The sequence below is a fragment of the Ciconia boyciana genome, chromosome 13, assembly GCF_034638445.1.
Source record: "Ciconia boyciana chromosome 13, ASM3463844v1, whole genome shotgun sequence".
Lineage (NCBI taxonomy): Eukaryota > Metazoa > Chordata > Aves > Ciconiiformes > Ciconiidae > Ciconia > Ciconia boyciana.
Window position 1 is genome coordinate 8,782,270 of NC_132946.1, and position 406,149 is coordinate 9,188,418.

General features: G+C 40.0%; 18 protein-coding genes, 1 long non-coding RNA gene and 2 other non-coding genes across 37 annotated transcripts; 7 read left to right on the forward strand and 14 right to left on the reverse strand.

The window, feature by feature from the left end:
- Positions 1–9,918: 9,918 nt before the first annotated feature.
- On the forward strand, positions 9,919–25,386 carry RAC1 (Rac family small GTPase 1). 2 transcript variants are annotated; one of them, XM_072877763.1, is made up of 7 exons: positions 9,970–10,145; positions 16,996–17,067; positions 18,441–18,558; positions 20,909–20,965; positions 22,664–22,726; positions 23,465–23,624; positions 23,790–25,386. In XM_072877763.1, the coding sequence occupies exons 1-7, from the start codon at positions 10,111–10,113 to the stop codon at positions 23,918–23,920; spliced, it is 636 nt and encodes a 211-aa protein (XP_072733864.1). In that variant the 5' UTR covers positions 9,970–10,110; the 3' UTR covers positions 23,921–25,386. The 2 variants fall into 2 exon arrangements, with proteins under 2 accessions (XP_072733865.1, XP_072733864.1); XM_072877764.1 differs by lacking the exon at positions 20,909–20,965 and having other exon boundaries at positions 9,919–10,145.
- A 519-nt stretch (positions 25,387–25,905) lies between these two features.
- On the reverse strand, positions 25,906–40,245 carry DAGLB (diacylglycerol lipase beta). Of its 3 annotated transcripts, XR_012044979.1 has the most exons (16): positions 39,985–40,245; positions 39,169–39,320; positions 36,888–37,062; positions 35,974–36,235; positions 34,716–34,841; positions 33,608–33,735; positions 32,441–32,567; positions 31,996–32,079; positions 31,459–31,536; positions 30,979–31,059; positions 30,756–30,883; positions 30,199–30,267; positions 30,033–30,105; positions 28,731–28,984; positions 26,956–27,230; positions 25,906–26,830 (listed from the first exon to the last, which is right to left on the reverse strand). XR_012044979.1 is itself a non-coding variant. In XM_072878267.1 (15 exons), exons 1-15 carry the CDS (start codon positions 40,077–40,079, stop codon positions 27,038–27,040), a joined length of 2,025 nt encoding a protein of 674 aa, XP_072734368.1. In that variant the 5' UTR covers positions 40,080–40,245; the 3' UTR covers positions 25,909–27,037. The 3 variants fall into 3 exon arrangements, 2 of the variants coding, with proteins under 2 accessions (XP_072734368.1, XP_072734369.1); XM_072878267.1 differs by having other exon boundaries at positions 25,909–27,230; XM_072878268.1 differs by lacking the exon at positions 39,985–40,245 and adding an exon at positions 39,743–39,978 and having other exon boundaries at positions 25,909–27,230.
- Positions 40,246–41,465: 1,220 nt separating this feature from the next.
- On the reverse strand, positions 41,466–55,150 carry KDELR2 (KDEL endoplasmic reticulum protein retention receptor 2). 2 transcript variants are annotated; one of them, XM_072877799.1, is made up of 5 exons: positions 54,942–55,150; positions 47,971–48,071; positions 44,797–44,955; positions 43,481–43,733; positions 41,466–42,679 (listed from the first exon to the last, which is right to left on the reverse strand). In XM_072877799.1, exons 1-5 carry the CDS (start codon positions 55,030–55,032, stop codon positions 42,645–42,647), a joined length of 639 nt encoding a protein of 212 aa, XP_072733900.1. In that variant the 5' UTR covers positions 55,033–55,150; the 3' UTR covers positions 41,466–42,644. The 2 variants fall into 2 exon arrangements, with proteins under 2 accessions (XP_072733900.1, XP_072733901.1); XM_072877800.1 differs by lacking the exon at positions 54,942–55,150 and adding an exon at positions 53,200–53,236.
- Positions 55,151–62,781: 7,631 nt separating this feature from the next.
- On the reverse strand, positions 62,782–102,847 carry OTOA (otoancorin). Its single transcript, XM_072878102.1, has 30 exons — positions 102,808–102,847; positions 99,645–99,728; positions 99,246–99,274; positions 99,127–99,157; positions 99,006–99,033; positions 97,992–98,079; positions 96,376–96,507; positions 94,738–94,973; positions 94,415–94,518; positions 91,501–91,607; positions 90,906–91,045; positions 88,277–88,400; positions 87,684–87,899; positions 86,986–87,153; positions 86,533–86,673; positions 85,879–85,934; positions 85,373–85,490; positions 84,765–84,838; positions 83,098–83,233; positions 81,470–81,660; positions 79,228–79,321; positions 77,946–78,075; positions 74,212–74,399; positions 69,958–70,113; positions 68,379–68,521; positions 67,841–67,977; positions 66,747–66,844; positions 64,654–64,846; positions 63,390–63,479; positions 62,782–62,818 (listed from the first exon to the last, which is right to left on the reverse strand). Exons 2-29 carry the CDS (start codon positions 99,721–99,723, stop codon positions 63,412–63,414), a joined length of 3,405 nt encoding a protein of 1,134 aa, XP_072734203.1. The 5' UTR covers positions 99,724–99,728; positions 102,808–102,847; the 3' UTR covers positions 62,782–62,818; positions 63,390–63,411.
- Positions 102,848–104,858: 2,011 nt separating this feature from the next.
- METTL9 (methyltransferase 9, His-X-His N1(pi)-histidine) lies at positions 104,859–125,599 on the reverse strand. 2 transcript variants are annotated; one of them, XM_072878291.1, is made up of 6 exons: positions 125,020–125,599; positions 120,204–120,394; positions 117,718–117,927; positions 116,454–116,638; positions 109,671–109,715; positions 104,859–105,588 (listed from the first exon to the last, which is right to left on the reverse strand). In XM_072878291.1, the coding sequence occupies exons 1-6, from the start codon at positions 125,191–125,193 to the stop codon at positions 105,383–105,385; spliced, it is 1,011 nt and encodes a 336-aa protein (XP_072734392.1). In that variant the 5' UTR covers positions 125,194–125,599; the 3' UTR covers positions 104,859–105,382. The 2 variants fall into 2 exon arrangements, with proteins under 2 accessions (XP_072734392.1, XP_072734393.1); XM_072878292.1 differs by lacking the exon at positions 109,671–109,715 and having other exon boundaries at positions 125,020–125,594.
- Positions 106,399–112,873, forward strand: IGSF6 (immunoglobulin superfamily member 6). Its single transcript, XM_072878293.1, has 6 exons — positions 106,399–106,491; positions 108,119–108,469; positions 109,379–109,491; positions 110,648–110,704; positions 111,371–111,454; positions 112,587–112,873. Exons 1-6 carry the CDS (start codon positions 106,425–106,427, stop codon positions 112,623–112,625), a joined length of 711 nt encoding a protein of 236 aa, XP_072734394.1. The 5' UTR covers positions 106,399–106,424; the 3' UTR covers positions 112,626–112,873.
- A 4,703-nt stretch (positions 125,600–130,302) lies between the features above and the next one.
- On the reverse strand, positions 130,303–150,336 carry LOC140659104 (transmembrane protein 180-like). 7 transcript variants are annotated; one of them, XM_072878358.1, is made up of 8 exons: positions 150,275–150,336; positions 146,441–146,619; positions 145,509–145,677; positions 144,943–145,064; positions 141,868–142,022; positions 140,243–140,326; positions 139,104–139,247; positions 130,303–131,416 (listed from the first exon to the last, which is right to left on the reverse strand). In XM_072878358.1, the coding sequence occupies exons 2-8, from the start codon at positions 146,591–146,593 to the stop codon at positions 131,287–131,289; spliced, it is 957 nt and encodes a 318-aa protein (XP_072734459.1). In that variant the 5' UTR covers positions 146,594–146,619; positions 150,275–150,336; the 3' UTR covers positions 130,303–131,286. The 7 variants fall into 7 exon arrangements, with proteins under 7 accessions (XP_072734459.1, XP_072734453.1, XP_072734455.1 ...); XM_072878352.1 differs by having other exon boundaries at positions 144,943–145,677; XM_072878354.1 differs by having other exon boundaries at positions 144,943–145,677; positions 146,441–146,612; positions 150,275–150,299.
- A 157-nt stretch (positions 150,337–150,493) lies between these two features.
- Positions 150,494–165,940, forward strand: CDR2 (cerebellar degeneration related protein 2). Its single transcript, XM_072877762.1, has 5 exons — positions 150,494–150,789; positions 156,270–156,382; positions 161,013–161,161; positions 161,428–161,592; positions 162,811–165,940. Exons 1-5 carry the CDS (start codon positions 150,711–150,713, stop codon positions 163,676–163,678), a joined length of 1,374 nt encoding a protein of 457 aa, XP_072733863.1. The 5' UTR covers positions 150,494–150,710; the 3' UTR covers positions 163,679–165,940.
- A 769-nt stretch (positions 165,941–166,709) lies between these two features.
- POLR3E (RNA polymerase III subunit E) lies at positions 166,710–197,370 on the reverse strand. The gene is made up of 21 exons (XM_072877761.1): positions 197,242–197,370; positions 192,638–192,718; positions 191,448–191,498; positions 190,044–190,121; positions 188,394–188,509; positions 187,987–188,069; positions 187,149–187,256; positions 186,615–186,664; positions 186,197–186,316; positions 185,545–185,630; positions 184,469–184,513; positions 184,293–184,384; positions 183,385–183,505; positions 181,704–181,785; positions 179,163–179,222; positions 178,005–178,162; positions 177,655–177,719; positions 175,602–176,098; positions 170,755–170,832; positions 169,714–169,839; positions 166,710–167,554 (listed from the first exon to the last, which is right to left on the reverse strand). Exons 2-21 carry the CDS (start codon positions 192,671–192,673, stop codon positions 167,498–167,500), a joined length of 2,109 nt encoding a protein of 702 aa, XP_072733862.1. The 5' UTR covers positions 192,674–192,718; positions 197,242–197,370; the 3' UTR covers positions 166,710–167,497.
- Positions 197,371–197,458: 88 nt separating this feature from the next.
- TRNAL-AAG (transfer RNA leucine (anticodon AAG)) lies at positions 197,459–197,540 on the reverse strand. The gene has a single exon. It is a non-coding gene; the product is annotated as a tRNA-Leu (tRNA).
- Positions 197,541–200,516: 2,976 nt separating this feature from the next.
- On the reverse strand, positions 200,517–236,534 carry EEF2K (eukaryotic elongation factor 2 kinase). Of its 4 annotated transcripts, none has more exons than XM_072878104.1 (19): positions 235,970–236,534; positions 224,751–225,075; positions 222,875–222,925; positions 220,986–221,086; positions 219,342–219,402; positions 218,418–218,455; positions 215,614–215,785; positions 214,701–214,850; positions 213,042–213,174; positions 212,206–212,333; positions 211,403–211,604; positions 211,062–211,129; positions 210,208–210,285; positions 209,334–209,396; positions 207,887–208,021; positions 206,475–206,663; positions 205,948–206,072; positions 204,285–204,463; positions 200,517–203,632 (listed from the first exon to the last, which is right to left on the reverse strand). In XM_072878104.1, the coding sequence occupies exons 2-19, from the start codon at positions 224,994–224,996 to the stop codon at positions 203,523–203,525; spliced, it is 2,229 nt and encodes a 742-aa protein (XP_072734205.1). In that variant the 5' UTR covers positions 224,997–225,075; positions 235,970–236,534; the 3' UTR covers positions 200,517–203,522. The 4 variants fall into 4 exon arrangements, with proteins under 4 accessions (XP_072734205.1, XP_072734204.1, XP_072734206.1 ...); XM_072878103.1 differs by lacking the exon at positions 235,970–236,534 and adding an exon at positions 233,066–233,163; XM_072878106.1 differs by lacking the exon at positions 235,970–236,534 and adding an exon at positions 233,066–233,163 and having other exon boundaries at positions 200,519–201,257.
- A 621-nt stretch (positions 236,535–237,155) lies between these two features.
- Positions 237,156–237,237, forward strand: TRNAL-UAG (transfer RNA leucine (anticodon UAG)). The gene has a single exon. It is a non-coding gene; the product is annotated as a tRNA-Leu (tRNA).
- Positions 237,238–238,819: 1,582 nt separating this feature from the next.
- LOC140659172 (putative short-chain dehydrogenase/reductase family 42E member 2) lies at positions 238,820–251,890 on the reverse strand. Of its 2 annotated transcripts, none has more exons than XM_072878473.1 (12): positions 251,752–251,890; positions 249,791–250,102; positions 249,162–249,257; positions 248,102–248,159; positions 247,328–247,446; positions 246,291–246,366; positions 244,734–244,816; positions 243,340–243,477; positions 241,724–241,789; positions 240,979–241,042; positions 240,190–240,263; positions 238,820–239,571 (listed from the first exon to the last, which is right to left on the reverse strand). In XM_072878473.1, exons 1-12 carry the CDS (start codon positions 251,755–251,757, stop codon positions 239,329–239,331), a joined length of 1,335 nt encoding a protein of 444 aa, XP_072734574.1. In that variant the 5' UTR covers positions 251,758–251,890; the 3' UTR covers positions 238,820–239,328. The 2 variants fall into 2 exon arrangements, with proteins under 2 accessions (XP_072734574.1, XP_072734573.1); XM_072878472.1 differs by having other exon boundaries at positions 249,791–250,178; positions 251,752–251,845.
- A 2,600-nt stretch (positions 251,891–254,490) lies between these two features.
- Positions 254,491–273,563, reverse strand: LOC140659173 (putative short-chain dehydrogenase/reductase family 42E member 2). Its single transcript, XM_072878474.1, has 14 exons — positions 273,548–273,563; positions 270,903–270,958; positions 270,210–270,390; positions 267,765–268,000; positions 265,033–265,128; positions 264,183–264,243; positions 262,226–262,344; positions 260,616–260,691; positions 259,315–259,397; positions 258,646–258,783; positions 257,293–257,358; positions 256,402–256,465; positions 255,974–256,047; positions 254,491–254,702 (listed from the first exon to the last, which is right to left on the reverse strand). The coding sequence occupies exons 4-14, from the start codon at positions 267,993–267,995 to the stop codon at positions 254,499–254,501; spliced, it is 1,212 nt and encodes a 403-aa protein (XP_072734575.1). The 5' UTR covers positions 267,996–268,000; positions 270,210–270,390; positions 270,903–270,958; positions 273,548–273,563; the 3' UTR covers positions 254,491–254,498.
- Positions 273,564–277,882: 4,319 nt separating this feature from the next.
- Positions 277,883–312,901, reverse strand: VWA3A (von Willebrand factor A domain containing 3A). The gene is made up of 33 exons (XM_072878386.1): positions 312,834–312,901; positions 312,474–312,594; positions 311,714–311,838; positions 311,561–311,635; positions 310,197–310,251; positions 309,321–309,419; positions 308,120–308,226; positions 307,712–307,837; positions 306,271–306,379; positions 304,990–305,055; positions 304,380–304,505; positions 302,466–302,604; positions 302,273–302,376; positions 301,954–302,034; positions 297,597–297,691; positions 296,877–296,996; positions 295,876–295,950; positions 294,998–295,142; positions 293,818–294,016; positions 293,304–293,374; positions 292,102–292,260; positions 290,534–290,624; positions 289,344–289,454; positions 288,653–288,750; positions 288,349–288,501; positions 287,556–287,664; positions 286,659–286,803; positions 286,010–286,154; positions 284,763–284,914; positions 282,213–282,339; positions 281,508–281,605; positions 279,884–279,947; positions 277,883–277,891 (listed from the first exon to the last, which is right to left on the reverse strand). Exons 1-33 carry the CDS (start codon positions 312,875–312,877, stop codon positions 277,883–277,885), a joined length of 3,543 nt encoding a protein of 1,180 aa, XP_072734487.1. The 5' UTR covers positions 312,878–312,901.
- Positions 312,902–313,945: 1,044 nt separating this feature from the next.
- MOSMO (modulator of smoothened) lies at positions 313,946–347,263 on the reverse strand. The gene is made up of 3 exons (XM_072878207.1): positions 346,951–347,263; positions 325,910–326,122; positions 313,946–317,902 (listed from the first exon to the last, which is right to left on the reverse strand). Exons 1-3 carry the CDS (start codon positions 347,054–347,056, stop codon positions 317,718–317,720), a joined length of 504 nt encoding a protein of 167 aa, XP_072734308.1. The 5' UTR covers positions 347,057–347,263; the 3' UTR covers positions 313,946–317,717.
- A 421-nt stretch (positions 347,264–347,684) lies between these two features.
- Positions 347,685–357,473, forward strand: LOC140659179 (uncharacterized). Its single transcript, XR_012045011.1, has 4 exons — positions 347,685–347,973; positions 350,876–351,022; positions 351,878–352,052; positions 357,106–357,473. It is a non-coding gene; the product is annotated as an uncharacterized lncRNA (long non-coding RNA).
- Positions 357,474–358,028: 555 nt separating this feature from the next.
- Positions 358,029–369,766, reverse strand: UQCRC2 (ubiquinol-cytochrome c reductase core protein 2). Its single transcript, XM_072877928.1, has 14 exons — positions 369,569–369,766; positions 368,376–368,468; positions 368,102–368,251; positions 366,837–366,901; positions 365,776–365,832; positions 365,288–365,412; positions 363,765–363,862; positions 363,291–363,348; positions 363,029–363,124; positions 361,933–362,132; positions 361,578–361,658; positions 360,938–361,014; positions 359,043–359,196; positions 358,029–358,193 (listed from the first exon to the last, which is right to left on the reverse strand). The coding sequence occupies exons 1-14, from the start codon at positions 369,602–369,604 to the stop codon at positions 358,110–358,112; spliced, it is 1,374 nt and encodes a 457-aa protein (XP_072734029.1). The 5' UTR covers positions 369,605–369,766; the 3' UTR covers positions 358,029–358,109.
- Positions 369,767–369,834: 68 nt separating this feature from the next.
- On the forward strand, positions 369,835–379,277 carry CRYM (crystallin mu). 2 transcript variants are annotated; one of them, XM_072877930.1, is made up of 8 exons: positions 369,835–370,046; positions 370,711–370,861; positions 371,935–371,997; positions 374,143–374,244; positions 374,800–374,983; positions 377,295–377,416; positions 378,273–378,357; positions 378,988–379,277. In XM_072877930.1, exons 2-8 carry the CDS (start codon positions 370,724–370,726, stop codon positions 379,050–379,052), a joined length of 759 nt encoding a protein of 252 aa, XP_072734031.1. In that variant the 5' UTR covers positions 369,835–370,046; positions 370,711–370,723; the 3' UTR covers positions 379,053–379,277. The 2 variants fall into 2 exon arrangements, with proteins under 2 accessions (XP_072734031.1, XP_072734030.1); XM_072877929.1 differs by lacking the exon at positions 369,835–370,046 and adding an exon at positions 370,171–370,388.
- A 4,797-nt stretch (positions 379,278–384,074) lies between these two features.
- ANKS4B (ankyrin repeat and sterile alpha motif domain containing 4B) lies at positions 384,075–388,629 on the reverse strand. Its single transcript, XM_072878344.1, has 2 exons — positions 388,466–388,629; positions 384,075–385,149 (listed from the first exon to the last, which is right to left on the reverse strand). Exons 1-2 carry the CDS (start codon positions 388,627–388,629, stop codon positions 384,075–384,077), a joined length of 1,239 nt encoding a protein of 412 aa, XP_072734445.1.
- A 6,493-nt stretch (positions 388,630–395,122) lies between these two features.
- ZP2 (zona pellucida glycoprotein 2) lies at positions 395,123–401,958 on the forward strand. The gene is made up of 18 exons (XM_072878098.1): positions 395,123–395,133; positions 396,161–396,234; positions 396,411–396,494; positions 396,587–396,681; positions 397,479–397,661; positions 398,015–398,059; positions 398,323–398,487; positions 398,862–398,958; positions 399,041–399,222; positions 399,608–399,737; positions 399,920–400,101; positions 400,176–400,267; positions 400,354–400,478; positions 400,755–400,944; positions 401,238–401,373; positions 401,455–401,551; positions 401,638–401,724; positions 401,813–401,958. The coding sequence occupies exons 1-18, from the start codon at positions 395,123–395,125 to the stop codon at positions 401,956–401,958; spliced, it is 2,121 nt and encodes a 706-aa protein (XP_072734199.1).
- The last annotated feature ends 4,191 nt before the right edge of the window (positions 401,959–406,149 follow it).

The window sequence follows — 406,149 nt, forward strand, 5'->3', positions numbered from 1 at the left end:
GAGGAGAAGCCTGAGGGCTTGACCGAGGTGTGCAGTCTAACCTTCTCAATAAAAAATCCATAGGCCATCAATATTGATAATGTTTTCTGCGTTTGGCTGGGGTTTTTTGTAATTTTGTTGTTCATGCAGTTAGGTGATCAAGCTACTTCCACAAGGAAGGAAGGCGAGCCAGCTACTTCCACAAGGAAATACTTCCTATGCTTTTCAAGCCAATACTTAAGTTATTTTTTATTTAAAATACAGTGTTCAAGTACAGTTTACACCTAAGATTTCCAAAACATTTTGCAAACATTTCTTAGGAAGCTCTTTGAGATAAATTATCATCATGACGCTTGCTTTGCAGGTAGGGGAAAATGCCCCAAAAGATGAACAGATGACCAATACTATTTATGAAGAAGGCCCTTTTTTTCCTCCAGAACTGTTCTATACAGTTTCCATTCAATCAACTTTTAGTGACTGTATAATAGAAAAATCAATATCTTAATCTAAACTCCTTGTAAAATACTATTTTATTGCCACAGAATCATGCTGGTGCACAGAGAAAGACCAATTCCAGAACAAAACTGGACACCTTCCCAGATTTATCTGCGATCCCTTTGTCTGTAATCCATGAGTCACATAATGGAGCAGAAAACCCCTGGAAAACCTTGTGTGTGTGTCTGGAAACTGTAAACGGATCAGTTAAGGAAACTACAGGCACAAGCTTGTGCTCTCAGGAATGGGACCATTTTAAGGACACATGGTGTTCGGAGAGCTTGTTGGTCTTAGGGGTGAGGAGGTACTGCAGGCCTCTCCAGCCTGACATGGTGCTGCCCCGGGGTCAGAAGGGGTAGAGTATGGTTTTAATTGGCAGAATCAGTGAGTGGAGCTGTCCTTAACGCAATTTTTAACCCCATCCCACCTCTGAACAGACCTGAAGGAACCCACTTGGATCTCAGGCCTTTAGATAGCCCCTTCTTAGCATGGAAATCCCTGATCTACTTCATTCAGACCCAGTTCTCCCACTCCAGACAGCTGCAGGTCACTGCTGTCTTCTCAGTAGATCTGACTGAATTTCAGGCTGTGGAGTTAAATGTTGTCTCAGAGTTAAGATTATCCGACTGACTCCTACAAAGCAAAACACCACTCATTCAGATCAAAAAGGTCTCAAAGAAAACGTATCTTAAAACCTACCTTCTCAGGAACTTGACCATCTTCCACAGGGCACCTAGCAGATTCAAAGCTCTTCAGATCCCTCTTTAGCCACAGACTTCTGTCAGTTCTTTAATCAAATATGAATGATCCTCTCTGAGGCCAGGCTTGATCTGTCTATGATTTCATATCTTCGTGTGCCTGGCCATCTTGAGCCTACCTGTACTATTCCAAAGGGGGAAAATTTCAAAGGACTTGTTATCTGCACTGTTTTCATTTTGGAGAACTTGAAATAATAGCCCTCACTCTCCCCGTCAGTTCATTCAAAAAGTATCCTTTGGGTCATTATTACAGCAAGCCATGCAAAAAAAAGGCAGGAGCCTGAAGTTATGTATGCTATCCATAAAGTTCATGCAACAGCTTCTGATTCTACAGCGTCTTAGCCTCTGTCACAAAGTTTTCCAACGACAGGTATAGTGCTTCTGCAAGCAGGAAAGTACTGTACACAGCAGTGGTTTTACCACTGAATGGTGTGTGGTATCCCCATCCTCCCTTCTATGTCAGCTCAGCACATCTGGTTTGTGAAGACAGTGGTGTATCTTTTTTCCTGCTCATCTGAAGTTTTTAATAACCTTGTTAGTACTGGAGGCAGAGGAACTGAGATGTGTCCAGGCCCTACACTGGAATTCCAAGGTAATTTGAATTCCTTACCATCTCCATTCCCTTCGCCATTATATGTACTGAGACCATCTTCTCAACAGCTAAGCACAAATGTGCTTTAGCTGCCATGGGACATTTAGCAACTTTCCATGATTAAATTGGAATGCAATGTGACACACAAAGGTTAAATCAGGAAGCTGATTAACTTTTATATTTATCGGTAGGTATCTGCCAGAGTCTCATTAGTTCTGGCTCATGTTGCTCATTAAAACAGATGTGACACAGTATCAATTTAAAAATCTTGATTAACTGTAAATTGCTTTTTACACCAAAATAGGCAATATAATTAATAAATTAGTTCATAATAACAAGTTAACATCAGTATTGATTTGGATCTAATTATTTAATTAAACAGTGAGGTTGATAAAACACTCTTTAGCTTTCCAACAAAGAAAGTAGCAGATAATGTAACTGAATACCAATTGAAGAGATTCACCAGATTTTGTCCCATCAAGATTTGAAAATCAGCTAATTATTCAGACAGTGAAACTAAACCTCAAAACCATCCCACACTTCCTCCTTTGATTTCAGCTCTGTCATGGTGGTAAAATCCTTTTCAATTTAGCTAGAACACCGATTGCTTTAATAGGCAGAAGTTCAAAACTACTGACTTGCAATTTGTGGCTGATGGCTGCAGAGATAATTTTCCATCACTTTAATGCCATCATCCCATTTTTCCTTCTTTTCCTTTCCTTTTCTTTCTCTGTTGCATCCCACAAGTGCATCGTTATCTTTTCAAGTCTTTTCATGTCTTATTTCATTTTACCTAAAATTTATTCTCAGGTATTCAAGTATTCCTCTGTTCAAAGAAAAAATGTTGTTAGTCAACATTACTGACTTGTTACATTTTCAAAATGTCCTCTTAAACTTTCTCAACATATATCCATTATATTTAGAAGTAGTTCCTTGTAGGTTTATTCAAAGATTCCTCTGTTCTCCTGCAGGGCTCTTAAGTTACTATATTTCCAAAAGAATGAAAAATTAGGCCCTTGATGTGCCTAACACATAGGCCAATATTACCTAATTGCACTCCCCTGCTTAACTCGATCTGTCTGCCCTCTGCTTGGGATAGGCCTCTTTTGGGAAGGGACCTCTCTTCATTCTGGAGCTGATGCAGAACAATCCTTATGCTTGAGATCAGGTCTCCAGGGCTCTCTGTAAGAACTAATAACAACATAGATAAACTATGAATATTTACTATTTAAATGAGACAGAGTTTAGGATTATTTGTGCTTACAGTTCTTTCTTTCTGGTGCCTTTTTATATCCATTGCTATGTATGCAAAAATTGCATTAAATTATTCATAAAATGATTACAAAAGACTGGGATCATAATAGAAACTTGAAAAAGGGGAAAAATCAAATATTTTAAACAATACAACGTTTTGTTCTCTTCAGTTCCTGTGATCTGTACTTTTTTGGATTGAAAGTTCAGTTAAGAAAAAGCCAGATGGTTCCTAACAAACCCCTTCTTGTGAGTGGGTTTTTTAGGACTGCAAGGAAACTTGTCATCAGCTATGGTAGCCCATTTGCCGACACTGTGCTTTCCTTCCCCAGCAGTGATCTCCCTTGGCACTCTGGAATCCCAGGCGCCCCTCAGAGAGTTTATTGTCCCTGGTGACAAAAGCGTTCAGTTTCCTCTTTTGGTTTGTGATGACGTCAAGCATAGAGCCCCCTGTCTCCAAAATCTTTCAGAAAATTAAGTGTACAACACACTGTGGATTCTAACAACACAGTGTTGGCAAGTTATAGTCAGAAACATGGGAGGCTACCGACAATATGAACAACTCTTGCAGAAGCTGTTGTGTTATAACACAGCATTGCACACAGCTTGCACTAAGGAGCGTTGGTACTCCAACACAGGCAATATTAAAAAGGCACAAGACCTCATTGGAACAGGTATTTTTTATCAGTTTAATAAAGGCAGGGTCTAACATTAAATCAAAATACTTATCTGCCAGAAGTAAGCAGAAATACCAGTCACCCAACTGCATCTCTTGGTAAAACAGAAAGAAGGTGATTGACCTACGTCACCATTAGCCTAGATAGTTTTGCAAACGGGCCAATTTTGTAATTTTTATATTTAGGAAATGGAGAATAAATCAAACATCTTATTGGTGAATAAATCAAACATCTTATTTTGGGAAGTCTTCTTCACAGAAATTGTTATGTAGCAACTTAGCATACAATCATTGGGGAAAAAAAACGTAAGTTTTAAATGCAATTTCTATATTCTATTTATGCTAAAATAAGCTATTTTGTAATTATTTATGATATTTATTCCTCTTATAAGTTCTTCAGAATTTCTACAAATGGTTCCAGTGAGGAATAGATTCCAGAATATATAATCGCTTTTTTACAATTGTCTTATTTCTGTAATAAAGGTACCTTCCTGGTCCAAATGCTGACTGTGCTATATGAGGACCCACTGATTTTAACTTCTGGCTTTGATCTAATATGTTTTTTGAAGCTGTCTGGTTATTGTCTTGCTTTTCACTCCAAGAGCAGTTGTTAGTTGGGATGTGAGTCACAGCTGTGCAGCATGACAGAGGGAAGTAGGCTTCTTACCACTCCATCTGTTCCTCAGGCAAACTGACTGTAGAAGACTTGGTCCTTTCAGGTCCGAGCTCTGCTAAAGTCCATGAGCATGTGTGCAAGCCTGGAGCAAAAGAAACACTAAATCTTTCTAAGCAAACCAAGTGGCCAGGTCAAAGCTTGTAGCCTTCAGTCTTCATTAATGTGAAAAATGATTGGACAGTGGAAGGCAGTAGAACTAGTAATACTGCATGGGCTTATGTAATGGTTAAACCTCCATTCTTTTTCTTAATATTTTAAAGCTAGTTTCTGTGAAATACTTGATGTCAAGACAGGTTGAAGTTGAGGGGAACCTGCAGCTTACACGTCTGTGTACGTCAGCAATGCCTCACCTCAGGGCATGATGTGATGCTTACAGTTATAAAAAGGCTTATTCCCATATTTCTGCTGAGGGAATTACAGCAATAACAAACTGAAATGACACAGAGAAGGCTCAAGTCCTTGTTTATAAATATATAATGATGTCTCTGTTCCAGAAAGCATACAGCTATATACAGGGATTACTGTATATAGTCCCACTGCCTTCAACAACAGTTCTCACTGTAGTAAGCACTGTCTGTTACTGCTGCTAAACCTGAGGGTAGACATAAGTGAATGCAAAGCCTTATGTGGTTTTTATAACTGAAATTATTGACAGAAGAGATATTTATCAGACGCTACCTAAAAAAAATTCAAGACTTGTTTCTGTTGTATACGTATACCAGCTAAATCATCTATGCTAATATCAAATGAATGTGATGCATTTGTTTTACAGTGCTTCATTATTAATGTAGAGATTTATATACTAGCATTTTATTTTCATGCTCCTTTAACCTGTTCTCTCTGGTGCAGCAAATGCTGACATTTAAAAGTTGTGGTTCCTTTTTTATTGCTGGCTTTGGTTCCTCTAGAGCAGACTGAGTACTATATTTGAACAGCGTACATATCACATGCTAGTACAGGTTTTTTTTCAACACTCAGGAGACTAATCATGCCAAAAATGTTTCCCTGGAATATCTAGAAATTGCAGACCGTTACTTGTGGATTATGTTCTTTTCTAACATTAATTTTATGTCACGGTATCTCCCCAACTTCAGAGAAGATACTCTGAATTTCCTCCACAGCGATAGTGCCACTTTCCTAATTAAAATTGTGTGCTCTATTAGCTTGACGAAGACACGTAACTAAAGAATTCAAAGATCATTAAGAAAAAAACTTCAGAATCTCAGGCAACTGTGTTAGGTGTGAATTTTTAAGTGCTAGCTACTATCCAAACAGCTTGAATAACTACTACTATCTTGATTTAAAAGTGGGAAGGCAGAGGGGCTCAGTGTATGACAGGCCACAAAGGCAGATAACACCACAGGTGGAACTAGAGTCCAGGAAGGAATTTTGGATGCCTAGTGCTGTACATTAAGATTTCTTTCTACCAGTTACTATATCCCTAATACTACATCATTAATCACCTGACTTTTACCACCAACTCAAATTAGGATAAAATCAAGCCTTAAGTACAGTTTTTAAAGACAATTCTCGTAGCTATTTTAAGATGAAAAAGCATCTGGAAACCCTGTTTTTCTCCAGTAAGATAAATCTCTCTTCAGTCATTTTGGGTGGGGTTTTTTGCTTCTGATTTTAATACAAATCTCTACAGAGAGAAGAGTGCAACATGCTGAAAACCTTATTCTGCCCTTTGACACTTTGTGATAGACCTTTGCTTCACGTAAAATTGGCTCTTGCACTCCAGTCCAACCCCTGGTTTCAAGTGGCTGTGAATTACAATTATGGCTTTTCACCCCTAAAACAGTTTTTATGCTATCAGTAAGGACAGACTTCTACTTTTGACCTAGATATTGTAGCATGTTGTTTCCTGAAGGCAGCTGAACAGAACTGGTGTCAGCAGGAAGTGTCATCTAGGGGTAAGAGAATACACCTATGAATCACTCTTAGGTGTTCTGTTTGTTTCACTGATGTGTTTCCCTGTATGTACAATGTGCATACTGGCACTTCTCTACTTCTCTGTGCATTTGGTTGTGGCTTTATTAATGAACCAACATGTTAAAGAACACAGTAATAGTTTGGGATGAAAGATACTATAAAAGTGCAAATAATTATTGTCTCTGTAATGCTGATAGTCTGTGTCATGGTGAGTAGAACTTTCCAGTATTGCATCAGCATGATTGCCCTGCCACTCCCCATCCACAAAGGATAATAATCCTCTTTCAGTGCCAGCACATACACAATACACACATTCAGACAGTATCCAAAACAATTTTAAATAATGATTTCCTCTCAATGTCTAAGAAAAAGACTTTCAAAAATTGTAATGGATAAGAGAGGATAAGGTGATAGATTGTGGAACAATGTTAGGACTGATCTAAGCCTCAAACTTTATGATTCATGATCTTATCAGAATTATGAAAAGATTTAGAATTGGTTATTGTTACTGCCATTTGTTACTTTATTTTTACATACTCCTCTGTGTATTGCATTTGTAACTATTCTATATACAACTCAGCACTGCAGTCGTATCTACCAAACTGATAATTTTTCTATTAAGTAGTTTGTTATTAACTTCTCACTCCTTTGCCCTGTCTTTCATACTGTTCTCTAAGTTTCTTTCCTTTTGTCAAACTCATGTTTCAATATGTTCCCTGTGTCAGTCTCTCCTCTCATTCTCAGGGAAAAAAACATACCTGCAAGGAGTGTTAAGCATTTGTAGCACCATGTAAGTTATTTGTTTCTCTTTAAAAACAAACACACTACATACTAGTTAAACAAAAAAGATGCAAGAATAAAGTAAAATGTAGCTGAAATATAGTAAGTTTAATAACAGAATAATTAACACATCATGTACAGGAGCATACACATAAGTAACAATTTGTCTTCCAGGGCAAATAAAGAATAGTTACTTTAAGAGAGATATCAACTAGGATTTCAAATGCAAAAATTTGAACAATTCCAAAAAGCTCCTTTTTATCATATTTGAGGCACTAAAGATTTACAGCCGTGGGGGAAAAAAAAGTATAAATCTGTTACCATCATCACCTATCCAAACTGTAATATTGCTTTTAATGACTAACAGTAAATATTTATCTAGGTATTTTCTAATGTTGGCAATTATATACCCAATTGGGTATAAAATTGTCAATTTAAAACATATTCAAAGCATACCCTCTGTTTTAACTTAAGTATTTTTTTGACAATGCAAAACAATTGATCCCAAAAGAATAGGATGGAGGAGCACTGAAAAGAACATCTATAAAAAGATATTGCTTGTCTCATGACAGGATCATAACAGCAATTTGTGCTAATGTGTTTTCTCTATTATAGCCTTCGACCTTGCCTTTGTGTGCTATTTTGTAATAATATTGTAAATTTTGTTGTACCTCTTTTTCATGCAAAAATCTCTAATCATCCATCTGTTTTACACTGCATAAAAAAGAACCAGTGGAGGAACAGGTAGGTGGTGGGAAAATCAGAAGCAGTTTTGCATGTCACTTGAATCTTCGCATGTCCTGGGTCTCCCCAGGACCATGGCATAAATTAGACAGTCTTCATGTCTGCTCTATTTCTGTGCAGTATCTCGAAGGCCCCAAAAGCTGTTGTAGCAGCCAAGAACAGCAGGAGCGCTGCAATACTGCCCACACCTCTCTTCCGCAGCTCCCGGCTGCTGGGTAGAGAACAGTTGCCAGGTCATTGGCAGCAGCGGAGTCTTGGCTTTAAGGATATTTAGCTTAAATGACAAGTCATTTCAGTTTCCACCTGTATGAGGGAACATGGACATACAAGTGTTGCAAAAATAGCCTTTCAGTTCACACCGATAGTTATGATGTTTTCCTCACTAACGTGAAGTATCTGAGAATTATCTCTGCTCAGTGGAAGAAAAATGGAACAGAGTAAATATCATGGAATGCTCTGTCAACTGATGAGGTTGCATTGTGCGGTATCAAAATAATGTAGAAATGTTCCGAAATGAATCGAAGATCCAATCACTGGAAAACCCATAATGGTACACTGTATCGATTTCAGTGACTTCATCATCACTTTGCAGAAGCAGCATGTGCATGGGCCCTTTCCCCATACTTTCTCTGAGGAACGGATGGCAATGCAAACAAAGGGAATAGCGGTCGTGTGCATCAGTCCAACCAGAAGCTTCTCTGCCAAGTAGAATTATGCCAAGAACCAACTGTAGAAATTCAAAGACTCCTGGGATCATAGGACCTGTTCACTTGACTTTTACTTCAATGTTTCCTGAAAATAACTGGTTTGCTTGGGGAAAAAAGAAACCCAAGGCTCTGTGTAGCCTGACAGTCCCTGGGCCGTCCCATCTTGTGAATACTGACTGTGCACTGATCTGGTTTAAAATTTGCCAGCAGAGTTAATTAACATCAATAGCACATCAGGAGGAGGGAGGGCGGCGTGAGGATCCATTGATGAAGGGAAATGTTCTGACTCCGCACTGTGCTGGCACACCAGGTGAGAGTTACTGTCCTGTGGCAGGTGGCTGTCTGGGGAAAGTGGGCATCTCCCCACAGCAGCACAGCAGGAACGTTGCTGGTGGTCTCTGGTAACTTGAGTTATATCCGCTCAGGCCATCTGTAGGGCAAACATAATTTCACATTAACATGCTTCATGAGGTGCAAAGAATTAGAATCATAGAATGCTTTGGATTGGAAGGGACCTTTACAGGTCATCTAGTCCAACTCCCCTGCAAAAGCAGGTACATCTTTAACTGATCAGAGTCCCATCCAACCTGACCTTGAATTAGATTGGTGCATGATGTCCTGATAGCGGATGGGTGCTAGGATTGTGTTAGACTGTGTCAGGAGTGAAAGACAGGATCCCAAGCAGTGTCAGAAGGCAGCTTTTTGTTTGAGAGGGGTTTGTCACAACGTGACAGCATGGCTGCCAGGTCCACATGTCACCAGTGAAGCGGTGGACAGGGCTGGTGTGGGATGATGCCCTGACTCGTGTCCACGACCAGACGCTGGCTGGAGACGGCAGCACAGCCTCCCCGCGGGACGAGCTCTCTCCTGCGGCCTGCATACCGCCACCAGCCCTGCTCGCAGCACGAGGCTGCTTGCTCGTCTCAGCAATGCCAGCGCATGACATCACATTTCTGCAAGACTCTGGCTGATTAAAGGAAAAAAACACAAAGGATCGCCCTGGGGCCCTCCCTCGTCCTGAGGCGGGGGGAGCCGGGGGGAGGCTCCCCCGTTCCCTGACTGGGTTAGTAGCACAAGCATGGCGGCTGCTCCTGCTCGGAGGTAAGCGGTGCCGAGCGGTGCCGAGCGCGCCCGAAGCCCTCCCGGAGGGACGGAAAAACCCGAACGCTGCCGAAGCGGCCCGAAGCCCGCTCGGCGCCGCGCGCCGCCGGCCGAAGAGGCCCGAAGCGGCGGCGCTGAAGCGGCTCCCTGTGAGGGCGGGGTATCGCCGAGCGGGCCCGAAGGCGGGGCCGCAGGGGCCGAGCGCAGCCCGGCCGGATGTGAGTGGAGCGGCCGCTTCCTGTTTCCCCGCAGTCCTCCCTCTCCCCGCCTTGGGTGGTGGCTGCTGCCTCGTCCCCGCTCCCAGGCACAGGGCGGAGGCGGCCGCGACCTGGTGCGGAGACCGCCGCCGGCTCCCTTCTTGCGCGGCCCTCCTCGCCCCGCTCAGCAGCAGGACCCGCCGCCGCGGCGCAGCCCCGATGCAGGCCATCAAGTGTGTGGTGGTGGGCGACGGGTAAGTCTGAGGGGGCCCCCTCGCTCGGGCCCTCGCCGTGAGGAGACCCGCCGGCCCCTGCGGGGGGAAGGGTGTCCGCCCGTGAGGCGGGGAGCGGCGCGGGCCGCCCGGGCCCCGCCGCAAGCCGTGGGCGCCCCCGCCGCGGGGCCCGAGCGCGGCCTTGCCGCCCCTGAGGGGTGCGGGGGCTCGCCGGGGCCGGGGGTGTCCGCGCCGAGGCGGTGGGTGGGTGGGTGGCGGCCGCGGCTTCCTGCTGGTGGCGGGGGAGGGGAGGGAAGCGTGGGGCAAGGCGATGACTGCTGCGAGCAAATGGTGGCCGCCTCGGCAGCGGGAGAGCGAGGTTTCTGCAGGGGTGTCTCCGGTGCTGGCTTCCTCCCTGAGCCCTGGATTGCCGGTGGGGAAGGCGCTCCGGGGGTAGGTGCTGTAGTGCTGGCCGGGTAATTCATATCCGTGCTGACAGAGGTGGCTTTCGCCTGCCGTGGTACAGGAGGGTGTGCGCTTCGGGTTGGTTCTGGCAGGAGTGGGCCGCTTCTCCTGGCTCGCCCTGGAGCTGTCTCTTGTTTCTGGTGTTTCTTATATTGCTAGACACACCGAAGTAATCAAAGTGTATTACAAAAAAATACCATGCTTTTAATGATATGAGAAGTGTAATATTGATTTGAAATATCCTTTGTGAAAGTAACAAACTTACTACTTATTACTGTTCATAGCTTGATTTTTGAAATCTGATTCTTGCAGTAAAACTAAGTGAAACGTGCTAAACTCTGAGCAGATCATAAATGCTTGTGAGCAGAGACTTTTTCTGCATGTGTACATCTAGTCTTGTAAGGTTCCTGTCTAAAGAAGACTGATAAAGCGCTTGAAATACAAATAATTAATTATATACTTGTCTGTAAAGAACTGTTGCACCTACAGCATTCTAATATGGTATTACTTATAAATGAAACAACTTGAGCATGCTTTTTAGAATTGAGTTAACTCTTAAGTTTAAGAAATCTCTTGGATTTCAATGTGAAGAATGCTGGAATTGTGGTGGGGAGAGTTTGTGTGTTTGCAACTTTTGAATATTCTCCATGATGCTATTCCCATCAACTTGGAGGCATTCTTTCTCTTACTGGATGTCAGAGCTCAGGGGAACATCACAGGCCAGCTGGAAAACAAGACTTGTCTTATGCAGTTTGAGAGTTTTTTTTTCCCTTAGGAGGAACAAAAATCCCAGTGTAGGCTGAGCATAATTGGTATCACAGCAAACTTCTGTAGATGATAGAGGAGTGAAATGTAGCTAAATGGTCTTGCCACTGTCTGTAATTTCACGTGGTGGCTTAATCTTCAAGTTATGTGTGGGGGTTTTTTTGTTGTTCTGTTTTTTAAGATGTAGAAGCCCTAAGAAGATGTAGAAGCCCTGCTAAGTATGGTTGAAAGATAAACTTACACTGTATAACAAATTTGTTTTGACTTGCTGTGTAAGATTTTGAGAAATAAGAACATGAAAGTGGTATCTTGACAAATGAAGCCTTTTCATAGTCATGTAATTCTCTGACGCTAGATGGGATACCTGTGGACTGTTCTTTTGGTTATATTGATTTTAAAACCAACAAATGTGCTTTTCTATTATATCAGTTTTTTTTAATTCAACTGAACTGTGTTGTCTGTGACAATGCTGTAAATAAATGTGATGCATCATGTTTGGGTGGGGAAAAAAGTTCAGTCTGCTTCCTCCACTAGATTTGAGAACTCGGCACAGACAAACTCTATAATGTTCAGTAATTCATGCAACAAAACAGGTCTTTTTGTCACTTGCTTTGTAAACCATCCCACTTCCAAACATATTTGTTGCTCTTTGTCTTGGAAATGAAAGCAGTGTCATTCTACCTGAGTTTTGTACATACATGTGAACAAAATACGGTAGCTTAATTTGTTTTCCTCCTCCTTAGTTAGAAACAAATCTCCCTTAAGGTTCCATTCAGGTACTATTTCTCATTTGTGGTAGCTTTGTATCATTCTCCATTCAGTGTTTTAAAAAAATATTTAACTGTTTGTGTTTCTCTGTGCTGCTGCTGCTTCAAAAGTTCAAGCATTACAGGTATTCTAGAAAATGTGTAATGTTTGGCTTAGATAAGGCTAAAACTTTAGTGTTTCTGTAAAACAATGCAAGTTAAAGATTTGCTTATGTAATATAGAACTTAGGTATTGTTTTATGTACCCTCCACAAAGATCTACTGGGAACAAAATAAACAAAGCTGTAGAAGTACCTGTGTGATTGTGATTATATATTTTTTTTTTTAGTTTGTAAATGAGTAGGCTGTTTCTCCTAGGTAACTCATGTTTGTTCTTAGAGCTTTGACTAGTATCTGTTTAGACAATGAATTTGACTAGAAAAACACAGCATGTGTGCTAGTTGTGCTATCATATTTTGCCCTTTGTTTTTTTTCTTCACTGTGAGGATTGTTTTGGGGAAAAATAAATGGCAACTGTTGCTTTGACTTCTTGATGATACAGAGCAGTAGGAATGTGCAGGACAGATGAAGAGCACTCCACTTGAGTAGCTGCAAGAATTGCTATTGATTGACACTTGAGAAAAAGCATTGGTGTAAGTTATTTTTAGCAGCTTTTGTTTTCACTTTAAAAAGGCAGCTGTTAAGTGGTATGAAATCTCCAGTGATGTTGTGTAATGTTAAGGGAAGTTCTGCATTTTGGAGAAAGGATTACTAGATGCCACAGAAATGGTCAAACTTAATGCTCTTTTGTAGGCATTTTTTAATTGTAGAAATACTGTAAGAACAAGAGCAGTGAATTAAGAGTCCCTGTTTGGAATTCTGCTTCATTTAAGACCTTGTCTGCTAAAGCCATGCTGTATTTGGTTTGATAGCTTGTCAGGGGTGTGTGGTGGGGGGGTGTGTGGTGTAGGGTAATTGACTTTTTATTGAGTGTAGTGCAATGTTTGTGTAAGATGCTGAACACCTCAGGTCTCTCCAATGCAATCTGTAGAGAGTGCAGTGACTTGAAGCTTAGTAACTTGTGTTACTGAACTTTTAAAGTTTAAAATATGTAGTAGTATTGTAGGTACTGAACAGCATATTTGGGAGAGGGTGTGTCATAGTGAGTAAAACAGCTTATCTGGCAGAGCTGTATGTAACTAAACCTACTATAGCAAAAATACTGAACTTTTGGTCTGAGGGTGGTACTAGAGAAATCTCAGCTACTGTTTAATGTTTGAGTGAAGACCTGGGCTGTTGTGCATCATGTCTGCTAGGGAGGTTGTTCATGTGGGTCAGAGAAAGAAAGAAATGACATAATAAAAGCTCTTTATGAAGGCTGCCACCTGTTTGTAGATATCAGCATTTCCGGAATTAAACCAGCAAGTGCTTCAGCTGGTCTCCATTACCATGGCTGCAAATGGGAACTAAATTCTCACAATTAGTTTTTAGTTGCAGGAAAGCAGGAGACTCTCAAACATCTGTGCAGCTCTGGTGCCTTTAGAGTAGAAGACATGCTGGTGCAGATCCTCTAACAGCATTTTCAGTGCCTGTCACATAACATGGCTCCAAGCAGCTCTAACACAGTGGGGAAACTTCATAAAACTTGTTAGTATAAATAAGGCCAGGAAAGAGATGTTTTGTTTTCAGGAATTAATACATATGTGGCTATATAAATATATTGATTCCCGGATGGTACCCAGAAGCAATAAGGGACTCAGTGCTGTCTTTTGTCTTTCACTTGTTAAGTGGTTAAAACGCTGGATTTCTGTAGGCCATATCTTTAATAACAGTCAAATGTTACTAGTTTCATTTATGTAATAGTGGGTGGACAGAGCTATGATTAAGTAGTTGCTAGAAATCTTGTTATGACTAATCTTGGTTTGGTGTTATTTTAGTTTCTTAGTCTCAGCCTTTATGTACAAGGATTTATATTTTGCCAAACAGTTGGAATTCTCTTTAGGGGAGTTGCTTTAATGCAGAAATTAGAAGTCTAAAAAAGTTGATGAAGTACTTAGAGGATGTACTTTATTTATAAAGGTAGGCATTAGTGTTTATTTTTAAGACTGGTGACCATAACGATCTGATTTGTAGGGCAGTGAGCCAAAAGGCAAGGAAAGCAGGAAACCTGGATGGAGCAAGTCTGAAACAGGGTTGTTGAACGTGTTTTTTCTTGTTTGAATGACTCTGGCTGATTGGTGCCGCAGAAACACACTACAGGCACTTCTAAGCTTGGAATGAAATCTCTCACCACCTCCTTCCTGTGCTGTTTTGATTAGCCAGAGCAGACTCACCAGTTTCAGTGCAAGGTGAGCAAAGGAGCCTGGGTGCAGAGAAAAGTTCTTGATCCACTGCTGAAAATGTTGACTTCAACATTAATTTGTTAGAAGCTTAAATTACCTGTAATGAATTACTGGAAAATGAAGTGTCAGACCAAACAGGTTCTAGAAGTGTGAGAACACATAGCCTCTGTGCCTCAAAATGTTTCCCAGAGAAGCCGGCTTTTGCTTCTCTCGGTATCTTGAAGATTTTCACGTTTGTCCTTTATAAGCTGGACCAGCGTAGCCTGCTTTATAGTGTTGTGAGTGCAATTCAGCAATATATTCAAACTGATTTAGCTGATAGCTCAGGGAGCTAAGATAGCAAGTTGTCCTTATGGGGGAGGCGGAGTGAATAGCTTTCCTTGACTCCGTGTTCTGGCTTGTTACAGAGTCAGTGAGTGCTAGTGCAAGAGATAAGATGGGATCTCCTCTTCTGACAGACAGCTGTTAAATTAGCTTAGCCGTGTTGTCATACTGCTCCCTGATTCTTTCCCACAGAAGTTTTTTCAGTGGTAAATCCCTCTCCTTCTTTTGCGCATAAGTGCATCTCAAGCCTGTTACTACAGGAAAATGTTCTGAGAATGTACTTGTCAAGAATAGAATTAAATGTCTGCTTTTTGTTGTTGTTATAGCTTGGTAAAAGAGAGTGCATGCTGAAAGGAAAAGAAAAAATCTCACACTGTGCAAGGAGCGGGCACCTTTTTTCCTTAGAAGCAGGTGTGAAAAGTAGTGTGGAAAACTGCATGGAGAGAGTTGCAGCAGATGGGATGTTGTGCTAGGTGTCAGCTCGGAAACATAAAATTACAATTTAAAAATGGGCATGTAGGATAAAATCCTAGATAATTATGCACGCTGAAGCAACTCTTTAATAGCTCAAGCATTTAAGGTAATGTTGTCAGATGTTGCTATCAAATACCTTCTTGGGCTAATGCGGTATGGAACTGCTTAAATGGAGAGATGTGTTACAGATTGAGCTACAACGTGCACGGTAACTTATGGTTGTGACAAAGCTCAAATTTACTTAACCTGCCTTAAATTGTGAGTCACTAGGTAAGGCTAGTTGGTTAATGTTGAGTGTTAAATAATTTTAAATAATGTTTTGAAGATGGTCTTTGGTAAGTGAAGGGACAGTCCGCTTGCTTCCAAACCAAGAGAAGAAATGCAGTGATTTCAGTGGAAGATACATAGTAAAATTCAGATGTGAATGCCTCAAAATGTTTGCAGCTGGAGAGCTGGTAAGCCCTTGACTAAAGCTTGTTTGTGAGTTAACTTTTTTTTTCTTCTGCAGAAGCTAAAGGATAATAGGATATTTTTAGCAATAGCATTTGGTTCTTTTTTTTGTATATTAACTGTAGTTCTAGACTAAAACTTTAATGAGTTTCTTCAGTTTGTTCAGGAGGGTCATGAGTCAAACCTAATACTAATGGCAAGATTATATGTGTAAGTACATTATGGTTTCAAAGTTACTGCTGACTTGCTTTGAGCAAATCAGTGTAGTGATAAAACATCTGCAAGACAGCACAGTTTTCCTTGCATGGGAGTTTGGGGAGAGTGATCAGGAAGACTGTAAGGCTGTCTGGGCATTATCGCTTTTGAGGAACTAGTTGCACACTCACTTCTGGAATCTCTCACACTGGTAAAGGATTATGCATGTCAAGTGAGAAGCCAGCATGGGAACCAGTCTGCAGTGTCAGAAGCACTCTTTGCAGGCTCTATTTTAAAGAAATATGGTCCAATTTAAAGTTTTACAACCCTTTAATTGAAACTGTAACAAAAATTCAATACTGTTGTTAATCCTAATGGTTGACTCTAGATAAGATGTGGGGAGGGAATGAGCTGCCGCAGTTTTGAAGGAAATCTGGAACAGAACCTCGTCCTGCTCCCATTTGAGGCTGTTCAGAATTAGATCTGTGGGGGAAGGTTCGATGTTCCAAGTCCTCCAATATTGGAATGTAATTTATCTATAAATCAGTTTATGAAATGTTTGAATAGTTGACGAATGCATGCGGGGAGTCATTTTGCAATAGCAATAAATATTGTGAGGATTATCGCTTGTATTTTTTCCTCAAATACTCAAAAGTAACAATACTTTGAGAAATTATACTTTTCAAGCTTTTTCAAACTTCACTTATGTGAAAGTATACCATTTTCTGGAAAGATAACTGTTTTGGAATTGTGTAAAGGGTATCTGGAAATACTTTTCATTTTTTTTTTTTTAATTTCAGGGAGTTGGAGTAAAGCAGTCTTGATGAGTATTCAGTCAGGTCACTAGCAGATGTTAGTAGTCTTATTAATACTTGTGGGGTTTTTTGTCTAAAGATTAACAAAATTTCGTGATTTACCACTTCACAAAATGGATGTTTATATTAGGTGTGTTTTCATTGCCATTGATCTTAAGGCTACAGTCTATTAGCTGTTTTCCTGCACAATAGTGACTATCGACACTCAATTGTTCCTTAGATGACTGGATGTAATCAGTCTTCTTCCCTAAAAGGTATATTATTTCTCATTATTCAAGATTAATGTGTTTTACATGTGAACTTTCTCTTTTTACAGTGCTGTAGGTAAAACATGCCTACTCATCAGTTACACAACCAATGCATTTCCTGGAGAATATATACCCACTGTGTAAGTACTTACAAAATCCTGAGAACTCATTGATGTTAACTTCTCTGTGCCTACTGCCATTCCAGATTCCTTATTGGAATTGTTTGAATTGGCTGCAAGCACCCCTCAGTTTCATCTTAAATGTTTAACTGAGTATCTAGGTGTGTGTAAGGAGAAGCACTTTGGGCTTTTACTGCTTAGCACAGTCATACCAGTGCTTGTTCACACTCCATCAGTTTTGCCTCTCTCTGCCCTCTAGGCCTAGCTTACTAGGGACTAATATTTTATCAGATGCTGTTCTCCTTTAAAATAATGTGTTATTTCTATCTTTAAAATCATTCATAATAAGCAGTCCCAAGGCTGAACAGCTTGTAAAACATTATATTGTAGTCAGAAATAGTTGGTTTACATGACTATAGATTTTTTTTTTCCATTTGTTCCGTCCACTTTTTGTGCTACTGCCAATCCTATGCTACGGCAGCCACAGCTCTCTAGCTCCTCAGGCAAGATTGCGGGGACTCATTTTGGTGCTTCCCATTTTCTTGCATGTAAGGATTTGTCAGTATCAGTATTAGTGTAGTTCTCTTTTTTGAGGGCCTGTTGGGGGGAGGTGTTTTATACATGAGCAGCTGCTTTGCCCTTTTTGGATGTCTCCATATTTATCTGGCTATCTTGCTCTCTGTAAGTATTGATGAGTTTTTCAGATTACAAAATACATTCTAATGAGATTTACAGATGACTTCAGTTACCCTTCCAAGGTCTTGTCTTAATTACTCCTGTTTCCTTTTTTTGATCTTAAATTCAGATTTTTGCATTACAGTATGCTTGTGTTCCCAGTGAACTTAGTTTAGCCTTAAGTCATTAAAACCTTTGCACCTGCAGTAGTGACGAGATAAAAGTTATGCCTCTACTGGCCCCTGGTTATTAACTTTGATATTTCATTAGAGGGCTTTTTGATTAGCAGGATTAATAAGTTGTTTTTTTTCTTACCTACTGTTGTCATTAAGGATTCCTTGGTTGTTGCTCATGTATCTTCTATTCTAAGCCTTACAAGATGAGACAGATTAACTTGCTGAATGTCCCACAAAGACTGGAAAGCGCTTGCTAAGTGCATCACCTGCTTTCCTGTACTTACTGAGATGAATGCTTCCTTTGGAAGAGCAATGAAAAAGATGACTTCTGTTCGGACTGGACCAAGTCTGTTGTGCATATTTTCCTTCCATTACCCAATGCCAGGCTCAGTACTTAAAGAACAACTTTACTGTTTCTGGGGAGCAGAAGGGTGCAATAGAAATGTTTCCTTTCGTAGTGTTCCCAGCTAGGACTCTGTAGGAAAAAGTCCTTGGGTGCCCTATTTTACTGCAAGCTAATGCAGCTAACTCTTTCTTTTTTAGTTTTGACAACTACTCTGCTAATGTAATGGTTGATGGAAAACCGGTCAATCTGGGTTTGTGGGATACAGCTGGTCAAGAGGACTATGACAGACTACGTCCACTCTCCTATCCACAAACAGTAAGAACTACAGTGTGAAAATAGAAAGAATCTGCACAGCTTTGTATAACATAAAGGTGTTTTCTTTTTGAACATAAGGCCAACATTGTCACATCTGGAGTTGTATTTCTCAGTAACAGTAGCTTGTTGCAAGCTACCATCCTTCATCCTACATGCCGTAGCTGTAATATTAAAATCTTCGATGTGTGTATAATTGTTAAAATTTGCATGCTTGTGTATTTGCATGCACTGATACATGTTGGCTTTTGTGTAGTTGCAGCCTGAGAATCAACTAGAATGCTTGACTTAAAACAAGAAAAAAACAAACACCCCACCCCCCCAACAAAACAGAAAACCCCTTGGTGAATAGTCCCGTCAGCTGGTTCATTGATTTTAAGGTTAGCATGCCTGCCAAAAGCAGGGCTTGTTTTTGTTTTTAGGCGTGATGTTTGGCTGCAACCTGACACTGTCACTGCTAAGCACTTGATATTGTTTAGTCTCTGTGAAGATGTTCTAAATGTGAAAGAGGCAGTACTGAATGAAGATATTATTGGTATTGACAGAGGGTGGATCGGAGCTTTCAAATATACTTAAGCCCATGGCTATTATTACTTACTATAGTTTGTGCTATCACATCAATACAAACATGCTTCTGTCTTCCATGCTTGCAACTGGTTAAGTCCTGTCTGCAGGCTGCATCTTTCCTTGTATCAGGAAAATGCTGAAGTAATCCGCTCTTTTCTTTCCCCTGTGACTTCAGCTACAGTTAATCTTTGTAGAGACTGGTTTTCTAGTCTCTTTAGAGCAGTTACTTTTATCTGGCAGAGCTGTGCTGTAAGTAAAGAAAGGTGGTAATTTGCAGGTTTTTTTGGCATTGATTACTGTTGTTAACTGTCAGATATATATATTCAATGCTAATAATGTAAAATGCAAGATTGTTCCAGTTATTCTACAGCATAACTGCTTTCCTGAATAATGTGAATATTATTTAATGAACTCAGGTGCTTTAAGTAAACTGTCTTAATTCACAATTTTCCTTAATTCACTGCTCAGTAAGTCTTACAGTTAGGCCTTCCCATCAGTTACGATAACCCAAGATGGATATGAACTGGCCAGTTGTAGGCAACTCTGGTAGAAATGCCAGAAATATCTGCCTTTTCTAGAAAGCGAAACAATGGAAAGCTGTTTTTCACTAATATTTAGATATCTATAGGATACTTAGGAGAACTTAAGCTTTGCTTAATGTCACAAATATTTTCAAAAAAGTATCTTGGGGTAGAAAAAAATATATTGAAAGATCACACAATAGTGTGAGAAAGCAGAGTTGTCAGGGAGAATATTGTTTGTCCCCTATGACAAAAGGACAGAATGCATGTGCATGTCTTCAGCCTGCTAAAATAACTGTGGCTTTCTGATAGACTGCAAAAGAATTCCAGGTCAGTCGAAGCATACTTTTGGTAAAAAATCTCTTCTGTACAAGCATGTGTAACTGTTAAGTAAAGGTTTGAAGTACTTTCAGTTACTCAGATTGTTTTTTACAGCAGCAAATGAAACAGGGCGGTAAGTCTTGAACTTCTTATGAAGCAGTCTTCTGATTTTAGACTTGTGCAATATGTAAGATTCATCATCACTTCAGGGACAAAAAACCCATGAAACTAACAAAAAGCACAGAGGAATAGAACAGTGGAGCTGATGAAGCCTGACTGTTTTTAGGATCTGCATTCAGCCTCCCCCTTCCTTCACTGTGCTATTTAAAACCCACCCCGCACATATTTTTGTGGCCCTCTGTTTCCATATGTGTGCACCTCAGCTACATCCTGGGCAAGGTGAAAGCAGGTATTGCTGATTACTTGGCCAGTATGTGTGTCTTGACTAGCCACCCAGCAGCTCAACAGCTATTAACTTCACAAAGGACTTTGCCATAGTGGAAGCATTAATTTGTATCTTTTTCCCTTACTCATCTTCTTATTTTTTTCCTTAAAATATACAGGAATTTAATACCTTCTCCTGAACGTATTTGAAATCTACCAGTATTTCAAAATATTTGGGGAAGGAAGAAGTTGGGACAGAAAAGGTGGTTAACTTTGTTTCCTCAGGAGATGAAACCAAAAAGAAAATTAAGTTAGGAGGATGCTTTTCACGAGAGGTTTGCTCTTGCAAGTCTCTGACAATGCAGACAGATATTTACAGGTTTATGGGGCAGTCTGGTGGTCTGTTCTGGATGCAGGTAGTTGGTTGTGCTGAATTACAGGGTAGCGTCTCTCTTAAGAAGAAAAGACATGTTGTGAATATTTGTGAGCACAAATTGCTGACTCAGAACGTTTTCCCTTAAATCCATTTTAGGAGTAACTTTATCTCCTACTGTTATTAGGTTGGAGGAACCAATGGTAAGAATATATCTTCCAGTCTGACAGATCAACCTATTGCCGTATGTAAAACTTTAAATAAACTTCAGTTCCAAGTTCTGTCATCTTGTCTTGCTTATGATAGTGATAAATTGGCCCCTATTTTTTTAAACAACTACTTTTCTTGGAACTATCGAATTGCTAGATCTGAGAACTCTGTTACCAAATCTCTTCATATGAGTTGCTAAGACTAAACTTTTTCTTGCAAATAAATAGCTCTTCTTCCTACTTATTAAGATTGATAGTGTGCAAGACACCTAAAATTTTCAAATAATTCCTCATAGTTACACTGAATTTTTTGATCTCTGGAGCTAGTAAATAAGAGTCTGCATAACGTGCAGAGCTTCTGTCACCACAAACCTGCAGAATTGGAAAACAGAAGTAGTGGCCATAGTATCACATTATTTGATGTTGTTTCTTTCTTCTTCTGGGACGCTGCTACGAAACTTGTTGGGGTGATGCATGAACAACTGGGTTGCAAGTGCTTAGCAGTGCAGATGTCAGATGCTGACCTAACAAAATGCCTTGAGATGCAGCACAATCAACTAACATTCTGAAATGCCTGATTCTTTAACACATTTGATACCGGAATAAGAACGGATGTGGAGGTAGGTTGGGGAAAATTGGGCTTTTTGAGAGATGCTTATTGAGTTTTGGGTCATACAGCAAGGTTACTGTCTTCATCTGGTTAGACAGCAAAATTAATGTTGTGGTTATTCCGAATGCTTGTAGACTACAGTGTGTCATGTATGAAGCTCATTGGTTTTTTTGAAGTGTATACTGTACAGCAGTTCGTGTAAGCATTTGCTCTAAAACGTTTTTACTTGCTCTTACTTACAGTCTTTCGCCTTCAATTGAAAAGTGAGATGTGCAAGATCCCTGAAAACACCCACTTTTCTCTCTGCTTTCTCATAATTTAGAAAGGGAGGGAGGGAGCCAGCTTCAAGGTTTTTAATACCTGTCTCAATCTTAATTTGGTTATAGAGAAATTCTGAAATCTTTTTATACTGACATTCAGAAGTGACAGTTCTACAAGATTCTTCTGACTTGGGCATGGAAGTAATAATTGTAGAAATAAGTTGTATGATTTTTTTATTCCATACTGTATACTTTGCCTTGGCAATTTAAGACTACTTTAGAGCAGTATATTAATAGTACATTAATATTTTAAAAATTGATGCCAACAGGTAACACTTTGCAACACCCTATGCTGATGAGTTACATGTCTTTCAAGGCTTAAATCACTTAGAGGTCTGCAAAGAGCATCCGACCCCAATTCAGAAGCCAGTCTAATGACTCTTTGTTGCTTCCTGGGTTTGTCAGGATCTGAAGTTTGGTATTTTGTGGGGTTTTTTGTTTTTGTTTTCACGTGCCCCCCCCCCCCCCCCAGTGTCAGTGAGGGAGAAGAAATTATATTTAGGGAAAAAAGCGTGCAATGCAATGGTATTAGCATTTTAGTTGCTGGCTACTGCAATAGCTGATTACAAACTTGATTACAATCTATTTGTTGTTGGTTGGTTCTCCTGCCCTTTGCGTCTGGCTTGTAGCTGCCTGGGATGGATTTCCCAATGGGAAAGCTACCTCTGATTGTCAAGTGCAGCTGTGTTGTTGACCTTGCCTTTTGCAAGTGTGGTAGGTGCTGGTGATATTGGCTTTTTCAGGGTGGTGAGATTTTATAATGGTTGCTCTGCTGGGCTAATGTCTAACAACTTGTTTTGTAGGATGTCTTCTTAATCTGCTTTTCCCTTGTGAGTCCCGCTTCCTTTGAAAATGTCCGTGCTAAGGTAAGTACAAGCTGGTATCACTTTATTTCTCAGGGTTCAATTTCCAGCAGTGTCTGGAAATATTAGGTGATAATTTTTTTTTTGGCAGGCAATGCAAACTGTAGTTTGAAAAGGCAGAAATCCATCTGCCTAACTTCTAAGTCATGGATGTTCAGGGCAGGTGAAACACTCTTAAGTATGAATTGTTCCTTGATGCATTCAGAGGATAAGAGTAGTTTAAGAGTTTTCAGCCAACAAGGGGCTAAGATCACCAACAGGAACTTTCCTTTTAATGCAACAGCAACTTTCCTTTTAATGCAATTGAAAGGAAAATATTAAAAAAAAATGCATACAAAAATTAGGTGGATGCCACTTGTTTCTTGAATCGGCACGTTCTACTGTTGCAGTCTTTCATGTCCTTGGACAACTCGGCTGAATGGTGTTGTGGAGACTCCACAAATGAGAGGTAGTTTCCACTGGTGGGGGAAGTGCAGATCAGGGTTTTTCTGGTATGCTGAGAAAATACAGCCCTTAATAGGATAAACTTTTGAAGTATATGGAAACACATTTTGGGTTCATTAAAAATGTTTTGTAATTGTGTGTTCTTTTAGTACTGCCTTAAGGGGTTCTTAGGCTCCCTCGTTTACTCTTTGGCTGACTCTTGAAGTGTCACAAAGGACACCGAGCCTTTCAGTTGTAATGGTCGAGAGCTTTCATGGAAACCTGCCCACACACGCAACCTATGCTGTTTTTTTGCAGTGGTATCCTGAGGTGAGGCACCATTGCCCCAACACCCCCATCATTTTAGTGGGAACCAAACTCGATCTCCGGGATGATAAGGACACTATTGAAAAACTGAAGGAGAAGAAGCTGACTCCTATCACCTACCCACAGGGCCTTGCCATGGCAAAAGAGATTGGTATGATGGCAGTGGGGTTCTTGTTGACTTGATCTAAATTTTGTTTGTGGAAGACGTTGTACCTTAGTTAAAATAAATGCCTGGCTTTTCTTGTGGAGTTAGCTAGAAGCAGTGCTGCTGTGATTGTGGAAAACTGCTTTGTAATTGCCTGTTTGCTTTCCACAGGTGCAGTGAAATACCTAGAATGCTCAGCACTTACGCAGCGAGGCCTGAAGACAGTGTTTGATGAAGCTATTCGAGCAGTTCTGTGCCCCCCTCCTGTAAAGAAGAGGAAGAGAAAATGTCTGCTGCTGTAAACGTTACCCTCCCCCACCCCACTCCAGACCCTGTGCTTTGCTCAGAACAATGGAGCATTCACACTCAATGCCAAGTTTTTCTGTTATAAATTAGTTCTCTTCCATAAATTCTTGAACCAATCAACAATTTCAGAGTTTCATTTGTTTAAAGTATGAAAGTTACCTTGCATTCTTCTCAAAGCAGACTCCTGAAAAGACAAACCTATGTAAAGCCTTATTTTTAAAATCCTCTTCTTGCTCAATTAAGTGTTGCCAAACTATCTGCTGAACTAAGTTGCGTTGTTGTGCTACGAACACTAAGCACTAAACTGTTTTTTAAAGATTATTCCTGAAGATGACTCTAATTTCTGTTAGGAAATGCAAAAACACTTTCTAGTTTTTCACAGTAACAGTACTGTATAATTAGCAAAACACTGCACTCTAATGTGTTTTATTAAATGTTTTCTCAACCCACAGTCATTGCATAGTGTTGTATATTGAACCTAAATCTTTGACAATGACTGACACCCTTGAGTCACAGTGTAAAATGCTTTATCATTGGTAAGGGCTTGGTTGCAATCTAGTTCTTGCTGCTGTGATTTAAAAAATAAATAAATTAACTATTCTTACTGAAGCGTATCTAGTCCTTTTGACAGCATTGTATTGTTGGGTTGGATCAAATGCTAGTGCCAGACAGTATTTTGATGCTGTACAGATGACTGACTACACTGCCAGAGGCGCTGAAACTGAATTGACTTTTAGTGCAGGTTGAAATTGGGGACTGTTTTCCCAGAGGTGTGAGGTTGGTGGTGATAGGGAAATTCCTTTGAATTCCAAGCAGGCATTCATTCAGGTACAATTCTGAACCAGTCATTCCCACAGCTGTTGTGTAGTAAATGCTTTTCTTGTAGAATCTCTTCTTACTGAGCAATATAACTTGTATTTGAAAGCCTTTCCGATGATAGAAATTTGCTCTTTTTCTTTTTTTTTTCCTTTGGTAGAATAGAATATTCAAGCATATCCTCCTTATTTTCCTGCTCTTTCTGACCCAGTAAGTTATGCTTTCTGAGGAGCTTTTAGTCTATTAACTAGGTGTAAAAATCATGTGAAGCAGCTTTACACATTTTAGTAATTTTTATATTTTAAACCTCTATAAACTATGAACCTTCTCAAATATCACTATTTGCCAGATATCCCCACCACTGTAACATTAACTAATGCAGCCGAGTGTTCTTTATGTCACTACATGTTCATGTGCAGCATAGATTGAGTAACGGTAACTTGGGTCTGTGAGGTTCTGTAAATTAGTGCTAGTGTTCTGTACATCCCAAACTGGCAGGAATACAATGTGGAACTACACCCTTTCAACCACTAAAGCAAAACTTAAAAATAAAAGTTGCAAAAGTGTGAAGTTTTTACATTGATCTTTTGCTAATGCAATTAGCAGTATGTTTTGCATGTATGACTTAATAAATCCTTGAATCACATGTGTGGTAATGTTTGAGTTTCTGAGCAAGTGTTCTCATTCTTGTGCTGCTATGAGTAAGTGTTCTGCTTCCACTGCTGACAGCAGGGAGGGGTACTCATCTCCTCAGGGGCATGTGCTGACCACAGGCTCCTTCAGTAGTGCCCTGATGTTAAGAACTGGCATTAAATACAAGACTTGGCAACAGTTCTTCAGAGGCCTTGCGTTATCAGTTGAGTTGCTGCTTATGCAATGTTTTAAAGTTGCTGACAACCAGGGAAAAAAATATGTTTCACTCTACTGTATGCAAACAAAAGTGCTTTTCCTCTAAAACTGTTACTTTACACTGCACCAGAGCCTTCATTTTACAAAGTGTTAGTTTTTAGCTTTTTAAATTTATAGCAGTGCTCTATGTGTGTTAGCTCCCCTCTCTCCAGGGCAGTAGCTGGCAAGCCTGCTGTGCTCCCCCAGGGACCGCTCTTCCTCCACTGGAGGTGGTGGGTGATGCTGGGGTACGTGGAAGGCAGCTCCAGGAGGAAGCATGTGCTAGGCTTTTCTGTTGGCTTTGACTGATGTTGCTGGATGGTGTCTAGCTCTTCCAACAGCTATAACCTAGTGACTGTTGTCACAACCCACATAGCTGAACAGTCAGGTTTTTAGAGTGTGTTTTATTTTGTCTCCATATTAAGTATCACAGCAAGAACATCCACACAGTTACTTGCAACCACATCATATTACTTATTTCTATCAATTTTAACAAGAAATGCTGCTGAGCCTTAAAAAAAAAAAAGTTAAAACAGTTGCACACTGGAAACAAGGAATCCACTTTCTCAAAATCAATACACTGGGTTATACAATTTTGACAGAATGGGCTCAGTACGCTCAGTAATCGGAGCTAGGGACTAAGATGATGCCAGGGCATGAACAATTTTTTTTTCCTTCTCATTAAATAGTTATAGTATTAGTTTAGTTCAGTTTAAAATCAATAAAGTAGTCATGTGGATCAACAAATACCAAAGACAGGTAAAGAATATTGCACAGGTGTATCAAAGCAGCATTTAACCCCAACATGCCCCCAGGGACACTACCACAATCTGTAAGAAAAATAGTGCAATCACTCAGAGCTGCCCATGGCCTTCCCGCACGCAGCCACCTGCCACAGGCTGGTCACTTACCCACCTCGAGCCACTGAGCTGGTGCAGCCCTCGCGCAGGGCTGTATTGCTTTCATCATGCTCCCTTCGTACGGTGCCCTCCAGGCTTTGCAAAGGTCGGTCACGGGGTGCCGAAGCAGAACTGGATTCTTTTATTTCTTTTAAGGTCTGGCAGGGCTCTAATGCACAGGCCAAGCTGTTCTCATGCACACACTCTCTTTGGTCGTATTCAGCCGATGCCTCAGCTCTCATGTGCCAGTGTACACAGGCTTAGCTAGGCCTTGTCAGACTTCCATTTTTGTAAAAGCTCAACCTTCAGAATCAATGAAGAATCTGTGCTTTAACCAGCAAAATGCTACTCGAGGTTGCTGCAGAGGCAAGGGCATTAGGACCCTTGTTTATTTTATGCAATGTGAGAAAGTACTGAACTCCACTTACCTATGCAAGTGGAATGCATCTGTCCTGAATACTTGAAACCTGCAATAAACAAAACCCCGCACACCTTTTCTTCGAGCTATGGTTATACTACACGGGTGTTACATTCTCGTGTTTGACAAGAAATACAAGATCCATGGTCCTGAGACAAACTGTTCAGAGCTTTGAGCACAACATCTGGCATGTGGTCTGTTACCATCTTGGGACTTATTAAAATGCTGCTGAAGACTGTTTCATTTGACCATCTTGCCGTATATTTAATATCGGAAGAGCACAACCTAAAAAAAGAACAACACACCACAAATACAATGGCTCAGACTGCCAGAACTGGCTCTTAATGCCAAGCCTGGAATAGACAACCTGGAGCGTTCCGACCTTGCTCAGGGAGGAACTGGAACCATGTCACAGCAGGAAGGTGGGCTCCCAAAGAGCTACAGTTCTGACCTTCGGGAAACAGTTGGCAACGCTGCCATTCAATGTCCCTGAAGGCAGAACTACACCAAACTATACTGTGCCTTAACAGTGAGAGAAGCTATCAAATAATCCTGCTCAAAGAACCATGGAATACGGAAGGGGGTGAGGGGTTCAGCACTGCACGTTCACACGGTTGGTGTCAAATTTAGGGAGTGAGTCACAGTGGTAGCAGCAGTAGACCAGACACTAGATTTAATGCTGCACATATGATGTATTTAGGATTTTATTTTACAGAATGGTACATGATGGGGGCTCTTGTGTGCTAGTCCAATTAAGAAAAAAACATGATTAACTGCTGTGCTGTGGAGTAAATGAAGGAAAAGAAATGAACTCAAGTAAGGTAGGAGAGCAGCCATCGAGAAAGCCTGCCAGGTCACAGGTGTTAGAGTATCTAACTTGTAAAACCAGCATTAAAATCATTAAACATTAAAGATGTGAAGCTTAAATAAAATACTAATCTACTGAACAGGACGAAAAGAAGGTAATTTCTTCTCCAGCCCTTTTCTTCCCTCTTCTGTAAGGTACAGATTTATTTTTTCTTCTGTAAGATGGTCTTGTGCAAGTTACAGGTGCTCTTATTTCTCTTTCAGAATGAAACAAGGGAGGGCAGCAAGCACTGTCTAGCCTGTGGGCTGTTTCAGGTTGTTTTGTCTAAAAAACCCAACATCAACAAAACACAAACAACCCCCCCTAAGCACAACATTGCCCCAACAAAACCACAGTCCTCACCCTTCCAGCAGTTTCAGCTTTTCTGTTGTCTCTGTCTCACTTTCCTGCCTCCACAAAAAAGCAGCAAAGGACAGGAAACTAGAGCCTGCATGGGCACACTGGTTACTGGGGCAACTGGACCTCTCCCGTCTGGCCAGGCTGGTATTACAGCAATATTTTACCTCTTTCTCATCACCAATATTCATGTGACTACTCAATAACTAGGTACTTTGTTATCACTTCACCACTGCCAGGACATAAGACTGCAAGACCTGCAGTCTCAGGTAGGAACTGCAGTGTGCCAAAGCTGACTTAACAGTCTTGCTGTTTAAAAGCATCACTTGAGCACATGCAATATATGGGCAGAATAAAGCACGCAGGCGTGAAGAGAAACAGTTTCCAGGGCTTTAAGTGAAACGGAAAGAAGCAGGGAGGCACAGAGTAAAAACTGAAAAGCTAGCTAATGCATAATAACCAAAGATAGGTATTGGAGATGCAGACGAGAAGCAGAGCTGGAAACATGTACTTTGAAAGTGAGAAGCAGCTTTAAGTAGATTTTAGGAAAACAAGACAGTGGTATTTATTATTCTACCTACCTCCTAGAGCTGGATTCTTCTACAATATGGATAATCTTTCCAGGAAGATACAGATGAGGATACCGAGGCGGTGAATTTAAGTGCGATTCATCCTCAAGGGCACTGTATGAAGGTGACCGATGAACCATTAAACTCTCCTCAGCTAGAAGTGGCTGGGTGAGGGCATCTTGGTTTCTACCATCCAGCTCAGTTGGGAAGTTATCTGGATCTCCTCCAAATACTTCGTACCAACACCCGCGCAGCAAAATCTGGTACTGAATTCGGAAAGAAAAACAGTCGAGCTGAGGTTTGGCATCTCTTCAAGTAACTTATTCTAGTTGTGTGCTTGCACACACATCATCTGAAACTACATTAAAAGATTAAAAATGACTGTATGCACATGCTCCCCAAACTTTTTGTTTGATAAAATCTCCTTACCGAATTTTCCCCACAGTAACACCTATTTTGCTGCTATCTAACCCAAGCTACTAGTAACACTACAGAAAACATTACAGTCTTTACCAGTTGAGTTATTCTGTGTGGATTCTGCTCTGCAGATTTAAGTTTTCTTGCACCTGCAACTTCTAACTCTCTGTCATCTTTTTCTGTATTTACGACTTCACCCAGGCCCTCTACATGACCCCTGATCCTGGGACTACATGGAAATCTTGTGGGTACAGCAGATCTAACTTTAGATGTTCAGAAATGAATCTTTTCCATTTTGAATCTTTAAGCCACTCCTCTATACCTCCACTATCATCTTGCCTGACACCACACTGTTCCAGCACTTTCAAAACTGTGTTTCTCACTAACAGCAAAAATAAAAGGTAAGCAATTAACACCATAACAGAGAAATGTTGCTTTCCAAGTGAATTCTGAAGGCAAAATTTAAATAAAACCACTAATTTGTTTACTTACTGATACTAAATGGTTATTAAAGTAAGTAATCTTTCTGATTTTTCATCATTTTAGCTGTTCCCTCCCCCTTTCTTTTCATGTTCATTTTTTAATAGTTCCCTTTATCAGCAAAACTAGCAAACAGATCATTTCAGGTCTTGGATGTTGTGCACAGATGCCTTACAGGTCTTGTTGAATCTTAAATTCCAAAAAGACAGCTTTATAGGATAAGCTTTATAGGATAAGCTGTAATCCAATGACATACCAGTGTCACTAAATTAAAAACACACACTTTTGTTCCAAAACACAATTGTCACTCTCATCATTAAGATCAAAATGCACACACAAATTGTCATGTCATGAAAGCTGGGGCTTAACCCAGCTAACAATTCCTCTGACTTATAACCAGGAACTGCATTTAGTTACCTTGGGTCTGTTGCAGTTTGCCACAATTCTCACTATTCTCCTCTTTAAGTCCTCCATGTTGGGCATACTTAACCTGTTTAAACAAACATAGAAGAAAGTAAAGAAAAGCCTCCTATTCTCTGCAATGCATCCCTGAAAGAACGATTTAAAAATACTTCCATCTCACCTTGCAACAAGGTCCTTTCCAACAATGACTGAAACAGTGAAGTGCTTAGTGTAATCTGCAAGTGATTTGCTTAAGGAAAAAAAAAAGATGCCCTTTAGATACACTAAAGAGATAGGCACACTTTAGTTTTATGATGATTATCATTCAATAAAAAACCAAATATGTGGCAACAGCAGCAGCATTTGCAGTCAGTTCTTTAGTAGGCTTCAGACCTACTTGCTACAGATGACAGAGTAATTGGAGTGCTGATTATAACGGTATGTGTAGATGTCAAACAGGCCAAGCTACACTAGTCAGGCGAGCATTTTATTTCCGAAACATTTATTTTAAACTCTAATTATACTATCTGATAGAATTCACTAGATATATTTCACTCTGTAATACTCCCCCAAGAACTCAACTGTAACTTGAGATGGAGCAAATCTGGTTCTAGTGAGAAGGTATAAACAAACTTAACACAGACAAACCCAAAGTTATCACCTAACATATTTGTCAACTCCCTTGAAGACTTTTTACATCTTAGACACAGAACCAAGTAACAGAAGTCTCATATTTACCTTAGAAGTCCTCCTGGAGGAGAAAAGGCATAACATCTTAATGTTGGGAAAGAGTTCCTGAGCATGATCGCCAATATAGAAGCTGTTCCACCACCCAAACTGTGACCAACTATTACAAGTTTATATTCCTATAGACAGAAAGAGAAGACTGAAACATAGACGGACACAGAAAAAGCTCTGTGTAATTTTTCTGGCAAACAAAATTATTTGGAGGGTAACTTACTGGAGCAATTGTGAAAGCCTGGTTTAAAATTCCGTCATTTATTAGCTTTCGATAAATGTAATTTGCAGCTTGAGTTATTCCCTACAAGAGAGCATTTAAAGTTAGAAGAGAAAGGTACATCTAATCTGAAGTGTGATACATGTATACTTTAAACACGACACCATCACAGAACAACTTTCTTTTTGCAAAGCCGGTCTCTTTTAACATGCTCCTGACAGAGGTCTAGTTATAACCAAGTGGTCTTGTACATAATGGTTAAAAAGTTTTTGGAATATTTAATAAGGACATAAGGTCTGACAAGAGGATTACAAATTCTACCTTGCAGTTCCAGAGGCAGTATTTGATGCAACAACCAAGTCACGGAAATAATTTGTGCAATCCATCTCACAAGGAGAATACTCTTCTGTTTAACTAAAGGATCCCAGGTGTTTATAGTTTTCTTACTGCTGAGATTTATAAACAGCTACAGACTGCACACACCTTATGCACAAAGCCATTCTCTAGAACATCCTCTAGTGTCAAGTCTTCACAATCTGCTGACAGATCAGTAAGAATGTCCTGTAAACAAGACAGCTTTTGTCAGATGTCTCTGCAGGGCTTCATGGCTCATGGGTTGTGCTCTGCTACTCAACATTGTCATGGGGACATCGACACGCTGACTGCCAAGTGTGTAAGCAACAAAACACAACCCACCATAAAGCACGAACCCAGGCAAGTATACAGAGCAATCACAATTCTGATTTCAGCAACTATTTCCAAGCTGCAAACACCCACATTACGAATGCACCTCCACTCATAGTGAAAAGGAATTACCGTGGCCTGCCCTCCACACTCTCTTCCAGTGGCACAGGGAGTATTACCCACCCAAGGACAGGAAGGCTTACAACTTAAGCCTGGAACTCACTCATACCTGTGAGTGAGTTATTTTTACATGTGCCAGCATAACACAATTTCCTCTAGATACTATGAGTTCAGCCGTTTCTATAAAGCTAATTATTTTTATCAGATGGATGATACCTCAAAAGACAAGGTTCCTCGCACTGCAACCACAATAGCTTCTTTTTTGTGATCCAAAGCAACAAAAAATGGAATCTCATAGATCTGGAGGGGAAAAATGTCATCAGTAAAGACACCAAATTTTTATAAGAGTAAGCATTTGTTCTCACCTTCTGAAAGCTCTCTTATTGAGCTCTCTATTGTCTTATGGAAAGAAACTGAACTATTTTCTTATCAAGTTATAAGTGCCTTTTTTGCAATACTGAGATAGATTTAAGTCAATGGTTTTGTGGCTGTTCCCTTAGATTAGAAAAAAAAATCAGAACTGAATGTTTCAGGCCCTGTTTTCATTTGGCTTTGCATCTTGCACGTTATAAACGCTGAAGGCAAAGTAGAAACGTCACCCATCGCTTTTACTGAATTAATCACTAAGTTTTTTTTCTGAATGCCTGTCCAGATTGTTTACCTTGTTATGAAAACTGATATGAATGAAGTCTCTGTACTGCAGTCCTGTTATTTTTAGGATGGATCCAAAGTGAAAGTTATGACGATCACTGCCAGTTATATCAGAATCTGTTGGTCTACTTCCGCAACTAACAAACACAGAAGAGAAAAACTTTCATGTTCAAATTTTTTAGGTTTCCTTTCAAGGAATCAAACTCAGTTACATTTGCAGAAGGATTTCTGCCAGGAGTCAAATTCCCCCCCCATTTTTTTTTAAATTTTCTGTTGTTTGTTTTTGTTTGGTTGGCTTTTTTGCAATAGTATCAGTAGTCTGGTACAAGATGTTACCTCTGCCCACAAACCTGTTTTTGCCTGAGCAGCATGCCATACATTTTCAGTTCAAGGACTGGCAAATACACCATTGCTACAGGACTATCAGCAGAGCAAACAATGCAGTAAGAAAATAATTCTTAAGACTACAGGCCAACAACAGAACATACAAACAAGCAAAAAGGAAATTCAAAACAAATTCTGTACAGCAGGCTTATCTCATGTTTTATCCACTGTATTATGCAGTATTTTTTTTTCCAAGTCATTTATATTTCAGTAGGTTAAATAATTTCATGTTACTAATTACGAAAATCATGGTTACAGTCACAAATGTCAGTGGTCACTTAAATATATAGTAATCCTACACAGCATTATGCATACTTAAATTCTGACTGTAACTGGTTTTTGAGTAAAGGGGGCAAAGGGAATAAAATGGAGGCTGGAGGGACAGGTAACTTTTGCTAATTCCTTTAAGACAGGGAAAAATGTTGATACACTTTTATTTCTATACATACATATATGCCCAAAAGGTAGCTCTGAAAAGCCTCATTTTAAAACATTTGATTTAATTCCAATTCTTCCTTTGTCATTTTGCTAAATTAATTTTATTTATTTCAATCACAAACTTTTCTTAAGAAACAAAAGCTATTCTGTTTCTGAGGATGGAAAGATGTTGGAATTTTGTTTCTACTTTGATGATTGAATTTGTGAAAGACAACTCTACCAGTCAAGCTCATGTACTCCCAAGAGTGATATAATTTAATGCAACAAAAATACTGCTACTGAAACTACTTTATTTCTGCTAACGCTAGTTAAGTAAAAGGAAGATATGTGTTTTTAAGCTCTTGATGGAACCTACCAGTCACCACTGAGCTTACAGAGTGCAGTAAATGGGCTGGTGTATATGTAGTAAGGCCAGCCATAAGCAGCTGCAGCAAACAGCATATAGTGAGCAGCATTCTCCAGTTCGATATCCAAATCATCTGTCTGAAAGGACACAGGGAAAGAAAAGGAAGGAGAGGAAGAAAGGTGTGTTAGGCAGCCCCAGAATAAAACCTGAACACAGACTAGTGAAAATCAAGGCATGATGAAATACGCACTATCCAAAAGGAAAACCTCAAGGTCTAAGAGGAACTAAAAATAGCCACCCATATTCCAGGAAAAAGTCTGTGTTTGTTTGCATAGCTACGCAGCTCAAGAATCTTGAAAAGCTCTCATTAAATTAGTTTCTTCCAATACTTATACACTGATAAGCTCAATACCAAAAACAGCATTCACTCCAAATATGTTACTTAAGGATGTCAAAGGAACAGATAAAGAGTCTGAGGCAGATCTCTCTGGTAAGGACCTTTAAAGTATGACCCCATCATATTGGCTGGATTCAAAAGAAAGTTGATAGAAACACATTGGTTGAAGTAGAACTATATACCTCTATGAAACACAGACCAAAAGAAGGTAAAATAATTTACAAAGGCATTTTACCATAGAAGACTAGCAAAAATCAATTAACAAACTGTAACCCATCATCTGCAAGCATTTAAAAGATGCTATTTTTGCTTCTTACCTTGTCTGGATATTTGCAGCAGACATAATTTAAACAGACCACAATACTAAAAGACTAGCTTTTCAGTTCTATGCAAATAGCACTAAATACTAATTTTCTCTCTGTTCCCTTTCTCTCCCAGCTCTTCAACAATGATCAAATGTCCTAAACGGTTCCTTTTTGCACTTAATTCCCCATTCATATATAAGTTCTACTTATGCAAAAACAGACAAATGTTTTGATTGCAAACTCATGAATATGTTTTCACTGCATTTATTAACAATTTAAATTGTTGTGAATTTTTATAGTAGTGTTTCATTTTGTTAAAAAAACAAAAACCCCTCGCACAAGAACTGCATTTCCATTTGATCTGGCACCACCTCCTAGAGTAATTGCACCAGAGGCTGCAACAACCCTATCTTACCACAAGAGATGATGGAGAATGACATAGGACTTCTTCAGGCTCTTTTAGGCAACTTTCCATTTTATCTTGCTCTTGATGGAGCAGAGTCAAACCAGCTGCTATGTCACTTGGCACCAGATCAGTGTCCTGTACAAAGAAATGAAAGAGCGCTTAAAACCATCCCACACCTCAACATGGCAAAACTATCTATCTCATAAGAAAATGCACACGGAATTATATTTTTTCAGTTTATATAAATACATTTCACTCAGAGACAATGTGCACTGGAGAAACAGGTCACAGCAGCATCTAATCTCCCACCGCCCCTTTTGTACATATTGAATGTTTTCTTCAATAACACCAATGACAATTCTACACATGAATTTCATCACTTAAAATACCCAGCAGAGGACCTGCTCAGCCATATAGCAAATAATGATCCAGACGTTATTGATCACAGTTCTACACCACTATGTGAAAAGCTCTATGTGAAAAGTCCTCTATACTGAGAACTACTAAGAAGGATTTTACACAGGAGAAGGCTGAAGGGTTTTTATTCAACTATCTGGGGCAGTCATCTCTCCATATGACTTATACCATTTACCCTATAAACCACTGAGTAGGCTGTAGCTATAAATCAGCACACCCAAGTACTGCTTAATAACAAGAACTACTAGTCTTGAAATCATGAACAGATTTCAAAGTCAACATTGAACTGTAACTGCCCAAGCAGTAGGTGACATAAATGTGAGCTAAATAAACACTATGCAGACTCCAATTTGGCAGATGCGCTCTGTGTCCATAAGGCAACTTCCTGCATGTGCACACTCCAGTCTGGTATGTGCTCGGAATAGGAAGATTGCCTTAACGTACTGTGGGGCTCATTTTTTTAATAGTCAGAAAGTAGTCTGATTCTCTGCTACAGGTATGAATCCTTACTCATTGTCAGTAGGAAAAATGCCTCCATCTTCACATACTAAGGAAAAGAAACTCACCTTGTTCTCCTGACTATATACTCACCTAAGGAGAAAGGGTACTGTTTTCTCACAGCCCTTCACACTTGTGAAGGGAGAGAAACCTTTGTTAAAGGGAGGGGAAAATCAGTGTTGTACACTTGTACAAGAATCACTTTTAATTTTGAAATTAGCATATTCAAAACCTTATTTCAAGGCACAGGGTTGCAGGGACCTCTAGCTGAACAAACGTATATGTGTGTTGCAACATTTGCAAATTCAGAGTTAGTCAAAAAACAGAACATAATAAAAGCTTTCCATCTTACTGAAAAGTAGGTGCGGAAAAGCTCTGCGATGCTTGTAAAAGCCACTCTATGATCATCATCTTGCACAATACAACAACACAGTAACCTGATTCTTTTTTCCCAGACTCTGGTGGCAGTGTTCTTCACATTATATAGCAATTGCCCTGACTGACTGCTTTCCAGGTTCCGATTTACACTATCGGTGAGGTAAAACGTCTTTTTCCCCCCAAGTGGATCAAACACGATTACAGCTCCAATGATGGTAAAGATGATGATAACCCAGCTGCAAAACAGAAGGAAGTGGAATAAAAAGACCGTGAAACCAGATAGTTCTGACAAGTATGCAAGAAAACACAACTATAGATCTTGACAGACAGAAAACAAAGTTAGGCATGAAATACTGTATGAACACCATCTGTTACTGTCTTAAGGGCGCACGTTTTGTTAACAGGCTTTCAATCCACTAGGCACAAGAACAAGGCTGTCAGCTAATTTCACGTAGGGCACCAAACAAAATCTCAGCCCTGTGCTTTGGAAAAAGCAACACAGATCTGTGAAGGCTCCATTTTTCACTACCAGTTAAGTGATCTAGTTACTATGTTCTTCACATTTATCCAGTTTTCTACATTCCCATCTATCCCTCTTACCCTGTCTGATCTTCACCTCCTTTCTTTCACCCTAGCATCTGCTCTTGCAAGGCAAGAAGCTCAAGCTTCTTTATAGAAGGATATAAACTCATGCTAGCTGTCTAGACTTAAAAAGTCTTCACCGTTAACAATGAAAACTCTTCTATGAGAAGCCAAAATAATTTATAAGAAATATCAAAGCCTTCAACTGCTGGAAAAGCCTTCAATGAACACATACAAAACAAGTGTAAGCAGCATTTCTGTTTCAGGTACACTGTCAAGCTTTGATTTTTTGGGGCACACCTTTACCTTGCAATAACTGTCCCAATGACGACATTTATCACAGTCTTCTCGCAGTGCACACTGCTGTCTGACACCCATACAGCTCCTACAACAGCCCAGATGAATTCAGGCAAACAGAGAAGTAGGCGAGTATAAAGTAGCTTGGGAAGTGATTTTCTTGGGCCTGGATTAGAAATTGTTCCTGAAATTACAGGGAGAATTTAAAACAAGAACTGTTTATGGATGCATCTTAAGTATCTAAAATCCTACTCATATATTAACTTCTTGAGCTTAACAGAAAGTAAGAAACTTAACTGAAACTGAAAGTATTCTCATACTAATGGAAAGCTATCACTGAAGCCGAGAAAAACAATAATGGGTTTATAGCTGTGATTCTTAGAATCTACTTTACTAATACCCAAAACCACTCTCTAGTCAGAGACAGTTCTGCAGCAAACTTGAGGCAGTAACGCTGTGCCCAGCATAAGCCAAAGCAGCACACTGGAGCGTTGGCTCACCTACAGGTTCTTACGACTTTTGGTGCCAGCTTTTATTATTATTCTATTTAGCTTTCAGTTGGCTGAATATTTCATTTTTAGATCCTACTTTGCAGGGCTACAATGAAGTCTGTACACTGAGTCACGAAATAACAAGTTCATTCACATTTTTATTTAGGAGAACAAATTTATTTAGGAGGACCATTACCAGGACAATACTTTTTAGACTAGTTTCTGTATTGTTAGCTTACTAGTAACCTCTTCCTTTTAGCACTCTTAAAATAAAAAAGGGAGTAATTTTTGGCCAGCTCAGGTCCTTAAACCAGTTTGTTGATCGCAAGGTAACGAAGTGGTGGGGCATGCGTGCTCATGTGCAGGCAGGTTAATCTGTAAAGGCTTAAAACACTGCAGAAAACAACAACTTTGGAAACTATTTTCCAATTGTAAAGCTGTGGCTCACATCCAGTGACAAAGCTGTTTAAAAAGCCCTTGATCCAGTGGTCGCTTCTTCCCATTCCTGGGTTGTAGCCTGTACTGCAGCAGCATAGTTGCTTACAGACACAATCAGATGGAACTGTGGGTCCTGAAAACAACTTCTTTCCTTTCCCAGCACCACAACCTAGTGTATGAGTTCTCCAGTCAGGCTCACCACTGGCATCACTAACGCCCGCATCAGTACAGTGCAAGGGGTGGTGCAAGAACCATTGCTCTCAAACCCACACATTATAACACATTATGTCCAAGACATCTCACCGTTACTTTTCTTAGAAATTCAGCCTCAGAATTCTTCCATTTCTTAGTTATAATGGCCTCGTAGCTGTACTTTTATACTGAACAAGGCTCTTTTCTCCCTGCTATTTGCAGTTACATCTCTCACCTCCTCAACTTTGATATAAATAGCATAACTTGGCTAATCTTCCTTTCCCTCCTCTAGAAACTGTAGGAAAAGCAGTGGTTAGATTCAAGGCAAGGATTATCATCCCCATCTCTGCTCTGTCATACTTTCTCTTCATGCACTTTTTATGCTTCTTTCCACTTACATTATTTAAACACTCTTTTATTTACAGTGTGCTGAGAGAACCAATATATTAGAAATTGTGGGGTCTCAGCTATTACTCCAGAGACCACACACATATTTCAAATTAATCTTCCTAGCATTACTTTGATAATGAGGTGCCTCAGCAGGAAAAAAGCATTCCTAGCATTTTTTAAACCCAAATGAGCCATTTCTACAAATGACTAGAAGTTGCATTGGTGTTCTTACTTCTGTTTAGCCATTCACTTCAAGCTGTAAGTCCTGTTCTATTTAACAGTACTTACTGCATTAGCTTACTATGACAGTTACATGGATCATGTTCCTATGGCTGTTTTTTCCCAAGCAACCCACTGCAGATCATGAACTTTCACAAGATATGACCGAATCTGCCTAAGCAAGGCAAAGCTAACATGATACTTCAAGTGAGAAATTGCTTTTGGATAAATTCCCCTAAATTTCTGTCAGAGAGGTTAAGTGGTGTTCCATTCGAGGACATGTATTAACGATGAATGTAGAGGAAGTTTTCAAGACGCTCTGATGGCAATGAACATATCACCGTCAGCTGCACTAAGCTATTGTTTTAGATTCCTGACTAACAGAGATTAATACTATTAAAGCAAATATATTCATGCTGACAGTTTCTCTAGTTTGACTACCATTACAGCACATGAATTTTTTTGCATTTTTTTAATGTCAACTCCAGATTAAAAAACCATATATATTACAATCCTACTAGATAAATATAAAATACAAAATGTTATTATTCACTATTTACCTTGCATACTGATGTACACAAGAGCAGATAATGCACATATTATAGAAGCCAGGAGAATGAGGAGGACAAGCAAGTAGCTGTGCAGTAATTCTCCCCCAGGACAGTTAAACTGCCCCTTGTGAACTGTGTAAAGAGCAAGAATTCCGATCCACCTACAGAAAAGTAAGATTATAAAAGTTACAGTTGCAAGAGAAAAGCGCATACTGCAAAGGGATCACCCGATAAATAGTTTTCATCTTAATGAAAGCATTCCACAAAGATTAACAGAAAGGGCGTTGTTATACAAGGAATTGCTCAGAATGAAATGACTATACGAATACTCAGCAGTAATTACAACAAAGTCGTTTACGGACCGAGCAACAGACTCCCTTTACGGTGCTACTCGTTTCCACAGATCCCAAAGAACCTAGGCTGATCTAAACGAAGGAACCATCGTATTAATTCCTGAAGTAACGAAACCACACTAGCACTAGTCAGCTGTTAAATACAACCAAGCCGTTACGGTTCCGCGCGTACAGAAGACGGCGCAGTAACTACATGGCGCTCCGGTACCGTGTCAGCCAAGGGGCTCTACCTCAAACCCGCCGCTTTCCTCCCCAGCGATGCGACGCTTCAGATGAAGGGGGCAACGCTACCGCTCGCGTCCGAGGAAGCCAGTCAGCCGCAGGCGAGCCGTAAATTCCGCCCGCCGGCGGGAGGACCCGGAGGCGAGCGGCAGCCGCGCCGAGAAGCGGCCCCCGAGGCGAGGCGGCGAGCGCCGGCCCGACTGGCCCGTCCCCGCGGGCGCGGAGGTAACGGCCCCGCGCACCGCCTTACCACACCAGCCTGACGAAGAGCTCAAAGGCCCCCGGGAGGACGAAGTCGTCGCTGCCGATGGCCCAGCGCCTACCGAACACCACCAGCCCCGGCATCCTGCGGGCCGCGCCGCCGCCGCCGCTCCGTCACGGGCGCCCGAGCACCTGCACCTGCACCTGCGCCGGCCCTGCCCTAACGGGCTGCCCTCGCCCGCGGCCAGCGCCGCCGTCCGCTGCCCCCACAGGCCACGCCGCCCACCCGGCGGCAGGCGGTACGTCACGGGAAGCGTCACGCGTCATGACGCACCACACGGCGCCCCGAATCACCCTGTGGGCATGCCCCTCCCTCCCCCCCCCGACTGGGCCAAGCCGCGCACGCGCCCTAGATGGCCCCGGCCTTCCCGCCGCTCCGCGCGCAGACGGCTGGGGGAGGCGGGGCTTTTCACCCAGGCGCGTGCGTAGAGGCCACACGAGGCTGGAAGCCCGCCTTGCCCCGCCCGGGGCGCAGGCGCATGCGCGAAGCGCCCAGGCGGGGCGGGAGCGAATGTCGGTGCGGGCTTAGCGGCGGCGGTCGGCGAGCCGGACACGGGGACACCGGCCGTTAAACTGCCGCTGCAGCTGCAGAGGAGGGGGGATGAGCACAGGAGGGTAAACAGGAGTAAACCCTGTGCTAAATACCTGCGTTTCCCAGCACCCCGCCCATCCTGGTACACCCGAAGGGCGGCACCTCGACCACCACGGGTCAGAGGCAGGCACCGGATAAACCAGCAAAGTGCTTAACAGCTGCATCACAAGAAAAGTCGGAACATGGACGCGTGTCCTCGAGGTGGGAGCTACAGCTGCTAGCTTTGTTACACCAGCCCTGCCACCTTCTCCCAGCCCTCGGGCACAGGCCCTGCACTCCTTCTGCACAGCTCTGAGCACGTGCCGGGACAACATAGCCAAGAGGGATGCTTTGCAACTGAATTAAAGGACAAAGCTAACAACGTGGAAGCAAATAACCTACCCAGATCCTGAAGAGTGCTCTCTCATACTGACCAGCACAGATCTCTTGTAGCCCTATGGCCACAACTAGAATCAGGCTCTGGTGTCTCATTATGGGGCAGCAATGGGATACTCGGTGTAGTATCTGAGATAGTAGAGACTGCAGCACCTCAGCATGCACACTCTGCAAATAAAAACCACTATTCATGTTTGGGGTTAGGAATGATAACCATCTCTAACTAGGGGGATAATGATGGTAAACGAAGTTAGGGAAGATAAATGGTTTCTTGATGATAAAACAAAAACATATCATCTACACCAGGCTGGAGACTGAGCTCTTACAAAACAAGCAGAACTAAGTCACCATTGCTTCATTTGGTGACAATGCCCCTCATAGCCTTAAAAAGTTCACATTTCAATACAGCAAACAATGACGTTAAGCAACTCGTCCTTACTACAACTTTTCATCCCGTCTCAGGCTAACAGAAAATTTTAATTGCGGAATAAAAAACCCCAACATTTTCACCATTTCATAAAGTGTTTATTGAGGATGGTAACACAGGATAAATCATGCAACAGCTCAGTAAAAAAAGGGAATCATTTAAAGGATAAAGAATGGTAACTGGTGCTGCTGATTTTGAAAAGTTTATAAAAAAAATATTAACTGTCCAAAAGTGACATCGAAAACCACTTGAAGCTGAACATGGAAATTGCTTATAAAGCATTCATTAAAAAGAAAGTGTAGATATTGTTTAAAATGATCACCTACAGATTACTGTAATCAACAACTTGCAAGTCTCCCATTTCTATAGCTGCAATGGTGTAGCAGGGCTGTACATCCAAGATATTTAACCTTCTTTTCCTGAACAAAGAATACAGTCACAAATATTTGCCGCTAAGCCACACAACCATATCTCTTACCCTTCACGACCTGCGCTGCCAAGTGCTTTCGTGATTGGGATTACCTTCCCAAACATCATGGCAAAACAGGAAAGGGCCCATCCTCGTGGCCTCAAGAGATTTCCTTACTGTCCTCTTGCCATCAGCCTGTTTTAGAAGGGGAACAACTACAAAACATGACTGTTCCCCTTCCTGCACCAACATATATTTTAAATAGGAACTCCATGTCAGCAGATGGCACAAAGACTGGGCACCAGCACATCACATCAAACATTGGTGGTTTCAGATTTAGAGTTGACATATATTCACCTTTTGGAAAAAAATAAATATAGTGGAATGAAAATTGAATCAAAGGGAAAGAACAGATGACTACCATCCATCAAGGATGCACATATCTGTGCACTGAAAAAAAAAAAAAAAGAATCAGTAATTTCAAAGAAATTCTTGAAAATTAAAAAAAAAGTTTGCACTTGTTCCTGGTCATAAACAATCTCACAAAAATCTCACTTTTGGAACTATTCCAATTGAAACCATACACTGAATTTATTAATACAGTATAAGTTTCTTTATGTAAAAAATCTTTATACATAGTAATAAAAAAGATAAAGGCAAGATGCATCAAACAGAAATCTGCTGGTTGTTTTTCCTCCGTTCTTACAGAGCCGCTGATGACTACCTGCACTATAAAGAGCTGTGTTTCTGACTTTCTGTCTCAAGCATCTTCGCCTTTGCTTGTGATAAGGATTGTTCTGTCCAAGCATCCAAAAGGACAGATGCTGGTGATGGTTTTTTTGGCACTTACGCTGGCAAACTGAGCTTCTTTCCCTTGAGTACTGTAAGGAAAAGTAGGAAAGAAAACAGTTAGCAAAACAAAGATGTGATTAGGAGAAGCACACACTGTTAAAACTTCAAAGGGACCAAAACCTATCACAGAGAGTCACTTTGTTACAAAATGGGAGCACTGCAGAGTCCTCCCAAGCTTGCCCCTCTCTCTCCAATACATACTGGGAAAACTATGATGAATTAACAACTATTCCAATCCTGCCCTCTTGTGGCACCCTGGAATTCTCACTTGTCATCCTCAGGACATACTAGCCTATGACTGTGGTTTCTTAAGGAGCTGTGACTAAAATAACAGTCCCATATAGCTTTGTGTTTATATGATGGAAGCTGAAATATCAATAAGGGCAGAATAACTAATGTACCCAGCAGAAATGACTGCTACTACACTTAGCATAAACAGAAACATCCAAAATCCTTTGGACTCTTAAGGTATTTAAAACACTGAGAAAATTGTCTGTAAGTGTGGAATCTGCACAAAACAGTCTGTGTTATCAGGAGAAGCATGAGGATCATGCTTATCGATGGAAGACAACAGCAACATGTATTTAGCCATACTTATTTTAAATTTGTCAATTAAGTTCATCAGACCATAAGTTCTATCCATACTCAAAACAATCCTCAGAAATGCCTGACACTAGCAAAAAGTGTACTTGGTAAATCTATCAAGGAGATTTCAGCCATAATTTGCACACAGAATAAACGTCCTAGTAATGTCAATATAGCAGATCCCTAATGAATGTGTTAATTGCTACATTCCACAACCTGAAGCTGGAAGTTATTGCACGACTTACCTTTTGTAACATACAAATAGAAGAAGTCACAGTAAAGAACGGTCTGAACCACACCAGCAACAACAGCTATGAGGTCAAAAAATCCCTCAAAATAGTAGCGCCAAATCCAGTTGACTAAGTACAAGGCACGGTACAGACCCAAGAAGAAAAGATAGTGAGTAGTGATGGTCTCTGCTTCCCCAGTTTTGCTGATCATGAAAAGTTGAGGGAGAATAGCAACAGATTCAAGATAGATGGAGAAGGTCCACAGTATCTGAAAGGAAAAAAAACAGGTATATTCAACTGTCTTACTGATAACAGAAGCAAAGAAGATATTTGACTTGGCTTGACTTTTCACTCTAACAATGTTATGAAGAGGTGCAGTATTTTGGCAAACTATCCTTGGTACAGGGAAAACTAAGTGAAAGCTTCATAATCAACCACGGGACTGTATGACGGAACAACTTTCTTGGCAGACAACAGACTCTCCAAACCAGCTGTCTAGTGAGCTGGCAGGCATAGGTTTACTCATGAGGAAACTTAGGTGCATCCATCAGTTCAGGATTCACAGTACCATGAAATACAGCTTACAGAGCTAGTGCTGTGAAAAGCTTCAGGGAAGATGAAGTCCTTTTTCCCCATGTTCTTCCAACTTTTTTAATCTACTGGTTTAAAGCATGAGTTAATACAGAACAAAATTTTAAATAATGTCTCAAAGTGTTGCAATTAAAATTCCTTTACTCTCTAATAAAATAATTTAACTCCAATAAATATAAAAACGCAGTTCAGTCCACTTAAAATAAGCATTCAAAGTTATTCTCTGTTTAGTGGGAAAAATTACCTGTTTGAACTCTCTATAATTACATTTTTAATGTAATTTTTCTGATAGGAAAACACATAGCTGCATTTCAAATATAATGCAGTTCTTTCTAATACTCTAGACAATTTGCAATTCTACAAAATTTAAGTAGTATTATAATTCTTTTTGTTTTCACCAGGTGGCACCAACTATTCACAAACTGCATTCTGGGGCATTTCTTTAACAAATATAACAAAAGGAAGGATACTTTGAATATAACCATCAGAGTATACTGGGAAAAAGACAGTCTTCTGCTTAATAAAATAATCAATGTTGATAATAATGCCAGTCTCCTGAAGGGCCTTAAATTTTCACAGAAATCTACACTGTAAAGATGCATTAAGGAAACAGGATTAGCCTGAACCTACTAAACATAGGCATCTTTCAAGCATTCCTCAATCAGCCTAAAAATGCTCATCTTCATGTTCTAAATATTTTAGAGAAAAAAAGTATAACCGCCTGCCCACAATCAACTCACCTCCAGAGGAGAGAAGTCATGATTGACAAGAAACGAGAGTCCACCAACAGGAACTATCAGAAACTCCACTCTGAATGTATCATGGTTTCCATCATAGGTGGCCTTAAATTTCATGTAGATCAGATACACAGTGGCATACGAGCAAGCAATGTAGATAAGCTAGAGAGCAAGGAAAGAAAAAAACAAAAAACAAAACAACCCACAGAGATTGCAGGATTAGTTCAAACTCACTGAACAAAGATATTCCCAGGCACTAAGAGGAATAAGGGCTGTCTTGTTTGTTTGTACTGTTTGTTTATGTGCCTTTGCAGTTCCAGGCTATGTGGTGGTATTTAACTCTTTTCAGCAGAGTAGTAATTCAAAACCAATGATGGGGCTCTACTGGTTTTGTTGCTTTAAAAGCATCATCTTTCCTCTGCTTGAAGTGACTGTCCAAAGTTTCTTTAAAGACCCTTTCCCGAGTAGACAGAACTAAGGAACTGACTGGAGAAAGAATACCCTTTCTGCTCCTGCAGGGGAAGCACTGGCCCAGAACATTTACATTAAAAACGTGCACGTGCATACATGCAATAATGATGGAAGGGGTCTTTTTACATTCAAAAAGCCTGGGAGTGGTGTGGCTCATGCGGCAGTTAAAAACCTATTCAATAAGCCCCATTCAGACTCAGCCATTTAACATATTACAAATTAGCTGATTTGATTTAGACCTTTAAACAGCTCTAAAATCTGAAGAGTGGCAAGTGGCCAGTGTTCTCCACCAACCAACAGGCCATAAAACCTGCAAAACTAACAGACTGCTAGAAGCATTGAACCAATAATTCAGTTTCAATTTCCGTTGATGTCTAACATTACCATTTTTAATTGTTATGGTACAGTAGACTTCATAGCTATTCCCCATGGAATAGGCAAATAGCCTTATTTTACAGATGAGAAAACAGAATCAGAGACAATACATGACTTTCTAAAGGTCAATCTGCCATCATCAGGACAGAGCTCACATTGCCCTGGAGACAACATAGTACAGTAGACTAGACAAATAGTTTAGCTTCTGCCTCAGTTTCATCACAAAGATTAAATATTCCAAACCATTTATCACATTAAATATAGGTTCTTTACAACGGAAAAGTAACAGATTTAAAGACCTGTTGTTTGCAGATGCTACTAATCACTAAAAGCGCTGCTCACAGATACAAAATGCTACAAATGCTATACTAAGGAGCTCAGAATCCAAAGACTCTTTACTACACTAGCACCCCGGCTGACTGGAGATAAAGGACAGGATATCAGATATAAGTAATTCCTACTATAGGTGTAATCTAATTGTAATTGGTATCATCATACAAGACAATAAGTGTGAATGAACCCCAACTCCTTATTAAAGATTTATTCATGAGAATTATAGCATGTTTTGGGACACTCAGAAGTTTTCATTTTTAAAGATACCAAAATAAAAGAATGGTAGAAAAATGACTGCAGAGTGCACCAGCAGAAATGCATCCAACACTCAGATACAGGTACCATGAAAAAGAAACTATAAGATACAGAATGCTACAAATCACAAAAATTAAAGTCTGCAGGTCATTAAGAAAGGCAGATAGTGCCTATTTGTGTATTTCTGTATATATTCCTGGAACACAAAAGAAACTCAATTTCCTACATATCTGATGATCACTGCCAGACAAATACAGCAAACTGGCAACTTAATTAATATTTCTTTAAAAATACTGAAGAACATCCTAACACTGCACAAATTAACAACTTTTTTTGCTGCCGATTACAGCATTTTCCTCAGATTAGAAAGTTCATTTAGTTATGCTGTGGGTAAGCTTATTTGTATAACAGTTCATGTTCTCTACAACTGTGTAATGCTATATACTCCTAAATATATGTAAATAGAACAAGAAGCTGTGTTAGAACACTCAAGCAGCTTTGTCTTGGCACTACAATAATGGGCTGAAAAGCCAATTACATCTAACAGTCTCTCTAAGCAGTAACCTTTGAAACTGTAACAGAGGCTTCCATTTTGCAAGTTAATATTGTATTTGAACAGAGGACCACTCTTTCATTACTGGAAAGACTTGGCTTAGTATGAAGTTGAGTATCACAAGCATCATCTCCCATATTCATTCCTTTTCTGGGTAGGAGGGCTGCAGAACAAAGACATGGTCATGACCCTGGATCACAACCAATAAATAAATTGCAAAAAACCTAGCTGCTCCTTTAGTGCACCCAGCAGTAGCTTTCAATATTCTCAGAAATTACATCGGAAAAAAGCTTGTGTTTCAATAATATTTTACTTAATCCACAGTTCTTCATCTAGAATATTAATATTAAAACTTAAGCATACACATGTGACTTCTTAGAAGACAACAGTATGAGTGGGTTTAAGATCTAAAATTTTATTTTACAGTATTATTCCCCTAATTCTTCAGCACATTTTGCATTATTGACTATCTAGTCTTTCCTCTCGGCAACATTATACTATCCTCTAAACTAAAGTTGAAGAGCATCAAGAAAATGCAAGAATAAAGGAACTGGATTAAAAAGGTGTCTGCTCTGGTGCCACAAATGCACCAATCTGTACCGGTGCCACAAACATGCTGCACTCTCCCAGTCTACTGCTTTATTTTCTCGTAATCAGAACCAGAAATTGCAGGAATAAATAAGAAATAACAAATTTGGGCTCACTAACATTCAGTGGGCAAGGGAATGGGGTATAATCTGACAGAAGCTACATTCCTAAAAGCATAGTCCTGTCAACTTTTGATCAGCCCTGACCAGACACTAGCTACAATTCTGGAAATGCATTTTGAATACTGATTTACCTTGTAGTGGATAAGAAGAGATTTACTTAAGCTCTAATGTCACAGTTGAGAAATACAATTTATCTGAACCATTTTCCCAAAAGCTTTTATTTTCAATAACCAAAATGGCATTTGTTCTAAATGTCAGTCTCCATACAAACAGTTTTTAAAAATTGCATGTATAGTGTAGAAAAAAGTAGGGTTTTGAGTCCATTTTCCACATTCTTTCTCCAACGCCTGCCTAGAACTTATTCGGTAGTAACTGTGCAGTGGACCATTTAAAGGGGCCATTTAAAGAGGCTTTTATTAATGAAATTATGCACTCTGCATGCAACATAACTAGCTTTTCTAACTCTTCAGTATACTCTACCTTCATAGATGTGTTATACAATGAAATGAATGAAGTGAAGAGGTCCAGATAACGGGTAGTGAAGACCAGTGCAAACAGAAGCTGGCTTTTCCCAGAAATACCTAAAGCGATAAAGGAAATAATTAATTATTCAAAAAGTGATTATGTGCTTTAAAACACTTGATGCCAAGGATGAGAAAGGATATATCCTTTATTGCTAAGCAAGTTGATTACAAAACTAGGACAAAATCCATGCTTCCAGAACTAAGCTGTACAAAAGAACTATAAGTTCATGTATTTCAGTAGTGCGAATGTAAGTTGCCTATATACCATTGTACTGGAAAAGGTGCTAGCACTACACAAGATTTAGAAGTTACTCACAGCAGATAGCTTGCAGGTGATATTTTTGTAGATTATGCTATCTGTTCTGCATTACATTGGGCACTATGCGACAAGGCTGCATTAGCTTTCAATTCTCAGAATGCTGTCACATGCCTCAGTACGTTCTTTAGCTGCTGAATAGTTGGAAAGGTACAAGGGCAATAAATACTACAGATCCAGGGATAATCAGAAAATATGCTAGCACCAATAATGTGATTTTAAAGGAATAAAGTGATTTGAAAACCTAAGGCAATTCAATTCAGAAACTTAACTGACCACATGGTGGGGGAAAAAGTTTTATCAAACAGTCAAAACCAGACGTTACTATGTACTATAACAAAATAAAAAGAGAGAAGTAAGCTAAAATGACAGACATCTACATTGCATCTTCAAAGTAACTTTCGATTTTAGGCCAAAGCCCCAACATCAAAACATTTGTTTGTACTTAACTTCAGCCACTAGAGCAGAGTTAGAAGCATAAAAGCTTTGCACAATCAGTCACTAAAAGCTTCTGAAAATGGAGGTGAAGCATCGCTCCATAATACTGATGTGGTGGTGTGTCACAGCAGGGGGACAAAACAACGTTGCCTGCGCCTCTATCTTGTTATTCCAATTATTCTTGTTTTCAGTCATCCAGGGTGAAAATATCTGAATCTGTTCAGCTAAGCATGCAAATATGGTTCAATCAACAAGAGGGAAAAATATTCTCTAGAAGAGGGTTATGATGCAAGGCTGAAAATCCTTGTCCCCTTATACAGCGATATTTCTGAGAAAGGCTTTTATTAACAGTGCCATAAAGCAATTAGAAGAAAGGCTATCTGCTATGGTTATTGAACTCCTTTTTCACTCCAGCTTAAGAAACACTGAATAAGCTGCCCCTGATGAAAGGAACTTTATGTTTATACATAAAGTACAGGAATGGCTGAAACAGTAACAATTAGAAAGGGGTTTTGTTTTCAGCTTGCATATGTGAAATGTCTACAAGGTGAGCCTAATGTACTACTTGCAGAACAACCCAACTGCCCACAAGCAACTGTAGTACAGAAAACAAGCAAACGCCTCAAAACCTACAGTTATACAGACTGTAAAACTATAAAACAAAAGCTGTAAGTATTAAAAAAAAAACCAACAACAAAACACATCCACACACACACAAACAAACCACTTCCCAAAGTTCAGGGAAAAAAAAAAAAGTTTGACATTTCTTGAACTAGAACTACGTTGCAAAGAGAGCTGAAACAGCACTCTCAGTTGCATCCCAGGTGTGCTTGCTGACATTACAACCCTTGACAGAGCCCTGCTCTCATGCTAATAAAACCTCTCGGCAAGCAACGCTGTCCTAAGGTCAAAACCTCCAGGACAAAGAAATCCCCCCAGACAGATTACAGCACAGCACCATGCTATAGCATATAGTTATGTTAAATTATTTAGCATGCTATTTTCTTTTAGTAAATAACTGTGAACAGCAAAAAAAGCATATAAGATACATTATTGATAACCACTATAAATTTGGATATGAATGTATTGTCACATAAATACAAGTAATATACTTGACAAATTCCCCTAACCCATTGCCAGCCTCACCTCCCCCCCAACCCAAAAGGTGTAATTTTTAAGGCTTTCAGTATTTAAAGATTCAAAATTCAGTATAGATTAGTCAAATGTTCCTGAAACACGTCCTAAAGACAAGTTTAAAGTAATTTTCAAGTTAAGTAGGCTAGACTAGGCAAAGTTCAAAGTTTAAGCCAAAGAACTATGGAGAGACAGGCAAACTGGGAGAAAGTAAGATCTATACCACTAGCAAAAACAGAGGGAGGAAACAGGTAAACACTCTGCTCTATGAATTTGATGCATTTCAAAACTTCAGGAAATATATCAATATACCTGTCACAGCAGTGACCTTGGCTCATGGTTGTTAACTGCAATATACTGAGACTACACTGCCATTATTCTCATCCTTCTCCCTTTCCTTTTACTCTCACAAACATTACCTAGTTCTTGAGCTAAAAAACCCACATTTTTATTTCTTCTTCCCAAGCTCTGGGCTCAAATTTCAAAGAGTCAAATCTCTCATTTTTGTTTCATCCTCACACGTGGAAAAACTCCTTCAACTTCTGCACTCTAGTTTGGCAAAAAGCAATAGCATGAAACTTCAATTCAAAAGCTCAGCTGATTTTCACACCAGGGAGAACAGCAGAGCTGAAATTGTAGTACTTTCTCATCAACTTAATCTTGCTATTGTGAGTTAGGTAAAGAGCGATAGGCAGCAGCAGAGGCATTCAGTCAGCCTGGCTGTGGAGTGCGTACACTACTTAGTAACCATGAACTACGTATCACAACCATAGAATCTACAAACTAAAGTTTTTCTAAGGAACGCCAATCCATACTTTGTCATGGAATCTTCACAGACTTTTTGAAGTATTTAATAATAAAAAAAAAGTAGTTTTGTTCAGTATGAAGTCCACATCAGCCACAGAACCACAACTTATTTGGTTCTGCTAATAAAATACTAACATTAAGAATCCTGTACTTTCAATTTAAAAAACCCAACCTAACTGTAAACACAAATTTGTCAATTGAGAATGAAGGAAAATTTTCCTTCAAAGAGAGAGAAGAAATTCCAAACCTACCTAAAGCAGCATTTTTTGAGAAAATACAGACAAATTGACAGCAGCCTATGGCAAAGTATTGTCCAAACTCTTCAACATAGCATATGACCTGGTCCATAGTAGACACAAACAAAACTGTGAGACAGCTACATTACCTAGCAAAAGTATTACACATTTACTATCTACACTATTGTTTTTAGAGTATTCAGCATAAAATTTGACAGCCTTGCAACTGCAGGTCACCTTTAACGCTTGACAAATGACACTGAGAAAAGCAAATCAATTTTCGGGCAGTAATTTGCAGTGCAAACAATCTAATTTGACTTGGAATGGATTAGAAAATACAGGCTGAACATGACAATGTTTGAAAGCACAGGATTCTTCCAAGTCTCATGAATTTCCTAATTATGACATGAAGTCAATAATGGAGTTACCTGCTACATTCTCCACAGCTCCTAGTAATTATTTTTGAGCTCTTATTTGGAGTGGCAAACTTTTTTCCAAATTCTAAATTTGGAAACTCAAATAACCAGTCATGCAAAAAATGGTTTCCCTGCCAGCTCTGAAATCATGACTTGATTTGCTCTCCCCTTGTTCTCTTTTTAACATATTGACTGAATTAGGGAAAAAAAATTAAGTTTGTCAAACACTGACAACAGACTGCTTCATAATGCAGATTATCCTAGCCTCACCTATTTTCCTCAATTAGAGGAGTCCCTTCTCAGGAAAGAAAATGGGGACTGATGTGTCTTCAGAAAACAGCAGGTTGCAGCAGAGGTACACAGGCTGTCTCCCTCTCGTTTCCAGCTGCTTTTACAAGCCTCTGAGCTCCTCTTGGAACAAAGGCCTCAGACACACACAGATGCAACCAGAAGAGAGGAGTCGGCACCATGTGGTTTGCCAGCTCTTCATGGATCACAGCCTACAGTTTAGCAATCAGTTAGAAGCCTTTATTTATTTTCTAAGCTTCTACTGCTTCAAAAGTGCACAGTTAAAGCAGCAGCTGATTTACCCAGTTTTCCTTAGTCACCAATAACCATGAGGTGTAAGTTTATTTAATTTATGAACTGCTCTAACATGCAATGTAAAGGAATCACTGAAAGCCCACTAACAAGAGGCATTTAGCAGCTGTTCAACATTAGCCAGTAACTATTTAGGGGTTATTGTTGTGTATGACTTTACAAACATATTTTATGCAAATATATATTTATGAAGTTTTTATTAGTAGAAACCACAACTGACAACAACAAACCACTACAAGGAACAGGATGGAGCCCCAAAAATAAAATCTCATGCTCCTTTGAAGTGCTCTTCTCATTCTAGACAAACTTGTTAGGCCTCAAGACACTAATCTCACAGAAGTAACATGGATCTGGATGTACTCCTAAGGACTCAGGCAGAACTGGAAGACACAAAAAACCCCAATCCCAGACAAACGTATCCCCATTTCATTTTTTTGCTCAGGAACATGAATGAAGCAGGCATTTTCTACTGAAAGAGTCCATGCATGTTTGTTTGTGTTCAGGGACGCTGGCTAATTTGGTAAAGGGAAGAGTTAAGGGCCCTATGTAATATAGGCCCATTTACTTTTCTGTGTTGGAGAAAGCAGTACCAAAGATAATGATTGGTATAAGTCTACTTTCTTATGAATAAATCCCTATTAACAGAGATCCTCAATCACAACTGGCTTAAGGAAAACAACATCAAATCACTTTTTAAGCAGAAAGATAGGACTAGGTTACACTGTACTATACTGTGTAAATAACCTCATGTCCAAAGGTCACTTACGAATCTCTTGGCTAAAACCCTATTTGAATTCCAGTCTTGCACTAGAATTTCTCATTTTCCTTCTTCAGACAGCAAAAGATACTTAGTTTTTAGATCATTAACTCTGTTGTTCTTTGTAATCTTGACTGCATTTCTCAAGTAAGGTGGAGGACATAACTCTACAGAAGAGTTGGAGAAGGCCAAGCCCTCTCCTGCCAGATCCAGACTGCATTCCTGATCCACTAGAGCTTGAGCCAGGAAAGTTCATTGGGAAGGAGCTCCACGACCTCAGAAACAATAGTTCTGCGCTACCACTGCATTTGGACCATGGAGTCATTTGCTTGAGCTCTTCTGTAAAGCTAAGAACAGTTTTTACTTTACGTGTGTTTAAAACCAAACCTATTCATGTACTATTTTTTTTCTTTTGCACTATCAAGTGATTAGCAAAAAATGACTTGACATGAAAACATGCAGAACCCGTACTTCCTCTTACCTGTAGCGCAAATCTCTTTCATTTCCCCATTCTCAGTTCTTTCAGGTTGCAGCTTAAACTAATTCTTCACGCTCTTAACTGAAGACTTTACAGATACATCTGTACAAGTGTTAACTCGGTATTTGAACGACATTTCATGTCAACGCATGGCAAACCGATTTCAAGAATAATCACTCTCACTAATGAAGAAGCTCACTGGAGAGAAGGCAAAGTCAAGCTCACAGTCAAACCCCAGTCCACAGCAAAAACGGTAGTTCCAGGTCGGTGCCCTGATCCATGTAATACACAGAGCACCGAAATGCCCGTTTTGAATTACAACAACTCCTAGGTTTCTGAAAGAAATCAGCTATGCTGCAGTTATAAGAACTGCTTGCAATTCCCTCCAGCCACCACACCGTACACTACAAGAGAAAAAGCAAACCACATCACATGGAATTCGAGCAAGCACGTACAAAACACGGGAGGAAGAACAAGCGTTTTTCACCCGGGCTGGCGGAGGAGCCGCGGGAGCAGGGCTTCTCCCGGGGCCCAGCCCGGAGGGCGGCCGGGACCCAGCTCCCTCCCCGCCACACCTCTCCCGCTGCCACGTCAGAGCAGGCCAGGATCTCGACTGAAAGCCTATTCACTCCCGCCTGGAACCGCTCCCCTACAGCCTTCTGCTGCAGCTGGTCATGCAAACAAGAAAACACCCCAGAAGCCTGAAAAACGGCACGGATCACCGTTTAAGTGTCACCGCAGCGAGAGGTGAAAACAAAAGGGAAGAAGAAGGCGCGTTAGTCAGCTGCGAGTGCAAACCAGTGCGCGGAGGGAAAGGGAGAGAGCGAGGGAAACTTCAGGATCTGCAAACTGCAAGTCAGCTGCTCCCAACGCTGCACCAAAACCAGCTTTCACGCGCCAGAGCGGCGCTTAAAGCTGCCCAGTCAACACGCAGACGGAAGGCTGTGCGCTGTCAGGGAAGGCGAGAGAATAAGCTCCGTCTGCTTTCCCGATAGCGGCCGGGCGCGGGGAGGGGAGGGAGGCTGCCCGCCCCGCGAGGGACGCATTCCTCCCGCCCTCCCCTCCTCCAAACCTGCCTCCCCATTCATTCGCTCGCCGCCGGGCAGTTACATAAGGAAGGAGCGACCCTCCCGGGGACAACCGAAGCGGTGGTGCTCAGGGACTGAAGTATAAATAATGGCAACCGCTAAGCCTGTAACAGAATCGCAGCGCCCACGAGTGCACCCCCACGCCGGAGGGGAGGATGCGGCTCCCCCTTCCTCCCCCCCGGCTGCCCAGCCGCTTCCCCACACCATGGTTTTGGAGGGGGCTAAGTTAGGAGGGAGGTCGGTCAGGACGAGGGCTGAGCCCCCTCTCCACTGCGCCGAGAGGAGCGATCGTCCCTTTTCACCTGCCCGGGGAGAGTTCTGCCCTCCCGCCCTGGGGGCCTCCAGGGCGCGCCTCGGGGGGGGACAATCCCCCCTTCCCCGCCTCTCCCCGCTTTACCACAGCCGCCTCCTGGGCAAGCGGGGCAGGCGGGACCCCCCCCCGCGCTGCCCCCCGCCCCTCCACCGGATCGGCTGAGCTCTCCTCAGGGAGCGGTCCCTAAAGGGCGGCAGAGGCGATCGCAGCACCCCTCCGCCGCGGCGAGAAGGCGGCGATGGCGCCCAGCCCCCAGCGAGGCTCCCCTCAGGCACCGCGGCCCGGAGCTGCCCGGCCGGTCCCGCCGCCCTCCCCTCGTCCGCCCAGCGGCCTGCCGCACGCACCCGCGCAGGAGCGGCTCTTCCAGATCTTGAGCAGCAGGATGATGATGGCCGCCAGGTGGGACAAGTCCCCGGTGAGGCGGAAGATGTTCATGGCGGCGGCAGAGGCGGCAGCGCAGCCCGGAGCCGGGGAGCGAAGATGGCGTAAGCTCAGCGGGCACCGAGCGACGTGGCCCGGGGACGTGGCCAGACAGCCACCGCGCCCGGTGCACCCTGGGAAACGAGAGGGAGCGGCCCCGCCCCTCCGCCGCCGGCCCCGCCCCGCGCCGCCGGCCGACGGGAGCGGCGGAGTCGTTAGTCCTGCGGCGAGCGCCGTCCGCCGGGGCGGGTCAGGGGACACACGCGGCCCTCCGGCCTTCTTCAGCCCTTCTGCCCCCGGCGCTGTGAGAGGAGCGGCCCGGGCCCAGTGTCGGCGGGGCCTGGCTCCCCGCCGGGCCCTCAGGAGTGAAGTCCCCGCGTCGGGTCCCGCGCAGGGTGGCCGGCGCCGGTGGCGGAGTAGGCCGCGGTCCCTTTTTTGCCTTAAGCTCTTCGGCAGCCCTTTTAGATGAATAAATTCGACATTCTTTGTTAACTGGCAGTAAGCAGAGAACAGAGCTGGGCAGCCAGGAGCGGCTCCTGTGCGGGTGACGCTCCGGCAGCGCCTCTGGCCCCAAGCGCCAGGCAGATGGATGGCTGTCAGTGAAACAAGTACGCAGAATGAATGGGAGAGAGAAATTGCCGTGTAATTCAGCCATCAGACATTTGGCTAGTTGAGCAGTTGATATTAAATAGCTATTGTCATGTTTTGTGAAAACGAGCAATTGACTTGATTGATGTTCAGTAGCCCAAGAGAGCATGCAAATCTTCCAAGAAAAAAAATAGTAATTATTCCTTGCAACAATAAGGCTTTGCGAGTTAGCATGCTGCCTCTTTGCAGTCCTGAATCCCTAAACCTGAAGGAGGGCATCACCATCGTAGTTGTCCAGAGTGCAGTTCAAAGAGGTATCTCCTCTTAAGCAGTACTCTAATAACTCTCCAATGTTCTCTGGGAAAAAAACAAATAACAACAACAAACAAAAAACCACCAACCCAAACCCCCAAAACAATAACAAAGCTAGGAATAGCCCCAGAGGAACGGGATTTCCAATGACTGTGGAAAATATCCCAGGTTATCTCAGCTAAACAGTGGCGCTTTGCTTTTTTGTAGCATCACAGAAAGGGTAAGCTATTTCTTAAAAATCTCTTGGTTTACATTATTACACCTGTTGTTTGAGGAAATAGCGTAAGGACTTTAGTGTTTCAGAACGACAGACAGAACCACGTACAGAAAAATTTCCCACAGCAGAAGGTTATATACTGTTTGAAAATTTACAAAAAAGATGCTAACTTCAATCTTTCATTTTCTTGTTTAAAATGTAGCATAAACATCAAAATCTTTAAAGTGCTTACATATTCCCTGAAAGAAAACTGATTAGTACCTCCTATTGAGTTCATCTTTTTTTAATATGTACCCACAGTGTGACAGAAACAAATTTACTTATTTTCAGAGGTGAGGAATCAAAGCCTGTCCTCTTAAATCACTGCGTTTACAAGTACAGCAATACAACTCCTTGACAAGCTCCATAGTATCTCTTACCTTACACTTATAGTGCCCTAAGAGGTTATCTATCTGTTACATTTGAAAAGTTTAATAGATTTAAACTCTAATAGACTAATTATTCTAAACAGATATTGAATAACTTTCAGCATCAAATAACATTTGATGTAATTACCAGTAAGCTGCCTACTTGAGGACACATGTTAGGAACCCAAATCCAGTACCTGGAGAATTTGTACTGAAGACGGCAGTGTTTGGCAGAACTCCCCAGGTCCATGGTATAGACTGCAACAGCAGGGAGAATGTGCAGCTCCGTAAGTACAGCCTCTGTGGTTGCAATGCTGTGGCACATCCATCACTACATACAAGTGTAACAGTAAGGTCTGAAAGTACAGTTTTATGTCTTAGAGCACTGGCTGAACTAGCTGGATTTACTGTTTGACACCGGCTTGACTGAAATATGTACATTTAGTATGTTAGATGTAAACACTTCTAAAAGGATGAATACTGAAATAAAAGTAGCTAATAAAAACACTGACAGATGCATAACTGGAATCTATTTTAATAGATACATTAAAGGTAGAGAGCTGACATCCCTTCTCTCCCAACCTTTTTCTCAGTTCATGCAGGATATATTCAGAACTTGTTTGTGATCTAAGTTGTTTTCTGACATCTGATTAAATATTGAAACACATCAGGCCCTAATTAAAGATGACCTAGGGCAGCTTTAGCTTGTGAATCAAACAGACATGATTTTAACTACAGCAATGGCTATTCTTTGATAAATCAATACAGTTCTTTTCTACACAATGGTTAAAAATTTTGGGGGAAAAGAGTACCAGAAAATATTATCCTGCTGTATTTGTGACAGATTAGTATTTTCCACTATTTTCATATTTCTCCTCTAGGAATTTACTCCTGGCCTCTCTTCTTTTCTCCTTGTTCCCCAAAGAGAAGATATTAAGTGAGATGCTGTTAAATATTTGTGAGGCTAATTAATACCAGCTAAAACATTAGAAGATAAATGTTACACTGTTGCCAGCAAAGCAAGAAGTCCAGCAATCATCGCAGTTCCTCCATTTAATACTGCAATGTATAGTCACTTGGATTGTAAACTCTGAAAATGCCTTGTGTTTCTGCATCATGAGGGCAAGAAAATCCTCTCATTAATCCGGATCAGAAAAGCAGACTGATGCTGAACAGGAAGGGGCAGGAAGAGACAGATGGACATGGGTTGCTTGCTACTCATTGCAGAAAAAATGTAATACATTTCTAGACTATCTATTTCTGGGTACAAGTAAAGAACCAGATGTGAATTTTGATAAAAATATCCTGTGGTACAAAACTGCTACAGGTCCTGATACCAGACAAGGTCAAGTGGGGTGTATGAGCTAGTGTCATAATTTCTCTGTTTAGGGACTGAGTAGATAGATATGGAAAGATACTCTGATAATGGACCAGACACTTTACCAAAATATGAAGTTCTGGGTACCTGGATGGTACACTGATTTATTTTGTTCTCCGAAAAGTTTGTCATCTATCTGCACTTTTACAAGCATGCTGTATAACAATGCACAAAATACTGTTTCTAAGGAACAATTTCAGATGTTCTGGGGTACCAATAAGAGAAATTTAGCTTCCATTGGAGTCTGTGTTTATTCTTCGCTTTTCTATCCAGTTTCCTTCTTGCCAATGAAAGGGAAGTCAGATCCCTGACCTCCACAGCAGTGGAGTAAGCAGTTCGCAAGGCTGTCCCACATCATATGACACAGGAGATAATATTTTAATATAATCCCCTTTTTAAAAAAATATATAATTAAATAAATTTTAATTATATTATAATTATAAATTTATATTAAAATTTTTAATTTTAATATAATTCCCTTATAGTCCTAATGAGGACTATAAGGGAATAAAATAAGGTTCTTAGCCCTCCTTAGGCCCATGTATCTGCAGATCTTGCTTAAAAAAAAAACCAAACCCGCACACTTATCAAAAACATTTTCACTGAGATAAAGAGACCACATTGCTTGAAGTTGTGTACCAGCCTACAATATCAGCCTTTTTTGAGGAAAAAAAAAAACCCAAAACAAAAAAAAAAAAGAGGAAGAGATTATTTGAAATTTGATTTCTACTTCTCTGTAAGGAAGATGGTCTATCACAAGGGAACAAGGTACCACAGTTTGAGTTCCTCGACTGATACGCTGTAATTGGCTGTGTGCACACTTGGAAGCAGCATGCAGTATCTATAACCACAACGCAGTAAGAGCCAGAATGCCAGCAAGTGCACTATGGCCAATGCTACGGGATTACCTGCTCAAGTGACACATTCCAGATGACAGTTTGATTCCTTGCTTATTTGAGAGTGTCATTTGAGTTAGTCAGACCTCTCCGGTAACCTCAGGTGTGTTTGGCTGGCACACCTGGGAGCATGTCTCACATCTGCTTCAACATGGGCAGGCCACAGGACTCTAACAAGGTCCCGGTCTAATATGATGGGACTGCAATCTGTGTTATGGGAAAATAAATCAGGTGGTGATGGTCCTACGATAGGCACGGCAGTCAAGTGATAAGCTGAATCTGCCATAATGCAGTACATAATTGCCTCTGGAGTATTTGAGCAGATTATACAGAGGCATAAAGGGCTTCTTAACTTTAAAATTAAAGAAGGATGCCATCTTTTTTTAAAGCGCTATCTTTAGAGCTTCACACCGATAGGAGTTGGTTAGCTCTGCTGTGACAGATTGAGATCACCAGGAGTCAAATATTCCATGTATTGTACAAAACCTGACAACAGCCATAATGCCAGCTTTACAGGGACAGTTTTCAGATACTGTGGATGGGTAGTTGTTTTCTTATCTTCAGGGATTTAAAGATACTAGAAATGTGGCATTTCCTCAGTACCAGGTGGTAGAGATACTTTCTCCATCGGTGATCCAGAACTAGTAGCCTCTTTCTCTTTTCTAAACACTAGTCTGAATATGAGGGTGTCAGGCACTGAAATAATAAGCCAATAAAGTATTTCTTCCTGTTTGTTAATCCCTTAAGAATCCTACATCCAGTCAAATGAATTAAGTGAAATACCTCCTTGTACACACTGCTGGACAGGACCACCTGACACATGGTTCACAACACTCAGAAGAGCTAGGCCTACACCGGAGTTACGTCAGACTGTCAACAGTCGGATGTATATCCTGCAGTATGTACGGCAGTGCCTAGCAACCATCAGAGTAGTCACAAGTGGAGAGGGGAGCTGCAATTCTCACAATATGCAGATAAGAAAATGATTGTCATGATATATATTCAACAGCAGATTTATGCATTAATCTGATTTTTTTTTCCATTCTCAAATATAAATGTAGAACTAAAAGGATATAGGAAAAATTAAGCTTGGTTTAAACAAATGTTACCCACATCTACAACACAGCAGCATTTCTTTAAGGATCAAAGAAATCTTTATACAGCATTTCTCTGTAGTATATTCTTCCCTAAAATCCTGATGGCGTGAAAAGAAAGGGGCTGTGACATATTTTTCCCATGACTGCATTCCAGTGAAAGTGATCATGTGCATTTTGTATGTAATTTACATATGTACAGGGGACAGATCCGTATGACTAGCGCTACCCTATGCATTAAGGGGTTCTGTGGTTTGTTTCACAGGAGTAAAAAGGAAAGTGTACATGTTTCAGTTTCCTCTTAGCAATGGAAGCGTGCCAGATTGTGAATGGATAGCAGATTACATACCATGCATACTAGCACTCTCCATCTCTTTCTCTCCTTTCCATCTATTCTTCCCACAGAAACTCAGTTTCAACACTTTTGAGGGAGGTACCTCATGAACCACAGTTTTTGTAGAATGGGCTTTTCCATCAGTGACCTTTACAAGAGGTACACTGGCAAAAGTACAATTGCTTTTCTACAATACTCGCCGCCCAAGATGCTCACACTATCTTACGAACCAAACAGGATTTGTAATCTCACCGTGAAATAAGTACATTAAGTGGGTGCTCCACATATACCCTTCTTACATTACTCTTGTAAGAAATAGATATGTCTTTGACCAATGTAAATCCCATGCCAAAGTTATTAACATAATTATTAATTTAATAAAATAAATAAATAATCAAGGAGTTCAGCTATTTAAAAGCACTTGTGCTTGAAAGAAATTACAGCACAGATGGCACAAAACAAAGAGCTCACTCCTGCTCCAATTAAAAGCTAAACTCTGACTCACATAATTGCAGATGGAATCACTCCCAGGTACATTGACAGAAGATCATTTTCAGCTCATATAGATTTTTGAAGTGCTTGGTATAGCTAAGTCACGTATCTGACTTAAACAGCTGAACTGGAAATGCTGACTGTCTTCTTGGCTATGAAAATATTCTGCATCTTCACTGAAGTGCACACAGAATTCAAGTCAGGCAATTTCTAGAAATCAAACTACCTTTTAGTACTTTCACATCTAAATGAGGCAGAACTTTTAATGTGAAAAACCAGATACCTCTTTATAATGTATTTGATCCATTGAAGCATCTTTTCGTTTTAGTGGGCATTTGCATGTATTTGCTGGGATTGATAAAACACATTTTTTTCTATTTAAATAAATGTTGCAATCTACTGTTTACATGCAGAAAAGGAAACACAGTGGGAAAACTTGGAATCTTATTGTTAGCATTAGAGAAAAAGGTGCAAGGCAGTTTGCAGCAATAGTAGTTGTGTGCTCATAAAATGCAAAACTAAAGCATGTAGTATTATCTGTAACATCATGTGACACTTGCCAGGGTTAGTTACAGGCAAAGGCAGTTCCTAGAGCAGCAGATTGCTAAAGGGGGAGAGGGAACAGGAGGGGGTGAAAAATGGCCATGCTCTCACTGCTACTTTGCCAATAACAAAGCCCTGAAAATCAGGTTGGCGCCTGCTGCTGCAGGAATTACAGAATATATGGGACTGTGGTGGGAGCTGTTATTCCCAACAGCAGCAACAGCTAACATTCACCCTTCCCCCAGCAGCAGCAAAAGCAGCAAGCCTCTTCCCTCCAGCTCTCCCTCTCAGCCCCACTCCTATTGCTTCCCCACATGTAGCGAAATTTCAATTCTGCTTTCAGTGCTGAGAAGCTAGATGTAACGCTTGCCATAAAGAAATACAAATAAAAGTCTGAAAGGTATTTACTACAGTACAGCCCTAAATGAAAAAGCTAAACTTTTAAGTCTATGCATTGCCTTTTTTAGTCTAGAAAATATAAAGACCTTTGCAATGGCAAAATGGAAAACTGTACCATGCATTCTTGGCATGAAATCATGTTGAACGACATCAAAATGTATGTTCACATGCAGAGGATTTTTAATATATCTGTTTTTTCTATTGTTTAAAATACTGAGGCGTGGCATGAAAAACATTAGACATGTAAGCCATATGTTATTAAAACACATGCAAATATTTGTGGTTTATAATTATGAGAAATTCATTATTATAGAGCTTGTGGAAAGTACTGGATTGACAGTCCTAGTAGTATGTAGACCCAGTGAACAGCTTTCCCTTACTATTCCCAGGTGTACGCTTCAACCCTGCCTGAAGTGAAGGGACTATCTCATGATGAACATAAGCAGGTTTCAATGGTGCATTTTGTCACATGAAATACTAATAGTATTGCCAATGCCCTCTGTGTCAACAGCTCTGTGTTGAATACCTACAGCCATGGGGAACTACATGAACAGGTGTTAACTGTATGAAAAGGTGCTTAAAGTACAAGAACATGTCATCACTTTTTATCTGAGCAGGATTTAAACCAACAGCTCAGAGATGAAGTTATTTTATTGCAACAGCAGTAATCTTTAGTACAGTTTCTACTATGTCACACAGAAGGATAGCCTCTGTTCGGAGGAATGTACACTCAAAGTGTAAGAAGAAAACCCAATGGATGGATACAATAGTGTGATCAAATTAGCCAACGTAAAAAGCACTGGGTACAATACACCAGCCTCCAAATAACAGTCACCTGCTACCTGTCCCCTAGGTCATTCAGGCTCCTCCTTAACACGTAAGCGTATCTTTCAGTGATTTTCTTGAGGCAGATAAGCCATTTCCAGTTTTGAAATTTGTCTGAAGTATTTGGAGGGATCCTGTGTTACTTGTTAATGGTAAAGGTAGGGAAAGGGGATACTTCACATCATGACGGCAGATGAAGGTGTCGCTTTTAAGAAATTAACCACTTTGCACTCAGGCATCTCAGAGCCTTTTGATTCTACTACTCACACTGAGCTGCAACTCTATCTCTAGCACCTCCTTTGTAAGCTCCGGGACACTGAAAATCAAAAAGCAAAGAAAAATATTAAGTCTTTTGACATACCTTGATTTGCAGTTTTAAAGACTAAGTAGAACACTCAAGCATTTAGTTTGCTTAATTGGAATTTATACCTTAAGCCCACCAGTGCTCTCGTTAAATTTTAGCCTGTCAAAATGGTAAAATCCAAGGAAAGTTAATGGCAACATTCTTTTAACTGGAGATTATCCAAGTGCTTGTGGAATAAAATCTTATCAATAGACTGGAACAGGCATAATACAGATTAATACCAACAGCATGTTCCAAATAACAATGCAGTAATGGATTGGTGTTACATGGAATTTTAAACATACTTTTGTTAGGGTTGGCTTTACAGTAAAGATAAGATAAAGTACTTTCCCCTTGATTAGATTCTAAGATAGTCTAACAGAGATACAAGACACCTTTGTAATACAGAAAAATTATTCAGAAATTGTTATCTCTGTATTTAAAGCAGGAAGGGGTCCCACAGTCCTTCACCCTGTGTTGTTCACTGTTACAGGTGAACTGTGTTTCTGTTATAAAGCTACCTCTTATTGAAAATATAACTTACCTCAAGCTTAACAATTGTGGATTCAGAAAAGCAGGTGCAGTGTAAACACAGCACACAACAAGATGCCAAAGCCACTCAAACAAGGAGCACCTGAAAAGCAGAAAGCCTTATGTCTTAGTGTCACAATACAGTTCAGGTCTAGTACAGTCTTATCTACACCACCCCAAAGAAGTGCAGCAAATTCCAACATTTGAATCCTAATTACATTCAGCTGCTCAAAAGATGACACCGTTCAGAATGGTCACTTCCAGTTTAACATACACAGCTCTGAAGAGAAGCATTTCATAGGGGTGGTACTCAATAGAGATAGGAATAATGAATGAGAAGCGCAAGAACTCAGGTGATCTTTACCCAGAAAACTCCTCCCTTTGGCATATCTGCAGAGGGAACAGGTCACGCGCGTGAGGGAGCAGGGCTGAGAGCACCGCTTGGGTGCTTCTGGGAAGGTCTGCTCTAATTCCAGCAAGGGCATCATAGCAATTTAGTCCCCTTACTCCTATTTTAGCACCTCAACATCCCTCTCTCTTCTTCAGCAGCTTGTGTCTCGCTGGTGTCACTGGGAGCAACAATATTTGCTATCTGACAGGGATAAGTTCTCAACGTTGGCTTGACTGTGTGCAAACTCTCACTCATTGTAAAACGTCCATTACATACTTGCCAGCATAACTTGCCCAGTATAAACTGCAATATGGAGAATTAAAATGTTGAATCACTGAAGCATAGGTATTAATAGGCTTTAATTCCAAATAGGATGGGAACAGCATGAAAAACTGTTCAAGGGGTCCTACAGTCTGGATAAAGATGCTAATCCCCCCCAGTGCTACCTCCTTTCCCAATTACAGCTCTGCAAACAAGGTTCTGCTGCAGATAAAGGTTGTGATCTGAAGGTCCAGAGATGGACAGCCCTGCCTTAAATTTAGACAAAGAATACGGGAAAGAAGAAGAGGGAAAAGCTCAGTGTTTCAGGCTACATTTTACACAAGCTAGTGCTTAGCGTTGTGTAATGCTACTAGCAGCATATAGCTGTTAATGCCACCTGACAATCTTCCTCCGTTATCTCTTGCTGTGGGTGAATCCAACATCCTTGCTGTTTGTCTTGGTCAGGCACGTGATTTGAGGCATGAGTTAAAAAGTTGATTAGAAAATTCACTGTAACCCACCTTCAAAATACAGGTCTGATCCTGGTGGATGGTGTGAGACTGCACACCCCACTGGTGTGTGCCTCCTTCCCCACTAAGCAGGAGGAGGGAGCGACTCTACTCACCGCTTGGAGCTGGGGTTTGCACCGCCTGGGTAGCGCTTGAGCTGTTTTGTGTCTCTGGGGTGCTTGTCCTGGCTCCATCCAGTGCCAGCTGAAGGCTCTGGAGCTGCGATGCATTCAGATGCTCACGCTGCGATCTGGTAACCATGGCGGCATTTTCAGGGCCCAGGTTTGCTATTTGTTCTGGGGACAATGCCTGGGAGGAATATAAGCCAGAAAATTTGGTTTAGGCTGTCAATTATATAAGACAGGTAAGGAATCAGAAGTCAGCACTGGCTTGCATTTGGAATGAGGGGAAGTAGCTTTTAACATTGTGTTGCTACAAAAGAGCTCAATAGAGCTTAAAAAAAAAAAAAATCCTCTGCATTCATTTACTTCACTGACCACTCATCTATCTTTCACCCCTCTCTGCTGCTGGGATCTGACAGCTTGAGAAGCTTTCTATGCCAACACTGTATTGGACACTTCTTCAATATATTGCTGGAGTTTAATTTTCCAGCCACTTCTTTTCTGATTTGTTCAAAGACCAATGACGTTGTGCATCCTCTTGTGTTTTCATTTATTTCCTCTTACATCTGCTCCCAAGAAACCTCACTTGAACCTATGTTTGACCTTTGATTAGAGTTAGCAGTAGAGCCATGAGATGAAAAAAAACCCATGCTTTAATCTCATTATTCAATTTTCTCTTTCAGATTGAAAATCTTCCAAGTTTGGTCATATTAAAACTTGTGTTAAAAATGAAACATGGTAATCATAATCTTACAGTAATTATCTTATATCACATAGCAATTAATCAGTTTGTAAAGCCTGCATGTATTGGGCATGCTGGATTGCTTTGATCCTAGTTAACATTCTGCAGTCACAAGAATTTTAGCCCTCCTACACAACAAGCCTTCTTTGCTGCAACAATTCTGCATCCAGGTTCTACTTTAGAAAGACTAAATTACCCTTCCAAGTAAGTCAGACAATGGAGCAAACCCTTCCTGATTTTTCATTGTCTACCAAATGGTGTGCTCTTTTAAACCAAGTAAACTCATGTAAATGCCTACAGGTCCAGAAATGTTAAATTGAGCCTCTTCTTAACTCAATTAAAGTCCATAGTACAATGTAATTTTTCATAAATCAAAATCTGAATAATGTATACAGCCATAAAATGAAGTTATAAAAAACCCGTGTAAAAACAAAATCTGCTTTGAATCTTTCAAATACAGAAAACTCTTCAGAGAAGGCGCCCTGTTATTTGTTAAGCACATTTTGTAGTATCATTACTATTATTACTAACAAAAATGTATGCTATTTGAAAGAAATTCTACAAGATGCCATAGATCTTCAGTTTTGCCTGTTTTTCAAAGAAATAGTTTCACTAAGGGCATTTCAGGCTTATCTAAACTGTCAGTGGTACTGTGCAGAACAGTTAGTGTTCAAGGAGTTTTTCTCTTTTATGGAAGCTGACACAGTTAACTATCTGTTTAGCTCATCTGTCCATAAGTACATTGCTTGCCCGAGCATCTGAAAGAGACGATCCTAGGCAGAATATTAATCTTGTCACTAAGTCAAATAAAGTCTGGGGCAACAATCTCAAGATCCACGTTCTAATTTCTGGTCCACACTCAGAACTGCTGTAATTAGATGTAATTCCTTTCCGATCCATATCTGCCTGTACAATCTGTTATTCAGAGCTAACTCAGGAGAATGTTGCCAGATTTTAGGATAATTAAAAAGCTCTTACATAGTCAGCAAAGAAATTTTAGCTATGATAGCATCCTTGCAAATGTTAATGAACAGAGAAGAAAACTCAGATCTGAGTGTTTGAAGAGAGTCCATTCCCTGCTTTCTGACCCTAGATCTTTGCTTTTTCCCTGGTACACGTTCTGAAGGATAAATAAAGCTTGTCTAGCATATTTTATGGGCATCACAAATACAGATGATATAGCTGAAAGTTAATGTTTCAGACCCTTGACTATCTCTCACTTAACACGCCACAGAAAAATTCTTTCTGAAACCCAAAACCAAACTATAAATCAGTGCTGCAGTTTATTTATACTAGAGTAAAAATGATATAAATTTGGTTACTTCTTCAGTAATTGAGCTCTTACTTGGAAAATTTCAGGAGGTATATGTCTTACTGCTATTGGCTGGAAATATGGCATCAAGTTTTTATCAAAAGCTTTTAATTCATCCTCATTCAAACCACCTAAAAAAAAAAAAAGGAACAGAATTCAGATAATATTCTTTTTATTAGATTTATTTTTAGGCTAATACAAATTTTAAGCATTTATACAAAACATCCAATAAATTATTTACTCAGTGCGTTATGGAGAGAGATACTGGTTCTGTTTATGTTTTGTTTCTTTCACTGTATTACAACATTACAAATCATCTGACCTTAACCATTGGTATGGAATGTACTCCACCTGGGTTACTTTAGCTTGGAAAAGAGACAAAAGAGACAATGATAAAAATCAATAAAATCAAAAGCAGCATTATTAGGGAATGCTTGTTCACAGCCTCTTCTGATGCAAGATTAGGGACCATAAGCATGCAATGGGAGTTACTTAGTTACTTCTTCACCCATTAGGTACTTACAGTGTGGAATCATTGCCGCAGGCATCAGGGATGCTAAAATTTATGGGAGTTCAACATGAAGTTAAATGATCACAGGGAAAAAAAATCCATGAACAAAACTGTGTGTGACCTCTGGCTCAGGAAGTCTCCAAGGCTGTGAGAACACTCTGGAGAAGTACCACTCCAGGCTAACCCTGCTCTTTCACTCTTCCCTGGGCAGCCCATTCTTTCCACTGTTGGGGGCAGGATGCTTGGTCAGCTAGAGCACTGCTCTGACCCAATACAGCCACTCTTGTAGCAGCACGGTTCACAAATAGCAACTGGGTCTGAAATCCTGGTTGGTTTTGCCCTCCGTGATTTACCTTTTCCAACTTACAGGCCCCAAATGACTTCAGGCTGTGTTCCCCAAAGTTGGTTTGAGTAGATTCAGAGAACCTTATGGAGAATACCACGACTTTTCCTTAGTGCTAATGAAATTGCTGGATGTCCATCCCTGCAGGTGGCTCCTCTCTGGAAGAAATGTCTTTTGCCAGTCTAGAAAAATGCACTGCTACGTGAACCTGTCTCTTAATGCTTAATAACAATGCTTCAGAACCATCACCATCTAGAGTCTGAATTTTGTTACCTGCTATAGTACCAATCTCCTGTAAAATAGAGCTATTCCAGCTGGTAGCATCACCAAAGACAGATTCTGTCATCTTCTTAAATTGTCTCAGAACAGGGGTGCTACAAAACAACAGGCCAATTCTTGCAACAGCAGCACTGCAAAAGGCAACAAGGTTAACATTACATGCTGCAATTACATACAGTACTAAATATGCCTGGAATATACTTAGTCTGCTGTAAGAAGACTGTAAACTCATTTTCAAGTTAAAATATATGTACATAAATTGCATACAAATGTTTAATGCTTAGAGCAAAAAACTGAGTTTCTCAATGCGATACTTAAATGGTGGGATATAAATGGCAGAGGAAATCTAAAATAGAATATATTTTAAACAACTAGTGTATGCCTTCCATAACAGTTACTGCCTTTCTAAAAGCATTTAAGATGTAAAAAACTGTCCTTTAGGCTCTGGAAATCTTGAAGGAAAACAAGCTACACAATAAATTTTATCAATAGAGATACTAATAAATATTTCATTAAGTATAAAATGCAGTACCTGAATTCAGCAGTCCTTATGGACATGATTTCTGTGGAGTTCAGAGCACAGAGAATAGCTCCTAATCCAACTAAGTCAAAGCTTTTTAGTGTACTGATCGTCTGGCCGGAGTCTTCTAGAAAACCTTGCAAAATAGATCTTGCCTACAAAAGCAGTAAGATATTATGCATGCACAGAGTAAACATAATTGAAGGTTTTGTTACTAGAAGCTCACAATCTTACCAGAAGCTATGGACCATACATAATCCTGAGCCTCCCCAATGTAATTAATTGGAGTTTTGCCATGGCCTTCAGGAGGAGCACTATCACCACCTATATGTCACACTTAAACAGGGCACTGTTACACAACCACTTCCCAAGTGCAAGTGAGTTGAAAGCACTCTGTACCTCTTCTACTGGGTCACAAGGAAACACTTCACCAGAAGAAATGGTCGTTAAAGCGCCTAGCAGAACTGCCCAATTCAATTAAATTGCTAGAACATAAATTACTCAAGGGATCAACAGGAAATTTTTAGTTTTTCTAATACTCGGGTTGTCTTGTCTTATTTAAGTGTCATATATAGGTGGTGACCTGTATTTAGGATTAATTTTCAGATATGAATGGGATATTAGTACCAAAATGCGTTTGCAAGCCTAAGTCATTAGGATGGTGCTCATCCTAAACTAACCGCTTAAAAATTATGTGTCTAGCTTAAGCCTGCCACCAAGGCATCCTCCAAAGCCAGTGAAAGAAACAAGCGTCTTCGAAGGTTTCCTAACTTATCCACAATGCTGAGCCTGAAATGATTAGCTTAAACTAGCTGCCTAACTTTCAGACAACTGAAGTTAGGCAGGATGACTCTCTTTTAACTAGCTATTCTTATTGACAGCAGAAAACATCAAAAGCCAACTAGCATTGTATAAAATCCTCCCAAGTGCTTCCTCCTGATAGTGCTCTTCAGAACAATAATCTATTAACCAGATTTGTGATATTCTGCCAAAGCTGGCTGCAGCCATGCCAGCATCTGTGCAACCGAGGAGCCCTGATGGTATGGGTCACACAGTCAGAAGTATGCTGCCAATTGCATATACAAATAAAAGCTTTTAACTCTTATTATCAAAGTCCCACTGGCATAACTAGAAGTTATTCAAGGAAAGGAAGATGAGAGGAGCATATCTGCTAATAACTTAGGCTTCTAAGGCAACGGATGCTGGGGTTGAGGGGCACACTACCTCTTCAGTGATTACTCTTAGTTAGGAAGCACTAATATCTCCTAGCAGTAGTGTCTATTCTGGGGCCAGTGTCAGAGGAGCTGCTGACTTCTTTCTACTACTTAGTGGGCAAGTGCTAAAGAATACACTCGTCACCACCACAACTAATATTGATTGATGTCCTCTTGGCCATCTCACCAGGGAAGCCAGCAGCCAGGCAGACATCAGTGCTGACCTACCTGCCCACTTCCACTGGGGTCACAGCTGCAGAAATGCAGCCAGGAGTAGTGTGGATTGCTCTATGTTTCCTAGGCGATTCCGGGACTTCAGTCCCAAAGGGTGTGAATCCAGAGGCTTTCACCAGGAATACATGCAGTAACATACTTACCTGGGCAAGAGTCCATTCTGTTTGCTGACTAAGTACAGAAATGGTGTCAATAGAATGCAAATCCAACTCTTTGATTTCATGTTCAGTGAGTGCCAGAGCAATGCGGCCCAGGGAAACAATATGATAACTCTTCCAGTCTGGCAGCAATCCCCAAACCTTTAGAAGAGATTCATTAATGTCTGTTAGATCATTATGAATCTTCCTCTATATAGACCATTCTCAAACCCCTTGGTTTTAAAAGTCCCAATACCCAAAGTAGGCCTCTTTGCACACAAAAGGCAGAGCTCAGCTATTGTGAAGGTTTTTGAGGTTCTACACTAATAATGGTTCATTTATCTAAAAATGCTGCAATTTGTACAGCTTGAGCTTGTTGATAAGTCAGCGCAGGGACTGCTGGAAGCATTGCTGTAGGAGCAAGTACCACTAAAAACAATAAAAATGCGAGTCTGTGCTGAGATCCACACTGTTACACCGCTACCGTGAAAGCAGCACCTGGAGTATCCAGGTTTCTACATCAGCTGCAATCGCTCCGGTGGAGTGACTTTAAATTGCATTTGTGACCAGTCATTCTGGCTCAGTCATTGACAAGAAAAGCAGAAATCGAAGTAGAGAATTGGGTAATACAGACAAATAGCCAATTCCTAAAGCTCTGATTTCTAGTTTGTGTGCATACAATATTAAAAAAATCGTTTTAATGTGTTTGTACGGATACCATTAAATCTCTAAAGCTCTGTAAAAACAAAGAAATAAGCAGGGGCTCTTCTATACCAGTACCAATGTATTTAAACTGACAAGTTCCATTGCTTTTAACTTTATCTGTGATATAGTTACAGTGATTCAAAAGCTGTCACAGATCAGCCCTAAGAAAATTTTGATTTCAGGAAAAGGTCTGCCTGAATAAGGAATAACGGAAGTCCATCAAGAGCTGAATTTGCAGAGGCCAGAACTGTCAATTACATTTAGTTGGAAATGATAGAAGATGGTAGTCAGTGGTTAGCATCTCTCAGGATGTGGCCAATTGTCTTCACAGGAAAAAGACACTGGGTTTTGGCTGGAGGAAGTGACTTGAACAAGACACACATACATTAAAAAAAAAAAGCTCCCTTTAAAGATCTCATGTACTTCAGCAACTTTGCATTATGTCAGTCAATACATGACAGTTTTCTAGTACATGATTGTGCTGCTAACTCCACATAGGAAAATAAAACTAAAAGCCCAGTCCTGGGCTATCTTGATTGTTCATGCTGTCTGATTCATGGAAATATTTTTTCCATTTTCAGGATAGCTACAATTTAACTTTTGTTCAAAAAATTAGAAAGGTCAAAGCTAGTAAGGACTTGCTGAAGGAATATCTCTGCAGTTGCCTATTAAATAGTGTTTGCACCTTCAGATACATATGAAGCTGTACAACCTGCATAAAATAAAGAAAAAGGGCCAGATCTCTGGAATAAGATACTCCTTACGCAGAGTTGCAGACTGTCTGCTGTTCATACCAACATGCATATCCAACACAGAGCAGCCTCAGAACTGCTGAGGTGCTTTTCTCAACCATGACCCTCGGGTTAAGGATTTGTTTGAGATCCTTTGCTGGACCCGTACCTCCTGACTGAGTTTCCACCGGATCTTTTATGTTGGTTTCACGATGTCATAAAGAAACAGAAAAAGGGTCTAAGCCTGGGAAATTTCAATCTTTTCCAAATAAAAGAGATAGTAAAAAGCATTATCCCTATTTTAAAGCTCTTAATTCTCTAGCTTAAGAGATACATGAAACATATGCAGTTAAAAATGTTGTGTGTCTATTTCCTGATCTAGGTCATAAACTACAGAATTTGAAGTACTTCATAAATAGTATTACCTGACAGCGCTGGATGAAATCTCAGACATAACAATATAAATAACACAACACATGAAACTGAAATGCTCCTTTGTCCCCATTCACCTAGAGACTACAGATCCATACATCTGTTACTATCGCAGAGCTTGGAGACCTTCCGCTTACAAGTGAGCTAAGCTTCTTACTTTCATTAGGACACGATCTGATAACTAGAGTTTTTGAATTAGTTTGGGACCGTGAGTAGTACACAGTTTCTTTTAGGGGAAATCAATCAATTTAGGAGAAATTAGAGCGGACTTAATCAAACCTTTAATTAAAGATGCCCTTTAGTTAATAACATAACAGCATCTTATGCACATAATTTCAAAGAGCTTTGCCTGTACTATCTGATTTCTCATGCTTCACGTTCAGTGTAACACCATGTTGCATTTTGCAAATTAATATATAGGAAGTCTGTCTTTGTCTAGCAGCAATCTGTCTTGCAAACACTGAGACAGAATACACTTTCATTCAGTGCACTACAGGTCTGTATATCTTCGAACTGAATATAGCTGGCATATGAGTGTATTAACCTTGTTGGCAATTTCTCTACAATAGATAGGTATCACTCTGTAAGTACACCATTATGTTGCACTGCTGTAAAATATTTTAGTTCCCACTATCTCAGATGAGCACTGTTTTTATTTTCTTCTAGGATTGTATTTTTTTGCCCTTTTCCTACCCACATGTCTCCATGATGACAGAGGGAAGCTGTCTTGGGAAGAATGCATTTGATGCAGTGGGCTGTTGTCCTGCTGCAACAAGGCAGCAGAGACAGAATTGCAGAGTCACCATCTGCTTTTGGAAATCTGGTTAGTGCCACTTCTCTTCGAGCACCTGCAGTTCAGGCGCTTTAGAAGCTGAGTTTCACTGCTAAAAACTGCACTGTTGGCCTTATCTACCCAAAAGTCATGGTCAGCTCCACTACTCTGGCTGCAGCTGCTCGTTTAAGGAGATGCTGCCCAGGTCCACCTTGTCCCCTGCTCCTGATTTCCTCCAGAGGTCACAGCCCTCAGATCTCCAAGCATCTGCACTTGTACTACTTGCAGCCAACTGCACTTACAGATGCTTCCTAACCTCATTCTGTCAGAATGATCTGATGGAGCCTAAAAAGGACTTTTAAAACGTTGGATCATTTTGACAGAATGGGATTACAGAGTAGCTAGCCATGCAAAGATGGAAGCAGAGAGCAGATAACCTCCAGCAGATGCCGGTGACAGGAAGCTGAAGATAGGCTGGGGATGGTAACCTCTTCACCTCTGGGTTTTCTGCAACCAAAACAACTTGTCTGACTGCACCCTAAGGCTTTTCCTTGCTGAAACAAAAGTATGTTTGGGACAATACCTGTTCCCTGGCAGTGCAGGCAACCACAAAGCAGCAAGAGGAGGTCACCCCCCAGGACCGAGTGCAGCACCAACAACAGGGATGGAGCAAGGTCTGACTTCTCTCCCAGCCCACAGGTGTCAAGGCAGTGCTGCTCGGAGCTCAGACACCTTGCTGATGCTCTGCCACAGACACAGCATGCTGAACTGCACCCAGCACAGCGCTCTGCCCTGAATACTCTGGCACAGATCCTGCACTGCAGTGCCAGACAGGGAGAAGTTTTAGCCCCGACCTCCCACACTGCTGCTGCTGCATGGACATCATGCACAGGCTGAGCCCAGGGCAGAGACCTCTGAGGGGCTCAAGAGGAGCTGCATTGCTGCACTCTGAAAGAAGAGGTGCCAGCGGTGCTGCAGGAGTGGTGATGAGAGCTGAGACTGCAGCCCTGCTCCCCTCCGTGAATCTACAGCCTGGCAAAGATAGAGGTCTTCTCTCTGCTGTGTTTCCATAACTTGCACTTACCAGTAACATCCTAGTAAAGACAGACTAAATGCCTGTGGGTTTTTTTGCTCCCTAAAATTTCCCACTGATGGGTTTGTCCCTGCCTGTGACAAGAAGGTGGGAGAAGAGCTTTATTCAGCTAATAACAGTTTCTTTCAGTCAGTCTGGTTTTACACCACTGTAAACTCTATTTAACATTGATGTAGACAGTTTAACGCTCTGAGCTTAATTCTCAGCAGGGCAATCAACAGCCTATAGTACTGCTTGCTGATTTTTCATTTATGAAAGAAAAGTGGGAAGCAAGCAACTGAAAAGCAATTCAAAAGTAAAAGCACCTTAAGTTTTTCAGCTGCCAATAGCTCAGAACTACTTGCCTGTTGGCTCTAAAGCAAGGGCAATAGTCTTCTATCACCATCTCACATTATTTTTCCAATAAACAATAGATATTCTTGCAGCAGTAGTGACATTGCCATAGCACAGTTATTTTAGAACTGCATAGTTCAATAAAAGCAAATCAAATTATGGATTTAATTTGCCTTCACAGACAGGATAGTTACCTGCTTGGCTTTTTCCTTCAAGGCAATAAGCTGGGAGCTGTTAAAACCTGAGACAGTCCCAAGAAGTTCCACATTTTTGTCAAAAGTCCCTGCATCCATGCATTTCAGTTCCTGAACTGACCAAAAGACATTTGCTTCTGCTAATTTAATAATTTCATCTGAAGAAGGAGCTCTGGTTCCCAGGCAATCTGGAAAAAAAGTCAAATAGCAAGAGTTTTCTTCAAGGAGACTGAAAAAAATAAATCAAAGCAATATAGAGATTTAAGAGGGTGACAGACTATGCATTAACTGCAGCTGATGTGATATTGACAAGTTAATTATCTTGCATTGACATAATTTCTTTAAATATTTACATTGTTAACATCCTGGGTATAAAACTAGAATTTGCCTAACTGGCAATAAATTTGTTATATTCTTTGTCCTCCAAAGGCAGTGCATGCTGGAAAAGAAAACAGGAGCAGACATACATTTCGGAACAGTTACAATATAGGATGCCACAATAAAACTAAAATCTGCATGTGTGCAATAAGAGTAACCAATGTCTTGCAAGTTTCTTTCAAGTCTAATTCCCTAAAGGCATCAAAACCCAGGCAAGGGCTTATTCTGCGGTAAAACCACCATTTGCTGGGAGCCTTGCTTGAGTAAGAATGAAATGCAAATCTTTTGTGATGACCTCGGTGGAAGTGTCCATATAGCTATGTCATTGTTCATTAAAAAATGCTGCAGCTGAATAAACTTCTCCACGCTCAAACAGCACATATGTGAATCCAGCTCAACAGGAAACTAACAGACATGAGAGGTCCTTTTACTCTGAAATACCCTGACAAAGTTGTATGTCTTGTACGACTTGCCTGACATTTAAACAAGGTGAAGACAGAAGCTGGATGTGTCAGAGGAGCACGGTGCTTGTTCTTTATGTCAAGCATGTTGTTAAAATGTCAGGATCTAGAGAGGGCTTGTTCACTTACAACAGAACTGTTTGGACAGACAAACTCCATTTAAAAATCTTCTTTACAGTCAGGTTCTGGCCCTATGCATGATCAAACGAGACAGTTTCCATTGTGTGTTTTAACAAATCCTGGTCTTTGTTGGCATAATCTACCTCTAATATCGATGGAAAGCAGAAATTAGAATCCTAATGTGGTTGCTTACTGCCCTCTCTCCTGTCACTAATTTAGGAAAACCTTATTAAATAATTATCTAAACCATATAATCCCTACGTGTCTTCAGATACGGTCATTACCAGTAAAAAGCAAGAATTTCACAGATGCTGTGCCTGAGTTAAGCTCCCCCAGATAAATAAATTAAAGTGAGGATGTACAAAGTAGATTTGTACTTTGAAAGGAGGCAGAGGAGGGATTTATTTGCATCAAAGGAAGCTGCAGCAGTGGGTAGAACACTGAAAAGACTGAATCTGTTGAGCAAACGAAAATGTTGTTCAGCTTCCACTGTACCAGCTGATGTTCTGCTCTCCCTTTACACTGCCCTCTTGTGAAGCTGCATTGTTTCACTTTCCCGTGCTGCAAAAGGTCAGCTTTTATCATGTAAATACTACCCATCCAGACACAATGCAGTTCCCTTCCCCAAGTCATGAAAACCTAATATTTTGTGTTCTTGGAAAAAACGTTGATTTTATTATTTGTAACACACCAGATACATTGGTGCGATTACAGAGGGAAATACTAATTATATTCCTGGCTTTGCTTCTTGTATCTGATGCTGCTTCACTCTTCCTTTTGCTGTATAATCACATTTAGTTTGATGAAGAACATACTATATATATAATATATTATAACATCTCAGTGCTTGAATTTTTTCCAGCGCTGCCACTGCTTTCTGGTTGCATCTTGGACACACGATTCCTGAGTTTTGCCTCATAGGTTCCATCTTGCCTTAAGCACCACCTTTGTTTTTATCTTGATGTAGACATAGATGTAAGAACTCTGTCACTGGTAATTGTTACTGTTATTAATATTAGCTCACAACCGGACTGTGGGAAATGTAAAATAGCAGGTTGGTAGCATGAAGAGCATCAGTGTTATTCTAGAGCCATTTTCATAATACCCAATTTTCTAGTGATTGACAAATCAGCCATAAAACTCCATTCCTTATTGAAACGACCGTGTGAGTAGTGTGGAGTTGATAAGATTATGTTTGGTAATGGAACTTCAATACCATACTTGGACTGCAGAAGTATTTCTTAGACTAGCATAAACAATCCAATTTTTCATCTCCCAGGCTCCCCACCAGCTGAGCTCATGCACCCCAAGTGAAGAATGAAAAGGCTCCATAGCCTTGGAGCCAAGTTATCCTTTGACAAAGATCATTAGCTTCACTGGCAGGTTTCTATTGGTCTTGCAATACAGATGAGACAGCTCTGCAACTGCACTCAACATGAATTAGTCCAGTTAGAGAAGTCTTTGGGATTCACATTGCTGTGATCCACAGGCCTAAAAAAACACATGTAAGGACACAAGCCTACTGAAATACCTGATGCTGAACCTTTAGTCCTGTGGTCCATGTCTAAACAAATATGATTTATGATCTGATGGTTTACTTGTTCAAGGAAGAGTGAATTTCATACATACAGATGGACTAATACTCTGCTATTCCACCAGCTCGATTCTGCTTTTTTAGAGCACGATAATTCTGTAATGACTCCTCTGATCAACAGAGGTCTTTTTTTTTCAGGCTATGCAAAAATACAACTCTGTAGAACACCCTCTGTCTCTCTCTGTATATGAATACAGCATTATCAGGAGCAAATTCATTCCCAGAGACACATAGTCATCATTCAGAGTTGCTGTTATACAAGCAGATGGATTTCTGTAGCGGCTCAGGGCTTGCTGAGAGCTTGGACCTATATTCTGTTAGACAGAGAACCAATGGGGAGATTTTCAAAGACATAAAGGCAAACAGTACCTAACTCCTTGAAATTGTTGGGGTCTAAATTCCCATTAGTGCTTTCAAAAGCCTCCCCCACAGCAGAGTTGTTTTCCATGGCACAGGATGGCATAGCTTAAAAATTCTGCCTGGGTGAATTTCAAGTAAGAGAAAGGATATGGTTATTGTAATAACAGAATATAGGCAAAATATGTACCTTATACAAAGAAAATGATCCATTTGTCATCAGCGATTCTAATAGATTAGTTTGGTTGCTAATTAAAATACCTTTTAGATTATAACAAACTTTGTCCATTTGGACAGACAAAACACAGTGCCACCAATGTCAGATTTAAGAACAGCCAAGTCAACATATGCTTATGTCTGGCAAAGGATTAACTATGTGCAATCTTTTCGCACAACAGTAACTTGTCACCTTCACAGCTTTTTAAATCACGGATTTTCACTTAGATTACAAAGGAAAGTAAAAATAAACAAAAAAGTAAAAATAAACAAAGCCCTCTAATTCAAATCATTCATCTTTTTCCTTTATGCACTCAGGAACATTCCAGGAGATGCTTAACCATACAATCCTGTAATGAAATTAAGTGTTTCAGCAACTGGTCAATGTATGAGACAACTATGGGCAACAGAACGAAGACCCTCACTGTTTTTGCTAAAAGTCTGAACCTCTTTAAGTTACTCAGTGCTTTACTTTTTATTGTCTGACTTCTCAGACTGCATTTGATGACAAGGTGAAACAAAAAGTCTGTTTGAACTGCACCATCACAGCCCAAAATGGCACCATTGTAAATCTGGCACTTCGCACAGATACCAGGTGAAATACTGACCAGGTCTCGTGAGAGATGATTCGATGTTGGCAGTGGCATTGGAGACAGATTCAAATACAGTTGATAGAAGCTCTTCAGCTGAAGAAATTAGTCCAATTGTCTTTGCTATTTGTAAAATGATATCGGGGAACTTCAAAGGGAAAGAAAGAATAAATAAGACTTCTTCCTCCCTTTTAAAACAAATCAATTTGCAGAGAAAGACTTGTGCAGACCTCAGCAAAGTAGGGGTTAGTAACAGCTCAGCCTCCTTCCTATTTGTGCCGATGTTTCAGAAGAGGAGAGTAAATTGGCTGCTACTGAAAGGTCAACAGCATATGTTTGAGGGGGAAAAAAATTAGAAACAAAGCCAATTCTGAGTGATTCTCCTTCCTGTATGCCCTCTCGGCTTCTGGCAACACCTGAGCACTGCCTGATTGGAGTCTGTGTCCAGACCCTCCTGTAGCAATGAGTTCCACCATTTTAGTATGTGCAGTATGGAAAGTACTTTATTTTGTTTGTCTTAAATTTCCCAGATAAGTGTAAAAATTGAGGATAGGGCCCCAGTTAAATTATGAGAAATAACTTTAACCTGTTTGCCTTTTTTAGGCTTTTTTGACCTCTCTCCTCCACCCTGCTAGACACCTTCCTTTCAGGTGAAGAGTCCTGTTCTATTTGGTCAATTGTAAGCATTATCTCCTGAGGAAAAGTTGCTGACTGTGCTCACGTATTTCTGCTGAAGAATGAATTCCTCATTCCAGTATAGTTTACTCCTATACATAAAAATTATAAGATTATAAGAACTAAAAAGGGCAAAGAAACTACGAAGTGCAATGCTGAGGCTATCAGTTGTTGTTATGTGTGCTACACTGGCCCTAGGGCAAAGGGCCACATGAGTAAATGCTAATTTGATCAGTACAATCCCATTATTAACAGGATAAGAAACATAACTTTATGGTTAGAAGGCAGGGGAATGGAAGAAATAACACTGCAAGGTGTAAAGTACTAAAAATGTTTGAGCCTGCATCACTATAAATGCACCATGTTTTTTTTTCTACATGACAATGTACAATTAACATTGTATACTTGCAAATAATTGTTTATGCTACCATTACTTTCAAGAAGAAATCTCAGAAATTTTGAGGGAGTCAAGAATGTGTGAAACATTAACACATGGTTCCTTGCCAAGAAAATTATTTACCTAGTTTAGCATTCAGGTCACATAATTTAGACTGCTTTATGACATTCACAAATCCAAATTCTAACATCATCTTTTACAAATTTAAAAATTATAATAAAAATATACCTTTTCAGCAAGGATGTTTAATTCCCTTTTTGACAGCAGAGCTATGAATGGTCCAACATCTAATGTTGTTTCAGCTGTCCAGTTGTTTGGGGAGCTGAAGAAATATTTTGGAAAATTATATTAATTAAGAATGTTTACAATCAAAATTATACTAAAACTTCAGAGTTTTTCTTATACTGTATCATATAGGAAACACAGACACTTCTACGCCAATGTGATGATTCATGCTTATTAACATCAGATTGCATTTTCTCATCTCTCTGTGATATATAGGGCATTAGTGGAATTCTCAATATATTCAGAGAAAGCCTTCAAATACTGGCATAATGGAGCTCTCTCCCCCTCCCTCAATAGTCACAGTATTCTTAGCATTACAGTCTTCAGGCAAGGAGAAATAATTCTTTTTTCAAAAGAAAATTTACCATTTTCTGTCAGGTTCATACTGCAATAGTAGTCTGCAAAATGGTATCAAAAGAGAAGTAGAAACCTCATAACCAAAATTGAAACCATCCTTTTTCCAAGAATCTTATCCTAAGGACCAATGTGGCTAATATTTCAAGCAAACAACACTTGCCAGTACTCGCTTATAAATTAAAAACCCCTCCTCTATTCCAATATTGAACTATTTGTAGGTGTACACGGGCTGTTTTTCATTGGTGTTGGGCAACTGTAACTTTCCCTGATGTCAGCAGGAGCTGTGGGTGCTCAACATTTCTGAAAAACAGGTCCATGCACATTTAGGAGAAGTGGACAGCTTCCCCCTCATTCTGAAGAGATCGAGTTCACTAAATTCAGGAAAGTAACTCAGTGTGGCACCACACAGTCTGCTGCTAATGCTGCCTTTTTAAAACTAAGGGACAGAAACACGAAACATAGGTGATGGAACAGAAGATGTAAATCCATAGATTATTAGCTCCATATTTTTACTGTCTGCTATTTCATTCATCTGCAATGTCAAGAGTTGTGGAAGGCAGATCTAACACCTTGGAGAGCCACATCTAATGACACCTATGCCATTTCTGTGTGAGAGATCAATTCTACGATAGGTACCATATCTCTTGAAACAACATGCTACATTATTTGTAGGAATTTCAGGTCTTAAGAATTAAGTTCAGGGTCAGTTCTGAGTGGGGCTGCGTGTTTCAAAATGTATGTCGCTTAGGACAATGCAGGTTTGGCCTGTTGGTTTGATAGAAATCTGACAAACGTTAGCCAACCCAGTTGGTGGTTGACTTAAGAAAGCACTTGGATAAATAATTTTCAGCCTGAAAGAGCCTGAAGAAGATGGTATTAACAAATCTGTTACTAGTGCATGTTCTCACAGAAAACTTTATTTGGTTTGTTGCTCCACGATGACAATATTCAACTAGACAAATATTTTCTAAATAAAATAAAATAAAATATTATTTAGCACAGTGTGTCATGATTCAATAAAATGGATCTGTATCAAGATTAATGCAGTGATGGGATCTGGTGGAAAATATAGCTATTCCATTACCAGAAAAATGCTGACTAGGAGGAAGCTGAATGAGCAACTAAAATGATTAGGTGGATCAAGTGACAGACTTTGGGGCTGAAGGGATGGTCAGAAACTATGCATTTAGCCTCCCTTTTCAAGTGCAAGATACTTCTAAGAGACGATGCAAGAGAGAAACAGTATATTCTTGCCAGATAGAGGACGGCTTTAATTTTTGCATGACTGATATAGCAGTGTGGTTCCAGTCAGCCTCCTAATCTGAGTCATTAATGACATCTAACACGCTGTCCACTTTGTTGCTTCAATTGATTGAACTTTATATCCCTCTGCTTCTTCTCTAGCTCTCTCACATTGCCACAGTACTTGCAGTCTTCTTTATTTCTCTTCTCACACCAGCACACTGAGTATCCCACTTCCATTTTCCCATTCTTTGCATTCCTGTGCCATTCTTTGCCTGTAAAGTCCTTTCTTTTGCCATGCCAGAGAGTCTGTTTGCCTGCCCCTCCTCAAACATTACACCTTCTCTCCTTTTGCTCTGGGTCTTAAGTCATGCAGGGTGTCCCTGGGGTTGTATTTTGTTCCGCAGTTATCACATTACACACAAGAACAGAAATGTCATTCTAGTGGACAGAGACCCCAAGCTCAGCCAGTAATAGAAGTTGCTTTGTGTTCTGTTCATTACAGTTCTATCTGGGCAAAGCAAATGGTTGGTATTTGCATGGCTTAACCATCAGCATAAGCAAGGTGGTATATCCAATACCTTACCCATATAACTCGAGGAGTTTGTATTTAATTTCAGTCTTCTGCTCATGGCTGAGCTGTTGGCAGAGTTTGAATTGATGAAAGGCTGTTGCCATTGCCTTCAGGGACATTCTGCCATGTAGAAAGGCTGGAGGTAAGTGGCAGATTAGATTTCCAAGTAGGTCAACATCATATTCATCAGCAATGGAGCCGTTCTGAAACAAGAAGCATTTACCTTGTTGGCAGAGCTAATCTTGGCTCTTGCCCTGTATCACTCAACTGCATCACACACATTTAAGCTCGTGACCCTTTAAGGAACAAAGACACAACAGTTTGCACTGGCAACTTAATCTACAATTTCTGCCGAGACTGCTTTATCCTTTTTGCTTTTACCAATGCAACTGGTGATATTTAATAAGCACTTGTCAGAGCTTTCAGTGTATTCTTTATTCCATATTGAAGCAGACATTAAAAATACACCATGATCTCTATATCCAGGGGACCACCCAGCACCGGCAGAGGTGGTGCAGTTCTGCCTGGCAGCAGAGTCCTCACGTGGCCCCTTGTGGCAAAGGGGCCACCAAGCTCTTGCTGTCAGAAGGCTTAGCTCTGAGGGGTTTCTCAAGCAGCTGCCAAAACACTAGGGATTATAGGGCTGGTTAGTATGTATAAGGACATGAATATTCACAGCTACATCACAGAACTAGTTTCCCCTAAAAACTAGTGACTGCTGCAGCTCCCAGACAGCAGAATTCACAAAATCCTCCTAGTACCACCACCTCTTCCATGGAGCTTCCTGTGCCACGAACGCACAGCTCTACAGGGCTAGCACTGCTTGGAGCAAGGGGGAACAGCTCCAGGTGCAAATGGGCCAGCTCCAGGCTGTCCCAGCCAGTTCACTGTGGTCAGCAATGACATTTCATGAGAACACTCCATAGCATGCATGGAGTCAAGGAAAATTGTTAAGGAAGCTATAAAAAGGTTTCCTTAGGCAGGGAACAATAAAATCAAAACAGTACACAAAAACCCCATAAGAATACAGATGGGTAAGTCAAGAACTTATGTAGATGGTGACTGACATTACTGTATGAAACGCAGTACAGTAATATGTGCAAACAGAACCCCAGAATGGCTGAGTTTGGAAGGGACCTCTGGAGGTTTCCCAGTCCAACTCCTCTGCTCAAATCAGGTCAGCTACAGCAGGTTGCTTGGAGCCTTGGCACTAAGAGCTTCTTAGAGCTAGGGGATAGCCTAAGCTGCTCTTGCTTGTGACGATGAAGAAATTACCATGCTGTGTTATTCCCTTTTGGACTCTCAGAGTCCATCTGCTATGGTTTCACCGCACAAACACACAGCAGGAGACCCTGTGTCTCAGGTTGCTGTCTGCATAGAAGAGACCATGAGCGTGCGCATGCGGACCAGAGAGTACAAGTAGGCAGGATAACTTTGTGATGCACCACACGACAATAAAGGGAGAGAAAACTAATCAATCAACCCTCTCACTTAGTTTGGAATTGTCAGTGGCTAGTTACTTTTACTAGTTACTTTTACTAGATTACTAGTTACTAGATTACTAGATTACTAGTTACTTTTACTAGATTACTTTTTTTGCAGCTCCCACTCCACTGCTGACCCCTCCTAGCCATACCTACCAAGCACTCCTGTACTTTTTGCAGGACAGCGTTCTTTTTGTGAAGGCTTGGATTCAAAAGGTCCATCTCACTTTTCCCCAGACTTTCAATGAAAGGGACACACAAAGGGCCTGAGACGTACTCCAGGTACTCAATCCTGCAGAAAGAATTCAAACAGTCTCAGAATGTAAACTTGACCTTCATACACCCGTAACCACACCCATAAAATCTGTGATGATGGAACAATTTGAAGCCTGGACTTGAAAAATTATAAACCGGCTAGGCGAGAAAAGTTGCAATCAATCCACACCTTACTTAAATCTTTTCTTCCAGTTCATCAGCACATCAACCTCACTTCAAAAAATGGCTAAGGGTTATAAATAGCTGCAAGTGAATGAAAGTGCTCTGAGATGCTTTAACACTATATGAAACAAGATTGTCTACAGTCCAGAAACTTTTCCCCTTTCTCCTTTTTATTAGGAATAATTCTCTGATGAATGAAGATGTGGTGGGTGGGTTAAGGACAACAAGTAGTTTTGGAGTAGGCTTCCTTTTTATCAAAGTCCAAGGCGGCCTGCCAAATTAAACAAAATGATGCTCTTCTCCACCCAGAGTGGCAGGCAGCCTTTGCAAATAAAGCTACATCCCAAAGCTGCGCAAGCCCAGCCTTACTAGGGTTTGTAGGCAAGAGCACCAGCAACTTCTGATGGCCCTGGACAAGCAACATGCAATTGTTGGCCAAATAACTTGGTGCTACCGTTTGTAGAAAGCCTTGTATTAAAGTCTTTCTATTATTATTTTATTGTTTTTAAATAGAGTAATGCCTTTTCAAACAGAATCCTTTTATTTTCTCACTTTTTTTCAATTAAAAATATTCCAGGAAAAGAATAGTTCTCATTCCCATTTATCCCTTCAAGCATGTAGGAAGAAAGAAATAAAGAAAAAGGGAAATTAAGAAGTTGTACAATTCAGGAGTTCCTATCAAGGTACAATTATTATTTTTTTTCTAAGGAAAAAAGCTGTCACTGAATATTACTTGGCTATTGACATAATGCAAAGTTTTGCTAACTTACTAAAATGTCTTTAAACACATGGAAATATTTTTAGCCATACAGAGCAATATGCTTGGGCAGTACCCAATGGCTTTGTTTTACATATCCATTCTCAAAAAAACCCCTAAACAAATAAGCAAACAAAGTCTCACAACCTGGTGGTGGGGGTGGAAAAAAAAAGAAAAAAGAAAAAAAACCCCAGCATAAACTACATTTAAGTTAGTTTTGTGATTCTAAACAATTATGCTCAAGAAAGCCCAACAAATTAACCCCTTTATTTTATCAGACATCAGCAACAGGATATGCAGCAACTTTACAAGCTTTTTGATTGCTGCCACACCACTGCACTGTGATTCAGTCTGCACACAGAGTGCTTCAAGGGGGACTGATTTCAAGGATGCAAAGGAATCCACAACTGTGACAAAAATGGGCTATGCTAAAAGACATCAGGTATTACCAACTTTCACTTGACACAGATTTTGGCTACAGTCAGTGACCACTTTTTATAAACTACCATCTGTTTGAATCATCAGTTTTCTTAGGACCGAAGAGGTTATTAAAAAAGTGCTCAGAAGGACTACTCTGAATGTACTGTTACAAATGCAGTAACTTCAGATGTCATAAGATGTAACTTACGGAAGCACCAATAAGAGGAAGGGAGGAATAGATGCATTGGACACTTTCCAAAACTTCCAAGCCAAACAGTTAACCTAAAAGCAACAAAAGTTTAAGATCTTAAACATTTGGAAATTTTGAGGAGTAATGAAAATATGGTTTGTTTATTACAGCTTATAAATTAGCATATATAAAACGGTGCATATTATCTTCAGAAAGCATTTTTCTTTGGCTTTTTTAAAGTAGCTTAGAGTTTTCTTTTTGTAGACATCAGAGATGAAATATCCTATATTTGGTTGCGAGAGCATTTGTATGTTTTTGAAACTTATACATATTTCCAAACAGATTACTCATGAATTAGCAAGTTAGAAGGCCTGTAGAAATTTCTTGCAATTTGTCAGTGACAAATGAAATTGTCAAAATGAAGTATGATAACAGATGAATTCACAGATAAAAAATTTAAATGAAACACGTTAACAGACAAGTTCACACACACAAGATTTTGAAAAAAATGAAAATAGAATTAACCAAATTCTAATTTACCTACAGTTTGGATATTGAGTAGTATGTTTATGTACACAAGTATGTCTGTAAGTATGTACACAATGTATGTCTTTTTTTGGTTTTACCTGATAGGGAGAAAGCAGATGAAGATTCTTTTCAAAGAATTTAAAAGCGTTTAAAAAAACATCTGTGCCCATACTTTCAATGAGTTGACAAGTTACTCCTTTCACAAGCTGTCCTGTGCTGATAGGAAAAGCAAAGTTCAATCTTTTGAAAATTTAAGCAGGATCTAGTCCTTACTCCCCACAACCATGTCCTAAGATACAGTTTCTTGACCACCTCTCTTTCTTGACCCTTTCTTGTAACCAAAAGGCTATTGAAAGTAAAAATGTAATCAAATTGAAAAATATTGACTGAGCCTTAAAATACCAAAACCTCTGCAATGCTTTGATCCAGATTTTGGATTTGGAGACCCTTTTTAATAAGGAAGATGAATTATCCTGTGGTACCAAGGAATTAATAAACATAAGACAGTACAAAATAACCATGTAGTGTTTATGTTTACCTCAAAGTCACTCTCATCACAAAACTAGACTTAAACTCCATTTCAAGAGACACTTATCATCCATACCTTAGCAGGTCAACAGGATAGCTTTTCTTAGACAGTAATTCATACAGATACAAAGCCTGAAATAAAACCCACCATATTTAAAGTTAAGCTTAGGTAATTCAGTTGTAAGCGGCAATAACTACTGCTAGGTTTTTGCATGCTTAACTCTCTTATGTACTCTGAAGGTATTTCTATGGTCCAGTTTGGCCAGCCAAAAGGTTTGGCATCCAGTGCTGAACAACAACTTCACAAGACAAGACATCACTTCCTGGCACTACGGGATGATGTTAAACATGTTCATGGCACACAACCACAGAGTAATTTAGGCTTGAAGGGATCTCTGGAGATCATCCGGTCCAACCTTGCATCTCTCTGGACAGAGCCAAAGGGCTGATTGTACATGCAAATGTCTAGTATACAGTACTGGAAAGAGAAAATGTATGTGGCAGAATCTTGAAGACTTTTAAATTCAGCATATTAATGCTTCCCTTTCTGTAACATTGTCTCATAATGCTGCCTAGGCTCTAAGTGACCTCTGGTTGTTTATATCAAGATATATTTGGGGCAGTTCCTTCCTTTTACCTATGTTCCTTGAATACATATGTATTACAACAATTTTCCTATTCTCCCATCATACTAAATTGTAGTGGAATGGGACTGCATAATAATTTTTACCTGGCTTCTTCTTAGTTCTTTTTCTTTCATCATTGAAGAATTATATCCAGTCTGCTTCCATAAATCAGAAAGAGGTATTTCTTTAAAGAAAGCTCTTTGTATATCTTTGACTGATGAAGAAAAATCTCCAGATGCAGCTATCTAAAAAGAGGAACAGATAAATACATGGTATTTCAGAACTGATACTTAGATTTACAGGATTTGCCCTTCTTTCTATTCTGTGTAATATTTCTCTTAAGAGGATAAAGGAAAAACATGTCAGTATTAAAAATGCCACATGACTAAGCAAGAGACAGCCTTCAAAATATACTTGGTGTTCAGAAAAACCACTGGAAATATTAACCATTGAGCTAAAACACATATCTCGGACAACATTTTAAATCATGCTCTGCATATCTGGTTATTGTGCTCTTGTACAGAAAGAATCTGCTACACACTCGAGTTTATAATCACCTTCCTGAGGATCCCTTGCTGTTGTGCGGGTGATAAGTCAGATAAGTACTGGGATGTTGTGCCTCGAATAATCTGAGACAGCTCCTTTGGGTTCATGCTGTAGAATGACTGGGTGCTAATACCAGTTACCAACACGCCCATTTGACTAACATTATAAAATGATAAAACCTGCAGAGATAACAGCACAAACAAACAGAAAGTTTTCTGGCTTGTGAACAGCAGGTATATTTAAAAGCAGAAGTTAATAAATAAATCAAAACTATTATTGTTGAATACTTAATACATTTCTTGCCTGGCGATGCACTTTCCCCAGATTTCTTTCAAATCAGACAAGACTGTGCAGGGAACAAATGCGACAATTTTCTCAGAGGCTCCTTTTTTTTGAAACTTCAGAGAGGACCCTGGTTCCTTCCATTACAGTATATTTGAATATATAGTCTGAGATCTCTGATCATGCAAATTCTGCCTAGGGCAGTGATACAGACAAAATAATATATACAACTGCCAAATGGAAATAGTCATTCTCTCTGCTACTAGAGAATTACTTTGGGAGGTACAGTCTTGGATATTTTTATTTGATTTAAACAAAATTTTCAGACCACTAACAGTACTAAACTTTTCAAAATCTACAGTTATTGTTGAGAAAAAGCCATTTCACTTTTAAAAATAGAGGGTAGGAAAGCTGTTACCAGAGGTACCTTTTCATAGGAGAGGTATTTACTGGATAAAATAATAACTTGGCTTTTTGTCCACCCAGAGACTTGGTTTAATGTTGCAATAGCATTATGCACTGCTTCAGGTGACAAAGATTCCAGCTGACTTGAAGTTAGCCCGACCACAGCATCTGACAGAGATCCAAAGATATCATTCAGTGTCTGGTTTTGCATGGCAATGTTCAGGAGTCGAGATTTGAGCTAAAGTAAACAAAAAAAGCAGATGGGAAATAAAAATCTTCCAAGAACCAATTTTCATTATCACCCAAAACTTTAACTGGAGTTTGTGGAATAGGCATTGGCCAACATTTAGTGACCACAAGCTTCATAAAAATTCAAAAATAGAACCACAGTTGTCAAAGGAATATGGAACAGGAGGAAACAGAATGAGAAAAGAATGAGTGCTGTAAAAAACCAAAAATGGGCTTTTATTCTTTGCATTATATGATTGAGAACTATTTCCACTTATTTCTTAGATCCCAGTAATTTTTCACTCTTTTTATTTCCAAATTCAAGAAGAAAGTCCCTTTCCCTCTGTTTTCAAGATTAGCTTAGGCAAGAACGAGCATTGTACCCACCTTCTGAACCTCAGCCTGGAAACCTCTCAATTGATTGCATTTAATCATTTGATGAAGTAAAGCCCGGGCCACAGCAGCATCCATCTGTTCCATGTCATCATAAAAGCAAACCAATAAACCTAGCCTATATAGAAGAAAATACATGAGCTAACTTCTGACATAAGAGGTGTCATTCTCAGGAAACTGAAATATAGTATGGCACACCCTGCTTGTGCTCAAAACTTGAGTCATTTCTGTCTGTCACTAGTGCCTTAAACTGCAATCTTTAAAACGCCACATGGCCTGAAATTTGGGTATGAGACATATGCACTGTTCTCTGTATTCAGCTGAACTCTACCCAGATTGCTTGTGCTGTCAAAAATTTAACTTTCCTGGTTCCATTTGTCCGTGGCTGGATTTCCCAGCTAATGACTCCACTCCCCTTGCCAGAATTTGCAGTATAATCTCTGCTTTGAAAAGGATGGAAGGCTAAATAAGTCTCTAAAAGTGGCTTGCTGAGCTCTTATCTGGATTGATCAAATGTTTTGAACTCTAAATCCTGCTTGGATTTCACATGCAACATAACTCATTCGTGTGTCAGAGCAGCAGCTAGAGCATTACATAGCCTCTTTATCGTTTCAGGTTTAAACAAAGCCTGCTGTATTTCACATCAAACAGATGACTGGCCGATGGATGGAAACCTGTCCAATTCAACACTGGCTAGGAGAAAACGTGCTGAGGCTCACTGTCTTAGTTGTGCCAGAGCAGCAGTTTGCAAGGCAGTGCTGTGGACCAGATGTGAAGATTGTTTTCCTCCACGGTACCCACGCTGTAATATTGAAATCAGCATTTCCATTAACCTCTGTAAAGCGCAACCACAACCTGTAGTTGGTGGAGAGAAGTAGTCATACCACCAAGGGTAAGCACCTGCTGTAGGCGGCCTTCTGACTTAGGCTTTGTGCTTATTTACCTGCATTACCTGCAGCCCTGCAAAGGAGGTCTGAATTGTGCACCGCCCTGTCTGGACTTTAAACTTCACAGTGATGGTGATGAATTTGTTTGTAGGAAGCCTGAATCAATCCCCTGTCACCGTAAAAAATGAGCCTTTGCTTTCATAATTTACACAGGACAAGAACCTACAAAGCCCAGCTTTCCTTCTACAGTCTCTGTTTTTTAGCAATTCAGTGATGCAGGCATAGGCAGAGTTTAGGCAATAATGTCCAGATGTGAACTAAATCACCAGCAGACAATGCTGCAGCACTATTACAAACTTGGTAAAACTCTGTAGTGCAGAAGGGCTTAGCTTTTAGTTCCTCTAGTCCCTCAACAACCACCTGCTTAGCGATACAAAATACTGCTTCAGCAGCCCATCTGAATTCACGGGACATCATCAAACTAACATACAAATCAAAGAAACATCTATAACTGCATTTTATAACAAATAATTACCTTCTGGTGCATTATTGCATAGCCACCAAGAGCTCTTCATCTCCTTTGGGATTAGTGGCAATGAATAATACTACTTCTTAAAAGTAAAAGTGCATTTAAATCATCAGTATGGTTAAAATGAGTAATATAAAATAGGTGTGTTGTAAAAATGGAATATATTAAGGATTATGGAGCATGACATTTCTCTCATCTGTGAGAATGTGGCATCTTTCATGAGTGGTAAAATCATTTTTAAGATTTCTGACATTGAAATTTAGAGTGTGGGCATAATTCTTCTCTCGCTTACATCTCCAACAATCAGCAGTACTTCATGGAAGTCAGTGAGTTACATTGCAATAATGACAGGAGCTCTGAAGCCATAAAGCATATTATCCATTAGTTTAAAACTCCAAGGTATCCCCCAAGGAGACTACAAATAACTTCAGACAGTGGTGTCTTGGGACTAAATACATCCATTTATATGACAGTGTAAATGTAAATGTGGAGTACAGCACTTTCTTGCAGGTAGCTCATGCTCACTGCATATTTATGAGTAACAGCAGTTTATTTTGGTTTTTTTTATTATTGTTAAAGTAAGTTCAGTGCTGATTTGACAGCCCTGAAAATGACGTTTTCTGCTTACACACACAGTCACGTGCGTTTAAATGTGGCTCATCTCTACCCTGCAGAACATGAAGAGGACAGCCGGACAGGCTTTACACCCCTTCACTGTGTGACCTCTCTGGTGACACCCATGCTAATTAAAAAGCACTTGAAGTCCTGGCTGGCATGAGCTAAGATTGCCTCCTTAAATCCTAACTGTAATGATTTCCACAAAACACCTCCATCTTCTGTGATTCAAACAGCCAAGGCAAGTCATGTCCTGCTATCCCGATTTATTTTATTGCTGTACTGTACAATGTGATGGAGCTTTGATTGGGTCCCCCAGATACTGCTGTAGTCCTCCTACTAATACTACAGACAACTCCTCACTGTGGAGCAGGAGACAAAGCATTAGCTAATTAGGAACACCTCAAAAAAAATCATAAAGTAGCAATTCTTCACTGTTGCTAACCAGAGTTGGATTTCAGCCTAGATTTTTCTGCTGGAAGAAAAAAGCTATGCCACATCAACAATTTCATCACCTACTTATTGCTCCTCTCTTTTCTCCTTACTTAATTCGTTCTCTCCATACACAGCCATAAAAGAAAAGCAGTCTTGCCTGTAGATAGTTGAAGTGTTTCTTGTATCAAATCCTGATGAGTTTATTCTTTCCAGGAAAGCTTGTGCAAGCTCTGGTGTGATATCATACACTGTGTCCAACTGCTTTGTTGCATTGTCGTAGTTAATGAATAGTCTTATCTGACCAGTACAAGCAAAATCATGCATCAGGATTATGAAACAATTACATCCAATAAAATATGTTTGACAGTCTAAATTAATTGACTCCATTCACGTTATAGAGAAAGGAAGAACATAGTTTTGGATAATACAGTATTTTTGAAGGCAAAGCTGAGTGAGCAATTCTCTGTCAAACTGTCAAATAATTTGAGGGTCTTCTATCATTGGTCCCTATCTTTCTTTCAGTACAAGTCACAGAAGTCCGATACAGATAAATAATTACATATTAATGATAGGCACCTTCAAATTCCAAAAAGAGAAGAATATTTGGTTGACAATTGATTTGGATTTACTTTATGTTTAAATAGTTAAAATATATAAACTTCTTTTTCACGTTTAAGTTTACATTTGTGTTCATATTGTTTGTAGCTGACATCAGTTGGCAATGATATATTCAACCACATTTTGTTACTTACTTCATTGAGACTAATTTTCAGAATTTCTTCTAATGGGAGATGGACCATGTATCTTCCCAAAATCCATAAGTTTTCTGCACTGACCCAAGAAGTTGATTCATTGAACTCTGTTTTGTACAAATAAATACTCACTACAATATTAAGAGAGTAATTATTTTTCAAATATATTGTACCCATTATATTGTTATTGGTAAATAATAAAAAAAAAGTATCTGCAAATCAGAAAATTCCTTAGCAGAGAGAGTCAGGTTCCCTCCATTAGCTAGATTTTAGCACCACATTTTTATGAGCCCATACATTTTTTAATGAACGTAAAATAGTGATTCACATGTCTCAAATTTTCTCATATGAAAATGATTAATGTTTTATGTTGTTGAAATAGAAAATGGATAAAGTATGGGACAGGAAAAATTAAACCAATAGTATTAAATATGGAGCAGGACTTTATAAATTCAGTTTTCCTAATCAAATATATTATTTAAGAACACCAGGAAGGCATGATACTTTGTAACACTTTATATATCTTATATATTATTATTGATGATACCACTCATTTCAGCAATATGCAATAGCAATAATGGAGAAAATGAAAAATCATTCATATACCTATATGGAAATAGGTTGGCAAAAACCCACAAAATACTGCATAACAGTTAAAAAATGTCATTCATTTAGTAACATTCTCCCAAGGATTGAAAATGAAATCAAGATCCAAATATCCCCAAGAAAAAATTATTTATGAACTAGGTGGGTACTTTAAGCCACAAAGACAGTGTTTTCTCCAAAGTGTCATAATTTGGATGGCTCAACACGTGATACCTCTGAACATATTCCTTAGCAGTGCTGATACTCACAACTCTGTTAAAATAAAATCATCAGTGCATTTTGCAGAGTCTTCAGTATCTGAAAAAAACAGCCTATAAATATCAGAAGCTGAAGAACCCCATTTTGTAAGTGATTTTTTTAAAAACACAGATCTAAGCTCCTTAGCTGAGACAAGACAGTGCTCCCAGCAGACCTCTCTGACAAGCCTCCGTTTTTTGAAGTGATATTACCTCCCATTACCAGGAATATTAAGAGAGTTGAAAGATATGATACAAGTTAAACAAAAACTATCACAATTTAAGGATGTTGACTGCGGCCTTTAGCAGAACAGACCTGCAGCTACCAACCATGGTAGCCGTGATCCCCAAAAGCCTTTTTGTTATTTTTAAATAAGGTACAAAATTCAAAAGTTACAGCCTCCTGTTTTTGCAAGGGCTACCAGCACGCTTCATCTCTGAATACCTCAGTGTTTTTAATATGAAACCTTCAAGAATTGGCTGAATGGCAAAGAAATTTCTTGAAAGGTTTGACTCTTAAGACATAGAAGCCACATGTCGCCATCTGCTCACCCAGTGATCCAGCTGCAGGGGCTGCCTGACACCACGGGGAGAAGTGGTACGACAGAAAAGCCCCCTGCATTTCTGCAGGTACAACAGAGACACGGTGATGAGCTCTGTCACCAAAACCAGCAGAAATGCCTGGGAGGTGGCCCCGTAAGCACCACAAATATGAGGCTTCTTTCAAGTTTCTTTTCTGCTGAGCTGCAGTGAGGAAGATGGTGCTTCTGCTGGTCCCTTTCCCAGGTTGTCCCAGTGCTACCCACATATAAAGTTAAAGTGAATAAATCAGACTATTGCAGGACTCTTCTGTTATAGAGAGTCCGCACTCCGTGCTGTGACCAGTGGTGTGCAGATATACTTGAGTGAGCTTTAGACTTGCCAACCTGCATGTTGGTAGCAGTCCAACTGTGCCTGCTCAGGGCAGCTCATACTACCAGAACTAGCTGGTAATCAGTCCACACCAGATGCCTTCAGCAGTGGATTCACCCTATCTGCACTGCTTTGCGTTTGAAGCAGCAACCAGGACGCAAGAGAGGCATAGTAATTCTCAGTCCCTCCTGAGCTGGGTGATCTTTTACAAACTGAGGGTTCACTAATGTTTCAGACACAACCCAAGATGTCTGATGTTGTGGGGTTTTCCCAGGACTGCTGAGTATCATCAGGCAAGTTCTGCACCTTTGCTTCCCCAGTAATGCACTGGCAGTAATACCACCTCACAACAGTGTCATGAACTTCCTCTCTATAACTTAATCGGTTACTCTGATATTTTGAAACGGCAGAAGTCCCAGGAGCCAAATTCAGCTCCACTGAAGCAAGTGGGCATTTTGCCTTGGATTTCCAGGGAAAGAGGAAGAACATACACATCTAAAAGTCTAAAATGCTCCCATGACAGCGCTGCTGGGATGTTTGGTGAAACTCAAGCACTGGTTCTGAAGCACCAGTGCCGCTGATGCTTTACAGCCCCCTCGTAGAGCCTGTCCTGTGCTGTCCCAGCTGTGGCACATCTGTTTAAAACACATTAACAAGGCAAACAGATGTGGTAAAATGCATAAAATCAGAATTAATTAACTTTGTTTTTATTTTGTCCCTTTTGTGAACGAGTCAGTGCCATATGCAGTAGAACTTTCACAACATCCTGCATTTCTTTTGTATTTTTAAACAGTGCATTGGCTAATGTATTCTGAGACAGATCTATTTTTCTAGTTTGAATAGGAGGTCAAAAGTGAACAGCACACCTGTGCAGAGTACCTGACAATTGCATCCTATTTAAGTCTTAGAAAAAGGACTTGAGTACAGAGACTTTGTGTATAGCTCTGTGCAGAAGAGATGAAGAGCAAGCATCTTTGGAGAACTATTTGCCATGAATAACATATTATGTTTACTGTATTCTGGAGCAAAGGTATTCAAGACAGCTACTCTTAAACAGACCTGTGTTAAATTTGGGAAACAATTCAATACAATGGATAGGCCTTTTCTGACTGTTTTTCTCTTATGATAAGCAAGAAGAAAATACTTTGTATGTAACATACCACTTATGTTATAGGATTTTTGTAGAATCTGCTTCATCCAGCCATACAGGGCTCTCTGTGTATTTGCTGAGGTTTTGTCATAGAGGTCCTTGAATACTGTTGATCTAAGCGATACAAGGGCATGTCAGTTCACTAATGAGTTAACTATTTCTTTTTTTTTTTAAACGACACACATGGACAAATGTTTTTAGAGACAGCAACACATAAGCAGAAAGCTATATCTGGAAAATAGACTGAGACCATATAGTAACCCCTTTTAAAAAGTATATATAGTCATCAAATGCTACATAGTATTAATTGTGTCTGGAAAATAAATGGCTTACAAGTTTCTGAAAGCATCCTCCTGCAGAACATTTGGGAGGCTACCAATGACATCAGGTTGGAGATAGTTCACTGCTGACACACGCAAAACCTGGCTTAGGATATTCACACAGTCCAAAGCACTCAGAGCCAGAAAGCATTTATCCAGTGTTACAAGGAACAAGGTCCTGTTTACTCCTGGGCTTTGAAAAATTCTCTCTCTAGTCTTGTCCCAATCAAGAATAATATTTCCCATTTCCTGCAAGCAACAAAGGGTTAAAAGAACATCTCTTTGATTGATTCAATATATTGTTCATTTTGAGGCCTGACAGAAAGCGCTCTACAAAAAATATGGTGCTGTTCTCATGAAAAATAGCTGCAAAATACTGTCTGGTTGCATTACTTCAGATAACTCCTTTCTGGCATTGGCCAGAGACCAGCTTGAATCTTTTGACAAAATCAAAATGAAAAACAGAAAAAAATTCCAAATGGCTGAAGTTATAATGTGTGCTTTCATGAAATAATTAGTTACTTGGAAAATGAAAGAATATTGGAATTGAATGGGTATTATTTCATACATAATTTAATATGTAGACATCTCTGGAATAGACCTTTTCCCACACAGTATTTCTTGCAGCTGTTACTACAAACATCCCCTCCAGAAGATGGAGCAACATCAAAGAACCAAGCCCAGGGAATAAAGTCACCCTGGTTGGGGATGGATTATTAGGTTGCTCCATCTCATAAGTCAATGTGTCTAGGACAGCCTGTTCAGAGCTGATAGTCCCGGGCCTGGTGATTTGTTCATGCGATATTATCAGTCCTGGAAGAACTGGGTATGCCGTTTGAGAAGACGAAATTTACCGTTTATTGAAAGGGCTTATGCTCTACTGCTCTGACTCCCAGTGCGTGATGCACACCTATCCTGTGTGCTTCAGCAGCAGGAGCTGCCACTGCCATTGTTTGAACAGTGGATTATATAGTGTTTGTCCTGGGCAGTCACCTCATGCCTCTGGGGAAATGCTCTCCCTTTCTCCCAGATTAATCTCCACCCCGTCAGCGATACCCATGCTGGAGGCCCTTTGTCCCGGCAGGGAAGGTGCCAAGCGCTCTCATACATCAAGCTATGATCCCACCCCTGCAGTGGAGATCCCCTCTGCAGGGGCGATCCTCCCTGGGTGGCACTCACTGAGCGCGACTTTTAAGATGGGAACACACCACAGAGGCAAGCAAATGATGTTATGCTGCCTCCCCTCCAAATTGCCTAACAATTTGCTTGCACGCTCCCATAACTAACTAACAAGATCACTAATTTCACCTTCTTTAGTCATCTTGGCTCTCTTCCTAGCTGCTGAGAAGAAGCAGATACTCCCTGAGAACAACTGGTCTGACCTACCTTAGACACTTGTGTAGGAAGGTAAACCATTCTCTGGAGATGCATTTCTCTCCAGTGATTGCAGAGAAAATCCAGACGACTGACTTGGACTTGGCACCAAACTTTTAGACAACAAGAATTAACTGAAATAAGTCCAACCTAAGGAGAAGGGCTCCTGGAATCTAATACAAGCCACCTAATAACTGCATGGCGTGCACTGCGAGACCCCCAGTCTGGCTCTTTCCCATTTATCAAAACTATTTTTCGCAAGTGCAAAGTGACTTACAAGATGGTCCTTTCTGCTGTTGAAGAGATACTTCATTGCAGTTTGGAACTGCTGCTGATCAAGCTGTTGAAATTCGGATAGTAGTTGCCTAGGCTGGTATAAAAGATTCTTCAGGTGACTTTTTATGGACATCTGAAGTATAGAAAAATATGGGTAATATACATAAAAATTGTACTATTGTACTAGGGGCATCTTTTACTCCCTGAAAATCTCTGCTTAAGGAGAGAAAAGTGCTTAGCTCCTGTATTGTCTGTGTTGTCAACGACTAGAATAACTATACTCAACACAAACTGTAAACAAAAATAATCTAAATGCAATGCTGAAAGACAATAATTTTTAAATCCTATTCTTGGCTTCATGAGCAAGTCCCCTCCAATGAGCCATTTAACAAAAATGCCTCAGTTTCTCACTTCATAAAACAAGAGTAATAAAGCTTTTCTGCTTCACACAACAGAGCTGTGAAAATGAACCTTTTAAAGCGCTCAAAAAAAAATCAGGTACCGTGTACGTATTATTATTAAAAAAAGGAAAGAAATGTGCAATTAGATGGGAAGAAAAGTCTGTACCAGGTCGTGAGGCAAAAATATTCTCTCTCACATCAAACTGCATTACCTGTTAACAATCTCATGCCTGTTTTGGAAATCTAAGGGGAATGATAATATTGGAACAGAAAGCACTGTAAGGCTCATTAGCACCAGACTAGAGTAAAATCCCTTCTAATTCCTGACAGAATTATTTCAGAATTGGTTTGGAATTTGAATTGAAACTGTTCTTTGTTGTCTTTGCTTAGCTTGCATTGCCACCAACAAATATTAACATAGTTAGGTCCTTGTTGTCTAGGGGGTCCAGGCCTGATTATAGCCTTAAACTGTTACTAAATGTAATCAAACGGGAAGAGGCAGTGTTAGTCTCATGTAGGTTTGGATGAGCTGTGACAGTGAAACGGAGCTTGGGAAAAGGTTTGAGGGCTGTGGAGCTGCACGGCCCTGGGCTTTTGGGAATGCCTGAGGCTCAGCGCACATTTGACACTTTCCTTTTCAGAGCGTGTGTCTGCCTGTAGGGAGGAGGGAAGGGGTCAGGTTTTGATTAGCAGGCTACAGCTTCACTTAAACCAGCTCATAGCTAATCGTAATGACCAGGGATAAAGAACAACTTTTCCCTCTATCGCTTCCACATTGACAATTTACAAAACAGAGTTCAGAGGAGCCTTAAAAGGTGGATGTGTTTTGTAGGATGCTCTGGAGCCTCTCATTCCATCAGAAGCAGTGCAAACTACAGCCACAGTCAAAATCTGGGAGAAACCTTCTATTTTGTGGAGGAACAGCATGTGTATACACTCAAGTCAGAAACAATCGCTGAGCCTGAAAACTAATTTCTGCTTTCCATCAGACAAAAAAACAAAAAGATCTTCCTTCTTATTATTTCTGCCTTGCATTCTCCTGCAATCTTAGGGGAAAAAAACAACCAAAAACCCCATTCCTATTTCCTACTTATCTGCTACACTGTAGATCTGTTAGTTATCTCTATTATTGACAACCTAGTTTTGGCTACAGAGATAGGTTGCTTTTTTAATTCCTTTTAAAATAAAAATTTTCATGCATTTAAATGGCACAAACCTGTAGGCCGCTAAGAGTAAACATAACTTCCTGGGCATGAAAATATGCCATGACTTTTGTAAGCATATCTGCTGTCCAGACATTAGAACTGTAACAGAAAACAGGACCAAAAATGCCAGTAAAATAATATAACATGTAAAATAGCAGATTACAAGACAAAAAAGAATAAGAAAAGCAAACACCGTTAGTAACATCATAATGACACGAGTATTCAGCTTTCTGGCCTAACAAGACTACTAGCCAACCTATTTAATGCAATGAAAACACATGATTCAATGAGGAACGGAATGAATTAGTTATGGGCTTTTTAATCTAACTCCACAACCACCGACAATAAACTCAATTTTCCAACATGTTGCATTAGTACCATCTCCAGACACGAGACAAGCTGTGCTGTGGCTAGTCCGGAGCTATAGGTGTGCTTCCTGGCACCCCATTACGCCTGTTCTGATCTGCTTGTAGAAAGAAAGTACATTGACTAATGTCTTCTGCCTTTCCCTCAGCAGAGTCATTAATTTCAGTGTGCCTTCTTTACGCAGCCATTGATTTTCTCAAAATACGTAGGGGTGGAATTGCCTTTGAGGCTTATACTGCTCTTTCAAATTTAGATAAAATTAGCAAATAATTCAAAAGTCACCAGGAGCTGGAGGAAGTGGGATGGATAGGGGATGGAGCAGCACTGAAAGAGGGAGATGGACAGAAAGCTGGAACTGCATCTAATTTCCTTAAGAAGCCGTTCTGAAAAATACGAACAAAGGTAATTACCAAGACTTTTGAAAACTGTAGCTAGTATTTATTCTCAGCCTCATCCTATATATGTTTTTTGCTTTATCATGAAAAACAGCTTTTTCCTTGTTAAGAGGAAATACTCCACACAGGAGATCTAAATCAAAGTAATCATATGTGCCAATTTCATTCTATCTATAACGTTCCAGTTTCTGTGGAAATGAAACAGATCATATCTGAAGTGCAAGCTAATACCAAAAAATCAAGATGGTGAGAGTAATACATTACCTCTGAAAATGAAGTATATCAAGGAGGGCTACATATGAAAAATGGAACATAAAAAGTTATGGTGAGATACTGAGTTTTAATTCCTTTTAGAAGCATAAGTAGGAACAATTTTATACATTACCATTCAGATATTTTCCAGTTATTACTTCCTCCTAAGGAAAAAATAACTATATGTAATAAATTATTATTTTTAGATTATAATATAAAATATTAGTAGAGAGATCAAATAAAAATACTAACCACAGCTTTCTGTAATAATGGAGGCAAATCTGCAAAAGATTATCCTGTTACTAAAAGTTGATTTAATGTTTTACCATTCAGCTGTCTTATACAAAAATACGTGTATTGTATGCAGTGATCAAAACTATATATATATACATATAAATTATGTATATGCTATTTATAATGTTTATGCATTTAATGCAGTTTTGATTAAATGTATTTACAGAAAAACAGTGACAATAAAAGGCTATTAAATAATAAGCAATCCTGGTTCAATTCTTTGCTGGCATAGCTCCATGAAGTCAAGAGAACAGCGAATATGGTCCTAGTTACTAAACGGTACTGCATTTATTTTACTACACATAGTTTTTTCCATCCACACAAAATATATCCCTCATACAGGAGTTCTGGTCTTACCTTCAGAGGTCTGACTTTGTGTAATCTCAGCATGATTCATTGATATCAATAAGAAACATATCTTCAAAAGTCTGGACATTTCTTCTAGTGTTTATTAGAATAAGAAGATATTTCAATTGAAAAGGAAAATAAAAAGAACTGAGTCAAAAGGCAGTATTCACCCACAACTTTCATAGCTATAAATCAGAGACAGCCTAAGCTATGGAGTACAGATACAGATCAGAATGACCTAAACGTGCTTGCTCCCAAGTTTTTAATTTAGATCTTTTTCCAGGATAGACTTATATTTTATGCAAACATAAGTCCACCAAGTGTGTACATGCAGCTAGATTTAGTCTCCTTTTAGCAAGTAGCTCTTTTAATTTTCTTCCTAGTAGCACTATTTATTTACTAAGCCCCATTCCACCTAAATATGACTTAAATGCAGTTTAGTTTTAAAAAAACAACCAACCAAACCCCTTTTAAACTCAGATAAAATAGAAAAGAAATAGAGGAAGTGAAATCGGAAATAGCAAAGAAACTCCAAGCAAACCCTAAGCCTTTTCTAGCTTAAGTTGCCCGCGCTATTACTGCAGACCAGCCCTGGGACCCTCCATTTGCAGATCTCTGAGCAAAAATGGTGGGAGGGCCTGGCCCTCTCAGTTGCCCCATGTCAGTGCAGGGTGCTCCAGGCAGGGGGGCTGAAGGAGTGCTCCCCTCCCCTGCTGCCATCACTCTGCAAAAAAGGGGGAAAGTTCCTTGTGCCCATCTGAAACAGGAGACAGACACATTTGGGAAATGGGGTTCAAGACCATGCCACTTCATTTAGATGGATCAAAGCACTAGTCTTCGTACTCAGGAGAAGTACACCATCAATTTTTCACCATCAGCTAGGACAGAGTTTCTATAGAAATATGTGTTTTACCAGCTTTTGCTATCCCTGCTGCCCTGGGCTATGCGGCATAAAGATCACTGAAAGAAATTAGCTGGAAGGGTGGTAACGGGATACCCGGAGCTTTTCACCAGGGTGTCACTGATTCTCATCAGAAAAGACTGACAGTATCACAGTTGTCCTATATGAAATGAATTTGCTGCTTTTGGTCTAGTTCCTGAAGGACAAGGATACATATTGCAATACTGCCTAGCCTGAGAAGCAGCAGGGACAGAAAGGGAGCAGAGACTCAGCAGGTCTTCCTCACACAGGTGTTTCTGCAGCCACGTCCCCTCCGCAGCACCGGGGACTATTAGCTGCTTTAATCCATGCTGCACCAAGTTCACTGCAGAGAGGATTTTCTGCCTCTGCACCCTCAGCCTGGCCCTCTGCCCAGCCATGAGAGTCACTATCCCCACAGGTAAAACAATTAATTAATCTGAGATATTGGATGATGCTCTGCTCCAGAGATTGCAGCTTCTTACATTGGGATTAGTCCATGATCTTAACAAATGACACAGAGGGCCCTGCTGGCCAACTTTGCTCTGACCCTGAGATAACTTAGTTAGGTTTTCTCTCCCTTTCCTTCATTTCAAGGGTTTATCTGCAGCCACGCTTAATTTCTGCATTTCTTTTTGTTGCTGAATTTGGATCTGTTCTCCTTTTTTTTTTTTTTTTTTTTTTTTTTTTTAAGTTCTCTGCCACGGCTTGAGTTACAGATCTGAACATTTGATAAATACAAATGCCTTTTTCAGATTGTTTAATCTCATGTATCAGCAAGGTACTCTTTTATGAAAACATCTTTCAACAGCCTCTCTCAATACTTCAGTCTATTGCAAATACTTAAGTCGAGTCTTGTAACAGGAGTGACTCAAACTGACAGATGATGAAAAATTTAAACATTAGACTTTAAGAAGCTATCACTTCTGTCCTGTTCTTGCACACACTGAAAGCCTTTTCAGCTATCCTTTTGTGAGTGCCACAGTACATGTCTCTCATTCAGACGTATCTGGTTTCCTAGACAAGGAATTTTCTTGTGTTTGTTTCTGCCTTTGCCCTATTAATTTTGCAGTAAGGTTTGATTACTCTGCATAGTTTACATCATGCTACCAATGTCAATCTTGATTTGTTTATTCCAACTCATTCATTTTGATCGGGGAGTGTATTTTAATTAAAGCATGCTAAATTAATATATAAGGAGATTAAATGCTAAGGAAAGTGCTGTTTTATCCTAACTCCAATGGACAATTAGCAGGTTCAGAAAAAGCCTGCTGTGAAAGAGCCCTGCTTGATAAGACAATTTGCAGGATGAAATAGTTCCTTTTGTCAGTGAAACTAGTCCGTTTGCAGAAGTTCACTGCAGCTTTTAGACAACCCCAAATCACCCTGTGGGGATCTCTGCAGATCCCATCCAGCATTTCCCCAGAGATCGCTCCTTGCACCACAGCAGCATATGCTGTGATCAGATCTCCGAGATGCCACCCTTGCAGGACTCCCTGGTTATGAGGAGCTCCCAGATTGCCTTCTCCCCTTGCTCCCCAAAGAGCTGCTCTTCCTTATAAAGAGACCCTAGACATTTTATCACTCACTCCAATGCAGCCGCTGCCTTATCTGAAGTTTGATAACTGGAAAGCTAACCTCACAATCAGAAGTCTTGCTGGTAAGCCCATGCACGGCCGGTGCCCATCCTCCCCCTTGCAGCCCGGCTCTCAGCACCTCTGCAAACAAGCCCTATATGCAGGGAGGGAACCCTCAAGGAGTTCAGGCTGGCAAGGGAGGGGGGGAAGTAAGGGCAGAGCAGAAGAGAAGAAAGAGATGTGGGGTTCTTGGGCCACCTGTGAGGAGAGCCAAGACCCCACGGCACTTTACCTGTCTCTGCCGTGTGTGCCTCCTTCCCCGCACTCGCAGTGCAATGAGCTGGGCGGCTCCAGCCAGGGACCCCGAGAGCAGGGGGCAGGGACTGGGGCCAGCACCGCCTCGCAGCCTCAGGTGTCTGCCCAGCAGCACCCAGCCTTCAGCCAGAGGGGAGGGGAAAAATGTCCTCTGCTGGGGGGCTCAGAGGGTGAGGGACTCCCATAGCAGGCAGAAGAGGATGCTTCCCCTCCTGAGATGAAGAGGGCTCAATGACTTGCATGGGGGCAACACACAGAGCCAGGCTGGTGCCGCCCAGCACCCTGCTCGCCCCAACCTCCCCACCCCGAGCACAGGCAGGTGGCCCTGGGCTCCTCGGAGCAGAATACGAACTGACTGTACCTGGGATCACCCAGCCAAAGGGGGCTGTGGTTTCTGTGAGACGAAGTTGTTCCAACTTTGTGTTGAAAGTTTCCAACTAAATCATGCCCTTGCACAGCATGTTTTTCCTGCGATGCAACACATCCAGTGCCACCTTGACAGAACAGATAGTTTAGTTACTCTCCTGGGCAAAACAACTGCACATTAGTGAGACCACCGAGGTGTGACTTGCACACCGTCACCCACAGCAGGATAGGGACAGAGGAGGGACGAGGCAGGTTCCCCAGGCCCACAAGTAATGAATTTGGACATCGGACTTGCAACACACACTTGTCCCCTTAGATGACATTTTAAAGTATTTCAGGCAATTTAATCAACTACGGGACTCAAGATTTCTTTGCACAGGATGTGTGAGAGACATTAACTACAAACAAATGCACTCTGGAGGTCTGGAAAGAGAAAGAAATTCCTTCCTTGACATAATGAGACACGCTGCACCCCTTCCTTTGCCAGGAACTCTGATTTTAGAAGTACAGGTGTAGGTACAGTCCCTCAGGGCTACTCTGTACATTCAACAGGACTAAGCAGGTTTTTGACCCTGTTGAACATGGTCCCTTAGAATTTAAGCTTAGTTCATAGCTTTTCCCTGGTTTTGTTCATGTTTTAATAAGTGTTTTAATTCCCCATCTCAAGTGTAAGAATACTTGTTTAAATAGAGGGAACAAAATAGGAAATCTTAAGAAAAAAAAATACTATTATTTACATTGCACCTTCTGTCCCAAAACCTCTCAAAGCTGTTACAAACCAAAGTCCTAAGTGACAGGACTAAAACATATGGAGACTTGAAATGCATGGTCTCTTGTGTGATTTTTAACCTGTGGGATTAAAACACTTAAGTACCTTTGAAGAATTTTGTCTTAATACATATTTGCTACATGAAGCTAAATTCATTACACATTAAGAAACATATTTTCCCACTACTAGATCAGTACAAATAAAGGTAACAAACCAAAAATGAATGGATTCACTCCAAAGCATACATAGCTCATTTTTCCAACAGACAAATCTGACTGTACTCTGTGCCAAAATTCAACAGCACATGCTGAAACGAGAATAATACTGAGCCTGAATTACTGTTGAAAAAAACCCACCAGTCAAACCCCTTGCCCCATACTATAGAATTCTTTATTTCACAAAGATGACTGAAAATAAAAGGCTATTAAATTAGCATGAGAAATCACTAACCATCAGGCAAAGGAAGTCCAAGGTAAACCTAAAAAGACATGCTGAAGCATCCTACCTGGCATAAGATCATTAAAAAACCCAAAAATCAAAAACCAAAACAACCACCAAAAAACACAGCACAACTTTTTTAGACTTCAAAAGCAAAAGATAACTCAGTTCTTACTTTACTTACCTGCTGATACACAAGCTGAGGTTTCTCTGCTCTCTCACAACACTTACATCCCAAGCAATGCAAGACATACACCTGCCAGTTCTGTACTACTTATGATGCTGCTTGTTGTTTTAAAGGAAGGTTATATCCCAACTGCCAGAAATTATCCATTTTAAGCACTTTTTAAAACAAGACATGTTAAAATAGCATTTATTTAGTGTTCCTGAAGAAAATGTCCCAAGCTAGCAAAACCTTCAAAATCAGGTCCCTATAGCCTGATCCTCAGAGGCAGTTTGACTCGCAAGATTTGCAAGAAACTGCCTGCAATTTTTTAAGCTGAAAACTTCTGGGAGCAACTTGCTTAGAAAGTTTGTTATTAAACCCATCAGTTTAAAGTGCAGTTTTGACAAGTTCTACCATAACCCCTTTAGCTGGAAAATGGCATATGCAAAAGCAATGACGATTTATGAGGCTTTGAGAGGAACATGAAGGAAACCCAACCAAAAGTGATACATTTTTTTGTGGACTGTTATCCCTTTAAACAATACTTAAATGCTGTTTAAATAAACGCAAGGTTGTGCTGCTGCGGAAAGCTTGATTCTCAACACAAAGAGCAGTTGCTGCAGACAAGCGTGGCTATGGTTACAAAAATGAACACAAAAGTTAATGCAAAAAGTCATCTCAAAAAAAGTTTATTAGCATGATTAAAAACATGTGAAGAATGACAGTAAGAGAGAAAGTAACTTAGCATGGAAGAATATCCATTTCAACAGTTTATATTCAACAAGGCTTGAACTGAATGGATAACTTTATTGCCAGATTTCACTTGATTTCTTTAACAATAGTTCACATTGTATCAGTTTCATCATTATTAGGACTATTGCTTTTGTTTGGATCTGATCCCTGTTGCAGGTAAGTATAAAAAAATATCCCCCATTACTGCTGGATTGCAGAATGCATTGTTGGTTTAAGAGCTGATAAAAAAGAAATTCTCAACTGAAGAGTCTGTTTAAAAAACAACCTTTTTTCCCTAATCACACTACAAAGAAATACATTAGTATTTTGGCCTTTAAATTTCTTACATGGTATTTATTTAGCATGGCAATCCCCGAATTCCCTCCCTTTAAGTAACCATAAATCAAACCCCTCTTTCAGAGGCTGCTTCTTGGGTTAGATTCTGGAGATTTACTTCATACATGCTTACACTGGCTTGAGGACGAAGACAGCATCATCTAGTACATAGTAGTCATTATACATATCACCTTCACATAGGTATGGCAGTCTGGTGAAAGCCTCTATGGCAAAACCAGCTTTACTGAAAACTTCTGGCAGGCTATTCACCTGTTCTTCCCAAGTGTGCCCTTTGATTTCCAAAACTTCTGAGGGCTTTTCCCACTTGCCACCTACTGAGAAAACAAAACAGTTTTGTTTAAATTATAAATAAAACTTTATTGTGTGTTGTATTTTCTTACAGAAAATATTACATAGATTATATTCCATTCCACTCCAAATAAGAAGTTGACAAGCCATTTGTAGAGCTGTTGCAAGATCAGTTCAAGTTTTTGCCTATTGTTCAAAAGCAGCTCCTTCTTAAGTTTACCTTTTGTTACATTTTTAACCAACAGTTCCAAGACTGTCTGAAAAGTAACTTCCACTAGTGAGGTTGGTGTTCAGCAGACATGGACAGACAATTTAATGAAGATCTCTTCCAGAATTATAAAATTCTTTCTTTATGCCCACTGTCTGGCCAAAGATGGCTTCAGGTAATTACAGTAAATAGAGCCAGCAAGTTGAAAATTATGATTTGCTGTGAAGCTTCCATCAGTAGACCACAACATTATAATGGATGGCTACAGAATCTTTGTTCCTCTAGTGACCACCTACTAGCTGATACAGTGAAGACTGCTTAGGGTCATACAAAATTAAGAAGCCAAACACTTGTAGTATGCTGGAAAATGTGTTGTCATTTCTTATATCCAATGAAATAATCTGAAGGATTATAGGTACAATTCTCAGAAGTTCAAAATGTAAAACTCTTCACTCATTTTCCAAGTAATGTCATCCACAAATAACAAATGTTTCCTGGTTTGGTCTGTACCTTTAACCAGTTTGCTAAATGCAATAGTAAACACCCTTCTAAACAGGAAGTTCTCAAGCTTGTGATTCAGAGTGTTCTGCAACTCCAAAGATTTCCTAAGTTCCTCTTCCTTCAAGCAGAATCATTTCCAGAGAGTAACAAGAAATGGCATCTTTCAACAAATTAAAAAACGTGCTAATGCTGGCATTTGACTGGATTCTGTACGGTGCTGGTAAGACTTTTTTTAAAGTTTCTTATATTTTCCCATGTAATAGCAGTTAAACAAGATTGAAAATGTTGTGGTTATTATTTGCAACATAGCTACAAAATAAGAGCAGTAAAAGGTTTTGCTGAGAGTCAAGCTAATTTCTGCTATCTTCATACAACTTCCAAATTAAACAACTGTTACCAAATGCTTTTTCTTACAAAAGTCTGAAATTTCTGGGTCAAATCCTACTGCACTTCGCTGCAAAGAATGCTCTAGCAGCATGGTTTCTGTGCAGCTGTGCTTGTTTGGGAGGAGGGTTTGGGAAGTTCAGCAGAGAGTATCTACATGAACTGAAGCCATAGAGTTCTGCTCTGCAAGACCACCCAAAACCCTAGAGTAAGGTGGAAAAGAGAAAAGGATCAACTGCAGAAGCACAAGCTACTGCCTTTCACCACACAGAGTGCAAGTACACTGACAACTTAGTTACCACAGTCTTCAGATTGCTGTAGCTGCTACGGAACAGCTCTGATGTTGACCTGACACAGAAACAGACTTTCATTTTATTCTGTAGAAGTCACAGACACTGAATCTGCTTGGATTTGGTCCATAAAACACTCAGTGAGAAAAATGATGAAGGGACAATTGCTGACTGTCCACCATGGACAGGCTTATAAATTGTGTATCAGCAGTAGATTAAGAGACTTCAGTTTATTTTTCTTCTAATTTGTTATTTTCTAGGAAGTAGAAAAGGATGCTGTTAAGTTACCGCCTTCATTTTCATTGAAATAATCTCAATTCCATTGTTTAAATAACTAAGCAATTTATGTGAATAAAATTAAATATACTAAAACAGTATTTAAATTATGGAAGTCAATAAGGACTTGAAAAGAAAATCTTCCGGACCAGTCACATTAAACCTTACATTTCAGTTCCTTAAATTAGAATTCTCTTCTCTGATTAACCTTCCTGTTTTCTCTGCACATATTTTTAAATGTCAGAACTAACACGCAATATTATTATCCTTAGAAACCCAGAGTCAATATATGTGATGAAGTGGAAGATGTCTAGGAACTATTATGAATTCTAATCAATGTTATGAAATTGCTAAATTATAAATGTCTCCATTTATGACATTTCCACTGCCTGCCATCAGGCTGTCTCACTTGACTCAGACCAGGAACAGTGGAGGAGAGAGAAACCCTTGCAGAACTACTGCACTGAGCATCTAGAGTTGTCACACGACACCCACCCCCCCACCGCCTATTACCACTCCAAATCCCCAAAACACTCACGACTAAATCTGAGGCAGGGAACTACACAAAGTATTCCTTTGGTCTTCTCCAGTGCCAAAGGAGACATTCACAATATTTTAGATACCTGAATCTTCTCTATACTTTTTCAGAAAAACAGAAAGCTAAGCACATTACTACATAGGTAAAACTGTTAAATGAACACATGGGCAAGCTGTAGGAATTATCTAAAAGAAAAGTTTGCTGGAAACAACCTTAAAAATTTCAAGTTTGAAACATGGTTGGTTTTCTTCCTTTCCTCCCACCTTTTCTCAAATGAACCAGAAGTAGCTTATTTTCTTTTTAGATTGTGCCTCGCTTTTTAACTGTCCCTCACATTACCAATTGCTTATTCTCAACAGGTACTGCAGATACCTGCCAAGTCACTGTAACACAACCCAGATTTCAGGAAGCTGACTACTCCACGCACACTGTGTCCCTACCATGTGCTTTCTCTGCCTCTGGATGCTCCTCGTTCCCACCTGAAGTTCTATGGTTTCGCTTTTTAACTGATGAACATGAGGATTTGTGTACTCCTGAATGCACTGATCATCAGAAGTACAAAGTATATTTATCAGAAAATAAGATTTCACTTCAGATCAATGATCTGACTGTAGATGACAATGCTGTTTATATCTGTGGAATAGCATTTTCAAATTCAAGTTCACCCCATTCTAAACAAACAGGAGATGGAACAGTACTAACGAAAACAGGTCAGTTGATCATTCCTTCTTAATGAAGCATCTTAAAATAAATAAATTATCTTTCATAAATACTCTATTTTTTTTACACTTTCAACAATGGCATTTAAGATGGAAATACCAACAAAACCAGTAGGAGTAGTATGACTATATTAAAATATCAATAGTAAAACCACGGAGGGATTCTACAAATTAGCATCTTAACCTTGTTTGCTAATTAGACTGTCCTGTCATATGAAGCCAGTGACTCTAGAATGCTACAAAAGAAAGAAGTTTTGTACTTGTGTTATCTAACCATACTCTACATCCTCTTACATAAAGACTTTAATGGCTATCAGAAAGGAAGTATCAACAGAAAAATGAGAAGTACAGAAACTGACAATTAGTGGAAATATGTGCAACAGGTTACAGAGCCTCAGAACTGGGGATTCACTATGCCAACCTGAGAAAAAATTTTAGTTCTGAACCTTTGTATCATTTGCCTTCTAGTTAAGAAAGCGATGAGACGTCATTAACTACATTTCAGTTTTACATGCCTAAAATAGAAAAAAAACCTAGCTGGATTATTACTTTCCCTATATTCCTTCCTTCCTCTACCTAGCTGCATTTCTGAACAAAAGCCTGTAAGCTTTATTCAGATATTCTTTTATGAGAGCAGAAAACTGGATTCTATTCTCTGTCTACCCCTAAGGGAAGGGTTCACAGTCGAAAATAACAAGTCTCCATTGCCCTTGCAAACATTCACGGAAACAAAAGAAGAGTGATCTCTCTAAGGAATTTAGACTGGAAATGAACCAGAAAATATTGATGGGTATAAGGTTTTTTAATTCCTTAGAGGAAGGGGGCTGAAATGCAGAATCTTAAGAAAATTATGTGAATCAGAAGAACTGTCCTTTATTCTAACACCCACTTTCAATAAAGGAGCAGAGAAGCAGCACAGCAATGGAAAAGCCGTCTTTATCTTCATGATCATCGCCTCATCCTTACTGTCTCTATACAGCACTACTGTATTCACATTCTTTGTACTCTACAAGGTAGGCTCAAAGTGATTTTTCTGATTTTGTTAATTTTGTAAATCTAAGCAGTTTTAACATCTCCATAAGGAGAATACAAAGACATTGGTAGATTCCACAACTTTTATGACTAAGTTTTAAAGAGGTGGTTGGTTGAAGTTCATATGCTGCACACATCTGCAAACTCATGTGGCACATACCTGTACTCTCAATAGCAACCACGTTTTCTTTTTTCAGTAAAGTGTCTAAAAGAAAAGGTATTCTAAAGTTAAAATTATCCTGAGAGTATTAATCAACAAGTTGGAGATTATCTATCAAGGCACACTCAAAAAGCAAAACTAGAAATTACCTTCATAAATCACTGACTCTCTGGATTAGTTTCCAGTAAAAGTAAAATAATTTAAATTTAATGTCAAAGTATTTGTGAGCTGCAGTAAAGTTACTGCAGACTGACTTTACTTGGGTAACGAAATTCTATTTATACATCATACATATACAGAAGAGACATGTTGGTAAAATTTAAAAATATCAGAGACTTGGAAAAAGTTCTGTGCTTATAGGAAACAAACACATTAGAATGCACTTGGTGAAAAATTACATAACTATTGGATTTTTTTTTTTTTAAATCTAGAACAAAATTTGTGCTTAGTTAAAAACACACACCCAAAGCTGCAACTGGAATCTTTACATAATAATGAGACTTTGACATGAGAATGAGGACTTCACAGTTCTAAGTGGCATGATATGGTAAAATGGTTCTTTGCTGTAGTGATCACTGTCTAAGCATAAAGACAGGACAGCCTTTTTGATTTTTGTTTTTCTTTAAAATAGGTGAAGTACTATAGCGGGAAAAATTAATCAAGCCTTCTTCAGGGGAAAAACTGATATCTGTGATGCCACTGGTTTATTTTTGAGAATTGGTTAGTGCTTCAGTCAGCTCCCACTGTACTCAAAGCAAAAATACTTGCTACATCTACTACCAGAAGCTGAAAAAGGCCTTACATGCCTGAAAACTTATCTGTTTTTTCCAATGGTATAAGCTGATCTAATAAAGACTTTTACCTACAAACTGTTTGGCGCTGTAAAAGGGCAATGCTTTTAACTATTCTGCTACCTTAGCAGCTGGCTTCTCATCTTATGTTTTAATTGTTTTTTATTTTATTATCCCTCCCTCCAGTTAAAACCAAAGCTGCTAAAGAAAAGTGGGAATGAAGACCAAAGCGCAGAGAACTGTGTATGTTATCACTTTGTTTGCTTTGTCTGCGACTCAGAGCTTTTTTTTTTTTTCTGTCTTTTTAAAGTATATTGGGCATCAATTTTGTGATTAATTGATGATTCAGTTAAGAGAGACACTCAGAGCCGTTAAGGCTTCACTTCAGATTTGAACGAAACTAGTTAATGATTTTACATTTAACTAATTTTAAACTAATTAGTTAATTAATTTATTTTTAACAAATTAGGTACAGGATAAAGCCAATCTATGTAACGGCCATCTCCAATACAGAGCTTCCTTTAGGTTTCAAGTAAATTTTGTTTGAACTTCTTCTGAAAATAACAGGTTTTGCTATTAATTTATTGTTTATTTAAATGCTGCATTCAGGTAAACCCTAATGTATTTAAAACAAGTCTATTAAGAACCTCTATCACCATGTATCCTTGAATAAAAATCAGAAGCCATACATTTAAATATCCATTAAAGAAAGTCTGTATGTTAAGAGATGCAATATTAACGTAATTTAAAACCCTTCTGCCTGCCAAACCACATGTTCTTAAAGTGTTGTTTAGTAACATTCCCAAAGACATATACAGGGAAAAAAATCAGAATTATAAGAGGTAGAAAAAGATGTTTCCCCCAACTTCAAATGTGGCACTGACCTAAAATATTTTAAATAATTTGCAGAAAATCAGTAGTGGACGAAAAATTTTTCGAGCAATTGCCCAAGAACTTCAAAAGCAGAGGTATGCTGAACATTGCCGACGGCCTGTAAGTATCTATCTACCAAAACTGAAATTTATGGGGAAAGAGAGAAACTGACAGTTTTTAAGAGTATACCATTTCTATTTCCTATGGAAATAGACTTTTCTTTTTTAAAGTTGATAAAGGTCTAAAAAAGTATTCTGCACAACAGTCAAAGACATTATAAAGCACTCTAAATGACCATACATGTATAATTATACATATATATATATGATTGTATATACCTTAGAGAATGTATGTATGTACATTTAAAAATGAAGCTTCCATCAATTTGTATTTTGCCAAGAACAGGTCTCAACAAGTGGTTCTGGACTGTTTGATAAAATGCATAGAGCTATTAAGAGTTCATTTTTGAAAAATATTTCTATTTTTCTGTCACAGCTAGGTGACAGAAACCTAACAAAACTGTTATAAAAGCTCTACAACATTCTTCCAGATATTTCCCCCTCCTTCAACTTAGAGAGCTTAAACTAAGTATTCAACATCACTGGGTAAAGCCACATAACTTATTGCTTTATTCCAAATTTATGGCAAGAAGTCTTATGTGACCATATGACAATAATTTTGCATATGCCATGTAAGTTACAAAAAAACAACTTTAGAAGTCACATGTATTTGCAAGAAAGAAAATGGCTTCAAAATCCTGCTTCAAAAATGTTGCTTCTCTTGAGAAACAGTATAAATTCTTTCCTATTCTGGGCATGGACCGCACCACCTCAGAGATGCAAGGAGAAACCAAAAGAAACATAGAACATAGTCAAACACTTCTCCTCTATACATTTTTACTTCCTTTATTTCTACACAACCCCAACTGTTTTCCTCCGTAATTACCCCTTTAAAGACTTCAAGTCGCTGCTGACGTGACCTGGTCCTTGGTTTGAGGGTCAGATATGAACACTGTGAAAATAAGGGGTATGTTTTACTGCCTCTGTGCTCCCTGGAGATTAGGAAGAGCCAAGAGGAAAAGAAATATGTTTTGAATCCTGCAGATGCCACATGGACAAAAGCAAATGGATAAGTGGGGAGAAAGGACTTTACTGAAACAGTAAAGGGATGGAGATTGCCTCAAAAAGGAAATTCTGCCTTTATAAAAAAAAGTTCACATCAATAACAAAATACTTCTACGTTTGTCTCCTAGGATGATTTGGAAGATGATACTGTTTATCAGAACAGATGAGCATGTGTGGCAGTTCAGATTCGTTCAATATTTCTCATGCAAGCAAAGGGGCAGATGAAGAAGTTAAGCTTCTTCACAGACTTCCTTTGCTTTAAAAAGAGAGGAGAAAACCTTGCACAGCAGTGTTCTTCAAGAGTATCTTCTAAACAGATCACCAAAGCCAAGTGCATTGTACATTACAGCCATGTTATATATTACTTCCATTTTCCATTCTGCAAGAATAAGAACCGTGGGAAGTCTTTGTCTTTCATAAGATAACTGCTAATGCTTCACAGAAGTTTCCTTTTTCAGTTTAGATTTAATTCTATGTCTTTTTTTTTTCTTTTTACATAAATTTACATGTATTCCTTTTACATGAATTGAGCATTCGTGAAAGATGTATGATAATTGACAGCAACAGAAAATAAACTCGTTTCATAGGTGAAATACTGTTTTTAGTCATGTTAATGCAATAGTTATCGATGTAACAGATATACAGATCAACAGCTACTGAGTCTTAACAATAGCTTAAACAGAGCAAAACCTATGTATTCTGTGGACAGGCAAGCAGAAAAAAACAGACAATATGAATGCATGTATTATCACGGTAAAGCTCAGTTGGGATGAGAGCTTCTTCCTAGCCTATTTAGGAAAGGAAAGTAGCGGTCACAGTGAGAAGGTTGCTCCTGCAATATTAAAATTCACTTGCTAGACAGACAACCCCCATCTTCCAGTCCTACCATCCAAAGTCAGGATTACCCAGAGCACCAAGTTTTGCCTTTACATGCCTGTTCAACATGGATACAAGCATGAACACAGAAGTATACTACCTAGTCAAGGTAGCATACTTTTTTTTTTTGAGTAGTACCTTTTTTTTTTTAGCAGTTACTACCTAGCCAATCTATAAAATCAGCACTTTTACAAGAGATCTGTTAGTATCAGGCATTCTCCCTCCTAAAGAACAGCTGCATCTTTTATAATCATTTAAATAAAGCAAGGCTTTGTTTAACAAATGAAACGGCATTTCCCACTTAGTGAGATGAGAACTGACAACTGAGACAAAGCAAGGGTCCATCTAGCACAGTTCTGTGTTTCCAGCTCAATTTAGTACCAAGTATTTCAGGAAGATGGAAAACACACCTTTGTCTTCTTATCCCTGTCAATCAATCACAAGGACATTAATGTGTTCAACAAGAAAATTTCACAATCCCAGGCTGCTAGTGTTTACTACTTCTGAAGTATGGTGTCTCTGACATTTTTATTTTAGAGAAACTTAAACCAGTCTAGTCATATATTATCTAATAATGCCTTTATATAAATATGATGTCTATATTAGGAAATACAAAGGATTTTTATATGACTTTATGGGATACCTATTAAAAATATAAAGTTATAACAACACATGTTCTTATGTGACTAGTCTAATACCTTATGATTCATCTGGCCTACTTGCCAAATTTAGACATGTGCAATAAGTGCATTATTTGTTGTTCTGTATGTTGAAAATAAAACTCTGAAAAGCCCCAGAAAGAATTTATGATTAAGAGACTTTGGACTCTAGGTGTCACTGTAATTCCAGAAACAGTAAGCACAGAAATATATTTTACCTCCTCTTCCACCTTGCTTTGTTCTCTTCAAGCAAGTTTTATGTTATTCACATAGACAGTTTCCACAATCACCCTCCGATTACATTACATGTAATAACCCAAATATCTCATTTTCATTAAAATTATTTCTCCATTTCTAGAAACTGATCTATACACTGATCAAACACCTTACCTGCCTCATCTCTTCTTCATTTGTTCCCCCCTCTAAAATTCAAAAGTTTCTCTAGGCAGGTCCAAACTGTTTTTAATTAGCTGCTACAAGAAGTTACTTGAGCCATGAAGTGTTCTCCTCTTTGAATGTGCCACGTATTTTTTTTTGTTAAATATAAAGCATATGTACATATCTAACACTTTTAAAAATGCCTTGTCTTGTAGAACAGCTGAATGAAAATACTGAAATTCTAAAATCATTTGTACATCATCAAGACAGTCTGGCAGTTCATTGTCTATTTTTTAAGATCTATTTAATTGTACTTTAAAGTGGGAAAGCTTCAGTGGAATGACAGTAACTTTTGTGTGTGCTAACCTGCATTGTCTAAAGAAGTTTATATGGGCCCATATCCATGATAGTGGTAAACAGACGAACTGAGTATGTTTTTAAGTTTCAGAAGCTATTAAGGAAACAAAACTGCCTTAAGCAAAGTGACTAATCTGCTACAAGTCACCACCACAAACAAAAGTATGACTTTGGTTTACAAGACATCTTACAACAGTTTTCAGCTTTCAACAGGTAGGAATGACCCAGTTCAACAGTCACAGAACAGGTCTCCAAGTCCCTTGGGATTTATAAATTTAACACTCTATTCTCCTCCCAATATACTGTAGGAGATTAATGATGAAGGATATAAGCAGACTTAGAGTAGTTTCTTCCTTAATTTATCTACCTCCTGTTGAGCCAGGAAGCTGCATGTGGTCTGTCACATGGTTACCCAACAACATACAGAAAAGCAGACGCTGGGTGCAACAGCGATTGCAAAACACAATGGCACGTAGTTTTGAAGGCACACAAACAAAAAAGTCACCCAAATCATTTCTCAATTTCTGCTTCTAATATGCCAATGAAAGACTAGAAAGACACTGCTGTTATTTGGAATTTCAAAGAATTTTTAAAAGAGGAAGCCATATTTTTCCACATTATAGGAACAATAAGTTGTAACCAAATATGCTTGAAATACTGTACAGATGCGTAAGTCAACCCTCCATCTCATTTAAGACACTTGATTTTTCAGAATAGTTACAAAATTATATGCTCAAATACTGTATTTTAAGCAATTCTTCATCTGATGGCTTTATTTTTTATACTTAATCCCCACCCTCCCCCCAGCAAAAATACCACTAGCACATAAAAAGAGGAAAACAGATTCAGTTTGATGCATTTGTGATTGCCAGAATGTTAAGGTTATTAGTTCTGTATTTTCTGGGCATACATGCCTTTCCACAGACAAGTCTTAATACTCGAGGAGAGCCAGTGTCCAAACAACGACCGATGAACACCAGCCCTCTGGAATTCAAACCACTTTTATGGGTGCTTCAACCTGAATCCACAATCATAGGCACGTAAAAAAAAGTTTCTAGTCTCTTTTGAAGTTTAGTCATAAGGACAGATTCATTTGAAAATCTCTCATGTATTTCTTTAAAATGCAACTAGGGGAAATAATGGAGTTTTGGCACTGAATTTTACTTTTTTATTCCAGTTACAATATAACTAGTGGTTGATACTTTGTATTAGTAGGGGTCTGTATTTTACTTTGAGAGCTCATGTTGGAAAGTGAATGTTATCTCCCTATGAATTTTTAGGTGGGGTTCATCTGGAATCCTTGAAGCAGTTTGACCTGAACTGCTCTATCCGGCATTACAGACAGTTCTGATGGTTTTGCTGAATGGACGCTAGAGACAACTGGGGTTACCTATATGACAGCAGCAGAGGACCCTAATCAGAGATCAGTTTTCCCGTGTTGTTCCAATACAGCTCAAATGTGGCAACCTGCAGAACAGGATATGTGACTTCAATATTTGAGCTTTTTGTTGGTGCCGACAATATATGTTGGGGAATTAAGAAACCAGCTTACATCATGTGGCCTATTTACCTATGATTTCATACTTCTGAACATGCACTGTACAAATTATTTGTAAAAATCAAAACACAAACATCCCAATTATTTATTAAACATTTAATTTGGGATACTATAACCAACAAATATTTTCTTTACCTGCCTAAATAGCTATTAATCTGTGTACTTACCATTTTCCACATATGGGTGAAATGGCAGAACTAATGCTAGAATGACTCTGCCTCTAGTTGGCTCCAGTACACTTCTAATATCTTTTAATACAGTCAGTGGTTGATCACAGCGATCCAGCAAATTCAAACAGCTGATAACATCATACTGAAATCCTGTGTTTTGCCATTCATTTATACCAAGCACCCTACAAAGGGAAAGAGAAAGAGATACAGTCTGTTAAACAAACACAAGCTGAGTTCAGAGAGAACCACTGAAGACAAAAATTCCCTATGGATGTGTTGATAGTGCAGTAAGGTCAGCCACCTAAGCAATGAGAAGAGACAGACATGATCCTTCTGGTCTTTTGGAAAAGAAAACTAAATCAACAATGGGGGCATGGCTATAGATCCAGCCATACGAACCTTTATATTGCCTTATAATCATCAGGCAATAAAGGAGACAAAAAACAAAAGCCCAGGTATTAAAAAATGTGTTGTCCTAGAATAAAACTGAAGATACTTCTCAAGGAACAACAATGGCTTGCTGCATTTTATCCACTCTGATTTACCAGTGTGGAAACCCGGATTGCAAAGTAGCTGTTATGTTTCCACTCAAAGACAGGTGAAGAAAAGAAATCCACAGTTCCTTCATTCTTTGGGTTGAAGTCTAGAGATATAGTGCCTGAAATACTAACCATTACTCAATAAGACTGGATTGCTGCCTCCAAGAACCTCCAGGAGCTGTGACCAGTACATGAACAAAGTTCTGAAAGTGCTGAGGTTTTTGTGACTAAATATAATTCAAATCTTAACAGCAGGAGCTAAGCATAGCAAAAACAAAATAATCTTAACACAGTCATCTATACTGTGGGATTAGATAGACACAGATTATCGAGGTATCCCTATTACCAGGATTCAGTTTGCTTTCTCTGCAGTACCTGAGTCTTCCTCTTGCAATTCTGGTCTGTTCACTTAGACTGTTCATCTGAATTTCATCTTCCTGACTCCCTTGATTAAAGCAATTTAGAGAAGCTATGAAGAAAGACTTCAAAATGGTTGTTGCCTATTTTGTCTTAACTGGTAACAGGGAACATCCACATAACAAAAGCGCTGGTAACAGGGAACATCAGGTGTGTTTGCTTTCCTGCTTTTGTACAGGTCAACATTTTTCATAACGATCAAACAATAGAGGAATTGACTGAAAATACTGAACATTCATTAAATATTACAAATAGATTACTTTGCTGTCTGATATAAAGGATGTAGGAAGTATTCAGTACAATACCTGTATTTCTTCTTCTGAAGCTGCCATATCATAGTTTCAGACAATTCAGTGGCATAGATTTCTTCAAAGTGAGGACTCATTACTTTAGTGACTTCTCCATCCCCAGCTCCTAAATCAAGAAGTCTGTGGGATTTCCATTCTGGATTTATTTTAAGCAGTCTTTGAAATTGTTCTGGGGAAAACACAAACATTGAGCCCCTTCCCAGCAGTCTGAAATGTAAAAATGAGAAATGACCAATTTTGTACAAACTTTAACAGGAAGGACAATGAAGTAATTTAGAATGTGCTCCGGCAGCAATCAGTCACACGTAATAGTAGACAAGGTCACTGCTCAGATAAATTTTAAATCCAGTTCAACTTGCCTTGCACTTGTCAGAGATCAAACACATAGCCACATGCAGTTACAGTGGTTAAGACTTCAGGAGGAATTTGATTAGGTAAGGAAGAGCTCATGGGGTGCAGCTCAAGCAAACGATTGCATTAAAAAAAAAAAATAGGAGGGGGGAGAGAAAGAGAGGCAAAGATAAAGGCTGAGCCTTATTTGTCACGTTTGCAGATTCGAATCTCTGCCACCTACTTTAAAAAAAAAGATGAAATAGCAGAGGAAATAAAATGGCTGCAGACACAGAAGTATGCACAATGAATGAGGAATAGGATGTGGAACTAGGAGGGAAGCCAGGGAACAGATTTAAAGAAAGGATGAGGGTAACACTGCTGGAGTGGCAAAAGAGATTTTTTTAATTGTATGTTACAATGGCTTGTGCTGCTATCTGCAGATCCTGCATTCAATATGAAGAACTGTGGAATAAAAAATAGGCAACTCATTAAGGAATTGGGTAGAGGTGACAGTTGGATTCCTTATGGATCAAGTCAATGATATACCCGCCCGCAACTGTTTGAACACTACATAGTGACAGATTTCAGCTGTCACAGCAGAGTTCAGAAGATGAAAGAGTTCAGAAAACAAGCAGAGGAAAAAGAACCGGTCAGTAATAGACTGAAGGTAGATAAATGCTATTCTTTAAACTAATGTTGGACAGCAGGTGAAACTTAAAAGACAATGAACAGAAATCTTTTATGTTCAAGGGGAAAAAAAGGTAAACAAAGATAAAAAGAATCAAAGAATTAAAAAAATGTGAAAAAGAGGTGGACTAGGAAAGATAGACTGTACTAAAAAACAAACAAACAAAAAGGATAGAGTATACAAAGTAATATAGAAGAAACTAAAGTGGGATGTTAAATGTATAAAAATAAACAGAATACAGCCAATTTAAGTAGAGCCTCCGTGCAGCACACTTGTGTGGTCCACGCTGTATAATTGGCTCATAGCTATTATTCCTAACAGCACTGTGAGGTGTTATTCAAAGCAGTGGAGAGCCTTTGAAAAAAAAAAAAAAAAAGGAAGAGAAAGGAAGAAGAGGGGACCAAAGGAACCTTTATAAAAAGCTACAAGTAACTAAGAACACCACAGGAAGCTCAGAAAATAATCTGGTTAGAAAATAAGGAAAAAGATTATTTTTCTAGCCTTAGTAGACAGCTACTATCCTCATATGAGACCGTGTAGAATTACGTAGTAGGTGTAGAGGTGGCGTTGGTGGAGAAATCAGGTAAATGTAACAAAATACATTCTTCATAAGGTCAAAACTGGTAAGCAGTTAAACATATGTCTGAATGGGGTGACGTGAGCACAAAAAGGCACTGACTTTTTTGAAAAAATACTAAAGCACCTACAAACAGCTAAATTCCCCTGCAGCCACACAGGAGAGACTGATACAGTAAGACTAGGAGAATATTGTTTTATAAACTTCTCTTTTCCTGCTTTCCTGATGTTTCATCAGTCAAACATGCTACATCAGCAGTTACCTGTTCAAGTACAGCTTACACACAAATTGAGGTAAAATTAAGTTTTACAGAATAAGAGAAAGGGCAGAATTCTGTTCCACATTAGCGTTACCAGACACAACACTCGACCAACTTCTGCACTGTTTAGAAATCTGCCTAGGTTTACAGTGGGTATGCACAGTCTCTACTAGAAAGAGTTTTAGATGCAATACAGAACTGACTGGATACAAACACCTACACAAGGACAATCATAACAGTAACTGATACAGATATAGCAGTAAAGTAAAGTAAAGGGCAAGGGGAGGGGGGAAGAAAGCAGAGGGAAGAGGTAGTCTAACACAAAGAGAACACTCTCTTATTCAGAAGGAAATTAATACAACTAATGCTTATAAAATACAATTAGAGTCCTCCAACTATCTCTTCTTAATTGCTATTACCTCCTCTGTCTCCCCATACTGGAAATGGTGTTCTTCAGTTAAGAGGGTTGGGTGTGAAGAGCACAATAGGGCATTTCAGATCTGTTAGACTGGCAAAGGGAAAACTACAAATTTAAGAAAAGCTGACAGATCAAGGGGTAGGGCTGAACACTTGAAAACTCTAAATCCAAACTGTATGAGTTGACCTAAGATTGACTTTTCACTTACCCATTGATAGATGTTCTAGACATAAAGAGGCTAAAAATTGAGGACACAAAAGAGTGATAGAGCTGGATAAACAGCCAGCCTGATTTCTCAATGCTGTTGTTTAAGAAGATCTGTGTTCCTTGGTCAAGGTAACTCTGGACAAAAATAGGCTGAAGGGATTCAGACAACTGTTCTGTGTTGCAGACATACCACTAGAGAAAGAGATAAAGGATCATTAAAAAGTTCAGCAATATAAAACCAGAAGTAGTTAAAAAAACCCTGAATACACAGAAGGCTATTATCAATTTCTATAAATATAAAAATTTAGTTTTTCCTGCAGACTTTTCAACAAGCTTCAGGACTTAACTTAGATTTGAATTATAATCATGTGAGGACCAATTACTTGCTAAGAAATAATGCTTTTATTTTTTGTCTTAATCATCACCCTGTACTTTGAAGAATTTTACAAAGTAACTTCCCTAGAAAGCAAACACAGGTCCTCTATGGAATAGCACCACACTGATAAAATAGTATGAAGTGGGATAACATTGTTTTCTATCTTCCAACTCATTCTCAACTTTTCCCTAGGCATCCTCTGAAAAGAAATCATCAAGTGCATTTGCAATATTTTTCCAGGAAAGGAGATAAAGAATCCAATCAATACTTTAGACAACAGCTTGTCTGTCTTACAGCATTGCTGGGCTATGTTTCTTCACTTACCAGTACCAACAAGCAGGCCCACAAGTCTTTCAAAACAATTACATCTATGAAGCTGCCTCCCAGCATCTCTACTAAACAAAGGAGCAGATTCCCATATCTAGGAAGTCATCAGTATCAGCTGAAAGGCAGTTCTATACTTTTATATTGGTAAAATATAAAGCCCAAGCTAAAATGGGCCAATGACTCCTTTTGCCTTGTGTTACCTGGTAACAACCACTCCTATACAAACTAAACGAATTCTGATATGTAAGGTATTGTTCAAATAATTGTGAAGAAAAAGGATGCTACCTTTGGATACCAAATCTAGCTGGAAAAGTAATAAACCATACAATATCCTAATATTTTACTATCCACATGAAAGGCATGTCTAAACTCCTTCTTTAACACCTGCCTTACATTATTTTAAATGCAAAAAACTTGTGCAAAACAAGGCAAACCTATAGAAATTCTGAAATTTTAGGACCCTCATGGCCACCTTCTGCACCTCCAGCAAATGGCTCTAATGCTGCAGCATTCTGGAATGTCAGTACTGATAATAAAATTCAAAAGGTTGCTCATTGCTAGGTTGCAATGCCAAGCTAAAAACCCCCTCCACTCAATATGCAGCAATTACAAAAAAAAGTTTTAAATGTAATTTTAATTAAGAACATCGCTATTATTTTTCACTCTCCTACGCTTATGCAGAGTTATTGTCAGACCTTCTCATAGAATCTCTAATGCCATTGTGTCTGTTTTCTAATATCAAGAATTATTCCCTACAGCTAACACTCTCTTATCTCCCCCTTAGATCTTGCAATAATGTTCCCTAATCTGGCTGTATGTGTTTATTGTGCAGATAGGGAGTTATAAGTATCTTAAAGAGAAATTGAGAGTTTTAACAGAATCTTGTAAAAATGCACATAGAAGGACAGCAAATGGTCAGCTGGGGTAACTCCCCAACAATTTAACACCTAAGATTGTGTCTATAGCCATACTATGCAAAATGTATGCTCATATCCTGATCCCTTCACATTTGTTGTACCTTGTTGGGACAGCAACAGTCACTTAACACATGTTTACACAGTGTTCATCACAATGGGACTTCCAGTCACTCCAGTCATTACAAATAATAATGAGAAAGGATTCTTATTCCAGTGTCCTGCTGCTTCACAATAGTAGTGCCAGCAAGCAGAGGGGAATAGACAGCTGCACCAAGATCATCATGCCAGATTCATAAACAGGGGCTCCATCAAACACTGACCCAAAGTAGCAAGGGATGTCAAGACCCTTCAGCCGAGGAGCGAACATATGCCTGCTTAGGTTTACTTTGAAAACCACTTGCATAATGGGTACATTTCTGGCAGAATCAGGCTCTCAACTGTACTTTCAAACACACTTCCGGGTAGCACAAGCAAGGGATCCTTTCCTCTAAAAACCAGATTTTGCACAAGTCTGTACCACATGATGGAGCCTGGCACATGGATCCTCGAGACTGATTTATCAGTTTAGGTCTTTTCTCACTGCAGCACAGTGCTACTTGAATGAATCAGCATAGACCAGTGATTCCCAAAAGGAATTCTTAGCGAGCCGTGAAAAACCACTACAGCAGCAGCCTGTGTACTTTGTCCATCCACGTTCAGAAGCCAATTTCAAGAGCCTGGCAGAAGCGAACAATCCCATGGAGTTGAGGAGCAGGCTGGGATATGTGTCAGGTTCATTCATGAGGCTACTGCCTCGCTACATTGGACAGGTTTGGAGTGGCTCAGATGATCTGCCTTTTCCAATGTGTTGCCATTTTCAGTCCAGAAGAAAATGTATCCAACCATCAAAGCTTTGGGAAACACAGGCTTTAGTCCATAAGCGATATGACTACATATGTGCTGTACCTGAGCTCTTAAACCTTGGTTCTGCACTGAACTCTGTCACCTGTAGTTCCAATATCTGACCATGGAAACCAACAGTCCTACAATTCTTCTCTTTAAGACTTCTAAATATTGATATATATTGACATAACCATTGGCAGAATGATGATGGTGACAACTGTGAGAAGAGAAGCTTGTTTCCAGAATTTAGGTGTTGTTCTTGGACCTCCTCTAATTTCTTCTTCATGGTTAATCTTGCCAATAAGGTTATTGGCAACTACCTATATAACACTAGTGAGTAACAGAAATGATAGCAAACTATAAGAAGGAAAAAAAAAAAGTAACACAGGATAAACCAAATCCAAATTTCAAATAACAAAAGTGGTGAAAGACAGCTTAATTCTGGAACTACTTCCTCACATCATAAACTGCTTTTGTTTTCCTCCATGTACAATATATGAAGAGCCCTTTTCAGGCCACTAGTTTCATGACAGAAAGCGTATCAATCTCTTACAGCACAATAGTAGAAAAACTACAGCACAAAAATCTGAAAAGGTAAGTTAAGACCTTTGTTATAATAAAAATTATAATTATTGACAACTTTTGCCTAATTATTAGTGAAAGGAAGAAAATGTTATTTTAGCTAACTTTACATTAGCTAACATTAGTAAAACTAATGAAGTCAGTAAAACCGTAGAGAGTGAAAGCACCTGGGGCCTCAACATGCAATCCTTACTTATGAGTAAACCACAAACTCAGTAGTCTTAAATCTTACTAAACTTACTAAATAATCAATACTTTAGGTTTAAAATCTAGATCAAATAAGTTAGAAATGGAGACTATCCACTGCAGACCATCTACCCGTGAATGACATAATCTTCTCCATAACACATTTCCTTGGTTGACTTGTCTTTCTAGTACAGTTTTTAACACCACAAAAGACTTCCAGATTTTCTTTGTTCACCAGAAGGAAGTTCTTTCTGTAAATCTAAATTCTACTTCTCTTTGTCATCCTACTTACATTCTGAATGATCCAAACAGCAGATCATATTCATTAAATCCCAGTAATACATTCACTCGTTAGCAAGATTCTGGGTGTCAATGCCCAGCCAGAGCACTCCAGTAACGGATCAGCTTGAAGAATTATGATGCATAATTATGTTCTTCCTTTGTACAGCAGTCCTCAAGTATTTATGCTATGTCTTCTTCATTAGCTTGGCTCTGTATTTTTTACTTAGAATAAGTCAGTATCTTCCTTCAGCACTAAGAGTTTTTATTAGCCCTTGTGAACTCCTGTCAGATTTTCAGTAGCGTTTTAGTAAAATGTAGTGCAGATCTGAACATACTCCAAATGCAATCATATCACATAACCATTGTATAGCAAGGGTATAGTCCCTAACTTCTCCACAAAGTACTGATCCATATGCCTAAACTGCCCGAATATAGCACTAACCTTTTGTTACAGACGTATCACATTGCAAACTCATTTCTAGCTTGCCATCTACTGCTGTTCCAAGGCCTCTGTGAGCTTCGCAGTTTCCCAGTTGCTCACTTTTTAAATTGTCCTCTAGATACACCAGCATTAATTAGAACATCTCTGTGATTACAAACCCAGCCCATTCAACACCACCTGCAAACTTCATTCAAGCAGCGTTTACACACAGCTCACCAGGAAAAACGCAAGACGAAGGTTTAAATCTCACAGGAGCCGCTCCGACACCCAACCCGACGCGTTATCAGTCTCGGGACACCGCGCTGGCTCCCCGTCCCGGCGTTACCGCCGGACTCGCTCCGACGACCCTCCCGCGGCGAACGCCCCAGCCCACAGCACGCTTCGCCGGCATCCAGCCCCGACTACCTTCCCCCGGCGGCTCTTCAGCCCCAGTACCTCACCTTACCTCCCAGCAGGCTCCCGGACGTATTTCACACGGACGGCACACGGCAACTTTCTCCCCGGGAGGACCGAGCTGTTCCCTCTCTTTGTCTGGCGCTGCCCGGCCCGGTGCCCCCCTCAGCCCGCACCAGGGTCCTCCGCTCCGCCCCCCCACCCCCCCGCGGCGGCCGGTACCTCAGGGCGCCCGGGCGGACGAGGACGCCCCCGCCCGCTGCCCCCGGCGGAGCTTCCCGGGGGACGGCGGAGGGAGGGAGGGAAGGAGGCCCCTGTGCCCGCCGGCGCCGGGGAGCCCCCCGCCCAGCCCGGCCCCGCCGGGCACCGGGAGGGAAGGCGGGGTGGGGGAGGGGAGGGGCGGGAAGGGCGGCTGCCTCTGGGGCTGTACCTGGTGGTTCTCCCTGGCGCCCGGGGCTAGCTGGCTGTGGCTGCCCATCATATTCACGTAGAGGGACCTGGATAAAGGGCTCCTCAGGTACCTGGCAGGGCCAGACCACATCCTCCTCCTCAGCACCCACAGGAACAGGGTGTAGCAGCCCAGCCAGCCCAGCCACAGTCTCATCGGGGGAAGGGGCGCGGAGTCACCCTCTCCCGCTGCCGCCGCCTCCCCTCTCCATGGCAGCGGCGGCGCCGGCAGCACGCAACTCGCCCAGCTCGGCTCGGCTCCCCTCCGGGGCCCGCACACACGCTCAGGGCGGAACGCGCGGCGCCGCGGCAGCGGGGGCCGGCCGGACGGCTTCGCTGAGACACGCCGGGGCCTGGCGCGCACCCGCTCCCTCCCTTTCTCTCGCCAATCACAGGGCGGGCGGGGCCGCGGCGCGGCACGGGCCGCCCCGCGGGGCGCTGCTTTCAAACCGGAGCGGGGCAGGATGGCGGCGGCGGCTCGTCCGTGCCCCTCCTTCCTCCCCGCTCCAGTCACCGGCAGCAGCAGCGGGCGGCCAGCCCCCCCCCCCCCGAGCGGCTCGCGCCGACTGCCTCCTGCGCGCACGTGCTTGGCGCCGCCCTGTTATCCGGGCTGCGCGTGCGCAGAGCGCCCTGGGCGGGAGGCGCGGTGGCGGGAGACTCCCGAGGGCGCAGGGCTGAGGAGAAGGGCAGCCGCCGCCTCGGGTCTGCCCTCGCACAGGAGGATCTAAGGCCCTCGATCCAGGATTTTTTTTTCCTGAAGCTGTGGGATGTGTATGGAGGGGAAGGAGACGTCGTCGTGTAGGCAGGAAAACAAGAACTTCAGAGTCAGACTCCTGCATCCTATTTCTGTGCGTGGGGATGCAGTGGGGCGTAGTGGAGACTAGTACATAAAAATGTATCCTTAATGCAACTAATACCCTAGAGAGGAAGGCTAGCCTAGAACAGACAATGCTTATCAGAACATTTTAATCTGGGACAGGTCAAGCTGGATAAAAATCTTCGGCCTTTTCATACAGTAGTATGTGCCTTTGCTAGAACAAAAGCCATAGTTACTGTGGATTTGGGTTAGGCACCACCATTCTCACTTATGCTCTCATAAACATAGATTATTTGTTTTGATTATGGTAAGCACAGAAAGTGAAGAATACTGTATCCAATTGAAACTGAAAGAAAATCTAGACAACGCCTATCTCATTAATCAAATTCCAGCTGAGTATGGCATCAGGGCTATCGTTGCTAATCTCAGAAAAATGTGTCTTAACAACCCCAAGCAATCGGTATCTTTCCTTTTGATCAGATTTGAAAGGCTGGAGTCTAGCCCCTTAATTTCCTGGTAAGGATGACACTGAAAGTCAAACCACCGTGGGATCCTGGCTTCTACCTGGAAGATCCTCTGATCTAGCACTAATCACATCCAACCTTGCTTATCCTGGGAAATCAGCAAAACCAGAGCAACAACAAAATATTGCCAGAGGATTTTTTTGTTCACTTCATTTTCACTGATGTTTAACCTCCTTGAGGAAAGTTTTTGACATGAGAGCTTTAGACAGTTTTCCACATGAAGATTTTTTTTCTCCAATAGCTAGATGGGCTAAGATGCCTTTTTGGTCTATTTCTTTTTATTTGGTTTGGGATTAGGACTCTCCTTTCTATGTATGTTCTTGTTTGTAAAGACAGATTAGCTTATTTTTTCCCTCCAGGAATAAAACAACTTTATAATCAAAATCCAAAATGACAAAAGCTAAATTTGCTGCTTTTTAAACAGACATCTGCTCACAATGTGTAAACCAATAAATAAAATTGCTTCAGGTTAGTTACATGTTCACAGGGAAAAATCTCTTAATTTTATCCCATGTAAAATACAGATAATGAATTACATACCAAATAAATTAATAAATAGGCTAGCTTTTGTCTTTGCATTGTTGGTATACAACCTGGGTATGTTTTAATGAGATTTTTCAAAGTTCCTACCTAGTGTTACATTTGTCATTAATATTCTACTGCAGTAGTTGTATTTTCTCTTGACAGGCTATAAAGAAAATTTTTCTCTTGACAGGCTATAAAGAACACACTATTCATGCATATTTAGGTAATAATTTTGATGTATTGTCATTTGCATATAGGCTGGTGGAATTGTAACCAATTGCTGGACACTCTCGGAAAACTATTTGTTGTATAAGTGTATGCATATGTCACTCAAAGCAATTAGTGTGCTGGGAGAGGATTTCCAGAAAAAACTGAATCACTTTTTTTCTACTTTCTCCTCAACTATTTAGGTAGTGTTTCTTCTTTCTCTTAGTGGAAAATGTCTAAAAACACAATTGAATACCTACAGTCCAAAAGGTCCAAAACATACCCAGAGGGTTTGAATAGCTACCTAGGAAGGGGTATTTTTAACAGTCTGCATTTGCTTTGTGGTGATCACAAGGAGCCTGGTCTTCTGGAGCAGGACTCTGACAGGGCTGGCTGCACAGCCTTACCTATTCTAGGATGTAAATCTGCAACTTTCCCTTCTATTATTTAAACAATAGTAAGGAAGTGATTACCAGAAAGAGGTCTTTAGGATAAACAAACATAGATGTCTATCTAAAATCCTCTCTCCCAAAGGTAACCCAGGAAGCCCAGTTGTGTGTCTGTCCAGCTCTCTAAGACAACTCCCTCCAGTCTCGGTTGTGCGTTCCTTTACAAAACCAGCTAGAATTCTTTTGACTGTGTGTATGACTGAGCTTTTTCCTGAACTGCCTTAATTCTGTAAGAAAGAGCTCAGAACTATTTGTGGAGATGTGGCTTATCTTAACTGTTCCTTCTCCTTCCTGCTTGTCTTTCCTGACAGCACCCATTAAGCTGTACAGCCCTATTCAAATGTAAACATCCTACTAGCCATGTCAACATAGTATATTCATGAATTACTGAGCAGTTCCAAAATCAGCACAGCAGGAGACTGGGAAGGTCATTTTGTACAAGATGAGAACAGATGCAGGCCTGTAAGCTCCGCAAAGCATAAATTAATTTTTTCCTACTTAAATATGCTTTTTTGTAATTTGTTCAATGTTTTCACTCTATCACTAACCATATATTATATTACTACTACATTAGGCTAACATGTTTTCATGTCTATTAGATAACATCCTTTTAAATCCAGTAGACACTTTTACCTATTGATTTTCAATAAATAAAATTAATTCCGTGTATTAAGATCCAAATTCTCAGAATTTATAGAGAAACTCTAAGAATGGGATTCAAGCATCAAATTTCTAATTCCCTGAAGTTATCACAACACCTCATATTTTACATTATACACACTTAAATCCTCTTTATCAGTTATGAGACTATTTTAGACACTCTTAAATTATCAAGATTAAATTGGGGCATTTTTCCAGCAGCAGGACTTCAAGCTCAGATACTGCTAGCTAATAAGGAGAGAAAGCAGACAAACCAGCTGTTGCAAGACACTGAACTTTTGCCTTTGATCATCCTTTACTTGATTCATGGCCAAAAACAATCATGTAGGTTTAGCAGAGGATAACAAAGTTTAGTGGGTGACAGAGAAATGGAGAATAAGCGATGTCAATCATAACATACCACCAACCTTCTATCACTAATTATTGTAATAAGACTACCACCTGAATTTAAAGCAGTTTTCCAGTCCTCTTTTGGATTGGCTATTGGTGTGATGAAAGACACTTTTTTCCTGCCCTTATAGCAAGAGAAATAGGACAGACAAATGGGACAATAATAAATTCTAGTAATTTGAAAAATTAATATTTTACATATTAAATAATTTGTATTGTATTTCTCAGATTTGTTTTCTAAACTAGTTTATTCTACACAGTTAATCTCTCATATCTTAAAGCTGTCTTGCTTAGAAATCTTTGACTATTTACTTCTCCTATCTTAATTCTAAAGATGCAGCAGTTCATAGAGGTTATTCAAACTGTGCCTTCAGTCATCTCACCCCTTACTCCTTTCTTATTTCAGCAAATAAAATGGTATCTTTACCAAACATTTTCCAGAAAAATTAATTCTGATAATTTCAAAGAATTCTTGGAAGAATTTTAACTCTTAAAACCACTTACTAGTTTTCCTGTCGTATAGCACAGTACTCTCAGAGTTGTACACTATGTTCTAATAACTTAATATTAGAACTAAGTAATAAACACAGTCATCTAAGAAACCCTATTTGTGCAATAATAACATTTTCACCTACCAAAACACATATTCTATGAGGACAGGATGAACATATGAAATCTAGGAAATATAGAAACAGTAAAGAAAAATAAAACTGTTTTAAGTTAGTTATGACCATTTTAAAGGAATTGTCAGGGAGAAAAGAGTTTCATGTAAAGAATCAAAGATTACATTAACTTAAATTCCTCCAGATTTTTGTCCATTGGCTTTTTCCCCTTCTGCCTTTCAGGCAGAAAATTCATACATACAATGCAGTAAATATTTTAAAATTCAGAATCTAAACACACAGTCCATATCTGCTCTGGTATTTGTGTAAATATTCTTTGGATATGTAAATACAAGTGACACCAGTATGTGTACATAATGCTATTAGCATGTACAATGCAAATGAATAATGGTATCTCTGACAAGACAGAGATAAAAAACAGATAATGCAACTTAAAACTTCATCACACTTCTGGCTTCTTACATTTTAACATAAATCTTCATATTCCTATCCAAGGGTTCATTTGGATTTCTAAATATTTAACAATGCTGTTCCACTTTTTCACTCATCGCTTTGAAAGCACTTTGCCCTTCAAAAAAGGCAAGGAAAACATTGCTTCTGCTCTGCAAATGTAAAAACTGAGGCACAAAAGACTATTTTTTTCAACACTGCTATTTCAAATCTCAGACCTCTTCATTAAATTATACTAGTGTCCACCAAAATGCAGGGTAACTTCTTAAACTCCTTTCTTTTCCAAGTTACCTATCACAATAAATGTAGAGCCTTAGAAATGAGCTGGCTCAGCACTTTAAAATCAGGATACATACAATGCATCTTCTTGTACTTTCAAGTGACTGGCACTCTGTAAGAAAGGTGCTTCTAAAACTATGTTTGCCCAGGCAAAACAAAGAACAAAAATGAAGTGATTACATTATACTTAAGCTATCTATCATTACACAATTACACGCTGGATATAATGGAGGAAAAAGAATATTTATTAAACAGGAATACTGTAAACATGCTAATGTATTTTATTGTTACAACGTGTGAAATAAAGAGAGGATTCAATGTTTCTGAAATTTTGTCCAAAAAAATTTATTTCATAAAAATCACAGGATCCATTTAAAAGCTTAACCGAAAAGATTTGGTAAGAATTAATCAGAAATTAACTTCAACTGTCAGCACATCAAATGAGTTTGCCAAGGTAACACTACTAAGCAGGTAGAGTTTGATTCAGTATGTGTGGGCTTAGATTTGTCCAACTAACTTGACACTACTACATCCATACGCTAATGTTTTTCTTACCACAATGACATTTTGTATTAAGTACTAACAATATGGTACCTTCAAAGTAATTTTCCCATTTAAAGCCAGAAAACTCCATCTACCTGCCACCAACTAGAGACATTCGGAAAGCCAGTGAGCAAATATGGAGCTTTTCCATATCCAGCAACACTTTCTTGAACAGCATTTTAATCTTTTTCTTCTTTAGCTTCACATAGACTTTTACAGGGTAGTTAACTACTCTTGGCTCTTCCTGTGGTAGCTGTCAGATTTGTCTTGATTTTGGTCAGCTAGACACCAACTCAATTTTTCTCTTCATCTCCCTGCCATCCACGAGGGACGTCCACCAGGCTCTTCCAGATTAACCTCAGAGATCTGCCATTTTATTGGTATGGCAGAATTAATCCACCATATTTCAGTAAGCTTAAGAAAATACAGTTCCCTTGAATTCCAGCGCTGGGTTGGGATTCCTTTACCTGATCTGCCCTATCCATTCTTCAAAGGAGTTAACAGTGACCAGTACATACCAGAAAGGACTTTAGTAATTAACGATAAAGCCCATTAAAGGCAAACAACTGAACTAGAAAAAATTCTGTGTAGGCTCAGCATTAAGGCTGAATGCAATCTGTGTTATAGTCGATATAGACTGAAGAATGTGACTTTATTGAAATGGCTCAAACTGTGTTTGGTCTAATAGTCCATTTAATGCAATTTTGCTTTTTCACATTTAAAACATACTAACTCTTTTGTGGTACAGTTCAGCTGAAGATTTACTGACCAACTGTTACATTTTTAGCGTACAGCTGTCATATGACTATTCTGGATTGAAAAGGGAGTCCAAGTCAGGATCTGTATGACTGCAACGCAAAGTGGAACCAGACAGATCAAACAGAACATGGCATCATGAAGACCTGAAAACAAACTGGTGAAGAAGATGAAAACACAGCTTTCAAGATGAAGAAGATTAACTTTCATGGTTAATTCACAACAAATTATTTTTAAACCATTCACATTATATACACATATACAACATTTACATGTTACTGTGTACAATCAATTCTAAATAAAAGAAATAGAAATATCTCAGATATCAAATGTATTTCAATTATATTTTCTAATTCTACCTACAAATATGTATTTTATGTTGTTTGCTCCTTTCATAATAGCTGGGAGGAAATTAATTAGCACACAAAGAGTTAATTTTAATACACTGTAGGGAATCTAAGAAATCCTGGTCACTACTTTAGTACACACCTGTATTATGTAATACAGAAATCAATTTAAGCGATATAATCCAATTATAGAACAGAGCATCTGAAAAGGTTTAGTAAGACTGAAAAATCTGGAAGAGAAAGAAAAGCAGAAAATGGAAACAAACATTTTAATATAAAATTATTTTAAGTTAAAATCTGTGCTACTAGCTATCCACATAGTGTGTTGTTATAGTTGCTGAGTGCTAGATGGGAGTCATGATTAATGCACAAAATTCAGGTATGGTGTGAAGGGCTGTTTGAAATGTCAAGCCTTATTTAATTTTGTTTTAAAATAAATGATTACAAGATAAATATAAACCATAAAAAGAATACACGTGGAATTAACACTAATTCTAATTTATTCTCATGGATGCATGGTATTTCCTCATCTAAATCTTCTCTAAGGAATAAGAGATAAAAGCATCAGCAAATATGAATCAAAAAAGAAAATACAGGAGTTAAATGAGTTCCCTTTTATGAACAGTATGGTTTCTGACAGCTCAAAGCATACATTTAGGCATTCATCTAGTAGCTAGAATCATTATCTACTGGCATTCTGTTAATTATTGGATTCTAATTACTTAAATATCAGGAAAGTCAACTCAAGCTGAGAAACAGCCCCTAAATGAACTTTCTCTCCATAAGGCTGTTTATGTTATTTTCTATTTTTTTTCCTTAGCATTCAGGGATGAGATAGGAGACTCGCAGAACAGCTATGGACATGATCCAAAAAACCTGAAATCTGTGTCTCTCATTAACTTGAGCAGGCTTTTGAATAAAACCTGAGTTTCTCTGAATCATAAAAGAATCAACTCATGTCTCACTGCATTTAACAGAAAAAATGCTTGCAACTTGCAACATAGCCCAGATTTAGTCCTTAGTACATACACACACTCGTACAACGATCACAATTTATCTCAAGTCATGTACATGCTAATGCTACATAAGAAAACAAAAAACCACAGGCTTACAAGTGAATTACTTAATCACTTGGGCAATTGCATCGAAGACTGGAAGCGTTCACTAGCAGGTCACTGGTCCATAGCCAATGTTTATTGGCAGTGACAATAATTTGCCATTTGGACATTGTTTACTGGCCTGTATTCAACTGCATTTTCAGTCCACCTAGAAGTAGACAAGGGCCCACATCATGCACACCACCGTCACAACTGCCAATAGTTAACTGTATGAGCAGTGTCAGCAGGGAGGCCACAGAGAAATTACTTACTTATCTAAAGATGAAAACAGGACTAAGACACAGTCAACAGGATGTTGGGGCTTGTAGTTTGCCTGTTCTGCACACTGAAGTGGATTGCAGTTTTCAGTACTAAAATTATTCTGTCTTTATTCATGGACTTCAGGAAGGACAAAAAACCAAAGAACATCTGCCAAATCGCTCACACTGGTGCGATCCCTATTTGGTTTCATTGGAACAATATTAGTTTAAGAAAATATTACCTATTGTACTGTAAAACCTTAAGTTACTGCAGGAATTATGAAAAATATCTATAGTACACAGAACAAGGAATGGGAAAATATTTCATTAAGGGACTGGGATAAATCAAGAGCAGAGCTCAGATTTCATCATAATAACAGCTGAACCAGTAACTTCAGAAATTTCCATGTCTACATTTTTTGCACACACAGGAATAAAAAACACAATCTTTCACTAAGCAGCCCTAAGATCACTCTGAATAGAATGTGATGTAGTCCAGTAATGCAATATGAAAGCATCAACAGTTTAAAGTGCCTCCAATAAATAATGAAGAGTTGCTGTCAAATAACTTCATTCTGAAGAACAAATTTGAAAAGCACACTTTTAAGAGAAGCTAGGTGTAGTTGCAGTGGCTCTCCAGAAGAGGGAGATTTTAAACTAGGTATCTTCTCCATAGCAAAATACCCCAAACTAAAAAAACCCAAACCAACCGAAACAAAACAAAAAAAACCCCAAGCCACATGGGGCAGGTAATGCTTTGCTGTGATGATGGACGAAAAGGAAAAAAAAAACAAACCAGGACCACTCCATTCTGCAAGCTATTGCTTAAATTTTAAGGATATTAAAAACTACTTCTTAAGCTAGCCTCCACTACAAAATGCTTAACTGATGTGTAGTGACCGCATTCCCTAAGAATGTGGTATAATGTGTATATTAATGTATACAGAATCATGTGTAACACATACGGAATTGTGTACAATATATAGGCCAACCTCATGTGTGAAATAGGTTACATCAAAAAGCAAGAAGACTTCTGGAAGAGAGATACACTATTTATAGCAGAAGTCACACTTCAGAGTTATGGTACCAGAGGCAAAACCAAGAGATACTGGATTGCTCCTAAGGAAGAAGACATCACTGTGACTAAGAAGATATTACCACTGAGGCAGAAGTAAATGCTGGTACTGGTAAGTAAGAAGTTGGTGATGTTAATGGTCAATTCTAAAGCTTCAGTACAGAGGAAAAGAAAGATGGTCTAGGTCTTTGGAATACCTGGTCTAATACAGTACTGGGATCACTGTTCAGTGATAAGCATTTTCTCATTCTTGATGAATCTTATGATACCTCACAGATGAAAGAAAAAGGGGACTGAATTTTCCTTTCTTCTAGACTTTTACTCTCCGTATAAAACCTCTTCACTGTCTTACCAGCTTGGGTGCCCTGCAGAATACAACTGTAACAGAAGCTACCAAGACAATGATGAACTATTGTCTCAAAAGGTCTTCTGGGATAAGAATTTCACTCATAACATGACAATTGTCCTAATAAGCTGTTCAGGAATGTGGTCTTTACTAAAGGCAGAGAACATGTATGTGTGAATTGTTCAACAGCATGATGGCAACATAAGACAAGCAAAGCTTAAAAACCGGATACTTATAGTTGGTCGGTACTCTTAATGGAGTTTTGGTACTCTGATAAAGCAATAATGAAATATCTTGATCATGGAGGATGTCAAGGAGTCATAATATCACATAGCTGAAGAACCAAAATGTAATCACTGGAATGATGAGGAGGTGTAGGCGAGGTAGTGTCATCTCACAGACTTTTGACTGGAGGCATAAGAATCAGAAGATACATGATTTGTCCCAGCAGATAGCTTTTGATAGATAGATTTTTTTTTATACAGTGTAAGATGAGCACCAAAGACAGAATATTTATGAAGCCCACTTCTGAAGGCAGTATGCTATTAATAACATGCTATCAAATGTATAGGATAAATGAAGTACGGGAGAAAAACACACCCCTCCCCTGTAAGCTATGACCTTTTTTTTTTATATGCAAGTTGAAGTAATCCAGAAAGTTTGTGAGCTCCAGCATTCCATGTGGTCTTGAGTAAGCAATATATCAAGAAATGAGGAATGAGGAAACGAAATGACAATATTACACAAAAATCAGTGTGAACAACAAAAGCTTATTTCCATAATTTTCAACTGTAAACTCATTATTGGAAAATGTGTTTTACTACAGCAAAAGCCTGGAAAGCTGCTGAGAATACAAAAACCAATGTTCAAACTTTTGGTGCTGGAGGGAAAGGTAAGGGAGACATCTGGACATTACTGAAGAAGGAGACCACTGATAGTCTGCTAATACTTTTCTCCATTTACTCCACAGAACATTAACATCCAGAACATACAAAAAAACCCCAAAACTAAACATAGATAATAAGATGCATCTTATTAAAATTCTTTTGCTTTGTAAGAGGATCTGTGAAATAACTGTGGAAAAAAACTAATGTGACAGACAGTATCTGTATATAAAAAGCAACTGCCTGTCTATAACTGTAACGTACCCATATTTTCACTATCATTAAATACTGCAACTTTGTTCACAGAATCAGAATCACGGAATGGTTGAGGTTGGAAGGGACCTCTGGAGGTCACCTGCTCCAAACCCCTGCTCAAGCAGGGCCACATAGAGCCAGCTGCCCAGGATGGTGTCTAGACAGCTTGCGAATATTTCTAAGGATGGAGAGTCCACAACATCCCCGAGCAACCTGTTCCACTGCTTAGTCACCCTCACAGTGAAAAAGTGTTTCCTGATGTTCAGAGGGAACCTCCTGTGTTTCAGTTTATGCCCATTGCCTCTGGTCCTGTTACTGGGCACCACTGGAAAGAGCCTGTATCCATCTTCTTTGTACCCTGCCTTAAGGTATTTATATACATTAAGAAGATCCCCCCTGAGCCTTCTCTTTGCCAGGCTGAACAGTCCCAATTCTCTCAGCCTTTCCTCATGGGAGAGATGCTCCAGTCCCTTAATAACGTTTGTGGTCCCTTGTTCTCTCCAGTATGTCCATGTTTGTCTTGTACTGAGGAGCCCAGAACTGGACACAGTACTCCAGGCGTGGCCTCACCAGCGCTGAGCAGAGGGGAAGGATCACCTCCTTTGTCCTGCTGGCAATGCTTTGTCTAATGCAGCCCAAGATACCATTCACCTTCTTTGTCACAAGAGCACATTGCTGTCTCATGTTCAGTTTGGTGTCCACCAGGACCCCCAGGTCCTTTTCTGCCAAGCTGCTTTCCAGCTGGGTGGCCCCCAGCATATACTGGTGCATGGGGCTGTTCCTCCCCAGGTGCAGGACTTTGCACTCCTCCTTGTTGAACCATGAGGTTCCTGTCAGCCCATTTCTCCAGCCTGTCGAGATCCCTCTGGATGGCAGCATGACCCTCTGATGTATCAGCTACACCTCCCAGGTTTGTGTCATCACCAAACTTCCTGAGGGTACATCCTGCCCCGTCATCCAGATCATTAAGGAAGATGTTAAACAGGACTGGACCAAGTATAGACCCCCAGGGTACACTACTAGTTACTGGTCTCCAACTAGACTTCATGCTACTGATCACCACCCTCTGGGCCTGGCCATTCAGCCAGTTTTCAACCCGTCTCTGTCTGCTCATCCAGCCTGCATATCAAGGCTTGTCTATGAGGATCTTATGGGAGACAGTGTCAAAGGCCTTACTGAAGTCCAGGTAGACAATATCCACTGCTCTTCCCTTGTCTACCAGGCTAGTAATTTCATTGCAGAAGTTTATCAAATTGGTCAAGCATGACTTCCCCTTGGTAAAGCCATGCTGACTATTACTGATGATTTTATTGTCCTTAATGTGCCTGGAAATGGTTTCCAGGATTAGCTGCTCCATCATTGTTGCTATGGTTTAACTTTCAGTTCAAGAAAAAATAAATAATTTAGAATTCAGCAAATAGTTTATGGGTTTGGACTGCATCATCTCTCTTCTCCCAGTAAACAACTTTGCTGGAAACTCTTAAGACATATTTATTCAGGGCCCAAACATTTTGTTAATGCAGAGTAAGGGTCCTCTGTGCTATCTTCACAATTCATTACCACTACACCTAACTAAGTAAATGCTTTCCAGAACACTTGATATTGCCAGCTTTGGAGAAGGAGGAAGGACACAGCTGAGATTATATTGGCATGGGTCATAACACTTCATTATATATAATTCACATGTGTGAAATTCTCTCTTTTTCAAAACAGTTTGAGCGTATTTTAAGTGATCTCCTGTATTAAGTTTCTGTTTGTCCCCAAACAACTTTGTCCTGAGGCAAGGGTATTTTAGCTGTCTGCCTATGGCTGAATCTGAGATCAGCTGATAGGGTTTTAATATGTATAAGTAATTTCAGCTCAGTCAATGGTCTAAGTACATAGCCATGGGCAAACTGACTCCCTAGGAACAATCTTGAGTAGTCTGGTCTTTGTGGACTGTATGTCCATACTGTAGTCCATTTGCAATGTGAAGGACATGCACATTCACACATACATTTACAGAAAACACATGCAGACTGCTTTGTATTTAAGAAATTATTTTTGAAGGGATGGGCAAGAGAAATATAGAGTATATTTCAGGCGCTCTTTGATTAACTGATCTCAGCTTTTTATCTTTATGCTGTTCCTTGCCCTAGTGCAATAAATCAAATTTCAGCATGACTCAAATGAAAATACAGGTTTTAGAGATTGAGCATTCAAAGTATTTCAACTCTATATACAAGAAATTTATTGTTGCTATAGTCCAGAGGCTACTAACTGGGGAAAAAAAGATTTATAGCTACTGTGATTTAAAATCCATCCACAAAGGGATCATTTCTCTGATTGAAAGGGATCAGAACTGCAGTTTTTATGTTTCAAATCTGAATTTCTCTGAATCATCAAGATGAATATATTCAGCCCCCTCATATCCACATCCAGTTCAACCTACTGCTCTTCTGCAAAAATCGCTCATCTTATTTGACATTATAATGAGGTTCATGTCCTCTTCACATCATCTCAGTGGCTGGCTACCTACAGAATGCATTAAAATAAAATTAACTGTTCTCACACATAGCCTCAAACTTAAGCCTTCTTTGCTTGTGTCAGGATGCTTTTCTGAAGACCACCTGTTGTCCTTTTATGTCATACTTTTCCTCATGCATTTTTTTAGAAAATTCCTCAAATATGAAACATTCTCCAAGCCTTAGGTGACACATAACCAGTCATTTCTCCTTCAAGAGCTATCTCCACAGAATTTAATATACAATTGTCTTCCATGTATTTTTTAAGGTTTCTATTCCATATTTAGGAGAGCTATGTAGTTCTCAGGATATTCATGTTGTTCTCTCAAACAAATCCTCATCAGGACTGATTTTTGCCTTTTAGTCTTGACTTCAGTTATTCTTTATGTTGCCACTTCCTCTTGTTGGTCATAAACAGCCTATGACCCTTTCAGTGTACTGACTCCCTGTTAATTTGTTTTTATAAAAGCCCATGCATTTCCAATGTGCTAACTAGCAACCACAGTTTTATGCTGTGTATTAAGGTCCCCAGGGACTGCAATGAAATCATTAGCATTAGAATGGTAAGTAGTATTGAAGCCAAAATTATACTCCTACTTGAGGCAAATTCCCTCCCTCCAGTGATTATACTGCTTTCTCTCAAACAAAAATGTATCTTAAATGTGACCCTATTAGGATTATATATTTAAGGAAGTAGGTTTATGAGAGAAACAAAACACAGAAGCCAGGACAAAATGTATCTTAATAAGAGGTATTAGGTGATCTCCTTTTTTTTTTTTTTTTTTTTTTTTGCAATAGAACAGGAGATGGTCAACTACTGAAATGTATCCTTTGTTTTTCAAAATTAGGTAGATATCCTCATGTGTATTGTTTAATAAATGATTTGTTCTTAAAAAAAAAAATCTAGAAAACATTTCCATTTCTATACAGATAAAAAACAACTGGAAAATATTTTTAAATCACTCATATTTTTGAAGTGCAGTCAATGCAAACTAATTGCAGATTAATTTTCTGTTTAGATGACAGGATTATTTTGTGTTAATTTCTATGATTTAAAGTATCCCTTTTGAACTCACCTTGGATCAGGTTGAGCAACTTCATTATTCAGGTTCTCATATCCAAATTGATTTAGTATTGTAACCACAAGCATTGGAGCCAAAGATTGGGCAGGCTTGGTAAATAAAGCATTGGTACCAAAAACCATAGAGGAAAGTGGTGATCTAAAATATTTAGGGAAAAAAACGAATACACAACACAAACTTATTAGTATATTAATTACAATAGTGATTTTAAAAATCCTGTTAATATGCAAATGCTAACTATCATGATACTTAGATTTACAGTTCACACATTACAGCAAACACATCAGCTATCATAATGAAATTTAATTTTCTTTGGAAATTAAAGGCAATAAGCCTCTGGGGTATATATACAGCTTGGCCCCAATTCTGAAATGATTTGTACCCAAGTTCAACTTTGTGCACATTGAGTAATTATTGAAGTTAAGTTAGACTGAGCAGTGCATGGAGAATTAATTACAACTTAAGACTTCACATGCATGAGGCCAGAAAAGGAGACATTTTTCTTCTTCATGAAAGCAATAGCTCTCACATTTGAGGGGCAAGTCCTTTAATACAGTGAGCAGGGTTGAATCTGCACTTTATATAAACATTGATGGAACCAAGAGGAAGTTACCTGCACTTTGATAAAAATCCAAAAGATCCATGAGTTGTAATATGCTACGTCACAACAGGTTTTATCAATTTTTATTTCAGAGAGATAACAGCAACCAGTTAGACTTTGAAATTTGCACTTTAAGTAGCACAGGCAAAGCTTTCTAATTGCTTTTGCCATGTTAGAAAGGCCTTATTCAGAAAATTCTGTAAGCAACAATAGATGTATATGGTTACAAAATAATTCAATTGAAGCTAACAAAAATAAACACACGAAAAACTGGAGGACTTGCCTTATACTATAGTACAATTAAAACTAGAAATGACATAATAATCTGTTTAAATTACTCAGCTGAAGTAACTGCAGGACACTTTATTCAAGTTCTTATCTTTACTTATGCGAAGTTGCTCTTACACAAAGTACTTCTGTGTCAAGGATCCAAGATCACTTACTGTCTTTACTTTAACATAATCTAACTTACAAAAGAGTAACATGGCAAATAGATAGCATATTTAAAGAAAAAGAGTTACAACTCACATACCTCCGCTTGTGCTTTATTAAATCTGCATCAACAATATCTGCCAAAGGCAAATTGAACAAACTAAATGAAGCTTGTACAATTACCCTAAAGAAAGACAAAATATTTAAGATGTCCATAGTTCTTATATACTCTTTCATAATGAAATCGTAACTGACATTCTAACATATACACCCCAACACTGATATTTCCGCAAACACACAAAGCTGAGATGTTCTTTAAAACATGGTGATTTATCTGTTTAAACAGCAGCTCTGAAAGCATTATTAGATCTGTTCTTAATTGAGAACAGAAATTGATATGCAAACCTAAAAGATGAGGTTTTTTGCTTTTTTTCGTGGATACTGGTGCAAAAGGTCATAAATACTTGCTTGACATTATCAGTAAATGTCATTTAAAATTACATGGAGAAAAGAAACACCTTAGAAGAAAGAGAAAATGAAAATGTCCTCTTGAAATCTGAAAAGGACATGGGCATTACTGGAAAGACTACATGGAAGACAAACTTCAAAGTGGGAGAATTAGAATAGTAAAAAGATTTTATATGCATTCCTATATATGTATTTACATTGTATATATATATGCATTTAAACACACACACACACAAAGCCGACTCTTAACAAACTGCTAACTGAAACCATAAAACATACTGCTAACTGAAACCATAAACTCACATATTAGGATTTCTATGTCTTATTAAATTTTGTGTGTGATTAGCTTTTACTCACGAGAGGCTTTGAACGATTAGCCCTTAAAACTTACAGTCTTTAGGTACCTTAGAATTTTTTTCCTGGGGAAATCAAAATACATCTTCATCATTTAAAGTATGCAGGTAATGAAATTCAATTTATTGTTCAAACAATTTGGTGTTACAGTAGCCCATGACAGAAATACTGAAAATAAGAATGAAAACGGGGAGGAGGGTTGGGGGGGGGTGTGGGGTGTGAAGAAAAGGAGGGTAGGAAAGAACATGTAGAAAGAAAGCAATTAAATAGAAAATTAAGAAATAAAAAAGAACTGCTGTAACAATATTCTGATACAAACAGGTCTTTATTTTTAAATAAGGTTTTCCATGTATCATAATACACTACTACTGTGAAAATACTGCTTCTTGGCGTCATACTTACCCAGTACCAGTGAAAATGTGACTCAGTATTGGTTACCTAACAGATACCTGACATATCGATATTTGTTTTGCAGTGCAACACACAACTGTTCATGCAATACAAAATGAGGTCTGAGCTTTCCTAGCCAACAGTCTCTGAGGAGTTCCTCTACTGAGATGTGTGTCTATGTGGATGAGAAGAGGTTCTGCTTCCCTTGAATCTCATGTTAAAGCAGGTAAGTGGCTGGAGGCATGTGGCTGCAAACGTTAACTACAGTTCATTTTTAAGGCTTTTTTGTTTTGGTTTGGTTTGGTTTTTTTTAACAGAAATTAAAAGCTGAAGCAGAATAAAAGGAAAGCTGAAAAAAGTTCTAACTGGAGTTTCAACCTTTCTGACAAGTGAAACAGAACAGAAAGAAAACCATAAAAACAGTGCCAAAATCTTCATGCTATTAAAAGCAAGTGTCTACTCTGTTAGAATTATTTAAGCTATATCTATGAATAGGGAAGTGTCTTTACTTACATATTTGTTGTGAGATAAAATGCCAACAGATAATAGTGTTCTGGCCCTAGAACAAACATGACAGCAGCAGCTACTCCTTCAAAGTAAAAGGAAAACAAGATGATTCTGTAATAACCAAACTTCTTCAGCGAAGCATGACTGAGAAGAACAAGGCACTGAAAAGATAATATATACACATATATGATAAAAAAGATATAGTACAATATCTCAGCATTAAGTGGGCTATAAAGCACAAACCAGACATAAATTATTACTACCCATTAAAGAAAAAAAACCAAACCCCAACCCTTTCTAAAAAGTTCAATCCAAATAAAAAAATAGGAATTGAGGAAAGAGGACTATCTACTGGCTCATTCTATGCTACCTCTACCAGGTAAGAATGGTTGCTTTTCACTCAAAACTAGCCAGCTGAGAACTACTATACCCTGAGGAAAATACTGTCTCCCTAAATATTATTTAATCCTCATGGTCTTTATGTTTGATATCCCTTAAAGAATTAACTTTGCAGTATGTTAACTGTAAACCAAGCATCTTGACATTTGAATTTTAACTGCTGATCAAAAATATTTTCAATAATTGTTTTTTTCATTAATATTACTATTTTCACTGACATTTATAGAAATTAAGCATGACTTTTAAGTTGATAAAGCAAGCTCACCAAGACAGCTGATCTAAGCAAGTTAGAGACTTTACTAGCAAGTGAAGGCAGGTGCCAGTGGACAACGTGTGTGGCTGCATTTTAATTCCGCCAATCTTAGCAAGCAGTCACACGCGAGAAGCTAGTGACAGGCAAACTCACAAAAATGGTATTAAATGCTGATTATAGTATGAAGAAAGTGTAAGCTCTTCTGTATTGTTCCTCACTTTCCACTTTAGATAGGACATTTTGTAATGTGTTATGTTCTTTTTATTATATGCGTCTATGTCACCATCTACACGTATGTGGTCCTCATCACTGTCACAAAAAAATCACAAACTCTATAAAGATACACATTTTCTCCTTCCTTCTGTGTTACAGAGATGAACAGTGTAATATTCAGATGAAGAATAGGAAAGAATTCTCCTTGTACATTTGTTCCCACATTTAAACACTTTAACATAACAAAACCAGGATGTTACAGACGGACAAAGATTACTGTGGGAAATGCTTTTTAAAGAAGCTCAAGTCTTCTACTTAAACCAGTGATCAGGGAGGTAAAACAAATCTGGAAAGTTGGTATAAGAAAAACATCTGGTTGTAAGAAACTTAAACATACTCCATCCCCTGGCTGCTTTCAGGCATTTTGCAGAAAAGTGCTTACACTAGAAATGGTAAGGCATTATGTAATGCATGTTATTGTAAAAACCATGACCTTGTCTCCCTATAATTGAGAAATAACCTGTCTCAGGAAGTACTTATGATGTAGAAAATTCCTTATTACCTGCATGTTTCTAAGACTGCATGTTTTTTAAGAAAAATACTAACTTAATGATGCAAATTTAAATTTGTTTGCCTATGTTTCAGCAACAAGGTTTCCCTTGTAAGCAGGTTTTATTCTTCACACCCACTACTAAAAGGAACCTAAGACAGAAGCTGAATTCTAGTTTAGTACAGGCCACTGAAGCACATTTCCTAAGAAGAGGCCTTATTTTACATGGTTTGGGTGCTTTTCCAGTAAGTGAAGTTACATTGCCACCAGAGAATTCGCTTATTATATCTTGAGCTCAAAGTGACAAAACCTGAGAAAAATAAGGTCACAGCAAACTCTCTACGGTTCAGTGACCTTCTAGACAAAGAGTCTCCGGGGAGCAGAGAGATGCATTTTCTGAAAGATTGTTCGTTTCACACTGTCACATTGATTTTATCAACAGTAGTGATTGCTATATATTGAGTGTAAAATTATGTAAGCTTTCCTAACTTCTGCAGTTTCTGATTTATTTCCAAAGTTCATCACCTAACTGTTTGAGTTACAGAAAAAAAACCTCTTAAACCTGTGGTAAGGATAAAAGTTGAAATTATAGATATTTAGGAGTTATGGAACAGAGAAGGTATGCTTAGGATTTGTATGTTACATATGCAAAAGCCAAAACAGTAACTAAAACTGAGCTGTGAATTCCAGTTGCACTTTCGTGTATCTTCTTTTACATTTTACTTACTGAAAACATTACAACTTAATGAACATAACAGCCTGATTTTCAGAAATTCTGAACATCATCAGCACCTATGATTAAAGTCAGGATACTCAGTTTTTGAGCAATCCAACAAGTAAACACAGTGAAAGTTTTAAAAGATCCAGTGAAAGAAGTTAGAAGGGAATGAACAGGAGAATTTTTTTATTCACTGCAGACAAGTATGTTTGCATTCTGTGGCACACATTCTTGCTGCTATTCTTGTTCTCACACATTACTCGTTTGGGTTCTCTTTCTCTTTTCTTCTCCCCCCATCCCTGATTGGGGTCTTGAAAGTCTCTCTCTCTCTCTCTCTACCCCAGTAAATGTAGCTGACCAAGACAGCAAACAACAAAATAAATGGGAATGTATTATTCTCCAAAAGCAGCTATTTAGAGTTTTGTTTGGTTCCCATGACGAGATACCACATATTTCAACAATGCTTTTAATACCTAATAATTTTTCTGATGTTTTATGCAGTTTATCTCAGAAACTTTCTGAAGAAGAGATTATTCTTTCATCATGTATTACAAATCAAAACCAAAGAGAAAAGCATTCAGAATTCTGTAGATTTTGGTTTTAGAAACTTTTTATCTTGACCATGTTTTTCATTCTTTTATACTTAGGTGTCATAAACCCTGTAGGATACAAAACATTAACTCCTTGCATTCTGACATCTCACATTCTTGTAGACAGATACTCTACCAGCCTGCCTGCTTGTCCCTTCTCCCTACCCTACTCTTACATTTACTTCTTCATACTTACTTCTTTCAGAGCATTGGTGAGATAGATTTGTTTTTCAGTATGGCCAATGGCTTATGCCGGATACAGCATTTTTTCAACAGTGTAAATGGATACCTTAAACTAATGAAAACTAGTAAAATACCATGTTTTCATATTTTGGAATAAAAAAGTGTAACTGCCTACCTGAGGACAAATAAAGCCTGCTCCATACATGATACTTCTTATTGAGGAAGAAAGGACATCCTTAGGAATAAGATTATCCGCAAAGATCATAATAAAATTGTTGCAGAAGGCTAGGTGGAAGACTTGGAAGAAGTTCATTGTTACAAAAAATAAAAAGTTTTTCTCTGTCATAATCTGTTTGGTCAATGAAATTACAGAGGACCAGGACAGAGCTCCATCACTGTTTTCCAGATTAGCATTCTCTGTACAAATTTCTCTCTGCTCATATTGACTAATACTGTATTTACCTGTGTAACACATACAAGCTGTTGCTATCGCTGCGACCAAAACAGCGAAAGCCTGAAAACAGGCAAAATTTTCCATATTATCTGATATGAGGCCACAAAAGAGAATGCTTGTTGATCCAACTAATGTTGCTACTTGGTTATATTTAATAAGCTGAAGCCTACTTTCATGTCTTGTTGAAATTTCTGCAAAGAGCGCACACTGCGCTAGAAGCACAAATGTAAGCAAACCATCAAAAGCACATAACGCAACAATGAGGTGAAGACCACTTAGCCAGTCACCTTCTTCATAATGTTTCCAAGGAAACCAAGGAAGCAAAAAAGCTAACGCATATAAAGGAGCTCCATATAAAATTGAAAACTGGCGTCTTGAGCAGCAAGCAAATTTGGAGTTATCTTGAATATACCCAAAAAGAGGATCATTAATGGCATTCCATATCATAAATACAACCTGCGACAAACAAGTAAGAAACACAACAGAATTTATCATTAGTGTCATTTTTCTGCAGAGGTTATACAAACACAGAAGTAATACACACCATATTTATTTAAAATAAATCTCCATTCAAATAATAAAGAAAGATGAAAGCTTCTCAGGTCAAAACAGACTCTAGACCAAATTCTTAAAGGTATTTAGAGGTTTATAGTAATTTTGAAAAACAAGACGAATAAGTAGGCAGGTGCCCAACTACACGTGAAATAAAGCCCTGTCTGTAAGACTTTACTCCTTCAAAAGCTTATATATCTGGGCTTTCATCTTGCAAAGCCCAGATATTATTCTCACAGCAAGTAATTCAAAACATGAGCTGGCCCATTACTTTCAGGAGACCATTTATGACAGAGCTGCTCACATGGATAATGACTTGCAGAATAAAGGCAGTATTTAAGTACTTAAACAGTCCACAGGAAAGCACTGATGTCAAACACATCTAAGGAGCTGAGGTGCAAGATTAGTTTAGAACATTACTTCAAGCTATCAAAGGTAAAAATCTTTCCAGCAATTAAAGTCTGGAGATTTTTAGTCTAAAGACTGTAAATTATGTGCTTTATGTGTACCTTCAATTGCTTATGGACTAACTAAATGTAAAATTAATTTACTGTCTAACTATTAGCAATGCATCCAAAAATAATTCGTAAGTAAAAAAAATTACTTCGTTGTGATAACACAGACACATAGCACAACATGGTAATCAAAATACTCCATTGTACAATACCTGTGCTTGATGAAATGCTACTTCTGAAATTTTGTATCGGTTTAGGAAAAGCTTAACGTAGTAGAAATTAAAGATACTGTTCATCATTCCAGCACCTAACGTAGTCATGGAATATGCCAGCGCATTAGGATGAATTCCGAAAACAAACTTCATCTTCCACAAGTACAACTCTCTTCTTCCTCAAGTTACAAAAAAGAATTACAACAGTTGGTAGAATAATTTTCATTTAAAATGACATGGGAGATTTTCTTGTTTCAGAGGTGTAGAAATGGATTCTTAGAGGAAAATTTCCCCATTCTTACTTCTTTAAATGAGAAACACATTTTACTGCATTATAAGACACTGAGCCCAAAACTGAATAGATGCAAAATATTAAGAAGTCAGTGACATTTCTAAGTACAATCAGAGCTTAAAAATCAATGGAATAAGTAGACAAAAATTTAAAAGAATCCCTTCCTAACTGGTGCACAGACTCAGTATAAAAATCTGCTATTGCAAACACTAATCTTGGTGTAGAGTTTAAAGCAATTGCATACATTTTAGATCTTTCTTGCTAGCTACGTAGTTTTAAAATTATGGACTGTGTAGGAGTGAAGTGACTCAATTCGTATCCTTATGTAGTCCATTGTTATGAATGTCAAATGCCACATGCACTTAGATGAGTATTTCTTTCAAAACAAATACCAAGTTTTGTCCTTGTATTTTTAAATGTTAATTGTTAACAAGTCATGGAAGCAATACTTTCACCTAATAAACTAATGAGATATGAATAGAAACCATAAAACAATCAAAACACCTTTTAATAGTTTAAACATTTTCACCATTTAATAGATTAAACACTTTAAGTATATCCAAATAACAGACATTCAGCCCAAGAACAGAGAGTTCTTTAATATATCAAACTGATCTTCAGCCAACAATTTTTTAAGATGCTGACTTTTTCCATCTATCTAGCAATTAACTGAAGTATGCTTGGTATAAACTATCCCATGAAAATAGCTAGCTCCAGGGAACCTCTACCATTTAAAGCTGAGTAATCACTACCTTTATGGTCCTTGACCAGGTTTGATTCTATAAGCCCAATACAAAAATACTTCTCCCACGTACCACTTTTTAACTGAGGCTTTATTCATCTTTACATCTATTTGAAGGAAGCTGTCTGCCATTAATTTGGAGATACTTCAGGTTCAAATTTCAGCCTTACTATGCACTCTAACTCCAGAGCTTGACAACCTGCTTTTTGTCAATAGTCCACACTTCGCTCCTCTGCATATTAACAATTTTATGCTAAATGCAATTTTCAAATATCCATCAAAATACTTAGCTTGAATATCTGCTTGTTCAGCTTGATAAGCAGATCTATAAGCAGCTCCCTGAACTCCTCATAAAAATGACCATGAAAGAAAAAGAAAATTAAAACCAAGCTGTTTCCAACTTTCCTGTGGTTTACAGAGTGGCTGAAGACAGGCTGCTGAAAAGGAAAATGGTAACTTCCTAATCACCAGGTGAGGGCCAGGCAAAAGCCACAGATCAGGTAGGGACTGGAGAGGTGTCTGTTCTGGCTAAGGCAGAGGATGGAACAACAGTTTTTCCAACCCCCAACACAGAAAATGAACTCTTGAAGAGCAAATAAAATGTGGATGCATTTTTGCGTATATATTTAAGATGCTCTAATAAGAAACAAGATGCAAAGAGTAGAAACTTCACTTTACAGGCAAGAAAAAAAATCATGCTGATAGACAACTTGAACCAAGTTTTTTTTTCTAAAGCCAATTTATTTGTAAGAATATGACTGAATTTTTAGATACTTGTGATGATTGTGATTTAGATGATTTAGATACTTTAGATGATTGTGATTTAGATGATTTAGATACTTTAGATGATTGTGATACATATTTTCAAGTTTATTTTTCACAGAATTACAGCTGTAGAGATACTCCCATTTTCAGGTGATTAAATTTTGCAATTTTGTAACAAGTTTGGTTTCACAAACTTTTACTGAGAAACTTAAAATTAAGAATAAGGTTACTGAAAAATGCCCATTTGAAATGTTTATTTTTAAAAATAAGTTTGATATTACTAACTGTGAAAGTCATTACAATAAGTATGTTGTTGACAAGTGTCACATTTTTTTAAAGAAGTGCACATTCAAGCCTTCACAAATATACTTAATGAAGTGATTTATGTAGTAGATATCAGGACTTTTGGAAAGCTAGACATTTAATCTCTGTTTCTCCCTGGAGCCCCCTGCATGGGTCTTCCAATGGGGAACTGGGAGACTCTCCTTTCCCTCAACTTCCATGAGCACCAAGAATAAATGTGCTTCACACTAACATTACCAGCAAACCTAACAGTCATTTCTCAAATCATATTTGACTCAATTCCTTCCTACACTCAAATAAAAAAAAAGGGTCCTCTCAGCTTCAGGAAATTTGAGTAAGAAATAAATTTGAAATTTCTTCAAGAAAAACCTTCTAACAATGCACAAACAGGCCTCTAGTGCCATGACTAATTATAATATGCAGGATCTGACACAACTCTTTACACTAATTGGTACATCTGGTCCTGTACCTTGTTTATGAAATAGGTTCAATTAGAAGTTGAGGTACCACACTTCCTTTCCCAGAAGATGTGCTCTTTAATTGTACTACAATGAAATCATGCATGAGTATGCCCTCCCTCTTCTTAATAGTCAGCCTTTATATTGAATAGGTTAAACCACAGGTGTTGACATTTTTGACTCACAGAAGGCAAATCAGTTTCAGAAATTTCTAGTGGTTACAACTGTGTTAATACAGATGAGCCAAAAGAACACACTGTTTAAACCAGTGAGACGCCGTATGACATTACTTGCATTTCTCCCAGAGCTGGATGACAATCACTAAAAGAAACTAGAGCATGAGTCTAAAGAAGAAAAGTGGATTCCCAAGCGATAATAAATTTTGACTGAGGCATGCTAGCTGACATCATGCTCTGCTGTACTGGGTCCCAAACTGCAGTGTAACGCTCACAGTCCTGACAAACTGGTTGGACACAAGTATCTTCCTCATCTTTCTTCCATGACTTGAACCACATTAAGACAGAACTAAGAATAAATGCTTTCCTACTGCCGAGGGGTAATACTAAGGGGAAATGCTGCTGAAGCAAAGGGGAGATGCAAACAGAAAGCAGCACTTGGAGTAGGAGGGCAACTGAAACTCGTCGAGTGCCGCCACTCTTTCAAGCCCGCGATGCTATGGCTGCCTACGCGCTGTAAAGCTGTGACTCCTGGAAGGCAGTGGGCTCTGGAAACTCGCAGGAGCTTAAGTTTGGAGGTGCTCGTCTGTTAAAACTGGGCAAAGCAAGCTGCGTTTTCCTCAGCACCTCCCCAGATACGGGACACGGCGCTCTCTTCCTTGTAAGGAGAAGAGGCGAGAGTGAGCGGTGACCGCGCGACCGACATGCGAGGCGCGCAGATACAGACGGCCGTCCTCAGACATGACAGCAGCTGCCACGGCTGCATGCTCCAGCGGGGCCACGCGGTCCCCTCCCCTTCCGCACTCCGGCGCCAAGGCTCCCCCGGGAAGCGGCCGGAACGCGGCCCACACCTGGGCGCGACGCCGGTGAGGAGCCGCAGCTCGGGGGCCGAGCTCCTCCTCACAGGCTCTTCCCTCAACGAACCCTGAGGGCTCCCAACACGCAGCTTTCCCTACGCCTAGTCGCCGCTGCCCCACCCTGGGCTGTGCCAGCTGTGCTCCGCAGCAGACCCACCGAAATACCCCCAGCAACCGCTCCCCGCCATTGACCCTCCAGAGCCCCAGCAACCACCGCCCCCTTCCACAGGCACTAACCCACCTCCACTGGCTAGAGACTGCGCAGCTGGCTGTTGGGGCGGGGTCTAATTAGCCCGGGCCAACCTTCTCTTCGTTCTCATTGGCGGCTTGACATGAATTCGCTTTGTGATTGGTCTAGACTCCTTTCGATCTGTCCAGCGGGCAGCTTCCCATTGGCTCCCCGCAGGGGAGGTGAGGGTGTTGTGTTTGAATCGCGGGGAGACGGTGGGCGGGTGGCTGTAGCTTGCCACGTTGCCGCCGGCAGCTTCGCGCAGCTCGACCAGAAGGGGGAGAGGTTCGGCAAAGTCCGGAAACGCTCGGCAATGGCCGGAGGCGGCTTTTAAGGAGAGGAGCGGCTGCCGGCTTGCCCTGCCCCGCCGTCGCTCGGCGCGAGGGGACTCGTTCGCGCGAGCGCTGCTGCCTCGTCCTCCCGCCGCGCCGTGAGGGGAAGGGGCGTGATGCTGGCCGACAGCCTGGTGGAGGAGTTCGAGATCCGCGAGGATGAGCCCTGGTACGACCAGCAGGACCTGCAGCAAGGTGAGCCGAGGCGGGGGAGAGGGAGCGACGGCGGACAGCCGCCGCGGTGGGGGGCGTGGGGGAAGGGGACGTGGGGAGCGCCGCGGGGGGCGTGTGAGGGCAGGGGCTGCGGCGAGGAGGGCGTGTGAGGGAAGGGGCCGCGGGGAGCGGCGAGGAGGGCGTGTGAGGGAAGGGGCCGGTGGGCGGGCGAGCGCGGGGCACCGCCACAACGGGAGCCCGGGCGGGGCGGCGGGAAGGGCGTGAGGGGGCCGAAGCCGCCGGTGAGGGTCGCTGGGCGGCAGGAAGGGCGTGAGGGGGCCGAAGCCGCCGGTGAGGGTCGCTGGGCGGCAGGAAGGGCGTGAGGGGGCCGAAGGCGCCGGCGAGGGTCGCGGGGCGGCGGCGGGAGCCGAGCTTGTGCCGCCCCGCGACTGTCGCAGCCGGGAGCCCGGGCTCTTCTCACGGCAGTGCTTCCCGCTGCCTTGGGCGCGTAGGCAGAGGGATCGCTGTTATCGATAAAGATTGCAGCCGGCTTTGTTTGACGGAAGGGGTTGCTGCAGCCGAGTTGAATTGTGCATGGGTCCCTATCCGCCCGGGAGGGAGGGAAGCGGCCCTCCGAAAAGTTGCACCTTGACAGGACGTCAAGCAGCTATTCAGGGCAGGCGCTGGAAATAGTGGGCTGGAATCAGGGTGGGTTGCTATATTGCGCCCTGTTGAGCCTTTTTGTAAGGGCTTCCAGTCGATGAAGTTGTAAACGTAGCTGTGCTCGATTAGTTGCAGGTCCGTTATTAAAAACTTTATAAGTTTTTTCTTCTTAAAATATACGAATAACTCCACTATGCATCAGAATTATATGTATCTAGCTCCTGTGTGTCATTCTGTCAATAGGTCTTTAAACACTAAATGCAACATGTAAATGCTATTCTCATTTTGCAGATGAGGAAGGAGTCACAGGAATACACAAAGCATAATTGGACTAAAAATCTTCTACAGACATGATATGGAAAGAATGTGCAATTTCCTTAAGAGCTTAGTGGCATTTACAGCTGATATTTACGTAGTTCTACTTTTTGTTATTAATCTTGACTTTGTTTTAAAAGGCCAGCTCAAAGCTGTGAAGTGGCTTCCTGCAAAGCTGCTCCAGCCTTATGCTTTTGGCTTTTACATTGAAGTACATTAATTCTTGGGATTGGTAGGTGCTACAGTACTGTAAACCATAAAGATACTTTTGAAAGCCCTTCCTAACTAAGCAGTTTTCACACTGAGATCAGGCATCTGACAGCAGAAACTTTTTTTGAGACAGGAATAGGTCTCTCTAATTGTATGCTTTGACTATAAAATAGCTAACTGTTTGAAGGCTGTATTTAGGTACTCTCTGCTCAAAGTAGATGTTTTCATGGCTCTAGGATATAAACCAATCAATTTAAATAAGATCCTGAAACCATAGTTTGCTGTTAAAGGGAAGAGAGTTGAAAACTTGAAGACATGATTTAGCAATGTTTTTACTATGTCAGTGTTTGTGGGGTAGAAGACCTACAAAGAGACTTCACAATATATAGCACCTGACTTCTTGCCTTATTGATGTTTCTTTAATTTCATTTTTTAATTAAAATGAGTGAAAGAATCACTGTTTGGCACTCTGCTGTGAGCTTTTAAGAAACAGTATTCCATTCTAGAGGTTTGTGCATTTTGAGGGTTGGTTAATGCTCTCTCAACATTTGAACAATCTTTTTCTGGGGATTATCTCTTTACAAGCCTAAACGGAAGTGACTGATAGCCTTGCCAAAAGGGAAAGGAGGAAAATAAACTAATGGGCAAGTTGAAATGCAAAGAAGAAATTCCTTACAGGAATGTTTTTTAAATGTTCTGTTTCACTTTATTTCAGGAGTCTGGAAGACACTCTTCCTTCTAAGCTAAGCAATACCAATGTATGTAAACAGAGTAATAAGTCTGCTTATCAAGCTCTCTTGAAACTTTTCACAACCCAAACAATCAGTGCACGTTTAAAAACCTGAGGAGTAGGTTTATGAGAAAACCTAGGTTGTAAAACATTAGGAAGCACCCTGAAACAAGCTTGTAGTCTTTGTCAGCCAGTCTTTGAAACTTAAAATTAGGGTAGGGTTTTGGAAAAACTTTGACAGTCTTTGTATCCACCAAAAGCTTTTGCCTTGACAATGGAGGTGGGCTTTTCTGCTGTGGTGTTCATGAAAGCAGAATGCTCATGGAATTCTTTTAAGGATGGGAACAGCCATCCTTCCTTCTGCAACATCCATGTTGTGCTGCAGGATGCTGACCTTTGAAAAATAATTATTTTCTATGACTGCTCTTTTTACATCTTTCTGTTACTCACTGTAACAGAACAGAGGGTAATCTGAACATGGAGTAGGAAATATGAAGCTAAGTAAAAAAAATTAAGGGTTTAATTTTACAGTTAAGTAAACTTCAACCAGGCTTCCTTATGTATCTTGCACTACTAATGCTTTTTGCTGTTGAAAAGTACAGGCTTATTTTTAGATTGAAAATTCTCTGAATCATTTTGTTAGGTGGGTTATGAAAAAGTAGAAGAGAAGGATTTTGGTACTGTTTTTGTCTTTTTCTCAATTATAGTAACGCTGTCAGAAGAGATTGTGGAGAAGTGCTGGTAAGCGAGGGCTGTTTAACATCACAGAAGACCTATCACTGAAGTCTTCTTTTAGTTTAGAGATTTCTGATGGAGCTGTTAAACACCAGTACAACTGATCAGATTTACTAAAACGAAGATCTTAAGATCTGCACGTATGCAGTTTGCATTATTAAAAACCTCTGTGCTTACATCTTCACGGTGAAAAGGAAAAATGTGTGTTGGTGGCAGAACTTAGCTGTTACTTTACACAAATTTACAACAGAAAAAGCAGTGTGCTTCTAGTATTGTACAGTAACTCTCTAAGAGAAATGTAAATTAACCGTTTTCCTTCTGTATCTGGAGAACACATCTCACTCTTGAAATTTGCTCTTTATAGGACTTGTAGGTACTTAATGTGGAAAAATGGACACAAAGCAAATTCGTAATTTTAGAAGAGGTGAAATTGTTTCAGTTCTTGCCTTCTCTAGGGGTAGGAGTTAGGGTTTTATTGCACGTTCCTGAGCTCTTCCACTTGTCTTCTCCCCCTCAGAAACAAAGTGCCTTAATTACAAAATAGCATGCTTCTCCCATAGTAACTCATTTGTGCTTCTGCCATTCTAATGAACAGAATGAGTGTGTAAGTATAATGACGTGAATTCTATTACTTGCATTGTATTCAAAGTACTGTGTGGTATGTGCTGCTTGATTTAGTAGATGAGGGGGCATTTAAGAATGAAACTATCAACTCCTAAATGTACTTAAACATCAAAACAAACTTTCACTTTGGGAAGGGAAATGGCAGCAAGTAATTCCATTATGCATTATGTCTTTAACATAATCCTAAATCCTCTCTAAAGCTCTTATTCTACTCTATTAAAATAAAAGAATGGACTGTTTGGTGGACTATTTGGTCTTTACCTTGAATGATGCCAGTATTGTTGATTAGCTTTAAAGATTGTGGCTCCTAGTAAAGATTTATGTAGTATGAGAACTTGTGGATCAGGACTCCATTTTATATAGGATGATAGATTCACTGAATTTGAAGACTACAGTGTTCTGTAATGTGATAGAACAAACAGCTTGGTGTTCGACTGGGAGTTATTCTGTCCATGGGTAAACAATGTACAATCTCTGTTTAAAAATGGGAAAAACTTGAGCAGGATGCCTTATCCAAATACTTTAAACCCCAGCTCTAGAATAGGCTGTGTTTCTTAACAAGTGGTGTTACAATGAAAAAGCTATGTGAGGATAAACTCCTAAGTATAGATCAGTATGCCATGTGGCTCCTAGTCATACATCTTTTGAAACTGTGAAGAACTCCCATGCAGTGTGATTTGTTTTAAATAATTTTTGTGGCATTTACTCTAAGAATCTGACCTTAAGGTAGGAAACAATGCACTGTAGCTGTAAAGAATGCGCAAAGAATACCACAGCTATTGTTTTGCCAGAACTGGACATCTACAACTTAATAGACAAATGCTCCTACTCACTTGTCCTTGTAAGTCTGAATGTGGTCTTTGGCTTATGTATATAGATGGAGTAATCATTTTGGACAGACTGCCAAACTGAAGGCTAGCACAAAACAATCTTGGAACAGTGTTCTATCTATTACAGTTACTAGCTGATAAGATAATTGGGAAAGGGCAGGAAAGAGGTAAGATAACATGTTAAAACAAGGGCATCTTAATTAAATGGAAATGGAATGTGTTTTCTCGTCTAGCTACAACTACCGATGATGGGTTACATCTCTTGTATATTCATTTAAGTTGTCTTGAAGTGAATCAAAGTTTTTCTTGACTTTTCTTCTGTCTCTTTCCCATTAGTGATGCTAGTTCTGTGTGAAAACTAACAAGATTGTATTGCACGCATGCAGGAGACAACTTGGTCATGGTCCAGGTGATGGGAAGGAGGTGGAAAATTAGAGATTTTTAGAAATCTGTTGGATTCTTTACATGTAGTACCCTTCACAGAGTAATTACAATTTTAGCAGTAACAACAAGATTTATTTGTTTGTTGCATTATGTTAGCTTTTAAATTGCACGTGTCTTTAAACATAATAATATAGAATATCTAGCACTACTGATGCCATTGAACAAATATCAAGTTTCCCTCTAGAAAGGAACTGAGTGCTCAGATGATTTATTTCTTAATTTCAAACAACTACAGTCACTGCACCCTGGATGTGATTGAAGATGACTGAAGTGAAATTGAGATTAAGTGTCTGAGAACAAATGACATTTAAAGTGATGTTTTGGAGCACATGAAACAATTCTTGTCTCCTAGGCTTAAGAGCTTGAAAAGCAGAATAACTACATTTCTTTATCAGTTTTATGTCTTTTAATGTTATTGTTTCACCATAAAAAGCATCTGAAACTGTCATTTAGCACTTTGATCCTGTATGACCTGAGCTCCTTGGTGAAGGGGTAATGGGGAAGAGCAGCAAAGTAAGAAAGACTGCAGTCAGCTTTGGCCTGGGTCTAGCCTGATGAACATTTACAGGGTCTTTTATGCTATTCTTCTAAAATTAGTGCTGTAAACATGAAGTGCAGCTAACAGACACCTTGGGTGCAGATGCTGGTGCAGTACTAGGTGGATGGTAGGAAGTGAAGGTGGCTGGATGTGTCTGACCTGTGGCTGAAGGACCAAAGGAGGAACTAAGGAAGCTTCATGAAATAAGAGTATCTTCTAGGTTTCAGGACTGACTTAGACTTGCATTATAGACAGTGCATGAATGTTCTACTTGAGGATAAGCTAACTTTCTTTCTAACTTTCTTTTTGGGTACTGGAAATAACAGAGCAGTTACAAGAGCAATAAAAAACACAAAGTGTTTGATTAAAATGCTTTAAAATTAGATTATATTATTGGCTCTAACTTAGGTGCAAACATGATTTCTTTGTTTAGATCTTCACCTTGCTGCTGAGCTTGGGAAGACGCTACTGGACCGTAACACTGAACTAGAAGAATCTTTACAGCAAATGTATGCAACAAATCAAGAGCAACTGCAGGAGATAGAGGTAAATATTTAAGGATCCAAGTGTTAAAGCATCTAGACCTGCAACATAATAGCACATAAGTTGAGATCTGAATTTCTTGACATTTGATTGACACTTTAAAGAAAAATACTGAACAATCTTTAACCAATTCTGCTACTTTGAGAACCTGTATAGGCTTGATCATGGTTAGAACTGTTTGTCTGATTACAGGAAGCTTTGTGCTATTAAACTTCATGTTGGATTTGGCTTGTTTAATGACAAATGACTGGTATTTTTCTTTTTGTACAGAAAAGTTACTTCAGTTATTTTATTGCTAAACTTTGCTGATCTTGCCAGGTAAAATGACATGAAATTGTGATGGATGAATTAATAATTTAAATTATTATATGAAAATGTTAAATGCTGATAAGTGCAGGAGTGAGATTTAAGTAAAATGTGCGGATATGTACTTCTGCTAAACTGAGCTGTGGTAAAGGGAGCTAAAGTCTATTTCAATTTAAAAGAAAACCTGAAAAACTCCAGCAAAACCAAACACTTAAATAGTATCTAAATACAGGACATAGTGGATATACAGTTCTGTATTTTCCGGGTGGGGGGGGTGGAGGGGAGAGAATCATAACCACCCTTTCAAAACCACTCATCTTTGTGTTACTTGGTGGAAAAACCTGGCCATTTTTGGCAATTTTTTTAAATATTGCTTTTGTTCTCGCAGACCTAGCATTTGTCAGCATAATGAATTTTTTTCAGCTATTAGAGGGCAATGTATGGTCTCTAATAATTAAATTATTAAATATTCAGTACTTTGCTGACTGACAACATATTGGAAATGTAGTCAGCATTTCAGTTTGGTTTGGGTATGAATCACAGGGAACAGGCTGTGACTGGTATACGCCAGATTTTTACAAAATCTGAGTTCCTTTGTGCAAGCAGTACTTATGCAGTTAGGGACGGTGTGTGGATTTTGTACAGCTGCAACTTAAGACTGAAAACACTTATCATTGCAGTGGTAACAGGTAACTTAAAGAATCCTAAGCTTAATACTTACAGATATATAGGTGTCTTTCAAGTAGTCATGTTAACACAAATGCAGCATTTTTATTAGGTGATGCGCAATTTCTGGGTGCAGAGTTGGTGGGGTTTTTTTTAAAAAATACTTCTGTTTTATACCTCATAGTTTGGCTCTTTCCTCTATTATGTGCTAAACGTCATCTTTGTTATCCTATTCATTCTGTGATACAATGGTTGGCATGGCTGATAGTTATATTAGTGCCACAGCAATAATAAAAAAAGTATTTACTTATGCAGAGACTTTAAAATAACTCATTGCCATGAATAATTTTTATAAAAAAATTGTTAAGATCTAGAAAGGACAAATGCTTTAAGGTGCTATACAAATACTGTTCTACTTAAGGTTCAACACCTGTATGAACAATCATGTTTAAGGAAGTGTTTAACACAGTTACAACACACCTTTTGAAATAACACAGCATAACTTTGCGATAGGTAACTAACCTGGCTCATTGAGCATAGCTACTTAATAAGGAGCTGTATTTTAACGCTATCTTGAAATACGGAAAATACCTTATTGCTAAGCTGCATTCATTTATAGAAATAGCCTAGTGCCATTAAGGATGTAATATCCTGTTGGTTTAAGCCAGTTTATTTGCTTAAAGCTTTTTTGGTGGTTTAGTATTTATTGACTACGTAACAGAGCTTCAGCACCGGGAATTGGTCAGAAGCGTCCTTCCAGCAGTGATCTATAGCTGGGGTGCTGCAGGGTCAAGTACTTGTATGTTCAGACAACCTCGGACAGTGACAGACTAATTTATTCTCTCAATATCTTGCTTTGCTTAGCCAATCAGAAAACCAAATCAAGACTTGTGCAATACTGCTTTTTGAAGCCTTTATCTGTACCTCTTTCTTCTCTTTCCTCCTCTCCCCCAGCATGGGTAGGAGCATATATTGGGTTCTATTAGCTCCCTCCAAGAGGAGGGGGAGAGAGGAGGGAGAACAGTTTTTGTGGTGTTTCTGACGTATAAGTAGTGCCTGCACCTTTATTTGCCCAACTTAACTGTGTTGAGTCAAAGACCCTGTAGATTGTATTCATATCTGCTGTAATAACATGCTGTCTTCTCCATTCTACCACCGGTCTTAATCGTCTGTCTTTTCCCAGTGCAGTTTAAAAGTGTATTAGCAACTCAAAACATTCTTTCTCCAAAGAAGTCTCTCTTGCATCTGGATTTCTGGTAGAAAAGGGAAACTCAAATGAACCCCTTCTCCAAATACCCAGAGAGAACCTCAAGATGGAGGAACTGAATATATTAGCTTACTGGCACAAGGGATTGTTACAGGAATTCACTGAAACAGAGGGGTATAAAGTTAGCATATGCAAGGTGCAGTACTTTTTAGCTGGTAAAAGCAGTTCAGCCAGTTATTTTCATACCTATATTTCTGTCTTTTGTGGGAATTCAGGATACCCCACTGCACAGGATACATGTGCAAGTGGCATATCTAGTCTCTATGCTTGATTTTTCCTAATTTTCAAGTGCCTGTCTCTAACCTAAAGGTGATCTTCCAGCTGTTCCTGTAGCTACTCTACTGCGTTTTTGACTAGCTTTTTCAGTGCAGTGTATTGGTGTAAATCTTTGGGGTTTTTTTCCTATTAATTCACATCTTACGGGTAGCAAAGTCTAGAACTGGCTAAGAAATCACTCTGAAATATGGTACTACCTTGTCTGCACTGAAAAGGAAGGGTCAAAGGCTTTGGGATGCTTAAGATTACATCTAATATCTTAAACGCTAACATATTAAGCGTTTTACAGCCTTGGATCATTATATCTGACCTCTGTGCTGACACGTGTGCCACTAACTAATCATCGTAGATGTAATAAATGCTGGATTGAAAGGGAAACTTTATTCCTGTTTGAATCTCTTCTCAGCACTCAAACTTCAGAAATACTGATGCTCTCCTTTTATCAAGTGGTAGAACGCAAGGAGTCTCAACTGCTGCTTCATGTTAGGTACTCAGTTGCAGGGGAGGTGGAATAAATGTGAACTTCTAAAGTATTTATTACCACATCTATACTTTGTTTTGGTGGCCTGAAGATATTGGAGACACAAGGTGGAGAAAATGGTGCTTCACCTCTTCCATTCATCTCAAACTTCTGCAAAAGCCCATTGTAATAAGTGGTAAAGTCTAATTCTGGCACCAAAGCCTTGGTTTCTGTGCTTAGCCATGTTTGTATTGCTGAAGAAAATCTGAAGATCTCCAGCTCCTTCTGAGAATAACCAATAGGGAAAGTTAATCTGAAATGGGTCACATTGAGATTCTGCTGCTAATCCATGTACTATTTTTGCGTAAATCCTCTTGTCATGTGTGCACAGGCTACAAAAGGATCTAGCCAACTGCTATCACGTTGATCTTCTAGAAGTCTGTATGTAGCAGTTACTAGTCCTAGATTAGCTTATTATCTGTTCTTAAATTGCCTAAAATGTAAACCCATCAATCTTTTAATGAGGTAAAAGGTTAAGTAGAATACTAGAAGTTTTGAGTATGTAACAGGCCTATGTAAAGAGAAGTAATTCTGCCTAGAAGTTGGCTGGATGTTCCTACTTGAAGTTTACTTTTCAGTAAGTAGCATGTAGTAATACAGAATATATCATGAGAAAAATTGTATGCAAGAACAAAGCATTTCCAATTTAAAGGGCTAGGTTTTTTGTTCAAGTCTGTTTGATGAAAACTGTCATGTGGATTTTTAGAATTGGATCGGTCCCATCCTGGGTGGGACAATGTAAGACACTTGTATTAAGAGCCTTAGGTGATTGTTAACTGCTTTTAGACTGAGAATTCCAAGCTTCTTGACATTATTCAAGAAACTTAACAGTCTATGTTTTTAATTGTAAAACTAAAGAGGATTAAAATGAGAATACTTTATGTGGAGTTTCATTTTTTTAAAAAAGGCAGGAGACCTTCATTTAGGATTACAGTAACTGGAATAGCTCTCTGTGGGCAATAAAGATAGAATTCAATAATTTGATTATAGTTCCTGATACACAGTAGCCCACGTACTGTCTTAAGTGTGACCACAACCTAAATTCAGTTCTGCTGAACCTAATGCTGCTTCAGACTGGAAAAACTTAGGTCAGCTGAAAAGAAATTTAATTAGGGATGGTGCTACCCAATGTTACAGTTTTAATGCTAAGAAAATTGTTGGGTCAACACTGTTAGAAAATTTCTGCTGGAGCCCACTGCAACTTTTAGAAGGACTCGGTGGATAGTTAAGGGCTATGTTGAAGTATAGATTCATGGCTGTATTAGTGACAACTGCAGTACAGACAAACCCAATCCAGAAGGCTTGTGTACTGGCAAAAGCCTAGTCGCAGCAAGGATAGATGAACATAGCTTGCACAACCAAACCCAACTCCTCCGGATAAAAGGCTGGTTGATCAGCCTGGGTTGACCTCCATGACAAAGGCAAGCTGCCAGCTCAGTTACTGATAGCACCTTTTCAACTGAACACTTAGCAAAGCAACCACTGGAGTCTACATTTCTGAAACTTTGTTGTTTCTCTATGAATGTGAATAAAAATGCAGAACAGTAGTCCTATCTGTGTTTCAAGTATAAAGTAGTAACAGCAATACTGTCTTGCAGTACCTCACAAAGCAGGTGGAGCTCTTGCGTCAGATGAACGATCAGCATGCAAAAGTTTATGAACAGCTGGATGTGACAGCAAGAGAACTCGAAGACACTAATCAAAAACTAGTTGCAGAGAGTAGAGCTTCACAACAAAAGATATTAAGGTAACAAACTTATACGAGATCCCCTTCCCCCCCACCCCAGTTGATAACATGAAAAAGAGCAGTCCAAGTGTATTTGTCATTATTGGGTGGCTGTCTCTGTCTAGTGTTGTTCTATAATACTGTTAAATTGAAAGGATAGTTTTATTTAAAGGTCTTTTGGGGCCAAAGAGCAGCCTTCAGAGAAGAAACTACAATATGAGGGGATGGGAAATTCCCATGTCCTTGCCTAAACACTCATGTTTTAACAGCAGTCCTTCACCTTTTAGCTTGACAGAGACTATTGAAAATCTGCAAACACACATAGATGACCTGCAACGACAAGTAGAAGAACTGAAAAAGTCTGGACGAGGCCGGATGAGCCATGAGAGATCTGACCAGCCAAGATCAATGCATAGCTTCTCATGTTTGAAGGAGCTGTATGACCTTCGCCAGTAAGACTTTCTACCTTGCATAGCAAAGAGAATACTGAAATTGTTTTAAGCAAAGCTTTAAAAACTAAGACACAAGCACAGATGTCAGACAAGCTGGCAGAAAACCATCTGATGTTCACAGCTAGCAAAAATCTGCACGGTCCTGCACTGTGTGGTGTTGCCACTGCTTCTGGCATACTTCTAGACTGCACTAGTCTCTGTGCGAGAGGAACTGCAGGTTCCACTTTCTGTCTTGAAAGGTTCTCTCCCCAAGTTTCCAACCATATTAAATTGTAGCATAGAAAGCTTACAGCGATTTGCACCCCACTTTTTTCAGTGAGATAAAAGCACACACACAGATAATCTGAAAAACAAACATCCTAAATACAAAATATTTTCTGTAACTTACCCTTTCCTTGGATGTCTGTGGATATCTTCTTTTCAAGGAAGGCAGGATTCCTGCGACAACTTTCCTGAACTTAAGCTGGTTAAAATGATGCTTAAGCTGGTAACATGGTGCCTGGAGCTCTGGGCTGCTTTTTTGATTTAGAGCAGTTTTACCCAGCTGAGCTGCATTAGTATGCCCATCAGGACCATCACCTGGGGCAGAAGCTCAGACTAGCTTCAGTCCTAGAAGGTAATTTCGTAAGTGAAGCACCTCCACAGACAGGCAGAACAGGCTTTTGTGTCTGGGCTTCAGCACTACATGGAGATAGGACTGTAGAATAAATCCACACATCCAAAAATAAGTTATTTCTTGACAGTCCAAAAGATAAGTGGATTCCTTCAAACTGCCAAAGGCTTGTGGGAAATACCAGCCTACAGAATTGCCTTCTCAATTCTGAAGCTTGTTTCTACAACCAATAGTGACAAAAGTTACAAGGGTGGAGTGCTGTGGAAAAAATCTGAGTGTCAGAAAGTATTGCGTGATACGTGGAGGCAACGTTTACTTAAACTGTAGGTCTAGTTATTCAATAAGCTTGTCTGTAACTTGAAACTGTTAATGAGCTGCTATTCTGCTTAAGCTGGGAGGCTTGATTTGATGGCATGTAAGTATTTACAAACTCTGTTCTGCTTATTAGATGGACTGATAGGTTAGTAAAATGACCGCTATGTATACTTTGAGGTGTGTTAGCACACAGTTTAAATCTGTCATTAGTTATCCAGGAGAGGAAGACTTTAGGAGGTGTGGTCAGCTGCACTTCCTACAGTTGATAATACTTATTTTTGTTTCTGCAGGTATTTTGTTTATGATCATGTGTTTGCAGAAAAGATTACTTCGATGGATAGTCAGCTAAGTCCTCTAGAAGAAGAAAATGAGAACTTAAAAAAGGCAGTTACAGTTCTGCAAGCCCAACTTAACCTAGAAAAAGAGAAGAGGGTAACAATGGAGGAGGAATATAGTCTTATGGTAAAAGAAAACTGTGACCTTGAACAGAGGCTTGTTGATACAGACTTGTATCGGGCTCGTGCAGAGGAGTTGGAAGTGGAAGTAGCTGAAATGCGACAAATACTTCAGTCTGAAAACACATTGCATAACGCAGAGAAATTGGTGCCAGAATCCTTTTTCATTTCATTCAAGGAATCTTTAGAAAGGGAGCTTGGTCAGAACCCAGCAGATGATGGACTTCTGACTGTCTCGGAGCTTGAGAAGAAGGCACTGAAACGGAGCAGCAGCGAAACTTTCCTAAGCAGTGCTGCAGGGGGAGACATTCTAAGGGGCCATGAAGAAACATGTATTAGGAGAGCTGAAGCTGTGAAGCAGCGAGGAATCTCTGTACTTAATGAAGTTGATGCTCAGTATAATGCTCTGAAAGTGAAGTATGAGGAACTTTTGAAGAAGTGTCAAATGGATGAAGATTCTTTGAAACACAAGGCTGTACAAACGCTGAAGCAGTATTCCAAAGACCTACATGTGGGGAATATCCAGTATGATCTTTCAGCTGGCAATCAAGAATGTACAAATGTGGAGCTAAGTGACTCTCCCACAAATGCTCTTCCTGAATATAAAGCACTCTTCAAGGAAATTTTTAGCTGTATCAGAAAAACAAAGGAAGAAATAGATGAACACAGAGCCAAGTACAAGTCCCTCTCCTCTCAGCCGTAACATTGGACATGCTGATGACCCATTTTCTGTTGGTGACTAATCTGTTAGTCAAGAAGGGGAAAAACTTGATGCAAATGTCAGAAGACCTCTTTACTGATGTATTTCTTGAGCACTCAGAATGAAAGTTTTGAATTGGCTTGTAGACCTGTAGTTAACAAGCTAGTTAGTTAACAGCTAGTCTCCCTGTACCTATGTAGCAATAGATTTAATGTTTAGCACTGTCACACAAACTAGTGGTTGTAAAGCAAACAAATGTCATAGCTTCATACTACACTCAATCTCTGGCCGGAGCAGTAACTGACACTACTTTCCTTAGTCCACTTCAAAAATAACAGAGCTAAGAAACCTGTACTGTATTTCTCACAAGGAGCCAGAGTAAAGCTTTCCTTTTGGTGCACAGGTGATGATCTAGCCCTGTAACTACATCCGTGTAGAAAATGAACCAAAACAAAGCCCTGACCAGTATCATGGGCAGCCTCTCCTTGATTCTTGAGAATGAAGTTAGCAGTCTAGCCGAACTTGCTTTGGCAGGGAGGTGGAGAGCAGGCACAGCAGCCTGCGCTGTGCTTGGTTTAAGCTAATACCCCCTTTTCACATGCACTAAGCTCTCCCACAGATCAGTATAAATGTATTCCTACTCAGAGAAGACTTGATGTAAAGTTTGCGTGGCTTTTTAGGTATGGTTTCTTATGTAGGGCACTTTGTCTTAAGGCAAGATACTGTGAATTGATTATGTGTGTTATTTGGGACCTACTGTTCTTGGTGGAATGTCTGAAAAGTACATTTTTATGTGTATTTGGTAAGGTAGAAAGTTGCAGTTTAGCTATTTAACTTTAGTAGTAGCATTGACATAGTGGAATAGCTTTCAATCTTACATACCACAAACTCCAAGTGCTTGAAGGGGACAGGCCAGGTAAAACCTTATTGTATTGTCTAGTGCTTCCAGTGTCAGCTTCTGCAGACCTGTTCCACGCTGCCTGGGGGGTGGGAGGAGGGACACAACACTGCCAGAACGTATCCTACTGACGCTCTTGTTCTTCCTCTCCTTCTCCACTCCCTAACAATAATTCCTATGTATTCAAATTCTGAAAAACAGAACATGGAGAAGTGTTCTTTAAAACTGCTTCAAAGTGTGAAGAAAACAAAGGCTAATGGATTAAGGGGGGGAAGGCACAATGAAAGGTGACATCCTTTTCCTTCTAAAGGGTCTAAAGCTATTCCTCTAATAGCTTGATTTGGTCAGCTGTTTCTGGGAATCAACTTCCTGCCTGAGTTGCTGCAGTATACCACACAGTTGACACTGAATGTTGACAGTTTCTCAGCTTTAGTTCAACTGCTGCTGTTGCAGTTCTGTCTGCCTTATGTTGTACCCTGTTAGGCTTGTGTATCGCTGTCCTTCAGTTGCAGTACTAAGACTTCATCGTGTGGGAGTTTCTCTAAAACATGTATTGCATTCTGAAAATTATTTAAAAATGGGAATCTGAATCTTGTGAATATTTTTCTAAGCAAATAAATAATCCAGTCAAGCTACATGCGTAACTAGTAATTATACCCATCTGTGCCAGTCAGGAAACAGTAAACTCTGTACAGATGGCACCTGTGTTATCTAGTCTTGCTATCTTTCCTACGTAGCTCGGATGGAGTTCCCATTAAATTTGTATTTTAAAAAGGTTACACTAAACAAAAGGATAGGCTTGTCTGGGAAAGAAATCCAGAGGGAACTAAGTAGTTTCTCTTCATTGTTGTGGTGTTTGTCAGTGCTGTTCAAAAAAGGGGGGTGGGGGGAGGGGCACAAAAGCTGCTGTTCTGCCATCAGGTTAACTGTATTGCCACTGTTTCCCTACCCCTTGGACCCTCATTGCCTGGGGGTCTGCCCCAGGTCAGCTCCTGGGCAGCAGCAGCAGCCTTCAGTGAGAAAGGCACAACACTGGTAGTCACAATGATTTACTACTGATACTCCTCACCACTTCAGGGGAAGGGGGATCTATACCTGCTGGACCAGAAGACGTGTAAAAGCAATTCTGACATTTTGGTTAAACAGCTGATCTTCAGTGGTTTACTACTGTTAGCTAATTTAGAGCACTTCCATGTATACAATTTTTATGCTTTAAAAATATCAAATGTTCTCAGATTTCCACAGAACTACTTGATTTGTCTGTCATGTAACTTCCCCTTGGCTACCTGTGCCATTGCTAAGCTCTGGCTGTACTGTACTTTAACACTTAACTGTACACACGGTGCAATAAAAACCTCCAAGGCTGGGTTCTTCTTTCCTATCTCCTCTCGGACTGTGGCTTTCCCAGCGAGAAGCTTTGCAGGAGCAGCAACACTGTGGCAACAGGGCTGTCAGAGGGGAGCGTGGGCCATGGGTGCGTGCAACAGACCAAGACAAAGGCTGCAAAAGCTGCCCGAACTTAAAACACCTCCCCCTTACATTGCTGTAGTTAATAGATTACACTGGAGTATGAATTACAGTAGAGTTTTAGCAGTTTAAAAATAGCTATTTTCCACAGAAATGTGAAATGCTGTAAGTATGGTAACAATATTCTTAGCCAATCTTATCCTGGTTAACTACCTTAATCTGCTTATTTTAGTCAACAACTCCACTCAGCCTTTTCTGAGCAGAAGTAGCTGAAAATAACAGAATCTCCTTGAGTTTCTCATGTGATGGGTGTTACAGCAAAGAACACGAACGGTAACGTAACTGTGTTCTACAGTGCTTACAGCAGGGTATTCCTTATCACAGTCAGGCTTCCGTGGTAAACCTATAACAAAGAGATGGGTTACTGTACCTTGTGCAACAGGCCCTTCGTTTGACAGCCGCCTCTCTCTAGGTACCCCCAAAGGAACATGGTGCCAGCAGAGCTATGTGAAGCAGCTTAAGAGGCAGTTTACTACCTACCTCTAACCTCTACTAAAGCATGCCTGACCTTTCCTCCCTCTGTAAGCCTTCAGGCTATAAAAGGAGCAGGTGCAGCTTCCATTTCTTCTTGGACAAATACAAGGCGGGGTAGAATTGACCTTTGAGATAAAATTTTATTTAAAAAATTACACAAAATAGAGGTTTTACATTGCTGCTGTGTGTAACTACAGCTGGATGCCTTCCAGAGGGTGCACTCAGTTACTTACCTCGCTGGATTTGCATACAGTAACGCAAAAAGAAATCCCACAAACAAAACCCACGCTAGTAAAAGAAATCCAGTAGTTGTTCCACATCCGTTTCAAATGCAGGTACTTTCCCAAATAACTCATTCCACAGACAACAGGTGAGAACAATTGCTACGTTGTACAGAGGTCAAAGACAGTGAGTTTGTTCCCCCCTCCCTGGCCCGATGTCTCCATGAACATGACTATCTGCTCTTTATACAGAGGGCTGCAAGGGCTACTACAGTGCTCAGACTAAAGTACGAGCATCTAGGTATTTAACAAAACCAGGATGTTTGTAAACAAATTTAATTTATTTGCATTACTTACAAAATAAAGTATTAGACCATGATTTCCCATCATGTCTGTGTCAGTATACGGTTTTATTTTTTTATAACGAAACAGAACGAGAACTGAAATACATTAGAAATCCCAGATGAATCAAGCTGCAGACAGGGTCCCATCTTGTCTTCCTAGTTGCTCTTGCGCCTAGGTGGCCATGTCAACACATGTGTGAGTGTGCTGGGAGGTCAGGGACTGTCTGCGGTGCCCATGTGCCCCAAAGTAGGTCAGACCCTGCCCCACGCCCCCGAGGCCACGGCATTACTCTGTCTGCCGCCCGCTGCAGGTTTCCTCTTTCGTCCTGGAGATCACTTGAAACCGCTACCACTGCTGTCAAGACTGCACTGTCCCCTTAAGATACCACATTCCGCCGTAGCTCACACAGCAGTCCTGGGGAGAAAGGGAAAGTCCGTAAGGTCTTGGGAATCCTTGTCTGGCTTTGGGACAATAAATGTGATCAGTAACAAAAGTCTCCTCTCCAGGGCAGAAGAGAGCACACAAACCCAGAGCAGCAGGCTATCTATCTCCACCCTGAAGACCATATAGCTTAAATGAAGATGGCAAGTGCAAGAGGGGGAAGGTTGAGAGGCCACAAGGAGGATGAACAGTGTGATGGCAGCAAGAAACCAGGCTTTCTGGGGGAGAAGATGGGGATTGTGCAGAAGGCAGCTTAGGAAAGGTTGCGGGGAGGGATGAGGACAAGGGGAACTGAGGGATAAACACAGCCTGAAGCTCCAGAGGAGAGACTGAAGGGAGCAGCGGGAACCGGCTGGAGTGTGAAAGCAGCCGCCAGATCTGAAGCCTTTTAAGAAACAATGTTCTATGATAATGAACTGTCAAACCTCAGAACCATGCTTTGGTATTCTGACCACATGTCTGCTAAGCTGACAGCAGGCAAGCACCACAGCACAGGAGTTCAGTAAGTGCGTTTTCTTGTGGCTCATTTTCTTATTTCTATTATCTGAGCACCAAGTCTCTCGAGCTCTAAGCTAATGGCTTCTCTTTCTTTCGCTCCCACCCTCCCATTTAGGTAATTCAACACAGGCTGAAGTAGTGCCACAGAACTGACCGTGTGGAGCTTAAACGGAAAAAAGTATCTTTTTTTCTGAAGTCTTGGGACTCGCACATCGCAAAAACAAATAAGAAATTAAGTGTGGAGGCTAGAAAGAGGGTTTGCAGACTCGATCTGCAGATGCAAAAATACAAACCCTGTCAGTCTGTTCCTCTGTGTATAAAAAAGGAGCACACACAGATGGGGAAATAGGAGTCAACAAATCCAATTTAATTCAAAGAGGAATCCAATCTCTTGTGGCTTAAAGAAGCCAGAGAATCTTCCTATTTCATTAAATCATACTTCTAAATTTTATTTCAGAAACAAAGATAATTTCACATACTTCTGTGACAAATGTATTCAAGGCAATGAAGCCTGAACACAACACAAGGCTGGCTGCACAATGACTTTGTGACTTACATAAAAACAGTACCCAGTTTTTTAGGGGAAGGTATTTTTTCTAGAAATAGGTTATCTGTTAAATAGCAACAGCATCATGAAAAACTAATGCCAGTACATTGTCTAGATGTTCCAGGAGAGCTGATACTTGAGCTCATCTAGTCGCTTGACAAATCTCCCAGCACAGGCAAGCCACATGAAATACTCTCTAGCAGGCAGAAATGTCTGAGCTCATTTCAATGCTAAAACGACCAGGTTCTTTCAAGCAAGACCAGTTTGCTTATTATCACAGCAACAGATCTGTAATTTTTCAAATATGCTCTTATTCCGTTTGCAGATCTCAGTGTAATAAAGTACTTATGCACTTGGCTTACTGAAGTGGGTGGCAGTGAGCAAAGGCCCAGCAACAATGAAGTATTACATGAGCTGGCAACTTTCTACTTAGCCATCCTGCATCACTTTTAAAGCTTGTCAATCATGGCCTGTGTGGTCCTACTTTATACCTTAAACTTCTTTAGCAAGTAAATGGTGCACCTTCAAAGACAGAGATGAAAGGATTCAAATAAACATTCACAATGAAATGTGTTAACTACCACTTTGCCTGCTTGTTTTGGCTAGGGTTTGGCTCCATACACTGCTGCACGTCCTACTGTAGAATGAAATGCATTTCCTTCTGAATATGTGGCACTTGTGCTCTTCAGCGTTAACCAACAGCAGTCAGCTGGTAAACTCAGCACACTCTGCAGAATCCTCCCACATCCTTAATGTTTAACTCCACATTATTTAAAAATAACTCTGAAGTATCATATTTACTACACTCTATTCTCTGCTGGTCCAAAGTGAGAAATAAAGATTTGTTGCAATAATACAAAATAACGCGTGAGTCAAAATCACTGCTCCTTGAAGAGAAAGAAAGTAGAATGAGACAAGTGTATTTTTAAGAAAACCAGCTGAAAAACAGGCTTTGTCCACATTCCAACAATTGTTCTAGCATCCTTATCATTTGTCAATTCAAGGTAAAATATGATCCTTTGCTCAAACCAAGCATTAAAAATGCATATATTAAGTGGATCAAACCCACAATGGAATAGAAACTTACCTTTAACACTCTATCCACCTCCTGCTTGTTTAGATCTTCTCCACATTCTTGACTCAACTGATTCTGGATGACGTTCCTGCGCACTCGATAGTTTTTCGAAAAGATTTCAAGCAAAACTTGGCGATGCTTTAAAAGAAAATGTATCATAAATACAAAGAGAAGAACAATTATTCCTATCTTTCTATATATCAAAACTGCATGTGCCTTAGTCTGTACAAAACATTCACTGAACTACATTAGAGGATTCTTGCTTCGTAATCCTGAGACCATCCCCCATACATCTCTCCAGCAGCACCCTAGCTTCTGAGGGCTCTACAGGGATCTCACCATACCCCACGGCTAGACCTGCACCTCTCCTGTGACCTGGGGCACCTCCAAAAGGTACAAGAACATGCTGAAGAGGGGGCTGCAACATACTCCTCTGAAATGGGAGTCCTCTCACAGGAGTTCACATGGTTCACTCCAGCCAGGAGGCTGGATACTGCTTGACTCTTTCCTATGAAAATTTATTTAGATCATTGACACAGGAGTTACATTGTCTATCCACGTTTTGTTAGGTGCCTTCCCTTTCACTTCATTTGCTCTGCTAGCAATTAAAACTCAGGAGATGCTCATATATGCTGTAATCATTTCCTGTTCTAAGTATAAACAGATACATAGGGTAACAACATCATTTCATTTCTAGTTAATGTTGCATTACCATCAAAAGAAAAAAAAATTGGACTGGATGTTGGTGTGAGGCCTGCATCAGAGAATCCTTTCTCCTCACAGGATCAAAATTACTTGTACTCCACTGAGCTAGTTACTGACATGTATTACCAACAAGTTATGTTGTTTCTGTCCATACCACCTTGTCGTGACACAGCAATGATCACCCTGCAAGCTAAGAGCTTCCCCTCAGCTGGAATAGGTTGGTATTGAAAACTGGACACTTCAATAGGGAAAGAGGAAAACTACCTGCTGTACCACTTCCAGAAGCACAAACAATGCCAAATGTTCAATAACCATATATTTGGGAATGTCACTTATTTTTATCTCTACCTGATCATAAGTGTCACCGGCTTCCCAAAGTGCATAGACCTTTAGTTCATCTGGTGAAGCAGCAGTCTGTGGAGGAAACTGAGAACAAGAGGCTGTTAAAAATAACCATTTATTTAATGAGTTCTGCTTAATGATTCTACAATACAGTATCCCTGGACACCTATTACTAAATCAAAAACGTCACTGCCACATAATGAGAACTGCTGAAACAACATAAGCGCCTCTCCCATTCCACACTCGAAGGGGTAACTTTGCTCTGGCAGCCCCTGTGCCTGCTCAGGCACGGCCCATCCTGCAGCCGTGGGCAGGCACCTTCTCACAGGCCCCGATGACTTCAACAGAAACACGACCTGTACCAAACCTGTCCTACTGGGTGATCCTGCAGCACACAGACCTCAAATTAACGAGGGGCTAACTATGGCCCAGGGAATGTGACAAGCACCATGGCGCCCCAATGTGTGCCTTGATAGGCCCAAGCCATGTTTGACTGATGCTTCTGGTCATGGTGGGGTAATCCACACCAGTGCCACGGGCCCTGTCTGGTACACCAGCAACCATTTCAGGGCTTTAAAAGGGAACTGCTGGGCATATTGGAATCCCATGAATTTTCCATGGGGACAGTTTCCCACTCGTGGAGGGTCAACCGCCATATACCAGAACAATTCCAGGGCTTGGACCTTAGCTGGTATTTCATGGCAACCTGTCTAGATTTTTCCTGTCAGCAGCATTTGCTTCCAGACCATCCAGAGCAGTATTCAACTGAGCACCAAGTGCACTACAGGGTCTTTCTGGAGGTTTTTACATTACAGTGGCAGGTTTTAGAGGTTCAGACTCTATCCTGATTAGCTTCACTAATCCCAAGTCAGCGTTACTGACAAGCACTGTGCTTCTGCTGTATTTGCCATCTCTGTTTTGGGGCAGACTACAGGACTCCAGAAGACTGAACGCTGGTGGACAGTGAACCATACACATGCTCATTTCAGGCTCCAAAAATTATGTGGTTTTGTTTGTTTGTTTTTTCCATGTGCCAAGCTAGAGAAATACATTTGTTTTTTCTGAGGCAGAGGCCTCACACCCCTGCACACAGGAAGGAACACAACTGCCTCCCCTCCATATCCCAAACTCCTAAAAAAAAAAAAAGGCAAACCATCCATTTGCCTTAACATTACCCCTTGGAGCAGTGACTAATGAGCAATGCTGGAATATGCCTTCACTCCTGACAAGTCTCTTCCTGTCTGTCACTAACAATTTATTCCTTGCTAACCACCCAGACGACCTAAATCAATCATCTATGAAAAGCTAACAAGCCAGTCCTGATTGTTGCAGTATCCCTCAATCCCAGCTGCTGGTACAAACAAAACCTTTCTTCCCAGCCTCCCTCACACCACGCCAAAAGACTTGTGCATCCCAGAGTGAAAGATCAGACTTTCCTTTCACAGTTTGCCTCTGATCTTATTGCAAAGGGGAAGAGTTTTGTCCAGCAGGAGCTGCCTGGTGGGATTAGCAGCTTTGGCTCTCACGTTGGTCCAAACGTCTGGAATATAACAAGGTTTTACACTTGGTTTAGAGCCAGGATTCAGGTTTATTAGGCTTGCAACACCTGACATAGTTCTCTTCTTGTAAGGACACTTGCTTTTGAGGAATAATATCTCTTGTATGCTTTCAGCACAGATAAAATCAAATACTTCAGCTTCCCTCCAGAAAAAAGCTGCAGCAGGAAAGGCAAAACGCAGGGCACGGGGAACACCCAGCCACAAGCTGCCTCACTCTGAGAAAGTCACTCAACAGAGACCCGGAGTGAAAACTCCTCTCGCCTCAGCCACACATCTGAAATGCAGCTGTGTTTATCTGGCCATTCTGTGAGGAAATGGCTTCCAAACTAACAAAATACTTATTTGGGAAGAAAAACCCACAGAATCTCCTCTCGTCCAGCCTTACTCTGCAAACTGTTGCAAACACCACTGCCAACAGCACCCTGCTCGCTTGCTGCTGTCATACAGCCTGTCCACGGGAGTGGGAAATGCCATCAGCGACTCTGAAGAGAGACATGCTGCTCTGTCCAAACAGCTTTACTGTCTTGCCATCCACTGTCCCTTCGCCATTTTATGTTTGTTATCTTAATCTCTCCAGCCTCACCTTGAAACAGCTCTCCACTACCTTAAAATCCTTCGTTAAAATATTTGCTCTGTGCTCCTTCCTGCTCTAAGCCCCCAGAGCTAGTGCAGGGCTTGTAGGAGATGAAGTGCTGCCCGGGTCCCCAGGGCTGCCACGTTAAAACGGAAGCTCCCAGGGAGGAGCCCTTGGCTTTGGGATGTGTCTCACTCAAGCCCTGAGCACGCCCTAAAAATAGCCACTGCCAGGCAGCCTCGCATTATAGCTAAACCAGACTGAAAGGGGCTGAGTCTGCCAGAAAAAACTTACCAGTTGGAATAACCCTAGAGGTAAACTGTTGAGCTTACCTCTCCAGGAGCCTGGCATTGGCGCTACCCCAAAAGGCTCACTGTAAGCACAGGGCCGTGTTCCTCTCCTGTTACCCTAGCCAGGCAGGACGCCAGCAACGGTTACATCATTTCCTGATGCCTCAAAAAATATCCTCAAGATTGGGGCAGAACCTTGCCACTCCACGGACCACAGGAAGGGAGCCGGCAGGAGCCAGCCACCCCCATGCACCCTCACCAGTCTGCAGGAAATGGGTGCAGATACTCAGGAGCCAGTTTCCCGTGGGGCTAGACACAGGCTCAGCCTGCACAAGCTCCGGACACACACACAGCACCAGTGTCTGCCGAGGATGCCTCTACTCGCCCTCTCTCCGATGGCAGCGGCAGCCCACTGCACTTGGGTGCATCTGCCCAGGATTTGCTATTTCTTTGCATGTGCTTTTCCCTCCCACTTGAGGACACTACAAAGCACAGGCAAGCACGGCACCCTGCAGGCATCCCCACGGCCTCATTTGCAGCTGGAGTGGCATCTCTTCTGGCTCCCCACAAATACTATTTATTACATACTCTGGGTGCAGTCAGTCAGCTTTATAATAAATCCTGCATTCCCCTGGTGAGGTTTCAATTGCCGTTTCCAGCAACATGTTTTCTCTAATAGGGCAGCATGCAAGCTAAGAGTGTCTTCACCCCCCACAGAACACCATTTTAATTACCTCAGATCATTGATTTTTATCACCAAAGTACTTTCAATTACAGAAAACTAATGAACAACTATGAAATCCCACACTAAACAACCCTCCAGGCTTTCCCTGAGCTCAGGCACCCTCGTCGGCTTCTGACAAAATTGTCCAGGGGAACAATCAAGAAATACCAAAGTGTATGTGCCCATGCAAAGAGTAAAACCAGCCCCAGCACCTTTGCCATCTGCACAGAGCATCAGGGGGAGGCTTGGGGGTAACGATTTACATTGCTGATAACAGTACAGGCTTATACAGGCTCCTGTACAAGATCTCAAGTTTTGCAATAAATTCTGGGTCAGCAGAACTAAAACTTAAAGCAGACCTCCAGCAAGAGACGTCCTGGTGACCACTTCCACACCTCTGAAGGTCTCCTGTGACAGGGTTTTCCAGACAGAAGGAAGTTCCCAACCACCTCTCTTCAGGAGGATTTTATTTTGGTTGTTTTTTGAAAAAATAAACTATTCCACTTTCACTCCTCACAGCCTTTAAGCAAAGAGTGGATGGAATAATTTCCAAAATCCCCAAATTTCCAAAGCAAATAAGTCCCAGTCCCAAGTAACAGCACAGCAATGAGCTCAGCTATTTACCATCAGCATGGCAAATGCATACCTTACACTGCGTACAAAGGAGAGCCTAGCCAGCGCTAAGAGGCAGTTCCAGGCAAACATTACCCCAGGACTTGGAAGCTCTCAAGAGAAAGCAGAAAGTACCAAAATTGGTGGTCTCCCTAGTGGCATTTCAAGTCTGTTACTCGATTCCCAGGTGCCACAACACGTATTTTGCACACGACTGAACATGTTATTTCTGCCCCCCCCCTCTAGCAACCCTTATTCCTTAGCTGGGTTTCAACTCCCATGCTCCAGGCTCTCTCTCATCAGCCTGCCTGCTTCCTTCTCTTTCCGCCTTGCGTGCTCTTTCGAGCAGTTCACACGTCTCTCTTCCTCTCTCCCCAAAGGCAGTTGACTCCCAAGTTCTTTCTGGTTGCAACCCAATCAGCACTGCCAGATGTCTTGTAAAATTAATTTCCTTTTAGGCTCTTTCCCATGATGCCAAATTCTTTTTCCTTTCCTAAGCAATCTACTGTCACACAAACCTGGCTCTGTCTCATGCAATCACACATGTCATTTCCATAAAGACAAAGAAACAAAGACACCTCTGCACAGTCTAGGAGGAAAAGAGTGGCCAAAGAAACCTGCTGTAGATACGGTTTGTCACTTCCCAGAGGGCTCTGCTGGGTGTGCCTTACTGCTCCCAGGCAGCCAATGCCACCTTTCCTCCCCCAACTGTGTCCCTGTCCCTGAGAGAAGGAACTTGTGCAACTCCAGGAGAGCTGATGGGAATCTGGGACTGCCTTAGATCATGTTAACAGGAGCAAGGTGGGACAGTGAGTCACTGCAGCCCAACAGCTTGGATGTGGAAACAGCCCCAAAGACAACTAAGCTATGCAGCATACCACTGAGCAAAGAAAGCAGAATGCAGGGCCCGCCAGAAGTAGGATGCCAGACAAACCTCCAGCAGCTTCAACATATCCAATATTGGACAGTTACTCGGAGCACATCTCTTCTTCCGGTCCACCAGCACAGGACACAAACATTTCACAACTCATACATTTAACTGCCCCCTCCCAATCCCTCCTCCACAAAGTACAGCAAGGGAAAAACATACTTACAGGCACCAAAATCTGTTTGCAGCCAGTGTCCAACACCATGTCCTGTAACATTTTGTCCGAAATGCCACTGAACAACGTATGTCCTGGAGGCAGACTGGCTAAGTGAAGGTTAAATAACCGTTTAAGCTCACTCAGGGTGAGTACAAATTGTTTCTTAAATGTTGACGACACAAATGCCTTCAGTTCTTGGGCTACCCGGTCAACACAGCCTCCAGGCAAGTGGCCATTTAAAGAGTCCGTGGAGTCCTCCTCTGCATGGAGGCCATTGACAATGCCGTTGTTCATGCCCTCATAAGCTGAGGTATCCATTGGCTCCTCATCACTCACAGGCTCCTCTTTAATGCGGATATTGGAAACATCCATCTTGGCTGAGGTGTCATTTGATTTCATCTCTGCCTTTTGCTTCTGGAACTCCTTCTCCAGCTGCCCATAGTTCTGCTTGACTTTTGCTTTAGCCATGTTGACCCTTTGCTCCCCAGAAACCAGCAACGGATGAGCTAGCAAGAAACAAAAGATACCATAAATCTCATCATAACCAGGGCTCTAGTCTTGCAGAATGTTTCCTGAAGGCCTCATAGTGAAATAAAACCAGGAAACATCATCTGCTTCTGAAATCTGAGGCATAAACACAGTTTGTTGATTAGATTTTACTTTAGTTTTGGGGTTTTTTTGTGGTTGGGGGCGGGGGGGTGTGTGTGTTGGTTTTTTTTAAAGATAAACATGTTGACAGTTGTAAGCCAGATGCTTGGGTTCCAGTCAAGGAACCTGAAGCAAAGACAAAGTGCGCTTGTTCAATCACTAGGGCCTTTTCTGCAAATCAGGAAACCAGGACCCAGACTCCTTACACATCTCTACTTGTGACCCAAATGCTTCTTTGCCCAACAACTCTTTTTTGTTTGTTTTAGTGGCTGGTGGGGCCTGCTGCGGCAACTGCCAGAGCCAGCACAAGAACGTCCTATAGGTACAGTGAGGAGACTGAAGGGGTTAACAGTGAATCTGAACACCCTTTTAGCATGAGGTGCACAGTATGCGAGTCTGAGACCCTCTTCTTAGTATTATTACCCAGTGATGGGGAGAAAGGGACAGAAGGGAGTCCTTTCCCATGCAATCCTGCGCCTCTTCCCGTGTCCTCTCCATACCCAGCTATCCAAAGGTGAAAGGAAGGGGCGTGTTGGCAGCAGAGGAATCCAGTCTCAATGCCAAAGGAAGGAGTGCTATGTTTAAGGCAAAAGCATGCACAGCACACATGCTGTTATCTTCTCTGCTGTTAGGCTCGCTAATCCTCTCCAAATAACCCAACACCTAATCCTTCCAAGCAGATCAGACACAGGGTATTGAAATGGATTCATATGCTCGTTTGTCAGTTCTCCTTATACTCTTCATCAGCTTCAGTGTCTGGCAACAAGCCAAATGCCTAGTTAAAACTCTCTGGAATCTCAAGTTTTCACAATCTTTTAGGATTATGGAGCAGCTACTTTAATATTCTCACTGGCATCCATGGTGGAGAAGGATGTCAAAAAGAGACAGCTTCACACCTCCTTACAGCCCCCTGCCAAACACATTCTTCATTAATTGCTCAGCCCTCAACCACACCACAGAGAGCCCAGTGCAAATCAGGGGAAATAAAAAAAAAATCACCTCATGCACATTAGCTTGCAAACTGAGAGGTGAGAATTACTTATGCACTGGCCCCTGTCCTCTCTTCAGAAGCTGCTGACACCCTTACACCACACAAGCTGCCTTACATGAAGAAGTGGACAACAGAACCAGCTGATTTTACGTTATCATATAGCGAGTCCCCAGTGCCAAGGAATCCTCCCTGCTCTGCTACAAGGATGCTACAGTAAGCTTGTGTCACCCCAACATCAGTGATGTTTGTAAAGACCAAGATCTGTCTCAAATAATCCAGAGGAAATCACAAGAAAGGAAAAATATCAAACAAAACAAGACCAGTCCCCACCACGTTCAAAACCATAGAGGAACTCCAAAACATCACCCAGGAATATGGAGGGGTGCATCTGCTTCAAGATGCTCAAAGCACAATTCCATTTACCTGATTGTGCCTCTTGTTTCTTTGGTGTCAAGTGCTCCTTTAAGAGATTATAGACCTTTTCTAACCTGAAAGACAAAGATAAAAGATACCAGGACAGTTTCAGTTTTATGCCTGCATGCAGCCATGCCAGCTTTAGCCGTTAGCTAGAACACTCAATTTCTCCAGGGAGCCAAGGAACCGGAATCACTTGAATGATGCAGTGACACCCCCCACCACAGCACTGCCTGGTGACTGTGAAGGGGAATCTTCAAGGCAATACAGATCAAATTATCTATCAAAGTCTACAGAAACTTTGTACTAGATAGTTCTCTGTTTTCAGCTTATTCCCCAAAATAAAACAAGTAATTTACTTGGCCTGAATGCCCATCCACAGCATATGTTGCCTCTGAACTATATCTGGATGCTTCTTAACAAAGTCTTCATCATAAGGGAGCATGAATTCCCAGCCTTTGTTTATTCTTGCCACAGACATGTGCTCTAGGAAGTCTTTCACATCTTCTGGGCAAAGCTAAAAGAAAAAGAAAAAGCATAAGTAATATGGAAGTCAATTTACATAGGACATATGCAGCCATGGGCATTGTTCCATAAGACAGGAAGAGTTGGGCTGATTTGCTATATATACGGGGCACCACCATGAATACACACCCAGCTAAGTCAGAGATACTCATCCTTCTCTGCAGCATAACTTTCACATAATGTTAAAAGCACAGGACTTTAGAGAGCAGTGGTGATTAATCATCTGAGAGTCAAATAGCTCATGGCATGTTTTGTGAAGAAAAGGGAGTTTCCAAACAGAGATGAAAAGACTCTATTGTGAAGAGAAGCATATTCTACAGTGTTAATCTTATTTTAGAGCTGCAGGTCAGACATGCTGCACCTACACACGCACAGCTTTTAAGCAGCACTGGATCTTACGTTCCAAAAATAGATGGTCTGTGCATAAATTGACTCATGTTTTATCATTTTACTGTATTTTAAGGAAATGATTTTTTGTCCTGTTTACTTAATGTTTCTCATTCATTTGCCAGTTTTAACAGAATATTCAGGTGCCTGAGTTGTTTTAAAGCTTTTACTCAATATTGACAACTGGCAAATGCCCACAGAAGAGTTGCTCTTTTGTAACACACCAAAGCAGAATAGCTAGCATAGACTACACAAGCACTCATCTGCTTTGGTGCACTATCAGTCAGCTTAATTCAAACTATGTCCAGCTTTCCACTGAAACAGATGAGAGGACAAGATGCATTCCAGTGGCTCAGCTACAAGGACAGTCATATCCTGTGGAGTCGTGGTAACTGTGGGAGCTGCTCGAAACGTTTCTAAAAAGAGTACGTATCTATACCTGTTCCAAAGTGAAGGCATGCTGGGTGAGCAACACTGCAAGTCAGCAGTAATGCAGATGCTGTGAACCTGAGAAAAGGCTTGCAGTAGCACCCACTACCAAACCTGCAGACAATGCCCAACACATATCACCAACTTCTGATTTAGGAAGAAAAAAAATCACTCACTTTTGTAACAGCTGCCACTTCCTTTCTCACAACCCAGCGGTCCTGTGTGAATTTCCACATCTACAAAGGGAACAAAGGAGAAAAACCTAGTAACTGTATTTAGCAGTTGCTTTACTGAAGTTGTAGTAATGACCCTGTTCAATGATGTTACCAGAAAAATGGAAACTGCATTCCTTTCAAGAATGTAGAAGTAGGTGATTCTCAGCCAGATAGTGGGAAAACACTTTCTGGCCTCTTCTGGCCTCAAATGGCCATGAACACAGTATCAAAAGCTTCAAGAGTCCATGGTTTGCCTTGGTGAACCTGTGACTACAAAAGCTATAAAGAATCTCGAACTGAAACTTCATTTAGCTTCCAAAAAAAAAAAAAAAAGATCCACTGCAGCGATGCTGGGACTCCAGAAGTCACACCTGAGGCTCAGCTTCTCATATACCTAATCATCAACCTAAAGAAACTCTTCATCCACTTCTGTTAATGTAGGGGCCTGTAGAGGCTGATGACTGTTGTCTTTCTGCAGCACACAGCCTCCTAGAAAGTGGAAAGTGCCCATTCCCTTCTTCAGTGCACATCACAGTCACTTCCAGTTATGCTGAGATGGCCTGTCATTCACATACTTGTCTCCAGTTAATGGAAAAGCTAGGTGCTCTGCAGAGCAGCTCCTAAGGTCTAACATCCTGAGAGGCAGCGGCTGAGAGCAGGCTAAGAGGATACATGGGGACTCGGGCAGAACACTGTCTGAACATGACCTTTAATTTCTTCCTGTCTCTGTTTAAACAGATTACAACCTCTTTCAGTCTGTGTGTATTAATAATGTTGTGAAGAATTCAAAATCTCATTACTGCCAATTTCTTCCTGCCCTACGACGTCATCTATGCATCCTTCTCTCTCATTCAGCTTCTCTCTGCCCACAACCACACAAAACCACCACGCTCACTTTAGGGCACAAGGCATTTCTGTTTTAAAGCACAAGAAGCTGCTGTCCAAAGGAAGAAGATCTATCAGCTCTCCCTGCACGCAGCTCTGAGGCAGCCATTTCTCATTAGGCACTTTACCCTCAACTAGAGCCAATGGTACTCATGTCCTCTGAATTTATTATGTGAGAATCTGGGGAAAAAAACAGAAGCTTTCAGAAAAGACACAAATTACTTCTCCTCCTCCTCAAAGTACACCATGGAACAGGTGGACACTAAAAGTCGCTACTGGCCATAAATATTTTTAATCTTATTAATTACTTTATATACATGTATACAGGGAAATAAAGCTCACTTTTTAAGCCAGAACACATTTTCTCCACAGATGCCATACAATATTACGTACTATTTCTGAGCCTTATGACCAGGCATTTCACTTTTTCTGAAAGGCAGAAATATCGATGTTTTCTATTTGCTAACATTTTAACTTTTTCCCTGCTGTAGAGCTAACCAGCAAATTACTTGCCTTTAAGATCAACATAGATCCATTTCTCATGCAAGGTATATTTCACATAATTCAAATGAAAATAATTTATCTTTACATCTTAATTGCTAAAACACTACTGCTTACTTAACTGAGCATAATAGTTTCTGGTCCCTAGAATTTTACACATGACGTGTCACCTAATCTGCTGTGTCCTAAAGACTTATGTCACTGGGTCACACCTGAATCCAGGTCTCCATATGGCAGTGTCTTGGGCAGACATCAAGACACAATAAAAAGTCAGTTTCAATCACCATCAGTTTTATCTTACACTAGTACTGTAATATCCTTAAAGTCTCTTGCACAGCATGCTCCTATTCAGAGCTAAATCTCATAAACTAACTTTGCAAACAAGGGGAACATTCAGGTCTAACTGCAAAAAATGAGAGCAATGCCCTCGTCAGCTTCTCTTTGATGGGGTGGAAGCCATAAACTGCATATGAACTTAGGAACCACTTAGGAACTTAATTCTTTCCATGGTTAGCAAAAATAAACACAATGCAGAGGTTGTTCCTTTTTGCTGTGGTTATGTGTGTGTTTACAAGACCTGTATTCATTTCAACTTCCATGTGCAGCTACTGCTCACAAAAGGAGCCTGGGAACAAAGTCCTTTCACTGATTAGCGGCTCTGGAGAGTAAAGTCCTTTTCAAAGATCAACAGTGCATGCTTAGGGAGCACAAGGTTTACCCACACTGCCCTCCTGAGACCTCACGGTCCAGAGCCCACAAAAATACATTTGGAGAAACAAGCACTTTATTATCCAGTCCTGGCTTTTCTGTAAGCCCTGCATTGTGGGGGCTATGTGATAGTGGCTCTACAGCATGTATTAGAAAGTGATGAATACCGTTAATGACAGATGATTTGAACCTGCCAGCCAGCCACAGTCTACACCAACACTCCCATGACAGACTTGTAACAACACCTTCAGGATTAGAGTACAAGTAATTTCTTTGGAGGAAGCACCTTATTTGGTGCACCTCTTTGAAGGAAGCACCTTAGAGCAGCACAGTTTTGCAATACTGTGGCCTCTCAGGCAAACTTCACCTGCGTTTTCCTTTAAAAACAACAAACACTTTTATACTTACAACAAAGTCTCTCCCTCTACAGAGCACTTCCGCAGGGACTCCACTATGTGGACTAGAAGTATCTTTTGGGTAGAGGACATCACTGTTAATTAAAAAGGAAGATGGATTAGTTACTAGGTACTCCAGAAAAATGGCATTGGTGAAGATTAACATAACAAACGTCCTCCCTGTTCTGCAGTTAAATTATACCTTTATCCAAAGCATGGTTTTCATTAAAAGAATTAATATTGGTGTAATTACACCACTGCAATTACACTAGTGCAAAAAGGCTTACACCAGCAAAGCATAGGCTTGTGGCTAGCAGATGTGTGCAACACAGGTACAAGCTCTGCTTTGTTCTTGCAAAAGCTATCCTCCCTTGGATCAGTGTAAACAAGACCAGAATGATCCTAAGAAATGCTTAGGCTAACCTGGTACGCAGCCTTGAAGGCAGCATTTAGCCAAAATGCTGATGTATGGGCATAATGGTTTTTTATTTCCCTCCCAGCAATCAAGGGCTTAAGAGAACAAGAGAACAATGCTACAAAATGTCATGCTCGAACCAAACAGCCCTGAGACCAATACCACCCTGTGTCCTTGTCTGCTTGCAAGATCAACTGGATGACATTTGTCAGCATGGTCTCCAGAGCCTCAAGGCAACCCAGTTCATGATCTCGATCCTATCCAGACCAGAGAAATGGGTTCCCTCCTCCATTTAAAACTCTGATGTGTGCATGTGCTGCTCTGTGCCCAACTGTCCCAAACAGGCCACATCTACTAGAGATATATGCATCCTCCTTGGACTAGTAGCAAAGAATCAGCTAAAACATAAAAACAATCTGAATGCTAATATACTGTCTTTAACTTGCTTCCAGCTTCCTTCTGGAATGGCTGGAGGGACAGCAAGGGTTGCTGTAAAAACTGTTCACATTGCTAATACAGGCCTGTATCCCAACAGCTGAAACACACCCTGCAGATTTGGACTGGTAGCTGGTGCCACTCATCTTAACACAGAGAGCTATTCCAGAGACTGTAATTCTCCACATGCAGTGCTCCACCCAGGTTAAAAAAAAAAAAAAAAAAAAAAAATCATACTGCACTTTAGACTTCAATTCCCAGTGGGATGCTTTATCCTAATAAATGGGAGGATGATACAGAATCCATTTCATGGGGTACACTCAGTACCCCATGCTTGATTTATTAAGCAGGTAATGCCTTCTAGAGGGTAGCTTTCAGCTGACAAGAGCAGCATCCACTGATGAACAGCAAGGTTCAGCAAGCACAAAGACCTTTCTTTGACCGAATTTAGCTAAGAAATACTATAGCTGACATTGGTTTCATTTTCTGTGTTTATATTTGACACTAATCTCTGGAAGAATTCAGGACAGTCAACTCAAAGAACATGAGCGAAGGTAATATCAAAAATTGGACATAACTCAAATGCAAATACAGATTACATCACTGCTCAGCCATAATTTTAGCTGGGGTAGGTACTAAGGTATTATCCTTTAACATCAACCCTTTGAATTTTGAATAACTGACTGCACTAAAAAGGACCAAACATTAAATCCAGATTTTACAGTACTGTGAGTTAAGAACATGGCTACTTTGGGACACAAGGAAGATGAGTATATAAAATCCATTGTTCTGATCCTCTCCTTAAAGCAGAAAACCATGTCCCAGTAACAAAGACAAGCCATACCTCTTCACCACCCAGTTTCCCTGGACCAGCATTGCCACCTGCTGTATACAGCGGAGAACTGCCGTAGAGTCAGTCCCAGAGCCTAGCAAACTCATCAGATTTGCAAATGGCATGACCTTCACTGAAAGACAAAATACACACCAGATTAAGGGTTTCTTCAGTGCACATGATACAGACAGGGATTTATAAATATAGGATACTATGATTTATGTTGAAGTCCATGGTTAAAGCTGTATCTTAGAAAAAACCCAAAACCTAAGTTCTACTAAGTCCCCCCCTGCACTACAGTCATCATCTGTTCTAAAAATATGTGCTAGTGTTGCATCTAAATTGATTAGCTTAACCAGTCCCAAATTAACGCATTAATAAAAAAAATTTTAAAAATCTATGCCTTTGGCAATATTTGGAAACAGATACCTGACAAGACAGGAAGCTCCTGAGGCAAAGTCCTCAGGATTTGCTCTCATCAGATAGTAACTCTGAAGAGACAAAACAAAATTCCTAGATGACACTCGTGAAGTGCGTATCACTGAAAACTTCCCAGAAAATGCCAAAGTGCAGCTTGTTGCATTAACCTTCAACTTATGATTCATGCTCAGACCCCACATTCCAGGAGATACCTGCTGAAATAGATGTATCCAGAAAGCTATCGTCAGATTATAAATTATTCTAAGAGTAAGTTGACTGCAAACATACAGATCAGCAGTCAGATCTGCTGTTACTGTTCTTCTCTGCACAGCAGGTTGTCTTCAGGAAAGGCTTGGGATTTGGATTCTTCACAGAATCAGACAGCCAGACAGACTCTGGTCTGGTGGGGTGACAGAACTGGTACTACTAAGAAAGCTACCTTATCTGAGGCAATTAGAAGTCACAAAGTAAAGTGCAAATGTATTACAAAAGCTACAAACCATTCTTCATCAGGATCTTAATCTGATCAGCAAGGGGTAAAGTTCTCAGCTGGGCCATAGAAAGCACATTGCTTGGAGCCATTGGTTTGTCACTGCAGATAAACAAGCAGATTTGCAGCCCATGAAAAAGAGCATCCAGCCAATATGGACTTTGAACATTCTGTACAAACACTTACTTCTCTTCCTCTACGCTTGGAGGCATCAGCATCATTAAATATTCACTAGAAGAAAAGAAAACACATCCTTAAAATGCTTGTCTTGGGACTTCCCAGGTTTAAGTACAGTTATTTCTTGCTTAGAGCAATCCTACTTGTGTGAATCTACAAAACAAACATTAGCCTGAAAAGAGAGCTCTCCTCTTTCCTCTCCCATCTTCCTCTGTAAGTTCAGTACTAGTAAAATATCGAAGAGAAGGTATGAAATAAATGGGAGTCAGAATCCCAGCTCTTCTGTACAGAAGAGGTGTCCAAACAGAGGAACTGCAAGAGTAAATACATTAAACACAGGTGCTCTGACACAGCAGTAAGATGGATCATGTGAAGTCCTGTAGACAGAGAGAATCAGGCCAGCAACAAGCAAAAAGTCTTTTCCACCCATGTAATTACCAGTGTCTGTGAGGAAAGAATCAGATCCAAAAGGCTTCTCAGAACACCTAGCACTGTTCCACTGAGATGTTAAATGTCAAGAAAAACACACCCACACCATTAAACAGAGAGAGAGTCAGCCACTTTCCTATTACTTGGGCCATGGTTGTACCAGATTACAGCGAACCATTAGTATTGACTGCATCATGGGAAGATTCCTGTATAGCTGCAGTCACCAAGAAACGAAACCAAGTAAGTTTCAAGTAGTTTCAGGTATCTCTCACAAATCACAAAACAAAGTTTTATAAGGTTTGCTAACAACAGAAGTTATTGGCTTCAGAGTTTTAATTTATTTGAACCAGAAGGAGCTTTTGTTTTACTTTTCCTTTACAGTATTCGCAGTCCCAATAATGCAGAGTTGTGATAACATACAAGAGGCTACAATCCCAACTGAAAACAACTAGTTTTAATCTCACAGTACAAGGAAACAAAGAAAGCAACCTGAATAAGTTGAAGGCTAGTTTGTTTCTGTATTTTTTAAACAATTCCACTTTTATCATGGATAGAATTATCAAAGATCAGACTTTTAAAGAATATACCTGCTTATTACTCTGAAAACAATCCCAACAAATTACTGCAATTTCTGTAGGAAACCATCAAACCATTACCTGGGCGATTTAATTAATTCTGTGTTTTCAGCAAGGCCATGACCTTGACTAAATAAATATTGGCGCTCGTGTTCAGAACGGCTATCCTGGAGATATGGAGAAAAAGAGTCACTACCACATACTAAAAACATACAAAATGCCAGAGCTGGATTCCTCATTCCAAACTGTGACCACCCTGTCATTACTGCACCATTCAAGCATTCCACCTCACTAACTGATGTTCTGCTTTCACTCTCTTGAACGATGTTCACGTGATGTGGAAACATTTCTGCTGCTATGACATTGAAATCTCCTGACAGACATGCACGTGGGTCAGACAAACAGGATTTCTGAAACTCAAATTGATGGGGTTCCCCAAGTCTTTCACAAAGTCCAGTTCATAATCCAAGACCTGAGTGATTCTTGTACTCAGACCCCCCTTTATGTTTGTCCAACTCTCAGTTTTAAACCTCTTCCAGCGTGGAGACCCCAAAGCATTATCCAGCAGAGGAGGTACAGAGCACTGCAGGGTCTGTTCAAGCCTACAGACCTACTTTTCTTCATTATCTTTTGATGAGTCCCCGATTCCCATAGGCCCAGATTTAAAAACAGTTCTAGACTTGGCTGAGCCTTCAGGCCCAGGCGGCCTCCTCAGCAGCCAGCACCCACCTACCTTCAAGCCATAATAATGTAGATGAACCCAGTGCTCTTCTGCTTGTCTCTTCTGCAGGAACTCATAGGACTGAACACGTCGTTGACGAGCTTGTTCGGTCTCTGGGCGGGAGAATCGTACCTAGAAGATTTGGGCGTCATTAAATACAGCCCCAAAATTCTTGAAACAAAACACCTGCATTATTTATTTGGTACATAAGTAACAGAAGCTAGGGGCCCCAGCTCAAAGGAATCACCCCTTGCTGTCAGTGCCATCTTTATGCTTGTGCAACAAGGGCAAGTCCATCTTGCTTCCCCCCTCCCAAGCTCAGGGTCACCAGGACTAGCTGAGGTTTCCTGTCCTTTTATTTGGGTGTGAATTGTCATGCTTTCTTGTGAACTGTTGCCTGAACTATCATAAAAAGGAAATTTGGACATACAGTAATTTGCTTAACATCATCTTCAGCTTCATCCTGGGATGAATCACCACCTGCCAAAAACCACAACAGAATAAACACACCACTGCAGTAAAAGAGCCAAAGCCAATCTGTAACTGTTTGGGGGCCCATGCAGGAAGAAAGCGGTACTAGGAACTACATAACCAGGGGTTCAATCCCAGCTTGCCAAACTGTGCAATGTATGACAGCACCACACTGCTCCTATGGTAGGAGATACTGCTCCCATGAGCTTTGCAGTGCAACTTTTCAGTGGCAGTGGTGACACACTCCTTACTGATGCCCTTTGACACTACCCACCAACTCCCATCCCTCTGCCAATCCCCCACACTGTGCCCACAAAAGCATTTATGCAGCTACACTGAAAATAAGATCAGCAAAACAATCTGAAAAATGTCCTTATAATCAGTATGTTGTTATAATAAACACCTTCAGAATATAATGACTCTTATCAGTAAAATTATAGAAAGAACTTGTATCTCACCTCCCAAAAGAAAACACAACTCATGGAGCGTTTACCTTCATTAGCAGCTTCTCTTTCTCGGTGTTTTGCATCAGCCTTGTCCAGGTAGGTGAAGCTTGGCCTCAGCTGAAGAATTCCATGTAGTGGAGTCAGGTGGAGTTCACCTGAAAAAGAGAATTAACATTGGTTAAAATTGGCTTTTTTCCACTGCACAGGGACAGCACTTTTCATTATCTCCCTATCTCTGTAGAGGCACAGCTTCAATTTAACATAAATATTTAATACAGTAAAACGTAAAAAGGGATTGAAGTGAAAAATTCATCCAGTGCTCAGGATTTCAAAGGAGTATGAAAGACCAAGACCTATTTCTGTCACTTTCCTTTTTGTGTTGAAACCAGATCTTGTAGAGAGCCACATTCTGGCTCAGATCTGACCTGTAGTTCAGGAGACTCGTAGTAAAATAGTCATCACTGAAGACAATCTACATATTTTCATTTCAAATGATCCTCAGATCAAAGTTCTGTGATAACATTAGGAGACAAGAGAGGGGCAAAATTGTTGAAAAGGAAAATGAGACAGACACAATTAGATTGAGATAGTAATATAAAGAACAATGATAAAATTAAGCTACAAATGTGTATTATTTCAGGCCATCATGCACTGTTAAGATCCTGGAGGTATCTACAAACCCACAGTGTTCCAATATAATATTTACAATTTTGCTAGACCTTCTCAAGGACTCTGTGGGCATTGATAAGGAAAATTTTTCCTTTCTTTAAAGATGCATCAGTCAATTAAAACCTAGGTTGAAAAAAAAAAAGAACAAACAGGTCTTATTTTAACCCTGAAACAAGCATGTTTCACTGGTATGAGGGGTGAGCAAAAGAAACTTACCTTTTTTATAAACAGCAGCTGCATAGCGGGAAACGTTACTCGCAGCTTGTGAAGAGCAGAAAGTTTGCTTGTCCATCAGCTTCCTGCAGACAGATGAATGCTGTGAGATTGTGTTCTACAGGCAATGTGGCATACAGATGTTAAAGGTCTGAAATCACCAATTCTCAAAATGGAATATCAACAACTGCAGCAAATATATATACTCATCTTTCTGTTTGCAATTCAGAATTCGTTAAGGACACCAAAAAACGTAGGTTACTTCCAAGAATTCTTGCTATATAACAGTGCACAAAGCACCCCCCCAGGACTGTAAAGCCACTTGTTCTCACCCTTCCCTGAAGCCCTGGTGGACATACATATATCTATGCTCACCACAAAAAAGAAATGAAGGCAAAGAGGACACCTACGAGGAATAGGTGCTTGTTTCATCTGTACATGTGCCATCTACATTGAGAGCAATCTGTTCTCCTTTGCTGCGACAGTAGTTAGGATTCAAAGTATCAATGGCCATTTCAAGTTCAACCTAAACAATATGAAAGGAAAGACAGCTAATTACCATGGCAGAACCCCAAACTTATCAATTGAAATTCAATCCCACACTTGCTAACATTTCCATAGGTTTACAGCAAATTTAAATACATAAGCAGCATCAGTCAAATCCATGGGGCAAATCTCATGCAAAAAGTTGAGCATATATATGGGGTTTTGTAGGATGGGGACATTTTAACAATAGGCTACAGATATATAAACTTCTATGTAAATGAATGGGAGCAGAGAAATGAGAGTTCTTTAGGCAGCTCTGAAAAACACCTTCACTTTGTTGGATACCTTCCACTACATTATCAGTCTGGTTTACTTATCAGTACAGATCAAGTGCACAAGCAATATCCTTCAAGCCTCCCTCCCTACCACTGAGGATTCATTCAGAATCTCACAAACTTGAGGTATGTTTCCTTCTAGTTTGGGTACCAAGCAGTATAAAGTAACTATGTCCTCTTCAGAGGCAAAGGCCTCTATGCTGGTAACTTTGAGACTACAGCACTTAACACTCACTTCATAATTACTCCTGATTTACACTGGCCAAAGTACAAAAACAAGTTCCAAGCTTTTAGTTACAAGGAGAACTATTCCCCCCGCCTCAAACTTTAAAATTCAGACAAATGTTCAAAAATAAGCATTTTCCTGCATAGCATTTATCTTTATATACTGTAACAATACAGTATATATTCTTCCTCAGTGTGTGCCAAAGCCCTTATAAATTTGTGTACCACAGCTATTGCCTCATTTTTTTCTTTCCCTTTACCGTTACTCGTAAACTAAACTGGTTACAAGTCCCTGGATGAGAAGGCAGATTTGCAAGTCTGCACAGGTCTTACAATGCAAATGTTTGCTAATTTTCATAGAAGACTTCCTCAACACAACATGCATCCTGACTCCAAAGTTCACACGGGCACTCTCCTTAACCATTTCCCAGAACAAAATCCTAGTATTACAGACATCTATTTCTGCGGTTTTTTACATAAGGTATTTTTAAATCATAGCCACAGTTTTGGGATACATTTGCAAGAAAATGCAATCATTCTGGCCTTGGCTATACTTTCACTACCTACACAACCCCACTGATTTCAAAAGGACTGCTGATTCACAGCCAGGCAAGAGAGGAAATCAAGACCCACACTGACAATGAAAGACAGAACATGCCTCAAAAGCTCAACCCTTTCCTGAATATTGTAAAGACCTTTTAAATCAAGCTGTATTAGCACAAGCACCTACAGACTGAATTACATTTGTAACTACGTTTCCCTGAGTGACTCTATTTTATATTAAAAGAGTGGCTTTTCCATCATGATTTTAATTCCTCTCTTTATAAACTACTCTTATTCTAAACTCTACTGTACAGACACAATGAAAGACTCCCCCATACCTCCAAGCACAGAGATCCGGTCCTGCAAGTAGTTACACAGTTATAACAACTTAACAGCACAATGTGCTTTTCTTAAGTACATTCTGCACAACATAAAACAACTTTTACAGACTGGACTCAAATGATGACCAACCTTTTGCTGCTTTGGTTTTATCTTCGCTGATAAATGTGTAACATCATCATACGTCATGGAAGCTGGACGAATAGGATACTGGAAAACAAAACCATTTCATAAAACTCTCTTCTTTTAAAGATCAAAGAAATTCACAGAAATTAACTCAACGTTCCCTGTCCCCTCACATGTAGATCCACTTGCCAGATGGATACAAGACATCAAGAAAAGGAATTACTTGACTGCTTTGTGAGTCATCAGGGGATTTGGAAGTATGACCTAGAAACCCTGTTGCTTTCTCCCTGGTCCTCTGCTTTCATCACTACACAACACCCTTCCTGCCCCTCACATGATACAATAAACTATAACACAAGAAAATGGTACCACACATTAGTCCAGCAGAAAAAGGAAGTGTTAGAACAATTAAAACCCCATCCCTCAGCATTAACTCCCTAGAAGATTATTTCCTGAAAGTAAAACATTTGTGGGCTAACACAAGCAGTGTTAGCTTACAGAACACGGGCCACATGTAGCTAGTCAGGACACCAGACCCAGGTTTAGCCACATGGGTGTCTCTCTTGAACCATCTGGGAATGCTAAGAGGACAGCGTGGTATCCAAATGAAATCTTCCAGCCATAGCAGCATCCTGCTCAGAGCTGCCATTTCTCCAGAACACCCATAGGCCCCATCACTAACCAATGCTCACTCCTGACATGGAGCAACTGTGGGTATCCCAGAGGCAAGGCTGCATGGCCTGGTCCAGCATGTCTGGCTGTCTCCAGCTGTGCTCTGCTGGCGCGTGCCATGCAGAGAATCTGTACAGGAGGCAGTGGGCTTGCCAGTGGGCATCACTGGTTTATAATGACCATTTCATCCAACAGCCTCAAAAGACTTCCCATTTTGCAGATGGGAAAAGTAAATCACAAGGATAAAATGATTAGAGAAATTCAGTGGCAGAATGGAAAACAGACCTCTACCTTCCTAACATATTTCCACTTTCAATCACTAGTTAGTTTTATCTCCACAATGTAAGGGGGCTCTTCTGATGACTCACACTAATTTATGAACGCTGATGACGTTTTAAATAGGGCCAGTCCTAAAGAAATGTTTGTTTAGTAAATATGGCAGAAATCAGTGATGACAGAAGATGGCTAAGAGACTGCAGATTTATCCAAATCATGATAAAAAGACATCATCTACTAAGAGCACTCCCTTAGGGTGGTTTAAAGGGAGTGATTTAATGACAGGTCTGTGCCATAAATGACCACTCCTCTCGTGGCAATGCTTTAATACTAAATATTTCAACTGACTGAGACCCAAACAGGCTTTCCTATATCCAAGATCTTGGCAGGCCGAAGCAGTAAGAAAAGTTACTGCTCTTTGAATGTATTTTAAACGAACTATCACTGCATAAACTGAAATACCTGAAACAGATATAGCTTCTCCAGTAGACTTCTGGCCAGGAACACGTCAATCTAAAAAGCAAAACAAGTAACTTTCATCAGATGCCAGCTGTAATTGATGGAGCCTCAGATAAAAGCACAATCACTAGAGCTCAAATACTGACAATTTTAGCTTTTCATTACAAACTGTAGCATAAAACACATTCATGCTTCTCTTGTCAAAGGTCTCCTCTCTGCTGATTTTGACATGAAATTCTGCGGTTGGCCTTTTTAAAAAACAAACAAAAAAATCCCACTATGATGATGCAGCAGACAGTAGCCCTAGCTGTGTTTTTTCTCTCTAAGGAAACTTGGCAAACAAATCTGAAATGAAAGAGGAAAACTTTTTTTGAAGGGCTGAAGTGAATCTGTTTTTACAATTATAGAAAGAGAAGGAAGTTCTCTCTTTGGCAGTATGACTGAAAGGTAACTTCATTACTAGTATTTTGTCACAAAACCTTTCTAAATTAGACAAGAGACACCCACATCCAAAATCTGATTCAATATTAGCAGCACCACCAGCACCGAAAATCCACAGATGTTTCATGAATATCACATAAGGAAGCTGCCATTTTAGATACCTTTATATATACTCCTGACAATTCCCATGCCTTTTCTCATGGCTTTTCTCCTTCTTATGAGCTTGCCCTTCCTTGTACTTCTGGTGTGTAAATTCAGACGTAAAGTGAACAGGACACTGTGGCTACTCTTTGGGACACAGCAGTCCTTTAAAGAAGTCCAGAATCAGAACACAACTGCTTGTTTTAGCAGAAGGCATGAAACATTTTAGCTTCATTTTTAACAAATATTAACTCATCAAAGTCATTCCAATTTTTTACAGCTCTCAGAGAAATGCAACAGAGTCATTGGAAACACACAGTGGTAGAAGCAAGTTCCCCACCTGTGTTCCTCTTCCGACATGGAAAGATTACAAAGGGTGAAAAACCTGAGGTGAATCTGCCAACATGAACACCACTGTTTTGGCAAAACAGATACCATGAGCCATATACTTAGCCCACACAACATATTTCCTTGCACAGAGCAAGCCATTGGTTATAAGACAACCACTGATGTTGATGACACATTCTTTCAGCAATGTAAGGACACTGGGAACTAGAATAATTAAAAAAACAGCCTCATGTACAATCACTGCTGCCGCAATGCCCTTTTACCTCTTGTATAATTGGATCATCTTCTTCATTTGCCATGCTAAGATACAAAAACCTTTTTCTTGGCTTATTCCTTGGCACAACCTGAAAGAAAACAGAAATGTCATATGAGTCATTACATCTGTGCCATGTACCACATGTAGCCTAGAGTATTTGCTCAAGTTAACTTGGTTCCTTTCAGTGGTAGTGTTTAGTCTGTTTTTTGAAGGAATGTATGTGTTTGCACAATCAGGTCCCTAATATTCTACAATCTTGACCGACTGCCACCAAATTTAAGAGACAAACAAATGTCTCAAAAATAGGTAAGTTCTTGTAACTTTTCTGAAAGTCAGTAGTTATGTAAGAAAGAGAGCACTAAATCAGTACTCTATGGAGGGAAAGACAGGCCTTTTGTACTTGCATAAAGTATATCTTTTATATACTGTGTAACTATAACACACAGGTAGCAGCTGGTTTTCCAGCCAGCACATCTACAGTGTGCTGGCTGGTCAGTCAGCATGTGTGAGCTCTGAAACTGCCACTGCAGTCGTCACTGTCACTAAGGACAGTGCCATATGGTTCACTACCTTCCCTCCTCAGAAAAATTCCTTGAAAGCAGATAATGGAGAAAGCTCCCAGCTAAAGAGCTGGGAGAAGAAAAAAGCCTGTGTAAACCCTGCGCTTGGGACCAGACAATATTCCCATCTGTGAATGTGCTGACCTTGATTTCATCTACCTGGCATGTTGCAGCCTTGTCTCCTGACCTACCACTCTTGAGACTATTGCTAAATGAGAGCTCCAAAATATACTCCTTGGCCTCTCCTGGAGTCCTTTGAAATCATCAGAACAACAGATTTTACTTCATAACTACACCAACTCCAAAGAAAATAAGACTCTGATATTAACTTGCGACTGGGTGCTCTAGAACAAAGAGTCACCATGTTAAATCCAGTGCTGGAGTCAGTGTCATGCCTGGTTCAGACCTTTGAACAAAAAATGATCCCTCAGCTAAAGCAACAATAGTTTTTCCCTGCAGAAATCAAACAAAAGGATTTACAAATTATTTGATGCCATTGCAACAATGTTAATTAGTCCAGATCATTTAAGACACCATCAATCAACCAGTATTGGTCAAGATAGGCATAAAAATATAAGACCTCTCACAAACTGACCAAGGGAAGTTTTAACAACAAAGATGATCAGGCAAAGAAATAAGATCTATGCTCAGGAATTCTCCCTCACTGTCTTCTACTCCTTGACACCAACTTGCTTCTTTGCTGGACCTCCTATGGAGGAAGAGAAAGAGAAAGAGGCAGCATCCAGGATCAGCTGGCAATAGAGAGACTGCCAGAGAAGGAAGCCAGCATCCATGTTACATCCAAGATGGTGGCTTTTTTTTTTTTTTTCAAATACACAAGCCACCACACAATTTAAGCAGCTCAGTATATTTCAACAGACGTGCAGGCTTCTCAGAACATCACATTAATATACATGCAGTTATCTAAGAAACCTTTAAGAGAGGCATTACGGATATGAGTGTTATTAACATCACTACAGGGGCAAATTTCCATTCAGGCAACACCTCTGGTTTATTTACACTGTTTCTGCCATTCTACCTAGAAATATGATTCCATATTTTTCAATTACAGGTTCTCCACTATTTTTCACTTACAGGTTCTCCACTACCAAAAAAGTGCCCTTCCCAGTACTGAACTGGAATTTTCCATTTCTTTATGCAGCAGCATATCCCTGGCTCTTCCGACCATACACCTGTATTTGAAAATTTACCACTTAATAATATTTCAGATTCATATTTGAAATAAATCTGTAGAAATGCAAAATCTTCACAGCAAAAAGCCAGTACCTTAACTAGAGGCTGGGGCTATTACTGTACAACCGTGAGTATGTGATATCTGATTTTGATATCAAAGTGTTTTCTGTGATCAGGCACACAGTTCTTCCCAGAAATACATGCATGAATATGTTGTTTTAAAGAAATTAGATTTGTCAGTTCCAATTTTGCTTTCCCCGCTCATGTCCCCTGGGTGGCCTGATACAGTAGGCTCACGTAAAGCCAGCCTGATAGCTCTGCACGAAATGGAACAACTGCAGTTTTCATTCAGAACAGAGCTGATGACGGGAGGATGCCCAAGATGTATGAGAACATGTGATAGCACCCAGGAGGTGGGAGACTTGGATCCAAACCCTCTTCCCTTGCCCCCCTGAGAGGACTGGGAACCACCCTTCCCTTCTTGACACCCTGAGTGCCAAGTGTGTGCTAGCTTGTTCTCTCTCCTGAGAAAGTTATTCCACCTTCCAGAAGAGAAATTTCCCTAGGCAAAGGAGAGAAAGAGAAACAGCCTGAAGGACCTGGTCTCTGGTCCCTCATCTAACACTGCTTACACAATCATACATGAAATCTCTTTGTGAATCCAGCTGTCAGTACTCAAGGAAAATGCTGTATTACAGAGATTACATTTTTTCTTATTCATTTAAGGATAAAAAGAATGACTACAGTTCCTTTTGTTGGAGTATCAGAATGACAGGTCTATAAATAGGAAGCAGTGTGTCCCCAGCACAATTTATAATACTCATGCAACTTGAACAAATCTTCTGAATCAGAATGAAGCTTTCACTGAAGGCATGCAGATGCAATTCTACATCTACAGTATACATATATATATATATATGGTGGTGTTCATTTCTACATTTGTCATATACATATATATATATGACACAACAGAATGGAATTAAACACTAGGAGATAGCAAACATGGTCAGCAGCTTCAAATTTCGTTTTGTCCGAATTGTTTTCTTTTAAAAGAGACTTTCCTTTAAGGTGCAAATCAATATTAATACAAATTATCGATATGAATCATTAAACTTTAGAACAGCTTGCAGGAGGACAAGAGCTAGAAATCTTCTCATTTCTCCTGCAACATGACCAACGTTAGGACCAATGAAACTGCTCATTAGCTGCCTGTAACATCACCAATTTCGAACAAATGAAGAAAAAGATTGTGGTTAAAGAACTGTAAAAATAAGTGATGAAACAACTGAATCCTACCTCTAAGTTTGAGCTTAGAAGGGCATTTAAGCTATCTTTTTTTATTACCAAAGGCTTTAATATACTTGTAAGAAGAATTGCAAATCTGCATGTCATCTGACACACACAGACGTTTAGCCAGGCTTGCAAGAAATGCTCCAGCACTTCATAGATACCTAAATTTGTCAGTAATAACGGACCCCCAAAATTCCAACACTGAAACTTGAAATATTCTTCATATATAATTATGCAGTGTAGGAAAGACCAGGAACTCCTACCGCATCAGTGCCTTAAAGTACAGATAATGAACCAGTGAAGCGGGAAAAGTGCCATCTCCTGAATCACTACCATAATTTTCCCTGGCACCTGGACTTTCTTCTGCAGGGGGTCTCTCAGTCCAGCCCTAGCAGCGATCCTTAGCTCACGGTGGCCCATGGCATACAGTAAAATGGAAGCTGCAAAAAAAACCTGAAGCACCTTCCAAACATTTATGATAATTACAATTTTGACCCAATTACTTGCTTAATTTTCTCTTTGCTTTGCTCATCTGCAAGCAGCTTTGCACAGTCATCTTCTGCTAGTGAACCCAAAGAGGGCTCCTCTGCACCAGGACCTCTCTTTGGAGGTGATGTCACTGAAGCACATCTTCAGGATTTAAGAGATTATGCATCAAGCGTGAACCTTTCTTTTACACCTCAACATTTATGTAGCAAAGTGCTAGGCCTGTTCTGCCAGGTGCAGGGACTGAGCTGCTCGCTCCTGTGTGATAACTCTCACAAAGGCAGCCCGGACCGTGGCAGGTCGTGGTGCCAAGCCCAATCTTCCACGCAGGCAGAGCTCCACCTCGCAGAGGCTCAGCCGCGGGCCCTGCGCACCCTAACGCTCCCCACTGACAACGGCTTCTTCATTTCTGGCAACTTGTGAGCCTACCTTCTCCTGACACAGCGGCCTGGCAGCAGAGGGGGAGCGCAGGGAAGGGGGACCTGAGGAGGGAGGCCACGGCCAACCGCCCAAACCCTCACGTAACGCGGGGATGAAGCACACCCACCCCGGAGCAGGAGGGACCGGGCGCCTCGTCCCCCGGCGCGGCAGGGCTCTGCTACAGTCCCCTCAGAGCCGATGCTCAGGCAGGGGCAGCCGGCTGCATTTTTTGGCATGTGAGCTGCGCTCTTCCAGGGCGGGAGGCGCAGAGCTGCCAGCCCTGCGAGGAAAGGCCCCGGCCGGGCCGGTGCCACCGCTTTACCGCCCCGGGAGGACCGGCCGGCACCCTCCGGCCCGCCGGTGAGGGGAGCCGAGGGGCCGCGGCCTGTGACCGCACCCCCGCCCGCTCCCCTCAAGGGCCCCGCCACGGCGGCCCCGGCTCGCGCCGGTTCCTGTCAGGGTCCCGCCCGGATGGCTGCGGCCCCGCGCCCCCGGTACTCGCCGCGGTGCGAAGTCCTCAGAGAGTCTCGTCTCCACCGCCCTCCCCGGACAGGCAAAGCCCACCTCAGCCCAGGCCGCGCTCCTCCCCCTCCACTGCCCGCAGAGTCCCCGCCGCCCACGCGGCCCTGGGAGAAGCAAAACCGGCGCCCCAACCCCCTACCTGGCCGAGGGCCGGCGCGGGCAGCGGGGCCGCCGGCTCCCCGGTGGCGGTGCGCGGAGCGGCGGGCGGCGCTCAGGCAGCGGCCATGTTGGTGTCACTCCGGCCGGCACGTGGGGACGCGGCCCTCCTCCTACCCACAATGCTCTCCCAGGCGGTTGGGGCGCGGCCGCCAGGGGGCGCTGCAGCGGCGGCGTCCTGCGGCAGGAAAAAAATCTACTGGCAGCGGTGGGATTCGAACCCACGCCCCCGAAGAGACTGGAGCCTTAATCCAGCGCCTTAGACCGCTCGGCCACGCTACCGCCGTGATAACTTTTTCTTCGCCGCCAGTTTTACTCCAGACCAGCCTTTCCCCCACACTCTTCCTTCTTTTTCTTTCAGCAGCACCCCCCCCATCTCCAAGCCCCGGTCCCAGCAACCGTTCTCACTACACACCCCTTCCACCTTAAAAATAAAATACTGCGGGTTTTTTTAATCCCTGTCTCCAAGCAGGTGCAATTGCAGCGGTGCAATGCGGTCAGGAACGGAGAGGGAGGGAGCAGCCCCTTGCGTGTCCCCACGCCGCGGGGGACCCGGGGGGTACAGCGCGGCGGAGGGCAGGGCTGGGGCTGTGGCCGAGGCCTCTGCGCCGCCCCGCTGCCACGTGGATGGCACGGCGGAGCACAGTCGCCTTTGCGGTACGTGGGGGCATCGCCTGTGCACCCCCTCTGAAAGCCTAAAAAGAATCTAAAAACTACGCATTTTAATTTTCTGCCGCAAAGCTACAAGTCACTGAATTTGCGAAGTGAAAAGCCAGCAGACTTTATGGTTGGGGGGTTGTTTTTTTCCTTGCAGCACAGGGGCCAGCATGGCAGTCTGTAGCAGCAGCAGTAACTGGTACAACTCTTGTGAAAAGGGGTAGTAGCACACCTTAGCTGCCCGGTGCCCCATGAAGGTGCCCTTGGGAGTCTCTGTCCACATTTTGCCTGAAATTCTGGTAAGTTTTCTTGGGGAACTAGTGTTATTCTCACCCCTTAATTAGAGCTGAATGGTTGCATTTGAGAAAAATTCCAGCTTCTCTACGGTAAAGCCACAAAGTCTTAATGCAGCTTGATTTAATTCTGTAGTTGTGGCAGTCCATTTAAACAGAATAGAGAAAATAAACCTGCCGGAGCCCTGCTGACGGAGCCTGCCTCAGTTCACCCACCTCCCCGGCACGTCCTGCAGCACCCTGCCCTGCCAGCTCTCTTCCCGGGGAGCTGCTGGCCGTGATCCTGCCAAGAGGCTGCAGCTTTGCACAGTCTTGCTTAAAATTTCATTCACTGCCTGCAAGTACTGAGGAATAACAACACACACGTGTAAGCACAAATGCGATCATTCTCCTTCATCACTGCTGCAGTTTCACACCCTCAGTTCAGTGGCTGTTCAGAAGGATGCAGGTTTTTTTGACAACACGGCTCTGGCTTTGCAGAAAGGCAGGAGGTTCAGGGAGGAGATAAGGTAGGCAGACCTGAATTGGCTTCACACAGTAAATCACCTGTAATCTGTTCAGGCAGAAAAGTTTAGGGAAAGAGTCTGATTTAGCAGTCTCCAAGCCCTTGTCCCTGCAGCAGTGGACACAGGGTACCGCCCACAGCACTGCACATTCGGGGGGTGTGTGTGTGGGAAGATGCAGTGTGTGAGAGGCTGCATGGAGCACATCTTACAAGGGGTTTCTCATTGGAAGGGCTGCTCGACACCACAGGCCCTTTTCCCCAGGCAGTGAGAGGTACCAGCACCCTCCCAGAGGAGTGCTTTTCTGCCCTGCTATGGGTGAGCTCAGCCTCTGTCCCTGAAGTGTTTGTGTTCCTGGCCGCAGACGCACTTCTCCTGAACATTGAAGGAAGCCCATGTACCCAAGATTATTCAACGTAAGCCACGTGTGACACTTCCAGGGGCAAGAGCACAGGCCACCCCTCAGGACTGGTCACCAGGTTTCTCATTTTACCAGTGTGAGGTAAGATGATGATTACAGGACTTTTTCCAAATTAAAAGAATGAACTTACAGGAAAACTCAAAATATAACCAAGCTACCAGCCTCATCATATTGCTTTCCTGGCACAGGAGTTAGCCAGAGAAGAGCAAGGACCCTACGCTTGTATTGATCATGTCCAAAGGATGGGGCCTGATGGTTACAAACCTGTGAGCTGTCCCCATGAAGCGTTCAGGTCCCCAGCAGTGGGAGGCACATGAGAGATGTCCCTAACTTAAACCTGAAAACAGCCTGACTCATCACCAGAAGCACCGGCCCTGAATCCAAACTGAGGTTCAAGCAAAATCCTTCCTTTTCAAATTCAGATGAAAAGTTCTGATTTGGCCCACCTAAACTACACCTGTGTCTGTCAGCAGTCATTCTACTCTCAGAAGTGAAATTATACCTGTGAGGAAGAGAGTGAGATTCAAATCAGTCCCACAGACCAATAATTAAGAAAAAGGCAATATTCTTATTCACACTTCGTAAGTGTTGGCCATCTCCATGCTTTCTGATGGATGCTATCCCCACTTCGTTATACTTGCCAAACACTCCAGCTCTCAGTGACAGCAGCTAAAGACAGTACTTGCAGTGCCAAATTTCACCATTTTTCATCTTAGTGACACTACGGTGGCGTGAGGAGGACCTGCTGGGGCTTTTTTGAGATTCTGCTATTTCAAAGTGCCTTTGCTAGAGAAGAATTTCATATCATTTAAACTATACAGGTATAATAAATTATACCTGTCTAAATAAAGCAATAAAAAAGCAACAGTAAGAGCTCCATTTTTAACAGTTTAAAAGGGCTAATATCAGACAGTTTATTCTTGAACAGAAAGGGGAATAAATCATACTGAATGTGACAGTGTATCATTAGATAGTGTAGCCATTACAAAAAACTCTCCCACCTCAAATCATAGAGGCCAAGTATTTCTGTTCTTTTCTCAGGACTAAGCAAAGACTGAAGGCATAAGGATGTTTCTATAGCCATCCTGCAAATGAGCACTTAGTCCTTACATCTTATCCCATATTAGTGACAGACATCACGTGTGTAATTGAATGCAAATAAAACAGCACGTGAACCATTTAGTTTTCTTGAGGAAAACAGATTTTGTTGGTACACATCTAGTTATTTCCTCCCAGTTAGTTACTTCTGACTGTTGAAACGAAAACAGGGATGGAATAAGAAAAACAACACAGAGGATTTCTGGAAACTATTGTAGGATTGAACTTTGGCACATTATAAAGAAAAAACCAAAAGCAAACCCCCACCTGCAATGACTAAAACTCTACTGAGAAAAGTGACAAAAAGAACAACTTTATTGACCAGCCAGAATGAAACCAGACAAAGTGAATGAGAGGACTAAGTGATGCAGACAATCAGTATTTGCATGTCTGACATACAAACAAAGGCTTCCACCTCACTGTCCTTACCCAAACAATATTCCCCACTGACATCCAGAAACACTGAACCCGGGTAAGTTCTGGCAGGCTGAGCCTCAGATTTATTTTCACATTTTTTAAAAATACAGATTTTTATTTATTCATTGTGAATAGATTAAAAATACAGCATATAGCAGTATCATTCCAAAAGTCTGTCAAATATATAGTTTTTCTCTTCAAAAGAATGTCATAGAATAAGTTGTGCATATTTCTGTAAACAATTTCCATTTTCAAATTATTGACATTCCTATTTATTGTATAGCTAAATAGTATGATACCATCTTAGGACAGAAGGTAGTCTGTATCACTAAAAAAGTAGTATTTGCAAACAAAGAATAATCATAATAATTTTTTCACTGAGCTGTGTGCACATTTACATACCAGATCTACAGAGAACTGTCAGCAACTTTAGCAACTACTGAATTTAGCAAATTGAACTAAATCAAAAAGTGTCAATAATTACACTCTACATCCTTTACGTACACATTTTGGACGAGCACATTCAATCTCCTCTCCTCCCTATATGGTTGGTGGTGTTGTTATACATGCTTCCTTCTCACGGAAAATCTCAAAGACTTGGCATCGACACCTTAAGAGGAAATAAAATCCTTTTGTCTGAATTTGTTATAATGCCTACCCTGTATCGGTTCTGCACAAAACACTCTGACTATTCAGCTGTCTTCAGAGGCGAGTAGCACATTCGCCTTTCATTGAGAGCTGATATTTTAACGCTATGAACTGAAAGAGCAAAAAGGCCACATCCAAAAGAGGCTTTAGGCACCTAAAGCAGAACTTTGGATAGGCACTTAAAACATCTATCTGACCTGCGATCCTACAAACTCTGGTTCTATTCAGCACATTAGGTCCAAAAATTTGGTTATTTTAGTACCTAGCTTAATATCTACCTAAGCCCAACTGAGATCTATAAATTAGACATTCCCCCATTAATGGGTGAAGAGCTTCACCTTCACTCTCAAAACAAAACACAAAATAAAAAGGCCATGAGCAGTACTTTCCCATGCCCCCTGCATTATACAGCAAGAAGATACGGCCATGTGTTGCAAGGCTACTCAGGGCTACAACTGGTGGTTACAGCACCCACCCAGAAGTACAACATCCAGGGATAACTTTTCCTTCTATCCTAGAAAGGATTCAAATCTTCCCATCTCACTTCCTTAACTACCAGGATATCACCTCTTTCAGACAGCGGCAGTTGTTACTAACATCATGCTCAGATACTATTTAAACAATAATTCAAGATCCACTTGCCAGAGAGAGAGTAAATGGGCAGCACAACTTTGAAGCCCAGTGACGGGCACTCGCACAGGAAAGGAAGAACTGATTTCTGTTCCTTGAACGATTTCTACATTTTACAAGAAATTAATATTACTTAGCTATGCATGCAAGAAGTCCCAATGAAATCAACTGCATCATCTACCAGCCTGCTTACTTTTAAGCATGCTTTTAAAAGCTTGGGTAAAGTGAGGGTGGTGAGCATTATAGGTAATTCAGCACTTCACAGGGGCTGCCCCTTATTCATATCAACTTATACCCTCAAGAGAAGGCCAAGAAGGTAAAAGCTTCCATCTTAATCTCCTGCAAAATGACTGTTAACCACGACCAAGAAATAGGAACAGCTTCTGTACTATCCGTATAGATGGCACAGCAGCTTCGGAATAAAATACTGGATTTGGAAGAAACTTATCTCTATGCAATGGTAATTCAGCCACCGCCATGTATTTGTCCTCCCATTACTGGTTAGGATTATGCAAACAGGACACAAATTCAAGTGTTTAGGAATAATATCGTTTTCTCTTTTTAACCAGCAATTTTCTCTAACTGGTGTTTGAAACCATTCACAGATAAAACACTATTTTAAAGGCTATTTAAACCAGATAAATTATTTTCTATACATAGAAATAGATGAATCAACATCCTCTAACGGTTTCAAACATCCCTCTGGAAATGGTGGAAAGTGTATTCTCATTTTAAGTGAGATGATCTAGCTTCACTGAGAATTGAGATGTCACTGTAAAAATAACTTCAAATTACCCATATATTACAGATCTTGCTACAGTACATCATTGGACAAATATCATAAAAGATCAGTAGAATATTATACACTAGGTTATTTTATGGTGCAAAATGTGAAAATGAGAGAGGTAGCTGGGCACCTCACCTCATCAGGAACATCAGTGATTTTCTGATAGTAAAATATGCAATGTTGGTAATGAATAAAACATATTCCACCCTGAATATCCTCACTGCCAATCTGAAGCATCTTCCCCACCCCTCCCGAACTGTAAGGATTCCATCTGGAATTCATTTAAGAAGAATAACAGAAGTGCCGAACAACACCAGTGTAACAGAATGGGACTACTTATTAAAATGAGTAGCTGCATGCTTAAATTGAAAATTTACATTCACATGCAAATTTGGCGAGATACACCAAAAGTGATGAAGAAATGCTGAGAATTTAGGAAAATGTTTTTCTGTATGTGGGGAGGAGAATAAAAATGTAAACACACTGATCATTTGCTGCGTAAAAAACAGGACATGTGAAACCTAAACAAACATCAGCTTCACTTTGCCTCAAAAAAACTAGGCCACTCAGTTCTAACAGTTAAAAAAAATACAAAAGGTCAGGTGTGTCTGTATTACAGCTTTAAAATACTAAAAGTATGCTATGGCACCCTACATACCACTTACATTTGGATTTCGCCCCTCAAAAAAAATTAGAAAACTAAAATACAAAAAAAGAAACTGGTAACACCACATAAAAATATATTTTTTAGCTGCAAATGCAGCAAGTCTATACAAAAAATTTATATACAAGAACTGCTTAATTGTGGTGTCATTCTTCCATCATCGCCCAAGCCTCTTCTGCTTTTTGGTAGTACTGATTTGCTAGTCTGCCTTTCATGGCTTCCATTGCTGCTTCTGCTGCTTCTGTGTACAGCTCACCTAGAGGAGGAAATAGTATCAGTTATGTTGACAGGGTAAAGAAAAAACATCTCTTTATCCTGAAGCAATTAAAGGACAAAAAGAGAAATTGAGGTCAAACTACAGGGCCAGATGTATGGGTGTATTTTAATAGTGTCAGCAGAGTTGCATCAGCTGGGAATCTGGCTTTTGCTCTTCAAGTTGAAAGTTATACGACTGGCTGCTGATGGCTCTTCAATGTATTTGGAAGGACTGGAAATATGACCAGCCTGTAGGATCCCCCAAGATGACTCTAAGACTTAGACACCTGACATGGAGATTACACAACTACGACAATGTTGTGTAGGACCTGGGAGTCATGGGTGTAACTCAAAATACAAGCAGCAACCTGCAGTTCAGTGGCCTCACGGGGAGTGAGGGTTGCTTGCTAGTGACTCAGTGCGTCACAGGATAGGACCTGGCATTGCCCACTACCCCTGCCATGGGCAAGATCTCTTATTTCACTGTTTCCAGCCTTGTATCACTGAGCATCATTACAGCTTCATCCACAACTCTGAGGGTACTGACCCTCTGTATAACAGCTGAAGCAGGAAATGTATTTTTGGGGTACATGCTGGGGGAAAAGGGAATGAAAAGCAGGATTACTGATTACAGAAACAAAATGAGGCCTCACCTGATCTCTGTGGATCCTTATTCAGGTGGAACCCTCCCATCATTAACATCTCTGCTTCCCTGGCCAGGAGCAGATACCGGGGCTCATCCTGAGTGCCATCATATTCACCTCCCTCATCATAGTCGGTCATGTTCAGTGCAGCATTGTACCAGTACAGAGCTTCCTTCCAATCCTGTACTCTGAAGTTAAAAATAATTTTTGAAGAGGGTTACCTTAGGAAATAAAGGTACTTTGCATTGGAGATTCAGAATTCAATTTTGCACTAGCTTCTCAGAGCCTTGATGCTCTCCAAGAAAGCAAATGTTCTCATGCAGGCTCACTAACTCTGCACTGCAGCATCAGGTCACTATATCAAAATGAGACTGGGGTCACTTTATGCAGTAATTACAGAGGAGAAAGTATCAGAGTGAAGTGTCTTGCTGAACTCCAGAGTTTGAGCTTCGTTACTATTTGTATGGTTTTGGTGTGGCATTTATATTTCTGAAGATAACTGATTTGGAAACAATCTGAAGTTGCAGAGAGTCTTGTTTCACAAATACTTTAAACCCAGCTATTTTCATATTGAGAATGCTCAGTGCACTTCAATGAGAAGTTTAATGTTATTTTAAATTTCACCAGTGCCAAGAGTTTCACTGGTGTGCAAAACAGAAAACTCATGTAAATAACAAAGACGTGCTACAATACAAAAGCAGAAAAAAATCACCATCATTGCCTGTTATATTTGGTACTTAAGGAAATTAATATTTGTCCACTTTTAAAAGCACATCTAAAATATGAAGAAAAAAATCAAACCAATATACTGTGTCGTCTTTTGGCAAATCACAATCTACTTCTTAGTCACAATGCTGCTCCTATCCCTCCTATCAAGATACGAGTGCTGGCCAAATTAAGAGAGACTTACTGAGGTAAAAGCATTTTTAAACTTCTTAAAACTTAAAATCATCCTTAATTAAAAGTAACATCCTCAGCATTAAAACTACGTTCCTGTGAAATTTCCATTCCTACTTTTATTATGAGGAGCAGTGAAAGACTACAACTGTGACAAATACCTCGTTCATCTGACTGCATCTCGTCTACAGTCACTTTACAACTTCACCTGTTTCTCCTGTTCTACAGTTTCCTTCACAGCTTTATTAGAAAAACCACCCCACTTTAAAAAAAAAACAACCCTGTGCTTTCAAAAAATCACTAAGGAGGAGACATGGCAGTTGTAAATACTTTCACTTATTTTTAGGGTACTACATCTCCAAAAGAACTCGTGTTCATTTTTTCCCACTGATCCCAGGATTTTCAAGTATGCAACTCCCAGTGAAGTCAAGGGGAGTTTTATCACCAACTTCAGAGCAAAAAAAACTTGGCTACCATAGGGCAACCTTGGTATGAGGGCTAAATTCAAACATGCAGGTGGATCCAACACACATGCAGGTGTCCAACAGTAGAAGTGATCTCTGATTTTCTTTCCGTGTTGATATATCATGGCCTAAACCCTGCTGTTACTCACACCTGGGTAAGTTTGAAGTAATTCCAAAACACTAGTTCATAGCATTACTTATGACATAACAGCTCTTTATGTGAATGAAAGACATGCAGCAGGTGCTTCTCCCCCCATCCACCCCGCCCAGTGGTATACCACCAAGTGAAATTACTCAGTCACGCACAGTACCTGTCTGAACCAAGATTTACACCTGTATCATATGCTCTTGCTACCAGAATCATGGAAGGCCGGTCTCCAGCTTCTGCTGCTCTCAGCAAGTAATCAAATCCTTTATTTCTGTTCTCCTTTGTGTCCTAGCAAAACAAACAAAACCTTTAAAATGCATGTTTCTAAATAAAACTATCCCTTCCTTCCTCTAACACTAAATGCAGTTTCTCCAAGTCAGTAATGGCTGCAAGTGTTTAGTATGTCTGAGAAACAGGCCCCACCACAAGAAACTAAGAAGCTGAATAGTAAAGATCACTTCAAAAACTTCCAAAACGTATGCAGTAATTTGCTGGCAAAACCAGGAACAGGGAGCATTTTTTGCTGCTTTGTCCAAGTCCTTAATTACAAAGACATCTATTTTCTCTGAAGAGGCTACAGAACACCTAACTATGGTTATTGTTTGGTCTCCATTTCCTGCTATTCTTATGTTATTTTTACAATGGACCACAATTCTGCATTTTGGCAGTTTCTTTGATCTTTCTCTTTACCTCCAGAGTGACCTCAGAAAGAATGTGATGTGGCAACTGAGAGTACATGAGTCCTAACCCAACGATGGCTTCCAGCTCCCCACAGTCTGCAGCATGCTCCAGGTGAAACAGGGCTGACTCCCGATCCCATTCCCTGTCTTTCTCACAGAAACGCCCAGCTTCATGATAGCGAACCATAGCCAAATGAACCTAGAACACAATTGTACAGGAAAGAGACACAAGTATTAAGTATAGATCTGATCCTTCAAAAGCCCTGTGCCCATACTTTACTTGCACACAAAAATACCTCTCTGAGGTGACTACTTAATTAAAGCTAATTGTGTACGTCTGTGACTGAGCAGAGGACTAGTTTGATAATAGCCTGACTTGGGCCTGAACAGATTAAACAGGCAAAAAACAATGATTAGATGCAGTGCAGCTGCCTTTCCAGTTCTGTAAGCTTAGACACATACAGCTTTATAAACTTGACTACTAGAGATAAAAGACCTAATTCTGCAAGACAGTAGCTGCTGCAACATCTTCCCACATCAGTGTGCCTTAAGCAGTATCCCAGCAGGTTGCCACACCAGAGCACCAGGTCTTAGGGGCACGTCCCAGCATATCTGCTAGGGCCTTGGGGACCTTTAGGAGGGAGTTGTAGTTAAAGGCACCCAGCCTGCAACTGCCTAACATGCCAGCCAGCAGCGCAAACAGCAGTGACCATGGGTCACAGACTTCTATGTACAGCAAGGGCCCTCACAGGAAACGAATTAACCTGAAAAATCAAGAAGGTTATCCAGGGTAAAATCCTCATACCACTGATGCCTTTATTGTCAGTGGGGGCAGGATTTCATTCCAAACATGTAATGGGGTTTTGAAGGTTTTTTTTTTCCTCTCCTCCCCAAGGGAAAGGCAGGTTTCTTCTCAAACTGAAAGGTGTGAGAACATCTGAGGCTCTTGGGATGTTCAGGAAGATCTAGACTGTGTGCTTTGAGTGTGGGTTTAAGCCCATACATAAACCCAAACTTAATTCACATTTGCATTGTCTGGGATAGTCTGGAGTAAAAAGAGTTGGTCCATGCTACCATTTTTCAAGAGCCCAACTTTGCCTATTTGCAAGGTATGTGGGTCAGGCACACTGTATCTATCCCACTGTTTCTTCTCTGCGTGATGCCTCTGGAAAGGCAGATGAACCCACAGCAGGGTCCTTCCCAATGGAGTCCAGATGTTGCAAGTCCAAAGGCAGATGGAATTCATGGGTTCCTGAGCTTAGGTGTCCCTTATAAAATATGGTTAGGAGACAGAAAGCTATAGATATGTTATTTATTTTCACCTGCACAAATAACTCATGCAGGGCAACACCTCTATGTAAGTAATAAATACAAGATGTTTCTTTCCAGTTGGAAATAACAGGATTACTAGACACATCCTACCTTCCCAAGGACCGACTTCCCAATTTTCTTTTCAAGTTCTAGTGCATTGAGCCTCTGAATTTCTTGGGCAACACAGGACGGTCTGTGGATGTGGACTCTGGAAGAGTTGTAGAGATTCCATTTCTCCACACTGATCTGAAATAGGGAATATACTATTATTTCTATCCAAAATTAAAATTTCCATACTATTCATATGGATTACAATCCAGAAATCAAAGCCTCCATTAATATTATTACATATTAGTAAAGACTGTAATTTAAGACATGACTTTCAAAAGTCATGTTAGTAGCTGAATAAATGGTTATTATTCTTCATTAAAGAAACACAGTAAAGCCCTCTATTTCAAATCCAAACATCAAATATCTTCCATAAATGACAGCAGAGAAGCAAAGCTTTATCTTTAAGTTCTGAATCAGAAAAAAGGTACTTACAAAAAGAAGCACCTGAATAGTCACACTGCAAGCACTGAGGTTATCCATGCACAAAAAGATTAAACTCATACTTTTCTGGTCAGAATTTAAGTTCAAAACATTTTAAATGCTGCTTGCATTCTACAACTCTAGAAAAATGAAAAGTAACAGTGCAGAAGATGATAGGCAGATACATGCATTGGTGTTTCTCAGGATATCCACCACAAACGAGAACAAATTTTTCAACATAACGGGTGGATGGGAAACAGTGGCTGAAAACAATCCTATCAAAATGAAAGCCTTTGGAGGTACACAGGGGAAACATAACAGGGAAGGTTACTGGCACAGAACTTAAGTCTGTCAAAGCTGTTTCGATTTCCTGAAACAGCAAAATATAATCACTACAAGGAAGTTCTGAGAAGTATATGTAATTAAACTACTCATTGTTGTCAAAGCTCTGTTTTTTCTTTCCTTGCAGAATACAGTTATTTGTTTACGTTTATAGCCACAGAAACTAATTATCACAGAAACTATATTTTGTAAAAAATAACATAGAAGAAGGTCTGGTCTTCCCTAGCTCAGTTAGATACACAGTGGAGAGAGCTACTGTCATGTATTTCAAACACTGCATGTTTTAAAAAAATCATCCAACCATGTATGGGACACAATTCCAAAAATAAAGTGAAGAAAGGAAATATAATCTAGTTAGGCAGAAAAAAAAAATCCAGAGAACTATAATTTTTTAATTTTTTTTTTTAAAGTGAGAAACCATGCATAATCACTAATTTATGTCAGGGATCAGTTACAGAGGTGACAGTTTGTTTTTAACAGTACTTCTTTAACTGGAAAATAAAGACAAAACAAAAAAGGGAACAAGACAGGGTGGTAAGTTAATATTAATAACCATATTCTGTAGCTGAAAAGGAAGGAAAACTGGCATCTGATTTAGTGATGTGAAGTTAGATGGCAGATGAGTGGAACAAAGGACAAGCAGAGTGGCAAACTCATCATCTGTGAACATTTCCGCTTTTTTTACCCTTGCAGAGCTTCCCAAACTGTCTTCATCAGATTCATGTCTTCGGTTGTTGTTTGAATGGCCCTATGTTAATGTAAAGATTTGCATCATTTAATTTGCAGCAACTGATGTGTGCCAGTCATCCCTCTAGACTATTCCTATCCAGCAAAATTAATAGTGACAATGACCAAAATAGTTTCCACTGGATCCTTTTCTCTCAGTGGTATCGCAATATAAAAAGAAACATACTGAAACTGTCAAGAATATGGCATACCCAGGCTTTAATCCTGTAAATTGGATATCCCATGACAAATACCTTGCCATTTCAAAGGTGACAAAAGGACTGGTATCTTTGGAAGCAGTATTCTCTTTTCTATCTTCTAATTACATATCTAGTTAAGATCTTCAGGTCAGAAAGCATTTATTTAAAAGTTTGTATTTTAAAGGATTAACCAACTAACCCACAGGAATTCTAAAGTTGCATATTATTAACTGATAACAACATTAAGTTCTGTGATATCTCAAGCCATATAAAGTCATAGAAAGCAGAGAGGGTAAAAGAGTCTGAAAGTAGATCATATTCATGGATTCTGTATGACAAGAAGCTGGCTACACTTCTCAAATGCAATACAGAATACTTAAACCCCCACAACAATATGCAATCAAATGTAATGTTTGAAATTAAGCTCCTTGTTATAAATAGTCTTTTTCCTGTAAAAGTGTCATTAATATTCCCAGGATGAATAAGTAATTTTGCCACATGTGGGAATTTCTTTCCAACCGTTTCCTCTGTTTAAAAAGTCTAGATCAAGAGGGGTAAAAATAAGATTCTTTTATAGAAACAGTTCAAGTATGAACAGGCCCAGCTCTGCTAAACCCAGAGTCAGGTTCTTACCCTCTCTCTATGATCCAGATCTTCTAGCTCACTTCTCTTTTCACTGGGATATCCACTGTCTCCACCATTTTCAAAATCCTACAGAAGATTAAAAAAACCATCACAACATTAGCACTACCTTTTGTAAGGATCTCAGCTTGACATCTTCCACAGAGAAAACTTTCTGTTGGTTCAGTGAGATATGCTGGATGGATATACTGGATGAAAATGACTGTATGTTGTGCTACCTCTGACAGACAGAACAGGACTTAATGACCCAGAAGGTACTGTCCAAGCTTGTGTTCTCTCTTAGACACATTAAAAAAAAAAAATCAAGGACCCATATACTTTATCAAACCAATAGTCCACTTAATATAGTTTTCAGTCCAGTCTTCAGCGGTAGCCAGTTAAAAGATAAAACAGTAACTGACAGCCCCTGGTACTAAGGCCCTAGTGTTGGAAAATTCCCATTGCAAACTTATTGCAGTCTCCTCAGGTGAGGTTCTCCAACATCCTACAGTATTTGCAGAGACCTAATCAATGGGGATTCTGTTTGGCTTCCATACCACAGCAGTTGGCACAAGTGCCAAAGACACAACATGCATGCAGGGGAACAGACACACACTTTAATTATCTGTTAAAATACAGCGGATACAAATAAATTTCTGGAGGGGAAAAAATAATGAATACTATTTTAAAGGAAAATATTATTCCTTTATTAGAAACAGCAAATGCATGCAGGTAACATGACCTGCAGCAATGAAAGCAGGCAAGGCACCTTTATGTGCTTTTACTGAACAAAGCCTTCAGGCAGTCCTTTAAAGACACATTCATTAAGGAACTGCAATCTCATTTTCTGTTGGGAAGACACTCACCCTTTGGTTATCAAGCTGATCATAGTCTTTGTGAACCAAGTTATCTACTTCATTGAACACAGGCCAATCTAGGAAGAAAAATATTTCCTTCTTATTGTAAGGATAACATGCTTGATGAGAAAGCTCGAGATACCATCATTTTACCGCATTTTTTTCACAGAAGCATCTGTGCATTAATTATCTACACAGAAGTACTTTTATTTCTGCTCAAAGAGGAATGCTAGAGACAAGTATTCTGGACTAAATACAACATGCTGCTTTGTTTAAAACCAACAAAATAAAACAAGTCACTGTCAAATGTTCAGGAACCCCCACGAAATTTATGTATAAGGCTCACTCACTAAGCATGTCCATCTTTTGGCTGTGAGGGGTTGCTGAGGAAGGAGAGCAGGGTAGAGAGTCAAATGCTACATCGCTCATGCTTTCATCTCCAGAGTTTTCAGACAGGCGGAAGAGCAGAGGAGGCCGACTACCAGAGATTGTTCTCACCCGGCTGCTGCCACATTTTTCCTCTGTGCCACGGAGAATTGTTTGAGCAGATTCCTTGGCAAATCAACAAGAAAGTCCCATGAATAATGCTTCTCTGTATTCTAAGCAGGCTACATAAACCAACATGAATGTTTATTAGGACTCCTCTACAAAAGGGGCTATATAAATATGCACATGTATACCTACCTGTTTGCTTTGAAAAGTTCTACACCCCAACAAAATATCAAGTCCTGGCATTGTTACAACCAGAGAGTTTTCTGTTTAGGACTGAATTTTATTCAAAGCATTTCATCAAGTCCCATTCCCACTAATACCAGTTGAAACTGAGATCAGTTGCAAGATGAGCAGTTCTATTCTTTTTTTTCTCCCCAAATTAGGTTTGTGAGATACAAAGCTTACTAATGATTTCAGCAAAGATATACTTGTTCCTAAATAGACATGTGTTACAAGGTTCCCTATTAAAGCTACAGCATTAATTCAGAGACAAGTACGGATAAGTCAGCTTTAAACTGCTGTATTTTAAACTGCAACATTAGTGATTAAGGTGGTTTTATTTGCCATGTAAATAGCATATTTCAGTTTTATTTACAGAGCTTTTAAATTTAGAATAAACCAGCTATATTGCTTAGTTACACTTTTTTCATCAAGCACTTACAAGCAATTTTTTATTACAATCCAAGGCATCTTTCTCTTTGGATGAAAGATCAAATGGTGCAAGCCCCATGCTTTTGCAAATGTTGTTGCAGAAATGAGAATGAAAGAACAAGGCCATACCTCGAACACCTAAAGCATTCAAAAAAAAAAAAGGAGGTTTACTTGAAGTTTATATGACAGTTTACTTATTAAAAGCTAGAAGTCTCAAGCATTTTCTAAAAAAGTCAGAAAGAAAGAGAAAAATGCTTTGTAGCACACACAGTTCAACCCACTTCCATTTTATTTTAACACCTGTAAGGGATTTTCACTCTCTCTGCAAGAGAGAGTGAAAGGAAGTCTGCAAAATCTTCAAAAGCTATGTATGCACAGGATATAATAATAAATTAATATGGCTGCATCATTGAGAAACATGCCTAAATTTGATCCTCTTTACAAAACTTGCTGCGTCCTATGAACAACTTCATGTATGGACACTTGGAGCTTTAAAAATATGCAAGGCTTATCCCTCCACATTCAGCTGTATCCATTCCTGCAATGTGGCAAGGAAATTAAAGTCCATGATTATCAGTCTCACATTGTAGGAAGCTACTTAATTTCATTACTTGTTTGGTTTAAGTGCAGGCCAGGAGACATGAGCCAAGATAAGCTCTCATTTTAAATCCGCCCATGCACAACAGCTGCCCTGTTCACAGACCCCTTACAATAGAACTTCCCCAGCTGTTTGCAAGATGCTCAGAAATGTGCCTGCTCACTCAGCCGAGCAGCAGCTACTCAGCAGACAGCTGGAAAGACAAAATAAGCACCCATTAGTACGTGAAACAGGATCATTGATTTTACCTAGGTTGCCATCTCCAAAATCTGTACCGTTCTCTGTATGGATCTGAGGGTCCGTGTAAAGATCTCCAACTCCCTGGATATCAACAATAATGAGCTGGTGTCCTGAGCGCTCAAAGGTGAAGTGACTAAAGGCCTGGGAAGAACCATAGAAGATGTCTGAGAAAACTCTCCCTTGATCTACTGAAAACAGCAACGCATATTCACCTCTTATAAACAGGCAAAGAAGTCTGATAACCCTATTGGTGAAATATAACTGGTAAAAAAATCATGATGAAAGCAATAAGAGACTAAAAGCACGGAGCAGATCACTTCTCCAACCTGCCCCCACTCAGAGATGGGCTAAAAGAGGCAGGGTGAAAAGCAACAGCGGGAACATGCAGGAGAGAGGAGATTGCTTTATTCCGCATTCCTGTACTGGAGATTCTGTTTTCCACTACAGTCTTCACCTTAAGAAGTGGGGAGCTGCCTGGCAGAGGGAACAACAGTGGGCTCTGAAGCCAGTGAAGAATAACTTCTGCATAAACATCCTGGCCGTGCCTGTGGATCTCCAAGCTCTGCAGCCCTGGGACACTGCTTCCTACTGCCAACAGGCAAAGCTCTGCCACGTTTGGGAAAAAAAAGGAGGAAAAAAAAAAAAAAGACCATCCCCACAACCCCACAAATTCTCCTTCCCCTACTATGCCCTCTGGGAGGTCCCCCTGATCTGGCTCTACATTTGTGTATCAGATAATGAAACGTACATTTGTACTCTTTAAATGCAGTGTTTCAAGAACCAGGTCTAAAAAGCCCTTCTCTTTGGCATTAAGCTGAGACATTAGGAATCTTCTGGGAAGGCCTCCAAAAAAGCACTGCCAGGCCTGGGGGAGGTGACTGGTGGTGATAGACAAACATTTTAACTGCAGCAAATCTCACGGAACATTTTGTTCCCGACCTGTGAAAGCATAGCACTGATTCAGTGTACAAAAGACAGCCCAGAACATAAACCCTCTGCATAAGCACATTAAGCATCATGACAAATACATTAAAAATGAGAAAAAATGAAAAGAAGAAAACCCTCAAGCCCCAGTAAAACACTCCTTTGCTACGCTGACCACTTTGCATTTTTCGCCAGTATTTTAAAGTTCTTTTACAAGATCCAAGAATCACTTGAAATCTGTACTTGTATTTCTATACACAATCTCAGATTCACCTATTCAGAGGTTGTAGCTAAAAAACCCAGATTCTTATATGCAAATGGACTAGATATTTAGTTACATGAGTTGGGTATCTGCCACCTGCTTTTGTGTATCACATGAGGCACCAGAAGACTATTTAGTACATGTACATGAGAGGTCTCTCTCCCCACCTTAATTTGAAGAGAGTTTGAAATATGTCGATGCCTGCAATTATAATTACAGTCAAAAGGCTTAAGGTTTCAAAGAGTATTAACCATGTTCTACTCTACTAAAATCAACAGACACTGAAATGCAATAAAGAACTTTCAGCGCTTGAAAGAGCAGGCCCCAAATAAGGGGCAGACATACCGCAAAAGGAGAAATTAATTTGGCATTGTACTGGAAAGCCTGCAGTTTCCTTTCTTGGCAGTGATGCAAGACCTCTGGATAGAGCCAAGAAATTCCCTGCAGCACCCTCTATGGAAAGCATTAAACAAAGCCTCACTTGCGGAGTAAGACGAATGTTGTCGTCTCGCACAAATCCAGAATTTGAGTTGTATTTGATGTATTTGCCCTCAATGTAATGTTCCAGATGAAAGAGAGGCTTTCCAGGTCTGTTCTTCATTTCGATAATACAGGTCTGTACTATATCCACCTGGGGAGGGAAAGAAAATAAACAATGACTAACAGAATACTGTTGTCAGATCAAAGTGTGTGCGAATCCTCCAGCTGTGAAAATTTTCCCAATGAAAGAAGCTGAACAATTGTAAAGATCTGTCTGTTTAACAAGGGGGTGGGGGAAGAGTCACATGCTGAAAAATACGCTTTGCACTTAACACAATGTGCTAGTATTGTCACTGAGACACCTAAAGGAAACAAAGCCACAGTATCTTCCTTTTTTGGAAAATTCTTGACCACTCCTGAGAAATCTGTATTTGAATACCTTAATAAAGTTATTCAGGTTTCCAGCTCTTCTTAAAAATCAGTGCTAGTTAGGTGTTTAGATAGGTTTACAAGATTTAAGCATCTACCTTCCTGGAGCACTAACAGTTAAGTGCTTGCTGAGACTGCTGCTGGCAATAAATTCTGTGACATCTTTGGTTATCTCAAAAGCAGCTGGGCAAATATCAAAAAGAGCAATACAAACACCATTTTATTTTGGTCTTCAGTCAACAGCTGAGAACAGTCAGACATTCACAAACACACAGCCCCTAATTCTGGGAATATAAAGCAATTTCTGCATTTACTTCATTAAAAATCAGCTACCATTTAATGGAAAACATAGTAGGGCAGAAGAATCTATCTAAGCAATTAAATTTAATGGAATATGAACAAGTAATTCCCTCTAAATTAATTTGAAAACTAATCTAATAGGAGAGCAAGACTGCATTTTTGCTTAGCAAGATCTTTGAATGTACCTGTTTTGGTGGCTTGTGCCGGTTGTACTCTTCTCCCCAGAGTTTTGCTTCCATCTGAAGTCGGACATCCTCAAAATACACATCCCTGCCCACACTCTCTATGTATTGCTTGGCAACATAGTTATAGGCACCTTTCCAGTTCTGCGTGTGTAAGAAGTTGGACAGCTTTTTCCTGAAAGACAAATCAATCATTGATGAAGGAAAAGCCAAGAATTTTAATTGAATCTTCCCCATTTATTTGACTACACGGACAGAGCCAGGCCCTGAGATCAGCATTACCCTCAGTCATTTACCAGATATTCTAGCTGAAAAGTGAAGCACAGGTAGGGGGCAAGGGAAAAAGCAACATCCCATGTGAATGGCTGGGACGTGCCAAAGTGCCTGTTTGGTTTGACCGCAGGTAATTCTACTCTGAACTTTCTCCCTCTCATTTCCTTTCCCTCCCCACTCCCCTCAAACCCAGAGTATGAAGGGTTGGTGCCAGCTCAACACCCTATTCTAATGTCAACAATTATTTTCTGCAGAAATTAACAGGGAATGGCCTTTCAAACATGAACTGAGGGGAGAAAACACTATCCTATGATAAGAGCAAACTGCTGCCTTCTCAACACACGGGGTGACTACTTAGTATCCCCCATGACCCCAGAAGGAAAACTGCACGACAGTTGTTCTTATTATGTAGCTTTTAACTTTTGTTGACGTGCAAATCTTTAATCTGCAAATCTCTCAAGAGTGGAGGTGGGGAGGACTTTAGGACTTCGACAACAGAGAATCTGCTGGCTGTCAACAAATGTATTAAGCAGGTACCCAGTGGCTGCAGAAGATGCCAACATTCAAGCCAAATGGGGAAAAAAAACCCCACAACACTGTTGTCAATAATTCCAAAGCAGACAGTCTTCTTTCCTAGAGCAACCTCTTCCATTTATACCCTCTACTGTGGCAGCAGTGGAGATCCCAGCAATGCCAAGCCAGTCTGAAGGGAGAAGAGGAGTATGAAGAGGAGTATCTAGAGTAAGGCACAGCTGGCTACCGAGCAGTTCTCATACTGCTCAGTAACAATGGTTCTCTGACCCCTTCTTGGTGCCATGGCAAATTGTACCTTTTGAGAACCAAATGGCAGCACTCAAAGTCTCAGCACTCCCCCTTCTCCCTTTCCTCTCTCCCTCCCAAGACCTTGGTGCAGAGGTACTACAGGGATGCTCTAAAGGCAAAGCAACTCCAGATTGTCTGTCCTCCTGCAGGGATAGGCAGACAGTCGCTATAACATAGGCCTTGGAAAGAAAGAACAAGCAAGTGAGATAAGAATTTCGGCCAGGATTTGAAACCTTTCCAGTTCTCTGAACAAACAAACTTCTCTGCAGAAAACAAGGCAGCTCATGTGCTCTTCCAAAGCCAACGCTCTCTGAAGTTCATTGAGCCAAGTGCAGCTAATGCTGTCACTGTAATGAATAAAGACTTGCAGAGTTGCAAAAATCTAGAAGAGAGAGCTCCAGATGGGAAATATCACTGCACCACTGAGAGTTATGGAAAATCCAGGAGTAGGAAGCTGACATACGAGTTATATTTTCTTTGTACAAGACATTAAGGCAAAGCTGCAAAGATAAATTTCTGTTTATGGCACTACTCAAGATATTCTGTAAAGGGGAATTTGGTCATTCAGAAACAAGAGCTAAAAGCAATGTCAGCAGAGCAATGTCAGCATGCTAAGATTTGTTACTTCCTAGGCTTCATTCACTGCTATCTCTATCTGGCTTCGCAAGAACAGAGCCACCAGCACAAACCGATACTGAAAAGATGCCAAACTGGAGGACTGAGGGGTTACTTTTCCCTCAAGTTAAAAATATCACGTCTTGTCATTCAGGAGTTTCTCTCTTTCCAGAAGTGAAACCAGATGTGAAATGCAATTTCTCTGGATTCTGCAGTTGGAAAGGGGGGGGAGGGGCCTTAAACATGCACATGTAAATTTTCCAGGAAACATTCATTTCCAGAGTCTGGAAAGGGTGGGGTACTCTTCTAGCACGAACTGATTTATAGCTAGATGCTGATGCCCGCAACCATATCTGCTAACACTCTCTGGGGAAAGAAAAGTTCCTCCTCTGTCTTCTACCACACTTTACCCTTCTGGAAAGAGTAACTGTTAATATTCAAGCTCTGCCTTACTCAGAACAGGATTATTCTGGTACACATGATCTGAAGTAAACTCTGGAAGGATAACCTTCTTTACCGAGGGAGGCTTTCTGAGTTGATATTGCACCATCAAACTGTTCTTTCCCCTTTTCTCTGCCTAACTATAGGCTTCAAGTTGGCCTTCAGGCTGCACACACCTACAGCCTCATATCAAATTCAAAGATGTGTTAGCACACTAGGAACACAGAAACAAAGCAGCTGCTTCTGTACTTTTATGAGTATTTTACCTCCAAGAGATGGTAGGAATAGCATAAATTTATGAATTGCTAATTGATAGGCTGATTATACTTGCTGGAACTGGACACAATTGCACGTTATCCATCCCACTGCAGTTCCAGTACAGGCAATGGCTTGACTTTCCAAAGCAAGCTGACTGGATGCCTGCACCACGCTTGCTTGTGCTTCCCTTAAGAGAATGTTCTGCCTTCTGAACCCCGCTCCCCGTGCTGCGGCTGGAGTCATACAAACAGGAATAAACCCCTCAGCTAAAGGCACAGCAGGAAACTAATGGGGAGCCGCACTTCACACAATTTCCACCACACCTAAGTGAAATTCCAGTCACCACAGAAGAAAACACTGCATGGAGGCCAACAAAGATAAAGCCAGCAGATACTTACGTTCTGAAACACTCTCGCATTGCTCCACGGCCAAAAGGCTAGGGAAAAGAAAACACAAAAACCCAGCATTGCCATTTCCACAAAGTTAGTTTCTAACCAGTAAGAGACACAACCATGTCTTCCCCCTTTATATCCAGCAGAAAGCAGTTCTCAAAGAGGCTCTATATAATATCTGTCTCCTCAAAGAAAAGTGAAAACCCACTGGCAGTGTAAGTAGGAATCTGGGGAAAAGACATTGGGAATAAGCCCCCCCCCCCCCCCCCCCCATATCACATGGAGCAGACATGATACGTCTTTTAAAGAAGCTATTTAAATTCTCTTTTCAGTTTGGAGTCAGCTCTGTTGTGACTGCCTAGAGAAGCTGGCTTCGCAGACCTCACGCTCTCCGCATTTAGGCTTCCATACAGGATGTGCCAAACAGAGCATCACCTCCCCAGATGCCAGATACTATGTCAGTAGCACAGAGCAAGGTAATTCCAACACACCACCAGCCCCATGATTTCACTGGGAATCAACAGTAGCTTCTACCCTCATGTACCAAAAATTCAGTCTGTTTTCATCCTAAGAGCAGAAATTATTTGGAAGCACACAAAATAGTAGGACTATTGCCAGGCAGGGAGATGAGGCCAGCAGGAAATGGAGGGCTGAAATGGGAGGGAGATCATAGGGAAAGGAACAAATGCCTCTTATTGCTGATGAGGAAGGGCTGACTCCATGTTCTACTCTACTCTGGGGAGAAAAGGCTGCTGGGACACCAAAACATAACGGGTGAGCCAAGGAAAAAGAGAGGTAGGAGAAAAGAATGAGAAAACATTGAGACTTCAAAACTTCTATATGAAGAAAACATCTTGCTGCCACTATTCAGTAACAGGAAGGAAATTACAAATTTGGCTGCTAATAAACATAAGGACAGTGTGATCTTACTTGTGAAGCCATCTTGATGAGGACTTCATCTTCAACCCATTCCCCAGTAACTGCATTGTACCTGCAAAATCAGGAGATGTGCCTCTTAGAAAAATGCAGAGGGAACCCAAATCCTCCCATCCCCAGTGCCTATCCTTCCTTATCTCTAGCTGACTGCTAAAATGTGCTGCTGCCACTCCAATGCAAAAATTTCTAGTCTTCCTAGACCTCCTTACTTCGGGCGGGAAAGAAGAAATACGTATAACTCTTTGAAGAGCCCTGAATCCTATTAACAATGAACAGATTCTGCTACAGAAGCTAAACTTCTGCAACACTACAAATTAGGCTTTATCTGCTTTGACATTAAATCTCCTCTGTGATGCCTAGGCAGTACACTGGGGGCAGAAAGAGCCTTACCAAGCCCTACACACTGGACAGGTCATCTCCCCCAAACCTGAGCTTGCATAAACCTGGTTCTGGATGGGGATCTGCCGCAGGGCTGTGGAGGACATGAGCAGAACGCAGCACTAGCTGTGGCTGTGAAAAGCAGCGGGGCCAAGAACTGCCCGACACTGCACCAAGGGAGGAGCAAGTCTCTGCACAACCCTATGATAATACAAAGAGTACGACTGTGGTTTCTCCCCACCCCCTTAACTCCCAACACAGTAAAAGCCAAATTGAGAACCACAGCAGTTGAGTCACCAACACATGACTGTTTCCAGCCTGATTCCCCTGACCTGCACTGAGTACTTCATGCATGCAGGCACCCCATATACCCCGTTATATATTCTGAATCACCCCAGTTTACAGCAGACAAAAGAGGTGGAAATAGGAATATCAGAGCCATCTCTTTTTAATAGGGTATTCGAGTAGCCGTAAACCAATATTATAACTTATTTGTATTTTAAAATATGCAAACTATTTCAGGACTGTGTGGCTGACCAGGGACAGATGCAGTCTATGGGGAAGAGCAGCACTGCGTGACAGTGTTATGTGATTGGAAGGGAGGCCTCCCCAAACACTGATGCTAAGTGGTAATTAACTGGCCTCTAACTCCTACCCCTTCCACCCAGAAACCTGTGTCAGTAGGGTAAATGTTTTGGCAAAGATTGTGCTAAAGCACTGAGAATAGTTTAAGGGCCAAACTCAGTTTCAGCACGTACACCATGCTGAGCTATTCTGGGCTTTATAAGGATTTAAATTCCAGCCACACGCAGCAATACTGCATGGACAGACAACAGTGAAACTGCTATTTTGGGAAAGGCACGGTGTTATGTTGCTTTTTTTCCCCAAACTATTTAAACTAAGTATGCTGCCTCTTTATTGGGATTCATTTCCTTATTAAATTAAGTTTACAGCATGAATAAATCAACTAGAAAATATTTTTCAGCCTTGTTTCCTGCCTACATGGTGAAACTCATAGATACTACTTAGGTGGGAGAGAGAGAAAGAGTGTGACGCCAGTTTGCCAAAAGGTTTATTTTTTTATGATGTGCAGTATTTACATATTCCTGGGAGATTCAGTTAAGACACACTCACTTTGGGCATTACTGAAAGTTCTTCAGCCATGTAATTACACATATTCTGCACGACACCAACACAGCCCTTGCATAAACCAGCACATTCTGTTTAACATCAGCATTAAAAGCAGAAAGACCCACAGACCTGTAACGAGTGGCTTGTTCCGTCTCAATGTCCTCAAGATGAAATTCTGCCCACGGATCAGGCATGTGCTTAGCTTTCTGAATAGCATGCTTCCAGGTTTCCTGAAGAAGTTACAAACTGGCAGGTTATTTATAATCAGCAGCAACTCACAACAATGGCATTTTCTGGAGTACATCAGGATCCCAATGCTACGAAGACATGCAACTACACAACCCCCCAAAGCACTATTCAGAGCAGGGACCAAGCAGTACAGAAGACCACTCCGACATTTTATAGCTTCAAGTATAATGAAACACAGTTCAGAAATATAAAGTATCAGGTTTCAGTTCAATTTGCACCACCATAAAGTTACTGAGAACAGAATCTGGTCTCGTATATACCAAATATAATTTGCAAATATCTCTAACATATGCTGCAAATAGTGATAAGTCCCACCTAGATGATATTAATTCACTTTTACTGTTTTGATTTTTAACTTTTTGTAACTAACAGCATATGCTGGCAGTGTAAGCATAAAAAACTTCATTAGCAACAGAGCAATATGGATGAAGAAAAAAAAGTTCTGTAAACCCCAAGGCCCCCAAATTGTGCTCAGCATAAGAGAGAAGAAATTAGAATGTTGTAAAAATGGATTATTATAACAATTCCAGACAAGTAGCTACTTCAATCTCCACCAAGTCAACAATAAAAATCAAAGGGGTTTTCTGGAACATAAATGGTCTTTCTCTACCAGCCAATTTGGATGCTTTTCTCTTAACATTTTGATCTCCCTCTTTTTACATTGTACTGTTCCAAGAGAACTGGAGATATGATCCTGTGATGTGCCAAAGGCCTTCTGCAAGGTGAGCAGGAGAAAAGGCCACCCTGCACCCCCGCCAGTAAAGAAATACTGAGCTCTGAGATTTTGTTACTGCCTCTCTGACTGAATTTCAAGTACGCAGAAACAGTAACTTTTAAAATATTGGAATATTGGGGTTTTTTTTTCCTTTGGAATTTAGATTTCAGTCAAAACTTTAAAAAAAATACAGTATAAATTGGTACCAGCAATGACATCAAAGAAGTTTTTGAAGCAGCTGAGCTTTTAAATTGTTCATATTTTTATTTCAGCTGTAAATCTGCATACCTTGCAAACAATTTAAATGATCCCCTGACAATAAAACCACAAAATGAACACAATACTACAATAAATAAAGCAAGTTTAAAAGACAGGCTGAGAAAGACTTCCTACATGTTTCATAAGAAAATTAAGTTGCCTCAGATCATGCAATGATACACATTTCATATGGACCTGGGAACTTCCATACTTGAATGTATATGAAAGAAATAGGGAGAGAAAGAAACAAGTAGAATTGTTTGGTCCATTATCTATGTCAAATCATTCTTGAGTAGGGAACCTCTCCGAAGGTGATCTGTGTCCATGCTAGGTAATGGTTTAAATAAATTAATTACTTGTGCTGGATCTTGTGAGGTGCTTTGTACAAAAGCTGTATTCTAATCTTCAAACAAACAGAAGCTGGACTTCACAGAAATGGTGCTAACAGTGCAATTTTTCTCCTGCTGTAGGCATACGGCTGCCATACAGACTAAGTAGATGTCTTGCATCCATTCTGTTCTTGTTCACAGTAGGAAATACTGTGAAGAAACAACTACAGATATGCGCTTTAAAAGTAGTAGTATTTCAGGGTAGAGAACAAAAGATGGGTATTATTTCATTTAACAGATATCTTTTTTAGTTTTGACTTGATTACTTTTATGGGCTGAGGCAAGCAGTTCTCCCAGACGATAAAATAATGAACAAAAAAAGGCCATAAAAGAAAAAAACAAAACAAAACAAAAAACATCTTAATGCATCTATTAGATATGGTGTTCACATTTTCTTTTTAACCTACCCGACTATGGTCAACCACAGAGCCGTGCTTAGAACGATGCTGTGTGTCATTCTAAAGGATGCATGAGAAACATAAAAGTAGGAAAATACACTTGGTAAGACAAATGATTGACAAAGAGTCTCTGTTCTCTTTGTTAATTAAAAAAAAAAATATTTTTCCACTTAAAAGACACTCTTCAATTTATATTCCTAATTTAAGTTCATTCTTAGAACATCTGTGAACAAACCTACAGAGGTAAGTTGGCAATTTTTTTTTATTGGAAAACACGTGTTAAAAGGGTCTTGCCTATTGCCTAGCTAATTAAACATTGCTGAGTCTTGTTTAGAGGCAGAGAGTTAATAGTACCACTTCTATCTGTCTCTGCATTTCATTATCAATGGCCCACACTGCCATTAGCTTTGGGGTCCAGACAGCAGACTCTGATCAGACCAGGCTGTGGTGGTTTAAGATGTTATCAGCCCTGGCTGTCTGCTTCTCTCTGTGTTGGAAGTCACCATTTCTGCAGCTTAAGCAGCAGATGGAGACTTGCTTGCTCTACATCTCAACCCAATGCATTTTATCTGTGATGAAACCTAAAATGCCAAACCAGACATTGTGGAGCCCAAAGCATGGGCACATATATTCTGCAGAAGCAATATGATACCTTAGGAAGGAGGAAATAATTGCAATTTCTTAAGTCCTTATCAGTTTTATCTCAGGCCACATGACTCGGAACTCACACTGCAAACCCAGAGGCAAGTGTTTAGTACGTGCTAAAATGTACACACAAATGAAGACTAAGCTCCCTATCACGTCTTAACTTGCTTAGCATAGCATACACTAAAATCTGTCCCCTTGCCTATACTAAACTTTTACTCTTCACCTTCCTTAGGAGTATGTAGCTTTTAATGTTTCTGTTAACCAGCCTTGGTAAAAATCTTACTGCAGACAAGAGAGTTTCACTTTTGATGTGTTACTTAATATGTTAGCTGACTGAAATAAACCATGTAGTATCTCTCCAGGAATAAAGCATGCGTTAGGCATAACCAAAATTTTAGAGTATCTATTAAATAAATGTTAATAAAACACATAAAATCCTAGTCTAGAAAAAAATCTAAGAGACATGCTAGTTTACCACAAATGGTGCATATTTGGAATACCTAACCTATAGAGTAAGTGTTATTTGTGTTCTTGAGGCTCCATTGCCTGTGGGCTCATCTCCCTTTGCCTGGCCTGATCTGTGCAAGGGGAGTGGAGTGGAACAGGACACACTGCCAAGGAAGCACCAACTATGGCCCCTTTGACCTCTCTGCAATGCTGTGACTGCTGTTCATTTTAAAAAGGTCAGATACTGCTCGAGTACACCATCAGGAACTACTGCCAGTGTGCCACTTCATGGCCAAGCATGAGAGTCAACTTGTTAAAAGCTCCCTAAGAAGGAACTATAACCTGAAAACCTATCATTACAAGTTTATAATTTACAATTTTATTTGTTCAAATAAAAGTATTTTGGATTGTTAACTCTGCTGTTAACTCTGCAAAATCCATAATAAAATATCTTCTGCCAGGCCCCAATTTAGCTTACAACAAGTATCATCTTTTAAATCCCTCAAGCAACATATTGCCTTTTTAATGGTTTGATAATAATGGCAGTGAATCCTTTGCCTGGAATCTGCTGCCCTTTGTAGGTGAGGATCTCCCATTGAACTAAAAGGGACAGAAAGCAATTCAATGGCAGTGTCAGACTATTGGCTTAATGGAATTAACTACAGTCTGGAAAAAACAGATGTATTTTTTAATTGAAAAGCGTTAGTTACAAGAGATGAAGCAGTTAGCGAATCTCTCATGCCAACTATGTAAAACCAAAACCTTATTGAAGGCTGGAACCAATACTTACCTTAAAGCTAAAAGAGTTTCTAGGGGAAGAGCTTGAACTGTACTGTTCAGTTTTTGCTAAGTTGCTATAATAATTGTCAACTTTGATACTAGCAGACTTGTTAGAAACTGGATCATCCGTTATTGGACAGATAAAATAATTGTCTTCATCATCACTATCAGCATCAAGATAATTTCCAGAGTTTGCTGTAGTCGATCTAGCATTATCAATCCCTTCCATACGAAAAATAAGGTCCTCGTCTGCCATGTCTGTGGAAGGTTGGTTTAATTCCTGCAATTATTAAAATGGCCACTATTCCAACGCACATGTAAATGGAGGGAAGAAGCTGGGTGGGAGAGAAAAAAAAAAAAGGGTTGTTATTAGAAGAACAAATGATGCATGAAACTGATGTCAGCACACTGGCTGAAAAAAAAAAAATCATTTGCATATACTATAAAAATGATCCCCAAGTACCTACATGTGGTTTTGAACACCTCAGTGCTAGATCTGGGTTTCCGGAAGGCACTCAGTTTTTAAATTGCTACAAGATTGAGAAAATAAGATAACCAAGTATAGAATACTACTATAAAATCAGAGGGACTGCAAACACCACCTGCTGCCTATGGTTGACATTTGTTAATGCTCCTTTCTCCTCCTGTGAATGTTTTTATTCTTCCTCATCTGAAATGCTGAGTTTCACAACACTGGTCTTAGAAACTCGAGGAAGTTTCACCTCAAACACCACAGTCAGGTTTTCGAATTTTTTCAGGACAAGTCTTCTCAAGGATATTGCATACAAAATTAATAGCCAAAGAAGTTCGAGAATATTATTGGAACAGCATAGAAAATTGTCCCACCGCTGCCAAGATTTAAGTTGGCTTTTAGCTCACATACAGCCAACAGCTCACAGTGCAAAACACGCTGCTGAAAGCGCAAAGCACATTGCCAAGCTACCCAGGACGTCCTCGGAAGGACAAAGTACAAAAGAGGCCACAAAAGGAGGCCTGCCATTCTACTACTGCTGCCCAAGTGCACTCACTAGTAGACTAGAGAGACAAGAGGAGTTATGTGTAAGGGGTACCCTTCTGTCTTTTACAATCTGTGAAGGGATTTCACTTTGGACCAGTCTTGTGTGATCTAAACAATCCTCTTCCAACTCCAAAGACAGCAGATATGGCAGTTTGCTCAACAGCATTAAGTCTCTGAGCTGTGTTTGCTTTAAGCATAGAGCTTAAAGGAAAAAATATTCTCCCTGGTTAATAGTTCTTTTTCAAAGAGGTTAGAAAGCTTGATTTTGTCACTGGTTATTGCAACTTTTTAGTAGCTTCCTGGATCCTAAGAGAACAGAATAGGTAGGGTTTAGCTTCTCCTGGGTCCTAGCTCCAAAGTAAACTAAGCAAATTGAAAGTAACAGCAACAGTGTGAGGCAGACAGGTCATGGGTTTTTATTAATATCTGATCAACTATTTCCAAGCCCAGAAGGTGACATTCTAGGTAAATATTTCACTGAAACATTCTGACACATTAAACAATGTTAGAGTAAACAATATGGGGAGTTCCATATGGGTATCAAAACTGCAGCTCTGCAAAGTCTCCCATCTTTCTGTAACTTTTCCAGATTAGTGACACCAGCTTCAGGGAGGCAGAGCACAGACACTGCACAGCCTGACTGCTGCAATAGATGTGTTATAAAAAAAGATAGGTGAATCATGGAAGTATTTTTCCTGGAGCTCTGGTTCCACCCCTGGAGATCTTACAACAGGAACATGACCAGAAGCCTCCAACCAGGAAACAGTTTGTGATGATTCAGCAGAACTCAAACACAAATAAACTCCCACAGTTCCAAGCTACAGAAGGCGAGTATTCTGTCTTCCACACATTACCAGCCATACAGATGCAAACAGTTTCCATTCTTCCCCATTTCACAGTCCAGAGCCACTGGTGGCAGGACACCAAAAATGACTTTCAGAAAGGAGAGTTTGCCAGTTTTGAGACCTATAAACTCTCCTCCTTCCACCTTCAGCAAGGAGGCCTCAAACACAAGGGGGCAGGTGGCCATGACAGCCTTGGAGTAGAGTAACATTGCACCTTCGGTGCAAGGGCTCATTTTAGTCCATCGTATGTAACATACGCTGCCAAGCAGAAGGCTAGGGATATATGCCTGAGTAGGAAACTGGTGTTACTGCCGGCATCCCCTGCCCCCTGTTCAGTGTGGTTCCTTTGCTTCACAGTGGTTCTCTACAGCTCAGGCTCCCTTTCTACACTGTCAGGCTATTTCCCGGGTACTCTTGCACTAAAAGCTCTTTTTTTCCTCTGAACTCTTGTCCTTTTCCTGCTGAGTCCACTCACATGATCAAGTACACATCTATGGAGGTTTCTAGCTATCAAGGAAGGCATGAACAGCCAGAGTGGAACAGGTCCATGATTCATCTAATACCAGCTGCTTCAAAGAGCAAAGAAACCTTCACAGAACAATAATGCATCCCTGTTCACATGTTTTTCTAATTGCTGATAGTTCACATTTTCTGAAACCGTTCTCATTAACTGCACTAACTCTAGGTTTCAGAGTCATTTCCTGAAGTCTCTAACACCTGTCTTTGCCAATTTAATTACTTTCTGTAATGACTTTAATACCCAATCGCATCAAAAGCTCAGATCACACTAAAGAGAACACACGGACTGAAGTGAAATGACCTTTCTGCCTCACACTTCTGTTAATTGTATCTTCTATTGACAGTACAACATACAACTGATTCCCCTGTGACTGTATCCTGCTTGGAGCCTTCCAGGTCACTCCACTGTTTCCTGTTGCATTTTTATTCAATGCTGAGGTCAATCAGCAAATCTGATCACAACCAAGCTGACAGCAAAGAACAGCCTGACCCTTTAAAACTCAGCAGGAGAATCTAATGCCCAGGCAAGAACCGAGTGGGCATCAACGCAGCACAGCTTCTTCCACACCACAAGTACTGCGGTGAACTGGGAGCAGGTCTGTAGAGCAGCACGGTTGTGTTGAGGGTCTGACATCCTCACCATCTGCCCCTTGGGGATTTACTTCAGACTAACTCTAGTCTGGTCTCAGGGAGTGGATACCACCAGTGGCTGTGCTATGTTCTCCAGTTAAGTTTCATGCACAAGGAGTTTAGTTTGCAAGCTCTGAGACTGCTTTTCAACATGAATCAAAGTGCAGTGAGCTGAGATGATTGGTAGTCGCTTCAGAAGCGCTTTTCTGATCAGAATAAAAAGCCAGTGTAGGCTCACCCAGGGGGAGGCTGGAAAGGGACAGACACACAAGGGACTGGGCTACTCCTTGATTTTACTGTAAGTTTTTTTCCTTAAAAATAATAAAGCAGGTTTACAAACCACACCATGACTCTTAAATCACTATCAGCACTTAAGGGTATTTTCTCTGAAGCAGTCAGAAAACAGTAGCACAAGCACAAACTTCCAGGCCCACTCAAATTAATGGGAATATTTTATCCTCATTTAAGCTTTGATTATTCACATTGCTCTGCTGCATGAAAAACAGGAAGGGGTTAGATGAATGCAAAATAATAATCCAAATCTTCACACAGATTTAGCTGAGTTTAAACAAATATTTGCTGGCAAGTCTGCTGCAGTGAATTTTGCTGGCTCTTCAGATTACAGTCAGGTCTGCCTGTTTTGTGCTTGATTAGAGAGCAGAAGTAGACTACACAAAGCAGCATATCTTGATTTGTTTCACACAAAATATAGCTTAAAATCTTTTTGGTCCTGGAGCCCTGAAAACAACGATTTGAGCTTACAGAATATTGCACTGAATTTGTTCTCAATATTTTATAACTATCCCCCTTCCTTCCGACATCCATCGAATGGAAGTATCATCTGTTTTACAAGCTAGAAAAATGAGATTTAGGAATGACCAAAGCCCTTGGAAGAGGTGGAAGTCTACATAGATACTTCGAAAATACCTGCACCTATAAAATAGAGGATTAGTTAGAATTTTCAAAATTTGGCCCTGACACTGGCTGTGCAACGGCATGCAACTTAAGGCAGACACTTCTAACTGTTCCATCAATTGCTTAGTTCTAGAGCAACCTCACCCAACCAGCTAAATCAGGGATTTTCACACAGCTAGCCTAAAAAGACAACTATAAAACAACGTTTTCAGCTTTGCTTCACTGTTATTCTTCAGCTCTGTGCATATTCAACCTTCTTTCTCCATGAAATAGTACCAGATAAATACACTCCTACAACAGTATTCATAGCTGCAGACCTTACACCACAAGTACTGAGAAGATGCCATCCAGAGGGATCTGGACAAGCTCAATAAGTGGGCCCACGTGACCCTCATGAGGTTCAACAAGGCTAAGTGCAGGGTCCTGCACCTGGGTCAGGGCAACCCCCAGTATCAATACCAGCTGGGGTGTGAAGGGATTGGGAGCAGCCCTATGGAGGGGGACTTTGGGCTATGGGTGGATGAAAAGCTGGACATGAGCTGACAATGTGCGCTCACAGCCCAGAAGGCCAACCGTATCCTGGCTGCATGAAAAGAAGTGTGGCCAGCAGGTCGAGGGAGGAGATTCTGCCCCTCTACTCTGCTCTGGTGAGACCCCACCTGGAGTACTGCATCCAGCTCTGGAGCCCTCAGCACAAGAAGGACATGGATCTGTTGGAGTGGGTCCAGAGGAGGGCCACAAAAATGATCAGTGGGATGGAACACCTCTCCTATGAGAACAGGCTGAGAGAGTTGGGGTTGTTCAGCCTGGAGAAGAGAAGGCTCTGGGGAGACCTTACTGCAGCCTTTCAATACTTAAAGGGGGCTTACAAGAAAGATGGGGACAAACTTTTTCGCAGGGCCTGTAGCAAAAGGACAAGGGGTAATGGTTTTAAACTGAAAAAGGGTAGATTTAGACTAGATATAAGGAAGACATTGTTTACAATGAGGGTGGTGAAACACTGGAATAGGTTGCCCAGAGAGGTGGTAGATGCCCCATCCCTGGAAACATTCAAGGTCAGGCTGGATGGGGCTCTGAGCAACACGATCTAGTTGAAGATGTCCCTGCTCACTGCAGGGGGGTTGCACTAGATGACCTTTAAAGGTCCCTTCCAACCCAAACTATTCTATGATTCTATGGTCACCACAGAAACAGTGCCTTAACATATGGCAGCTTTCACCAGCAACATTATGTTGTTCGTTACTGCCTTTCTGACAGAGGTAGTATTCCCACAGATCAGCTAGCAACACAGGTAACACCAGAACTCCACCTGCAATGGGCAGCATCAGCTACAGTAAACCACTGCTGAAGGAGGTCTGAGCCAACTCATCTGACTTTGCACTGAAGCAGCTTTGGAGCATTCATATAATCTACTCTCTAACAAAGACCACGCAAGAGCAGTCATCTCTGGAAAGAGGCAGTTGCGCATAACTGGAAGGGGAAGGTACCCTCAGTTGCCACTACCATTTTTACTGCGATCACCTTACTAGAGTCTAACAAGTATTTGAGAATGTTAACCTCTACTGCTTGTCAGCACATGCAAACAGCAGATGTAAAATGATACTTCAAGTACAGGACTAACTCCAGGATATACTGAACTAGCCTCATTACCCACAGCTGCTGTCCTGCACTCATTTCTACCACTGCAGTCAAATACACACAAGCAGATCCATCAGGTCTGAGACGGTCCGAGAAGCAGCAGCAACAGGAATGCAGGTTTATGCAGCGATTGCAAACATTCATGATTTCTGTGACTTGCTGTGTAAAGGGAACATCATCACACAAATCAGTTTGTATTTAAAGCTAATGGTGTTTATAAAACTCCGCCAGTTTTTCTTGGAAGCATACTTCTTGTAAAGGACTTGTGTTTACTTTGGAAGTGTATTTACTAAAAACCGTCCTCACATAACATACTCTTTAAAACAGAATTCAAGAACCAAACTTTAAACTCCACAAACACTGCTCTAAACCTCACAGTTTATTTGACCAAAAGCCCTATTAAAAAAGCCTGAGCTTCATCCCAAGGCTTATATTCTGTGCTGTTGCATCATGGCATAAAGCTGTACTATCTAGGAACCCCTGCTTCTATTGCTGCTACGTTTTCATCATTTAGTCTTTAATATCCATTACAGAAGCTTTCCTAGGGCTAAGCAGCAAAGACAGTCAGACTGCACCTAGCCTGCAAGCCTGCATTATCACACACAACCTGTAATTTAAACTACCCACTCCAATCTACTTTGAAAATGTATTCCATTTTTTTAATCAACCTTGTACTATGCGATTCAAAATGAAGATAATCTAAAATATAGTCAGTTATTAAAGCTGCTCAAGTCTCTATTATTTTTTGGGCTTTTCCGGTGCCTGGATGAAGTATTTTTCTTTCTCTTGCCTTTATATGCAATAGCCATATCACCAGGAGAGGCAGGTGAGTTGCAAGGACAATCGACTGTGTTGCAGAGCACAGTGCATATGCAAACACAGATAAAGAGAGGGGAAAATTCACATCACAGTGCTGGTAAAACATGACTTCTTTCTTGCAGAGAGTCTGTTGTTACAAAACACTCCTGGTTTGGCAGGACCCTTGACCAAGACCCCACAGCTGCCTCACCATTGAAACCTGCCTTAATTCATCCCAAAGAGCTGAGTGATAGGAATGCTCTATTCTCGTCAGTAAAAGAAGGGACAACTGGAGCATCTCCAGCTACTTCTTAGTGGCTGTTTCAGATCAGACACAGCCCTCTGCACCACGATAGCACAGGACAGGGGAACAGGAACTGCCCTAGAACCAAGGAAGTCCCACCTCCTCTTGTAGAGAAGAATTAAAGAAAGAGTGACGCCCATCTCCCTGGTATAATACTAAATCCCTTTTGGTTTAATACCACATCAGCTAAAGCCATCTAGCAGGATACCTGTAAGAGTAACAAGCAGTTTTTTCTTTTAAGACAAAAATCGCTTTTTTTCAGTTTAGCATTCTTTTAAAATACAGATTTGAAATTTAGCCTAAGCAACTATACAGGCTGTGCACCTTACAACGTATTGTTATCATCTTTATGTACAGACACAAAGCTGCATAACATGGTCCAGAACAACCCCACTGCTACGTTAACATCCTGTAGCACATTACAGAACTATTGTGCTTTCCAAACACCCAACCAACCCTTGTGAAACAAATGTCTGTTCTCACCTGCACCGCACACTGGCAAGAAAACAGGTTTAGTGAGTCAAGGTAACAGCTCTGATAAAAAAAGTTTAAAACGCAGAAATGTCTCAACTCACTGGCTACCTTTGACAAACCTGTTCTTACCAAGTACAGATCTTCTAATGAGAAGCCTTTACTTCAGGTCCCTTCCAGTGTGTCACTACTGCAAACACCGTGGCACAAATCACATCCAGTTTGCAAGCACAGCTGGGATAATGCATTGCATTAACCAGCGAGTGTTAGAGAGCAATGATGCAAAATTCATGAAGTTAATGGGAGAGTTCGTCTGTGCCAGTTCAGAGTACGAAGCATTTGAGACTCAGACCCCTGTGCAAGGAAATACATTGTGGCTTCAAACACACAAATGACTTTTAGGGTTGCAAGCGGTAAAGCACAGAAACGACCCTTCCAAGTCAAGTCCACCCTTCTGCCAAACACACAAACGAATACTATGTTAGCAGTAGCCAAAACACAAGGATATAAAAGGATATAAAAGGACAGAAAAGGAACTTTCAGGATAACTTTAAAATGCCCTTCCATTGCCACTAATAGCTCTGTTATTTCAACTGGCTTTAAATACACAGAACAATTAACTATCACTGACTTTGCAAGCATTTCCTCGGTACTCCACGTTGTTAATCAACCCCATGCTTTATGCATATTGAGGCATTGGAAAAATTACCCAGATGTTTACAGTCCTAGAGGCCATTACAGGCTGTCACCGTGTACTCAGCTAGCCCTCCACCCGCCTGCAGGCAACAGGCTGGCAGCTTCTACCCGCCGTCCGCTCCACACACACCAGCACCGTTCTCTTGGGCTGTTCTACAGTTACAAACAGGATTTCGGGACTCTTAAACTGGGCATGCCCTAAAATTAATTGCACAGTCCTGGAAACATATATGGATGAAACTATTATCTCCAGGCATAAGTGCAGGAGTGTCGCCCAATACAAAAATATCAGGTTATTTTTAGGTCACCGCAGAAGCTCACGGCTTGGCCGCCGGCCTTTTATAGGCTCTAACCGCCAAGTTGTTCACCATTTTCTGTAATAAAAACCGCCCGTTCCGCCCTCCGCACTTCAGCCCGCGAGCAGCCTGGCGGCAGCTTTCACGGGCCCGACCCCCCGCCGGTGTCGGCCCCCGCGCCGCGAAGGCACCTACCGGGTTCGTGCAGCCCGGACCCGCCGCCCCGGCCGGTGCAAAGCGATCCCGCTGCCACCGCGCCGCCGCCGCCCAGCCCACAGCAGGCGGGCGCGCAGCCGCTCTGCTGAGGGGAGGCGGGCAGCGGGGCCGCCCCTCACCTCCCCCGCTGCCGCCGCCTTCCCGCCCACCGCGCGAGCAGGTGGCGCCTCACGCTCGCCTCAGCAGCCGCTCCGCGACCCGGTCGTAGGCGCACACCTAGCTGAGGCGGGGAGCCTCCTAGACGCTGCTTGTGAGAAAAACGTTGAAAATTCGGGGAGAAAATCCCCCATCAGCACTGTTAGGTGTTAGAGATGGGGGAATCCCAGGCGAGAGAGAGCAGGAAGGAAAGCGGCTGTGCTGGAAACCTACGTGAAGCCAGCACAACTCATCCGAGCAGCATCCGAGTTTCCTTTCCTTTCTGCTTCCTTTGGGTTTGGAGCCGAAAGGTGGGTTTCCCGGTGCAGGCGCTCCCACAGGAAAGGCCCACCGCACGGCAGTCCCCCGAGGACCCCAGCCCTGGGGGAAGGCAGGGAGCAGACATAGACAGCGACCGTGGGGCCTATGGGGGCTCTGTGCACTTCAGGTTGCCCTTTTCGGCTACATTAAATTGCACAGTGCTTCATTTCCCCATGAGAAATGGCAGAAGTATGCACCAGATTTCAAGTTCCAAAGACTTAAGACTTCCTCAAATCACCCACATTTGCTTTCTTCTCAAAACATTGGCTTTTTGGGTTGAAAACGCCCATGTTAAGCTTTTCCTCAAGCTAGAATTTGTGGAAAATTTAAACAAAACTCCTTATCCTTTCATGGGTTACATGGAAATTAATGTAAATAGGTTCTGGCTTAATTTTATTACTTGGCAGCCTGCAAAGCATCTGCCACTTTTACTGTTGTTTAATCTCTTATTCATGTAAATAATCCTCACTAGTGCTTTTTACCATGAGTAGGGGTTACAAAACGAAGACTGGAAGATGTGAGTACATCCTTTGTGACCGACGGTCTCTTGCAGCATCACAGACAGAAGAATGCACCATCCCCATGCTCTCCAAAGAGGGAGGCAACACAGAGAGAAACACTGCTGCAATGCTAGTGCTGAGAGAATCTTCAGGAGGAAGATTACTAATGTCTAATTAAAAACACACAGAGCAGATGCTCTGACTCTCTGCCAGGAACACCTGCCTGCCACCACCATTACTTACATAAATTGAACTGTATCTTAGCTTGGGGACTGGGGGGAGCAGCAAGTGCATGCAGGAATGCTGCCTGTGATTGACCTGTAATTCTGGCAGCAATTTCCAGCACTATGCTGAGGGTGCAGCCCTCGTCTAAGAATGTAAAGCAGAGACTTGACTAAGCCCCCGTTTAATGCTGCTTCCTACAGGCACATTTCTGGGTAGCCTCAAATTCCTGCAGAGTTTAAGCTCAAATTAAACACATTTACAACGTTTGTCGATTGTGCAGAAAACCACCGAGGTCCTATTAATCTCTCACCTGCAAATCACTGTTGTAAATATTAACAACTATTGAAAACCAAGTGCTTTTGCCCTGTCAGTGCCAGAATGTGCGTCTCCCCATTTCTCATTCTGCGGGCAGCCCAGCTGAGCACCCTGGGTAGAGCAGCACGCAGCTGGGCAGCCGTAGGGATGCCTCACAGCAGGGCCTGGGAAGAGAGCAGACTCGTCAAATTAATTCTGAAGGCCTGGTGGAAGCCAGATGCCCGGTTCCCACTGCATGAAAACGTGTTGATAGTGGTTAGAAAAATCACTATCTGCTATCGCAGGGTACTGATAATGGTGGAATACCGTTACTGGTGTGATATATGAGCACAACGGAACAAGTCACAAGAGTAACTGCCATTAAACTCATGTAAATACGCAGCATTGTTTTGGACTGAAAGGGACCCAGTGGCATACAGCTGTATGCCATATATGCCATATAGCATACATGCTATATATCCTTATGGAGAGCGTTCTGTTATATTAGGAACTTAGTTAGGTTATACCATCTCCAGCTACACATTTCTCGTGCTTTTAAATAAGCCAGCTCTGGTACCCTGATGCAAGGCTGTATTTATTTTCACGTTTAAGCCTGGGGCTTCTCTTCTCTATAACATTTTCTTAAAAGAACAATCAGTGATGATGAAAAAGCATTTGGTGAAATACTGATGTATATTGATATTAGATATTAGCCCAGACATGCTGCATCTTCTAGTTTTAGTTTTCTATTTAGATGTTATATATTATATCCTAACACTTAAGGAGTTTGAGTCACATTCATTTTTTGTTTGAAAATATTAAAAATTTAATTTAAAATGGCAACCTAGAAAATTAGTGACCTGCAAGTCTAGTATGTTATTCTTTCATTTAGTATGCTCAGCAATGCACATATATATTTTCCAAGAGCACTAAAGCTTGTAAAGTTCTAATATGCTCGTGTTAAATGAGGTTGTGTTTAGAAATTGCTGTTCTGAGGAACTGTGGTTTTTGAAAGGAAAAAGGAAAGCACACTCCAGATAATACTAACTTTCAGACCAATTTTGTTCTGCATTCATTTGAAAATCCAGATGAAAAGTTGCCTGTAAATAAATTAATTCTCTCAACAATTTGTGCCTACATACTCCTATGACAGTCCCTTCTTATAAGGTAAATCCAGTTGGTCTTAAACCTCACTTCAGCCATATGGTAGGTGCATATAACATACATGCATAGTTTCCTGGAGCACCAGTGCATGACTTCCTACAGGAAGAAGAGCAGTGGTAGACATAATTTCTCTGTATTAATTGCACAGCATTTAGTCCTGATGTTTTTAGCTCTGTCCACAAAATAATTATACAAATTCCTCCTGCAGGCCTCCCGGAGTAAGAGAATTCGTCTTTCTACTCACCAGCAACAGCTTGAGTCTGGCTCTGGTTGCCAAACCCAGCTCCCTCATTGACGTGGACAGGGAAAGCACCTGCTTACACCATGCTTGAGCTCCGCAGAAGCAGGTAAGCGAGGCACCAATGCAGCAGGATGACAAGCTGCGTATGGACAGCCCTGGCCACCAGCTGCACTTTGTACCAGCCTCCACAGCTCCCTGTTGAGCAGCACAGAGACACAGGCAGCCAGGGGCCTCCCATTGCAGGTGGGAATGGTTCAGCTGAAGACACACTGCGATGCCAAGTCAGCAGCTGGCTGAGAAGGTCACTAGCCGCCCAGCGTGCTGGCAGCTCAGGGGTGTGCAGCTCTGCGGGCAGCACTTGTGCTGCGGCGGGCTGGCAGGCTGCTGTCTCCCCGAGAGAAGCTGGGAGAGAAGGCAGGGGGTTCCTGCTGGTGGGGCAGGGGCACACCGGACCCTCTTCCTGGCAGGGAGGTTGTGCAGACCTGCTCTTGCAGCTGCAAAGGCACTAGTGAAGGGCTGCTGTCGTCCCTGCGTGGCCACGGCAAGGACATCCCTGGGGTGGCGGATCCGTGCCGCTGGGGAAAGCCTTCCTGAGGACAAGCTGTCCCTCCACCGCTGCAGCTGCTGTGGGGAACAGGCCCCCGGGCAGCGCCTTGCCTAGGTGCCGGCCTGTGCCTGCCGGACAAAGTGCCCCGAGGCGCAGCCCGACAGCCGGGGCCACGGAGGAGGAGGTGGGGGGGTGAGGCGTTGGGGGGTGAGGCCCGGGGGGCGGCCGGGCGCCGGGGCGGGAGGGGAGAGGGGGCCGCGCCTCGGCCTCCCCGGCCGGCGGCCGCGGGTCCGGGGTCAGCGCGGGCGGCGCCCAGGCCACGTGTGCAGCCGGCGCCGGGCGCGCGGCAGCGGCGCCACCTGTCGGGCGCGCGCCGGCGGCGGGGAGCCCGCAGGGCCTGAGGCGGGGGACGGGCGGCGGGGGACGGGCCCCGGCGGAGCCCCCGGCGGCCCCGGCCGCGGAGCCCTCCGCCGGAGAGCGAGGAGGCCACGCCCACTGCAGCAGTAGCATTTCCCAGGCAGGGAGCGCGCCGGCGGGCGCTGGGGTAGCGCAGACGCAGGTGGGCAACCTGTGGGCGTGGGTGGGGCGAGCGGCGGCGCCGCCCCCCTGAAAGAGGCCTGGCGGGCGGCTGAGGAGGCAGGCGGTAGCGTGGCCGAGTGGTCTAAGGCGCTGGATTTAGGCTCCAGTCATTTCGATGGCGTGGGTTCGAATCCCACCGCTGCCAAGCTGTTTTGTCCCCGCCGTGGCGGCGGCTCCTTTTCGCCGCCCGGCCAGCGAGGCCGCGTTGGCGGCGAGCGGGGGCGGCCCCCAGACGGTGCGGCCTTCACGGGGCGGGCACGGCGCCCCGCGGCCGCTCGGGGTGCGTGGGTGTTGGGGGTTGCCGGTCACGCTGGTTAAGATCTAATTATGGAAAGTTGTGGTATGTTCTGGGGAAAGTGGCTTCTCCTCACTTGCGTGTCTCTTGGTTTAAAAATACAAGCAGAAATACTAATTTCGGCGGTTCTGCGTTCCCGTGCTGTGTTCGAGTTACTGCACCCTCAACCCGCAGGCCCTGCACCAGGCCTTTGCTGCCTGCCCTGCACTGAGGCAACTGAGGTGAGGCCTAAGCGCTCTCACCTTCTCCAGAATTCTCAAATCCACCTATGATTCCTCCTGCCCCACGACCTTGATTCCTCTCGATCTCCTGTCTCATTCGTGGTACTGTCTCCCAAGCTCACTCTTACTGCTCGCACTGTGCTCCTGATGGGTAACAGGAGGGTTCCTTGGATGGAAGGATGGGTTCCTTTCCCATTTTACAGGCTGGAAAAGGTGCAGATGGAAAAGGTGCAAGTACAGATTTCTGTGATAAATCGCCCACATAAGTGGCAGATGGGAGGGAGCGGGGCCCTCCAGACCCCCCCATTGTTTAGGCCCATTTTAGCCGAACAGTAATTCAAAATGCACATTGTTTGCTTTAGCTACTGCAGGGATTTGCTCAGTACAACTGCTATACTTTAGAAATTAGGTGCAAAACCACAGTTGTACCTAAAGTTCAGCTGACAAGCAATTAAACTTTGTTAGTTGTTGTCCTCAATAACTACAGGAGGTAAAGAAAGTGGTCCAAAGATCAGCGCAACCTGCAGTGGCACATTCCTCTACTGTGACATAAATGCACTTAACTAATGGAACTTAGCTAATAACTTCCAATTTATCTAAATGTCCTGGTTTCAGCTGAGATAGAGTTAATTTTCTTTATAGTGGCTGGTACGGGGCTATGTTTTGGATTTGTGCTGAAAACAGTGTTGATAATACAGAGATGTTTTAGTTGTTGCTGCACTAGTCAAGGACTTTTCAGCTTCCCATGCTCTGCCAGGTGCACAAGAAGCTGGGAGGGGACACAGCCAGGATGGTTGGTCCAAACTGCCCAAAGGGCTATTCCATACCACATGACGTCATGCTCAGTATATAAAGCTGGGGAAGAAGAAGGAAGGGGAGGACATTTGGAGTGATGGCGTTTGTCTTCTCAAGTAACCATTACGCATGATGGAGCCCTGCTTTCCTGGAGGTGGCTGAACACCTGCCTGCCCATGGGAAGTAGTGAATTAATTCCTTGCTTTGCTTTGCTTGCATGCGCGGCTTTTGCTTTACCTATCAAACTGTCTTTATCTGAACCCACGAGTTTTCTTACTTTTGCTCTTCCAATTCTAGGTGCTGTCACAGATGGCTCTGCACCCCAGGGGTAGGGCGGGGAGTGGTTCTGCAACAGTGTGCACAGAGGCAAGGACTGACTTCAGCAAAGTTTCAAGTACACTTTTATTTTCCCTCATGTGCAGTGATACAGCTAATTCACAAAAGAAATTCACACAGTGTGAACTCTCTCTGTACGGCTGGTATGTGTTATTTACAGTAATCTGTTCTGTCTGTCCTTTTGCTGGTTCTGCAGTTCTCCAAGGTAGTGAGCCATGGCAGCAGCTGTGGTCAATCTTTCTCCTTATTTCAGCCATTTTTCTTCACTGGTGAAGCACCACAGGCTGTCTGTAGCTCTTGTTCTTTCTGCAGGTTCTCATTTACTTCAGCAATCGATTTGGAAAGTTGTTTTTTTGGTGTGAAATAAACAAAGGCAACACTCTTGACTCCAGTGTGTTTCAGTGATTTGGCTGTAATTGTTTCCTGTATTTTAATTTCTCAAGTACAGCTACTGATATGTTACAATTTTGTTTTAAAATCTAAAAATAACTGCCTGTGTATTGCATTGGGGCCAGTAACTCTTGTGGAGATTAGAATGATCCAGGTAGCAGCACTGTGACTGAGTATGTGCAGTTTATGCAAGTCAGTGTTATGTTTCTTTAAAAAAATGCAAAACTGAAAGGCCATCAAATCTTAAAGAAAGAAAGATCAAACTTAAACTAACAATTAAAGAAAGCAAAACTTTGAGGAAGATGTGATGATTCTGGGCTTCGGGTCTGGTTTTAATGTAGTGGTCCACAGAATCAGCAAATGCAAACTTCTCTGGGCTGTACCCCAGCTGACTCCGTGCCTTATCTATTCGAAATGTATGAGTTATAGAAATGTTCTGTACCTATAGGGCAAAAGAGTCAACATACAAATATATGAATACAGGAAATTGGAACAAAGTCTGCAAATGGTAGCAAAGACACAGTTAAAGGAAATGCAAAATAAAAAAAAAACCCACAACATTATATCAATGTCCTGTTGACATATGTCACATTATTTTAAAAGTTGTTCACGCCAAAGGAGAATCTTGAAAGCCCAAAGAAGCAGTAAAAGCTGCAAAGCAGGTTCTTCTAGTCTTGAAAACATCCATTAAAAATGTTCTGCGGTCTTGCTTATGTACCTAAGGAGGCAGATAAAAGCCATCTCTTAGGTGCCCAAATACCTTCAGAAATTAGGGCCCAACTGACCAGCCAAAGACATACAGGATACTGGGCCTTGAAAGGAAGGAGCTGAGGCAGCCTCTCCCAGACTGCAAACATAAGCTCTTACCTTTTCAAAGATTATAACGAGCATAATATATTGCCTAAAATGTACGACGCATACATTTGCCCTGGAAACTGGAGGCTGAAGTAGTACTAGGTGTATTTTACTTTCTACTGACTTAATCTTAAATTGTACCTCAGTATTACCATGTATGTAACCATCCTGTGAGAATTAAGGGGAGTTTACAGACAGACTTTACCTCGTTTCTGGTCAGCAGTGGGGACAGTTCAACAAATGGCTTCAGCAGCAGATGAAGGTATTCCATTATCATGGCTGCATAACAAAAGATTTCTACTTGAGGTAAGAATAGTAAATTGCTATGCCATTATGATTTTGGCATATCTCACGCTGTATATGATAGTGACGGACAATCATGTGCCTAAGAGCTCAGGGCACCATTGCTAACATCAACAGGACCGCTTGCTCACAAGGGTTTGCATTTAATCTTAATACTTCAGTCAGCCTGAATTAGGGTGCTTGGGTGAAAAGGATTTGGAGGATTGGTGACAGGTCTAGTGAAAAGATCATGAGACTTCATAAAAAATGTGGGAACAACAAAATACTCAAGGAGGGATTCTGTCCTGGCTGCACATGGGGGTTGATTCTGGAGAGAGCATGGGATACAGGAGAACAAGAAATTTACCCATGCAGCAAAGCAGATACTCTTCAGCATATTTCATGAAGTCATGGATTTTTACATTTAACTTCTTGTATTTATACCATTAACTCTACAAAGTTATACATCTGTTAAGTCCTAAATAAAACCTGTTTTTGTGGGACTTGAATAACAGATCATTCTGGTTTCAATGCACTGCATAGAGCTGAACTTCACGCTTAACTGCTGCACACTAGGTGAGCCCACAGTATGTTATTTTTATACATGAAACTGAAAATTGTGGGCAAATTAAAAAAACCCAAAACATTATATTACAATTAGGAATGAGGGTAGGGTGGACAGGAAAGAGAAATGTTGATAAAATATTTTTACCTGATGCATAAACTAAGGAAGTAGGAATACGTATCCGTGGTTTACTGCAACCTAATCTTTCAAACTGAAATAGATTAAAAATACAGTGAAAAAAATAGAAACCTCAAACAATTTTGAAAGTTTCAATACAGAAGATATTTGTGGAAATATTTACTGATAAAACAGAAAAATTCATCGTTGCTGTTACTCTTTGAGTTTTAATTTTTCAGGGGATTCCAGTTAAATGTCACATGCAGGCACTATGAATTTTCAAGTGGCAGTCTTAAAAAAAGGAAAAAAAAAGTTTATAATCATCGATCGAAATGTCATGGTGTGCTGATACCTAATTATGACATATAATTATGACATATTTATGTTTTTGAGCCCATTGTTAACAATAAAATGATATTTTGAAAATAATGTATATTACAGATTAATAATTAGGATTTATATTTTTTGTCCACCCAAAATAGCCAGTGTTAACAGATGCATGCCCAAGAAATGAAGATAATGGCAACTCAAAAGAGGATACTGGTTTAGATGGTCCTTTGGTCTCAGTGAAGACAGTTGCTTTAAGGTAATATTTTAGGCAGGCTTTGTACAGCGCTAATCACACTGAACTTCAAGCAGGAATTAAACTCACATTCAGAACGGAAGTCTTACACCCAAAGCAAATATACCAAACGTTAACATGCACACTAAAGCTGGAATTGTATACAGTCAAAGAAATTAATGTATTTGGAGATAAAGTATATATTGTACATACAAGTGGAGTTAACCATTCAAAAAGGTTGAATTTTTCGCCATCATTAATGAAATACACCTGGCCACTCTGTTAAAGAGGGAGGGAAGAGACAAGTTAGTAAAAATAATACTGCATATGTATTGACTTCTTTTTCCTTATCTCACTCCTTATGAATAGCTTAAAAATAATGCAGCAATATAAAATATGCATGGATGTACATACAAGCCAACAAACTACCTGCCTGTGTTTCAATCAGCTGCACTAATGTGTGCAATGAAATTGGTGGACAAGTGGTTTATGTGATTAACATGCCTTGGTATAATTTCTTTATTACCGATGTGCCTATACAGAATGGCTATCCTGACTCCAGAGATCACCAAATGCACTGAAAGTGGTTGGTGCCATATCTAACGTGGGCTGTTAACACACACTCACCACATGGTGGGACATGTTCTGCTGTCAGTCTAGTTAAGACTCTTTGTAATCCTTAAGACTCCATCTGTGTAACCAAGGCCTAAGTTACCTCTTTCCCTTTTTCTTTTAGGGTTTTAGAAAAAGTAGCTTAATCTACTTTGAAAATCTTTCCAATATACTTTAAGGGTAGTGCCTCTAGGTCGGATAAACTCTGTTTACAAGGAGGAAAACAGTTGCAACTATTTTTGAAATTAATGAACCCAAATTAAATGTGCTTTTATTTGGATATCGTATGGGAAGAGCTGATTACCACAGTTCAGAACATTAAATCTGGATCTACATACAGGGGAACAGGGGATAAATCTGCCTGAACTTCCAGTTTAATTTCTGACATAGCAAACATTCTTTGCTCATCTTCCAGAAATGGCAAATATTATATTACAGAAATGCAAAGATGGAGATATTCTTAGGGAACTGAATCACAGAATCGTATAGGTTGGAAAAGACCTTTAAGATCATCGAGTCCAACTGTAAACCTAGCACTGCCAAGTCCACCACTACACCATGTCCCTAAGCACCTCATCCAAACGTCTTTTAAATACTTGCAGGGTTGGTGACTCAACCACTTCACTGAGTGGGCAGCCTGTTCCAATGCTTGATGACCCTTTCAGCGAAGTAAAATTTCCTAATACCCAGTCTAAACCTCCCCTGGTGCAACTTGAGGCCATTTCCTCTTGTCCTATCACTTGTTACCTGGGAGAAGAGACTGACCCCCACCTCTCTACAGCCTCCTTTCAGGGAGTTGCAGAGAGCGATAAGGTCTCCCCTCAGCCTCCTTTTCTCCAGGCTGAACAACTCCAGTTCCCTCAGCCGCTCCTCATCAGACTTGTGCTCCAGACCCTTCACCAGCTTCGTTGCCCTTCTCTGGACACGCTCCAGCCCCTCAATGTCTCTCTTGTAGTGAGGGGCCCAAAACTGAACACAGTATTCGAGGTGCGGCCTACTTGTTGGAATATTCCAACTCTTGGCACACTGCACAGACAAAGCTGCCAGGTCCCTCACTGTTCATAGCACATTTGTCAACTAAAACCAGACAACAACATACGCTAAAGCACCATAACACATATATTCATTACTGCTACTACTGTAGTTACTATAGTACAGGATACAGTGGCAGGATTCACTGTCAAATGAAAACTGTGGTGCTTTTATTGTTTACTTACAGCTATGTAGTTCTTTTCAGGGGTGAGAGCTTCAGCAGCTAGAATTTGAGCTTGTACAAGATTCTCTGCATGCACCCAGTTCATTTTAGCAGAAGGATCCCCAAACTTGAAGCTAAGTAGCCCCCTCTCAATATTCTTCTGTAAACATAAACAAACACAAAACCAATGCAAAATGGGTTTTTAAATGAGGTACAGTGCTCCTTCTTGTTCAGCTAAATGTAGGTTTGTCTCTACTTAAAAAAAAAATACACGAATCAAAAAGAATCAAGAGAAGTGCAGAGAGCTCTAAAAATATTGCTCATGAGGAAGGATCGAAGAACATATTGAACACAGTATGTCCTGAATTTACAAAAAATACAAGTCTATTCTAAGGATAAGTAAAACATGGCATGGAAAGGTAAGGTACAGTTCTGAATGGATCAAAAGTATTTGCAAAATTGGATCACATTTAACAAATAGCTTTGGCTGGGAAAAAATGGAAAGTTAATGCTAGGTGTCACATTTTTCATTTAACAGAAACATTTTAGAAACTGCAAAATGTGACAGTTGCATAATGCCTTAAAATGGGCTCATAATAAATAAGTTTAAAATCTTAAATATAAATTTGAAAAGACTATATTTTTTCCAGGGGCTAAAGAAAACATCTCAGGTTTAACTAAAATGACATTTGCCATTCTTATAAAAGATCTTACTCAGAAGATTATAAACTATATTTTGGCTGACTTCAATATAATTCCCTACCTCAACCACAAAACAAAAATATTTATTATGTGGTGAGCTTGAATCTATTCTTTCCTCAAAGCTGTGCGTAACTTTATATTGTGCTGATGCTTTTAAAATAACTGACTCATATATTCTACAAGGCTCATATTCTAAACACTGTACTAGTCCTACAGTTTAAAAGACAGCAAGTGAAAAAGAGTAAAACATGAGCACCTCAGCTGTTTGCCCTTCAGTAACCTATTGTACCAGAAGGTGCTTCCAACTCCTTAACTTGTTTCATTGGATAGTGAAAGCTGTTAATAGTTGAGACTGGAAATAAGATATTTTGCCGTATCTCTCTTCATTAATATTTTAAACCATTTGGTGTAAGTTGCATGCAAACAGACATTTGAAATATCATAGATTGGCCTGAATCTTATAATTATAGTAAGCATTAAATTATAAAACTGGACTTACATGTGTTTGTATTTCAGAAAAAGGCTTTTTTAATGAACTACACATTTTTTCCAGATATAATGTAGTGCCTGTTAACAAAAGTTATAATATCCTCAGCAGACAATTGAATTGTTGAACTGCTGCTCAATAAGAAGGTCAGTCAATTTATAACACAAATAAGTGATGCTGTTGTATATCACAGAAAATTCTGCTGATTAAAAAATTAAAATACATACCGCTAGCCTTGGCAAGTGTCTCTGCTCTTCTGGTCCATAGATTCCTGGTGGGCGAAGAACACACGTGTAGAGTATTCCACCTCCTGGAAGAATTGGTAAGACCATTCTTAAGTGACTTTCACCTGACTACGTTATCTCTTTGTTTGTATGAACCAAAGACTGCAGTACCAGAACTTACTCTGAAATAAATTAACTTCACCATCTTAAAAAATAATACAGAACAAAAGGTGTTGAATTAGTATCTGGATATTAAGTTGGCAGAATCAGAACATGCAAAATAGCAAGACAAGGCTCAGAGAAGTCCTGCCAACATAGTCAGATTCCTAGAAATTACCAGATATTTCAAAACCCTTCTAACCAGTCCTTTGTCTCTGTGGCAAAGCAGGGGACGAATGTGCCAACTGTGGTGATGAGTTTGCTGAAGTGAGCAAGTTATTGGTAGGAAAGTGGAATGAAACCAACTGATCTCATGCAAAATTATTGATGTGAAACAGTGACTCACTAGCAGTACAAGATAGAGCCAAAAGGTTCTCAACAGTAGGCATGGCCAGCTCCTACTAGAACTGCTGCAGAAGCTCTTGATAACTTCAGTGAGAGAAGGTAAGGACCTTCATAAAAATCCAGTCACATCGCAAGTATATCACTTGGCTGGTTCATCACCTGCTAGTCACTGTTCGTAATAGTACTTGAAAACATGCAAAATACTCAGTCCTGCTATGGCACAGGATCAAAATGGGATGTTTGGAACAATGACGCTCTAAGCGTCATTGAGAAATGCAGAACCGTGTATTGCTCCTGAAATGAAAAGGGTCTTTGATGTGAAGAGCTGCTGAGAAAAGAGGAAATAAGGAAAAAACCCTTTATTTTTTAAACTAATTCTATTGGAATGGAATGCCCATCAATGGGCATAAAATGGGCATAAAAATCAATGGGCATTCCATTGACTTTATATCTCTTTATAGCCCTCTGCAAGTATCAAGTGAAGAGATTCTTTTCTGTAAGTTGTCTACAGCTAAATTTAGCTCAGTATCACTTGGTCACATAGAATCATGTTGCACTTTACATTAATTTGTTTTGCACTGGCAGTTATAGTATCTCACAGGTGAGCTTAAGTACTCAAGCGTATAACTGTCTTCCTCAACATGGAAAACTTTGGGAAGCTCTAATAAATAATTCCAGGCTGTAGTATCAGGTGGCTTCTTCAGATTTTAATATATAACTTGGCGCGGAGGGGGGGCTTACAATTTAATCAGCGTTCATGTTCTACTTATGTTGCATAATACAGTGACATTAAAGCTGTCTTCATCTTTTCAATTAACATACTGAACTCATTCCTACCATGCTAAAACCTTTTATGGACACTGTGGGAACTTAAAAATAATTAAAAGTGATTTTTAAGTGAAAATCTTTTAGTTTGTGAGAGGGGGTAGACAACTTGATTTCATAATTGCTGGACAATCTTGTCCACTAAGGATTGATACAGGATACAGGATGTTAGTGAGGAACAAGAAGAGGAGGAGTAAATTCCACTATGAATTCACGCTAAGACAAAAGTACCTGCTAGTGGAGTTCCATTAGCTGCTAGTACCATTTGTTCTGCAATCGATTTGGTTCTGGAATAATGATCAACATGCTACAGAGAAAAAGCAAGTATGTTTTTATCTGTTCTTGAAATGACAGAGCAGAGGGGCATCTCTTCTCCACTAGTTTTTACTTAGCAGATGGCAACAAATACCTCAAAATACAGAAGCCATGGGGTATTAGTTTAGGATAAAACGCATGCATGTTGCTAAGGTAAGCAAGCATTTCTGTTTATGCAAATCCAGTTAATTAATTTCAGCACATTTGAGAAGCAATAAATATATGTATGCTTTGAATGCTGCCAAGAACGTAATTGATCACTGCTTTGTAATCTGGATTTCTTTTTCAGGTAACAGAAAAGTCAAAAGCCAAGTGTTGAAGACATTACAATTGGTCTGAATTATCCCGTTCACTTTCTTGTGGCACTGTCCCAGAGAAAATATTATTTGATATATTATTCAAAATATTATTCAATATTTTCTCTAGCCATCTCTACTTCTTGAAAGACTGTGAAGTACTTGATGGAGAGAGGAGGCACACAAAACCCAACCATGTATGCAAAGCACCCAGAAGTACTTTCTCCTTTTTAATTAAATCCAATAAAACCATATAAAAATAGGCTGCTTTTCCATATCAGCTCTACATTGAATATATGTCATCTTCAATAAGGGAGAAACAGAAAAATAATATAAATAATAAATGGCTAAAGAGGCGCCAAGCCATATAACACAATCCCTATGTCCAGGTGGAATTTCATTAATGTTAACGGGACACTGTATGAGTTATTTTCCACAGTCAAGGCCTTGATAGGAAACAAAGAAATATAAACTGCAGTGTACATAAAACTGATGTGTCAAGGTTGTGAATAGCATCTACAAAGAGTGTAAATTAGTTTTCTTTCTTGTAGTTGGATTCTGGCATCAGGCAAAACATGGTCATGAAAACTCCAGGCTTTTTCAGAAATAAGAAAGTAAACAAAGAGGAAACTTGAAAATATAATACAACCAAAATACCTTTTCAATTGGAAAATATGGCACAGTTTCCTCATCACCGTCTTCAATAGGAAGCCCTCCAAAGACCACATTTACTGTACTGGTGTATATCAATCTAGTGATGTTCCTTTGTTTGCAGGCTGCGGCAATGTATAAAGTAAATTAGTTTAGTGGAAACTGAAACAATATGGAAAAAAAGTTTGCATGAGCTTTTCCTGAGAAACTGCCAAATCTTAAAAGAGCAAATCCCTCAATTTTATGATTGGGTGATTTAAAATGCAAAGCATATTTAAAGGGAAGACATCAGTGTAGAACCAAGTGCTTTACAGTCTGGGACATCCTAATTTGGATGCTGTAAGCTAACACTATGCCTGTGGGAGGGCTGCTACCAGCCTAGGGAGATGGGCTTCAGCTCTAGCCAGGCAGGTGGCTAGAAGTCATCTGCTTCAAGGGCTGCCCACTACCTGTGCACAAGCTATTGGATAGCAATGAGGTTTACTGCTACAAAATACACATGGAAATAGTTAACTCCTTACATGGATACGGATTCTCACATCAGGTCAAACGCGGTTACAAAAAGCTGAAGTGGTTGAACTACAGTGCTGGCTCTCATATCACACCCCATAGCAGAATCGAGCATAAAAAACCCCAATGACATGTTTCCTCATCTTCTGCCAAAAATGTAAAGTATTTGGTAAAAAATAGTTGGTGCCAAAAAAGCCAACTGGCTTTTTCTAAGTGGTATAATATTTTTATATGCTATACAAACACCCAATGGCAAGGTTAGATACACACCATCAATGATGAATCTTGTTCCATCAATGTTTACAGTTTCAATCTCTTCTCTGTGCAACTAGGAAAATAAATAAATTGTGCATTTTTGAATAATAATACATTTTAAATTCAATAGGGGGATGTTATAAATGTCCCCAAATAAAGGTCATGAGTTTAGTGCTTTGATTATAAAAAAGATCATTTAGACTGCTGTTTCAGACTTCAAGAGGTCAAATCATTATTTTTAAACTATGCCTGTATTTTCTTGTATTTTTACTGACCAGCTTACTTGAAGCAAAGAGAATTGTGGTGCTTCTGAACATACATTTCCCATTTCCAGTTATTATACATCTTGCAGCACTATGTTAAATATCCACATTTCAGTAGCACTTCAGTGACCAGGTGTCTCTACCCAGAGCAATTCCAAGTATGCATTGCTCAACTGCAAACATCTTTGAATGAGATATTCTATCCAGCTAAGGTAATTTAATAAAAGGAACTTCAGTAATAAGGTAAAAAAGGGGGTGTGTGTGTTTGTAACTTTATTCATAAAAACTGTGGCTCTGAGTCCTAGATCAAGTACATCCTTACAGCTTTTTACCCAATGGCAAACAATTACTTGAAATGAAGCCGTTGTTATAATTTAGTTATATAAAATAATTTATAATTTACTTCCGGTTTTATTCCTCCGAGTGACCTTACACCTAGGGGTTCCGTGTGAAAGGTTTAGGGAAGGATCAGGGATTTGGAGGAAACCTGCCTCCCTTGTCTTTCCTTTTTTCCTTGCACTATTTGAGAACTCTTCAATGCCATTTCCAACTGAAAAGCCCTCCCAGGCTACTGGTAGAGCCTCTTATGGTGAGGAAATCATTCCACAACTAGGAAAACAGAACTGCAAGCAGACTGCTTACAGCCAGCACACCAGTTTGCACAGAGCAATTTACCAAAACAGCATGGAGGTGGATTCAGGCTCTCAGGATAATATGAAGAGATAAAATCTAACACACAGTGTTACAGCATCAAGTCTCTCATCCTCAGTGTGGGCAATCACACAGAAAAATACAAAACTATTTGGACTCACTTGCTCTCTTCCTGACATTCCATAGGAAGCTACATGAAATACACAGTCAGCCCCTTCACAGGCTGCAAATATGGCATCATAATCCCTGACATCTGCCTGTAATACATAAGAAAAGATATTTGGACTTGAAAGCAAAGCTGCAGGTTAGCGTTTGTCATGCAGTGAGTTAGCACAGCAGGAATGCGTATGTATAGTTGTACTTACTCTATGTCCTGGGACTGAAAAAGCTAGGCCCATTTCAATACTTGCTGATAATCATAATTCCTTCCACAGAACTCAAAGGACTTTAAAAACATCCATTAAGCCTCATAATACCCCTATGTTCATTCTACAGGTGATTACACTAAGGCACAGATGAGGGCAGCGACTGGGTCCTGAGGAGTACTTCAGAGTCAGGAGGTGAAGTGGGTACTCCGTGCTACACATGACAGGTTTCACTGTTTTCCTTATTTCAGATATACTAAAATCAGTTGACAAAAAATCATGTGGGATATTCACAGAGTTAAAACAGTTATTGAAATTTGCAGTAATTTGCAATTAGGTATTTGGATTCTGTGAAAACTAGTAAGACATTATGGAAATGGCAAATGAACTAACTTGGACAGCTGTGAAAATATAATTGATCATACCTGGATACACACTACTCCATTGGGAATTTCCCAGACAGGCTTGTGTATGTCATACAGAACAACAGAAGCTCCTGCGTAGGCAAGAGCACATCCCAGCTTGTACCCAAAATAGCCTCCGCCTCCTGTCACCACTGCTCTCATACTTTTTTCATTCAGTGCTCCAGCATTTCCGTTCACTTTGGAGTTAGAGGTTTGGCGCCAGGGTGTTGCTACCCCACTCAGAATAAGTTTTCTGTCGGTGAAATAGTGTCTTCTATTACCGGACACATGTAACAATTTCTCCTCCATGTTGAAAATTGCTCCATAGTGCTCCTGGATGCAGACAATTCCAGTGAGTTTCATGTTAACAAGCTCTATTCACACCAGCAAAATTTTACTTTAATGCAACCTGTTTAAGAGAGATAAAGACAAAAGCAAAACACTAGCTACAAAACTTCCAGATTTCAAAGATTTCTTTTAAAAGACCCATTTAAATTTTCTGCTTAAATAGTTGAAGATTTTGTTTAATTGTATTTTTCACGTTTTACAAACATTTAAAATGTTTGTATGCTATATTAAAGACAGCATCCTGAAAATGCATAACAAAGGTTGCATTTTTGGACTAAGTATTTATTTGCAAATGGTATCCAGAATAATAAAACTAAACATTTCCTTAACACAGAGAACATTAATTCAGATGTTTTCCACAAGTGGGTCAGAATTAGAATAATGGTACAGACCATAATTTTTTATTAGCAGAAGAGAAATTGCTGCCTATATGAAATGCACCTCCTCGTCTTATTTTGATTCATTCTGGTCACAAGCTCAAAGATGGCCTTTAGGGGTCAGATGTGATATAGGGCCATGCCTGAATTTGGAATCTCGAACTGTCAGGAAAACACTAAAGATTAACAAATTGCATTTAAGTTTCTGTGCTTAAAAAACAAGCAAGCAGGGCCAAGCGGAACAGCAGCAGAACAAAACGTCCCCTAGAGCAAAAGAGATCTTTAATGCTTCTTCCACTTGTCCCTGGTTTATCACACAGACAGACATCTGAGAAAAGTGATGTTTTCAACTCCTTTCTAAGTGGCATCAGCTGAATGTAAATTAAGAATACACTGTGTTGTTATCATTGGCAGTGGACGGAGTTGAGATATATGAGGATTTCAGAGGGAAAGAGGAATGCCTGATACTTAGATCTTTAGAAGGTGTGTCAGAGAACAAGGCTATCAAACCCTCACTTTCCAGGGGAACTAGAATAAAATAACTGCTATGTGACAGAAACGGTCAATGAGCATATTAAGAAAAAAGTAATTGCGAATCATTTATTTCTTAAACGTGGAGGTTCTTTCCCATTCGTACAACGGCCAAGGGTTCACCCCTGACAGCCATGGCGTTCTAGAGGCTGTAGCTGCTGACTTCCTTAGCTACCCGCATCCCTTCGCTGTGCCGCAATGAAAAATTTAAAGTCACCCGAGCTCCCGCAGGTGTTCTCTGCATCTCACTTGCCAATGTCCCAGGGCGAGCACCGCCAGGGCAACGCGGGGCCGGCCGCCGAGGGAACTCGTGCTCCGGCCAGCGGCCTCGGGGCTCCTCGCCGCCGGCCCGGCCCGGCTCCCCCGGCGGGGAGCGGCCGTTGGGGCTGTTGCCCCACACACGCCCCCGCCCCGCCGGGGCAGTTGGGCGCCGCTCGGCCGGTGCCTGCGGGCCGCGGCGGTGCGCGGCTGCGGGGTCCGGCCGAGCCGCGGGGCGGGAAGCGGCACCGGCAGATCCCCGCCGCACCGCAGCAGCCGTGCCGCGGCCGGGCGCTCACCTCCGCCGCCCCCGACCCCGCCGCCATCCCCCGCCGCCGCCAGGTCGTCCCACAGCCCCCATGGGTCCCACTCATTTTGCAGCAACTTTGGAATCCCACAGCATCCCTGGGATCCCATAGCATCCCACAGCATTGCCGGGTTCCTGCAGCATCCTGTGGTGGCTCTTACCTCCATGTGTCTTCATACAGCCACGACCACTGCAGGAAAGCATCCTGTCGATGGCTAGGGCTCTGTCCACACTGAGATACCTGTTGAGCAGGTTGTTTAGGAAAAACACACCATCTCTTGATTACCGGTTGGACAGTCGGTGGCGGGACATGGCTCAGAGAGATGCAGAGCATCAGAAACACCTGGAAAACAGCCGGAATCCCCGAAGAGGAAACACAATCGTAAGCAAATAGGCACTAAGGTCCCTGCCCTCCTGAGCCGGCAGTGGGTCTCTGTTCGGCTCCGTGGTCACTCGTGCCTGGGAGGATGTGAAAAGGGTCAGGACCTGCAGAATTTCAGAGTTACCCATCCCAGGCAAAAATTAAACTTTGAACACGTTTACCTCTTCCGTTATAGCTGTGCCACGTCTGAATGTTCATATTAAATTTTAATCACTTAAAGACACACTTGCAATTATGTTAGAGCATAAGTAAATCGAACAATAGCCAGCTTAAACTCAGACTCAGTAAAGACTGACAGAAATGAGGCAGCTGGCTATTCCAAACTGATACTAAAAGATGCCTTAAAACTTCAAATACTGGATTTGTAATAATGATAAATCAATTGAATGAAGCCAGTTAGTATTAACCAGTACTGTTATCACAGTGATGTAAAAAGCATCTTACCTGAAATAACAAACTGGAGGTTTGGCATTACAGGACTGGAATGGCGCGACACCATGGGGACTTGCAACCGCAAAGACAGTGAATTCCTCGGTTAGTCCTTACTGAGGAGTATCCAAAAAAAGGCCACAGCCTGCACTTCTCACCCGGCTGCAGTCAACTGCCTGACGTCTCTTCTGAAAAGTGTTGGTGTAATCCCGGATCAGTCCTGAGCTATTAGTCTAATAAAAGCAATATATGAAAGATTCATAAATAACTAATTGAAAGCAAATTAAATGTTTGCATAGTTAAAATGCTGGGAAGTAACTTTATACTTGTGGGTTTCTATCCTTCATTTCTGGGGAAGCAAGGCTTACGCAGTGCCTCCTGCAGTGCTTGCTTGTCTGTCCGCCAGCTGCACCTCTGTGTTGATAAGTTGTGAACTTAACCAGTTTTAATAAAACTTGACTAAGTGGATAAAGGTCTCATATATACTGAGTTTCTTCAAGTTTGCTGACAATAGGTAGTCAGGAATAGGGGAGAGGGCTGAGCAGTGCCCCTGCTAAGGGAAGATGTATGGTGTGAGCTCTGTTTGTATGGACAAGGACAATCTCCAAATGCAAGTCCATAAGAGACCAGCTTTACTGCTTTCACTCCACACAGAACTATTTGTTTAAAGAAGAAAAAACAGAAAAAAAAAATAGTGTGAAACAAATCTTTCCTCATGTAAGCCGCAGTGGTAACTGTGGTTGCTCACACATGTTCCTGTCACTGTATCTTGTCTTTTACCTATAATGTTTTATTCTTGTAGGGTTGCTGTTAGCTCTCCTGTGTAGCCTGTAAATTTAAAGATACAATGAGAGAGTCTCCATAAACTTACTGGTCTTAAAAATCCTGTAAAACACTAACACAAAGGCAAGATAAATACAGGGTGGAGATAATCAGATGGCAGAGCTTTTCCATCACTCTCTTCTGTGACCCAGCCTGGCAAGTCCAGCTCTCCTGATCCATGTGGGGTGCAAGAGAGGGAGCAGCTGCTCCCTGGTGAGAGCAAAGCTGGTCCCTGAGAAAATCCTTGTGACAGGTAACCTTGTGACAGGTAACCTTATGAAAATTAATCTGGGCTACATGGGGTACATGTACATGTAGGACACATGTAGCACGTGTATCTCACATAGTACAATCCACCCAAGAAGCAACTAATCTAAGTCTTAAGAAGGGGGAAAAATGAGAGATTGAATCCTCACTCAGGTCTTAGTGCTTGGCTTGCCTGCTCACCCCGAAATGGCAATCTGCTGAACAAACAGAGCATGCCAGCACTGGTACAGGATTACGGATAGCCTGACTTGGCTTCATTTACAAGGAAAGGTAGCAGTAACAGCTTGCTGAACTCCAAGGTCTTATGTGCCCTCCCTCCCCCTTCCCACAGACTCCTTAAAAAAGGTATTTGGTTCAGTCATTATTTATTCTTGCATTGAAAGGATATTATTTGATTTACAAACACACATAATGTTATTTATTACATTTTTACAAAGCTTTTGAACAATAAAACTATTTTAAATAAGTATGACTTTCAGTCCTCTCACCACCTGTTACTTATACTTACTTTTCATATTTTTTGTACTATTTCCCAGGTCTTCATAATTCCTTATACTAACATACAGTAGCTGTAGCAGCGGCTTCATCAGAGGAATTGTTTAGGCAACCTTTTCTTCATTGGAGCTGCTGGACTTGTTACAGCACTGCAGTCCTATGGTGGTTCCTCTTCTTCCAATTTCTTACCCTCCTGAATTATCATTTTTAGAAAATAATTCTCAGCATGAAGCAATCAATTAATGAAGATCCATAAAACTATTCCTGCAACCATTAGTGGTGAACTCCTTTGATTTTGTGACACTGCATTGTCCTTTGGGAACATTTCCTGATGTGTCATGTGTTTTCACTTTTGTGGTTTTTTTGTTTTGTTTTTTTAAATGAAATCAGAGCGATGTCATCATAATAATAAGAATAATAAAGTCCATAGTGACTGAGGAATGTACTATGACCAGATCATTAATATGCAGAAACAAAACTAGGTTTCTGGAACAGGTGGGTAGTTACTCGATTTTAGAAGAAAGAAAGAATGATCAAACTTAACAAAATGCCAAAAGCAAACACCATTTTAAGGAACGTGTGATCTTGTTGGCAAGTAGGTCTTGTTTTAAGATAATGATCCACAGAATCAGCGAATGAGAATTTCTTGGGTTTGTAACCAAGTTGATTTCGTGCCTTGTCTATTCGGAAAGTGTGAGTTACAGTAACATTCCAGACCTAAAAACCAAAAGGACAGTTATGGAAGTGACTTTAATATCTGATTTTCTAGAACTTGGATGAAAATATGTAAGCAGTGATATTACAATGGAATTAAAAACATGAATAAAGATAGACACGCAAAAGTGTATACATTTTTGTATACGGATTCTGTCCAGAGCTAACAGAATGAGTTCATGTAGCTGACAGGTAAAGAGCCAAAGCTCTGTGGACTGGGTGCAGGAGGAGTTTATGACACTGATTTCTCACTTATGAATGTGAGATAAAGAACTAAGGAAATCCCACGCAACGGATCAACACTTCCCTCAAACTGGCTCTTCTATACAGAGAAATGCACAGTGGAACTGGATGAATGTATTGGAGGACAGTGGTGTGGCCTCTCAACTCTGCAGAAATGCCTATCTAAGGAGCAGAAAACACGCACTTTTGGAGAGTCTCTGAACACATGGTGCCTGTGGAAGTGCTTCAGTTGCACAGACTCTATGATTTCTGGTTCAGGTGTAGAACTAATGTAGAAGTAAGTATACAAACAGATAGATAAATTGTGGAATAACTGAAAAGCTACAGCAGAATTTAATGAGGTCCATTCAGTCCCTTCAGTGTCCTAGTATGTTACAATGCTAATGTATGTTATAATGCTACAATACAGTAAGACACTAGATCACTAGATGATAGATTAGTTAGAGCATTTTGGCTTATATTATAAATCATAATACTGTACAAAAACATAAGTTAGATCAAAATGATTTTGTCCAGAAGGTTGGATTTGATCCCCCCCCCCCAAAAAAATTTGACTTTTCATTCCAATCCAGAATTATTTTTAGTGGACTTCCTAATTATTGGCTAGCCTGGTATTATGATACCTGCTACTACTTTGACCCGAGACTCTTGCTCTGTACTCTTGGAACACCTTCCTTTAACAAGTAGTTCCACAGCATAGGACAGCTCGCTGGAAATGACGATGTAGTGCCTGTTTTCCTCTTTGTGCCAGCTCCATGTCAGTCACTCTGTCTTGCACATCTAGGATGCTTCTCTGGATCATCTAATCTTCAAGTAAGGTTTAATTTCTGATGATTTTATAAGGGGTGGCCAGGATGGCATGGAAAAATCAGGCTACAAAATGACTGTCTAAGCCCTGAATGGACTACACCCTGAGCAGAAAAACAGAGCTCTAATGCAGACAACCCTGTCTGCATCCAAAGGATGTATCATGTCCTTAATGAGAATTTTGGTCAGAAATACATAAACATTCCATCTTTTTATATATTTACCTCATTCCTTGTCAAGAAAGGTGTAAAGCTAAAAACTGGTTTTAGTATCAGGTGCAGATATTCCATCACAGCAGCTGTGAAACAGAAAGTTACTTCATGAGACAGCTGGATAACAATTAACTGAGATAATTGCACATCCTAGAATTCCTACTGATATCAGAGGATGCAATTAAGGTGGTAGAAGGCAATGTTTAATTTATAAAGTACATGATGGACTCAGTTTATGAATAGCCTTTAAAGTTTATCTGGTATAATTAATGCCAAATGGCATAAAGGATTGTTACATTAATTAGAATAATGTTAAGTTATATAATTCCTACAGTTCGGGTCCCTGAATTTTATAAAACCATTACGTAGCTTTATAGGAATAAAAAAAAAATTAAAAAATAAATAGCACAATAATTAAGTATGTATTTTATTATTTTTACCTGCTATATGAACCAGAAGAACAGGAATATGTATCCATGGTTTCCTGTAGCCTAATTTTTCAAACTAGAAGGGGTTTGAAATAAAAGGAAAGAATAACAGAGAATTTGTACCAAATTGAGGATGTCAGTGAAGCATGAAAATAGAAAAATGACTATTGATAAAACATGTATCTAAACTTTTTTCCAGTTAATCTTCCTACCAATACTGGTAGTAAGAAATGCAATTGAAACCCACTACTCATTCTTTGGTGTCCACCTCCCACCCTTCAAATGCAACTGGATGGTAAAGGGGAAACAATGGTATTGCCAAGGGGTAAGTGACTGAGACTAGAATACTTAATTACATTTAGATACAGGCCCATTGTTCTACTGCAGTCATTTTCTTGGAAGTCTTTTCTGCGTTGGCATTGCAGGATCAAAACTGTAGCATGTTCCTAAAATCCCTGCCTGATATTTATGAAAATGTAATGTTGCCTCTTTTTAGCTTTTAAGATATGATTCTAAATGGCCTTCCCTTTTGTGCTGCAGTTGATGGCAGAACAAAGAAATAAACAATGGCTATAAAAGGCCTGCCAAATGCTCATAGTAGAACTTTTCATGCACTGTGAGCTTGCTTTACAGAAATAACTACTGTTTGGTTGCAGGTTCTATACCTCTCAGCTAAATTCTCTCAAAACAAGAAGGGCCAAGCTCCACAGTTATGCATATCCAAAACTTCCCTTAAAGCCAGTGGAACTTTGGGATATGCAGGGAGAACAAGACTGACTTTAATGTTAAATACTTCAGTATTTAATGTGCACTGAACTTCATTTAGTTAGTATGGTCTTTTAGTTAATGATATGAATAGGGCCCATACAGTGCATTAGAGCTAAATGTGAGTGCAATACATACTAAAGGGACTATCCATTCAGAAAATATGACGTTTTCACCATCATGTATGTAATACGCCTGACCACTCTGTTAAAGAAGCAGAGAAAAACAATTAGAAAAACACATTAGAAACATTAGAAAATGCCATAGGATGGCATTTTCTTTCTCTCTCATACCTACCTATCTTTCTTGATTTTGTGAATAACATGCCAGCACACATACAGTGAATGCACACAAATCAGCTCAACAAACTAACTTAATTGGACTTCACTGTGATCTCAAACATGTCGCATACTTTTGGGCAACCCCATGGTGGTAGTAGAGCTAATCATGATTAACCATGGTGTAATGTGGATCAGAGCTTGATTTCACCATGTAGTAACCCAGCAGAGCATTAAGTTCTTCATGATGTGCAGGGGACAGAATTTTCTTCATGAGTCCAACAGAGGTGGCAACACTGACAGCATTTAATAAACACAGCTTTTTGAGGTCGAGTTCCAACTCTGGCTAATTTTCTGATTAAAACAAATTCAGTATACATATTCTGTGGGACATGTCACAGTGTCTGAATCCACTTTTGGCTTCCAGTCTATCTTCTTCCAGCCTTCTAAGTAAACATGCAGGCAGTACTTCCTGGACAGCTATGCTCTGGATGAGGACTCTATCCAATTGTGAACACTATGAACACCAGAGCACCCAAGCAGACCCTGGGAGTTTGGGCATTATGTAATTCTAAAACAGCTCCATAGCTTTCAAGCACTTAACTAGTTGACAGCACATGGAGAGATGTTCAGACGGATCTGTACCTGTTGTCTATATGTTCCTACCAATATATATGAAGCTGGAGCCTTCAGGAGCTGTGAATGTAGCAGCTGCTGCAACACTGTCAGTTCTGTAATGCTTCACAGTCCTCAGATTGTTGTTGCAATTATGACCAGTAGAAGAAAAACAAAAACCTTTTAAAATTGTCTGTTAATTTTGTACATCTCTTTTTGGAATTTTCAACCCTGAAAATTAAACTGGAATGCCTCAGAATGGTTGCTCTAAATGTTATGCATCTAGAATCAGAATCTATTTTCAAAAGAATAACAGAATATATAGATTTGTATGATGGTCAATATATTAACCTGGTTAAAAACACTATTTCCTCCAATCAAACAGGAAATTATATATTTTCAAAACAGAAAAAGCCACCATCAAAATATTAGTAGAATATATTTATATTTGCACTGTCCATGTGCTTGTGGAGCCAAACACCATTTTTGAGAATTTAGCACACAACCTTTTGGAGAACCTTTGATCTCAAAACATCAAAAATTAAACCTATTTGAGAGCTAAAGCTACTAGGACACAGTGTTTATATTGTTTACTTACAGCTACATAACCCTTATCAGAGGTGAGAGCCTCAGCAGCTAGTAAGTGAGCTTGTACTAGATTTCCTATGTGAACCCAGTTCATCTGAACTTTGTGATTCCCAAACTTGAAGTTAAATAGTCTCCGCTGGATATTTACCTGTAGAAACAGAAAACATGAAATAACTACGTTATTCCTTTATTATGCAGTATATATACCCATTTTGGCTCAGCCTGAATACTTAGAATTTGCTGTATTTGTGTACAATTACAGCACAAGAAATGCGTCACGAAAAAAAACCAACTAGTCGGTGGTTTTATAAATCAAGGACTGTTGCACTGATACGCAGTAGTAAAATACAGTGACATTATAGTGTTTGGCTGAAATTGAAGTGCATATTTAAAATACAATATTTACATTAAACAATCAGGGACACAAACCTATTTCTTCTACTACAGCATTTCAGCCTTGCATTTTTTTCTTTTCACTTAAAAATACAGCTTGATCCTTGCCCTTTCTGCAATGCTCATATTGTGCTATTTGTTATCTTGCATCATATGACCTGTCACCAAGCTTTCACAACAGTTTTCCTGGAGGAATTGTTAAGAACTGTAATCACGATACTTCCACTTGTGTTATGCCCTTACAACTACTCGTAGTGTCCTCCAGAGCTGACTACATAACACATACGGCTACTCGTGGCAGGTGGCGCTGCTCTTCTGGTCCATATATGCCTGGTGGACGAAGCACACAAGTATGGAGCCTATCACCTCCTTGGAGAGAGAACAAAATGTGATTTTCAGATAGCTTTGATATCAACATATGGCTGACATATTGTCTGAATTTTACACTGTGAAAGTGAAGGATCAGTCTGACCATTCTATATGATTTGGCTTCCTAGTAACTTGCTTTCATATCTGTATAAAATTGAATCAATACTAGTGAAAGACCCTGGCTTAGCAGCCTGAAAAACTGAATCCCTCTGACCACAGAAGAGTTTGAATAGGGACAGGATAAATCAAACTTTCCTGTAGATAGCCTCCTGCTTGACTGACTTTTGCTATTTGTTATCGATATAAGTTTATAACATACATATTTGTCCATCATTGTAGACAAATGCAATACTGGAAGAATATAATTCAATTTGCTATATTTAGACACCTTGCTTGCGTGCAGCTCAATGCCATCACAAAGGAATGGAAGAGGTCTCTTAAACAGAGGCTTTCAAATGAGTTAGCATATTTTAAATCAAAATGAGTACTTTAAGCTCTACATGTGAATCAGTAAGTAGACTCCTCTGACTCCTGAGAATAGGCACGATTACACCTTTTATGTGGGCAAGTGTAACAGGTGGTAGGCATCTGCGCAATCGTTAATCAAGGACACTAAAATTGAATCCCCACCTAATTAATGTTTGCCAGCTTTTCAGTTGAGAGAAATCAGTAGGAATAGAAAAATATGCATGTAAAAGCAAAGATAAATATTTCCCTTGCCATGTACAGATAGATTTTTAGCCACAGCTATTCATGCATGTGTGACTTTAGAAGTCAACATGACCCTGATATTGCCAATCTGTTTAAGAAACTGCAGTTATTCTTGCCATACACCTGCAAGCCTTTGGGAATTATGAGAATGACCTATCAGACAGTGCTTAGAGATTGGGATTATCAGAGAAGTTCGAAGTGATAGACTGAATGGGGAATAAAAGCACAAATACTGTATCTATTGTAAAATTGGTAAAATTTTAAGATGATTTGAAGAAGTAAGGTTAAATTTTCTGAATTCTCCCATCTATTGTTTGCATATAATCTCATATCTGTCTGGGTATACATATAAAAAAATTAATCATCCACCAAAGGGAGGAGTAGAAACAAACAAAAAAATCCTTATTTCAGTTAAAGTATGCTGTTTATTGATAAATGAGTAACCAGAGGATGGAATACCCATTAGCATTACTAATGACAGGAAAACCCCAAATGTTTTATATATACCTTTGAGTAAAGTTCCATTAGCAGCAAGAACCATTTGGTCTGCAATTGCCTTTGTTCTAGAATAATGATTAAATTGCTATAAAGAAAGGCAGAATATGATCAACATTTTAATCACATTATTGCATCTGTAAAGGCAAACTTACTGTTTATGTCTGATAACATTTAAATCTAGCCAGCTTGTAGACACCAGCTGAGTAAAACTGAACTAGAAATAACAAGATATAGTGAATATATACTTTGTTTATGACAAAGAAACTTATCAGACTTACATTTTAGTTGCACAAGTTTAGCTTCAGAGTGAATTTAAGTCCACTAGTATTTACTTAACTTACTTTTTGTGCTGGATGTACTGAAAAAATTACTATCAAGCCAAATGTTCTGGTGGGTCAGATAATTTTATTTTGAAAAAACAACCATTCTGAATTGGAAGAACTTTTTTAAAACAGTAAGTTAAATATGAAATTAAAAATTCAGACTTTCCTAAAAATGTTTCCATTTCTTACTGAAACTATTTGGGAAGTTATAAATAATTATCTCCCACTGTATCTTTTACTATTAACTTTAAAAATTGCACCCAAGTATAAACAACAGGATTTTGGACACAGTTAGCACATGCTGGTTTAGTGATTACTTATCCACACGAGGTTATTTATATATCTGTTGAATTTTCTATTGCCATACTTTATATTGAAAAATATACCTATAAATCACACCATGGAAAATTTTTCACCCCCTCAGGTGGCTTAATCCACCTGCTCCACCTCCCTCCAATGCCCCACCTACCTCTGCTGCTTGCTATTACATGATCACCATTAGAGAAAACTTATGATTACGGCTCAGACACATGCAACTAATTGCCAATTCCTGAAATGCCTTCTCAGAAGTCTGAGGTGCTGTGCAGGCTGTGCACAAACTGACGTATCCAACTAAGTATCTATCTCAGGCAGCACTAACAGAGTAGTAGTCAGTCCTATTTAGGATTCCTGGATACAGGATGTACATTCTAAAATTATAGCTTTTAACTGCAGGCAGCATGCTGGGACCAGGAAAGAACAAATGGGAAGAGTGGCCAGAATGCATTGAGCTTCAGATTTCAGCTAGAAAATATTTCCTAAATGATCACAGCAAAGAAAGAAATGGTATTTCAGAGCAGTGCTGAGGTGACTGTAACTACCACCTGGCCTGAGCAAGAAAGCAAGGTTTGGGAACTTCAAAGAAACAAAAATGGGTGTGAATAAAGATGTAGAATTTGATATTTAACAATATTCTTCAATGCAAAAGTTCACAGGGGCCATCATATTCAGTATTTACATAGCAGATGGTCCCCTGAAAGCCCTTCCTCTTAAAATATTCTTGTTAAATGTCATATTCCACTTTTCTTAGTCATTTTTAGGTATTTTATAATCTCAAATCTGTCTAGTTATAGCAGATTAAAGCCATTATGATTTGAGTATTTCTTCATTGATCATGGGTCAATTTTTATTAATGAAAAATAATTTCATAGAATTTGATGTGATCTATAGTAAAACAGCTTCTGCTCTCAGAACAGCCTTCGCATAATCTATCCTTTAGAGCACAATAAATGCCACGCTATCACATGAACAAAGTACCTTTTCCAGTGGAAAATATGGCACAGTTTCTTCATCTCCTTCTTCAATAGGATTCCCTCCAAATACCACATTCACTGTACTGGTATATATCAGCCTAGGGATATTTCTTTGTTTGCAGACTACAACGGTATACAAAATAAATTATTTTAAAACAAACATAGAGTGAGAAACAACATATGAACTGGCAGCTTCTCTTTTTGAAAACAAACATGTTTATAGAAAAAGTAATCTTTTAATTTTAATATTAACTTATCATTTAACATAATATTCTATTTCATTCAGCTGGAATTTTTCATCCCAAATACCTGCTATGTAAATATTACATATTGTAGTCACCAAACATTTTATGATTAGGTACCTGCAGCTATCATATCACCACTGGACTGTAGTCATCAGCTGGATAAACGAATTATATTGGCAGGGGGGGAAAATTCCTCCTTTACTTCACAAACATTTCTTAAAACATGTTCATTTTACAAACTGAATAAAAGGAGATGAGTATGAACATTTCTTGGGATCAAATAGCACTGAAAACTCCCTGCTTCTTTCTGTAGGGGACAGCCTGCCTGCGGACCATTACTTTTGCCCTTGTTTCAGCGGTGAGCAGTAAGCAGTACTGCTTCTTGCACCACAGTTTCATGGATGCCTGTGCAGATAAGTAAAGTCATTTAAGAAAATGTGCTAGCCGTCTCTGGTGGGTGACAAAACTGCATTTGTGTCAATCTGTTCATAAGTGACAACTGACATGGTAGTAGGAAACATACGCTGTTACCGTGTAACCAGTAGTACCTTAAATACAAATGAAATTAATATTATTTACAAAACAAAGTCTTAGTTATGGATTCCAGTTGGGTGTTAAGATAGTATGTCTAAATTCTGCTGCATGTATGTCATTGCAAACTTGAATAACGTAAATTTCCTTTTGATTTAACAATGATTCTAAAGTTTAAGTGAATTAATATTCCAAGTCAGGAATTTCTAGAATTGACAGAGCAGTCAGTCCAGTTGGCTCATTAGCTCATTTTGAAAATAATTAAGGTAATTACTGTTGTAAATATTTAGAACAAAATACAATAATAAAATCTATTATTAAAATGTAGATTAACAGGTTCATGCTCCTCCCAGACTCTTGCTTTGTTGGGAGCCTATGGAAATTTGACATGACATGTTTCTGTGGGTTCAGAGGTTGGGGTAAGAAGAAGGGAATATGTGGCAACCTCTTCCCTCTAACTCATTTAGTGTTTTACTTGCCGACCATTTCACTCTAATTATTCCTGCTTTTTTCAGTAATAACCCACAGGCAGCATGAAAATTAAATTAAAACTGCTTTTTCCATTTTGCTTTTTGCTTTTTTTGCCATTTGGTTTTTGAGGGAAAAGCAAAGAGAAAGTAGCTTTGGTATTTCAAATACACTTTGAAATGTTCTTTCTGGAATTGAATATACAGAAATAAATCTACTAGCATTATCCAGAGACAGTAGTTAAAAATCAATATGTAATAAAAAGGGATCACATTTAGACAGATGAACAGAAAGGATAGAAGATTTTCTATATTAACATGATAAAATAATAGCTAAATATACTTAGCACATCTATGGCTCCCGTCACCAAATGTTTACAACACAACAAAGAGTACAATATCTCTCATGTTATTTCTATGAGGAAAGAGGATAACACTTCTCCATTACATAAAGGGAAAAAATAACCAGTACATGGAGGAGAGTTTACGTTGGTCTGCCAAGGAATGAAGTCAAGGTGGAAAACCTATCCCCAATTCAAACCAGTGGCAAATCTACCAGTTTTAATGGGACCCACACACCTAGCTTTACATCATGCTCTGAAAGGAGGGAGAGAAGAGCCTCATTTTACTGCCAAATCAACACAGGAAACATCCAATTAGAAGGTTTTTTAATTAATGGTTTGAATCAGACACAAAGAAAGAAAATCTAGGTACATACCATCAATTATTATTTTTGTGCCTCCGACATTTATGGATTCAATATGGTCTTTCTTTTGAAGCTAGAAATAGAGTTTGCACAATATCTAATTAATTGAATAAGTCACATCCACAATACAATTGTTACAATTGCCAGATCTAGAACAGCTGTGGCCTTTTTGTGATGTATGTGTTACAGTTCTCTGTCCTTCTGGCATACAGTGACTCCTAGCAGTTCTCATTTTTATTGTCTTGTTCAGTGTATGAATAAATAAAGTTGAAAAATGAAACATAAAATGCATCTGAAAGGAAATTATAATGCTTTAATTTTTTGTCACATCCCAGATAATCCATGATATGGAAAAGGGAATTACAGGCAGGGGTTATGCTCCCTGAAAGCTTTCACAAATTCTTGTTCCAGTGGCAATCTGTCCTGTTCCTAGAAATAAATTAGTATTTTCATGAGTTTTTTGATAACACCCTCTGTGAATATGACTGTTATTTAGCATAACCATACTGAGTTGCTGGTCTGTTTCCTCATGACTATGAGTTCACAAGAAGAAAATGCATCATTAGCTCTAGATCAATATTGTCATACTTCTTCAGATTAGAGAAAAAGCATATGCCTTCTTATCCAAGATCTTAAATCTGTGATCTAATTTTTCTAGAGTATTTTGTGTAGTACATCAGTTTTATGCTCTAACATTTATTATTTAAGGAATACCTCCCTTGTTGCCTGTGTGGATGACTTGACCTTTATAACCATCTTCTGTCTGACATAAATATCATATAATTACATTCTTTGCTACATGCAGACAAATGTTTGCTTTCACAAGAATACAGAAAGAAAACATTACGAAAATTGTACTTGCTTGTTCTAATCCTGACATTCCACATGCAGCCACATGAAAAACACAGTCAACCCCTTCACATGCTTCGAACACTGCATCATAATCCCTCACATCACCCTGTAAAATGAGAAAAGAATGGATTTTTGACTGGTAGAGCTCCTTACATTCTCTATAGAATTAGTATTAACTATGGCTATTAATGAAAATCTAAAGTAATTCTGATCTATTTTTCACAGTACTTAACTAGCATTAAATAAAACATTATAAATGTGGAGAAGAATCCATGACTAAGAATTTTGTCAGTATTTTGTTGCAAAACAAATATGACTCTTGTTGGCTTCAATTATAATGCGTATTTTCACACGTCGTCCTGCAGCCTGCAGGCTGGCAAAACTTGTTTGACTTGAATGGGAGCAGCATATGCTTGAGGGCTGGAGAATCAAGCTCCAAGGACAATAAATCACAGCAGGAAGGGTTCAGCTGTTTGCCATGGAATCACCAAATAAGAGAACCCCTTTTCTGTTAGCACCTTAAGATCGGACTTGTGCAATCTGGACAAATGTCGCTTTGCTCATCTAAGCTTTATTTTAGGTGCACTGCATGATAAATTTAATTACAGTTTTGTACAAGATTAAAACAAAAGAGTACACACTATATGCATTTAATATTATATTAGTACACATTAGTGTATTATAATCAGATTATATGAAATGCTATGTAGTACTGGACACTGTACTGTATTAAATACACACACACTATATCTAGTGTCAAATGCTATGCTGTGCTTAGAATATTAGATTTCATTTTTGTATACCAGGTAACACTATATGAATAATACTCCACATACATGTCAATAAAAATATAATACCTTTCTTTTCAGAATTATGATATTTCAAAATATTAGATATTATTTAATTTACTGTAATGAAATTTACAGAATAATCACAAAAAAAGGCTGGCTGGTAATATTAAGAGGTAATCTAATCAGTCTTTAACCTCAGCTTTTTTCTTCTGAGGTTGCCAAAGTATTTCACAAGTATGGCTGACTTACATTTCCTACCTTCAGTCAAATGCTAAAATAGCTAACCAGTATAAACAATATTAGCAATCTCCAAATCACTGATCAAGGCTCAGATCTCTGAAGTGACTTATTACTTTATTTACTAGGAGTCCATAGTTCCATTTTCTAGATAATTCACCTATACTTTGTAATATTCTTTTTAAACTGAATTGTAAAAAAAGTGTTCTCAGAAGATCATTTGTCAGATCTCTTGAGTCTCCTTTAAATTATGTAAATTGCCATCAATCCACCAATTTAAATCAAATTATGTGGATTTATATCGTTAACAAATCAAGCTCATGGTTTTTGAATGGTTCCTCAATAATACTTTATCTCTCTTCCATATTCTGTAAAAGCTGTTTATGAAATTGAACATAAGAACAACCATCCTGGGTCAGACTAAAGGTCTGCTTAGCCTGGTATTCTGCCCACTACACAGCCGTGCAGAGAGCAGTATCATGCGTCCCCTTTTGTCTCCCTTTCTGCCTGTCCCACATGGTGATGTAGCTAGAAAGAGAAAATCTGGCCTCACCTTGACAGCCCCTGGGACAAAGATCCTGTGATCACTTTCAGCTTTGCCATCAACTTTCTAGTTCTAGTGGTGGTGTCAAAGAGTTCTTACACTAAAAGCTCAGACAAGATCAGCTGAATGATACCCTATGTCTAGCTAGAACTTGTGCAAGGTGACAGGAGCGTGCAGGAAGTGCTAGGGCTCCCCTGTGCTCCCAGACCCCCAAACCTAGGGGGGTGAAGCAGCTGTAAGGAGTTGGTGCTCCCCACATCAGGGAGTAGTGGGGGATGCTGTCCCTCCACAGATGGCTGTAAGCTGTTAAATATTTGAGGTCTCTTTCGTTCCCCCTCTTTTGCAGACATAATAAGTTCCTTGAATTGTTAAGAATCAAAAGGAATCAGTGCTTATAAATGGGTGCCCTGGGAAGAGGAGGAACAGGGCAAGCATATGTGACACTTTCCCCCAGAATACTCTTCCAGTCTCCAAGTACTTTTCATTCAGAAGATTTCTTGAGCCTAATTTACCTTACCTATTTCATAATCTCAAATGGAAGTAAATTTTTGGTGGGGTTTTGTACACACCTTTTACCCACTGCATGAAAAAACAACCTCTTTTTGTTTGTATTGAACTGACTCCTCCTCATTTCACCTGATGGCCCTTCCTTCTTATACTGGAAAGGACAGTGAACAGTCAATCCCCATCCGTCTCCATGCCACTCAGTTTGTAGAGCTCTCCCACTCCCAAGTCATCTCTTTCCCAGACTGGGAAGTCCTAGTTTCCTCAGTCAGTCTCTGCACAGCAGTCATTCTACATTTGTGACCGCCTTATTGCCCTGTCTTGCTCTCACCTTTTTACTCCAAATAATTTCCCTGAGCAGTAAACTTTGTCACTTCATTGATCACTCCTTCACCTAGGTGAGCTACAAATGTGTTGAATGGCACTTCCAAGACAGGACCCTTCAGAACTTCACTGGTGACATTGAGAGAACTGACCACTTGGACTCCTGTTTGCTATCTCTTAATCAGTTATGCATGCGAGGACAGTTTACCATGACTTCTTATCGCTCTTAAAGGCTTTTCAGTAAATGCTTTTATCAAAAATCCTTAAGAGGAAGCCTTGCTAATGTGCATAAAAGTAGTACAGATTTATTTCACTGCTGTTAAATATGTAATTTCAACATACCTTGAAAAAATCTGCTCCTTTTGGAATTTCCCATTTAGGTTTCCGTACATCAAACAGAACAACAGCAATTCCTGACCTAACAAGAGCACATCCCAGATTGTATCCCAGGTAGCCTCCACCTCCTGTCACCATTGTCTTTCTGCTTCTGTTAACCCGTGGCCCAGCATGCTCATTTAGTTTGCTCTCACATGGTTGGCTGCTGTGGAGCTCTTCTGTAGATCCTTCTTGCATCACGACTGCAAGATAGAAGTTCCCTTGAAAATTCCTGCATAATACTCCGAGATCTGGGTAATTTCAGTAAATTTCATGTTACAATGCTCCTTTTGTGACTATATTATTTTTATTTATATATTTTTATTACCTTAACACATTTAAAATGTATAAAGTCATAATTCTGGTGATGGTATTTCTAGGTACAATGAGTAATGAGTCTGAATACCTTTATATTCCAAGATTTAGTCTTTTCCTCATACCCACAAGTTTCATGTTATATAGAAATGAAGAGAAATTACAGGATTTTAGAGACATTATAATTACCTAACCTTAACAGGTATGATTACATTTTGAATGCTTGGTGTATGAAACATTTTATCCTTGAAAACTCACTGACTTCTGATATATTAATGCCAAATAGATGTTAGCCTACTAATCAGGAAAAAAATTAGATAAGGAATATAAGAAAGGATTTATTCTGCTTTTAAAATCCACTTTATTTCACCTTTGGGTCACAGTTCTTCAGTAATGATACCAATTGGTTACCATTTTAAACTTTTCTGGTTACACACTATATAAATTTTATTTTTCTGTCCAGTTCTTACTAACTTTTGTCCATATTGTTCTCATTAGGGCATTTATATATAGCTTAACTGACAAGGAACAGAGGGATAAGCCATCTGCCCCGTGGGTTCATCTACTTGGGAAAACTGATAGAATATAATTCTGTGATAAACAATTCCACAGGAGTTACCCATCTGTACGCTTTGGTCTGTATTAAAAATGAGTTTACTCTACAATAATCACTTCTCTTCAGAAATTTACTCATATTCTGCAATTAAAATAACTGGTATTCCAGATCACAATATACTCCGAGAAATGAGTCCAGTTAATTTTCCCACATAGACAGCCCCTATTGTCCTGTTTCCTTGCGTGGCATTTGCACATTAGGATCTAGGCTCTTGTGTCCCCAAATAGAAATCTAGAATAAATACATCTGAATTAAGTTACTGTAAAGTGGGAGCCAAACTGTGTGCCTGCCAGTCTAATATAGGAATATAGACCCAATTCCTGCAGATTATTATGGTTTTCTCATAGCTGGAGTGGGTCCTCATAGTAATGTTCCCAAGCATAAGAGTACATCATCTTCCACCAGCTGGGCATAGATAGTTATAGTTTACTCTCAGTCGTTTACACCAGGGTTCAGCAGAGATTATGCAGAAACTGGGCATGACTGGTAACTGGCAGCTGCATCACTTGCAGGGTGACAAAAAAATACTAGAAAAGCAACAGAAAATGCAGCCCACAGTACACAAAGTTACGGACTATTTTTTCCATTGCCTAGTTAAGAAAAATGCCACAAACAAAATTATAAAAAATTATTTTATATGTTGTTTTTTAGATTTCAGACACAAGGAAGTAAATACCAGATTCTCCATGCTGTTATACTGTTTTAACACCAATGTCAGCTCACTAAATTCAAAGAACTGAGTGGCTTAACACAGTGGAAAATACGAGCTCCTTATGTTGAAAAACATCCTGACATTTCAAAAATGAAAAATAATCCACATTTCCAAACAAAATTTAAATTAGAACTAATATCATAAAACTAAAACAAGTATGCTTCTCCTGTTCAATCAAGGAAATTTAAATTTGCATCTCTAGATTATGCTACACAGTAGTTTTAAGCCATATAAAATTCTTTTGCCTTGTCTTCTGTGAAAAAGCACCTTTTAATACACTGTAAGGAGAACTAAGGTCAAGCTTGTCACATATGCCATAAAAAGACATATTTGAAAAATGGCATATATTTGAATACTTGTCATTAATATCTCCTTATATTCTAAGTAAGTTGGAGGTTGTATCAAAAAGTTTGAAGATTTTGCTATAAAACTCTTTCTTAAAATGCACTAATGGCATTAATATATTAATCTGCTTCATGGAAGTAGAAAATTATTATCAAATTTTGAATGTAAACAATTTCCTGTAAGAAAATACTTATTTCCAGAATCAGTAACTTTCTTGTTTCTCTAAATTTATAGGAGCTATTCTGATTTATTAATGTATTCTGCATGATAAGCATAGTTACATCTTATGCAGTGCATGCGGCGTGAGTTGCTTTTAGCTCCCCTACTGTCATTTCAAATATTAGAAATGCAGAAATTACTTCCGATGAAAAGTTAGAGTCAAATATTTCAGGGTTTTAAAAATAGCTAAAGAAATAGTAAATACCCTTTGTAGAATCCTGGATGTCAGCGTTCTCCCAGTCCTTCCTGTCCAAGTAAGATGAAGAGACTTCTCTTTGCTGGACAGTTAGTAACACAAGGGCATCAGGTACTCTCAGACAAACAGAGATGTTCAGGTGTGCTCAGGCCCTTTTGCTGTTCCTGCTCCTTTGTAGCTGGTGGCTGGGCTAGGAGCCAAAAAAGGGCAGGGCTTAATTTGTACATAATTTACGTTCCTTTTCAGGAAAAAATGAAATATTGTCTCCGCATCAGACACTTCTAAATAGGATGGTATCCCTTACTATTACCTGGTAAAAGTATTGGTAAGACACTAGACAACACAGATATACTATCGGTACCATCATTCTGTAGATACATTGTATTAGACTACTAAAACATCTCACACTGTTTTTAAAAAGTACAGAGAAAAGGGTTCTTTACTAAAGAAAAACAGGAAAGAAATTCTTAACACTAATGTTTAAAAGTGAACCTCTCTGAGAGTTGTGTGAAACTTTGGTAGGATACATCTCAGCTAGCAGCAGAGTGAATGGAAATACTTTCCCCTCTACCTACAGTTTTCAATCTAAATTTGGATAAAGAGAAGAAACAAAATCTTGTTTGGCAGTGGTACTTAGCACTTTCATCCTGAGTTTTCTGTCTTCATCCTCAACCCAATTATGTATTTGTAAAGAGGCTTAACTGTAGGCATAGGGGTTGTTCTCCGGCTTCCAAGATGGATGAAGTACAGGCAGCAAACTAACCGGTACACAACAGAATAGGAAAAGGTGATTTACTATTAAATAATGCATTTTAAATGAATAACAAATTAAATGATTAATAATTATATAAGTTCTCTGAACCTAAGATTTTAAAGCACTTTTAAAACACATATCCTTTTGCAAATTAAACAATGAGAAATCAAAGCCAACATTTTTAAATGGGTGTGTCTAAAATCAGGTCTCAAAGTAGTAGTTAAGATGCTAAAGAAACACTCCCAAATCTAAATATAAATGACTACAATTTTAAATGTTGGCATGTTAGAAATATCTCAAGTTCATAGGTGACTTTGCAATTTAAATGTAATTTAATTGCATTTGCTGTTCATGTGCTGACGAGAACTCATGTGCACGTTCATGTGCTGACGAGAACTCAAACTGACACCTAGGCAAATATATTCTAGCATAACATATATGTATTTAAGTCCCTGTAGTCTGCATTAGAACTAGAATCTTTGAACCTGTCAAGCTGATCTGCACTTCTCAGATGGCCGGATGAGTGACAAACCCAGCTCAGAATAAAACTTCTAAGAATACCAAATTCTCTGTTTTGAGCTGCCCACAGCACTGATAGCTTTTACCATTCAACCCAAGAAAGAAAGTGGCTATTCTATCCCTGGACTACTACAGAACTCCTCCAAAAGTCAAAGCAGCCAGTCAGATTATTCATAGCATATCAATCCCTCATTGCTCAGTGAAAATCAACAAAGAATATTTTAACTTGGCTTTGGGTTCCACCTTAGCCAGAAGGAGACACCTCAGAAGAGCTTTCAGAACTGGTATTTTGTACCTCTCCTGTTATGCTTATTCTCCTATCTTTAATGAAGAAGACGGGTGGCCATATTTTATTCACTGCATCCTGCTAAGTCTTTTTGAAAGAAACAGAAGCTAAAGTTACAAAGAGAAGAGCTGCTGCATTAAGATTTAAACTTGCTTTTGGTCTTGAATCACAACTCTGTACTGCCCTTTTCTTTTTCTCCTATAACCACTCACAGTTCATGTAGGCACACAGAAATAAACAAAACATCCCAGTACTTCTAGGAGATGACTGCATAAAATACAGCAGGAAGGTGTCAGAGAGTTTGCCTGCTTATTTACACGGAGAAGGTCCACATTTCTCAAACGTTATGTTGGCTTATCAAAATGTTACTCACATCTACACTGTAAAGCAATGTTGAAATGTAATTGCACTGTTTCATAGAGGAATCTAGTAAGCTTACACAAGCTGATTTCAAATCACATGCTGATAGATCCACTGATAAATCTGAATTAAGTAAGAGTGAGTAGGACTCAGCATAAGAAAGACAAGACACTACGTGTCTCCAGTATGCAAAGGAACACTCGTGTTCCCATGCTAGTTCTTTGGGCACCAGTGCTGGGCACAGAACCACAGAGAGGTATTAGGTCATGGCCTAGGAGACAGATGTGTGGAGACTGGGGCTTTGTCCCTTTGGTTCAGCAGGTCCCATTAATTTCATAGGTCTGCATTTTCAGGCCACAGAGCAGGAGCAATGCTCCAGCTGTGAGGTAGTAGGAACCTGAATGAGGGTTTTTAATTGTGTGGAAGATACTATGCAGAAAGGAGCTTTTAACAGACGTAACCAAAGCATGAAGAGCTCGACAGAGGGCTGAGTTAAAATAACAGCCGGATGTTTGGCCTGAGTCATAGGCAGGTTGGGATGTTCTGCAGTGCCCAAGGGCAGAAGAATAGCAGAAAAGCTTAAGAGACAAAGCTCTCTCTTAAAGCTATCTCAAGGATAGGATTTTGGTGAAATAACTGCAGCATAAAAATATCCTCTCTTCATTTGACTTATTAAAAATTCTGTATCTAAGCCCTAAATTAGTAGACTTGTCCAGGCTCATTATGTGTTTGAACACCTCCTTGCGCACTTTTTCACATCCAGACGCCCAGTCATACGTACTGACACAATCATATGAACTCAGAGTGGCAAGACTCGTTTCGACAGCGTACCACATCGCTGATCCTCTCTGCAACCCCAAAGAAGTCTGGACAGATCTGTTGTAGGGTGTAAGTACTTTTGACTAAAGGTACTTAGCTCTTTGTCACTACCAAAACAATCATCCTCATAACAAGAACTGAGTTTAAAACAACACAGAGCTGAGAGAAGTTAAGTGACGATGGTGAGGTATTCACATTTTAAGTGAGAGATGACAGAAAATGTTAAAAAGTATTTAAATCAGAAGGTCTTGCAATGTTAATGGAAAAGATGAAAATAATGGAACTCTCCTCTAAACATCATACCTAACTGTGCTTAGAATTTTTGCTTCAAAAAGAGAAATCATGGGATCTGAATTTGGGAAAGGACACTTAAGAATATTTATTTTTCATATAATCAAATGCTAAACATTGGTACATATCAAATATTTCTAAGGAATGAAGTCATCCTTAAAAAAGTTTCCCAACACAATATTAATGGAATAATGGATATAATTTAATACCCGAAGTACGCATCATTCAAATGCAACATTAAATACTTTATGATAATACAACATTCTTCACATTCCTTGCTTAGTTGGAAAAGTAAGATACAGAGGGAAAGCAACTTACCCATGTCACACTGTAAGTCCATGCCAAAAGGGAAAAGAAGATGCAGATCCTTATTCCTGTTATTAGACAAAAGGCATATTTTCGATGCTTAACACAGCAAAAGAACAGCTGTATGCTAGGAGTAAGTTAAGATCCTCTGAGCAGTAAGCTCCCTCTGACTTTTCATTAGGGAAAGATATTAAGCATTCATCACTATGCATTTCAATAGCTTGTATTTTGTAAAGAATTTTTTTCTATATAACAATGTAATTATACATTTCTGTATAATATAACAACAGAAAAAAGTTACAAATACACATTTAGTAGAGATGATACTATGCTTTTTCTGCTTTTCTCATGTCCTGTCATCTGTTAATGGCTTTTTTTTTTTCAATACTATCAGACACAGTGTTTCTAAAAACAACCATATATAGTACTTTAAACATGTTTTTCCTCTAAAAAAAAGTCTGAAAAATCAAGGTTTTCTACTATATTCTTCACACAGCTAGCTGCAAAGCTAAGATCAGATTCTTCTTGAATCCCACAGTTCTTCATTAACATGCATAAATGTTCTCACTCTATTCCTTCCTTTTTCCTGTGTCTTTGCGTATTTATTTGTGTTACAATTCTGCATATTTCACTGCTTCCTCATGGAAGGAACAAAGCACACGAATACTTAAAAGTACAGCCTTGGAATGTGTCATATAAAATGCTTTTTAAGTTACATAGTTCTCATTTACTTTGCATTTGTGGTTGCTTTGCATGCTACACAGATTGATTTACAAGTCAAATGAAATTATAACTGTGAGACTGCATTGCCAAGTCAGGGTGGAATTACAGGAAGAAACAAAGCAACTTCTAACAGCAACAATGAACATGCCCTTTATCAGCTCTTAGGTCTTGCTAGTGTGCTGGGTTTAGCTGGGATAGAGTTAATTTTCTTTCTAGTAGTTAGTGTGGGGCTATGAAAAGGAGACAGTTCATGCAATATTTGAAGGGAAGGAATACCAATGCATCATAAATAAAAATACTGCATTAAATTGTACTGAGTAAAGGCATGTTTCTTATAATAAGCAGGGACAGCAGCTTGGCTTCTTACATATAGGAATCACAGAGAAAACAAAAAACCCCACTGGAGCTATATATATGCAGGTTTTAAAAAGATTATTGAAGACCAATCCTAATAGTTTCCTTTTAATTCAAAGGTTTTCTAATGATCGTTGCACTGGAAGAGAGAAGTACAGATCATAATTGTTTGTTTTCATACCCAAAAAACATTGGAGGAGTTATGAGGGCATGGGAGGTGGCTTAGGATCGATGGAAGAGAAGGATCTGTTTTGTACTATGCCAGTCAGATATAATTTAAAATCTTGTCATAAGTTCTACCAAGTTTCATTTACAAAGTTCCATTCATCTCTATTGTTGTTACTAACCCAGAAATTGTAACATAAGCTGCCAAACTTTCCAAATAGGAAAGGAAAAACCCTCTAAAAGAGATTAAGTTCATTATTTGCTAGTTATTTCTCTATTAAGAGCGAGCCTTGGTACCGCGTTAAATGTGGCCACAATGACAGAGGCAGCCCGTATCACTGAAAGCAAGTAAATTTGTGGCGTACAAGGTTGGCCTAATCTACCTATCAAACTCTGGGTAGAATTTAAGATTCTAACTGATGAAGTCTCACAGATATGAGTCAGGGATTATCCATGTCATCATACGGTAGATCCACCAGTACATTCAGTATAGTTACCTAAATCCTAGATTCTCTTTATTGTAACAGAGACAGGGAAGGAATAGGGTGTTTTCTGATGCTGGCAGGTTTCTGGAATTGGATTTTCCCTTCTTCCTCTCTCTCTTTTTTTTAAAAACTATTCAGAAAGCAAACATTTAATAAGCATCTGTTTGAGATGGTTTCACAGAGGGCTGACATTCGATGGAATGAAAAGGATCCTATATACATCTAACTGGCTGAGATGCATTAAAACGATTCAATGAAAATTCTTGTGACTTAGTTGTATTAACAAGTTTGGGTGCCTAAAGTCTTGGAACTTTGTAGTTACAAATCGAGATAACACACTAATAGTAGATAACATGCTTATAAAGCACAGAGAAATTCTTACTGGACAGAATTCTAAAGGACACAGCAAAACGCACACACATTGCTGTTAACTTCCTTAGAAGCAGCATAAACTTCCTGGGGTTGACTCAAATTCAGGCATATTTAGATGGCGTAATTTGTTACTATCCCAAGCAGTCCCACCTTCTTCTGAAGGTTATTGTCCCCTGAAGCAGGTGTGGTGGAACCATGCACAAAAGAATTCCTGAACTGCCAGTCCATACTAAGCTTTTACAAACATCTGTACCAGTTAACTGTAGCACAGCAGCTGGAAATTGACTGTAAATTATGGCAGTATATGAGCTGTTCCACATGGAAGTTACCCAGTCTTGCTGCAAAAACAGCACTCTTCTGACAGGGGATAGAACACATACTTCAAGGTAGCAACTGGTTTAGCCATTTGTCTTTAATTCATTGCATGCAAATCAACCAATTCAGTGAGTCACAGCAATGACATGACTTACAAACAAACTGGCAGAAAAATATACATCTTTGTCAATTATAAAACCCCTCTTTTATTATGTCTTGAATACAGTGAATTGCATTCCAGAAAACATAAACCAGGAAAACGAATGACATAGACAGGACAGATCAACATAGAAAAGTCATTAACAGAGCACTCAATTAATCAGGTCATCACAGCTGAACCATCTCCTTAAAATGTTTTCCTAAGTAGCCCTCAGATTAATGGAAGCAGGTAGGACAAGAGTTTCCAGGTAGGTAATAGGCAGGAGACAGAAACTATATTTTAAAGGAAGGAGCTGCTCTGAGTAGATAGCAGGACTGACCAGCCTGCAAGACAACAAGGCTTCAGAAGCATGGAGAGAGGCTGCACAGCCTGAAAGCACTTAAAAAAGAAGTGAAGTTGGACGGGATGCAATGGCTAAATACTGTAACACCCGACTATTTTATAATTTCTGTGGTTACACAAATTCTAATGTCAACATTTGTTCCTTACTTTTCAATTGCATTTTTCTTGAACAGGAGGAGACTTAGAAAGCCTTAGCTCACAACACCAGTGAAGGAGAAGGCTCCTGAATCCCTAACAACTACTTTAAGTCTGGGAGCATGCTCAAGAGAACCAGAGAAACTTGCTATGCTCTGCCCACAGAAACAAATGACCAGTCTAAACCAAAACAGAGTGATGAGATGAGTATTAGTGTAGGTTGCCATGAATTTAGTATTACATAGATCCACTGACGATCAGTCTATAGAGACACTCTGTAAACAGAATTGTTTTGAATGAGTAAAATCTCTGAACACCAAATACTATACAGGAAAAGAAAAGGCTGTAAATGAGAGGTGTGACAGAGTGCAGTCTAACACAACACACTGAAATATTCTGATGCTTATCCACATTTGCAAAATCTAACATGTGCATTACTATCTTATTTCACAAAAAGTCTCTAATATCATTTAACATACCTGCACAAGTATATTTCCTTTTAAGGCTCTTGTAAACTACCTTTATAAAGTATTGTGACATTTCTTAAATCCTCCAAGGAATAAATAAGAATCTCTTTTTGGCAATACAGAAACCTCATCCTTTCTACCTGGATTTACTGTTTTAACATTTCCATTAGTACTAATCCACTCAATTTATCAGTTATCATCATTTAATATTTATATACCGCAAATAAAAATGTAACTAATCCTATTAATTTACAATTAACATTTTCATATCAAAGCATCTCAACAGTTACACACATACCAACGCATATACTAATAAAACCACAGAAAGTGATGCATAGCACAAAGCACCATTTTAACTGCAGTATTTCACAGTGGGCTGGTACTAACATGGAATGCGGGAGTCAGCTGGTGCAAGGCACACAACACTAAAAAGAGACTTTTATGGTAGACATATTTTTTAATTCTTTATGGAGACAAAACAGATGGAAGGACAGAAAAGATAATATCTCCCATATCAAAGTATATGCAATCATTCCCATCAGCTGGCACTCAGGAGATGCAAATGGCTTCTGAATAAACTCAGATCAAGTATCTGAATTTTGCAGTCTGAATCCATTTTCATTAAACATTACATATATTAAACACCTGAGATGAATTCCTAACCCTCTGAAAGACAACAGTAAACACCTACAAAATACTAATGAGCTGTCATTGCAGAGTTCCTCATTAAAAAAGAAATGTGTATTTCATAAATCAACTGGAAAAATATATGCCTCATTACTGCAGTTAGCTTAAACTGGATTTTCTTATATGGTACTGGCAAACATTTTTAATCTCTCTAGGACAGAAAACACATAAGAACTTAACAGAATTGCTTAGAAGACTGACAGTGTCTGGTTATACAAACATAACCAGGCTTCATCAGCAACAAGGTATTACTTGTTTTCATGACTGATGATTTCTGAATCATGAACTCTAAATCTTTCTCTACTGCCAACATAAAAAGCAAAGAGTCGAAATAATTATTAGCAAACTTCTTTTGGCAAAAACATTCATTCCAAGCTTTGTTTTCTGCACTAAGGTTATTCCTTGGACTTCCTATGCAAAACTGGCGTAAAGAATTCTCTTTCTAGTATCACAGCCATCTCTCCCATCTGTTAGGGATAACGAGCACCAGCAAAGAAGTCTCAAACCACTGCCAAAAAAGACATCTTGGACATACCACCAACTGATTGAAGCAATTATTAGTATGATGCAGTAGAAAGAAGAGAAACAAAAGTTGCAATCCTGGTATAACTACTAATTATATTAGAAATACATTACACTTTAAAAATTTGTATTAGCTATATTGAAAAATATCCTCTACTTATGTTTAAAGTTCAGGCCTTGATTTACTTTGAGTCCTGCAAAGTCTGCAAGTGGAATAAGTCAGCAGCACTTATCTGTAACTTCTTCTCTTGCCAGCAGTTCAGAGACAACAAAGAATACATCTTCCCTCTTTCTGCTTGAAGCTGGAAGCTTTAAGCACACTCTGAAAAGAAGCAGGCTAGTAGTACCACTCCAAACCTCTTCAGCATCTTTTCTTCATCTAAAATTTAATCCTGCAAGTCAAACACATTAATAGCTTTTTAAATACAATTCAAAATATATAAACTGCATAGGCTCACCATCACCCTTGACAAAATGTTAGTGGAAAAATGATATAAATTAACTTAATTACCTTTCAATTTTCCTTACTTACATGTTTAATTGTGCTACAATGCTATGTACTTTCTGAAGTATATTAACAGAATGTCTTCCTATACACTTTACAAGCAATACCGTTCACCTTGGAAGGCTGAAAGGCAGAGATGGTTGTGGAACACTAGCCTCTGCCTATACATGCCTGTAACAACTTTCTTGCTACCACAGGACGGTTATAGATCTGTTTCCTCTCCAAGCATCTCTCTTTAGTGATCAGCCCTTATACGCTGATCTGCACATACTTGACCAGGCTCCAGGTTCCATTCTCCATGAAGCAAGCATTCTTAACGAGCAGGTCTGATTGGATTTTTTGTTTTCTTCTCTTTGAATGACTGGACAATGTTTGTAAACTAAAATACAAACTACGGCTATAGAAACAAGGATTTAAAAACCAGTCTCACTATATATCTGCCTTGCCCAATTCCTTGATAAATATCTTGTCAGGCCTAAGTTCTCTAGTGCAACTCTCTCTGTAGTTGTCTGCATGTCCGCTTTTTCCCCCCTCAAACAGCTCTGTGACAAATGCTTCTGTCTTGTTTAACCCTGAGAAAGCAATTTCTCTTTTCCTGTAATTTTTACTTTGCCAATTTAAAAGCAGCATGTTGGGTCTGTGAGAGGTTTAGTTTGTCCAGCTGCCTCTCCCACAACTTTGTAACAATAGTTCAGTGTTTGCTGAGGCTCTCTTTACTATTAGTGGGGTCTTTTTTCAGTCAGCCTTGTTCATTTAATTGATAAATCATGCAGCCCATGTAGCAATTGTTATTACAGCCATTACATCTGGTCCTAACCCTCTAATGTGCTAAGCTGTTTGCTCTTAGAAAGAGATAAACCATTAATAACTACAAATACACATCTGCCTTGCCCCTTTCACCCCAAACATAGTTCTCTCTGAACTGTTCTTTGTGTATATTAGTTTATACTGTGGACTAGCTCAGCTAAGAACTAAAATCATTACAAATCTTTTCAACTTTGGAAAAAGTCACTGCTGGAAATTAATACATTTTACATTAGGCTTATGAAACATTATCCTTCTACTGAAATATATGAACTATATATAAACTATGATCTATTTGTGGTGACTATTTACCTGAGCACTTTTTTTAAAGCCTGAAGTGTCCTTTTGGTTTACATTCCCTTTTTGTAGTAATACCCTGTTTGAAAGAAAAACAAACCCCAAAGAATTACAGCAGCTTTTCACAGAGACATACAGTAGCTTTGTATCTCTGTTTAGCCATGTCCTTGTGTGACAGAAAATCTTTTCAGTGAGGAGGTATAATGCATTTTAAAGCTCTCTGCAAGTACTTTTGCCTGCTATTACTATTGAAATGGTACTTTCTGGTTCTGGATTGGCAGTTAGGAAGCATAACAATGAAGAAACATAAGGATCAATACAATTTAACTGTCCTTCACTCCAGTTCTAGGCAGGTATCAAAGCTAGCTCTGAATGCTACCAGAAGCAGCAGGGAACAGAATGCCACCTGAGCCAATTCAGTTTACTGAGATACAGATGGCATACAGTGCCAACGGGGCTACGCTGCTTCCAGGAACTGACTCAGCTCATTTGGAGTCTGCTGGGATACCTCTGCCTGGTGTCACATTGTACTGTTATCTGTTATATAACTGTTAACAGAAAAGGGAAAAAGAAATTTCATGTTGAGGGAGGATGCTGAAGAAAAAGATGAGGAAGTGAAAAGAAAGGGAGACAAACCTGAAGAGAGTTGGCAGAACATTCTTATTCTATGGAGAGAAAAGGAAGCTGAAAATTACAGTAAAGAAGGAAAGAGGGGAAGACACAGGACAAATTCTGGTGGGCCCAAAACTTAATAGGGAAAGGAAAAGATTAAGACTCAAATTATTTAGGAAAGCAGAAAAAGACTGAGATTGAGAGGAGAATGATTTTGAGATTTTTGAGAGGAGAATGATTTTGTCAGATCCTTCAGTAAATCAGGAAATGTAAGAAGAGTGAAGAGGAAGGCTTAGGGAACCTTCCCAGAAAAAGGCTAGTAGAAACTTTACAGGTCTTCAGAGGCAAAAAGAAAGGGAGATTGATGGTAACTTGAAAAGTAAATCGGTTGAGATGGGATTGTTTGAGAACAGAAGAAAGACCTCACATTATTCCATGCAGAGAACATAATTCTAGCAGAGAGAGAATGGATGACAATGCAGTTAGAGAAGTCAGGATGAGGTAGGATAGAAGGAGCCCATACAGATTTTGGAAAATAAAAGTAATTTGTATTTATGAGTAAGAAGTCATACTAAAGGAAGAGTTACTAAAAAGAACATTGCACCACATTAACAAGAGTCAATTTCCTCTTTTAATAATATACACAAAGAGAAATACATTGATTTGGCAGATGACAAAACTCAGCAAGGAGAGGAACAACTTAATGTAATTTCTCTTTGACGTAAGAAATGGAGGGACAACAACTGAGAGAAAACAACAGCTCTGAAGTTTAACACATTGTTAGAATCTACTCAGATCCTTTACTATGATGGTAGCTAATTGTGTAAGACCTTAAAACTAAATCCCTCTGAAGCAGACAGCTTGCTTGCATGTCACTTTCCAAGCCTCAAAAAGCCACTAAAATTGACAGTACAAGGAAAGAAACAGCAATTCTTTTTTAAACAGCAGACAATGGAAGTCAGACATTCTTGTCTTCCTTTCATGAAATAAAAAAGCAATTATTGAAAGATTCTTGATAAATACTCACCTTAAAGATTTTGCCTGCTTTAAGAAACTTCTAGCTTTTGCTACTTCTTGAGTAAGTTTCTTTAAATCATCTCCTTCAAAGTAAGGGAAAACTGGATCCTGAAAACAGAATTAAAATATTCTACTTTAACTTGCACCTATTTGTTATTTTCAGTTTCTACCAATGTAAGTAACTGAGCCTAAGCTCTAAATCTCCCTACTCCTGTCTACTTGCAGAGAGGGTCTTGGTCTTACAAGGGGAGACCAGAGCAACTCTGGATTGCATATGGTTCTGTTCACTAGCATATTTTTCTGCTGTGGCAATCCCTGAGGTCTCCTGCTGGAACATTAATGTGCTAGACACTGTATAATAATTTTATAATTACTTAAATGAAACACAAGATGGTAAGGATAAGAAGGCACAGTAAAAGCTAAAGTTAACTTAAAAACCACAGTGCCAGATACAAGATTTTTTTGCTTCTCTTTCAAAAACTATATTGCATTGTATACTTTTTTCATGGGTTTGGTCACCTGACCAAGGCAGCTAGCAGAGCGGCAAAGCCAGATATTAAGATTTCTCTTTTCAGTTTCAATGTGAAGTATTTTAGGAGTCTTGTATCAATTTTTCTCATGACTTTTCTTTTTTAAATGTAGTTTGACTACTGATGAAGAACTAAGTCAAAATGAAACAAAACCAAACCCAATAAAATCAATCTATTTAACATACATCTTCATCATCAAGCCCCTCTGTCAACATTCTGTGTGCTGCTAATTGTTCATCCACATCTCCAAAACTGCAATGGTAGCGCCCTCCTGTTTGGGAAGCAAGCTTCTTCAGAAATTCATTAGCTCCTCTGTTAACAACAAAGTAGTAAGTTACTTCTGAAAATTATTTATCTGAAAGCAACAACAATAGAAAAAGAATTTCTAAGAATTCCTCAAAAAATATTACATTAAAACAAATAGTTTGGAGGACATGATTATAAACTTCAGTATAATTTCTAATTGTCAGTTGCTAATGAAGAATATACACTGCTTAGCTGTCATAAGCTCCAAAACCAGGCTATCTTTGGACAAGAGGTTCAGTGTAGCAATAGAACCAAAAAAAGAGACTAAACCAAGAAATCCAGAAGCCAGGTTGGCAGGTAAAGGGCAGTAATATTTTACACAGGGGAAGAAACCCAAAAGCTGGGATACTCCATAAAGGGAAAGAACATTTTGTGCATGCCCCATATTTTATTCTCTTGCCTAAGCCTCTATTACTTGTTATTGTCCAACAAGAACCATTGGGATAACTGGTACAGTTGTTAACTGTATTCTTATTGCAAGTATGCTAAATCACACACTGTTACTGCCATTTATACATCATTTTAGAGTCTTGTCTCCCAAGCACTAGCATTGCAAAGTCAAAAATAGTCATACATCCATTAATTTCAAGTAAGCTGCAAGGACTGATTCCATTCTAGAACTGGACACTAAAATCGCCACAACTAACTAGAAGATTTCTTTGAAAGGAAGCAGCAGATTTTGTTTCAGAGTAACTCATAGTCAGAAGTGACGTCTTTCTCCCTTATTAGCAGATTTCCTTAACAGACAGTTATTGGCTAGTGACTAGTTAACCAAATGATATGCAAATAAATTAACTCAAAATATTAATAATTAAAAGACTGTTCATAATTACTTAAAGTTGGCTTTTTCAACTTAGGACCAATAATTCAAAGTTTTTACCAGAAAGGAAGATATATAAAAGCTTACAAAATAACACTCTCTTTCTGTCAAAACTCACTTCCAAAATCACAAAGACCACAGACTATGTATCAAGAGGTCTACTGCTTCTCCCCTTAATGGCTTGAAAAATGACATCCAAACTAACTGTCATCTTTTGAGGGATTTAGCTTTAAGGTCTATTAGCTACCATAGCAGTATAGGATCTGGCCAATTTAATTTGGAGCAGTAATGGAGTTTTGAAGCAAATCCCCCAATTATTTTTGTCTGCCAAGTGTTGGTTTGGCTCTCATAGTAGCTCTGTTGTGTGCAAACTATACTCCTTTAGTAGAAGACTGATCTAGAAACTCCAGTCCACATATGCTCTCAACATTTTATCAGGTATTAGTGTGGTTGTACTACCACAACATTCTCCAGTGTACACCTAGCAGACATGCCCACAGATTACTCCTGAAACATCCAGAACTCTGAAAACACCCTGAAGCTCTACAGAATGGTCCAAGCATCGTGTGTGCCCTATTTTCTCATGACTATCATCTCTCAGACTTCCTTGAGATTCTCCTGGTCTTTCCTCATCCATCCTCACTCCTGCTTTGAAATCTTTTGTCTTTCCTATGACGATATTTTCTGTTGCATGTTCACCCTCCTGAACCTTTTATTTCTTTCACTTTTTAATCTCTTTTTACAGCTCTATTCCATTGCTGTGGCAACATCCATCCCACAGTTCAGCAGGATGCAACCTAGGACCTAAGACAAACAACACTGCTTGTCAGTCTGTGCTATGAGAGGGTCAAAAATTTCTCATGGCAGCTGGATAACCCAACAGCCTTATTCAGAAGTTGTCAGCCTCATGACTGCCACTGGGACAGGAGGGTTGTCAGGCAATGCTGCATTCAGTTAAAGAATACAAAGGCTGAGTTCTTGACGACCTGAGACAACTACTGCATTTTGAGGTGGCAGAGTGGACATGCACCTATTCTAGAAAGTGTGAAGAACTGGTGGCCTGTTTGGCTATGTGCTCCCTGCATCACACAGCCACAACCATGAATGAGAATCTAGAGGAGCACATACTTTTTGATATTGTCCCATGGTCCCCAATTCTGGACAATGCAAAGATCCCTGAAAAGGAACATCCAGAGATATATCTTTAACCCACGCTCCCCCATGGCTGGCATTAGCACATTCCTAGTACTCCTGATTCCAGTCCAGGTCACTGTATTAACTTTTTATGCCTCTACAGGGATGTGTATATGATAGACTAATGATAGAACTACAGGAATGACCTCAGTGCTGGAGACTAGTGATGCATATCACTTCTCTGTGTGCATGAAAGGCAACTCTCTCAAGGACATAAACTGTGGGAGATTAAGGCCATGTGGCAATTACCTGTGTCAGAACAGCCTTCCCAGTTCCCACATGCATGAATGTCTAGCTCAATCCTGGTGTTCAGTGAACTGAGCACGTGGCCCATTTTGATAACACAGCCTTTTGACAATAAACAAGCTAGTAATTTTAAAGATTTTTTTTGTTTTTCTTGCAAAGTATCATATACCTGTCTGTACAGCTAAAAGAAATGGTGTGGATTTTAATATCTTGTTTCTTTCTCAATCTTTCCATTTCTTTCAAAATCAGACTGCAACTGGTGTCTGGTTTTCCATCAGTCAACACATACAGTGCCTCTATACCTTGGAAACTGAGAGCCTTCTGAAAAGCAGAAAATAAGCTTAAATAATTAGTACATTTATATGAAAAGTTATACTTAAGAATGAAAACACTATTCCAATGATTTAAGATAGTTTTATATTTACCACATCATTGATCAAGTTAGTATTGATCAAGTTAGTAAGTATGATCAAGTACTAACTAATGATCAAGTACTAACTTGATCATTGATCAAGTTAGTAAGTATGAAAGAGATCAAGGATATAAATTTGCAAAATAAACAAGTAGCTAATTTGTAGCATAAGGCAATATATTCATAAGAAGGGCATCACCAAAAACTGACTCATTGAAATAAGCAAATTAACTGGTTTTGGAGAACTGCTGACAGAAGATTTTTACATCACATTTTGTGGAAGTTAAAGATGCTTAATGTCTGAAAATCAGGCTCACTAGGACTTGGCCTTTTTATATTATGAAAACTTGCTACAGTAACTGACTCAGTGGATATTTTTGTAATACAGACATGCCTTACAGTTCTACTGGACTTGATTCACCATGAATTCCATAAAATTTTTAAGGAGATTCTGCAAGGGTGTCTGGAGAAGAACCATTAAAGGCAACGTTTCTTTTTTGATTCAAATTTTAAATCTCATGAAATTGCAAGTTCTTTCAGTCTCTGTTTTAAATTATTATTACTAGATAATTTCTACACTGAGAATTTTTATAGGAGAAAAGTTTTTTCATCTCTTATTGAAGTTCAAGAGCTGTACTCAATGCCCATGTGATTCCAACAAACACTGCTTTAAAATCCCTGTGTGACCCAGAGCAAATATATCACAGCCACAGTTGTACATAAGCATCATTTTGAGCAACTGGCTTTCCTCTCTCCAGTATTCTTTGAACACAAAGAATTTGTGTTCTTTTTTCTTAAACTCAGTATGAGCAATGAATTCTAATATCTATGAGCCCTGGGAACAGGAACAGTAGCTTGATTCCAGATCGGTTCAGTGTTTGGCATATAAAAGTGTTGCATGCCTTGACCAAATAATTTTCCTAAAATATTATCAGTCAGATGGAAGTGTTTTATCACCACAAGACACGATGTCTTCTCCAAAATGTGGTACACAGTTTACTAACCTGTAAAGCCATAAGAATGCATGTATTACCATGAGCATGGAATCTGGACACCCACTGCACAGCATCATGACATGTTTCATCAGTTGCCTCTACAAGACACTCCTTCCAACTCTGTGTATTGTCTGCAAATCTCAGCAGGTTAAACCTGAGGAGAAAGATGGCCCACAACATTTAACCCTAACCAATACTATCAGTCACTTCAGATAAGCCAGTTTTGAAATAAAAAAAAACAAACCCAGGAACAAAAAACCAAACCCAAACCCAATAAAACAAAACAAAAAAACCAAACCAAACCAAACTGAAAAAAACCCAAAACCAAAACCAAGAGCTTAGTATTCGATTAAGGTCTTCAGCTTTGGAAGAGTCAGAAAGCACATCTCACTCTGCCTGAGCAGAAAATCTATGGGAATGCTGAGCCCAAAAGGATAAACAGCATCAGCCTACGGCAAACAAGGCTCAAATCTTAGAGAGCTCAGAATTAAAAGTTGGTTAAAAAGAAGAACAGAAAAAGCAGTTCATGTCACATGCATATTATGCACTAACATATAATAATTACCTGTATTGTGTTTCAGTACTATATTAATTATTAAGTAATCTTATTACATAATAATTAGTGCAGATTTCATTTTTTATCAGTAGTTCATCATACCTGACTTCATTTCTTCTCAGCTGTTCCCAGATAAGAGAGGTAAGTTCTTTTGTGATATGTGGCAAATATGGGTCCATGGAACCAGATGTATCAATCAAAACACAGACATTTCCTTCTAAAATGGTACCAAACAATCTTCGGCTTCCTAGGCCAGAACATTAAAACTAATTGTCATTACATAGGCTTATTTTATTGAACATACTATTTTATTGAGCATACTGTAAAATCTTCAGTCTTTAGGGGTTATTCTGGGCACATTTCTACATACTAAATTCTAATCTGTGTGGAAACAAGGTAGTTCAAAGGTTAATAATAGAAAAGTCTTCTGCCATTTCAAATCTAGCTCTGTCAAGCATTAATTACTAGCCAACTGTAGCAACTTGCATTAAAAAAAATTTGTAGCTCCTACTTTACAATCCAGCAAAAATTAAACTGTTTCCCAACAAAGATCTTTATGAGCAACAGAGGGATCAAAATACTTTACAGCAGCAGTAATGCTGAACTTCTAAATAGGACAGATTCTTAGCAAAAGAAACAGAAAAGCTAATTTTGCTTGTATTTGTTATTGTATATATTCTGTTGATAGAAAGCTTCTGACACCAGGAACCTTGTATTCATGAACACAACATACAAAAAGGAAAAACTTACATCACAGCCCTAATTACTTCACAGCAAGCTAGATGTTTATCAGCTACACAGATGTTGAATTCTCTTGTATTCGTATTTTATTGTCATAAAAGTACTTTTTAAAATTTCAATGAAATGCAAAACGGATGACCTTTATTCATATTTGAGGTCCAGATTTATGTTCAGATTTATTCTATTAGACATAGTAGATAAGAAGATTTTATGTATGTTTAAGTTGTGCTTTATAGAAAAACAGATGCACACCAATACCTGACAGAAGCCACTGTATTCTTTGTATATAGCGCCGCAACACTTTCTCCAGTTGTTCAGTGTAGATTTCCAGTTCTTTAGATTGAAACTGCAGATGTTTCACAACCCCCTGGAAAAAATCAGTTTGTACAAGAGCATCTTACTTCAGGAGATTTGAGCTCAGCTGCTATACATGCAATGTCTGCATTAGAAATCAGGGAGATTAGGTTTTTTGTCTTTACCTCTATGAAATAGTGTAAGAAAATTTTTGCAACTCTGTTGCTACTAAATAACTGGTTTACCCAAATTAGGAAAACCTAGTTCTCATCTCAGCCAGTTGTGCTGGGCAACAAAGTTATGTAATTTGACTGGACAGATGCATCTGTTGCATTATTTCTGACAATTTTATAGATATAATAGAGCAATAATATTCTGGACCTAACTTTCTATGCTTCTCTCCAGTCATTACACAAACTGAAACAATCAAGATCCAACATTTTCCCAGTTTTGACTCATACATGATTTTTAAAAGCTTTACTTAAAATTTTAAAATTATTTTTCACACTGTATGAGCAGAGGAGACGCCATACGTTCTAAAGATCCCATGCAGTTTGCACTTCAAACACACTAAATATTTTTTGTGGTGAATAAAAGACCTTCTCTAGCTTTCTAATAGAAGGATGATTTAGAAAGAACAGGGAATAGTGGAGGGAACATCACACTACCAAGCCACAAACATTGATCAACATGCATTGTCTTAAACAAATACAAAGTCTTTCAATGATGTAGGTATATGACATCTGCAAAAGCTTACATTGATATCTACACTAGGGAAGATAGTACAGTATTTTGCCGACACTTTCTTGTGCAGAGACTCCACAGTTTTCTTTTGGTGAGTACAGCCTGGACCAAACATCAGTCTGGGCAACTCCAGTTTAAGCTTTTTAATACTGTACTTGGTCAGCCACTTGTAAGACAAACAAATGGAGCAACTGGTTGTTAGTAAATATTAGAACAGTTTAAGTAATAATACATTGTACAGAATCACAATTAACATGTTCACATTAATTCATATGGATAATTCTAAAATGGCAATTTATTAGTAAGGAACAAAATACCTCTTTGCTTGAACAGATTTCCTCTTTTTTTGGCAGTGTAACAGAGGGAACAGACTTTCTTATGCACATTAGCTTTGGATACTTTCGGTATACTGTACCTAGTTAAGAAAATGAACAAAGTAATATTGGGAACCCTAGGTTTAAATAATAGCCCTTTTGAATCACATATGACTGTTGATTAAAAAACCAAACCAAACCAAAACCCAAAACCCAGAGACTAGCATTTCATACACAATTCCACATTTTTAAAAAAATGCAAAAGTTTCTATACATCAAAGTACCTTCAAAAAATCACTTATTTTTAAAAATTGTCACCTTCAAAAGATTCCAAACCAGATATTCTGTAATAATCTAAACCATGATGACACCATTTTTCCTTAGAGCATCTTTGACCAAAAGATCCCAAAGGACTTTACAAAAAACAAAACAAAACAAAACCCAACAAGAAAAGCACCCCAAAACCACCCAACAAAACAAAACACCCAAAAAACCAAAAGGAGCCAAAAAGAGCCAACCCTCCCCCAAACCCCAAACATCAAACCAAAACAACCCACCACTATTTGATACGTGAAATTCACTTCCACTCACTATTTAAAACACATAGATTATCAGTGGCTAACGTCCTAACAGTTTTATAATAAAAATGCTGATAGTAAAAAGGCTTCACCCATCATATCCTGATAACACGTACCCACATTTCTTCCTTTATCAGTATAAAATACTGACACAGAAAACTCTGGCTGCTTCCTTGGTTTATGTTTTCTTTTATTCTCAGTCTGAGGCCATTTTTTAATTGTTTGAGCTAAAAAAAAAAAAAAAAAAAAAAAGATGTCGACTTCCTTCAGCTAGATAAAACTCTTACATGCAACTCTGTTCTTCAGTTCATAATTTCCTATTGCCATAATTATAAATACTTAATTTCCTTAGATATTGGTTAAGAAAAATCCATATTATAGAACTACTTATGCTACTTTCATAGAAATGGAACCAAAACCTTTACAAATTTATAAATTATCATCAGGAAGAATGTCATAGCACATAATCTGAAAAGATCAGGGGTTTACAATAAGCATAGCATTTGTTGGAAAAGCCAATTAATATTGTACAAAGCACCTCATATGCAAATATGAATCCAGATTTGTAAACACTGCTACATATCAACAACCTAATTTCAATAAATCAGTAGATTTCAAGACTTAAATTTAATGAAAAACAAATTTGCAGATGTTAGCAAAGATGCAAAGAAAAAACACAGGAAAATTACAATAATGGAGGAGAAAGGAATTGGACTTGAAGGGACCAGCAGTGACTGGAATCAATTTAAGAGCTGTTCCATATACCAGGAGCAGTTGCAAGAGTCAGCACTTCAGATAACCTGACATTTGTGGGTTTTTTTCCTTCATTACTGGATCATAAATAAATCAAGTGGAACAGCGTATTAATTACGATGGGATCTAACAGTACTAGCAGAAATATACATATTGAACTAATAAAATAATAAATCTGAATTGTTGAGCCTTTGAAAAAAAATGGAGTATAAATTGAAAACCAAGAGAAGTGAGGTTTTAATTATGGCTTCAGGCATGGGACAAAGCAGGGCTCTACTTTCCACCACATACATTTGACATTTCCTGATGTAGGATGGATATCCAATCATATGACCTGGAAATAGTTATACAGCTGTGCAGTGTTCCTCTCACAAGAAAGCTAGATACATTACGGCTAAAACTTATACCGAAGTAATTTCAAAACAACGTTTCCTATCAGTCTGATTAAAGATTAAAATTGCAAGTGTTTCTAAAACTTAACTTAAAGCTCTGATTTAATATTTTATTTTAACCCAAAGAAACTGAAGACAAAAAGCCCCTAATCCATACAGACCTGGTGGAATTTCTGCTTTGGCACTAGTAGGACGCCATGCCAGTACTCTTACGGAAGCATTTCTCTCTGCACCATGGTTGTCTTTAATACACTATAAGCACATATAATAAAAAACAGGTTTAAAAGTATTTTAGTTGGATCATAACTGTGTTATTCAAAACTGGAACTATCCTTCATTATTCTCTAATTCCTGTTTTACTCTGGCTCTTGTAACAAGTCAGCAGATTGCCATGATGACTTGTTAATTTGTGATTTCTTGCTAGGTTAAGTAACTTTAATTGCTCTCTTTTAATTATCTTGCCAGTTACATCTGCCATAAAACTGCTGACATAAAACTAAAGACTAACATCTACAAGCAGACCAGTTTGGACCATTTTTGCCACTTGAAGGAGCAGTCTAGTATGGTAATGGCACTGTTTTATAGAATATAGTATTTTCCTCAGAGTTTTATTGAATATTGGAAACCTAGTGCTGACCGGTAATTATTCCTTTAGGTATGGCTCAACCCTCTAGAGGCTTAGCAGTCTGCTAAACAACATGAACACTTGTTTAACCCTATCAGACTTTTGCTGTGACACAGAACCTTCAAGTAACTGACATCTAATTTAACATAAAGCTCTACTATAAATATCACCAAACATCTACAGACAAACCTGTATCAGTTTTCTACAAGTTTAATCCCTGTAAAACTATGCTATGTAGTCATATCTCTGAGTGATTACTTTTTTCCTGCGTTTGTGAAGAGGTGTTGAGAATATGTTGTTTTTTATAAAATAGCATGGAAGACCTGTTTGAGCTTACCTACAAAGGTCTTTGCAACATGCACACACCTACACTTAAGAGTGCCATTCCCATTTCAAAGATGAGACCTGAAAATTCCAGGTCAAGTGTGAACTACATCCTTTGCAATAGGCAGTTCAGTGTCTAGTCATTTATACACCAAAGTGGTAAGCACTGACCATTTATGTATATTACAGACTTGCACACCCACTCAAAACAGATGCATACGCAGTCAAAATTAACATGGAAAACATTAACAAAATCCCAAAGGACTCAGTAGTGTAACTCCATGGAAATAAGCACAGTGGGCAGGAAACGAATCCTGAATCCTATTTCTTGTTTTATACTGGCTCTCTGTGTGGCCAAAGACATGCTACTCAGCTGCAGCTGTCTCATCTGTAAATGAGCAGGATACCATAAAATTCAGTATTTCCTAGAAGGGCTTGTAAAATAGACGTTACTTGGTAAAGCACATTTCTGCTTTGCCTTTGCTTTCATTAAGCACTAAATTTTTAAGGTCAGAGGAGGGATTATTTAGACAATTTTAGACACTACAATGTGGTTCTATTATAATTAATTACTCAGCAGGAGTTAGTAAGATGTACTTTTTTGTTTATGTAGCATTTTGAATGCAAATTAAAATGTAAATTCAGAGTACTATCACAGTGCTGTTTTACTTCCTTCAAATTTTCAGCCTGAGCACTTCTCTCCCAAAGAGCAGCATCTGATAGTTGGGTAGGATCTCTAATTAAAACACACAGCATCTTAAAAACGGGACCGTTTCAAACCATTCTAGCCAGACTCAGAGCTGTGGGTTTAGGAGATGGCAACTTCTGTGGCCTTCTTTTCTCTTTCTTTGTAGGGATGTTTGAGTCTCCTTCTGGTATAGATGGATTAGCAGACCGATTTACTGAACGTTGCTTCAAGGATTCCACTAGGAATGCACACTGAAATGGAAGTTCACATCATTTAGTGATTAATATATGTGAAATTTAAGTGAATGACGTTTTCAAAGACAGGCATTCTGTATTTATTACTTCAATAAAAAATAAAATTAATACCAAACATATTAATTTGGTAATGCTTAACACCTCTAACTAAATAGGAACCCCTTTGTGCTGTGCTTGCTCAAACACATAGGAAGGAAATCCTCCTTGCTCTGAGCAAACATTCTAAAAGAAAAGGCAACAGTACACATATCAAGACCAGAGCAAACTGGAAGATGATGAACCAAGTACGTGCAACTATTAAATGACAACAAAATATTTTAAGATCCCATTGAATATTCACCAACTCCTCTTTTAAAAAATCCTTTTGTGACTCAGACTTGCATGCAACAAGGTGCTCAGACCTCTGGACATATATCTTACTGCATATATCTTTCTAATCACACTTTTGTAAGAAGCAACAACCTTACTGCCATGCTGGCTATATTGCTTCAGTCACTTTGTTAGATACCTTTGGAAAAAGTCAAGTGCATGTAATATGGAGAGATATGGTCTAATTCTACGTCCTTAGTACACTTCAAAAAACAATTGTTTTAGAATTGAACAAATGTATTGTGCCAATGACAACCCCTCCCTCCGCTGTGACTTACAGGAACTTAATATTATATATTTGTTATATATAATATGTAACTTTTTAATATATTTATATATATATATATATATAATCATAATGAACAATTAATTCTACTTGAGAAGAATTCATCATTGGATTGGCAACAAAAAGGAGAATCACTTCAATTGCAAACTCCTTGTATTTCATTAGGAATCATGGCCAGTCCAACACCAATCACTGCAGTGCTATTGTAGAACTGCTTTCTAGGCCATATTTACTCTACAGTGACTATTCTCACACTCTAGAGCATTCCGGCCCATCTCACAAGGATTTTCATTTTGTCTAATCTTCTGCATTGTCAGCTAAACAAACACTGTTGAATTTTTTTCTGAAGAAAAACATAACTTAAAAAGATACATATAATTCATACCTTTTGGGAGTAGTTGTTTGCTTTTTCCATTTCAGACACAATAACAGTGATATCATCACTTTCAAAAATACCTGATAATCAAATATAATCAGTGTGGGGTTTTTAAGTGTACAAAATACATATTTTTTAAAGTGTACAACAATTTGTAGAGCATGCCAAATATCAATGAAAAGAATCAAAAAGCCTTTGTTTCCTATATGCCAGGCAGCCTAGATGTACCACATTAGTAACTACATTTTAAATGTGCATCTTTAAAGTACCTAGCAGAACACAGTGAATTCAAATAGGGAAAAAAAAAAAAAAAATCAAATTCCTGCATAAAGGCTGCATTATAATATTCTGCAGTACAACTGAAAACCTTAATCAAACTAGGACTTCTGTTTTTATCTCAGTGCTAGTATAGCATTATTACATCCTAAAAAGTAAACTATTTGATTTGGGGGGAAAAAAAACATTAATAAATATTATTTAATTATTGAAAAAGAAGTATGTGCTGACTTTCCTTTTCACATACCTGCTTCTCCAAACCAATGAAATCTCCCATTGGCTGCCTGTACTATTTCTTTAAAAGCAATGGCAGTTTCAGCTGGGTTAGCATAGCGGGCTGGAATAATCCCATTGGAGTCAACATCCTCCATTACATTAAACAGACAGACATGAAGCTGCAAATCAAAACCTCTGCAAACCTCAGACACATAAGCACTGATTGTGTGCTGCAAGACAGAGAAGAAAAAAGAAAAAAAAAAAAAAGAAATCAGTAGTGACCCTCTACCTCAGACAAACTTCCATCTATTCCACTGGTTCCTGAACTGATGTACAAACACTCCCAATCTGAGCAATTCAGTACAGGAACATACCCTGAGTAGCTGAATGCCTCCTCAAATCATGCTATCACTATTACTAGTGACAATGGCAACAGCATTGCTGCAGCCTGAAGTGAGACAGGGTAGCTATGGGAATCAAAGACACAAGGTCATGGACTTCAAGGTAGCCATGCACTGAAGCAAAGAAGTAGGGATGGAACTATTCCTTTGCCTTTTTGTATGTATCCTTTGTTTTCTTGTTAACCACATGGGCTTTTAATGATTTCTTAAGTTTGCCCAGAATTTCCAGAAGTTTGGTAACAAAAGCAAGAGACACCCTACTGTGCACGCATGGTTATTCCAGTTGGATTACCACATGTTCATGAACGCTAGGCTGTGCACATGGCTTAACAGCCACAGAGCACATGCACTATGAACATATACCCAAGCAATGGATTACTGTTATTAAAAATAGGAGCTGGCTCTACATAGCATACTATGGAGTTCCTCCATAAAATTATTTGTGGCTTTGTTCCCATGAGTTATAAGGAAATGATATCATATGAAAAATCAGAGTTGGTTTGTTCAAACTCAGAAATTTGCAGTGAAGTGATGGCCAGAGCTAGAGTGGGAAAGGAATCCTAAAAACACCTCTTGAATTTTCTATGATTCCCACATTATTAATAATTGCTACCTCCAACACATGAATAGCAACTGCAGAAATGGAAGTTTGAGATCCTGATAGTTGTGCTGGCTTAGATATGTAAAGGAGAAGTATTCTGCCAACAAACCATGGTGACTAGCAAAAAGGAAAAAAAAGAAAAAAAAAAAGTTGAGATTAATTCCGATAGGAACTTACAGAAGAGTTGCAAAACCTGTGATGATACTTACTGTTTCCTGATCAGGTATTCCAGTAGTCAGCAGGTAAAGTCCTTGTGATTTGTGTTTATCTTTGTCTTTGAAATCTACTTCCACAGCTCTCCTGAGAGCACTCATAAAGTTTCTACTCCCTTTGCACTGCAAGCTCAACACCCACCTTAAAGAACATGTTTACAGTTCAAAGAATGAAGCAAGAAAAGCTTTTGTTTCTGCTCAAAGCAATAAAGAGAACTAAGAATCTTAAATAACACTGCACTGGAGTCTAAAATTTTTGACAATGACAGACAGCAAAACCAGATTATATAATCACCCAAATTATTTGCACTAGTTTCTGTACTGCCACCATGGCAAACCAGTTTTTAAGATAAGATTCAGAGCATAGAGATGAAAGAATTATCTCTGAATTTTATGCAGAAAAATTGTAATATAGTAGAACTTATAGGAATAAAAACGAAACCACAGAGGTATAATGAAACCACCAAGGGCGTGACTCCACAAACAGAAACCTGGGATTTGTTTCCAGGGTATGTGGGGAAAAAAACATAGTTTAGCTTTCACATCCCAGTTGAATTTGAAGCAGTTTTCAATTCTTCATGTAACCTGTGCATTTCTTACACAGACACTTCTATATCTGCACACATACATATTCTGTATACATATGAAATACAAAGTCAGTAGGACATATTAAAATTTATAATGCTGTCTTCACAACAAACTGTCATGAACAATCAGCATAGAACAGTTCACGGCAAACTATTTTTGTAATATGATAAATTTATCAATTAAGTAAATTGTTCACAATGCTGTTTAAATCTGTTTCTCTGTTTTATCTATTTCATGGTACCTACACTCACTTAATTCAGATGTATGGGAAAGTTATGTGATCCTACCTCCAAGCATTTTGTAAGTTTTCTGGTTGGGATGGAACCAGTTCCAGCTGCCAAGGCACAATATCGCTCCCAAATCTTTCACAGAAAGATAAAAGCAATTAATTTTCAGACTATGCTTTAGAACAAAAAAAAAAAACGGAGTAAATTCACTGAAAAATAAAAATCTGATTTGGGGTATTACAGATGTAAAATTGCTTGATGCTAATTATTTTCTATTTCAAACAATTTAATTATTCACATTTATGCATCACTCAGGGGTTGTCAGATTTTCAAGGTAGGGGGTCAGACTACATTTTTCTTTCCTGAACAGGATACCAAGCGAGCTGGTAAAAGCTCAGCGGAAGGATTGTGACAAAACAACCCCAACCCTCAGATGCTGCTTGTATATCTCTTGTGAGGTAACAGCTCTGCTCTCCCACCAGGTTTGGAACTCTATGAGCTGCTCTTGCTTTTACCTGCCATTCAGAAACCTGCCCAGCTGCTGTTCAGCAGCTGTGCTATACGTTTCTGACTACCAGTGTCGAGCAAAAAATTTTATTACATTTACATACAAATTACATATACAAATTATATTACATACAAAAACTATTACGTATTTTAAAAAGTATTGGAGGTACTGTAAAATTTAAAGGGTGTTCTCAGTTATGGTACCTGAGACACCTCCAGAATCCTCTTCCAGTAAAAGTTTCTGACATGTGAATTGATACTGTTATGAACAATACAGCAGGAAAATAATTTGTTGCAGGTATGATGCAATCAGTTTAAGTAAGCCTCACCCAAAACAGTGGTTTTTAATTATTAGTCTGGTCTCTGTGCATCTGATCCATACACCTACCCAAAAATGATAAATCAGTGCTACTCTTGCAATTACTTCATCATAAAATGGTAAATACAATTTAAAAAATCTAAAATATGCCCATTAGTATCTACAATCTCTCAGCACACTTCTTTCATTGCAATGTGTTACAATTATTTTAAAAGAATCTTAAATAGTTGCTTACGCTATAATATTGAAGTAATCCTTATTTGACATTTGTTCCTCAAGTAAAAGTCGCAAAGAATGCTGGATGTGGGTGATGTACATGGAGTTTGTCACTGATATATCAACAAGTATAACCACCCTATATAAGAAACATGTTATTAATTAAAAAAAAAAATTATTTAATTATGTATTCTTATAGTCACTGTACTGTAACTCAACAGGGAAAGTATCTTCTAGATATGTATGAAAATGTATAAACACTGAATCTATATTAAAAAAAAATCTGCAAAACATAAGGTGAGATTTTAAAAAAATAGTAACAATAATGGAAAAGTCTATCTTTCTTAAGCTATGCAATAATCAGGGAACTGGCACATGTAGTGCCCTAAACAGGTCCTCTTCCTTCTCTGTACTTGAATATCCAAAACACATCTGAAACGTGTGGCTTACTTGCTAGATAACTCAAATTTAAGAGTCTCATTCTGTCTCATGGAAATTGCAGTTTTGTGTTGACTGATAATCACTGGATTCAGTAAATTCACTGGATCATTTAAAAAGCTGAATATCAATATCTGTTTTCAAAAGTGGATTGCTTACGCTGGTCATATCTGCAACTGTTGTCTCTACATCTGACTATTTTCTGCCCCGTATTCCTTGGTGCTGACTTAACACACAAAGCAAAAGCTGGCAAACTAGAGCCATCACCAATACACAAAAAAGGGCTATCAAAGTACGGTACCTCCTTTCACAAACACTTCCCCATATTCTTCTGCTAGCAACAGATAGCCAGTCAATTCTTTTCTCATAGATTCTTACCATTTTAGCAAGGAGTTTCTACAGATAAAATATAGAAAATTTAAGTTAAAAAAAAAGTTCAAGTAAGTCTTTTATTGCCAAATGCTAAACAGAAGTAACATGACAGCACAGTAATGAAAAAATTAATTATTTTCATTCATTTTGACAGCAGCATTTCATTCTTAGTAAAGATAAGAGAATACAGTCCATGAGAAAAACATAGTGATAAAAAAGCAACAAAGGGTCTAAAGGTCTAAACTCTCCTCTTCACATTTCCCCTTACTAGCATGTCCCAAAATAGTGGCCAAGCACATTAAAAAAAAGAAAAAAAAATGTTTCAAAATACAGTTTTTGCAAGCTTACCATTTCTTCAATAGCAATTTTAGGCAGTGTTCATAACAAAACACATAATTTAAAATAAACACCATATTCTCAAACACGTATCATTCTTTAACACAGTATCAGTTTGAAGACATTAAGGCAGTTTGTCCAAACTCTATAGAACATGACCTTTGCAAGAATATGTATGCATTATATGTATGAGAGAAAATCAAGCTAGAAAAGGACACTGAACTCAGAAATAAAGCTATAAGGTAGCATGCTTTTGGAGTACAAAACGCAAGCCTCTACTGGTGATCAAGGAGCCAGAAGCTGCTTTCATGTCTGCTAGTTAAACTTTACACTCTCCTTTGTAGTCTGACTATAGAGTTCTACAGATTTCTCATCCCTCCTCCATTTTAAAGAAATATTTGCCCTGCCTGCAAACATTCCCATAGCCCTTTGTCAGCACTGATAGTGGAGTGGTACGGAAGAGAGAAAATAAAAAGAACTAATAGACCACTATATAACACACCCTGGCTGCAAATACCCCCAAGCAGCTTCTATTTCATTAAACTTGTCCTACTCTCTGATGATCTGCATTCTGACTGAGGAGGATATCCTCAAGAATCACTACTGCCTGTAAGAATTCCAGCAGTCTTCATTATGTTACCTGTATATATATGTATCGCTAGTTCTTCCACACTTAAAAGAGCGAATGAAGTCCTCAAAGATCCTCAATATCCCATACAGTGTTATATTTCTCCTGGTGTGCCAGTAGTTTTAAGGTTATCTATATAGCAATACCACCATGGCAGATATCCAAAAATCCTGACATCCCCAACCTAACAGTGTTCTTAATTCATCTGCAAGCTTGAGGAGAAAACTCTAGTAGTAGCCTTGCTATCCTCTTGAAGAAAGTCTGTCAACTATCAGGCTGAGGGCAAATGCAAAGTAGGATAATCAGTTTGTGCAGCCAGTTCAAAAACTTAAGGTGAATGTAAGGGATGGCAGAGAGCAGTGTGCAGTGTAGCTCATGGGAGACAGAAGGAAAGATAGAGTGTTGTCTTAGACACGGATCTTTTCTTCAAACTGAATGGCCATCCTGTTGTGCTTGACACAATTCCAGCTGTGCTTAACACAAATGAACATGTCTTGGAATAAAAAGCTGCTCTGACTTGAGACAATGCAATCAATACTTAACAATAAATCTGTTATCTATAAGGGATTTTACTGTTCTTATTGAATTCACCAGTGACACCATCTACAACATTGTTTGTAAGCTCTCTTTTAAAGCTTCCCTTTAGACAGACACCAAGGCCAATGCCACCTGCATAGTTGAAAGATCATTTACTTGCTAAAAAGTTACCTAATGAAAAAATCACTTACATTACCAGAGACTCAGACACTGAGATATTACCTTGTTCTGCCACTCGATTACAATTTAGAGAGCACCACACATGCCACACAAAAGAAACAGTTACCTGGCCTACTTTCCGTCTGCCGTATTTATCACCAACATCTCCCTCTCTGTCTCAAGGATGGGCCAAGAGTACCTAACTGGGTGTTTTTTCTACTTTTAGTCTTACTAAATAATTTTCACTGACCCCTTTAATCTTCCAAGGCAAACTCCACATTGCTTGCTATGCAAATTACTAGGATTCCTAAAGGCCTGAAAAACTATTGAGAAACAGCCTTTATACACAGGGTTACAGACTGGAAGGCATGGAGTAGGCATTTTATAAATATTACACAGATTTCTCAGACTAAATGGGGCAGTCGGTATCATTGGACAAACCTACTTTTTTCCTGAACTTTAGCCAGCTTTCTGAGCCTACATAACAGGGTGTGCTCAACCATCTTGAAGCCTTTCATAAAAATAGTTTCCCACTAACCTCCTGCTAACTAATAGCAAGCAAGGCTTAAAAGGTTCCATTTTGTGATTGCTACTTTTTGCCCTAGGATGAGAACAGTTCTTGTCTACTCTTTGCCCCAGGATGAGAATAGTTCTTGTCTTGCCCCTAGTGTAGAATGTGGAGCTCTAGATCTGAAAGCACTGGGTGCCTCTGCTCATCATACCATGTTGCACAATGACACAATCCTCTTGTTTTTCCCAGGACTCAAATCCCTCCACAGTATTTCACCTTGCACATAAAGCTGCAAAACCACTGTCCACATGTGCCCAGCTAAGCCTGAAGAGTGTAGTTTCCTCAGACCACACTCACTTCGGAAGAAGAGAGAAAAAAAACCCAAAACCTCCATGCAAGCTGTAGATGAAGGGGATAAACTAGAATAATTTAGGAAAATGTGGTTTGTGGAAAATGTGGTATGCTGGCACAATTTTCAGAATTCACATTAAGTATAAAGAACAGTTGAGCACATCCTAAAACATGAAATAAAAATACTCAGCTTCTGCTGACACTTTAGAGTAAAGCAAAAGCATAACAACCTTCTATAAAGTAAGCAGAAATAATGTCTGCTTTCTGACTCTTAAAAAAGGTTGGTTATGCTGAAAACACATTGAAATAATTTGTCCTTTACATTCACATTAGCAAAAATATATTCTGTCTAAATGCACAGCAAGAGTGTTGTAGGAACACTGTCAAGGCTAAAATACTATTCTTGGTAAAAGAGTAACTTCAGAGTGAATTACTTCTGATGTGACCATCTGCAGAGTATTACCATTTGGCAATCATGTAGAACTTACTAGATTTGGATCTCATCATTTTACAATGGTGACTATGAGCTACTTCCCATGTGGAAAGGGTGAAGGATTCACAATGAAAAGGCTAATGTGATGTCTCTGAAAGTACAAATCAGATGCTGAATTCAGAATATAAACTATATCTCCAAATCCTACTGGACTCTCCATATGGACTGTACTACGTTACGGGCCTTAAGGTATTATAGCAGGATTTCAAACAGAAGGAGAGTGGGTGCTGGATGCTCTAGGATCCACCCCAAACTACACAGGAGAAAAAACCTCACATGTATGTACACATTATCCAAACACAGAATACAGACTAATGCAAGATCCTGATCAAGGCAACCTGATTTTATTCCTGTGGCTTTCTTCATAACACAGACTTTCATATGCTTCTGCCATCTTCCCCACATGCAGAAATCAACATCACTGATCTGGAATACTGTGTCTTTTTTCATCATTCCCCTTAATTCACCATTCTCCCCATCTCCATCCATCCATCCATCCATGGAGTTGAGAGAAGCTCACCTACTCATGTCACAGTGTATTTTTTTAATCCCTTACTCAACCAGTCTTCTGATTATTTGATAGTTTAAGATCAAACTTCTATTTCAAAATAATCCCTTGCCTTGACTCTCTTTCCTACACATCTAAGGGACCAGGGTGCTATGACAGGAAGATGCTCTGGTTTGCTGCTATGTTATGTGCCTTTGCACACACTTTCATATCACACAACATCTTTCAAGTCATGCAACAATCATCCAAGCTCACTCCTACACTACTTCCTAGAATGTTCCTGCTATGCCTTGAGTCTTTCCTGGTCTAGCCAGTAACAATTAGACATTCTTCTTCATAAAACTTGTTTGACTTTCAAAGAGATAAAATAAAATACTTTTTTTTTTTTTAATGGTTAAACCAAGATGAAATGGGACAGTTCTGTTAAAGCAAGCAGGAGTACTCTATTGTGTTGTATCCCTTCAATGTACAAGGTAAAGGATTCACACATACACGGGTAAAATAACGTAAATACATTCTTACATAGATCGCAAAATGCACACTGCTATGTTTTTGAGCAGCACTGAGGGACTCTTTCTCTTACTTAGCCTCCTTCCTCACTACCATAAGAATCTGGGTCCCAAGTCTGACCAGATCACTGCAGACTTACACGGACAGCTGTCTCCATATGAATCCCTGCTGTACTTATATAACAGGACAACCAATGTGGAATAATTAGATGGTAATCTAGCCTGACAAGGCCACATCACTATAGATGACTCACCTGATAGTTGTATAATACTGGCAGGTCAACGTGGATATTTTTCACAGTTCCATCATACCATTCAAACTGCATCATCACTTTCTAGAAGGATAAATAATACAGTTATGTGTTTACAGAAGTCTATATAAGCTACACTAACATGGAATTCCTTCCTGAATCATTCTTAAGAATGGCATAATATCTGATTTGAATCTATGACTCAAATTTCAGTTAAAGCCTGTAGAATTTCACTAACTTATAACTTACTGATTTTAATTAGAAAAATGTAGCAATAGGAAAAAACCAAAAACAAGAAAAAGAAAGGGTCCCCATCACTTACTTCATGTAGAGTTGATGATACTGTTTTTTTAAGAATAGGTACAAATTCTTCCACGGGAGAGAAAGCATTGGGAGCCAAAACTTGATAAAGGTTTAACTTTTTAGCTACAGCAAGGAACAAAGAAATTAAATAAAACACATGCTCTGTCTTGAATTCATGTTTCATGCCTGTTAAACTTTTCTTTCTGTGCTACCTTTCAATCCATTTGTCTTTAACCAGTCTGTTGAGGTTTTGGCCAGGATGCATGGTGTTTGAATAACTAATGGTCCTTCGTGCTTTGGAGGCTTTAGTAAGAAGTTGGAAGGTGCTGCATTTGCAAATTCTGTGGAAACCTAAAACAGATTTTAAGAAAAACTCTTGCAAGTTTTAGCATAATTTTTTTACCCTCAATCCAAAACATCCAGCATGGAATATTAATTTTACTTATGTTCACCGAAGTGCTGGGATTTCAACAGCAAAATACTTTGAAAATAGCTGTCATTGGTCCTCCTAAAAATAGCTTTTGGGGGACAATGTTCCATTAACTTCACTGTGCTTGCCACAATGCAAAATCCCGCAGGGAAATTAAAACATCATGGTTATACATACTGGCATGAAAACAATCATTTCTCTAAGAAAAGCATGTAGGAAAAGGATCTTTGATACACACAGATCAAATCTCGACTGCTCCATTTTCAACCTGCACAGAGTCAAATGAACCACATTCTACCTTCATTCACACCAATGGAAACAAGTCAACAAAAACTCTGATGGGGCACTAGAATTCCTTTATTTCAAAAAGGGGTAAGAGACCTTTGTTTTATGAATGGTCAGAAGTTTGTAGAAATGGTTTTCATAGAGGTTTGACTAGTAAGTTACTGAAATGACATGGTTTTATTTGGTGATATAGGACCTTCTAAGTCCTTTCAGGATGACTTCTGCTCCATATGTAGTCTACATGGTTCTTAGTAATTATGAGGTTGGAAGAGAGATGAAAGAATTCTGTATGTACAGAATAGGGAGGATGAGGGGAAACAGAATTAGAAATATTATTCACAAATGACCAGTTTGCCTCCTGTCTGGAATGTCTCAGGTCAGATGACCAGATACGCAAGGATACCCAATAGAAGCTTTCAGTCCCTCTTTCAGATCAGACTTGTCCACCTCACACAGCTGCCTACAGTAGTTGTGACAGAGAACAGACTATTTTGCTAAGAAAAAAATTCCTCACAGATTTGTAAAACAGTGCTGACAAATTTTTAGCATTTAAGTTTAGCAACCGTAGATGAATTCAGCCACTTTCTAAACTTCCAGGCCCCTAGAAAGTATAGATATGAGAATAAGGCAAAAGAGAGATGCACATTTGCACTTAAGACTATGTGCACAAGGTGAAAGACATACATGAGTAAATAATCTCTACCAGATCAAAGCAGAACTAGAAATTATCCAAACACTCCATAAAAATTCTTTTCAGGAGATTCTTTTTCTTCCTTATCCATATTTCATCAAGAGCACTTGGAAGTTATTTTATTGGAGAAAAGACAAACAAGGTAAGAACCTCTGGTATGTTGGTCAAATACGGCACAAAAATAGAAACATTACCAAGACAATGGTTACAGAACAAATAGTGCCAAATCCTCATGATAAGATAGGACCAACACAGGGACAGATGTGTAACAGACAGACTGTAGCTTCCTGACTTCAACACTAGCAATGGATCTAGACAAGCCCTTATGATTTTGCAACTGATTTAAGAGTCCACTTTATTCAGGTAGGAGTAAGTATCTTTTTATCAATTTAAAGGACTGTTGGAACTTCATTTAAATGATCATGCATGCAGTTAGGCTAGCAATTCTCTTCGATTTCCATTATGATCATGGTACAATGTTCTTTTTGGCGCATTTTAGTTGGTTTATAAAACTTGCTGCATTTTGGAGAATATCTAGCAAAATATCCCCTTTACTGGTTGTGGCCTTAATTTGCTCTTACAATGGATGGCCAATACATAATATTCAAAGCCCACTTATCAAAATACTGGATTAATCATATAATTTTTTTTCATATTGTGAACACTAAAAACTTCTACCTTGATACCTCAAAGTACATATGAAAATAAAAAGATGCATACATCTGCTATTCTACTAATAAGTGAGCCACCAATTCTTCTTTGAAAAGTCTGTTTGATGCTCTTGAGTAGGTCCTTAGCCTTCTGGGATTCCTGAAGTAGCAGATGAACATCACTGCTATCAAAATTCTGTACGTATAAAAACAAAGGGGGAAAAATAAGTTAACTACTATTCAAATACCAACCAAACACAGCTTTCTTACTTTGATGTGCATACATCTATACAAGACTGCCTGGCATAGCAGAATTGAGTGTAAATGTATCTAATGCACTGCATATAAGTTATTCATCATTTTATAAGCAATACACTATTTATTTATTATTTTATTATTTTAAATCGGTCTACAATAAGCCACTGCTTTCATCCTATTCATCAGCTTTAAGTCAGTGAACAATATCTGCAAAATTTATTGCACTTTTAGGAAAGCATTTTCAGTTGCAGAAAGAACTAACCACAGGTTTATTGACCACATCCTCAGGACTTCTATGACAGAGACTTTCAGCACCAGGTCTCGCTATAAACTTCTAGTCAGATGATAATTAGTTTACCTTCTCAAAGTGAAGGATCATCAAAAAGAGAGAAAAATGCTACGCCTTTCTAGCTGTCACCTACCTCTCCCTTTGAAGAGTAGCAATGATAACGGCCTCTTACAGCTTCTGCAAGGTTCTTTAGAACTGCCTACATATATAAATAGGAAGAAAAATAGTTACTTTGATTTGATAGTAAAATAGTTACTTTGAAAAATAGATACTTTAGTCTCTTTTGATAACATGGGTTGCTGGTATTCAATTCTCAATTAGAGATAGAGAAAGAATCTTTGAGGTATCTTTGGTGAGAAAGTCAAAGTAATTATGTTCCATTGTTCTTACCAGTCTTATTTTAATATAGCTGAAAAACTAACTCAGTAAAGAAATTTACAAAATGGACAATAAGGGTTAAGTTAATTCACCTTTTGTTAAAATGCCAATCACTTTCTCTTCCTTTGAAGGCAGGTTTGTGCTAGTTACATCAAAGGCATATCACCAAAGGCTACAAGTATAAATATTAGGCTATCCTTCCCCTGCCCACAATTACCTCTTAAATCCTTTGCTGCTTTTTTCACCTCTCCCATCTCCTTCTCTCCTACCATCTACCACTGCAATCCTTCTCCCCACAACTGCAATATCCTTATTGCATCCAATCTTCTCTTCAAACCAGGATTTCAAACGAGTCCTCCCTGCCACTTAAGTCACTACATGCCTTAGGGAAAAGCTTAAACAAGCAATCAACACCTAAAAACAAGTTTCTAAGCAGAAGCTAATAAAAAGTAACTGGTTAACCTTCTGTCCTCCTCTTACTTCAGGCAGTCACTGCTAACATCCAAACCATTGCTCGTGATCAACACTGTAATTTGAGCAGGGCTGCTAGGTCTTGCACTGATGTTATTCCGTACAAAAATATTCCTATCCCAGACACTGCCATACTTGTATGATCCCACTCCCAAGTCCTTGCCTTTCTCCTATGATCCCTCTCCCTACCCACTTGTCCTTACTGCAATATTGCCTACCTGAAGTCCCCTATTTTTCTGCTTTCACCTGCAAAAGAGCTCTTAGCCCCAAAGTTTTCTCTGTAAACACAGAAGATGATTATCTGGAAATAAGTGCTTCCCTTCAGCTGCCAAGCCTGTCAACACCACTTGGTTGCCACTTCTGGCTTTGGTATGAACCAAGATGAATGCTCCAAACAAATTTTTTCATGTGTGTAAATGTGCTCTAGAGAAAATACAACTCTAGATCAAGAACTTTTTAATGAGTAGGTTAGCTTCCCCCCGAGTTTATGAGAGAAGACATTGCAGCTGAATAGGAAACAAATGTCAGGACACTTAAGGAAGTAAGTATTAACACAATTACTTACAAGAGAAGCAGGATTGCTGCAATCATATGTAACAGCATGAATCTGTAGTTTTCTGCCCAGCATACACTGCTGAGCATAGTCAGACAATATTTCCAAAGACTGATCAGGGCTGGTATAAATAAATAAATAAATAAATAAATAAATAAGGGGGGAAAAGCTATTAACAATGGCAGTAATCAAATGGGGGAAAAAAGCCATACTGAAGAAGACAGGGAAGAAAACTAAGTGGGAAAGAAATAACAAATCATGGGAACGTAATCCAGTTATTTAGCATAACTTCACCTCCTCTCCCTCCTTCAACAATTACTGAGGTACCACTACTGGGGTTTGGTTCTGTCCTGAAAACCTGCATGATAATAAAAGCACTAAGATTCTATTCCAGTTCACAACAGCTTGTTGATGAAATGCTCTAAATTCCTTGCTAGCCTTGGAAGCTACAAATCAGGAATCGTGGTTTTGCCCCGTGACAAACCATGATAGAAAAGTTTTCAACTCAGATCTTCAACTGTATGTAAGGAAGTCCATTGTCTTCCAAAGGCACCAAAGAAAGTAAAACTTTGCTTTGTGTTTAGAACTTAGCGACCCACACAGCTTTCATTCCCTGAGTTTTGATGCTTCTTCATGGCTAGTAAAAACCTTTCCTTCCAGCCACACTTCTGCCAGGGACAGAAATTAAGGAAGTTTTCACTTGCACATACTAAAAACTTTAGCTTTCTGTTCAAAGCAGACCTAAGCAAAACTTGGAACCTTTTAACTGAACACTGTGTGTTCAGTAAATTAGCTGAAATGTAATCTCAATCACCTTAAATATCAAGCTTGCCAAGCTTACACCATCCCTTTTTTACACATTTAAAATAAACACAATGAATAAATTAGGAGTACTGTAACACTCCCAGAATCCTTACTGTAGTCTTTTTCTTGTAATCCTGACTCCAGTACTGCAAGTTTTCAATCGATGACAGTAAAACTGCAGAATTTGTCCATAATTTATCTAATCTCAGCCTCGTTTCATTTATTTAATCAGACATTTTAAGTTTTCCATCAGCACCAAGATGACAGACAGAAGACTATCTTTGAATGCTTAATGCTATTTTACAGCAAAATCTAGCTCATCATCTACTCTTCCCAAAGGTGTGGACCCTTTCAGTGACATCCTTAATGATGCTGAAGGATTTTTATTGATGTAACATTAGAGCTAGCAGAGTCTCAATGGATTACTGTGATAACTGATCTGCAAAGGAAAAATGTAACTTCCTATCAGAAAAGAGAAGATTTATAAATAGTAAAAAAGGGAAGAAATAAAGGAATTCAGTGGCATGAACTAAAAACCACATACAACCTGGATTTTAAAGTTTCCATTCATTTTTGTATCAAGTTCAAACTCTTGTACCAATTCTGTATCCAAGTTAAAGCTGGTTGTTAGGACGGGTAATGAATTTACCAGCTTCCTACAATAAGAACCAGAGAGTTCAGTTCTTTCATCGTAAGGACATGTTTTAAGGCTTTCAGCAAATTGCAGCCTCGACCAGGCTCCAGCTGTTGTATCCACTGTCTTGCTTCGTGTAGCCTAGGGGGAGGGAAAGGAATATGTACACTTAACATGCAGGTGCTAAATAAGATAGATCATGAAGATTACTACAAACCACCAGAGCTGCTAAGATATTTTATGCATGAACAACCAGCTTGAAATCACTAACTGCACTTAAAATTAATTGGGTTTTTTCCCCTCTTACAAATCACCACAGTCATAAGATGAAAAACACTATTTATTATCTACAAGAGACTGCTCTAATTAAATGGGGACCTTCTTTGAAATATCTTTATTTTTCAGAAAAGTGAACTTACTTACACATGAACATTGATGTTTTTTGGACTCTCCCACAGAGGTGAAATTTCTGTACTGAATGAGAGGCAGTACAATTGCTTCTTATAACATAGCTGTTCATCTATTAAGCACTAATAAATAAAAAATTATTAATGCATTACTATCCATGGTGCTTCTAGTAGGGTTATTATGTAAAAGAATAGAAATAGTAATTTCCTAAAAATAGTTGACAGTAATATTTTCAGCTACCACAGAGAAAAGCTTCCAAAAAAAAGTCATACAAATTCAAATATTTGGTAAGGAGTACAGAGACAAAACCTGCAAATCTATGGTAATCCAGACAATTTGTTAATGGGGCAGGAGGCAGGGAATATTTGTTGTACTGGTATCATTTTTTCTCTTCAGTTGACGAGCACATGAAACAATATACTGATCTAGAATTGACATATTCACCCACCAAGCAATTACTAAAAAATGTTTAATACATATTCATGGACAGGGCTAAACAACAGTTCAGGTGTTAAGGCTAAGCAAACCAGACTATGTGGAAATTGAGTTTTCTTGAAGGAGTTTTAAATAAAACACACAAATGAAAACTGCAGATAATATAAATTGATTTTAAATAATTTCTGAATGCAGGAAATGAAATTGTACAAAGTTTCAAAGTTAGATTGTAAAACAGCTACATTGTATCTTCCTTCCTTACTAAAAAAGTTTAAAATTAAAATTTAAAATTTAAAAAAGTATAAAATTAAAGAGCACAATAAAGGACAAGTTTCTTTTGGGACTTCAGGAAGTGATTAACTCACCGAGGTTCAGACTGAAGTTGTGAAGTGTGCCTTGTTGTGACAAAACATAAAGGCATAAGGAAACTATATTTACTATAAATAGCTCTATGTACAACTTGGTTCTAGCTCTTACAGCTGTTTCTGTTAGGCAAGTTTATTCCATACAGAACGCTGGTACAAGAATTGAGAAACTTCCAAATATTAATAAGGAAAGTATTATTATTATAGTACATACTGGAGTTTGTTTGGATCTAGACATTAACAAAGACTACACTTTCAAAGACATTTAAAACATACTTTTCTACAAAAGAAAACTTCTATTGTAGTGTATATTATGAATTTAAGCAGATATTCTTCTATTTAGTTCCTGGCTTGTAGTTATACAAAAGCTTGATTAGTACGTTATAATTGCCAAAGTCTGCTTTATTATTACTTACCAAAAGATCCTTCTGAAAATCCAGCAGTCTAGGTCTGGAACTCATATGAGACACATCAGCCACAAGTCCAACTTTGGTTCCTTTTATAAGGCCAAATACCTTAAAAGAGAAAAGTCATTGTAAATACAAAGCTTATCTAAAGTTTAAAAATATTACTGTTTATCCTGTACAACACCATTTTAAAATAAAATATTAAGTATTTATTTTCACTTTAAGCTTTTTAGCATAAAGATGACACAGTGACAAAGCCAAGGAAAAAAAAAAAAAAAAAAAAGAGAGGACTACTATTTCCCAGTTTATCCTTACCAGTGAATCATATTCCTTCCTTCCCAAGACAACCTATTTATTATTTGAGAGGATAAAAAATAACTTTGTCTACAGCATCTCCTTCAGGTTAAATCAAGCAACTTTGTGGAAGGTAGATTTTGAAATGCTGCTGCTTTCTCTATCCCCTTTGAGAGGCAGCTATGTCCCTTTCTCATTCCTGAGCATTGGCACTGCTAGGCACAATAAGTGATTAACCAGCTGTGCAAGAGAGGGCACAATGGACTACAAGACAGCTCCACGCCAGTCAGAGGTTAAGTTCATCATTGTCTGCTCCTGTTTAAATCACGCTGAGAGGTCCTGATGATTAAGATTGCTAAGGGAAAGAAAAAGACCAGATCTAGAAAGCAGAAAACTACATACCAAAGAAAGATCAAGAAAAATAATCAATTATAAAGATAAGTATCACTGCACATGATGTGTAACTCACAGTAAATAATGAAAATACATAAGCTTTCTAGAAGCCACTTTTCACTAGTATTCAAAAGTTAATTTATTCTTCAATGCCATATACAGTTCCATTCTAAAAATATACCGCGAAGTTAAAGTTACCTTTCTGCTGTCCTGCAACAGCCACTGAACTTGGTGCTGATACAGTTCAATCACTCTGACAAAAGGCATAGCACACATTTAGCTAAGGCATTCTCTTGCATTGTGTATCAATGTAACATTCAACCATTGAATTCATCACATCCTTTTTCTCACAGATGCAAAATCACCTTTTAAAAATACTGTTTTCAGTGTTCTCATACAACTGGTGGTTGCAGGGCTAACCATTTAAATACTTCTTCCCCTAAAGCTGTTTGACTGATTAGGTACGTAGCTGTCTGAAAAACTGGATCACTGAAATGTTTTCTCATCAGTTGCTGGCTTATTCTGTTCAGAGATAAGAGAGGGGTATTCACCATGTGTATGTGCGAACAACAGAAGTTCAGGCAAAACTGAGTTTAGTTCATCACACACAGGTTATTTTCAGGAGATGGATTTAATACAAACTACACTATTGCTTAAGACACTCATGAAATATAACCTTGTGATTGAAAGGCAGCACGCTCACTGAAGTGCCAGACTAACTGCAGCACAGCTTTCAACAATTTCCTTTCAAAATAGGTATAACCTGAGGTAAAACAAAGTGCTTGCTGTCCTCTAAAATTGTTTTACTTCAACCAACTTATTTTTGATACCATGTGCATAGTTTTTACAACTTGGTGAACAGAAAGTTTAAATCAACATTTCGAAGGGGGAAAACCTTTTTGCTTTTTCAAAACACAAAAGCTACTTCTTTTCTAAACCAGATTTGCAGACAGTTTGCTTAGATGGCGCAGGGACCACGTACTGAAGGTGGACCTTCTGAAGATTCTGAATCTTCATGACTGACACAGTGAGGTATGCTGAAGTAGTGGCACTCCTAGGAACAGCCTAACAAGTATTGTGAGGACCAGCAAAAAAATTATGATTACTCTACAGCTTATTGAACCTATTCATTGAATGTTTTCCCCAATTTAAGTTTCCTTGATCTTATAAATTTAAAATTCACTTAGAAAACTTTTAACTTCCACATATCATGACTAGATCCATGACTTGAAACTAACCCAAGTTACAGTAAACATAACGTGCAAATATGCAGTATTACCTGTGAAAACTCAACTATTCACTAGCTGCCTTTCTAAAATGAACTAACTGCTTCAGTTCAAAACCTGGTTGGCAGGCATCTTCATTTAAAAAATTAAAAAACCTCAGCTGTAGTGACAAGTAATTATCACCTACCTTAAATCTCAGCAGACAGGATTTAATACTGAGATACTCTGAAGTTCCCAGAGACAACAAATTAAGATTTAAGGCAGTACCTCTAATCATGGGGGATGGGGATACAGAATCAGTTACACATCAAAATCATAAACAAGATGGATACGTACTCAGAAAGTCTGGACTCAAAATCAGTAACAGTCTCTTCTGTAAACTCTATCTCTTCAACATCATTTCTTGAATTCCTGGAACACTATGCATAATTAGCATCAGAGATGCACACAAATTAGGACTGACTAAAGAAAGGGCAGTGTTGCACTTACAAAACAATATTGCCTTCATTTATCAGATGCTGTAATGTTAATTGCAAGGATTCTAAACTGTAGTTTCTTAGCCATTCTTCTGTGGTTTGCATCTTTTTAGACTGTATTTTCTTCATTTGTACTCTCTATAGATCAAATAAGAAAAAATTAAATGCAGTGTGAGAAATGAAATGTGCTGTTCAAATGTGACAAAAATACAAGTCCTAAGGATGGCTGCTGGTAGGCAGTGCATATCCAAGAACAGCATAATTTTAGGTACTGGCATACTGTTTTGGATGTGGGATGCAAAGGAAAAGAAGGTTTCAGAATACCCTCAGATTGTGAGCTAAAGGAATGGGAAGGAGAGCTTAGTTTGGAGGAGATAAGAAGGAAGACAAGAAATAAGAGAGTTCAGTAAAAGAAATAAAAGAAATAGCCCAGTGATTTACCAGAGAGAAAGAATTAAAAATTAAGCATCTCCAAAACCCGCTTCACAGAGTTCGAAGGGGTATATGTTGTCTTCTGCTTTTCTAAAGAAAAAATGCAGTATCGACAGTTAATCTGCCTTTATTGTTTTGCCTGATTTGTTCATGGACAGATTCCTCTCTGCAGAGAAACTGTATGTAGTTTCATGACTTCAGTGATTATATCTATCAAATTGTCTGTGTGTATATGCAAATATATGTAAGGAAACATATCAATTGTCTATTCCCCACCCTGTATTTATAGTGGGTATGTGTTACTTTTCTAGATGCTCCATTTAGCAGGAAAACTCGCCTACCAACAGATCTTGTGTCTTGTTCATATGCTTTACCAGCAATCCATTATCTGGTCCTAGATGAGACAGAGTAAAATCTTGACATGGTGGATGATGACACTGTAGACTGGATTTTGTGCTCACCCTACAAGACAATGAATTGTATGGAATGACTTCATTACCCATAATATTCCTCTCTTGTCAGAAAGTCTTTACAAGTCGTTTCTGTAGGAACTCGTTTATATTTTGGCATTCGTTTACACATTCCATTTGATATATGATAAATCTTTTGAAGGGACATAGTACAGAGTTTATACAAGCTACAGTTATTTACTCTATATCTACTTACGAAGTCCTGACAAGATTTTGTAACAGTATCCTTACCCAACTTTTTCCAAAAACTCATCATTGTCCAACAACTGTGCCATTTTCCTGATATGTGTATCCGTTATATGAACAGATTTAGCCTTGTTAAAAAAAGCAAAAAGACACACTAGTAGAGTAAAAAGCTTAAATCCTCAGGAATATACACTATTAAAAATGCTATTAATATTGTCAGCAATTTATATTATAATTACATTGCATGTGGGACAACAGCAAATTAAAAAGACAGCTGCAAAAAGAAGTTACAGTTATCCATCTACAGAAAACACATTTAGGAACTATTCTGCAAGAGCTGTTTGTTAAGGGATTTTATGCAGTTAATTATATGTATGTACAGCTGCTGGCAGACTAGCTACACAGCTCAACCAGAAAAAAAGGTTAACCAAAGCAAAACCCAAAGCTCTCCGGGCGAGTGGGAGCCGCGACGGGAGCAAGGGGGCAGGCAGCTGGAGACAACCGGGCTGTGAGACATGGGGATGGAGGCATGTAGGTGAGCTGCCCCTCGGGTTTAGGCAATAAAACCAGAGCAAAACCGATCATAAAATCCTGCTTTTCACTTCGGCGGGCTCCGCAGCCTCACTCCGTTCCCAGCCCCCCGTGCCCTTCAGCTCACCAGCGGCTGTCAGAGCAGCCCTCTCCCCGCGCCGTCCCGTCCCCCGAGACTCTCCTCGCCTCACGGAGGAAACGCCCCTCAGCTCCCCCGACCTCGCCCCGCCCCGCCCCGCCCCGTCCCCAGAGACTCACCTCACCGGCAGAAAGGCTACCCCGTTCCCCGTCCTCCCTCCCTCCCTCCCTCCCCCAGCCTGGGCACGTCCCGAAAGCTCGGGCTGCCACCGCGGCGGTGACAGGGTCCCCCAAGCCCCCTCAGCACCGTCAGGCCAAGGCACCTCCTGGCACTCACCCACCCCCACGCCGCGCCCGGCGCGGCGGCACCGCCGTGTTACGGCGTTGCCGGTGGAGACGGGCCGGCCCCAGCGATCGGGCGCGGGCGGAGCCGGCACGGCTTCCCGCCGCCTGCGGGCGGTGATGGGCGGGAGGCGCGGGAGGCGGGACCGGAGGGCGAGGGGAAGCGGCCGGTTCCAGACAGCGCAGCCGGGGCCAGTCGCTTTAGTAGACAATTTATTTTGATAAACTTGCTCAATAACAAAAATACAAGTGAAGAAAATTATGTTCATTTTATACAGTTTGTATTAACATTTGTTCGGAAATCATTAATCGAAAAATGTTCTAACCAATTAGAAAACAATCCTCAGTAAAGGCCGGGGCGGGGGGCGCAGACGGTCAGGCCTCAAAACGGGGAGCGACGCGACGCCCAGGCAGGACAACCCGCTTGCAGACACCATTTCCTTCATTATTTTCATCCTTCACAAAGGTTTTAAAGGACAGCTTTCATTTTTTTGTGTGTGTGTTGGGGCAAACAGTAATCTACAGTTGTGTTCTGAAGTGGTTAAACAACGGCTCTGAAACACAGGTATGACAGGAGGGCCCTAACCTGGTGGCTTTACTTCAGCCACAGGACGGGGCTCAGGTGGTGTTGCACACTACCAGCATCTTTGGAAAACTGGTATTACTCGCCAGCAAGAACAACGGAAAACGATGTTAAGTGGTTAGACTGGTGTGTTCAGGGAAGCACATCCTCCCCAGGTCTGAGACAAACGGCTTACAGGCGATTATTTCAGCTGAGCTCAACGATAAGATTTATACAGACAAATTAGCTAGTTTTCCTTCTGAAGGTATTTTAAGTTTCTGATCTTACATTTTGTTAGCCAAATAAACAACAAAGTGTGCACAAAGTACATTATGATGGGACATCAAACCTTTTGGGGAATTTTGAAGCAAAAGACTAAAGAAGAACCTCTAGTGACGCATGAAATGAGCTGTCCTTCAAAAAGTTAAAAATAATGGCTGGCAGAATCAGAAAGGTTTATGTAAACACTCAACACAAATGTGGGATTACCTTTGGAGAAGATTCATATGGAAACATTTGCTTTTCATGAACTGAAAAAGTCTACAGATGTTTAGGCATGTTCAATACGAACTTCCTGTAGTTTAAAACAAAACCTTGTGCAAATAAAACCTATAAATAGTCTTCAGCAGATTTTACAGTGATGCTCTTAGGTATGAAAAGAATGCACACAACTTTAAAACAAAAGTAACAGACGTAAGTTTGACAAATGATTGCACCATAAAACAGTGTTTTATATACAGTTTACAAGATATGATTTTCTGCTATAAATTAATACTGTACTATATAGTACTTAGTGACCTTATTAAAAGCAACTGTTGACAGCTGTCTCTTCAATTACTGGGTGGGTTTTTTTAAATGCAGATGGCTGCATCTATTTCTGGACTTAAAATGCTCAAATATTTAATCAAACAATCTGCCAGTTAAATCTCTGCTATCATTTAATAATTCATAGCAATAGCATTGTCAGATCAGAGAAATTTCCAGCCAGCCAGCCACAGTCTGGGTATGCTCCAAGATAAGTGTTTATATTTTTTTATTAAATGATGATCCAATTAATCTAAGCCTAAATCCACTGTATACATGATGTTACTATAACTGAAATAAGTTAGCTGGGGGTGAGAAATCTTAGCAGCTGAGAAACCCTCCCCCCCCACCTGTGTTCCAGTTACAAAAATCTCCTAGAACTATTTACAAGAGTGACATTTCTGAAAAAAAGAAGAGCTTTTTTTTTTCAACATAATTTATGATCTAAGTTTTAGTGAGTACTTCAGCTTAGGATACAGCAGTGATAACACCAAAAATTTAGACACGCATACAGCAGCTGAACCCTGAATTTTATCTCCACCAACATCACTGGGGACCTCAGACTACCCATGCAGATGAAGGCTTAAATTAGGAACCAAATCATATTTAAACCATTACTTCCAAGTAGGTGCCTGGCTGTATTTACAGATTAGTATACTTTAGAAAAATTTAGTGTTCTATAAACACTCCCTTCTACCTGTGAGTGAACTGACTGGAAAAAAAGTCACTTATAGAGCATTCCAGTGACAAGTTTGTTCAAAAATGTCAAAAGAAAAAATACTTAATACAGCAAATAACCTTTTTGTATTAAAATACCTTGGGAGGAGGAGAGGGAAGAGGTGGAGGAGGAGGAGGACAGGGACCCACTAGGGTCTAAATCGCACACAGTTCAAAAGAATTGTGCAAATTGTCTTATTTTCAAACACTTAAGCTTATCTGATAAGTGATTATTTTGGAAACTGCTGATTATATTTTAACAACAAGCTCATTCTAAAATACACTTTCACTAACATTTTAGAAAAATGTCTATTTAGCAATGCAGTTCTTCTAATAAGCTCAATGGAACAGCGCTTGAAACATACAATGTTTTTGTTTTCATAATGAATCTCAGGTAAACCATGTATTAACTGCAAAATAAATACTGATAGTGCAGGCAGCTTTCCTGGGACATTAAATTGTACTTTCTGCAAGGTTAGATTGAGTAGTGAATTATGACATCTATGGATTCAAAGGTTTATCCTTGTGTTGAAAAACAAAACTACCTTTAGTGAGGCATAGTTACTCCAAATATGGGTGGCCCTTAAATCCACATTTAAAATAACAACTTTAGTAAACAAGGCATATATTATTTAAACAATTATATTGCTCATTTTTTTTAAAAGAGGAATTAATACTCAAAATGAAAATAAGTTTATTAATCTTTGCAATGGAATAGTGTTTGCATTACTTTAAACACTGCATTTTACATGTGCTAGAGAAATACTTATTTATGGTAAAATGCTGTGCTTGAACATGTATGAATGGTAATGTAACAATGCAGTAGAAAAAGAGACTTTCTGTACAACAGTTGCTAATAATTTAAATAGTGTCAGTTTCCCAAAATTAGGATTTTAACTTTAAGGTATGACATGATCTCACCTTCAACCCTCATATACAAATAAATTACCATAAAAAGAATTTTAGCTTAACTTAAAATTGCACCTAGAAAGGCATGGGATTGTTTGTACCTATTACAAAAACTGTTAAAATCAAGGGCTGCTACAAAGAATGAGGTAAACTGAAGACTCTCAGCTATGTGGCCTTCAGAGAAATGGCTTTTTTCTATTGAGTTCTAGTTTTGCACACCACAGTGTTTTGCTAGCAAAGCGTTCTGAGTTCTTTTCCAGGAACCATTTGTGTGTATATACATATATATACATATGTGTATATACACACACACACACACATACACACACACTGTATACTGCATCAGCAAAATATATATATATATTTATATATATATTTATATAAATATAAGGAAGAAATCCCCCTCTAAAATGTTCCTCAGTGTTTTTCTAGAGCTTATGGGGGAGGAGGGGATGTATGTCGTCTTGCTGTTACATACATGTAGAGAACATGTTTTGATCTATTGGCTTCTTGGTGCAGTAATGCAAGATTGATCCACATTGGTGCCAAAGGCTTTGCTCATCAGAAGGAAGATGTAAAATACTAATCTCCTAAACAGCGAGGCCAGCCTCACTTGAATTCTTCTGCAACCCTCTGGTCTACCACAAAGTTCATAAATACTTTGACTTCCAAATCGTTAGACGTTAAAAACAGGAAGAGTACAGTAACATGGGGCATTATGCTTCTCAGTGTAAAGCATTCTTCACTAGTTCCTATCACAGTGCAGACCTGACTGCATTAAATATGCTCAGGAGATTAGTCAACGTTGTCTGTATTTGGTTATGGGAAAGGCTCTCCTTTTTTTCATCCAAAGTGCATAGTGAGAACAAGTCAAAGCATTCCTCTTTTCAGTAAGTGTTTGATAGTCTGATCTAGGCATCCTCCTGAGAATGCAATTCTGACGTCTTGCTCTTTTCCAAAATAAAGTCCTGCAGTTCAGACATTCATCAGCCAGGTAAACAAACTTTGCCAGCAAATAGAAGTCCCACTATTGTAAAGAAAATGGATAAGACAAACAGTACATACGAAGACCCAACCACTGTGTTATTGGGTAATTTATATGGTTGACCTCCAACTTCATTGATGTAAAATCCTACTGGAAATATTAGGGCTGCCATACAGAATAGAATCACTGCAAAGAAAAGAGAAAAGAAAAAAATGGTCACTGCTGCATTAAAGTCAAAATATTTACCTGTTCATAGAGCAGTCCAGAAAAGCAAGCAAAGTATTCCAACCAAACTGAAGAGCTGAGATATTCCAGTACCTAACTTGCTTGAAATGACTGAGTAGGTAGGCTTTATCTTGCTTTTAAAACATCCCTCATCTACTCCCAAGAAAGACTAAAAGACCCCAATTTTGACTGTAATTTCAGTCCTGCTCACTAGATCATGAACTGTCTTTACAGTATAAAAATTGGGTGGATGTACTTCTACCACTATCCACAAGTTTAGTTCATTACTTCTCCAGTTATTTTAGAGTAATTTTTCCCCAAAGTCAAGATAAACTAACATTCCACATTGAAGAAACCCCTATTATGAGAGTTGTCTTTTTCCAACTGTAGTTGCCCTCTCCCATTCTTCCACACAAATTCCTTTTCTGTAAAAGTTTTGCTAAAAATAGAAAACACACAGATTGTCATTACAGTTTATTTTAGATTAAAAGATACCAGTTTCCTAAAGTTATATGAATGTTTCCTTAAGTAATGAAATATCCTTAAGATTTCCCACTGGAATACAAAGAAAGTTTTCTGATTCAGTTTAATCTAAGCTTCTTAGTGAAAAACTTCAAATCCAGACTCCATGAACAAAGAGAACCAAGCAATGAGGCTTTTTATTTCACCTGAACAGTTAGACTTATGTACATGGTTTGCGCTTAAAACTGACTCCGTGTGGATGTACAAAAAAGAAACTAGAACTCATATGAAAGCCATTCATTAGAATTACATTATGGATTTCACAGGCCTTCGGGTCAATAGCGGCCAACATTCCTCACAGCACATTTCAGTACTCTGATCAAATCCAGGAGAGAACATCCAGTGTTGTAATCTTTCCCAGATGACAACTTCAGTGTTCCTGTAACATACCTTTGGATAAGTAACCCTGTTTAGTTTGAACATAGCAATATGCAGGGCTCTACTGTCTCCACCAAGGGAATGGCTTCCAAATATGGCTCCTCTAAGAGGCAAGACATTCTTCACAATAATAAGGATTAGCTTTTGAATTGGTTTGATTGCATATGCAAGAATATACAATTAGGTTTTTATCAGTATTAGAATAACACAGAATTTTATCTGATTCTACCAGTTCAGTCAACTATTAGTGATTTACTCTTATTTCACTTCTATGTATTTCAACTTTGTTTCAAACATTATTTATTGTGAGTGGAACATGGCATCCCTATAGCCATTATTCAACCAAATCTAAATTATATCTGGGGGGAGAGAGGGGCTGAGCCTACTCTGTTCTCCCACCAACCCTACAAATCTGCATACCCACACCTCCTAACATGATGGACAGCTAACACTGAAGCTCCTCCTAGTCTTCAAGTCTACCTATAAACCTAGACACAGGAAAAAGAAAATTCAAGCCAAGTTACAATGCTCCTGCCTGAATAAAGTGCATTACATGCTATTTTTTTCATTCTTCTCTCAGTTAACATAGACTGCTGCTTTTTGTTTGTTAGTAAAGGACAGAGGTGCTGTCCTGGTCTCCCCTTTCTCTTCTCCACCACTAAGAGACAGAAGAAACTCTGGGGATGCGTTCCCTATTCGAGCTTCCCCACAAGTCAAACAAGCAACAGTAAAAACCACTGGCAACAGTAATAGCCATCACCTTAATCACTGGTTCCTGTGCCAGTCAGCAGTGCTGCAGTTGCTTTTGTTTCCAAAGGCACATAAAACAAATTCAGGAGCTCGCCTGTCCCCTTTGGCCTTATCAGGACAAAGTCTCTAGTCTTTCCAAATGAGGAAATGATGGGCTGGAGCAGCCTCAATATTTTTTAATGTAACTTCACTACTGCTCTTCCTGACTAAATACACATGCTCCAGTTTATCCAGCTACAGTGTTACATGACCATACTAAACACTTTTTTAAAATGAACTCCATATTTATCCAAGACAAATAGTTTATCACATATTTTATATCTTAATGCTCAAAGCTTATGATTTGCATAGCACAGATCTCAGCTTTGAGGAGAAAAACACTCATGTTCTATAGAAGAGACTAGTTATGGGTGTGATGAATCTGAATTCAAAAACTGTCCAAGTAGGACTTGGCCATAAACAAAAAAGGACAGTTTGATAAACCATGATCCACATCAGAACATCAGCTGTTCCTTGCTGTCCAAAACACATGAAGCAGCTTTCACAACACCTTGAGTCAAGAGAAGCTACCACCAGGATCAGCCTTTCTTTCAGCTGACGATACCAGCAGGGAAAGATCCAGTGTTCCACTAGAGGGAACTCGTCTCTCACTTTTAATGTAATGGCACGGGCAGATTGCTTTTTAAAGGGGAAGAAAAAGAGCACAAACAAAAAACATCTGGCAACTGCACAGTTACTACATGCTTGCTCAGGGCTACCTTATTAGGCCATCTATTAAAACAAAACCAAAGAACCAGCAACCAGACGTTAAACATTAAATAATCTGGAAGGTTTTAATCTGCATGATTATTGGTCCATGTAATTCCACACTACACAGTCTAATCCTTAAAGAATGTTTCCCTTTTTTTAATTGTATCTTAACCAACAGCTGGTCCATGTGAGGAGAGAAAGCTTGGTTATGTGTTTCTTGAGCAGATCTGTGTAAGCATAGAAGAGCTCTGTACTTGAGCAGTCCAGAAAACAGTGGTTGATGTGTGATTAGTAACGCAACATACAATTAGTAACAGTTTGAACAATATTCTGAGGATGAGTCACATTATCATAACTCAGCATGCTTCCTATTACATCCAGTTTGTCGCTGACAAGCATTCTAGTTATTTACAAAACTTCTGTTATATTTTAACAATAACACACTTATAGGAAATAGCTTTAGGATTCTGAAAACAACCTGCACTTTCAAGATTAAATCTCCTTTATTACATTCAAGAACTACACAGCTGGAAAAGTTCTCATGGCCCCATGGATATGGTTGAAGAATAGATCTTTATCTCTCTCTACTAAACCACTGTTCTTCGAGGTGTGTTGTACATACGGGCACCAGTGCTCCTAGGTCCGAGACGTGCTAGCGGCACTGTGGCCTGCGTGCCCAGTGTCTCCTTGTGTTCCTGCCTGAGGACAGAAGGGTGCAGGTACCTCAACCCTCCTGCAGTTCACAGCAGCAGAAAAAATAAATTCTGCATGTGCAAGCAGTGTGCAAAATGCTGACGTGCATACACATTTCAAACATTTACTACAGAAGGAACCAGCCGTCTTTTCTCTTCCACTGTACATACATGTTCTGCTGTGAGGGGTCTAAGCAATTTTCTTAGTGTGGTCTGAATTTTTAGTCTACTGAAACAGCAAATAAAAACAGATTCATCAAAGTCTCTGTCAGATTAGGAAGCCTGGCAAAGGAATTATGGCAAAGTTTTGAGAAGTCTTTAAGAAAAGACTGCATGATAAATTTATTTTAAAAAAAGAAGAAACTAAGGAGAAAATCCAATATATTAAGTGCTCAGTTAACTTAGTGTGTATTCTTTTAGAAAGAGATTTGTAAGCTAGAGGATAGGAATTTCTTATACAAGCTGTAGCCCAAATGTAACTCTCCATATCTGGTAGTATTGACTCAATGAATTTCCAGCAACATTTCCAGCAACCCATAAAGAACTTCTTCCTCAAGAGTACTTGCTTTTGATTCCAAATTCTTCCTTGCGTAGGAAAATTTTCAGAAAAGACACAATGACTACAATTTCTATTAACAAAAATATTTAGGTAACAAAACACAATCATTTCTACTCTGCTTCTGAACGGCAGCTGTCAAAAAAAGATCTAGTTCCTGTAATTCTTTAGCTTGAAATTGTTTTGAGCATCCAATGACAATTCCAAAAAAATCAGGATGCAGCATATTAAAAGAAGAAAAAAGCTATGGTCTAGTCTTTAAAGGGCTCATTGTAGTACCAGCTTGCCTCTTTAGAGATGCATAACATAGAAGCCAGCACCTGGTACAAATCTTTAATAACTCAAGAAGCACTTTATTGACTGGGGAACACCAGGGACAGACGTTTGCAGGATAGCTACTGTTAGTTAAGAATGTGATTGTCCTGCCCCATTTTTACTTGCATTCCAAAAAGCAAGTCCATTATACTCATGAACATTTAAATCCTCAGGCTAAAAGAACAACAGACTTTCCGGTAACTGCTGGAAAAAAGGTAGAAATATGATGGTTTTTGTCCAACATCTCCTCCCTTTATACATCTCAGAGAAGCACCCAATTCAGGGGTAGCAGACACAGAATTAATTCCCTTTCTAGTTGTAGCAGATGGTAAGATACCTGAATCTGTGTAAGCTGTAAACAGATCTTGTGGGAGTTCTGTGAATTCCTGCAATAGCCAAGATTGTTATAATATACATAAGACCACCTAGGTGGCCTCCGTAGAGAGGAAGCTCTGGACATTGTTTCTAATTATGGAACCTAAGAGTATCTGTCCCAAGCACCATGGAAATTACAACATTTGAGATTTGCCATAGGTTCACCACATTCTGTCTTCTAAACCAGAAGATGGCATAACAAGCACTCTGAAAAGGCAAGGGGCTTACATAAATTGCAAGTAGGACTAGCAAAAAAGGAGCAGTTTCAGAGATACATGGAACAATACCAAAGCCAGGTTACTTTTTTGCTACCAATTTATGCCACTATGTCACAGGACATAATTAGTGATGAAATGGTATAGAAGCTGGGACGGTAATAGGCAGTTAGCTCACGCTTGAGCAACCAGTCAATAATACCATGCAAAGGAATAGCTGATCAGATCTTTGGCTGCTATCAACACACGAGGCACAGCTATGAGTTTGCAATACCTCGTTCATTGAAGAGGCACACAAAGATCTGGGCAGTGCACAAATGAACACCAAGAAGGAATCCACTCTCCATTACATTGTATGAATTTGGTAACAGGACTCAAACATCAGTGATAGGTTTGATAGTATCTATGCCCAAAGTGACAATACCTATCACATCAGTAGGAATACTGTGATTCTTGAAAGACTCTTCTCTGCAGAAAGCAAAGGAAAACTTTCACATTTGCCTTTAGAAGACTTTTGTCACTCATGCAGTATGACCTGGAGGAGGGAAATATCTTTCCTCTCCACAAAGCTGTTTTGCAGAGAAGCCAGAAAAACAAGTTTCTGTGCAGTAAAACCACCAATGGCTGGGGAAGGATGCAAACGCTATGCTAGTAAATACTCTCTTGGGTGTATCCCTTTAGAAGCGTATACAGGAAAGGGAACTGACAGATCAAACTTTTGTCCTTTGTGTGTCCCTTAGCTAAACAAGATAGACAAGACCACTCTCAGCAATAATTCATATTTATAGGTACACGGTTGAAAAAATCTGGAGTCATCCAAGATGACAAGATTACAAGCAAAAATTCCATTAAAAATATAAGCTATATATTTACATATGAATTCCAGCATGAACTGGGCAAGAGTGACCTCTTACCAGGCTCTCCTTGCTGCTGTCAGAGTTGCAAGGAAAGAGCTGAGCAAGAGGACCCCTTTCCCTTAGATGATCTACTCTAGACCTCCTTGCATTTGAAGAGAATGGAGCTGCCAGTCCCAGAGCTGCCCTTGGCAGTCCCAGCAGACTTCCCTGACTGCCTAGGATAGCATGTCCTATGCTGCGTTCAGAAAGTTCTGTGAGAAGAATATCTGCTAGCAGCCTGTACTAGGCTGTTGAGTCTTGAAATTGCTTGCAGAAGAGATGTAATACAACTATGAAGTTTTCCCTACCTCGTTCTAATGAGTTACACATGTTTTCATCTTACAGCACTGGCACTTCACAGGAAGGACCTGTTCATCGTATTCCAAGTTGATTCCACATGGCTACATGTTTCCTAATACTAATCTACAAATAGGTTACTAATTTGCGTTGCCATCCAGTGAACCACAGAAGTCACTCTCATGAACTTTTTGAAAAATACAGAACTCTTTCTCCCATTCACTTCTTTTTTTCAAAAGTGATTTTTCTTACAATTGAGTTAAGCGATAAAATGTCCCATCATCATTGTTAACAGGAATGCAAAGGTCACAGAGTCATATATATTGGAGATGAATACCAAAGATGTTGAATTTTAGAATTTCGACAACGCAGCAATCGTATCTTAATAGAATTATGAATAATTCTGACTTGCAAAAGAACAAATTGGTATGTTTCATTATTAAACATCTCATAACAAAAAGGCAAGTGCTGAAAGAAAATAATGTCCTTCTATATTTAGACTTTTAATATATTTAGACTTCTAACTTCAATGGACCTGTTGCAAGTCTAAAGAAATCTACAGAAAAAAAAACAGCTTTAGGGTATCAGATTTTTTGGCTGAACTAACCACCACAGTTGTAGAAAACTAAAGATGCAGGGATGTGATGATTTGAGATATTTAAAAAAACATTAAAATATGTAAAGCCCAAAATACAAGCTCTGAATTAAGAAAAAAACTTCAGTAAATAAATTGTGGTATCACCTATTAATATATAGTACTCCAAAAACCCTCTTTACCCTACAGCTTTGACTTCAGCTTACTGTAAGCATCTTAATTTTATATGTCATTTTGAATTTAAACCCTCCTTGCATACATTACGTATACATGAAATATGTATAGATAAACAAGGGCACTGGAAACCAGTAATACTCATGTCTGCTATTTTAATAATTCACTGGAAAATAAATAGAAGTCAATCATAACTGATACAGCATTTCAATAACTCCATTGTCTGCAAAAGCTGCACTATTAATTTAATAGGCTGTGTAGCAAAGTTGTCAGAAGGATGGTTTTGATTGTACAAGTGCCTCAGTGAAGTACCTTTGTTGAAGCTGAGCACTTTTTTATATTGTTCCCTTCCCCAAAACAAGGTTAAAACTCATTCATATTAGATATCATTAGGTGTCACAGAGTTCCATTAAACCTTATTTATGCCTGTGTAAACCAAAAACTTGCATTTTCTAGTTAGTGTTCACACTACCTTTAGTGGTATGTCATAATTCAAGTCAATTTAAAAGCCCTCAAGTTTTGAGTTTTTTCATGTTGTCATCCCCACCATTAAGGCACTATTTCATAGTTGGGCTAAGCCTGTAACACACACCAAGAAAAGGAAGTTTGAAAGTTATTCCCCTTACTTGTTATAACTGTTTTTCTTTTGCACCGAAGTAGCCATAGGATATGTTTCCCTGTGCAGAAACACAGGGCTGCTAGAGAAGGTTCAGCTGTGAGGAGTTATGCTGGTGCTCATACAGGGCAGAATCAAGGGAGGCAGAAAAGCACTGGTACTCCTCCCTCCAGCTAAAGCACTGCTGCGGGTCACTTATGGAAGCAAAAGTCTCAGTGCTGTGAAGCACAGCAGATGCTCTGCAGTGGGCAATTCTCCTGCATAGCCAATTAGGATGCAGATATTCTGAATAAAACACCCGCTGTGAGCATGAAGCAGGACTGAACCAGCATCAACCCTGAATGAGGTATTCATGAGATACTTGAAGTAGGGATGGATTTCAGACTGTAGTAATTCTCAGATGTATCAACTGCATCCTCTTCCTCAGGGAGGGAATCTTCAGTCATTCCATTCTGCTAGGAGTAAGTCCTGGATATATGGGAGTGGGGAAGTATGAAAGACTATCAGACACATAGTTCAGGACTGACCTCTTCTATCCCTGCTCATTTTCTTAAGTCAATTAATGGCACTGCCCAAGGAAGGTAAAGGGGTCAGGCCTTCCTTTCTCTCACCTTGGGCCCACAGACTATTATTCCCTCTCAATTATAGTCACTTAAGATACCAACCCCTTGACTTCTGAAGAATTTTATTTTTCCCCTCAGACATGGTATTTAAAGAGAAGGAATCTTCTGTATAGTAAGAGCCCTAAGCACTGCTCCTTGACAACACTATAGTGTTATTTTAGACTCCACCAGTTTATCCTGCATACAGGTCAACTGTGTATTTGAGGTCACTTACTTCCAGTGAAAGCTATCCAGCGGGCATATTTAGTAGCTTCTCTTCGCCAGTGGGAAGCCACCAGCAAACCACATGTGACAGTTAGTGAAATGATTCCCATAATGATGAAAAATAACGTAGTGACCCACTCAGGAGGCAGCCGTGGAGGAATACAGGTCCTGTCACGTCCATGGATGGTTTGACACTGTCGCACAAGGCCAACTGTGAGAGCACCTGAAAATACATAGCAGAGAGGCAAGTAAACTTTCAAAATCCTCTCTGAGGGGCGCTCAATTGCAAACCAAAGCTCATAATTGTCCAAAAATAAGGGATTCTTTCTTTGATGAACCTTAATAAGCCTTTCAAACACAGAGGATGGGGGGGCGTGCTTTAAGCATCTATCTTCATGTTCTTTCATCATATGCTTGCACAAGATGAAGTGAGATGGCTGCAAGCTGTATCTGGTTCTTGAGTGGCAATCAAGGTCTAATCAGAGGGATAAAGCACTCCTATAAAGCCTGCCCATATCAGCTAAAGTGGTACCTGAGTTGTATAGAGGATCACTCCCTCCTCTGTGCAAGATGAAATACTTTTATAATCTAACAAAATGAGCTGCAGCCCCCTAAAATGCCTTTAATTGTCTAATGCCTTTTTCCCTCATCTGTAAATACAGCTTTAATCCTCAAAGTCTTGCAGCAGAAACTGCATTTGATTCATACTGAGATTTTAAGAACATTTAAAAAAAAATGAAACACTTCTTGACAATAACTCTTTAAGAGTCCCTCTATGCAAGACACTGGTCAATCCTTTTGACAGTTAACAAGAGTTAAAACACACACAAACTGGGATATCTACACAAAAGATCTATCAAAAAGATCCTAGAAAAAGGACAAGACTGGTACAGGAACCATAAAGTTTTATACAAAATTAGTTATTTTCTATTAAATAAAAAAAAAAGTCTGATTTAAAATCCAATTCAGTGCTTTTGAGACTCATAAAGCAGCTCTTAGTAAGCTTTAATAGTGGAGTTCTCTTCATGTGGAAAATTTTAACCCAAAATTAACATGCAAGATTAAAATCCATTTCTTCCAGTGTCTCTTAAACATTGTCCTATATTTCTCAATTTTGTTCCTTCTGAACTGTTTTTCTAAATAATCACAATTGTCCTTTATCTAAATTAGGAGCAAAAAACAACAGTGGATAATATTAGAGTCAACATCTTCCTCCACAAATTATTGTAAGTAAATATTGTTATAGTTGACCTGTTTAAAATAAAAAGAGGGCAACTTAGAAACAATTACAGTAAGATTTGGAAGTTTAGGTTTAGCATGTATTTTGGAGGGAGAAACAACTGTCATACTTTTAAGCTTCTTTTTTGGGGGGGGGGGGGGGGGGGGGGGAAGGCATGAAACAAAGAAGTAAGCCAATAGTCAAAAGGGTAACCAGTCCTAGCATGCACCTCCTAGCACCCTGGAGCCAATTTCTACTAGCATTCAGATCCTGTCTGCTTATACCTCAGCAATGAGTACCAGCAGAATCAGCTTCTGAGCTTAGAATCATTGGGTTAGGAGGCAGAATATCATGTTTTATTAGATGTAGCGCTTCTGATACACTCCTAGAGGATGAGAAGAACCAAGAGCAAAAACATTACTGAATCAGTTCTGTTGAAGCATCCCTGTAACCTTTGTTTAGACTACAAATTTTTAGCCCTATTCAAATACATCCTTTTAATTACATATTCATCAACTGAAAGATTCAGAGATGAATCTTCAGCTAAATGTTGAAGTAAAATCCTTTAATAAAGTGTGAGTTACTAAACCAACAAAATTGGCATTTTCTACTCCAGATATACAGCAATCACACCATTGCTGTGCACCAGGATTACACAAAACTGAGGCAGAATTACACAAGCAATCTTGCACAGCTCACGTACTTGTACAGTACACAGTTTTACATGAACTGCTTCTCAGTTGCTTTTTCATAGCCTGCAATGTTTTCATTTTACATCAGCTGCTGGGGCAGAGGGGAGATGTGCATGTGTCCTTAAAAATCAAGCTCCCCGAAACACACACACTTTGCAGAACCTCATACAAAACACTAAGTAGTTTCCTGTAGTTTGGGGATAAAGAGGCTATTCACTGCAGTATCATAGAACAGGAAATTAATCCCAATCCTTCTGCAAGACTAGGATTTAACAACAATTTTACTATAGTTACAGTAGAAGTCATTTTTTTCTGAACTGCAATTCTAATCTAGAGAATGGCTTCATAAAAATTACATCACACACTCAATAGATGTTTCTGAATTCAGAGACCTCTCCTGAATTCAGTGGCAATAATTTAGTGCATTTTTAACTTTGGCAAAAGCAACAGTGATTAAGAACCACTGTGCTGGACTCTGTTCCATTTTGTGTGTTAACTGAAACTGAAGAACAGTTGCTATAGATGAGCATGTATTAGAAAGACACAACTAACTCATCTTTCAGATGCAATTTGCAGTTTATATTGAAGATATTTTTCAATTAACAAGAGCACATTTAACATGTCAGATTCAGAAAGGACCAAGAAAAAGGACCAGCAGTGCCACATCTAGAGGAAACAGCAGAGAACTCCATCTTGAACTACTATTTTTCAGTGCAATTTTTTTGCTGTCAATATCTACTTCTCCAAAGGCTGATTTTCTCAAACAAACAAACAAACAAACCCCACAGCAAAACCCCACAACAAACCCACAACTGAAAATAAAAAAGAAGAGAACAAAAATCTCTGAATTGTGACTACCAGGGTAGCATCCCTTTTGAAGACACAAGGATAGTTGCAAGAAACTACTCAGAGCAGGGTTTCCTAAACATCACTTCTGGTGCCCAAGAGTGTTGTTCCACTCTTCTTTTTTCTTTTTTTTTTTTTTTTAATCGGTTTTAAAGCATCAGCAATTAAATTTCAGGATCTGTCATTTTGGAGGAAAAATACCGAAGTTTACTTTATGGTTAAGCTTTTGCTAGCACATACTTAGTATTTTCTCTTAACTCCACTTCATGGATTACAAATTTGAAGGAGATACACTCCATATTCAAGGTTTTGAACCTTGAGTCTGCAGACTCTATGGAGGCAAATGGAGCGCAAGAGAAGGTCTGTGAACTATTTCTAAAGATTTCACAAAGGTAACTAGGAGAAACAACCTCATTATGTGTTCATAAATTTAGTTAAAGTTTAAGTTCTCTATACAGGGATACCTCACTTGCGTACATAAACTGGGCAGAAGGAAATTAAACCTCATAGCTTGCTCCCATAGTGACAAATCTCCTGTTGAATGCAGACTTCAAAAGAAGTCTCTGGTGTGGAAAAATAGTATTTATTTGCCACAAAATTCAAAAGAAGAGTGGGTTTACATGGTATTTTATTGTCTTGGTCCCATTCTAAAGCAATCAAGCAAACAGTTGCCAGGCAGCTGCCAGCAAACTAACTTGTTACAGAAAATCGTGTTTAACCTTATCTAGTCTATCATTGAAAGGAGGGACAAAGATACTACATTGAACAGTCTCCTTCTGCCTGTAGTTAAGAGAACAGCCCAACAGTTCATCTCAAGCCAGTCACCAAGTTCCACTCTGATCCCTAGGTAAAAGAGGTTTTTAGTCGTTCCCTCAGAACAATTCCAGCAAAATCACTGAAAATCTAAGCACCTAACACAGGTATAAAACAAAGAGCACAGCTAATGCTAGTAGATTAGGCAGCTTAAAGATGGATACAGCCCTAAAACATGTGCAGCAGCGTAACCACGCCTGCCCATCCTCCACCTCCCAATGCCCGCACTGCACAACCAAATAATGACAACCTGGAGATGCACGGGGCTGCTCCCTTTCTCTTCTATGCCTCTCCCTCCATAGCTTTTGAGAATGGCATTACGCACGTCAGTACTGCTAGTGCAAGAGGTGATGAGGATATATATTCTAATTACTAAAAATGAGATTCAGCCTTCATCAAAACACAGACTGCTGCACTGAACAAATGTCAGTGAAGTGGTCCTTAGTCTTTTCCCATAAATCTATTCCCTAAAGTGCCAGTGCATTTCAAACACATTAAACAACTTCCCAGTAGTGACAGTCCGACTATAACCAGGACTCCACTTGATATCAGTGAAAGATTTTATGATCATATTCCTACACTACCTCACCCATCTCCTCCAGACCACAAGTAATGCTCATTTTCTGACACTGCATATTTTTACTAGAATCACTAATAAAAAGACTCATTAACAAATACACCAACATTTGGGAGCATCACCTGTTTAACAATTAAGTTTCACAAAACCATTGAGGGAAAGAGGGGAAAAGGCACCAAACCAAAGAAAGGCAAGAAAGGCAAACCTCGTTTTTCCCCTTTGTGCAGATGTGCAGCTGCCACGGAGCTGACCCACAAGTCCCACTCCAGCCCCGCCGGTGCTGTGCCATCCCTCTCCCGTTTCCCTGGTAACTACAGAGCCACCAAGGAGGAATCACACGCTACGGAGAGAAACAAAGATTGCTGCAGCCCTTTCACTCCCCCATCTCTCCATCACTTCTGAATTATTAGAAGTGGCACAGCAACACCACGGCTGGAAAGCAGTAGCATAATAACGGCTATTCAGACGTTCGCTGTTCATCTATTATTTGATTGCCAGAACATGCAGGATCAAGTGTGCCAGACGGACACAGGAGAGGTGCCACTGCCGCCAAGAGCTTACCATAGCATAAGAAGCAATTAATGTGGTAAAAGCACAATGCAGTGAACAAGGTGGGGCTCAAACGTTAGAAGGTCACAGAGCTCAGCAGCTATGCTGTCACATGAACATACAAAGCACAAATCTTCAGAACTGCTCTTGCTCATACAGCTTGGGGTATCTGCTCCTCCTCTGCCCTCCTCTAAGTGTCCCCGCTTGAAAATGTCTTTAGTCTTTCCTCTCATTTTAGAGGAAATCCTATTCCTTTAATGCATCTGCAATTAAATGCATCTGCAACCCTTTATATTCCTTGACAACAGCTTCCTCACTTTTACCTTCCATATATCAACCGCATCCTTAGCAAAATGCTTATTACTAACATTAAATAAATATTACAGGCCAATATGCCTAGTGAGGACATTAAAACATCCAACTGTTCCCAGACAGCCTGCTGGCCCTCCCTCCCTCGCTGTCCCGATGAGATGGTGTGGTTCTGCTAGAAACCCCAGTTGTGACTGCCAGACAATTTCTGCTCAAACAAGATACTTTTCTTTAGTGTACTATGGACTTGTTAAACCATCTTTGCTAAGCGAAGAGCAGTTTACAGGGTTCCTAATGAGGTGTTGGTGATGTAAACCAATGTGGCAAGGACACTGATAAGTTTTAAGTTTTAGTAATGAGCACAGTACATGGAGCTATGTTATTTGGGCACACTAAAACATTCATTGCTGGTGGTTAGGTAACAGTCGCATGCCAGAGAACAACATATGTAAAATAAGGACATCTCAGTTAAGCCATTCCCTGTAACTCTTATTGGGCCACAGACAAGGACAGGAGGAAATTAAGTTTTTCTTGGAAAGTTTCTAAGTTCTATCCAAATTAATAAACTTGAATGGAAAAAGGTCTAGGTTCATCTAAGAGGAGGAACAGGCTGCAGCTCTCTAGTGCATAGCTGTAGCTTGCTACCCAATCCAAGTGGAAGCTTTAAAGGTCTAAAGAGAACGCACTGATTTAGTCATGGCAGACTAATTCCCTGTACCAATGTTAAGGATAACCATCAAGTTGACTTTGGCCGCCTTGCCTTTAACATGTCTGCTGCTCCTTGCCTGCAACCAAGCCTCTCTGACAGAAGACCGCTTTCAAAGTGAGCGAAGCATAGCCGAGGAATTCCTGAGAGGAACAAACAACAGAGCATGGTAAGAATAGTTCCAACGCAACTGCCCGTAACAGCAAACAAGGAGGAGGTATTTCCAAGAAAAAAAATTTTCGAAGTCATCCAAGAAATCTGGCAGTTTAAGTGGGATGTTTCCCAGTCTTACATATGGAATTTATTTTCCTGTAATGGGCAGTTTAAGTGATGCTACCATACAGAGGGGGAAGACAGAATGACTTATTTAGGTTTATTTATATGTATTTTGTTTGGGGGAAAATTTCTATTAATTCTATATTCCAGGTATTAGTTCCTTGGAAAAAGAGTACTCTCCCTTCTGCCTTTCCTGAAATCCAGGGAACTGACACTGCTGATCCTTCCCTACCATAGCCTGGAAGGTCACTCCAGGGCACATATAGTTAATTCTACTTATTCCAGTGTAAAACCCCATCAGAAATCAGGCCCTGTACCCTCTCATATGAGGAGATTAGTCATGCTTAGAGTGAGCAATGCAGAAGGTTAGGGAAAAAGCTATGCTTTTGCAGGATATGCACCAACTCTGGTGTGAAAAGGAAAAAGATATAGTACCCTGCTGGTTTGCAAAGCACTTCAAAACTGGAGAGGAAAAAAGGATTAACAATGCTGGGGAAGACCTCTTGATTCTAAAAGGCACGGTCCATATTGTTATAGTTAAACAGAATTGCAGGGTCTCTGTACATAAGGTCCCACTGAATGAGGCCTACAGGTATAGTTCATCGAATTTTTTTGTATCTACAACTGCTCAGAATTAAAGCCTTGTAAAAGGAAACATAGTTAGTCCTCATCTAAGTTTTCAGCGATTGACCCATTAAAGCTATTTTTAAATGTTTACAGCCTCAAATAACGTCATATCATTGTAAAATACCACATACACATAATTAACTGCACCTAAGTAACTATAAGCAAGTCGAACACCCTTTCCTCCATTTTTTTGCTTAGGTCATTGTTGTAGAACAATACAATAACTGGATTATACCTAAATAACTATAAAGAGTATATAAAAAGATCAAAATATAAGATAGGATCAACTGCCAGTTTCCTATCAAGTATGAGAATACCGTATGTGTTACTGTTCTTACATAAATAATTACTTCTTTTGTGAGGGATGGGGGGTAGTTTGAATAGATGCTCTTTAGCACTTATGCTGCTAAAATAACATTGAGGTTACCATGCAAGTACAGTATTCAGGATGTGGCATGACAGATTGATTCTTTTACTGCAGATGTTCCAGTATGTTGTTCAGTTAGTAGATTAAGAGGCAACCAAGTTCAGACTTACTAAGATAAGATTTATGAACGTTAAAGGATGATCTAGAGAAAGGCTTAAAAGAATAACAGAGGATTAACTGCAAAGGCACAGAACAGAGAGGAGTCCAAAACAAAGGGATTATGAATTATCTTTCCTGTCCTTTATATGCCAGATCTTATGTTTTTGGTGTTCACTCTGATTTGTCTCCCAAATCATCTAATAGGTATTGTAACCCTGGAAGAAAAGCTTTGGAGTTTCTCACTTTGAAGCAGACCAGATGCAAGATCAATTCATATGCCCACTGGGTATTTATTGGTACGAAAAAAACACCTAAAAACTATTTATACAATGTTAAAAGATCAGTTTTAATAAAGACCTAGATTTACTCACGAAGTCCTTGCTATATCTAGAGTGCATCTTTTAAGAGCAATTCAAATCAATATTGCAAGATACAGCATGTTATTATATAAGCTGATATTTCTCTTCTACTCCATTTATCCCCTTCTCCAAAATCAGAATGTTCTCTCCCTGTCAAACCAACTTTGAAATGCACCATCCTTCTTGCTCTAGAGATGTAAAGGGTGTTTCCTTGTTTCAGGAACTAAGTGACTTTCTTAAAAATACTCATATTGGCAACAATAGGTGAGGTAATGACCCTAGCTACAAGGAACCTACCAACTGAATTCTATTTAACAATCTAATGTTCAGAGAATTTAATTTATTAGGTACCATTTTTGGCACTCTTTAGAACTCCAAAGCTTACTGGCTTTTAAACAGAAGAATTCTCATTTTTAAAGTCTAAACTCAATGTTAAAAGAGTTGTGGTATATTAGCAGAAAAGCCTGCCTTGCTGTGGAAGACCATCTGGTGCCTGAGTTGTCTCAAAAGTTTTCAATTCAGTGTTTGTATCATGCCTAATTCAAACCAAATTCCCCTTCCACAAAAACCACAGTCTTCTCCCTCCCTCCTCCCACCCCCAAAGAGAAAAAAAAATAATCAGGGGCCATCTATTGGGAAAGATCCTTATGACTTACACATATTAGAAAAGTTTATTACTACAGACGACAATCATTACTATATACAAGTTGTAAGTGATGTTTAAATTGCAGACATTTGGACCAATAAAAAGCAAGTTTATTTCTGAATTCCAACATACAAGTTTCAATGCCATGCTGCTTGTGTATTGGGGTGGGGTTTTTTTAATGTCTGATTTAATGTGTGTGTCGTCGTCGTCGTCATCCCCCCCCCCCCCCCTTTTTTTTTTTTTAGAAGAGATGGACTACCACACACTGAAAGAGCTATCCTCGGGCAATGATGCAGGAACAACTCTCCTGAGGACATAACAAAGGCTCTGTGTGTTCTTGCATATCAGAGCCAAGAAGTCTGCCCACACTGAAGGTATTCTTTCCTACTTCAGAAGACAGCATTAATTAAATGTTGGTAAACAGGATCTCTAATAAGTTGCATCCTTCTGGTTGTTTATTTTCTGACACTATAAGCATTTTCACAATAGGATAGTGTTGTCAGTGACTAGAATCTTTACAATTTCTGAAATGACAAGGGCCTGGAAAAAATGAGATTAACTTTTTTTTTTTTAAAAAAAGTTAACTTAATGTTTTATTTAGCCTAAAAAACAAACAAAAAATCCATAGTTATTTCCATTTTCCCCCAACCAAAACAGAGCTACTCAAAGTTGATAAAATCCACTGCCTAAAAAAAGAAAGATCAAAGGCAGTGTCAATATTTAAAAGTGATTTTTCTCATCAGCTACACCAGTTTTATGCCATATGTTCAGTTGAAAGCCAGAAGCTATGACACCTGCAGCTGTTCTGCCATTTAACATCTGATGAGCTTGTGTTCTTTTTAAGAGTTATATTTGGCTTCAGACAGAGCTGTAAAATGATACCTCTCCATCTAATACACCACACAACCCTATCCCAACCTTCTCAGAAATGGTCTGCTAATCACTTCACAATCGTATGGTTGATATGCAGGCTCTTCAAGGCTGGCCATCATCTACAGCAGCCAGTGACATGAGGTGGCCAGGCTGGGTCAGTAATGGCAGCACCAGAGTTTGCTATGTGGTACAAACACAACACAACCAGCAAGAACACAGAAATTCTGTATCTTCACAGTTTAGTGGATCACCTTCCACATAGGTGTCTTATAAGGTGGTCTGTCCACAGCCTGGCAACATCTGGGCTTCAGAGCTCTCCATTAACGTGTGCATATCTAAAAGTACCATTTCACCAAGTCAGTTGAGTTTCAAACTTAATAGATGTCCAAGCAGATCAGGACAAATATACCAAAACCCCCAAATCACACCAAGTAAAGTAGCCTATTGTTCTCCCTCTCTTTATTCATAAAGACAAAACATCTGTCAACCTTCCTGTTTACAATCTAAAGCAATTTCTCTGGCCTGGTGACAAGGGCATTCAACGGTAGGAATAAAATTCAGGATCTGGCCCTGCCCTTAAGATTGCTTGTGCATTTTATCAAATTAAATTCAGGAGGAATAAGGATCATCTTCGTCTTTCAGCCATAACTGTTGTGCTTCACGCTGATCTCAGCTTGCATCAGACATGCTCCAAGGATGCCCACTGATCTGGCTCTTCTACAGCCTTACAAATCAGCCAGTGGTATAAGGTGAAAAGAGAAGCGTTGAAATGCCTTTTGGCATTTATATGGTTAGAAATGTATTTGGAAGTTTTAGGTGTCTGCTCTGCAAACACACTAAATACACCTTACATGCTTGCATGGTTTCTTAAAGCTGAGCCTAACTTTCTCCTGCTCCACTACTGGGAGCAAGTTTTAGGCCCAGGTCGCCAGAAAGTACAACAGACCTTGCTAAATAAGGAACAAAATACTCAAAAAGCAAATAAACTGTACAAACAATTTGGTGGCAATTTCTTTAAATCACGTAACTGATGGCAGGATTGTATTTCTAGCAATGAGGACATGACAAGGGAATTTTGCAGGCAGAAGTAATACCTTTTATTGGAACAACTAGAATAATTGGAAAGATTAAGCATATTTCTCATCTTGCAAGCCCTTCCTTGCACGCACCAGTTTCTCCCACTCTACTAACTGGGGATATAAAAGATACTATCTCTGTCTGATAGACTTGCTTTATTCCGTAAGGCACCTTTGTCAATTGAAGAATGGCATCTAAATGTCCCAAGATGTATTTCATTGCAACTAGAGTAATATTTCAAGTAGAATAAAACCTAATCTTAGTTTTTACTCCTAAAGGCGCTTTTTAACTCTTGACAAATCTGTGTACGACATGCTTGTAACAACTGGCAATACAGGTTAAACTGCACTTTAAATAGGCATTAGGTACAGGGCCAACAAAGAATTTATTCACTAAAAGTAATGCTTCATGTGCTGAAAGACAGACTGACATATAGCTTAGCTACATACAATCTGTCCTCAAGGACAGCCAGCACATAGTTTCCTGGCTGATTAACATTTTAAGCCCCCTGCCAGTATAAAAGGTAGCTTTAACTTTTCAGGCAAATTGGAAAAAAACCCAACCTTCTTCTGCAGTAATAATTCTCAAATTTAGGCATTTACTTGTTGTTCCCATCACAATAAAAACATTAAAAACAAAGAAGAATAGGAAGGCAGGGAGCATACTCAAGATTTATCCTGAAGTTATATTTTCTTATCGCTTTTGCTAGGGCAAGTCCTTATTTTGGAAGCCTGCATAATTTAAGCCTGAATTATTTAGGCAATTAACAGGTGCTGTCTGTGTGGTGATAACACTTTCTTCCTTATCACAAATCAGTATCTACAAAAATAGATTGTAAGAGTCTGGAGACTTTTTTTTGGCTAGAATAAGAGAAGATAGACCACTCCTGAACAGTAAAATTTGCACTTTACGGAAATAAAATACTACTTTATCTTAACAGCAGGGCTCAGTCCTTTCTGAACAAGCAGGACTATTCTTAAAAAGCAATCAGATGTTATATAGTGCTCCAAAGAGCATATCTGTTAACATATGTTTATACAGTTGTTACACTGACATTCTGAAACAGAATTCTCTCTAATTTTAGATTCAATATAAACAGGCTCTGTCTTTATCATCAACTTAATCTTACTGAACATACACTTACAGAGAGCATTTACTTCACATTACATCGGGCATAAGTCAACAGACTTCTGTTTGTAAAGCAGCAACTACTACTTCTAGCCTTTACTCTATTTCACCATTTTTCATGTATTAAGCTTCAGGGTGCTTCTTGTAATTGCCAAGTGACCCAATAATATTCCACTGAAAGAATTTATGAGACCACATTAGAGATTCTTGGCCATTCAATCTTTTCAGGTTTCCTGTACAATCTTGTTGAATAGTTTTTAAATTTAATTAAGTGTGGGTTTAAAAAACAAAGTGAAACATGCTTCTTCCCACACGAGTTTCTACAATGGAGAACAACATCATTAACACATGAATTTAGGTGCATGATTAGTTTCAGAACTGAATTCAACCTAAGGAAAAAAAAAAGTTCTTCCTTCACCCTTGTGACTTCTCCTCCCCCACAGCATGCAACGCCTACAACGCTCCTCGCATCAACAGGCAGAGACGCTGCAGTGCATTTTTCTCCTCTATGAGAAAGGAGATCAGAATCTTCCACTGTGACAGTTCTGGAGGTGACGTTTCCACTGACTGTGGGAATACCATCGGTTGCTGTCTATGCTTAAGAAAAGATATCTCTTAATAGCAATTTATAATACCTCTATTTTGTATAGAGAAGACTGAATGTTAAAGCAAATTTTCAAGTCAAACAAATCACCCTCTATACAAGAGTCAGCCTTCAGGAAACTTGAGGTCCATGACAACCTCTTATCAGTTTTCTTCACTTCGCTTTGGTATAAAGACATTACAATTAAAGGTTGTGTATGTTTGATGCATTAAGTTCATACTGATGAAGTTACAGATAAAACCGTTCCCCCTCACTTGTACATTTGGAAATGTACATTTGCCTATCATGGAAGTCAGGATCCATCTCATTTCAGATGTATACAAAGATTTTATTGCAGAAAGCAAGCAGTTTCACCGAGACATCCTAATAGCATTAGTATATATGCCATCAATTTGAGAAGTGTAGAAAGAACATAGATTCAAAGCAGCTCTTTTGAAGTATTCACAGCAAAGCAGTTCTGAGGCACACTGAACAATCAGTTTGTCCCATTCTCTCTTATTCTGATCCCGTACCTAGTCCTTAAAATACAACTAAATTACATTGCTGCCAATAGCTGGAAGCAGTCACAGCAAGAGGAGGGGAAACAAGGCAAGAAGAACCTGGGCAATGATTGGAGAGCAAGAGAACAGGAAACACAGGAGTAAGGACTGCAACACTATAAACTGGGAAGCTGGCTCAATGATGAACACTACAAAAGTAAACTACTTGACTTTACTGCCTATGAACACTGTCATTTGATTATTAAATTCTTGGATGTACCAAGCTCAGAGACAGTTCAGCCCTACTAATGCAGTGTTCAAACAACTACACAAAGAATTGCTCACGGTCAAGTTCAAGGCCTAATGTGAACTGTTTTCAACTGGACAAATATTTAAACATCTAAGTGGGTTACTAATCATTACACCTTGAGAGACTGTCATCCTTAATAATCCCAAAGTGCTTTGTAATTTAGGGCACAGAACTGCAGCTACCATGAGGCTCTTGGGCAGCAGCCAACTGTTGCTTATCGCACTACATTGCGTGGATAGGAAATGCTGGCTTCTGATACTGCAGTAAATCCCTGGGAGGCTTTTGATGCCTTCACAAGGGAGCATTTTAGTTCATCCCAAGGACCCAAACATAATAGACTGAGTATGTTTTGCTCAAAGAGAGGAACTAGACTCTACATACTCTGTGGAATTTTGAACCTCTAACTCATAGCAGCTAGTGTTTCATACTTGATTCGCTCATCCCACAGACAAACCATCACAATCAGACTACATTTCCTAAGGTACCCAAGAGAGACCAAACTCTTGTAGTGAACTCAATTTACGAAATTTAAAAAACATATACAAGATAATACATCAAATAGGAAATAAAATATGATATAATAGGAAGAAACCAAGAGCTTTACCCTGAGAACGGGTGTAACCTACAACTGTTAATTCCATATAGATTCCTATGGAATTAGGCCAATATAAGTGCTTTGCCAGTCAAATTCTCTAGCTTGTTTCCCCTCTCCTTAAAATAGGCACCTACCCTGCACAGATCCTCTTCTTGGCCATATCTCCAGTTTTTCAGATCTGTGTATATCTCCATCAGTCAGAAGCTTGGGGAAGAAAAGTGAGATTGAGAAGAGCAGCTGGAGCACACATAAGGGGATTGCTGCAAAATTACCATAGAACTTTTTTCCTGCATATAGCCCTCAAAAAAAGACTCTGTCTATTACTAAATTTGTAGGCACTGTGAATTACAATAAAAACTTTTAATTATGTAATAATTAATTGATTTTAAATGTTAAAATTTTATAGACCATACATTTATAATAATTTCTAATTTTCACAAATTAATTTGTACAAGAAAAAAACTGCCTCCATATTGTATTTGTTCCACCATATGATAAAAGTCATTTTGTATCTGATTTTAAAATAGATAGCAGCATTTAACATCTTCAGAGGTCACTACTCCTCCTTATCCATGAGTCACTCTAGTTATGCTCTTCTGAAATACACAGGTATCAACCATTGCTGGAAAAAGATACTTGAACTTGGTGGAGAACTCCTGCATAAGATGAAAATCCTACATACTGTACTGCAGCAGGCAAGAAAAGTTAGTTCTCTCTACATTGTTTCAAGACTAGCAAGAAAATAAGTGGGGAAAAAGTTTAGCTGTTGTGAGGTACCTATAAAAAAAGTACATCAAGCTTAAAAGTTTGACCTACTGATCTTTGCTTTGGCAAAAGTACAACTGGAGTTTACATAATGTTGCTCACATGTAAGCACTGGTTGAAACTAAACAATACAAATGTCTTTAATAAGCCTCAGCCATTAGAAGAATCCCATTTTTTGGATTTCAGTTAGTTTTAAATCCTTGGTTTGCAGTACATACTATTGGATCCTTAGTTTTAAGATTCATATATTTAAGTCACTCTTATGTTAATCCCAGTGCCATATTGTGTCGACAAATGTAATACACACAGCTAAAATCAGCTCTAAGTTGATTTAAAAAATCATCACTATCAGTGAAATGCACATAGTTCCTGAAGCCACAAAGCTGAAGTCTCAACAAGGCACCTTTCCCACAATTTGTCCTGTCTATACAGCAGATTTACGACTACATGCTTCTTGAGTAAAGCATAGGACAGACAGAAAATGAGATCTGTATCTGCACATACTGAATATAGTTTCGTTCTAGAGTAACTGTACATACTGCTGTGAAGTAAATACTTTAAAGAAAAAAGTTATTCCAAATACTTGAAACTCAAGTATCTTAGGAAAAGCACCTAGTATCAGAAAAGACAAACGAAATACCTGTTATTCCTAGATTTTCCTCTGTTTAAAGTAAAACTGTGAAAGGAAACAAAAGTTTTAAAAAAAATCAAATTAAGCTTTGCTGCCAGTGCTCAAAGGGGTTTCTGTGATAAAGATACCACCTCTATTTTATAGAAGCAGCAGCTGAGGCATTACCACAATAACTTTCCAACATCCAAAGTTAGTTGTGCCAGATGTTAGATTTGAAAAGAAAATACAAGTTACTAGCTCCTAGATCTGTACTCTATAAATCAGGTATTTCTTACCTAATTCTTCAACACTAATTAGAGAATAAGGAATTCAACAGGATTTGGTGGGAGGCAAACTAATAGTTTTGTACCTTCACACACCAAAGAGAAAACAAAACATTCACCTAACAGAAGCAGTATTAATTTTTATTTGTTAAAAAGCAGATGTAAAACATCAGTTCCTCTGTGGACAAAAACAATCAGCTCTCCCATCTCTGCTCTGGCAGGCTCAAATAACCAGGCTGACACAACTCTCCTTCATGAGATTCTTCCTACACATAAAATAGTACCATATGTTTAAATGTTGAGTGGTTGAGCAAGCACAAAATTAATTCATTACAACAATGCCTTACTATTAATTTTCCTTGTGCCTTAAGGCCTGGTCAATTACAGAACCCAAGCACAATTCAAGCACTCTGCTTTGTCAGATTTTTACATCCACTTGAAAGATAGCTACAGTCATGAAGTGGAATGGGAATGTTAATTTTAAAGATGGCACTGACACTCCCAGTCCAGGCACACCTATTAACAGACTGCTCTTGTTAGAGTATTCAGATTATTTGGTGTTTAGATTCTTTGCCAGTCCTTACTAGTTCTTATTTGTTGGTTGTTTTTTTTTTTTTTGTATTGTTGTTTTTAAGGTACTGGCAACATCTCTAAAATGCAGGTACTGTTAGCTGGGCCTGCATCTTACAGCAGGTCCTAATCCCCTCATTGTCCAGATGAGCAACGTATCACAGAACACCACCTTTCCCTCCTTGCTCACGCATCTGGGGGCATCTACCAAAAGGAAAGTGTTTTCCTAGAAATTATGTTCCAGAATCCAATTTTAACACTCTGATGTTCAGAAGGCTTTGGAGATTGCTTTTCAGCAGTCACTTCCATCTAGGGCATGATGGTACATAATTCTTCATTCTCTGTATCATTACCCCCCCCCCTTTTTTTTTTTTGTATTCTCAGCATGCAATCCAAACAGGTTCATGAAAGGGCAAATAACTTCTGTCACAATCACTACATGATACAGTACAAAAAACATTAGGAAAAAGTAATTTTGTATAATTGCTTCCTACCATGTCCTATCATTCTCTACTGAGAAGAACTGGGAGAAGCATGCTGTGTTTTGAGTATATTGCAAGGTGCTTAACAAATGATCACCAGAACCTTTTTACAGACAGTTTTTGAAAAGCCAACTATCCATACATCAAAGAAACTAAACAAAACAGCATCTACTTCAGTGGACAGCACAATGATTGCTCTATACCATGATTCCTCCACAGAGGAGCACTGTACTTTAACAGTTTCTCAGCACAGGCCCTAAAGGGCAGAATTAAGTGGTAATATGCCATACTGATTTTTACATATCACTACTTTTTGAGCAGACAACTGCATTTAGAACAATAGTGCTAGCTGGAACTCAAGTTTACACTCTCTTTTAAGTTGTTGATGCTTTATTTATTCTATTCTATTTAGAAATACTGGTTCATTCGAGTACCTTCATGTGGTCTTGGGTTTATTCCATGTATAGTCAGTGCTCCAAGTAGAGAAAAACATTGCAGTGGCAATATGGTCTCAAGCTCAGCAGGAGCCGGGAATCACTGCTTGGTCATATCCACCTGTGATAGTTCATTAAGCTGATCCCAACAAAGCTACAGCTCCTGTTGGAACTGTGGAGCAAAATTCCTCATGAAGAGCTATCACATGCAGAGGAATAACACTGAACAGCAGTAATTTACCACTTAGTACTAGACAATTTATTTCACAGGAGCAGGGAGTTAACTGCCTCTGGAGGAATGGCCTGCTGGGTATAGCTTGCTCTTCTACAAGACCATAGATAACCACTGAATCTGGAATCATACTTCACAAATAAAAAAGCAACTGAGTACGCAAAACCAAGAACTACGCATAATACTTCGGAAGATAGATGGAAAGGCAGCATTTGTAAACAAAACAGACAATTTAAAATAAGTGGCATGTTGTAGATTCACAATTTACTGTGTTACTGCACAGCATGCTGCAGAAGGCAGTTTAAATGAAAGGTATAATTCCTAACATAATTGACCTTGATGCTTATGTCACAGATGCAAGATGAAATTGAAAGCTCTGCTGAACACTAATATCACCCGAGTCAGCATTGTTGCACATACACTGAGTGGCCTGGCCATAACATACTGTGTGTCCCATTGTGATATATGTAGCAACAGAAGAGGATGTGATAAGTACTTGCTTTAGAAGCTACCCATCAGAGTTTAGCAGCCTTAAATTCTGACATCCATATTAACTTAATGACTGCTATAAAAAAGGTACACGTTGTTCTGTAAATTGGAATCAAATGAACAATCATGCTACATAGGAAGGGATGACTAAGTTACATAAACAAACTGATAGCTGAGCTTTCTGAAGGGGGATTTTATTTGATTAAATTCTCCTCTTGAATTATTTGACCTATCCTAAAAGCATTTCAAATTGTCAACCCCCCCAACATGTACAGCTTTTAACATGTCTAATTTCAACTGTGCATACTATTCGTACCCTTTTCCCTACAAAAGGGTTGAGAGCTGAAGCTAGAGCAACTTCCATCCCCCCTCCTCCCCTACTGAAGACAAAATATCAAAATCATTAAAGACCCTCCCACACAAAAAAGGAACATATGGAGACAAAACTACCAGCTTTTAAAGTTCATTGCAAAAGAAGTGTAGAGATACAGGAGCAAAATTCATTACTACTGAAATCAGTGGGAGCTTAGGCATTGGCTGCAATTAAAGCCACCTCTGTCCTTATTTCTCACATAGAATATCAGTTTGATAAGAAAAGGATGTCAGTGCAAGAATACTGAGAAGCCACTGGTTTCCAGAATGGAGTTATCAGTGTTCTGTACTTGCACACCATGAATAACTAAACCTCACTGAGAACTTTCTGAAAGAAAATTCCATTTAATTTTCATCTTTCCTTTATAATCTTAAAGATGTACGAAATACCTGAAACCAAGTTAATGAACAATTCTTACAAAACTACATAAAGAAATAGCACCCAATGGAGACTTGGACCCACGTCCACAAAGGTGTAGTTCCTCTGGCCTAAAGACAGGTAAGCATCTGAAACCTTCAATGATCTCAGTTGCAATCCTTTGCTCATAATTACAATGCTGGAGAGGAATTTTTATAGCCAACATTTTTCAAATGATTGTAAAACTTATCTTTAAGAGTAAGATTTAGGAAACTAATCAGCCCTTCCCCTATATCGATTTCCCCAGAACATAAGCTCCTTTAAAAAAAAAATACTGAAAACAATCTAGATTTTTCAGAAAAACATTAAAGCCACTGATTTATTTTGCTACCCAATTTAGCAGAAAATCATAATCTCTGGAGTAAGATGCACATATTGTCTAGCATTTGAATCAGAATTTTTTTTTTTTTAATTTTCCTGAAACATAAGCCCAGGTTCCCAACCCTAATGGCTGTAAACAGCTCTGAATGAGCCAATGCAGTGCTGCCTTCCCAGGTTTGCCAAGACCTCTGCTCTATGCAATTCTCAAACAGCTGCAGTATTGAGAAGACCAGGCTGTTCCACGCTGCCTTTCAGAACCCCGAGGACAGCAGCCAAGCAGAGAAACAGTATTACTCCCCTTTCTCCTTGGTACGAGGCTGACTTGTACAAGCAGAATCTAGAATAATTCCCACAGGAGATTAACCTAAGAACACAGAGGTAAAGCAAAGAAATATTTTCTTTCACCAAATAGTTCCTTTCACCAGCTGAGAGCAGGATGCTTCAAAAAAACCTTCTTCGTAGTGGCACATATGGAAGTTGGATGGCTTGAATGTGGTCCAAGTACAGTAGTCTGCTGAGTGTGCCTGAATCTCGCTAGCAGCTGGGACAGGGTTTACCATCAGGGCTGTGTCCTCCAGTGCCATACTTCTCCACAGCAGTCTCTGGGTAATGAATGGCACTCCTAAAAGCATTTATCTCATAATTCAATACTACAGTGTTTGCTACAGGAAGTCCTTGATTCAATGGGCATCCTCACACTTCCTTTCTTTACAGTTTGGGCAAAAGGCTCATTTTAGAAGATCTAAGTACTAGAAATATACATTTATACTGCTTTTAACCAGAAGTCTTATAACAGAGTGCATCAAATCCCATATCAATAAAATCTACAAAAGAGTCATTAAGGAAGGATGACAGATAGCTCTCCTTTACGATTTTATCAAGTCAACAATTTGTTTGGCTTCAAAATATGCCAAAGAAAAGGCTTAGGTCTGTCAAAACATTATTTGACTAGTGAAGTCCTTCAGAAAAATCCATACAGATTTCATGTTTGCCAGCCTAATTAAAAGTAAAACTGTTATTTGCATCTCTAAAAGCAGTACAGGGCAGAAGTGGCAGATGACTCTTAAGTAATCATCCATCAAGTAACTAAGAATTAATGATTTATAGGTATAATATTTCAGGAAACAATGTTTCTATTACAAAGAGATATTAAACATTTTTCTTTAACGAGAAATGTAATGGACTGTGCTTAGTTCCCAAAAGACCTTTCTTTCCATCAGCAATTTCTTCAGCATAGTTTTTGTTATCTCATTTCTGTACAGGCAGAGAGAATCCAACATCTTACCCATTGCACAGGTTCTGTTAACATGAGGCAGGACTTAAGACATACTTAAATATTTAAAATGAAGATTATTTTATTTGACTTTAAGCTCCTGAAGAAGGGTTCATTACTGCAGCACTGCTGCTAGGTGGAATTGTAAGAGGAAAGAACCAACTATTTTATGTAGCCATAGGCAGGAAGATCATCACAATTAGCTACAGGAGGAACAGTGAAGTCACCTAGGGAGTTCCTGAATGCTGCACTTTGGGAAGGGAAGTGACTAGTTCCTCTCCTCTGGACTGTGTAGGAAAGGCCAGGTTCTAGACTAGGTAACTAGAAGCAATTCCAACAAACCATAAGGATAGTATGGTCAGAGGGAATGGCCAGTCACCAATCCCTAATAGCCTGCATTCTTAATACTCTACTTCTTCAGAATAAAGGAAATATGACTCCATTTGAACCAGTTCAGTCCTCTAACATGCACCAAGTATTAGGCATGGAAGATGCAAGACAGACAAATAGAATTTTTTAAACCCTCTGCAAGAATTTATGACAGAAGCCTTTACCCCAAGACCCCTTTTCTATATTCTATACCCGTGGCTTGCTTGGAAATTATAAGTTTAGGAAAAGGTGGTTCAGTTAGTTTCATCTGTTTGTAGTAAGGATGGCTTCCTTTCCTGACAAGGAGATTTGGGTTTCTCTGGGGCATGAGACCAAAGAGCAGCCCTCCTCCTATTATCTCTCCCTGCTCCACTCATCAGAACATGCGGGTCCTTATCAACAGGCTGAAATAAATTGTTCATACAATTACATCATTAGTAAAAAGACAGATGCACAAATCCTTGTTCTTTTAAAGAAAACAACATCAGATTCTAAAATAAAAACCACACACGATCTAAGCTTAAAAGCTGATAAAAATCAGTATGCGGGTAATATTCTGGAAAAAAAAAGATGAAGGAAAGCAAGATCCTCCCTGCAACAAAGGAAACGTCAGTATACAGTACGAGAGAGTCAAAACCTGCCACAAACTATGCAGAGAGGCTGATCTAAATTCTCTGTCCAAGGTGACTGAACCTCCGAGACACAGGCGGGGATGCCGCCCCGGCCCTCCGGCTTCACAGACCGCAAAGAGGCCCCATGGGCTTCCGCAGGACCCCTTGGGAGACCGGGCTCCGCACAGCGCGTCCCCCCCGCGCCCGAGGACAGCAGCCGGGACGCACCGCGGGGCACCCGCGGCTCTGCCCGGGGGCGGAAGGGTCCCGCCAGCTCCGACCGGACGCTTCGCCCTTCTCCGCGCCGCGGGGCCGGCCCCGGGAGCTCCCCGCAGCCCCCGAGGGCCCGGCCCCGCCGCCCCTCCCGCCCGGCGGCCAGCCAGCCCCCCGGGATTTCCCCCCTCCAGCGCCTCACGCCGGTCCCACCGCGACAGCGCCAGGCCCCCCGGCCCCCGCCTGAGGAGCGGCCCCTCAGGGAGAGCCTCCCCGGCCCCCATCGCCTGCTCGGGCCCCGCACCCCGCCCGCCCCCGAACCCCCCGGGCGCTGGCGGAGCCCTCGCCCGGCCACCTGCCGCCCCCCCGGCGGGTCCCCGCCGCCGGCCCCCCTCACCCGCGGACTCGCCGGTGTTGATCCAGTCCGGGTTCGCCAGGCTGGCGATGGCGAAGATGTCGGCGGCCAGGAAGAGGCATCCTGAGATGATGGTCAGTTTGTCCATCTCCTCCGGCTCCGGCGGCTCCCGGCTCCGGCCTCCGCCCGGCTCCCGCAGCGGGCCCGGGCCGGGGGCGCCTCACAGCCGCGGCTCCATGGGCCCCGCGCTCCCCTCGGCAGCAGCACCAGGAACGGGCCCCCCCCGGATGGAGCCGGAAGCGAACCCGGCGGGCGGGGGGACGGCGGTTACTCCGGAAGGGAAACCCACTCTCCCTGGCGTTCTCCCCCGGGCGGGGCGGGGCTCCCGGCGGGGGGCGGGGCCTCCGCCGCAACGGGGCGGGGGAACCCCCGAGGCCGCGGCGGGCTTTCTCTAGGGAGCGGCGCGCGGAGAGGCGGGACTTGCCCCTGGTGGGCGGGGCGTAAGGCGGGGCTGGCCCTAAAGGGGCGGGCAGGCGGCTGGGCGCGGGGCGGGCTGGAGGCGCAAAGCGTGAAGAGGGGCGAGGGGAGGGGCGGGGCGCCGACGGTGGGCGTGGCCTAGGGAAGAGGGCGGGGCATGCCGCCGACGCGGGGCGGGTGGGGGGCGCTGCCGCCGGCCGGTGCGCGCAACGCCGCGGGGGCGCGCGGGGGGGCGACCGTCGCCTCAGGGCGGGCTCCTGTGAGGGGCGACTGGAACGGCGGGGCTTCGGCTCCTTCTCGTCGCCTCTCAGCCTCGCCGTGGATGGGCCCCAACACCTGCCCCGGGCCTGGTCCTTCTGTACCCTCACGCATCCGTATCCCCAAAGGTGGTTTTTCAACCGAGGCGCACGGGGATCCCTCTCTTCTCCCTGCGCCGGCCTGGAGCCCTTAGGCTGGGTGCAGCCGGGGCTGCCCCCTCCTCACTGCCCTCTGGCAGGGCCTGCCATCCCCCAGGGAAAACGGGCACACAGAGAGGAGAACGAGCTACTTGTTCAGCACTCTGTAAAGGGGCCTGAGGAACGATCACAGGTCTGTCTTCACAAAAAAAGAAATCTCGTGTTTTACTAGTCTCTGTCACTCTTTATCCCTTTGAAATACTGGGCACGAGCTTAAATTTCAGAGTTGCTTCTGTAGCAATGGTAAAAGCAGCAGAAGGACTGATTTATGGAGGTTCTTCCACACGTTACATGGCTGTGGAGCATGGCAAAATCCCTATGTGGTGTTGCTGTCTGTGCTGGTATTTGGAAGGAAACCTAATTAATCTTGACTAGAAAACTCACCCAGATGCAGCGATTTTTGATGACATGCTTTTCCATGGATTCAGCTATATTGAAGCGTGGGGGAATCTGTAGCAAATAAATGAACAATGCACCAAATGTGGGAAACCAGCCCGGTTTTGGCCACAATAACTCTGTGCCTTCGATATTGTCACTCTGCCATGGGAATGCTGAACTAATTAGTCTAGCAGCCTCCATATCTACAGGTACTTGAAAAATAGCTAATTGCTTACATATTTTTTTCCTTCTAACAGTGAACACCCACCTGTTTTTTCCAGAGCAGCATAACTGGTCTATATAGAACATATCGGAAAGCCAAGCAGGCAATTGTGCTGTTTATTTTTGTGTAAGTCTTTTATGTAGATGTGAGACTATACAAACTAAATGGAGATATTAGTAAAGTAATCTTAAAGTATTCAATAGCAATCAGTAGGACTTATTATTTGGAGGACAAGAGCTGTACTTAGGTTCTATTGAAATTGCCTATTCTTGACAGATTTTCTTAAGGGTGGAGAAAATAGTAAGACTTTTGATGAAAAACAGCTGAAAGTATTCCCTTTAAACAGGGAACAATTGGTGCATGGAAGAAATGGGACAACTGATTTTTTATTTAAAAGATTTAAAAATTATATTGCACTAACAATGGGAATCCAGCAGCCTTGAAAAGAAGATATTTCCAAGAATCATCTTCAACTGTCCTATAAATTGGCTTTAAGTGGTATTTAAATAGCTTTTAATACAAGTATTATGTAGAAGTCTGCCTCAAAATGAGTTTGTCTCCAAATAACAGCTTCATGGCAAAAGGAATAAAGGAAGGAGGGGTGGAGAGGGTACACAAAAGCAAGATACGGTTTTCATTGGCTTTTGATATGCAGGCAAATATGAAGTCAGAAATAGTGACAGAATCCAGTCTTCCTACCTTGCAGGCTGTGTGGTAAGTTATTTAATCTTTCTCAGGTTTATTAGGAGATGAGTACATGCCTAAGGATGCTGTGTGGGAGGGAGACCGCCAGCTATAGTTTCTCTAGGAAGCTTTGGGGCCTCAGACAGAGCTGCAGTATTGACGGACGGACAGCCTAAATCAAATTACTGCTCTGGACTGAAACAGTGCACTGGATACAGATACATCCTCTGTCCAGTGCCAGACTTCCTTATGCCAGTGTTACTGGTGTGGCGCTGGCAGAACTGCTGTGCAGAACCTGCCTGCCCCGGCATTCTGAGCAGTTGCTCAGGGTTGTTGCCTCCTCACCTGCTGGTAGACTCTTCCTCCACGGGCCATCATGGAGCAGTAGCACATTTCCGAGAGGCTCACCTAGGACATGCCTGCCCAGGGGTTTTGGCTCCATACAAAAAGCTCTTCCTCTGGACTTGATGGAACATACAAAGTCTTTGCTAGCAGTTGGGGATGAAACTGAGAGTGAGTTTCCATCTGTCTCGGTCATTTCTTCCTCTGTTCATTTCCATCTCCTCACTGCTGCCCTAGCACTACTCTTCCAGTCCTGTATTTCAGTATCTCAAACTTTTAAAGTCCTTGTGCTACCAGACAGTTTGTCTTCTTCACAGAGCCCCCAGTGCCCCAAATTTTCTTAGTATCAAGAGGCATTCCTGCTCTTGAGTTTGAGTATTTCGAATGGAATTGTAGCAGATGACAAGAGGAAAAGGATGTTTCTTCAGCAGAAGAGGATTGGATGAGATCCTATGCTGCTGCTTGCAGAAACTGCAGAATTTAAGGGTGACCCTAGAGAAAATCAGGACAGTGTTAGGGGAACTGTAATGTAAGTTTTGTCAAGTGTCTAAACTTTCTGTAGCACAGAACAAAGAGAAAATCCACCTTCCTTGGAAACTATATAGACTGATATTAGGTATAGTAAAAAGACCAGAGTCTCATCTAAAAGTGTGAATCTGAGCATTCCTCCTAAATGTTCTGTAGGCTTTGGATTAGTCACAGCTTTCATGATTTTAGATCTCTCATGTCCAGCAAGATAACTTCATGCAATAAAAAGATGCTTAAAATCAGGATTCTGTCTTCTAATTAAAGTTAGCTAGATTTGTTATTAGCATTTTTTGTTTGTTGTTTCACTGCTGATCATTTGCTGACCTACAACTGCTCATGAATTTTAATGGAATTTGCTGAATAATTTTGGCTAGAAAATAATAGAAATTAGCCTTACTTTGTATAATCTGTTTACGTTTATTGGCCTGGGAGTTAAGTACTTATTCTGGAAGTAGGAAACTAGGATTCAGTTCCCTCTTTTGGCTGAAAAAGATTGAAACACACATTTTTTGAAAAGTGGCCAAGAACACCATAGGAAAGGTTTCCATCCCTTCTACTGATCCTTTTTCACTTTGCATAAATCCCTGAGCTGGAAAAACAGTAGCAAGTCAGACATCCAACCTCTCAGAATTATCAACAGATGAAAGTGTGTTCCACAGTGCATCTTCCTTTGCTTTTCTTGCATGACCATGAAAATTAAGTATTTCATCCCAACGAAATGTAGTATTCTGCTCAACAACAAAAAAATCCTGCACTTTTCATTGGGGAGGAAAAAAAAATTCAAACCATTCCTGCTTCCTTCTCTGTTTCTCAGTTCAGCAGCCAAATTGACAAATCAAATGTTCACATTGCTATACTTTCAATCCTAATTCTTTTTTAGACATTCTGTGCTGTCATTTAGAGCCTGATCCAAAGCTTTACTGAAGCCATTGGAAAGATGACCAAGTTTCCGTATTTTAAAGAAGAGGGGAAAAGTGGTGCAAATTTTCATTAAGTGATTCCGGACCGCTGGAGACAGTCTCAAGCAGTTAAGTTATTGCTACTCTACTGTCAGAAGTTACATTTAGAGATTACATCTTAAAGCAGAGACAAAAAAGTCATTTTTAACAGAATAGAGTTTGTTTTAGAGTCTCAAGCACTCGTGTGACAGTCTTAACTTTTCCTGGCTCTTGATGAGGAGAACAGGCTTCAGAGATGGAGGATTTACTTTATTACACTATTATATTTCTTGGTGGAGACACTGGGATAATATAATTTATATTGTATTACTTGTATTATACATTTTAATGGATAGCAGATGTTCAAGAGTATTTTATTTCTGTAGGTGCTAAATATGGCAAGCACAGTCCCTTTCCTCATGTCAGCAGTAGGGTGTGAAACCAATGTGCTGGAAATTTAGAAATTAATCATCTTCTATATAAATATTTATTTGCAAAATCCATTTTTTATAAGAATTCAATCTTTTCGTGACGTCCTTAACAACTGACAACTCCTCTGTTCTGTTATTCTGTACCCTGTTCTCTACCTTCCCTGAATATATCACCATTTGTAATGGATACTTAACAGCAGCATTGCTTTTTCTCTTGGTAAAATGTGTGACTTTTTAAGAAATAAGTTTCTAAGTAAAAACTACTTTCAGTATATTTATTTGCAGAAAGCTAGTTTATGGAGTACACTAACTTTTTATAAGTATTGCTATTATGGCTTTTTGGCAGCAACTCAGCAGGCAATGCCTATCTAGAGAAGCAATTAAGGATGAGGGACTTAACAGTTTGGACAATTAAGAATGGGTACAGCACCTGCTCAAATGTCTCCTTAAACATTTTATTGAAGAATGATACCACACTTTCAACGAGTAAAATTTTCCTCTCACTTTTCAAAGGGCAGTTGCCAGCACTGGAAGACATCTCTCAGCACACACTGATTGCAACATTGAAGGCAAATATTAGGATGGGTGAACAAGGATTAGGTCTCATAATCTTTGAATGGGCCATATCTCCAGATAACAAGCCTTGTTGAGAAAAGCTCTGCAACTAATGATGGAAAGCTAAAACCAGGTAAAAAGAACCAAAAGTGATATTCAAATTTAATAGCATTGAAAATATTCTTGTTATGTATTTATGCTTTGAGCCTGTCTGATTTATTTACACTTACACAGATCAAAAGAAACTCAATTTAAAATTACAGAGAGAAGAAACTAGCACAAACTGTGTAAAGCTCTGTGCCAGCATTCCATTGTAATGAAATACCTGTGATCTTAAAATAGCTGATATGGGTGACTGTTTCATAATCGGATCAAGATTTAAGTCTACATATTGTTCTCCAGCAAAAACAGATTTCCTATTCATTAGCAGGTTTGTCCAAAAATAGTTTGACTATTACCTTTATATAGCAACTAAACTCGAATATCATTCTTTGTTCAGTGCATTATTGTTCAAGTAATTTCACTCTACAAGTAACACAAAACTTCCTGAAGGCTTGAAATTAATTTGCCTTATTGTTTGCTTTTTATTTCTCTTTATTATACAGAATAGTTACAAAGTGGCAATGGACTAATCTCTGTGCTCTAACAATCCATGCAGGTGCTCATTTGCTAAATGCTTTAAACCTGAAATGTACCATATTGGTACTAACAGACTATTACTAGTTATTAAGGTTTCTTGTGGAACATCAGACTCCTATATTAAGCTTGTAATTGAAAGCTCTGTAAATTTGACTGCTTCATGTGGGTCCCTAGACCAATTACGTTAGACTCATGAGCTACAGTTTGGGGATGATAGTGTGCTATGTTATTACCATTTATTAAATTGCCTCTGATGTAGAAATCTATGAAGCTAAGAGTTGAGTGTAATGAAGTAATTTAGAAATTTACTGGCTGTATAGTGAAAATGCGTATCTTTAAATTAGAACAATTTTCCCAGCATTGCCTTTATAGTTTGGGCAGTCCTTTCTTCTCGCACCTTTCAGAGAGAATTAGAATTCCAAGCACTAGGAATAAAGATCTACTTGTTTGGTGCAATAAAAGCCATCCAGTGGAGTTCTTAACCTCTTTTTAGACAAGGCTTGCACTTTTGATCCAAGTATAAAATTCAGTGGAAAAATCCTGACCATAAAATAGAAATGGATTTGAACAAGTATTTTTTTATTATTATTATCTTAGGAGCTGATAGCTTTAATCTATTCCCTAAAAAAACCCCTATGGTATACAAAAGCATATATATGATACTGATTTGGTTATTTTGGGGTTTTTTTTTTTACATCCATAAGGTAAAAAATACAGAATAGGAATCACTGAAACCACATAGTTCTATTCACAACAAATTGAAAAAGCATTTTCCAAAAAGGCTACAAGATCAAGGAGTCAAATTATCTGTGGCATGTGATGTGTTCTATTTGTGATGCAGCAAGTATTGAACAGTTTAAAGGGGACTGAGGACTGGTAACAAACATTGTCCCTTTGTAGCTGGCCTTAGTCTTTGGAGCCAAAAGAAACAATTGGAGCATGCTTCATGGAGCACCTGGATCTACACACACAAAAAAAGCAAACAGCTGAATTTTTTCAATTCATGTTTAGAATGAACTTACAAAATCTTAGTGTTTAAGACCAAAGCTGTAAAATTTTGCAGAAAATATAGTATTTTGTAGAAGCTCCGTCTCTTAATGATACCAGAGGCAGCACACTTATTTTGGCACTAACATCAATGTACAGAGCATGGGGCTTCAGAAAAATATGATGCACTGCTTAGGAGTTTTTCTTGCAGTGAATTAGGTTTTATCTTTATTGAGTTATTTTTTCAGTTAAGTAAGCTGAGCATTATCTGTACAATTTCAAACTGGAACCTAAAAGAGCAATTTTATTACTGCTTATAGCTTGAAAGAGCTGGTGCTATTCTGCCGACTTTAACGGGGAGGAGGTAGAAATTAACAGAGGTAGTAGGAGGCACTAATGTCTTAAAATCCTACAGTTAGACTCACCAAACTCATATGTACATATGCATGCCCTATTCTCCATGCCAGCCAGAAGAAACAGGGCTGCTTCATACGTGTGTTTCCTCAAAATACCTTCCTAGTGCAAGAGGCTATCTCCACATAAATCTTCAGTGGCCCCTGAATGGTATCAATCACAAAACTGATAGATGAACTGAAAAGCTGGGTGGTTCAGACTCTAAATGCTGGAGCAGCAGAGCAAAATTATCTACATCTGCAGTTCAGAGATGGCTTTGACTCACCACAACAGTGTTACCAGCACAGTATGGGCAGAAAAAACAGAATTCTGAAAGAATCTATTAAAAGCTCAGAGTGTCTTGCAGATATTTTAAAGCATAAATACATTTACGTCTATGCATTTTGAAACACGTAATCTGGGTGATTTACCTTTCTGTTTGAGGCTGAGAACTTACACAAAATGGTTGGTAAAATGTTTCTTGTTGTTTGTTTGGTATTTGCTATCCTGGTTCTTGTTCCAGAACTTCTTGTTTGCACCCCAGCAGAATCAGTGCTTTGTGATAAGCTAGGGTGGAGAGAGGGTGTGATGATGATGGAGTAGAAGGAGTAGTTGTGGAAAAAGTGAACGAAAAAATGGTAGTCAGTAGTTCAGGTAAACAGTTTTAAACCCTGTAAATTTTTGCTACAGGCATTTTTAACCCAAAAGGGTTAAGAAAAAAATAGAGCAGATGGAGAGAGGCTCCTTGCTCTGCCTAATATGGCAGCAGACAGCTGTACTGCTTGTTTAAATCCCCTATGCTGTTCTGTTGCAGTTCAGTACATGTTTGCTGATACTGCTCCTCTGTGCAACTGTTTCTGCCAGGCTGCTGATAGAGCTGTAGTCTGCTGCAGATTGATTCTGCTTGCCTTTTGCAGTCTCCAAAATTACAGGTTTACACAGTAATTGCAATTCCCCCAACCTCTCGAAGCCCATCTTGTTATACCCCATAGTATCTATAGGTGCTGGGGCTTCAGTACTCTGTTGTTCTTGGATGCAGTACTGCTTTTTGCAAACTGCAGCTCAGTGCTTTCCACTGGCAGCAGGTAATAAGAACATTATTTGCAGCCTTATCCCTTAAAACAAACAAACAAACAAACACAAAAAGCATCACCACCGCTTTCTGCTGGAACTCCTCAGTTAGATTCTGCAGCAGCTCTTGTAGGCACCTCCTACTTCTCCCCTGGCCTCGCTTGACATTGTCTTGCAATGTGCCCACATGTTGGTTGTTCTCAGAGTGGAGGGACAGGCACCAGCCATGGAGGACAGTCAAACCCTGCAAAACATGAGGTGACACGGCTGTTACACAGATTCTCCAGCATCCACCTAGGTAAACTTAGCCACTGTGCAGGAAGGGGTACGCTTGGCTCCATACCAACAGGTAAACAGCAAGGTGACATACAAGGGTAGATGGCAGATAGGTATAGACAGGGTATTCCAGCTGTGAAAAGGTACAGTGAAGCAGTGGAAAGATGCCAGCAGAACTATTTGGAGTGTAGCTATGTAACCTCAGCTCAACCTTGCTGGAGTCTGTCTGGTCCCAAGTAGTGGTCCTGATTAGGGCATGCACCATTGTACCTTTATCTTGCCTAAAAAACCCACAGAAATGGAAGGTAGCACTGAATAGGCAATCTAAAGTTTAGCACATTCGCTCAGAAAAATCCCAAAGTAAATAAGTGGACTGCAGATTTCCTTAGTGTTGTAAAAAAGTTAGTTCTTAACAAAGATAAAAAACTTTTTATTAAAAAAGAAAGCAAAAAAAAAATTGCATCCAGTTGGTTTGAAGAGCTGCTAAACACATGCTTTTACATAAAAATGTGAAAGTCATTAAGACTACATATTTTGCAATACTAACATTGAAAAAATTGAAAAAGTCTCTTAATCTGATTGATACCAATTTTCTTCCTTGGCAGGTGATGGTCTAATAAAAATTGGACGTGCTAACATTTTAGGATGGACTCTGAAAGAGCTTAGGCAGCTCCTGCACAATATTCTTGTAGAAACTATCCTACAAATCAGAGTTTACAGAGATTTTGTTGAAGTACCTCAACACTGGCAAAATGCAGTTCAATTAATTCCTGAAGCAAAGCTTCTTGTGATGATAGCAGAGTAAGAAATAAGTATTGTGCATAACTAGAATTTCACACCTTGCTTATTATTCTAGCAAGAAACAAGAAATAGTGTAATAGCTTTTTCGTTTTAGGATAAAATGTTAGTCTAAGGATTTACTTTCATTTATTTTTCTGAAATAGAAAACTGTGATTTGAAATGAACAAATACCAAATGAAAAGTTTACTTTTCTAGTTACAGTGACGACAGGGTCAGGACAAACATTAATTTTAGACATGCCCCTTCCTGCCTCCACAGAGGCCATAAAAAGTCTGGCTGGCAATAATGCCCCTGAAGTCAAAGAGGCCATGTTGATTGTAATAGCTAAGGATCTAGACAATTACAAGTAGCTGATGATACCAAGACGGAGGTCTTGCTATAACCATGTAAAAAGCTTATCTGTTTCTTAATCAGTCTAACTACTGACAGTGGTTAATGATTATGACTTTTAAAATTAAACTTCAGGAAAAATAAACTCTTCTTGTGAGAGCCACTGCATACAGAAGCTTTTAAAAATATGTTGCTCTTAATCCTAAAGGTGGCTCATATAGCAAGTATAATTAATCTAGATGGGATACAAGGCAGTTACAAGTTTTCCTGAGGCACAAAGTTTTAATAGAAAAGAAACCTCAGAGGTAGGGAAAGGAACAGAAGTATTAAAAGGAGATAATTAGGCTAGAACAGCAGAAAGGAAGCTCACGCAGCATGGGGCTTTCCAAGAGATTAAACCTGTAAGCTTATGTTTAAATAAATCAAATTATTTGCTATTCTGAAGGAGCAGAAAAAGGTAGCTTGCTTTTCTTTTGACTGAATTACAACTTAGCTATTAGAGTCCAAAGGAAACAGTGTGCAAAGGGCTGTGGACAATAGTATTAGTTTGATATTAGAGGAGCTTCAGAACTAATGAACTTGTCTTTAGAACAAGCATTCGCAAAAAACTTAAGACTACATGATTAAGTTAACTAAATGGCTATGAGAATTACTGCATGTTAAAGTAATACCATGCTGTGTATTTTCAGCACAAGTGAAGATGCTGAGGATGAAGACGACACTAGGTCCAGTAGCGATGATGAAGCCTTGGAAACTTTTCAGTATAAATCTTCCCATCATACTGTTGTAAGTTACCATCAATATCCAAAATTTGGCAGATATCTGGTACAGGGCAGACACTTGGAGTAAGCAGAGACAGTGGTTGTGATGCTGTACTTCATAATGATGTTGATGCATTGTGCAATCCTAAGTCTGATGCTAGCGGTGTTAGACCTCCTTCATACTAGGCTATGGAAAACAATGAGACCAGTTCCTCTTCCTCCTGCTCTTCTGCATCAGATACATCCTGTCTGGAAGAATTTGCCTCCATTTCAGAATAGCTCAAAACCCGACTTCTTCAAAACCTATATTTCTGAAGTTGTATCTTACCTGTTTTAATACATGCCTAGACTTCAAAAAAATCTAAATGTCCTAAGATATTTGAAATTATATATTAGCTATATAAAGCTGTTTTAGCAATGCCCTCCCTCCCCTCAAAGATGTCTATCAATGCTACTTGTGGAGAAGACATTAAGAAACACTACCTCTGCTAGTCCCAGTAAACTAGCAGTTGCAAGCTCTAATGAAGGTTTCTTCATTTACTTGATGTAAGGATGGTGCAGACAGTTTATCAAGAACTTTTCCTGAATACATGGACAACTAGTGGCAATTACAGTATTTGCACCACAATGATCATTTCCAATATATCTATTTTTTACATTGACTAAAATTCACCTTATTTTCTCACTGTAGTTTTACATTCAGTGTACAGCGCCAGACTCAGCAGCATTTTAGATACCATTTTCAGTGGAAAAAAAACTCAGCAAAAAATGTATGAACTCAGCACTTTATTTGAGGAGTCCAAGCCCACAATTACTCCAGATTAATTTTCTGAAAGAACTGAATTCATAAATAACACATTAGTAGTAATTTATTTAGAACATAGGTGACTTAGAGCTCAGGTCCATCTTGAATCCACATCCCAGTTTAGTTTTTACAACTCATCAAGAAAAGGAGTATTTCCCAAATCCCCACTAGCTGCCATTGATTTCTTCCCATTGACAAACTTCTTTGCAGCCTGAAAATAAATCAGAAAGATGGATATAAGGAAATATTCACTACAGCAGAATTTGTCTTGCTGCTTATAGCCTCGGCTTCAAGTTATTAAAACAAACAACAAATCCCAACACTACTATAGTACATCATCAACTAAACAATTTTCCTTTTGCTGTCTAAAACTTACTTGCTTCAAATCCAGCTCCTCGTTACTTTATAATCTAAACAGGGATGGCAGAATGACAGTTGGATATAAAAGGCCTAAACTCTTTGAAAATGGTTATTCCTAGAATAATTATTACACCACAAGATACAGTGGATCTCTCCTTACTACTAAAGCTACTGCTAATTGCTACTGCAACACAAATTAGCGGTGACTGTGAAAAAACAAGTTTTCTATCTTAGAATTTCTCTTTCTGATGGATTTCTGTATGAAGTTTGCTTCAAGTATAAGCAACAAGATAATTTGGAATAGCAATGGAATTATGTCAATTTATCATTGACAGCCCAATTGTTTTATTAAGCACACCAAGTATTCTAGACTCAGGAATCCTAAAAGCCTTGACACAGAAATGCCTGGCCTGGAACTAATTACCAAGTTTTCCACGAATACTAATTGGCAGTTTTGGTAAATTTAAGTGAAGCAAATGAGAATTTCACATACTCCCAGTTACGCTAGTTTCACAGTGTATTGGGTTAAAGGGTCTTCTGTTAATAAAGATAGCCAGCTGGGATTTGTAAATGAGTTGCCTTTTTTTTAAAGATAGTATATGTGTCTGTTTATAAACACACACAAATGAGCACCAGTTTTGTATAAAAAAAAAGTTACCCAGTGATTAAGGAACACCTGTAGATGCTGACACATACTTACATTCACAACATCAGCAGTGGCTACAGAGTCAATTTTTTGAGCAACAACAGATGGTGATGTGTGTGTGCCAGAAATCAATGACTCTGAGCCAATTTCATTCAGTAACCCTTCTGCAGTCTCCACTGACATCAAATAGGTGGCTTTCAGCTGGTTTCTGCCATTGAACAAAGCATGAAGGATGAGTGAGCATGGAAGTTCTGTTATTACGTTCCCCACTGCCCCCCCATAAATGCTATGAGTTTTTGGTGCTTTTTAAGTTTTCAAGATTCTTCTCCATTTTGAAATGTTTTCCAAGTATGGAAGGGTTCTGTAGTTAGGAAAGAGGCACCACAAATAGTCCAAGCATGAAAATGACAGGGTACATGGACACCTATGGCCTTGGAATGATTAGCCACCCCACACAGTCAGAAGAAGTCTAGCTCAGAATTTGTTTCTATCTGAAGTAACTAATGCAGGTACTCCAGGAATTAGACAAACTAATCTATCAAGTTGAAAGATTACATTTAAAATGTATTCCAGTTTCTCATCAAGAACAGATGTACGCAGAGCAATTTTGTTGTAAGCAACAAAGAAGCAATGAATGTAAATGGTTAGGTTCCTTGTGCAATAGTTCCATGTTCTGTTAAAAGACAGCAAGTTTATACTGTTTTTTTCTGTTTCACGCAGTCTCGCTGCTACATATAAAAATCTTATTTTTATAAGCTACTCCTATTCTCTTAAAAAAGTCAAAATGGCAGAAAATGGTTTATTCCAATAGAATATGATTAAGTAGATTGGTATTTTTGACTGAATTGCAAGACTCTGCAAATATCACTGACCTTGAATTTGTTTTTTGGGGGGTTTTTTTGGTCACTAAAGGAAAAAGAGCAATATAGAAAATACGTGAAGCCATTCTAGAAGGGAAACTCCAAAAAAACCAAACCAAAAACCTACCTCCCTAATACTAGGCAGCTTCTTTAAAAAACAAAACAAAACAAAAAAAACAAACAACCACACTAAAAAAAAAAAAAAGGACACCCCCCCCCCCCAATAATAATGCCAAATATAAAGGTCCAGAATTCATCATTTAGCTACTCATGACTAAGGCACAACCAATCATGTCTAGGTTATCATGTTTTGTGTAATCAAGCTTTATGTGGAGTCTTGTAAGTATTTTATATATGCAACACACAATACTTTAATTTTTCGACTTGAGTGAATCTGTACTATGTTGTTGTATTGCACAACTACAGTTTTAGAGACTCAGTGCAGTTTATCTGCAGTGCAGTACAATGATCAAGCACCAACTAATGTGCACAACCTTCTATAAATTAGAAACTCTTAAAACTTTGTTGGTGTTACTGCATCTCTAAAAGTAATTTTCCCTCATCTCAAATATTCCTAGGGGCATGTCTTTCGAGCACTTGGATGTAACATCACTAATTCAGTGCTTTACACTTGCAGACTATCATTACTACTACTCTTTGAAGATGCAGAAGATTGCTTAATAGAATTGTTTTGGGAATTGCTGCAGTACGACTGTAAAGGGAATTACCTAAATAATGCAATTTAGGATTCTAATTTAAATACATCTTAATACTACAGAGTATGATTAAAATGACAGCATCTGCTGATACTTGCTATTTTCTTACATTGAAACAGTTTTCAGTAAACATTAACACTTATCTAAGAAGTTTTTATTAGGAAATACCACTAGCAGAGAATCAGTGTAGCTTTGAAAAAAAGAGTATTGACAGTGGTTCAATTTTATCGCAGGAAAGTGAGCAGTTCCCCCTAGAAATAATTACAGGACAACGATAAGCTTTGCTGTACAGAGTAGTCTAAGTGTTTGACAAGTAGCTACATGTTAAGAAACTTCTCTTTACAACACGCAAGACAGTTCTTTATTCACTTACTTTGCCTTTGTGACATCGTCATCGGTGATGCTGCCCTGAGCAATTGCCTTTATCTGGTTCAAAGCAGCTTTAATGACCTGAGGAAAATTAAATCATTTAAGACTTCTTCCCGCATTAAATTTCAACATGTTATTCCTATTATCTGACATCTTGGAGACTTCAGGGGAGAGCAGTTGACAGTGTTAGGATTGTCTGCCTGAACTCAATTCTGAACAGCTTTATAACAAAACTAAAAACAGTCATAAATGCCCAAATGAGACACAAAAACCAGCGTGGATTTAAACTGCAACACCACATTAATTTGCACGGTCTCACCATTTTTCATGAGAGCATTCAGTTCTGCCAGCTTCAAGAGCCAGCACGCTCCTCATGATATGCTTAGGCTTACACATGTAAAGCAGCAATTACAGTCAGCAATTCAAGGTATTTTACTAGCTCCAGTTCATATTAGGTATTTGTAGCTCCCAGAAAGTAAGTCTCATTCCCAGCTTACAGAGTTAAGTCATAACTGAACACACAGCATTCTTATACAAGAAACCAGATGAACTGACTTTTTTTAGATTAATCAGTCACTATCTCAAATCAAAACGCTAGTTTGAGAGTTATGTTGTTAGTACTTAAATTCTAATCAGCAACTCACCTCCCCAGCGTTTGGAGCCTGGGATATGGTATAAATCCCAAAGAGCCCAGAATCAGAGTAGTTAACATTAAATGCTGAAGCCTGCAAAACAAACATTATCATCAACTGTTTCAAGTATCAGAACAACTCGGCATCAAGCACAGGAAACTAATTACTATTAGGATCTAAAATACTGTAATTCAGGAAGCTACACTCCATCTTTGCAGAGGAAAAATCAGATTGGAAGGCCTTCTTGGAAATACTGCAACTTGTGCAAGAATGAACTAATTAAGATTCTAGCTGGAGGTAGTAATCTCTCAAAGGATAGTATGCATTTTACTTAAAATATTAGAGTACGCTAACCCTTTGAACTTACGTCAAATGGCTGGGTAGTTGCTTTAGCAATACCCTGGGACAATTTGCTGGTAACATTGCTTCCCCTCTTGATAAGGGGTCCAGCACCTAAAATGTGCTGAAGAACACTGAACGCATTTGCTTCTGCACTTCCAACAGCAGCTCCTTCTGTTACAATAGCAGCATGGACAAGGCTATCACCATTCTGTTCTCTGATTTCTCCTAAAAATACAACAACAGAATAAAAGGTAATGCAGTGTTCAGTTAGAAAGTACTGTACGTTCAGAGGTATGGAAAGGAAACATTTCTAGCTAGGAGTTAGTTTCATGAGAGAGAAGCCAGGGTGTGAAGTTATTGCATGTCCACTCAGGAAGACAGCAAGAAGCTGTTAGTAGGTCATTTTAAAAAGTCCTTTACATACAAAAATTTTCTTGCAAGCACAAAACCAAGTACCTTACTATGCCTTATTTGAACCTGACCCTAAACTATACATAGTATGAGATGATAAAACTCAGTGTATCTCCAGATAACAAATATCCAGAAAAGTAGCGTACCTTCTGTTCATAACAATATTTACTCTGTTTTATAGAAACTGAAGTTATTCCAGTCAAATATTAAATGTTGGAAACTTTACTTTTTCCCCACCTGTTTACAGAATGATCCGATACCCCAACTAAAGAATAGCTATTGGTATTAGTACGAGATACTGCTCTGAAAGAGCTAAGCATTGCTTTGTCTTTTATGAAAGACTGACGACATTCTAACAGATCTTCCCTAATAAGAAAGCCCACCACCACTTCTAGACAGTCCTTAATCTATTAAGAGAACCTTCCCAAAAATGCCAAGAGAAACCATATGCCAGCTTGTTTTTCACTTTACGGAATAAATGATCTTGCAGGTAAAGCTTTGTTGGAGGTACGGGTTCAGCTTTATCCCAGAACTTTCCACGGTGGGGAATAATCCTCTGCTTATTTAGATAGGAGATGCCTCTGAACTGTCACTTCTCATGTACAGCATTTAGTACAACTATATAGTTTTCAGTTGCACCTTTGAATAATACTACATTTATAATAAACAGAAAATCAGTCATTCAGAACAGATACAAGAAACATACTTACCTCCTCGATAGACAGCCTTTGCACTAGAAATACCAGCTCCGCTTCGGATATTTAGAAAGTGCTCTGCAACTTGCTTTAAGTCAGTGTGCTTTACACCTGCAATACAATAGTTTATTCCAAGTCATGTAATGGCACTGAAAAGCTACAGCAGTTACATAAAAGTGTTTTAAGTGTACCATAACATTTTACTTCTACAGAGAACTCAAATTCCTACAGTAGTTTTCCCTTATGAATTGCAGTGTCCATTAAAGAACATACATACCTATTCCTACAAGAGCCATTCTCGCACTTGTGAAATTGTTCTGTACAAAATGGTGAAGCTGCAACAGTAAATTCACATTTTAGGGTATTTTGTGTAAAGAACAAAAATGGCAAGTGTGTTTCTGACATCCACTGTTCAGCCTTATGCTTCTTAATGCAGCAAACTCCAATGCTTCCAAAAGAAACTGTCTATAGCATAGCATTTTACGCACTCTCCAGTGACAACTACAAAACCCTTTTATACAAGAACACTTCCATTTTCTTCACAGCCTTCTTATTAACAAAAAGCCACTGACCTTAACCACATTTCTAAATGTGAACGTGAATTCCGTACCCAATACTAAAAGCTGCATTGAAATAAATTATTTTAACACCAGACTAATATGATAGTAGATACTGACTGTATATTTACTAAAATTTTCTCTCTCATCTATCCTTGATAAAGAAACTGAAAGAGATTTACAAATAATCCTACCTGCTCAGAAGTAATTTTTCCAATTGTGTAATCTGGGCAATATAAGGAGTTTGCCAGAGCATTCTTATAAGCTGCAGCATGCAAGTTTTCCAGCACTCCTAAAAGGAACAAAGTTGTAGTGATGATGATTAACATAAAAGCCACTTTTAATGAAGATTATGAATGAAACTAAATGTTACCCCAGTGAAACAGAGCTGTGGTCCACTTTAAGGACCACAAGATCTGCTAAAGCATGTCTGGAATAATCCAATACACATTGAAGTTTCGTCCAAATCCTCGGGCAACAGAATCTGGTCTGAGGGCTTCTATTCTTTTGTAACTTCTTAAAAAAAAAAAAAAAAAATCTAATAACTTGCATATGCTGAACATTTTTTGGCCTCAACAGCAAGCTATAAATGCAATCAGTGTTTGGGGGAGGGGGAGCAACAGAAAACAACAACAAACCCCAACATCCTTTTAATTTGTTTCAGAATCATCACCATATTCACTGTAAGCCTCCCTCGTTCTTAAGCTTGAGAAAAAACAAGATGTTTATAATACTGTTTGTAGCTTTGTGTGATGTCTCATCTGTCTCCCTATTCAGATGAAGGATGCTAGTGTCTTCACTTCCCTTCTCATTAGCTTTTTCTCTTGCATCCAATAGCATTCTACTCATTCCTGTTTGATATTCTCAAAATATTCTCAAGAGAAAGATGACACTCCTTTCTTCATAGTTCTGATTCTGAACATAACTGTAACTGAAAATATTAAATTACTATGAAACCAACCTGTACTTGATACAAGTTTAAAAAACAAAGATTGTTCTTGATGCCGATTTAAAAAAATTGTAGCACTTCAATATAAGCCAGAGATTTTCCAAAGCCCAACATTGTGTTGTCACCTTTAATGGGTTATGAAGGTGAGCATGCTTCAGAGTAGTACAAATGACGTTTATTGTGCAGAACTACCTGGGTGAGCTTGGATGACTAGAGTTATGTAACACAAGACATACCAGAATAGGTTTGGTTTGGCTGAGGCTTTGTGTTTACCTTTTTTTTTTTTTAAAACCCATGAACCTAAATTTATAAACCTAAAACTGAAATCCATTTTCAGTGTAATGAAAACACATATTTTTTATACCAAAATACCAAAAACATACAAATTCAAGAAGTCTTTTGTAGAATACTGTTTCCGCATCGATGAGTAATACCTAAATACTGTTTTCAGAACACAAGCTGCTGCAAATACATTGTCAGCAATAGGCATGACTTGCACATTTTTTAGTTGTACTTCAAAAAAATTAAAAAGGTAAAATGGAAGCTGTCTTCAGCATGTTACTTGCTCAATGTTGTTAGGCACAGGCTTGAAAAACATGTGGATTTATAAAAAAGTTCCATAACAACAGAAAGAGCTATCAATGGGGAAAAGCTGAAAAATGAAATGGTTATGTGACAGAGCAAAAGGGAAACTCTATTTTTTCCAAAGTTTTTCATTTTGAAGAAAATCCCATGAAGCCAATGCAGTGGATCAGAAAATACACTTACCAACTTGAGGATTCTGAAATGCGATTGCTTTGTCAACTTTCAGTCGCGGCTGAAGATCAGTTACTTCCCATGGTCTGAACTCTGGTGCTGTGGTGACATTAAGAAGGTACTCCATTACTGTATCACTAGATTTAAAAAAAGTTACAAAGGCATTAAACACAACAGAAGTAGCATGTATTTCTTCTGAAGTTGAAAGCAATTCAAACTAATCTGTAAGCAACACATTAACAACAAAATATATCACTCGAGCCAGAGTAGTTATTAGCACTGCTGTACAAAGTACGAGAATTCAACTTCAGTTCCGTAGCATTCGTATGCTCAGTAACATTATACAGAAGCTGAATATTAATACAGTAATTTATTGATTTATTACAAAGACATGAAAATAGGTATTACTCCTACCCTGTAAAATGATAGGTCTCTACTTTACTATAGAGCAGTTTGTAAAGAATGCAGTAATTCAGTTTACAGCGTATCTAGATACCTACACATAGTCACGCAGGCATTCAACAGAGTAAGTCATTTTCTCTCTTGTTGAGTACACGCTAAATGAGAAAAAATACAAAATGCATTTCAGCAGAGAACACAGAATTGGATTTTCACACATATTCCCCATTGACTGAATTCGTCAGCAAGATATTGGCTAGAGTATCTAGTTAACCTTAAATCTGCTTGAGATGACTGTTTAAAGGAGTGATAATACACACAGAGCAGAAACAGACATAACTAAAATGCTTATCTTAAGTATTCAAGTAATAACAAGTGTCTTGTGACCATCAGAATTTAAGATACCATGATAATTCAAGGTACAACAACAAATAAGGCTGAATAGCAAAACTTGAAGAAAAATGTGTATATGTATTAAACAAGGCAATTTAGAAATTATTCTCTTTGGGCAGAAAACATAGTTGGTCTTTTCCACTTGCTTCAACACATTGTGATTAACAGGAACAAAACAAGAGTAGAGTCTCAAGTTATATAAAACACTGCTTTTAACCAAATTCTATATAAAACAATCTTACTGGATGATTTCAAGATACATTGCAAGAAAGCAGGCACAGCGAGATCCCTCTTTTATTTCTCTTAGGCTTGTTTTCTAGGCTTTAAACTCTCAAATCACGAAAGCCAACTACTGTCTGAATTGTTTCCAAAATTGCAGTGTGATGAGTGGTATCTATTCACAAAAGATGGAGCGGAAAAAAAAGAAAAAAAAAAAATCTACTGACTTCAGGAAGTTTTATCTCGAAGCCTGTAAAGGCAGAAAGAACATTAAGCTTTCTGGACAAATTCTATTTCTTCCAGGTACACAACATTTATATTTTGTTAACTGAAAGATGTTTTTGAAATACCAATCATCGGTGCACTCTTGAATCTTAGTAGAATGAGAAGTAGAAAAGACGTTCCTTGTCAACGTTCACCATTCAAGTACCATTGCCACACTGAGCTTATCCACCTACGTATTGTTATGCTCAGTGTTTTAAGGTTCCTTTAGTCATACAGATTGATTGCATTTTACCAAGACAGATTATCTTTGTATGTGGTTACAAACCTTAGGCTACCCCCAACAGCTTCAATGCCACGAGTAATCCGGAAAGAAGATGCTCCTTTAGTAGTCTATTTTAAAAAAAGAAGAAAATAAAAGAAAAGAGCAACTTAAAATTCTAGCTATTTTAAGAACAGATTTGCCTGAGGTTGTTCAGTGCTCAGGCAAAGCTGAAGTAGTGTCAGTTCATTCATTTATACAGAAGCCATTTTGAAAAGTTGAGCCAGCTTACTGCATCCCTATTCCCAATCATTTCTATCATCCTCTCTGATTTTCCACCATAATTGCTCAAATATTTGCTCCCCAGCCCCATTCTAGAATGATCCAGGTTTGCCTGAACATTTAATAGGATTCTTTGAATTAGATAAGCTTGACAAAACCAGGGCAAGGAATGCCTATACATACTATTATGCTGACAGCTGTCTGGGGCAAGTAACTTTGTGCAGCAGTTGGGAAGAAAGTAATAAGCAGCTGGGATGTTATTTTTTTTTTTTTTCTGCCTGAAACTGATGTGGATTGAGCCCACACAACAGCAGTTGAAGACATGCCAATGGCACTGTGTAGCTCTAATCGTCACAGCCTGGCTGGTGTGCGAGACAGGCCGTGTTTACATCTGCAGCTAGAGCCAGACACCAATTGAGATAAACAGGAACAAGGGGAACGGCCACAGCGGGTCAAGCCCATGGGACATCTAGCCCAGCTTTCTGTACCTGACAGTGACAACAGATGAGGCTGTTTATATATAACATCCCACAACCCATTCAATGGTATTGCACTGCTATCAATGAATTTATCTGATTCTTTTTGAACCTGCTGATATGTATCTGCCTCCACAGCATCTTGTATAACTGAAGCTAGACATAAAACAGGAAAGGAAAACAAGGAGCTTAAAATACCGTGATGGCAGTAGTAAGAAAAACTATTCAGAAATATTACACACACACACAAAACTTAGTTTGTATCAGCCACCCAAATTAACTTTTAATGGAGCTTAAATAAAATAAGTTATGTCTATAGCTTGATATAGATATATTTTATATATATATAGTTTAAGACACCACCGGAGAGCATAATTCTAAATAAATATGACCGCCTGTCTTCCAGGAAGTAATGTAATTTCTCCTGCACTTGAACCAGCTAACCAAGAATCAATGTAGATTGTTTTCCACTTTATAAGATCTCTTACATTAAGTTTTACCATATTGTTTCTCTTTGTGATCATAAACCTTCCACCATTTCATCTACTGCCAACAAAGAGAATAAACACCTACCAAATTAGATGCAAGACGAAGCAAGTGAGCAGTTCCCAAGTTACTAGTGGTTTCATATCTGCTGCCTGCTTTAATAAACACACCAATTCTTGAAGCTGGGGAAAAGTTTTCCAGAGATGCAATAACTAAGCCATTTGGTAATTTTGTGATCTGTATTAAAAAGAAAAAATTTGGTTTAGCCATCCACTGGAGGTACTGTCACAGTTCTGAGTTGACTGAGTTTTAAAAGACAAATAAAAAGAAGAGAGAAAAAAATACCAGTATTCATACTGACCTCAAGATCCTCAGACTCTGGAACTAATTTCACTCGTTCTGCAGTTGCTGAGGTTGCAACTTTAGGAGCTACCTTAAGTGAGTAAAGTCTCTTCTAGAGGAGAAAGCATAAGAGAATGGATTTCCTGAATTAGTGCATCACATATTCCATTACATACTGAAAAAGCAACTCATTTTAAAGTAGAAATACAATGAACAACTTCAAGTCCCAGAGCAAAACAGTGATTCCCTTGTAATTCCTCTGACCATTTTTTACATCACTGTTGGAAGCTGTGCAATGACTTATATGAGGTCGCTGGAAGTTCAAGAAATAGCACTGCAAGAAAGCTGAATGTGACAGAAAGCTACAAGTGACAGAAACACCACTGCATTCAGTTGTAGGGATACCAATGACATAATTCCCCTTGCTTTGCCACAGACTGTTCAATGTATAAGTCTAGGAAAAACTCCTTTCTTCCCCCACCACAAATCTGTTAAGACACCTAATTTTAACCTCTAAGCCTACTTATTTATGAATTACTAGTGCCTGTCTAAAATTGACTTACAAACATACTGTGACTCAGAAGACACCATCCTACTCAAAAGAGCATTTGCAGCAGAGACCTAACACAAGTTACATTTCAGCTGTCCGCCGGCTCAACAGGATTTCTGGCAGCAGAACAAGCCCTCTGCCCGCTCCGCGCCCCCGGGACTAGCCCAATCCCACTTGCCAAGGGCACCACCTTGCCACAAGCAGCTGAAGCTTCCCCACCGAGAAAGGATCCCCTCAGAGACCGCTCCTCCCCTCTCCGGCCATACGGGCGGCCCTGCCTCGTCGGCCGCTCCCGGGAGAGACCTCGGGTGAAGGCCCCGAGGGAGGCCCTCGCCCCGGCAGGAGCTCCCAGCCACAAAGCTGCGCGCAGGCCGCCCCGGGCCCGGCCCGCGGCCTGTCTGACCTTCAGCCCTGCCGCCCCGCTCCGCCATCCGCCCGGCCGGCTCGACCCCGGCCCTGGCCCCCACTCACGCCCCTAGCCGACAGCCCCACAGGCACGAACGCAGCCCGCTCGACCGCCAGCCCGCTGCCCGCCAGCCCGGCTTGCCGCCCCAGCGCTAGCTGAGGTCAGGCCCGCCCGCAGCCGCCGGGGCCCGGACAACCGCTGTCGCCGCTGTCGATACCTCTCCCCGCCACGCACAACACCTCCAGCTCGCACTCACCGAAAGGGAGCACGCGACCACCGAGAATCCCTTCATCCTTCCGCGCCCCTCAGCTCGGCCCTGGCGAAGAGAACAAGATGGTTGTCCCGGAGGAAGACTCTGCCTTCCCGGCACGCCCTGCGCCGCTTTGACTTTCTAGCGAGCGAATGCCCAAACTCTACTGCTTGTGCTTAGAATCACGCCTTGAGGCTAGAGCGACACCTCGCGGGCTTCCGGGGTGGCTGTGCGCATGCACAGAGTGCCGCCACCTCCCGGTCAGCGGGGGGTGTTCCACCGCTCGGGGCGCGGGTCCTGGCGGTGCCTCCGGGCTGTGGCGAACCGTAAATAAATCGCGGCGGACCCAGTTCGTGGCGTTCGCAGCCGCCTCCCCCTGCGGTGGTGCCTGAGGGGGCGCGGCCGTTCCTGGGGCGTCGGAGCTCGCCTCGAGCCGCGGCACGTCCCTCAGCGGTCGGGCTGCGTGTGTGTCCCCGCCGTGCCCGTAAGGGGAGCGCGGCGCGGAGGGGCAGCCGGGACCCCGGGGTGGGCCGCGGGGCGGTGCCGCCGCGGGGCGGGCGGCAGCGGGGCCGGGACGGGGGGCGGGGGCGCCCCGCCGAGTACTTAGCGGCGGTGCGGGGCCGGGGCTGGCACTTGTCTGGCCGGTGGTCGCCATGGGCTCGACTCCGCCCGTCTTCATCGGCGCGGAGGAGGTGGAGAAGCACCTGCACCGTGCCAGCCTCCTGCTCCCGGCGCTGGAGGCCGCCCTGGCCAACTTCTCGGCCGGCGCGGCGGGAGGCGTCGTGCAGCCCGTCCGCACTGTGGTGCCGGTGCACCGGCACGGCGGGTGAGGCGGGCGGGCAGCGGGGCCGCCTTGCCGGCGCAGGCGGGGTGGGCGCTGCGCGCTGCGGGGGGGCGGCCTGGCGGAGCCCCGGGCGGGACGGTGGGGGAAAGCCGGAGGGAGGAGGTGCGGCCCCTCCGGAGCGAGGAACGGGGGTAGCGGCAACGGGGGGTGGGCCTGCGGCGGGGAAGGAGTTAGGGCATCGGAAAAGGTCGTCGGTCCCGAGTTACTGATTAACCGGTCAGCAGCCGTTTGGTATTAACCACTCCGGTGGCTGTAGGCTCCCATGCTAAAGGTACAAAAGTAACGTAAGTAATTCTCTTACGAGGTTCCTGGGAGTCATGCCTGCTTACAGTGCCGCAGACGATGCTCTGACAACCAAGTTGGTGACTTTTTATGAGCACAAGAAAGATTCCTCCGTCCCTTCTCACCAAGCGACTGTCCTCTTATTTGACCCCAGAAATGGTTCTTTAAAAGCTGTGAGTTTTCATGCATGTTTCTGCTTTCTTCTCTGTTAGTGCCCTGTCAGTTCTCCCTTCTGATTCTTCGAAACTGGAACTGGTGTAAATTGGCCTGAGTTTACCTACATCATCAGTGAAAATGTCTTTGTGCCAAATGAGGATTTGGCCTAAAGCCTTTTATCTTTCATACATGTTAAACTGTATGCTGTCTGCTCTTTACTGCTACTTGTGATTTGAAGGGAATCTGATGGCTCACAGGGTGACTGGAAGAGAGAAATTATCAGGAAAAGTTTACCTTGCATTTGAAAGGGAAAAAAAACTTTGCTGAATAAAGAATTGATCTTGGACCATCTTAAGTTAAATCTAAAGAGATTTACAATTGGTGTAATAGGGAATAGTATTCAGAGTCTGATTTTTTTGGTTTGTGTAAAGAATTTAAGAATTTTTTAAGAGTATTGACCATTTTCATTACACTTTAGTAATAATGACTATTAAAGGGTCAAAATGGTCAAGAAAACTATATTGGGCTTTTATTCCTAAGCTGTATCAGAAAGTGTGTCACCTTTTTAAGCTCCTTAATTCAGTTGTACGCAGTAGCTAATGCACATTGAGGCAGGAGTGCCCCACTGTGTATGATACGCATTAAAGGAATTCCATGGGTCCCTATCATCCCTCTGTACAGACCAAGACAGTGCAGGGCTCGTGAACCACTGCCAGTTTGCGCTGGTCCCTGGTCTTACTGGAGTGCAGGGTATTGCAGTTATATCGATCTGCTCTCTGCGTTGGAGAGCCAGGGAAGTGCGGTGCATGAAGAACTGTGTGAGTTAGGGATGGCTCAGCTCTGACCAGTTTTCACTCCATTTGTGCAGGTGGAATGATGTGGAAGAACTGGAGTAGACAGAGAATCTGCCCAGTTTAAACGTGTGATTCTATATGGTTTGTGGTTCCTATAATAGTAATTACCAACTTTTATATTTTTATCTGTGCCCTGTAATATCACATAATTCACAAATCAGATGAAAATGTTTGGTATTTACTCATATTTTCAGTGTTCATTTCAGTCTGTTTGAACCTTTTTTTTTTTTTAAAAGGTCCTAGATGGCAGTGTGATTACAGCAAAACGAACAGCTGCAGTTTCTGCAATTGCCACCAAGGTATATCTTCTGTTTCCTAAATTGGGAGAGATTTAGTGGTGTTGTATATAAAATAACTAGAAGGAATTATGTAAACGCCTTTCATCACATACAGCTTTAAATTAGATTTATGATAATGTATGTACCTTCAGGGAAAACTTAAAAGCAGAGTTTTCTGTTTTGAGTGAGTCATGTCTGGCTTTAACATTTTATGTGTGATTGGAGAAGGAATCTGAGCTATGTTTTTGTGGCTCGTTCTGCATGCTTTTCTGGGAATTTACCGAGGTGTCTTCCTCTGATTTTCTTTCTTTTGTGCTTGTCTTAACATGTTCCTTTACAGCTTTGGGTGATGCAGCTGTGGTGATAAATTCAGTTTGTTTAGATGTACATTTTCTGCTGTCGGGCCAGGACAGGTGGGTTTTACTGGATGTGGAGAAAGAGGAAAAAGGCACATTTCCAGGGGGCAACGTGGGTCCTCTTAAGATAGATGATGGTGAAGATAGAGGGATGACTTGTCCAGAGGTGGCTGGGTGGCTGTCAGTTGCTCTGTTGTCACTGGAAGATGTCCAGATGACTGTTCCTGACTACAGCCATAAACTTCAGTGTCTGAAGACAGGTGAGGTGTATCTTGCTGTATGTTGCTTTACATCCTTTCAGTTTCAGTTGGAAGTTGTTGGTTTTGAATTCTTTTTTCAAACCGTATTTGGCTGGGCTGCTAATAGTGGGAAGAGAGCAAGTCAGCGTCCAGTGAACAGCAGGATTTCAGTCTTCACCTCAAAGGATGAGGCAATAAGAAGAGGGCCAGAACTCTGTTTTTCACCCATCAGCTTTGCATCAGACTGAAGGCTGATCTCACCACTTCGTTAGTGGCAGTCTTCATGCCAGCGTGACTCTGTCCATGGCAGTAGAGCTAAACTGACATAAAATTGGAGTGAAGAACCTGTCCCCAGGAGCTTCCCCTGGTCCAAAGGACAGAGCAATTTACAATGGATTCCTTGGACATGAGGTTATAGGACCTCATTCATCTCAGCTATTCTATACTTGGGCAGTTCTGACAGTTTTTACACAGTCAAGGCTCTGCTGGCCTCAAAGGAGCTTGGCTGCTGAAGGGACTTCAAGATGAGATCTTTCATTGTCGTCTGCTGTTTTGGGAAATGTTCAGGAGTGTTTGAGTTTAGCTCATAGTTGTCATCTTGTCCTCTTTATGGCATTTGCTTTTCAAAGACCCATGCTTTTATGCAAGGAGCCTTTGAAATCAGTGCTTCAGAGTCTTTGAAAGGAACATTAAAAAGAGTTCTTGCTACTGAAAATGGGATCAATGAGATTTTTTTTTTCAATTTATTTGCAGCAGAATAAGTGTTGAGAGCCTAGGCAATTCAAAAGCTTTTTATACAGGAGTGAGTGGCCACAGCAAATGCATAAACAAGACACAAGGATAGCTTCGGGCTGCACTCCAGCAGCGCTCTCTTCACCTTTGCCAACTACTGGTGAATCACAGGCAAGAACTAAACCAGAAAACCAAAACCAATCAGATCTGAATTTTAATATTTGTTCCTCAGAACCATCCCTATTTTTACAATGCCTGATGCATACTTATCATGGCTCTTACAATGCCAAGGTCTGCTTGTGGTATGATTTATGGCTTCAGTGAATTGAAAAGGAAGGTTTAGTTTGGGGCTACCAGGACCAGTTTACCCACGCAGCTACTACTTTCAGTACTGATAGCTTTCAGTATTATGAGCCCTGTTTTCAGCCAGTGCAGAACATCAACACTGTAGTTTTACACTTAATTAGTCACCTAGGTGTAATACATTATACGAATATTAGAGTGTGCCGAGGCCCCAGAATTTGCATTGGCTCATGCTGTTGCATGTTAAGTCTGAATTTCAAGAGTCGGACATTCAAAACTGGAATCAAGCCAAGATGTACTTTAGTGCTATTGACACTAGCTTTTGCATTTTAAAAAATTGTGTGTATATAGTGGTAATTGAATATTGTTTTATATTAATATGAACCAATACTAGCTTTTGCATTAAAAAAAATATATTTTTGTTTAGAAGGACTATGGATACTGCTTTCTTTTGTAGTATTGTGATATATATTTGTCATATCTGTTGATATATCATCCTTACATAGTCTTTTTTTTTAATATTTGATACTGTTTAGTTGTTAATGCCAGCTTTTGCAGAAGTGCTGTGCATTTTGGGAGCTGGTGTTCAAGCATATAGCCATTATGATATCTTCATGGAGTTGTTCACATTTAAAGAGGTAATGGACACATCTTAACAGGATACATCTATTTTTCTCTATTATGTTTTGGGAAGATTTAATATAAATAAATCCTACTACAGCCAATGAAGTTAAGGGATTAATTGTATTTTGATTCTGTTTTTATAGAACCCAAGAATACTCTGAACAGCTGTAGAATTTCTTGCTCAAATGTTGGTCTTTAAAAAAAAAAAAAAGGAGGGGGGGTTGGAAACAAAGTCAAGTTTCAGATGGCTTTTTCTCTCTGAGAAAATCCTACTGTGTGTGCCATACTTGGATGAGTCTTCTGTGACTTTCCCTTAAATATATTTATTGGAAATATTTGTATTTTATAAATACAGCTCTACAAGGAGTTGTTATTCTGGCATCACAAAACAGTCATTCAAATGTAGCTGCACTCATGTGAAATTTAGTCACTTGTATGACGAGAATGTTAAAGGGGGGAAAAAAAACATGTTTAGGATACATGTAATTATCTACTGAAAACTTAAACAGTGTTCTGTTTCAGCAAGGAGAAATTCTTAAGCTAATCTGTTTGTCTTTTTTTCCTTGAAGGTCAGGATATGGAATCGCACCAAAGAGAAAGCGGTGAAGTTTGCTAATTCAGTTAATGGTCCAGTGCAGGTCTGCTCTTCTGCTCAGGAGGCAGTTACTGGGGCTGATGTGATTATAACAGTCACTATGGCAACAACACCAGTTTTATTTGGAGACTGGGTAAAACCAGGTGCCCATATCAATGGTATGCTATGTTCTCATTGTTTAAAGGATATATTTATTATCACATTGTTTAGCATCAAAAACTGTTGAAAAGCAATATTCTGTGCTTCTCAGAATGAATGTTCTTTCCATTTTGACTTTTCCCCTTTAGTGAGGACCACTTTTCCCAGCCCTGTCTTCCTGGTTGTCTGGAGCTAGAACTCCTGCATATTCCAGCACTGGATGTTTGCTAGAGCATGGGATATGCTTTTTTCCTAGTGGTGCATCATCTTTGCTACCATCTTGTCACTTGATGCTCACCCATTATTTAAATAACCCATACAAACATGTTATTTCCAAAGTGATTCCTGCTCATTGTGCTGTTTCCCTGGTAGTTGTATTTTTTTCTTCACTCAGTTTTGTAAGCTTCTCTATTTGTTACTTTTTGGGCTGATCACATTGATTTCTCCCCCGCCCCCCCGCTTTGTAATGATGTTGCCACACTATTGTTTGGAGTCTCTGGACATGCCCACATTTGCTTATTTCATTAATTGTGGGCCTGGTTCAGATGACCTTGTGCACTTTCCAAATGGCATGGTAAGAAGACAAAAGCGACTTGTCAAAGGGAACAATTTAAAGGAAAGTCCCACATTCCAGCAGCATCCTACCGATTTTTCAAACTCAGTTTTGTCCTTCGTCATTGAATATTGTTGTCTGTGTTATGTCACGGAATGGAAGCCAGAAGTACAACCAAAATCAATTAAGGTCTACAGTCACTGAGGCGACGCATACACAAAGACCCCTCTCCTTTCTTTGCCTTTTTTTTTTTCTCCTCCCCCTCCATTGAGGCATTTGTGCTGTTTGAAGAGGCATTCATGCAACATGGAATTTATTATTCCATAACAGTTGGACACTTTTAAAAAACATTTGACTACACTATAACTTTTTTTTAGCCCATAACAAGTTGATAGTGGTCTTGCTATATTTGAAAAGTTAAGCTCCTTGATTTGTTTTCATTTTCCCCAGGTAGGTGAAAATCTATAGCCTGCTCAACTGGTACTGCTTATAATGTTACAAGGAAATAATAGAAGGGTATAGGTCTAAAAATCCTAATTAGTAGCATTGAACTCTCTGTCTGCATGTGCAAGTTTTTGCTGCACAAAGTATTTGTGCAACCAAAGTATTTTTGGTTCTCCTCTGTTCAGGATAATTGAAGGATTCTTCAAATCTTATTTTTTCTCTATAGACACATAAAAACCACAGTCTGGATCAAATGAAAGGACCATAAAGTTCAGGGCGTTTGGTAATGATCTGGTGAAAGACAAGGGTACAAGAGATAATGGACGAAGGGAGATGATTTTCTTATGCCTTGGCTACCCAGAGTCTGCTGACAAGGATATTCTACTGACAAATCAAATATTGAATGTTTTAGAGGAGCTGTGTTAGGTGTTAGTTAACTCTGTTTAAAAAATAAAAAAGCAACAAAAACTTTTTAATTCAGCAGTCACAGAAACAGTTTACTGTTTGTCTGCAGAAGAGTTGTAGTCTGTATAACCTTAAGATTATCTTCCCCTAATTGCGTCACCAAATGATCAAAGTTTATTCTAACGGTGCCTTCTGTAAGCAGAACAGAGTAACTGTCACGCTTATTTATCAGTGTCATTTAGAAGGCTCCTAGCAAAGGCTTGTTTGTTTTGTAGCTATAGAGAGTTACATGTATCTTTTCATTTCTTGTATTGATATGAGATGATGAAGGGCTAAGCAGAGCTACTTCCCCTTCTTTTCTCTGTCAGCATTATTTGGAAGGAGCAGTTTGACTAGTGTACCAAAGAGGTGGAAACAGTTCCAGCAAAGAAGCTCACTTCTGCTTCCTGAAGAGCTGCAGTTTAATGCTTCAGCAGGTTGAAATGCAAAGGCCAATTGATTCCAGTTGTTCTGGCTGTGCTTATGAGGAATGTAAGACTTTTGTCGGCAGCAGCATGTGCATGACTAGAGGTCAAGGATGCTCTACATCTTAATGAGTTGTAATTTGGAGGGTTGGACCCAATGTCATCCTTCTTTGACATCAGTGGAAATTTAGGGGGTTAGCACCTTACAGAAACAGGCCATATATATGTCAGCATTACAGCTGAGGCCAGGTTGAGAGAAATCCAGGCTTTTTACCAGTTGCTCAGGCACATCCTATTTTTTTGTTGTTTTATCAATCAGCATGTCTCCAGTGCTAACAGCAGCTTGTTTGTATATTACATTTCCACAATAATGTCCATTGTTACTTCACATGTGTCTTTTGGACAAAATGTGGTTTGAATTTGTTTTAAACATTCCTCCCAAGTTCATCAGTTTTGTTGTCTTAGCTGTTGGAGCAAGCAGACCAGACTGGAGAGAACTGGATGATGAACTGATGAAGAATTCCATTCTGTTTGTGGATTCCAGAGAGGCTGCTCTTACGGAATCGGGAGATGTTATATTGTCAGGGGTAAGACTTTCTTAAATTATGGACTTTATTTTTTTGGCAGTTGGCTTGCATTGGGAATGAGCTGGTACTGATGTGCTACACTGAAACTTTTAGAGCATCAAATGTAGCTGTTAACACTTTCCAGGCACAGGCTGAAAGATAAACTGGTTTCAAACTGAGGCTTCTATATGTCTGTGCCAAAACCGTGCAACCTCTGTATCAACCATTTAATGGCGCCATATTACAGTAGCATGTTTTCAGTGTTGGCCTTTGTGTACAATAACAAAATATTGATTTTGAAAGACCTACATTTCCCACACTGTTTGGTAGTTATGTTAACAAATAGATTTGAAAAATACTTAAAACCTGTAACTTTTTCTTCCCATAATATTCAGTGTAATTGACACACATCAGGCCTCTAGAGAATGGATGACAGAAGCCAAGCAGACAGTGATCTGCAGAAATCTGACGGCAGGCACTCTTTTAGGTTTAATGGAGGAGTTTTTTTCTCTTTTAATTTTTTTTCAGAACAAATATGGTTTCCGCTTTTGAGGTTTAACATAAGAGGTCCAGATACAGTAAGGTGTGTGGAACCCCATGTGTTTTGTTGGATACGTAACAAGCTATCCATTGTAATTTACTGACTGAGGAAAGTCTGTCAGCTGTTTTTCTCTAAAAACCATTCCACTCCTCTGATTTCTGTCCAATTTCTGTATTATTTGTCTGAATAGTGATCTGCTTCAGCATGGAAGGGAATCTGTTCTGGGATAGCAGAACTGGAAGAGTTCTTTCTTCTGAAGTCACTCAGAAAAAAAGTTTTTCTCTTAATGTATGTATGGATATTATGTTTATGTATAAATATATCTTTGTTTTACAGGCAGAGATTTTTGCTGAACTGGGAGAGGTAGTGAAGGGTACGAAACCAGCCCTGCCTGAGAAAACAACAGTGTTTAAATCGCTGGGTAAGAACAACCCCTCCTGTGTACAAGTCTGACAGAAAACAATGCCTTGTTATTTATTAGGTCCCCCATGCGTGGGAAAGCTGCTGATCATCTTCAAAACTGCTGTGGCAATGCACTGTCCAGAAGAAACTAGAATGTGATTTGCATTTTCCCTTTTTATTTATCTAGCAGGACCGATGTAATGAAAAGTGATAGGAAAGCAAACAAACAATAGGAAGAAGTACATTTTCTGTTTCACAATTGTTTAACACATGACTGCAGTGTTTATTAATACAGCTCCAACCAAAATTCCCTACTGTTATGCCCCTGAAGTCTGTCTGACTTACAGGCAATGTGGTACTGTACTGTGGGGTTCGAGTTGATGTTTGCAGGAAAGAGGTCCGAAAGGGCCAAGTTGTGATATGAACACTGAAAATCAGATTCATGCTGTTATATTAACTTCATATAGCACACCTAACAGTTACATGATGGCTATAAACTTTGAATGTAACACTGTAGATGTTTGGGATGGGGAACGATTTTTGTTCCTGTCCAGTTAGATAATTTCCTGAGTCCTTCTGTTCCCTTCTGAAGTTAAATTGTTTTGTACAGCTGAAGAACTGTTTGGAGGTTACTTTAATTTTTTTTCAGGGATGGCGGTTGAAGATACAGTAGCAGCAAAATTTGTTTATGACTCATGGTCAGCTGGGAACTAAAGAGAGAAATCTACAATGCCAATGAGGCCAAGAAAATTGTTTGCACTTAGTTTCCTTGGATCTTTTGTTAACAAGAAAGGCACCAATCCTATCTGAATGTGGCCCTTCTAGAACATTCAAGAATGAAAAGTAAAATTTCAGCGATAGACTAATTTCTACAGTTTTCTAATGGCAAGTATTAGATACCTGCAGTATTACTAATAAATGCGTATCATGTAATGGCAAGTATCAGATGTTTGCAGTGATATTAACAAGGGTTGCTTTTACATATTTTGGTATAATTCTGGAATCAATGCCTTTCCTCCCTTATTATTTATGTAGCAGAAGTCTGTGGGTATATTTTGTGTTTTTAGAGAGGTAATTCATACTGGAGTAAAATATATCAGTTTGGAGAATGGACTCTGGCATCATATTTATCTGTGATGGTACTTTAAATGCAACTGTGGGTTTCAGTGCTACACTGACAGTAACCTAGTCTTCAGTCTCTCTTGGGAACACAGCCCTCCCCTGACTCCTGGACACCCCTTCCCTTCCAGCTCAGACTGGGATCTGGAAGTCACCATCCTTACTTTCACCCCTCACAATCCCCCTTCTCTGCCCTCAGACCCAATGGTTTTTCACTTAAACTGAGTGGGAGTTTATATAAATAATGATGCCTCCATGCAGTTAGATTTCTGTCTGTTGTTGTAAAAGACCTGGCTCAGGAAGACTTAGAGTGAAAAAAATCAGAGCTAATATGTACATTTTAACTGGGAGGAAACTATACTCAGTACCTCCCCTAGTACATTCCTGAGTGGGATATTGCCATTTTCATATTGCAAGGAGTCACCCAAAATGTGAGTACTAAAAATGTGTTTTGATTTAACTTTTATCTATATCCTGTGGGGAGATTTTTTAATTAATCTATGGTGTTTGTAAGTTCTTTTTCTAAGCTTCTTGAAGATTGGAACCATGCAAATTGATTTCAGTAGGATAAACTTTAAGTATACAGGCAAATGTTTTCACCTTGGCTGTATTATGCATCAATTGGTAATTGTTCTTTTATCCCAGTGGATATCTGCTGGGGCAGGAATTTCCATGATCCTTTCTTGGCAGAGGAACCCAGTGATGTTCTACATAAGGAAAAGTTCCAGTTTTGTGCTGTTATGCAACTGCCTTACAAAAGATTGAGCATCTGCTGAAAAATAGCTATTGCCCTGGAAACAAATTCCTGTCTCAGGCTAGAGTTGTGCCTCATGAAATTTTATTTCTACTTACATATTATTTCATGCAGGCTATTAAGTGTTTCTTCACTCTGCATAAGGATTAGATGACATGGTCATTCTGTATTGATGCCAGTAGAATACAGCAGAGGAACAGGAAGGAGATTCAGAAGCAGTTAGCGTTAAAGCCCTTGATGGTGCATAAGTAAGTATAGAAGAGGTTAATGAGTACAGTGCAGGTGTGACGTAAATAATACTCCAAGTTATAAGCCTGGTGTAAACTAGTTGGAAAAAAGTAGTAAGTGGCAGAGTGTAATTTGCAGAGTTTTAGCACGGAAGGATACCAGACCAGTAAGTGAATAGGGCTAAAGGATGTGTTTGTGCAGATAGAAATCTAACTCCATTGACCTTGTTTGTATCAGCAGAAACAAGAACAGAAATTTCTCTATAAGCTTTTGCATGTTTTAATTGTAGCAAAATTGCCTTTGTATTTTTACACATTTTCTTCTGTATCATTTCTGAAGTGTTCAGAAATGCATGTGTTGACTTAGCCTCTTACTTCAGCAATGGAGAACTCCACTAGTGTGAGACAAATGTGACAGCCATCGATGTTCCATAATTCAAGAACTGTATGGAAACTTGCACTTACTATTTATGACGATATTATCCCAGTTCTGTGCCTGTGTAAAACAAAGTTTGTAATTTGAAGTGAGATATAGTGTTTGGGAAGAAGACAAATACAGTTTAGTTTCACATGTACTCTTCTACAGACCGTACACTTTAAAAGTAGATGGAACTAGTCCAAAAAACTGGTTCTGAAAACCCACAGTGTTCTCAGCTCTCATTGGCAAGAGGAGGTTCTGGGAGCCTGGCTTCAGCATTGTACCTCTGAATTCATGAAGAGGATTCGATTCAATTACAATGGGAGTTGCTTGGATGCTGTCTTTAGATTTTTTTGAGGGGAAATAATAGCCTTAATTTCCATGTTTCCTTTTCTTACAAATCAGTCTCAAGAAATTGTGTAACTTGCATTTATGTTAATATTAAATAGATACTGCTGTTTTTCTTTGACTTTCTTTTTGTTGTCCATTACTTTTGTTTTGGGTAGGGGTTTTTTTGAAGATGAGGAAGAAGGTATTCAAGCTGTTGCAGTGACTACTCTCTCAGTAAATGTGATCACTGAATGTAAAGGGGAAAACAAATTGAGAATGCTGTGCTCCACTGTGATACTCAGTTTTGCTGTCATTATCCCATGCTGCACATTCCCTCCTCTTGATGTCTGTCCAGTGCAGAGTATTAAATCCTTAAGGAAGGAGAATCTTGTACTTGGCAGGGCTGTGATCATGTGAGAGCCCATGGTTTTATGATTTGGGTTTGGATTGGACTATAAGATTGCACATGTGATATATAAAGTGTCTCCAACTGAACTGTGCTGTACCAATGTTACTAAGGAGTCAGATCTGGGATTCACTAATTTAAATACTTCAAATTATAACAGAAACAAAGGGGTTGGTGAAAAAAAAATTGGAAAACAGCAAAGCACATAAGTGGAAAAACCTGACATTTGAGTGTTCCTTTTTATAATTTTTCCCCCCAATTGTTCCACATGGCTGCTTTATACCAGAGGCCAATTTCCAGGACCACCCTGCAAGAAAAGGACTAGCACTATTGCACTTTTTTTTTTAAATTTATTTTAAAATGTTATATATATTGGGGTTCATTCTGTTGCCTAAAAATAAGTGTCATGTGGGGTGCTCTGGGGCTTCTTATTCAGTCTCTAGATGCAGCTCCAGAAGGACAAGGAACTCCTTCCCATAGATCTTGTGCTGTATCTGCTATCTCCATAGAGTTACTGAGGATACCTAAGGACATACTGAAACATGCTGGATGCTTGTGACAACTGAGTCAATCAATTTATGTGCAGATAGTCTCTGCCATTATCTCTGGTTGTCAGAGGTCGCAGCAGTCAGGCAGATTTACAGATGAGTATGCAGAGAGGTGGAATTTCAGTGCAATTTAGAGATACTTGGGGCCCATCACAGAACTGCTGAAGCTGTTCTGTGATAATGGCAGTTATTGGACAGGTTGTCTGTGGGTGACACCACTCACTGATGTTTTGATGGTGTGTTGTGGGCAGGTCACAAGCATTTGGGCAGGTAAAGAACCAGCAAATATATCAGTTATGTGACTGAGAATGATAGGATTTGACCCTTCAAAATCTACTTGTCATATGCCTTCAAATATGTAAGATTCATCATTTCCTTCTTGCTTTGTTAAACATTTGGGAGTTTCTTGGCCAAAATGAAAACAACCCAGCAGGTTAATAACACAGAGGCTGGGGGGATGCTGTCTGATTTAATTACTGTGCTAAGCACAGCAGTCGTTTAAGGTTGCACAGAACAGGACTCTGATGCTTAATAGAAGAAAATAGGAACTTGCTGAAGTACAGGATTCCAAGGAGGAAAGAAAGCAGTATGAAGTCCGGCCAGGGAAATGAATGATAATATACAAATCAAAGTAACAAGAAGATGTGGAAAGAAGGAAGCATGACAAAATAGATAATTAACTAGGATTAGTGTCCACAAATGCAGTATACCCCTAAGGAAAAAAATGATAGCTGACTAATGGAAAGCTATAAAAAGAGGTTTAAAGATAAAAGTACTGCTAATAATTGTGCCTCTAAAATCTGAGATCTTAGGCAGAGCAAGACTGCTACAAGCACCTTATTAGATTCACAAAACTCAACAGGAGTGATTAATTCATATCAGATAGTGCTGTCTTCCCAAGGGAACAGGCCCGAGAGGTCTGAAGGGAATCCGGCTGTGAATGCCTCCAGATAGACTGTAAAGAGCAGGAGCTTCCACAGGAGCACAGTCTCGTTTTCTTTCTCTTTTCATGAGTTCTCTGTGTGTGTGTGTTACATGCAGTTTTCAGGCTGAGGCCGACAACAACCAACAGAAAATGTTGGGTGATGAGTCCTCATTTCTGGGACTTCATGTGGCAAATGCGCCCCGTAGGAACTGAGCTGAGGATATACCAAAACAGATCAAAAATGTTGACAATAAAACCTCAGCTTCTCGTAGTTAAAAGTGTTGCAGTCTTGATGACACTTAGGACATGATGGGTGTTAGCAACTGGGTCCAGTTTAATGACACAAGAGAAAAGAATGTACAACTCACACCAAACATCTCTTGGCAAGGTACTTCATCTATTTTTAATATCAATACAGTAGCAAAACACTTTACTGACAAGAACACAAACTTGCTGTAAATTAGTCTCATTTACATTCACTCAGAGGCTATTAGAGTCAATAAGCCATAGCTGAAATCAAGGTTCAGATGCTATTTCTAACATATCATCGGTACCAGGAAGGGTGGTTTGTAGCGATCTAACAGAAGCAAACGGAGAAAACTCAAAGCTCTCAAGCTTTGGGAATGCTCTTTGCATTGCGCTTTTGGAGAAGAAGGGAAGGGCTTTGTTAAGGAATGTAGTGTGCCTGGCCTTCACTAGTGTTCTAAGTTATTCCAGCGAGAAGAAATCCAATCCCCATAGACAGTTCAGGGAGAAAAAGGTTTAACTCTATACCTTTTGGTTTTTTACCTTCACATTCTTTCTTTTTGGCAGAATATGCTTGAATGAATATCCTGCGCACCACAGCTGTCTATCCAGAGAGAAAAATCTTTGTCCTTCCTGTCCTTTCTAAAGCAATTGGTAACCTCTCTGCCTTTTGCTTTAGCAGATGTCTGAAAAGAATTGCATGCTCTTTGGAAAGAGGAAAAGAATGAATCAGTGTGCAGGTTACAGCAACAGGTATGTTAATTTATAAGCAAGTATCTACAGTCTTTCCAGGGTTCTCGAGTGCTTGTTTTCTTTTATTCACGGCATTCAGGACTTTCTTTCTTGGCCCAAGCTCCATCTGAATGCTCTGTAGATCTTCATCAGAACATAGCATCAGGGCATCTAAATCAATTTTTTCCCTCATGAAGACTGGAAGAAACTCATCCAGCATCTGTGATGCCAGAAATACCTCAAGGGGTGTGTTCTCTGCTTCCTCGTCATCCCAAATGACTTCTTCCCCATGCCAAGGGATATCAGTACCATTTTCAGCATCATCTTTCCTGCCATTCTCAGCATTTTCAAACTGAAAGAGCTCACTGGATATTTTAAAGCTTATACCTTCTTTCTCAGAAGACACAGTTCCAGGATTTACATCTGCAGCCAAATTCCTTCCAAATACAATCTTGCCAAGACCTGGCCGCTTAAAAATGGAGACCTGACTGTCATTATCAGAAAAGTTTTTCTCTCCAAGGTCATTCAGTAATTCATCCTCTTCTTTCTCATTGAACAAATGCATCACAGTTCTCCTACCCGTACCCTCCTCTTGGTCATTGCTTTGTGTTTCCTGACTTCTTGTGCTGTCAGCTGTCTTTTTTGCCTTCAGTTTGAAGGTATCTTTCAGATTTTTGGAGAAAGGAGGTGGTGTATTTGAAGCAAAGAGACTAGGCAACTTTACTCTGGAGTGTGTCCCTCTGGAAGAATTTACTGTGCCAACCTTTTCTTTCATATAATTCCGGTTCATTTCATGCTGGTGTTTCTCTTGGCGCTTCTCACATTCCTTGATTTGTTTCTCCACATTCCTCTGGGCCTGTGCTTTGAGTTTGGAGACCTTCTTTGGATTCAGCATGTTCTGCTCAGTGGCAGCTTTGTCCAGGATTCGGACACATTCATTGCGGTCTCTGCTGGCAGCCACCTCCAGGGGAGTGCGGAGGTCGTTGTCCAGAGCAAATATATTGGCACCGAAGTTGATCAAAAAAGAAACACAATGGATATGACCGTTGCAAGCGGCGTGGTGGAGAGGAGTGTTCCCCCAGATGTCACATTTGTCCGGATCACCTCTGAGAAGGAAAATAGCATACAGTGAGCTGGACGTACCCAAGCATAGCACTGCAGGGGGGTTGAACAGGTACTAAACGTTTAGCTCAGCTTTGCTATGAGGAGTACAGCCTAATGAAAATGAGTCAGCTTAGCTCCATCCTCTAGAACGGTGCTGCACCTACTTACACGAGCACTGAGACTGGCTGCGTGTGTGGCATAAGCTCTAATTCCTGCCTGTCTGTTGGCTCAGGCTTCAACTTACACTCAGTGGAATTAATGTCAAAATTGTTTCAACAGCTTTTGGGTGGAATATTTTAAAAGCTTTTTGGTGACTCTTCCTTTTGCATGTCAAATGCAGGGACAATATTAGGAGGATTCTTCACTGGCCACAGTGATACATATTTAATGAGCCCATGCAGTAACGTTTTTGGTAGGTAATAGGTAAATGATTACGAGTAAAGCCCTGATTACACATTTGTCTTCATTGCTATGAGATTAAGCTCAGATAGATGCTGTTGTTTTTATTCAGCTCTTTTGTTCTCCTTAAGCTGCTTTTGCTCATGGGGTTTGAAAAGCAGAAGCTCATTTGAAAATAAAATACCACATCTTTTCAATTGAATTTAAAGCCAGTGAAAAGTATTGCTTTCTTTTTAACTCTTGCACTGACTTCACACTGAACTGCTGCCTGCAGATGAGAATCGGCTTGAATCTTTTAATTCATATTTGGCAGCGTCAACATTAGCAATGGTTCAGAACAGAGTCTGAGTCGTCTGTGACCAATAACCAAGGCAGCCACAGCAGCCCAAAACCTTTAATAACTTCAGAGCCAGGGGCCAAATTTACAAGGACAATTTCTACTCTTGGGAGTTTAAACATTTCAATGTCTTGGAGTTTTGTTCCACGGCAGCTGTACTATGAATGAAATGGTACATCCTATCACAAAATGTCCTTCAGGCATTGATCTCTGGCTTTCAGTATCTCTGAAGAAGAGCACTAACATATCTGTTGAGGGCCAAATCTGAAAACATCCTTCAGCCTGAAATGCCACAGGCAAGAGAGAGTCTGGGGGTCCCTGCAGAGCTGAGACACGGAGCTGCTCACGTTGAGAAACAATGGTGAGCCTGAGCACGCAGGCTGCGAGAGTGCAGGCATTTCTACAGGGAGGTGGCAGCTGAGGATCAAAGTTTCTCCACTTAGACATATGGAAACCATGTGTACATATTTCTGCTTTTGTGGCTCTGCCCTGGGGAACTGCCTGACTGCGGCCAAGCATGCCAGATTCCTTAATTCCCACATTAGCAAGCAGGCTGCATTATCCTGAGCCTTGGGAGTGCCGGGCCATCCATCCTCCCCCAGGTCCCTTCATAGCTGTTTGTGGTCTCTTTTCCCGTGGAGCCTGCCAGCCTTTGAGCCTCAAACAATTGACAAACTGGAGTGTCTGTTCCCAGCTCAGTGGGACTTTGGATAAGGTTCGACGTCTACTTTGGGTTCTCATACTCCTCTTTTCCCTGCTTTCCCAAGAAAGAAGCTCACACAAAAGAGAGCACATCTGCTACTTGGTCTTGCTTTTATTCATTTACCTGCAAAGCAAGCAGAGAAAATGTCTCTTGATGCCTGGGAAGATAAACTATTTCAAGATGAAAGGGGTTTATTGTTAGTATTGCTACATTTTCCAAGGGCTGAATGTGTTGCAAGCTTCAGAGTCCTAAAATCTGCAACTACTCTAAAGAAAACCATCTTGTATCTCAGTGCCTTTGTCAGAAAACTTCTTCAAGGAAAGGATGAATTTGTTAAAAATAATTAAAGTACTTTTTCACAATAAAACATTAACTGACTGCAGAACAGATTGAATGTCTTCCAAAATTCAGCTTCTCCCAAGAAAACCAGTGAGACTACAGCCGTATCTCTGACAGCCCCAGCTTGCTGATCGTGTCAAGAAATCTTGCATTAAAATAGAGGTGAATGCATGTTTGAAGATTTTGAGGGCAATACTGTCCCAAAGCTGTCCTCTACCGAGAAAAAGAGTTAGAAATACATTAAATAACAAATACATAGAAATTCTGATCTTTTTGTCATCCTCTGTGACTTCTATCAGCTTGTATGGTAGAAGACATATTTTTCACTCAAATTTTGAAAAAAATTATTTTGTTATTTGTTCCTTAGCTAGTTGTTCTGTCTTCTAGGTGTTCAAGGACAAACCTTTATTGACTCTAGGTATTTCCTTGGAGCTGCCTTAATTATATGAGTTGAAGAACTGTCAATCTATTTTTGCTTCTCCTGGGGACACAGCAATAACCATGCAGTCCAAAGGTCATTTTTATTGTGTTATTACAGCCACACCTGAGCTCAGTGAGCTGTAAAGAAAATCTATGAAAAACCTATTTTTATTCCATATTTTCAATTCCATTTTTAATAACATAAAACTCAGATACATCCAAATAGTTATTCAACTTTTCCCTCCAATCTTCTTTAAACTATTATGATTGAAAATACAGGTCAACTTAATCTTCATCTCTGCCCAGAAAGAATATTTTATTAACTGTATCTCTACACAAGAGCAGATTTTCTTTTATTAGATCTTATTACAGAATCACAGCTTAAAAGGTAGGCTCCAGGCAAGAGAGTACGGAGGGTGGGAAGGTAATTACCATTTCAGTAATACATTTTAAGCATGTAGTACAGTTAAATATACCAAACAGAAATACCACTATTAGAAAATAAACCTGTAGAAAACCTCCTTTTACTTCTTTTTTTTTCAGGTTTGCAAGTATCGTACCCCAGCTTCTGAAACAGTATTATCATTTTTATCATGATGGTAGTTGCTAATACTATAAAAAGCAGAGAAATAACAATTTTAGATGTTACTGTCTCAAAACTATCAGTTGTGACCTGCCTCTGGAAAGCATTAAACCTTCACAGATGTCTACTAAATGCACCTTGGAAGCAAATGGGAGAGACTTTTTGCTAAAAATGTTTCAAACAATGCATTTTTCTAGAGCCAGTTTCAAAGATATGTTATCACCAAAGGTTGTCGGCCAACTTCTCCATTACAGCGAGGTGAGGTCCCAGCGCCCTGCTCCTACTAACTGCTCCCTACAGACTCCATGTACGAGATGGTCCTGCTGACGCCGATGCGGCTTCACGGACCGCACGTACAGACCTGCTTGCAGGTTTGGGCCATTGCAAATGAAAAGAAACAATTCTTGGCAATGCATTGAAAGAAATGACCGAGATTTTCAGCGTTTTGGGTCTGAGGTCATCGGGGCATTAGAAAAATGATGCACTAATTATAGTTTCAAGCCACAAGCTTTAAGCAATGGAGGCTGATTGACTTACCCTCTCCGACATATGACTTCCAGAGCTTCTAGATACCCATGGTATGCTGCCAGAAGGGTGGGTGTCATCCCGGCTTCATCTGAAGTGTTGAGGTCTTTCCTAGTGGCTTCTTTCAAGAGGCCCAAATTGCCGTCGGCTGCCGCTTTGTGATACCTGCTGGACATTTTCAGTAACTTCGGGTTTCCCAGAGCAGCTCTGAACAATATCCAGACTGTACAGTCACCCTTCCATTACAGGGATAGTTCATTAATGATTACAAGTTGAGACGTCCCCGTGAGGATGGAAATGAGGAGGCAAAGTTCATCCTAGCAGACAATTTATCCAGAGCTCTGCATAGGTAATAAGGTGATGGTGTGGTGAATGCTTTCATTTTCTGGAAGGCGGCTCTGCCGTTTACCATTCGTTGCATATTTGACTATTTAAACATAGAGGAGATTAATTCATCTTCTCTGTGTCTTTGCCTAACTGTTCTGGGAAAACTTCAAAAGGACCTTGAACTTCAAAAAAAACTTTAAAAACTTCAAAAGCCTTCAAAAGGCCACGAATGTCAGTATGACCAGATTTCACCCTAAGTAATAAAGTATCCCTGAGTTTTGACAGGGTGAAATGCAGAAGCAGTTACCTTTACTGGTGAAGTCCTTTGTAACCCATCATTTACTGGGTTGCTGCATTTGAAAACAAGCCTCTCCCATGCCAAACCAGGCACATCCATGAAGCCATTTCACGTACACAGATTGATGTGCAGATGGAAACAGGCCTGTCGGGACCAGGGTGGTGTTCGGATAAAACCGCCAGCAGGTCCGCAAGTCACAGCAGGCAAAACCACAGCCTAGCATGTGGTCCTTTTAACCGCAAATTGCATTTCATCAGAGGATCTTAAGGCACTTGGCAAATATAAATTCGTCTAACAGGTGTTGTAATCTCTGTTTTAGATGCAAAAAATGTGCAGGATTTCCTCAGGATAGCACAGGGAATTCAAGAAATGGAAACATGATGGGCCTGAACCCACTACCCCAGGCTGGGCACTGTGGGCCTTGCCTGGGAGCAGATGGGTCCAGTCTCCATCTCACATAACCACTTCTTGCTTTAGAAATTATTTCCCCTGATTTCAGTGGCGTTAAGGGCTACCTCTATGAGTAGAAGCTTATAGAATTAGACTGTAAATCTAATTTTTAGGTTCAAAAGAATTACTAAGAGAAAACCACATAAAAGGTCAGTTTTAAAACAGTAGCTAAGAAATCAGTAAGAGACTACCTGCTGCTTAACAAAATGCTATTCTGCTATTCTGGTCACGTTCACAACAGCTGCCAGATAAATGTTACTTTTTTGTCAAGCTGTTTTCTATGACTAACTGAATTAACCTGCATCTTAGAGAATCCACCCTCAGCAATTAGCAGTGAGGTTTTGTTGCTTATTATTCCCGTGGCAGAAGCAGTAAGCAATTGCAAAGCAGCTCATTGTCCAGAGTTGGTGCAATTACTGAATGGACTGCCACCTCATTTACTTCCCATAATGCCACCCATGTAATACGCTGGAGACCATTCCGAATGGGCTTTCTCTCTTAATTATTTTCTCAGACAGGGATTGAAGGGCTCTTCAGGAACAAACTTGTACCAACATTTTCCTCCATGAGGACAAGGAGAGTCAGTCAGATCCTGTGACAGGTTTGAATCTTTGAATAAACAAGTCTCGGTAGGAGTAAACTAAAGCCCTGGCTTTCCTTCATGTCGTCTACAGACACAGCCATCCCCGGTGCTACCCTGCCGTCTCAGGGCAGTGGGGAAGGGCTGTGCTTCACCCAGGCCACCTCCATCCCCGCATTAGAAGAGAGTTTTACCCTCAGCCCTTTTCCAAGTTCCCTGCGTTGCCATTAATACTTTTCTAATCAAAAATGCCATTTTCTATTTAAGTCGTTTAAGTCATTTATGCCATTTTCTATTTAACCAGGCTCAGCACTGAGTTAAATTTACATCTACTAGAAAAACCTAGCTGTTGCAGAACAAAGACAGGTAATACATATACTTTTCAATGTATGTATTAGATTATCTGTTTCTTGATGCCATTGAGTTTTATTTCTTTTACTGGGTAGTGTAAGCTTTTTTACTCTCAAGGATGTAAAATGATCACCACATACCACCAGTGCCTGGTAGAAGAGAGGAGACAGCATTATTCTTGTACATTGACATTTCACATTGTTAGCTACACCCATGAAAGTGAGTTGGTGGCAAAAGAGACCTTTTCATTTTTCAAGATTATTGATTTCTACTACAGAAGTACATTCATCTGCTTTTCTGTTAATTAATTCAGCACACAAAGTGTTGATCTCAGAGCGATTTTTATCATCTAACATCTGAAAATACTGATTTTAAAAGAAAGTTACTCTGTATGATGCTGAGTGGGAAACTGTTGTTCTAAGTTTTAATGAGAGGTAAAGCAAAACCCATGTCAATTGGAGAGAAGTTCCGGGACTTTACAAGCTTTATTATTATTTATGTCACAAAAGTGGGCATCATAAAAAAGAAAGAAAAAAGAAAAGACCAAACAAGATCTCCATCTGTTTCTAAACTCCTGGTATTTGTTCATCTTTGTCCCATACAAAAACCTCAACTTAAAATGCGATAAATGATTCAACATCAAATGAGCTAAATTTCTCAGCCTGAATGGAGATTTTTCTTTTGAAAAAGCTCAAAATTGTGAACTTTTTAAACTCCCTGAGTAGTTAGAATGAAGCTTTTCTTTTGGGGTTTGAAAAGAACTTCAAAACCATCCCACTTCCAATTGAAATGTCTTACCAGGCTCAGGAGAAACTCTGTTGTGACGGTACATGGTGTTGTAAGCTAATGAATTATTTAACTAGCAGTTTCGTTTTGTTACTGCATTTTGCTGTGTCTCTGATTATTGCTCTATTTTTTGAGAACTATCTTAAGTAAAATATTACCAGTTAAACAAACTATTTAGGTTGAAGGACTACAGCATCATTAGTTACATTGTTCTAGATAACTCAGAGTCTGGTCTGAACAGCGATGCTGTTGTGCCATCTGTTTTGCATGAGGTATTATCCAGGACAACATTTCCTCATTGCAACTTTTGTAAGCACCAAACGTGGTATAGTGAAGGCCATACGAGGGGAGGCAAGTAAGTCTCTGCTTGTCTAATGAGATCCTTGGATTAGAGAAGAATGAAATTAGTCACATGGTGTAATTGTGGCTACACAATTCAGAGATGATGACAACATTTAAACAACAATAAAAGCTTATTGCTTCACTCCTTAGAGAGGCAAAACGGCTGTGCCCAAGGACACTGTTGCTGGATGTCCTCTTGAGCAGCCCCGTTCCCACAGTGAGGTTGAGTGCGGCCCGTGCCAGAGCTGCCCGAGTCCCATCCTGACGCGATCTTTGTTCAGGTGTAACTGTGCTCCAGTCGGGGGTCCAAGGGCAGCCCTCGCACTCTGCCTGCACACGTCATTTCAGAAGCGAGGCCCTAATCAATAGGGAAAGATATATAAAGCTGAAAGGCAATAAAGCCAACTCTACCAAAGTCCTGCACACCTCGATGCCCAGCCATACTGGGCATATAAAAGCAGACTGGGGGACTTTTGTAGGGCTAGAAGCAGTGACGTTATCTGTTGTTTCACAGTGACATTTGCAGTAAGTGTTTTTGCTGTGAATGCTCAAAAGCAGGAGTCCTGACCTGGCACTTGGGCTCTTTGCATTTCCAAAGCCTTTTTCTTGTTGTTTTTTTTTTTTTTTTCCCCATTATATCATCATCAGTGCCACAAACAGTTCCAAGGAAAGCCACGTTGAGCTCACTGGCGTCTCAAATGGTGTCCTGCTGCCAGTGTGTGAGGGACAGGGACAGCCAAAGCCCATGGGAAAGTGCATCTATGCTGAGGTGATCTGTGCTCTCCGGAGGTGGTATGCAACGCCCCAATGCTCGGGGGTGTTCAGCACTGCTCTTGTGTACTCAATCAAATTCAGCATTATACAAGTACATATGGAAGGTCGGTCTGACCTAAGCACTTAGCTATGATACATACTCTAAAGATAGTGGAAGGCCGAGACGTACATGAAGTTGATAAGGGGAATTCATACTGGAATGTGGAACGTCTAATCAAGAATTACTGTCCTTGGGAGTCAAGCACATCCTGGAGAAATATGTAAGCTAATGAAGATGTTTTTGGACAATCTGAAACTGCTAGCAGAAGTGTGATAAGGAGCACCCTTATGCGAACTATCCTCATTATAATACTAAAAATCACACCCCTTGAGCTGGAGACCCTGGCCCAAGCAGAGACCCCTCACCTTTGAGCATGTGCAGAATATTAAAGTAGTACTGTAGCTTTAAAATTGAGACAAGAAAATGTAGACCAATAGAAAACCTCTTTGCATAATTACTTATGCATATGTATACCTAGACTGTATAAATATTGTACCTGCACAAAGGAGCGGTGTGCTAGCTTTGTGGAGTTACCACCTAGCACCCGGTCTTGCACAAAACCTGAAATAAACTGATATCTCAGCTCTGTGTGCATATGGGGTGCTGCACACCGGGTAACGAACTCCATTTGTGAGACACCACTTGGGCAATGCTTTTTTTTCCCAAAAATTAGAAAATCAAACAAGTAAAAGAGAAAAGCAGAGGATTGGAAGAGGAGACCTTGCAGGTTTTTGCAGCAGGAAAAAAAAAATGAAAGCCATGGAGATAGTTTTGTGTTTCAGGGCATGAATTAGCTGTTTACCTGTAAGTCAGGCCATAGTTACTGTTACAGGCTCAACAGCCCGGAGAGGTGGAACTGAATTTTTTGAAAGGAGGAATGGCTGTGCTTTATCTGTAGCTTAAGCTGCAAATTCAGACATGTTAAGTGAAGCAACCACTAATTGCTTTAGCAAATGGTGATGAATTACATCCTATGAACCTACATACTTGAAGATTGATATTAGGAGTTGCTAACTTGCACCACAGGACAAACCCAGTTGCGGTGACTGGCAATAGTGTTGCTCTAGCTGTTGAATGGTGTCTGGCCCAACACTACCTTTCAGCTACACAAGCCATAACTTGTTACAAGGCCTTTGGGAGTTGGCAAAACCCTGAGTTAACTCTAGCGTGCGAGGACAGCCTCTTCTTCTGCAAAGGGACCGTGCATTGCTGCTGCAGGTTTCCCCCACGCTAGCAGCATCACTCTGGTGTGACGCAAGATTGAGCTTTTACCAGCCCAGGGTCAGCCAAACTCCGGGAACATGACCCAAAGCTCCCTGGGACTTACAGCTTTTCCACCAACTTAATGAAGGTGGGAATCAGGTGGGGAAATTATGAGTAAGTTTAACTTTACATCGGATTTGACTGCCTGGAATTACCTCATTTGTGTAATTCTTTAAAGGATTGTCCTGGTTTCGGCTGGGATAGGGTTAATTTTCTTCCTAGTAGCTGGTATAGTGCTGTGTTTTGGATTTCGTATGAGAACAATGTTGATAACACACTGAGGTTTTAGTTGTTGCTAAGTAGTGCTTACACTGGTCAAGGACTTTTCAGTCCTTTTTTCAGCTTCCCCTGCTCTGCCAGGCGCACAAGAAGCTGGGAGGGGGCACAGCCAGGACAGCTGACCCCAACTGGTCCAAGGGCTATTCCATACCGTATGGCAGCGTGCTCAGTATAGAAACTGGGGGAGTTGGCTGGGGGGCAGTGATCGCTGCTCGGAGACGGGCTGGGCATCAGTCAGCGGGTGGTGAGCGGTTGCATCACTTGATGTTTTTGTTGTTTTTCCTTGGGTTTTGTTCCTCTCTCTCTCTCATTGTTTTCCTTTTTGTTACATCATTATTATTATTATTATTATTATTATTATTATTATTATTTCAATTATTAAACTGTTCTTATCTCAAACCACAAATTTTCTTACTTTTGCTCTTCAGATTCTCTCCCCATCCCACTGGGAGGAGGGTGAGCGAGCAGCTGGGTGGTGCTTAGTTGCTGACTGAAGCTAAACCACAACAAGGCTGTGTACTTGAAACACTTTTTTCCCTCCTGTGTTAGTTAAACCCAAGCTAAATAATAATAGATACATAATACAATAAACTTGTGTGTGGCTTCACAGGTTTTTTCATTAGTTTTCTGTATAACCATTGCTTTTGAAAACAATGAATATCACTGGAAAAAAAAAAGAGAAAAAAAGGTACATGATGTATGTTTGTGAATTCAGGAGTCTCTGGGAAGTTAATTTCTTGCCAAAGGTTATCTGCATACTACTCCTATTGACGGCAAAAGCAGAAGTGCAATTTCTTTTTGTGCTACTAACATCAGATGCTATTTACTCTGGTGTGGTTATGGATCCGAGCTAGCGCCTGCTTATTGCTACAAGTGGCATCGTGCACACTTGGTATCCCCACGTGCGTAATAGCTTTAACTCTGCATTTGCCATGTCCTCACAAAGATGAGAGTTAAAGAGATGCTTCTAAAGAATGTACATTTTAAAATCACTTACACTAGTCATCTGCCCTGCCTGTATGGATCATATTGCTTTGCTACACAGCACAATGGTGGCAATCACACGCTCTGCCTCCTGCCTCCACCCATGCTGTTGTCTCATCCAAGGTCCCAGCGCTTCAGTATCTACCAGCACTTGATAGACAAGCTCTTTCTCACAACTCTAAATCTTTAAGAGAAATGAGGCTACTGTCCCTTGGGCTGGGAAACTCTAAAATCTGCTCTAGGCACAGGTCTATGACTGTAAAAAGAAATATAAATGGATACACTTCACATTAATACATGGTACATTAATACAAAATCTATTATTCCCTGAAGTACAATTTAACATCCCATTCCTAAATTACTATTCCATAATATTAATTTTCCTCTGTTCCTATGATCTATCTTTTTGCTTTCTCACATCTCAAGAATTCAATTACTTTAAAAAATATGAGTCTTTGGGGTTTTTTTACAAGTCTGTCTGAATTCAAAAGCATTCGGAAAGCTGAAAGATAATATAAATATGAGATTTTTTTCTCCCCAGGCCTCTTCCCCACAGCTTTGAACAATGATAGTCCAACCAAAGCCTCCAGAGATCTTCCAGTCTAAAGATCTGATCTAGGACTGCTCTTCCTTAACCTGCCACTCATGTTTTCCTCCTAATTAGATCTATATCAGCATTGTAGATTTGCCCATACAGGGGAAGAGAATATTCTCATTTACATCCAAATCTTGAGTGGAATTGTTTTAAACTGTCAGAAAATCAAAGTGGCGCAGAAATCTCCATTTTAAAAAATTACTGCCAAAGGATGTGCATTTTTCTGTCAAACATCTGACAAGGGAATAAAGGGAGTAAACTATCAGAGCAAGAAAAAGATGCCTTAAAAATAAAAGGAAACAACAACCCATGCCAACAACCCACTTAATATCACCTTCAGGTCTCCTGCGAGCCCTCCTCTTCACAGCAAGGGACTGCATCTCAGGGAGAGGCAGGTGCAAGCTCTCAGTCCCCCGGGCAGCAGAAAGGCTGCACCTGTGCGGAGCCTACACCGGGTCCCATATAATCCTCCCTGGGCAGCCACAGAGCAAGCTTGTGGTGGTAGTGAGGAGATGAGGCTGTTTGTGGAGCAGTGGTGCTTGAGCACCTCAAGGATGTGGTGAGTGGGGTTTGGGGGTGGGATGGGGAGTTGGATCCTTTCCTTGCTGCTCTCTCATTTGGTTCTGTTGTTCTTGCAGGTTGCTGCTTCTGTTTGGCTTTTTGCTGCCCTTAGCCTCTTGTGCTGATGGCCTGGGGGATCAGGATCTCTTGGGTAATGAGGCCTCTCTGGGCTGGTGGTGATGTGGGCTTTAGGCTTGCTTAGAGCTGCTTCCCCTCTGCCTTGGTGTGGAAGGAGTCTCTGAAGCAGGGCTGGCTAGCTGGAGGGCTTGTAGGGTGTATGCCTCCAGGAGGGTGATGGTGGAGCTGACCATGGTTTTCCCTCTGCAGAGAGTGTGGCTTGCCACAGGGACAGGATGGAAGTTGAGTTTTCTGGAGAGCTTGGTAACTACTCCTGGCATGTGTGTGTGGTGGGTAGGTATTGCTACTGGCCTGGCTTGGTCCTTTCTACTGTAGCTTGAAAGCGGGTGCCTGCCTGCAGGGCTGATCTTCCACCTCCTCCCTAGATGCAAGTGGTGAGGAGATAGTGTCCTGTGACCACACTGTGGATTATGAGAGGCTGTTGCTCAGTGTCCTGTTTGTCAACTGCACTAGCCTGGAGGTAAAGGGGTCTCCATTCTGGGAAGGTGCTGTGATGGAGTGTGGTGGTTTTCCTGGTCAGGACTGGGTTTAATAGGGTTTCTAGCTCTAACTTTCTTCAAGAGTGGAAATGCTTAAACTATTCTAGAGGAGCAGCTCATGCCAGAAGTACTTTAAAAAAAACCAAACCTGAAATGTTACCTTAATACTTATTCTTTCAACTGTGGATTAAGCCCCCTCAGACACTGCCATAAATGTTGTGTTCTCCTGTAAAGGAATTGAAAGCTATGTTAAATAACAACTTGTAGGGAAGTGGATTAGGTCCAAGAGTTTCACAGCACTACCTTATTTACACTTATGTATATTGATAGAGCAATTAACAATGCATGATATTCATAGCTATTGAGGTAGAGTAGTAAGTGGGAGACCAACCCAAACTAGCCTCAAAAACAGAGGATTTGCTGGTATTAGTTGCTTTTAGGCATTTGAAATACCACAAGACTCCTGGTTTTGGCATTCATTAACTTGTTTCTTAAACAGCTGACTCCTTGGTACTACAGCCTGCCAGTCCTTGAAGGCTTTCTTGACTCCTGCATTTTTCTCAGTACCTTCTGTTCTTCAACCTAGTCTCTGTTACCATATGCTTTCCTAAAGAACCTAGTTTTCCATAAGCTTCTAAAATGACAGTTCACTGTGTCCTTGCACTGGTACAAACACCTAAAACAACTGTGAAGTTACAGTTTAGTCTCAAAGGCTTTTAGTTGTCCTCATGCTGCAGCGAGTACTGCTGACTCTTTCTAACTAATGTCTCTTCTGTAGCATGGTCAGAACCAGCTAAGGTTGAGGCTGATGGTGAATGACACAATGGGAGAGGAGAAGAATGTAACCTACAGCACCCACTGCAATACTGTTCATGCAGATGAAATCACTACTGAAATCACTACTCAAATCATTAGTCGTTTCTTTGCTGGTGCAACAAACTGTACAAAAGACTTCATGGCAGTAAGTAGAGGAATGTGAGTGCTATAGATCCTGCTTAGAGGCTTGCAAGGCAGGATGGCTGTCTCCTGGAACTGCATAACTGGGATCTGCAGAAAGATGGGGAAAGCTCCAGCCAACTTCAGGGAGGTCTGGCTGCATGTCCATCTTGGCATGGCCACTAGCTCTTTGAAGAGCTAGTTTGCAAATGGTCATTAATGATGCACATGGTCTGGCTCCAGCCCTATTGCAGGGGAAACTGGAATGCTGGTGCCAGCTGTCTGCTCTAGAAAACTATAGTGGAGACTTTTCTTAGAAAGTTGTAGGGTTGTGACCACTGTCTGTTCCTGTGGTCTAACCCCTGTGCTGTGTTCCAGGTTACTTTCCCAAGACTCATTCCAAGTTTCAATGATGAGCATATGGTATGTGCCTTCAGTCTTGCAAAGGGAGGGTGTGGGAATGCATGGGGTTTGGATCTAAACTGAGTCTGATGTCTCCAAGCTGGAGTAGTTACCCCTTCTGGGGTAACAGCATCTTGTTGGGAAGCTTAATTCTATACTATCAATATAGGGAGCTTGAGTGTAAAACCTGCAAGGTGGCAGCCCTGCAGGGTGAAGAACTAATGCCTTGCTGCTTCTGTGTGGCTATGCCTTCCCTTCCTAAGGAAGGATCTCCTGCTTTGCAGGTTCCAGCAGCTCCAATGACCTGGACTCTGTCAATTGATGATGGAACCAGAATACATCAGCTGAGCCTTGGCCAAGCCATGCAGCAAGGCTATAACTTTCTAGCTGATGGCCACAACCTGATCCTTCAGGTGGCCTTTACTGCCACTGGAGTTGTTTCCTACAAGGTAGGAGAACAAAGAATTGGCACTGAGGAGGCAGTGCTGCTTTAACAGAGTCTAGGTATCTCCCTCCTGTAGATCTGTGGAAACCTGTGAACTGCCCAGCCCCATAAAATGGGGAAGCACAGTGTGCACCTCAGCAGCACAGCTGATGGGCATCTATGTAAGTGGGATCCTAGCTATAGCCTGTCCTGTGAGCATCTGACTGGCAATCTCATGAGCAGATCCCTTTTTGAAAGGGTGTTGAGGTGGGAAGAAACTGCTTCTGCCAACATGAATAGCAGCAGTCCTGAACCAGCCATAGTACATGGCCCTGCAGGGTTGGCCTTATGATGGATCATGAGCTGAGTACTCTAACAGACCTCTACCTTCTTTGTCAGCATAATGATAAGGTGCTCTACACTGTGGCACTCAAGCTCACATATGGCCCTCCTGAATATAGACTGACTGTGGAGTCAAGAATGCTTTGTGCACCAGGTAATGCATGAAGAAAGTCAGAACCTGGCCTGCTTCTGCCCTGAGGAAACTGGTGTTATATCTAACAAAGATGTTGTTGCAGGTCCAGCAATCTGTAATGCAACACACATGACTGTTGCCATCCCAGCCTTCCCAGGGACCCTTATGGCTGTGGGTGTAGAGGATAAGACTATCCCCATGGACCAGCTTCAGGAAAATGGGATTGCTCTGGACAGAAAGAGAGGGGTCAAGCTGCATATTAGCAGGGGAGTCCTGAAGTCCAGGGTGAGTTCTGATCCTCAAGTCACAGCCCCTTGTTGCTTACTGAGAACCAGAGCACAGTAGCTTTGACCTTGACTAAGCACCTGCCAAGTCAGCCATGTGCCCTGTGGCTAGCAGTTGTGATTAAGATGAATGCAAACTGACTTTATAATGATAGGCATCACTCAAAGGTAACTTGGGTTTCATGAAGTCTCTTGGCAAAAACAGCTAGAGGTGAAAATATTCCTCTTGGAGTGGATTGGTGTCTGGCATGCCTGGAGCAATGCAAACTAACAAACTAGCTGAGTATGAAGAGCACCATGGCCCCAGCGCAAGTGAAACACTCTAACACATGCATATGTTAAAAACAGCTCTTGTAGTTACACTCAGAGTAACTCTTGCCTTTCAGCTACACAGGGAGAGCTGCTCAGGACTTCAGTCCTACATGTCCTCTTTGAAACTGGTTTTTCACCTCCATGGGGAGACTGTGGCAATGGTGATGCATCCAGAGTGCCCCTGTGACCAGCAGGCACCAACAGGTAAGTGACTGACTTCTGCAATGGACTTAGCCCATGTGCTGCTTGGATAGTAATCCTTTGGCATGGCTTGTTCTTGAACTAGTCTTTCACAGGAAAGTGTATCTCTAGCCAGAACACAACAGCTCTTGGCAGACTGAGCCGTCAATGACTAGCATGCCAATTTATGTGAACCTCTGTTACAGCTGCTGTATGCACCCAGGATGGGTACATGGATTTTGAAATCCTTGCTGACAGTACTACACCACCGCTAGACTTGGATACACTTAGGCTCAGAGATCCTGCATGCCGGCCAGCCTTTAAGTCATCTTTGAATGACAGGGTTTGGTTTCATGTCCCACTGAATGGATGTGGGACCAGGTATTGGGTAAGTGTGTAGCCAGGATTGATGGGGAGGGCTTCATGCATTGGGAATGCCCTCACTAATGCTGTTCTCTGCAGTTTGATGGGGAGAAGATTGTTTATGAGAATGAGGTGAGGGCATCATGGGCAGACCTTCCACTGCACAGGATCTCAAGGGACAGTGAACTCAGGTGTGTCTAGAAATCTCTCTGGTAATACTTAGTCCTGGATGTCCTAGATATGAACATAAGACTTACCTGCTCCTTCCTTGTTGCAGGCTAACAGTCCTGTGCTCCTTCAGCAATGGTGATGCCTCCCTCTCTATAAGGGTAGACAACCTTCCTCCTCTGGCTTCTTCAATGAACCAAGGTCCCCTCTCCTTAGTTCTTCTAAGCTACCCAGGTAAAGCTGACTCTGGGCTCAGGTGGCTGGGAAGCAACTGAGCTTGTTGGGGGGCAGGATGTAGGAGTGAACTGTTCTGGTGCATGGGCTTCTAATGACCTGATGTACTTCCTCCCCTCCCACCCATGCTACTTGAGGCAGATGCCTTGAATCTGTGACTCTAGGACAAACTGCAGCTGGTGGACTGGCTGCTGTTGAAGAGCCTGAGACTAGAGTTTCTTCAGGACTCCCTTTTTTTGTACACTGACTTATCTAACAAGGCTTTGGTTTTTGCAGAGGACACATACAGGCAGCCATACCGTGATGATCAGTACCCAATAGTAAGGTACCTACAGCAGCCCATCTTCCTGGAAGTTCAGGTCCTGAACCGCAATGATCCTAACCTCCATTTGGTATTGGATGACTGTTGGGCAACAGCTTCTCAAGATCCAAGCTCACTTCCCCAGTGGAATATTGTTGTTGATGGGTGAGTGTCCTGCCAGAGAAATTAAAGCATTTTTGGCAGTGCATGGGAGGATTCCCTAATTCCCCCTGCCCCTCCCTTGGGAACAGTCCCAGGTACAATGGCTTCACTTCAGGTGGCCTTCAAGGTACCTTGGTGGTGCTGCCCTGGTATGCTGGAACTTGTAGGAGGATGTTGGCACTTCTACCTCAAATTCCAGCTTGCTGCTTTTTAAAAAAAACAAACAACAAAACCCACAAATGCACCACTGATCTCCTCCCTGCTGTTCTGACTTGCTGCTTCTTACCCATTGGCAGGTGTGAGTATGACCTGGACAGCTACAGGACTGTGTTTCATCCTGTGGGGCATGGTGTCAGCTATGCTAACTATCGCCAAAGGCTGGAAGTGAAGACTTTTGCCTTTGTCTCTGGTGACAAAGCCCTCCCTGGCCTAGTAGGTGACATTTGCTGCCTTAGAGCAGTAAGTAGGAGCAGTTATTGTCCCAAAATGAATGGACATAATTCTCTATCCTAGGTATACTTCCATTGCAGTGTCCTGATCTGTGACCGCTTCCAACCAGACTCCCCTCTGTGTGTGACAAGGTGCCCTAGGCCATCTAGGAGCAAGCGAGGTAATGTCTAAGCAGATGTTAGGTTGTACTGATCCAAGATAAACTGCTGTACTATGGGGTTCACCTCCATTATGTTACTGTTGTAGAGAGTGGGATGCCAGGTGTGAACTCTGCAGTGGTGAGCTTGCAGGGTCCTGTCCTCCTTGTGCCAGAAGGATGGTCTGCAACCCAAGGTACTAAGCAAGTGTGGTGCTAACGTATGTTGCTTAGGTTTAGTGAAGAGCTGTCTTTACAAATTGTATCTCTCTATTTCCTTTCTAGGGAGCACTCTCTTGAGCAAGGAAGCATGGGCTGGCATTACAATGACTGCTGTTGGCATTCTCTGTCTGGTAGCCATAATGCTATTAGCTTTGGCTTTTCTTAAATACCTAAAGAGAAGAGCATTCCTGGTAAATGTGGTATGTTAGCATATCTTTTACAAATAAACTTGGATTGCAAAAGTCTTCTGGATGAGTTGTGTAGCTCTGGAGTTGTTGCTGTATAGCATTCAAGAACTAGACTGGACAAAGATGGATGTCTGTCTTGCTGAGCAGTGGCACTGCTCTCAGTGTCTCTGGTCAAAGTGCTCTGACTGAAACTAGAACTGAAGCTTTTAAGCTCAAGCTTTTTGGGTAAGACTCAAGGGATAATGGCAGCTTCCCTTATACTAGATGGCTTCCTTACCTCCTTAGTTCATGTTATGGGGTGATTGACAGGGTAGTACTTAATTTCTTCTAATACTGTGAGAACTGGCTCCTTATAAGATTCCATGGAGTTCTCCTGCCCTTTCTGAAGATTGTAGAAAAGGATTTAACTGAAGAAAAATATTACTTTAAGGCAAAGCAGTGCTCCTTAACTATGCATTTAGCTTGTGGTGTTTAGACCTAATGTTGGCAATTCAGTATCATCTAGATCCTTTACAACAGTAACCAAATACCTGGTATAAATTTACTACTAGTTTAGCTGGGGCTATATGAAAACAAGCAGTGTTTCATGATACTTGCTCTGCAGAATCAAAGCCCCGCTGTGAATGGGTTCATGCTAGTCATCTAGATTACAAAAAATCTAGATTCAGTCTTGGGTGAATGTAGGGCTTTAATAGGGGCAAATGGTAGCTGCTCAGTGAATGTTTTGTGGCACTTCAGTAAAAGTACACTGGGATAACATGTTCCAGGTGGTAGCTTCACTCTCACTCCTAAAGATCAGTCTGTGTAGCAGTACTCAATGCCACATTGCACTCCCCACCCCTGTAATGCAGAGACTTGATTATAACAAGCCAAAACCAAGTGAAATTATGACTGACTTTACTTTTACCTTGAAGAGCAATGTGTAACCTATAGCCTGTAACCAGCCTTAAGCTTACTGCTAGTGAAGGTGGTAATGAATCAACTGGCTATAAAGGCAAGTAAATCTCTTGCTAAGCCTTTTTAAAGGCTGAGACAGCCACCACATTGAGTGATGTCAGTTTGTCAAGCTTTCTAGATTTAAAAGCTTCATATATGCATGGCTCTGCATTCCAGCTTAAAACATGTTCAGGAAGTGCCCTCTGGCACAGGCTGATGTGCTCTATCCCACAGAGGCTTGGAGACCTTTAGTTGCCTGAAACTCAAGCTCAGTTTCAATGTATAAAATGAGCTTCCACATAAGGGGAACTTGAGGGCAGCATTGAAGTGGTTACAGAGGACTTGGCTGATGGAGATGGAGAATATGCTATGTTATCTGTATAGTTTTAGATATGCTGTTTCCAAAAATAGCAAAATGCTTTGAAGCAGGGATATTTTTTGTTTGGTTTCATGCCTCACCCCTACAGGCAGGGAGGACTAAATGTGATTGAATAAGCTGTCCTAGAATAATTTATGTACTTGTATCTCTAGGACTAGAATGCAACTGTATAAAAGTAGCCCCTTAATTTGCTTGTTTTGTGCCTTCAAATTGGTTTCAATGCTCTAGCTCTGTTCCTGAGGAGCTGAAGACTATGTAATATAGCTTTTAAGTGCACTGGCTGATTGTTAACTACAGTTGAGGCAAAGATCACAAGCTCCTTGAGGCTGAATGAAGCTCAGCAGTGGCATGTTAAACTCCTGGCTGTTCAGCTGTGGGCTGGGACTGCACTTCTGTACCTTTGGATTAAAAGCCTTGCTCCCCTTTGCCCTGGCATCCGTGTGCTGCTGTTGAGCACAGCTGTCCTTCCTACTGGCCATGCTTGCTTTGTGTTAGACTGCTGTGGCTACATTGCAGTTGCCCCTTAGGCAGCCAACAGCCCACCTGTGGTATGGGGGCATGGGCACCCAAAGGAGATGGACCTGTAGCTAGTGGTAGCCTGGTCTAGTCCTCTCATACTGAACATCAGCATCAGGATTTCTAGTTGTCTTACTAACCAGTAGATGCTTGGCATCTGCCTCTCTAACTGGTACTAAGCTCTTGAAATAAATTCTCATGCTGCAAGTGTGCCAGCTGATTGCTACCTTCTCTTCTGTTGCAGTTAGCAGTAGCTTATGTTGTTTAGCTATCTCTACCTTTGTAGGTTTGGTCCTCATTTTCAGATATATTGCTGTCAGTAATGTATTTTAAGTTTTTGATGCACTATCTGCTTGTTCTGTTCCCTGTAGACCAATTAGCTGGTTATTTTGGAGATTCCAGCAGTGGATAACAAAGCCAAGAACACATCTCTAAAGTAGAAAAATGTTGCCCTCACCAGAACAGACTTAGTGTTCTGCTGTCACTTAAACAGCTTGTAAATTAGGTATCTGTATTGTCTGTTACCCAGACAGTTCCAAGTTTTCCTAACTGGCCCAGTTAAAGGAACAATCCCCAGTATTGCCTTGTTCTCTAGCTATAAGCCTCAAAGGCTCCCTCTGTGCCTTTTTCCCTAAAAACTCTAGAGAAGCTGTCTGTGATTATTGATAAGCAAATAAATGCATTATTATGCTTGGAGTTTGGTGGTTAAAACTCAGGCTTCTTGAGTCCTTATCTAATGCTTTTTATTCTGCTAGATTACACTGTATTGCAATAGTGGTCAGCCAGGGATAATGGGGTGACTTGAAACACAATGGTTTAAAACCAAGGCCCTGTCTAAGAGGATCATGAATAGCTTGTTGTTCATGAACAAATTACTTCTGGCTTTACTGCTCTCTTAGCCTCTCTGTCATCTTGCATGATAAATACTTCAGGCCAATTATGGATCGTAGAAAAATGTTTCTCCTCTGGATCCATTTCAGGTTTGTCTGCCTTTACTTTTCTTGTGGCTTTTCACTACCTGTCAGGGTAGAGAGCATTCAGTGTAGCACTCTTACACTGTTAATTATTTATGTCTATCATGTATTCTCTCTTGCATCAACTTATGAAACTGAATACTGCTAGTTGTCTTAATATCTCCTCATTGAGGAGTTGGCTTTAATGATGACTATAATACTGAATTTCCTGAAATCAGAATTTGAATTGAATGTTCTGAAATCTCCCATTGCTGTATTACATTCCTGTTGGACTCTGCAGCCAATTTTCCTTTTTAAAATGCTTATCAAATGCTTTTGTTCACAATTGTGATTCTATTAAATTGTTTTTTTTAAAAAAATTAATGTTGTGCCAACACTTGTATATGTGCAGCTGTTCTGTAAATGTGAGCTCTGTGCTGCAGCTGGGGATTAAAACCTGGCTTTATTTAAATCTGTTGGCAACACCCAGCACTTGCTTCAAAACAAAACCCTGTTCTTCCTTACTATGCGATTCAGATAATTACAAAAGGTCCTTGGAGAAGCTGGACCCTGCCTTTTCTGAACACAGCAGGCTAGAAGGGTGTTAAGAAAACTCCCACAAAGTGGAATGGGCTCTTCCTGCTGCCAGAGCTGATGTTCTGGTGGCCAGAGGTTCCATGGCCATTCAGTGAGGGCACCAGGAATATGTAATTTTGGGGTCTCTGAAAAGCGAGGGAGGAAACAGGGTGTTTCTTTAAAGGGAAAAAAAGGGTTGTGAGTAATAACTGTCATGTTTGTAACACTTGCATGCTGAAGCAAAGCAGTTGTTTTGATGCTTGGAAGAGAAGCTACTAATTATATCTGTTTTCTCTCTCTCCCCCTGCCTAAGAGGCACTTAGCTTATAAAGAAAGAAGCAGTGTGTAGCAGTAGATCACTTAACTTTCTAATAAGTTTTCTTTACATGCAAGTCTCCCTAATCTATGCAAAAATTGGACAACTTTTCCAACTTATAGCCTCTTCTAAAGATTTCCCATGTCACACTTTGGTGTTAACACTAATATTCTTTCCTCTCAAAGTCAAACTTTGATATGTTGCCCTTCCTCTCTCTAAAGGAATGTTTTCCAAATTCAAGTAAGTTTGAAGGAAATTGCCATGTAACCATACAAACACCATTGGGTTGCAGGCAGCCACACAGGGTTTAACAGTATGTTTAGCCTGCAGGCAGAGAGAATGGAGAGCGTTAATGCTGCCTCTGCATTAATGCCACCTCATTTGAAGACTGGTTGTACCATACTAACTTCATTAGACTGCATTTGACCTGTGGGTTCCTTATGTTCTGCTAGGTTATGACTGATCTCTATGCCTCTAGGACTTGATGATTGGGACTGCTCTGTTAAACTGAGTGTATGCCTTTTCCTACCCCTGCT

What these genes read in the sequence shown, in the direction of transcription:
- RAC1 (XM_072877763.1), top strand. Translation starts at nt 10,111, where the DNA reads ATGCAGGCCATCAAGTGTGTGGTGGTGGGCGACGG. An exon ending in TGTGTGGTGGTGGGCGACGG is followed by an intron (nt 10,146 to 16,995) that starts GTAAGTCTGAGG and finishes CTCTTTTTACAG; the next exon opens with TGCTGTAGGTAAAACATGCC. An exon ending in TTGAAAATGTCCGTGCTAAG is followed by an intron (nt 22,727 to 23,464) that starts GTAAGTACAAGC and finishes GTTTTTTTGCAG; the next exon opens with TGGTATCCTGAGGTGAGGCA.
- LOC140659104 (XM_072878352.1), bottom strand. Translation starts at nt 146,593, where the DNA reads ATGAAGTTTGTTTTCGGAATTCATCCTAATGCGCTGGCATATTCCATG. An exon ending in TTAATAAAGCACAAGCGGAG is followed by an intron (nt 139,248 to 140,242) that starts GTATGTGAGTTG and finishes TAAATATTTTAG; the next exon opens with ATCACCACTTTCCTCTATGG. An exon ending in GTTGCTCAACCTGATCCAAG is followed by an intron (nt 131,417 to 139,103) that starts GTGAGTTCAAAA and finishes CTTCTTCACCAG; the next exon opens with TTTGTTTTCAGGTCTTCATG.
- CRYM (XM_072877929.1), top strand. Translation starts at nt 370,216, where the DNA reads ATGGGCTCGACTCCGCCCGTCTTCATCGGCGCGGAGGAGGTGGAGAAG. An exon ending in TTTCTGCAATTGCCACCAAG is followed by an intron (nt 371,998 to 374,142) that starts GTATATCTTCTG and finishes GATACTGTTTAG; the next exon opens with TTGTTAATGCCAGCTTTTGC. An exon ending in ACCAGGTGCCCATATCAATG is followed by an intron (nt 374,984 to 377,294) that starts GTATGCTATGTT and finishes TTGTTGTCTTAG; the next exon opens with CTGTTGGAGCAAGCAGACCA.
- POLR3E (XM_072877761.1), bottom strand. Translation starts at nt 192,673, where the DNA reads ATGGCAAATGAAGAAGATGATCCAATTATACAAGAG. An exon ending in AGCTGCTGTTTATAAAAAAG is followed by an intron (nt 187,257 to 187,986) that starts GTAAGTTTCTTT and finishes TCTCTTTTTCAG; the next exon opens with GTGAACTCCACCTGACTCCA. An exon ending in TACATTATTATGGCTTGAAG is followed by an intron (nt 185,631 to 186,196) that starts GTAGGTGGGTGC and finishes CCATATCTCCAG; the next exon opens with GATAGCCGTTCTGAACACGA.
- METTL9 (XM_072878291.1), bottom strand. Translation starts at nt 125,193, where the DNA reads ATGAGACTGTGGCTGGGCTGGCTGGGCTGCTACACCCTGTTCCTGTGG. An exon ending in GCGCCAGGGAGAACCACCAG is followed by an intron (nt 120,395 to 125,019) that starts GTACAGCCCCAG and finishes CTCTTTCTCTAG; the next exon opens with TGGTATGTCTGCAACACAGA. An exon ending in TCACCCATATGTGGAAAATG is followed by an intron (nt 109,716 to 116,453) that starts GTAAGTACACAG and finishes CTTTTCTTTTAG; the next exon opens with ACACTTTACTGAAAAAAGAA.
- KDELR2 (XM_072877799.1), bottom strand. Translation starts at nt 55,032, where the DNA reads ATGAACATCTTCCGCCTCACCGGGGACTTGTCCCACCTGGCGGCCATC. An exon ending in ATGACTTCTCTCCTCTGGAG is followed by an intron (nt 43,734 to 44,796) that starts GTGAGTTGATTG and finishes TTTTCCTTTCAG; the next exon opens with ATACTGTGGACCTTCTCCAT. An exon ending in CTATTTGTATGTTACAAAAG is followed by an intron (nt 42,680 to 43,480) that starts GTAAGTCGTGCA and finishes TTTTCCTTACAG; the next exon opens with TACTCAAGGGAAAGAAGCTC.
- ANKS4B (XM_072878344.1), bottom strand. Translation starts at nt 388,629, where the DNA reads ATGTCCAGCAGGTATCACAAAGCGGCAGCCGACGGCAATTTGGGCCTC. An exon ending in GAAGTCATATGTCGGAGAGG is followed by an intron (nt 385,150 to 388,465) that starts GTAAGTCAATCA and finishes TTTCCTTCTCAG; the next exon opens with AGGTGATCCGGACAAATGTG.
- IGSF6 (XM_072878293.1), top strand. Translation starts at nt 106,425, where the DNA reads ATGGCATCTTTCAACAAATTAAAAAACGTGCTAATGCTGGCATTTGAC. An exon ending in CATTCTTTGTACTCTACAAG is followed by an intron (nt 109,492 to 110,647) that starts GTAGGCTCAAAG and finishes CCCTCCCTCCAG; the next exon opens with TTAAAACCAAAGCTGCTAAA. An exon ending in ACCAAAGCGCAGAGAACTGT is followed by an intron (nt 110,705 to 111,370) that starts GTATGTTATCAC and finishes AATAATTTGCAG; the next exon opens with AAAATCAGTAGTGGACGAAA.
- OTOA (XM_072878102.1), bottom strand. Translation starts at nt 99,723, where the DNA reads ATGTCCAGACTTTTGAAGATATGTTTCTTATTGATATCAATGAATCAT. An exon ending in TTACTCTTAGCGGCCTACAG is followed by an intron (nt 96,508 to 97,991) that starts GTTTGTGCCATT and finishes TCTATACTTCAG; the next exon opens with ATGTCCATAAAAAGTCACCT. An exon ending in TGAAAATTAGTCTCAATGAA is followed by an intron (nt 91,046 to 91,500) that starts GTAAGTAACAAA and finishes TGTACTGGTCAG; the next exon opens with ATAAGACTATTCATTAACTA.
- VWA3A (XM_072878386.1), bottom strand. Translation starts at nt 312,877, where the DNA reads ATGGCACAGTTGTTGGACAATGATGAGTTTTTGGAAAAAGTTGG. An exon ending in AAAAACATCAATGTTCATGT is followed by an intron (nt 307,838 to 308,119) that starts GTAAGTAAGTTC and finishes CCCTCCCCCTAG; the next exon opens with GCTACACGAAGCAAGACAGT. An exon ending in GATTACTTCAATATTATAGC is followed by an intron (nt 295,951 to 296,876) that starts GTAAGCAACTAT and finishes TTTCTGTGAAAG; the next exon opens with ATTTGGGAGCGATATTGTGC.
- DAGLB (XM_072878267.1), bottom strand. Translation starts at nt 40,079, where the DNA reads ATGCCGGGGCTGGTGGTGTTCGGTAGGCGCTGGGCCATCGGCAGCGAC. An exon ending in ATTGGGACAGTTATTGCAAG is followed by an intron (nt 36,236 to 36,887) that starts GTAAAGGTGTGC and finishes TCTGTTTTGCAG; the next exon opens with CTGGGTTATCATCATCTTTA. An exon ending in TTTTCCGCACCTACTTTTCA is followed by an intron (nt 34,842 to 35,973) that starts GTAAGATGGAAA and finishes TTCTTTGTACAG; the next exon opens with GACACTGATCTGGTGCCAAG.
- LOC140659173 (XM_072878474.1), bottom strand. Translation starts at nt 267,995, where the DNA reads ATGCAAGAAGGATCTACAGAAGAGCTCCACAGCAGCCAACCATGTGAG. An exon ending in CACAAAAATAATAATTGATG is followed by an intron (nt 262,345 to 264,182) that starts GTATGTACCTAG and finishes ATACCGTTGTAG; the next exon opens with TCTGCAAACAAAGAAATATC. An exon ending in TAATGGAACTTTACTCAAAG is followed by an intron (nt 259,398 to 260,615) that starts GTATATATAAAA and finishes TCTCTCTCCAAG; the next exon opens with GAGGTGATAGGCTCCATACT.
- MOSMO (XM_072878207.1), bottom strand. Translation starts at nt 347,056, where the DNA reads ATGGACAAACTGACCATCATCTCAGGATGCCTCTTCCTGGCCGCCGAC. An exon ending in CAACACCGGCGAGTCCGCGG is followed by an intron (nt 326,123 to 346,950) that starts GTGAGGGGGGCC and finishes ATGTATTTTCAG; the next exon opens with GTGCTCTCACAGTTGGCCTT. An exon ending in CTGGATAGCTTTCACTGGAA is followed by an intron (nt 317,903 to 325,909) that starts GTAAGTGACCTC and finishes TTTTCTTTGCAG; the next exon opens with TGATTCTATTCTGTATGGCA.
- ZP2 (XM_072878098.1), top strand. An exon ending in GTACAAAAGACTTCATGGCA is followed by an intron (nt 397,662 to 398,014) that starts GTAAGTAGAGGA and finishes GCTGTGTTCCAG; the next exon opens with GTTACTTTCCCAAGACTCAT. An exon ending in GATGTGGGACCAGGTATTGG is followed by an intron (nt 400,102 to 400,175) that starts GTAAGTGTGTAG and finishes TGTTCTCTGCAG; the next exon opens with TTTGATGGGGAGAAGATTGT.
- EEF2K (XM_072878104.1), bottom strand. Translation starts at nt 224,996, where the DNA reads ATGGCAGACGAGGACCTTATTTTTCGTATGGAAGGGATTGATAATGCT. An exon ending in ATTGTAATAAAAAATTGCTT is followed by an intron (nt 211,605 to 212,205) that starts GTAAGTGCTTGA and finishes TGATTTGCCAAG; the next exon opens with GAATCTGCTCAAACAATTCT. An exon ending in TAAGGATCCACAGAGATCAG is followed by an intron (nt 203,633 to 204,284) that starts GTGAGGCCTCAT and finishes TTCCTCCTCTAG; the next exon opens with GTGAGCTGTACACAGAAGCA.
- UQCRC2 (XM_072877928.1), bottom strand. Translation starts at nt 369,604, where the DNA reads ATGAAGGGATTCTCGGTGGTCGCGTGCTCCCTTTCG. An exon ending in CAGAGTCTGAGGATCTTGAG is followed by an intron (nt 368,252 to 368,375) that starts GTCAGTATGAAT and finishes TTTTTAATACAG; the next exon opens with ATCACAAAATTACCAAATGG. An exon ending in GCTGTTGGGGGTAGCCTAAG is followed by an intron (nt 365,833 to 366,836) that starts GTTTGTAACCAC and finishes TTTCTCATTTAG; the next exon opens with CGTGTACTCAACAAGAGAGA.
- LOC140659172 (XM_072878472.1), bottom strand. Translation starts at nt 250,132, where the DNA reads ATGAAACTCACTGGAATTGTCTGCATCCAGGAGCACTATGGAGCAATT. An exon ending in TTGAATGGTTAACTCCACTT is followed by an intron (nt 241,043 to 241,723) that starts GTATGTACAATA and finishes AATCTATTTCAG; the next exon opens with TTTGAAAGATTAGGTTGCAG. An exon ending in TTCCTTAGTTTATGCATCAG is followed by an intron (nt 240,264 to 240,978) that starts GTAAAAATATTT and finishes TTTGTTATGCAG; the next exon opens with CCATGATAATGGAATACCTT.
- CDR2 (XM_072877762.1), top strand. Translation starts at nt 150,711, where the DNA reads ATGCTGGCCGACAGCCTGGTGGAGGAGTTCGAGATCCGCGAGGATGAG. An exon ending in CCAGCAGGACCTGCAGCAAG is followed by an intron (nt 150,790 to 156,269) that starts GTGAGCCGAGGC and finishes TTCTTTGTTTAG; the next exon opens with ATCTTCACCTTGCTGCTGAG. An exon ending in GAGCTGTATGACCTTCGCCA is followed by an intron (nt 161,593 to 162,810) that starts GTAAGACTTTCT and finishes TTGTTTCTGCAG; the next exon opens with GTATTTTGTTTATGATCATG.